Raw genomic sequence first — 568,991 nt, forward strand, 5'->3', positions numbered from 1 at the left:
ACAATCCAGCACACTAATGATCGCTGCACCATGTAAAGCATGATTATAATCTCGCAACAGTGGGCCTAGATAACGATCTAGTTTGGTTCTTACTTTAAGCGTTATATAATCGCTACAAGTACGTCGTGATTCACTGTTCTTAGGAACCCGGTGCATCGGAGACAACCATGGACCACTTGATGCTTGGATAATGCCATCTTGTAACATGGTGGCAAACTCGGCCTTAGCCACTGCCAGGTGATCCAATGCCAAACATCTAGGCCTGCATGATGTTGGAGTGCTGTCCGTGGTCTTAATAAGATGCACAGTTTTGTGTGGCATCTGTCTGAACAGGAAATCGGCATTATATATATGCGTATTTGGAATTCTTCACTTGCATCAGTTTTGCACTGTGTACGGTCGTGCTGCAGTGGAACCCAGTTGTAGTTTGGCCAGCCACACAGCCCACGAGTCGGGGATTCGCCACATCCAGCATCACCTGACTGTACACCAGAAAATCTGCCAGAGACGTCGGCGACGGTGAAGTCATAGATCAATCCACAGCGTAGTCCGAAGTCTAGTTCCACACACTGAGTACCTTACATCAATACTGTGTCATTATTAGCAGCCGACGAGCAGAACGTGTTCTGTGGTCGACAACGATGCTCCGAGGTCTGTGGCAATACGCTCAAATCGGCGCCTGCATCCACCAAATATTTTGGTCCAGACGTCCTGTCGCTGATAAACAGACGCTAAGATACTGCCTGGCAGTTGGCTGTGTCTAAGACCGACTGCCATTGGCATTTGGCAATGAGCACGGACTTGTGCATTTGCGAGATAGCAGCATACTGACTGTCCTGAACTAAAGGACGTGGCTTTATAGGCTCCTGGATCTGCGAAGATGCAGTCGTTCGTCGGCTGGTACCTTTCCCAGCTAGTAAAACGAGCTATTTGCATAGGGCGTATATCTTTGCCGTCAGCGAAGCATAATCAGTGTACACAACTGCTGCCGCTATACTGCTTCATGGCACTAAAGTGGCCTTCACACGCTCAATAATATTGTCAGACCGTCAATAAGTTGGCCGTCTGCGGGCGCGTATTGATGTATTGTAAGTACTAGAAAAATTGACAAGCGGTATTGATTGCCTTCGAAATATTTGCGGTATTGTCAATACATACTGAAGTACTGACTGACAATATTCTCCATTCAAATGTTGACAGAGCTTCGCGTATCAGCCACACGGCGTTAGTGTTAGATAAGCTAAATCATTATGGTTTGAGTGGGGCAGTGCATAAATGGTTTAATTCATACTTAACTGGAAGAATGCTGAAAGTTGAAATAAGTGGTTCATGTAATGTTAAAACAATAGCTGATTCCTCAAACTGGGAGGGTATCAAGTACGGGGTCCCACTGGGTTCGGTCTTAGGTTCTTTACTGTTCTTGATATACATTAATGACTTACCATTCCACATTGATGAAGATGCAAAGTTAGTTCTTTTTGCTGATGATACAAGTATAGTAATAACATCCAAAAACCAAGAACTAAGTGATGTAATTGTAAATGATGTTTTTCACAAAATTATTAAGTGGTTCTCAGCAAATGGACTCTCTTTAAATTTTAATAAAACACAGTATATACAGTTCCGTACAGTAAATGGCACAACTCGAGTAATAAATATAGACTTTGAACAGAAGTCTGTAGCTAAGGTAGAATTTTCAAAATTTTTAGGTGTGTCCATTGACGAGAGGTTAAGCTGGAAGCAACACATTGATGTTCTGCTGAAAGGTCTACGTATGCTATTAGGGTTATTGCAAATTTTGGTGATAAGAATCTCAGTAAATTAACTTCCTATGCCTACGTTCATTCACTGCTTTCGTATGGCATCATATTCTGGGGTAATTCATCGTTGAGTAGGAAAGTATTCATTGCTCAAAAACGTGTAATCAGAATAATTGCTGGAGCCCACCCACGGTCATCCTGCAGACATCTATTTAAGGATCTAGGGATCCTCACAGTAACCTCACAGTATATATATTCACTTATGAAATTTGTTGTTAATAATCCAACCCATTTCAAAAGTAATAGCCGTGTGCATAGCTATAACACCAGGAGAAAGGATGATCTTCACTATGCAGGGTTAAATCTGACTTTGGCACAGAAAGGGGTAAATTATGCTGCCACAAAAGTCTTTGGTCACCTACCAAACAGCATCAAAAGCCTGATAGATAGCCAACTAACATTTAAAAATAAATTAAAAGAATTTCTAGATGACAACTCTTCTACACATTGGCTGAATTTTTAGATATAAATTAAGGGAAGAAAACAGCTTAAACATTAGTGTCATGCAATATTTTGTGTAATGTAATACCTTGTACAGAAATCTTTTATTAACCTGACATGTTCCACATCATTACGAAGTGTCGTATTCATGATATATGGAACAAGTATTAATCTAATCTAATCTCTGTACACTGTTTGTTTTCGATTCGCCTTTGTTCATATCATACATCACATTCAGTCTGTCAAGCGCTCTTTTAACATAAAACAATTTTAATAGATCTATGCGAGCGTAATCATTGTTTATACCACTTTAGAATGGTCAGTGGGGATTCTCTAATTACTTTAGTATAATACAGGATGGAGAATTTCATAGCAGTTTGGAAAAACGCTACCACTTCGAAAAACACGTCATATGTCTGCAATGACTAGTAAGAGGTCTGAAAAAATGCGTGTCAGTTTTACCATATTATTTCAAAACGTAAAAAAAAGTGTTACGTTAATTGCCTAGACTTATCCTCGCCAGGCGGATAAATTGCTTCAGATGTTTCCATAGAATTTTAGTAATTTTGTTGGATGATATTACAGAAGTAGACTTCGAGCATTCGAATGACCTACATGTCGCCAGAAAACTCGAAGTTACTCTTGATCTGTCGTTGACCTCGACTGCCTTTCTCATTAATGTATCTTGTTTCATTATTTTATCTCATTTAAACATTAATAACGTGTTGTACCGGTATGGTGTAGGACGCACCGGAAAAAATATGAGATCTTTCGGGTGCTTATTTCTTGTTGTCAGAAAGTTAACAAGTGGCCAGTCTTTCCTTTTTGTCAACCATTCTCGGACCCATTTCCTCTCTTTCGCCTTCTTTTGCTGCTTGCAAGGTGTAGCTAATATAATGACAGCATACACTTTCTCTTGGGTGTTCGACATCTTAACTTTGGAAACCCGAGGAGTCAGCTGACGTTTTTGTCAGTATTATAGATGTTTTGAGGTCGGTTCAACATATTGAACCTTTGACAAGTATTTTCAATAAATATTGAACGTCTGCAGGGCCCTTAACTCGTGCGGGAGTGATAGCCTCTTGTATTCGGTCTGCGTGTTCCGCTACGACGTACAGTGACGTTTCCATTTGAGACGCTATGATTGCCTTAACTTGTGGCGGTATACAGTTGCTCCATATCGCACATAACAGATTGTGAGGAATAGTGCCAACGTCCACCTTACTTCACAAGTGCTGGGGGTACTGCGACGGCTTATGATTCTCTTGAGCGAACGCTTGTCGGATGCTGTCTTCCTGTGAAATGGCTACTCTTCGCATGAGCTCAGTTTCTAATTTCCTGTAAGGTTCTTAGGCCGGTGGTGCTTTTATAATATCCCGTACTTCCGCAACATATTGATGGCTCGTTACATCCAACTCCTGCATTAAATCAGAATCGTCCCTTAGCACTCTGAAACAGCTAACTACCAATCCTAAGGCAAGCTAATACATAACAGTGTACAATCACTAGTGTGTCTGCGAAATGCAAAGAATGAGAACACCGTAGCTGCTGCATCATCTGTGGCGACGGGCGCAGTTTCACTTGACAAACGCAGGGACAAAACGCAGCAGACGACAGCAGATAGCAATGACGTTTCACTAGAAGTCTAAGAAAATGCCTGTAGCAGAATTATCTCTATCAAGAGCTTCAAGTACCGGTTCAGTGAACTCTTCAATGGGCGTTATTCTACTTCTTCAACTTCTCAAACCAAACTATGCTTCGTTAAAGAGGTTGTATTTACTCATGTAACTCAACAGTCTCTCATGATTGCTTCAATTACTTTTGAGAAAGAAGACAGCAGTGTAACTGGCCTTTAGTTTTCAATGTTTCGCGCATTACCTTTCTTTAGTAAGGCATCACCTGTGCATACTATAGGTACCTACTCAGGGAAAACACATAAATTACTGGATTTATTTATTACATTTGTTAACAGAGATTATACTGCTATCAAAGCAAGCTTTCAGAACAGAGACAGGAACCGCACCTATGCCTGCTGACATATTTTTTTAAAATGTTGTACTATCTTCCTAACTTCAGCATTGTGCTTGCTATGTAAGTCATTGTGGATGGTTAAATGTGTCTTGTTGCAACTTCTTCGCAGAACCAGAGAAATAATCATGCACAAAACTTGCTAATTCCCTTGGAGGTAGAATAATGGAGGTAGAATAAGGGGTGATGGCGCTGCAGACTTATGCTGTACGTTGTTTTGAAGCCAGTAGGCTGGGCCTGCCACCATCTTGGATCCCCCAAAAACATTGGCAGACGAGTGTTTACAATTGCGTCTTGTTCGTTTACTCTGTCGTGTGCACGTGATATTTGTTTTATATAGTAAATGTTTCACTATTTTAGTAAACAACACTGCATAACGAACGCAACTTCAAACGTTTTTCTGCTCTTAAATGCGTATTCGAAACAGTAATACGACACGAAAATATGACGCTTCTGGCCTCAGTACTGCAATTCCTTTTTGTTTATACACTTCGAATAACCGAGAAGAGAAGTATGTGCTATGAAAAGCGTGCTTTCGTAATCTATTTCTATTCACTTTCCTTGTGTTTGTGTCGATAACTGATAAAGCCAGAACTCCGAAAGCAATCATTGATAGTTTAGAGACACCAATTTGTATTCGTTGCATTTTCAAGTCAATTGCAAATTTTAAATGTTCAGGGTTGCAAGAAACTTACCTTATTTCCTTTGGTGTCCCGTAGATGTATGCAGAGATGATATAAACAAGCCAGCTGTCATGTCAACAAAGTGAAAGATTCGTTAAATTACGAAGGAAAAGAACTGTATTTAAGATTGTCCGGCCCATTGTAGTTTACACATCTGCTTTGTTTTTAAATTGTACCTACCAAATGACATTCAGTGTGGCAAATAACAGCAATTTACAGGGTAACACGACAACACAATGACTATTGTAATGATCTAAGCCTGGACTTAAATAGGGAACTTTGCTTTAACAAATATAATTTAACCACTGTAACAGGTGTTCCACATATTTTACTGAAGATTTAATTAACTACATGTAGTTACATTACTTTTATATTAAATTATTGCATTTTAAAACATTAGTCCCCATTTCCAGGATATTTCTTGTGAGTACTTTTCAGTTACTTGGGAATAACCAAACAATGAAAACCAAGTGTATTGCTTACCTCCAGACAGCTCTTCGCGGTTGGATTGATAGGAAATCTAAAGTCAAATCACAGAAATAAAATCATACTGTAAAACTTAACAATGCATCAGAATTTCAAGTATATATAAGAAAATAACGCTTAAATAAGTCCACTTACGAATGAAATGCTATTTGTTTAAACTTTAGACCACACCCGTAAGTGACGCAAGTCGATATTTTTTATCAAAACACTTCAACACTACACGGTATCAAACCACCGGAAGCGAATGTTTTGGGGTAGCTAACACGGCGGATCTTCAGTTGGGTCGGCTTCAAGTTTATGACGTCATGACAACTCCTCTTATTTTTACCCCTTTGATTTATCTGTTATACTTGGATCTGCCTTTTCCAGTTTCTTGTTTTATAATATCCCACAACACACTGCTTTTATTTTCTGCTTTATATATTAGTTTGTCATTAAATGATTTTCTTGCCGCAGGCAGTACCCTCCTGTATAGTTTTTATACCAGTGACAGTACTCAAGAAACTGTGGATTAGGGCATGGTTTTGCAAAGAACTGAGAAATTTAAGTGTGTGTGAAGATTTTCTGATACTCACAGTTATCCATTTATTTTCTTAGCTGCTGCTGTAGAAATGACTACTTTTGGAAATGTCACAAACTCCATCTTTGGCTAAACTTATCAGTTTCTCACAGTCCATATTTCATGTGTGAGAGCGTCGGCCGATTCCACCGAAGAAAGCAAACTTATCTGAATTTCACTAATTGTTCTCTGAAGTCTCTACATTCAGGCGATGAGATCGGCTGCATTGAGATCGCACAAGTACTGGTTTGGGAGATCGACCGGCGTTGGTCGTTGGTGCAATCCACCGATGTCAGCACCAATGGAACGGCAGCGACCCTGCAAACGGGGCCGTGCCTAATGGGGTGCGAGTACATCTACAACTTGGCAGGGTGTTCAACTGAAAATGTAGGCCCCTAGCATTTCCCATTGGCCACCTTATACATCGATGCTTTCTTTCAGTCAGCAGGAGCAGTTATCTGATCACGGAATCTAACATTAAATTGCGATTAAGAACGCATCGTTTCACTTGCACATTCGTTAATAGTTAACATGCTCTTTGTTCTTGAAAGTTTTAGCAGCACAATGAAATAATTTTTTTCATGAAAAAAATTTACATCTTTTCAAATTCACTATAATATCTACTTAGAAGTTAAGATATTTTCTGTAAACTGAATGCCTAATTTCCTTTTACCAATCGGCAAATTTAAATACACCGCTACGCCGGTGCCTTCTACTTCCGGGTCTGGATTACAGTATAGCCAACATCGGAGCATTAGGAGTATTATTTAATCTAAATAAATAGTAAACACCTTCTGACCAGTCAGAAAGCTTGAGTAGTGAGTAGTATTTGTTGTGTGTTGACAACATGTGAACAGTGAAGGTTTAAAAACGACAACTACCAATTTAATAAGTGCGAGAAACGAAAATGGGGAGAAACAAGAAAGGTAAGAAACTAACGAACTAGCGTAGTTGTTTTTATGTATAATGTATGCAACGAGCAATATGATCGTGTACAGTTAAATCTCCCATTCAAGTAGCAGACGCTATTTGAGATGAAACCATTTTCAAATTTATAAAACTGTTGTCACTTCACTTGCGAATTGCATGCGTAACACTTCATATCAAGAAATTTTCAAATTGTTTCGTGTATGGTGTGACGCAGTATTGGCCCTAGGTGTAGTTACAAATTGGTTTTCTCTGTTCCCTATCTTTCACTGTAGTACCACTACAGTATCCCCGAGTAATTATGTATGCGAGTCTACAACGTAGTGCTTTCCTCCAGTCTTCATTGTATCCCAGTTTCTGGCATTCACTCCTAACGGGTTTCCCATTTTCTCATTATCATATGTCAGTGTCTTGAATCACCCACAGTGAGCAACATTCATTAAAATAGCTAAACTACAAGTATTAGCAACCTGCCTCAGTCATCTGATGTTGGCCATCAATCCATGTAACATAAAAGTAAGCAACTGGGAATTGAAAATTCCTGTCATCTGCTTACCAAGCAGCAGTGTTAGTGCATATTATGTATTATAATCAAATCGTTGTTGTTACAGTTGTAGGTAACTATTTTCTTGGGATATAACATTTTTTTCTGAAAATATTAAGCAATCTGTAGACATGTTTCATACTAGTGGCATTTCTGCTTAGCTTCTAAGTAACATTTAAATTAGCAAGTGTAAGAACATTATACTGGTAGTGTATTATTAATTTTGTGTACAGATTAAATTCCTAAGAGTTGCTCCTCTTTCATTAATGTACTGTTATCTCACATCCGAGTGTTTTGGTTGAAAATAGAGACGTCAGCAATATAATAAGATTCTCATATACAGATTCCAAAATATCATTTGCTTGTAATATAAAAAAGTTATGGTATCCTAATACGCACTTCGCATTCTGTGGTTGATTTACTTTTTGTCTGAACATCTTACCTTGCTGGTACAGTTTTCCCTAAAAAAGAAAATTTGAAAGCTATTGACTTTTCCCTATTCTACTAGTGCTGTGAGAACATTGTTAATGAACTTTATATGCAACCATAGAGAATTAGTGTAAATATAGTGGCTCATTGTGGATCTGTCTCTTCTGAAACCATGCCGCACACCATTTGGTTTGTTTTTGTGTGGGAGATAGTCGTTCTACATCCAGTGGACAAATTTTAGGGGGAGAGATTATGCACATATGTTCCTTATAGAATGGAACTAAATAGTATTAAATGTGAACTTAAGATACAAAACATTCAAGATTTCAGAGGTTCTTTCAATGGTGTGTGAAAAATATCAGATGAACTCTGAGAGTTTGGGCCAAATTATAGACTAGATTTTATATTGAAAATAAGCTGTGGAGTAATGTAAGGAGAGTGTTTGAGTTATATGCTCTACACATGGTTAAAATTTTAAGAGGGTGTCATTCACTGTTTCTGTGCTACCAAAGATCAGTCATGGCAGATTTTCAACCACTTTATGAAAGCAATAATTTTTTGGCAAATAAAAGATATTGAGTGTACTTTAAAAGTTGTGAACAGGTGTTTCAGTTGTAATGGTCTATAGCAGTTACTTGTGAATGTGCTAGATATTGGAATATATAAACGTGTTATCTAAATTTTTCACATCAAATTTGTGCATATTTTATGTTGTATTTCTAAGTATTATCACCTCTAATGTTCTTCACTTTTGTTTCATTAGAAGGAGCAAGTTTGTGTGTGGTGGAGGATGTTTTGTTTGTTTTTCAGACCACCTGGATGATATTTAAAAAACGAATTTGAATATACTATTGTTGTTCTTTTGCAAACTGTTTTTATATGTAATGTTTGATAGATCTTACTTATTTTTAAATTTTCTTTACCTACCTGTTAATATCTTGCTTTTTATAGTATCTAATTATAACAAAGGAATTATTATGGAAATGGAAATTCAAAATGGAAATAAAAGGAGGAGGACTCACTACTGCTTATAATCTTGGTTTATGTACTTAAATAAATTACACTGTAAGTCAGTTATGTTAGGACAGTGCAGAAATAAACCTTTATGTTTGTACTTATTGTAGTTGCTTAATTCCCATAATACATTGAAAGCCCATATATATTACTGTTTCTTCATGTTCAGTTCCTCTCATTATAAATGTAAACTGTCCCCTATGTGTATTTAGTGTTATGTCAGTTTTTAATTCAGTCATTGATGTAAACTGACCCGTATGTGTGTTAAGCTTTTTGACAGTTTTTAATGCTCTCCTACATGTAAGCTTATGCATTTGAAAATATTTAACTTTAATACGATTCGTACAAACATTTTCATTCAGTCTTGTATGTAAACTGTCCCCTTTGTGTGTGTGTGTAGGTTTTTGACAATTTTATATTCCATCATATATGTAAGCTTATGCATTTGGAAACATTTAACTTTTGTCCTGTACCTTTATACATCGCACACCACGAGTTGCCAGGGACAATAAATAAATAAAACATACTGGTATAGATGATTTTACAAATTGAGTGTTTCAAGTTCTAGATACATGCTGGCTGATGCATACTGTTGTTTTGATTGTTGGTATCAGCACAATCAGAAGTATGATAACTATATTTGACTGCCATGAACAGTTAGAACACAGCACATGTTAGCCCCTGTATTTGGAAATGCGTATGTTTAATAATGGTAGTAAATTCATTTGCAGGGTAGCTTTTGTTGTGTTTGTGTGTGTGTATGCATGCATCCATACGTTACTAACTTAATGTCTAGCTGCCAGTAAATACAGCACTATTTTCTTTATGAGGCAGTTTCTAGCTGTTGTAGCACAGGGTGTATATGTAGAATTTATTTTGTGCAGGGCAAAAAGGTTCGGAAGTAAGCCCTGACTTACCACCCTGAGTAATTGGTTGCCTGGACAATTCAGATTCTCATTGGAATCTTTTTTTTTAGTAATTGTAAAAAATTGACTCACTGAATTAATTGTAACATGATCAATGAAAATTGCTGAAACCATGTTCCAATGTTCCAAATTTGAAACACATTCATTGATCTGCTTTCATCATGAAACCTTGCTCCTCGCTTGATTTGAGTTTTTTTTTTTTTTTAAGGAAAAGTCCATTAAAAAGTCTTACAAACTCTTGATGAAGCAAGGATAATAGAGTTTTTAAAAAATCTCAGAAAATTTGGATTTCTACCAGGTCAAAAATTTTGGCCAATGTGTTGGATTGAGGTTCACAAGAAACTTGTTGTTTTGTTATCCTTCTGAAATGCATCAGATGCTGATGAGCATATACTGATGGAAGAAAGAGTCAAGCCTTGTCATTTACCCTCCAGAATATCAGAAAGTTTCAATATATAAGACCCAAGGCTACGTAAACTACAAGATTTGTCAAGTACAGATAGAGTATTGAAGTAGTATTGCTGTTACTAGTGGGTTTAAGCCAGATTCATTTCTGCGATACAACAGAATTGTAGTGTGCAGCAGTGCAAGTACTGTGGAGTTTGGAGACCTACTCAGTTAGCTGAAACAAAAAATAAGTTTGTTCATGTGTTACGAATTGAAAAATATTAACACATGGTTGATAGAAAAAGTGTCTTCTGAATTTTCATTTTCAGCCAGAATGCTCAAGAAAATCTATGAAGCATAAATATCCTGTGAATGTTTCAGCAATATCTGCCTGCGAGGAGAAAAAAAGTCCTCCAGTTTATTTGGTTGGAAATGAAATTCTTTTACTGGTCTGATATGTGTAAACTCAATAAAACTATTGCGGAGTTGCAGATAGGCACAATAAGAAGACTGTTGGAAAGTGAGCTTTTGATCAACAAGGCCTTCTTCAAAAAAAAAAAAAAAAAAAAAAAACAACGCCAACGCAAATGTGACTTGCACGCACGTGACCACAGTCTCTGGCAGCTTCAGCTGTCAGAGACTGTGGTCATGTGTCTGTGAGTTGCATTTGCATGATTCTGTGCGCGAATGTTGTTTATTTTTTATGAAGGCCTTTTTAGCTGAAAGCATACTTTCTGGCAGTTTTTTTTGTTGTTGTGCCTATCTGTGACTCAGCATCTCTGCTATATGGTGAGTAGAACTATCCTTTTGATAATACTGCTACGTTCTATCCTGGATTTTCCATTGTATAGTTATTAATAGTTAGATTAATGAGTAGAACTACCAAAGAAATATTTCTATTTTCCATATACATAATGCCATTGTTGAAATGATAGTTTTTGAATGTTTGAAAATAATATTTTCAGACTCAATTTTTTTACTTCATACAGAAGGTCTCTGAAACAAAGAAAACATTTTCTAGCACAAAGTGAAGAAGTGCATTGAATTATTACAGTGTTTGTTGCTTGATCATGGTTCCCTTAACTTTCTTGGCAACCTCATGAATCTTCGTTATTGCTATCTCCTACTATATAATTGTGAATACACAAAAATGTATGCGAATGTGAGAATTTGTCACATAACAGTGTAATTTCTTGACTTTTGTGAAGTGATAGGCATGACGACATTATCATATTCATCCATATTGACTTCAGACTAAGTTAAACAGGCCTGAAAGATGAAATAATGCGAATGAGTTTCCTCACTGTAAATTAAATTCGTGATAATTTTTTAATTTCTTGACAATGACTGTGTCGAAGAGTATTACAGTTGGACAGTATGTCTTGGTAAAGAATAAGTCGCATATAATCCAAACGCAACTTGGAGTAATTACTAATAATTGATGTGGAAAAAATTCACTTGTGGCTGTTCAACTGACAACTAGGCAAACAGAGCTACCTCTCGCATAAAACAAAAATTTGGTTCAGGAAAAATTGGAGTTTCTTCCTGGCACCACCTAGAAATTTTAACACAGTGGCGAGCACAAAAATTTGTGGATTTCATACAGACATCCCTCTTACATTACTAATAGTTTGTGTTCTAAACGATCTTAATTTGGTCCAGACTGTCCCATTGCTTGCGTGATGATATGCAGCCAGCCTCTGCTCGCCTAAAATCTTCCAAAACTTTGAATTTTTTATGTATTGAACTCAAATTCTATACAGATTAGTTTAATTCTATACGGAATATATATGCAAAATTTCATTGAAATTGGAGGTGGTAAGTTTTGAGAGCCCGGGTCCACTTGACATTATTCTGTCTTTGTAGTTATTTCAATGGTATAATGGAGCTGCTATTGTTGTAGGTTTGTAATTCTTGGGCTCCTTTGACACTACTTCTATTTATGAGAATTACTTTACTCTTTTCGAAGCAACTGGAGAATATTTGTCCCTCCTGTGCAAGATTTATAAAAATATGTTTGAGCTTTTGACAGGTATTTTCTGTTTTCTTTAGGTATCTTGATTACTAAATAGCTAAAAGAGTGCACTGTGCACTGTCCCATTCACATTCCCCATCCAGTGGCTTCCATGGGCAACAAAAATCTGATTTCCAGTATGTCATATAATTACTGGCCGAATTAAAAATTTTAAAATGCTTAAATATACCACTGAATTTACCTGCAAAATTATAGCATTGTACGATGTGCAGTTCAGGAGATATGATGTCATAAATGTTAAAAAAAAAAAAACCACAGAACTGTCATGTACATTGGAGTATCATTCTCTAAAGAATCAAGGTGCAGTTACTGTTAACATCTGATCCCTCAGCATTTTGTTTCCAGATTATTCCATTTTTTTATATTTCGAAAACATGTGGCAGTAACAATAATAAACTCTCTGTTTCCGTGTTGCAGATGATCTACTGTTTTGTGGTTCCAATTGTAATTTATTTCATATGGTCCATTCATTCGTTTCCTCTGTGAAAAGTACTAGAAGAACTGATATTTTTTGGAAAGAATTACATCTCAGTCATAATAGAAGCATTTGTCATTGACAAAATTATTTTTAAAATACTGTATTCTCAAACACAGGCACATAAAATTGTAAATGAGATTACTAGTTTCAAACATCTTTAGATCATAGGAACCAGACGCACACTCACATGAACATTGAGAAAACCATATTGGTAATGTGATTTTATGTGCTTGTGAGTGAAGCACTGCCTCCTCTTATGATCTAAAGACAAGCAGTGATGGCAGAATGATAATTTCCATTGCAGCTAGTGCTGGTGTTACGCACTCACAAAGCTACCTCACACAGTAATTCTCATTTGAAATTTAATGTGGCTGTGTCAGACAATAAATTGATTTACAAATGATTAAAGCTGCGTAGGTGTAGAAACTCTGTTACCGAGTGCATTTGCTGAGAGAAACAAAGGTCCAGATATCAGTTCTGGTCTGACACACATTTTTAATCCACCAGAAAGTTTCATTCAGTTACTTCCCCTCCGAAGAGATGAGTGTTGGCTTATTTGGTATATTTACACTCCTGTTCTCTTATGGAAATATCTTATGGAACATGCTCCTAGAGTAAATAATTTGTTTATTCAGGAAAAATGAGAGGTAGGAAAGTTGCATAAAATAATTTTCATTTGGTGTTTGTCCTCTAATCTAGGGTTCAGTTCAGAATGAAGTTATGTGCTCTGATGTGAAGATACTCAATAAACTCTGATTTGTCGTATAGCAAGAAATGGGGAATTCCTACTTATCAAACGACTATTAAAAATGTACCTCGTTAGCTACTCCTACAAATTATCTGATTATCCAGTTTCAAAGACTGAATATTTCTGTTAGCTCCTCAATAAATTGATCCCATCTCAGTAGTCGAGCAATCAGCACATGTGATTGCCATGGGGGTGGACCTGGACTCAATTCCTGGCACAGTTATATGGGGATTTTCCTGGGTGAGGGGACTGGAATTAAGTCCACTTAGCTGAGGAGCCACTTGAATAGTAAGTAGTGGCTCCAAGGTGTCAAAAGCTAACAACAGCCAGAAGAGTGGTATCCTGTGTGCAGATCTCGTGCCACTCCATGCTGCATCCGAATGGTGCCTTATGGTAGAAGCTAACACAGTGGTACGTTGGCATCACTCACTTTGCTGGGCCTGATTGTGGAGTGAAGTGAATGTTGAACAGTCAGTAGGCACATAACCAAGATTGAAAGTGGTAATCTTTGAGACGTTGTTTTCACTGAAAACGAACAGGAGAAACGTACATACACAGATAAATTGCCTTGGCTGAGTTCATTGTACTGGCACTTCTGCTCCACTGGTGTGAGGATCTGTGTCATATGGAGTGGATAAGAGGGAAATGGAAGTGGAATGGGTGAGTGAGAGCTGGGGGAAAATGTGGCTTGGCCTCTCAATCATCCCCACCCTCTTATCACTTGCACCCCATCTTGTCATGGCTGATACCGTCTCTACATACACCAGTGTCCCCTATGCCTGTGACTTAGCTGCTGTCAAAGTCCCAGCATAGTACCTACTCCAAACCCACCACTTCATTGTTATACAGTTGACAAACTTTATCCTGACCCATGAATTTTTCTACTTCAAGGGGATGATGTACAAACAAGTCTTTGGCACAACCAAGGGCACCCTTATGGCAATGACAACTTCTTCAAGGTGCACATTGAGGAAACCCTTGTAGCCAGTCAAGATCCTAACCTCAGTTCATTGGCAATATCATCATGAACTGGACACCCAGGGCCAAGTCAAACAGTTCTATTTTCTGCACAGCCTCAGCATCTTCTTTTTCTTTCATATCATGTGGTCTTTCTCAGGCCAGCACGTCTCTTCCCTGGGCATTGCCTTCCATCTCGTTGAAGGCTCCTTATACACTTCTACATCTATCAACCCCAGAAACAAATCTGGCCACCCTTGCCCATTATGCTGAAGGCCTACCCTACCCTCCAATCATAGTGTGCAATCATATTTCCCAAGCCATTTTCACACGTGCCCCTAATCCTCTAACATCCTCAGAAACCAACTGTAAGGGAGCATTTCATCCCAGTGTCAGTACCCAGTATTGCATGGGTAGGGAAAGCTGACCATGTTGTTTTCCAGTGCTCTGACTATCAGCTGTTTTGCATGGGAGTGACCAACTTTGATTTGTTGGCAGAATTTTAGAAAAGTCTAACTCATCTATAAAGGAGACCCTCGATGGGAAAGCCTTGACAGTCAAAATGACAATCGTAATACTAATGTTGAATACATTTGTCTCCTTCAAACCCTGTGGAGGGAATGTACATAAAGTTGTGAGCAATGGGGTCATAAACAGTACGACATGTAAGTTTGTGTTAGTCCTGGAAGCATGCTTTGATAGCCCAAGTTGTTAAAGTGGCTGCTCGTGACAAGTGGGAAATTTGGGTTTGATTATCGGTCTGGCACAAATTGTCACATGTCACCAATAGGTATTATCTTCATACCCAGTCCAGCTAGCATGAAAAAGATTTTCCAGTTGTGAATATGTTTCGAACTATTGAGAAAAATTTAGAACCAGTAGTTGTAGCTCATTGCAGAATGATTCCTCTGCCACCAAAGTACATTTCACATAAGGACCATGGAGATGAGCCAACATAAATTAGGGTTTGTTGTTGTTGTTGTTGTTGTTGTTTTCCCCTTTTTTTTAATTTGTGAGTGGAACAGAAAAGGAAATGACTAGTGGTACAAGGTACCCTTCGCCTGCACCACATGGTGGCTTGTGGAAGATGTCTATAGGTGTAGATCAGTAACATTTTTATTAGACGTATGAGGTCCGCTTAGCCTGTTTCATTCACTGAATTTTTATCCTTTCACCTATTAAATTCAATATCTTGCGCATTATCCAAGGATTTTGTAGTGTGCCTTGTCTTCGTGTCTATTTGATTCTCTGCTGCCTTCATTATTTCATATCTCAAAGCTACTTCTTTGCCTCCAGTTGTATTCCTTCCCCCCATTTCAGCCAGTTGATGATTGAAACTACTTTTGAACCTCCGAACAACCTCTGGTTATTTCAATATATTTGGGTCTCATCTCCTTAATTTCGTACCTTCCTACAGTTTCTTCCATTTCAAACAGGGGGCAGTTCATTACCAATAAATTAATTTCAGTGTTCACATCTCCTCCAGGATATGTTTTACAGTTTAAAATTTAGTTTTGAAATTTCTTTCTTGTCCACATGTAATCTACCTGAAACCTTCTGGTGTCCTAGTATTAGCAATGATGAAATTGTGGTCGGTTCGGAATTCTGCTAGGCAATTTCTCATTTCATTCCTCTTTCCCAGTCTATGCACCCTCTTATTTTTCCTTCTCTTCCATTTTCTTCCATTTTATCTGAATACCTTCCTTTATATCATCATTCTTTCTTTCAGCCTCTTCATTTTCTGCACAACTAGTGGACATATAAATTAGTAATACTGTGGTGGGCACTGCCTTTGTCTATAATAGCTACTGTAATACATTCACAATGCTGCTTACAGTAACTTACCCACATTCTTATTCTCTTATTAGACCTACTTCTGCATTGCCCGTATTTGATTTTATGTCAATGACCCTTTAGTGAGCTGATGAGAAATCCTGCTAACATTCTATGCTAATTCTTACTACATCTAACTTCAATCTATCTGTGTTTTTAATCCTCTAACTTACCTATCCAATTAAGGGATCTAAAATTCCATGCTCCAACCTGTAGAATACCTGTTGTATTTCTCCTGATGACTGTATCTTCCGGACTACCCCCACCCAGAGACTGAAAAGGCTTTCCCACTCTTAAGGAACCACATATTTGTCCGACTTTTCCACAGGTATCCTTCCGATGTCATTGCGAAAGGGGGGGAATAATGTCTTCTGTAATAATGTTAGAAAATAACTTAAAATGAAACATGAAATAAGTATTTTGTGAAAGAAATATACTGAAAGTTTTTAAAGTATAAAATAGTTCTATTTAAGAAGAAGAAAGAAATGAAGATCAATGTACACGGCCTTATAGCTATGCAAGAGATTTATAATACATATGATACATGACCTTTATCCAGCTATTTCAGGGTTGGGACTGGAATGGTTCTTCTATTTCGCGGAGGGCCAGCTGCACCTGTAAATTGGCCATTAATAGGTTCCGGAAAATTTGGAGATAACAATAATGCAAAATTAATGGTTTTTAGCAAAGTCTGTGATTTTTACATGATATTGCAAAATTTGTGACTTTTTTGTGTAAAAATATTTATAAATCTGAGGACAGCAATTTAATAATATTTGTAAGTAATAGTTATTGAAAGCTAAATTGGAGTTTTGATGTCTAATCTCCTCAAGGCTTGGATTCGTGTGAAATCTTCTAAACTTAAAAGGACAGCCGATTTCCTGTGTAACGAAATTTGATGTAACTTTGAAAATGGGACAGATTTGGCAAAAAAAAGTCAAATTTGGCAAGAAAACACTGAATTTGGCGAGGCAGGGAATTTGGCCAAAAAATTACACTAAATTTGGCCATAAAATAAAACCGTATTTTTGCGTCCCTAGCTATTAGTTTTGTTGGATTACTGTCTACAAAGGCATTTTAAAGCTACCACCAACTCAGCCTCTCCCCTGTTCCTCCTTCACAGGTAGGAATGCGTGTACTCCTTTTGTATGTACATAATTGCATGGTCAAATGTGCCACCGTGTTACGAAGTGTTTGTACATCATGTATCTGAGGCAGAATGTGGGAACCAGTCTGGTATGTACCTACATGGATGTGGAAGATTTTGTGTGTGTGTGTGTGTGTGTGTGTGTGAGAGAGAGAGAGAGAGAGAGAGAGAGAGAGAGAGAGAGAGAGAGAGTGAGAGTGAGAGTTTGTTTGTATCCTGCAGTATATGGCTTTGTGATCGCACAATTCTCGAAGTAGTATTCCGATCTGGCATTACGCAAACACTTTAAAGCCAAGATAATGTTATATATGAATATCTTTAATCTGAATGAAAGAGAAGAAATTCAATATATTTTGAAATTTGCTTATAACTAAGGACGAATGCAGTCCAAAGTGCTGCAAAAACAACTTGTTAAGATTTGGAGCATGGTGTGGTATCTGTCTGTGAGGTGCAAACTTAATTGCTATGTTTTCCATCTGAAAATAGTGATGTCAGAGGTAGGTCTCACTCATCTCAACAAAGTTCCGGAAAATTGATGAATTCACAAGAAAAGTTGATGGATGCCTGTATGTTAATGTATCACTGTGATATGCTTGTTCACAATATAATGAACTGTTTGTTGTGGAGCACAGAGTTACACATGAAGACTGTATTTCATTGATTAAATGGAAGAACCATTTATATTCTGTAAGGGTGGGCTCGGTGGCTGAGTGTCAGACTACAGTTCCAGGTGTGTGAAGCTCAATCCTCAGTCACTTTTTTTCCTACTGAAGGGGAAATTCATTTTAGAATATTATAAAATTACAAGAAAATTGAATGGCTGGGCAGTACTTAGCCAGCTTTTTGAACAGTTAGTTCCTTCCATAGGAATAAAGAGATATAGGTTGAGGAAGGTTAGAGAGGAGGGTCAGGTGGCTCACTGCCCAGGATGTGAGAACCAGGCAGCTGCAGATACTCACAACAGTTGCTCGTCAATCTGGGATATGAGTGACCTCGCCCCTTCCTTCCTCAAACTATTCCTCGTTCCTGACTGAGGAACAAACTCATAAGTCCTAAGCTTGTCATCTCGCCTTTTTTTATATCAATGTTCTATCTTCTGTCACCTCTGACAGTGATCTGCATATGTGAAATATACCAAGTCATTCCATGGTATGGAGTCTACGTTAAACTGTAAGAGCCCCTCCCTTCTCATCCTCTCCCATTCCATCCATCCTATAACTGGCTGGGTGAGTCTGTTCAAAGGTCAGTGATAAACAAATGTGTATCACTGTAGTTGGACCATGCCAATTAAAGTATTCTAAATTTTGTGTTCATCGTTCTTTGAGCCAATGGAGACCTGACTTGAGAATATATTCTACCCATTTAATAAATTCTTTTAAGACCCAAAAATGAAAAATATGTCACATCAGGTTTTCTGGTGGATCTGTCAAGTATGCAGTTCTTGTGTCTTCCTTTGGATCAAATTGTTTAAATCCCATTGTATTTCATCAATGGAACTGCGAAACAGCATGATAGAGAACACACATAGCAACCTCCTTTAATTCAGCTCCTGGCCACAGCCTACAGGTGAAGTCCGCATCATGGTCCCTGTTAGTTGGCTTCCTGTGCTCTCTACATTTCTGTCTTGCAGTGCCACTATCACAGATGAGCAACTTTCTGACATGATCACCAGTTCTTTCTTGTGTGTTCACCAGAAGACTGGGCCAGTATGGGTGTAGACAGTTGCTAGTTGACAGAAGCCACAGTAGCAACTGCCTGAATATGTTGAACAGTTGCATTAATGAAATAATTTAGAATTTATACTATGTACACCTGTAGCAGACCAAGTAATTGCGTATTTGAGAATGAAACTTGCTCCCACTGTCACAAACCCAGAATTGGAAGATACGAGGGGCTTCGAGAAGGAAGTTACACCATTATTATGGCAGGCCAAGTAGCTTCTATTGCTCGCTGCAATACCCTTCAAAGTGACAGATATATGACACTATTTTTCAACATAGTCACCAAGCATATGTAAATGGCGCTCAGAACATTCTACTGATCGTTCGATTCCTCAATGGTAGAAATCTGCTCCATGGGCACGGAGCCATTCGAGAACTACTACATGAAGACCCTCATAATTGAAAAATCACTTTCCACCCAGATGTTCTTTCAGCTTTTCGAAAAGATAGAAATTGCATGGTTGAAGACCTGGACTTCTTGATCAGCATCATCCACTTCAGTGCAGCCCTGGTCAAATTGCTGACACTATTTCAGCGTAGGTGGATGTGACATTGCATTCAGTTCATATACCTTAGAGTTTCATGGTGAACCTATTTTGCCCACAAGAAACCTACTGTCCATGCATGCTTGGACTTTGGAATATGTTTACACCTGCTATGCCATTACAACCGCGAACTGTTTGTGTAACTTATTTGATGAAATCCCTTCATGTATGGTTAAAGCAAGTGTGTTTAAAAATTGAAAATAAAATAATTGGTCTGCAGGATTAGATGATATTTATTTCTCTTGTCAGGTAAATGCTTATTTTCTTTGAGATGGAAGAGGCATGATGTTTCTCTGTAGAAATGGATAGTGGATTGGGCTGGTCTATTAACTGCAGGGTTCACTCTTACTGTGTGGTGCTGCCCCCATGTAATAGAACCCAGTACATTGTCCTGGATGGTGCGTGCTCATCAGGGTCATGTCTGTCGTTTACGAGTGCACCAGGCAAGTGTGATAAGAGAGCTCTTGTTCTCTGTATACGTAAATGATTCGACAAACAGGTTAGCAGCAGTGTGCAGCTGTTTGCTGATGATGCTGTGCTTTACAGAAAGGTGTCTTTGTTGAGTGACTTTGGGAGGATACAAGATGACTTGGACAAAATTTCTATTTAGTGTGATGAATGACAGCATGCTCGAAATGTAGAAAACTGTAAGTTAATGCAGATGAGTAAGAGAAAGCATCCCATAATGTTCATGTACAGCACTAATAGTGTACTGCTTGACACACTCATACTGATTAAATATCTAGGCATAACATTGCAAAGCAGTATGAAATGGTACGAGCACATAAGGTTGATAGTAGAGAAGTGGTTAATTCTGGTTTGTACGCAGAATTTTAGGAAAATGTGGTCCATCCGTAAAGGAGACCACATGTAGAAAACTAATGCAAACAATTTTTGAGCACTGCTTGAGTATTTCGGATTTTCACTAGGTCATAGGTCCCTCAAACAAAAAACCGTGCCCAGTTCTTGGAAAAAGGCACAGGTCACACCTCTCGACAAGAAGGGTAATGGAAGTGGTCTGCAAAACTACTGTCCAATATCCTTGACATCGATTTGTTGCAGAATCTTGGAACATATTCTGAGTTCAAACATAGAGGTATCTCGAACAGAATGACCTCCTCAGTGCCAACCAGCATGGATTTCGAAACTATCAATCATATGAAATCCAACTTGCACTTTTGTCACATGACATACTGAAAGTTTTGGATCAAGGCAATCGGGTAGATTCAGTGTTTCTTGATTCCCAAAAAGCATTTGACTCAGTACTGCACCTGTGCTTATTGTCAAAAGTATGATCATGTAGGGTACGAAGTGAAATTTGTGACTAGATTGAGGACTTCTTGGTAGGAGTGATTAATAGTACAATCAGGCTTTTTGCAGATGATACATTTATCTATAATGAAGTACTGTATGGAAGAAGCTGCATAAATATTCTGTCAGATCTTGATAAGATTTTAATGTGGTTTAGAGACTGGCAACTTGCTCTAAATGTTCGAAATGTAAAATTTTGCACTTCACAAAACATAAAAACTTAGTATCCTTTGACTACATCAGTGAGTCACTGTTGGAGTCAGACAACTAATACAAATATCTGGATGTAACATTTTGTCAGGATATGAAATGGAATGCTCACATATGTTCAGTCGTGGGTAAAGCAGGTTGTAGACCTCAGTTTATTGGTAAAATATTGGGCCAGCACAATCAGTCTACAAAGGAGATTGCTTACAAATCCATCATGCGACCGCTTCTAGAACATGGGACTTATACCACATGGGACTAATGGAGGACATTGAATGTATACAGAGAAGGGCAGCACGAATGGTCACAGGTTTGTTTAATCCATGGTAAAGTGTCACAGAGATGCTGAAGGAAGTAAACTGGCAGACTCCTGAAGACAGGTGTAAACTATCCCGAGAAAATCTGTTAACAAAGTTTCAAGAACTGGCATTAAGTGATTACTCTAGGGATATACTACAACCCCCTATGTATCGCTTATGTAGGGGTCATGAGAATAAGATTAGAATAATTACTGCATGTACAGGTGCATCCCCCCCCCCCCCCCCCCCCCCCCCCCCCCCCATGAACCATGGACCTTGCCGTTGGTGGGGAGGCTTGTGTGCCTCAGCGATACAGATGGCCGTACCATAGGTGCAATCACAACGGAGGGGTATCTGTTGAGAGGCCAGACAAACATGTGGTTCCTGAAGAGGGGCAGCAGCCTTTTCAGTAGTTGCTGGGGCAACAGTCTGGATGATTGACTGATCTGGCCTTGTAACATTAACCAAAACGGCCTTGCTGTGCTGGTACTGCGAATGGCTGAAAGCAAGGGGAAACTACAGCCTTAATTTTTCCCGAGGACATGCAGCTCTACTGTATGATTAAATGATGATGGCGTCCTCTTGGGTAAAATATTCCGGAGATAAAATAGTCCCCCATTCGGATCTCCGGGCGGGGACTACTCAGGAGGACGTAGTTATCAGGAGAAAGAAAACTGGCGTTCTACGGATCGGAGCGTGGAATGTCAGATCCCTTAATCGGGCAGGTAGGTTAGAAAATTTAAAAAGGGGAAATGGATAGGTTAAAGTTAGATATAGTGGGAATTAGTGAAGTTCGGTGGCAGGAGGAACAAGACTTTTGGTCAGGTGATTACAGGGTTATAAATACAAAATCAAATAGGGGTAATGCAGGAGTAGGTTTAATAATGAATAAAATAATAGGAGTGCGGGTTAGCTACTACAAACAGCATAGTGAACGCATTATTGTGGCCAAGGTAGACACAAAGCCCATGCCTACTACAGTAGTACAAGTTTATATGCCAACTACCTCTGCAGATGATGAAGAAATAGATGAAATGTATGACGAGATAAAAGAAATTATTCAGGTAGTGAAGGGAGACGAAAATTTAATAGTCATGGGTGACTGGAATTCGTCAGTAGGAAAAGGGAGAGAAGGAAACATAGTAGGTGAATATGGATTGGGGGGAAGGAATGAAAGAGGAAGCCGTCTTGTAGAATTTTGCACAGAGCACAACTTAATCATAGCCAACACTTGGTTCAAGAATCATAAAAGAAGGTTGTATACCTGGAAGAATCCTGGAGATACTAAAAGTTATCAGATAGATTATAGAATGGTAAGACAGAGATTTAGGAACCAGGTTTTAAATTGTAAGACATTTCCTGGGGCAGATGTGGATTCTGACCACAATCTATTGGTTATGAACTGCAGATTGAAACTGAAGAAACTGCAAAAAGGTGGGAATTTAAGGAGATGGGACCTGGATAAACTGAAAGAACCGGAGGTTGTAGAGAGTTTCAGGGAGAGCATAAGGGAACAATTGACAGGAATGGGGGAAAGAAATACAGTAGAAGAAGAATGGGTAGCTCTGAGGGATGAAATAGTGAAGGCAGCAGAGGATCAAGTAGGTAAAAAGACGAGGGCTAGTAAAAATCCTTGGGTAACAGAAGAAATATTGAATTTAATTGATGAAAGGAGAAAATATAAAAATGCAGTAAATGAAGCAGGCAAAAAGGAATACAAACGTCTCAAAAATGATATCGACAGGAAGTGCAAAATGGCTAAGCAGGGATGGCTAGAGGACAAATGTAAGGATGTAGAGGCTTGTCTCACTAGGGGTAAGATAGATACTGCCTACAGGAAAATTAAAGAGACCTTTGGAGAGAAGAGAACCACTTGTATGAATATCAAGAGCTCAGATGGCAACCCAGTTCTAAGCAAAGAAGGGAAGGCAGAAAGGTGGAAGGAGTATATAGAGGGTTTATACAAGGGCGATGTACTTGAGGACAATATTATGGAAATGGAAGAGGATGTAGATGAAGACGAAATGGGAGATACGATACTGCGTGAAGAGTTTGACAGAGCACTGAAAGACCTGAGTCAAAACAAGGCCCCGGGAGTAGACAACATTCCATTTGAACTACTGATGGCCTCGGGAGAGCCAGTCATGAAAAACTCTACCATCTGGTGAGCACGATGTATGAGACAGGCGAAATACCCTCAGACTTCAAGAAGAATATAATAATTCCAATCCCAAAGAAAGCAGGTGTTGACAGATGTGAAAATTACCGAACTATCAGTTTAATAAGTCACAGCTGCAAAATACTAATGCGAATTCTTTACAGACGAATGGAAAAACTGGTAGAAGCCGACCTCGGGGAAGATCAGTTTGGATTCCGTAGAAATGTTGGAACACGTGAGGCAATACTGACCTTACGACTTATCTTAGAAGAAAGATTAAGAATAGGCAAACCTACATTTCTAGCAATTGTAGACTTAGAGAAAGTTTTTGACAATGTTAACTGGAATACTCTCTTTCAAATTCTGAAGGTGGCAGGGGTAAAATACAGGGAGCGAAAGGCTATTTACAGTTTGTACAGAAACCAGATTGCAGTTATAAGAGTCGAGGGGCATGAAAGGGAAGCAGTGGTTGGGAAAGGAGTGAGACAGGGTTGTAGCCTCTCCCCGATGTTATTCAATCTGTATATTGAGCAAGCAGTAAAGGAAACAAAAGAAAAATTCGGAGTAGGTATTAAAATTCATGGAGAAGAAGTAAAAACTTTGAGGTTCGCCGATGACATTGTAATTCTGTCAGAGACAGCAAAGGACTTGGAAGAGCAGTTGAACGGAATGGACAGTGTCTTGAAAGGAGGATATAAGATGAACATCAACAAAAGCATAACGAGGATAATGGAATGTAGTCAAATTAAGTCGGGTGATGCTGAGGGAATTAGATTAGGAAATGAGACACTTAAAGTAGTAAAGGAGTTTTGCTATTTAGGGAGTAAAATAACCGATGATGGTCGAAATAGAGAGGATATAAAATGTAAACTGGCAATGGCAAGGAAAGCGTTTCTCAAGAAGAGGAATTTGTTAACATCGAGTATAGATTTAAGTGTCAGGAAGTCGTTTCTGAAAGTATTTGTATGGAGTGTAGCCATGTATGGAAGTGAAACATGGACGATAACTAGTTTGGACAAGAAGAGAATAGAAGCTTTCGAAATGTGGTGCTACAGAAGAATGCTGAAGATAAGGTGGGTAGATCACGTAACTAATGAGGAGGTATTGAATAGGATTGGGGAGAAGAGAAGTTTGTGGCACAACTTGACTAGAAGAAGGGATCGGTTGGTAGGACATGTTTTGAGGCATCAAGGGATCACAAATTTAGCATTGGAGGGCGGTGTGGAGGGTAAAAATCGTAGAGGGAGACCAAGAGATGAATACACTAAGCAGATTCAGAAGGATGTAGGTTGCAGTAGATACTGGGAGATGAAGAAGCTTGCACAGGATAGAGTAGCATGGAGAGCTGCATCATACCAGTCTCAGGACTGAAGACCACAACAACAACAACAAGTGCATTCAAACAACCCTTCTTCCTGCACTCCATACGTGAATGGAATAGGAAGAAACCATAATGAGTGGTACAATGGGATCTCACTGTTGTTTGCAAAGTATAGATGTAGATTAAAGAAAGACAGTGAAGCACTGCAGAGATTTCTTACCGGTAGTTTGATCAACACACAAGTACTATCGAGAGGCTTTATGAACTCAAATGTGAATCCCTATAGAGAAGACGATGTTCTTTTCACAGAACACTATTGAGAAAATTTAGAGAACCGACAATTGAAGCTGACTACAGAATGACTGTACTGTCACCAATCTACATTTCAGTAAGGACCATGAACATAAGATAAGAGAAACTAGGTCTCATAAGGAGACACATAGACAGTTGTTTTTCCCTCACTCTGTTTGAGAGTGCAACATGAAAGGGAGTGACTAGTAGTGGTACAAGTCACCCTCTGCCATGCACCATACAGTGGCTTTCAGAGTATGTATGTAGATGTACATATACATAATTCTTACCACAGTACAGCTTGTTGGTTTCATACATACATGAGGGATGTATACTGTCAAGCTTTATGGAAGAGCGGTAAACCATGGAATTTCTTCCGTTGCCTAAGGAATCTGAACTTCTACATAACATCAAGCAATTTTAACAACTTGTTGCAAGTTAAGAACACCACATCCTGCACAAACTTGATTTGACTCTTCAACACTTGACACTCTTGTTTAATTACACAGAAGATCCAGTGCATGAACAGTAACACAAGTGGTATTCCTCCAAAGAGAACCGGAATATTTGAACTACAATCTTATGTTGATAATGTTATGTACAGATCCCAACAAACTACTGCCTGCAGGGAGTTGGAAAATGTCCTCTTACATCATTCATATGTGTAAGTAGAACACTTTTGCATTCCTGACAGTCAGTAGTTATGACATCTGAAGACAACTGTGGTTACAACTGATGATTATCTACTTGATCATGTTGTGGTGCAGGTTGTTTTAATTTATAAGCAATGTTTTTATTCATATATTGCACAGCAGATTGGATCATAATTTATGATCTATGTGATACAGATACAATATGTAATTTTGTAATCATGTTAGGTGAGACCCTACTACTCTGCTGTTTGATGTTTGGAATACACTAAATCTCTAAATCGGACCTTACATTTCAGTATACAGCCTGAGCAGGGAAGAACGCATGGTGATTACGATTGGTGAGGTAATTCAAGAACTTATCAAGGCTCATGAAAATGGTAAAGATGTAGATCTGAATAAACTGAAAACACGAATAGCATCAAAATATGGTTTAGAATCGTCGCCACGATTGGTTGATATTATCGCTGCTGTACCTCTTGACCACAAGAAGACTTTGTTGCCAAAATTGAAAGCAAAACCAATCAGGACTGCAAGTGGGGTGAGTAATGTAATATTTAATAATGTTCAGAAAATATTCTTTAGAAGTAAGTTTGTGTAAAAAACAAGAAATATGTTTGCCACGTTCAGACATACTCCATAACCAACCAACCTTTTTTTTATTTTTATTTTATTTATTTTTTTTTTATTTATTTATTTTTTTATTTTTTCTTTCTTTTTTTTTCTTTTTTTTCTCAAATGAAACAATATGGTTCCTGGTTCCAGAGACCTTTGCAAGTTTCTAATATCTGTGATATATATGTAGACTGAAGTGACATTTGAAAATTTGTACCAATTCCGGTGTTCCAACCTGGGCCACCTGCTCACTAGGCAGATGCGCCAACAACTGTACCATACAGGCACAGTGAATGTGCACAAATCCATGGACTACCCCTAGCACACCTTCCCCCTCAATCCAAATTCCCATGCATGCTTCAGTATACTGGTATTCCCCCCAAACTTGTACAGCATTGCTCCAGCTATATTGGAATACCACCTCACCATCAAATGAAATGGGTGATCCTGCCTGAAACCCAGGCATAGGTGTTTTAATAAAATGAAACTTTATGGTTCCAGAGATCTTTCCAAGTCTTTAGTTTTATTTTTGCCAAAATTGCATTACACAGATTGTGCACTACGGCATCACATATCATTTTTTAATTTTATTTTGTGATTTTGTATGCTCTTGATATATTGATGAACTGTCAAAAACCATTTGATATCAATCTGACACATTCCAAATTGGAAGCAGAGCTGTAGTGTCACCATTATTATTAAATATTGTCAGTGCTTGAAATGTATGAAGCTGCCTGCATTTAGGAGTATGTTCCCCATCATCTTGTATTTGGGGGACAAGGTAAAAAAAAAATTAAGAAGGTAATATGTTTTTTTTTTTTTTTTTTTTTTTTTTTTTGCATTGATCAGCTATACTGCATTAGGGGAACTCTTTTACTGTCTTGTAAATGAATTTGTTTATGATAATTTTTCAGCATTAGATGAAACATATGCCTACCATTAGTTTTGACCCTTGGTAAGTCTCGTCAGATGATTTGAACTAGTACTTGTGAAAGTTGTTATACTGTGATAAGTTACTATTTAATGTTTTGAAATAACCTGATGATTTGCTGATAAGTTGAAAATGATTAATACTGTTTTTGTGGTCTGAGACCAAAAAACATAATTTAAAAAAAAAATCACATGGATTTTTCTTTCTTTTGAAATCACACGTGTAGTTTTGCTGTAACGTTAATACCTGTCCTTCCTTTTCAGTTCATAATTTACATTTCTCTTATTGTCATGGCGTATCCACAGTGCATTTGTATTTTGTTAATTTCTGAACTGGATCAGCTTAAGACCAGAGAAAATGTGTCCGTACTTTCATAGTCAAACCCGCTGGCTCCTCCCCCTCCCTTGCCACCATCCACCCACCTTGCTCCCACATTTTGTTAAGATCTCCTTACTTCTTAGGCTTTAGTTCTTATTCTATCAGTTACAGATGTAAAGTGCTTACTTTTTAATGTATCTTCCACTCTGCTTATTAATTTCTATGCGTAATTTACAGTGTACAATTTTTTGTATTTTATTACTATACGTGAATTCAAAATTAATGAATACAGTTTATCTGTCACATGCCGAAGTATACTTGGTATTAGTGTTATTGAGTATCCACCTATTTCCCTAGTTATATTTTAATTTTATTATTAATTCTGGTCACGATCTGCACATATTAAACATTGCTCATGGCATATATATAGTTTTCGCAACCCAAGGTTGCTTCATCAGGAAAGAGGGAAGGAGAGGGAAAGACGAAAGGATGTGGGTTTTAAGGGAGAGGGTAAGGAGTCATTCCAATCCTGGGAGCGGAAAGACTTACCTTAGAGGGGAAAAAAAGGACAGGTACACAAACACACACGCACGCATATCCATCCGCACATATACAGACACAGGCAGACATATGTAAAGGCAAAGAGGTTGGGCCTAATGTAGTGCACATAGCACAATGTAATGGAAGGTTGGTGTGTGTGTGTGTGTGTGTGTGTGTGTGTGTGTGTGTGTGTGTGTGTGTGTTTTCCATTATTTTTTGGTCACCTTATTGTATATGGTTTCAGTGAATTATTTCAGTTGAATGCTTGGGTAGAGTCTTCAACAAAGTTAGTAGTGACCTATCCTCTTACAGAGAGAGGCAGCTTCCACAGACATTCAAAATGTATCAAGAACAACTAAATATAACAGGCGTGGCATTCGCTGAGCTGTAACAGATGGTACAGTAAATTTTCTGACATACACAGGTAATTTTTAACATTTGTAGCAGTTGAAGTATGATGCTGCCTTTTTCTTTTTAATGGAGCTCTATGTCTTTTCTGTGGCATTGAAAAGAGGTTTCAAAGAAGGCTACAATGTCAAAATGTGTGAAACTTGATGAAATAGCAATAAGATTATAGAACCACAGCCACTCTCCCTCTGTTAAAAGAGAGTCCAAAAATGGCTGCCCTATTGCACCAAGTGTAAGCAGATAAGTAACTTGGGTGTGGTTTGTGTGTTCATTATTATGGCTGTTATATCAAGTGCTCAAATTGTTGACTTTCTGCACTGATACATACTATGAAGCAATTTGAGATGGATAATATGCCACAGTGAATTTCATCTGGATATACTGCAGCACAGTTGTGTGTTATATGTTATTTTACTACTTTGGGAGTTGTTGGTGTTTCCTTGTAGCTCTCATGTTTCATTTTACCTCACAAATAAAAGTTAAAAAGTGGAAGTGGGTGATTGAAATACGGGATGTGATATTGTGGAAATAATCTGTCAGAGCACTGAAAGACCTCGGTCTGAACAATCACCTGGAGGTGATGGCAATTCCTTGGGAGAGCAAACCGTAACAAAATTGGTCCATTGGTATTTAGGCTATATCAGACAGGCAAAATACCTTTAGATTTCATGAAGATTTTAATAATCCCTATAACAAAGTATACAGATGTACTGAAGTAAATAGGCAGGTGGTGACATGGGTGAGTATTACTGAACCATCAGATTAATAAATTTACTAATGTCCAGTATGGTGAATCACAATAGGTGGCAGCTTACTATGGTCCAATGAAATTACAAAACTGGGGAATTTGCACAGAAGGTTGTTTTTATGTAAATGGTGACTAATTTTGGGCCTTAGTCCATTATCAAGCTATCCACATAAGTCCTACGATAACACCATAATGTTTGTACACATACAGCATTGGACTGTTATATGCAAATAGTACCTTGCACTTAGCTACTCATACAAACAATGTGGCCAGTGCACAAACATTAACGGTGTTATACTAGGATTTACGGGGCTAGCATGATAATGGACCAACGTCTTAAACAGCTTGCCATTTAAATAAAAACAAATTTTTGTGTGACTTTGATGATTTTTTGATTTTGTTGAGATTAATAAGTCATGATTGCAAAATCCAGACACGAATTACGTACAAGTGGGTGGAAGGACTTACAGAAGTAAGCCTAGAGGAAGATCTGTTAATGTTCTGGAGAAATGTAAGAACATACAAAGCAATACTGTCTCTATGAGTTATCTTACGACAGAGTTAGAAGAAACACAAACCCACATTTATAGCATTGGCAGAGCTGTCACAACTTGCACAGAAACCAGAGTGCACTTACAAGACTTAAGGAACATGGCAATAATTGAGAAGGGAGTGAGGCCAAGGTTGTATCCTATCCTCCATATTATTCATTCTGTACTTGCAGCAAGCAGTAAAGGAAACCAAGGAGAAATTTCAAAATGGAATTAAAGTTCGCAGAGGAAAGATAAAAACTATAAAGTTTGCAGATGACATCGTAATTCTGTCAGAGGTGGCAAAGGCTATGGAAGATCAACTGAATGGAATGGATAGTGTCTTGAAAAGAGGCCATAAGATGAACATAAAAACAAGGTTAAAGACATGTAGTCAAATTAAATTGGGTGCTGCTGTGAGAATTAGGTTAGAAAATGAGACACTAAAGTTGTAGATTTTTTTTAAATATTTGCATGGGGAGGTAGCTACACTGACTGAAGTAAAAACGGTGTAAATGCGGATTGGAAATAGGAAATAATGCATTTCTGAAAGAGAGAAATTTGTAAGCATTGGATACACTGGTAATTGAACTGTTAGGAAGTATTTTCTAAAGGCATTTATTTGTTGTGTAGACTTGTATGGAAGTGAAATGTGCACAATAAATAATTCATACAAGAAACAAGTAGAGACTTTTGTCACATGGTGTTACAAAATAATGCTGAAGATTAGGTGGTTGGATCAAATAATTAATGAAGAGGTACCTGTACACCTACTTAAATACTATGCAAGCCACAGTCTGGTGTGTGGCGAAGGGTATGTGGTACCACTTTTAATCATTTCCTTTCCTGTTCCACTCACAAATAAAGCAAGATAAAAACAACTGTCTTTATGCCTCTGTACAAGTTCTAATTTCTCTTATCTTGTGTTTGTGGCCCACAAGTCAGCTTCAGATGCATGTTCTGTAAATTTTCTCAACAGGGTTTCATGAAAAGAATGTTGCCTTACTTCCAGGTATCCTCATTTGAGTTCCTGAAGCATCTCCAGATATTTGCATGTTGATTGAACCTACCAGTAACAAATGCAGCAGCCTGCCTCCAAATTGCTTTCCAAACTCTCAAGCAGTACTCAAGAATGAGTTGCACTCTTGTTTTGTATATGGTCTCCTTTACACATGAACCATGTTCCTAAAACTCTCCCAATAAATGAAGTCAACCAGCCTTTCCTATTAGAATTCTTATATGATCATTCTGTTTCATATCTTTCTACAGTGTCTAGCCTAGAAATTTAATCAACCTGGCTGTGTCAAGTAGCACAGTACCAGTGCTGTATTCACACATTATGTGACTGTTTTTCCCACTCACCTGCATTAACTTCTATTTTCTTACATTTAGAGCTAGCTGCCATTCATCACCACTACTGAAAATTTTGTCCAAGTCACCTTTTATCCTCCTACAGTCACTCAACAGACACCTTTCTGTACACCACGGCATCATCAGCAAACGGCCACAGATTGCTGCTCATCCTGTTTGTCAGTTCATTTATTTTTATGGAGAATAATAGGGGTTTATTGCATTTCCCGTGGGTACTCCTGATGATACCCTTGTCTCTGATGAGCACTCACTGTCGAGGAGAACATACTGTGTCCTGCTCTTTTAGAAGTCTTTAAGCCATACTTCCATTGTGTGTACTGTTGATCTAGCTGCTGAAGACAAGTTTTTTTTTTTTTTTAAAAAAAAAGGTGGCCAAAGGTACTTTGCGAAACTGCCCGTCTGTACCCACTGCAGTGAATCCACAGGCATATCCGTCTATATTCGGTAGGTTAAAGTCACCTCCAACTAATGTTGTGTGATCTGGGTATTTCCGTGCTGATAAGCATAGACTTTCTTTGAATGATTCTGAAACTGTCTTGGCGGAATTAGATGGCAGGTAAAAAAAATCCAATAATTAACTTCATTTTACCTCGACCTGTTACACACAGGCTGATAACGTCAGTCACACTCAAAATTGACCTTTTTATCGCCAACATTTATGTCGACCTGAATGATCACACTCCCTGCTGTGGTGTCTTTGTGAAATACGTTCCATTAGTCACTAAATATTTCAGAGCTCCCTACTTTGGATTTCAGCCAGCTCTTGACCCCAAGAATAATTTGATAAAATTATTTAATTGTATGAATATAATAGAGGGAAACATTCCCTAAGGTAAGTCTTTCCGCTCCCGGGATTGGAATGACTCCTTACCCTCTCCCTTAAAACCCAATCCTTTTGTCTTTCCTTCTCCTTCCCTCTTTCCTGACGAGGCAACCATTGGTTGCGAAAGCTAGAGTTGTGTGTGTATGTTTGTGTTTATTTGTGTGTCTGTCGACCTGCCAGCGCTTTTGTTGGGTAAGTCTCATCATCTTTCTTTTTAAAATTATTTAATTGGATAGACAAAAATGTACTTACCAAGCAGCAGCAGCAGAACAAACACATAAAAGACTGTTGTGATTGGCAAGCTTTTGGAGCCAGTGGCTCCTTCTTCAGTCAGAAGGGTTGAAGAGGAAGGAAGAAGGATGAAGGAAAAGGACTGGAGAGGTCTAGGAAATGGGATAGATTTTGGGAAAGTCACCCAGAACTGTGGGTCAGGGGAGACTTACCATGCAGTAATAATCCAATACGGTAATAATCCCATACGGTAAGTCTCGTCAGACCCACAGTTCTGGGTGACCTTCCCAAAATCTACCCCTTCTCCTAGACCTCTCCAGTCTTTTTCCTTCGCCCTTCTTCCTTCCCCTTCAACCCTTCTGCCTGAAGGAGGAGCCACTGGCTCCGAAAGCTTGCCAATCACATCATCTGTCTTTTATGTGTATGTTCTGCCACCACTTGGTGAATAGATTTTTTATCTATCCAATAAAATAATTTCATCAAGAATAATTTGAGAATTACAAATACCTTGGAGGGCATAAATTCAGGAAGTTATTACAAAATAATTAGTCAGTTTATTGATAAAATTTTGATGGTCGAAGTGTCTTTAATCTGAACGCAGGATTATTTCGCTATCTGCGTATCACCTGGTGAGTGTTCTGCTGTGTAGCCCGAAAAAGCCTCATGTGCACTCCACAAATACTCTGATACCCGAGTAGCTGCTTCCTCTGTGTAATGCACCTCTGACCTATAAGGGGGAGTCCTACAACTCTCCAACCGATAATGCAGGTCCAGAAATCTCCAGCCAAGACAGTCACCAAGTCAAGAAAGCCTTTGATTGAGATGCTCTACTTGGTTCCAAACCAGAGGACCCCGATCTGCTATGGGAAGAGTGCTGCAAATTGCAGGCTCTGCTTACACCACATGCATGAGGCAAGCAGCCTTCACCAGTCCCGTCAGTCGACTCTGTACCCAAGTAACAGGCTCATTGGTGGCAGTGTGAACCACGACTTGCAGACAACTGCACACTGCACTTTTTATAGCCTCAGGCAAGGCCTGTTCCACATCTCAGATAAGCTCCGCCACTACTACATCCCGGAACAGACTGCAGCAGCCTGAAGATGGCAGACCATAGTCAAAAGTGATTTCAGCTGTTCACAAATTGCATTCAGCTCCTCCTCTATCCACATACAGCATGCCCACATCCTATCTGTCCCAGCACTACCAAGAAAACACCGAAAAAGTTAAATACCTAACTTGCTGATCTGCTGGTGTATAGCAGATAGCTGGAGCCTGACTGACTGACTGGCTGGCTGACTGGGCTGAAAGAAACAGTTACTGGATCTTCAGAACAAATAAATGAATAACAGTTGCACTATAGACTGCCTGGTTTAACATGTTAAGGTTAAAAAACATGAGATTATGCCTCCTAAATACAAAAACATGTACAGATTGTAAGAATTATATTACTAAGAAATGCGGAAAAAGCTAAATGTACTGTGTCACACTAGGGAGAAAAGAGCTCTCTGACATAATGTGTGTAAAAGAAGTGTTTGATTTGATAGAACACACTGAGAGGCATTGAGGAATCATCAGCTTGGTAATATAGGGAAGTGGGAGGGGGATAAAAGTTACAGAGGAAGACCAAGGCTAGGGAGATAAGTCATGAAGCAAATTCCTTTTGTTGAGGTGAAGATGTTGCACAAACTGTACAGCTACTCACATTCACTATATCACTCGCATTAGTATAATTAAAAGCCGGTCACTGTAACTGATATGTCCATACAGGTGCAAAACATAGCATAAGCATAAATGCATCTTCCTGCAAATGCACGAGTAATGGAACTACTCTTATCTATGCCTGCAGCCTATGTGTCAGTTGCAGAAAGACCAAGACAACAAATAGATTGCAGAATCATAGGACAAAATAACAAAAACTTCAACAAGCAGGCTGCCACAGTGCCCAATATTACTGACATTGCCATCAAAGGGAGGTGTTAAATAAGTAAGCAGAAATGTAAGAATTTGCCAAGATAGGAAAGAATTACAACTTCCAGGTTGAAGTCCTGGTCCTGACAACAAATTTTTATTTGTTGTTTAGATTTATATGATAAGTGAGGAGCTCTTAAATTTGCATTGCAATCCCAGATTATAGTTGCATGATGTACAAATCAGTGAGAGTTGTATATCTCAAGACAGTTCTACCATGAGACGTTTAGGCCAACCACAGATTCGTACAGGACCAGGTCCATATAAACGGAAGCATTGGTAGGTTGATAGAGACAATGACATACACACACACACACACACACACACACACACACACACACACAAATTTCATGCTTTTGCAACCCACGGTTGCTTCATCAGGAAAGAGGAAAGGAGAGGGAAAGGCGAAAGGATGTGGGTTTTAAGGGAGAGGGTAAGGAGTCATTCCAATCCCGGGAGCAGAAAGACTTACCTTAGGGGGAAAAAGGGACAGGTACACACACACACACACACACACACACACACACACACACACACACACACACACACACATATATCTATCCGCACATATACAGACACAAGCAGACATATGTAAGGCAAAGAGTTTGGGCAGAGATGTCAGTCGTGGTGGAAGTACAGAGGCAAAGATGTTATTGAATGACAGGTGAGGTATGAGCGGCGGCAACTTGAAATTAGCGGAGGTTGAGGCCTGGCGGATAATGAGAAGAGAGGATATACTGAAGGGCAAGTTCCCGTCTCCGGTGTTCTGACAGGTTGGTGTTAGTGGGTAGTATCCAGATAACCCGGATGGTGTGACACTGTGCCAAGATGTGCTGGCTGTGCACCAAGGCATGTTTAGCCACAGGGTGATCCTCATTACCAACAAACACTGTCTGCCTGTATCCATTCATGCGAATGGACAGTTTGTTGCTGGTCATTCCCCCATAGAAAGCTTCACAGTGTAGGCAGGTCAGTTGGTAAATCGCGTGGGTGCTTTCACACATGGCTCTGCCTTGGATCGTGTAAACCTTCCGGGTTACAGGACTGGAGTAGGTGGTGGTGGGAGGGTGCATGGGATAGGTTTTACACCGGGGGCAGTTACAAGGGTAGGAGCCAGAGGGTAGGGAAGGTGGTTTATGGATTTCATAGGAATGAACTAAGAGTTTACGAAGGTTAGGTGGACGGCGGAAAGACACTCATGGTGGAGTGGGAGGATTTCATGAATGATGGATCTCATTTCAGAGCAGGATTTGAGGAAGTCGTATCCCTGCTGGAGAGCCACATTCAGAGTCTGATCCAGTCCCGGAAAGTATCCTGTCACAAGTGGGGCACTTTTGGGGTTCTTCTGTGGGAGGTTCTGGTTTGAGGGGATGAGGAAGTTGCTCTGGTTATTTGCTTCTGTACCAGGTCGGGAGGGTAGTTGCGAGATGTGAAAGCTGTTTTCAGGTTGTTGGTGTAATGGTTCAGGGATTCCGGACTGGAGCAGATTCGTTTGCCACGAAGGCCTAGGCTGTAGGGAAGGGACCGTTTGATGTGGAATGGGTGGCAGCTGTCATAATGGAGGTACTGTTGCTTGTTGGTAGGTTTGATGTGGACGGACGTGTGAAGCTGGCCATTGGATAGATGGATGTCAACGTCAAGGAAAGTGGCATGGGATTTGGAGTAGGACCAGGTGAATCTGATGGAACCAAAGGAGTTGAGGTTGGAGAGGAAATTCTGGAGTTCTCCTTCACTGTGAGTCCAGATTATGAAGATGTCATCAATAAATCTGTACCAAACTTTGGGTTGGCAGGCCTGGGTAACCAAGAAGGCCTCCTCGAAGCGACCCATGAGTAGGTTGGCGTACGAGGGGGCCATCCTGGTACCCATGGCTGTTCCCTTTAATTGTTGGTATGTCTGGCCTTCGAAAGTGAAGAAGTTGTGGGTCAGGATGAAGCTGGCTAAGGTAATGAAGAATGAGGTTTTAGGTAGGGTGGCAGGTGATCAGCGTGAAAGGAGGTGCTCCATCGCAGCGAGGCCCTGGACGTGCGGAATATTTGTGTATAAGGAAGTGGCATCAATGGTTACATGGATGGTTTCTGGGGGGTAACAGATTGGGTAAGGATTCCAGGCGTTCGAGAAAGTGGTTGGTGTCTTTGATGAAGGATTTGAGACTGCATGTAATGGGTTGAAGGTGTTGATCTACGTAGGCAGAGATACGTTCTGTGGGGGCTTGGTAACCAGCTACAATGGGGCGGCCGGGATGATTGGGTTTGTGAATTTTAGGAAGAAGGTAGGGGTGCGGAGTGTCGGTGAGGTCAGGAGGTTGATGGAGTCAGGTGAAAGGTTTTGTTGGGGGCCTAAGGTTCTGAGGATTCCTTGGAGCTCCGCCTGGACATCAGGAATGGGATTACTTTGACAAACTTTGTATGTAGTGTTGTCTGAAAGCTGACGCAGTCCCTCAGCCACATACTCCCGACGATCAAGTACTACGGTCGTGGAACCCTTGTCCGCCGGAAGAATGACAATGGATCGGTCAGCCTTCAGATCACGGATAGCCTGGGCTTCAGCAGTGGTGATGTTGGGAGTAGGATTAAGGTTTTTTAAGAAGGATTGAGAGCGTAATCTGGCTCCCATATTTTATTTTCTCAGGCTTGTCTGACATTTGGCATTACTCCCAAAGGCCTCACACTTAAAGTTCCCATCTCTGACTGTAACCCTTCTTTCCATCAGTCCTTATACCAGTTCCAAACTGAACAATCCATTGCCCTCACCCACCTAATCCTTCACCTACACATCAACTCAGCCAATGAACACACCCGTCAACTCCTATCCTTAATAAAAGTCCTCAATCTTTCCTCTCCCACATCCACACCGGCTGTTCAGAGCATCCTCCTACAGGCCAACCACAAATTAGAACAGCATGCCACCCTCCACCTCAAAAAAACTATCCAATCTCCTGGTTTCCCACCTCCGGAAAGGCAACTCACTCACCCTTCACAACCTTTCCAGCAAACCTCAGCCTCCTCTCATTGCACACAGACCCAGTCCCTCCCATCTGCTCAATCTCCCACTTCCAGCTCCACTCCCCCCAAAACCTCAAAATTCCAATCAACACAATCTGGAACCACAAAAACCTAATTCAGTAGTTAACCTTTCCTCCAAACCTCTCTCCCAATCCGAAACCTCTGTCCTATCCAAAGGCCTCACCTTCAGCCCCACTCCCAGATTCAACCAAACAGCCCTTGTCAAAGATTTACTGACCTACACTCGTACTCTCTGCTGGAAATGTCACTTTTCCACAAAGAAAAATGATCCTAATCCTACTCCTAATGATCCAACTCCACAAGACACTATCCAAATTGAACCCTGCCTGGAACAGTTCCGTCCTCCGTCACAGCGGGACCCACCTCCTCTTCCTCAAAATCACCCTCTCCAAACCTTCCAGGAATTTCTGACCTCCAGCGTTGCCTCTCAATCCTTCTTAAAAAAACCTTAATCCTACTCCCAACATCACCACTGCTGAAGCCCAGGCTATCCGTGATCTGAAGGCTGACCGATCCATTGTCATTCTTCCGGCGGACAAGGGTTCCATGACCGTGGTACTTGACCGTCGGGAGTATGTGGCTGAGGGACTGCGTCAGCTTTCAGACAACACTACATACAAAGTTTGCCAAGGTAATCCCATTCCTGATGTCCAGGCGAAGCTCCAAGGAATCCTCAGAACCTTAGGCCCCCAACAAAACCTTTCACCTGACTCCATCAACCTCCTGACCTCACCGACACTCCGCATCCCTACCTTCTTCCCAAAATTCACAAACCCAATCATCCCGGCCGCCCCATTGTAGCTGGTTACCAAGCCCCCACAGAACGTTTCTCTGCCTACGTAGATCAACACCTTCAACCCATTACATGCAGTCTCCCATCCTTCATCAAAGACTCCAACCACTTTCTCGAATGCCTGGAATCCTTACCCAATCTGTTACCCCCGGAAACCATCCATGTAACCATTGATGCCACTTCCTTATACACAAATATTCCGCACGTCCAGGGCCTCGCTGCGATGGAGCACTTCCTTTCATGCCAATCACCTGCCACCCTACCTAAAACCTCTTTCCTCATTACCTTAGCCAGCTTCATCCTGACCCACAACTTCTTCACTTTCGAAGGCCAGACATACCAACAATTAAAGGGAACAGCCATGGGTACCAGGATGGCCCCCTCGTACGCCAACCTATTCATGGGTTGCTTAGAGAAAGCCTTCTTGGTTACCCAGGTCTGCCAACCCAAAGTTTGGTACAGATTTATTGATGACATCTTCATAATCTGCACTCACAGTGAAGAAGAACTCCAGAATTTCCTCTCCACCCTCAACTCCTTTGATTCCATCAGCTTCACCTGGCCCTACTCCAAATCCCATGCCACTTTCCTTGACGTTGACATCCATCTGTCCAATGGCCAGCTTCACACGTCCGTCCACATCAAACCTACCAACAAGCAACAGTACCTCCATTATGACAGCTGCCACCCATTCCACATCAAACGGTCCCTTCCCTACAGCCTAGGCCTTCGTGGCAAACGAATCTGCTCCAGTCCGGAATCCCTGAACCATTACACCAACAACCTGACAACAGCTTTCGCATCTCGCAACTACCCTCCCGACCTGGTACAGAAGCAAATAACCAGAGCCACTTCCTCATCCTCTCAAACCCAGAACCTCCCACAGAAGAACCCCAAAAGTGCCCCACTTGTGACAGGATACTTTCTGGGACTGGATCAGACTCTGAATGTAGCTCTCCAGCAGGAATACGACTTCCTCAAATCCTGCCGTGAAATGAGATCCATCATTCATGAAATCCTCCCCACTCCACCAAGAGTGTCTTTCCGCTGTCCACCTAACCTTCGTAAACTCTTAGTTCATCCCTATGAAATCCCCAAACTACCTTCCCTACCCTCTGGCTCCTACCCTTGTAACCGCCCCCGGTGTAAAACCTGTCCCATGCACCCTCCCACCACCACCTACTCCAGTCCTGTAACCCGGAAGGTGTACACGATCAAAGGCAGGGCCACGTGTGAAAGCACCCACATGATTTACCAACTGACCTGCCTACACTGTGAAGCTTTCTATGTGGGAATGACCAGCAACAAACTGTCCATTCGCATGAATGGACACAGGCAGACAGTGTTTGTTGGTAATGAGGATCACCCTGTGGCTAAACATGCCTTGGTTCACGGGCAGCACATCTTGGCAGTGTCACACCGTCCGGGTTATCTATATACTTCCCACTAACACCAACCTGTCAGAAATCCGGAGATGGGAACTTCCCCTTCCTCTCTTCTCGCTATCCGCCAGGCCTCAATCTCCGCTAATTTCAATCTGCCGCCGCTCATACCTCACCTGTCTTTCAACATCATCTTTGCCTCTGTATTTCCGTCCCGACTGACATCTCTGCCCAAACTCTTTGCCTTTACAAATGTCTGCTTGTGTCTGTGTATGTGTGGATGGATATGTGTGTGTGTGTGCGAGTGTAAACCTGTCCTTTTTTCCCCCTAAGGTAAGTCTTTCCGCTCCTGGGATTGGAATGACTCCTTACCCTCTCCCTTAAAACCCAATCCTTTTGTCTTTCCTTCTCCTTCCCTCTTTCCTGACGAGGCAACCGTTGGTTGCGAAAGCTAGAGTTTTGTGTGTATGTTTGTGTTTATTTGTGTGTCTATCGACCTGCCAGCGCTTTTGTTGGGTAAGTCTCATCATCTTTCTTTATATATATATATATATATATATATATATATATATATATATATATATATATATATATATATATATATATAATAGAAGGAAACATTCCATGAAGGAAAAATATACCTAAAAACAGGGATGATGTGACTTGCCGGGTGAAGGTGCTGGCGGGTCGACGGACACACAAACGAACACAAGCATGCACGCGGGGTTCAAGCTTTCGCGACAAACTGTTGCCTCGTCGGGGGGGGAGGGGGGGACGAGGGGATGTGGGTTTTGGGGGAGGGGGTGGGGAGTCGTTACGGTCCCGGGAGCGGAGGGACTTGCCTTGTGGGGGGGGAGGGACGGGTGTGCGCTCGCGCACGCACGCATGTCCGTCCGCACGTGTACAGACACAAGCAGACGTATTTAAGGCCGGGGAGTTTGGGCGGAGATGTCAGTCGAGGCATATGTATATGTGTGGATGGATATGTGTGTGTGTGTGCGAGTGTATACCCGTCCTTTTTTCCCCATAAGGTAAGTCTTTCCGCTCCCGGGACTGGAATGACTCCTTACCCTCTCCCTTAAAACCCACATCCTTTCGTCTTTCCCTCTCCTTCCCTCTTTCCTGATGAGGCAACAGTTTGTTGCGAAAGCTTGAATTTTGTGTGTATGTTTGTGTTCGTTTGTGTGTCTGTCGACCTGCCAGCCCTTTCATTTGGTAAGTCACATCATCTTTGTTTTTAGGTATATTTTTCCTTCATGGAATGTTTCCTTCTATTATAACCTATATATATATATATATGGAAAGATGGTGAGACTTGCCGGGCGGGGGCGCTGGCGGGTCGATAGACACACGGACGAACACACAAAATTCTAGCATGAAAAATGTCTGCTTGTGTCTGTGTATATGCGGATGGATATGTGTGTGTGTGCGCGAGTGTATACCTGTCCTTTTTTCCCCCTAAGGTAAGTCTGTCCGCTCCCTCTCCCTTAAAACCCAAATCCTTTTGTCTTTCCCTCTCCTTCCCTCTTTCCTGACGAGGCAACCGTTGGTTGCGAAAGCTAGAATTTTGTGTGTATGTTTGTGTTTCTTTGTGTGTCTATCGACCTGCCAGTGCTTTTGTTTGGTAAGTCTCATCATCTTTTTTTTTTATATATATAGGGAAACATTCCACATGGGAAAAATATATCTAAAAGGAAAGATGATGGGACTTACCAAACGAAAGCGCTGGCAGGTCGATAGACACACAAACATACACACAAAATTCAAGCTTTCGCAACCAGCGGTTGCTTCGCCAGGAAAGAGGGAAGGAGAGGGAAAGGCGGAAGGATGTGGGATTTAAGGGAGAGGGTAAGGAGTCATTCCAATCCCGGGAGCGGAAAGTATATATATATTTCATGTTTATCCATTTTAACCATAGTTGCCTCAGACTGTTTTTAGCAGGGTGACTAATAAACTCACAATTGAGTTTACTAAATCCCCCCTTTTCAGTAACTGAAGTTCAGCACTGAGAGCAATATGGCCTTGACTCTGAACAGTTCAGTCTCTTACAATATTTGTGCTGAGAATTGAAGAAATTCGTGATGCCTTTGAGGCATATCGGGCATTTATGGACCATCTTTGTTAAAAGAGTGAGTTAAAACTTTCATTCGTGTTTTTATTAACTTTTCCCTTTACATGTTACTTGTATATTTTGGTCTCGGAGGTTTTATGTGACAAATTAGTTTTTGTCATGAAGGTAGATATTCTGTATAGAGTTTCATCAGTTTTAAGAAAAGCAAATCTTGAATAGTGTAATCACAATTTACATAGCGAATACTGGTGTTGAAAGAACTTGTGTGGTAATCAAAACAATGAACCGATGTAGAGTCCAGATGTGCCAGAAATTTTAAACAATTTGAGCTATGAGGCAACTTAAAAAAGGTTAGAGAGGATCATGGAGAGAGTAACTTTACAACAGTCTTTTGGTTTGTAGTACAAGATTTTGGGAAAATTTTCATTCTCACACTCGAGTTGTACTACAGAGTCATCAGTGTACAATTCATGTGTGGAGGGTCATGTGTGGAGGGTCAAACAGCTAAAGGCACACACTATTTAAACAGACACCTTGAATGTTGTGATAGTCTCTGGCATCAGCGGGTATCATATAGATGAGTTTGTTCTTCTGGCTCCAGATAGTGTCTTTTCATAACCAATAAACAGTAGTTTAGGTAACAGACACGAGAGTTTCGTAGCAAGTCGTCATAAGTTGCAGAGACTTTGTCACAATGATCAGCACCTGGAACAACTGATCAGAACATACGTTTTGGTGGTAATAAGTAACAGAAGTAACATTAACTTAGAGTCCATAACAATGATATATTTAATTGACTACTGTATTATACCATGTCAATTTATAATTGCTAATTGATGAGATTAAAATATGAAATAATGAGGTGATTGTATATATTACTTAAATTTAATATAGATGGCACTAACACATAATTTAAACATTTTTGTGCCTGATTATTTTATCAAGAACATGATGAAATAAGAGAATATTGCATGAAAAGCAGTGCACAAATTGGTTACGGGTGTGTGCTACCTTTCCTTTTTTCTTTGTTGTTGTTGTTGTTGTTGTTGTTGATGATGATGATGATGATGATGATGATGATAATATTTTCTCTATATTTTGATGAGAAATACATGCAGCTTTATCTTTACTTTCTCTAAAATCTGTTGCAGATTGCAGTGGTTGCTGTGATGTGCAAGCCACATCGCTGTCCACACATCAATATGACTGGTAACATATGTGTGTATTGTCCTGGAGGTCCAGACTCTGATTTTGAGTATTCAACACAATCTTACACAGGATATGAACCAACATCCATGCGAGCCATCAGAGCACGATACAATCCATATTTACAAACAAGACATAGGGTTGAACAAGTAAGTAGGTTACAAAAACTTGGCCTCCAGCTAATCCACGTCTGCACTATAATTTTCCTTTTTAAGTAAGAATATGTTTAATTGCACAGTGAGAAAGAAATAAAGAAAAATACGTGATCTTGGTAATTTTCTTGACCTGATGGTTAAGCCTTAAGATTGTAGAGTGACAGAAAGCTGGGCAGTACTCACCATCATTTGATGCAACTCCTAGTACTACTAATAGAAACTCTGAAAGAATAAAAAATACTCCTTGCTTTTGGAACGATATATTCTGTCTGTGGTAACGTGGGGGAAGGGAGGAGGGGGGGCAGGGCGGTGAGTGGGGGGGGTCCCACAGGTCATTCAGATCACACATTGAGTGGGTTGTGGTTTTCCACAGATTTGAGGAGGGTCGTAGAAGAAGCAAGCAGAGAGTAGATTTGAACCACCATATAGTCCATTCATTCCCTGATTGAAAGGCCATAATGTATAAACCAGTGCAGGATTCTTATGTAAAATGTAGATGGAAACAGCAGCACCAAATATAATGTGGCATGGATAGTGATGGTGGTGGCTGTACTATTTCACCTTTTATTGGGCCTTAGGACTGTTTCACATCACTCCTGTGGCAGTTGTGCCTGTGTCTGTACTGTCACCTACACTAAGTTTGTATACTTATTTTCCAGAAACCTATGTAATCTACTCCCAGGCCAGGATGTGGTGTCATCATAAGTACGTATTTGTGACATGACGCACCCAAGTTCCAGTGGTGTGGGCCGACTGTTTGGGCATGCTTTCAGAAACATTTACGTTGAGAGTGTGATGGTAACACATGATTAACTGTCTGTGGTGAGCCATCTGTGCAGTCAGATTCTACCAATGACTTGACGATTTTGGTACATTGTGCTGAGGAGAGTCGTGAATTTGTAGAAACTTGTATCAAATGACTGATTGGTATTCACCATTCATAAATCTCATAAAGAGGAGGATACTCCAGTTTCATGACTCACTAATTATATAATGCTGTTATAAATTAAAGTTGCTGCATAGTAACATTGCGCACACTGTCATAACATTCCACCATCACTTAAGGACATAACATATTACTTCCTCCCACCTACATCTTACGTGATGACCACAATGAGGAAGTTTGAGAAGTTAGAGCCACTGCATGGGCTTACCAACAATCATTCTTCCCACCAATCATTCACAACAGGAACAGGGTAGGGGGGAGTACCTTCCTCCACACTCCATTAAGTGTCTTGTGGAGAATGATGCAAATTTATGGAATGTAATAACTTAACATAAAAACAATGTAAATATTCATTTAGTCCAGGAACAAAGCTAAAGCAGTTCTTGGCCAAGTGTTCATCTGAGCCACAATAGAAATTATTCAGAGGTCATTCAAGTGCTGACTGCTTGCTGTGTGTTTAGTGCAACAGTTCATGGATATATGGTTTCCACCACCTCTTACTTATATGGAACTTCGATTATGAAATATATGTAGTCCATCTAAGTCATGCTTGGGCCACAATAGAAATTATTCAGAGGTCGTTCGAGTGCTGACCTCTTACTGTATGTTTAGTGCAACAGTTCATGAATATATGGTTTCTACCATCTTTTACATATATGGAACTTTGATTATGAAATATACGTCGTCCATCTAAGTCATGCTTGGACTCTAATTCTTCAATTCCAAGCACACCTTCACTGGACAACATGTATTTCATAATCAAAATTTTTATAAACACGAAGTGGTAGAAACCACAAGTTCATGATCCATTGCACTAAACAGACAGACAGTCCTCACTGCTGAGGCTACTTATAGAGGCAAATTGAATAATGGCAACTGAGGCAAAGACTGCTGCTCACTACAGATGAGTGCTGTCAGCCTGCAATATCGGCCTTGTTCCCACACAGGCTCCTTCACTGGGTGTATGTGTATATGAGATTACTCACATTGATATGTCTGTTGCCCATCTGCATATAAGGCAGTGTTACTAAAGAGCCCATGAGGGTTGAGGGAGGAGAGGGGTATTGCTCACCTGGGGTTCCTGAGCTATGGACAGTTGACACTGCCAGTTCTCTATAGCAGTAAGCTCAGTGCATGAGTACTTCAGCTACCAGCATGCAGACAGTTGTAAGTGTTTTGTGTCACAGGACTACATCTACTACTATATATACATGAATTACATACATGATCCATTCACATTAATGTGTGGATGTGGAGGAAAAGTGTCAGTAGGGTCTGGAAAGTACCAACAGGGGTGTGGAGACATGCTGACTCCAGCGCTGTGGTCAGCTGCCCTAAGTTTCTCAGTTAAGTACCCATGGTGTAAACAGCCCAATTGATTTGGTCCCACAGATTATTGATTCGTTTAAATCCAGTGAGTTTGGTGGGCAGGGGATTATGGTAAACTCATTCTGGTTTCCTTTGAACTTGCACATACACTGAGAGCTGTATGACATGTTGCATTGTCCTGCTGGTAGATGCCATCATACCAAGGAGAAAACAAACTACATATAGGATGGATGCACACTTGTGTTGATCCGTTATTCCTTCCAGAATGAGATCACCCAGAGAATACCAGGAGCACATTCTCCCAGACCATAATACTCTCTCCTCTGGCATAGACTGTCTTGATGATTGTTGCAGAACTTTACAGACCAACAACCATCTGCCCGATGGAGTTTAAAATGTGATTCATTTTTCAAAAGGCCACCTTTTGCTGCTCGGTGGATGTCCAGTTGCAGTGTTTGCGTGCTGGACAAGAGATTCACAATAAATGCAAGCTAGGTAAGAGACAAATGCCATAGAGTACTCTTTGAAAAATTGAATTGAGATTCCATCCGGACCTTGTGACTTATTTGTTTTCAACTCCTTCAGTTGTTTCTCTATGCCAGGGATGCTTATTACTATGTCTTCCATACTGGAGTCTGTTCACTGGTCAAACTATGGTATGTTTGTATGATTCTCCTGTGTGAACAATTTCTTGGATGTGAAATTTAAAACTTCAGCTTTCATTTGGTACCTTCAACTGCCACACCATATTGGTCAACAAGTGACTGGATGGAAGCCTTAGACTCACTTAGTGATTTTACACAGGGCCAGAATTTTCTCGGTTCTCTACCAGATCTTTTGCTAAGGTATGATGATGGTAGTAGTTCTATGTTTTGTGCATAGATCTTTTCACAGATGGATGCATGTCTATTAACCTTTGTTTCTCAGTGAAAGGCCCAGAGGTGGGAGACTTTATAATAGGAGGAGGAGGAGGAGGAGGAGGAGGAGGTGGTGGTGGTGGTGGTGGTGGTGGTGGTGTTCTGATATGATGATGATGATGATGATGATGATGATGATAGTGTTAGTGTGTCCTCAATAGTTGGGTCTATAATACCCATTGTAAAATAGTGAGAGATGAGTGTGGTTGAAATGGTAAAATGCTAAAAAGTTTCTACTAAAATAGATACATTGAGATACTAAAGTAAATCCTTGTGGCTGGGTCTCCACTAAACTGAAGATGGGTGAGCTAGTCATTCCGCAACATCCTAAAATGTCCAAATTTATATTGTCATCTGAAATAAAGGGTTGGCTGCCACTTAAATTTTCTTCTGGCCTTTGATCGGGATTAAATGAAATGTAACTGGTCAATGCCACTTTGTCGTGTTGCTGTAAACGGATGTAAGAACGCCATAGACAATAAATAAGTTTTGCCACCTGCAGCTTATTGTCTGTCGCTTACAGTGATTCCTCATTGCAGCAGCTCTTGTCTTTCTTACTGAACAATGAGAAAATATCTTGTGGGGTGTGGTACATAAGCTTCCTTGGCTGCTGTGTCTGCTTCTTCATTAACCTTGGATCCCAATGTAGCCTAATACATAGCATAATGCCCTAAACTGCTCTTATGGGGAAAAAAGGAAGGACAGGTCAATTTTCTCTTTTTGGTAAATCAGTTAAATTGCTTGGGATCACTTGTGCAACCAGAGCAAATTGGAAAACTCCTCCATTGATCTTGACTCATTTGCTATAGTGCTCTTAGAATTACATATAGCTTGTTGTTGTATAGTGAGAGTGTTTCAGGTAAATGAATCCTGAGGATATGGCCAGGAAAATCTGCAGAGTAGCCAAGTGTGTCTGCTTGCTTTGAACCACATGCACATACTTTAATAAAACTGTGTAGCTTGGCTGAAATGTTGAACAAGGGAAATTTAAAAATTACAGATGTCAGGTCTAAAATTATGCTGTATGTCTGGAGTAACCAAGCTCCGACTTTGGCATAAGTTGTTTGAGGTGGTGGTGGTGGTGGTGGTGGTGGTGGTGGTGGTGAATAAGCAATGGTTGATCATGCCATTGATTAGAGGTACTGTAAATTTTATAGGCCTGCCATATGCTGCAGTTTTTCTGTCTAACGGAAAGTGGCAGTCACCCTGTGTTCAGAACCAGGGGATGGAGCTACTGTATTTACTCGAATCTAAGCCGCACTTTTTTTCCAGTTTTTGTAATCCAAAAAAACTGCCTGCAGCTTAGAATCGAGTGCAAAGTAAGCGGAAGTTCTGAAAAATGTTGGTAGATGCCACCACAACTAAGTTCTGCCGTCGAATATATGTAGCGCTACACAGGCATGCTTCAAAGATAAATACGGGCGCCAAAACCTCTGCGTCAGTAAATAAATTTAAAAAAAAGTGGAAGATGAGCTTTTTTCTCCGCCCCGAGTTTCGACCACTGCATTTTCATACATTATCCAATGAAGTAAATACAAATTCCGTATTGTTCATCTTTGAATGTAGCATCATTTCAATGTACTACGAAAATCCAACTGGCAAGACTGTTTGGGATGTTTGTCAATATGACCAACTCTACGTTCTGAGTTTTCTCCTATCTGTGAGAAGAGATGGTTGCTAATAGGAACTTTTATGTATTGTGAACCACATGCAGTATTCTCTTCACCATAAGAATAATACGGATATAAACATTTTGCCATATATTGTTTCGTGTTTGCTGCTGTCTCATTTAAATCCTGTCTGCCTAATAAACTACGAAACTAGAGTGAGACAACAGCAAACATGGAAGAATGTACATATCATGTCATATTTATATTCGTATTATTCTTATGCCTAATAGTGGTACAGACAGAAATGAAGCGCGGCAATTGACTAGATTTTTAAATCTGAAGATGACTAATTTCTGTGCAGAATGTAATGTACTAAAGAGGCGTCTGCAAAGATTTTCAAACGGAGAAAAATTTTCGCTAAACTCTCGTTCAGAACATCTATCATACGCAATCTATTATTTGGTTCTTGTTGATCATTATCGAAGAAAGCACCAGTGTAAGTAACAACAAATAGCAATCTCTTGCCATTGTTTCGCTAAATAGACGATTCCTCTCTTTTGTTTTTTAATTGTAAGCGGCGGTAGCATGCACAAAAGCAAGCCATGCCGCGAGCGGCTACAGGTCGTAAACACACATTATCAGAAGGCGACAAACAATGCATGACACAGTACAGTAATGTATTTTCAGCTTAGAGTGACGTAAACATCTATAACAAAGAGAACGGCACTTATTAGATCAAAGAAAAATAAGCAATCGATTCGAACCAGACAAAGCACGTGAAAAAGGAAGGGTACCCATATAAATACGGACGGAGCAACTGACGCATAGCAATGGCTACCTGGTAAAGCTTAACTGCTAAGGCTACGACTTGAACCAAACTACTGTAGCTGTATCATCATTCATTCGACCTAAATTGTGTCTCATATTACAATGGACCAACTTTGTTTTGATTTGGAGGTGCGGCCTAAAACTTTTCTCTCCCTCTTGAATTTCGAGTCTCAAATTTCAGGTGCGGCTTAGATTCGGGAAATTTTTTTTTCCTTGATTTCGAGTCTCATTTGTCAGGTGTGGCTTAGATTAGAGTGCGGCTTAGATTCGAGTAAATACGGTAGTTCTCTGTGGCCAACTGAACACTCTCATGAAATATCTGCTAATAAGCAGATATAATATGGAAACCAGAATCAAGCTGGCATTAAACGAAGTACTGCAGTAGATGTGTGTTTGCTCATTATTTGCTATGAGATGCCATGCTGGCTAGTTCTCCCACATGGCTTAATAAGTTGAGAAACCTCACAGACTTTTTCGTAATTTAACATGATGTCCCTCATTTTCATTTCTGACATTAATTTATTAAGTGAAGTTATTGTTCCTTTATTTGGCTGTAATAATTAGACAGAAGTCTAGATCTTGTACAGTCAGCTGATTTTGGCCACAGCAGTTAATTTGAAGTGATGAATACATACATGTAAATCACATATTGCCATTTAATATCCAAATTTTATCTGCACATGCACACAAATATATCTGTCGCCCACACATATTTAGAAGTTGATTTAGTAATAACCAATCAATTTTTGTTTCAATGACTTTTTGGCAAGGCAGCATTCAAATAATGAGCCCAGTTCAATAATTAAATGAGAAATACTCAGAATTCTGTCTAAAAGAGAAAGGCAAGAGTAATAATTTTAGACATAATGTCTGTGGAACTACAGCCATTGCTATGTCTAGATGTTAGTGCAATAATTGATCTTGTGGATAAGAGTGTGCAGTTCTAGATATCCGTGGGTTATCTGTGGATATCTACAGTAATTGCTCTGTAGTTAAAAATTAAAGGACAGTATCAATCTTATTATAAGCTTTTCATAAAATTATGTTGCCTGCCATCAGTGAAAAATATTGCATGAATCAGCACCACACGTCTATTGTAATGTTAGCTGAAAACTTGAAAGCTGTGGGGATTTTTGGAATGCTTGCAAGGTCTAGGTAAAGTGCAAGTCTCTTTCTGTCCTTAGCTTCTGGCTATTGTCACTATAGCTGCCCCTACCAACTATGCGGTCTGTGAAGCACTTTCTGACTGATGCTATGCCTATGAGGTCGGCTATAATGTAAGGTGTGTCCCACAAATCATGAGAATATACTGTGCCAGTACATTTCGTTGCTCACAGTGAGTGAGAATTCTCTATGGTGTGCCTGCCCATTTGATTATTCACCACCGGATGTCTGCTTTTCCAATGGAGTGGGAATTGCTGTAAGACAGTTCGTTGAACTTTACAATTACAGGTTTTATATTTTAGAGGATGCGGTACCACTACATATGTGTGATTGTGCAACGCGCTGGAGAAGGAAATGCACACTGTTAACATCTTCTGAACTAAAGGTGGTGACATGTTTTTCTTCCTGGTTTTGCATACTTTTAAATCCTATAAGCAGCTTCCTTACATCTAATTCCTGTTTCTTTTGCTGTAAGAGAGCTTAGTTGAACAATTTAAAAAGGTGACTACAGCAAGGTAACTAGATTTTTTAAGGACAACCTTTTCTTTGGAATTTTCCTTTTCATATTCTCGATCCTGTTTGATAATCAAATATGTCTTAAATAATGTTTGGTATAAAATGTATGAAGCTATCAATGTTTGCATTAAGCATATTTAAAAGTTATACTTGTTATGGTGAGAAGAGTAACATGTTGACATAATTTTAGCACATACTTGTTGTGATGAGAAGAGTAACACATTGACATAATTTTAACACAGAGGTAATTGTTGTACATATGATAAACCAACTATGTGACTGACATTTAACAGTTTGCAACATAAGACAACTTGTGCCATGACTTCATTTGATTTCCCATTTGCAGTGAAAATGGTCCACAGGAAAATTTGAAAAATCTCTTCAGTCATCATGACAGAATGTTGTTATTTGCTGACCATCGAGAATATGGCAGGCCCTGTTGTATTGAAATACGGTCACCTAAGTTAAGAGTCCCACACATAAAATGTTAGAAAATGAGTATGAAATTTCTTCTCATCAAATGGCTATTTGCATAAATAAATAGCAAATAAGTTTTGTACTAATTCTTTTATGAAAAAGAAGAGTTTAAATTTGATATGACTGTCATGGAAATATGTCTACCCTTAATAGACAACAAAGCAGAGTGTGGACTTAGCACATGAAAATTTAGAAGAGGCAGAAGCCTTTTAGAAAAGTGGTGGTGGCTTAAATTGCTTTACAAAACTTTTAGTGTACATAAATGCGGATAAGGAACTTGCACATGTGGATAAAGGTCTTGCAGATGTGGTGCAGATGCAAACAGCTGTTTTCTTATCCACACAGACCTCTAGCTATGTCTTCATTATAAAAACCGGTCTCAGTCTCATTTATTTAATGTTAATGGTGTTAACTTTTTCAGTCAGTTCCGTCAACAAGCAACCTTACAAAATAAACAAATGTAATTGAGATTTTTTAAATAAAAAAAGTTAAAAGATTACAGGACAGGCAGAGTTCTGTATCAAAGGAAGACACAGAAGGGAAATTGATAATGAAATATCAGCAAGGATTTTATTTGGGGAAAATGGGAAGTGAAGACTGACAGAGGGGTGAAAGCAGTTGAAAATTCAGAAATAAGAAGGGAATAGGTGGGTTCGCAAGTGTAAAGAAGCAGCAGAGGAATGGAAAGACTGTGTAAGAACTCACAAAATGTAAAAGCAAGACCAAAGAGATTATACATAACAGAAAAATGCAGAGGAGAGAGTAATGAAGGGGAAAATCCATATTATCTGACTGGTAAAAAATAAGTACATCAATGTGATCAGAATGCATCACTAGCCATAGCTTGTCAGTCATTTCCAGTCACACATTTTCCACTGACATATAATTCTCTACTTCAACAGAACAATAGGATTTTCTGTACATGTAATTCCCTGCCAACTCTATTAATGTTATGAAATGCTTCTTAGGAAAATTCAGCCTTTATCTGTGCATTGTTAAGAAATGTGTGTTACGCCATGTCAGATGATTCTTCATTTCTGATTGCTTTAATGTGCTAGCACATTTACAATCTCCTCTCATTTGCAGATTTTTCATCACAGAGTAATCATTATTCGTGTGCATTACATTTTTCAGTTGAAGCAGCTTGGCCACAGCGTAGATAAAGTTGAATTTATAGTCATGGGTGGAACCTTTATGTGCTTGCCAGAGGATTACAGAGATTATTTTATTAGAAATTTGCATGATGCTCTATCTGGACACACAAGCAACAATGTGGATGAAGCTGTGAAGTGAGTATCCTCAAATGCCATTTCACCATGAAACATCAGGGTGGATTGCTCTTAGTTCTCTGTGAATAATAATTGCACTAACTATAAGTGTTTGTTATTCTACCCACTATCATGCTGAATGTATGTTTCAGATATTCAGAGAAAAGTAAGACTAAATGCATTGGAATTACTATTGAAACTAGGCCAGATTATTGTCTCAAAAGGCATTTGTCAGATATGTTGAGATATGGATGCACTCGTCTAGAGATTGGAGTCCAATCTGTATATGAAGATGTTGCAAGAGACACAAATAGGGGACACACAGTGAAAGCAGTCTGTGAGAGCTTCCATTTGGCAAAAGATGCTGGCTTTAAGGTGGTTGTTCATATGATGCCAGATCTTCCAAATGTTGATTTTGAAAGAGACATTGAACAGTTTATAGTAAGTATCAATACAGAACTACTGGAGCTAAATTATTATTGTAGTGGTATCTGAAAACTAATGTAAAATTAAATGATTTAGGAGAAAGGAAGAGCACTCTCTAAATAATAGAAGCTGTAAGTCATTGAGAGACACACCCAGAAACACAAGAGAGAGAAAACTTTGCTAGCTTTCAGACGAATCCTTTGACAAGCCAGAGTACTCACTCTCCCTCTCCCTCTCCCCCCCCCTCTCCCCCCCTCTCCCTCTCCCTCTCCCCCCTGCTCCCCCACCTCTTCCTCCCTCCCTCCCTCCTTTCCCGCTCCCCTTCTCTCTCTCACTTTAACTTTTCCTGCTCAGTACTTTTCCTACACAGCAAGTGGTGTTTCTCCCTCATGCTGTTTTGGTAAAAGAAATAATTTAGTTAAAATGCAGGCAGATAAATTTGTGTCAGTCTTACAGCAGTGCAATTAAAATTGTCCCCACAGGAATTCTTCGAGAATCCAGCATTTCGAGCAGATGGTTTAAAGATTTATCCAACGCTAGTGATTCGTGGCACAGGACTTTATGAACTCTGGAAAACTGGAAGGTACAAAAGTTACCCACCAAGCACACTCGTTGACCTTGTTGCACGCATTCTTGCACTTGTACCTCCGTGGACAAGAGTGTACAGGGTGCAGAGGGACATCCCCATGCCATTAGTGAGGTGAGTTTTCTTTTTATTATTTGTGTTGTTATCTATGTGACTCTCTTCTCATTCAGTTTAAATAATTTTAGATGTCATACCAATAATAGGAGGCGTAAAGGCTCATTCTTAGTTTCACTAGCTGCAACATAGTCGCGAATATAAACAGTGATCCAGGTAGTGTCAAATGTTTTTTTTATTCCAGTCTTTGATCACAATACAAATTCCTTCGACGATGACTGCTTTCAGTCAGTAATGACCATCTTCAGAACTACAATATAAAAAATAATATACACCTAGTGGGCAGTCTATCTTTCAAAACAATACAGCATTTCATACAAAGTGGGAAATGTATAGATAAAATAAGGTAAAGCATACCTGTTCTACACCAAGTCCTAATGTGATAAAGACGTAATGGTATTGTCACTGCCACTAGGTGTATATTATTTTTTATATTGTAGATCTGAAGATGATCATTACTGACTGAAACAGGTCATCATCAAAGGAATTTATATTGTGATCAAAGACTGGAACAAAAAAAAAAAAAAAATTTAAAGGCTCATTGGTTTTGCACTGCAGCTGACTGGACGACATAGTTGTGTGTTCACACTGTTATAACCTTTAATTCACTAATAAAATGCGTGGATATACAAATGTAGAAACAATAGTGGGTTTCATGCTACCAACTCTGTATCTGTCACTCAACTGCCGTGCCGTGACGCGGCCGGTGCCGTTCATAGCTAGGTGGCGCTCCCGCGCTCAGCCGAGCTGCGGAGCGCCTCTATCGCCATGTTTGCGTACTGACGTAGCGGCACCACTTCCTTGGAGACACGGACAGTGCAGAGACATCCATGGCCTCTTGGGAGACCCCGAGAAGATCCCGCGGAGAAACACGAGAATATGGTTGAAAATGTCCAGGACGGAAGCTTGTACGTGGAACGTGCCTCCTGGATGAGATGATGGGTGAAAACTCCGGAGCAGCATCCATAGGTGTCGTGGACCTGGGGATGTGCTCCAGCGAGATGGGTCCTGGAGAAGGCGGCGTCGCAACTGGGGCTGGTTCCGGCGTACTCGGAAGCGGCAGCGGCAGCGACGTTGGCTGCAGCGACATGCACGGGAGATCGGCAGCAGCGACAGGACTGGCTTCTCGGGCTGGTGGAGGCGAAAGAAGGTGCGGTGGCACCGGCGTGGCCACCACTCAGGGGCGCATCTGGTCGTAATGGCGAACAACCATGCCGTCGTCCGTACATATTTCACAAAGCCGGCGGCCGCGAAGAGCCTTGACCACCCCTGGAATCCATTTAGGGCGAGATCCATACCCTCGTGCCCACACGTCGGTGCCCACCGAGTATTTTCCCACACTAGGGGACACAGTACTAGGCCTGACAGGGTGAAGCAGGTGCAGTAGAGTGCGCGGTTGGCGGCCATGCAAGAGTTCAGCAGGGCTGCGATCACCCAGAGGCGTGAAGCGATAAGAACTCAGAAATTGCAACAGAGCGTCATCGGTAGAAAAATCAGTAAGGAATTTTTTCATCTGGCTTTTGAAAGTGCGGACAAGGCGCTCGACCTCCCCATTCGATTGGAGATGGAAGGGCGGTGCTGTAACATGATGAATCCCTTGTCCAGTACAAAAATCACGGAAGGTCTGCGAAGAGAACTGAGGGCCGTTGTCCGTGACAATCGTGGATGGAAGACCTTCTAGTGCAAAGATTTTGGACAAAGCCAGCGTCGTCGCCGCAGTGGTGGGCGACGGACATCAAACCACAAACGGAAACTTCGAGAAGGCGTCAATCAACAGTAGCCAATAAGTGCCAAGGAAGGGGCCGGCAAAGTCAGCGTGCACCCGTTCCCATGGTTGCACCGGATCAGGCCACGGAGAGGGCATTGTACGGGGCGCAGCCAGTTGTTGAGCACACTGACCACACGCAGCGACCATGTGGGAGATGTCCGAATCGATACCGGGCCAATAAACATGCCTGCGGGCCAGGGACTTAGTCCGAGAAATCCCCCAATAGCCTTCATGCAATAGTTTGAGAACATCTTTGCGAAGAGAAGCGGGTACCACGACCCGTGGAGATGCGCCATCCGTGGCCAGAAGAACAACACCCTAACGAACAGACAGACGATGGCACAAGGCATGGTAGTTGCGAAGGGGATCCGATGCCCGGCCCTTGGTCCTGTCCGGCCAACCCCGTTGAACAAAACCGATCACCTGATGCAGGACCGGGTCCCGCGCAGTAGCCGACACGATCTGCGAACCTGTAAGCAGAAAACCCTCAACCGCACAACGTTCTTCCTCATCAATGTGGAAACAGAGTAGTTCATCTCGATCGAAAACCGGGTCAGGGCCCATCGGCAAACGCGACAACGCGTCAGCGTTGGCGTGCTGGGCCGTGGGGCGATAGTGAATCTCATAGTGAAAACGAGACAAGTATAAGGCCCAACGTTGCAGGCGGTGAGCTGCCTTATCCGGAAGCGACGCCGAGGGGCTGAACAGAGAGACCAGTGGCTTGTGGTCGGTGATGAGGTGAAACTTAGAACCATACAAAAAAACGCTGAACGTTATTAGAGCATAAATGATAGCGAGCGCCTCCTTTTAGATTTGAGAGTAACGCCGTTGGGCATCGTTGAGGGTCTTGGAAGCATAGGCGATGGGTTGTTCCAACCCATCCTCATACCGATGAGCGAGAACAGCCCCTAGGCCATACTGTGACGCGTCAGTCACCAGCACCAAGTGCTGACCCGGACGGAATGTGGCAAGACAAGGCACCGACTGCAAATGAGCCTTCAGGCTGACAAAAGCCTGCTCACACCCGTCGGACCAACAGAAAGGAACGTTTTTGCGTAACAGCTGATGCAGAGGATGAGCCACCGCCGCCGCGGATGGAATGAATTTGTGATAATAAGCAATCTTGCCGAGAAACGCCTGAAGTTCTTTGACCGTAGACGGCCAGGGGAGAGCGGTAATGGCCGCAATGTGCTGACGTAGAGGACGTATACCTTCACGGGACAAGTGGAAACCAAGGTACACAATGGAGGGTTGGAAGAACTGTGACTTGTCCAGATTGCACTTCAACCCAGCCGAATGCAGAACCAGAAATAATGAACGCAAATTGCGAAGGTGCTCCTCAGTGGAGGCCCCCGTGACAACAATGTCATCCAGGTAGTTGATGCAGCCAGGAACGGAAGCCGTGAGCTGTTCCAAAAACCGCTGAAAAATGGCCGGCGCGCTAGCGACACCAAATGGTAACCGCTGGTACTGATACAACCCACAAGGAATGTTGATGACGAGAAATTCCTTGGAAGACGCATCCAACGGCAACTGATGGTACGCCTCCGATAAGTCAAGTTTGGAAAAGAACTGGCCCCCAGCGAGCTTGGTAAATAACTCCTCAGGACGGGGAAGAGGATAAGTGTCAATGAGGCTCTGAGCGTTGACAGTGGCTTTAAAATCGCCTCACAATCGCAGACTCCCGTTTGGTTTAGAAACCACCACGATTGGCGATGCCCATTTGCTGGAGGTAACAGGAAGGAGAATCCCTGAAGCTGTTAACCTGTCTATCTCAGCCTTGACAGGTGCGCGCAACGCCATCGGAATAGGGCGTGCCCGGAAAAACTTAGGGCGAGCTGTAGGTTTAAGAGTAATGTGGGCTTCAAAATCCTTGGCACGACCCAGACCAGCCGAGAACACGGACAAGAATTCAGAACACAAGCCATCCAGCTGTTGATACGGAATATCCTCAGATATGAGGTGCACATCATCATCAATGGAGAACCCAAACAACTGGAAAGCATCATAACCGAACAGATTTTCAGTGCCCGCATGATCCACCACATAAAACGTGAGGAGCCGAACAACAGACTTGTAGGCAGTGGAAGCATCAAACTGGCCAACGATAGGAATTTTCTGTTTATTGTAAGTTCTCAGATTTCGCGTAACTGGAGAAAAGGGAGGGGAGCCCAACTCCAAATACGTGCGAGAATTAATGAGAGTTACTGCAGAGCCAGTGTCCACTTGCATGCGAATGTCTTTATCCAGAACACGAACAGTAACAAACAACTTATTTGTTTGAGAAAGCACACAGTTAACATCCATGTCCGATGCCTCGTCCTCGTCGACAGGAACTTTAGGGGACTGACACACAGAAGCAATGTGGCCTTTTTTCCTACATGAATTACACGTGGCCGACCGTTTTGGACACGCGGCCCTGTCATGCTGTACGAAACAACGTGGACAAGAAGGAAGGGCGGAACGAACCTGTTTCTGTGGTTGCTATTTTCGCTGCGAGCATTGCGGCCCAACGCGACATTGTTTACGCGAGTGAACCGCCGCCACATCTTCGTTCTCCTGGGAAACAGGCAAATTGTCTGTGTTGAAAGTAGACTGTACAGCGCCTACATCACACCACGCGTCTATTTGCGCGCCAGCAGCATGAGACACTTCAAAGGATTGAGCGATGCTTAGAACTTCCGACAGCGACGGGTTTGGCAGTTGTAGGGCACGTTGCCAAACTTCTTTATCAGGAGCTAGCCGTAGAATAGCATCCCTAACCATTGAATCAGCATAAGACTCATGATGAGTGTCCGTGACAAACTGACATTTCCTGCTCAGACCGTGTAGTTCCGCCGCCCAAGCCTGGTAAGATTGATGGGGCTGTTTACGACACCGGTAGAACACCACGCGGGTGGCAACGACGTGGGTGTTTTTTCGGTAATAGTTAGACAATAAGTCACACATTTCTTGGAAGGACAGAGAGGCAGGTTCCCGCAGAGGGGCTAACTGAGATAGCAGCTGATAGATCCGTGGGGAAATCCAAGATAGAAATAACGACTTACACATCGGAGCGTCGACAACGCCGAAAGCCAAGAAGTGTTGCCGCAAACGCTTCTCATAATCCTGCCAGTCTTCAGCGGCCTCGTCGTAAGGAGGGAACGGAGGCGGAGAAGAGGACGACAGACGATGAGTAAGCGACGTCGACAACGCCTGAATAGCAGCCGTCAGCTGTGTTTGTTGTTCAATGAGCACTTGCAGAAGCTGTTCAATGTCTGCCCAGACACGAACGCACAATACTCCAACGCTGGAAAAAAAATATCCGACCTCGTCGCCAAAAAGTGTTATAACCTTTAATTCACTAATAAATTGCGTGGATATACAAACGTAGAAACAATAGTGGGTTTCATGCTACCAACTCTGTATCTGTCACTCAACTGCCGTGTCGTGACATGCGGCCGGCGCCGTTCATAGCTAGGTGGCGCTCCCGCGCTCAGCCGAGCTGCGGAGCGCCTCTATCTCCGTGTTTGCGTACTGACGTAGCGGTACTTTTAAATCTCGTGGCACTGTCACAACACACACTGATTCACATACAATTCATCATTTCTTTACAATATACTGAATTACTGCTGTTTTCTGAATTTTCAGTGACCATGTGGATTACTGACTTCCATGGTATGAGCTGAAAGAAACTACAGCACTGTTTGATTTCTTTTTTGCTTTATTTTTTCCATTAATTTTCTTGTATTTTGATCCAGAGGAAAGAAGCATCACAGAATGAATAACACTATTAAATTTAAAAAATATATATATTCAGTTAAAGAGGTTGCCACGTATTTCTACAAAACTCGTATAAGATTTCCCTCTCCTAAAATTTCAAATCTTAAAATACTTTTTTAAATTATATTGTGTCAGAGATTATTGACTTTCATTATAGTAGGTAGCTTTCTCGAGTTTTAATACTGTACAGAGTTTGAGATGTGTCCTTTGACTGCCAGCAAAATAACAACTCTTTATGTATATTGAATTACAAATTTGCTCAATTTGTTCACAACAGGTAGATCAAATTTTAATTAATTAGTTATTTTCACAATAAAGAGCATGCCATATTTTGACAATGTCACTGCCATCTTTTTGTCACTGCTGATCATTGAATAAAAGATAATACTGCCCAGCACTGCAAAAGTCCACCTTAAGTGGAAAAGACAATATCTAAATGTCACAATTCTCATTAACTCAACGTGAAATGAAAAACAGCACATTTGTATGGATATATTTGAAATTTATTATTCTAATATGAATAATTAGCTGTCAGCACTGAGTCGGAGAGACAGCAGTGTCACCAGCACTGCAGTGCATGTATGTTTTTTTTACTTAACTCTGAGTATCAGAAAGCTTAGATACAAGTTCAGTATACTATAGTTCAGTATTGTATAAGAGTGTAAATGCTCCACACCTCTGTATGTGGTGTAATTACATATGAAAGTGCTGTATAATTGTGCGAGGGCAAGAAGAAGGTTTTTAGTGTGGCACTGAGATGGTACCTAAAGCATTTAAATCTTATTTTTGTTTTGCTGGTGTGTGATAAGCAAGAATGTTACCGTATTTACTCGAATCTAAGCCGCACTCGAATCTAAGCCGCACCTGAAAAATGAGACTCGAAATCAAGCAAAAAAAATTTTCCCAAATCTAAGCCGCACCTGAAATTTGAGACCAGAAATTCAGGGGGAGAGAAAAGTTTTAGGCTGCATCTCCAAATCGAAACAAAGTTGGTCCATTGTAATATGAGACACAATTTAGGTCGAATGAATGACGATATAGCGACAGTAGTTTGGTTCGAGTCGTAAGCTTAGCAGTTAAGCTTTACCAAGTAGTCATTGCTATGCGTCAGGCGCTCCGTCGGTATTTATACGGGTACCCTTCCTTTTTCACGTGCTTCGTCTGGTTTGAATTGATTGCTTAATTTTCTTTCATCTGATAAGCGCAGTTCTTTTTGTTATAGGTGTTTACGTCACTCTAAGCTGAAAATGCATTACTGTACTGTGTCATGCATTGTTTGTCGCATTCTGATAGTACGTGTTTACGGTCTGTCGCCGCTCGTGGCATGGCTTGCTTTGTGCGCGCTAAAGCCGCTTACAAAAAAAGAAGAAGAAGAAGAGAGGAATCGTCTCATTAGCGAAACAATGGCAAGAGACTGCTATTTGTTGTTACTTACAATGGTGCTTTCTTTGATAATGATCAACAAGAACCAAATAATAGACTGCGTATTATAGAAGATGTTCTGAACGAGAGTTTAGCGAAAATTTTTTCTCCCTTTGAAAATCTTTGCAGGTGCCTCTTTAGTACATTACATTCTGCACAGAAGTTAGTCATCTTAGATTTAAAAATCTAGTCAATTGCCGTGCTTCATTTCTGACTGTATCACTATTATCTCATTTAAATCCTGTCTGCCTCATAAACTACGAAACTAGAGTGAGACAACAGCAAACGCGGAACAATATACATATCATGTCATGTTTATATTCGTATTATTCTTATGGTGAAGAGAATACTGCATGTGATTCACAATTCATAAAAGATCCTGTTAGCAACCATCTCTTCTCACAGATAGGAAAAAATTCAGAATGTAGAGTTGGCCATATTGACAAACATCCCAAACGGTCTTGCCAGTCGGATTTTCGTAGTACATTGAAATGCTGCTACATTTGAAGATGAACAATACGAAATTTTTATTTACTTCGTTGGATAATGTATGAAAATGCAGTGGTCGAAACCCGGGGCGGTGAAAGAAGCTCGTCTTTTACCTTTTTTTTTAAAATTTATTTACTGATGCAGAGGTTTTGGTGCCAGTATTTATCTTTGTGCCTACAAAGCACGCCTATGTAGCGCTACATATATTCGACGGCAGAAGTTAGTTGTGGCGGCACCCACCAATATTTTTGACAACTTCCGCTTGCTTTGCACTCGATTCTAAGCCGCATGCGGTTTTTTGGATCACAAAAACCGGAAAAAAAGTGCGGCTTAGATTCGAGTAAATACGGTAATCAAAAGTCAGCTTGAACTGTGGCTTAGTATCATTTGTCCAGCTTTTTAAAGCAGTTATATTTAGTTCAAGTGTATAAATTGGAATACTATACAATCAAAAACTATTAAAAAAGCAAAAAAATATTATTTAGAATTTTTGGCCAGGAGTTACGTTCTCAATGCGAAATTTTTCCCTACTGCTGATAGACATTTATAAAAGAATATTTATATGTGTTTTTCAGCAGTATTAAAATTTTGCCTCCTCAAGGGAAGTACCATCCAGCCATCATGTCTCATGATTTTATAGTTACTTCAGGTGAATTTTCCTTTTGATACAATTAGTTGTTTTGGACAATTTATTGACTGTGGAAATTCAGCCAGTGTTGATGATATATAAAGAGTTAGTTAAGATGTTGATGGCTGAATTTGATACAACTGTACTTACCTTAAAAATAACATAAGCAAAGGATACTCAAAACTGCGAACACAGATGAAAACATTGAGAAACTGCTCAGTGTAATATCGGAAGTTGTCGATTAAATATGCATTAAATAGCTGAAGCTCTAGAAATTTCAGGCTAAAAAGTGTGGTATATCTTATGTGAAGAATGAGAACCGGATTCACAAAGAATCCTGTGCATCCAAAGTGCCACATTCTGTGACAGCCAGTATGTATCCAGTTGCTCTCTGAGCACACTGTTTTGAAGATTGTTGTTACTGTGAAATTTAAATATAATTTTGGATGATTTAATTAATTATTTTTCATCATTTCGTAAATTTTTGAGTAGTGATGGCCTCTTCTGGTGGGAAGGGCCAAAAACTATATAACCAACTTGGAGACATAATTTAGACAAGATACTTGTACAGTGCAAAAAGTGGCAATTGACTCTTAAAAAATAAAAAGTGTGAGATCATCCAGATGAGAACTAAAAGAAATTCATTAACTTTCAGTTACCTGATAAATCACACAAATTTTAAGGCTGTCAATTCAACTAAATACATTGTTGTTGTGGTCTTCAGTCCTGAGACTGGTTTGATGCAGCTCTCCATGCTACTCTATCCTGTGCAAGCTTCTTCATCTCCCAGTACCTACTGCAACCTATATCCTTCTGAATCTGCTTAGTGTATTCATCTCTTGGTCTCCCCCTACGATTTTTACCCTCCACTCTGCCCCCCAATACTAAATTGGTGATCCCTTGATGCCTCAGAACATGTCCTACCAACCGATCACTTCTTCTGGTCAAGTTGTGCCACAAACTTCTCTTCTCCCCAATCCTATTCAATACTTCCTCATTAGTTATGTGATCTACCCATATAATCTTCAGCATTCTTCTGTAGCACCACATTTCGAAAGCTTCTATCCTCTTCTTGTCCAAACTATTTACTGTCCATGTTTCACTTCCATACATGGCTACACTCCATACAAATACTTTCAGAAATGACTTCCTGACACTTAAATCTATACTCGATGTTAACAAATTTCTCTTCTTCAGAAACGCTTTCCTTGCCATTGCCAGTCTACATTTTATATCCTCTCTACTTTTACCATCATCAGTTATTTTAATTCCCCAAATAGCAAAACTCCTTTACTACTTTAAGTGTCTCATTTCCTAATCTAATTCCCTCAGCATCACCCGACTTAATTCGACTACATTCCATTATCCTCATTTTGCTTTTGTTGATGTTCATCTTATATCCTCCTTTCAAGACACTGTCCATTCCATTCAACTGTTCTTCCAAGTCCTTTGCTGTCTCTGACAGAATTACAATGTCATCGGCGAACCTCAAAGTTTTTATTTCTTCTCCATGGATTTTAATACCTACTCCGAAATTTTCTTTTGTTTCCTTTACTGCTTGCTCAATATACAGATTGAATAACATCGGGGAGAGGCTACAACCCTGTCTTACTCCTTTCCCAACCACTGCTTCCCTTTCATGTCCCTCGACTCTTATAACTGCCATCTGGTTTCTGTACAAATTGTAAATAGCCTTTCGCTCCCTGTATTTTACCCCTGCCACCTTTAGAATTTGAAAGAGAGTATTCCAGTCAACATTGTCAAAAGCTTTCTCTAAGTCTACAAATGCTAGAAACGTAGGTTTGTCTTTCCTTAATCTTTCTTCTAAGATAAGTCGTAAGGTCAGTATTGCCTCACGTGTTCCAGTATTTCTACGGAATCCAAACTGATCTTCCCCGAGATCAGCTTCTACTAGTTTTTCCATTCGTCTGTAAAGAATTCGTGTTAGTATTTTGCAACTGTGGCTTATTAAACTGATTGTTCGGTAATTTTCACATCTGTCAACACCTGCTTTCTTTGGGATTGGAATTATTATATTCTTCTTGAAGTCTGAGGGTATTTCGCCTGTTTTATACATCTTGCTCACCAGATGGTAGAGTTTTGTCAGGACTGGCTCTCCCAAGGCCGTCAGTAGTTCCAATGGAATGTTGTCTACTCCGGGGGCCTTGTTTCGACTCAGGTCTTTTAGTGCTCTGTCAAACTCTTCACGCAGTATCGTATCTCCCATTTCATCTTCATCTATATCCTCTTCCATTTCCATAATATTGTCCTCAAGTACATTGCCCTTGTATAGACCCTCTATATACTCCTTCCACCATTCTGCTTTCCCTTCTTTGTTTAGAACTGGGTTTCCATCTGAGCTCTTGATGTTTATACAAGTGGTTCTCTTATCTCCAGAAGTCTCTTTAATTTTCCTGTGGGCCGTATCTATCTTCCCCCTAGTGAGATAAGCCTCTACATCCTTACATTTGTCCTCTAGCCATCCCTGCTTAGCCATTTTGCACTTCCTGTCGATCTCATTTTTGAGACGTTTGTATTCCTTTTTGCCTGCTTCATTTACTGCGTTTTTATACTTTCTCCTTTCATCAATTAAATTCAATATTTCTTCTGTTACCCAAGAATTTCTACTAGCCCTCGTCTTTTTACCTACTTGGTCCTCTGCTGCCTTCACTACTTCATCCCTCAAAGCTACCCATTCTTCTTCTACTGTATTTCTTTCCCCCATTCCTGTCAATTGTTCCCTTATGCTCTCCCTGAAACTCTGTACAACCTCTGGTTTAGCCAGTTTATCCAGGTCCCATCTCCTTAAATTCCCACCTTTTTGCAGTTTCTTCAGTTTTAATCTACAGGTCATAACCAATAGATTATGGTCAGAGTCCACATCTGCCCCTGGAAATGTCTTACAATTTAGAACCTGGTTCCTAAATCTCTGTCTTACCATTATATAATCTATCTGATACCTTTTAGTATCTCCAGGGTTCTTTCATGTATACAACCTTCTATCATGATTCTTAAACCAAGTGTTAGCTATGATTAAGTTGTGCTCTGTGCAAAATTCTACCAGGCGGCTTCCTCTTTCATTTCTTTCCCCCAATCCATATTCACCTACTATGTTTCCTTCTCTCCCTTTTCCTACACTCGAATTCCAGTCACCCATGACTATTAAATTTTCGTCTCCCTTCACTACCTGAATAATTTCTTTTATTTCATCATACATTTCTTCAATTTCTTCGTCATCTGCAGAGCTAGTTGGCATATAAACTTGTACTACTGTAGTAGGTGTGGGCTTCGTATCTATCTTGGCCACAATAATGCGTTCACTATGCTGTTTGTAGTAGCTTACCCACATTCCTATTTTCCTATTCATTATTAAACCTACTCCTGCATTACCCCTATTTGACTTTGTGTTTATAACCCTGTAGTCACCTGACCAGAAGTCTTGTTCCTCCTGCCACCGAACTTCACTAATTCCCACTATATCTAACTTTAACCTATCCATTTCCCTTTTTAAATTTTCTAACCTACCTGTCCGATTAAGGGATCTGACATTCCACGCTCCGATCCGTAGAATGCCAGTTTTCTTTCTCCTGACAACTACGTCCTCCTGAGTATTCCCCGCCCGGAGATCCGAATGGGGGACTATTTTACCTCCGGAATATTTTACCCAAGAGGACGCCATCATCATTTAATCATACAGTAAAGCTGCATGCCCTCGGGAAAAATTACGGCCGTAATTTCCCCTTGCTTTCAGCCGTTCGCAGTACCAGCACAGCAAGGCCGTTTTGGTTATTGTTACAAGGCCAGATCAGTCAATCAACCAGACTGTTGCCCTTGCAACTACTGAAAAGGCTGCTGCCCCTCTTCAGGAACCGCACGTTTGTCTGGCCTCTCAGCAGATACCCATCCGTTGTGGTTGTACCTACGGTATGGCTATTTGTATCGCTGAGGCACGCAAGCCTCCCCACCAACGGCCAGGTCCATGGTTCATGGGGGGAGACTAAATACATAGGGATTACAATTATGGACAACTTAAATTGGAACATTCACATAGAAAATGTTGTTGGAGGGCAAACCAAAGGCTATGTTTTATTGGTGGAACACTTGGAACACACAACGGATGTACTAGGGAGACTGCATACACTAACGCTAGTCCATCTTCTTTCTGGAGTATCAGTACATGGTAAGGGACCTTTATCATTTAGGACTGATCAAAAACACAGAAGTTTAATTAACGGACATCCACAGCTAAAAGTCTTAATTGTGAATAAAAACACCATCACAGTTTTATGGTTACTTTATTTAAAAAGCACAACTGGTTTTGTAAGATTAGTTACATCATCAGGTGAAGTCAATTAAAACATGATACTGGAGTACAGTTGGTATTAAAGTTTTCCCCCAATTCATTTTTAAAATGGAGTGAAAGTCTAAGACTTGGGGGGGGGGGGGAAGTTTAATATCAGTTGATCTCCAATATCGTGTTGTAATGGACTTCAACTAACGACGTAACTGTTGTTGTTGTCGTTGTTGTTGTGGTCTTCAGTCTTGAGACTGGTTTGATGCACCTCACCACGCTACTCTATCCTGTGCAAGCTTCTTCATCTCCCAGTACCTACTGCAACCTACATCCTTCTGAATCTGCTTAGTGTATTCATCTCTTGGGCTCCCTCTACAATTTTTACGCTCCACACTGCCCTCCAATACTACATTTGTGATCCCTTGATGCCTCAGAACATGTCCTACCAACCGATCCCTTCTTCTAGTCAAGTTGTGCCACAAACTCCTCTTCTCCCCAATCCTTTTCAGTACCTCCTCATTAGTTATGTGATCTACCAATCTAATCTTCAGCATTCTTCTGTAGCACCACATTTCGAAAGCTTCTATTCTCTTCTCGTCCAAACTAGTTATCATCCATGTTTCACTTCCATACATGGCTACACTCCATACGTATACTTTCAGAAAAGACTTCCTGACACTTAAATCTATACTCGATGTTAACAAATTTCTCTTCTTCAGAAACGCTTTCCTTGCCATTGCCAGTCTACATTTTATATCCTCTCTACTTCGACCATCATCAGTTATTTTGCTCCCCAAATAGCAAAACTCCTTTAATACCTTAAGTGTCTCATTTCCTAATGTAATTCCCTCAGTATCACTCGACTTAATTCAACTACATTCCATTATCCTCGTTTTGCTTTTGTTGATGTTCATCTTATATCCTCCTTTCAAGACACTGTCCATTCCATTCAAACTGCTCTTCCAAGTCCTTTGCTGTCTCTGACAGAATTACAATGTCATCGGCAAACCTTAAAGTTTTTATTTCTTCTCCATGGATTTTACTACCTACTCTGAATTTTTCTTTTGTTTCCTTTACTGCTTGCTCAATATACAGATTGAACAACATCGGGGGGAGGCTACAACCCCAGTCTCACTCCCTTCCCAACCACTGCTTCCCTTTCATGCCCCTCGACACTCATAATTGCAATCTGGTTTCTGTACAAATTGTAAATAGCCTTTTGCTCCCTGTATTTTACCCCTGCCCCTACAGAATTTGAAAGAGAGTATTCTAGTTAACGTTGTCAAAAGCTTTCTCTAAGTCTTCAAATGCTAGAAATGTAGGTTTGTCTTTTCTTAATCTAGCTTCTAAAATAAGTCATAGGGTCAGTATTGCCTCACGTGTTCCCATATTTCTACGGAATCCAAACTGATCTTCCCCAAGGTTGGCTTCTACCAGATTTTCCATTTGTATGTAAAGAATTCATGTTAGTATTTTGCAGCCGTGGCTTATTAAACTGATAGTTCAGTAATTTTCACATCTGTCAACGCCTGCTTTCTTTGGGATAGGAATTATATTCTTCTTGAAGTCTGATGGTATTTCGCCTGTCTCATACATCTTGCTCACCAGATGGTAGAGTTTGGCCAGGACTGGCTCTCTCAAGGCTGTCAGTAGTTCTAATGGAATGTTGTCTACTCCGTGGGCCTTGTTTCGACTCAGGTCTTTCAGTGCTCTGTCAAACTCTTCACGCAGTATCATATCTCCCATTTCATCTTCATCTACATCCTCTTCCATTTCCATAATCTTATCCTCAAGTACATTGCTCTTGTACAGACAGATACTCCTTCCACCTTTCTGCTTTCCCTTCTTTGCTTAGAACTGGGTTTCCATCTGAGCTCTTGATATTCATACAAGTCGTTCTCTCTTCTCCAAAGGTCTCTTTAATTTTCCTGTAGGCAGTATCTATCTTACCTCTAGTGAGGTAAGCCTCTATGTCCTTACATTGGTCCTCTAGCCATCCCTGCTTAGCCATTTTGCATTTCCTGTTGATCTCATTTTTGAGACGTTTGTATTCCTTTCTGCCTGCTTCATTTACTGCATTTTTATATTTTCTTTCGTCAATTAAATTCAATATTTCTTCTGCTACCCAAGGATTTCTACTAGCCCTCGTCTTTTTACCTACTTGATCCTCTGCTGCCTTCACTACTTCATCCCTCAAAGCTACCCATTCTTCTTCTACTGTATTTCTTTCCCCCATTCTTGTCAATTGTTCCCTTACGCTCTCCCTGAAACTCTGTACAACCTCTGGTTTAGTCAGTTTACCAGGTCCCATCTCCTTAAATTCCCACCTTTTTGCAGTTTCTTTAGTTTTAATCTACAGTTCATAACCAATAGATTGTGGTCAGAGTCCACATCTGCCCCTGGAAATGTCTTACAATTTAAAACCTGGTTCCTAAATCTCTGTCTTACCATTATATAATCTATCTGAAACCTGTCAGTATCTCCAGGCTTCTTCCATGTATACAACCTTCTTTTATGGTTCTTGAACCAAGTGTTAGCTCTGATTAAGTTGTGCTCTGTGCTTCCTGTTTCATTTTTTACCCCCAATCCATATTCACCTCCTATGTTTCCTTCTCTCCCTTTTCCTACTCTCAAATTCCAGTCACCCATGATTATTAAATTTTCGTCTCCCTACACTATCTGAATAATTTCTCTTATTTCATCATACATTTCTTCAATTTCTTTGTCATCTGCAGAGGTAGTTGGCATATAGACTTGTACTACTGTCGTAGGTGTGGGCTTCGTGTCTATCTTGGCCACAACAATGCGTTCGCTGTGCTGTTTGTAGTAGCTTACCTGCATTCCTATTTTCCTATTCATTATTAAACCTACTCCTGCATTACCCCTATTTGATTTTGTATTTATAACCCTGTAATCACCTGACCAAAAGTCTTGTTCCTCCTGCCACCGAACTTCACTAATTCCCACTATATCCAACTTTAACCTATCCATTTCCCTTTTTAAATTTTCTAACCTACCTGCCCGATTAAGGGCTATGACATTCCATGCTCCAATCCGTAGAACGCCAGTTTTCTTTCTCCTGATAACGACATCCTCCTGAGTAGTCCCCACCCGGAGATCCGAATGGGGGACTATTTTACCTCTGGAATATTTTACCCAAGAGGACACCATCATCATTTAATCATACAGTAGAGCTGCATGTCCTCGGGAAAAATTACGGCTGTAGTTTCCCCTTGCTTTCAGCCATTCGCAGTACCAGCACAGCAAGGCCGTTTTGGTTAATGTTACAAGGCCAGATCAGTCAATCATCCAGACTGTTGCCCCAGCAACTACTGAAAAGGCTGCTGCCCCTCTTCAGGAACCACGCGTTTGTCTGGCCTCTCAACAGATACACCTCCGTTGTGGTTGCACCTACTGTACGGCTATCTGTATCGCTGAGGCACGCAAGCCTCCCCACCAACGGCAAGGTCTATGGTTCTTGGGGGGGGGGGGGGGGGGATGTAACTAACATTATGAAACCAGTTGTGCTTTTTAAATAAAGTAACCATACAGCTTCAGCAACTCAATATCAGAAAAGTTCAAAGAGTGGCAGCTTGTTTTGTATTATAGCAAGAAATGGGGGAGAGTGTCGTGGATGTGGTAAGCAGTTTGGGATGGCAGTTTTTAAAACAAAGGCATTTTCAGTGAATTTTTTTTTTCATGTAATTTCGGTCACCAACTTTCTCCTCAGAGTACAAAAATATTTTGATGAGTCTCAGCTACATAGGAAAAAACATGATCATTGTAATAAAATAGGAGAAATTAGAGCTCTCACAGAAAGATTTAAGAATTCATTTTTTTCCACGTTATTCAAGAGTGGAATCGCATAGGCGGAAAGTTGTTCGATGAACGCTCTGCCAAGCATGTAAGAGTGAATTGCAGAGCAGTCATGTAGATGTAGAGTCTGTGCAGTTTTGAAACTTTGTGGCATGTTAAAGCTGTGTGCCAAACCAGGATTTCAAATCCAACGAGGCATGCAGAAGAGCTTCTGTGAAGTTTGAAAGCAAGGGAGAGGTACTGGCAGAAGTGAATTGTGAATCATTTCTGAATAGCTCAGTTGAAGTGCATTATCTGCAGCAGGCAAGGTCCAAGGTTTGAGCTCCTTTGGGTCACACAGTTTTTATCTGTTAGGAAGTTCGAAACAGGACATACTCCGCTACTGTGTTTTTGATTTCTAAACTGTTAATAAGTCTTGGATGTTTTCATTCAGTCAAACTCTTTACTAAATTTTTTATCTAATCTTTGCTCCTATGTTTAATATCAGAGAAACGTATATGATAAATGTGTTACTGAGTGATGCCGTAAAAAGAAGTAACAATAGGTAAGGATTTTAATTATCACTTTAGCTTCCTTGGCTTCCTATCAGATTATATGTCCTTCAAAATCAACAACAAGTGCCAGAGCTAATATGTGATTTCATTATTGTACTAAATTTCTCTTTTTTTTAGTTTTTATTGTGACATTTTTTGCAAAGTAGCTATTAACATTACAAAATTCTCTTTCATGTCCTTCTACTCTTACAACCGCAGTCTGTTTCCCATAAAGCTGTATCTAAAAGTATGTAACACCTCACTCCCTGTGTTTTATCCTGTTGCCATCACAAATTCGAAGTGTGCATTCTAGTCAACATTGTCAAAAGTGTACTCTTAATCTGCAATTGCTATAAAAATAGATTTGCCTTTCTTTAACCTATCTTCTAAGAGTGTTCATAGTCAGTAGTGCTCATGTGTCCTTTCATTTCTCCATAACCCAAACTGATCTTCCCCAAGATCAGCTTCTACCAGTTTTTCCATTCTTCTGTAATTAATTTGAGTCAGTATTTTGAAACTGTGTCTTATTAAACTGATAATTCAGTAATATTCTCACATGTCACCACTTGCTTTCATTGAAATTGTTACAGTTTTCTTGAAGTGTGAAGATATTTTGCCCACCTCATATATCTTGCACACCATGTGGAGTAGTTTTGTCATGGCTGGTACTCCTAAGGATTCTCTTAAAGTTCATGTCTCTTGTAGAGCTCCTCTGTACATTTCCTTCCACCTTCCACCTTTCCCTTTTACCTTCTTTACTTAGTATTGGCTTGCCGTATGAGTTCCTGATTTTTATACAGTTGCTTCTTTTTTCTCAAGCAGTCTCTTTAATCTTCCTATAGAGGCTATTTGTCTTTAGCTAATTATACATCTTGTACGGCCTTATACTTGTCCTCTAAACATTCCTGCTTAGCCATTTAACACTTTCTCCCTATCTCATTTTTTAGATGTCTGTATTACCTTTTCCTGTTTCATTTGTTGCATTTTTCTATTTTCTCCTTTCATCACTTAAATTCAGTATCTATTGTTTTATCCAAGAATTTATACTAGATCTTTTCATCTATTTGCTGCTGTGCTGCCTTCTCAATTTCAACTCTCAAAGTCACCCATTCATCATCTACTGTATTCCCTCCCATTGTTTCATTCAAACATTGCTAAAAGCACTCTCTGAAACTCCCAGCCTCAGGTTTCTATTTATCCAGGATTCATCTCCTTAGTTTCCAACCCTGTTGCAGTTTCTTAAGTTTTAACTTACAGATCATTACCAATAAATTATTATCAGAGTCAATGTCTCTGGGGCCTTCCAGCGTCTTCAGGTCTCTTCCATGTTATAATCTCTTTGCACAATTCTTAAACCAAATGTTAGCAATGATTAAGTAATGCTCTGTACAAAATTCTACCAGTTTCCTTTATTTATTTATTTATTTATTTATTCATGCAAGGATCATCTCACAATGATATAGGAGTTTTAATGATAATACAGTAAACTCAATAGCTCAAAATGTAGATATGCATAGAATACTTCAGTGTGCTCTGTAGGATTAGGAAAGGTGATGAGCCATGGCCATGATGAAGGAAACATCCCAGCATTTGCCCAAGGCGACCTAGAAAAACCACAGAAAACCCACAACAGGATGGCTAGACAGAGCAAACCTCATCTCCCCGAATATGAGATCAGTGCCTTAACAGTTGCATCACCTCATTTGTTTGGTCCATGTTATACAATGTTCCTCTTTCAGTCCTTTTCCCAGTCCATATTTTCGTACTATTTTTCCATTTCTTCCTTTTCCTTCAATTGAATTCCAGTCCCCTATCACAATTAAATTTTCCTCTTCCTTAACGATGTGAAATTTCTTTTGTCTCGTCACACATCCTTTCAGTCTCCGGAAAAATAACAGCAGTAGTTTCCCCTTGTTTCAGCCATTTGCAGTACCAGCACAGCAAGGCCATGCTGGCTAACATTACATCTGTGGTTCATGGTGTGGGTTCCTGTAGTCATGTCCTAGTTCATGAACCACAGGCAATGTATGAGTGGCCAAGTAAGTGGTCCTGCCAGTCGGGATACCAGTTACTTTGGAATAAGGCTGGGCATCTCGGACATATTCTGAGTCGTGGTCACCTTTGTGCTCATATGGCAAAGACTACCAAATCCACCAGTTAGTCCCTCAACCATTAGGGGTAAAACTCAATGGGACTCGGGGCAAGTAAGGCTAGCAACCTGCTTCCCCGATACTTTAAATATGATGCTGGCAACAATCAGAGCAAAATGCCTCGGACCTTTGGAGGTGACGGAGTCCCACCTCTAACTGACAAACCAGGGACTCCTTAAGATACGACTCAGCAAACAAATGGTAATGAGATGGGGAGCTATTAATATCAATGGGGGCTACTCTGCGAAGAAGGTAGAGCTGGCAGAGGCTGCAAGTAAGATGGGGCTGGACGTTTTAGCTGTTAGTGACATTCGGGTAAGGGGTGAGAAAGAAGAGTAAGTGGGAGAATACAAGGTCTACCTGTCAGGAGTCAAAGCAGGAATAGCACAATGGGGTGTAGGGCTTTACATCAGGAAAGAAGTAGAACCCAGCGTAGCTGCAGTAAGGTATGTAAACGAACGACTGATGTGGGTAGATTTGACAGTGTCTAGCAAGAAAATTAGGATTGTGTCAGTATATTCACATTGTGAAGGGACAGATCAAGATAAGATGGATAGTTTTTATGAGGCACTCAGTGATGTAGTTGTTAGAGTAAAGGACAAGGACAGTGTTCTGCTTATATATATATATATATATATATATATATATATATATATATATATATATATATATATATAATAGAGGGAAACATTCCACGTGGGAAAAATATAATTAAAAAGAAAGATGATGAGACTTACCAAACAAAAGCGCTGGCAGGTCGATAGAAACACAAACATACACACAAAAATCTAGCTTTCGCAACACACGGTTGCCTCGTCAGGAAAGAGGGAAGGAGAAGGGAAGACAAAAAACCCATATCCTTTTGTCTTCCCTTCTCCTTCCCTCTTTCCTGACGAGGCAACCGTTGGTTGCGAAAGCTAGATTTTTGTGTGTATGTTTGTGTTTGTTTGTGTGTCTATCGACCTGCCAGCGCTTTTGTTTGGTAAGTCTCATCATCTTTCTTTATATATATATATATATATATATATATATATATATATATATATATATATATATATAAAGAAAGATGATGAGACTTACCCAACAAAAGCGCTGGCAGGTCGATAGACACACAAATCCCTGCTGGAGAGCCACATTCAGGATCTGATCCAGTCCCGGAAAGTATCCTGTCACAAGTGGGGCACTTTTGGGGTTCTTCTGTGGAAGGTTCCGGGTTTGAGGAGATGAGGAAGTGGCTCTGGTTAATAACCAGGGATACGACTTCCTCAAATCCTGCCCTGAAATGAGATCCATCCTTCATGAAATCCTCCCCACTCCACCAAGAGTGTCTTTCCGCCGTCCACCTAACCTTCGTAACCTCTTAGTTCATCCCTATGAAATCCCCAAACCACCTTCCCTACCCTCTGGCTCCTACCCCTGTAACCGCCCCCGGTGTAAAACCTGTCCCATGCACCCTCCCACCACCACCTATTCCAGTCCTGTAACCCGGAAGGTGTACACGATCAAAGGCAGAGCCACGTGTGAAAGCACCCACGTGATTTACCAACTGACCTGCCTACACTGTGAAGCGTTCTATGTGGGAATGACCAGCAACAAACTGTCCATTCGCATGAATGGACACAGGCAGACAGTGTTTGTTGGTAATGAGGATCACCCTGTGGCTAAACATGCCTTGGTGCACGGCCAGCACATCTTGGCACAGTGTTACACCGTCCGGGTTATCTGGATACTTCCCACTAACACCAACCTGTCAGAACTCCGGAGATGGGAACTTGCCCTTCAGCATATCCTCTCTTCTCGCTATCCGCCAGGCCTCAATCTCCGCTAATTTCAATCTGCCGCCGCTCATACCTCACCTGTCTTTCAACATCATCTTTGCCTCTGTATTTCCGTCCCGACTGACATCTCTGCCCAAACTCTTTGCCTTTACAAATGTCTGCTTGTGTCTGTGTATGTGTGGATGGATATGTGTGTGTGTGCGAGTGTAAACCTGTCCTTTTTTCCCCCTAAGGTAAGTCTTTCCGCTCCCGGGATTGGAATGACTCCTTACCCTCTCCCTTAAAACCCAATCCTTTTGTCTTTCCTTCTCCTTCCCTCTTTCCTGACGAGGCAACCGTTGGTTGCGAAAGCTAGAGTTTTGTGTGTATGTTTGTGTTTATTTGTGTGTCTATCGACCTGCCAGCGCTTTTGTTGGGTAAGTCTCATCATCTTTCATTTTAAATATATTTTTCCCACGTGGAATGTTTCCCTCTATTATATTCATATATATATATATATATATATATATATAAAAGGCCTTTTAATATGTCTGCTTGTGTCTGTACAGGGTTATTACAAATGATTGAAGCGATTTCACAGCTCTACAATAGCTCTACATTGTGGCCCACATAGACACAAAGCCCATGCCTACTACAGTAGTACAAGTTTATATGCCAACTAGCTCTGCAGATGATGAAGAAATTGATGAAATGTATGACGAGATAAAAGAAATTATTCAGGTAGTGAAGGGAGACGAAAATTTAATAGTAATGGGTGACTGGAATTCGTCAGTAGGAAAAGGGAGAGAAGGAAACATAGTAGGTGAATATGGATTGGGGGGAAGAAATGAAAGAAGAAGCCACCTTGTAGAATTTTGCACAGAGCATAACTTAATCATAGCTAACACTTGGTTCAAGAATCATAAAAGAAGGTTGTATACCTGGAAGAATCCTGGAGATACTAAAAGGTATCAGATAGATTATATAATGGTAAGACAGAGATTTAGGAACCAGGTTTTAAATTGTAAGACATTTCCTGGGGCAGATGTGGATTCTGACCACAATCTATTGGTTATGAACTGCAGATTGAAACTGAAGAAACTGCAAAAAGGTGGGAATTTAAGGAGATGGGACCTGGATAAACTGAAAGAACCAGAGGTTGTAGAGAGTTTCAGGGAGAGCATAAGGGAAGAATTGACAGGAATGGGGGAAAGAAATACAGTAGAAGAAGAATGGGTAGCTTTGAGGGATGAAGTAGTGAAGGCAGCAGAGGATCAAGTAGGTAAAAAGACGAGGGCTAATAGAAATCCTTGGGTAACAGAAGAAATATTGAATTTAATTGATGAAAGGAGAAAATATAAAAATGCAGTAAATGAAGCAGGCAAAAAGGAATACAAACGTCTCAAAAATGAGATCGACAGGAAGTGCAAAATGGCTAAGCAGGGATGGCTAGAGGACAAATGTAAGGATGTAGAGGCTTGTCTCACTAGGGGTAAGATAGATACTGCCTACAGGAAAATTAAAGATACCTTTGGAGAGAAGAGAACCACTTGTATGGATATCAAGCAAAGAAGGGAAGGCAGAAAGGTGGAAGGAGTATATAGAGGGTTTATTCAAGGGCGAAGTACTTGAGGACAATATTCTGGAAATGGAAGAGGATGTAGATGAAGATGAAATGGGAGATAAGATACTTCGTGAAGAGTTTGACAGAGCACTGAAAGACCTGAGTCGAAACAAGGGCCCGGGAGTAGACAACATTCCATTAAAACTACTGATGACCTTGGGAGAGCCAGTCATGACAAAACTCTACCATCTGGTGAGCAAGATGTATGAGACAGGCGAAATACCCTCAGACTTCAAGAAGAATATAATAATTCCAATCCCAAAGAAAGCAGGTGTTGACAGATGTGAAAATTACCGATCTATCAGTTTAATAAGTCACAGCTGCAAAATACTAACGCGAATTCTTTACAGACGAATGGGAAAACTGGTAGAAGCGGACCTCGGGGAAGATCAGTTTGGATTCCATAGAAATGTTGGAACACGTGAGGCAATACTAACCTTACGACTTATCTTAGAAGAAAGATTAAGAAAAGGCAAACCTACGTTTCTAGCATTTGTAGACTTAGAGAAAGCTTTTGACAACGTTAACTGGAATACTCTCTTTCAAATTCTGAAGGTGGCAGAGGTAAAATACAGGGAGCGAAAGGCTATTTGCAATTGGTACAGAAAGCAGATGGCAGTTATAAGAGTCGAGGGACATGAAAGGGAAGCAGTGGTTGGGAAGGGAGTAAGACAGGGTTGTAGCCTCTCCCCGATGTTATTCAATCTGTATATTGAGCAAGCAGTAAAGGAAACAAAAGAAAAATTCGGAGTAGGTATTAAAATTCATGGAGAAGAAGTAAAAACTTTGAGGTTCGCCGATGACATTGTAATTCTGTCAGAGACAGCAAATGACTTGGAAGAGCAGTTGAACGGAATCGACAGTGTCTTGAAAGGAGGATATAAGATGAACATCAACAAAAGCAAAACGAGGATATTGGAATGTAGTCAAATTAAATCGGGTGATGCTGAGGGGATTAGATTAGGAAATGAGACACTTAAAGTAGTAAAGGAGTTTTGCTATTTAGGGAGTAAAAATGATGGTCGAAGTAGAGAGGATATAAAATGTAGACTGTGCAATGGCAAGGAAATCGTTTCTGAAGAAGAGAAATTTGTTAACATCGAGTATAGATTTAAGTGTCAGGAAGTCGTATCTGGAAGTATTTGTATGGAGTGTAGCCATGTATGGAAGTGAAACATGGATGGTAAATAGTTTGGACAAGAATCGAATAGAAGCTTTCGAAATGTGGTGCTACAGAAGAATGCTGAAGATAAGGTGGGTAGATCACGTAACTAATGAGGAGGTATTGAATAGGATTGGGGAGAAGAGAAGTTTGTGGCACAACTTGACTAGAAGAAGGGATCGGTTGGTAGGACATGTTTTGAGGCATCAAGGGATCACAAATTTAGCGTTGGAGGGCAGCGTGGAGGGTAAAAATCGTAGAGGGAGACCAAGAGATGAATACACTAAGCAGATTCAGAAGGATGTAGGTTGCAGTAGGTACTGGGAGATGAAGAAGCTTGCACAGGATAGAGTAGCATGGAGAGCTGCATCAAACCAGTCTCAGGACTGAAGACCACAACAACAACAACAACAACAACATAGTCACTTACTAAATTTATTATTAATAAGCCATTCTAATTCAAAAATAACAGCAAAGTGCATAACTTCAACTCTAGAAGAAAGTATGATCTTCGCTATTCTTGGTTAAATCTGACTTTGTCACAGAAAAGGTTGAGTTATGCTGCCACAGAATCTTTGGTCATTTACCAAGTAGCGTTAAAAGACAGACAAAGAGCCAATTATTATTTAAAAACAAATTAAAAGAATTTCTGAATGACAACTCCTACTCAATAAATGAATTTCTAGATATGAAGTAGTAATTGAAAAAAATAAATAAAAATTAAAAAACAATCATGTTAAGAAAATTTATGTTAAATTGACACGTTCCACATCATTATGTCGTATTCGTGATCTATTGAGACACTGTTAATGCAATGTAACAGCCAGGAGCTGCTGATGAGCATTCCCCATTTTCTCATCTAAGGACATGCTCCCTGGTTTAATAATGTTCTAAATACTTTTGGTCTTGTTCTTGGAGTGTTTTATTTTTTGTGCTTATTACTTGGGTTTTGGTTTTTTAATGACAGAGTCAATGATTTTACATCACTGAGGGTGCTGTAATTTCTAATCTTGACCACAGTTTATTCTGTGAATTATGTAGAACTCTCTCCCCCTACCACATGACACTTAAATCCCAGGAGGTATCTACCATTTATCTTCGCTGTTGTTCAATTTTGCTCTTATTTATTTTAGGGGAAAACAAGACAAAGTGCTGTGGAATTATGTTTAAGAAAGTTAAATTTTTCATTAATACTGTCTACGTTATAAATTACACCTGTACTATCATTCCACAATTTCTCTCTATAAACTAAGTGTGAGTCATTGTTTGTGATTCTGCAATACAATACATTTCTTCTACAATTGTACCATTAAATTTTGATGTTATCATTGACTGCCATGGTCAGACAAACCATTAATTCTTCTGTTTTACGCCTAAATGACTGCAAGGTACTGGATCTACAAGCAAATGTCAGCAGCTGTTGCACTATTCTTTCAATCCAATAAGGAATTTTTCTGTAGAAAATAACCCATCCTCGAACAGTATTATCTGGTAGCAAATCAAATTTACAGGTCTCCACAAACAATGATTTTCCTGCTACACCTGCAGAACCTGCTTAAAACTATTCTGCTTTATGAAGCTTAAGATACTTCCTGCCAGTGGCCTGTAAACTGTCAATACTGCAAGTTTGTGTGTTTTCTGTTTCATTATTGTGGCATTGCATTGAAAGTAAGTGTTCAGTACAGTATTCGTTAACCTGAATGGCCTGGTACTTAACACCTTTTTTATATGTATTTAGTCATGCCCCCTTTCTTCTTGTTTGTTTTGTGATATACGATACTAGCTTGTATCCAACAGGATGAGTGCACAGTTTTCAGTGATTTCCATGTGACTTTGTATTATGCACAAGTGTTCTCAAATCCCATGTACTGTTTCATTTCTACATCTACATACATACTCTGCAAGCCACCATAAGGTGCACAGTGAAGGGTACCTCGTACCACTACTAGTCATTCCGTTTCCTATCCCACTCATATATGAGGCGAAGGAAAGATGATTGTCTACATATCTTATGAATGAGTCCTGATTTCCCTTATCTTCACTGTCCTTATGTGAGATGCAAGTTGCTGGCATTAGAATCCTTCTGCAGTTAGCCACAAGTGTCAGTTATCTAATCTTCCTCAATAGTGCTTCACAAAAAGAACACCTTCTTCTGCCAAGGACTCCAATTTGAGATCACAGAGCAGTTCCATAATACTTGCTTGCTTGTTGAGTGAAACTACTAGCAGTACACCCTTGATTCAGTTCCAAGTGGTTCTTTAATCAGATGGAATGGGGATCCCAAACACTAGTGTACTCTAGAACTGGTTGCATTAGTGCTCTATATGTGGTCTCCTCCTTAGATGAGCTACACTGTCCTAGAATTCTCCCAATAAACCAGTGACATCCATTCACCTTCTCTGCTATCGACCTTACATGCTCATTCCATTTCATATGGCTTTACAGTGTTCCACATAGATATTTAATCGATGCGACTGTGTCAAGGAGCACACCATTGATACTATATTCAAACATTACAGGATTGTTTTCCCCACGCGTCTGCCTTTACATTTTTCGACATTTAGGCAAGCTGTCATTCATGACACCGAAGAGAAATTCTGTCCCAAGTCGTCCTGTCTTCTCCAGCAGTCAAACAACAGTGATACTTTCGCATACACTTTAGTGTCATCAGCAAACAGTCGCAGATTGCTGCTCGACCTATCTATCAGATTGTGTGTGTTCTTGGAGAAAAAGAGCATTCTATCACGCCTCATTGGTGAACTCTTGAACATGCCCTTGTCTCTGATGAGGACTTGCCATCCAAGACAGCCTACTGGGTTCTATGACTTAAAGAGCCTTTGATCTGCTCACATATCAAAGAACCCATTCTATGTGCTCGAGACCTTAGTGGACAGTCAGCAGTGGGGCACTGTCTCAGTCACTTTCTGGAAAGCTAGGAATGTTGAACCTGCCTATTGTGCTTTATCCGTGGTTCTCTTGGCATTCATGTGCTTTGAGTTGTGTGTGTGTGTGTGTGTGTGTGTGTGTGTGTGTGTGTGTGTGTCATCTAATCTTGACGAAGGCATTACTGGCCGAACGCTATATTTGCGACAGTCTTTTTGTTGTGCCTATTTGCGACTCAGCATCTCCGCCATATGGCGAGTAGCAACTGCCCTTTTCACAATATTGTTCTTGGGATTTTGTGTGAGAAAACGGTAAGCTGAGCTTTGAATGTACAATTCTCTCTAAATCCCTACTGAATTGTGGGCAGAAACTTTTCTGTCTCAGGGAAATTTATTGTATTTCAACTTGGCATATGCTCAATAATTCTGCACCAAACTGATAAAGGTTTGTACTTTGCAGGTCTGTACTTCCTATATACAGGAGTCACCTGTTCTTTTTTTCTAATCACTTGGGACTTGGGCTGGGTGGGAGATGCTAAATGCAAGCTAAGTAAGGGGCCAATGCTGAAGAATACTCTCTGTAAAACCGAATTGGGATTCCAACCTGACTTGCTGACTTGGCCGCTTATTTGTTTCAGCTCTTTTAGTTGCTTCTCAAACAACAGTGTTGCCAATTTCTGTTTTCATTTTTCTGACTGGATATGACTTTTTTTTTTTTTTCTAAAAAAGCTCTCTGATATTCTGATGAAAGACTCTGAATCCATTTTCCGTAATATCTTTGGCTTTGTACAATCTGCTGTCACTATATTTATTATGCAGCTCTGTCTTTCAGATGCTTTTACAAAGGCGAAGTGAACACATTGGAAATCGCTTGTATAGGAAGGATACTGTTTTGATCAGTCATTGTCGCTTATATAATTAAGGTTGTGGTCCAAGCTGTTACTTGCACTTCCCTCTATTGCTATATGGTCTTCATTTCCAGTATCCATACCCAAAGAGTCTAAATCACAGGTGACATCATGGAGACCTGCACTTGGCTGAACCAGTTTCCCCTCTCTCATGGCTACCACCCAGCTAGAAGACATTTTTGGTCTTCTTAAAATTTGCCTTCTTACACATAGCTTTCATACTTTCTGATTGCTTCAGAAGTCTTTGAAATGTCAGAATGTTTTTGTCCTAAATATTCTTAGCTTCGAGGCTATTGCGGACAGCTAGACTAAAGCAGAACTTTCAGTTCTCTGGACTTTTCACCGATTTGGAAGGGATGACTGTTGTCCAGCCTTCTAGTCTAGACCCAGCATTAGTACAGCAGACTGCAGCATGAAAAAGTCTAAATCCTCTTGCGTCACTATCAAATCAGCTGCAAATTCTGAGATAAACTGCTCTTTTTCTAGCACTGTGCAGCAGTAGTGGCAATCACTATCTGCAGAAGTGGCCAGAATCATTGCTTGTATAAGTGATATTACAACATCCCACATGAAAACACTGACGTTCCTCACTGATTGCCATTTCTGATGATTCTGTGGCAATTTGCCGACTTGCCCATTGTTCAGTCAAGATATTTGGTTATTTTGAAAACAGATTTTCTGGTTAGGTGTTTAAAAATGAGCATTGTTTAGTGACACTTGTGTTGTGTAATTTAAATGTACCATATCTGTTAAACTAAATATTTTGTGTATTGATATACGATGATATGAAATATAAATAGTCTAGATTTCTGGAGTTCCAAGTACTTGAATAAACCTGAATGATCTAATTGACAATAGTATCTTTATATCAACAAAAATAATCAACTATTTAAAATATAATAGTATAGAGAAAAAAGTCTACTCACCAAGCAGCAGCACCAGCACAAAAAAACATGTATAAAGGTTAATTAAATGTGCAAGCTTTCGAAGCCAGTGGCTTCCTTTTCTGGTAGAAGGGTTGAAGGGGAAGAAAAGAAATGATGGAAAAGGTTTGGTGAGATTTAAGAAATGGTGAGAGTACATAAAAGTTGCCCACAACACCAGGTCAGGGGAGACTTACTAGAAAGGATGAGAAGGAAATGTCAATGTTCAGCAGATTTGAATGATGAAGCAAGCAAAAATAAATAAAAATTTAGTTACCTTTATCCCATCTGGTAAGCCTCCCATGACCCAAGATTCCAGGAAACTTTTACACAACTCTACCCGTTTCCTATATCTCACCAGTCCTTTTCCTGCATTGCTCTTCTGTCCCCTTTAATCCTTCTACCAGAAGAATGAGCCACTGGCTCCAAAAGCTTGCACATTTTCTTAACTTTTATATGTGTTATCTCCCACTGCCACTTGGTGTGCAGTATCTTTTTTGTATGACAAATATGTGTTTTCCCAAAGGGCATTTATCTAATTGCAGCTCTGGAGTTGAACATGGGAATTTGAGAGAACTGGCTTTAGCGAGAATGAAGGATCTAGGTACTAGTTGTCGAGACGTTAGAACAAGAGAGGTTGGGATACAAGAAATTCATCACAAAGTTCGACCCTATGAGGTAAATTTTTAATCTGGATTTGTGTACTTATTCTCATGTTTTTCTGCAGTAGTGTTTATCACTTCCTGATCTTATTTTCAGGTAGAACTGATTAGAAGAGATTATGTTGCAAATGGTGGCTGGGAAACATTTCTGTCCTATGAAGATCCTGAGCAAGATATCCTTGTTGGTCTTCTTCGCTTGCGAAAGTGCTCAGAGGAAACATTTAGGTAATGGAATTTTTATTTCTTCTTCATTCACAATGCAGCAGGAAAATTATTGTATGAATTGTCACAAATATTAGGCTGCTGCAATTTAAGCTGTGCTCTTGGGTCCCAGCCTAACTGCACCGTGGGAAACTGCATCATGTTTCTTTTGTGGGAGGGGGGGGGGGGTGTAGGAGAACAGGTAAATATTTGGACATTCCAGAATATAAAGGTCATTGTTTCACTCAAAGCAATTTAAGCTGTACTCTTACTGCCCACCCTAACTAAAATATATATATATATATATAAAAACTGTTATATAAAACTGTTATATAAAAAAAAAAAAAATATATATATATTTTTCCCACGTGGAATGTTTCCCTCTATCATATATATATATATATATATATATATAAAAACAAAGATGATGTGACTTACCAAATGAAAGTGCTGGCAGGTCGACAGACACACAAACGAACACAAACATACACACAAAATTCAAGCTTTCGCAACAAACTGTTGCCTCATCAGGAAAGAGGGAAGGAGAGGGAAAGACGAAAGGATGTGGGTTTTAAGGGAGAGGGTAAGGAGTCATTCCAGTCCCGGGAGCGGAAAGACTTACCTTAGGGGGAAAAAAGGACGGGTACACACTCGCACACACACACATAAGGTAAGTCTTTCCGCTCCCGGGACTGGAATGACTCCTTACCCTCTCCCTTAAAACCCACATCCTTTCGTCTTTCCCTCTCCTTCCCTCTTTCCTGATGAGGCAACAGTTTGTTGCGAAAGCTTGAATTTTGTGTGTATGTTTGTGTTCGTTTGTGTGTCTGTCGACCTGCCAGCACTTTCATTTGGTAAGTCACATCATCTTTGTTTTTAGATATATTTTTCGTTCGTGGAATGTTTCCTTCTATTATAACTATATATATATATATATAAAATAGAGGGAAACATTCCATGTGGGAAAAATATATCTAAAATCAAAGATGATCTGACTTACCAAACGAAAGTGCTGGCAGGTCGATAGACACACAAACATACACACAAAATTCAAGCTTTCGCCGGCCGCGGTGGTCTAGCGGTTCTGGCGCTGCAGTCCGGAACCGCGGGACTGCTACGGTCGCAGGTTCGAATCCTGCCTCGGGCATGGGTGTGTGTGGTATCCTTAGGTTAGTTAGGTTTAAGTAGTTCTAAGTTCTAGGGGACTTATGACCTAAGATGTTGAGGCACATAGTGCTCAGAGCCATTTGAACCATTTTTTTTCAAGCTTTTGCAACAATCGGTTGCTTCATCAAGAAAGAGGGAAGGAGAGGGAAAGACGAAATGATGTGGGTTTTTGCCTTTACACATGTCTGCTTGTGTCTGTGTATGTACGGATGGAGATATGTGTGTGTGTGTGTGTGTGTGTGTGTGTGTGTGTGTGTGTGTGTGTGTGTGCGCGCGCAGGTGTATACCTGTCCTTTTTTCCCCCTAAGGTAAGTCTTTCCGCTCCCGGGACTGGAATGACTCCTTACCCTCTCCCTTAAAACCCACATCCTTTCGTCTTTCCCTCTCCTTTCCTCTTTCCTGATGAGGCAACAGTTTGTTGCGAAAGCTTGAATTTTGTGTGTATGTTTGTGTTCGTTTGTGTGTCTGTCGACCTGCCAGCACTTTCATTTGGTAAGTCACATCATCTTTGTTTTTAGGTATATTTTTCCTACGTGGAATGTTTCCTTCTATTATAACCATATACATATGTAATCTGGCTGCAACCCTTCTTTCCATCAGTCCCTATACCAGTTCCAAACTGAACAATCCATTGCCCTCACCCACCTAATCCTTCACCTACACATTAACTCAGCCAATGAACACACCCGTCAACTCCTATCCTTAATAAAAGTCGTCAATCTTTCCTCTCCCACATCCACACCGGCTGTTCAGAGCATCCTCCTAGAGGCCAACCGCAAATTAGAACAGCATATCACCCTTCACCTCAAAAAACTATCCAATCTCCTGGTTTCCCACCTCCGGAAAGGCAACTCATTCACCCTTCACAACCTTTCCAGCAAACCTCAACCTCCTCTCATTGCACACAAACCCAGTCTCTCCCATCTACTCAATCTCCCACTTCCAGCTCCACTCCCTCCAAAACGTCAAAATTCCAATCAACACAATCTGGAGCCACAACACCCTAATTCAGTAGTTAACCTTTCCTCCAAACCTCTCTCCCAATCCCAAACCTCTGTCCTATCCAAAGGCCTCACCTTCAGCCCCACTCCCAGATTCAACCAAACAGCCCTCGTCAAAGATTTACTGTCCTACACTCGTACTCTCTGCTGGAAATATCACTTTTCCACGAAGAAAAATGATCCTAATCCTACTCCTAATGATCCAACTCCCCAAGACACTATCCAAATTGAACCCTGCCTGGAACAGTTCCGTCCTCCGTCACAGCGGGACCCACCTCCTCTTCCTCAAAATCACCCTCTCCAAACCTTCCAGGAATTTCTGACCTCCAGCGTTGCCTCTCAATCCTTCTTAAAAAACCTTAATCCTACTCCCATCACCACCACTGCTGAAGCCCAGGCTATCCGTGATCTGAAGGCTGACCGATCCATAGTCATCCTTCCGGCGGACAAGGGTTCCATGACCGTGGTACTTGATCGTCGGGAGTATGTGGCTGAGGGACTGCGTCAGATTTCAGACAACACCACATACAAAGTTTGCCAAGGTAATCCCATTCCTGATGTCCAGGCGGAGCTTCAAGGAATCCTCAGAACCTTAGGCCCCCTACAAAACCTTTCACCTGACTCCATCAACCTCCTGACCCCACCGACACCCCGCACCCCTACCTTCTACCTTCTTCCTAAAATTCACAAACCCAATCATCCCGGCCGCCCCATTGTAGCTGGTTAGCAAGCCCCCACAGAACGTATCTCTGCCTACGTAGATCAACACCTTCAACCCATTACATGCAGTCTCCCATCCTTCATCAAAGACACCAACCTCTTTCTCGAACGCTTGGAATCCTTACCCAATCTGTTACCCCCGGAAACCATCCTTGTAACCATTGATGCCACTTCCTTATACACAAATATGCCGCACGTCCAGGGCCTCGCTGCGATGGAGCACTTCCTTTCATGCCAATCACCTGCCACCCTACCTAAAACCTCTTTCCTCATTACCTTAGCCAGCTTCATCCTGACCCACAACTTCTTCACTTTTGAAGGCCAGACATACCAACAATTAAAGGGAACAACCATGGGTACCAGGATGGCCCCCTCGTACGCCAACCTATTCATGGGTCTCTTAGAGGAAGCCAGCTTGGTTACCCAGGCCTGCCAACCCAAAGTTTGGTACAGATTTATTGATGACATCTTCATGATCTGGACTCACAGTGAAGAAGAACTCCAGAATTTCCTCTCCAACCTCAACTCCTTTGGTTCCATCAGATTCACCTGGTCCTACTCCAAATCCCATGCCACTTTCCTTGATGTTGACCTCCACCTGTCCAATGGCCAGCTTCACACGTCCGTCCACATCAAACCCACCAACAAGCAACAATACCTCCATTATGACAGCTGCCACCCATTCCCCATCAAACAGTCCCTTCCCTACAGCCTAGGCCTTCGTGGCAAACAAATCTGCTCCAGCCCGGAATCCCTGAACCATTACACCAACAACCTGACAACAGCTTTCGCATCCCGCAACTACCCTCCCGACCTGGTACAGAAGCAAATAACCAGAGCCACTTCCTCATCCTCTCAAACCCAGAACCACCCACAAAAGTGCCCCACTTGTGACAGGATACTTTCCGGGACTGGATCAGACTCTGAATGTGGCTCTCCAGCAGGGATACAACTTCCTCAAATCTTGCCCTGAAATGAGATCCATCCTTTATGAAATCCTCCCCACTCCACCAAGAGTGTCTTTCCGCCATCCACCTAACCTTCGTAACCTCTTAGTTCACCCCTATGAAATCCCAAAACCACCTTCCCTACCCTCTGGCTCCTACCCTTGTAACCGCCCCCGGTGTAAAACCTGTCCCATGCACCCTCCCACCACCACCTACTCCAGTCCTGTAACCCGGAAGGTGTACACGATCAAAGGCAGAGCCACGTGTGAAAGCACCCACGTGATTTACCAACTGACCTGCCTACACTGTGACGCATTCTATGTGGGAATGACCAGCAACAAACTGTCCATTTGCATGAATGGACACAGGCAGACAGCGTTTGTTGGTAATGAGGATCACCCTGTGGCTAAACATGCCTTGGTGCACGGCCAGCACATCTTGGCACAGTGTTACACCGTCCGGGTTATCTGGATACTTCTCACTAACACCAACCTATCCGAAGTCCGGAGATGGGAACTTGCTCTTCAATATATCCTCTCTTCCCGTTATCCACCAGGCCTCAATCTCCGCTAATTTCATGTCGCCGCCACTCATACCCAACCTGTCATTCAACAACATCTTTGCCTCTGCACTTCCGCCTCGACTGACATCTCTGCCCAAACTCTTTGCCTCTGTATATGTCTGCTTGTGTCTGTATATATGTGTGTGTGTGTGTGTGTGTGTGTGTGTGTGTGTGTGTGTGTGTGTGTACCCGTCCTTTTTTCCCCCTAAGGTAAGTCTTTCCGCTCCCGGGATTGGAATGACTCCTTACCCTCTCCCTTAAAACCCACATCCTTTCATCTTTCCCTCTCCTCCCCTCTTTCCTGACGAAGCAACCAGGGGTTGCGAAAGCTCGAATTTTGTGTGTATGTTTGTGTTTGTTTGTGTGTCTATCGACCTGCCAGCGCTTTTGTTTGGTAAGTCTCATCATCTTTGTTTTTAGATATATTTTTCCCACGTGGAATGATTCCCTCTATTATATTAATATTACGATTGTTACTTAATGAAGTAATTTTCAATTACAGGTCTGAACTTAAGGGTGGAGTTTCAATAGTTCGTGAACTTCATGTTTATGGTAGTGTAGTACCAGTGAACGCACGTGATCCTACAAAGTTCCAGCATCAAGGATTTGGAATGTTACTTATGGAAGAAGCTGAAAGGATTGCTAAGGAGGAGCATGGATCTGTTAAAATAGCAGTAATATCAGGTATCTCTTAAATTGAAATGGTATAATTAAGTGCATAGAGCAGGAAATGTGATGCAGGAAACTGTGATAGAGTTGAAAATAAACTATTGAATAATATTGAGTGGGTTATGTGAAATTTGATCACTTGAATTCTAGACTTCCTTATTGTGTCATCTGTAAGAAATGTGTTTCTTGTGTAGTCTCGTGCTAATCATGAATGAGAAGAATCATACACTAAATGATTTGGATGCCAAAGGAAAGGAGAAAAGCCAGAATAAAGACAGTGATACAAAAATGTTGTGGAAGAACAGAAAACGTGTGCGCTACACATGTGTGCTAGTGCACGTGCTCACGCCCGCCTGCCCGCCCACACATACACACACACACACACACACACACACACACACACACACACACACACACAAGTGGCATTCTCATTATTTTGAGTAGGGAAATGTGTTTATATTTGTTTTAAGGAACCGGGTCATTTTTTATGGTTTAATCTTTAGCGAAGTGTTGACTAATATGTTAGAATAAATATAAAAAGCTATTCAAAGTTTTGTTTCTGCACCAAGCAAATCACCTTCATGACTTTGGTAAACAAATAATGAATTACAGTTGCATCACATTGAGACACTGAAGATCTAAGAAGGTCCAACCCCAAATAGGGAGGGTAACATGCATATTTTCATCATCCTGGGCCTCTTTGCCCTTTCCTATTCTGGGTACATGGGGAATTGACAAGTACAACAGATGAACAGGAGGAACAAATTTAAGATTTTTTTTTTTAATGTCGTGCATCTTTTATATGGTATTGGCTTGGTTGCCCTAGTCTGAACAGATATGTAATTTCGGATACTTAGCAGAAACGCATGCAAATCTGTTTCATTAGGTTTGAGGTCAATTACTGTTTACTTTCCTGTGTAGTCATCATTGTAATGCACAAGGCTTGAGCTCTTGAAAAATTTAATTTTTCGCATTTGTGATCTCTTTGTGCCCCCTCCGAAAACAATTTGGTAGTTTTTGTAGTTATCTGATAGGTTTTCAAAATCCAGAAACTTGCCAGTTATGTCTTGTACTGTGAAAGGTTTATGCTTCTGACAGCCATCCATGCCTGAGGCATGAAGATGTCTGTCATCTTATTTTACTCTTGACTTATGAAAGAAAAATCTGTGTCAGATCTCCAGCAAAGTTGTTCTAGGTAAAAGCGAGTCATTCAGAATTCCATTACATGATAACAATACTTCTTATATGTGCTTACCTCCAACATCTGATTTGTTGAGAGATTTTTCGCCAGGTCTGGTGGCTGGTAGAATGAATGATCACTCTAAAAATCCACATTACTTTCGGAATATCTCGATGCACTTTGTAACACTAACGTATTTTCTAAGGAAGTGGCATCAATGGTTACAAGGATGGTTTCTGGGGGTAACAGATTGGGTAAGGATTCCAGGCGTTCAAGAAAGTGGTTGGTGTCTTTGATGAAGGATGGGAGACTGCATGTAATGGGTTGAAGGTGTTGATCTACGTAGGCAGAGATACGTTCTGTGGGGCTTGCTAACCAGCTACAGTGGGGCGGCCGGGATGATTGGGTTTGTGAATTTTAGGAAGAAGGTAGAAGGTAGGGGTGCAGAGTGTCGGTGGGGTCAGGAGGTCGATGGAGTCAGGTGAAAGGTTTTGTAAGGGATCTAAGGTTCTGAGGATTCCTTGAAGCTCTGCCTGGACATCAGGAATGGGATTACCTTGGCAAACTTTGTATGTGGTGGTGTCTGATAGCTGACGCAGTCCCTCAGCCACATACTCCCGACGATCAAGTACCACGGTCGTGGAACCCTTGTCCGCCAGAAGGATGACGATGGATCGGTCAGCCTTCAGATCACGGATAGCCTGGGCTTCAGCAGTGGTGGTGATGGGAGTAAGATTAAGGTTTTTTAAGAAGGACTGAGAGGCAGGGCTGGAAGTGAGAAATTCCTGGAAGGTTTGGAGAGGGTGATTTTGAGGAAGAGGAGGTGGGTCCCGCTGTGACGGAGGACGGAACTGTTCCAGGCAGGGTTCAATTTGGATAGTGTCTTGGGGAGTTGGATCATTAGGAGTAGGATTGTTGTTGTTGTTGTTGTTGTTGTTGTTGTTGTGGTCTTCAGTCCTGAGACTGGTTTGATGCAGCTCTCCATGCTACTCTATCCTGTGCAAGCTGCTTCATCTCCCAGTACCTACTGCAACCTACATCCTTCTGAATCTGCTTAGTGTATTCATCTCTTGGTCTCCCTCTACGATTTTTACCCTCCACGCTGCCCTCCAATACTAAATTGGTGATCCCTTGATGCCTCAGAACATGTCCTACCAACCGATCCCTTCTTCTGGTCAAGTTGTGCCACAAACTTCTCTTCTCCCCAATCCTATTCAATACTTCCTCATTAGTTATGTGATCTACCCATCTAATCTTCAGCATTCTTCTGTATCACCAAATTTAGAAAGCTTCTATTCTCTTCTTGTCCAAACTATTTACCGTCCATGTTTCACTTCCATACATGGCTACACTCCATACAAACACTTTCAGAAATGACTTCTTGACACTTAAATCTATACTCGATGTTAACAAATTTCTATTCTTCAGAAACGCTTTCCTTGCCATTGCCAGTCAACATTTTATATCCTCTCTACTTCGACCATCATCAGTTATTTTGCTTCCCAAATAGCAAAACTCCTTTGCTACTTTTAAGTGTCTCATTTCCTAATCTAATACTCTCAACATCACCTGACTTGATTCGACTATATTCCATTATCCTCGTTTTGCTTTTGTTGATGTTCATCTTATATCCTCCCTTCAAGACACCATCCATTCTGTTCAACTGCTCTTCCAAGTCCTTTGCTGTCTCTGACAGAATTGCAATGTCATCGGCGAACCTCAAAGTTTTTATTTCTTCTCCATGGATTTTAATACCTACTCCGAATTTTTCTTTTGTTTCCTTTACTGCTTGCTCAATATACAGATTGAATAACATCGGGGAGAGGCTACAACCCTGTCTTACTCCTTTCCCAACCACTGCTTGCCTTTCATGTCCCTCGACTCTTATAACTGCCATCTGGTTTCTGTACAAATTGTAAATAGCCTTTCACTCCCTGTATTTTACCCCTGCCACCACCTTTAGAATTTGAAAGAGAGTATTCCAGTCAACATTGTCAAAAGCTTTCTCTAAGTCTACAAATGCTAGAAACGTATGTTTGCCTTTCCTTAATCTTTCTTCTAAGATAAGTCGTAAGGTCAGTATTGCCTTACTTGTTCCAGTATTTCTACGGAATCCAAACTGATCTTCCCCGAGGTCGGCTTCTACTAGTTTTTCCATTCGTCTGTAAAGAATTCGTGTTAGTATTTTGCAGCTGTGGCTTATTAAACTGATTGTTCGGTAATTTTCACATCTGTCAACACCTGCTTTCTTTGGGATTGGAATTATTATATTCTTCTTGAAGTCTGAGGGTATTTCGCCTGTTTCATACATCTTGCTCACCAGATGGCAGAGTTTTGTCAAGACTGGCTCTCCTAAGACCGTCAGTAGTTCCAATGGAATGTTGTCTACTCCCGGGGCCTTGTTTCGACTCAGGTCTTTCAGTGCTCTGTCAAACTCTCCACGCAGTATCGTATTTTCCATTTCATCTTCATCTACATCCTCTTCCATTTCCATAATGTTGTCCTCAAGTACATCGCCTTTGTATACACCCTCTATATACTCCTTCCACCTTTCTGCTTTCCCTTCTTTGCTTAGAACTGGGTTTCCATCTGAGCTCTTGATGTTCATACAAGTGTTTCTCGTATCTCCAAAGGTCTCTTTAATTTTCCTGTAGGCAGTATCTGTCTTACCCCTAGTGAGATAAGTCTCTACATCCTTACATTTGTCCTCTAGCCATCCCTGCTTAGCCATTTTGCACTTCCTGTCGATCTCATTTTTGAGACGTTTGTATTCCTTTTTGCCTGCTTCATTTACTGCATTTTTATATTTTCTCCTTTCATCAAGTAAATTCAATATTTCTTCTGCTACCCAAGGATTTCTACTAGCCCTCGTCTTTTTACCTACTTGATCCTCTGCTGCCTTCACTACTTCATCCCTCAAAGCTACCCATTCTTCTTCTACTGTATTTATTTCCCCCATTCCTGTCAATTGTTCTCTTATGCTCTCCCTGAAACTCTGTACAATCTCTAGTTCTTTCAGTTTATCCAGGTCCCATCTCCTTAAATTCCCACCTTTTTGCAGTTTCTTCAGTTTTAATCTTCAGGTCATAACCAATAGATTGTGGTCAGAGTCTACATCTGCCCCTGGAAATGTCTTACAATTTAAAACCTGGTTCTTAAATCTCTGTCTTACCATTATATAATCTATCTGATACCTTTTAGTATCTCCAGGGTTCTTCCATGTATACAACCTTCTATCATGATTCTTAAACCAAGTGTTAGCTATGATTAAGTTGTGCTCTGTGCAAAATTCTACCAGGCGGCTTCCTCTTTCATTTCTTAGCCCCAATCCATATTCACCTCCTATGTTTCCTTCTCTCCCTTTTCCTACACTCGAATTCCAGTCACCCATGACTATTAAATTTTCGTCTCCCTTCACTATCTGAATAATTTCTTTTATTTCATCATACATTTCTTCAATTTCTTCGTCATCTGCAGAGCTAGTTGGCATATAAACTTGTACTACTGTAGTAGGTGTGGGCTTCGTATCTATCTTGGCCACAATAATCCGTTCACTATGCTGTTTGTAGTAGCTTACCCACATTCCTATTCATTATTAAACCTACTCCTGCATTACCCCTATTTGATTTTGTATTTATAACCCTGTAGTCACCTGACCAGGAGTCTTGTTCCTCCTGCCACCGAACTTCACTAATTCCCACTATATCTAACTTTAACCTATCCATTTCCCTTTTTAAATTTTCTAACCTACCTGCCCGATTAAGAGATCTGACATTGCGTGCCTCGATCCGTAGAACGCCAGTTTTCTTTCTCCTGATAACGACATCCTCTTGAGTTGTCCCCGCCCAGAGATCCGAATGGGGGACTATTTTACCTCCGGAATATTTTACCCAAGACAACGCCATCATCATTTAATCCTACAGGAGTAGGATTAGGATCATTTTTCTTTGTGGCAAAGTGATATTTCCAGCAGAGAGTACGAGTGTATATCGTGCGCGCGCGCCCACACACACACACACACACACACACACACACACACACACACATATCCACCTGCACATATACAGACACAAGCAGACCTTTGTAAAGGCACAAAACCCACATCCTTTCGTCTTTCCCTCTCCTTCCCTCTTTCCTGATGAAGCAACCATGGGTTGCGAAAGCTTGAATTTTGTGTGTGTGTTTATTTGTGATTTTTCCCACGTGGAATGTTTACCTCTACTATATATATATCTGTGTGTGTGTGTGTGTGTGGGGGGGGGGGGGGGGGGGTCAGTGTCATAACAACTGCTGATTTAGACAGTTTGCAGCAGATATTTTATAATATACCATAAAATGTATTTTTGCCCTGCGTGCTGCGCACATTGATGACACCCAGTGGTGACCTGTGGACCACTGCACTCCTGTCAGCCTGTTCAGAAAACTGACTCTGGGCTCACAAAAATTTTATTTTGCCCCATGCACACCTCCATGTCCTCCATTCAGTCCATTTGTGAAACTGAGTCAACGTCATCCCATGGCGAGTAACAAGTTGAGCACGAAGAATGACAAGACATTACTATCTTGCACTATAGGTCTTAGCACATTACATTGTGATGGTGTATTGTAGCTGTTCCCTTTCATTATTAACCACTATTCTGAGTCCGATAAGTAATCTGTAATTGTGTAGCATGCATTACTTATGGAGTATGTTTTAGCTGCCTTTTTAGACATGTGGTGTATTGATGAAAAGCCCTCTGGTTTCCATACATGTGGGTAGTGTTAAAATACTGCAATGTTTTGAAGATTGTCATACTCATAACCTTCGTGACAATTTCATACTCTGCTGGAACATACCAGTGGCTGTATTTCTTCAGTTTTTTCATTATTGTACCACAATCTAAGTCTCATGAGCTGCAACTTAGTCACAGGGAAGTTTTCCTGTTGGTCCAGAATGATATTTATAAATATTTTTGTCCAGTTACATAACACAATATCTTTTTTATATGTCAGGTTATTAATTATGGTCTGTAATGACCATTTTTCAGACCTAAGTACACACAATTTTCTTATCATATCCAGTCGGCATATGTAAAAATGGTAAAGTCACATTAATGAACCAAACAAGCTTCGTTGTATAAATATAAAATTTAAGTACCACTTTCATAGTTGGCTCCACCACTATGGTTATGCGCATAGTGCTCAGAGCCATTTGAGCCACTATGGTTATGAACTGCAGAGATTATCTGGCAGAAGTACATGCTTCCTAAAATTCATAAACCCAACCACCCAAGACATCCCACTGTGGATGGTTGCTGTGCCCCCACAGAGAAACACTCTGCTCTTGTGGACCAACACCATCAGCCTGTTACCCGTAACTTACCCTCCTTCATAAAAGACACCACCGTTACCTCCAGCGACTCTCCACAGTTCGTAGTCATTTACCGCCCAGCACTCAACTCGTCAGTGTCATTGCCATTTTGCTCTGCACTAACATCCCCAATGCCCATGGCATTGCTGCTATTGAACTCTACCTTTCCCAACACCCGACTGATTGCACCCGATTGCTATGACCTACTGCATCCTTTCCCATAATTACACCTCCTTTGAAGGCATCACCTACAAATTTATTGTACAGCCATGAGCACAGGCTTGGCACCATCCTATGTCAATCAGTTCATGGACCTTCTAGTGGAACCTGTACTGGCCACCCAGAATCGCAAACCCCTCACTTGGTTCAGATTCAGTGATGATATCTTCATGATCGACCTGAGGGTGCGGGCACCCTATCCGCATTTATCCAGAACCTCAACACCTTTTGCCTCATTTGATTCATCAGGTCCTCTCATCAATAACTTATCAATCTCCACACATCCTCAGTCAAGTCATATAGAGCACTCCTCTTGTGACCATGCAGGACTGGAGCAACTGAATCAATTTCTCCATGAGGGTTTCAGCTATTTCTCATCCTGCCCTGAAATAAGAAACATCCTCCCCACCTCTCCCACTGTGGTATTCCACTGTTCACCCAACGTACACAATATCCTTGTCCATAACTAGTTCATCACTGTTCCCTACCTCCTCGCCTAATGGCTCATATCAAAGTGGTAACCCACGTGCAAGACCTGTCCCATATGTCCTCGCACTACACCTGCACCAGTCATGTCACTGAAGGCAGAGCCACATGCGAAAGCAGCCGTGTGATCTTGAAACTCAGCTGCAACCACTGTGCTGTATTCTACATGGGCATGACATCTAACAAGCTTTCCATCCATGTGAATGGGCACCGCCAAACTGTCAACAGCTGGACCACCCAGTTGCTGAACATGCTACCCAACATGATATGCTTAATTTTAATGACTGTTCCACTGCCTGTTCCATCTGGATTCTTCACACAGACACCAACTTTCCTGAATTGCGCATGCGGAAACTCTCCCTACAACATATTCTCCATTCCTGTAACCCCCTTTCACTATTCCCTCTCTTCCATCTGCCTATCCCCTTCACTAATCCCACTTCAGTCTACACATACTTTCTACCCTGCCAGTGCATCTGCAAACTCTTTCGTCCTCTCTATTTCTCTCCTCACCCCTTCACCTCTCCACCCACACCCCTGTACAGCCCTGCAGTTGCACCTAGTAGTCCTACTCTGTCCCCACTGCATCTCTGCATTCTCCCATGCACTAGTATCTTACTCCCTCCCAACACTATCTCTCTCCCTCCCTGCTACAAGTCATCTCCTTCCTCCCACCACCATTCCTAGCAAAATGCTGCTCACGTCAGATGCAGCCACAGTTGGGCCTTAGTGGCCAGAGACAATAGCCATGTGCACGTGAGTTGTTGTGTGAATGTGTGAGTTCTACTTCTGAGGAAGAACTTTGTCAAAAAGCTTAAATATTGTAGTATTCCTTGTCTTATTGTCTATCAGTGACTCAACATGTTGCTATTCTTGCAATCCTCACAAACTCCATCCGAACAGGCCTTGGAAGGCCCAATGATATAGACCAGCCGCCATGCCAACAGTGCTCAGCAGACCGGATGGTCACCCATCCAAGTGCTAACCGAGCCCGACAGCACTTAACTTCGGTTATATGACAGGAACTGTTGCTACCACTATGGCAAGGCCATTTGCTAAAATCCTTATACTATAGAGTATATTATCATATAATTTCATGTAGTTTTAATGATGAAAAATGGCAACTGATTTTCAAAGTGCTACCAAGCATCTTTTATTCCACCACAGTGTTAAAAAGGGCAAAACTTCCAAACTTTTAAGTGCCATAAAATGGAAACAGAGAGAGTAAAATATCAAAATTTGGTATGGTTACTTATCTCACAAGGGAGAGCAATACGCTGTTTCACCCAAATCTGTACTGCCTTGGAATGACCCAGGAGTAGTTGCTGTCATTCATCAGTTTTTTTATCATTTCAAAGAGGCCTTCAAGAACTTCATCAGAATTGGAGCATGTTGGTGCTCCATAAACTTGAACGTTTTCCGTGGAATCTTTTGTTAACTTTTACAAGAAATGTTGCTATTCTCCCTGAGAGTCTTTCTGTATATGTATTACTGTTTCGATTTTTCTGGATTACAATAGAACCTCTTTCCCACATGCATTTGATAATTCAGTTATATCTCATTTCATCTTGGACAAGAAGTTAAACATTTGCACTAGCTTATATTTATTTCCTAGATAACTGCAAGTTATTGCCCATAAATACAAAATTATAGAAGCAGCTGGCTTTATAGAGCCCTTACTGGAGTCTATATAGGTAAACTTGGTGAGCTAGGTGTGCATGCACTAATAGTTGTGCATGCCCATCGCTTGCAGCCATTACCTGAGTTCCTTCAGTTCACAACTCCCAATATTCGTTCAGTGTGTTTGTAATGATGCCTTAGCTCTACTGATATTCTTACCCATAATACACCAGCCATCCAGGGTCTGAAGAATTTGGCAAGACAAGCGAACAATGCAAAACTTCACTGATTGCAGTCTCAGCCCAGGACTAGAGCCTGGGATCAACATAACCAGGGTCTAATCACATGCCGGCAGTGATCTCATATTAACATTGTCCTTCTGTATGTGATGTATAATACATTTAGTCCAGCAGGTAGCAGACTTTGACGCGTCACACTGTCAGTAGGGTGATCTGATGCCATGTCTATTCATATTTGTTCCCCAGAGGTGGCCCATCTATATATTAAACTTATTGTTATTGATAGCTCTATGGTGTAGACATTTGGATCCAACCTGTTTGGTTTTCTTAATTCTCACACTGATGTAACTAATGGCTTGTCTCATAGATCTTAGTAGAGTCATCTTTTGCAGACTTGTAAAGAGTTTGTAAATGTAAATACACTATCTGATCAAAAGTATCTGGACACCTGGCTGAAAATGACTTACAAGTTTGCGCCCTCCATCGATAATGCTGGAATTCAGTATGATGTTGGCCCACCCTTAGCCTTGATGACGCATCCACACTCACAGGCATACGTTCAGTCAGGTGCTGGAAGGTTTCTTGGGGAATGGCAGCCCATTCTTCACAGAGTGCTGCACTGAGGAGAGGTAGCCATGTCGGTCGGTGAGGCCTGACAAGAAGTTGGCATTCCAAAACATCCCAGAGATGTTCTATAGATTCAGGTCAGGACTCTGTGCAGGCCAGTCCATTACAGGGATGTTATTGTTGTGTAACCACTCCGCCATTGTCCGTGCTTATAACAGGTGCTTGATCGTGTTGATAGATGCAGTCGCCATCCCCGAATTGCTCTTCAACAGTGGAAAGCAAGAAGGTGTTTAAAACATCAATGTAGGCCTGTGCTGTGATAGTGCCACACAAAACAACAAGGGATGCAAGCCCCCTCCATGAAAAACACGACAACACCATAACGCCACTGCTGCCGAATTTTACTGTTGGCACTACACACGCTGGCAGATGATGTTCACTGGGCATTCACCACAGCCACACCCTGCCATCAGATTACATTGCGTACATGATTCATTACTCCACACAACATTTTTCCACTGTTCAGTCATCCAATGTTTCGCACCTTACACCAAGCGAGACGTTGTCTGGCGTTTGCCAGCCTGATGTGTGGCTGATGAGCAGCCACTCGACTATGAAATCTAAGTTTTCTCACCACCTGCCTAACTGTCATACATAGTACTTGCAGTGGATCCTGATGCAGTTTGGAATTTCTGTGTGATGGTCTGGATAGATGTCTGCCTATTACACATTACAACCCTCTTTAACTCTCAGCAGTTTCTGTCAGTCAACAGACAAGGTCGATCTGTACGCTTTTGTGCTGTACGTGTCCCTTCAAGTTTCCACTTCACTATCACATCAGAAACGGTGAACCTAGGGATGTTTAGGAATGTGGAAATATCACGTCCAGGCATATGACACAAGTGACACCCAATCACTTAACCACGTTCGACATCCATGAGTTGTGCGGAGCGCCCCATTCTGCTCTCTCATGATGTCTAATGGCTACTGAGGTTGCTGATATGGAGTACCTGGCAGCAGGTCGCAGCACACTGTAGCTGATATGATATGAAAAACGTATGTTTTTGGGGTGTCCGGATACTTTTGATCTCTTAGTGTATTTATGGTTTGGTGCATTCTGTCTTCTAGAATTGTCGTAGCTGTGCAACCCCCCCACCCACCTCACCCTCCATCTCTCCTATAGTCGATAGTTACAACATTCATGCCTTGCAGGATTATCTGTTCTGTAGTTAATAAAAGTGGTGGACATGTCTCTTAAAAGAAAATATTGGGACTAATGGAGCTGATTTTCTTTTCTTTCTTTTTCTTTTCTTCGTCTTCTTTTTCAGTGGTAATTATGTGTGGCAGAGCATTCATGAAATATCTTTCCTCCTTTTTCAGGTGTTGGCACCAGGAATTACTACAGGAAAATTGGATATGAACTTGATGGGCCATACATGTCAAAGTTATTACTGTGAATTAAATGTCAGACAAGAGTGAATACTGTGATCAGATTACAATGATCTTTATTTATGTAAAGTATTTAAAATAAAAGAGTTTAAAATAGTTGAATGTTAAAACCTTGTTTTGTAAACTAGTTCATGTTTTTTATGTCAACTATGTGCTTTGTGCCGATTTTATAATATTCCTTACTTACTTAATCACTACCTTCACAATGAATTGTCTGTCCCTTCTTACGATCTGAAAACATTGTGGAGGCAGAAGATATAAGCCCAGTGGCTAATGGCTCACCAGTTATTGAACTGTGCATTGTTATTAACAAAAGAGTAAACAAAACAAAATAACTGTACAGATATATGTAACTGAAAACTACTATGTACTAACGAAAAGAGATTGAGTGCTTAAAAGGCGAAAAGCAAAACACTACTCAGTAATAATAAAATTCAGTATAGAATAAGGCCGTATTTTTTGGATAGGCAATACTTCCACTGCCCATATGTGCCATGCTGAAGTGAACATACGGCAGGATCTTTCAGCAGTTGTATCATTTGGTTGGGACCGCCTTCCCGCCTCACCCCTCCCACAGTGATTGCATGGCACTTGGTGCAAGAAACTGTGCCACAACCACAATGCAACATGACCTGGTGCAGGCGCATGTCGCATCACAGTAGCATCGAGTCGCAATTTGTGTGGTCCCATTTGAACCAGTGAAGTTCTTCACAAAAATTTCGACTGAACTAATTCCTGGTTTTAGCCAGCTGTCAGTACCTGTAATGATTTCACCATCAGTGCTTTCTATTAGCACTTGGAGCTCTGGTACTTTCCCAACAAAGCTATGGCAATTTACAACTGTTACACCAATGGTTCCTGGATCTATATCCTTCCTGTGTTCGACCTGCACCCTTTGGGCCTGAAGCCCTTTTTGCGTTTCCCAGAGACTCCCTCTAATCTAAAACACTGTCCAGTCTGTGGTGTCACCGCCAGACACCACACTTGCTAGGTGGTAGCCTTTAAATCGGCCGCAGTCCGTTAGTATATGTCGGACCCGCGTGTCGCCACTATCAGTGATTGCAGACCGAGCGCCGCCACACGGCGGGTCCAGAGAGACATCCTAGCGCTCGCCCCAGTTGTACAACTGACTTTGCTAGCGATGGTTCACTGACAAAATACGCTCTCATTTGCCGAGACGATAGTTAGCATAGCCTTCAGCTACGTCATTTGCTATGACCTAGCAAGGTGCCATGTTGTTACTATTGATATTGTGAATAATGTACAGTCAAGAGCGACACTCATCATTAATGGATTAAAGTTAAGTATTCCACCAGCTACGTCTGTTTTTCTAAATTCTAATTTCCTTGTCCTGTTCCAGACCTCACACCAGCCTGTGTGAGCTAAAACGCATGCCTTTTGGCTTCCTCTAATAACACGGTGTTGGCTCTCCTGCCAACCTACAACACAGTCCATGCCACAAAACCCTGACTACCCATGTAGCTGCCTCCCTGCTTGTAGTACAGCCCTATGAGCCTCTGATTCAGACCTCCCACTCGGCTCTGTACCAGAAGTCTGCAATTGGTCCTGCAAATGGAAAGCTCATCCAGGATACAGGCAAGGCTTATTTTCTATCTCGTAGGAAGTTTCCTCTTTAGTGGAAATTGCATAAATCAATGCTCTGGTTTCATAGGTAATTGTCAAATTAGTATCAATGTTTTATGAAAGAGGAGATGGAATGCTTCCTTTTGTTAGTCTACCTTTTCGTGCTCTCCATCTATCATTTTGTCTTATAAAGTAACGAAAAATCATTCTGTCCTTCTAATGACATCTGATGAACTGCATTACCTAATCAACCCTTACAGTCACGTATACATTCCTTAACAACTTTGTGATTTACAGTGTTATAAGCTGGTGTATGACCCTTCCTGTTGGATTTATTTTTGAAGCTATCCTTAGTATGTTAAGTTAAATTGAGAATATACTGACAGCATCACTCCCCTGATCTAATACTGATTATTTACTAAATTGAGACTGAATTAAAATGTGGATGGAAAATGTGGACAAATTGTATTGACCTAAAAAGATAAATGTCAAAAATAAATGAACTTTTCCTTTGAAAAAAAAAAAAAAGTTTTTTGCTTCGAGGCCAAGAAATTCTGTTTGCTCTGGTAAGCAAATTATTCTTAGCAGTCAACTTCATTAAACTGGCTACTGTGAATTCCATTTTACTGATAATTAGTTACAAATAAAAATATTGAAGGTGTAACTTTCCACCTAGGGAAAGTACATTAACACATTTCTATTTAAGCTGAAAGTGAGCAATATTAACATCATAAGTAAGGAAGCTCCCTTGATTTTATATTGCAATAAACTGTTTAATAATAATACTTTTAATGTACATTCAGACAATGATAGGAAAAAAGACATCAGAAAATAATAAAAAAGGCATGACAGGATGGCAAATACTGCTAAAAGAACAAACAGCATATTTCTAATTTACCTTATTAACATACAGAAAATTTGGAATGTGTCCAAGACTCAACAGAATAAAAGCAAATGTGGATGACATTGAAACAGAGAAGAAATTGTCAGTCGATAGGTTTACCTTGTCTTCTTAAAAGCATTCATTTTGTCAAAAAAATGTGCCAGTCTAGTATCATATCACTGAATCAATCAACTTTTCTTGCAGAATGATGAATAATATTTGTCATTAAACTGCTTTACAAAGAAACATAACAAAATGTGTGCAACACAGTACAAAATTTTTAACCAAGAGTATATTTCATGTCAACAAACAAATCTTTTAAAAGACAAGCTGGAAACAAAAATTGAATCTCAAATACACTTTGGGAAAAAATCAGTCTAGATGTCGATCAAGTGACTGGTTAACAGATTACACTGAGTAGAACATATATTTCAACTCAATTACTCTGGTAATCTTTATCATAGTGAATTAAATAATAAACAAATAAAACCATGTTCGCTACAGCCAGCAAGCCATTGGAAAACTACAGAATTCATTTTTGGTAGGTATAAAATCGTGGAGGGAAAATAGAACAGTGCAAGGCAGAAATAGCAAAGCAATGACAGCGAGCTATGAAGGAGAGCCAGAGTGCTGGTGATGGGGGAGACAGATTAAGAGATATGTACAGTATGGCAGAGAACAGTCTTCAAGTGGTCATTATTATATGCATCAGGTGAAATAAAGAGAAAACAGAACCCAAAGATATCAATAAATCATTCTTATTCTTATTATTACATGTGTTTCAATGGCCTGGCATAAGTCTTTCAAAACAACAGAACTCATGAAACTGATTCTGAGACAGAGAAGCAGACAACTGTATTTTCTACGCAATCTACATTAATGGCACTAAACATTCTTCTCCCAATTGCTTTGGTTAATAGGGCCCTCAATGATGGACATCTTTAGCTGAAGCAGCACACGTCATGTGTTATAGAGCGTTAATAAGGAGTTTCAGTGGAATCTGTTTACCACATAACATTTCAGGAGTTAGATTAAAAGAGACTTATTTTCTGACAAAGCCTTAAATATTTTATATTTTTAACATAATAATTACTAACACAGTGAAAAATAAGCATGACTCACATTCTTCACATGGTAAACAAACTGACCAACAACAATCATTAGGAAAATGAATCAGATAAAGTTTTTTTTGTTCACATTATAACTATTATAGACAATTTCAGTTCATCCTCAAGATTAACAATAATACTTACATAAAATAAAGTAAAATCACATTTTAACAGGTATTATTTTTGTTATATGTAATTCATTTGGAATGTTACATTTTATCACAGACATGTAAGCTCTGTTGTGGAAATATCACAGCATTCATGCTGTTATTGAAGAGTATATCTTCTGATGTTCCATATTGGTAAGAATATTAAAAAATGTAAAATACTCTCATGTAGGAACAAATAATAATTTGAATACAACAAAAAGGTGCTATATAAGTTACTCCTTTAACTGTATAAATTGAATTCAATCAAGGAATGCTCGCCGCCCCCCCCCCCCCCCCCAAAACAAAAAAAAAAAGAAAAAAAAAAACACCACCATATCTCTAACAATAAAAATCATAGCGTGTAGAGAACAAAACTACAGATTAGATTATAATTTTTTGTGAATGGAAGTTGCTGAGAGAAACATGCGTAAATAGAAAGTGATTTTTTAAATATATTTGAGAAACAGAAATTGACAGCTAATACATTTAAATAAGGGTACTATAACTGAGGGGGAAAAAATGACTCTTCCGTTAGAGAGGTAATTGATGCAATGCTCACAGTAGATATAACACAAATACATACATATAACGATGACCACATTGTTTTGAATTTAATACTGAATTTTCAAAGAAATGACAACAGTCTTGACAAAGGGCAGCCAAAGTGCTATGGTGAGCATGGGTGTCCATGAGGGCCCAAACTGTTTGCCCATGAGTGCTGTCAGCCAGCAGTTCCTCCTCCACCTCTCTGCTAACATCCCTCGTTTGTTATTGGTGCTCATGTTGCAAGGTGAGCCTGTTAATTTGGTGTTATTAGTGTTATCAGTATCGAAGTTTCTTTGGTGTTTGTGGTAGGACAAAATTAATGAGAATAAAATGGCTGATGAGAGATTAAGACCCTCAAAATAAAAATCGATTGAATCCTTATACTTCAACCCACATGATAAATTTGCAATCACTTTGGGTATTATGGAAAGGAAGGCCAAACTTCTTGACCCAAAACAGGAAAGAGAGAAAGTTCATATGGATATATGTCATTTCTTGAAAATGTTACCATTATTTATAAAGCATTACATAATTTTACCCTCGATTTTACTTCTCCCTTTTAACGTGTTTATATGAAGAGAACCTTATCACCCAACATGATGGTGTATTGAGAGTGAGCTATCACATATCTCTTAAAATAACCAAAACAGCATGTCGCTTCAGCAATGGAGAATTTGTTGAACAGTGTTTTGTTACTGCCACAACAATCTTGTGTCCAGAGTCTCTTCCAGTTTTCGGAAGAGTTCCCCTTTCATGGAGAACAGTGTGCAGATGCATAAAAGAAATACCAAATTAAGTGGAAATGTGACAAAGATAAGACTACAGATCCCCCCCCCCCCTCCCCCCCTCCCTCTCACTCTCTCTCTCTCTCTCTCTCTCTCTCTCTGGTTTTGTATGAAATCACAGATGTAACACATGACACTCAGCTTGCAGTACTTGTACAAGGTGTTGACAGTGAGTTCAACTTGATGAAGGAACTCCTTGATTTAGTGCCAATGCATGATACAACCAGGGGTGATGACATACTTTTTTACTTAGGAAACCTTGATGACAAATATGACTCCTGTAGAGGAAATCTTTGTTGATTGCAACAGGTGGAGCTCCTGCAATGAGTGGTCAAAAGTCTGGTGTAGTTGCTTTAATAACAAACTGGTGAAAGAAGTTGGTATCCAGCAGAAAATACCAGCAATACAAAGCATCCCAACTCACGCTGATCTGCTGGCAAAATGTGCCGAAATAAGTCATGTCATGGACATTGTTGTACAAACAGTTAATAAATTGAAATAGCATGGTTTAGGGCATCAGCAGTTTTAAATCCTTCCTGGCAGAGCTGGGGTCTGATTATGGCGATGTGCCATATTTTTGTAAAGTAGGCTAGTTGTGTCGATGTTGTTTTTGAACATTTTCTTTCTTTTTTTCCCCTCCCAACTAGCATGAAAACATCCAAAGTCTTAAGAGACAAAAATGCCTGCACACTTGCATAAATTCATTTGCTTTTCTCTGTGACACAATTGTTACAAGGTAACTATTATTACTTTTTCATTCCATGGCACTTTTCTATAACAGAAGATTGGTTTTTAAGGCAACACTTCTGAAAGTACTATGTACATGTTATATTGGCTTGTAAGTATTCATTACATTGTCATACTGTGATAATTATGACAATGCAAAGGATACTAATGTCAATACAAACTCGAGCTGTCAATTGTGTATTATTGGCAGTCCTGTTCATGAGTAAGAGATCGCTGCACATGCATCATGCCCACAAGACAAAAGGTGATACAAAAGCACGCGGGCAGCTCACGTCCTCAGGTCTGGTCTAGACAGTAGGCCCATTTGAAATTTTTGTCTGTCAGCAACTGAAGTTTGAGAGATTGAGTACCATGATTACTTTCTGGCAGTCTGAAGCCAAGCATACAATCATAAATCTACATACAGTACTTGGGAGTACCAGAAAATGTAGACAAGTAGGTATTGACTTCCTTATGTCCTCCTCTCATCTGCTGACACCTAAACTTTAAGAGTTCAGTCTCTGAGCCTACCTAACAATTATAGTACATTTAAGTTTTAGTGAATACTGGTAGTCTGATTTGCTTGTCCAATTAACTTTCCATTTATAATCTGCATGCCAGTCATACACTTCCTGAAGTGGAGAAGTCTGTGAAACCCATTCAACTGACATAAAATTTGAATGAATGGCACTGAGACTGGACCATGAATTCTATTTCTTCTGGCTTGTATTAGTGTTACAATATTGAATACTTTGTTCATTAAAAGCTTCTGGCAACATCACACAATGGAATCTCCACTTCCAAATATTACGTACATAACACAACCAATTAAATTTATTGCAGCAGTTGTCTGGAACACCGCTTCCCAGCTCTTTGTTGTCTCCAGCACATACCCAGCTAGGTATACTCCTAAGAAACCTAAACAGGGACAAAAATGATCTGTAGTATTATAACTGTTGTACTTCTGTTAGTTAAACATAGTTTAAAGCTAACAAAACAACCAAAAGTGAGGAAAGGCAGCCCTTACCCATAGCTGATTAATATTATGCATAGAAACATGCAACAGCACAGAGAGTTCACTGGCTTTCAACCTACCACTCTTTTTCTGGTTTAAGTATACACTATCAAACACACAGTCACACAAAGTATGGATATCTGCTTGTGTTGTATTACGTATGTAAACAAAATAAATAAATAAATAAAATAAAATAAAAAAATGGTGGCTTGGAGGCTAGTAACATATCTGTTCTGTTACATGTTTCTATGTGTGCCAAACATCAAGCAAGCATGTAAGCAATTATCATTTTTATTTTCTTTATTGTCTTCTTTATGAAATTTCTGTTACTGTGATAATGAAACAAAAATACTTGTAACTATGTTTTACTTAAAAAGTGTAAATATAATGAATGGCTTCTTTTGAACTTTCATTCTTTCCTTTACTTTAGTGCACAAAGATGTAATAAGTTTTGAAAGATAGTGACCATCATATTTTTATATGTGCTTGTAGACATTTCATCTGTGTGTGTGTTATTTCCTGTCCTCGTTCTTCAAATTTTGTTTTCTCCTGATGGAAGTATTTTAGAAAATCCAAAAGTTAAAGATTCAATTGTATTTTTAAATTCTTTCTATGTCTCTTCGGCACCAGTTTTTGACATCTTGTACATAAATTCTCTTCTTCTATCACAAACCCAACATATCCCTCATATGTTGCTTTATGAGGTCCTGATTAATGTTGTGCTGTTTATGCCTAATGTTAGCTTCTCTACAGACATTTACATTTGATCCATCATTTACATCTCTCAAACTATAGTTATTTAACTTTTTTAACTAGTGCATGTAATTCATTTTTGTGATTGCATGAAGCAGTAGCATGGAGCAGTAAGAGGTGCCCATTATGTGAGACGCATACTTACATACACACATATACAGGGTGTTACAAAAAGGTACAGCCAAACTTTCAGGAAACATTCCTCACACACAAAGAAAGAAAATATGTTATGTGGGCATGTGTCCGGAAACTCTTACTTTCCATGTTAGAGCTCATTTTATTACTTCTCTTCAAATCACATTAATCATGGAATGGAAACACACAGCAACAGTACGTACCAGCGTGACTTCAAACACTTTGCTACAGGAAATGTTCAAAATATCCTCCGTTAGCGAGGATACATGCATCCACCCTCCGTCACATGGAATCCCTGATGCTCTGATGCAGCCCTGGAGAATGGCATATTGTATCACAGCCGTACACAATATGAGCACAGAGAGTCTCTACATTTGGTACCGGGGTTGCGTAGACAAGAGCTTTCAAATGCCCCCATAAATGAAAGACAAGAGGGTTGAGGTCAGGAGAGTGTGGAGGCCATGGAATTGGTCCACCTCTACCAATCCATCGGTCACCGAATCTGTTGTTGAGAAGCGTACGAACACTTCGACTGAAATGTGCAGGAGCTCCATCGTGCATGAACCACATGTTGTGTTGTACTTGTAAAGACACCTGTTCTAGCAGCACAGGTAGAGTATCCCGTATGAAATTATGACAACGTGCTCCATTGAGCGTAGGTGGAAGAACATGGGGCCCAATGAAGACATCACCAACAATGCCTGCCCAAATGTTCACAGAAAATCTGTGTTGATGATGTGATTGCACAATTGCATGCGGATTCTCGTCAGCTCACATATGTTGATTGTGAAAATTTACAATTTGATCACATTGGAATGAAGCCTCATCCGTAAAGAGAACATTTGCAATGAAATGAGGATTGACACATTGTTGGATGAACCATTTGCAGAAGTGTACCCGTGGAGGCCAATCAGCTGCTGATAGTGCCTGCACACACTGTATATGGTACGGAAAAAACTGGTTCTCCCGTAGCACTCTTCATACAGTGACGTGGTCAACGTTACCTTGTACAGCAGCAATTTCTCTGACACTGACATTAGGGTTATCGTCAACTGCACGAAGAATTGCCTCGTCCTTTGCAGGTGTCCTCGTCGTTCTAGGTCTTCCCTAGTCGCGAGTCATAGGCTGGAATGTTCCGTGCTCCCTAAGACGCCGATCAATTGCTTCTAATGTCTTCCTGTAGGGACACCTTCGTTCTGGAAATCTGTCTCGATACAAACGTACCGCGCCACGGCTATTGCCCCTTGCCAATCCGTACATCAAATGGGCATCTGCCAACTCTGCATTTGTAAACATTGCACTGACTGCAAAACCACGTTCGTGATGAACACTAACCTGTTGATGCTACGTACTGATGTGCTTGATGCTAATACTGTAGAGCAATGAGTTGCATGTCAACACAAGCACCGAAGTCAACATTACCTTCCTGAATTGGGCCATCTGGCGGTGAATCGAGGAAGTACAGTACATACTGACGAAACTAAAATGAGCTCTAACATGGAAATAAAGCGTTTCTGGACACATGTCCATGTAACATCTTTTCTTTATTTGTGTGTGAGGAATGTTTCCTGAAAGTTTGGCCGTACCTTTTTGTAACACCCTGTATACATACATTGTGACTATAGTTATTTAATACTGTGAACAATTTGAGGACAAGATGTTCATCTTATAGCTGGTGAAGGTTACTTGTGGCTGGATTAAACATAGAGTGAATTTTAAATGTACACGAAGACATAAGCAAGTGTACAAGATTCAGACACATATGATGAGCTTCTGAATTGCTACACCATGTGTATGCATCTGGGAAGAGAGAAGACAGATGAAAACATTAATATGCACGGTTACCATGCAAGAATACTTTTCAGCACCCAGGAATTCAATGCAAACATCTTGGCACAAAGATGTTCACAATTTCAGATCTCACCCTGAGTAAGTAGTGATCTACAGGTTATACAAGGAAAAGGGAACTTCACAGTTGTGACTACAACACTGATTGTGTGTATATACAACTCTGGGAAAAATGTTGCCTCAGGCTTTTCATTTCTTGCTCTAATAAGATTTTATCCTCTAGTACTGTGCTGATGTCAAGAAATCTGCAGTAAACAAATTAATTTCAAAGTATTCTGTACAGCTGTGGACTGTCAACAGCATCTATTCACTCAGACATGCATGTAAGTACTATGCAAGATAATTTAAATTGCTAACCCAAGAAGTTCTTATGTGGTATGTCTCATAGCCTCTGTTAGCTTTTTTATTTCTTTGTTTAATAATAAGCGGAACTTCTTGGACAACTTTCCTAATAACAAGTGTGGACCTCTTCAAGTATTCCTTTATCAAGTACAACATATAAGTTTTCTCTATATTGCTATTAGAATATTACATCATCATCTCACAATACTGGATTTTTTTTTTGTGCTGCTACTCATTGCTCTGCATGGAAACAGAAAGTGCTGGAGTATTTAGGATAAACCAGCTACTTTAGATCCTTAGACATGCAGGTTTCTTAGCAAAATCTTATCCTTTGTTGCTGCTACAAGATAGCTTTCTGCCTAATTCTTAGGGAGAAACTTTCAGTATTTTCATGTTTAAATATATTTAGCTATTATTGGCTTTGGTCATGGAGGAAAGAGCATGTGTGTTGGGATGTGAAGGTGGTGGGAGGGGGCGGGTGGTAAAAACTGTAGGAGGAGGCAAAAGACAGCTTGGGTCTTAATAACCACTTCAGCTGTAATCAGTCTTTTATTATTCGATCACGATCAGTTTTGTGGCACTAAAAGCCACATCTTCATTTTTTAGTGCCAAAAAACCAGTAGCACTCCAATAATAAAGGATTAAATACAGTTGAAGTGGTTATTAACACCCAAGATGACTACTCATAGCTGTGGTTGTCCTAACTACAGAGTTGTCTGCGGGAAACAAAAGGCTTAACTGCAGTAAGCAGGTTCAAATGGATCTATGTTGCAGTAGTTATGTAGAGATTAAGAGGTTTACGCATGGTAAATTAGTGTGGGTAGCTGCATCAAATCAAGCTTAAGACTGAAGAAGAAAACAACAACAGTTCACATTAGAACATTCATAACTCCTCATTTCGTTTTAGTGACAGAACGCCATGGATGGTATGTGTTGAAAACACTGCGTACAAAGCTGAGGGACTTTTTCCTCTATTTTAAGAACTTTTCTTTAAGGGAGTTTGTAAGCATGTGGAGCAGTTGAACTAATTCATTAGACATCAAAGTGGAATGCTGCAAAATTCTCGTATTGTATCAAACACAGTGCTTAAATACATTTAGACCCACATAATCTACAGTTAGAAGACTGTAGACATAGAATAAATCAGTAAAAACTAACATCACAATATAAATAGATTTTGACAATAGAAATCCTTGTATTCTTTCCTACAGTGAGGTATAACTAGATGGATAAATCTCAAGTACAGAATAAATTAAACTATAATTCATATTAAATAGGAAATAGTTCCGAAATGTTCTGCAAAATTAAATTTATTTGGTGACCAAATAAATATAATTTTCTAGAATGTTAAGGGAGTGTTTCCTATTTAATAATGTCATCACGTTTTGCCAAGCACTTACGAATAAGAGATAATAAAATTAACTACTTTTCAGAACTTGAGTTCGTTTCAAGTGGTAAATATGCCAAAATGGGTAGAAGGAAATGTATCTTTAAAATGGCTAGACACAAAAAAAGCCTACTTCTGGGCTGAGGGAGAGGTAGTATGACATGCTCAGATGGCAACCAAAATCTAAAATTATAACTGATATCAAGTAAAGTTTACAATTTGAAGATTAAAAGGAGAGAAACTTGAATAAAAACACACATATGAGTAAGACATTAATAATCAGTACAAGCAACATGCAACAGAATAGGAAAAATGAAGACAACCTAGAAAGAGAGGTGTAGGAAGAATAAATAAAAACTAGAAACAAATAAATTAACACTAATGAAAAAAACACGGAGGAGAATTACTTGTGTCGTCATGGAGGAATAAAAATCACGCACGTCACAGAGTACGTACTGAAACAGAACACTGCATATTACTATATCTACAATAGATTCCTTTGGCTGCTTTCACAAATGTTTACTGGCAGCATAATTGTCATCATGCTACCCTAAAAAATTGAACAACCATGCTATCATTTGGCAAACACAAGAAATATGTGAGGCCTAAGATTTTCCAGGGTGATACACAGGAGGTACACTCTCCAGTATACCGCCGGGTTGAAGATGATAGATGCATACAGGGTGAGCCTAAAGTCTTTCCCTGGTTACAAAAATTCATTTCTAGGAAATTATGCAAGATACAGCTATATGGTTTGTTGCAAATGGTAACATAACTCAGTTTTTTATGGATATACTTCCATACATGCTCTCTTTGTTGACCGAAAAGCACCTAGATGATATTTAATTTCTGACCATGTCTCTGCCAATATCTCTTCCGTTGCAACCTGTATAGAATTTTGTATTGATAAGAGATTGCATATCAAGAAGTGGCAACATGAACACTTTATCCTTAACATAATCCCATACAAAAGATACAAGATGGGTTATGTATGGTGAGTGTGATGGCCATGATACTGGATCATCCATTGACCCATCTGTCCACAAAAGTTTCATCCTAGAACTAGTGAAAAAGTAACTCCAAAGTGTGGCACTGCACCACCTTTCTGAAACACTACTCATGGATGAAATTCCTGTAACTCATGCTGCCAGAGCACATTTACAAGTGTATCCATAAAATCTTCAAGAATTAATCCACCATTTACAACAAACCATACAGGTATATCTAGTACAGTTCCTCAGAAATAAATTTTTATTGTCTGGGAAAGACTCTATGCTCACTATGTATTTTGGCAACTGATCTAGTCCTCTTCATCATGTGCTGCAACTGCAAGAGACCCTCTAAGATCTGATTGTTGCACATGATTCCAGTCAGTTTGGTTGGACTGACAACAAAGAATTTAGAGATGGATAGCATGCTCAAATATGACATGAAAAGGGGGAAGGAAATAATCATAGATTTTGAAACAAATAATCCACACATTTCTCTGAGATGATTTATGGCAAGCATGGACAACCTAAATCTGGATGGCCATACAGGGATCTAAAACCCTACTCTTCCTGATCATGAGTCCAACGTCTTAACTATATTCATTCACAAACTTAACAATATTAGAGACGGGAAGTTGCTGCTTACCATATAGCGGAGATGCCGAGTCGCAGATAGGCACAACAAAAAGATTCTCACAATTATAGCTTTTGGCCATTAAGGTCATTGTCAATAATACACACACACACACACACACACACACACAGACACACACACACACAGACAGAGAGAGAGAGAGAGTGCAATCTCAGGCAACTGAAACCACACTGCAAGCAGTAGCACCAGTGCATGATAGGAGTGGCGACTGGGTGGGGATAGGAGGAGGCTGGGGTGAGGAGGGGGAGGGATAGTGTGGTTGGGGGTGGCGGACAGTGAAGTGCTGAAATTTAGACATAGGGCTGGGGAGAGGTGGGGGGGGGGGGAGTAGTGGAAAAGGAGAGACATAAAAAGACTGGGTGTGGTAGTGAAATGATGACTATGCAGTGCTGGAATGGAAACAGGGAGGGGTCTGGATGGGTGAGGACAGTGACTATTTCTTGGCCACAATTTGTCGGTGGCCATTCATGTGGACAGATAGCTTGTTGGTTGTCATGCCTACATAGAATGCAGCACAGTGGTTGCAGCTTAGCTTGTAAATCACATGACTAGTTTCACAAGTAGCCCTGCCTTCGATGGGATAAGTGATGTTAGTGACCTGACTGGAGTAGGTGTTGGTATCAGGATGTATGGGACAGGTCTTACATCTAGGTCTATTACAGGGGTATGAGCCATGAGGTAAGGGATTGGGAGCAGAGGTTGTGTGAGGATGGACGAGTATATAGTGTAGGTTCAGTGGACGGTGGGATACCACTGTAGGAGGGGTAGGAAGGATAGTGGGTTGGACATTTCTTATTTCAGGGCATGTAGAGAGCCAATCAAAACCCGGGTGGAGAATGTAATTCAGTTGCTACAGTCCTGGGTGGTACTGAGTTATTAGGGGATTGCTCCCCTCTGGCCAGACAATGGGACTTTGGGAGATGGTTGGAGACTGGAAAGATAAGGCACGGGAAATTTGTGTTTGTACAAGGTTGGGAGGATAATTACGGTCAGTGAAGGCTTGAGTGAGACCCTCGGTATATTCTGAGATGGACTGCTCATCACTGCAGATGTGATGACCATGGGTGGCTAGGCTGAATGGAAGGGTCTTCTTGGTATGGAATGGGTGGCAGCTGTCAAAGTGGAGGTACTGCTGGTGGTTAGTAGGTTTTATATGGACGAAGGTACTGATGTAGCCATCTTTGAGGTGGAGGTCAACATCTAGGAAGGTGTCTTGTTGGGTTGAGTAGGACCAAGTGAAGCAAATGGGGGAGAAGTTGTTGAGGTTCTGGAGGAATTTGGATAGGGTGTCGTCACCTTCGATCCAGATAGCAAAGATGTCATCAATGAGTCTCAACCAGGTGAGGGGTTTAGGATTCTGGGTTTTTAGGAGAGATTCCTCTAGATAGTCCATGAATTGGTTGGCATACGATGGTGCCATGTGGGTGCCTATAGCCATACCCCAGATTTGTTTGTAGGTAACACCTTCAAAGGCAAGGTAATAGTGGGTGAGGATATTGGTCATGATGACTAGGAAGGAGGTTGTTGATTTGGAATCCATAGGGCACTGGGAAAGGTAGTGTTCAATAACAGTAAGGCCATGGGCATTAGGAATGTTAATGTACAGGGAGGCGGCATCAACAGCGACGAGCAGAGTGCCATGTGGTAAAGGGACAGGAACTGTGGAGAGTCGGTGGAGGAAATGGTTGGTATCTTTTATATAGGAGGGTAGGTTCCGGGTAATAGGTTGAAGGTGTTGGTCTATGAGAGCAGAGATTCTCTCTGTGGGGGTACAGTAACTGGCCACAAATTCATTCACAAATTGTGTTCTGTAAATCCAGTAACGAAGGCGAGTCTCTATGGAACTACGATGTATTAGTCTCGTAACATACATCACCAAAATCAATCCAGTACACGAGACATGTCAAACACTGTAGTAAAACTTCACTACAAAGCAGATAACCAATGCCAATAACCACTTCATCCTACAGTTTTGACATAGAAAAAAATCTAATACTAAGTGAAATCTAGTTCACATAATGAGTTTATCCTTCATGAGTTCCTCTACCAAATAGTAACATTTCTCGCACAAAAGCTTCTGCAGCTTTATTTTTTAGATGATCTGGTTTCATATTACATATGTTTTTGCCAATTAATTTATCATATATTTTCTTCACCATATACAATGGAGTCTGTGCATATAATTTCAGCTGGTGTAAGGGAATCATAAAATTCTCTGGTTTTGTCACATTGGGAGCATGGCTAAAAAGCTTCTCCTCAAGTAATTTTTGTCTGCTGTCTAAGAAAATTATATTTTTGTAAATTTATAGGGAAAAAACAGAATTTGTAGGTTTTGAAATAATGGATGAAAGGTTCTTTTTGCTGTGCAGTACACATGTATTCAACAATTTTCTACTGCAGCTTCAATATCTGTGATATGTTACTTGAACAGTCCCAGAAAACCATACAGGGTGTGTAAATAAAGTTCAAGACTGATTTTTTCCTGAATAGTGCTGCGCGCACAGACCGGTCTCACCACCTGCGTCACGTGAGGGATGGGGATGTGCTGGCTAAGTGAGCTAAGTATCGGCATTTGCCAGCGAAATGCTGGAGTGAAAACATCGCAGGTGGAGGGAGTGACTGTTTCAAAATGTCACTGAGAAATTGGAGCATACAAAATGCAGTGCCTCTTGGAGCAGTGGTATCTGATCAAATATTGTGTAAAACTGAACAAGACCAGTATGGAAATGTTCGAAATGATTCAAGAGGCCTATAAACAATACGCCATGTCATGTACCATGGTTTTCATGTGGCACAAGAGGTTCAAAGATGGCCGCGAATATTTGGAGGAAGACCTTCAATGAGCAGAACTGAAGAAAATCTGGCCAAAGTGTGTCAAGTTTTAAACAGTGACCAACGTCTCTGCATCAGAATGATTGCAGATGAAGTGAGTTTGAATCACCAAACTGTGTTTCATGGAAGATCTAATGATGAGAAAAGTGTGCGTGAAACTTGTCCCTAAAGTGCTCTCCAATGAAAAGAAGGAGCAGCACCTGGCTGTTTCACGGAAAATGCTTGAATGTTTACAAACCAAACCTAGTGATGAGACCTGGGTCTTCAAACATGATCCAGAGCTGAAGAGGCAAAACTCGGAGTGGCACACCTCCACATCATCAAAACCAAGGAAAGCCTGCATGAGCAAGTCACATGTGAAAAGCATGCACATTGCTTTCTTTGACATAAAAGGAATGATCCACAAAGAGTTTGTGCCTGCTGGGCACACTGTCAATGGTCAGTATTATACTGGAGTGGTCCGCTGTTTGAGGGATCGAGTCTGCCGAGTCCGCTCGGAGAAGAAAGACGACTGGATTCTCCACCATGGCAATGTGACCGTTCACACCTGCCCCACCATCGCTGAAGTTTCAACCCAGTTCAACATGGCAATGCTGCTGCAGCCTCCCTATAGCCCTGACCTCACCCCAGTGACTTCTTTTTGCTCCCCTGGATGAAGAGAGACCTGAAAAGGAAGTGGTATGACAGTGTCACAGTGGTCCAAAAGGCTTTGATAAGGGTTTTGAACAGCATTCTGTTTAAGGAGTTCCAGGGAGCTTACCAGCACTGGAAATCTCATTGGCAGTGGTGTGTGGCTTCTCAAGGCACCTATTTTGAAGAATTTTAGTCTGATATATGAAAGTGTTCAATGAATTTTGTGTTTTGAGAGCAGCCTTTAAACTTTATTTACACACCTGTACCACACCTAATGACGGTTTCAAAATAAGTAAGATACACTATTTTTTATGTATTCCTGTCAGTAGCATTTGCCAGTATTTGCGGTGCAGATGCAAAACTATTTTATTTATTTGATAAGAAGTTAACATGTGTATTCCATCCTAAGTTCTTTTTCACTTTTAACACAAGAAATTTAACTTTATCAAGTTCTTCTGCAAGTTGATTATTACACTATACTTTAAGCTCTTCACATTTTGAATGTTTGGTTTTGAAGTGTGCCATACAGGATTTTGCAATGTTCATGTTCAACCCATTTAACTGGAATTAGTTTTCTATAGGGTACTGAGTGTGCTCACAACACGGTCAGGATTTTTTCTCCACTATCAGCTTCTATTAAAATAGAATTATCATCTGCAAATGGAACTGATACGAAATTTACATTTATGGGTGAAATATTTACATTGAATAGGAAAAGCATTGGCCTTAAAATGGAGCCCTGAGTCTCTCCTTGTGATACTGTACTCCATTTATAATAATAATTCACTGCATTTGGAATGACAATTGCTCTTGGTTCTTTTGTTCTGCAGGAATGATGTAAAACACTGCTGAACACTGCCCTTAATCTTCCATATTTATCTAATTTGTAGATCAGAATATAATGGAGGGAAACATTCCACGTGGGAAAAAATATATCTAAAAACAAAGATGATGTGACTTACCAAATGAAAGCACTGGCACGTCAATAGACACACGAACAAACACAAACATACACACAAAATTCTAGCTTTCGCAACCAACGGTTGCCTCGTCAGGAACGAGGGAAGGAGAGGGAAAGACGAAAGGATTTGGGTTTTAAGGGAGAGGGTAGGGAGTCATTCCAATCCCGGGAGTGGAAAGACTTACCTTAGGGGGAAAAAAGGACGGGTATACACTCGCACACACACACATATCCATCCACACATCTTTCCGCTCCCGGAATTGGAATGACTCCCTACCCTCTCCCTTAAAACCCAAATCCTTTCGTCTTTCCCTCTCCTTCCCTCGTTCCTGACGAGGCAACCGTTGGTTGCGAAAGCTAGAATTTTGTGTGTATGTTTGTGTTTGTTTGTGTGTCTATTGACGTGCCAGCGCTTTCGTTTGGTAAGTCACATCATCTTTGTTTTTAGATATATAATTTGTAGATCAGCGAGTCATGGTTTACTGAATCAAAAGCTTTTAGAAGATCACAGAAGACAAGTGCAACTTTACACCTCTGATCTAATGCTTTGCTTATCTTTTCAATAAAGTTGTTCACAGTATCCAGAGTGTTTTTCCCCTGCTGGAATCCAGATTGATTACTTAGAATATCATCATTTTTCACAATAAAATTTTGAATTTGCATTGTAGGTACTTCCTCCATTCTGGCAGGACTGTTAGGATAGAAATAGGATGACATTTTTCCTCAACCCTTTCGTGAATAGCGAGATCTAAATTCTGCATACCTCAACATATCAGGAACACATCCCTGTTCAAAAGATGATCTGATTATTTGAGTTAATGGAGGTGCGACTATGTGATATAATGTTTTAATCATTTTATTGGTTATCCCGTCCTGCCCAATCAATATGTCAGAGGCATACTTGGAACTACCTTTACATCCATACCCCAAACAGATGATATTTCTGAACACCCCATTTGGTGTCTACTAATACCAATGCCTACATTTTGAATTTTCTAGTGCACTTGCCTTTTTGCAAAGATACTTGGATCGTCTCTAATAACCTAGATGTTGATGGGACATTAAACCCTAATCTTCCTTCCTTTCTTTTCGGGAACAACTGATCTGAGATATTTTGTCATGTCACCACTTCCTCAACAATATAATCATCATGGGGTCTGAGATCTGTGAGCATCTTGGAGACTTGCACTCACTTTTTTCTGCCTAACGAAGTGCTGGCATTCATTACAAACAAAAATGTGATAACTCTGACCAAACACCATGTACAAATCACTGACGGTACATCCCCATCCCAGAACATAACAATAACTACAATTTATCATGAGCAAGGTGGACTAATATGGAAAATTAGCACGGATTGCACAACCCTTCAGTGTCCTCCAAGCCTGTCTGTCAATCACATGTGACAATATGTTTTTTCGCTCTTCAATGGATCACCACAAAGGACACCTCGTTTGGTGCCGTGTTGACACATGAAACCCTCAATTCTTGCCGCAGATGCTTTCCAGCATGGTACCTGTATCATCCGTTAACACCAGGAAGCAGAAGGGCCAGAACAGCTGATAGCTTTCATTTGCAAAACAATAAATAAGGCCCAACAAAAATTTGCTAAAATTTAAAATTAGGCTCTCACAATTATGTTCTCAGTATACAAATTTCACACATATCTCTATGATGTTAAACTCCATTGAATGACCAATCACAAATCTTTGCTCACTTTATTAGGCTCTTGCTTATTGTTGCTCAGTGAAACTGTACATTCCTTACAGTGTTGGGCCTTCTTTTCATCTACACATTAGTAATCCATCACATACAAAATAAGCAGCCAGCATGTGAATGCAGACATTTTTTCCCAACTCCCGGCTGGTGTCAATGCAGAATTTGACCAACAGTAGTTTGTGTGCTTCCATATCGATTCAGAGGTTCTATTCACTTTAAATGACTTTCTAGTCATGGCATCAATCATTGCACCAGAACCACATACGGATGCTGCTTCACAAGATCATTTGAGTGTCATAAAGATGAAGACCTTAGCCTGCCACTGTGCTGACTGGCCAGCTATTGACAAATACATCAAGGCACTTGCCTGCTTACATCCTGACAGCACTCTCCTGCATGCATCACCTCCAACACATTTTTCATCCTGGTCCCAGCCTGCTGCTCCTTGTGACCAGTTTCAAGTAGACTTTGCAGGCCCTTTTCTCAACTCAATGTGGCTAATTGTCAAGGACCCTTTCACAGAGTTCCCACATGTCACCAGCTTGTATTCCAAGACGACATAGGTGATGATTAATGCACTCATGCAGGTGTTCACAATCAAAGGCCTCCCATGGGCTCTGGTAACTGCTAACAGCCTCAAGTTCACCTCCAAACCCTTTGTGGAGTTTTTCACTCGAGATGGCATACAGCATCTGCTCCTTAGAGGCAAGCTTACAGATGACATCCAGGATGTCTCCCCACTACCACAATAAATGTCCAGAGGCATTACAACTTAGACACTGAAAGATTCCACTGGTGGTACCATCAAAACCAGTTGCGGAGCCAACTTTTATCCATGCCGACCATCCCTTATGACTAATAGTCAAGACTACGTATGTGGCAGCCACTGCCTCATCCTTCCTCCCCTGCTGCCATCATAGCAGCAGCAGTAGCCACAGTATCATCATCAGTAGCTGCTGCTGCTTTTGAGGGTCAACTGCTCCCACCAACATCACTCTACAGTGACCATAAAGTGGTTTCCCACTTCTCCTCTAACTCAGCTGGTCCTGATATCTCCCAACTGCACCCCCACAGATCCCAGTGTCAAATACACTCCTGGAAATGGAAAAAAGAACACATTGACACCGGTGTGTCAGACCCACCATACTTGCTCCGGACACTGCGAGAGGGCTGTACAAGCAATGATCACACGCACGGCACAGCGGACACACCAGGAACCGCGGTGTTGGCCGTCGAATGGCGCTAGCTGCACAGCATTTGTGCACCGCCGCCGTCAGTGTCAGCCAGTTTGCCGTGGCACACGGAGCTCCATCGCAGTCTTTAACACTGGTAGCATGCCGCGACAGCGTGGACGTGAACCGTATGTGCAGTTGACGGACTTTGAGCGAGGGCGTATAGTGGGCATGCGGGAGGCCGGGTGGACGTACCGCCGAATTGCTCAACACGTGGGGCGTGAGGTCTCCACAGTACATCGATGTTGTCGCCAGTGGTCGGCGGAAGGTGCACGTGCCCGTCGACCTGGGACCGGACCGCAGCGACGCACGGATGCACGCCAAGACCGTAGGATCCTACGCAGTGCCGTAGGGGACCGCACCGCCACTTCCCAGCAAATTAGGGACACTGTTGCTCCTGGGGTATCGGCGAGGACCATTTGCAACCATCTCCATGAAGCTGGGCTACGGTCCCGCACACCGTTAGGCCGTCTTCCGCTCACGCCCCAACATCGTGCAGCCCGCCTCCAGTGGTGTCGCGACAGGCGTGAATGGAGGGACGAATGGAGACGTGTCGTCTTCAGTGATGAGAGTCGCTTCTGCCTTGGTGCCAATGATGGTCGTATGCGTGTTTGGCGCCGTGCAGGTGAGCGCCACAATCAGGACTGCATACGACCGAGGCACACAGGGCCAACACCCGGCATCATGGTGTGGGGAGCGATCTCCTACATAGGCCGTACACCACTGGTGATCGTCGAGGGGACACTGAATAGTGCACGGTACATCCAAACCATCATCGAACCCATCGTTCTACCATTCTGAGACCGGCAAGGGAACTTGCTGTTCCAACAGGACAATGCACGTCCGCATGGATCCCGTGCCACCCAACGTGCTCTAGAAGGTGTAAGTCAACTACCCTGGCCAGCAAGATCTCCGGATCTGTCCCCCATTGCGCATGTTTGGGACTGGATGAAGCGTCGTCTCATGCGGTCTGCACGTCCAGCACGAACGCTGGTCCAACTGAGGCGCCAGGTGGAAATGGCATGGCAAGCCGTTCCACAGGACTACATCCAGCATCTCTACGATCGTCTCCATGGGAGAATAGCAGCTTGCATTGCTGCGAAAGGTGGATATACACTGTACTAGTGCCGACATTGTGCATGCTCTGTTGCCTGTGTCTATGTGCCTGTGGTTCTGTCAGTGTGATCATGTGATGTATCTGACCCCAGGAATGTGTCAATAAAGTTTCCCCTTCCTGGGACAATGAATTCACGGTGTTCTTATTTCAATTTCCAGGAGTGTATGAACTGATGCAGTGCAATCACACACACATATCTCATTCTGCTCTCCTCACCCAACTGCCCATACAGGGCATAGAGACGTAAACCCCAGGAGTTGACACCCCTTTATCCTCACTGGGGTCAGCAGAAGATGAGTCAGTTTTAAACCTTTATGTCATCCCAGAAGACAGACGCAGTGCAATCACACAGACCCATCTAACTCTGCTCGCTTCACTCAACTGCCCATCCAGGACACTGAGATGTAAAGCCCCAGGAGGTGACACCCCTTCATCCTCACTGGAGTCAGCACAAGCTGAGTCAATTTTAATCCTATGTGCCATCCCAGAAGAGGGATGTTGTAGCCAGCTGCTTTGATAGTAAGACTATTTACTTGCTTCCATAACTGAAGGCGTCACATATGTGTAGTAGACAGTTACCACACCATAACAGTTTGGACACAAGCTCTTCCACCGTGGCATATAACATCATGTAGTGTGTTGTGGTGTGATGTTGTGACCTTCAGAATGCGATAAAGTTACACTGTAGTCACTTTTTTTTTTTAAAAGTGTGACCAATATTTTTTCAACCAGCACTGCTTTGAAGACACTTGAATCTTTGTGGTAACTGCTAGCTTAATTGTTTATTTGACAGTCACAAAGCAGTTTTGATGATTAATATTCTGCATTTTCCTGGACTTTCCCACATTGATTATAAGAAAACAACATCTGTACAGTCTGATGGCCAACTTAGCAGTAACTTATTTGACCTCAACTTGGTTATTTTTTCCTCCCTATGAGCTATAATTAAGTTACACAAATATTTCTTGCCAAGGCTATTAAGTGAAGTCCACAGCGTGTATGGAATCTTCTTACATTTTTATTTGTCTACAACACTAATATTTTTGACCTGTAGCAGATTTTTCAGAAACAAATATTCGAGCTCTCCTATTCTTGATGTACACGAGATACCTTAATCAGGTCATAACTAAGTGGTATGTTGATAAACATTATGTTCATATATGCAAATAATTTCAGTTCAACAGATGCCTTTTCCATCACTTTTGTAGCCATCATTTGAACTACCAATTAGAACTAAAACATTACAATTATTTAATGGTTTCAGTTTGTTTGTCTTCTGGTTTCCTTATGACATTGGGTTGACATTGCTACATATAATAATAATAATTTTATAATAATGATAATACCATGGGAAAAGTGAAAATCAACTTATAGACCTCAATGCTGTGTCAACTGACTGAACATCTTCTGCAGTGACATGTACAAATTGAGCACATATCCATTTTATTGCCATGGTTATTTGGAATCAGAGCCCACAGAAAAGCCATTTCAGTACGGAAAATGTTGTAGTAACGTTAAAAATATATACTTTCAATGCTTTCAACATTGCTCTTGGATCATATAGTGATACTGTTATCACTAATGAAATTTTGAAGACTGGGAACAATTTTTGGAAAATCTTTTTTTCCCTTCATCCTCTGTACGCAAAGTTTTCAGTCACTCTGATGAAAAGCCAATGTATGTGGAAAAAACAAATACAGTAGTCATGGATGATGTGATGCTACTCACCACATGGAGGAGGCACTGAGTGGCATACAGGCAACACACACACACACACACACACACACACACACACACGGCTGTTGCCATCTCCAGGTGCTAACGCCTGACTGAAGCGATCATCGATCTCAGATGGGATGAGTAGTAAAGGTACATGAGAAACAAGGGGGAGGTAAAGGGATGAATAGCACGCACTGTTGTACTCCATCCCAAATTTTCCATTGTTTAATCAATGGATTGCTACAATCATAATGTGTGTATATAAGCTACCATAATTTTCACTATTTTAACTACAATTTTGGTAAAATAATATTACAGAGATAATGAAATACACTCTGTTCTCTCCAATAATGAATTCTGTGATCCTTATTTAAACTATCAAAAACAGAAATGAAGAGCTGAAACAAAATAAATATTTGGGTAACCATTTCATGGCCATGAACACTACAAACATGAAACTCTATTAAGTCTCACAAGAGAGAAATGTTGAGAAGTAAAGTCTGGAGATTTGTATGTATAACAACTACTTAAAGTATGTAATGCTATTGCCATATTACCTCTGAAGGCGGTTGCTGAGTGATGTGCACTGAACATTTCAGTTAAGAATGAATCAAATTAGCATACAAACAATTATGAAAAAATAACAATGTTATGAAAAGGGTAGTTACTACTCACTATATCTTCATCAGAACAGACAACACACACATGCAAAGCATGCAGCACACATGTACGCACATTTGTTAGCCTCTGTCCTTACCAACCTATCACCTTCCCTGTTTCCATTCCACCACTAAACAACCCACTGATTACTTCTCTTTTTCTGCTGCCCGCAACCCCCCCCCCCCCTCCCCTGCCCTCTGTCTAACCTCCCGGCTTCACCTAGCTGCTCTACCCTCTCCCCACCTCATCCCTGTATGCTCCGAAAAGCAGCATTTTACTGTCCCCTACCCCTACCCTGCCCCAGCCTTCTCCTTACCCCACTACCCAGTTGCTTCTCCCATCAATGTGCTGCTGCTCGTAATCTGGCCCTTGCAGCCAGAGACTGTGGTGTGTGTGTGTGTGTGTGTGTGTGTGTGTGTGTCTGAGTTGTGTTCTCACATGCATGTGTGCGTTGTCTTTCCTGATGAAGGCTCGTTTGACTGAAAGCTTTGTTTCACAATCTTTTTGTTGTGCCTATCTGCGACTCAGCATCTGTGCCATATGATTAGTAGCAATTATCATTTTCATAATATTGTTATTATTCCATCCTGGATTTTCCATTGTTAGATTTTGTCTGATGGCTTTTCTTCCATCCTGTAACCCAGTGCTGTTTTCCTTTGTTGCTATTTTCTAATGCATTACTGTACTCAATGTCTGTCCTCCTTTCTCTTCTTCCCTGTGTTTCATTTGTCGCCTTCCAAATTGCAGTGCACATTCTACATACAAGCCACACTGTATCAACAATCTTGGCAGCACACAACAAATGGCTGCAGGACCCTGCCAATTGTTGCTGACCTCCAAATTGATCACTCTATCTTTGTCACTCCCGCAGATTTTCGCCATTTTCTGTACCTTCCTGTGCCACGTGAACTTGTATCCCACCCTACCAACCCCTCCCCACCCCCAACTTCTCTCCTCTACATTCCAGCTGGCACATTCTAACTTCACGAAATCTAGTCACATCTGCCACCCCCTTCTTCACACTTATGCACCCATGGAACTGCAACCCACATTACTATCTTTTTATTTATTTTTTCTATGGTCTCACTGTGTTTTCACGCCAATTTCAGTTGGTTTTCACCTTTCACTATCAGCCTACTTACTCAGATTTCACCTTGTGCCCCCTTACTTTATCTTTTTCATGGTTTTTTCCCCACATGTTTGGGTGCATTTTTGCGAATTTTGTCGGATGTACTGTTACACATTTTTATCCTCCACCATGGATCCTTGCTCCTTATGTATGTGTCAATATAGAAAAGTTTCCTTATACCTAGTCCGAACCCAGTCCCACATTCTGTTCCTGCATTGCTGCTTGGCTCAAGGATTCCCTCCAAATGGCGTTACTACCAAATCACCCATCTACAGCTACCACTTCCACAATGACCTCTTTCTGTTCAAATTCCATCAATCCATAACCCTCACCAGCAGAGTTCTGCAAAACCATATCAATCAGGCCCAAATCTCCTCTCCATCTGTAAAATTCTCCTGCTACGTAATCTGAAATTCCTGGATCCCATATCGCACACTGAAACTCTTGCCCTCCAGGACCTAGGCCAACATGCACAATGCCACCTCAAAAAAATCTCCACCCTGATCATTTCCCATTCCCACCTTGGACTACCACTATCCACCACATCAACAACAACCTCCAAACCTCCCCCGCATACCCTCACAGATGACAAACCCTGGATAACAGACCTACTACATTTACCCCACCTTCAAAAACTACTTCCCACCAACCAAATAGACCCAAAACACAGTTATGAACCTTTTGTCCAAAATCCTTAGCCTCACAAAAATATCACCCCTTTCCAAAGGCCTCACCTTTTGCCCCACTCTCTAAGTCAACATTGCAGGACTTGTTAAAGACCTTCTCTCCTTCTACCAGTCTCTACAGTGGAAATGCTTTTTGGCATCAACTTTACCAATCAGACTCAACTAGTGACCAATGTTGAACCCTGCCTGACTCAGTTCACTCTTCCAACCAATCACAATCCACCCCCACTGCCCCCAAATCACCCCATTAACTTTCTAGAATTTAACCTAAGACATTTCGTACCATCATTCCCCAAATTCCTCAACATGCAAATTAACCTTACATCTGCAAAAAGAACTGCAATCCACCACTTAAAAATTGATCCTGACCTTATAATCCTACCTGCTGACAAAGGCTCCACCACTGTTGTTTTTAACCACAAGGATTACCTGGCAGAAGGACTCCACCAGCTGTCAGATTCATCCACCTACAAACCCTGCCACAGTGACCCTAGTCCAGAAATCCAGCAGTATCTCTGTCTTTCCTCAAATCCTTAGTCCCATTCCAGAATCTCTCCCCAGAATCAGTCTCTCTCCTGACCTCTACCACTTCCTACACTCCTACCTTCTACATACTTCTTAAAGTCCATAAACCCAACCACCTAGGATGCCCCATTGTGGCTGGTTACTGTGCTCCTACTGAGAGAACCTCTTCTCTCATAGATCAACACTTTTAGCCTGTTACCTACAACCTGACTCTCCACAGTTCCTGTACCTTCACTGCATGGTGCCCTGCTCCTCACTATTGATGCAACCTCCCTTTAAACTAACATCCCTAATGCTCATGGTCTTGCTGCTATTGAACACTACCTTTCCGAACACCTGATGGATTCCAAACCTACAACTTTATTCCTAGTTGCCATGATCAACTATATCGTCACCCACAATTACTTCTACTTTGAAGCCATCACCTATAAATAAATCTGAGGTAGGGCTATGGGCATCCCCAAGGCACCATCCCATGCCAACCTACCAAGGGGCATCAAGAGGAATCCTTTCTAACCACCCAGAATCCCAAACCCCTCACCTGGTTCAGATTCACTGATGACATCTTCATGATCTGGATCCAGGGTGAGGGCACTCTATCCACATTCCTCCAGAACCTCAACACCTTCTTCCTCATTTGCTTCGCCTGGTCCTCTACAATCCAACAAGTAACCTTCCTCAATGCTGATCTCCACTTCAAAGATGGCTACATCAGTATCTCCGTCCATATCAAACCAACCAACCACCAGAAATACCTCCAATTCACCAGCTACCACCCATTCCATACCAACAAGTCCCACCCGTATAGCCAAGCCAACTGCAGGGGTCACGTCTATAGCGATGAGCAACCCCTCTCTAAATACATCAATGGTCTTACTGATGCCTTCACAGACTGTAATTACTCTCCCAACCTTTTACAAAAACAGAAAACAGATCTCCCATGCCTTATTTCTCCAGTCACCCATGACTTCCCAACCCCCTGTGCCCCCCCCTCACCCCTCACACCCCTCCTCCCATCCAGCCACAGAGGAGCATTCCCCCGTGACTCAGTACCATCCAGGACTGGAGCAACTGAATCACATTCTCCACAAAGCTTTCGACTACCTCCAGTCTTGGCCTGAAATGACAAATGTGCTACGCATTATCCTTCTCACCCCTCCCACAGCAGAATTCCACCACCCACCAGACCTACACAATGTCCTTGTGCACTGGCTGGGCTACATGTGAAATCAGTCGTGTGCTCTACAGGCTAAGCTGCAACCATGTTTCTGCATTCTATGTGGGTATGACAACCAACAAGCTGACTGCCCACATGAATGGCCACGGACAAACTGGGTCAAGAAACAACTGGACCACCCTGTTGCTGAACACCCTGCCCAACACAACATTCTTCATTTCAATGACTGCTTCGCAGTCTGTGCCATTTGGATTCTTCCCACCAACACCAGCTTTTCTGGACTGCGCAGATGGGAACTCCCCTTACAATCCCATAACCCTCCTGGCCTCAATGTTTGTTTGTCATTGTCCTTACCCGCCTATTCCCATTCCAGCACTACACTACACTACACTACACTACACTGTTCCACCAATGCACTTGCCCACGATTTGTTTCCTTCTCTCCTTTTCTGCTCTCCCCCCCCCCCCCTCCCCGCCCTCAATCTAACTACCTGACTCCATCTAGCCACTCTACCATCTCTCTACCTCCTTCCTGTATGCTCCTACAAGCAGCACTTTGCCGCCCCTCCCCCCCCTACCCTTATCTTGCTATCCCTCCATCCCTCCCACTCCCCACCCCAGCCTCCTCCTTACCCCCCACCACCTAGTTGCTTCTCCCATCATGCACTGCTGCTTGTAATCGGGCCCTGGCAGCCGGAGATTATGGTCGTGTGTGTGTGTGTGTGTGTGTGTGTGTGTGTGTGTGTGTGTGTGTGTGCGTGCACTTTGTCCGACAGTTTTTTGTTATGTCTATATGCGACTCAGCATCTCCGCTGTATGGTAAGTAGCAACTATCCTTTCCATAATATTATTATTATTATTATTATTATTATTCCATCCTGGATTTTCGAATTGTTCTATTATGAAAAGTATAGATTGCTACTCACCATAAAGATGACACACTGAGTTGTAGACAGGCACAATAAACAGACCATTACCCACTAAGCTTTAGGCCAAAACCTTCTTCAAAAAAGAAAGGAAAACACACACACACACACACACACACACACACACACACACACACACACACACACGTTCACACAAGCAGGCACACCTCACACACACACACACACACACACACACACACACACACACACACACATGCTATTTCTGACCTCTCTAGTCAGACCACAGCTGTTACATTGAACAACAGTAGTAATTTGGAGTGGGACAGGGAAGGAGGGGGATGGCAGAGTACAGGCGGGGGGAGAGAAGAGTGCTGTCTGGCGGAGCATGTGCAGGGCTAGAAGACATCAGGACAAGGCTGCAAGGAATAGAATCATGATGTGGGGAGAGGAGGAGGGGGAGAGGAGGAGGGGGAGGGGGAGTGGAAAAAGAGGGAAGCAGACAGTGAGCACTATGACGATCAAGTGGCATGAACTGGGAGTAGGTTATAGGACAGAGGGGGCAGAAACTGTTGGGTGGAGAGTGTGGGCCAGGAGGGTTGAAGCCATGATAATTTCATGAGGAGAGAATGAGATGTTAAGGTAACTCCCATCAGCGCAGTTCAGAAAAACTGGTGGTGGAAGTGAAGATGCAGATGGCCTGGTTTGTGAAGTAGCCATTAAAATTGAGCATGTTATGTTAACTGCACATTGTGCCACAGGGTGGTCCACTTTCCTCTTCAACACAGTTTGGTGACTATCAAGCAGCTGTCCACCAGGATGAATGGTCTCCGCCAAATGGTGGCCAAGAAGAATGTAGACCACCCACGATGGCCAAGAGAAAAGTGGATCACCCTGTGGCACAACCTGCAGCAGAACAAAACATGCTTGACTTTAATGGCTGCTTCATGACTAGGGCCCTCTGAGTCCTCCCCACAATCATCAGATTTTCTGAACTGTGCAATCCGTATGACACATTCTCCATTCCTGAAATTCTCCTGGTCTCAACCTATAATCTACAGTCCCCACATCCTCCCATCCTCCACCTCCACCCAACAGTTTCCACCTGCCCCCCCCCCCCCCCCCCCTCCATCCCCCCCGATCCTATAACCTTCTCCTAATTCATGTCACCTCACATTCATTAATTGTGCTCTGCCAACACACACACACACACACACACACACACACACACCAGTCTTTTACCCTCTCTCTGTTCCCCTCCTTTTCTGCTGCCCATCCCCCTCCCCCCACAGCCTCCCGACACTGTTCTTTGCAGCCTTGCCCTGCCGCCTTCTGGTTACCGCACACTCTGCCAGACAACATTCCTCTCTCCCCACATCAGTACCTTCCATCCCTCCCCATTCCCTGCCCCACTCTTGGTTACTACTTTTTGTTCAATGCAACAGTTGCAGTTCAGTTAGGACAGCCAGAAATAACAGTCACGTGTACATGGGGTGTGGCTGCTTGTGTGTTTTCCTTTTTTTCAGAAGTAGGCTTTGGCCTAAAGTTAGTGTGTAACAGTCTTCTCACTGTGCTTGTCTGCATCTCAATGTGTCATCTACATGGCGAGTAGCAATCTATCCTTTTCATCACTGTTTACATTCCAAACTGGGCACTCCATTCTCCAAATTAGCACATGTTTGTTTTTACCTCGATGTTTCATACTAACAAAGGATATTGGATTCTAAGAAAAAGAAAGAACACAATATGTCCTATGAAACATAACTTTGAAAACCTCATAGCATTATCACATGTTGGCTATCTTTTGTTCAGTGGATGGAGTCGAGGTGAGGAGAAGGTTCCTTCAAAGAGTGCAAAGAAAATGTAAGAAACAAGAGCAGTACTTTATCTTTCCTCTGAAAGATTTTTTGATACTTTATCTATGTATTCATAGTTTACTTCTTAATCTCATTTTATTTTCCCAGTAGTGTGTTTTTCTGGTATCTGTATCATACACTCATGTTCGAAAAAAACAGACCACCATGAGAAATTAGAGACAGGACATTCATATTCACAAGACAGGTACATTTGTATGTTCTGCAGAAATGATTAGCATTCTACATCAACATCTACATCTACATGGTTACTCTGCAATTCACACTTAAGTGCCTGGCAGAGGGTTCATCAAACCATTTTCATACTACTTCTCTACCATTCCACTCTCGAATGGCGCATGAGGAAAAAGGAACACCTAAATCTTTCCGTTCAAGCTCTGATTTCTCTTATTTTATTATGATGATAATTTCTCCCTAAGTAGGTGGGTGTCAACAAAATATTTTGGCATTTGGAAGAGAAAGTTGGCGATTGAAATTTCAAAAATAATCCTCACCACAAATAAAACTGCCTTGTGACTGTCACCCCAACTCGTGTATCATATCAGTGACACTCTCACCCCTATTGCACGATAACATGAAACGAGCTGCCCTTCTTTGCACTTTTTCGGTATCCTCCGTCAATCCTAACTGGTAAGGATCCCATACCGCACAGCAATATTCCAGCAGAGGATGGACAAGTGTAATGTAGGCTGTCTCTTTAGTGGGTTTGTCGCATTTTCTAAGTGTTCTGCCAACAAAGTGCAGTCTTTGTTTCGCCTTCCCCACAATATTATCTAAGTGGTCTTTCCAATTTAAGTTGCTCGTAATTGTAATTACTAGGTATTTAGTTGAATTAACAGTCCTTAGATTTGTGTGATTTATCATATACCCAAAATTTATCAGATTTCTTTTAGTACCCATGTGGATGACCACACTTTTCTTTGTTTAGTGCCAATTGCCACTTTTCACACCATACAGAAATTCTCTCTAGATCATTTTGTAATTGGAATAGATCATTTGATGATTTTACTAGATGGTAAATTACAGCATCATCTGCAAACAATCTAAGAGAGCTGCTCAGATTATCACCTAGATCTTTTATGTAAATCAGGAACAGCAGAGGGCTTATGACACTACCTTGTGGAATGCCAGATATCACTTCTATACTACTCAATGATTTACCATCTATCACTACAAACTGTGACCTCTTTGAGAGGAAATCACAAATCCAGTCACACAACTGAGATGATACTCCACATGCATGCAATTTGATTAATAGTCACTTGTGAGGTACGGTATCAAAAGCCTTCTGGAAATCTAGGAATATGGAATCAATCTGAGATCCCTTGTCGACAGCACTCATTACTTCATGGGAATAAAGAGCTAGCTGTGTTGCACAAGAACAATATTTTCTGAATCCGTATTGGTTATGTATCAATAAGTCATTTTCTTCAAGGTGATTCACAATGTTCGAGTACAGTATATGCTCCAAAATCCTACTGCAAATTGAGGTCAGTGATATGGGTCTGTAATTCAGTGGGTTACTCCTATTTCTTTCTTGGGTATTGGTGTGACCTGTGCTACTTTCCAGTCTTTAGGAACAGACCTTTCATCAAGTGAGTGATTGTATATGATTGCTAAGAAAGGTGCTATTGTGTCTGCATATTCTGAAAGGAACCTGATTGGTATACCATCTGGACCAGAAGACTTGCCTTTCTTAAGTGATTTGAGTTTTTTCTCAACACCTAAGATATCTACTTTTATGTCACTCATGCTAACAGCTGATCTGGTTTCGAATTCTGGAATTTTTACTTTGTCTTCTCTCATGAAGGAATTATGGGAAACTGTATTTAGTGACTCCGCTTTAGTGGCACCATCGTCGGTAGCACTTCCATCACTATTGCGCAGTGACGGTATTGACTGTTTTTTGCAACTGGTGTACTTTACATACGACCAGAATCTCTTTGGGTTTTTTACTATATTCTGAGACAATGTTTCATTGTGGAAACTATTAAAAGCATCTCACATTGACGTCCGCACTATATTTTGAGCTTCAGTGAAACTTTTGCATTCTTCTGAATTTCGCATGCTTTTTTCGTTGCTTCTGCAACAGTGTTCTGACGTGTTTTGTGTACCATGGTGATTCAGTCCCGTCTCTTATTAACTTATGCGGTATGAGTCTATCTATAGCTGTCAATACTGTATCTTTGAATTTGAGCCGTATCTGGTCTACACTTACATAATTAGCTTGGAAGGAATGGAGACTCTCTCTTAGGAAGGCATCAAGCAAATTTTTATCTGTTGTTTTAAATAGATATATTTGGCATTTATTTATAGTGGTTTTGGTCGATATCGATATGGTTTTGAGCCTCACTACAGTAACCTTGTGTTCACTAATCCCTGTATCCATCATGACGCGCTCTATTAGATCAGGATTATTTGTGGCTAAGAGGTCAGGTGTGTTTTCACAACCATTTACAATTTGTGTGGGCTCATGAACTAATTGTTAAAAGTAATTCTTAGAGAAAGCACCTCATCCAAATGGCATTACAGGACAGATCTGCATCCTCTTCAGCTCTGGTGCAACAGTGGAACAGTGTAACAGTGTAAAACATCGCACACTATCAGGGGTGACAGTCCATCACCATTTATTACAGCAGGGGTTACATGAGCATCATCCACTTCTCTGCCTACCTTTGAAAAAAGTGCGGAAACATTCTAGATGGCAATGGTGTATGGAATGACAACACTGCGGACCGGAATGGCTAAATATGGTGTTTTTGGACAAATCTGAGTCCTGTCTGTTTGAAAATGATGGCCACATTTTGGTTCACCACAGACAGGGGGAGCGGCATCGCAGTGACTGCATTCACACAAGATATACTGCACCTACTCAAGGCCTTATGGTGTGGGGTGCAACCATAAAACACAGTTGGTGTGTGTCCAGGGTACTGTGACCAGTGTGACCTACCTGAATGACATCCTGTGAGACTTCTTGTGATACTCTTTCTGCACAACATTGCAGATGCCATTTTTCATCAAGACAATGCACGACAACATGTTGCTGCATAAACACATACCATCTTGGTGTCACAGGATGTCAATCTTTTGCCCTGGCCTGCCAGACTGGCAGACCTGTTACCAATCGAAATGGCGTGGGATATGGTGGAACGATGGGTTCCGCATTGTGACGCAATACCAGATGAACTTTGGAAACAAGTTAATGCAACATGGATGGCTGTAGCATAGGATGCCATTCACACCTTAATATGTGTCAATGCCATCAAGCCTGGAACAAGTTATCAGGGCCCATGGCAGACCCTGTGCCAACTAGGCAACAGGACACATCTAGTCATTCAAGGTGTTATGTTTTTTTCTGAACATGAGATATACATGAGTGTATATGAGATGTCAGATATCTACAGTGGAACTTCGCATAACGAGCATAATTCATTCCAGAATCTTGCTCGTAGAATGAAACACTCGTTTAATGAAACAATTTATCCCATATAAATTAATGTAAAATATGATAATGCATTCCATGCAGAAAAAGAACCAAAAGTTTTATCTTATTCATTGCATTTATTCAAATAAAATTATGCACACAATATTATGTACTTTATTATTCACAATACATAACTAATTCTTTTTTACTAGGAAACTATCTACAGTCATTTGTTTCCGCCGATGCTTCAACACTTGGCAAAAATGCGACACAGCATTATCGTCAAATAAATTTGTAGCACGTGTAGCCACAGCTTTCTTAAGGTGATGATTTTCAATGTATGATGCAAGTGATTCCCCTGGTTTCAGCATATCTCTTATTGCACCAGAAGATTGTTGCTTTGCTGTTACTGCCTCCTCTTCTGCTCTGAAGAACTCCTCTCCACAACTTCCTGGTGTGAAACACACTTCAACTCCATAAGCTCTTCGGTGGTCGTTTTTTGGCTTTGATTTTCCACAAGCTCATTGATATCGGTGTTATCCACTTCTAGTCCAATGCCCTTGCCCAAAGACACAATTTTTTTGACTACAGGCTCCACAGGAACTGACTCAAATGCCTCAGAGTCACATTAGACAATGCACTCCGGCCAAAATTTCTTCCAAGCAGAAGTGAGATTTTTCTTGGTAACCCCTTCCCACACCTTGTTGATCATACTGACACTGGCAACATTGTTGAAGTGATATTTCCAAGACTCTCTAAGAATGAGACTGGTAGCTTCAGCCAACTGAAAGCAATACTCAAAGAGTGCTTTAATGTATAGCTTCTTAAAGTTAGAAATAATCTGCTGGTCCATATGCTGGAGTAACAGAGTGGTTGGTTTTGGGAGGCCAAAATTGGATCTTGAGGAACTGAAAGTCTTCACGAAGGTGGTCTTGTAGGCCCGGAGAATGGGTAGGAGCACTGACCATAACAAGCTAGACAAGGAGTGGCAAATTCACCTCAAGCAAATATTTTTTTCATTGAAGGACCAAACACTTCATTGTTCCAATTACAAAAAAGATCAAGTGGCACCCAAGCCTTTTTGTTGAACTGCTACATCACATTTAACCTGTGCTTTTGGAATTTACACATCTTGAAGCCTCATGGAGTTTCTGAATGGTAAATAAGCAGTGGTTTAATTTTCAAATCACCACTTGCATTGGCACAGAAAATCAGTGTGAGATGATCTTTCATTGGTTTGTGACTGGGCAAAGCATTTTCTTTTGCTGTTATAAAGGTTTCTTTGGCATCTTTTTCTGTAATAGACCCATCTAGTTACAATTAAAAACCTGTTGTGGCAGATAGCTCTCAGAATCTATGAGCATCTGGAAGTTGCTGATGAAGTTCTCTGCTGCCTTTGTGTCAGAGCTGGCTGCTTTGTTGTGCCTCACAATGCTGTGGTCACCGGTTCTTCTCTTAAACTTCTCAAACCATCCATGGCTTCCCTTAAACATTTCTTCAGCCACTGATGGTCCTGGGGTCTTCTTAACGAGGTTGGCGAAAATCATTCTCGCCTTCTCACAAACGATGTTCTCTTTAATAGTACTGCCTTGTAATTGCTTTTCATTTATCTGTATAAGGAGCAACCTTTCAACATTGTCCAAATATGAAATTGTTGTATAGATACTCTTGTCATTTCCGGTGAAGTATCTATCTCCTTAAAATTGTCCTTGTTCTTGAGGATAGTGCAAATAGTTGATGCAGACTGATTGTATGTGTGTACTAATTTCATATTTTTTTATGATATTCTGTTTTATTTCTAAGATCATTTTCTTTTTGCAGCTTTATCTTTGGGGACATTTCTATGAAGGTTATTACAATTTCTGCACAAATGTCTCATATGACAAGAGCTGTTTGGCTTTATTCAGTGTGCTTAATCAGCATGTGATGTAACAAGTAGGTACCCTTATCATGCAATATTTTGGTCACAGTTGTTACTTTGTTACATTCAAAATATTTTGTAAACACTAATGTAATTTTTAGGTCCCTTACACCTTCTGAAGATGACAATTTTAAAATGGTCAAAACCTAGGTCAAGTGTTCCAACAAATTTTTTATTTACATCTCTTATAACTAGGAAGAGAAGGAATTACAATGAAAAGATGAGAACCCAGAGAGTAATCACACTAAACACATGGCTAGAATAGGTTTGACAACTGAGAACTTGAAGGCTCAAGTATGCAAATGTCCTTATATAAAGGTACAGTTCCTGGCAGGTGCCGCTAGTGTCATGCAGTACATCCACATCAGACCAGGTGACTGCTGCTGGCAAGCAGGCTGCCCTCGGCAACCACATTGGTTGTTGCATGGTGCATCATTCAATTGCTGCTGTGCACTATGTTTGCTGTAGTGGCCCAACTTATGTGCACAGTAGGACAGTAACCAGTGAGTTGGTTCACTCCTCCTACACGATGGGGGGAGGGCCAGACTTCACCGCCTGCCACGCTGTGACTGCTGAGACATCCATAGTGTCTGTGGCAGCATCCATAGTGGCAGCCAAAGGTACGAAGAGACACCAGTCCACTGGAATTGGTGCATACAGACAAAAGCAATTGGGACAAGGGCACCCCAGCCATCCTGGGCATCCAGCAGACTGAAGAAGCAAGGGAAGGGAGGCTATATCCACATCAGAGTCCACAACAAAGGGCGCCAGCTTGGGGTGCAACTACGGTGAACTGGCGAAGAGACGTGCTGGAGATGGCGACCCAGCTGCAATCACTGCTGCCAGCTGTGCAGGCTCAGTGCAGATGGAGGGACTTGCTCTGGCTGCAGGAAGCAGTGGTGGCAAACAGAAAACTGGCTGTGGAGGATGAATGACGGCACCAGACAAATTATCGGTGTTGGGTCCCTAGCCGGTGGAGGAGGCCCAGTGCCCATCCTGGGATGCAACTGATCCTGGTGGTGGGCTACAAGCCGATCATCAGTGTGAACCAGCCGTGCCAGCTGTAGATAACAGCTGGAATCCTGTGAGAGGCACCATCCATAACCGCTGGCCCAGACAGATGTGTGGGGCATAATGTTTGATGAAATTAGTGCTGCTGGGGGACATCCACTCGGCAGCAAGCAGTTGACCATTGTTCATGGTTGAAAGGCATGCAGGAGCTCAGTAGGCCTCTTGTCATTCTTTACAAGCTTAAAAAATATGTAAGAGCCTCTTCAGTGGGAAAATCTGCCATGTATTTGCACATCTGTTTCTAAAATGTTCCAGCAAGGTATTATGCCTTTCCATTCAATTGTGGAGGGAAAGGTGGCATCTTGCGTGGTAAATGATATTGTAAGTACAAAAATCCTTGGAACAATGAGCCATGAATTGAGGACCGTTATCTGAAACTTAGGTGCAAGGCAAGCCTTCAATCGAGAATATCTTCGACTGGGCCTTAACATCACATCTGCCTTTGCAGACGGGCAATGAACAACATAGGAAAAATGAGAAAAAGCTTGAGTTGCCAATAACCAGAAAGTGTCTGAAAAAGGACTAGCAAAATCAATGTGGACTCTTTCCGAAAGGTGTGAAGGAGCCAAAAATGTTCCACTTTGCAATCGATGCCCAGTCAAATCATGTGGCAGGGTGCAAACAGTTTTGTGTGACAGCTCTTGCAGTGACCCCGATGTAATAAATGGGGGACCTCTTGCAGCAGAGCTGCTGGAATCATGACGCAGACCATAAATTCATCAGTCAACAAGAGAAGATCATCATCCAAGAGGGAGAGATGATGGTGCAACACCCAATAATTCTGAAGTGGGTTGATGCCTGGCCTGTTGGACGGTTGGGTCATCACTTTTGTACAGTGCATGTGACATGCTGGAGCACCAGATCCACTGTCACAGTAGAGGCAATATGGGAACTGGTGATCGGGAAACAATCCACCATGGACCTTGTCTCTGCATCTAGTTGAAATCAAAACAGCACCTCATGTTTGAATGACGGCTCAGGTCCCATGGGGAACCATGTCAGAGCGTCTGTTTTTGCATATTGTGATGTGGGATGAAAATGAATCTTGTAACTATACCAGGGCAAGAACGAGAGCCCAACACTGAAGACAATGGGTGGCTTTGTCTGGTAAGGATGCCAACAGGCTAAAAGGGGAAACCAAGGGCTGATGGTTGATAATGAAATGAAATTGTGCACCACACAAGAAAGCATGAATTATTTTTACAGCACATATTGTAGCAAGGACTTCATTTTCCACCTGACAACAACGTTGTTGAGCCAAGCTGAGTGTTTTCAATGCAACGGCAACAGGCTGTTTGGAGCCATTGGAATGGCAATGTGCCAGGACCACCCCCACCCCATACTCAGAAGCGTCCATGGCCAGGACCAGATAACTGCCAGATTTAAAAGTTGCGAAATATGACACAGAGTGAAGAATATCTCTGAGCTGCATATAAGTATGCCTACAGGCTGGATATGAAATGAAAGGAGTATTTTTCTGAAGCAGTAGATACCAGGGGTGGTAGAGAGTACCTGCTCTGGAAATGAACTTGTGGTAATATACCACTTTACTGAGGAATGTTTGAAGTTCTCATAGATTACACGTACAGGGCAAAGCCATAATGGAGGCAGCGTACTGTTCCATGGGCTGCATGCCCCGCTGTGAAATTTCATGACCTAAATAAACAATGAAAGGCTGGAAAAACTGAGGCTTGGTGAGGATATATTTGAGGTTACTGCCTGCAGAACATTAAGCAAAGTATGAAGGTTATGTATGTGATTCTCCACGGTAGTACCTGTCATGACAATATCATCAAGATAGTTAAAGCAGAGGGAACAAATATCATGATCAGCTCTAGAAAATGTTGAAAGATGGAAACATTAGCCACCAAAACTGATAGAGACGACAGGTTTGTTGACCCAAACAACTTTTTTCATGCCTCATCCAACGGAAACTGTAGGTAGGCTTTGTCCAAGTCTATTTTTGAAAAGAAATGATCCCCAGCCAACTTGAGCAAATCCATGGAGTGAGGTAGGGGGTAAGTGTGTATGGTTGCCTACGTGACTGAAGTGACCGTAGAGTTGCCACAGAGCTGAAGCCAACCAGACAGTTTCTTTACGATCATTAAGGGCATAACCTACTCACTTGGGAAATTGATCAAATCACTCCCAATAATGTGAAGTGCTTCCTCTCTGCCTCAGCCTGGTCTTGAAAGTAACTGACAATGGCCACACCCAAAAACATGAGGGCAGGCAGAGGGTTTGAGAGTATAGCATACATCTGGGAGTTAGTTTGACATGGTGGCTCCTGTTTTTACCTGTATGCACAGTTATTGGTTCATCACAACGCACTTCAATGAAAATTTTAAAGAAAGGAAGGAGGATTGGGTTTAACATCCCATCAGCAAATAAAAAGTTTGTTCTGGCCTTTAGACAATGATGAACTATGTTGGAATGGCATGAATATCCACATCCACTGATTTCTGCAAGGACTCCTGAGAGATTACAGAGTGACATACTGCTGTTATTTCACCATTCTTCTTACATTTATGACAAGTGACCCATTGCATGGGGCAGGCTGCCCACTCATGCTCTGCAAAACAATAGGAACATAAAGGGAAATGTGTCCACTGTTCCTGCTGCTGATGAGGTGTTTGGCTGCAGTGGCCTGGCGAGCACGTTTGTACCATGCCTGCCTACTCCTCCTCTAGCATGCTAGGCTCCATGTGCCGGGAATGTATGCTGTCAGCAATGGCGACATCACTCCAGGCCTCTAACTGGTAGCCCACAGTGTGGGAAACCTTGAACGACTGTGCAATATTCAAAATGTCATCCAATGTAGAATTCTCAAACTTAGGGGCATGTTGACATACTTCCCTATCAGGTGCCAAATGAGTGATTCCCTCTGGCACTACAGTGTCTGCACATCACAGTTGAGACTTACCTATGACAAAACAACATTTACAACTGAGGCCATGGAGCTCTGTCAACCAAACTCGATACAATTGCTTTGGCTGATTGGGACATTGGTAGAATTCAACATGTGCAGCAACAACATACATATGCTTTGGTGAGGATAGGACCGCAAATGACACATATTGTCAAAGGAAAGCAATGCTGATTCCTGCAGAGGAGCTACCTGGCACAGGTATACAAAGGGGTATCCAGGATACAAAAAATGCCTTATAGACCTCCTTGTTGACCATTTGTCACACTACGAAATATTGGCGAAGCTGCTTCTCATAAGCATTCCAGTCTTCCACGGATTGATCAGAGCTGGGAACAGCAGCAGGTGAGCAACCACCAGCAGCAGATTCTGATTCAACATAGCTAACAACTGTTCCAACACAGCTATTGTTGGGTGACAGAATGGAGTAGAGCCTCTATAGTAGAGCTGAAAGGCAATAAATCTTCAGGATCCACAACACATGAAAATCCTACCCTTGGTTGTCACTATTTGTGTTCCAACTAGGAACACAAGGAAACACACAGTCTTGAATAACTACGTTTTACTGGGTCATGGAGTGACAAAGAGAAAATGAGTACACAGAGGGTAATAACATGACTGGAATACATTTGACAACTGAGAGCTCGGAGGCTCAAATATGCACACATAATGATACAATTCTCAGCAAGTGTTGCTGGCATCCCACTGTACACACACACTGGACCAGCTGACTGTTGTCGGTGATCAGGCCGCTCATCGTTGCCACCTCAGTTGTTGTGAGGTGTAGTGCCCCAACTTATGCCCACGGCGCTTGTGGTAACCAGTGGGTTACTACAGAAAATGGTTAGGTAATTTTTTTAAACCTTATCAAATTTACTGTCATACAGTTGCTGAAGTTACAGCCATGCTTAAGATTTCAGTTTTAAATTAATTGAGGATTATGAAATGTCACACTGATATGGCTGTAAACTGGTAATATAAAAAAGCTAAATCTGAATATGCCAGAACACAAATATTGTTTTAACAAATACAGTCATCACATGCCTCTACATGACTGAAACATACTTTATGAAGTTTATTATGCACTACACTGTTCATGCTGTAATTATCTTTATAGACTCATCATCACATTTATACTGAGCCAATTGCTTGTGTTTGTTCCATTTACTTCCAGCATATTTACTGTCTTCATATGTATCATTATTGTGCCTTAGCTTGTTATGATATACAGAAAAATGCTTTTACTTAGGTTTTCTCGTATAACGGCCATTGTTATTTTGCGATGTCTAGGTTGTCTGTACCACCACTGTAGCATGATTCTGGCTTCGAGACATGTACAATTATACTGTTGAAAGATGACATTGTGTCAAGGAAGACATGAAGCATGAAGGGATGCAGGTGGTCCACAGCTGTCATTGAGTTTCCAATTACTACCACAGGTCCCACACATGTGCAGGAGAATGTTTCCCATAGCAATACTGCTCCCACCAGCTTGTGACCATGGCATGCTGCACATTCCGAGCTGCTGTTCACCTTGATGATGGCATTTGTGGAGATGACCATTGATCAGGTCTAACAAGAAACTGATTCATCAGAAGAGTCAACACGTTTCCAAAGATCCATGTTTGAATCCTGATGGTTCCATGTCCACTGTAATTGTAACTGATGATCTCGTTTGGCTAACATGTACACACAATGGGGTGGTCTGCTGTGGAGCTCCACGTTCAACAATGCACGATGAATGGTGTGGTCCGAAACACTTCTGGGTGTCCCAGCATTGTGCTCTTTTGGCAGAGATACCACAGATCACCACCTGCCCTACTTTAAAGAGCAGACAAGCCTTCAAATCCTGCTTCCTGTGAAGAATACTGAATGTCTGACCATTTAGCATCTAGTGGTAGTTTCACTGCCCTTCTACCTCTTTCTGTAGATGCTCATGACAGTAGCATGTGAACATTTGACCAGTTTCACTGTTTCTGAAATACTAATTCACAAGTTCTGTGTAATAATAATCTGCCCTTTGTAAAAGTCACTTATTTCAGTGGATTTCCCCACGTGCAGCCCATATCTTCGCTAGGGTGAGCCCCCATATGTTTCTGCTCCACTAACATAGTTCCCTCACCACGTCACCTGCGCCCAACACCACCATGTGACATCCAACGTTACAGTGAGCAGTGGTCATAATATTTTGGCTGTTCAGTGCATTTATCTCAAAAATTAAAACTGAATTCAGTATATGTCACCAGAAGAATTCCTTACCTGGTATAGCTCCAACAGTGTTCATCAATCCAAAAACACTACCAGAATGTTTTGGAGCAAGATCTTGAGGATTTACCAGTATCGCATTGTTGTGGAAACCAGTTGAACCTATTGCAAGAGACACCCAAACAAGTGCCCATTTGTAATTTCCTGCTAGAGCTGCAGTTGGGAACAAATGAACAAAATTAAGAATTAAGCTCTGACATTCTGAAAGGTTGTCTTATACTTCATGCAGAAAACAGATTGATATATTTATTAAGAGCGAAATAAATTATTACAATATAAATAAAGTCAGAAATTTTTCTTTGTGTACTACATGAAGTCTTACGTATTAGCACCAATCCAATGGCTTGCAAACCCAAGCAAAATACTTCAGTAATTTTTCTTGTAGCTGTAATACCATAGCCATTGCTTATAAGTTTCTCAGACATCCAGCTACCAAAAAATGTACAAGGTATACAGAACAGCCATGGTACCATATTTACAATCCAGCCCTGTAAGAGAGTATCATATGTACAAACATTCATAAATTCAGTTGGTGAATTTTTGTTGCAGGTTCAAATTTTGCATGCATGTTAATGCAGAGTTGTTGATATAAATACTGTATACGTAATATCACATATGTAATACTTCTCAACATTCAGGATATTTCAGAAGGTGATGGAAGAAGAATGCCAACAAAACAAAACAAGTAACAGTCTGTCATTTACCATCATCTACAGCAGTACTTCCCAACCTTTTCAGCTGGTGGACCCCTTCTTCAGTCGAAAATCCATGGCGGTCCCCTAGTCTGTTCCCAATGACCCCCCATCCCCCACCCCCCAAAGTATCAATAGTTTTTGGTTTAGAGATGAAGGAAAACAACTTGGTCAATCGACTTATGAAATAGGTAGTGCACTGGCAAAGCAAGTTTAACATTTAATTATGACTGGGGCCGCATACGTGCCAGCGAGTGCTGTGATTGGTCGACAAAGCTCGCTCTGCGCATGCGTAAAAAGTTTCAGCGCATCTGCCGCCGTGATCCGGCGTACAAACGACCCCCATATTGTTGCGAAACAGTCGATCAGAGAAGCCGCATTCTACGGCACTGAACTGTGTATGCGTTCTCACTTAGGAACCGCAAAGGCTGCTCGGGAATACGACCTGAAGTAAAAGTACGCATTTTTTTCACACAAAAAAATGATGAATTTGATTTTCACATTTTTATTCAATAATTTTACTCATGATTTTACACTATCTTGTGAAGGGTGGCCACGGACCCCTTAGAAAGGGCCGGCGGAACCCTAAGGGGTCTGCGGACCACACGTTGGGAATCCCTGATCTACAGTGTTCCCATTCCTAGCAGTTTCAATAACTGGATCATAGAAATCATTGAGAATAAAAAAAGATCTATGAAATGTGGCCATTAAATAATGATACTAACTTTTATCCCCTTTGACATACTCCTATCTATACACTGCTGCATATGAGTCTTCCACTGTTCAAACCAATGCTGTAGGTCTTCCATTTTCGTCCTCTTCAACAAATCTGACGTTTTTACTTTTACCTCTTCAACAAACTCAAAATGTGTTCTCTTTAGTGCACTTTTCATTTTTTGGAACAGATAAAAGTCACAGGGAGACAGATATGGTTAATACAGAGGATGTTCAAGTACAAGAATAAATATACTTGGCCACTAAAACTGTTTCACAGACAAGGCATTGTGAGCTGGCACATTGTCCTGCTGAAGAATCCATGCATCATTCTTCCACAAATCCATTCTTTTCTTCTTTACTCTTTAGCTCCATCATGACTAGGACTTCTCTGTAGTATTTCTGATTAATAGTTTGACCATCAGCAATGCATTGAGTCATTATGGAAAACACTATCCTAGCTTTACAAACTGTTAGGTCCTTCTGCATGGAGGAAAGAGGGATGGCCTGAAGAAGGTTGGGAAGAAGGGTAAGACACTCAGACTTCCCTCTCTCTCTCTCTCTCTCTCTCTCTCTCTCTCTCTCTCTCTCACACACACACACACACACACACACACACACACACACACACACAGAGTATTGATTATTCCAGCCCATTCACTGATAAATTCTATGACATCAAGCATCAAGGGTAGGGCAACATCTGAACCTACACATGTTACTTATCAACTGATCTGTCCACAGCATGTCTCTTTTTATAAAAGAATGGTCATCACTGAACTGGTTGAGTGCATGAAATGGCGTGGAAGTAGTCTCCACTTTGAGGGCATCCATTACCAGTTGCAGAGCATGCTCTGCAGCAGCAGTTCTTATCTCAACTTATGGTTACCAACCTCTGGAGGCCATTTTCACTTCTTGGGGGGGAAGGTAGATGGAAAAAAGTGTCAGGGCATGGTGATGGTGGAGGTGGTGGCAGAGGGGGAGGGAGGGGGGGGGGTAGTAACAAAATAGGCAACAGATGGGTAAGTGGTACTGGCTGGGCACACATGGGAGGCAGGGGGGAAGGTGAGTATGAACATTCAGTGTTTCCTTTGACAAATATTCTTTTAGTTACTAACATATGCAGATTCATGTGCATTTAATTTCGTAAGGATTGGTGTGATAACAATTGACAGTTGACTCAAATATCATTGATTAAAATAATGTTTTGATTAACAGTCAGTTTCAAACTGAGACCAGAGCAACTTAAAAAAAAGAAAAATGTAAAAAACCTTTTTACATACAATTTTGCAAGAATTAATACTTTTAACTTCCATAAGTTGCTGTAGTGGCAGTAAGTGTTCTGACTTGGTGTCAGTATGTGTAAATGAAGCGAATGAGCTCACACACAGGTGAAACTCCATCAAGGGAATTCTCCAAGCTTATGGACCAGTGAAGTGCCAGTACTTAAACTGCTAAAGCTGTGTGTATGCTGTGCCTATATTCAGTGGAGCAGCAGATGAGAAAAAGAAGAGCCACCTATATTTGAGTTACTGTTTGAAATATAGATTCATCCCTTACCTACATCTGAGCAATTACTATTGTGCCTCATTTGTGAAAATAAATTTTCAAACAAAGCTATTTAGCTTTCCAGATTAAGATATCTTGGAAAATTGCATTCTGGTGAAATGAGTAAACCACTTTCATTTTTCCAAACTTTAAAACCAAAGTATGAAAATCCAGTACTGTATACAAGTTACTAAGAAAACTTACTCTCAGTGCAGGTAAATATCTGCCTCCATATTTCCTATATAGCTTGTATATTAACGGTAAAATATGGTATATCATATTTCCCAAAGCTAAACAAAGTGTTTATGAAATGCTGGCACTTGATGCTGGAATTATTCCTTTGATTCATGACACATTTTCAAGAACAGACATAATGACTTTTGGTGTGGAAGAAACATTGTATTGAAGAATATAGAACTTTCAAGGCAAACGAGAATCAACTGGAATACACAATCAAGCACTGACATTTGTTTCATCAACTGCAAAAATTGTTTGTTTCCCATTTACATGAAAGGCTGTCCCGTATATGAGAAAGTGGAGATTATTTTCAAAAGAAAAAAATATTCCCTTAACTTAGCCAACGTATTTGCATGGCTGTCTGATACCACAGTTTCATAGCCCACTTAAAATCCACATTATCTGGGTTATAAGATCAATAATCAATACCAACAAACTAAAATGTTACAGTAGAAATGTATGGCCAGCTGATCACTTACTAAATGTAAAATGTTTATCCTACTTGCTTCACTAGCAGCTAAATGGAGGGCAAGTGTCCACTGGAGTTCAGTGTTCCTTTCTTCCTTGTCAAAATACAATCTATGCTCCATTAAAATGGGTTATACAGAAATACATATCCCACAGGCACGATAAATTGTTGCGTCCTTCCATTCATTACAGATAATCATATATGAAGGGATGATGTCCTATAGGAGATAGATGGACTTCATTCTGTTTCTTGAGTGACAGGAGGAATCACCATTTTTATTGTCCACAGCTTGGCACCTCTCACCTGCAACCACTCTTTCTTCCACCTCCCACTGGCACATGATCCTGTGGCTGAACAAGAAGATAGTATCCTTAAAGGAAATGGCACATTTTTCAAGTCTGTCACTCCTGGTCGCTTTTCCCTGTATAGCCACATGGCTACATACACTGCAGAAAATATCTTCCAGTCCCAGTTATTACAGCAGGAGAGTTATATTCTGAATCTTTTGGACCATTTTCTCAGCTGAATGCGTTTGAACTGAAAAGTGCTTGGGGAACTGGAACTGAAGAGGAACTTCTTCCCTCTATCTGCTTCAGTGCCTTCACGATTGCATACAACTCAGTGCTGAGCACTGTGAACATATCTGGTTCATAGAGACTAAAGGCACTATCAGGAAAAATTCACTGGGCAGCCAAGGGAATTACACTGTTTTGCATCATCTGTATTTGCATATTAAAACTGCACTGTTCACCTAAAAAAATCCTACAGCAAAGATTTAAAAATTACATTAGGTTTACATTATTTTCCAGAACACATCAAGTTTAAACAATTCTGTGTTCTTTAATACCGTATTTACTCGAATCTAAGCCGCACTTTTTTTCCGGTTTTTGTAATCCAAAAAACCGCCTGCGGCTTAGAATCGAGTGCAAAGCAAGCGGAAGTTCTGAAAAATGTTGGTGGGTGCCGCCACAGCTTACTTCTGCCGTTGAATATATGTAGCGCCACACAGGCACGCTTTGTAGGCACAAAGATAAATACTGGTGCCAAAACCTCTGTCAGGAAATAAATTTAAAAAAAAAGGTGGAAGACGAGCTTTTTTCTCCGCCCCGAGTTTCGACCACTGCATTTTCATACATTATCCAACGAAGTATATACAAATTCCGTATTGTTCATCTTCCAATGTAGCAGCATTTCAATGTACTACGAAAATCCGACTGGCAAGACTATTTGGGCTGTTTGTCAATATGGCCAACTCTACGTTCTGAATTTTTTTCCTATCTGTGAGACGAGTTGGTTGCTAATAGGAACTTTTACAAATTGTGAATCACATGCAGTATTCTCGTCACCAAGAATAATACGAATATAAACATTTTGCCATGTATTGTTTCATGTTGGCTGCTATCTCATTTAAGTCCTGTCTGCCTAATAAACTACGAAACTAGAGTGAGACAACAGCAAACGCGGAGGAATATACATATCATGTCATGTTTATATTCGTATTATTCTTATGCTCAATAGTGATACAGTCAGAAATGAAGCACGGCAATTGACTAGATTTTTAAATCTACGATGACTAATTTCTGTGTAGAATGTAATGTACTAAAGAGGCGCCTGCAAAGACTTTCAAACGGAGAAAAATTTTCGCTAAACTATCGTTCAGAACGTCTTCTGTCATACGCAGTCTATTATTTGGTTCTTGTTGATCATTATCAAAGAAAGCAGCAGTGTAAGTAACAACAAACAGCAGTTTCTTGCCATTGTTTCGCTAATGAGACGATTCCTCTCTTTTTTTTTTTTATTGTAAGCGGCGGTAGCGCGCACAAAAGCAAGCCATGCCGCGAGCGGCGACAGGCCGTAAACACGCACTATCAGAATGCGACAAACAATGCATGACACAGTACAGTAATGCATTTTCAGCTTAGAGTGATGTAAACACCTATAACAAAGAAAACTGCGCTTAACAGATCGAAAAAAAATAAGCAATCAATTCAAACAAGACGAGGCACGTGGAAAAGGAAGGGTACTCGTATAAATATGGACGGAGCGCCTGACTGCATAGCAATGGCTACCTGGTAAAGCTTAACTGCTAAGCTTACGACTCAAACCAAACTACTGTAGCTGTATCGTCATTCATTCGACCTAAATTGTGTCTCATATTACAATGGACCAACTTTGTTTCGATTTGGAGATGCGGCCTATAACTTCTCTCTCCCCTTGAATTTCGAGTCTCAAATTTCAGGTGCGGCTTAGATTCGGGAAAATTTATTTCCTTGATTTCGAGTCTCATTTTTCAAGTGCGACTTAGATTCGAGAGCGGCTTAGATTCGAGTAAATACGGTAAGCTGTGGCAGTGTAACATCTCTTACTGGAGAAAAGGAGGACTGCTGCCCTTGAGGCAGATAGAGTTAGTATGCTCTGTACACTCATAACAATTACGTGAGTTATGTATATTCTGCTTACCAATAAATAGTGTGGAAATCATCCCTCTCAACTGTGTCTCTATTCTGCTATCACACTGCTGGTACCCCATTTCATGCAGCGGTGACTCCAAATTTCCGCATCACACTGCCATGTTGCTGTTAGGTAAAAAATCTGCCACAGTGGTTACGCGATCAAGAATGCTGCCGTTAGAAATGGTACGACCTTACTGTTTATTCGACAATGTCAACAACATCTCTTAACAAGTGTTCATGAATTCCATGAACAACCTGCGAGCAAAATTGCTAAATATCTGTCAAGGTTTTGATGATACTGCAATGCCGAACAATATAGCGACAGTGCCTTCATTGTCCACCACATCTTTGGACCAATCTCGCATCCCCAGCGAGGCCAAGCAGAGAACTGTGCCACAATGAGTACTGAATTTACCTAGTGACTTCATGATAAACATTCCAGATTTGACATTGAGTGAATCTATTCCTGGTCTTCAGACAAAAGTGCAGCACATAATCACAAGAAACAATGGCTGCTGGCTTCTCTAACAAAGATTAACTTAAGTGCCTTCGACTTTTGCACAGGACAAAACATTGCGTGTTCCAGTGCTAGTGATTATGAGCATTATGATACCTGCATTAACAACCTGAAACATATGGATGCTTCCCACGGTGCTGTTAAGGTTCAGCAACAATGCACCGAACCATACCACCCTGTTGTTCTGCTTCCTCATCCGTCTGCCAACGGACCATGGAATCAGGGTTTACATCACCTTTCAGTACCTGTACATTCCGATTTTCCAAATCTTGCTCCAGCTGTTGTGACTAAATACAGGTTCCGTGAGACAGACTATAATGTCACCCATATCCCAGCTGCACTGAGCACCACAACTGACTTGCTGCCAGTCCAGCACCGTGCTTTGCATTTGCATCACCCACACCCAGCACGAAAACCAACTGCGGACTCCAAGAACATGTTTTTCATGATTTCGCCTTGGCGAGGTCAGATAGTGCTGCCTCCCAGTTCTAATGACATCACACTCACGGTAATTGCATCACAAATGGCTGCACGACCATACAACCTCCATGAGACATGGACTGTGCTGCTGGACAATAAATGGAACATGCCTTCCTTCTTCATGGTGCCAGAACCTCATGTCCATTCTCACATACATTTTCTGCCACTTCAGACACCTGACATCTGGAAAGTCATACCTACTGCACCAGGCCCAGAAGTTTACTCACATGCACTGCCCTTCTTTGAACAGCCACCAGAGTTCTATGCACATCATCATGTGAAGCTGACACTACATGCACTGTCACATGACTCATGTCATCATGCACCTCTCTATGCCGAGTCACATTTCCTGCCCATCTTGTTTGCACTAATGCTCCTGCGCCCCCCATGTCCCCCCCACTGTGCCACACCCACATTGCAATGCTGCCTTACAATCAAACCACTGACAGACATCATACCATCAATCACTGTCCAAAAATACCATTGTTCTGTGTGGATTCTCCCAAGATGTAGTCTGCCCTCAATGAATATTTGATCTCAGGCAGTGGCATCACTGGGGTCAGTGAGAAGTTCACTGCTCTTCTTAACCACCTCAGAGACAGTGCAGGTCTTATTAGGAAAACTGACGAGATATTACTGCTACACTGACTAACATGCGTACCAGAACAGCAGCTATATCTCGTCATCAACAAGACTACTTTGGGCAACAGCATGCCGTCTTCTCTCTGGCACCACCTGCGAGTTCTAATTGACCCGATGCTCCTGCCTGATCATGTGCTATGTACACTTTGGCTCCACAAACTGTCAGAGAACATCCAGACAATGATGCTAGCACTTGAGGAGGAACCATGGGAGTTCAAACTTGAACTCGCTGACAGAATACAGGCATTATCATAACACTGCATTCTAATCAACAATCGACAGCACGGTGTTTGGTCAATACCCATTACACCTGCACCAAAGCTGATTTCGTGTGATCCTGGCTGAGCTGCTCCAATATTCTGTGCAGCCACAGACTGCACAATGATGACCAGTCCAACCCAAACTGGGATGTGCCCCCCACCTCTCCCACCCTGAGTGCCTTTCACAGCTCTGCGGTGGACAACAATTGCCTAACACTACAGCCGAATTTGTCGTGCCCTATCTCCTCTCTACCCCCCCCCCCCCCCCCAACTGGCCACTGTCCCGGCTCTGTGTAAATAAAAAGCCACACCAGCCAAGTGCATTATCTGCTTCCACACTCAACACACAACAATGCTACTGCTGGTTTCACACAAGATTTGGGCAGGATGCACAGTGCTGCAGACAACACGGTGCCAACCCAAACTAAAACAGCGACCTGGTGCAGGCACACTACGCCACTCTTCATTAACAAGATGCCTCTGCACACCACAACAAAACAGCACTGATGCAGTGTTTCAGTGGGCAGACGGTTCTCAACTATTCATCAATGACAGGCACCTGAACACATATTTCCTCATTGATCCATGGCCGATGTGAGCACTCAACTGCTCCACTGTTGCCATCATTGCTGCAACTGTGCATGGCCAATGATACTGTAATTGCTGGAACTGCATACATCTCGCTCTCACACTCAACCTCGGCAAATAAATGCAAATACCTAGACAATCCTAATGGCAGAGGCAATTGAACCAGTACTGCGAGCTGATTTCTTCCAGTATTACCAATTACAGCCAGATTAAATTGCTCTCTCCTGTTATGAAGGGATGGCCAGAAGGTGGTCCGTGGTGTGGTCAGCGATACACTACCTACCAACACTGTTAACGCCCTCGGTCACGCTGCCACTGCTCAACGCACCATTCGACCTGAAGCTACAAAGCAAAACACTTTTCAACCAGCTACACTTAAAAAGAGCTGAGTACTCATCATTACATCATGACAACAAGATCATGTATCTCAACAACAAACAACTACAGAGACAAATCATGGACACCACCACATCACTACATGCAGCTCAACAGCACCTCGACGACCTGCATCATCTCGACAATGAACACTGCTGCTACTACAGACACTTCTCAAGTTAGTGAAGCGTCACAACCTCCACTTGAGTGTGCTCCTGAGACAATGCCATGTGGCATTAACAGCAGTGATGAATCAAGTCATGCCTCACATTCTGGATTTGCTCCATGCTCTTCCCCATTAGACCATATATAATCTATGCCATGCGTGAAGGTATAGATCACTGCATTACAACCACACTAGGTCCTCCTGTCTGTTGCTGCCTCCACAGTCTAGCTTCCCACAAACTTAAAGCAGCTGAAGCTGTGGTGGACGACCTTTTGCGAGCTGGCACAGTCAGGCCATCAGACAGTGCTTGTGCCTTTCCAATTACACTAGTTCCTAAAAAGAATGGTACTTGGTGCCTATGTGGTGACTACTGCTATCTCAGTACCTGTACAATCATTGAGAGCTACCCTGTTCAGAACTTGCAGCATTTTTTGCACGTTTTAGCCAGGGCAAAAATTTTCGGTATCATCGATTGAACAACTGAAAATTCTGATAGCAGCTGAAGATGTATCAAAAACTGTGATAATCATGCCATTCAGACTCTGAGTTCTTCTACATGCCTTATGGACTAAAAACAGGGCACAGATATGGCGAAGATATATCAATAGTGTACTGTTCAATTTTCCTTTTTGTTATGCCTGTCTAGATGATGTCATAATCTTTTTGCAAAATCAGCAGGACTATGACAACAACCTGTGTATCATCTTTGATAAGCTGTCCTCTCATGGGGTCATGATAAACAATGATAAGTGCCAACTTTGGCAACCCCATGTGAACTTTGTCAGACACCATGTCAATGCCTCTGAGGTGTGCCCTACCCCTGAGAAAACTGACAAGATAATGTCTCCTCCCATCTACTAACAACTACCAAGAGCTATGTAGGTTTTTGGGTATCATAAATTTCTAGAGGAACCAATTGTCACATACTGCTGAGACTTTGCTACCATTCACCGAAGCATTGTGCAGCAAGAATACATCTGGTAAACAAGGTCTCGACTGGACACTGCAAACACAGGCAGCCTTCAACAAAATAAATGCACACCTGTTACACGCCACACCCTTGCCCACCCATCGCCCAATGTGCATCTAACTACCACACCTGATGCTAGGGATCACACAACTGTACGTCTTATCATGGAACGGTTTGTCAGATCTAACATTAGAAAGGATTGAGCCACATGGGCCAGGACTTGGATTCCATGCCAGCAGGCAAAAACTGGCTGCCATGCAAAGACGCCCTTTGGTAGATGTCCAACTCCGGAGGAGCATTCCAGCATGTCCACACTGACATCATAGTGCCACTCCCCAAATTTCATGGTTACTGTTACATCCTTCAATGATGGATCACATGATATGATGGGTGGAGGCATGCCCTTTTCCAACACATCAGCAGAGACAGTTGCAAAAACTTTTGCTTTTGTCAACAGCTGGACTGCCAGATTCGGCTGCCCGGCCTCCTTAACGTTGGACCAGGGTCGCAGTTCAAATCCCAATTGTTTAATGATTTATGTCACCTATGCAGACGCCACCAGTTCCACAGAACAGCCTACCACCCCCAATCCAGTGGCCTTGTGGAACGGTGGCACCAGACGATGAAAAGTGCTCTCATGTGTCAGAATCGTGGGTATAGGCCCCTCCATTGGTTCTCCTGGGCATTTTCACAGCACATAAAGATGACCTTGATGAGTCACTTGCCAAATTACTATGTGGCGAGCCCCTCACTCTACCTGCTGAATTCATAACACATGAAATGGTCCTCACAGACCGGGACTTACCAGACTTAGTCACGCGTGTGTAGACACACATACGAAACATCTGTGTGCCAGCCCCCCTCCCATCACATGACATACAAATTTTTATTCATCAAGACCTGGCCATATACTCTCATGTGCTATTATGTACAGACACAGTTAAACCTGCCCTACAATTGCCATTTACAGGACCATACCATGTGTTGAAATGCAATACAAACACTTTTGATATCAAAATTGTTGGAAAACACACAACAGTGTAAGTTAACTGGCTTAAACTGGTGTGGACTTCAGTGAACTTGTCAAAATGCACACACCTTCCCTGCCACCTCCTATGTGCCCATTAGTCAATTTCCAAGTGCATGTGGATCTCTGAGATTTTCTGCCCGATAACATATCTGTCATATGATACCAACCTCATGATTACCACCACCTACATGGACAGGCAGACAGCTGCAAGTTCTGTCACACACAGTTTCGTGCACACCATTCCGGCCCACCAGAAGCTGACACGGCAGGAATCACCTCCCATTTTTCAGCAGACGGTACACTCAAAGTCACAGCTGCGCAGCACATTCTGTGGATACAACAATACCATGCAGAGCTGCCAACATGCCCCCTTCTTCTAATATTGCTGCTGAGACAGCAACAATTAAAGATGTTGCCAAGACTACATCCTTATCTGACAACAGTGCCGGCAGCAACCCATTTGGTTGCACTACTGAGGTCACGCTGTGGGCATGCCCTGCACCATCTGTTCCTACTGTGCACCTTGCTGACTATGACATGTCTTCCATTGCATCCACCAACACATAACCGTCCACATAACTTCTGCCAGACGATGCACTGCCGCAGTCTCTCCTTACAAGCTCCACACTACAGGTGGGGGGCTCTGTGTGGTGTAACATCTCTGACTGGAGATAAGGAGAATCACTGGTCCAGAAGGCAGAGAGAGTTAGTATGCTATGTATGCTCATAATGATTACATCAGTTATGTATATTGTGCTTACCAATAAATAACATGGAAATCATACCTCTATACTGTGTCACTATTCTGCCATCACACTACTGGTACTCCATTGTGGTGAAATTTGATGCTGGTGTGACATCATAACCCAACTCACAGCCTATAGCCTTTTTTTGGACTTGTCGACACCTTCTATCTGAAGTATCACTGACCCTTAGGTTGACATCACAGGGTGCCATGGTTTTACACTATTAGAGAGGAAGGTTGTATGCACCTCTGATCCAATTTCAAACTTCTGCTTCATAATATGAGAGAATTACAGGGTTTCAAAAAGTGACACTTTAATTGTGTTGTGCAATGTAGATTAATGGTCTGAGATACATTATCAAATTAATTCTGTGCTCATCTGTCAAGGTGTAATGTTACAATTGGTTGCACTATTGTTTTTGCATCTTGCAGTATTGTGAGAGGAACAACTGACTTTTGAACAAGTGTCACTTCCAAGGGCAGCTACATGCACGTGCTTGTTTCAATTCCTATTGTTAGAGTCAGCAATGAAGAGTTGTTTTACTGAGTTGTTTTACCCACTATCTTTTTGGTCATTGAAGCACAAGATGTTATGAATACTGGTCACTTAGTGCATTCTTCAGTTATTAGATGTCCAACATCATAAATCCTCTGTAGGCTATAGCACCCTTCTTGAAATTCTGGATATAGTACCATTACAATGGAGTTATTTCTGAGCACTTTTGAACTTTGTATCTGCTTAAATAGCAGAGAAGAATTTTTTCTACAAGTAATGTACTATTTACCAAGATTTTCATGGAGTTGTGTGTCCCAATGACCCACTGCAAAATTTTATGGATGCAGATTATTGAATGCTATGAATGTGATGAACAATTACCACTACTTTCAGCCATTCATCAAATTCTATATATCCCTCCAAGAAGGAGAACCACCGGAGACGTGCAAAAAAGGAGAAATAACGCTTAGAAACTTCATCTGTATACGGTAGTAAAATAATCTATTACTACACTGCTCACACACAAACTAAATGTCTTCTAGTAAGCTAGAATGACAGTGGTTAATTTGAAAAAGATCTGCTGCTTCCTTAGTTATATTAAGTAGCTGCTGATTACCTTCTAATGGTAGTTTAATATTTACACCAATGCATTGAGATTTTTCAAAGGAAAAAGAGGAAAAAGCTAACTACATCTGTAACATCTGAGGCCTGTTTACATCACACCACTACTTGTCATGCAGTTTTACAATGAATATTGCTACTTGTCACACAGCTAGCAGGAATACTTAATCTCTGAATTTACAATTAAACAGTTAAAGGAGAAAAGAACTACTACTTACAAAAGTGTATCTTCTTTTACATGTATCTATCAGTAGTACTGAAATTTCACACGTCTCATAATTTTAAACAAATAATTTGTACAATGAATAGCCAGTTCCTGATAAGAGAGCAAAGCAAGAGAAGAAGATAACTTGTTGAATATATAGAAATAAGAAACCCCTATCCAGGAGAAAGGGAGATGAGAAAACACAAAATTTCTCAGACAAACGTTACACTAGAAATGCAGCTACTCAAATGGAGGAGAATCATTCACAACCGACTCAAAAAGACAACTTAAATCTGTATCATATTTACCAAACTTGTAAACAGGCAATGAATACTGAAAAAAGGTAAAGAATGATTTCAACAAAGCAAGGGACTAAAACTCAGTATAATGGTGTATCAATCACAACTGGTGAAGATGGAAAAAACCACAAAGCACAAGCTCTGTGGATTCAAGTAGAGGTAAAAGAAGAGAACCACCTGCAAAATCAAATATCCAGTTCAACAGAACAGATGTTGACACACTTTACGTTCTTGAGTAAGCATCATCAAGAGTTCGCAACACAGATACTGAAACAGATAGAAAGCACTTTACACCTTTAAATGAGAAGAAAGTGGGCACTGAAAGAGCAGGTTAAATAACTAAGCAGCAGGAGGAAATCATATCACGTCAAAATGTAAATATACAACAAGCCTATGAGGGGTGTGAAGAAACAATCCACCTTGCCAGATTGAAAGAACCATCAAAACTGCAAAGCATGCTGAGAAATATAGAAAGGACCAAACACTGAAAAGCTATCACACAAAGTCCTCCTTCAGATTCACTCACTCACTCACTCACTCACACACACACACACACACACACACACACACAGACACACACACACACACACAGTTTAGTTTACTCTTTGAATGTATCTGTCTGCCACTGAATTCCTCCTTTATGTAGTGAGTAGCAGTCTATCCTGATTCATATTGTCACATAGAAGAAGGTGTAATTAGATGAATGACAAACACTAACTTCACATAGCAAAGGTTTATTCAGCACTTGCACATACAAGAGCGCGGAGCAAACTGCCTCCGGCCAGAATACATACAGTATATATATAGCTACAAAACATTCCAGTACAATGATTCTTGATATTTGTGGATAATTCTAGAATGTACTCAAACCGAATATAGACATTAAAATTGTATAGTCCAGGTGAGTTTTGAACTCACGACCCTCCATGCAACAGTTTAGTATCATAACCACTACACCAAAGTGCTACTCAACTTCTTCTGTGACATTGTTCCCTCCTTAAAAGAACAGCATCTCGGCATTACGTCCTCCTAATCCGGGAACGAGTCATCGGTCCTGCATACTAAGAAACTCAATGACTGATGCTCGCCCTGGCGGTGATCTTCTCAGAACTTCTTTTGCCGCTATGCTCTTCATCACCTTTCCACTTGTTGCCTGTCACTGGAGCTTCGTATTTACCCTGGGTGGCAGGGTCCTTGTAGGGCTTCATTCGAATGATGTGGACCGTATCTCTGATCTTTCTTCATCTTGCATCGGGGCCGAAATCTTCAACTTCATAAGTAACATCAGACAACTTTCTTACAACCTTATAAGGTCCAAAGTAGCGCCTGAGGAGCTTCTCAGAGAGACACACCTTCCGAACAGGAATCAAGATCCATACGAGGTCACCCGGCTGGTAGACAACAGGGCAGTGACTCGCATCATACCTTCGGCGATCGTTTTCTTGAGCCTGCAACCTGTGGAGTCGGGCTAACTGCCAAGCTTTCTCAGCTCTGGTTAACACCTGGCCGATGTAGTCATCATCCACATCATCAGGATGTAACAGAAACACAGTGTCCATCATCATAGTTGCCTCACGCCCATGCACCAGGAAAAATGGCCGTAAATCCTGTTGTGTCTTGTTTGGCGATGTTGTAGGCAAACATCACGAAAGGTGGCACCTCACGCCAGTTGCTCTGCTCGACATTGGTGAACATTGATAGCATGTCGGCCAAGGTCTTATTAAGGCGTTCAGTAAGCTCGTTAGTTTGCATATGGTAGGCAGTCGTCATGTGATGAGTAATGTTGCAGTGGCAGTTTCTCTCTGTCACAAGATTTGATTGAAAAACTTTCCCTCAATCTGTAATTAATGACCTTGGGGCACCGTGTTTTAATACAATATGATGAATTTGGCTACCTCGGATGCTTTGGATGTTTTCACAGCTTTTGTAATGGCATAGCGTGTCAGATAATCAGTGCAAACAATAATCCATCTATTGCCACTAGCAGATGTTGGAAATCACCCGAGGAGGTCAATCCCAACACCCTGGAAAGCCATTTCGGCTGGTGGAATTGGTATGAATCAGCCAGGTGGTTTCTGAGGAACTGCCTTTCTCCTCTGGCACTCTCTACAGTGCGACACATAGTGATGGACACTCCTAAATAAACCTGGCCAGAAAAATCTCTTGCGGATTCCACTGTAGGTCTTAATAAATCCTAAATGTCTGGCCTTAGGTGTGTCATGGAATTTCTGTAGAACATCTAAGCGCATGTGTTTAGGAACTTTCCAAATGGATCTAAGTTTTTCTTGCCAAGTAATCCATTAACTACCTTAAATTGTCCTTTCACATTCTCTGACAGATTTAAGGCAAGCATAATTTGAGATATCTTGGCATCCTTATTCTGCTCAGCAGAGAGATCCTGGAGTGCAGTGAGACAGTCACTATCTTCATCAAAGTCTTGATGGTCTTGCACAGGGTTTCTTGAGAGTCAGCATCTTGGTGTTTTCTTCGACTTTTGTACACAATGGTAATGTCATACCCTTGAAGACGTAGTGCCCACCTGGCGAGTCATCCTGTTAAATCATTAAGAGCTGTCAGCCAACAAAGTGAATGATGGTGCATAACAACTGTGAATGGCCTTCCATAGAGATACTGTCGAAATCTGCACATGGCCCAGATCACAGCAAGACATTCTCTTTCTTTAGTTGAGTAGTTTCTCTTGGCTTTTGTAAGTGTCCTAGAAGCATAGGCTATAACCTTCTCTTTTCCATCCGAAATTTGCACCAGAACACAACAATCTCATACCCACTGGCATCTGTGTGTAGTTATGTAGGTGTTCTCTCATCATACATACCAAGTACAGGGTCAGTCATCAGAGCTTTTTTGCAGCACATCGAAAGAATCTTGTTGAGCACTACCCCAGATAAATTTAGCATCTGCTTTTAACAACTCTTGGAGTGACCTGGCTTTGATACAAAAGTCTTTGATGAAACAATAGTAATAAGAACATAACCCGAGGAAGCTTCTCACATCTCTAATACTTTTAGAATAAGAAATTCCATTATAGATCTCACCTTTCCTGGGTCTGGCCACAAACATTCATTTGACAAGGTGTCCAAGAGACACTTTCTTGGATTAAGTTTCAGTCCACCTTGTTGGAGACACTTAAGAACGGCCCTCATTCTTTTTATATGTTCATCGAATGTCTCTGAGAACACTACAATGTCATCTAAATAACAAAGACACGTCGTCCACTTCAGGTGCCTTAGAAGATTATCCATCATCTATTCAAAAGTTGCTGGTGCATTACACAAATCAAATGGCATTACCTTAAACTCGTACAAGCCCTCAGGGGTGATGAATGCAGTTTTCACACGATCAGCCTCATCTGCTTCAATTTGCCAGTATCCCGAGTACATGTCCATGGTTGAGAAGAACTTAGCCCCCTTCAGACAATCTAGCATATCGTCAATTCGTGGAAGAGGGTAAACATCCTTTTTAGTTATCTTATTAAGCTTCCTGTAATCAGCACAAAAGTGCCAACTGGTGACAACCATGGGCTCTGAAAAGGCTGAATGATGTCATTCTTCATCATTTTCTCTACCTCGTCGCGAATTATTCAACGTTCCATTGCTGACACATGGTATGCTCTCTGACTTATTGTTTGACAGTCTCCAGTGCTAATCCGGTGCTTCACTGTCAATTTGTCTAATTTGCTCTTCACCTGTGGACTGAAGCATTCAGATGACTCTTGAAGAATGGCAAGTAGCTTCTTCTGTTGTTCCTTAGTGAGATCTGGTGATAGTCGAGCTAGAACATCTTGTCTCGTAGTGGTAGTGCTAATTTTGCCCACAGACTCGGCATGGGAGGTTTCTATGACGCTCAGCTGTTCTTCAATTAACAGCTCAATGTTTGCTACACACATGCGTCTTGGAAGGACCTGCGGTTCTCAGCGACAGTTAACTATCCACAATTCACCGAATCCGTTCTTAAATGAGACGACAGAGGGTGGGATGACCAAGTTATTCTTCAGTGGTATGCTTCTCTTACATTCCACTACAAAATCCATGGGTTGGTGCATGGCATGACATGCAACAGTTACCTTTCTAGTGCTGACTGCAGGAATGATCACTTCATCCAGCACACATAGTTTCCACACACTTGGATGCGCATCTTCCTGCCCACAGTATCTCATCTCGTCTAGCATAATCTTCGAGCGACCACAATCTGTAATTGCCTGAGAAGCTTTCAAAAAGTCCCATCCGAGAATGATGTCATGACTAAACTTTTGTAAGATAATGAATTCTAACGGCTGTGTATGGCCACTTATACTCACGAGTGGTAAATCTATCTGTAGGTTTTATGTATTTTCCATTAGCCACCTTCAGCAGAGATGTTTTGTTGTCGTCGAATATGGTTTTCTGCAACTGGCGGTGGTACTTCTCTGAAACGACTAAATATGATGCTCCAGAGTCCACAAGAGCTTGGGCTGGTCAGCCAACCATGGGGATATCGACATAGTTTCATATCATTTTTGTAGTGATTGACGGCGGAGGATTTTTCTCTTCAGTGGCCTCACCTCCAAGGAAGGTCGCACCATTTAGTTTTCCTGGCTGCGGTGGCTAGGTGATCAGCTGGAGCTTCTAAACAGCAATGGAGACCTTGATTGGCGTGTTGGGGAGCATCCTTTCCAGTGGTTAGCTTCCTGCGAAGGTGACCTACGTCGTTCTGCACCCACATTTTCTTGTTCGTCGTCCGGGAGTTGATCTGCTAAGATCGGTCTGCTGTCTTCTGGCATGGGCATCATCAACTATCCACCACCTTTCTCGACAATAGCGCACCCCATGTCCCATTCGTCTGCAGTGGAAACATACTGGTTGGTTATCCTGGGTCATCCAGATGTCAGTTTTCCTCGGTGCCCAAGCAGGTTCCTCATGCTGCATTGTAGGAACTTAACTCCACCTGGGTCTCGACTTTTTCACCATTTTAAAGGGAAATGAATGACAAGAGATTGGGTTCAATGACTGTTCCACTTCCTCCCTTATGACCTCTTGAATCATCTCAGGTTTTTGCTCGCCTGCAATCCAAGTGCCTTCTGAACTTCCTCTCACCATCTGACGAAGAACACTTGTGAAATCCATTGCTTCCTCCATCACAGACATTGATACAACATTTGGAAGCCGTTCAAACTTCTTGCATGTAATTCTTTTTTGATGCATTGTCTCAATGTACTGGCACCATTTTATGAAGCTGTCTGCTGTCGAAACCTCCTTCAGGAGTAGGGCTTGATACACATCCTCAGCAACACCCTTCATGAGACGTGCTTCCTCCTCCATTCTAGGATCCACTTTTTACACAACTCCAAGACGTCTTGAATATAGGATGCTGTAGTTTCTCCTGGACGCTGTGCCCTGCACTTTAATTTATTTTCAGCCTTGCACTTCTGTCGTTGTGTGTCGCCGAAATACTTGTGAAGTTCCACCTGGAATACTTCCCAGCTTGTGAACTTCTCCTCGTTGTTCTCATACCATTGCTTGGCAGTGCCCTCCAAGTAGAAAAATACATTAGTCAAACACACGGTGTCATCCCATTTCTTAAATTTGGCTATACGCTCATATACCTTCAGCCACTTGTTTGGATCTTGGTCATTGTCACCAGAGAACCCAGAAGGATGCCTCATGTGGTGGCACACAGTTGCTGTCATCATAACGTCGTCTTCTTCTTCTGCCTCTGGTAGATTGCGATCTGTTGAATATGGCTTGAACTCGGGTTTCTTGCCACGTAAAAGGTGGCTCTATTGTGGCCTGACGGGAGCCACTGTGTCGTCGATAATGTGCGCTGCCACAAGTTCCAATACCCGGCGTCTCCACCAGAATAATGTCACGTAGAAGAAGGTGTAATTAGATGAATGACATACACTAACTTCACTTAATGAAGGTTTATTCAGCACTTGCAGATACAAGAGTGTGGAGCGAACTTCCTCCAGCCAGAACACATACAGTATATATACAGCTACAGAAAATTCCAGTACAATGATTCTTGATATTTGTGGATACTTCTAGAATGTACTCAAACTGAATATAGAAATTAAAATTGTTTAGTTCACGTGAGTTTTGAACTCACGACCCTCTGTGCAACAGTTTAGTATCATAACCACTACACCACAGTGCTACTCAACTTCTTCTGTGACAATATTATTATTCCATCCTCGAATTTCCATTGCTTGATTTTGGCTAGTGGCTTTCCTTCCATCCATCAACCCATTGCTGTTTCCATTTGTTACTGCTCTCTATCTTATTAGATAACTCAATGTCCATCTTTTCTTTCTCTACTTTCCAAAACCCCCTTGTCACTCATGAACAGCACATGCTTGTCACCCACTCACCAAGTACTGTGCGATGCACTGACTTCCGAACTACCCTGCAGCAATGGTCTCCTTTGATTTTTCTGGTCCTTAAGCATCATCCCACCAACTCCCTTCTACCAAGAGTATTTTCATGTGTTTTCCTTGATCTGCCTTCACCACATGTGTGTTCTCATACTTTGATTCAACAATTCTGCTCCCTCCCCAACATTCAAGGCTATGTGTGAGCAATTTGTGCTTGCTGAGTGAGTTTTTGTTTTTCTAAATATGAAAACCACACTTTGTCCAACGGCTAAGACTATTTTTAAATGAGCCCATCTGGCGGTCAAAACCTCATCTTTGTGGTGAGCAGTTATCTATTCTAATTCGTATTGCTGTTATTGCATCCTGGATTTTTATTGTTTACTTTCAAATGTTCAATACAACCAAGTGATATGTTACAAAAACTCCCAAAAATGTAATTGTCCCTTACAAAAATAAGTCCTCCAAAACAAGCACATATCTTCCACACTTGGTTACCTAACACAATATGAAATGTATAGATTACTACTCACTGCATTGAGTTGCAGACAGGCACACCAAATGTATGCAATTGGATACTATTAAGCTGTTGGACCACAGCCTCCTTCAGGAGCACAAAGAGGATTACATGAAAGATGGGTATGTTGCAGGTCACTTTTAACAACTTATTTCTTCATTGAAGACATCACCTACAAAATATACATTGAACAGCCATGGGCAAAGGAATGGCACTATCCTATGCTGACCTTTACATGGGCCATATAAAGGAATTCTTACTGACCACACAGAGTCCCAAACCCATCACCTGGTTCAGATTCATTGCTGACATCATCTTGATCTTGAATGAGGGTGAGGACACACTATACACATTCCTCCATGACCTCAACACCTCTCCCCCATTTGCTTCACCTGATCCACCTCTGCCTAATGAGCCATCTCCCTTGATGTTGATCTCCACCTCAAGGTGGCTACATCAATCCACATGAATGTTACCAACCACCTACAATACCTCCATTCAGACAGCTGCCACCCATTCCACACAGAGAAGTCTCTTCCATACAGCCTAACCCCTAATGATCATCAAAACTGCAGAGACAAGCAGTTCCTCTCCAAATAAGCTGAGGGTCTCACTGATGGCTTCACAGACTGGAACTACCCTCTTCACCTTTCCAGACACAGATCTCCCACTCTGTCTCCACAGTCACCTGCCATTGTCCACATACCAACTTAACTAGCCACAAAAAGAGCCTCCTCCTACCACCACCCTTGTTGCTTAGTGAATAAGCAGTACTATCCACTCAAGACTGGAGCAACTGAACACACACTCTGCCAGCATTTCCACTACCTTACCACCTTTTGTTTGATCCTGAAATGAGAAATATCTTCCTTCCTACATCCCTCCTACAGTGTGTTCGCTGTCCATCCAACCTATGCAATGTCTTTGCCATGTGACTCACATTCCGGTAATATATATAGAGCCACAACCCGCCCCAGACGTCTTCCCACTACTACCTACTTCAGTTCTATCACAAGCATCTCCTGCCCATTCAAAGACACAGGTTCATGTGTGACAGCAGCCATCTGGACTACTAACTTAGCTGCAATCACAGTGTGGCATTCTACATGAGCATGAAAATTAACAAACAAGCTATCTATCTGCACTAATGGCAACCATCAAACTATGGACAAGATGCAGTTGCCAAGCATGCAGCCTATTTTAATCACTGCTTCACAGCCTTTGTAAACTGCATTCTTCCCATCAACACCAACTTTTCTGAATTGTGCCAAGGGATCTCTCCCTCCAACATATCCTTTGTTTCACAAGCTGCAACATGGTCTCAGCTTAAAACAGTGATCCAGGAAGTGTAGAACGAATTTATTTTATTTCCACCAATGATCACAAAACTTTTGGTCATTAGACTATTGGTTTCAGTCAGCAATGACCATCTTCAGATCTGCAGCAAGTTGGGAAATGGAATACAACCAGTGAACAGATTATGCATTAGAATAATAAAATACGCCATAACAAAAAATTATTAGTTTCATGGATATGAAAACATACACTTAAAATATGACAAGACATACCTATTTTATAAGCTGTCCTAAAATAATAAAGCCATAGTGGCATTGTCACAAAATATACACAAGCAGCATAGCATCATTGCACATATTTAAATATTTATATCCCACCAGTACATCCACACAGTCCTTTCCCCTTCTCTACAAGGGGAAAAATATCACAATGCCAAAAACCATGTCAAACTGTAGATTATGAGGTAGATTTAAAGCTACCAGCATAGACAACTAGCAGCTTCATGTTAGCAAGATAACACAAAAAGTACTTCAAACATGACCGGGTGAAAACAGAGTCTTGCATAAGCCAGAATTCCTCTGTAGTTTACTCTCAACAAGCATGGAAAATACTAACTGCAACATCTGCAAGATGATCAAATTGTTGGTTTTCTACTGGGCCTTATAATGTTTAATTTTTTCTGTATGTACTGTAACACCTTAATATTATTTTATTATACTGCGCACTCTGTTCTTTATTGTATCAACTCATATGTTTATCTGATGACACCCACATGAAATTGTAGTATATCTGGATGAATAAAAGAAATGAAATTTCATTTTTTCCATAAGAGAAAGTTTTGTTGGATTTGTTTCTCTAGTTTTCATCTGCAGAAGACACACTACAAATGATGCTTTTCGATTTTGTAATCTGAGAGCGCTCCGATAGTATTAGTGGATGACAGGTAGAGATTGGACTGAAGCAAACAAAACTAAAGTTTCAACAACAACATTCAACCTGGCATCAATTCTTTTTAACTACGCAACCTACAGGAATGGACTAGAAATTTAACTACCTATAAGATGCCTTTACAATAGAACACTGAGCATGAGCCACTGCCTGCAATCTGCTTACTGTCAATAAGAGAAGCTTTCTGGTCTCCCTATCTTTCTACCATGGACACTACCAGTTGCTGCAATGTTTGCTCCATGTCAGACTTTTACCAAAATGCTACAACACAATTTGAATATATATTTTTCTTACAAACTCTTGCTCACAGCTTACTCAGTTTGCCTCACTATGACAACCATCCTGATTGTGGTCTCACTTGGAAGTGTAAATGGTGGTTCGTACATAATTAATACCTCTTCATTAGTGGAGGGCTACAGGAATAAACAATTACATCTTTCAGTACAAAGTTATCAAAAATTACAAAAAACAAAGAAAATACATTTACTTTCAAATAACAAATCTGATTATCATAATTAATAACTGTGCAAATATAGTTACCTTAGCATCAGGGTACATATCATGAAAATATGTTGGCAGCCATGATAATAAAAGAAAAAAACAATTGTTCTGGCATGTATGTCCAAGCACACAAGACCTGCAACATAATTTCTCTATATAACACATTCATAAGTGTTCAAAGCATTTATGTTCAATGATGTACATTATCGTTCTGTACTTACCAGAAAGAAAGATTTTTAAAAAGTCTCATCCATGGTACTGGCAAGCTTTCTTTGATATAAAGAGGTGGGTGTGGCTTTGAAGGCAAATACAGGTTATTTTTTCTTCTGCTTAGGGACAGGGCATAGAAATTTAGTAGAAGTATCCATAATAAAACAAGGGAACCTAAAAAATAAAAATGATAAACACGTTAAAATGGTGTAATTGTTATCCGTCATGGAATGTTTTACAACTAAGTTCATTGCACAGATTGAAAGTCTAGATTTAATTTGCTCACTTAAGAACATAATGACCTGTCAACCCAATGACTATCATAAGCCACATTTATGAGGCTTTACTCCAGTATTGTGAGGACTGAGTCATAGTCTTGGCTAAAGCCATCCTCACAGGGGACGTGTTTCTCACTGTGAAGCATGCCAGATGTGGTTTCCATCATGGTTGGTGCACACTCAATAATGAGCTGGTGTATCATATGGGACATGATCCTCATCATGATTTGCAACTGAAGCACTCTCCAGTGGATGTTGTTAGCTATATCTGAATCATAAACCACACAGGTCATCTACAAAAACGGACAGGCATAAAACTTCTGTGTTAGCTTTTTGAAATATACATTTGCTTTCTTTTCTTTGCGCTAGCCATGTTGCCCTGTGTGACGAATACATTAATAAAATTTCAATATTCATGAACATGGGACAAGTGGAAAGAAAAGTTTGAGCCTTGCACTAGGTGACACATGTGAGGGTTTGTGCTCCTGTAAAGATACTTTATTTATATGCTAATAATAGTTAGTTTAGAACAAATTAATCATTAAACTAGTATATTAGTTTGTTTCTTCAGCTTACTATTAAAGGTTTCACTTTTCTTAACATATTATTCCAGAAAATGCAAAACATTCCTGAAGTTGGGTTGTAGTTATATTTTTATTTACATTTTGGAACAGTAAATTTAAAGGATCCCATTTAATTGTTCTTTTTTCCTTTCCAGCAGTGTCAGTAGAATGTATCCCTCCATTATTAAGTTTATGTTTCCTGAAAGTAGTGTAAGTCTTAAATTAACAATGTAAGAAAATACAGCTTGCTACTTACCTTAAACAAGACACGTCAAGTCACAGACAGGCACAATTAAAAGGCATTTACCTAAAGTTTTTGGTCACAACCTTCATCAATGAAAGAGGATACACACAACCTTTCACACACACAAGCAAGCACACCTCATGCACACATGACCGCCAACTCCAGCATCTCGAGCTGGAAGAATATGTTGCACCATCATCCTATATGCGGTCTCCTTTACAGGCAAACGAATCTTTCCTAAAATTCTCCCAATAAACTGAAGTTGACCATTTGCCTTCCCTACCACAGTTCTCACATGCTCGTTCCACCTCATATCACTTTGCAACATTAGGCCCAGGCAGTTACACGACTTGACTGTATCAAGTGGGACACTAGTACTACTGTATCCGAACGTTACAGGCTTGATCTTCCTACTCATCCACATTAACTTACATTTTTTCACATGAAGAGCTATCTGCCATTCATCACACCAACTGGAAATTTTGTCTAAGTCATCTTGTATCTTCCTACAGTCATTCGACTTTGACCGTACCCCATGGCATCGTCAGCAAACAACTGCACATTGATGCCCACCCTGTCTGCCAAATCATTTATGTATGTAGAGAACAACAGCAGTCTTATCACAATTACCTGGGGCACTCCTGACAATACTCTTGTCTCTGATGAGCACTCACTGTCAAGGAGAACATACTGAGTACTATTATTTAGGAAGTCTTCAAGCCACTCACATATCTGTGAAATTATTCCATACGATCATGCCTTTGTTAATATACTGCAATGGGGCACCATGTCAAACGCTTTCCGGAATATCTAGAAATATGGAATCTGCCTGTAGCCCTTTATCCATTGTTCGCAGTATACCATATTATACGAGTGATATTTTCTCCTGATTTGTGGACATATTTCGAACTGAGAATGTATTCAATGATTCTGCAGCAAACAGAACTTAGGGATATTGGTCTGTAATTTTGTGGGTCCATTCTTTTACCCTGCTTATATACTGGAGTCACCAGCACTTTTTTCCAGTTGCTTGAATCTTTGTGCTGGGTTTGAGATTTACGATAAATTCAAACTAGGTAAGGGGCCAATGCCTTCGTTAAATCAAATTGGGATTCCATGCAAACCTGGTGATTTATTTGCTTTCAAATCTTTCAGTGGTTTCTCTACACCAGGTATGCTAATTACTAATGTCGTTCATACAGGAGTCTGTCCGATGGCCAAATGACAGTACGTTTGTATGATTCTCCTGTGTGTACGATTTCTCGAACTTGAAATTTAAAACTTCATATTCTGTTTTGCTATCTTCAACTGCCACACCAGACTGGTTAACAAGGGACTGAAAGGAAGCCTTAGACCCACTTAGCAATTTTACACACAACCACAACTGTTTCGAGTTCTCTGCCAGATCTTTTGCTAAGGTGTGACAGTGGTAGTTGTTGTATGCTTCGCGCATAGCTCTTTTCACAGATGCACGAATTTCTACTAACTTTCATTTGTCATCATTTGCACATTCAATTTTGAACCGAGAGTGCTACAGCCTCTGCTTCCTCAGCATATGCTGAATTTCATTATTAAACCACAGTGAGTCTTTTCTATCCTTTATCCACTTACCAGGCATATAATTCTCCAGACCATGATTTACAATCTGTTTAAACCTTGCCCGTAATTCTTCTACATCCATCTTACTGGACGTAAGTGCTGAAATTCACGGTCTAAGTGAGTTGTTAATAACTGTTTATCTGCTCTAACTAGCAGAAGCACTCTCCTACCCTTCTTGAGTGATTTATTAACTTTTATAATCACAGTTGCTACTATGACATTATGATCACTAAGTCCTGTTTCTATACTGACATGGACAATAAGGTCTGGCCAATTTGTAGTTACAATGTCTAAGATATTGCCATTGTGTATGGGCTCCAGAGCTAGCCACTCAAGACAGTTTTCAGAAAACGTGTTCAAAAGTATTTTACATGACTGTCTGCCCCTCCCCCTCCCCTCCAAAAGACACACACACACACACACACACACACACACACACACACACACACACACACACACACACACACACACACACACACACACACACACACACACACACACACACAATGAATCCCTAGACATCCCAGTCTACACTTGGCAGGTTAAAGTCACCTCCAACTAGTAATGCATGATCTTGGTATTTACGCGCTATTGACCGTAGACTTTCTTTGAAAGACTGTCACAGCAGAATCAGATGGCCGGTAAAAACATCCAACAATTAACTTGGTCGAAAGAGAATTAGAGTAACTTTATCAAAACGAAACTTTTGAATTGACTAAAATGTCTGAAAGGAAAAAAAATCATTACAATCACGATCAGTGTTTAGTAAAAAATACACTCCTGGAAATTGAAATAAGAACACCGTGAATTCATTGTCCCAGGAAGGGGAAACTTTATTGACACATTCCTGGGGTCAGATACATCACATGATCACACTGACAGAACCACAGGCACATAGACACAGGCAACAGAGCATGCACAATGTCGGCACTAGTACAGTGTATATCCACCTTTCGCAGCCATGCAGGCTGCTATTCTCCCATGGAGACGATCGTAGAGATGCTGGATGTAGTCCTGTGGAACGGCTTGCCATGCCATTTCCATCTGGCACCTCAGTTGGACCAGCGTTCGTGCTGGACGTGCAGACCGCGTGAGACGACGCTTCATCCAGTCCCAAACATGCTCAATGGGGGACAGATCCGGAGATCTTGCTGGCCAGGGTAGTTGACTTACACCTTCTAGAGCACGTTGGGTGGCACGGGATACATGCGGACGTGCATTGTCCTGTTGGAACAGCAAGTTCCCTTGCCGGTCTAGGAATGGTAGAATGATGGGTTCGATGACGGTTTGGATGTACCGTGCACTATTCAGTGTCCCCTCGACGATCACCAGTGGTGTACGGCCAGTGTAGGAGATCGCTCCCCACACCATGATGCCGGGTGTTGGCCCTGTGTGCCTCGGTCGTATGCAGTCCTGATTGTGGCGCTCACCTGCACGGCGCCAAACACGACCATCATTGACACCAAGGCAGAAGCGACTCTCATCGCTGAAGACGACACGTCTCCATTCGTCCCTCCATTCACGCCTGTCGCGACACCACTGGAGGCGGGCTGCATGATGTTGGGGCGTGAGCGGAAGACGGCCTAACGGTGTGCGGGACCGTAGCCCAGCTTCATGGAGACGGTTGCGAATGGTCCTCGCCGATACCCCAGGAGCAACAGTGTCCCTAATTTGCTGGGAAGTGGCGGTGCGGTCCCCTACGGCACTGCGTAGGATCCTACGGTCTTGGCGTGCATCCGTGCGTCGCTGCGGTCCGGTCCCAGGTCGACGGGCACGTGCACCTTCCGCCGACCACTGGCGACAACATCGATGTACTGTGGAGACCTCACACCCCACGTGTTGAGCAATTCGGCGGTACGTCCACCCGGCCTCCCGCATGCCCACTATACGCCCTCGCTCAAAGTCCGTCAACTGCACATACGGTTCACGTCCACGCTGTCGCGGCATGCTACCAGTGTTAAAGACTGCGATGGAGCTCCGTATGCCACGGCAAACTGGCTGACACTGACGGCGGCGGTGCGCAAATGCTGCGCAGCTAGCGCCATTCAACGGCCAACACCGCGGTTCCTGGTGTGTCCGCTGTGCCGTGCGTGTGATCATTGCTTGTACAGCCCTCTCGCAGTGTCCGGAGCAAGTATGGTGGGTCTGACACACCGGTGTCAATGTGTTCTCTTTTCCATTTCCAGGGGTGTAATACTGTGAGTGAAACACCAAAATATAAAGCACGACTCGCAGTCAATGGATATTCACAAAAATAAGGGATAGAGTGCGGAGAAACTTTTTCACCAGTAGTAAAATATAAATCACTTAGGTACCTTTTAGCCCTGGTAATAAAAGAAGATTCACAAATTCACAAAATGGGTGTAAAGACAGCTTACTTAAATGGGAACCCAATCATCACACATGAAGAAAATTTTGAAAAAGTTTGACATGAGTGACTGTAAACCCATTTCTACACTGATAGAACCAGGAGCCAAGTTAATAACCAGTGAAGAAGATGTAGACTGCAATTAAAACATACCATGTTTAGAGACAGTAAGGAGCCTTTTGCATTTGTGACAAACATTGATGCCTGATATTGCTTTTGCCACAAATATCGTAAGCAGATTCTGCATAAGCCCAACAGCTGGTTAAAAGGATGTTTAGATATCTAAAGGGACAACAGACTATAAATTAAGACACTGTAAAAAGGGAAATATAAAAATTGATGGTTACAGTGATGCAGATTGGGGAAGTGAGTTGGAGAGTGGACATTGCGTTACAAGATGTTTTAGATTACTTGGGAGACTTATATCATCATGCCTTGAGTACTGCAGAAGCTGAATATATGGCTCTGTCACACACAATTCAAGGAGCATTGTGGATCAGGACTCTAATGGCTGACATGGCACCTAATAACAGTATGGAACCCAAAAATACATTTTGTGACAGCCAAAAATAATGTTGCTAGTGCCAGAACCAAACACATCTATATAAAGCACCATTTCATGAGGGGGAATAATGAAGTACACCATTTAGGCACAGAAGATATGTTCGCTGATCTACTAACCAAACCCTTGAACAAGGAGAAATTTCAGAAGATGTGAAACAATATGGTTTGACCTGTAAAAGTGACATCTGAAATGTCTGTTCAGAGGGGGTGTTGGGGATATATGAACAATAATTTTGTATGTGAATGTGTATGTGGCACAGTGTAGTGCACGGAGTGTAATAGACCTCTATGACTACTTTGTATATACTCTGTGGCATTGCCTTAGCTACGTACTGTAAACACACAGTTCTATGTAAGGGATGTTAAAATACAATTTGCTTATTAATGCATTTTTCATATTCAGAATTATTTGTTTTGCTGTGCTAGTTCCAACAAAGTTAAACCAACAGGAGGAAAAAATCAACAAAGTTAAACCAACAGGAGGACAAACTGAACAAAATGTAAAGCCCTGGATTGAGAAAGATCACGAGACATACATTTTTATATGTTTGAATGTCAACAGCAATACAGCCAGGAAAAGAACAAATTGTAAGTCCGTTAGTAAATAATAAAAAAATTAGAAATGCTATATGGCAAGAAACCAGATTCAATGAAGGTGAAAATAGAGTTGGCAAGCTGAAGAAGATTTTATATGTCTTACAGAAGCTCCAAATAACTGGAATGAGGATTTTTCAAATTATCTGTTGTCATTAGGATTTGTTAACACTGATGACAATCCTTATATTTACTATAATGAAGACAGAAGCATCATTACAGCATTGTTTGTCAATGATAGGTTAGTTATTAGAAGCAGAACAGGCAGCATTACTGATGTTTTGAACAAGCTGAATCAGACGTTTGATACAACATTTGGCAGAATATTTCAAAATCAACTGTCATATCTTGGGATGGAAATCAAAATAAGTTCAGAGGGAATTTTTATAAATCAGTCTATATATACAAAGAAAATCTTAAGACAGTTTATGTTTGATGATTTGAATCCAGGCCAACTGAAGAATGGGATACAACTCATTGGCTTTGACCAATGTCATCATATTTTAGTAATAGATATTAATTTGTTTATTTTCAAGCCATAGATAATAAATTAGTTATCTTCTGTGGCAAAGCATCTTAATCATAAATAGAAATAAATGAATGTGTTATTAAGAGACAGATATTGTGTACACTTATTGTCACTTGTGGTAATTCCAAATCATCTGTGTACAAGGTTTTGAGTTACACCTTTGATGGTGAATCATTCCAATTGCTGCTTCCTCTACAATTGATTTTCATATCTTGTACTATGTAGTTCAACTGAAAAATAGGATACAAGTACTAGCAAAAGCAAAAAAAAGTAACATACATAACACTGACATCCTATACCTCAGCTGAACTATGAAGGTTGTATCCTATTCTTCAGTTGACCTATATATGTCAGTTTAAGTACAGGATACAAATTTTACATTTGTCACTTTTTTTGTCTTTGATAATACTAGTACCTTATTCTTCAGTTGACCTATATAGGTCAACTTACATCTACATCTATACACTGCAAACTACTGTGAAATGCATGACAGAGAGTATGTTCCTTTCTAACAGTTATTACAGTTTCTTCCTGTTCCATTCATGTGTGTAGTGTGGAAAGATTGATTGTCTGAATGGCTCTGTGCATGCTGTAATTATTCTAATCTTATTCTCACAATCCCTATGCGAGCGATACATAGGGGATTGCAATTTATCCCTAGACTAATCATTTAAAGCCAGCTCTTGGAATTCTGTTAATAGACTTTCTAGGGATAGTTTATGTCTGTCTTCAAGAGTTTGCCATTTCAGTTCCTTCAATGTCACTGTGACATTCTCCGATGGATTAAACTAACCTATGACCATGCTGCCCTTCTCTGTATAAGTTCAATATCCGCTGTTAGTCCTATCTAGTATGGGTCTCACACACTTGAATAATATTCTAGGATGGGTCACAAGAGTGATTTGTAAGCAATCTCTTTTGTTGACTGATTTCATTTCTCCAGTATTCTACCAATAAACTGAACTGCTTTACCCATGACTAAAAGTATGTGATCATTCCATTTCATATCCCTACAGAGTGTTACACCCAAGCATTTTTATGAGTTGGCTGATTTCAACAGTGACTCACTCATTGACATTATAGTCACAGGATATTAGATTTTGCTTTGTAAAGTGAACAGTTTTAGAGTTTTGAACATTTAGAGCAAGTTGCAAATCTTTGCACCAGGTATAAGTCTTATCAAGATCTCACTGAATATTTATGCAGCTTCTCTCACATAGTGCTTCATTACAGATAACTGCATCATCTGCAAAAAGCCTGAAGGTCATTCATATACAACAGAACAATAAGGGTCCTAACATACTTCCCTGGAGCACAACTGAAGTTACTTCTACATCTGATGATGACTCTCCATCCAGCATAACGTGCAATGTCCTCTCTACCAAAAAGTTCTCAATCCAGACACAAATTTCACTTGACACCCCATATGCTCATACTTTTGACAAAAAGCATAGTTGCGGTACTGAGTGAAATGTTTTTCGGAAATCAAGAAACTTAAGTACAGGATACAAATTTTATGCATCTCGCTTTTTTTGCCTTCGCTAGTATTGGTATCCTATGTAGGTCAACTGAAGTACAGGATACAAACTTTATGTTTGTCACTTTTTTCAACTAGTACTAGTATCCCATTATTTAGTTGATATTAGTACTAGGGAAGGCGAAAAACCCGACATATATAAAATTTGGATATATGTCAACTGAGGTACTCCATGCCAATGTTAAGTATGTCGCTTTTGCTAGCACTGGTATCCTAACCTACAGTTGATCTATATAGGTCAACTGAAGACAGGATACTAGCCATTTCTAGTGTGAAAAAAGTGATACATGTGACATTACATTCGAAATATGGATGTACATGACATATGATTATGATCTGTTTTCTCTGTACTACATTTGTTTGTTTCTCAACCTTCATCTATGCTTTTAAATCTCTGTAATGCATCATCATCTGTTGTAACTTGGTATGTCTGTGGCAACTTGTGACTTGGTCAAACCCGGTGGATTGTATTCCATTCCTCAGTACTCCCTTGAATTCAGTAGCTACATCCAAGGAGGCTGGAATGGTGACAGAGAAAGAAAATCTTGTCAATGATATCCCACTGGAAAGAACTGAAGCCTACAGAGATACTATTTGGAGCCTACTGTCCCTTGCAACAATGTATCATCCAGATGTCAGTTTTGCTGCTAATTACTTAAGCAAATGATAGGTCGCTGAAAAATGGTGAAATGTATTTTTCAGTACCTAAAAGGAACCATGTAGTTCGGTATATTCTTTGATGGAGACTCAGCACTACTTGCATTTGCTGATACTGATTGTGGAGGTGATATCTCAACTAGATGCTCCACCAGTGGAGTTCTTCTCATGCGAGGGGGAACTCATTTTCTGCTAAGCTTGAAAGCAACATCTTGTAGCAACTTCAACTGCTGAAGCAGAATATCAAGCCACTATCTCTTTGATTGACAATGTGTGTTGGATACAATGCCTTGGACAAGAACTCAGAATTTTAGGTTTGAATGAATCAACAGAACTGTGAATTGACAATGATGCTCCCATACATATGCTGAATAATACTTATGAAGGAAAAATAAAAACAGACAAGAAGCATATTGACATTCCATGAAAATTCATTTAAGAACATATTGTAATGACCATAAAATAGAAACTTGTGGAAAGTTCGAGTGAACTTGGTGACATACTGACAAAACCACAGCCTCGTAAAGTATTTGAAGAATTAAAAAGGAAAATAATGAAGGAGGGGTGTTAAGAGTTAACAATTTTTCTATGTCTTGCTTCATATGTTGTGCAAGGTGCTTTTATATATGTTTCATGTATTTTTTTAATAGTGCTCAGTCAGTTTTCTGTTGTTTCTTTTTCAAGCTTATTGGAACTGAATACATTACATTAAATCGTACTACTTCAAACATTACAAAATAGTAACTTATCAGTAAAAAAAGAACTGCGTTTTATGCCACAATAAAACAATTAACTCTGTCACCATAACTGTAGATGCTGCCCTCGTTCAGTGCAATAATGTAAATTTTCATAGTTGATACTGGTTAGTGCTCCTAATAATCAATCTTAGTGAAGAATAAAGATGTGTCAATACAATCTAAATGGTGGTGCTATATACTTGTTTGAATAAACACCATTACACACTCATTTAGACTTTCAGTTTTGCAGTGACTGAGGAGAGACTATGAGAATCAGGTCATTTTCACTACAGGTCAAACATAACAGTAAGAGTGAACAATGAAAAGTTGTTAGTTCTGTTAACTTGATAGTAGTTAGTGACAATGATTTGTAAATGTTGCTTTACTTTTTTGTTTTTTTGCATCTGGAAAATTTCTTTTACAGTTTCTTAGCTCAAAATTGGGCCACATCCAGTGCTTTATTATTGTGAAATGATGGATTGTCAAGCACACATCTTGTGGGACAGTTGGGACATTGTAGAAAATGTTCCATGTCCTGGAATTCAGCATGGTCTTATTTGTGGTCTGCTTCTTCTTTGAGGTTCCATTTAATTAGATTTGTTTTGAATGGTGCTACACCCTTTTTGATGTTATTCTGTGCACTTGAAACCTTCCAGCCTGATGTATTGCTGCTAGAAATCTGTTGTCAGGTAGAGTAGACCCTCAGGGGCTCATTTAGTTCAGTAGTAGGAATCTCTTTAAGTTTAAGTCTGTGAGGTCTGCTTGAAGCACCATGTAGGTGGAGCTCATCAATTTTTTTTTTTTAATTTTTCTGCATGCTCACGTGTTCTGGATTCAGGATCTGAGAACCCAGCCACTTTATTATATGGCTTCTCAAGTGGTGTGGATTTCATGAATCCTGCTTTTAGTCTGTTTGTGTCATTTAGACTTATATTGTCTTTTTTGGCATGTGTGGATCCGGATCATAAGGGCCATGCATATTCCACATGGAAAAGTGAAGTGCTTGGGCATTTGTTCTCAATAAAATTGGTCTGTTTCCCCATTTACTATTCACAAGCTTCCTTAAAGATGTTAGTCCTTGTGACAGCCTGTTGATGGGTCTTGTCACAATGATGTTTGCATGTAAGTGATCTATGCAACACGACACCCATGTATGTTGGTTTGTCTGTATGTTCCACATTGCTCCCATTCCAGGTGAAGTTCAGCTTTCTGTTTCCCTGTTTTGAGCAAAGGTGGAAAGTGCTAACTTGTGTCTTCATGGTGTTTGATTTTGACAGCGTTTTTTTGATAATATTCACACATTACATTTAACAAGTTTTCCACCACAAACCTGTTACTGTGTCGTAATAGGAGGAGAGGTGTACTCCTACATGGGGCATCCCAGGTGGCAGATAGGGGGGTCCTCAACAGCTCACTGGCAGACTTGAGCGAAATGAAATAGCTCTCGTGGACCAAATGCACATCCCATCAATCTCATTTTTTACCATCCATAATTCACCCAACACCTTTCCAGATCACATCTGGAATTGTAAACACTGACCTTGCTTGGACACTTGATCATTGATCAAACAATCAAACAAATATGAGGAGTCTTCTATTGAAAGAAGCCAATGGTTTGGACAGTCACGACGAGATTATCCAGGCGAAGACACCATTCGGATATAGAGGGGTGTCACATAGAGGACAACTATGAGTCGGAGTGCCTAGTGATTCACTGAATGAACAAACAAACATGCAACATATTCCACATAAGAAGGTGCTAAAATTTAACAAACAAGGAAGATTTTCATATTCTGCAACAGTAAATATTAATTCTTTAAGGAAAGTTGGTAAATTGAAACATTTAACAGATGTCTTAGAGCAACACGGGGTGCACTCAGCCTCGTGATGCCAACTGAGAAGCTACTCAACCGAATAGTAGCAGCTCTGGTCAAAGAAAATCATCATACCGACCGGGAGAGCAGTGTGCTGACCACATGCCCCTCCTATCTGCATCCTCAGCTGAGAATGACATGGCACTCAGATGGTCCCGATGGGCCGCTTGTGGCCTGAAGACTGAGTGCTTAGATCAACAGAACATAGTTATCACAGCCTTTCAAGAGTTATGCAATACTGACCAAGACCCAATCGAATCAGGAGGATATTGACTTTATAAGGGAACACCAGGAGAAAACGTAATAGAAAATGTTCCCCAATTCGGTGTGCGTTTCTTGCAACATAATAGAATATTGGACTCCACTGAGTATTTTTCATCCAATTCCTCAAGAATGGCATTGTTAACAATTAAGGTGGAAAACAGAAGATACACACTGATAAATATTCATGCTCCAACTAATGTTAAAAATAGAACCGACAAGGATGGAATGGAAAAATTCTGGGATGAACTTGATCAACTAGTAAGGACCATACTGGAGACTAACATTAAAATTCTGCTTGACGACTGTAATGCGAAGATAGGACGAGAGAAGAAATTTTGATGTGTGGTGGAGTGATGGCCAGCGCATAAACTTACAAACAAGAAAACGGGGAACAGTTAATTGAATTTTGTACTACAAATGGATTGGTTTTGAAGACAACAAGTTTTAAGAGAAGACCACATAAGTTAATGACATAGAAATGCCCTAACATCAAGCTAGGAGAGTACCAGATATCATGTGGCCATGAATCAGAAATTCCATCAGGAAATCTATAATGTTAAAGTGCTGCATGGCATCGATGTTGATTCAGACCACCACATTTCAAAAATTAAAATGAAACTGACACCTAAAAGAAAAAGCAAACCTCAAAAGTTAGATACAAAGAGAGCATATGACCCTAGTTATATTATTAATAATCAGATATATAACGAGAGAGCAAGAATACCTTTAAGTGACAATCTAGAAGCCACTGTCAATCGATTAAAAGCCTTGGCTGAAGAAGTAGCTCTTGTACGGAAACACAAGAAACATGCTTGGTGGAATGAGGAATGCGATGTAGCGATTCAACATAGACTAAGGCCTGGTTAAATGACCAACAAAAGAGAACTGAAAGCTCCAGAGAGGAACTAATAAATGCTAGACGATCAACCGCCAAAGAAATTAGAAGGGTCAAAAGGCAGTTTCATAAGGACTCACTAAAATCTATCAAGGATGCTTTAAATCGTCACAAGACAAGAGATTACTATCAGACATTCAAACAGTACCAGCTGAATTACCCTCCACCTACTCTTATGATTAAGGATGCAAACAGAAAGGTAGCACATAACAATTATGACAATTCAATGATACTGGTTAAATATTTCAAACAGTTACTAAATAGTGCGAAACCTGAACATCATTTGGAATTTGACCCCTATCCAAGAAACAAAATGCATTTAGAAAGAGTTATACCACTACATCCAGATTAAGTACAAGCAGCGATTAACTCACTTTAGAATTATAAAGCAGCAGGTGAGAACCTACTAGTGGCAGGACTTTGTAAATATGCAAATGTACAAACTATTCTGAACTTACACAAACATCTTACTGACATTTGGATTACTGAGAAATTATCAGAGGAATGGAATGTTGCAATAATCCATCCACTACACAAAAAAGGAGATAGATCAGATCCAAATAATTATAGGGGTATATCGCTGCTGGATATTACTTATAAAATTTTTTCCAAGGTTCTGTATTTCAGAATTCATGAACAGCTTGATAGTGAAGAATATCAAGGAGGCTTTCGGTCAGGATGAAGCTGTCCTGATCAAATTATTAGTCTCAAATGGCTAATGAAACATCAAAGGTTCAGGAACTAGAAGCTAGTGATCACCTTTGTTGATTTTAAAAAAGCCTACGATAGTATCCATCGTGAATCCCTACTGTCAATTCTTAAAGAATTTAGTTTACATCAGAAACTTGTCAACCTCTTTGCAGTCACCCTTCAAAATACCGAAGCTAAAGTAAGGTTCTGAAACAAATTCTCTGAACCTTTTGATATTCATACTGGCCTTTGACAAAGCGATGGATTGTCTCCACTATTGTTTAATTGGGTGCTGGAGAAAATCACTGGAACAAGATATACCTACCGTCTGTTAAGATTGGAAGAAAAATCTGACTTAACTGCCTTGCATTTGCAGATGATTTGGCACTGTTAGCAAACAATACTGATGAAGCAAAGGTTCAGATAGAACAACTCGAACGATTAGCGGTAAAGGTTGAATTGCAAATTTCGTTTGAGAAAACAGAAATGATGCCCAGCTTCCCAGTTGACACATCCCATATAATACTCCATAATGATCAAAAAATAAAAGTAGTAAAAAAGTTTAAATATCTTGGTGAGATTATTACCTGGAATGCTAATGAAAGAGCATCAATTGCTAGTAGAACATTAAAACTACAGCGAGCGCAGAGAACCACATGGCCAACCTACAAACAATGATCTCTCTCAATAAATACTAAGTTTTAACATTACTCCTCTGTTGTTAAACTTGAAGCAACATATGCAAGTGAAACACTATTCAAACCAAATACTCAAGCAACAACTGATAAATAGCAGAAAGTTGATAGAAGAATACTCTGAATATTATCAGTAAAAAACATCAATTTAATGGGCACTGGAGACTTTTGCCCAATTCAGTAGTTATAAAGAAAGTGAATCCATTAATGATGCAATGTGGAAAAGAAGGATTGCATTTTTTGGCCACATATCTCGCCTACCAAATACTAGAATCCTGACAGTAAAACCAAAAACATCGGGTTTAAAGAAGTACAAAGTGATCTGGATGAATTGAACATCACCACGCACCAAATTCAACACAGAGAAGAGAAACTGCTTCTGAAGAACAAATACACATGGCTAACATTCAAACCATCAGAACGGAAGAAGTATATTATATCTGCAAAAGAATGAGCAGCCAGATTACAGCAAATGAAGAAATTTTGGGAAACGAAGAAATTGCTGGCTGCTACGACTTACACTTAATCATTGTAGACTCTGTTGTATTATGTTCGATTTTAGTGCTTCAATGTGGGTGTAAACTATGTGAATAATAAATAAACAAGTTTCCCATTTTCCCTCCTGCTTCCTCAAAGTTCTGTCACTGTACAGTAATACCCAGATCATATGCATACAAGAAATGAGAGTATGGTCTGGTGTTGGTTTATCAAAAGTATATAGATTTATACGCATACAAGCATTATTTGGCAGTAGTTATTTGGTTGGGACCTGCCTTTCAAGGTTTCAATATCACTACTATCTTCTATTTCTTCCACATCTTTGGGATCTTGAATGTTTGTAGACAGTGATAAGAGACTTATAATGGATGACCTGTACCATGCAAATCAATGTTATAGGATGATACCAGAACATTAATTTATCTGATTTTGCATGCAACTGTGAGCACTTTCAGTGTTCAACAAACATACATACAGGATGCAAAGCTGAATAAATACAGCGATTTAAAGACAGTGTACACATTTTTGTGGAAGTTTACTCATACTGCAATAAAACTTATCTGTTATTATATATGTTTATACAACCAGGTTGTGAAGCAATGGAGCAGATGTTGAGTGATAAGTGGTAAGAGACTGGTGGAACAACTATACAGGAATGCTCCTGATGGTTCAGTCTTAACAGTAAGTGACTACTGTGATGGTAGGTGCCCACATAACACACTCAAAATGTTTTATGGGGGCAGACAAGTGTTTTCTTCAATGGAAAGGACTTGGAATGCAATAAGAAGTGAACAGTAAATGAACAGCATTTCACATACACATAATGAATATTGTTGTACATTATTCTAATAATCATTCTCTGAGGTAAGAATATCCTTTGGCAATCTTTGCAGTTGTCTGAAAATGATACCAAAGGGCATAAAAATTTAAACAATCAAAGAAAGCTTTTATTTCATTGTCAAGCATAATGCAGATTATTTTGACAGAGAAAGCAACAGCTCCAATTTTGTATAAAATTCTGTATTTGAAACTCTGAAGCAACTTTCCTGTACATCTTCATTATGAGGGATTTAAAATTTTTGGTTTTGCTTATTATTTTATAATTTGTTGATAGTAAAAAGTAACTTTTAATCAGTTTTTATGTTGGAAGCTGTATTCAATGTTTCAATTTAGTTAAACAACAATTTATTTCACTCAGTCTGTGTGCTGATGTTAATGTTTGCTAAAACTTTTACACTTGTACTGAGGTCCCATTCAAACTAGTTAGAACTGATTTTGTTGAATAAATTGGCAAAAACACTTGTTAACACTGCAGTTGTTATATCCAAGGGATTATTCAGCATTTAGTTGTGCCTCTCTGCTATTAACTTTGGTAACTAAAAGATCAAAATCATCAAAATTTTAAAATTAGTTTGCGAAAATGTGAGCTGATAACAACACTCTAAAATGAGGCATTTATAAAAAAAAAATTATATTAAGGAATTTAGTGGAAGTTACTTACCAATGCAGTAGAACACAAATGGCCATCCATAATATTCCAACACATTTGATCCCACAACACCAGTGAACAGAGTGCCAACAGCAGACCCTGATGTTAAGATACTAAAAAATGAGGCTCTCTCCTTCTCTGTAATTTTCTGTGCAGTTAAGCTGCTCATGCTGGGAAAATGGACACCTATCAGAAGAATACAATTATTACAATAAATCCTCTTAAAAACTTAATTGTGGAATATATATCATCATTATTTAATGTTCTGCATAATATCTATATTTGTAAATTACACTTAAAATTGTGTAAACAATCACCTTGAAATGCTCCATGCAAAACTCTTATGAATACAATAAAATTGACAGAAATACTGGTATCTGAAAACAGCCATATCATTTGAGGCATGAAAAAAGTAACAATGCACCATCCAATCCCAGCAATTAATATTACTTTTTGTCCTCCAATTCTATCACTCAAATAACCACCAAACACCTGAGTCAGAGTGTACCCCCAAAAAAAGCTCGACAGTATCATCCCTGAGTCTTTTTTGCTCCAGCCACGTTCCTTGGTAATTTCTGGTATAGCAAGGGGGACAGAAGTCCTGCTTGCATAAAGAGCTGAGGTCCCCAAAAATAATGTGAGCAGCCATCTACGTTTTTCATTTCTGGAAATAAAGAAAAAGCATATAAATCTTACATAGGAAAAAGCAATGACAAACATCCATGTTTAAATAATAAGTCATGGAAAACAAAGATGTTGACACTCCTCTGAGGTACACCTAGTAAAACACAATAATGGTCACACCAACTGATCTATGTTTTTTAACAGAATGGAAGATGCATTATGATGGGGAGGTGCACATGGGCATGTTGATGTATTAGTTTTATTGACTGAGTTCATATTGTTGAGGATTATACCTCTTGATGAGATAAGATTAACATGTATTTATGAGCATTTTTTATGTATAAAACAAGTTATGATTGCTGATAACAGAAATGGGCAAAGAACGTGCTTTTTTGGATAAATATGACAGGGTATAACATATGTTTCAACTGACATTAATGATTTCTTTTGCATTGTTACAGACATTAGCTTGAGTTTGTCATGAACTAGTTCACTGTCTGTATCAACAAAAGCCCAATTAATTCTGTAACCAAATCCAAGCTTCATCAATAATAAAAAAGAAAAGCATCCAAGAAGCAAGTTGATCACTGAGTCCACACCCAATGTAATAGTGCTGTAAGCAAATAGATAATATACAAAGATGTATAACCATGAACACAGTACTGAAGTAGTAAGTGATGGTTGGTCCTCCATCGGAGACTAGCCATTAGACATCAACCCATTTGCCTGCTGATTGTGCAGGTTGTGAGTGGAGCTTTGATCACAAACTCGCTGGTGGCCCATCCTGAAGGTATCAACTGTTTCCTCATCTGCACTCTTGTTGGTATCAGATGAGGATACCAAAGTCACCCTAATGCAAGAAGACAGTTAATTACTTGTCTGAGAAGTCAGTACTAGAAAGGGATTCCAGGAAAGCACAACCAGGATTCACATATCAAATAACAGGTTTGCACTCAAAATAAATGAGATACAAACTGAAATAATGGCTTTTGAAATTTTTCCTGAAAATCAAGAACCTTAACATATCTGTAACGGCAGTGAGAGTAAAATCTGTAGATAAATCTAAGCACCTGGGTAGATTTGTGATGTCAAAAAACCAGACTGGTCTTGAAGCCAATAGATGCACTGGAATAGTAGCTACTAAATTTGCGAAACTGAATTGGCATTTCCACAACTTTAATGATTTATTTATATATGAAGCTTTGAGCACATAAAACTGTTACTTTTTTAAAATTTTCTGTACATTTCAAACTATGTGCCTGAATTGAAGTTGTGTAAAAACAAAATTGAACTGACATCTTGGATATTCGGGAATCCAGCCGGATGTTCGCGTCGTTCTCACACGATATTTCAACAGCGTGCCTCGCTGTCTTCTTCAGGTGCTACCTGAGACTGGTCCTTGGGTCGGTTGAGTCCAGTATTTATGCCTGGGAGGAGCTGGGTGTTCCCTAATCGGTCCGCGCCGAGTCGAGTGTTCCATCTGTGGTCCGCGCCCGCCAGACTCGGCTTCGATGGACCCCTCCAGTCGCGGATGTTCCAACTGCCGTCAGCGCCCGTTTTGGCCGTCCTCAACGGTTGTGGTTATGGTTGAGATAGAGTACCCAACATCTCAGATTGGGTCTGACACACCTCAGATGACTACCACAGCCAAAACGGGTGCCGACGGCAGTCGGAACATCCGCGACTGGAGGGGTCCGTTGAAGCTGAGTTTGGTGGGTGCGGACCACAGATGGAACACTCGACTCGGTGGGGACCGATTAGGGAATGCCCAGCTCCTTCCAGGCATAAATACTGGACTCGATCAACCCAAGGACCAGTCCCAGGTAGCACCTGAAGAAGACAGCGAGGCACGCTGATGAAATATCGTGCGAGAACGACGCAAACATCCGGCTGGATTCCCGAATATCCAAAGTGTCAACAGATCGCCGGGAAAGCATGAAGAATTACAAAACTGAACTGCCTAAATCTGAAATTTCTCTTGTCCAGTATCCACAAGAAGTGGAGTACCATGTGAGGAATTATGATGTACTAAAGTGGACCTTCCTCCTGGAAAATCAATGTAGGTGGGTGTGATATGTGTTATAAATCTTGTCAGTGCAATGGAAATGTTACAGCACAGCTGCCTTTAGCATGAAGATGACTGCTGGCTGGCCAAAACTTGTTTTGTCATTGTGAAATGCTTGTGCAATTACTATGTCATATAAAAGAACTTCATGTGCAACAGGAAAAGTCTTTCATGATGCGCAACAAAATGAGATGAGACTTTGTTTCAGATAGTTTATGAAATGTAGCATGAATCATTGCAAGCAAGAATGTATATAGTATAAACAGTTTACAGTTGAACACGCTAATTAGAAGTAAATAACACAAAATTAGGCAGAAGCATACACAATAGAAATATTACAAATACTGAATGAAAAAAGGAGTCTAATAAAATGAAGAACTAAACAACAGTATGAGTGTGGCATATCAGTGCACCAAGATAAAAATTAGACTCACTATCCACGAAAGGACCCATGGTAGGATTAAGGCATGTGCTTTGTGGTGATACATAGCTGCCATACTGACAGTAGTTGTGGTAAAGGTGCCCCCACCTCTGACTGAATAGGCAATGACTGCATAAAGGTTAGCCGGCTGGAGTGGCTGACTGGTTCTAGGCGCTTCAGTCTGGAACCGCACGACCACTACGGTCGCAGGTTCGAATCCTGCCTCGGGCATGGATTTGTCTGATGTCCTTAGGTTAGGTAGGTTTAAGTAGTTCTAAGTTCTAGGGGACAGATAACCTCAGAAGTTAAGTCCCATAGTGCTCAGAGCCATTTGAACCATTTGCATAAAGGTTATAACAGGTGGGGACAGGTCTTGTATGTGAATTGTTCACAAGCAAGTGACTCATGGAACGTGAGGTTGGGAGAGAGTAGTGTAAGAGTGTTATTTGCACGAAAGTAGTGGAAGAAACCATTGTTACCTGACTGATTTTTATTTTTCACAGTTTTTCTGACTTAAGATTAAGAGCCACTTTCACTCCCTGGCTGCACATGAAGTTCTTTTATATTTTATATGACATAATCACATGAGCATTTCAAACTGACAAAACTAGTTTGACCAGCCAGTGGTTATCTTCATGCTAATGGCAGCACTGATGTAACATTCCCACTGTTGGCAATGAGCACTGTTGATATTACAATGGGAATGTTACATTATTGCTTTCCACATTTGTCTTTAGCCTGAAGATGCTCTCTGGTTGCTCAAATCATGTAAAGGCATTGTGAAGTACTGATGTGATTGTGTAACATAAAAAAATAAAAGAATTGAGCAATCAATCACCCACTTAATCTCTATAGATAGATTGTAATTTTTTCCAAAAAAAGTCTTTAACATGGAAAAATTATGGGACAGTAGAATAAAAACCCTAGTATCTTTAAATGTAGCAGTACTGAATAATTCCACCTACTCTGTCATTCTTAAAATGAACAAATTGTTTCATTGTTTTTAGAATTTACTTTTAATCCACAATTACCTAGTAAATATGAAAACTACTTCACAGTATGTTTTTCATACTACTGTTCAGACAATAGTTTATGTTTTTTTGGTTGCTAAGTACTAAGGTTTCTGATCATAGGAATGTTTGATTTTACCTTCAATATTACGTAGGAATTTTGAAGTTTTTTTTTATTATTTTTTTTAAAGGTTTCATTGTTGGTATAAAAACATAATAATGGATACAACTTAAATTCTGCTTCAAAGGTGGGACCTAATTAATTTCTGTTTACTAATGCTTAGAAATTGTTTATGAATGCAAGGAAATGAGTGCTAATTATATTATGCTATTGACTAGAATTACATAATTACAGGGAATAAGTCTAATTTGTGAAATATTGGTATAAATGTTGTCCACTGTAAACAACGTATAGAACCATAACACGTGGTGGAGTGGAGGTAGTTGTTGACTTGTCATTAGCTGAGTTGTGGCTATAAGTTTGAAGCTGTGAATACACTATGGTTGAGTAAGTAAAAGATACAGGGTGTTTTGGGCAGTGACAAGTGCTTGCCTCTCAGTGAAATTACTATCTTGCATAAACTACAGCTGTTCAGTGTGTCAGTTTTTGGGCATTAATCCACCAATGTGCTATCATTAGGGGTGAATGCCACAAAAGGTAAAGTTTCTTGAACCCTGATTTATTTTTTGTCTGTTCATTTAGACAGACGTGGAGTTTTGTTAAATGTATACATATCAACACCTACTCCTGGAACTGATTATTCAGTTTCATATATATATAACTGCACAATACGTGTTTGTGAGGTCAAGTGCAGCCTTGCATTATATGCACATTTGACTACAGGCCTAAACTTTTCTGGAACTGCTTACTTTGTACACCTGATGTGAATGTTTGTGTAATAAATATACATTGCTTTTTTGAAAAGTATTCAGTACCTTCGACAAATCGCCTAAATTGCTCAAGAAGAGTTAGTGGTCAAGTAGAGAGATTAGAGAGGAGGAAGAAAGAAAGGTTATAGAGTTTAATATCCCATGACACTAAAAATTAGTTAGGAAGTAATTAAAGAAATTGTCCTTGGGGATATTTAAGGAAATCACATATTTAAAAAAAATATGATTTGTAACAATTGTATTAACGTGATTGATTCAGAGGTTGGATGGCTGCAATATCTGACACTAGGAAGGGAGGAAGAAAGACTGAATTTTAATGTCCCACTGGTAGCAAGGTTATTAGAGATAGAACACAAGCTCATATTACATGAGAATGAGGAAGGAACTTGACCACATCCTTTTCAAAGGAACCATTTCAGAGTTTGCTTAAAGTGATTTAGGGGAATGACAGATAACTAAATCTGGATTTGAACCATCACCCTCCCAAATGGGAGTCCAGTGTGCCAGTCACTGGACCACCTCACTTGGTTACACATGGAGGTGGATGGTGGTGGTTGTTGGGATGTTTAAGGGGGACTAAACAGCGAAGGTCATCAGTCCCCCATTCCAAAATCAGGCGAGCCGAAAATCCACGGAGCAGGTAAAAACCAAAGGGGGAGGAGACATCCCCCCAGGCGCTAAAAGAACACAAATGGAGCAACAAACATTACAGATAAGAACAGGACAGAGGAACACCAGACAGAAAGAAACAGAAGAAAGGAAGACGGCCGGAGACTGGTTGACTGACCATGAGAACAAAAAAGGGAAAGAGCCAACCATCTCACGGCACACCAGAACAGCAACAGACACAAGGACAAAAGACACAGAAAAGGAAAGGTGCAAGACCTCCCTAAATCGAACCATAAAACGGACTACCACGGATAAAATTTAAAACGGCATCAGCCATGGAGGCATCGTCAGATAAAATCAAAGCCAAAGTGCCCGGGAGATTAAAAGATTGCCGGAGTGTGCGCAGTCGAGGACACTCCAGCAAAATGTGGCCGACCGTCAGCCGGGACCCACACCGACACAAGGGGGGATCCTCCTGACGCAACAGATGGCCGTGCGTCAGGTATGTATGGCCGATGCGCAGCCGACACAGGACTACCGAGTCCCTGCGAGAAGCCCGCAGGGAGGAACGCCACACATCGGTCGTCCCCTTGACAGCCCGCAGTTTATTCGGGGCTGTCATGCCACGCCACTCAGCAGCCCACACCCCAATCAGCTTACGGCGCAACACCATCTGCTGGTCGCGAGCCGTAAGGCCGACCTCCAAAGCCGGGGCGTCGATCGCCCCTTTGGCCAGCCTGTCTACACGTTCGTTCCCTGGGATGCCAACATGACCGGGCGTCCAAACCAGGACCACCGAACGACCAGAACGGGCAATGGCGGAAACACTCTCCTGAATGGAGGACACCAGAGGAGAGGAGGGATAACAGCGGTCGATGGCCTGAAGGCTGCTCAGGGAGTCACTGCAGATGATGACAGACCTACCTGAGCAGAAACGCATATGCTCAAGAGCGCGCAATATGGCCACCAGCTCTGCAGTAAAAACACTGCAGCCAGCCGGCAAGGAGCGCTGCTCAACATGAGCAGCATGAGCAAAAGAGTAGGCAGTGCGACCATCAACCAGGGAACCATCAGTGTAGACAGTCTCACTGTCCGAAAATGAGGCGAGGAGAGCAAGAAAACGGCGACGGAGGGCCACAGGCGGAACCGAGTCCTTGGGTCCCTGTGCCAAGTCCAGACGGATGGACGGCCGGGACAAACGCCAGGGAGGCGTAGGTGCACGGACCCGGAAGGGAGGCGGAAGAGGGAATGAACCCAATTCCGACAGCAGGGACTGAACGCGGACAGCGACGGAAAGCCCAGACCTAGGTCGCCGTTCGGGCAGATGGAGGACCATAGCAGGGAAAAGCAGGCGACGATTGGGATGATCTGGCGAGCAATGTACGTGGACAGCATAGTCGACGAGCAGACGATGGCGGCGAGTCCGCAGCGGGGGAACCCCGGCCTCCACCAGTAGACTATCCACGGGGCTGGTGCGAAAAGCGCCAGTGGCAAGCCTAACCCCACAGTGGTGTATGGGGTCTAACAACTTCAACACTGAGAGGGACGCAGACCCATAGGCCAGGCTCCCATAATCAAGCCGGGACTGCACAAGGGCTCGGTACAACCGCAGCAGCGTGCAGCGATCTGCACCCCAAGACGTGTGGCTAAGGCAGCGGAGGGCGTTGAGGTGCCGCCAGCATTTTTGCTTCAGCTGAGTAACATGAGGAACCCATGTGAGCCGGGCATCAAACACGAGTCCCAAGAAGCGGCAAGTGTCCACCACTTCAAGCAGGTGGCCGTCGAGGTAAAGTTCAGGATGAGGGTGGACCGTCCGACGCCTGCAGAAGTGCATAACTCGAGTCTTGGGTGCAGAGAACTGAAAACCGTGAGCCAGAGCCCATGATGCTGCCTTGCGAACGGCGACTTGCAGCCTGCGTTCGGCGACTCCCGTAGTCGTGGAGCTAAATGAGATGCAGAAGTCGTCGGCATACAAAGAAGGAGACACCGACGACCCCACTGCTGCTGCCAGACCATTAATGGCCACTAAAAATAAGGAGACGCTCAACACCGAGCCCTGCGGGACCCCATTTTCCTGTATGTAAGAGGAACTAGAGGTGGCACCGACTTGCACCCGGAAAGAGCGGCGCAATAAAAAGCTTTGAAGAAAAGCCGGGAGCCGACCACGAAGACCCCACTCATGCAATGTGGCGAGGATGTGATGCCTCCATGTGGTGTCATACGCCTTCCGCAGATCGAAAAACACGGCAACGAGATGCTGACGTCGGGCAAAGGCCGTACGGACAGCAGATTCCAGCCGTACCAAATTGTCCACTGCAGACCGGCCCCGGCGGAAGCCACCCTGGGATGGAGCGAGGAGACCGCGCGACTCAAGGACCCAACACAAACGCCGCCCCACCATACGTTCGAGCAATTTGCACAAAACGTTGGTGAGGGTAATGGGACGATAGCTGTCCACCGCCAGTGGGTCCGCACCGGGCTTCAAGATGGGGACAATAACACCCTCTCGCCATTGCGACGGGAACACGCCTTCGTTCCAAATGCGATTAAATATCGCGAGAATGTGTCTCTGGCAGTCCCTGGAGAGATGCTTCAGCATCTGTGCGTGGATGCAGTCCGGTCCTGGTGCTGTATCAGGGCAATCGGCGAGGGCAGCGAGGAATTCCCTCTCGCTGAAAGGAGCATTGTATGTTTCATAATGACGCGTGTGGAATGAGAACGGCGTCCGCTCGGCTCGCTCCTTTAGAGAGCGAAAGGCGGGGGGATAGGAAGCAGTCGCAGAGCTCTGAGCAAAGTGCGCGGCTAGCCGTTCAGCAATGGCGGCAGCGTCCGTGCAGACAGCGCCGTCCAAGGAGAGCCCAGGGACACCCATAGGGGTCTGGGAGCCATAAATCCGCCGGATCCGGGACCACACGTGCGAGGACGAGACACGGGAGCCCAGGGAGGAGACGTACCTCTCCCAGCACTCCTGCTTACGCCGTGCAATAAGACGGCGGGCGAAGGCACGGAGCCTCTTAAAGGCGATGAGGGTCTCCAGAGACGGGTGCCGCCTATGACGCTGGAGAGCCCGCCTACGGTCGCGAATAGCCTCAGCAATCTCCGGCGACCACCAGGGGACAGTCTTCCTCCGAGGGAGGCCAGAAGAACGGGGGATGGAAGCCTCGGCCGCTGAAATGATGGACGTGGTTAAAACACGAACCACCTCGTCAATGCCACCCTGTGGGGGAGACTCAATGGTTGCAGCGGAAGTAAAAGCTGCCCAGTCAGCCCTGTGGAGAGCCCAGCGGGGCAAGCGCCCAGAAGAATGACACTGGGGCAGTGACAAATAGATGGGAAAATGGTCACTACCACACAGGTCAGGGTGCACTCTCCAGTGGAGGGATGGGACAAGGCCAGGGCTGCAAATAGAGAGATCGATGGCCGAGAACGAGCCATGGGCCACACTGAAATGCGTGGGAGCACCGGTGTTCAAGAGGCTAAGGTCGAGCTGAGCCAACACATGCTCCACGGCCCGACCGCGAACATCGGAGACAGTCCCACCCCATAGAGGGTTGTGGGCATTGAAATCACCCAGCAGCAAAAAAGGTGGCGGCAGTTGGGCTATCAGAGCAGCCAAGACATGCTGTGCGACAGCACCATCAGGTGGAAGGTAAATACTGCAGACGGTGATAGCCTGTGGCATCCACACCCGAACAGCGACAGCCTCTAAAGCTGTTTGTAGAGGTACAAACTCGCTGTGAAGAGAGTTAAGGACATAGATGCAGACGCCACCAGACACCCTTTCATAAGCTGCTCGGTTCTTAAAATAACCCCGATAGCCACGGAGGGCGGGGGTTCGCATTGCTGGAAACCAAGTTTCCTGCAGAGCAATGCAAAGGAAAGGATGACGGCTGAGAAGTTGGCGGAGCTCAGCTAGATGGTGGAAGAAACCGCTGCAGTTCCACTGAAGGATGGTATTAGCCATGGATGGGAAAGGCGTGAAGGGACTGGGGGGGCAGATTACGCCTCCGGGGCCCCTGCTGCTACTGAGTCGCCACCTGGACAACAGCTATCCACTGCATCCGAGGGACTGGCGAGATCCATGTCCTCAGCGGACGCCAGGATCTCCACCTCATCCTCGGACGCAGAGGGAGAAGGTTGCGGTGGGACAGGTGCCACCGCAATTTCAGGATGCTTGGGAGCCTTTTTCTTTGACTGCTTTGCGCGCTGAGCCTTAGGTGGTTCTGGCTGGGAGGGCCTCACTGGGTCAGTCTCTGGGACTGAAGACGACCGTGACGCCCTACAACCAGCGACCGGTGGTTGTTTGACAACCTTGCGGGTGTCCACTTTGGCAATGGGCAAAGCCTGGGATGGGAGGGCCCCAAGGGACCCCTTCCGAGCGAGAGGAGCCGAAGAAGGCTCACGCTTCTCCGGCTGTGAAGGGGGAACAGATGTCCCCGGTGGTTGGGGTAGTGTTGCTCCTGAAGTAGATGGAGCAGGAGCAACAGGGAGTGAAGTGCCCCCCACAACCAAGGGGGCCGGTGAATGCTGACCGAGCTGAGATCGAACTGGTGTTGCAGCAGCGGCATAACTAGTTGGCATTGGCACAGGATGTAGCCGCTCAAATTTCCGCCTTGCCTCGGTGTAGGACAGGCGGTCCAGGGTCTTATATTCCATTATCTTCCTTTCTCTCTGGAAGATCCTACAGTCCGGCGAGCAGGGGGAATGGTGTTCTCCGCAGTTAACACAGATAGGAGGCGGGGCACATGGAGTATCAGGATGCGAAGGACGTCCACAATCCCGACACGTGATGCTTGAAGTACAGCGAGATGACATGTGCCCGAACTTCCAGCATTTAAAACACCGCATCGGAGGAGGGATATATGGCTTCACATCACAACGGTAAACCATCACCTTAACCTTTTCGGGTAAGACATCACCCTCAAAGGCCAAGATGAAGGCACCGGTGGCCACCTGATTATCCCTCGGACCCCGATGGACGCGCCGGACGAAGTGAACACCTCGTCGTTCGAGGTTGGCGCGTAATTCATCGTCGGACTGCAGAAGAAGATCCCTGTGGAATATTATACCCTGGACCATGTTGAGACTCTTATGCGGCGTGATGTTAACTGAAACATCCCCCAACTTGTCACAATTGAGCAACCTCCGTGACTGGGCAGAGGATGCCGTTTTGATGAGCACAGAACCAGAGCGCATCTTGGACAAGCCCTCCACCTCCCCGAACTTGTCCTCTAAATGCTCCACAAAAAACTGGGGCTTGGTTGACATAAACGATTCCCCATCAACTCGCGTACACACAAGGAACCGGGGTGAATAGTCTCCACCGCCCTCTTTTGCCATACGTTCCTCCCATGGAGTGGCCAGGGAGGGAAATGATCGTGGATCGTATTTCCTGCCGTTGAGGTTAGACCTCGATCGCTTAGAGACTGCTGGTGGTGGCCCACCAGCGAGAGATGATGTACCACGCTTCATTGCGGGTCATCCGCCCTGATGCCACCTACTCCGACCAAGGGCCCTCCCCACGGGCGCCACCCAGCCACAGCAAAGGCCACCTGGCAGGATGGCCATTGCCGGGAGTCCCGATGCCCCGGGGCGATGGGCATCTACTCCTTGGCATACGTGGGGAGTTAACGGCGCAGGCATCAGTAGAGCGATCCCTGTGTTGTCAGGGGGCTACAACCAAGAGGGTACATGGCGGCCCCACCACAATGGACTGGCTACCGTGCTGGATCTTAGGTGCAAAAAATGGCCAAGGTCGTCGTCGCAGTTAAAAGAAACGCTGCAGAGTGCAGTGTGGTAATCGCCCAAGAGATCGAAAACGAGCGGGACACCATTGCAACGACGAGAAAGACGGCTAAAGGTCTAATTGCACGACGGATACAGTGCACCATGTAAGGCGCCCTTCCCCAATTGGCTCGCTCTTCGGAATAATTTAGAAAGATGGAGGTCAAACCCGAGAGGGGACCATCACATAAGGCCGAAACATGTGAGACTCCTTTTAGTCGCCTCTTACGACAGGCAGGAATACCGCGGGCCTATTCTAACCCCCGAACCCGCTGGGGGGCATGGAGGTGGAGGGTGACGGCAGGATGAGATGGGGATACTGATATATGTCATCAGTCATTTAACAATTGAGTTTCTACACACTCACATGTGTTACTGAAGTCATAATCAGGAGAGAAAATTTTTATGAGTGACTGACTCGTTATATATTTGGCACTGATAAGTGACACTGGACAGAACACTTCAACTTGAGATTTTTTTTGCAAGATAAGCCTGTGAGTCAGATACACCACTCATGCGCAAGAGCCTATGTGAGACTGACATGATATGCTTATTGGATGTAACTGGAATGGGAGTTTGGTGAGAGCTGAGGTAGGTAAAAGAGACATCCTTATCGGTGTCCCTAACTTGATCTATCCAGCTTTCAGATTTCAGACTAATTTCAAGAATTATATTCTGTGGTGATGAAACAGAAGCATGAATGAAATACATTGAGGTGACAAAAGTCATGGGACAGTGATATGCACATATACAGATGGTAGAAGTAACATGTACATGAGGTATAAAAGGGCAGTGCTTTGACAAGAGCTCTCATTTACACTCAGGTGATTCGTGCAAAAAGGTTTCCAGCATGTTTGTGGCTGCACAACAGGAATTAACGGACTTTGAATGTGGAGTGGACGTTGGAGCTAGAAGTATGGGACATTCCATTTTGGATATTGCTAGGGAATTCAATAATCTGAAATCCACAGTGTCGAGAGAGTGCTGAGAATACCAGATTTCTGCATTATATCTCACCAAGGACAATGCAGTGACCAAGGGCCTTCACTTAATGCAGCTGCATCTGTGTAGGGTTGTCCATGTTAATAGACAAGCAACACTGCATGAAATAACCACAGACATCAATGAAGGGACATATGACGAATGTATCTGTTAGGATAGTGCGGTGAAATTCGGTGTCAATGGGCTATGGTAGCAGACAACAAAAATGAGTACCTTTGCTAGCAGCACAACATTGCGAGCAGCACCTGTTCTCATCTTGTGACCATACTGGTTGGACACTAGAGGACTGGAAAACCATGGCCTGGTCAGATGAGTCCCAGTTTCAGTTGGTAAGAGCTGATGGTAGTGTTCATGTGGTGCAGACTGCCCAAAGCCACAGACCCAACTTGCCAACAAGGCATTGTGCCAGGTGGTGGTGGCAGCTCTAAAATAGTGTGGGTCTAACTGAACCAATCATTTACTGGAAATGGTTATGTTTGACTACCTGGAGACCATTTGCAGCCATTGATTTACTTCATGATCCCAAACAACAACAGAAATTTTATGGACGACAGTGTGGCATGTCACCGGGCCACAGTTGTCCACGACTGGTTTGAAGAACATTTTGGATATCCCCCCCCCCCCCTCCCCCATGAACCATGTACCTTGCTGTTGGTGGGGAGGCTTGCGTGCCTCAGCGATACAGATGGCCGTACCGTAGGTGCAACCACAACTGAGGGGTATCTGTTGAGAGGCCAGACAAACGTGTGGTTCCTGAAGAGAGGCAGCAGTCTTTTCAGTAGTTGCAGGGGCAACAGTCTGGATGATTGATTGATCTGGCCTTGTAACACTAACCAAAACAGCCTGGCTGTGCTGGTACTGTGAACGGCTGAAAGCAAGGGGAAACTACAGCCGTAATTTTTCCCGACGGCATGCAGCTTTACTGTATGGTTAAATGATGATGGTGTCCTCTTGGGTAAAATATTCTGGAGGTAAAATAGTCCTCCATTCGGATCTCCGGGTGGGGACTACTCACGAAGACATTGTTATCAGGAGAAAGAAAACTGGCATTCTACGGATCGGAGTGTGGAATGTCAGATCCCTTAATCGGGCAGGTAGATTAGACAATTTAAAAAGGGGAAATGGATATGTTAAAGTTAGATATAGTGGGAATTAGTGAAGTTCGGTGGCAGGAGGAACAAGACTTTTGGTCAGGTGAATACAGGGTTATAAATACAAAATCAAATAGGGGTAATGCAGGAGTAGGTTTGATAATGAATAAAAAAATAGGATTGCAGGTAAGCTACTACAAACAGCATAGTGAACATGTTATTGTGGCCAAGATAGACTCGAAGCCCATGCCTGCTACAGTAGTACAAGTTTATATGCCAACTAGCTCTGCAGGTGATGAAGAAATTGATGAAATGTATGATGAGATAAAAGAAATTACTCAGATAGTGAAGGGAGACGAAAATTTAATAGTCATGGGTGACTGGAATTCGAGAGTAGGAAAAGGGAGAGAAGGAAACATAGTAGGTGAATGTGGATTGGGGATAAGAAATGAAAGAGGAAGCTGTCAGGTAGAATTTTGCACAGAGCATAAATTAATCATAGATCACACTTGGTTCAAGAATTGTGAAAGAAGGTTGTATACATGGAAGAATCATGGAGATACTAAAAGGTATCAGATAGATTATATAATGGTAAGACAGAGATTTAGGAACCAGATTTTAAATTGTAAGACATTTCCAGGGGCAGATGTGGACTCTGACCACAATCTATTGGTTATGAACTGTAGATTAAAACTGAAGAAACTGCAAAAAGGTGGGAATTTAAGGAGATGGGACTTTGATAAACTGACTAAACCAGAGGTTGTAAAGAGTTTCAGGGAGAGCATAAAGGAACAATTGACAGGAATGGGGGAAAGAAATACAGTAAAAGAAGAATGGGTAGCTTTGAGGGATGAAGTAGTGAAGGCAGCAGAGGATCAAGTAGGTAAAAAGACAAGGGCTAGTAGAAATCCTTGGGTAACAGAAGAGATACTGAATTTAATTGATGAAAGGAGAAAATACAAAAATGCAGTAAGTGAAGCAGGCAAAAAGGAATACAAACGTCTCAAAAATGAGATTGACAGGAAGTGCAAAATGGCTAACCAGGGATGGCTAGAGGACAAATGTAAGGATGTAGAGGCTTATCTCACTAGGGGTAAGGTAGATACTGCCTACAGGAAAATTAAAGAGACCTTTGGAGAAAAGAGAACCAGTTGTATGAATATCCAGAGCTCAGATGGAAACCCAGTTCTAAGCAAAGAAGGGAAAGCAGAAAGGTGGAAGGAGTATATAGAGGGTCTATACAAGGGCGATGTTATTCAGGACAATATAATGGAAATGGAAGAGGAGGTAGAAGAAGATGAAATGGGAGATATGATACTGCTTGAAGAGTTTGAGGAGGAGATTTAGTGTTTAACGTCCCGTCGACAACGAGGTCATTAGAGACGGAGCACAAGCTTGGGTTAGGGAAGGATGGGGAAGGAAATCGGCCGTGCCCTTTCAAAGGATCCATCCCGGCGTTTGCCTGAAGCGATTTAGGGAAATCACGGAAAACCTAAATCAGGATGGCCGGAGACGGGATTGAACCGTCGTCCTCCCGAAGAGTTTGACAGAGCACTGAAAGACCTGAGTCGAAACAAGGCCCCGGGAGTAGACAACATTCCATTAGAACTACTGACGGCCTTGGGAGAGGCAGTCATGACAAAACTCTACCATCTGGTGAGCAAGATGTATGAGACAGGCAAAATACCATCAGACTTCAAGAAGAATATAATAATTCCAATCCCAAAGAAAGCAGGTGTTGACAGATGTGGAAATTACCGAACTATCAGTTTAATAAGTCACAGCTGCAAAATACTAATGCGAATTCTTTATGGACTAATGGAAAAACTGGTAGAAGTCGACCTCAGGAAGATCAGTTTGGATTCCGTAGAAATGTTGGAACACGTGAGGCAATACTGACCTTATGCCTTATCTTAGAAGAAAGATTAAGAAAAGGCAAACCTACGTTTCTAGCATTTGTAGACTTAGAAAAAGCTTTTGACAATGTTGACAGGAATACTCTCTTTCAAACTCTGAAGGTGGCAGGGGTAAAATACCGGGAGCGAAAGGCTATTTACAATTTGTACAGAAACCAGATGGCAGTTATTAGAGCCAAGGGACATGAAAGGGAAGCAGTGGTTGGGAAGGGAGTGAGACAGGGTTGTAGCCTATCCACGATGTTATTCAATCTGTATATTGAGCAAGCAGTAAAGGAAACAAAAGAAAAATTCGGAGTAGGTATTAAGATCCATGGAGAAGAAATAAAAACTTTGAGGTTCGCCGATGACATTGTAATTCTGTCAGAGACAGCAAAGGACTTGGAAGAGCAGTTGAATGGAATGGACAGTGTCTTGAAAGGAGGATATAAGATGAACATCAACAAAAGCAAAATGAGGATAATGGAATGTAGTCGAATTAAGTCGGGTGATGCTGAGGGAATTAGATTAGGAAATGAGACACTTAAAGTAGTAAAGGAGTTTTGCTATTTAGAGGATATAAAATGTAGACTGGTAATGGCAAGTAAAGTGTTTCTGAAGAAGAGGAATTTGTTAACATCGAGTATAGATTTAAGTGTCAGGAAGTCGTTTCTGAAAGTATTTTGTATGGAGTGTAGCCATGTATGGAAGTGAAACATGGATGATAAATAGTTTGGTCAAGAAGAAAATAGAAGCTTTCAAAATGTGGTGCTACAGAAGAATGCTGAAGATTAGATGGGTAGATCACATAAGTAATGAGGAGGTATTGAATAGAATAGGGGAGAAGAGGAGTTTGTGGCACAACTTGACAAGAAGAAGGGACTGGTTGGTAGGGCATGTTCTGAGGCATCAAGGGATCGCAAATTTAGCATTGGAGGGCAGCATGGAGGGTAAAAATCGTAGAGGGAGACCAAGAGATGAATACAGTAAGCAGATTCAGAAGGATGTAGGTTGCAATAAGTACTGGGAGATGAAGAAGCTTGCACAAGATAGAGTAGCATGGAGAGCTGCATCAAACCAGTATCAGGACTGAAGACAACAACAACAACTGGATATTTCAAGCAAATGATTTGGCCAACCAGATCACCCAACAAGAGTTTCATCAAACAATTATGGGACATAACTGAAAGGTCAGTTCATGCACAAAATCCTGCACTGACAAGACATTTGCAATTATTGATGGCTATAGAGGCAGCCTGGCTCACTATTTTTGCAGGGGACTTCTCACAACTTGTTGAGCCCACACCATGTCGAGTTGCTGCACTACACAGGGCAAAAGGAGGTCTGGCACAATATTAGGAGGTATCCCATGAGCTTTGTCACCTCAGTCCTTAAATACATAACAGGGAAGTACAAATATTAACACATAACATCTACCACAGCATTTGAAATTTATTAATATCAAATGTCATTATCTACACAAACCTAAAGACATAATATGCCAACAATACAGCTCATTCAGCTCACCACACAAAATATTAAATATGATACCAGGTAATCATGTGATCCTCCACTGCAGACATAAGTCCCAGTAGTGAAGCAATGCATATATCGCAGTAGGTTTACAGAATCAGTACAGTATGGTCAGTTGATGTGGAGATATGACATGATGGTAGAAAAGAGCTACTGTGTTTGGACATGGTTGTAAACACTCCACGAATGAAGCTGCACTATTTGTTGATATATCAATGTAAACTGTCCAACACGTCTCCAACGAACGGTCTGCCACAATGGCATACCACTAACAGCCATGAAACATTATATAAGAACAGTGGTCATGAAAGACCCTAATAAACAGGGATCACAGACAATTGTCATGTACAGTAAATGACAATCGGTTTCAAACCCAACAGGAATTGTTGGCGTCTGTGAACGGAGGTCAAACTCAACCAACTTCCAAGTGAAAATAGGAAACTGCATACAATTGGCATTTGAAGTTGGGTACCATGTAAAAGGACATTGCTCAGAGTGTTACATAAAGTGCATACCTTCAAGGGTCAGACAACACAGAAACTGGACAGTAGCTGACTGGAGGCATGTCACGTGTTGTGACAAATGATGCTTTTGCCGCTTCTCAAATGATGCAAGGCATCAAGCACACTAGCAGCCGAGGGCAGCCACAAAGAAATGATTAAAAAATTCCCTGATATTTCCAGGTTTTCCAGTGAAGTTTGTAATACTTTTCCCTCCTTTTGAAATTTTATTCGTATTATAAAGACAATGAAAGTTTTAACAATTTTTTATCTGTCGACAATTAAATCTGGTACAAAACTCAGAAAAATTAAGAAGACACATTGAATTATGTTTATTTAAATAGATTATTTTTAATTTTATTCATTTTTAATACATTACCATTGTTGGTAATTTATAAGTAATGAGTAACACAAAAATAAGCTAATGACTTTTAGTATGAATTGGTACAAATTAAAATTCTAATATCTGGTAGATCAAAATTGAAGATTTTTACATTGCTCGTGAATAGCTTGGATCTCAGCTAAAAGTGTAGCTTTTTTGACACCAATTTTTTTTTCTCCCTGTCTCATTTGCTACACATTTTCCTTTCAAATATTCTGGTTCATTTAGTGTAGATACTTTTTTCCACCATTCAGTTACTTCTGGCAATTTTTAATGCGAGTTCAGGTAGTTTTATAATACCCAGTGTGTGGAGTGTACAGTTCAGGACAGAGATGGTACTGCAATGTTTTGGGCATGTACTTCATACCATGACTTGGGACCATTCATTCTGGTTACCTTGAGCACAAACTCTGGTATTTATTTCAACATTCTCAGTAACCAAACGATAATATTTCTTCTACACCTCCAAAATGAATATGCTGCGGACACTCCCATTCTCCAAAATGTTATCAGTTGTATTTACAGGACTGCACACACATATTCCCATTTCAATGAACTCTCAAGTACCCTGTAACAACTTAAATGGTCTGCTAAATCACCAAATCTTAATCCCACAAAAAATATCTGAACTATTTGGAACAGTGGGTGAAAGGTAACGATCATCATCCCTACAATGCAATAGCTCTATGAGAACTAATAATCAATGAGTGACTTCAGCTGATAACCAGGAAGAACATGTAGATACAAGTATATTCTGTTTCTCACTAAAGTGAGGCTTTATCAGGGCTTGAGGCAGTTTTACACTGTAACCATGTGAATTCTCCTGCGGATCACTGATTTTTTGTCCAGTGCGCTTGTTTGAAGGTACTGGTATGTTCCAAGAGATGGTCTATCATGAGGGATGCCGCATCAATATCAACAATCAAAAGCTCTAGTTTGTTATTTTTTGATAATGCTGTACTGTTAGCAGAATGTCGCTAAGAGCTTATCTAGACAAATGAAACAAGTAAGATTCTGCATCAAGAAATTATGATGGACACCATGGCCAATATTCTTATAGAAGATGTTAAAGGTAACAGAAAATCCATTGACCATGTTGAGGGTTACCTCCACTTAAGTGACAGTTTTCTTCCAAAATAGCAGGGGAGAACAAAAGGTACATAAAACATCCACAGGAGAGTCAGCATCTTTGGTTGAAATAATCTTGTTACCATCACTACAGACAGCTACAAAGTTTTATGTACAAGGAGCAAATATGTTCACCAACCAATAAGCAAATAAACACACTCACAACATGTCAGAAAAAGATGTAGAGGAGCCTGCTAGAAGTTTCTCTGTATGTCATCACTGTCAGAAAAGCAAGAATGCCTTAAAGGATCAAAGCAAAGAACATCGGTAAACATGTCTGGGTTGTATTTATAGATGTAGGTAACTATTCTCCTTGAAAAATGTTGGTGTAATCAAGTAACTATTATACTACTAATTGGAGATAAATAACACCTATTTAGTGTAATAGAGGAGGCATCATCATTGTTAAGAATAGCTACTTTCTTTCTAGCTTAACCTGACCAGATATCTGTGCATCTAACAGTGCCGGTCCTGGGACAGGGAGGTGTGTGGCACGGGATCAGATCCAGCCAGCAGAGTAACAATGAGTTTTGATGTGCTGACCAGCCTGGATGTTGTATAAATAAGCATTATAACACTTGTCTATTAAGTAATACTGTATACAGATTAAGTTTCTGTGATTTGTCTGTCTTTTATTAATGTATATATTGACTCATTATCTTTGTTATTGGGATGTTTGGAACACAAGAATGAGTGAAAAGCAGTTTGGCAACATTTGTGGGTAGGACTGACCACAGTACAGCAATGACTGGGTGACACCCAAGAAACAGAAAATGAAGTAGACGGTACTTGCTGACTTATATGTTAAGACGTCCTGAGTAATACTCTGGAGCCATTTGAGATTAGAAATAAGCAATATAGGAGAAAGCCTTTACTCCACATGGAGACTGGTTGGTTTGTGGGATTGAAGGGACCAGGCTACTAGGGCCATCGGTCCCTTTTTCCATGAACTTGGAACCCCCACAAGGAATAAAAACAAACAATGGAGATGACAAGAGACAACACAGGACAAGAAAGACACAGACAGACACCAGACAAAAAGAATTAAAATCACACCGAGTGTGACAGTGGTTGGCCGACCCTAGAAACAAAAAAAGGAAAAGCCAACCACTAAGAAACACACTAAAAACCCCAGTCTAAAATCGTAGGCCAAAGGCCAGACTCGACACAAAAAAAGGACAAACACTTAGATCAAGAGATAAAAATCCCCTGCACGAATAAAACTCAAAACTAAATCTGCCATCGCAACATCATCTGATAAAAGTGCAGGAAGTGTATCAGGTAGCGCAAATGTCTGCCTGAGCAGAGTTAAAAGCAGCAACATAAACATGGGTCCTCGCAGCGCAATAAGTAGCTGTGCGTTATCCAGGTGTGGCCAATGCGCAGCTGGCAGAGGACAACAGAGTCCTTGCGGGAGACCTGCAAGAAGGAGCGCCACCCACCGGTAGTCTCCTTGATGGCCCGTAGTTTGTTGGGTCAAGGAAGAGTGCGCCATTCGTCACCCCAGGTGCGATGTACCTTCTGCCGCAAAACTGACCTAAGGTCACTCTCTGAAAGGCCAATCTCCAAGGCTGGTGCATCGACAGCCTGTTTGGCCAGTGTGTCAACACATTCATTTCCCGGGATGCCTACATGAGCCCAGGTCCACACAAAGACCACAGAGCGGCCGCAATGGTCAAGAGTATGGAGGGGATGGATAGCCATCACCAGATGAGAGCGAGGGAAACACTGGTAGATAGCTCGTAAACTGCTCAGGGTGTCACTACAGATAATGAAGGACTCACCTGAGCAGGAGTGGATATACTGTAGGGTGCAAGAGATGGCGACCAGCTCGGCAGTGAAAACACTGCAGCCAGCTGGCAACAAGTGTTGTTCATAATGGTACCCTAGAGTAAGAGCATAACTGACACGACCAGCAACCATCGAACCGTCAGTATAGACAACGTCGGAGCCTTGAAACATGGCAAGAATTGAAAGAAAGTAGCAGCGGAGGGCCGCAGGAGGGACTGAGTTCTTCAGGCCCTGTGCCAAATTGAGCTGAAGGCATGGGCGGGGCACACACCACGGGAGCATATGCAGAGGGGCCCGGAAAAGAAGTGGAAGACGGAAACCTCAAGCCCAGAGAGAAGAGCTCTGACACGAACCGTGATCATACACCATGACCGGGGCTGCCGTTCCGGAAGATGGATGACTGAATGAGGGAACAGGAGATGATAATTGGGATGCCCGGGCAAGCTACAAATGTGTATAGCATAAGTGGCAGTAATCGTTGACACTGGTACTGCAATGGAGGGACACCTGTCTCAACAAGTATGCTGTCGACAGGGCTTGTCTGGAAAGCTCCAGTGGCGAGTTGGATCCCGCTGTAAAGGATGGGGTCCAGAAACCGCAATGTGAAAGGGGATGCCGAACCATAAGCTAGGCTCCCGTAATCGAGACGGGACTGACTTAACGCCTGGTACAGCCGTAGAAGTGTAGACCGGTTGGCACCCCAGCTGGTGTGACTCAAGCTACGAAGAGCATTAAGATGCCGCCAGCATGTCTGTTTAAGCTGCCGAATATGAGGCAGCCAAGTCAACTGGGTATCAAAAACCAAAGCGTCTCCACCACAGCAAGAGGTTCGCCATCAAGATAAAACCGTGGCTGAACAGTGCGCCGCCGGCAGAAATGCATAACGCAGGTCTTGGCAGCCGAAAACTGGAAGCCATGCGCTACAGCCCAAGACTGCGCCTTTCGGATAGCACCCTGCAGCTGCCGTTCAGCAGCTGCAATGCTAGTGGAGCTATAGTATATCTAGAAGTCGTCAGCATACAAGGAAGATAAGACAGAAGTTCCCACCACCGCAGCGAGCCCATTAATTGAAATCAAAAAGAGGCAGACACTTAAGACAGATCCTTGCGGTACCCCATTCTCCTGAACTCAGGAGGAACAATGGGAGGCCGCAACTTGCACACGTAAGGAACGAAGTGAAAGAAAATTTTGTATGAAAATTGGGAGTGGACCCTGAAGACCCCAATCATGAAGCGTAGAGAGGATGTGATGTCGCCATGTTGTATCATATGGCTTCCGCATGTCAATAAAGATGGCTACCAGATGCTGACGGTGGGCAAAGGTCGTACGGATGGCAGACTCCAGGCACACCAGATTATCGGCGGCTGAGCGGCCCTAACGGAACCCACCCTGAGATGGAGCCAGAAGGCCCCCAAGACTCAAGTAGCCAACTCAACCTCCAGCTCACCATGCATTCGAGCAACTTGCAAAGAACGTAGGTGAGGCTAATGGGGTAATAGCTGTCCACCTCCAGTGGGCTCCTGCCAGGTTTGAACAGGGGGATTACGATGCTTTCCTGCAATTGCGACAGGAACTCATCCTCAACCCAGATACAGTTGAAAAGGTCTAGGAGGCATCACTGGCAGTCCACCAAGAGGTGTTTGAGTATCTGACAGTGGATGCGATCTGGCCCGGGAGCCGTATCAGGGAAAGCAGCTAGGGCACTTTGGAATTCCCACTCACTGAACGGAGCATTGTACGATTCAGGGTGGTGTGTGTGAAATGAAAGGATCAGACATTCCAACCATTCTTTCAGGGAGCGGAAGGCCAGTGGGTAATTCACGGAAGCGGAACTCTGAGCAAAATGCTCTGCTAAGTGGTTTGCAATTGTGTCAGAGCCCATACAGACTGCTCCATTCAGTGAAATCGCAGGTACGCTGGAGGGGGTCTGATAGCCATAGAGTCGCCTAATCTTGGCCCAAACCTGCGATAGAGAGGTACGGAGGCCAATGGTGGAGACATACCTTTCCCAGCACTCCTGCTTGCATTGGCAAATGAGGTGGCAGAATGCGCACGAAGCCGTTTAAAAGCGATGAGGTGTTCCAATGAGGGATGCCGCTTGTGATGCTGGAGTGCCCACCTGCGATCTTTAATCGCTTCAGCGATCTCAGGCGACCACCAAGGCACAGTCCTCTGCCTAGGGGACCCAGAAGAAAAGGGAATGGCAGATTCTGCGGCAGTAATGATGCCAGTGGTGACCAAGTGAACCACCAATGGCGTCATTGGAAAGAGGCTCAATAGTGGCAATGGAGGTGAAAAAGTCCTAGTCAGCCTTATTCATAGGCTATCTGCAGGGGCACCCAGAAGAGTGACGCTGTGGCAGTGGCAGAAAGATCAGAAAGTGGTCACTACTGCACAAGTCGTCATGAACACTCCACTGGACAGATGGTAATAGGCTAGGGCTGCAGATCGAAAGGTCGATGGTTGAGTACGTGCCATGCACCACACTGAAATGTGTGAAGGAACCATTATTTCAAAGAGAAAGTTCGAGCTGTGCCAAAACTTGCTCAACGATGCTGCCTCGACCCATTGCCACTGATCCACCCCATAGAGGGTTATGGGCGTTGAAGTCGCCAAGTAACAGAAAAGGTGGCAGCAATTGGGCTATCAGCGCAGCCAGGACATGCTAGGGGGCATCACCATCCGGTGGAAGATAGAGACTGCAGACAGCGTGAGGCATCCACAACCGAACAGCGACAGCCTCTAAAGGTGTTTGTAGAGGGACTGAAGGACACAGATGCAAACACCACTAGATACCCTCCCATAAGCTGCCCGATTCCTATAATAACCCAGATAGCCACGGAGGGCCTGCTGCCACTGATTGAGTACCTGTGCAAGTGACATCCGTTGTGTCTGAGAGTTCGGTGAGATCTAGGTCCTCAGCGGACGCCAGAATCGCTACCTTGCCCTCGGACGCAGAGCTTGTAGGTTGCGGTGGGGTGGGTGCCACCGCAAGTTCCTTCATCTTAGAGAGCTTCTTCTTGGACTTTTCTCACTGCTCCTTGGATTTCACTGCCTGGGAGGGCTTCACTGATTCAGTCTCTGGGATGGAGGAGAATCGCAAAACCCCACGACCAGCTGCTTGTGGGCACTTCTGCCACTGCCGGGTGTCATCCTTTCCACTTGTGGAAACCTGGGAAGGGAGGGACCCAAGGGACCCCTTGCGAGCAAGAGGAGCCGAAGAAGTTGGACGCTTCTCCAGCTCCAGCTTAGAAGCGGGGATGGACTTCCCCATTGGTTGGGGGGGGGGGGGGGAGGGGGGTTGCTCCCAAGGTAGGTGGCACAGGAGCAACAGGGTAGGTAGTGCCCCCCATGGGCAAGGCGGCATGTGGAGTTGTACGGCTCAGTGAGCCGACTGGAATTGGCTGAACTCACGGGGCTATCACGGTTGTCGTAGTGGCGGCATATGAGGAAGTCATTCACACAGCATGGAGGCATTCATATTTCCTCTTAGCCTCAGTATAGGTCAGTCGGTCCAGGGTCTTACATTCCATGATTTTCCACTCTTTCTGTAAGATCCTGCAGTCTGGCGAGCAAGGTGAATGATGCTCTCCGCAGTTGACACAGATGGGAGGCAGGGCACATTGGGTATTGGGATGTGATGGGCGTCTGCAATCTCGACACGTGAGGCTGGAAGTACAGTGGGAAGACATACGGCCGAACTTCCAGCACTTAAAGCATCGCATCAGGGGAGGGATATAGGGCCTGACATCACAGCGGTAGACCATCACCTTGACCTTCTCCAGTAATGTATCACCCTGGAAGGCCAAGATGATGGCACCAGTAGCAATCTGATTATTCTTCAGACCCCGATGAACGCGCCAGATGAAATGAACACCTAGACACTCTAAATTGGTGCGCAGCTTGTCATCAGACTGCAAAAGAAGGTCCCCATGGAAAATAACACCCTGGACCATATTTAAACTCTTATGGGGTGTGATGGTAACTGAAACATCCCCCAACTTGTCACAAGCAAGTAATCTTCGTGACTGGGTAGAGGATGCCATTTTTATCAATACTGACCCAGAGCGCATTTTGGACAAGCCCTCCACCTCCCCAAACTTGTCCTCTAAATGCTCTATGAAGAACTGAGGCTTTGTTGACATGAAAGACTCCCCATCAGCTCTCGTACAAACCGGGGTGAATAAGTGTCACTGCCATCCTGAGCCTTATGCTCCTCCCACGGTGTGGCCAGGGAAGGGAATGATTTGGGATCGTATTTCTGAGCATTCAAGTGAGCCCGAGAACGCTTAGAGACTGCTGGTGGCTGGGTACCAGCAAGAGATGATGTACCACACTTCATTGCCGGTCATCCTCCTTGATGCCACCCACTCCGACCAAGGGCCCTCCCCACGGGCGCCACACAGACTCAGCAAGGGCCACCTAGCAGGATGGCCATTGCTGGGGGTCCCGATGCCCCAGGGAGTTAGGCATCTACTCCTTGGCAAACATGGGGAGTTAACAGTGCAAGCATCAGCAGAGCCATCCCTGTGTTGTCAGGGGGCTACAACCAACAGGGTACATGGCAGCCCTACCACAACGGACTGGCTACCATGCCGGATATTAGGTGCAAGGAAGTCCATGGTCGTCATCTTCGCAAAAAGCAACACTGCACAGTGCACGGTGAAAATCACACCCAGGAATGTATCCTCGCCCAGGAGATAGAGAACGAGCGTGACAGCAATGTGATGACGAGAAAGCTGGCTAAAGGTCTCAATGCATGATGGACACAATGCATCATGTAAGGCGCCCTTCCCCAATTGGCTTGCTCTTTGGAAGTACGAGGGTCAAACCCGTGAGGGGACCATCACATATAGGCCGAAATGTTTGAGACTCCTTTTAGTCGCCTCTTACGACAGGCAAGAATACCGCAGGCCTATTCTAACCCCCGAACCCGCGGGGGGGGGGGGGGGGGGGGGGGGGGGGGGGGGGGGGGGGGGGGGGGGGGGCACATGGAGATTCTCAGGCTTTTAATATTGAATAATATAGTCTTATTGTTGAACTTTATCAGAAAAAACAAATACAGATATTTAAATTGTACTGGGAAGTGATGTCAGTACTTCTACCATTCAGCTAAGCTGTGATCTAAGGATTCAAAAGTGAGTTATGTGGGCACTCCAATATTAAATTAAACATCATGATAAGGCAAAGAGTGTTGGAAACAATGCAAGAATTTTTAAATGGAGTCCTGCACAAAGTCTTCATGGAGGAAGTTTGCTCTTGCCTTCAGCCAATCTGTTAAGGTGCTACGGGTCGTACAGAATGAAAGGAATGTAAGAAAGAGTGATCAGTGCTGATGTATTCTATTTTTCCCATTTGGAAAAAAGGCCGCTAAGTACGTCATCATGAGCCATGTCATAAGCCCTTATTTCATGGAAGGTTATGGGGAAGTTTGGAATTTTATCCAGGATATTAATTCAAGTTCTCTCCTACCCTGGTTGATCAAATAATGGTAACAAAAATTTCTTACAATGCAGAGAAAAGTCATCCTACCCAACTGTTTCAAACATGCAACAGTGACCGGCCATAAAAATGAAAAAAGATAGTACAAAGTTCACAGGTTTATGGAAGGGTGAGAGAGGTAAATAAAACTAGAGTAAATTAAAATAAATCACTCGGGCACCTGGTCACAATCATAACTGTAGATCTTTTCAGTGTATAATACATTATGTGTATGCTGCTCATTAGTTTACTGATGAAAGCAGTACATTTGTATCCCCCAGGCAACGTTCCAGGAAATTCATCCCATACATACATGTTAGGATGGAAATCAAATACATCCTGTGGATGAACAAGCATTCTGGCATCTGATTCAGAGCAGCATCTGCAGAATGTGCCTGTACTTCACTAAGGGATGGCCTCAATAAAGTGGTAAGCAATGGGAAACCACTCCATACAAAGTTCTCTGAATGGTGTAGTCTCCAATTTTTTGTATGTATGAAGGATTCTTTACAAGTTAAATCATTATCAAAATGGCCTCCCAATAAGATCTCCAGGGGAGAAAACATAAGTTAAATCAAAATTAATTGATATTTGGCATTTCACATGTTTGAGATGGTTTTCTGCAATAAAAGTGCTCAATGTCATGCCTGAACTGTTCGTTGTTGCCAAAGTGCCACAACTAGTGGTCAACTCACTTCCAATTCCTTGTTCAGCATTCTTTGTTGATGTGTCACACACACACACACACACACACACACACACACACACACACACACACAATGCTAATGAAATACACACGTTTCATACACTGCACTAACCAAACACTACCGCATACTTCTGACACAATTCAGTGTTACACACAGATCATCATAATCATAGAGATCGACTTAAATTGGATAAGTTCTGCATGACATTGCATGAAGCTGATTTTTTTTAAGGCTGTAATTCATTGTTGCAACCAGGTCACTATGATCAAAAATAAACTCATTCATGCAGTGTTGTGACATAGTGCAATGGTTACCATATTAACATTATGTGTAGAAGATTGTAAGATTGAATCTCATCAAACATAGAGATTTTTTTTAAATTTCTAAACCTAAACAAAAGTGTCTGATTATTACTTTTATTTTATTAATTGGTTTAAATGCATTTTTTTTATTTCTTACACTTTTGCCAACATTTTTCATCATTGTTTTCACTTTTTTTATTTGCTCTTTTTTCTACTTATTGTTCTTTTTTTTGTTTGGAATCTGCCAGTGTTGGCTATATTCTGCAACCAAGTTCCAGTGAGGAATGATCACTGGTTAGTAATGCAGCAACTCGTGCAGCTGGTATGAAGATAGGTTTAGGTAACCAATGATAGCGAGAAATTTCAGTTTGCTTTAACACTGAAACTGAATTTCTGCTGTCTTGAGTTTGCCTGTAAATCACCATGAACAGAGTGATTGTGATTTTAGTTCTACCACAGATTGTTGACTGTCATTTTCTTGGATATGCTGCACATCACAAGGTCGTGCTTAGTGTCATGAGTTTAAATTGAGGGCTACAAAATGAGTCATCTGCTGCAGTTCAGTCATTGGTCACTTACAATCAACAGTCGATATAGCATCTCGCATTTCTGATATACCTCGCAATGACCGGTTACAACATTGCTCTGCGTTACACATTCACAGCATCTGTGAAGTGACATGCAGTGTTTGTGTTTCACCTATAACTGAATGGTAGCTGGCAGGTGATGTGGCAACACTGCAGTGGCAAGTGACAGATGTCAACATCAAGTGATTTTAATCGGACTATAGTCATCAGCTGCAAATGAAAATATGAATTTGTATGTACAATGTAAGGACATTGTTAAGGGGTGGAGATCTGGAAACTCTGAATTGAAAAATAACAAGAAATAACTTAGATTGTTCATCTATGAGACCCATAAGGCAGTAGGTACTGGCTCCCAGGGTGATGCTGTGTTCCTTGTCTTCCAGAATATATTTGATACAGTTCCAAACTGCCACCTAATGAATAAAATATAAGCATATGGCACATTAGATCAGCTTTGTGATTAGATTGATGAATTCCTTGTAAATAGAATACACTAAGCTGTGTGTGTGTGTGTGTGTAAGGGGGTACAGGGGGAGGGGGGGGGAGAGGCTAGACCTAGCGGAATGGAATATTTTTAATATTTTGGTATAGGAATGGCGACTTGTGAGTTGCCATAAAAATGTTATAGTTACAACCCTGTTAAACACTTGCGTAAACCAACTTCTAAATAATTTTTTTGAAAGAAAAGCGCCTGACTACAATACATGTTTTTCTTTGAAGTTAAAATCTTCTGGGTTATTAGGCCGCGTTATGTTTCTTCATTTTAAAAGAAACATGATGTGGCCTAATAACCCAGAAGATTTTAACTTCAGTGACAACGGCCACAAAAGCCTGCAGACTTACACGTTTTTCTATCCCTGAGAGCAGCGTTGGCAGGAGGGAGCACGGCCCCCCATGCCCTCGGATATGGACACCCTTGAACACAGCATGTCATTCTCAACAAAGAGAGAACTTCTGATGCAAACATAACTCTGGGTGTAACCCAAGGTAATGTGACAGAACCATTAAATTTCACTATATAAACAATACTGTTACTTCTAATAATTTCCGGGTATGCAGCCGGATCCCGTCGACATTCTGCCACGATATTTCGGCCCAGAGACGTCCGGCCATCATCAGGTGAGTACACAACAACTGAAGAGCCCAGGTGCAGTCGCGGTATTTATGCCGAATCTCGCGCATGAAATATCGTGGCAGAATGTCGACGGGATCCGGCTGCATACCCGGAAATTATTAGAAGAAGAAATACGCCGGGAAAATTTCAGAAGTCACATCAATACTGTTACTATTTGCAGCCATTTCCCCTCAGTTGCTAACTTTAGTTATACTTTATTATAGGGATATGGAAAATTCTATGCTTCGCAACAGAATTTATGTGCATGTATTAAGCATGTCTTACCTATTCATCTTAGGTATCTTCAGCAGTATTCATTTATGTCCTATTAATACATCCATTTGTTGATCTACATGTGCTAAATGCACATAGTACAGGTTTTCTTCAAATTGATTTGTCACATTTAAACATTTGTTTGCACACAATCTATACTGTTGCACACTGCACATGCTCTTGGTCAGATACTGACTCAGAGAGTCAGTTTCAAAGCATGTGAGCGAGAACATGTTTGGTACACAGTTGCAAAATATTGTAATGCACTGCAGGAAGACCTGCATAGGGTAAACACTTGGTGCATGGATTGGTAGTAGATCATCAGTACATACAAATGTATTGTTTTGTACATAAATAGGTAGAAAGACCCATTATTGCATGTTTGCATAACAATCACTGTAAACTGTCACATCCATTAAATATCTGGGAGTATGCATACAGAATAATTTAAAATTGAACAATCACATAAAACTAATTGCAGGTAAGGCAGATGCCAAACTGAGATTCCTTGGAAGAATGTTCAGGAAGTGTAGTCCATCCATGCAAGGGCAACATGGATGGACATTTCTGAAGATCAAATGCATGGAAAAGTACAGAGAACGTTATCCAGCAATGACTGTCAAATGGCTGCAACTTGTCATAATAAAAACTGAATGACAATGAAAAATACACCAAAGAATCTTGTGACATAATAGAGTGACTTACAGAAAGTCATATAAAATGTTGCAAAATAGTAACTGAGGACTAGAATGTCATTGTTGTACTTGTAGAATAAGCCACAGGAGTTACAATAGGCAAACAGACCAACGGAATCATAATAGGCAAATAGAATCAACTTTAACAGAGAAAGACATCTCATGGTCAAAAACGAATGGTTTAAAAGCCCTGGAGGAGAAGAAGAAGACTATACACTTTAGCATTTCCAGGAGACAATTTTAAAAACTGGATAATTAACACTGAAGGAAGAAAAGTTTGGGTAATGGTTTAAGGCAGGTGTGTACCTACCTCCGTGGGCTACATATCTCTAACTGTGGCTACATAAGGGCTCGGCAAACCTCTCGCTGTGACTACATAAGGGCCAGATGGGTGTGCACAAATGCACAGGCACACACACACACACAATTTGTTTCACAAATACTCATTTCATTTAATGAATATAATTACAGCAATGTATTTTATACAAATATCTTTTACACAATTTAATTTGTAACATGACACTCCATTGATTTTACAATTGTCTTGATGTTTGCCTCAATTTTTGTCATAGACAAGTTCAAAATTGAATCCAAATTGTCATTTATCAAGTGGTTTCTATTTTTTTTTTGATTTGTTATTGGACATAATGGAAAAGTGTGTGACCCAAAGTTGCTAGCAGATTTTAATGCATTATCTACCAATAACTTTCAATTTTTTCTATCAAGACGTGATAGAAATTCAGCAGATTCGCTTCATCAAATTTAATTTGCAATGTCTCATTATTTTGCATGTTGATTACTTCCAGTGGTGCATTTTCAGGCAAAATGAAAAACGAGTTGTTAAATAAACCCAGTTCTACAAGAGCACTTTCCTTTGTGGGAGGGAATGAAGGATGAATTAGGGGGGAAAAAAATTACAAGCACGAAAGGTGAGGGGCTAGCTGTCATCAGATTAATGGCGTGGTGTATGCATCCCACGATCTGTGCATCCCTGGTATAAAGCATGTGTAAACTCTATCTAATGATGACATTAAATGAAAGAACAAAGAAATTATGGGTCATACGTGAAATGATATGAACAAAAAATTCAAAACAGAAGCTAGGGATACTAAAAATAAGTTGTTAGGAAGCTACAGTATAGTCCCAAAATCAATCTGGCAAATGCATTATGATCCCATTCCAGTAGTATATACCTCCAGCAGGTCCTCAAAACATTATGACAATCAAAAAATCTGTCACCTATATCTGTCTCATCCTCATATTAACTACCCCTCATACACCCATTGTTACCAGCTCTCAGAAACTCCCTAAACCTAAATCTAATTGTCTCTGTACTGGTTGTACCATCATTGCCGATTACAATGCTCCCACAGAAAGATTATCACACTTCACTGACCAGTATCTCCAGCCAACTGTATATAGTCCACCTTCTCACATCCAAAGCCTGTATTACACTGCCAAAGATATTTGACTAATCTTTTATAAAAGGTAGGACCTCACACTAACTATTATAGAGGATTTCAGGAAAGTACCTCAGTATACTGCCAAATATTTTATAGAACTGATTTCATACAAGATCTTTGACAGAGCTACTTTATAGTGAAACACAGCCTCAACACACTAATCACTTCCTCCACCACCTACCTGATTACCTGCAGACTACTCACTTATCACCGAGGAGGTTACATTCCTCTATATCAACAACCTCTATGCCTCGTGGACTTGCTGCCACTGAACACTATCTTTCCTAATGTTTTCATTATATAATATCCACCATGACACTTCATCCTTTTGGTAAACCACATTCTGGGCCGTAATTATTACTGCTATTCTGAGGGTCAAATCTACAAACATTTGCATGAACTACCATTTGTAACTTCACTGATTCATTATATGCTAACTTTTTTATGGGTCATCAACAGGAAGTCTTCATATTCATTCAGCATTTGAAACTGTTTGGCTTAGATTTGTTGATGACATTTTCATGATATGAATCTATGGCAAGGACAGCCCCTGCTTTTTTCCCCCCTTCATAACCGTATCTGCTCCCAAATACCCATCATTTGGTTATTCTCTATTCAGGAGCTACCTCCCTTGATGTTGACGTCCTCCTCTCAGATGGCTCCATAAAAGCAAACTACTAACAGTAACTCCAATATGACAGCAGTCATCTGTTCCAAATTAAAATATCCATCACCTATACCCTTCCCACCAGATGTTGCTGCATCAGCAATGTGAATCATAAGTTATCCAAATGTAAGAAAAATGTTGCCAGAACATTTACAGACATCAATACACTGCCCAGTTAGACCTGAAACAGACTTCTTGCAGAATAGCTTTCCACAAGAGCAACAAACCTATCACCACTATTTGGGTCCCGACTCCATGTCGTCAAAGTCCACTGAACTGTGGAGGTTGGGACTGCTCCTCTGTTGCCAAAATCCCCCTGACCTAGACCTTCACAGATCCTGTTTCCACTTCTATAATTTCACCTTTAATCATCTGTCATTTTTCAGACCACTTCCACTCTCTATTTGCCTTTTATGCCTCTCTTCCCATATATCTCTCTGTTTCATGACTGTCACATTTTTTGGGCTTCATTTCACTACTGCTGCTAAGAACCACCTGCCTCTATGCCCCCCCCCCCCCCCCGCCCCCCACTCATATCACCTCACACCCTCTCATTTTCCTACTCATCTCACAACTTTCCACTTGCTACACTCATTTTCTCTTCTCAAACTTCAGTCACTCTGTGCAACAACTCCTGGACACTGTCACCAAGGGTGAATGTACATGGGTGCCCATGATTCTATGGTAGTGTGTATTTAAACAAAGTAAACAGAAGTAACACAAGAGCAAGTAAGGTCTTTGTGTTGTATGTTGTAGTGTGTGTCTGTGCACTATCCATCAGTCAATGACGACACACACACACACACACACACACACACACACACACACACACACACACACACACGTGCCCCTTCAAGGTGCCAGCTGGATGTATAATGGCAGGACTCCTGTTCAGCAAGTGGACTGGAGTGGGGTGGTGGTTGTATTGAGTGGGGTGGGTAGAGAGAGAGAGAGAGAGAGAGAGAGAGAGAGAGAGAGAGAGAGAGAGAGAGAGAGGAGGCAGACAGAGGGATTGGAGGAGGGTAGCTAGTGGCTCAGAGGGAGGCAGGTGGTCTGCTGGTTAGGAATTCTCGAGGGAGGGGTGGAAGGTGCACAGGCTAGGCATGTGATGAATGGGTGTTGGAGCTAGTGGGGAGTGGCACATGATGAATGTTATGTGGAGATATGGATTGGGAGAGGATGACAGAGCAGATGAAATGGAAACTGTCAGATGGAGGGTGTGGGGATGGTGAGTTTATGGAGATTGAGGCCAGGAGAGTTAGAGGAGCAAAGGATGTGTTGCAAGGATAACTCACATATGTATAGTTCAGAAATGCTGATTGTGGATGGAAAGGTACAGATGGCTCGGGTTGTAATGCAGCCATTGTAACTGAGCTAGTTGTACTCAGCTGCATATTGTGTAACAGGTGGTCAACTTTGTTCTTGGCCATGTTTGGCAGTGGTGTTTCATTCACGTGCACAGCTGGTTGGTTCTTATAAAAAGTTGTGCAGTGATTGCAATGGAATTGGTAATGACATGGCTGCTTCTGTATGTGGCTCTGCCAGTAATGGGGTAGGATAAGCCTGCGACAGGACTGGAGTAGGAAATGCTGGGTGTGCGGATTAGGCAGGTGTTGTACCTGGGCCATCCACAGGAATATAATCCCTGTGGCCAGGCACTGGGAGTGGCATACAGATAAACTATGATGTTGTATAGGTTGTGTGGGAATGTTTTTGGGTAGGATGTTCCTCATTTCAGGGCTTGATGAGAGTTAATCAAGGCCCTGGTGAAGGATGTGGTTCAGTTATTCGAGTGCAAGGTGATATTGGACGACAAGGGGACTATCCTCTGTAGGTGATTCTTGGCGTGGTGGAAGGATTAAGGGCGTGTGAGAATATGGATACGGATATGGCATGGGAAATCTGCTTGTGGACTAGGATAGGGGGTTGTGTCTCTCTGTGAAGGCCCTTGTGAGACTTTCAGCATACTGGGCAAGGGAATTCTCATCACTACAGATACGTCATCCACACGTGCCTAGGCTGAATGAGAGGGATTTTTTGATGTAGAAGGGATACAATAAAATATACATGGAAGAATGTGTACCTCTGCATGCTCTACAGTTTCAAACCTGATCTGTCCATCATTGAAACTGTAAAATATATGCTTTCAGATACTTTAAAATGGTTCAGAAAGCATTGCTTTCCTTGGACCTGGCTGCTAAATATACACAAAGCATTAGGTAATGTATTATATGAAAACCAGATTTACTCACAAACAATTTAGAAACATAAATATTCCACATCAGAGTGCCCTATCACTTTCTCTAGCATGCAAGCTGCATACATGATCCATTTGAAAGATGAAGCAGCACAAATACGTCATGCTATACAACACAGTAATATACTGAGTCAAAACCAATAGGTGGTGCTGCAAACTTCAGCTTAGATATTCATTAAGAATAAGTGATCAATTATGGAGTGAATGTTGGCTACATTGGTTTCATACTGAAGCCAGAAAACCTGAACTACACAAAAAGAAAGGTTCACATATCCTTATTCAGACATGTATTAAAATGTAGCAGTTTTTGGCAATGATGAACAAAAACTTTGTACTATGATACAGATCAATCGAACAACATAATGTTTATTATACATTCACATTTTTTTTCTAACAAGCAAATTGTAACCTTATGGCTGTTGCTAATCACAGATGAAATGCCTATCAGTTTCTTCTGCTGTATTAACTTTACTTTTCCTAATGTATACGACTAATTTAGCTCAGTCTAGATAAGGTGAAGAGAAAACCACTGGCAATTGTTGAAATCTCTGTATACTGCCTACGAAAAAAAACTTGTTATAAACAACAGCAATATTTTACAACGAACTTTTAGAATTTTGTAATTAACAAGTGTGTTCAGAGGGCAGAGGATTTTTATAATATTAAACATTAAATATTTGTGTTCACTTGGATTTAAAATTCAATTTTGAAGTTTAATACAATATTGTGGTTAAAAACTGGCGATGTTCATTTGGACTGCTGATGACAAACAACTAGTAAATTCTATTCTATTTTATTCTTACCTCGACCACACTTCATCCATACTGTCAAACAATATGCTTTCCCCTCACATCTATGGGATCTATTTCCATTCTTCCACAAAGTAGATGAATGACCCTTTTCATCCGTTCGGACCAAGGACTTATTTTATCTCATCATTGTTCACCATGTCAGCAACAGCAGGTGGTATTCAAAACATTAGCAGACGCCACATAGTGTTTGAGATTGTCAACTGTTTTAGTTGCAGACTCAACAACTCCCCAAACGCACAGTAGATTTATTTGGTTGCTCTCGTTATTTAAGACGACGGAGCTTATGCCATTTTTGTATTCGTGAACCACTTTATCTTTTAATGTGGGATGACTTTGCATTAAGGTATATAAGTCGATAAAACCTGATACTTCTTGTGAAGTATATGCTTCGAATGTCTGCAGATGTTGGCACTAAAAAGTGTTTACTTTGCACCTGCTAACAAGTGTTTTCGTTGGGGCGGGGAAATGTTTTGTGTATGTGAGTGAAAATGAACACGATGAACCGTTTTCAGTTGCACTTTGTAGGGGCGGTGGTACTTTGACTATACACATCTCGGTATCTTCTGTTGCTAGTCAAGGGAGAAAAATGTGGCGGTCACATTACACTGCGTTTTTTGTAGTCGTTTACTTAATTTTTACGTGCACAAACTGTGGTGAGATAGACCCTGCATCATCAGTGGTTTGGGGACCCGGTTTATCACCCGATCTCATCGTTATGCCAGCTCGGTATTTCTTTATTCATGCTATGGATTCTAATAAAACGAGGTACGTGTGAATTAAGGCACATTTTTAACTTACCGGTCGTTCTGAAAGCACAAAAAAATTTCTTTGACTGCGACAGAATTATCATACCGTATTATTACAAAGAGGAAAAGGAAGTATAATATATTGCACAGTATGTAATCACCACCAGTGGTTTACACACGTCGTAGTGACAGTTGCCGAAGGCCTTGTATATGCAGCGTAATATATTTAAGTGTATGATATACAAACAATAACTCCTTCCTTCCTTCAAACAACCGTAGTGAGGAGGTCCTCAAAGGCGCTGATACGCGATAAAACTAAAAATGTATATGGTAATACATATTTACAAAAGAACAGAAATACTGATAATCCTTCCACAAATACTAAGTAAAATGGTCTCCAATGATGAGGAATATGTAAAACATCTTAACCATATTTTCAATTGAAATTAACACCAAACTTTTCACAAACATGAAAATGCATATACAATGAACTGAATTTCATAATTCTTGGACTACAGTAGTCACATATCACAAAAAAAGAAAACAGTTCACAATGCTTAATTACACAGATCCTGTTGCTGCAATGAAGATGTGCAGAAGACAACTTTTAAGTTTCACATGTTAATTCTATTTACACCAACCATGCATACTAAGAACCAATGAGATTATAAAAGCAAAATAGCCTTAGAAGAACCTGAATTCCATTCCCTTTGTGGATACCCTCTTAGAGGTCTCATGGCATTTCTGCAAATTGCTTAAATAGCTGCAGGAATCTGTTATTCAATAAAGTAATAGTCCAGTTTTCTTGTCAAATAGTTGTTACTCAAATTAACCTGTCCCTGGCAACGTACAAAAAATGATGCAAGTTGTGTCAGAATGGAAACATGGTTTTGTTCAACAACCGTAAGGTTGATGCAGTTCTTCATTATTTTCATTTGCCAGCTGTCCTCTTCATTTCAATAGAACTGCTACATCTCAGATCGCCAGTGATCCACGTTATATAATTGTATCTAGGGTAGCCCTTGTAATGCTTTCCTTCAGCAAAAGTTTTCTGCAGCTACTTGTGTTGTAAAATACCTCCAAACATTCAACCTCTTTCATTTGTAACATTCTTCTCTAGGCATTTTTTTGTTGTTGATGTATCTCCACTTCTTGGGGCCTACTGATCAGTCCTGATCTTCAACAGTCTCCTCTAATACCACATTTCAGTGTTTCTTATGTCATTTATTGTCTTCCCCATTGTCCATATCTCACTCCCTTACAGAGCTTTGCTTCAAACATACCTATTCATTAATCTGTTTCTAGTCTCAAAAGTTTTTGTGTTTCAATGTTAGGTGTGTCTCTTTTACTAGAGAGCAATCCTTACCGCCATACCTTTCTTACATCTCCTTTCTTTATCTACCGTACTTCCAAAACAGCATATGTCCACCTCTTATAGAGTCTTGTGTTCATTTTGAACACTTAATCATCCTATGCTTTTACTTTCTTTTTTAGAAGAAGTCTGCATTGTAGCCATCAACTGGCTCATGTTTCATTTCATGAAGCACCTGATTCAATACCCATTCGTTTTTGTGACTAGCTCTACTGTTATAACAGTAGCAAACCATATCATACTGATTTTCCTGTCCATGACAATCAACTCCCACATCAAAATATTCCTTTAGTTTTCACATTGCCTCTTCTACATATAAATTATGTATCAATGATGACAACAGCCAACCCTGGCTTACACCTTCCTGATTTTGGCTCCTTATATCAACCCCTCAGTGCTGATCGCAATGGTCTGCTTTGCTAAAGTGAATGGATGACATTTTAATTATTTCACATTATGAAAAACCTTTGACAAATCTATGATGGTAACATATGTTTCCTTGTTTTTCCTACGTGTATCCTATAGCATTAATGTAATGTTAAAATTACTACTGAAGTGCCCCTGCTTCTTTCAAAAACAAACTACTGACCCTCTTGTAAGCTGCTTTTAGTTTTGCTCTTCATTCTTTGGTGACGTGCTTTTGTGAATATTTTTGACGCATTTTATAATTGACTGATTATGTGACTGTTTTCACATTTATCTATTTTTGTTTTCAATGGGAACTTCCCCAGTCACATAAATTTCATTTATGGGCTGTGGATATTTCATCAATATGTGATCATTTGTTTCTTCTGAGTTCATGCAAGCTTTTTTGGAACTTGATGAAAAGTTTTGTAACCTGCCGTCAATTTCAGTAGGTGAATTTCTCCTCTGTAACTAAACAGTTTCCCTGGAATTGTTTCCATCGTCTCACCTTTAAAACATCTTTTATGGCCATTATGTTTCCCATTACGGTATCTGCATTACATGTCATTTCTTTTGTTACAAGTTCTACCGAGCAGTATGAATTTATTTTCCTACAGTTTGTTTATACTCCACCTCAAAGTTCTACTGAGCAATGTGAATTTATATTCCTTCAGTTTATTTATATTCCACCTTTTTTTCTGCTTCCTGATCAAAGAGTTGAATTTGTTCGAGCTCAGTGTATATAGAAAACCTACACACAGTGATCTCTATCTCTATGCCATCATCATCCATCACAAAGAAATTTGGTGCTAAAGACTCTGGTCTGTATAGCTTAAACACTTAGTGTCCTGAAGGAATGGGTATGCAGAGCATCAAACTGAATGGGTGATGCAATCAAAGTCAAGAACACCTGAGAAAGAGGTTGAGACTGAGATGAGGAAGATATACCAAAAATTGCGTATTTTCATTATGCTGGCCCAATATTCATAAAGATCAGTAGGCTCCTATGAAACATGTCATCTAGTGTATTTTGCTCCCTTTAATTAAGTTAATCATATTTTATTGTACTGTTAAAGACAATCCAAAGCCAGGTTTTTACCACATTCCACGCGAACGTAGACTGTCTTACATTGGGCAGACTATCAGAACAGTTGAGGAGAGATGCAAGGAACCAGCAGCATACTTGACTAAATAATCACTCACACAGAGAAATCCTGAGAGATCGCCATCCAAATAAATTACCAAATGGTGCTTATGGTATTTTCACAAATATCTATTATTAAAAAACAATATAAAGACACAGCACGGTGTCACTACATTCTACATAGTTCCTCGAAATTCTTCCATTATAATGAAGTCCATTCACAGCTTAAATCATAGTATTCTTTGTGCAAAAAATAATACAATTTTTATTCATTCTTCTGCAGTGCACCTTTGTTCACCATTTACGTATGAATTTGGAGGCATTTTGCTCATATCATCAGAATGTTATGATCATCATCATCATCATCATCATCATCATTAATAATAATAATAATAATAATAATAATACCCTTCCTATCCCTTCTAAAGCAATATTTTGGCACCTGTCCAGACGCATCCATATGCCACACTAACTCCCAACCCCTTGTCACAAGGGTCATATCACTGCGAAAGACTCGGGTGCGAGACATCTCCAGTTCATCCAGTCCCATCACAGACTAATCCTGTCTCATCAGAGACAGGGCCACTTGCCGATTACCAAGTCTGCTTCAAATTTTGCTTAGCATTTGGTGTGTGCATGACCACCAACAAACTGTGTAATGGAATGAATGCCCACCACCAAAATACGGCCAAGAGTAGAGTGGACAATTCAGTGGTGAAACACGCTGCTGACAACAACATGCTTGAAACTTCCTGGCAGATTAAAACTGTGTGCTGGACTGAGACTCGAACTCGGGACCTTTGCCTTTCACGGGCAAGTGCTCTACCAACTGAGATACCCAAGCACGACTCACACCCCGTCCTCACAGCTCTACTTCTACCAGTATCTTGTCTCCTCTGCAGAGTGAAAATCTCATTCTGGAACAACATGCTTGATTCTAATGGCTATTTCACAACATGTACCATCTGGATCCATCCTTCCAGCACCATCTTTTCAAAACTACTTAGATGGGAATTGTTCTTGCAACACATCCTTTATTTCTGTAATAATCCTGGTCTCAATCTCCACAATCTTTCCACCCACCCACACACACTTCCCAAATCCTCTCTTTCCTCTGTTATGTCATCTAGTCTCAGTTCACTTCCACATGTCATCATCTTCATGAAATGTACTATCTTACTGGCTTCAGTGCCTGTTGTGTCTTAATTTCTGTTTGCCTGGATTTAAATTTCCAGTGTGTCAAAATGCCCAGAACAACATGCTATGTGCGTTGTACTGGTCCCTTTAATATTTTCCACATAATGTATGATGTATTGTTCACTTGGCACAAAGTCAAAAGCTTGCCTGTATTTTTATGTGCACTGGATGTTATTCAGTAGTAGATAACTTTCAGCTTTGCTCTCATGTATCAATAGTCACTTCTCTTTAACATATCTTAGGAAATCAACAGAACATTTTGTGGATACTATTCTGTCGTACTACTGACCTCAGAAAGTTTTCCCTCACATTTTGGCTGCACAATGTGCATATCTTGCATTGCACCCCCTCTTAATTTTCAACATGTTTCTTCCTGATTTGCAGAAGGATAAATCTGGAGATTGCATTGTTGCCAGTTCCAAGTAACAACTTTGGTACATGTGTCCACATGCTTTGCACTTGAAGAAAGTGTTTGTCCTGCAAATTATGTCTTTTGCTTGCTTATGTAGAATTTGTCACTTACCACCACCCCCAGCATTGATAGCATGCAACAATTGGAATTAAAATTCACTAAATAAGTTGCAAAGATCACATTTGATGCTCACATTGGCTATGATGTTCACAGCAGAGTGCTCAGAATGCTACTGAACATTGACTGGCTGTCAGAGAATGCATGCTGTAGGTGCACAGAACAAGCCTAAACTTGACCATCATCATTCCACTTCATTTTGGTAAAAGAATCATTCAAATGATCTATGGAACATGTAACTAACATACTAGCAATTGCAGTACAGGAGAATCAATGTCAGTTCTATGTTAAATTTGTAATAATGCCATGTTTATGTAAGATGTCAGCTTTGTGATCTGGATTAAGGGTGATGACATCCTAGCCACATTTGTCCAGAACCTTCCTGAATTGTGCAAGTGGGAACTCTCCCTGCCCTGCACTGTGTCTTATGTTTCTGTAACCCTCCTGGCCTCAAACTTCATTAGTCATTGTCCTTAACCATCTAGCCACTTTCCTCTTCCCATTCCAGCACTACACAGCCCTCTATTCCACCAGCTCATCCACTTCTCTCCTTTTCTGCTACCTCCCCCCCCCCCCCCTGTACCTGTACACTCCCATAAGCAACACTTTACCATCTCTCACCCCCACCCTGCTATCCCTTCCCCTCTCAGCCCCAGCCTTCCCATTGCCCCCAACTCCCGACTCCACCTTGTACCTGTACACTCCCATAAGCAACACTTAACCATCCCTCACCTCTACCCTTCTATCCCTTCCCCTCCCAGACTCAGCCTTCCCATTGCCCCCATCACTTGATTGCGTCTCCCATGATGCGCTGCTGCTCGCAGTCTGGCCTCAGCATCCATAGACTATGCTCATGTATGAGTGAGCTGCATTCTCATGAGTGTAGGAGTGTGTTGTCTTGCCTATTTCTGATGAAGGCCTTGTTGGCCAAGAGCTCACTTTCTGACAGTCTTTTTGTTGTACTTACCTGCTATTCAGCATCTCCATTATACGGTGAGCAGCAGCTATCCTTTTCATAACATTGTTACATTCCATGCTGGATTTTCCATTGTTTGACTTATGCCTATACGTCTCTTGTGTGACAATTGTTTTACTAAAAATCTGTCGTTAACAGAAATGTAAACTATCTCTGTCGTTTGAACCCAATTTTCCAGGTAAGCCTGGAACTACTCATTTTCTGTTCCTTGTTTGTGTAGTTGTATTTCATGATTAACTGTATAAAAAGTCGTGGACTAATATGATAACACACCTGTAACACAGCCACCCTTGGCGAGAGCTTCATGTACCACTTTTGTTAACTCTGTACTGGCCGATATAACACTAAACCCACTTCAAAAACCAAAACTGCACTTCATTAATAAGATTTTATTTATTCAGGTAATTTGTTACTCGTATCTTTCATGAACCATGAACCATGGACCTTGCCATTGGTGGGGAGGCTTGCGTGCCTCAACGATACAGATAGCCGTGCCGTAGGTACAACCACGATGGAGGGGTATCTGTTGAGAGGCCAGACAAACGTGTGGTTCCTGAAGAGGGGCAGCAGCCTTTTCAGTAGTTGCAGGGGCAACACTCTGGATGATTGACTGATCTGGCCTTGTAACACTAACCAAAATGGCCTTGTTGTTCTGGTACTGCGAACGGCTGAAAGCAAGGGGAAACTACAGCCATAATTTTTCCCGAGGGCATGCAACTTTACTGTATGATTAAATGATGATGGCATCCTCTTGGGTAAAATATTCCGGAGGTAAAGTAGTCCCCCATTTGGATCTCCGGGCGGGGACTACTCAAGAGGACGTTGTTTTCAGGAGAAAGAAAACTGGCGTTCTACAGATTGGAGCGTGGAATGTCAGATTCAGGTGAATACGGGCTTATAAATACAAGGTCAAATAGGGGTAATGCAGGAGTAGGTTTAATAATGAATAGGAAAATAGGAATGCGGGTAAGCTACTACAAACAGCATAGTGAACGCATTATTGTGGCCAAGATAGACACGAAGCCCATGCCTACTACAGTAGTACAAGTTTATATACCAGCTAGCTCTGCAGATGATGAAGAAATTGATGAAATGTATGATGAGATAAAAGAAATTATTCACGTAGTGAAGGGAGACGAAAATTTAATAGTCATGGGTGACTGGAATTCGTCAGTAGGAAAAGGGAGAGAAGGGAACATAGTAGGTGAATATGGATTGGGACTAAGAAATGAAAAAGGAAGCCGCCTAGTAGAATTTTGCACAGAGCATAACGTAATCATAGCTAATACTTGGTTTAAGAATCATGAAAGAAGGTTGTATACATGGAAGAACACTGGAGATACTAGAAGGTATCAGATATATTATATAATGGTAAGACAAAGATTCAAGAACCAGGTTTTAAATTGTAAGACGTTTCCAGGGGCAGATGTGGACTCTGACCACAATCTATTGGTTATGAACTGTAGATTAAAACTGAAGAAACTGCAAAAAGGTGGGAATTTAAGGAGATGGGATCTGGATAAACTGAAAGAACCAGAGGTTGTACAGAGTTTCAGGGAGAGCATAAGGGAACAATTGACAGGAATGGGGGAAATAAATACAGTAGAAGAAGAATGGGTAGCTTTGAGGAATGAAATAGTGAAGGCAGCAGAGGATCAAGTAGGTAAAAAGACAAGGGCTAGTAGAAATCCTTGGGTAACAGAAGAGATATTGAATTTAATTGATGAAAGGAGAAAATACAAAAATGCAGTAAGTGAAGCAGGCAAAAAGGAATATAAACGTCTCAAAAATGAGAGTGACAGGAAGTGCAAAACTGCTAAGCAGGGATGGCTAGAGGACAAATCTAAGGATGTAGAGGCTTATCTCACTAGGGGTAAGATAGGTACTGCCTACAGGAAAATTAAAGAGACCTTTGGAGAAAGGAGAACCACTTGCATGAATATCAAGAGCTTAGATGGAAACCCAGTTCTAAGCAAAGAAGGGAAAGCAGAAAGGTGGAAGGTGTATATAGAGGGCCTATACAAGGGCGATGTACTTGAGGACAATATTGTGGAAATGGAAGAGGATGTAGATGAAGATGAAATGGGAGATACGATATTGCATGAAGAGTTTGACAGAGCACTGAAAGACCTGAGTTGAAACAAGGCCCCCGGAGTAGACAACATTCCATTGGAACTACTGACGGCCTTGGGAGAGCCAGTCCTGACAAAACTCTACCATCTGGTGAGCAAGATGTATTAAATGGGTGAAATACCCTCAGACTTCAAGAAGAATATAACAATTCCAATCCCAAAGAAAGCAGGTGTTGACAGCTGTGAAAATTACCGAACTATCAGTTTAATAACTCACAGCTGCAAAATACTTACGCGAATTCTTTACAGACGAATGGAAAAACTGATAGAAACTGACCTCGGGGAAGATCGGTTTGGATTCCGTATAAATGTTGGAACACGTGAGGCAATACTGACCCTACGACTTATCTTAGAAGAAAGATTAAGGAAAGGCAAACCTACATTTCTAGCATTTGTAGACTTAGAGAAAGCTTTTGACAATGTTGATTGAAATACTCTCTTTCAAATTCTAATGGTGGCAGTGGTAAAATACAGAGAGCGAAAGGCAATTTTCAATTTGTACAGAAAGCAGATGGCAGTTATAAGAGTCGAGGGGTATGAAAGGGAAGCAGTGGTTGGGAAGGGAGTGAGACAGGGTTGTAGCCTATCCCCAATGTTATTCAATCTGTATATTGAGCAAGCAATAAAGGAAACAAAAGAAAAGTTTGGAGTAGGTATTAAAATCCATGGAGAAGAAATAAAAACTTTGAGGTTCGCCGATGACATTGTAATTCTGTCAGAGACAGCAGAGGACTTGGAAGAGCAGTTGAACGGAATGGACAGTGTCTTGAAAGGAGGGTATAAGATGAACATCAACAAAAGCAAAATGAGGATAATGGAATGTAGTTGAATTAAATCGGGTGATGCTGAGGGAATTAGATTAGGAAATGAGACACTTAAAGTAGTAAAGGAGTTTTGCTATTTGGGGAGCAAAATAACTGATGATGGTCGAAGTAGAGAGGATATAAAATGTAGACTGGCAATGGCAAGGAAAGCGTTTCTGAAGAAGAAAAATTTGTTAACATCGAGTATAGATTTAAATGTCAGGAAGTCATTTCTGAAAGTATTTGTATGGAGTGTAGCTATGTATGGAAGTGAAACGTGGACGATAAATAGCTTAGACAAGAAGGGAGTAGAAGCTTTCGAAATGTGGTGCTACAGAAGAATGCTGAAAATTAGATGGGTAGATCACATAACTAATGAGGAGGTATTGAATAGAATTGGGGAGAAGAGGAGCTTGTGGCACAACTTGACTAGAAGAAGGGATCGGTTGGTTGGACATGTTCAGAGACATCGAGGGATCACCAATTTAGTATTGGAGGGCAGCGTGGAGGGTAAAAATCATAGAGGGAGACCAAGAGATGAATACACTAAGCAGATTCAGAAGTATGTAGGCTGCAATAGGTACTGGGAGATGAAGAAGCTTGCGCAGGATAGAGTAGCATGGAGAGCTGCATCAAACCAGTCTCAGGACTGAAGACCACAACAACAACAACAACAACAACAACAACAACAACAACATCTTTCATGATGGATTCAGTTACTTTTCAGAATGCTATCAGTGGAATGAAACTGTCCAGTAGTTTTCTACGTTCCCTGAATTACCTTTTGTCTGTAAGGGTAGAGCTGTTGTGCTTCAGATGCTCTGGAAAAAATACCTGAACTAAAGGACTTATTTATTATGATTGTTAGTAGAGTTTGTATGCTGTCTATGAACACTTAAGAAAAGAGAACTTTCTGTGCCAGCTGACTTCTTACTTTTAATTTCCAAGTTGTCTTTCAGATTCAAAGCTCTGTTGCGAGAAACATAATTGTTCAGCCATGTAATTCATTGTGAGTGCTGCATGTGTGCTAGGAAGATTTTGTTGCAACTTTTCTGCAATGCCAGAAAAATAGTCATTTACAAAATTTGCTGATCTCTGTGGTTTTTCTTATTAGTCTACTCCTGTCTTTGATTTTGTGTGTCCATTTTTCCAGTTCTGTATTTTATGACATCACACACCACTTTGCTTTTATTTCCTGCATTACATACTATTTTGTCATTCTTGCAGCAAGAAGTACCCTCCTTTGTATCTTTTGTACTTGAGCCACTAATTTAGGAACTGTGGGTTATCTGGTCTCCTGGCCTGACTTTGAAAGCTCGCCAGGAAGCTTGGAACTCGATCGTGGCTAGTAGGCGGCACTGTTAAAGCTACGAGCACTAGAATTGCCGCACTGACCTTGATGGACCACAATGCCACATCCATCTCACCTGCCAATTAATGCTCATGGCAGCACTAAAAAGTTTGTTACTTTTAATTGTATATTTGTCTCATTTTCATAGTACTATTTGAATTGCACTGTTGTTCTTGGTTTTCCATCTCACTGTGTCTCAGTCTATGCGCTTAGGATTACTCGCTTGACCTCTTTATTTCTGTAGTGCTGTCTCTACTTGTTCACTTCCTCATCATGTATTTTGTCTGCCTGCACTCGGCAGCAAATTAAAAGACTTTCGGAATGACAACTACTTCTACTCAATAGGTGAATTCTTAGATATGAAGTAGTAACTGCAAAAAATAATTAATTAATTAATTATTTTATGTAAAGAAAACTTGTGTTATGGTGACACATTCCACGTCATTACAAAATGTCATATTCATCATCTATGGAACAAGGATTAATGTATGTATGTATGTATTTCCGCTATTGGCATCCCTCAGGCCAGTTGGCCCAGCGTTAGTGGATTCCTTTGAGTCATTCTCAACCTTCTAAAGAATTGAAATATTCAAGTATCTAAGAGAGCTTCCTAACACCCACACTTAACCAACTAGTTTCCTTAGCTGCTGAAGTTGGAGTGGCTAATTTTGAAAATGTCTCCACACAATTTAATTTCAACAATGCACAGAATTTCAAGAACTTAGCATCTACATTGTTTTCCATATGCACTTTAACCTGGGTTTGATATGCGTCTTTAGCTTTATTGTTTGACAGTAATGATCAGAGCTGCCAGGTTACAAATACTGTACAATTTCCTCTGACAATATTTGTATGCAAATGGTCCAAGACTGATGTTAAACTTTTTGATGCCCATATAGCTGAATGTCATTTAGCTGTTGACAGAACAATTCATGAAGCTTTAATGATTACTGTAGCAGAATATTATTAAAAATGTGCCACAAAACCCAGAAAATTCTGGTCATACATAAAGGTTACTAGGGGCACCAAAATTGGTATCCAGACACTCAAAGATCACACAGGAACTGAAACTGAGAGTAGCAAAGCATAATCAGAAATGCTGTACTCAGTTTTTCAGTATTCCTTTAAAAAGAAGAATACTGCTCTAATTATTCTCGCACCACTGTAAAAGAGTAGTGAAGACATTAGTATCAGTGGCATTGAGAAAAACTGAAATTGTTGAAACTGAACAAAGCTCCAGGACTAGTTGCCGTCTTTGTCAGATTCTGTATCAATTTGCAGTTGAGTCAGTCCCTCTTTTAATCATAATATACTGCATATCACGCAGACAAAAAATGGTGCCCAGTAGTTGCAAGTAAGCATATGATACATTCATTTACAAATACAGTAGCAGAAGTGATCCACAAAGCTTCAGTTGGGTGGAGAATAATTGACAGATGTAGAAGTAACTTTAGCTGTGTCCCAGGGAAATGTGTGGGGACACTTGCTGTTCATATTATATATTAATGGCCTTGCAAACAACATTAATGACAACTTCAGACTTTTAGCAGGTGGTGGAATTATTTATAATGGAATACTGTCTGAAAAAAGCTGCACAAATATTCAGCCAGATCTTGATAGAATTTCAAAGTAATGCAAAGATTAGGAAGTTACTTTAATTATTCAGAAGTGTAAAACTGTGTACTTCAAAAAATGAAAAAAATGCCTAGCATCCAACGATTACAATGTGAATGAGCCATATTTGGAATCAGTAAACTCATACAAATACCTAGGTATAACAATTCATTGGGATATGAACTTGAATGATCGCATGGGGTCAGTCATAGGTAAAGTACTAGACAATTGCAATCAGTTTACAAAACATTTGATTACAAGACACTTGTGCAGTCCACCCTAAAATATTGCTCAAGAGTTTGAGACCATACCAGATGATACTAACAGCAGATATTGAATGTATACAAAGAAGGGCAGCCTGAATGATACTGGTTTGTTCGACCAGTAGGGGAGTGTCACAGAGGTGCTGAAGGAACTGAACTGGCAGACACTTGAAGATAGATGTAAATTATCTAGTGAAAACTTACTTAGAAATTGTCAAGAATCAACTTTAAATGGTGAACCCCTATGTATTGCTCTGATAGTGATTGCGAAGAGAAGGCTAGACTGACTACAGCACACCCAGAGGCAATTAAGCAACTCTTCTTCCTGCACTCTGTATGTGAATGGTATAGAAAAAAGCCCTATACTACATTGAGAAGACAGATTAGATGCCATAGTAGGGGGAGTTCTCATTGAAGTCCGTTGAACTTTAAACTGAGTCTGACTTTGAAGTTATCTAATAATAAGTTTGTTGCAGTTCAAAGTATGATTACAATAATACACAAAATTAGAAATCTTACATATTGTGGTTTGCATAGTCGCCTATTGACCATATCCGTTTGGTACAGATTTCTATATGGTAACATTTGAATATTCAATGACACAGTTTACACTTTCTCATTGCAATTGGTTCATGATATGACATTTTGTTGCAAACGAGGTGGCGGAAACAGTGGACTGCCATTCTGGTGATCATGTGTATCATCTCAAAGTTTTCCTTTGTCCATGTTCTGTCAGTCATGGTGCCAGTGCTGTGAAATTCTGGAGGTACGTCTTCCATCATTTCCTTCCATGTTTTTAGTAGACTTTTCAAAGTGCTGGTGTTGGGTAGCATCATGTTTGTCTGTAGGTCTTCAATGAGAAGGATTCCCTTACCAGCAGATATACAAGTCTGGATCGTATTGTTTTGGACATTCCAATTGCTTTCTTTATATAGGTCGCCTTTATTCTTTCTTCTCTTTCAATTTCTGAAGGTGGCAGGGGTAAAATACAGGGAGCAAAAGGCTATTTACAATTTGTACAGAAACCAGATGGCAGTTATAAGAGTCGAGGGACATGAAAGGGAAGCAGTGGTTGGGAAGGGAGTGAGACAGGGTTGTAGCCTCTCCCCGATGTTATTCAATCTGTATATTGAGCAAGCAGTAAAGGAAACAAAAGAAAAATTTGGAGTAGGTATTAAAATCCATGGAGAAGAAATAAAAACTTTGAGGTTCGCCGATGACATTGTAATTCTGTCAGAGACAGCAAAGGACTTGGAAGAGCACTTGAACGGAATGGATAGCGTCTTGAAAGGAGGATATAAGATGAACATCAACAAAAGCAAAACGAGGATAATAGAATGTAGTCGAATTAAGTCGGGTGATGCTGAGGGAATTAGATTAGGAAATGAGACACTTAAAGTAGTAAAGGAGTTTTGCTATTTGGGGAGCAAAATAACTGATGATGGTCGAAGTAGAGAGGATATAAAATGTAGACTGGCAATGGCAAGGAAAGCGTTTCTGAAGAAGAGAAATTTGTTAACATCGAGTATAGATTTAAATGTCAGGAAGTCGTTTCTGAAAGTATTTGTATGGAGTGTAGCCATGTATGGAAGTGAAACATGGACGGTAAATAGTTTGGACAAGAAGAGAATAGAAGCTTTCGAAATGTGGTGCTACAGAAGAATGCTGAAGATTAGATGGGTAGATCACATAACTAATGAGGAAGTATTGAATAGGTTTGGGGAGAAGAGAAGTTTGTGGCACAACTTGACCAGAAGAAGGGATCGGTTGGTAGGACATGTTCTGAGGCATCAAGGGATCACCAATTTAGTATTGGAGGGCAGCGTGGAGGGTAAAAATCATAGAGGGAGACCAAGAGATGAATACACTAAGCAGATTCAGAAGGATGTAGGTTGCAGTAGGTACTGGGAGATGAGGAAGCTTGCACAGGATAGAGTAGCATGGAGAGCTGCATCAAACCAGTCTCAGGACTGAAGACCACAACAACAACAGTATCGGTAGGTTTTTCACTGTGAGATGTAGTCCAATGATTTCTATACCGTATGTCAGTATTGCGGAGATTTTGGCTCTGAATAGAGCCATTGCTGTCTCTAGGGTGAGGGAGCTAATGTTTTCTATTTCATGGATAGCTATTACTGCTTGTATTGCTTTCTCAGTTACATTTTTTGTGAAACATTTTGAACTGGCGGATTAAATCTGTGTGCCGGACTGAGACTCAAACTCAGAACCTTTGCCTTTCATGGGCAAGTGCCCTACTGGCAGAGCTACCCAAGCACGACTCAAGACCCATCCTCACAGCTTTACTTCTGACACTTCTGGCATTTTGCACTTGTTTGTATCATGACCCCTAGGTACTTGAAGTCTGGTACGATTTTTTTCAGTTTTCTCTCCTGTTTGTAGATCTCAGCTGGTGCAGGTGCTATATATCCATTTCTGAGCACCATCATTTCTGTTTGTGCCACAAGTATTTCGAAGCCATATTTGATGCACCAATCTTCCATGTCATTTATTGCTTTCTCTAGCTTTGCAATGTTCTTTGAGCCTATTACAATATCATCTGCATATGCACATGAGATTACATCCTCCCTTTGGGGTAATCTTACAATATCTTATGATGATGATGATGATGATGATGATAATGATGTTTGGTTTGTGGGGCACTCAACTGAGCGGTCATCAGCACCCAGATAAAGTCACAATTTTTACATAGTCCAATTTCTTTCACAGTCCAATTTCTTTCACAGTCCAATCTAGCCCTGTCACAAATGATGATGAAATGAGGAGGACAACACGAACACCCAGTCCCCGAGCAGAGAAAATCCCCAACCCAGCCAGTAATCAAACCTGGAACCTGTGATCCAAAGGTACCAACACTAGCCCTTAGACCACGAGCTGTGGACTTTATGCTGCAAGGATAAATAACAGAGGACTCAGTGGGTCTCTGTGAAGTACTCCGTTTGATTGGAGTATTACGGTAATTCTGATAGCAAGAGGTTGTCTGGGATCCCTATTTCGTTCCATCACAGTATTGCACTTATGATTCATGTCCGTATGTTGTTTTCACTTAAGGTTTCCTTTAGCTTTTTTGTCACTGGCTTTCTGTTTATACAGCCAATGCCTGTTGTGAAGTCTATAAATAATACATAAAGCTTCTCTCTGTCTTCAACAGCTTCCCATACACTCTTCAGCAGGAGTTCTATTGCAGTCAGAGTTGATCTTCCTTTCCTGAATCCAATTTGGCTTTTGCAGAGGTGTTTGTCGATTTTTGCTTTATTCTTTGTTATTATTTTTGTGAATATTTTGAAAGGTAAGTTTTCTAGTGCTATGCCTCTGTATTTCCTAGGGCCCTTGGGATCTCCTTTCCCTTTATATAGTACTTTTTTTCGTGAATGTCTCCACCATTCTGGAATGGAGTCTGTTTCTATGCACTTACTGTAGAGTTCTGTCCAGATTTGCATTAGTATTTGGGCAGTGTCTTTTAAGTATTTGCTTTACAGTCTCTCAGGGCTTACAGCTTTTTTAGTACTTGATGCTGTTAATGGCATCTTCAACCTCATCTGTGGTCAAGTTATCTGGATGCAAGTAAACAGTCTAATTGAACTGAAGGTAATCATCAGATGTTTTACAAGCCAGCCAGTTCTGCCTTAATGGTTGTGGAGTCATTCATAGGAATTCTACACTCAGTAGTGCAGAAATACCCGGATCATGCAGTATTAGATGGAGGCTTCTTTAACCTACCAAGTACAGACTGGAACGTCAATTAATTCATTGTAAGTGGTAGGGACAAATAGTCTTGTGAAGTGGTTCTGAGCACATTTTCCAAACACTGTCATAAGCAGCTAATTTGATGACCCACACACAATGGAAATATTTTAGAACTTGTAACCACAAATATACCACACTTTATTGGCAGTGTCAGTAAAGACATAGGGATTCATAATCATGACGTCCCCATAGTAGGTTGTTGAACTAGCTGCTCAAGAAAGATTTTGGAAAATATGTTCAGAACCACTTCACAAGACTGTCTATCAGCTCCACTTGCAATGAATACAAAGATGTCGCAGTCTATACTTTAAAAGTTAAAGATGCCTATTACTAATATTGCATGATTGGGTATTCTGCAGTATTAAGCATAGATTTTATATGATAGCTACTAAAGTTAGTAATTCCAACAAGAAGGCTAAGAGAGTTTGCTGGAAAGAGCAGATTAGCAGTTGTTAGCATCCTAGGTAGACAATGAATGGACATCATTTAATTCTAATATGATGGATGTAGAAGAATTATGGGCAAAGCTTAAGCTGACTGTAAATCACTTTCTGGAGAACTATGTGCCAAAAAAGTGGATTGTGGAGGGAAAAGGCCTACCATAAGAAAAAAAAGTGAGAATATCAACAGGCAAAAGTTAGTAGAAAATTAAGTAGAAATTTGTGTGGCTATAAAAAAAGATCAATAAGTTAAGCATACAACAACTTCCACCGGTCATACCTTAGCAAAAGATCCTGCTGAAAAAAATGAGTAAATTCTGGCCCTACATTAAATCACCAAGCTGAATGTAAGCTTCTATCTAGTAAATGTCAACCAGTCTCATGTGGCTACAGAAGACAGCAAAATGAAAGCTGAAGTTTTAAATTTCATGTTTGAGAAGTCATTCACTCAAGAGGATCATAAAGACATATTTTCGTTTGATCTTTGCACAGGCTCCTGTATGGTAGGTATAATAATAGGGATCCCTGGTGTAGAGAAGCAACTGAAAGAATGGAAAACAAATAGGTCACCAGTCCATATAGAATCCCATTATGGTTTTACAGACAGTACTTTATGGCATTGGCCCCTTACTTAGCTTGCAGTTTCCACAATCTCCTTGCCCAGTGAAGAGTCCCAGGTGGCTGGAAAAGTACAGGTTACTCTGTATATAAGAAGGGTAAAAGAACATATTCACAAAATTATAGACCAATATCTTCAACACAGGTTCGCTGCAGAATTCTTGAATGTATTCTGACTTTGAATACAATAAATTTACTGGAGACTGAAAAGCTTCTGTTCACAAATCAGTAGCCCCCTGTGGGCCTGGGGGTTAGAATAGGCCTTAGGTATTCCTGCCTGTCATAAGAGGCGACTAAAAGGAGTCTCACACCTTTTGGCCTTAATGTGATGGTCTCCTGTAGGGTTTGACCTCCATTATTCAAAATTTTCCCAAAGAGCGAACCAATTGGGGAAGGGCACCTTATATGGTGCATTGTGTCCATTGTGCATTGAGATCTTTGGCCTACTTTCTTGTTGTGGCATTGCAGTCCCGCTCATCCTCCATCTCTTGGGCGAGGACACCTTCCTGTGTGCATTTTCCTCCACCCACTATGCAGTGTCGTTTTCTGTGCCGATGATGACCATGGAATTATTTGCACCTCATATCCAGCACAGTGGCCAGTCTGTTGTAGTGGGACCACCATGTACCCTGTTGGTTGTAGCCTCCTGACTACACAGGGATCACTCTGCTGATACCTGTGCCGTAACTCCCCATGTATGCCAAGGCATAGATGCCCGTCACCCTGGGGCATTGGGACTCCCGGCAATGGCCATCTTGCCAGGTGGCCTTTGCTGTGGCTAGGGGGCGCCAGTGGGAAGGGCCCTTGGTCGGAGTGGGTGGCATCAGGGTGGATAACGCACAGTGAAGCATACCACGTCATCATTTGCTGGTGATCAAACACCAGCAGTCTCTAAGTGTTCCAGATCTCGGTACATTACAAGGAAGTATGATCCTAAATTGTTCCCCTCCCTGGCCACACCATGGGAGGAATGCCAGGCTAAGGATGGCAGCGAACCTTATTCGCCTCGGTACCTCATATGTGCGAGAGCTGATGGGGCTCCTTTGCCTCAATGAAGCCTCAGTTTCTTGTAGAGAAATTAGAGGACAAGTTTGGGGAGGTGGAGGGCTTGTCCAAAATGCGGTCAGCATCAGTCTTCATAAAAATGGCATCCTCTGCCCAGTCATGGGCATTACTTGCTAGTGACAAGCTGGGGGATGTTTCTGTTACCATCATGCCTCATAAGAGCTTAAATATGGTCCAGGGTATTATGTTCCACAGAGACCTTCTTTTGCAGTCTGACAACAAGTTGCGTGCCAACTTATAGCGATGAAGAGTTCATTTCGTCCGGCATGTCCATTGAGGTCTGAGGGATAGTCAAGTTGCCACTGCTGGCTTCATCTTGGCCTTTGAGGTTGACACACTACTCGAGGAAGTCAAGGTGATGGTCTACCGCTGTGATGCCAAGCCGTATATCCCTCCCCCAATGTGGTGCTTTAAGTGCTGGAAGTTCGGCCATATGTCTTCCCAGTGTACTTCCAGCATCACGTGTCGAGACTGAGGACGTCCATCCCATCCCAATACTCAATGTGCCCCACTTCCCACCTGTGTCAACGGCAGAGAGCATCATTCCCCTTGCTCACCAGACTGTAGGATTTTACAGCGAGAAAGGAAAATCGTGGAATACAAGACCCTGACCTACACTGACGCCAAGAGGAAATTTGAGCTCCTACATCCTGTGGCTATGACCTCTTATGCCACTGCCCCATCAGTTCTGCAAGTTCCAGTCAGCTCTCAGAGCTGGAAGACTACACATGCCCCTTGAGGTTGGGGGCACTTCCCTCCCTGTTGCTCCCACACCACCTACCTCAGGAGCACTGGCCCCCCCCCCCCAACCATCGGGGACATCAGTCCCCACTTCTCAGCCGGAGAAGTGTAAGTCTTCTTTGGCTCCTCTCGCTAGGAAAGGGTTGCTTGGGCCACTCCCTTCCCAGGTTTCCCTAGTGGGAAAGATGGCACCCACCAGTGGCTGAAGTGCCCAAAAACAGCTGGTCGTAGGGCTTCACGATCATCCTCAGTCCCAGAGACTGAATCAGTGAAGCCCTCCCAGCCAGAAAACCCAAGGATCAGCGAGAGAAATCCAGAAAGAAGATCCCAAAGACCAAGGAAATTGCGGTGGCACCCACACCACTGCTGCCTACAAGCTCTGCATCTGAAGATGAGGAGAAGATTCTGGCGTCCGCTGAGGACCTTGATCTCGCCAGACCCTCAGACACAACGAATATGGCCTGTTCAGGAAATAAGTCAGTGGCAACAGGTGACCCTGAGGCGTAGACTGCCTCATTGTTTCATGCCATCCCAGTCTCATGATCATGTCATCCTCCAGTGGAATTGTGGCAGTTTTTTCCACCACCTGGCTGAGCTACAGCAACTGTTAAGCTTTACACCTGCTCTCTGCATTGCCCTCCAGGAAACCTGGTTCGCAGCAATACGGATCCATGCCCTCCGTGACTATAAGGGAGTTTACAGGAACAGTAGTGCCTATAATAGTGTGAGGTGGAGTCTGTGTCTATGTCTTGAACTCAGTATGTGGTGAACCTGTGCCTCTTAAAACCCCTCTCCAAGCTGTAGCTGTCAGGATAAGGACAACATAGGAAATAACTGTCTGCAACGTGTATCTCCCTCCAGATGGTGCGGTACCCCTGAACGTTTTGGGTCCACTGATTGATCAACTCCCTAAAGCTTTCCTACTTTTGGGAGATTTTAACATCCATAACCCCCTGTGGGGTAGCACCATGCTTACTGAGTGGCAGAGATTTTGAAAATTTGCTCTCTGAACTTGACCTCTGCCTCTTAAATACTGTGGCCGGTCAGTGTGGCTCGTGGTAGTTACTCGGTCAAACGCCTACCCAGATGGGCTTTAAACAAGGCAGACTGGATAGCCTTCACCTCTGTCACTGTTGAATCCCCCCCACACGGTGCCATTGATGTTGTGATTGAGCAGGTCACTACAACGATCATTTCTGCAGCAGAAAACGCGATCCCTCATTCTCTAGGGTGCCCCCAGCAAAAGACAATCCCCTGGTGGTCACCGGAAGTCACTGAGGCAATTAAAGACTGTCAGCGAGCTCTACAGTGACATAAGCGACACCCTTCCCTAGAGCACCTAATAGCCTTTAAATGGCTTCGTGCCTGCGTTTGCCTGCTTATAAAATGATGGAAACTGGGGTGTTGGGAGAGGTACGTGTCAACCATTGGGTGCCATACATCACCTTCCCCAGTCTGGATGAAGATCAGACATCTTTTTGGGTATCAGACCCCAACAAGTGTCTCCAGTGTTAACATCAGTGGCGTGCACTCTACCGATGCAAATGCGATTGCCGAGCACTTTGCTGAGCGCTATGCTCAAGCCTCTGTGTCGGAGAACTACCCACCAGCCTTTTGCACCCTCAAATGGCAGATGGAAAGTAAAGTACTTTCGTTCACTACATGCTGTAGTGAACCCTATAACGTCCCATTTACAGAGTGAGAGCTCCTCAGCGCCCTTGCATGTTGCCCCGACACAGCCCCTGGTCCAGATCGGATCCACAGTCAGTTGACTAAACATCTCTTGTCTGACTACAACTGATATCTCCTCGTCATCTTCAACTGGATCTGGTGCGATCTCATCTTTCCACCACAATGGCAGGAGAGCACCATCATTCCAGTGCTAAAACTTGGTAAAAACCTGTGTGATATGGATAGCTATCAGTCCATCAGCCTCACCAACGTTCTCTGTAAGCTACTGGAACGTATGGTGTGTCGGCAGCTGGGTTGGGGCCTGGAGTCACTGGCCTACTGGCTCCATGTCAGCGCGGCTTCCACCAGGGTTGCTCTACCAATGATAATCTTGTGTCCCTCGAGTCTGCCATCCAAATAGCTTTTCCGGATGCCAACACCTAGTTGCTGTCTTGTTTGACTTACGTAAAGCATACGACACAACCTGGCGACATTGTATCCTTGCCACATTGTATGAGTGGGGTCTCCGGGGCCCGCTCCCGATTTTTATCCAAAACTTCCTGTTGCTCTGTACTTTCCATGTCCAAGTTGGTGCCTCCCATAGTTCCCCTCGTATTCAGAAGAATGACATTCTGCAGGGCTCCGTATTTAGTGTATCTATATTTTTAGTGGCCATTAACAGCCTAACAGCAGCTGTAGGGCCGTCGATTTCCCCTTCTCTGTATACAGATGACTTCTGCATTTCGTATTGCTCCTCCAGTACTGGTGTTGCTGAGCAGTGACTACAGGGAGCCATTCACAAGGCGCAGTCGAGGGCTCTAGCCCGCGGCTTCCAGTTTTCAGCTGCAAAGTCATGTGTCATGCACTTCTGTCGGTGTCGTACCATTCATCCAGAACCAGAACTTTATCTTAATGATGATCCACTCACTGTAGTGGAGACATATCGGTTCTGACTGGTTTTCGACCCTCGATTGACTTGACTATCTCACCTTCGTCAGCTTAAGTGGAAGTGCTGGCAGTACCTCAATGCCCTCCACTGCCTGAGCAACACCAACTGGGGTGCAGATCACTCTACACTGCTGCAGCTCTACACAGCCCTTGTTCAATCCCGCCTTGACTATGGGAGTGTGGTTTACGGTTCTGCGGCTCCAACAATATTGCGTTTACTTGAACCAGTGCACGACAGTGGCATTCGCCAAGTGACGGGAGCTTTTAGAACAAGTCCTGTGACCAGTGTCCTGGTGGAGGCCAGAGTCTCTCTATTGCGGATCTGACGTGAATAACTGCTCTCCAGTTATGCTGCACATATTCATAGTTCTCCTGAGCATCTGAATTACTGTCTCCTTTTCCCACCCGCAGAAGTTCATCTCCCGCAGGTCAGGGCACATGATTGCAGTTCACGTGCGATCCCTTCTCTCCGAACTGGAGTCCTTCTCTTTATCACCTCTATTTGAGATCCATTCACATACACCTCCATGGCATACACCTCGGTAGAAGCTTCATCTGGATCTTTTACATGGTCCTAAGGACATCGTTAACCCTGCCACTCCCTGCTGTCACTTCCTCTCGATTCTTGATCTGTACCAGGGCTCTGAAGTTGTTCACGACAGCTCTATGGCTGATGGTAATGTTGGCTTTGCCTATGTCCACAGAGGCCGTATTGAACAGCATTCCTTGCCTGCTGGCTGCAGTGTATTCACTGCAGAGCCTGTGGCCATATCTCATGCACTTCAGTACATCCGTTCCTGTTCTGGTGAGTCATTTCTTCTATGTTATGACTCCATAAGCAACTTACAAGCTATCGACTAGTGCTATCCTCACCATCCTTTGGTAGCGAACATCCGGGAGTCCATCTCTGCCCTGGAATGGTCCAGTCATTCAGTGGTGTTTGTGTGGACCCCAGGACACATTGGAATCCCAGGCAACAAACCTGCTGACAGGCTGGTCAAACAGGCTATGCAGAAACTGCTCCTGGAGATGGGCATCTCTGAAACTGACCTATGTTCTGTCTTACACCACAAGGTTTTTTTGGCTTTGGGAGATGGAGTGGCATAACAGTATGCACATCAAACTGTGTGTCATTAAGGAGACTGCGAATGTGTGGAAGTCTTCCCTGCTGGCTTCTCGCAAGGAATCAGTTGTCCTTTGTCGGCTCCGCATTGGCCATACGTGGCTCACCCATGGTTACCGCCTCCGTCTTGAAGACCCACCTCATGTTGCTGTGGCTCCTAAATAACAGTAGTCCGCCCCTTGCTGGACTGCCAACTTTTAGCCTCTCTGCCGAGGACTTTTAACTTTCCCAGCACCCTACCTTCGGTGTTGGGCGACAATGCCTCAACAGCAGCTTTAGTTTTACATATTATTCATGAGGGTAGGTTTTATCATTTGATCTGAGTTTTATCGCATGTCCTTTGTCCCTCTGTGTCCTCCACCCTAGGGACTTTAGGGTGGAGATTTTAATGTGTTGCAGAGTGGCTGGCTTCTCCTTTTTTATTCTCCTGGTCAGCCAGCCATGGTAATCTGCTTTCTTGTTTTTAATCTCTTCTCCTTGTTTCTTGCATCTCTCTGTGGTTTTCTTGTCCTGTTTTGTCCATTGTAGTGTTCGTTGTCCTGTCATTCTTCTGGTTCTTCCTTTCTCCTGTTACTGTGCTGTATGTCTTCTTTGATTTCTTCTTCCCCTTGGGTAATTGTTCTACAGGGAACAAGAGACCGATGACCTTGCATTTTGGTCCCCCCCCCCCCCCCCCCCCCTCGCCTTTTAAACCAACAAACCAATCAACCAACCAATCACAAATCAGTCTGGATTTAGAAAGCATGTCTCACGCGAAACTCAGTTTGTCCTCCCCTCACATGAACCATGGGTAAAGGGAAAGAGGCATATTTCATATTCTTAGATTTGTAGAAAGGGTTTGACACAGTGCCCCACTGCAGACTGTTAATGAATATCCTAGTGTATAGAATTGGTTCCTACATACGTGAGTGGCTTGAAGACTTCTTAAGTATAGAACCAAGTACATTGTCCTCGCTGGTAAATGTTCATCATGGACAATTGTATCATGCCCCAGGGAAGTGTGATAGGTGAGCAAGCATCAAGCAAACAGTTGCAGATCACGACTCACCCCATCTGTCAAATCATTTTTGTATATAAAAAACAAGAGCAATTGTTCTTTATATACAAAAATGATTTGACAGATGGGGTGAGTAGTGACCTGCTACTGTTTGCTTGATGCTGTAGCATATGTGAAACTGTCATCATTAAGTGAGTATAGAAAGAGACAAGGTGACTTATATAGAATTTCTTCATGGTGTAATGAATGGCTGTGTGCCCTACATGTAGAAAAATGTAGATTAACTGAGATGATCAGGAAAAATAATCCTGTAATGTTTGAATACAGTATTAGTGGCATGGTGTCTGACATAGTTACATTGTGTAACAATGCAAAGTGATAAGAAATGGAATGAGCATGTAAGGATGGTTCTCGGGAAGATGAATGGTTGACTTCGGTATGTTGGGAGAATTTTAGGAAAGTGTAACTCATCCATAAGAGAGACCATATATAGAAGAGTAGTGTGACCCATTCTTGAGCACTCCTCAGTGTTTGGAATCCACACTAGGTCAGATTAAAGGACAACATGGAAAACAGTGCACAGGTGTGCTGCTAGGTTTATTACCAGCATGTTCAATCAACATGTGAGTACTATGAAGAAACTTTGTGAACTCCGATGGGAAAATCTGGAAGGAAGACAGAATTCTTTTTTTGACATGCTATTGAGAAAATTTAGAAAATTGTTATTTACAGTTGACTGCAGAATGATTCTGCTGCTGCCAATGTACATTTCATATAAGGACTGTCAAGACAAGATAAGAGAAACTAGGGCTCATATGGAGGCTTATAGACACGCTTTCCCCTTGCTCAATTTGTAAGTGGAACAGGAAGGAAAAGATTAATATTCGCATAAGGTACCTCCACCATTCACTGTACAGTGACTTGCAAAGAATTTATGTAGATGTACATGTACTAACTGACACAGTGGGAAGAACACTCTGCCATGCACTTCATAATGGCTTACAGAGTAGGGATAGAGATGAGATTATTATCTTTGCAGTGCAGAAATCACAGTCTATAGTGCCTTCACAATGTGCAACACAACCCATCACAATACGCAGCAAGCAACTTCTGTCCCTTGCCATCCTTTGCTGATTTATGATACTTCTCATCCAAGATACTGCTACCTTTCACCACTCATTCAATCAGTTTTGTTGACTCTCCGTGCTGTTGTTCTGGGTCACCTACATTTTTGAATTAATGCCATCATGAAAATCCACTCACTGGGTTTGATGAGGAAGTAGTAGGAACATTACAGGTTTGATCAGTGTCTTTTCTCACCCTTGCAACAAGTGGCTGCCTCTCACCCTGGGGTCTGAGCAACCTGTCTCTCTTTGCCAAACCAAGCTCTCTTTCTTCCCTGAGGAAGAAACTAATACTTATGAAACCTAAGATAGTTTTTAATACTTTTATACTATTAGCAGTATTATAATTTTACCTTGTAAAGTACTGAAATTTTGCACTTTAAAGGTAAGCACTGTGCAGCCATTCTATCTCTCCTAATTTGACATGTTATGCTAGTATTATGCACTAGACTGCATCACTCTGAAATGGTTAGGGACAGAAATTACAATCTGTGGGAGTCCAGCATTTAGTATTTACTTGGGCAAAATTACAAATTATGATGAAGATAGATTGCTACTCACTGTATAGAGCAGATGTTGAGTTGCAGACAGGCATGAGAGAAAGACATGTGAGCTTTCAGCCAAAAGTCCTTCTTCTAATGTAGAAAACAAACACACACACACATACACACACACACACACACACACACACACACACACACACACAAACACAAACAAAATCACTGCCACTGGCCACTGAGGCCGCAGTGCAAGCCTGAGGCCGCAGTGCAAGCAATTGCACCTGATGGGATATGGTGGGGACAGGGCAAGGCTGGTAGGTGGAGTGGGAAGATTTGAGGGGGAGGGGAGGAGCATTACCACCATTACACAGCTGTAGTCAATGACATAATTACTGCTCCTCCTGCACAAGATTCCTATCATAAACTTAAGACAGAATTGGTTCACAGAGTTTCCACCCCACAAGTAGAACATGTGCATCAGTTTCTAACGTAGCAAGATATCAGAGACAAGAAGCTATCACAGTATCTGAAACAGCTGCATAGCAAGGTCAATGTTGGAACTATATCAGACACCTTGCTACATACACTGTGGAGGAACCATCTTCCACCCTGGGTTAAATCTACAGTAGCATCTGAGGTGGGAATGCCATTAGACACCATTGGATATCTGGTTGACAGAATTCAAGGTGCAGTAGTACTACCATCATACAGTGTAGCAGTGGCACCATGCAACAGTGCTTTGTCATCACCAGTGATGTGTGCAGACTGATTGCCTCTCAGATAAGGTCCACGTTCAAGCTAAACTGATAAGTGAACTGCTGTCTCGTCACAACTCCAGCAATGACAGAGGGTGTTATTGTAGGAGATTGCATAGTCATTCCATGGCAATCTCATCGACCCTGAGTCCCGCATAGAAGCCACCTACTGTTCCTACATCTACATCTATATTCTGCAAACCACTGTGAAGTGCTTGGTAGAGAGTACGTCCCACTGTAGGCCTACCAGTTATCAGGGTTTCTTCTTGTCCCATTCACATACAGAACACAGGAAGAATGATTGTGTGAATGTTTGTGTGCGTGCAGTAATTATTCTGATCTCACCCTCACAATCGCTATATGAATATATTCCAAGAGTCATCATTTAAACCTGGTTCATGAAACTTTGTTAATAGACTTTCTTGGGATGTTTACATTTATCTTCAAGAGTGTTCCAGTTAAGCTGCTTCAGTATCTCTGTGACATTCTCCCATGGATCAAACAACCCAGTGACCATTCATGCTGCCCTTCTCTGCATATGTTCAGTATCCCCCATTAGTCCTATTTGGTATGGGTCCCACACATTTGAGCAATATTCTAGAACCTATTGCATGAATGATTTGTAAGCAGTCTCCTTTGTAGACTAATTGCACTTCCCCAGCATTCTACCAATAAAAAAAAGTCTACTATCTGCTGTACCCATGGCTGAGCCTTTGTGATCATTCCATTTCATATCCCTGCAAAGTATTACACCCAGATAGCTGATTTGAACAGTGACTCATTCATATCATAATCATAGGATACTTTTTTCTTTTTTTTGTGAAATGCACAATTTTATATTTCTGAATATTTAAAGCAAGTTGCCAGTCTTTACACAACTTTGAAATCTTATCAAGATCTGACTGAATATTGATGCAGCTTCTTCCTTAAAGTACTTTATCAGGTTTGCCACAAGTTTCCCCAAGTGAAATTCCCTGGTATTTCGCATGATTTCCAGACAAGTTTTAGCATTTTTTCCTGACAAATTTTGAGATCTCACAGGTAAGCTAAGATGTAAGTTGCAATCTGTCTTTGCAGCTACTGCAAAGAAAAAATATTGAAAATGACAAAATATCTAAAAAAGACTTGCAAGCAGATGGCATTTCCTGATGTGAGCAAAAGTCTTAAATACTAACATAACATCTTTTGTAATGAACTGCTTTAGACGGAGAAAGCAAGTCAAATTGTATTTGTGTTTCATTAAGATCCATGATGTTATTTTATTTCAATAAAACAAAACACATTTGGTGACAAAAATACACATTTCCTTGGAGTCACAAGACAAATTGAAGTAGCTTCACTAATTTCAGAAATAACCTAAGAAAAAAATAGGCCTTTTGAAAGAAGTGTATAAGGTGGGGAAGAACTGTGTATACCAACTGTGTAGCCAACCGCCAATAAAAGTTTGGTACTGCTATGTTCGTTATCGTCAGTTATTACCCACTGTGTTATATCAATTATTTTACAGGTACTGTGTGATTTTTCTTTCGAGAAATATGTAAGTACGCAGCATACAAACAGCCAGCAACTGGCACAATTTTCTCCTTCTTATCGTCCATACATATGAACTACTTTTGAAGTGCCAAAATGTACTAGAACAAATAAAACGTCTATAAAATGCCACACTGTACAACGTTCTTGAAGTGAGACAGTTGCAGTTCCTGAAATCTATCCTCATGGCCTCTGGCCTGCTGAGGAGCACCGCAGCCCTGGATCCATGCATAAACCATGAAAATCTGCTGCATTGTGCCACATACAAACACACGTGGTCTGTGGGTAGAGCAGTATGTTATAACCTTTAATTCGCTAATAAATTCCGTGGATATACAAACGTAGAAACAATAGTGGGTTTCATGCTACCAACTCCGTATCTGTCACTCAACTGCCGTGCCGTGACATGCGGCCGGCGCCGTTCATAGCTAGGTGGCGCTCCCGCGCTCAGCCAAGCTGCGGAGCACCTCTATCACCGTGTTTGCGTACTGACGTAGCGGCACTTTTAAATCTCGTGGGACTGTCACAACACTTTTCCCCCCTTGAAAAAAAAAAAGACACTCACTTCCTTGGAGACACGGGCAGTGCAGAGACATCCATGGCCTCTTGGGAGACCCCGAGAAGATCCCGCGGAGAAACATGAGAATATGGTTGAAAATGTCCAGGATGGAAGCTTGTGCGTGGAACGTGCCTCCTGGACGAGATGATGGGTGAAAACTCCGGAGTAGCATCCATAGGTGTCGTGGACCTGGGGGTGTGCTCCAGCGAGATGGGTCCCGGAGAAGGCGGCGTCGCGACTGGGGCCGGTTCCGGCGTACTCGGAAGCGGCAGCGACATGCACGGGAGATCGGCAGCAGCGACAGGACTGGCTTCTCGGGCTGGTGGAGGCGAAAGAAGGGGCGGTGGCACCGGCGTGGCCACCACTCGTGGGCGCATCTGGTCGTAATGGCGAACAACCATGCCGTCGTCCGTACGTATTTCACAAAGCCGGCGGCCGCGAAGAGCCTTGACCACCCCTGGAATCCATTTAGGGCGAGATCCATACCCTCGTGCCCACACGTCGGCGCCCCCCGAGTATTTTCCCGCACTAGGGGACACAGTACTAGGCCTGACAGGGTGAAGCAGGTGCAGTAGAGTGCGCGGTTGGCGGCCATGCAAGAATTCAGCAGGGCTGCAATCACCCAGAGGTGTGAAGCTATAAGAACTCAGAAATTGCCACAGAGCGTCATCGGTAGAAAAATCGGTAAGGAATTTTTTCATCTGGCTTTTGAAAGTGCGGACAAGGCGCTCGACCTCCCCATTCGATTGGGGATGGAAGGGCGGTGCTGTAACATGATGAATCCCTTGTCCAGTACAAAAATCACGGAAGGCCTGCGAAGAGAACTGAGGGCCATTGTCCGTGACAATCGTGGATGGAAGGCCTTCTAGCGTAAAGATTTTGGACAAAACCAGCGTCGTCGCCGCAGTGGTGGGCGACGGACATCGAACCACAAACGGAAACTTCGAGAAGGCGTCAATCAACAGTAGCCAATAAGTGCCGAGGAAGAGGCCGGCAAAGTCAGCGTGCACCCGTTCCCATGGCTGTGCCGGATCAGGCCACGGAGAGGGCATTGTACGGGGCGCAGCCAGTTGTTGAGCACACTGACCACACGCAGCGACCATGTGGGAGATGTCCGAATCGATACCGGGCCAATAAACATGCCTGCGGGCCAGGGACTTAGTCCGAGAAATCCCCCAATGGCCTTCATGCAATAGTTTGAGAACATCTTTGCGAAGAGAAGCTGGCACCATGACCCGTGGAGTTGCGCCATCCGTGGCCAGAAGAACAACACCCTCACGAACAGACAGACGAAGGCACAAGGCATGGTAGTTGCGAAGGGGATCCGATGCCCGGCCCTTGGTCCTGTCCGGCCAACCCCGTTGAACAAAACCGATCACCTGACGCAGGACCGGGTCCCGCGCAGTAGCCGACGCGACCTGCGAACCTGTAAGCGGAAAACCCTCGACTGCACGACGTTCTTCCTTATCAATGTGGAAACAGAGTAGTTCATCTCGATCGAAAACCGGGTCGGGGCCCATCGGCAAACGCGACAACGCATCAGCGTTGGCGTGCTGGGCCGTGGGGCGATAGTGAATCTCATAGTGAAAACGAGACAAGTATAAGGCTCTGAAACTTAGAACCATACAAAAAAACGCTGAACTTTTTTAGAGCATAAATGATAGCGAGCGCCTCCTTTTCGATTTGAGAGTAATGCCGTTGGGCATCGTTGAGGGTCTTGGAAGCATAGGCGATGGGTCGTTCCGACCCATCCTCATACCGATGGGCGAGAACAGCCCCTAGGCCATACTGTGACGTGTCAGTCACCAGAACCAAGTGCTGACCCGGACGGAATATGGCAAGACAAGGCGCCGACTGCAAATGAGCCTTCAGGCGGACAAAAGCCCGCTCACACTCGTCGGACCAACAGAAAGGAACATTTTTGCGTAACAGCTGATGCAGAGGATGAGCCACTGCCGCCGCAGATGGAATGAATTTTTGATAATAAGCAATCTTGCCTAGAAACGCCTGAAGTTCTTTGACCGTAGACGGCTGGGGGAGAGCGGTAATGGCCGCAACGTGCTGACGTAGAGGACGTATATCTTCACGGGACAAGTGGAAACCAAGATACACAATGGAGGGTTGGAAGAACTGTGACTTGTCCAGATTGCACTTTAACCCAGCTGAATTCAGAACCCGAAATAATGAATGCAAATTGCGAAGGTGCTCCTCAGTGGAGGCCCCCGTGACAACAATGTCATCCAGGTAGTTGATGCAGCCAGGAACGGAAGCCATGAGCTGTTCCAAAAACCGCTGAAAAATGGCTGGCGCGCTAGAGACACCAAATGGTAACCGCTGGTACTGATACAACCCACAAGGAGTGTTGATGACGAGAAATTCCTTGGAAGACGCATCCAACGGCAACTGATGGTATGCCTCCGATAAGTCAAGTTTGGAAAAGAACTGCCCCCCAGCGAGCTTGGTAAATAACTCCTCAGGACGGGGAAGAGGATAAGTGTCAATGAGGCTCTGAGCGTTGACAGTGGCTTTAAAATCGCCACACAATCGCAGACTCCCGTTTGGTTTAGAAACCACCACGATTGGCGATGCCCATTTGCTGGAGGTAACAGGAAGGAGAATCCCTGAAGCTGTTAACCTGTCTATCTCACCCTTGACAGGTGCATGCAACGCCATCGGAATAGGGCGTGCCTGGAAAAACTTAGGGCGAGCTGTAGGTTTAAGAGTAATGTGGGCTTCAAAATCCTTGGCACGACCCAGACCAGCAGAGAACATGGACGAGAATTCAGAACACAATCCATCCAGCTGTTGATACGGAATATCCTCAGATGTGAGGTGCACATCATCATCAATGGAGAACCCAAACAACTGGAAAGCATCATAACCGAACAGATTTTCAGTGCCCGCATGATCCACCACATAAAACGTGAGGGGCCGAACAACAGACTTGTAGGCAGTGGAAGCATCAAACTGGCCAACGATAGGAATTTTCTGTTTATTATAAGTTCTCAGATTTCGCGTAACTGGAGACAAGGGAGGGGAGCCCAACTCCAAATACGTGCGAGAATTAATGAGAGTTACTGCAGAGCCAGTGTCCACTTGCATGCGAACGTCTTTATCCAGAACATGAACAGTAACAAACAACTTATTTGTTTGAGAAAGCACACAGTTAACATCCATGTCCGATGCCTCGTCCTCGTCGACAGGAACTTTAGGGGACTGACACACAGAAGCAATGTGGCCTTTTTTCCTACATGAATTACACATGGCCCAACGTTTTGGACATGCGGCCCTGTCATGCTGTACGAAACAACGTGGACAAGAAGGAAGGGCGGAACGAACCTGTTTCTGTGGTTGCTGTTTTCGCTGCGAGCGTTGCGGCCCAACGTGACATTGTTTACGCCACATCTTCGTTCTCCTGGGAAACAGGCAAATTGTACGTATCGAAAGTTGACTGTTCAGCGCCTACATCACACCACGCGTCTATTCGCGCGCCAGCAGCGTGAGACACTTCAAAGGATTGAGCGATGCTTAGAACTTCCGATAATGACGGGTTTGGCAGTTGTAGGGCACGTTGCCGAACTTCTTTATCAGGAGCAAGCCGTAGAATAGCATCCCGAACCATTGAATCAGCATAAGACTCATGATGAGTGTCTGTGACAAACTGACATTTCCTACTCAGACCGTGTAGTTCCGCCGCCCAAGCCCGGTAAGATTGATGGGGCTGTTTACGACACCGGTAGAACGCCACGCGGGCGGCAACGACGTGGGTGTTTTTTCGGTAATAGTTAGACAATAAGTCACACATTTCTTGGAAGGACAGAGAGGCAGGTTCCCGCAGAGGGGCTAACTGAGATAGCAGCTGATAGATCCGTGGGGAAATCCAAGATAGAAATAACGACTTACACATCGGAGCGTCGACATCGCCGAAAGCCAAGAAGTGTTGCCGCAAATGCTTCTCATAATCCTCCCAGTCTTCAGCGGCCTCGTCGTAAGGAGGGAACGGAGGCGGAGAAGAGGACGACAGACGATGAGTAAGCGACGTCGACAACGCCTGAATAGCAGCCGTCAGCTGTGTTTGTTGTTCAATGAGTGCTTGCAGAAGCTGTTCCATGTCTGCCCAGACACAAACGCACAATACTCCAACGCTGGAAAAAAAATATCCAACCTCGTCGCCAAAAAGTGTTATAACCTTTAATTCGCTAATAAATTGCGTGGATATACAAACGTAGAAACAATAGTGGGTTTCATGCTACCAACTCCGTATCTGTCACTCAACTGCCGCGCCGTGACATGCGGCCGGCGCTGTTCATAGCTAGGTAGTGCTCCCGCGCTCAGCCGAGCTGCGGAGCGCCTCTATCGCCGTGTTTGCGTACTGACGTAGCGGCACTTTTAAATCTCGTGGCACTGTCACAACACAGTGAGACTAGATCTGACAGGCAGGGTCTGCACATTAGTGGGAACCAAATGGCTTCATACTGGCAGGCCTGATCCGCTATGGTAACCTGCAGAAATGGCCGGCAGTTTTTGCCTGTCACAGAAATTCACTCGTGTGGCCAGCTATTCATGAGTCACAGACAGCTTGTTGATGAAATGAGACCATGGTGATCAATCCATGCAACAGAGAACTTGTTGAAATACTCTGAGAATCAATAATGCTGTGTGGCAAGAAGTGGTGGCAGCATTGAATGCAAGCTGAACGGAGTGGTAGGAAGGGGAGAAGCAACAGTAATGAGGGAGTAGGGAAGCAGTGAATGTACTCAGCTGCAACCAATGTGACGATGCATGACACATCGTCTACTGAGACAAAAATGAGATTTTTCCAGCGTTGTTGTTTTTTTTTCTTCTCTTTTCTTTTTTTCAAATTTCCCTGCTATTTCCCTGACACGTTTGAAATTCCCTGTTGTTTCCTGATTTCCAGAACCTGTCACAACCCTGTTCATTATAGATAACTACTGAAAAGAGTCTGATTAATATTGTCTGTGAGGTCATTAATGTACAAGATGAACAGGAAGGGTCCCAACACACTTCCCTGTGTCACAAGTGAAGCTACTTCTACATCTGACGATGACTCTCCATCCTAGATAATGTTGCATTCTCCCTTCCAAAAACTCCTCAATCCAGTCAAAAATTTTACTTGATACCCCATATGATCGTACTTCTGACAATAAGCAAAGGTGCAGTACTGAGTCAAATGCTTTTCAAAAATCTAGAAACACTGCATTTACCCAACTGCTTTGATGCAAAATTTTCAGTATGTCATGTGAGAACAGTGCGTATTGGGTTTCACATGATTAATGTTTTCGGAATCTATGCTGGTTAGCACCGAGATCATTCTGTTCAAGATACCTCATTATGTTTGAGCTCAGAATATGTTCTAAGACTCTACAACAAATCGATGTCAGGGATATTGGATGGTAGTTTCATTGATCACTTCCACTACCCCTCTTGTACATGAGTTTGATCTGTGCTGTTTCAATGAATAGGGCACAGTTTTCTGTTGGAGGGATCTGTGATAGATTGCAGTTAGAGGAGGGACTGACTAAACTGTAAATTCAGTATAAAATTTGACAAGGGTTCCATTGATCCCTGAGCTTTGTTCAGTTTTAATGATTTCAGATGTTTCTCAACACATTATTTCATTCGTTTACTCAGTGGTACAAGGATTAAATTAGGCCAATTCTCCTGAGTTTTTGTTTGTAAAGGAACATTTGAAAATGGAGTTAAGCATTTCAGCTTTTCTTTGCTACTTTAAATTTCAGTTCCTGTCTCATTACTGGGGACTGTACACTTAACTTTGGTGCCAATAATGGCCTTTACATACAGCCAGAATTTCTTTGGATCTGTGAAATATCATGGTTCATGGTGTGGGTTCCTGTAGTCATGTCCTAGTTCATGAACCACGGGCAACGTATGAGTGGCCAAGTAAGTGGTCCCGACAGTCGGGATACCAGTTACTTCGGAATAAGGCTGGGTATCTCGGACATATTCTGAGTCGTGGTCACCTTTGTGCTCATACGGCAAAGACTACCAAATTCACTGGTTAGTCCCTCAGCCGTTAGGGGTAAAACCCAATGGGACTTGGGGCAAGTAAGGCTAGCAACCTGCTTCCCTGGTACTTTAAATATGATGCTGGCAACAATCAGAGCAAAATGCCTCGGACCTTTGGAGGTGACGGAGTCCCACCTCTAACTGACAAACCAGGGACTCCTAAGATATGACTTGGCAAACAAATGGTAATGAGATGGGGAGCTATTAATATCAATGGGGGCTACTCTGGGAAGAAGGTAGAGCTGGCAGAGGCTGCAAGTAAGATGGGGCTGGACGTTTTAGCTGTTAGTGACATTCGGGTAAGGGGTGAGAAAGAAGAGGAAGTGGGAGAATATAAGGTCTACCTGTCAGGAGTCAAAGCAGGAATAGCACAATGGGGTGTAGGGCTTTACATCAGGAAAGAAATGGAACCCAGCGTAGTTGCAATAAGGTATGTAAATGAACGACTGATGTGGATAGATTTGACAGTGTCTAGCAAGAAAATTAGGATTGTGTCAGTATACTCGCATTGTGAAGGGACAGATCAAGATAAGATGGGTAGTTTTTATGAGGCACTCAGTGATGTAGTTGTTAGAGTAAAGGACAAGGACAGTGTTCTGCTCATGGGTGATTTTAACGCCAGGATTGGAAATCGAACAGAAGGGTATGAAAAGGTTATGGGTAAATTTGGAGAGGATATGGAGGCCACCAGGAACGGGAAACAACTCTTGGATTTCTGTGCCCATATGGGCTTAGTAATCACAAACTCCTTTTTTAAACATAAGAACATTCACCGGTATACTTGGGAAGGCAGGGGAACCAGATCTGTCATTGACTATATAATAACAGATCAGTAATTCAGGAAGGCTGTGAGGGACACACATGTATTCAGGGGATTCTTTGATGACACTGATCATTATTTAATCTGCAGCGAAATTGGGATTGTGAGGCCGAAAGTGCAAGAGGTCAGGTCCATATGTAGGAGGATAAGAGTGGAGAAACTTCAAGATAAGGAAATCAGGCACAAGTACATAACAGCGATCTCAGAAAGGTACCAGTTAGTTGAATGTAGTCAATTACAGTCATTGGAAAAGGAATGGACAAGGTACAGGGACACAGTACTAGAAGTGGCTAAAGAATGTCTTGGAACAGTAGTGTGTAAAAGTAGGATGAAGCAAACAGCTTGGTGGAATGATACAGTCAAGGCAGCCTGTAAAAGGAAAAAGAAGGCGTATCAAAAATGGCTACATACCAGAACCCAGGTAGACAGAGAAAGTTATGTTGAAGAAAGAAACAAAGCCAAACAGATAATTGCAGCATCCAAGAAGAAATCGTGGGAAGACTTTGGAAACAGGTTGGAGACTATGGGTCAAACTGCTGGAAAACCATTCTGGAGTGTAATTAGCAGTCTTTGAAAGGGAGGTAAGAAGGAAATGACAAGTATTTTGGACAGGTCAGGAAAACTGCTGGTGAATCCTGAGGATGCCTTGGGCAGATGGAGGGAATATTTTGAAGAGTTGCTCAATGTAGGTGAAAATGCGATCAGTAATGTTTCAGATTTCGAGGTAGAATGGGATAGGAATGATGACGGAAATAGGATCACATTTGAGGAAGTGGAAAAAATGGTCAATAGATTGCAGTGCAATAAAGCGGCTGGGGTGGATGAAATTAAGTCGGAACTCATCAAATACAGTGGAATGTCAGGTCTTAAATGGCTACACAGGATAATTGAAATGGCCTGGGAGTTGGGACAGGCTCCATCAGACTGGACAAAAGCAGTAATCACACCAATCTTTAAACAGGGAAACAGAAAAGATTGTAACAACTACAGAGGTATCTCTTTAATCAGCGTTGTGTGTAAAATCTTCTCAGGTATTGTTGAAAGGAAAGTGCGAGTATTAGTTGAGGATCAATTGGATGAAAATCAGTGTGGGTTTAGGCCTCTTAGAGGTTGTCAGGACCAGATCTTTAGCTTACGGCAAATAATGGAGAAGTGTTATGAGTGGAACAGGGAATTGTATCTATGCTTTATAGATCTAGAAAAGGCGTATGACCGGCTTCCAAGGAGGAAGTTATTGTGTGTTCTACAAGATTATGGAATAGGAGGCAAACTTTGCAAGCAATTAAAGGTCTTTACATGGATAGTCAGGCAGCAGTTAGAGTTGACGGTAAATTGAGTTAATGGTTCAGAGTAGTTTCAGGGGTAAGACAAGGCTGCAACCTGTCTCCACTGTTGTTCACATTATTTATGGATCATATGTTGAAAACAATAGACTGGCTGGGTGAGATTAAGATATGTGGACACAAAATAAGCAGTCTTGCATATGCGGATGACTTAGTTGTGATGGCAGATTCGATTGAAGGTTTGCAAAGTTATATTTCAGAGCTAGATCAGAAATGTAAGGACTATGGTATGAAGATTAGCATCTCCAAAACGAAAGTAATGTCAGTGGGAAAGAAATATAAACGGATTGAGTGCCAAATAGGAGGAACAAAGTTAGAACAGGTGGACAGTTTCAAGTACTTAGGATGCATATTCTCACAGGATGGCAACATAGTGAAAGAACTGGAAGCGAGGTGTAGCAAAGCTAATGCAGTGAGCGCTCATCTACGATCTACTCTCTTCTGCAAGAAGGAAGTCAGTATGAAGACTAAGTTATCTGTGCACCGTTCAATCTTTCGACCAACTTTGTTGTATAGGAGTGAAAGCTGGGTGGATTCAGGTTACCTTATCAACAAGGTTAAGGTTACGGATATGAAAGTAGCTAGGATGATTGCAGGTACTAGTAGATGGGAACAATGGCAGGAGGGTGTCCACAATGAGGAAATCAAAGAAAAACTGGGAATGAACTCTATAGATGTAGCAGTCAGGGCGAACAGGCTTAGATGGTGGGGTCATGTTACACGCATGGGAGAAGCAAGGTTACCCAAGAGACTCATGGATTCAGCAGTAGAGGGTAGGAGGAGTCGGGGCAGACCGAGGAGAAGGTACTTGGATTCGGTTAAGAATGATTTTGAAGTAATAGGTATAACATCAGAAGAGGCACCAATGTTAGCACTGAATAGGGGATCATGGAGGAACTGTATAAGGGGGGCTATGCTCCAGACTGAACGCTGAAAGGCGTAATCAGTCTTAAATGATGATGATGATGATGATGATGATGATGATGATGATGATGTGAAATATCATTTGACAACATTCTGCTACAGTGGTCACTTAGTCACTGAAGGTATCATGTATTGCTCTCTTGACAGTCAAGTGTGTTTCATTCAGCATCTCTCGATAGACAAATGCTTTGTTTTACTTCCATTATCCAGTAATCTCTATTTCCTTCTAAGTTTCTTTGCAGTGACTTTTTATCATGGAGGATCAATCGAATTATCAAATGTATGCTGATATCACCAGAAATTTAGAGATTATTTATCACCCTTCAAGCAGTCCACAGTCATCACCTCTCCATCTAATACCTAAGAAATGTGGTGCATGGTGCTCACGTGGTGATTGTCACAAAATTAATGCAAGGGCACTTCCTGACAGATACACACTACCCTTGTTAAGCAATCACAACTATGCTCTGTGTGGTGCAATTGCAAGTTAATGTGCTTGAGTAGGAAAAACAAACCCATAATGTTCAGATGCAGTAGTGTCCTGCGTGTCATTTAAATATCTAGGTGTAATGTTTAAAGTGATACAAATGTATCAAGCATCTGAGGAAATGTGAATGGTCAACTTCGGTTTATGGAGAGAATTCTAGGAAAATGTGGTTCATCTGTGAAGGAGACAGCTTATAGGACATTTGAGCGACCTATTCTTGAGCACAGTTTGAGTGTTTGGGATCCGTACCCAGTTGAGTTAAAGAGAGGCTTTGAAGCAATACAGAGGCAGACTCCTAGATTTGTTACTGGTAGGTTTGAACAATATGCAAGTGTTACAGAGATGCCTCAGGAACTCAAATTGGAATCTGTGGAAGGAAGGCAACATTCTTTTCGAGGAACACAAGTGAGAAAATTAAGAGAACTGGCATTTAAAGCTGACTGAAGAACGATTCTACTGCTGCCAATGTACATGGACCATGAAAATGAGATAAGAGAAGTTATAGCAGAGATGCTGAGTTGCAGATACACACAACAAAAAGACTTTCACAATTAAAGCTTTCGGCCACACACACACACACACACACACACACACACACACACACACACATGTGCAAATACAACGCACAGACACGACTGCAGTCTCAGGCAACTGAAACCACACTGCGAGCTGCAGCACCAGTGCATGATGGGAATGGCGAGTGGGTGGGTATAAGGAGGAGGCTGGGGCCGGACTGGAAAGCCTCCCACCACCTCCCAAAGTCCCACTGTCTGGCCGCAGATGAGCATTCCCCTCGTAACTCAGTACCACCCAGGACTGGAGCAACTGAATTACATTCTCTGCCAGGGTTTCAATTACCTCTCGTCGTGCCCTGTAAAGAGAGATATCCTGCCCACTATCCTCCCCACCCTTCCTGCAATGGTATTCTGCCATTCACTGAACCTACACAATGTACTTGTCCATCCTTACACAACCCCTGCTCCCAATCCCTTACCTTGTGGCTCATACCCCTGTAATAGACCTAGATGCAAGACCTGTTCCATACATCCTTCCACCACCACCTACTCCAGTCTGGTCACTAACATCACCTATCCCATCAAAGGCAGGGCTAGCTGCGAAACCAGTCATGTGGTCTACACGCTAAGCTGCAACCACTGTGCTGCATTCTATGTAGGCATGACAACCAAGAAGCTGTCTGTCTGCATGAATGGCCACTGACAAACTGTGGCCAAGAAACAAGTGGACCACCCTGTTGCTGAACATGCTGCCAAACATGATATCCTTCATTTCAATGACTACTTCACAGCCTGTGCCATATGGATCCTTCACACCAACACCAGCTTTTCTTAATTGCACAGGTGGGAAGTTTCCATGCAATACATCCTATGTTCCCGTAACCCTCCTGGCTTGAACCTTTGTTAATCACTGTCCTCAGCCATCCAGCCCCATCCTTGTTCCCATTCCAGCACTACAAAGCAGTCATTCCACCACCACACACAGTCTTTTTATTTCTTTCCTTTCCCACTACTCCCCCCCCCAACCCACCCACCCCCTTCCCCATCTCTCCCCTGCCCTCTGCCTAACATGCAGCACTTCACTGTCAACCACCTCCAACATACTAACCCTCTCCACCCTCACCCCAGCCTCCTCCTAACGCCCACCCAGTCATCAATCCCATCATGCACTGGTGCTGCGGCTCGCAGTGTGTGTGTGTGTGTGTGTGTGTGTGTGTGTGTGTGTGTGTGTGTGTTGTTGACGAAGGCCTTAATGACCGAAAGCTTTAATTATGTAAGTCTTTTTGTTGTGCCTATCTGCAACTCAGCATCTCTGCTATATGGTGAGTAGGAACTTTCCTTCTCGTAATTTTGTTACATTCCATCCTGGATTTTCCATTGTTTGATAAGAGAAATTGGGGCTTGTACAGGGGCATGTAGACAGTAGCTTTTCCCTTGCACTACTTGCAAGTGAAGTGGGAAAGGAAATGAATGGTAGTGGTATGGGGTACCCTCCACCACATGCCGTAAGGTGGATTGTGGAGTATCAATGTAGATGTAGATGTAGATGTAGATGTAGATGTAGATGTAACTGCAGCTACACCTTATCTTGCACCTACCTGAACAGTAGTGACGTTCAGTCACAGGCATATCTGAATGATGGTCAAAGCCTCAGCATCTCTTTCTTAGGGACCAGAAGACTGGAAAAAGATTTCTTGTGGACACTGGTTTAGAGTAGTTCATTTATCCATGGACTTTAGTCTAAAGTTGTCAGCCACCAACTTCATTCTGTCTTTCTGCGACAAACATAGTGAGACTTATCAACACTATCACTGGACTTTCAGCTGATGGTTGATGACCAAGTACAGTGACGCATAGTGCAAAGCTCATGTAGGTAGCAGAAAGCAAATACACCGAGTTGCTTGAAAAGATTCCAACCTTAAAGCAATCACCAGGTGCCCCGGAAGAGATAAGCTACAGTACAGTGCATTATATCAAAATGGCTGTTGACCCATCAGTTTCATGTCATCCTAGATGTTTAGCTCCTGATTATCTTGCTACCACAAAGGCAGAATTTGGCTTGATGCTCAAGGAAGGTTAGTCACCCTCCTAGCAGTCCACTGTCATCAACTCTCCATCTAATAGCCAAAAAGTGTGGTGCATGGTGCCCACATAGTGATCATCAAGCAATTAATGCAAGGGCAATTCCAGTACCCCTGTTAAGAGATCACAACTATGCTCTACATGGTGTGATTACGTTTAGTGTGTTGGACTGCACAAACGCTTTTACACAAATTCTTGTGGCAGGTCAAGATATTCTGAAAACAGCCATAATGATGCCATTCAGCTAGTTTGAGAGTCTCTTTGTGACATTTAGTTTATACAATACAACTCAGTCTTGACAAAGGTCCATTGACTCCGTGGTGCAAAAGTTGTCATTCTGTGCCTAGATGACATCCTCATTTTTCAGCCAGTGCAGAACAGCACCAGCAACACTCCATAAAAGCTTTCAAACACTTAAAATAGCACTACATCGTTTTAAATACTGCCAAGTGTGTTTTTGTTAATCCACTGATTACCTCTTTGTCATTGCCACTGCCCAAGAAAGCAGAAGCCACTGTGAAGGTCCCATGACTGGAAACCACCAAAAAAATTACACAGTTTCTTGTGAATGCTGAATTTTTTCCAGCACCATGTGCCCCGCTACACTGAGTTACAAGAAATGCTGACTGGACCTAAAATGAAGGGGAATTCACCTATACAATGGACAGGTGCAATGAACTCTGTTTTTGAGGCAACAAAGTAAAACTTAGCAAATGCTGTCTTCCTGAAACATCCTGCTTTGGGTGCACCTATTGCATTGGTTGTTGATCCTAGCCACACTGATATTGGCACAGCACTGCAACAGCAAGTTGATGGTGCTTGGCAGTCACTCGCCTTCTTCTCACATGAGCTCTCCTCTTCACAACAAAAACGGAGCACGTACAATAACAGGCTTCTTGTTGTCTGTGAATCAATCACTTTCTTTCAGCCTCAGTTGGAAGTCAGAGAGTTTACAATATTTACAGATCACAAACTGCTTGTCTTTCCCTTCGGACACAATAACAACAAGTGTTCACCATGACAGTATAAACATATTGAGTCCACTGCCCAATTCAGTACCAACACATGCCATATTTCAGATGTTGAGAACATGGTCACCAACTGTCTGTCTGGAAGTAGATGAGTAATAAATGTTATTGATTTTGTCCAACTTGCAAAGGTACAAGAATCTGATGATGAACTCCAGAAACTACTGAATCATTCATCCTTCAGTTATAGCTGGTCAATGTTCCTGGTTCAGACATGTAGTTCTATTGTGACATTTCAAGTGGAACTTTTCATTCTTCTCTGCCACCTGCATTCTGCAGATGTGCTTTTGACAGCCTTTACAGTCTATGCCACCCTGGTGTCACATCATCAACTTGCCTGGTTTCAGAAAGTTCTGTCTGGCCTGATGTGCAAAAGGATTATCAAGAGTGGACTCACGCAGTCCTTCAGTGTTAGCACAGTAATATAACCTGTCATGTACATGCAACAGTCAGAGATTTTCCAGATATGTCTACACGCTTCACACCAACATAGTAGGTCCATTTCCACCATCCAATGGTCAGCGCTATTTATTAACTGCAATTGATTGTTTCACCCATTGGCCAGAACCTATGCTAGTCGACAGCATATTGGCTGAAATCCTAACATCTGCCTTTATGTCAAATTGGGTTTCACGCTTTCATTGTCCACTGCACATCACTATGGATGTGATCGGCAATCTGAGTATGAGTTATTTACTCAGCTTAGTAAATTCTGCGGCACTCTTCATCATGTAACAACTAACTACCTTTCAGTGAGCAATGGCATGATCAAACATTAACACCATTTTTTAAAGGCTGTACTGATGTGTCATGGCGGTAATTGGTCTACTGCCTTACCCAATGTCTTACTTTGTCTTTGCACCTAATACAAACCAGGCCGTAGATCCAGTGCCAGTGGAGCTTGTTTACAGTGAATCACTTTGACTGGTGGGCAAGTTCATTGACCCAAGTTCCATAGAACTGCCTGACCAGTCAGACTTCATTTCTCCCATTAGGGAAAATATTGCATGCATTCACTCTCATCAAGCATCAGGACATGGAACAATGCCTACCTATGTGCGTCATACTTGCAAACATGCACACATCACATTACAGACGGTGTCAAACCATCTCTACAATCCCATACATGGACCGATATTGAGTCATCAAAAGAGGAGCACAGATTCTGGACATTCAGTTAAATGGTAAGGCTACTACATAACCAACCGACAGAGTGAAACCTGTATACATGTGCCCAGAAGTGCGATCAATACTTATGCTGCAAAACTATCCTCGTCCTCAAGCTCAAGTGCAACCATTCAAAGCAGACCCATTACCCACATGAAGAACATGCTCCGGACATTGGGAGCACTTTTCTGCAAGATTTTTGGAGGATGTTCTGCTTCCACTGAGGGGGCCAATTTAGTGGTCAAGATCGTTGACTACTGTGTTCACCACAGCTGTCAAAGAGCTTGTGTGCCAGCTGCTAGAGGCTTTGTTTTTCAACATCTAAGGTCGATTTGTTCCTGGTATTCCTTGAAACATTCTGGGAAAACAACAGTGTGTTGGAACATCCTTGCTAATAGAGACAGATCTTAACTAATGCTAACCTAATGCAGGAAACTTATCTCAAGTTCTTACTGAATATATTCTTCTGTGTTTTCTTTATGTTACTAAAAGTTTGTTATTCCTGGTACATAAGTGTTCATATTTTGTGTGCTTCAAGGTTTGTCCAAAAAGTTCCTGAAATGATTTTTGGTAGTTGGCAATGCTGGCTGGCAAGGTGGAGCTTCGGGCGGAGAAGTTGATGGGGAATGTAAGCTCCAAAACGAGACCAGTGTCAGTCTCCTGTGGGCAGTTGTTGAGGCAGGGTCACACTCCATGCAGAGGTGTCTACTGCACCCTTGTTGAGCAAAAAATGGACCAGTTTTTATAGCAGCACTATGCAATCATGTTCTTTATGGAATTGGGTAAAAGTGGGGTAGGAGACACTCGAAATGCTTCAGAAAGCCTGCCCTTTGTCATCACAAATGGATGACTCGGTGCCAAAAGTGCATCAAGTTGTGGACAAGGGCTGACAATTAAGTGTTAAGATGATTGCAGAGGAGTGTGGAACACCCAAAACAATCGTTCACCACATTTTAACTGGGGATCTTCAAGTGAGGAAAGCCTGCATCAAAATGGTGGCAAAAGCCCTGATGATTGAGATGAAGGATCAGCTTCTGTTGAAGTGCCAGAAATTGCATGAGAACTATGAAATGGATCTGGAATTTTGGGACAGAATGATCACAGAGGACTAGACATGGATTTGTGAGTATGATCTCAAAACAAAACATCAGAGCAGCGAGTGGCACACCAAGGTGTCTTCTCACCCAAAAAAAGCAAGGATTAGAAAATTGCAGATGAAAGCAATGTTCATTGTGTTGTTTGGCAGAAAAGGTGTAGTTCACAGTAAATTCATGCTACAAGGACAAACAATCAACAAGGAGTTTTATTGTCAAGTGCTCAAATGGTTGCGCAACAGGGTTCAATGCACCCGAAAAGAAATTTGCAACAATTGGATTGTACACCATGACGACATGTCAAGCCACACTGCACTCATTGTCACTGAGTTGCTGGCCAAAATTGATGTGGCAATGCTTCCCCAGCCATGGTACAACCCTGATCTGGCACCAGTGGACTTCTTTTTGCTTCTAAGAATCAGAAGAATGCTTAGGGGAACTCGCCATGGGAAGCTGGAGGCAGAAAAAGCAGCTTTGACGACCACACTGAAGGAGATTCCCGTAGACGACTTCCAGGGTGCCTTCAGTGAATGGGTGAAGTATTGGCAGTGGTGCATCGAAGCAAGGGGAGAATACTTTGGAAAGTTCTGAAAAGATTGTAAACTGATATTGAATAAGTGGTTAACAAAAATTCATTCAGGGAACTTTTGGGAAAGACCCTGTATTTTGGCTGATTTGTTCAAACATGAAAATGTAATTAGCTCAGACAGTTAACACTTAGCCCTGCCAACAAGCTGTAAATGTGAGTCACCTGTAGCAAATGTATTCAATAATCATTTCTTAAACATGGAAAAAAATATGGGAACAAACAGTTCAAGAGAAAAATCACTGTAGTATTTTGAAAAAGCAAATCTCATAAAATTCAATCATATGAATGTATCACCAACTTCTCCTTCTGAAATTAAGAAAGTTATATATTCTCTCAAAAATAAAAGCTCAGTAGGCTTTATGGTGTTTCCAAAAGAGTGATAAATATTCATTCCCATATAATAAGCCCTGTCTTACCTGAAGCATGTACTGCTGCATCACTCGCTCAAACATTTCTCCAGAGAAATTGAAATATGCCATTGTTAAACCCCTGTATAATAAGGCTACTAATGTAATTTTCCAAAATTTTTGAGGAAGTGATGTGTTATGGAATAGTATCCCATCTGAGTAACAATAACATCTCAGTAAATACAGCTCAGATTTTAGGAGAGTTGCTCAACTGAAAATGCCATTTCCATGTTCACTCAACAAATTTTACAAGTATTAAATAATAATTTGAAATTAATTATAAAACAGTCTAGATCACAAGGCATGTTTATAAAAAGGTGACTGGTTTCAATTACCATATAATCATCTTCAGACCTTCAACCACATTGATGGACAGTGGCTGTGCATGGAATAGGAACCACTGAATGGTGATAGTCAACTGCAGGGAGCACTTAGAAAAATTGGAGAGAGACCGAACAGAAAGTTGAAAATTTGTCATATTTTCATTCAACATCATATGGAATATATTCTGGGGTAACTTATCTTTAAGAAAGAAAGTCTTCATTGCTCAAAACTGTGCTGCCAAAGTAGTATGTGGTGCTCACTCATGATTATGATTATCTTGCAGACACTTTGATTGCTGGTTCATGGTATATTTATTTCCTCATGAAGTTTCTTGTAAATAATCCTCTTAGTTCCAAAGGAGCAATAAAATACATAGTTACATTACCAGAAAAAAATGACATTCATTCCTTACCCATTGAAATGTCATGTTTGTCTGAAAGCAAAATAAAATTTGAAAACAAACTGAATAAATTTCTCCTTGGTAACCCCTCCTATTCTGTAGAAGAATTTCTATTATTGCAATGTTTTAAAGGTGATGGGTAGGAATTACTAACTCACATCTATATATTTAAAAAAAAGAGCTTATTAATGTTCAGAATGTAGCCATATTTACAAATTAATTTGTGATCAGAATGTAAAATGACTTGTTCCACATCATTTTGATTTATTGTACAAATGATCCTGGAACATGAAACTAACCAACAAACGAACTGATGTACTCCTTGGCATTAAGTAATGCAGAAATTAATGAGGTTTCAGCAGAAGAGATATGAACTTCATCAATTGCATTATGAAAATGATAAAGAAGTGATGGGTTATAATTCTTACTTTTTATGTTATATGAAACTTGGTAGTAAATCATTAAAGATGTGCTAAGTGTAACAATATTACTTTATATGAAAAGGAAAATTCATGCAAGAAAACTGTAAAAATTAAAGCTGGCCATTTCTTACCTCCACAAGCCAAAATCTCAGCACTGCTAATACACATATTTATAGGTAGAAAAAACTGTTCATACTTAGAGATGGGCAAACTCGTTCATCCCTGGGAACTAGTTCACTGGTGATCGCCCTTTTTTGGGAACTGTTCATTTTTACTCATTCACTGTTCAAATTTGTGCTTGGTATATGGTTCTTTTGAGAAACTGAAAATTAGTAGGATAGGTGACTGAAAATGAAAGGTGCCGAGAGGGGGTACTTGCCCCCCCCCCTCCCCCCCCTCCCCCCCCCCCCCACACCACCTGGAGTACAGAGCTTTCATTCATAACAGAATTCTTACACACTTGTAATTTTCATGATTCTGCAAAACCTCTCATTTAGTCAACTGTAGCATTATGTGGCTGATCGCAGTGAAATAATATAAGGTGGCGCACGAAAAATTGGCCACGAGTACAGACTGCTCACCAATTACGCATGACTTGTTGACCGCTATGAGCAAAATTGATAAACATGTAATAATTAGACAGTGAAGAAATAACAAATAAGCTAATGCAAACAACAACTTCGAAACAATAGAGGACGATAGGTGGGCGACAGTGAGCAGTCTGGTACTCTGGGCCGATTTATCGTGCACCACACTGTGCCACTGAAATAATATTGTAGAAGTTATCATATTCTCTTTACAAACTGTGACACCAGATACTCTATTATGGAGCATGGGCTTCATTTGGTTCCATAAGAATGAATATGCCCTTTTACCTTGGATAAAAAAAAAGACGGAAAATGGCCCCTTGCGTGTGCCGTGCCAACTTCCTTCGCATGTGTAATAACAATAATATCTTGCCTTTTTTACAAGTATTTCTTCTGCTGTTTATCAAAATAGTGAAGTAAGCTGATATACCATTTTGTTACCTGAAAAGATGACTGTATTACATACCATGTAATTTTTATGTAATTTATATAATTATAAAATACATTTTAATTACCAGTCGTGGATGCTGAATAGAAAATGAAAAGAACCAGATGTCCCAAAAAAGGTTTGAAACAGATCTGGAATAGGCATGTGAAGTGAACGAAATGAACAACAACTCGATACTGATCTAACTATGAACAGTTGGCAGTGAAACTGCAATGAGTGACCATGCAGAGAAGGACGAGTCCGGCCAAGCGAGACTGAGACTGAGACAGACAGGGATGGGACCAAGGCTGGAATGAGACCGACCGACATGCCGTTGCAGGAACGAGACCAACCATTTCCCATTCCCAGGAATTATAAGTAGAAAGCCATGACTGAGACCAAGACAGACGGGAACAAGACCGGCCAACATACCGTTGTGGGAATGAGACCAACCGTTTCCCGTTCCCGGAAACAATAAGTAGAAAGCTGTGACCAAAGTGAACATTGAAAGACTGTTCCTTAGAATTCTTTCATCGCTCCTTCCATTCATCTTAGTGAACCATTCCTTTGGATCCATTAGTTCGCGAGCGACCCATCTCTAGTTCGTACTTCCTAGAATTGTTAGTTCCTTCCTCAAAAGGAGAAGAAGGATAAATTCATGGAAGTCAGCCAAGTCACTCAGATGAAAGGAACCAGCAGCTCTGGAATGAACATTTTTTTTCTACTTATAAATATGTCTATCTGCAAAGGAACTAGCAGCTCTGGAAGGTATGAACATTTTTTTTCTACTTATAAATATGTCTATCTGCAATACTGAAGTTTCAGGTCCTGAAGGTCCTCTTTCCTATATGAGAAAGGGCCCTAACTGTTCAGAATAGTTTTGTATACTTGTAAATGTGCCCATCAGCAGTATTGGAATTTCGCCTCATAAACGTAAGGAAAACATTTTACATTTTTAAATGCATTAATATTAATTAAAAAAGGAAATATGTATTTTCATACAACTAGTGTTGTAGGAGCTTAAAGTGCTGTGCCTGAACTGAGAATTTGTTGGTCATTTAAATCTTCTGATATATATAAGTAGTCTACAGAGGAATTTCTACAGCTATGACTTTTGTGTAATGCATACTTCAATAATACTGCAACACAAAAATAATAAGAGTATGATGATCAGCATTTTGCAGGAAGAAAGTCATTGGTATCCTGCGATTAGTTTAGTTACACTGCAGATGCCATATGCCGAAAACCATAAGCATGCGCACGTGCTCGTGTATTATTGTGTGTGTGTGTGTGTGTGTGTTCTGGAAAACTTTTGATGTTCATATAATGTCATAGGACAGTCATATGGTTTCTTTTAGATACTTTTGAAATTAATTTGTATATATCATTAACTGTTACATAAAGTGAAAATAAACAATATGTCATGATATTTCTTGTGCTACTACCATAGTGTTTTGTTGCCACAGTTTTAGGTGTCAGTGTTACCATTCTTGCTACTGAGTGTCTCATTACTATTATGATTATTGGTAGCCTTCTTTGTTATTAGGTTTCAGTCTTCCCAAGGAGATGTTTTCTCAGTTGATATAACTGGAGATTCAGAATTCAAATATTGTCGGGTTTGGGTTAATATACTTGATAGGAAAGATGGGAGCTACATTGTGAGATACAAACTGTATCATACTTGCTTAAATTTGAAAATAAGTGTAAAATACAAAGGCAGAAATGTTGCATCATCACCATACGCATTCAAAGGTATTTAGATCAACTTTTTTATTTCTTCTTACACTGTCTTAGCATCACTGTAATGATTAGTATATCTCGCCTGTTTCATTATTATTCTGATATTAGAGACAAAAAACTCATTCATATAACTTCACAAATAATGGGCAGAGAGAGAGAGAGAGATTTAGAGTTTTCTAGTCTACTTTATAAAGCAAGAATAGTGGTAAGGTCCATAAGTATCATAAAATACCTACAAAAGACATATCTGAAGTTTTCATTACAGCATCCTCTGTCAGAAGCTAAAGTACAACTGTTGTGCAGGGAAAAATGCAGGAAGATGAATAGTATAAGGGAAGAACAATTTGTGATGTTGCCATCATTTCGTAAAAAAATTTGTCCACCAGGACTCATAGTTATGGTAACATTTTTCTCTTCCAGTTCGAGTCTCGGTCGGGCACACAGTTTTAATCTGCCAGGAAGTTTCATTTTTCTCTTCTGTGACATGTTTGTAATTCTTTGTCCTCATGCACTGACTTTAGCTCCTAACAAAGGAAACACTAAAACCATTTGATTTTGTACAAACTATAATTATTTTAGAAATTATTAGATAAGTCCTATTAATGTTTGTGTCTGCACTTTGTGGTGTTATTTTTAGTTTTTTGTCATCTGTTGATCAATTGTATCTGATACTGAACAGTGAATCACTTGCCTTACCACACTTCGTGAAAACATTGTTTGGTTATGTGATGTTTGTGAGAAGATTATTTGAATATAACTAAGTAAAGAAATCATCTGAGTTAAACACTTTGTCCAATAAACAAACCAGATTAATACACTCTTATTCCAAGAAATTTCTGCAGGTTTTGAGTCAAGTGCAAAGCCTATATAGAAGACTGGCAATTCTGTGCCAATGTAGATTGTGACTGTCTGGACTTGCAGCACAGGTCTGAGAGCTACAGGGTGGGACACTACATCTTATTTTTCTGAACAAAATGTATTTTTGTTTTTGACCATGTAGTTTTAAAAATTACAAAATGTGACCAGTTCATAAGGGTGATGTAATTCAGGTATTTATCTTGACGTCTGCTCATTGTCCTAGAATTCTTCTCAAGAATGGGATTCGGATCTAAAGTCCATGCTGAAGCATGTTATATGGATTAAGTAAAAGATACAACCTTACACTTTTCATTGCATTTTTATTGCACAAAGTGGCACAGGCGATCCGTCAAAAACCTCTGATCAACAGTGCTCTCTAGTGAGCCAACTATCACTGTTATACAGGCTTTTCAACAATTACTCACTTGTTAGCAACACAATTTTTAGATATTACAATTAAAAAGTATGAGATCAAGTTAATTTGACGTGATTACGAAATTGTTTCAAATATTCTGATCAGTTTCAGACATACTGTTCAGCCATAAAACACTGTTATCACAGAAGTTTACATCAAATAAGCAGAATCAACAACGCATTTCATAGTTTTCTTAATTATATGAAGATGAAATTAAGCACAGCTTTCCAGTCATGTTTTTGATATATACTTGAATAGACATTTTTATTAGTGTTTACGGTAGTTCTGTCTTTTTATAGAAAGCAGATTTTGATGATCTGTTGTCATGCTTTGCATTGCATAATTCCACAAATTGTCTTAATTAATTTGAAAATTAGTGACTTTCAGTACATACAAACAACTGTCAGCTGTATAAGGGAAAGATGACAATGCAAATTCGTGCTGGACTGGGACTTGAACCTGAATTTTCCACTTTAACTGCTTCGGCTATCTGTGCACAACTCATGCCCATATCCAGACTACCACACATCATCGTTCCTGCATCACAACCTGTACTTGTACACACATTATGTAATTGCTGTAAAGGGGAGGACATTTTAATTGCAAGTCACTGGCTGGTATCGACGTTTGGACCAGTGGCTGTATTTATGCATCCACGCATGTCTGAAGGAACATTGCGTTGTTCTTAACAACACAGTACTGCAATATCATAATAGCAGGTATTTTGGCTAACAGATGAAAATAAGTAACATTGCATTACATGGTTTCATTATATGGGAATTAAAAAAGAATGCAATAATTTCAGACATTCGTACCCAATGATAGAGTTCTATGGGTTTGATGTGTTGATGCTTCATAATCATTTGCATTTTATATCATCCACAAGGTAGAGATTATTGGTACTGAGATTATAATTATCTTGTTAATTGGAATGTGGATGATAACTTGTCCTCAATGAGGTAAGAGTTATGGTATATGTTGGGACAATATACTTCTACATCTACATCTACATCTACATCTACATGATTACTCTGCAATGCACATTTAAGTGCTTGGCAGAGGGTTCACCAAACCACAATCATACTATCTCCCTACCATTCCACTCCCGAACAGCGCGCGGGAAAAGGGAACACCTGAACCTTTCTGTTCGAGCTCTGATTTCTCTTATTTTATTTTGATGATCATTCCTACCTATGTAGGTTGGGCTCAACAAAATATTTTCACATTCAGAAGAGAAGGTTGGTGACTGAAATTTCGTAAATAGATCTCGCCGCGACCAAAAACGTCTTTGCTTTAATGACTTCCATCCCAACTCGCGTATCATATCTGCCACACTCTCTCTCCTATTATGTGATAATACAAAACGAGCTGCCCTTTTTTGCACCCTTTCAATGAAGCTGACTCCTGCACGTGGTGCCCCTGCATAGGTACTGGACTAGATTCTCCAGTACTGAACTGAACGTCAGCATTCCAAAAGCATTGCATTATAGGTTTCACTATGAATGGAAACCAAAGGTCTTTATCAAGACCTCACCTTGTGATCGTATCAATCAACATAGAAGGATTGTCTGTTGCCAAAGAAGAACTCCTGCAACATATTGCCAAGGAACCTAGGTGTGATATTTTATGTATACAAGAAACCCATCGAGATGACACCATGAGAAGACCAAAAATCCTTGGGATGAAACTGGCAGTTGAGCGACCCCATAGACAATATGGCAGTGCTATCTTTGTGAGGAACGATATAGCTGTTCTCTCTACCTCACTTACAGAATTCAACAATATTGAAATACTGTCTGTAGAACTGAATGGTTGTATTGTGTCGTCAATTTACAAACCCCCAGGAGCAGATTTCCAATTTTCACCTACAGACAACTACACCAATCAACAAGCTCACTTTATTGTTGGAGATTTCAATAGTCATAGCAGTGTTTGGGGTTATGTTGAGGACGACAGTAATGGTGAAGCAGTTTTGACTTGGGCTGATACCAACCATCTTAATCTTGTCCATGATAATAAACTCCCACCATCTTTTAACAGTGGGCGTTGGAAACGTGGGTATAACCCCGACTTAATTTTTGTTAGCGAGAACATAGCTCACCAATGCAGAAAAACTGTTCTAAATCCGATACCAAATACTCAACACCGCCCCATAGGCTGCCAAGTGTTTGCAGCCATTACTCCTAGAATCACATCATTCCGAAGGCGATACAATTTCAAGAAAGCAGACTGGCAGAAGTTTGCTGACCTCCTTGACTCAGAAGTTTCACGCATAGAACCCTCAGTTTCCAACTATGATGAGTTTGTAGAAGCCGTGAAAAGATGCTCAAGACTCTCAACTCCCAGAGGCTGTCGAGTTAACTACATACCTGGCTTGACAGAAGAATCCGTGAAGCATCTACATAACTATATCCAACTTTTCAATGATAATCCTTACAGCATTGAAACCTTAACTGCTGGCCAAAATTTATCCTCAGCCTTAGCCAAATCCAAAAAAGAACGATGGATAGAGTTACTCGAGAACCTTGATATGTCTAAAAGCAGTCAGAAAGCCTGGCAGTTGCTGCGACGCCTGAACAACGACCCTGTCCACAATCATGGCCATGCAAACATTGCACCAGATCAAATTGCTCATCATCTAGTTCAGAATGGAAGGGTCAATTGTTCTAAAGATAGAACAAAACTCAAAAGAGAACCTGAACGTGAAAACAACCATCTATCAAATGACTTCATCTTACAAGAACTCAGAACCGCAATTCAGAAATGCAAAAATGGTAAAGCGCCTGGTCTAGACGACCTAATGATTGAGCAAATTAAACATTTTGGTCCCATCACGGAAAGATGGCTTCTGCAATTCTATAATGGTTGTCTGAAGCGGAAACAGATCCCTGCCATCTGGAGGAAAACTAAAGTTATTCCCTTACTAAAACCTGGAAAGGGTGCAGCTGATCCCAAGAACTACCGACCGATTTCGCTCCTTTGCCATTTGTATAAAATCTATGAAAGAATGTTGCTAAATAGACTCACTCCCATTGTTGAAAAACAACTCATACCTCAACAAGCAGGTTTCCGACCTGGAAAGAATTGTACAGCACAAGTCCTTAATCTGACTGAACATATTGAAGAGGGATATGAAAAAGGATACATTTCCGGGGCTGTCTTCGTGGATCTCACAGCAGCATATGACACCATTCAACATCGACAATTATTGCACAAAGTCTACTACATCACTAGAGACATTAATTTCACCAGAACTGTGCAGACACTTTTGGAAAACCGGCGATTCTATGTGGAGTTCCAAGGAAGAAAGAGTAGATGGAGAAGTCAAAGGAATGGCTTGCCTCAGGGTAGTGTCCTTTCCCCCATATTGTTCAACATATTTACAAATGACCAGCCTCAACATTCTCTTACAAAGAGTTTCATCTATGCAGATGATCTTGCCTTAGTCACACAAGCCAGAGATTTTGACACAGTAGAAAACCAGCTTACTGTTGCTCTCAAGGACCTATCTGAGTACTACAGAGTCAATAACTTAAGACCGAACCCTGCTAAAACTCAAGTTTGTGCTTTCCACCTACGCAATCGAGAGGCCTATAGAAAACTTACAGTGGTTTGGGAAGATCAAGAGCTTGAACATTGTTTCTACCCCAAATATCTGGGTGTCACCTTAGATCGAACGTTGACCTACAGAAAACACTGCACTAACACTAAGCAGAAAGTTGCTGCTCGTAACAACATCCTGCGGAAGCTCACTGGCAGCGTTTGGGGTGCAGATCCCAAACTACTAAGAACATCAGCCTTGGCCTTGTGCTATTCCGCAGCTGAATACGCATGTCCTGTATGGTACAAGTCATCTCATGCAAAGCAGGTTGATGTGGCCCTGAACGAAACCTGCAGGACAGTAACGGGATGCCTCAAAGCTACACCTATTGATAAACTCCATAAACTAGCAGGTATTGCTCCTCCAGACATAAGGCGTGAAGTCGCAGCCAAACTTGAGAGACATAAAGCAGATCATAACACCGATCACCTGCTACATGGATACCAGCCACCAATTAGTAGACTCAAATCTAGGAGGAGCTTCATGAGAACTACTACACCCCTCACCGGTCGGACTGGAGTAGCCAGACTATCTCAGTGGACAGCAAAATCTGACAGTAATGATTGGATGACTCCTTCTGAGACCCTTCCTCCTGGTGGAAATCAAGTCTGGACAGTGTGGAAGTCTCTAAATCGGCTCAGGAGTGGCGTCGGACGAACTAAGGACAATCTGTTTAAATGGGGCTTCATGAAGGAATCTTCCACCTTGTGTGACTGCGGAGAAGAACAGACAACCAAACATTTAATTAACTGTCCTAGATGTCCTGTATCATGTTCCACACAAGAGCTTGTTGATGTTTCAGACAATGCTGCTGCCGTTGCACAATTTTGGGCTAATACCGTTTAGTTTGTTCTTTTATGATTTGACCTGATTTGTTATATTGTATATATTGTAAATATTGTTGTAATGTTTTTGACTCGAAATAAATAAATAAATGTCCTCCGTCAATCCCACCTGGTAACGATCCCACACCGCGCAGCAATATTCTAACAGAGGACGAACGAGTGTAGTGTAAGATGTCTCTTTAGTGGACTTGTTGCATCTTCTAAGTGTCCTGCCAATGAAACGCAACCTCTGGCTCGCCTTCCCCACATTATTATCTATGTGGTCCTTCCAGCTGAAGTTGTTCGTAATTTTTACACCCAGGTACTTAGTTGAATTGACAGCCTTGAGAATTGTACTATTTATCGAGTAATCGAATTCCAACGGATTTCTTTTGGAACTCGTGTGGATCACCTCACACTTTTCGTTATTTAGCGTCAACTGCCACCTGCTGCACCATACAGCAATCTTTTCTAAATCGCTTTGCAGCTGATACTGGTCTTCGGATGCCCTTACTAGACAGTAAATTACAGAATCATCTGCGAACAACCTAAGAGAACTGCTCAGATTGTCACCCAGGTCATTTGTATAGATCAGGAACAGCAGAGGTCCCAGGACGCTTCCCTGGGGAACACCTGATATCACTTCAGTTTTATGATTTGCCGTCTATTACTACGAACTGCGACCTTCCTGACAGGAAATCACAAATCCAGTCGCACAACTGAGACGATACTCCATAGACCCGCAGCTTGATTAGAAGTCGCTTGTGAGGAACGGTGTCAAAAGCTTTCCGGAAATCTAGAAATACGGAATCAACTTGAGAGCCCCTGTCGATAGCGGCCATTACTTCGTGTGAATAAAGAGCTAGCTGCGTTGCACAAGAACGATGTTTTCTGAAACCATGCTGATTACGTATCATTTGATCTTTCCCTTTGAGGTGATTCATAATGTTTGAATACAGTATATGCTCCAAAACCCTACTGCAAACCGACGTCAATGATATAGGTCTGTAGTTCGATGGATTACTCCTACTACCCTTCTTAAACACTGGTGCGACCTGCGCAATTTTCCAATCTGCAGGTACAGATCTATCGGTGAGCGAGTGGTTTTATATAATTGCTAAGTAGGGAGCTATTGTATCAGCGTACTCTGAAAGGAACCTAATCAGTATACAATCTGGACCTGAAGACTTGCCCGTATCAAGCGATTTGAATTGCTTCGCAACCCCTAAGGTGTCTACTTCTAAGAAACTCATGCTAGCAGCTGTTCGTGTTTCAAATTCTGGAATATTCCATTCATCTTCCCTGGTCAAGGAATTTCGGAAAACTGCATTCAATAACTCCGCTTTAGCGGCACAGTCGTCGGTAAGAGTACCATCAGCACTGCGCAGCGAAGGTATTGTGTAGTGGACTGACAAGACAGCCAGTCCACAGTGACGGGTAACCGAAAGGCACGCGTTTAATTCACGCAGGCTTGCTTAAGTCTGAAACAGGATACGTAATGAATGCTATAAAGAAAAGTACGTAGCTGCTGGAATACTTAACTTTAATCCATCATTTGTATACAGCATTCTTGATGATACAAGTGAGACTCTTTCTAGAAATGGTTAATGGCACCTTGCTAGGTCGTAGCCATGGACTTAGCTGAAGGCTATTCTAACTATCTCTCGGCAAATGAGAGAAAGGCTTTGTCAGTGTAGTCGCTAGCAAAGTCGTCGTACAACTGGGACGAGTGCTAGTACGTCTCTCTAGACCTGCCGTGTGGTGGCGCTCGGTCTGCGATCACTGACAGTGGCGACACGCGGGTCCGACTTGTACTAATTTCCCGGGGCCGATTTAAAGCTACCACCTAGCAAGTGTGGTGTCTGGCGGTGACACCACATATTGACTGCATCTTGCTGCTTGTGTACTTTACGTACGACAAGAATTTCTTCAGATTTTCTACCAAATTTCGAGACAATGTTTTGTTGTGGAACCTATTAAAGGCATCTCACATTGAAGTCCGTGCCAAATTCGCGCGTCTGTAAATTTTAGCCAATCTTCGGGATTTCGCGTTCTTCTGAACTTCGCATGCTTTTTCCGTTGCCTCTGCAACAGCATTCTGACCTGTTTTGTGTACCATGGGGGATCAGTTCCATCTCTTACCAATTTATGAGGTGTGACTCTCTCAATTGCTGTTGCTACTATATCTTTGAATTTGAGCCACATCGTCTACATTTGCATAGTCAGTTCAGAAGGAATGGCGATTGTCTCTTAGGAAGGCTTCTAGTGACACTTTATCCACTTTTTTAAATAAAATTAAATTGTGTTTGTTTCTGGTGGATTTGGAAGAAACGGTACTGAGCCTAGCTATAACGACTTGGTGATCACTAATCCCTGTATCAGTCGTGATGCTCTCTATTAGCTCTGGATTGTTTGTGGCTAAGAGGTCAAGTGTGTTTTCACAACCATTTACAATTCGCGTGGGTTCGTGGACTAACTGCTCGAAATAATTTTAGGAGAAAGCATTTAGGACAATCTTGGAAGATGTTTTCTGCCTACCACCGGTTTTGAACAAGTATTTTTGCCAACATATCGAGGGAAGGTTGAAGTCCCCACCAACTATAACTGTATGAGTGGGGTATTTATTTGTTACGAGACTCAAAGTTTCTCTGAACTGTTCAGCAACTATATCATCGGAGTCTGGGAGTCGGTAGAAGGAGCCAATTATTAACTTAGTTTGGCTGTTAAGTATAACCTCCGCCCATACCAATTCTCACGGAGTATCTACAGGGTGTTTCAAAAATGACCGGTATATTTGAAACAGCAATAAAAACTAAACGAGCAGCGATAGAAATACACCGTTTGTTGCAATATGCTTGGGACAACAGTACATTTTCAGGCAGACAAACTTTCGAAATTACAGTAGGTACGATTTTCAACAACAGATGGCGCTGCGGTCTGGGAAACTCTATAGTACGATATTTTCCACATATCCACCATGCGTAGCAATAATATGGCGTAGTCTCTGAATGCAATTACCCGAAACCTTTGACAACGTGTCTGGCGGAATGGCTTCACATGCAGATGAGATGTACTGCTTCAGCTGTTCAATTGTTTCTGGATTCTGGCGGTACACCTGGTCTTTCAAGTGTCCCCACAGAAAGAAGTCACAGGGGTTCATGTCTGGTGAATAGGGAGGCCAATCCACGCCGCCTCCTGTATGTTTCGGATAGCCCAAAGCAATCACACGATCATCGAAATATTCATTCAGGAAATTAAAGACGTCGGCAGTGCGATGTGGCCGGGCACCATCTTGCATAAACCACGAGGTGTTCGCAGTGTCGTCTAAGGCAGTTTGTACCGCCACAAATTCACGAAGAATGTCCAGATAGCGTGATGCAGTAATCGTTTCGGATCTGAAAAATGGGCCAATGATTCCTTTGGAAGAAATGGCGACCCAGACCAGTACTTTTTGAGGATGCAGGGACGATGGGACTGCAACATGCGGCTTTTCGGTTCCCCATATGCGCCAGTTCTGTTTATTGACGAAGCCGTCCAAGTAAAAATAAGCTTCGTCAGTAAACCAAATGCTGCCCACATGCATATCGCCGTCATCAATCCTGTGCACTATATCGTTAGCGAATGTCTCTCGTGCAGCAATGGTAGCGGCGCTGAGGGGTTGCCGCGTTTGAATTTTGTATGGATAGAGGTGTAAACTCTGGCGCATGAGACGATACGTGGACGTTGGCGTCATTTGGACCGCAGCTGCAACACGGCGAACGGAAACCCGAGGCCGCTGTTGGATCACCTGCTGCACTAGCTGCGCGTTGCCCTCTGTGGTTGCCGTACGCGGTCGCCCTACCTTTCCAGCACGTTCAATCGTCACGTTCCCAGTCTGTTGAAATTTTTCAAACAGATCCTTTACAACACTGTGTTCTAGGCGGTGGAATTCCAACACCAGAAAAATCCTCTGTTCTAAGGAATAAACCATGTTGTGTACAGCACACTTGCACGTTGTGAACAGCACACGCTTACAGCAGAAAGACGACGTACAGAATGGCGCACCCACAGACTGCGTTGTCTTCTATATCTTTCACATCACTTGCAGCGCCATCTGTTGTTGAAAATTGTAACTACTGTAATTTCGAAAGTTTGTCCGCCTGAAAATGTACTGTTGTCCCATGCATATTGCAACAAACGGTGTATTTCTATCGCTGTTCGTTTAGTTTTTATTGCCGTTTCAAATATACCGGTCATTTTTGAAACACCCTGTACATCGACTTCACTACAAGATAAACCACTACTGACAGACACAAACACTCTACCACCAATTCTGCCTAATCTATCTTTCCTGAACACCGTCTGAGACTTTATAAAAGTTTCAGCAGAACTTAATTCAGGCTTTAGCCAGCTTTCTGTACCTATAACGATTTCAGCTTCTGTGCTTTCTATTAGTGCTTGAAGCTCAGGGACTTTCCCAGCACAACTACAACAATTTAGAACTACAATTCCGACTGTTCCTTGATCCAAGCACGTCCTGTATTTGCCATGCACCCTTTGAGATTGCAGCCCACCCCGTACTTTCCCGAGGCCTTCTAACCTAAAAAAACCGCCCAGTCCACGCCCCACAGCCTCCGCTACCCGTGTAGTCGCCAGCTGAGTGTAGTGAACTCCTGACCTATTCAGCGGAACCTGAAACCCCACCACCCTATGGCGCCAGTCAAGGAATCTGCAGCCAACACGGTCGCAAAACCGTCTGAGCCTCTGATTCAGACCCTCCACCTGCAGTTTGTTGCACCCTGTGCTCTTCATGGCATCCGGAAGGACCCTTTCCACATCAGGAATGACTCCACCCGGAATGCACACGGAGTGCACACTGGATTTCTTCCCCTCCTTAGCCGCCATATCCCTAAGGGGCCCCATTACGCGCCTGACATTGGAGCTCCCAACTACCAATCAGCTCACCCTCTGTGATTGCCCAGACCTTGAAGGCTGAGAATGATCCTCTGAAACAGGGCAGGCTGCTGCATCTGGCTCAGCCAGAGACAGCACCTGAAACCTGTTTGTCAGATGCACCGGGTAGGCTTTCTGATCAGCCTCCGGGGACGTCTTTCGTTGCCTGCTACGCCTTGGAACGACCTCCCAATCAACCACAGGTGAGGGCTCAGCCCCACTGCGGGCAGCAACCGGGGCAACCACTGCGGCAGACCAATCTGGCGACAGACGGGACGAGGTTGACATCCCTGTGATACCCAAGTCCGGCTTCCCACAGTGGTGCCCATTGGCAACAGCCTCAAGCTGCGTGACCGAACTCAGCGCCGCCTGCAGCTGTGAGCGAAGGGATGCCAACTCAGCCCTCATCCGAACACAGCAATCACCGTCCCTGTCCATTCTAATCGCTGTTGAACAACAGTTACTGAAACACGAGTCCGTGCCTAGATAACGCAAGGGAAACACGCAAAGAATGTATGAACTAATGTGTACAAATGCCTAATGACTGCGCTACAATCTGCCTGAATTTACGATTACAGTAACTAAAACTCGAAATTACACCTCCTATACGAAACTATGTAACAAATAAGTGTGCTAGGAGTATACGACTTGCTGCTGGCAGCTGCTTATCCAACGGCGGCAGGAAGCACTTCCTAAATCGGTCTGTTATATTTGTTACCTACCCGTCAGCTCGGACCATATGGTGGTTTTTATTTGGTTTTATGATTTTTTGTGTACCTCATGTCTCGGACATCATTCATACTCGCTTAATGTTTGGACTAGTGATTGTATTTACGCCTGTTTGGATATTTGTAATTGAAAGTTCTACATGAAGGTGAATAGTAATACTCAAAATGTCAACTGCAATAAAAAAAATTATTTGATAGTTGTAAGTGGAAACAACAATGTTTAACAAGTTGATGTGGTGATTTAGAGTTTCAGAAAGCTTTTGATTCAGTATCACAGCATGACCTAGGAAATACATTATTGGAGTTTATTAAACTAGGTTTCTTACTGGATAAAAATTTCCTAACAGGAAGAATACAGCGGATTATCCTGGGTGGCGGATCATCTCCAGGCATTCAAATAACGCCAGGTACATCTTGGGGGCTGCAGTAGGAGTATTGCTGTAAATGTGACATATTAATACCTAGGTGGATAGAATTAATTGCTATCTCAGGTTTCTTACAGATGTTGCAGTTACCTAAGAGGAAATAATATCCAGTAACTACTACAGTAAGATCCTTTTAGATCTTAATTAGATTTGTGCCAAGGCTGGCAATTAGTATTTAATGTAGGGAAATGTTTGTTTATTTTGCAAAATTTGGAAGTGAAATATCCTTTGACTACCAGATTAATAAGTCACAACTGCAGTCACTCATATTATACAAATATTTGGGAGTAACAATGATTAGAGACATAGAGTGGAACAATTACATAGGCTAAGATGTAGGTGAAGCAAATGGTAGGCTATAGTTTATTGGTTGGGTACTGAGGAACTGCAATTTTCCTACAAAAGACAAGAAATCATGTTGCCTATCTATACATTCCAGGACCTGTATTTAACACCCATGATGGAACTATGATAAGTCTTTTGATTTCAGTCATGTATTTTTATGCATCACCACAGTTACTTTATGAGAACTATGTTGTAGTCATTTATGTGGTTTTACACAGTTTAATTTGCACATTTTTAATGTTGTGGAATTGTATAAGAGTATTTACCAAATGACATCAGGAGGGGAATTTATTTAAAAAATATAGCAAAATAGGAATTTTGCCATATGTATGAAATGTAACAAATAAAACCTGTTACTTGGATATGAATAACGCCATGAATGATTGTTGTTGTTGTGGTCTTCAGTCCTGAGACTGGTTTGATGCAGCTCTCCATGCTACTCTATCCTGTGCAAGCCTCTTCATCTCCCAGTACTTACTGCAACCTAAATTCTTCTGAATCTGCTTAGTGTATTCATCTCTTAGTCTCCCTCTACAATTTTTACCCTCCACGCTGCCCTCCAATGCTAAATTTGTGATCCCCTGATGCCTTAGAACATGTCCTACCAACCAGTCCCTTCTTCTTGTCAAGTTGTGCCACAAACTCCTCTTCTCCCCAATCCTATTCAATACCTCCTCATTAGTTATGTGATCTACCCATCTAATCTTCAGCATTCGTCTGTAGCACCACATTTTGAAAGCTTCTATTCTCTTCTTGTCCAAACTATTTATTGTCCATGTTTCACTTCCATACATGGCTACACTCCATACAAATACTTTCAGAAATGACTTCCTGACACTTAAATCTATACTCGATGTTAACAAATTTCTCTTCTTCAGAAACGCTTTCCTTGCCATTGCCAGTCTACATTTTATATCCTCTCTACTTCGACCATCATCAGTTATTTTGCTCCCCAAATAGCAAAACTCCTTTACTACTTTAAGTGTCTCATTTCCTAATCTAATTCCCTCAGCATCACCCGACTTAATTCGACTACATTCCATTATCCTCATTTTGCTTTTGTTGATGTTCATCTTATATCCTCCTTTCAAGACACTGTCCATTCCGCTCAACTGCTCTTCCAAGTCCTTTGCTGTCTCTGACAGAATTACAATGTCACCGGCAAACCTCAAAGCTTTTATTTCTTCTCCATGGATCTTAATACCTACTCCGAATTTTTCTTTTGTTTCCTTTACTGCTTGCTCAATATACAGATTGAATAACATCGGGGAAAGGCTACAACCCTGTCTCACTCCCTTCTCAACCACTGCTTCCCTTTCATTTCCCTCGACTCTTATAACTGCCATCTGGTTTCTGTACAAATTGTAAATAGCCTTTAGCTCCCTGTATTTTACCCCTGCCACCTTTAGAATTTGAAAGAGAGTGTTCCAGTCAACGTTATCAAAAGCTTTCTCTAAGTCTACAAATGCTAGAAACGTAGGTTCGCCTTTCCTTAATCTAGGTTCTAACGTAAGATAAGTCGTAGGGTCAGTATTGCCGCATGTGTTCCAATATTTCTACGGAATCCAAACTGATCTTCCCCGAGGTCGGCTTCTACCAGTTTTTCCATTTGTCTGTAAAGAATTCGCGTTAGTATTTTGCATCCGTGACTTATTAAACTGATTGTTCGGTAATTTTCACATCTGTCAGCACCTGCTTTCTTTGGGATTGGAATTATTATATTCTTCTTGAAGTCTGAGGGTATTTCACCTGTCTCATACATCTTGCTCACCAGATGGTAGAGTTTTGTCAGGACTGGCTCTCCCAAGGCCGTCAGTAGTTCTAATGGAATGTTGTCTACTCCCGGGGCCTTGTTTTGACTCAGGTCTTTCAGTGCTCTGTCAAACTCTTCATGCAGTATCATATCTCCCATTTCATCTTCTTCTACCTCCTCTTCCATTTCCATTATATTGTCCTCAATAACATCGCCCTTGTATAGACCCTCTATATACTCCTTCCACCTTTCTGCTTTCCCTTCTTTGCTTAGAACTGGGTTTCCATCTGAGCTCTGGATATTCATACAAGTGGTTCTCTTTTCTCCAAAGGTCTCTTTAATTTTCCTGTAGGCAGTATGTACCTTACACCTAGTGAGATAAGCCTCTGCATCCTTACATTTGTCCTCTAGCCATCCCTGCTTAGCCATTTTGCACTTCCTGTCAATCTCATTTTTGAGACGTTTGTATTCCTTTTTGCCTGCTTCACTTACTGCATTTTTGTATTTTCTCCTTTCATCAATTAAATTCAATATCTCTTCTGTTACCCAAGGATTTCTACTAGCCCTTGTCTTTTTACCTAATTGATCCTCTGCTGCCTTCACTATTTCATTCCTCAAAGTTACCCATTCTTCTTCTACTGTATTTATTTCCCCCATTCCTGTCAATTGTTCCCTTATGCTCTCCCTAAAACTCTGTACAACCTCTGGTTCTTTCAGTTTATCCAGGTCCCATCTCCTTAAATTCCCACCTTTTTGCAGTTTCTTCAGTTTTAATCTACAGTTCATAACCAATAGATTGTGGTCAGAGCCCACATCTCCTGGAAATGTCTTACAATTTAAACCTGGTTCCTAAATCTCTGTCTTACCATTATATAATCTATCTGATACCTTCTAGTATTTCCAGGATTCTTCCATGTGTACAACCTTCTTTTATAGTTCTTGAACCAAGTGTTAGCTATGATTAAGTTATGCTCTGTGCAAAATTCTACCAGACGGCTTCCTCTTTCATTTCTTTCCCCCAATCCATATTCACCTACTATGTTTCCTTCTCTCCCTTTTCCTACTTTCGAATTCCAGTCACCCATGACTATTAAATTTTCGTCTCCCTTCACTATCTGAATAATTTCTTTTATTTCATCATACATTTCAACAAATTTCTTCATCATCTGCAGAGCTAGTTGGCATATAAACTTGTACTACTGTAGTAGGCATGGGCTTCGTGTCTATCTTGGCCACAATAATGCGTTCACTATGCTGTTTGTAGTAGCTTACCCGCAGTCCTATCTTTTCATTCATTATTAAACCTACTCCTGCATTACCCCTATTTGATTTTGTATTTATAGCCCTGTATTCACCTGACAAAAGTCTTGTTCCTTCCCGCCACCGAACTTCACTAATTCCCACTATATCTAACTTTAACCTATCCATTTCCCTTTTTAAGTTTTCTAACCTACCTGCCCGATTAAGGGATCTGACATTCCACGCTCCGATCCGCAGAACGCCAGTTTTCTTTCTCCTGATAACAACGTCCTCTTGAGTAGTCCCCGCCCGGAGATCCAAATGGGGATCTATTTTACCTCTGGAATATTTTACCCAAGTGGACGCCTTCATCATTTAACCATACAGTAAAGCCGCATGCCCTCAGGAAAAATTACGGCTGTAGTTTCCCCTTGCTTTCAGCCGTTCACAGTACCGGCACAGCAAGGCCGTTTTGGTTAGTATTACAAGGCCAGATCAGTCAATCATCCAGACTGTTGCCCCTGCAACTACTGAAAAGGCTGCTGCCCCTCTTCAGGAACCACGCATTTGTCTGGCCTCTCAACAAATACCCCTCCATTGTGGTTGCACCTACGGTACGGCCATCTGTATCGCTGAGGCATGCAAGTCTCCCCACCAACGGCAAGGTCCATGGTTCATGGGGGGGGGGGGGGGGGGGGCATGAATGATTACTATACTTAAATTCACACTAGGAAAACTTTTGTAAAAAAGAAGAAAAAACACATCTTTTCCCTATAGTGTCAGCAGTGAAAGGCAAAACTTTTAGATGTGAAATGAGCTAAACATTTATTATATTCTTAAAAGGTGAGAAGGTCACATTAAGTTCCAACTAAACACAACTGAGCATCCCAAAGAATACATTCATTTGAAAAAACTGATGCAGACTTTGTGTAAGCATTTACATTATAAAGAAAAATGTATCCATGGACTAAAGAAAAGTATGTTATGTTAATATATCTGCATTCAGCAACCATATTAAGATAGAAAATTAATATATAATAATGTGATTAATGTGAGATCATTCCATCTAAAGTATGAAGTCGTTAGAAATATAAACAGATGTAAAGAACAAAAGATATCTGACAAAGAAGTAAGGCATACTTCGTATATTGTGCTCATCAGTTTCCTTATTGTACTTTCTGCTCTTTCTGGGATAGTTTTCAGAATAAATCCTTTTCAGACATCAGTACAGAAAATTTAAATGATTTCGCAAGATTTGCTTTAGTGGCCAATACGAAAATAAAGTAAGTTTCATATCAGCACACACTCTGCTGCAGAGTGAAAATTTCATTCTGGAAACATCCCCTAGGCTGTGGCAAAGCCATGTCTCCGCAGTATCCTTTCTTCCAGGAGTGCTAGTTCTGCAAGATTCGCAGGAGAGCTTCTGTGAAGTTTGGAAGGTAGGAGACGAGGTACTGGCAGAATTAGAGCTGTGAGGACGGCTCGTGAGTCGTGCTTGGGTAGCTCAGATGGTAGAGCACTTGCCCGTGAAAGGCAAAGTTCCCGAGTTCGAGTCTTGGTCTGGCACACAGTTTTAATCTGCCAGGAAGTTTCATATCAGCGCATACTCTACTGCAGAGTGAAAATTTCATTCTATCTTTAATGACTTTGGATAACCAGTAGCATTCCACAAAAATTACAGTTCTGTAGTTTTACAAAAAAATTTTTGTTAATGCTATGTGTTTTTCAAATTAATCAAGATTCTGAAGGACACAATTAGCTTCATTCATAGCAAACAAATTTCATGCATGTACATTGCATGGAAAGTGTGATGGTAATTGGATGTAATATCCAGTGATATCTATGTTGTACCAGATTGGAAATTTCTGTGATACTTCTAGATGATCATCTTCACCAAAGTCACTGGCATTGTCTTCAGCATTCATGTATTCCTCTTCCTCTGACTTCATTGGACTACTATTGGACGCATCAGATTCTGTAAAAGCTTTTGCAAAATTGTTACTGTTATTAGACACTGCTGCAATCAATTGGGTCTAAAATGAATTCTCTATGAATTTCATCTAGCATTGTGGCCACATGATCATAGCTATTAACTCCAAAAAATTTCAAACATGCTAATGTATTGGATTGAGGTTAACTTCAAGCCAGTGAACCACAATTTTGTAAAAACTCATTTTGCATATGTCAACAATTTTACATATATATTCTGCTCCATACAATGGTAATTTTATTGCTGAAACTTGTTTGTGTTGTAAATTGTTTAGTTTCCGGTTAAGTATAGGTCAACAATTTTACATGTATATTCTGCTTCATACAATGGTAATTTTATTGCTGAAACTTGTTCCTGTTGTAAATTGTTTAGTTTCCAGTCAAGTATTGGTCCTCTAGTTACATTTGTACCATAATCTGAAATGTTTTAGCATTTTTAATGTAAATGGGAAAATAAAAAAGTCTATTCACCACGTGGCAGCAGGGGAACACATACACAAAAGGGTTTAACTTTCACAAGATTTTAGAGCCTCCTTCTGGTGGAAGAGTTGAAGGGGATGGAAGAGGGGTGAAAGAAAAGGATTGGAGAGCTTTAGGGAAAGGGGTACAGTTTATAAAAGTCACCCAGAACCCCAGGTCAGGTGAGACTTACCAGAGGGGATGAGAAGGAAAGCCTGATTGTTGGGAACAGCACCGTATTCTGTATGGAATCATCTGTTAAAATTCCTGGGACTAGTTAAGTTTCACATGGTCCTACTCCAAATCCCATGCCACTTTCCATGATAACTATCCCAACAGTCTAGTCCAAAAGCAGAGTTCCTGGGCCATCACTTCCAAGCCTGGTACTGTTGTTCCCTCCAAAAAACAACAACAAACACAGTGAACAACAAACTCCAAAAAACAACACTTGTCATCCAGTATTATAATGGTCTTGAATGTATCAATCAGCTACTTCAACAAGGCCATGAATTTCTAAAATCCTGCCCTGAAATGAGACCCATTCTGTCTGAGATTTTGCCCACTGCACCTAGAATAGCATTTTGTCACCCTCCCAATCTCTGCAATACCCTTGTCAGACATTATGCTCCTTCTGCACCCATCTCCCTGCCCTATGGCTCCTACCCCTGTGACCATCCCCCATGCAAGACTTGCCCTATACACCCTCCTACCACCACCAAGCAGCCCTGTAACTGCCAAAACATATACTACCAAAGGGAGAGCCAGCTGTGTAACGACACATCATATATCAGCTGTTATGTAAACACTGTTCAGCCTTTTACTTCGGCATTACTACCACCAAGTTATCAATAAGGATGAATGGGCATAGGCAGAGGGTGTATACTGGCAACTCGCAATATCCTGTTGCAGAGCATGCTGTACAACATGACATTTGTGACCTCAGCACCCTGTTTCACCACATGCGCTATCTGGATTCTTCCCCCAGACACCAGTTTCTCAGAACACTGCAGGTGGGAACTAGCACTAAAACATGTCCTTGGTTCTTGCCACCCTCCTGGCCTTAATTTACGTTGATTTCTTCCATCTCAGCTTTTCTGCACTGTAACTACACTTTGCTTCACTCCGTGTTAGTTTTCTACATCTTTCATTGTCTTTACCATCTTATTTTTCACTGCCCTCCCCTTACACCTGTGTTACATACAATGCATTTAGCTTCCCACTCTTATTAATTTGTGCACAATGTTTTAGTAGTAATCTTCGTCTTGCATAATACCCTGTCTTCCACTTTTAACCTCTCAGATTTTCAAATCTTGTCCGATGCAGTCCCCAACGATCAGTCTTTACTTCTCATCCTATATGGTAAGTCTCCCCTGACCTGCAGTTCTGTGTGACTTTCCCAAAATCTACCCCTTTTCCTAGACCTCTCCAGTCCTTTTCCTTCATCCTTCTTCCTTCCCCTCCAACCGTTCTGCCTGAAGAATGAGCGACGGGCTCCGAAAGGTTGCCAGCCACTACAGTGTTTTATGTGTGTGTTCTGCCGCCACTTTCTGAGTAGATTTTTAATCTATCCAAAAAATAATTTTGTAAATAATTGATTGTTTTCATTGTTATACACTGCAGTAAACTTTTCACTCTCATTAGCTTGTGCATGATGTTTTAGTATTAATCTCTGTCTTGCATATTACCCTACCTTCTACCTTTAAGCTCTCAGGTTTTCAAATCTCATCTGCTGCAGTCCCCAACAATCAGTCTTTACTTCTCATCCTGTCTGGTAAGTCTTACCTGGGTGACTTTTCTAAACTGTACCCCCTTTCCTAAATATCTCCAGTTGTTTTCCTTCACCCCTCTTCCTTCCCCTTCAACTCTCCTGCCAGAAAGAGGCATTGGCTCCGAAAGCTTGTGAAAGTTTAATCCTGTTGTGTATGTGTTCCTTTGCTACCACTTGGTGAGTAGGTTTTTTATCTGTCCATTTACGTTCTATTATCAATAACTGATTATTTTCATTGTTATATCAGTCAGATTTGGATCTTCAACAGCATTCAGCAGGATCATAGAACAGATGGAAAACTTGAAAAGATCACTGTCACATTAATTTACAAAACAGTCTTATATAAATTCACTATCATTTGTGATTATACCAGTTTTCATTATCTTTGTTGCATATACTTAGTGTAAGTGCAGAATTCTTCAACATTTTGTTCCTTGTGTTTTTGTTTTAATTAGGACAAAAATTTTGCCATCAAATTATCATTCCATCAATTTGAACACTGTAGTATTGGCAACTCGTATACACATAACCACAATAAATTTTCCATCTGAACTTTCAGTAGGAAGGCTGAAGGATCAAGTAGGGTCAGTGACAAGCTATATTGCTACTGAATTGACTACACTCTTCTAAGCCCTGAGTCTTTGCTTTGTTCACTTATTTATTAGTACGACAAACAAGAGAGGACTATGTATTCACATCAGTGAGAACCACATCCAGTAATGGTAGCAATCATGGTACAATCTTAATATTGGCCTAGGGAGGAAGAGGACGGTAAGAGGAAGTATTGGCAAGTGTAGAGTCAGTTGAATTGGTAGTGTAGTTGCTAAGGCCAAGAAGAATTTTTGCTGTATATTTGTTATTCTGAAAATAAGTAATGCTGTCTGCTGTCTTCAGGTTGTTTTGAACACCACAATGCTTTATCAGACATGGTTGTATTAAAATGTAAATGTCATGTGACTAGGGCCTCCCATCGTGTCGACCGTTCGCTGAGTGCAAGTCTTTCGATTTGACTCCACGTCAGTGACTTGTGCGTCGATGGGGAGTGGAGAAAATCTCTGACCCAGCCGGGAATCGAACGCAGGCCCTTAGGATTGACATTGTGTCACGCTGAGCACTCAGCTACCAGGGGCGGGATGGTTGTAATAGAAGTGGAATACCCTTGTCTTTCTGTAGCCTTAGAACTGACTTGTTCTATCAGTTAAAGGGAGACATGCAGTTTGGTGCTGTCTCCAAGCCTTAGTGAAATTGGGCATTTTTATCATTAACAAATCACTGTTAGCAGTGAAAGAAGCACTCTGTGACAGGAAAAATCTTACGAGGAGTTGAATGCCATACCGTTTCTAACTTACTCACTAGTCCACCAAGCCACATTCTTGTGTAAGGCATTAATAATTTATTAAATATAAACCACAGTGAACTACAGGAACTAGTTATATGTGAGTGTGCTGATCACAAAGTAAACCAAGAAAATTTCGTATTTCATTCCAGGTTTTACATTGTTTTAATCAAAAAATTGTCTAGATGGAAATTTATTCAAACCACACTAAGCTCTGTTTTCATCTAGGATAGTGGAGGCAGTGTGTCACATGGATCCATAATTTTGGAGATATTTTATGAAGCAGAGGGCCTAAGGTGGCAGAATTTCCTGATTATCCAGTGGTTAGGGGGCAGAGGGGGGGTGGGGAAGGGATGGCGGAAGGTGCGGGAAGAGGCAGAATGGTAAGTATGTCAGAAACTTTAGTTAAAAACAGCAAACACATACCACATGATATAGTTTCATTGTCGATGACAAAGCTTTACCAAGGAAACTGTTTAAATGCCTCCATATTTGTATTCAGTGCGGTAATCCATATCAGTAAAAAGTGTTAATTCTTCTCCTGGAAGCAAGAATAATAATGTCAGTTAGTTAAAAAAGAAGCACCAAAGAAGTCATTCATTTATAAGTTCTATAGATTCCATCAACAAGGAGAACCTTCAGGGTTGTGGAATGCATCAAGATATATATTAACAAAAGACAAAGAAACTTAATCTGTATACTGTATCAACAATAAGGTATCACTATACTGGTAAAAGCTATTCATGCTTGTCTTATGCCAACGACATAATCAATGGAATTAAAACAAAAGCTGCTACTTTGTATGGGTAGTGGCGATGGAGGGAGGAGGGGGATGCTGCTGCTGTCTTCTCTGTTATGCTAGGTAGCTGCTGTTTATCTGCAATTGATAGCTTGATATTTACTTGATTACAGTGGTATATTTCAAACAAAATATTTGTCAGGATTTGTAAATACAGAGTACTTTTTAATGTACTTCACTACTTGTCATGCAACTTTGCAACAAACATTGCTACTTGCTATGCGTCTAACATGATTTTTCAATCCTTGAATAAAGAGAAAGAGTAGCTAAAGAGGCACATTTTTAATTTTCTTTTGAATTGGCAGGGAGTCCCCAGTTTATGCTTTATGTGAGACAAGAATATGTTAAGTAAATTTTCACGAAATTACATAAATCCATTCTGAACCCTAGACAAGGAGGCAAAATCTATGTGAAATTTATTTTTGTGTCTTGTATTGTGATTGTGTAAAAAAGAAGAAGCAAGAAATATATATATTGGAAAGTTAGTGTAACAATTCCAAAATTTCAAAATTTTAAACATGGCTGAAGCAACTGTTGAAAATCTTCACGGTAAATGATAACAGCCAACCAGTTGCAGAATAAATATTTATTAAAATCCTTGGCCACGGTTTCAGTATATCTAAATATACCTTCATCAGAAGCAAAAATACACCTGAACAGGAAGACACCTTCATTAGCAAAAACCTTAGCAACATAATTCAGATAGAACACTTATAGACTTAAGTAATCATGAAAAATACCAAAGTATTACAAGCACAAAAACTTTTAGTCACTTGAATGAGATTTTCACTCTGCAGCCGAGTGTGCGCTGATATGAAACTTCCTGGCAGATTAAAACTGTGTGCCGGACCAAGACTCGAACTTGGGAACTTTGCCTTTCGCGGGCAAGTGCTCTACCATCTGAGCTACCAAAACGTGACTCACACCCCATCCTCACAGCTTTACTTCCGCCAGTACCTTGTCTCCTACCTTTCAAACTTTACAGAAGCTCTCCTGCGTACCTTGCAGGGCTAGCACTCCTGAAAGAAAGGATACTGCAGAGACATGGCTTAGCCACAGCCTGGGGGATGTTTCCAGAACAGAGTCTCGGTCCGGCACACAGTTTTAATCTGCCAGGAAGTTTCATATCAGCACACACTCCACTGCAGAGTGAAAATCTCATTCTAGAAACATCCCCCAGTCTCTGCAATATCCTTTCTTTCAGGAGTGCTAGTCCTGCAAGGTACGCAGGAGAGCTTCTGTAAAGTTTGGAAGGTAGGAGACGAGGTACTGTCGGAAGAAAAGCTGTGAGGACGGGACATGAGTCATGCTTGTGTAGCTCAGATGGTGGAGCACTTGCCCGTGAAAGGCAAAGTTCCCGAATTCAAGTCTTGGTCCTGCACACAGATTTAATCTGCCAGTAAGTTTCATATCAGTGCACACTCCACTGCAGAGTGAAAATCTCATTCTGGAAACATCCCCCAGGCTGTGGCTAAGCCATGTCTCCGCAATATCCTTTCTTTCAGGAATGCTAGTCGTGCAAGGCATGCAGGAGAGCTTCTGTAAAGTTTGGAAGGTAGGAGATGAGGTATTGGCGGAAGTAAAGCTGTGAGGATGGGGCATGAGTCGTGCTTGGGTAGCTCAGATGCTAGAGCACTTGCCCGCGAAAGACAAAGTTCCCAAGTTCGAGTCTCGGTCTGGCACACAGTTTCAATCTGCCAGGAAGCTTTAGTCACTTACTAAATTCACATCCTGCAGTGGAGATGCATAAAACAATTGTGCCAAAGGTGTTGTCAGTAGTTAAAATTAAAATATCACCTCCATCTGTACAGCATAATTATAAAGAGATGGTCAATGTGAACACAGCATATATCAGTACTTAGCCTGTTGACTAATGTGAAGAGGGTATGGGAGCACTAGGGCAGACAATTTGACTGAGAGAGGACACTTTTAATGTGCACGAGTGTCCCATGCATACGATAAGTGCCCTCTCTCAATGAAATTGTCTGCCCTAGTGCTCCCACACCCTCTTCATGCTGGTTCACAGGCTGAGTACTGACAGTATTCCATGTTCATGTTGACCATCTCTTTATATTTATGCTGTACAGATGGAGGTGATATTTTAATTTTAACTACTGACAACACTTTTGGCACTATTGTTTTATGCATCTCCATTGCAGGATGTGATTTTAGTAAGTGACTAAAAGTTTTTGTGCTTGTAATACTTTGGTATTTTTCATGGTTACTTAAAGCTATAAGTGTTCTATCTCAGTTATGTTGCTAAATTTTTTGCTAATGAAGGTGTCTTCCTGTTCAGGTGTATTTTTGCTTCTGATGAAGGTATATTTAGATATACCGAAACCGTGGTCAAGGATTTCAATAAATCTTTATTCTGCAACTGATTGGCTTTTATCATTTACCGTGAAAATTCCAAATTTGTTTAAAGGCTTCTGCAAGATATGCTCTTATCTATCTGCTAAATAAACACTTCATTTACTTTAAGTACACATCAGCAAATGAAAATATCCAAAATAAGCCAACACACTTTTGCATTTGGTCAACCTAATGACAAAAGCTTCTTAGGGCAAAACCTCTGAAGCAGATATCTTGATTAGTTTATCTGTGTATGGATTTTGTTTTAAATTGTTATCCCACATGATCCCTAGGAATTACTTTATGCACTGTGTTTCATATGACGTGTGACATTTAGTGTCTGCTTCTGGTGGTGACAGGTCATTATTGCTTGTTTGAATCTGCATAATATGAATATTTGTGAGATTAAGATTTAAACTTGTAACACTAAACCACTTGTAGCCCTGAGCTCTGCCTGTTTAGGTTGAGTTTGGAACCTTAATTGGTAAGCTTGTGTCATCAGCAAACATTACTATTTGTGAATCACCCTTAAAATCATTGGAAGATTGTGTGTGTATAACAGTAGTTTGAAAAGTTGAAAAAGTTATCGGAAAAAGGAACGACTTGTCCCAGTGGATCTTTTCTTATATTTCAATGTAGTCTTCCTGTACACAAATGCACTAGGTCCAGCGATATTCCAATGCCTTGATGTCATATCGAAAATTAGATTCCTCCAGGCCTACAAAATACCTTTCAACTTCAGCTGTCATTTCTTTGTTTGAAGATAATCTGTCACTGAGGAAAATTTTGTTTTTGGGGAAGAGATGAAAGTCTGATGAAGCCAAATGAGGTGAATAAGGCAGGTCTGGCAGCAATTTGTATCTTATTTAATGTATTTTTGCCATGGCAAAAGCACTTGTGTGTGGGCAGACATTGTCTTGATGAAAGATGACTTTCTTCCTTTCCAAACCTGGCCCTTTTTGCATATCTTTTGCTGTAGTTGGTCCAGAAGGTTAGTGTGGTATCGTCCTGTAATTGTTTGGCCAGTGGGAAGATAACTAATAGCAGAATCCATTTTGCATCCCAGAAAATTGATGCCATGACCTTTCTGGCTAACCGTGTTGCATTTGCTTTTTTTTTTTTTTGTGGTGGTGAATCAACATATTTCCACTGTTTTTACTGTCATTTTGTGGCCAGAGTATAGTGGTGGAGTTTCATTTGTGGTCACAAACTGGTGCAAAAAGTTGTATTATTTGCTCTGTAAACAGGTCAAACGTTGTTCAGACATTCCCATTCTGAAGTGTTTCTGATTGTGCGTTAAGAGTTGCAGCAACCATCTAGCAGATAATTTTGTTATATCCAGTTTGACTATTAAAATGTGAATGCCCACATGAAATTCTTACAGCAATTTCTCACACTTTCAGTCAGCATTCCCCCTTGACCATTTTTTGCACTTTTGTAATAATTTCTGGGGCAATGGTACATCTTAGGTGACCACTATCATCACCTAAACTGTCCCGAGCAAATTGAAACTAGTTTCTCCAATTGGAAACAATTGAATATAAAGGAGCAGTGCCCCCCCCCCCCCCCCCCCAGCGTGTTCTGAAAATCGGCATGAATTTCCTTTGTTTTCAAACCCTGTGCTTAATCACAGCTTGAATATCGATCCCCCCCTCCAGTCTGTCTTAACAAATCACTACATACGAACAACAAGAGAGACATCCACATCTCAGGTTTCTGTCCAGAGCACTGATGCATCAATAATTACTCGGGAGGACGACGGTTCAATCCCCCGTCCGGCCATCCTGATTTAGGTTTTCCGTGATTTCCCTAAATCGCTCCAGGCCAATGCCGGGATGGTTCCTTTCGAAGGGCACGGCCGACTTCCTTCCCTGTCCTTCCCTAATCCGATGAGACCTATGACCTCGCTGTCTGGTCTTCCCCAAAACAACCAACCAACCAACCTTTGAACTACATTCATGGGTTCATAACAAGGGAGGGCATAGTACTGACCCATGTTGGTCCCGATGTGTAATGTTCAGTTATTAGTTTCATGCCTGTGAATATCTATCAATGAGATCCTCTGGTTGCTGTTATGAAAGTAAGATTCCATCCACTTTAGTCTGCTAAGTGGAACTTTGGTGATCCATGCAATTAATGGTTTTGGCAAAGTCATCAACTATCTTAACTAGGTAAGTTTTCTTGTTTAGCTCCACAGGCACTTTATTGTGGATAATCATCTATGAAAAGCAAACAAAGAAACAGTTAACAAGTTCTGCTCAGTTAACATCAGTATTATACCATAGCTCACTTTCCCAACCACTTTGCAAAAGACTGGAAGGACGGAAAGTCTGTTTGCTTGCTACAGTTTTATGGATTGGTGTTACTAGAGCACTTTTAATTCTGTCATATAATATTTTCTGAGTCATTGATTGGTTGGCTGGTAATAAAGAAAGCATAAGGGTTATGATGAGGTGTCACTGAGAACTGATGTTAAAGATTGATATATATTTTTTTGTTCCTTCTAAGCATAGTGAGGATATTCTTGGGGATATAGACCATTCCATGAAAGAAAAAAAATACATTATAATATTTACAAAAGAAAAGATATGCTAATGTTCATTCCATAGAAGCTAAGTGAGATGAGACTTAAGGAAATGGAATTAATCAAAAATCTGAATACCAAACTTATCACAAAATTTAAATTTATATGCACTGGAGTCCATAAAATAAATTTGCAATATTTACTTACACAGATGTAGAGCAGTCCAACACAGATTGGTTGCTGATGATAGAAGTAGTACCTGCATGCAGACAGAAACCAGTATTTTGGCACGTTACTTAATGAGGGATGAAATTCTCTTGTAACACAATGTGCTGGGAACTTCAGAGGTCTAACAAAAGCCCATTTACTCACCATATTTTCACTATTCCAAAGCCAAAGTTGATCTTGGGTCACTTAGTTTCTCCAAACAAGCTTTCTTCCAATGAGAAGGTGCATCTAAATTCCCATATGAGTCCTGAATATTTTTTTCTCTTGACTATATTCTTGTTGAACCTCTTTTCAGGTCTTGGTACTGATGTGTTTATTAAAAAAAATTCTTCCCAATTTTTTACACGCTGTTGTACAGGAACAGCGTTACAATTGGTGACCTCCTAAAGCAAGAAGCTGTAATCAAGTGCACAATTAGTGATATTCTCTAATACATAAACAATGAAACAATCGTAGGTAAACTACTGATTTCTTTACAAAAAGTAGTGGATAATGCCGAAAGAGTTTAGTTTACTTAAGTCTTATGCAGCGAATAATGGAAAGTTTATAATAAACAAAAATGATTATTATGGAAATGAACTTTGCAAGTATTTTCTGTTAAAAATTGTCAAGAGTGAAGTGAGAGAAATATGTTCTGTTGTATCTTCCACCATTCTCTCATTTTGAGTATCACTTGCCATTTAATGCAGTGTCTCTGTGTGATGTATGTTTGAAATGGACATTGCTGTCTGATTAAACCAATGTGCTAAACTAAAATATGAACTCGAGCACCTGCTTTTTATGCAATTTAACTATCAGTGCATAGATTAGGGACATGACCTTTCCCTGCACCTATTTCTCAGAGATACATAAGTAGCTGCACTATCTTCTTCACTTTATATAGCTTCTTGAAACTTTTTAATCAGTCTATTTTAATAGTTGGCATCTGTCACACACACACACACACACACACACACACACACACACACACACACACACACACACACACACACATTATTCATGTCTTCCAATTCCAGGGAAGTGTTAAATCTTGCCTGCCGTTCAGTGAAATATGCACTTCTTCAAAAGCAGTCAACACTGTTATAAAAAGAGGCAGAATTCTCAATGGCAGCACTACCACAATGAAAATAGCAAACATCATACATACAGCATAAGCTATATGTAGTTTTAAATGTAAACAGTCACCAGATGAAGAACCTCTTGGTTCAAAACTGTAATTGTGCTTATTTGTTCTTATTAAAGAGCATTATTAACAGCGGCTTGTTGCTATTTTTACTTTATTTTAAGAACTAGACTTTTTCCCGAGGCTTGCCCCTTCATGTGTTCAACACTTAATATTGAACATACCTCCTCCTCCCTCTCTCTGTGTGCCTTTCTTCCCTCTGTGTGTCTACCCAACCTTCCAACCTCTCTCTCTCTCTCTCTCTCTCTCTCTCTCTCTCTCTCTCTCTCTCTCTCTCTTCCTCCCCCTATCTTTGTCCGTTTCCTCCACTTCCTCCCTCTGACCATATCTTTCACACACCCCCCTCTGACCACATCTTCATCCACCTCTCTCTTTCCATCTCTGCCTTCGTCTCTTCCCTTTCTACCTGCCCACTGCCCCTGTACACCTTCCACATTTCTCATGCATCTCCCCCCACCTCCCCTCTCTCTGTCCATTTCCTCCTCACCTTCACTCTGTCCATCCCCTCCTGTATCCATCTCAGCCTGTCCCCAGTCATACTCATTGGCACATGTAAACCTTGCAATGCAGTTCAATAAAGCAGCTACTTCCACAACTAGCTTGTCATGTAGGGCAGGCTACTCATCAGAGGCTTGAAAATGATCTATTTGTCCCTGAAATACAGGCTGCCATGCAAAGGAGACCAATAAAGCAGGCCAGTGCTACTACAACACAACACAACACAACACGTCTGTCATGCAGGACAGCTTACATGGCAGTGCCTGGAAAACCGTTCCTTGCCCCCTGAGATGTAGGCTACCCTGCAAAGCAATTTGATTTGACTGGCTTATACTGTTCCCACACCACATGACAGTTGTGCAGGGCAGCCTACATGCCAAGGGCTGGGAAGAACACGTTTTTGTCCATGTCTCTGCTCCTATTGGGGCTAGGAATTTATAAACCTCACATTACTGATACTGGTAAGACCAAATATGGCTGAAATCGATCCAGGGGTTTGGGAGGAGATCCCAGACATACACATATATACTGTGTTTTATATGTATGATAACAGAGTAACCAATCAGGTTCAAATTTATGCTCTTTTGAAGTAAGTTCCTAATTTTTTCACTACTTTGAAATATTATCAAGGTGTGAATGAATATTTTTGAAATTTTCTTCATGTGATACTTTATTATAAGTAACTGTATCACCTGTAAAAAAAGTCTAAGGTTATTTTAATATTGTGTGCCATGGGAGTAATATATAGCATGAATAGAAAGGATCCCAACACATTTTCCCTGGATATGCCTGTAACCCCTCCTATGTCTGTTGATGACTCTCCGTCCTAGATAAGATGCTGCATGTTCACTGCCAAGAAATCCTCAATCCAAACCAAAAGTTCATTTGATACGCCATTTGATCTCACTTCTGTTAACAAAGATCAGCATGGTACTGAGTGACGTGCATTTTGGAAGTCAAGAAATATTGTACGTACCAGAATTCCTTGATCCATGGATTTCAGGATGCCTTGTGAGAAAAGTGCAAGTTGGGTTTCATGTGATCATTGTTTTCAAAACAGTGTCAGTTGTCATGGAGGAGGTCATTCTATTCAAAATGCCTCATTTTATTTGAACTCAGAAAATGTTCTAAGGTTCTGTAACAGATTTGTCTCAAAGATATTGGATGGCAGCTTTGTAAATCACTTCCGCTACGCTTCTGCATAGAGGTTTAACCTATGCTTTCTTCTAATTAAAAGGTAACAGTTTTGTGTTTGAGAGATCTGCAACATTACATATGACCAGAATTTCTTTGGGTTTTGTGTCAGGTCTTCCAAGACAATTCTGCTGCAGTAGTCACTGAGGCTACACAAGTTGCCCTTTTGACAGGAAGAGTTTCAATCCGTATCATTCTATTTATATTCCTATATAATGAGAGACTTCTTCAACAATTTAATTTGGTTTTATTTTCATTTGATCCTTTAGGGTTACATTATGTGTGATGGATGTATGTTTAATATAGAAAACACCAAGAATAGGAAACATTCTGTATCTCTAATGTTACAGGGTGCAGTTCCTCTTGCAACCAATTCTCATTTTCTGGGTAAGCCTTTCTCTGCAATATCTTTCCTGCCAATGGTATTACTTTTGCTTGAGAGTCAGGAGAGACTGTGTGGTGTTAGAAGAACAACAAAGAGATAGTGGCAGAATGAAATTTAATTGATTGATGAGAGAAAAAGACTAATACAGTTTCAAATTACAATCCTCCATTTAGTTTTCTCGTGAAGGATCACTGTGTGTTTACTTTACCAAGTGTCTCTCTTCATTGTGTATTGGTGTCCAGAGAGGACAGTGGCCATGAGTGACTTATGCAAATGTGAAACTTTTTGTGTGTTATGTCTGTGTCTGATTAAGTACTTACTCCAAAAGCAAAATAATATCTAGCAGTCTTTTTTCAGTGTGCCTGTCTGGTTTTAAGTGCCTTCTCTATGTTTTGACTATTATTATTCTTTTCATATCATTCCATTATCTCTCTGACATGAAGCGTTTCAAACACTGCTGAAAGTAGTGTCTGTGGTGATTAATATTTTGAACTGTGTCAATGCCAATGAGAGGCTAAATGCAGTGTATGAGGAGAATAGCTATGCATTTGTATATGGTATTTCTGTGATAAAAAGGAAGAAAATAAGAACATGAATGTCTTTTCTCCAGGGCCCATCTTTGCTGAGGACTGTTACTGTCCAGTTGAATCTATTTCTGAGTGGTTAACCAAGTTTGGCTGTCAAAGAGAATATGAACAGATTACAGAAGATCTTAAGCCATTTCCTAATGTGAATCTCACTGAAGTCAGAAGAAGCATTCTTAAAAAGTATGACAGTCCAGGCAGCACTAGCCTCTGTAACTATGTCATTAAAGATAATGAGGTATTGCTGTTTCTTCCTTTTTAAGCAAGGTACATGAAATAATAGAACCTAGTATTTTTAGATTTTTGTTGTTGTTTTAGATATACAGAAAATGTTATGGCAAATATGTTGGTTTCAAGATGTTCATGGATGCCATATTATTATCTTTGGCACGTAAAGTAGTTCTTCCAGATCTGGAATTTTTCATGAACCTAGGAGACTGGCCACTTGTCAGCACTGAAAAGGGTCCGAAAGTGCCAGTATTTTCTTGGTGTGGTTCTGACGATACAATGGATATTGTTTTACCTACTTATGATATTACTGAGGCAACACTGGAATGCATGGGCAGGTATGACTTATTTTGCATGAGTATTAAAAGATAGAAATTTCCATCAGTTTCGTTCAAGGCAATATTTTTGATATCAACTTAATATGTAATTTTTGCTAATATTCTATTGTTTTGCTTTAGAATTTAACAAACTCACTTATGGCATGACAAATTTGCACATGATGTATCTATAATATGTTTTGTGGAAATCATTTTTAGAGTGAAGTGAGAAATATTAAGAATTTTACATACATCTGAAATTTATTTTCATAAGCTCACTGTTCATCAAATGTTCATTAAACAAAGTTTATTTGTATTGAAATACTCCCCTATGCAGAAAAAATACCTGTTGTTTCAAGGTAAGTATTGGTATCTTAAGGTCTATATGTACATAGCTACTCCACAAATACGAGCACCTGTATCTCTCCATGCGAGCTATGATTTCCCTTCTTTTATTACGATGATCATCTCTCCCTGTGTAGGTCAACATCGACAAAATATTTTAACATCCAGAGGAGAAAATTGGCAATTGAAATTTTATGAGAAGATCCTGCCGCAATGAGAAATGCCTTTGTTTTAATTATGTCCACCCCAAATCCTGTATCATGTCCATGACACTCTCTTCCTTATTTCTTGATAATACACAACATGGTGCTCTTCTTTGAATTTTCTCAATGTCCTTTGTTAATCCTATATTGTAAGGATCCCAAACCACGCTGCAGTACTCCAAAAGAGGATGTACAGTTGTTAGTGTAGGCAGTCTCTTTAGTAGATCTGTTGCATCTTCTAAATGTTCCACCAATAAAACATTGTCCTTGGCTTGCCTTCCCCATGACATTTTCTATGTGTTATTTCCAATTTAAGTTATTTGTAATTGTAATTCCTAGATATTTAGTTGAATTTATGGCCTTTAGACTTGATTGATTTATCATGTAATGGTAGTTTAATGGATTCATTTTAGCACTCATGTGGATGGCCTCACACTTTTCATTATTTAGCCTCAAGTGCCAATTTTTGCACCATACAGATATTGTATCTGAGTCATTTTGCAATTGGTCTTGATCTTCCAATTGTAATGTCTCTTGCAGGTTGTCTCTCCGCAACATTTTCAGACATTTTATAAATTATATAACTCAGTACATATCTCGAAATATCTCTTCTTATCTTACCGATTATCAATGCAAAGTAGTTTCAAGCCCAATTATTCCTTGGAGCATCCATTCCCTTCGTGGAATAGCTTCTCTGCTATCTATGTTTTCTCTTATGAAAAGAATGAAGGAATGCTTGCCAATTAGTCGTGAAAGAAGGAGGATGTATATGTATGTATTGTTGAGCTAGTCGCCATCTTGATGAGATACTGTATGAGAAGGAATTTAATACATGAACTAAACCAAAGTAAGTGTGTTCGCGTATTATTTAACTGATTATTATTGACAGTGTCTGCTTACTACGCTGTGTTGCACGGGATCAGTGGGTAACGTCTGATTTACACTGACTGAACCTGCCGTTTTGTATGCTCAAGATATCCAGTTACTTCAAATAAATAGGCTAACACGGTCTTACCTGCATATCTCCGGTCTTCCCCATGTGATCACCGAAAGTTAATAATTATTACAAAAATTTTTTCAGGAGATCGACTGACAATTTTCGTCGCACCGAGACTTCGAAATGGCTTCACTGCCATATGGAATTTAAGTTAAGCTCAATTTAATCAGGATAGAACAGTATTGAACTGTGTGAATGTGATAAGCCTGCTTTGTGAATGAAAATTCCCTTAACATACACATGTTTTTACTATCCTGATCAGTGAAGCTAAATCAGGCCGGTGTGAGAGAGGTTTTTAAATTTTAGATCCCACAAAAAAATATTAAACAATGACTTCATTAGATGATAAACTAGAGCATTGTCTACAAACAACTGAAGATGGCTGCTCAGATTGACTCCTAAATAGTTTATATAGATAAGGTACATAGAGGGTCTATAATACTACCTTGGGGAATGCCAGAAATCATTTCTGTTTTACTTGCTGACTTTCTGTAAATCACTACAAACTGTGACCTCTCTGACAGGAAATCATGAATCCAATTGCATAACTTGGATGATATTCCATAAGCACACAATTTGATTACAAGCTGCTTGTGAGGTATGGTGTCAAAAGCCTTCTGGAATTCTAGAAATATGGAATCAATTTGAAATCCTTTGTCGATAGCACTCAACTCTTCATGTGAGTAAAGAGCTAGTCGTGTTTCACAAGAACTATGTTTTCTAAATCCATGTTGACTAAGTATTAATAGATCATTTTCCTCAACATAATCCATAATGTTCAAACATAATGTATGTTCCAAAATCCTGCACAATATTGATGTTAATGATATGGGCCTGTAATTAGGTGGATTACTCCTATTTCTTTTCATGAATATTGATGTGATGTCTGCAACTTTCCACTCTTTGGGTATGGATCTTTTGTCAAGTGAGCAGTTATATATGATTGTTAAGTATGGAGCTATTGCATCAGTATACTCTGAAACGAACCTGATTGGTATACAACCTGGATTGGAAGACTTGCTTTTATTAAGTGATTTAAGCAGCTTCACTGTTCCAAGAATATCTATTTCTAAGTCATATTGACAACTGTTCTTCATTCGAATTCTGGAATATTTACTTTGTCTTCTTTGATGAAGGAATTTCGGAAGGCCGTGTACAGCACTGTAATCAATACTGTTTCCATTGCTATCACGCAGAGAAGGTATTGACTGTGTCTTGCTGCTGCCATATTTTATGTGTGACCAGAATCTCCTTGGATTTTCTGCCAGGTTTCAAGACAAAGTCTCGTTGTGAAAACTATTATAAGCATCTCGCATTGGAATACATGCTAAATTACGAGCTTCTATAAAAGTTTTCCAACCTTGGGGTTTTGAGTTTGTTTAAATTTGACATGCATTTTTTGTGGTTTCTGCAACAGTGTTCTGACATGTTTCGTATACCATGGGAGATCAGCTCCATCATTTGTTAATTTATTTGGTATAAATGTCTCAATTGCAGTTGACACTATTACTTTGAATTCAAGCCACACGTGATCTGCGCTTACATTGTTAATGTGGAAGGAGTGGGGATTGTCTCTCCAGAATTTTTGTCTGCTTTTGTGAATAGATATATTTTTTGTTTATTTTTAGTGGATCTGGGAGTTGCGGTATTTGACCTCACTACAACAGCCCTGTATTCACTAATCACTCTACCCATTTTGATGCTTGTTATAGCTCAGATTATCTGTTGCCAAGAGGTCAAGTGCGTTTTTACAACCATTTACTATTCCAGTGGGCTCATGAACCAATTGCTCAAAATAATTTTCAGAGAATGCACTTAGCACAATTTTGGATGATGCTTTTTATGTATGTCTGGATTTAAACATGTATTTTTGCCAACATATCGAGGGTAAATTGAAGTCACCACCACCTATAATTGTATGAGTCAGGTATGTGTTCAAAATTAGACTCAAGTCTTCTTTGAACCTTTCAGCACTGGAAGGTCGGTAAAAGGATCCAAATATTATTTTATTCTGGTTGCCAAGAATGACCTCTACTCATACTAACTCACAGGAACTACCTACTTCAATTTTGCTGCAAGATAAACTACTTCTCACAACAACAAACACACCGTCGCCAACAGTTTAAGCTGCACTTATTTCTGGCTTTAGCCAGCTTTCAATGCCTATAATGATTTGAGCATAAGTGCTTTCTAGTACTTTCCCAACATTGCTACAATAATTTACAACTGTTATAATGATGGTTTCTAGATCTACATTCTTCCTGTGTTCAACCTGCACCCTTTGAAACTGAAGTCCTTTCTGTTTTTCCCCAAGGCCCTCTAACCTAGAAAACCACCCAGTCCACACCACACAGTCCCCACTCCCCCCTGTAGATGCCTCCTGTGTGTAGTGGACTCATGGCCTATTTAATGGAACCCGGAACCCCACCACCCAATGGTGTAAGTCAAGGAATATGCAGCCCGACAGTTGCAGAGCTGTATGAGCCTCTGATTCAGATCCTCAACTTGGCTCTGTTCCTGTGGTCCATAATTGGTTCTGCTGACTACGCTGAAATGGTGAGCTCTTCTCTCATGTTGGACTGTCAGCCTTTACTGCTTCTGTCAGCTGCTCAAAACCAGAGAGCAACTGTTCTGATCCAAGGTGTCACACATCATTGGTACCGACATGAGCCAACACCTGCACTTGGCTGCACACTGTGCTCTTCATGGCATCCAGAAGGACCCATTCCATGTCTGGAAAGACTCCACCTGGTATGCACACAGAGAGCACACTGGCTTTTTTCTCATCCTTGGCAGCAATGTCCCTAAGGGCCCCCATAATTCACCTAACATTGGAGCTCCCAATATTGTGACTACCCGGATCTTACAGGCTGAGAGGTGTCCTCTGAAACAGGACAGGCGACTGCTTCTGACTGAGGGACATTGTCAGCCACAGATAGCACCTGGGACCTTTTTGTCAGACTAACTGGGGAGGCCTTACGTTCAGGCCCTCGGGATGTCTTTTTTAGCCTACTGCATTCCGAGGCAACCTCCCACTCAACCACGGGTGAGGGGTCAACCTCAGTGTGAGCAATAACTGGGCTGGCCACCAGTGCAGTCCGATTGGTGGTCACATGGGTCATGCTGGACATCTGTTCGATCCCCAAGGCCATTCCACAACAGTGATCCCATCCACTGCAGCCACATGCTGTGTAACTGAAGCCAACACAGCCTGGAGCTGGGAGCAAAGTGTCATCAACTCAGCTCGCATCCACATACAGCACTCACAGTCCCTATGCATACTAACTACACTACACAGACAGACAAACAAACAAACAACTATCAACAAGCACTATGAAACTCTACTGCAGACACTGACAAAAATGCAAGAACTGGGTCTAATGAATTTGATTAAAGAACAGAAACCAAAAACTAAACTGCCAAAGCACACAGGTGAGACTAAATAATTTTGTGGCATTTATTATATTCGACTTACAATTATAAATAATACATCACATGAAACAGCAACTGAAACTGCTTTGTTTGTATACCTGTTTTTCCAAAGGGAATGTGTATGAGATGACCAAAAGTGACTTAAAAATGTGTTGAACGATTGAGAGACTGTTTCACATGTAGCCCCAAGAAATCACTTCAGAACGCTAGTTGTGAATTAGCGATACCAGAGACATCTATGTGGAGATTTTTAAGGAGATACTTATGACTACATCCATACCATTTGCAGTTGTTACAAACTCTTAAATCTACAAACCACAGTTTATGTGCCAGCTTTCCAAAAAAAAAAAAATGTTGCAGCATGACACTGAAGATTTTCTGGATTGATGAATCAACATTTCACCTAAGTGGAAATGTTAACACACACAATCTGGGGGTATGCAAAACCCAACAACCTGGTAAAGTTGCAGTGAGACTCCCCTGAGTTGAATGTTTTTGTATCGAACCGCAGCAGAAGGTTTCTGGGCCACTTCTTTTCCGGCAAAGCAACTGTAACTGGTGTTTTTTACTTTGAAATGCTAGAACTATGCTCTTTCCTCAATTGGATGAAGCTTAACCACAGAACTTTATTTGGCAGCCTCATTGGCTTAACTCAGTACATGACTGGTTAAACAACATTGTACTCAAGTGCTGGATTGGCCACAAGGGGCTGGATGATAAGAGTTTGTTTTGCAAAGCTTCCACATTCATCTGATCTGATGCCATGCGATTTTCACCTTTGGGGATTCACAGAAGTATCATTTTTATATGTTGCTGCTACCAACTGATCTACCCACCTTAAGGAACAGGATTGAAACAGTTGCAACAATTCTCCAGACACACTGATAAAGATTTGGGAAGAACTCGTCTATCAACTCAGTGAGTGCCATGTGACAAATGGTGCTCATATTGAATGCTTGTAAGAAAAACTGTTTGAGTTGCTCTTTTGTTTATAATTATGTAAGTTGAATGTGGTTAATGCTACAAATCCTTAAAACACTGATAGTCATTTTGAAACACCTAATGTGATGTATATGAATGAAATCTACACAATGTAAGTCTTTTCAAGAACAAACTTGAGTGAGGAAAAGAAATACAAATGAAAACAATTACACACCTCTCTCTTTTGGCAATTGGTGTTAAAAGTTATGAACCATTGAAGATCGTAGTTATGTTCTCTTTCTCAGGCTCAAAGAGCTGGTACGTTTTCTTTTCTCTTGCTATGATGACCAGTCAAATGAAAACCATATTTATTTGTTTTAAATGTTGTTCAAAATGCATATGTGATACATATTTGTATCACTTTTTCCTCCAGTAATATCCCCCTTGCTCACTTTCAGTTGACCAGTGTTTGCAGAGAGCCTGAATACCCACAGAAAAAAATTTGTTGGGGTGTCTGTGCAACAACACGTACCTAGTCATGAGAAAACTTATTGACACACAATGCTTGTTTGAATGGTCCAAGCATAAAAAAGGTCTAGTGGATATGGCAGATACAGAATACACTTAAACTCCAGAACTTGCGAATCTGAGTGTTATACACTAGCAATAGTCATTTCTCACTAGATGTTGTGCTCCTTGAGGACAATTTTCTCATCTCAAAATAGGATGAGCATAAGCTTTCTCTTCTGTTACTTGAGTTAAAAATTTGTTTGGTTTGATGTATGAGAAATTGTTTCATAATCACTGATGATTTTTGCAAGGGAGGAATCACCTTCTTGTTCTACATACAACAGAAGTTGTTCATATGCATTAACATGTCACTCTTTCAATTTAGCAATTAGCTACAACATGGATGCTTTATGGAATTGGAGCACATAATTCACAGTGAGATGTCCTGAACTGATGTTTAACATTGTGGTAATGTCATCCTGTGCCACTTTGCAGTTTCTTCAATAACTGAAGTGTTTTCTGGAGTCACAATGCTATTTACCTGACAAAGATCAGGAAGGCCTTGCATGTTACCTTAGGGTAAGTCTTTCCGCTCCCGGGATTGGAATGACTCCTTACCCTCTCCCTTAAAACCCACATCCTTTCGTCTTTCCCTCTCCTTCCCTGTTGTGAAAGCTCGAATTTTGTGTGTGTGTTTGTGTGTCTATCAACATACGAACACTTTCGTTTGGTAAGTTACATCATCTTTGTTTTTAGATATATTTTTTACATCATCTTTGTTTTTAGATATATTTTTCCCACATGGAATGTTTCCCTCTATTATATTCATAACTAGTAGCTTCTTACATTTGTCTTGAGTTAAACTGTTCCTTGGCCATTGATACTTAAAAGTAGTTTTTTTTTTTTTTTTTTTAATGTATCTTATTGATGGATTACTTTTAACTGATTTTTGAAATAGTACCCTTAGAAAGTAAACCTTTACAAAGTTTTAGTTTCACATCTAATATCCAAATATGTAAATTTTTCCTGGTAATATTACATTACAGATAAGTTAATGTACGGAAGGGTGAGACTGGGCAGTGAAGCAAACTTCCAGACTAGTCTAAATTTTTTGAAAAAAATTGTAAATGAAACAGTGAGTAACAAATTGAAATTCATTTTATAAAAAGTACTAGTTGATTACCTGGCATTGCCCAGGTATATATTTTTCGATCTTCTGTTACTCCATTCCCTCTCTCTCCGTCATTCTCTTCCTCTTCCCTATCTTTGTTCATCTTCTCCTTTTCTCTCCATGTTATCACTCTCGCTCCAACAGGAGGTCACTGGTTCTTACCCCCACAGTGTTTCTTTGCAGATAGTAAATAATTTGTGCACCAAATTAGGTAGAAATCAATTGAGGAGTGTAGGAAGAGCTTTTTACCAATGTATTTGTCTGCATAAGCACATTCACATATATGTAATATACTTCACATATCTGTACACATATTTCACCTGTATCTTTAGCGAATTTCATCCTGCAGTTTCATTTTCACTCAGCTCAATGTTCATGACATCATACCATCTGAACTATGTGTTGTACAATGATATAATTTATTTGGTACATTCAGTGATATATGTGAATACTGTTTGCAAAATATGCCATGAATATAGCTAGTAGTAAAAAAGTAATAAATTAATATGAGGGCTTGTTGAAAAGTAATGCCTCCAAATTTTAATTGGAAAATTCTTAAAGCTTTTTAAATAAAACAAGTGTTATTAACATTTTACATCTTCATTCTTAATGTCTACATATTTATTTCCCAGCATAGTCACCCTGTCAATGTATACATTTCTCCCAGCGAGAGACCAGTTTGTTGATAGAATGCTAACTTTTTAATGTAGCCACACCTCACATCTGCTTGCATCCTTCATCACTATCAACTAAAGTCCTCAAAAGTGTTCATTAAGTTTTGGAAACAGATGGTAACTGGATGCTGCGAAGTCAGGACAGTATAGTGGATATCAGTGACTGTGGCCCCAAGGTACTAGATTATCATGGATTTCACAGTGCTTGTGTGTGGTTTGACATTGCCATGTGGAAGGAGAGGGTCCTCCATATGTCTTGTGCACCAACACAGATACATTACAAACTACCATGTTACACTCTACAGTTCAGAGTGCTCTAGCTGTAGAGGACTGTAATATGTAGACATGAAGAATAAAGACACAGAACAGTAATAATGTTGGTTTTATTAAAAAAGCATTGAGTTTTCACATAAAAATTTAGAGGCATTACATAATTTTCAGCTTACCCCTCATCATGTTGATACTTCAGAGTTTATTGCTACAGCTAGTGCAGTAAACACTTTCTTGTACCAGTAGGTAAACACTAATGATGTCATAACTTTTAATGCACGCACTGTAAAAGTAAAGAAACCCAAAAATTAACAAAATTTAGCCCCTTGAAGATCAGTTTTAGAGATCTGCCTGTAGATCTTTCAATCAACTTTCATTTTTAGTGGGAATCAACTCTTTCACTTTGTTCATGCCAACAGAAACTTGATACCTAATACAACCTTTATGTAAGTCAAATTATGGAAAGTATTCATGAAAACTTTGTTAACAAGTTGTGCAAATGAGGTGCATAGTCTAGTAATGTAAGTTAATGTTAAAATTGTTACTTTGATAGAGACAATTAGATTCTGTAGACTGGGAAATAAATCATAGTTGCTGTTTCACAACTGTCATTCCCATAGTTCTAATTTCTTTGCATCTGATTCCATGAAGTTGTAAATTTGGCTGTCATATTTTGGTTCTTGGGAACCCTACATTGCTCTCATTTCCTTTTGCAATTAATTATTTCATGAGCCCTGTTTGCAGAACTGATTATACAAACAAAATAGATTGAAATCCTTAGAAAGACAACAAAAACATTTACCTGCAGTCTACGGGAGTACAACAGTAAAGTGCCAAGTCTGCGACTTCTCACAGTTAGTACAGGATATAGCATGCAAGAATGTCCAGAATGAGGAGCTAGTGTTACTGATTTTCTAACACCAACATGCATTGCTATTTCCTTTGGACTTCACACATCTTTGAGTACTACATATTACGCATTAGCTACCTTTGACCAGAAAGTGCTCACAAATCCCAATATGGAGCATACAAGCCTATGTTATCTTGACAGCAATAGAGGAAGCTGTGAGATGAACTACAATATCCATCAACTGTAATACAGCTGTATCTTTATATGCTTGATCTACTGCCAAACACTGAACAACAGTAAACTACACAGCAGCACCAAGATAATTGGTACAGCCACACGTCTTCAAGTACAGAGACACTTAAACAGGCAGAATATGGCTCTGCAGTCAGCAATGCCTATGTAAGAGAATAAGTGTCTGTTGCAGTTGGTAGATCGGTTACTGCTGCTACAATGGCAGGTTATCAAGAGTTAAGTGAATTTGAACCTAGATTATAGTCGGCATCCGAGTGATGGGAGACAGCATCTCCAAGGTAGCAATGAAGTCGGGATTTTCCCTTATGATGATTTCAAGAGTGTACCATGAATATCAGGAATCTGGTAAAACATCGAATCTCTGACATTGCTGTGGCTGGAAAAAGATCCTGTTAGAATGGGACCAACAATGACTGAAGAGAATCGTTCAACATGACAGAAATGCAAACCTTCTGCAAATTGCTGCAGATTTCAATGCTGGCCATCAATATGTGTCAGTGTGCGAACCATTCAATGAAACATCATTGACATGGGCTTTCAGACCTGAAGGCTCACTCGTTTATCCTTGATGACTGCACGACATAAAGCATTAAGCCTCGCCTGGTCCCATCGACACCGACATTGGACTGCCGATGACTGGAAACATGTTGCATGGTTGGACGAGCCATGTTTCAAATTGTATTGAGGGGATGGACATATACAGGTATGGAGACAACCTCATGAATCCAAGGAATCTGCATGTCAGCAGGAGACTGTTCAAGCTTGTGGAGACTCTGTAATGGTGTGGAGCGTGTGCAGTTGGAGTGATACGGGACTCCTCATACGTCTAGATATGACTCTGACAGGTGACACGTACGTAAGCATCCTGTCTGATCACCTTCATCCATTCATGTCCATTGTGTATTCCGATGGACTTGGGCAATTTCAGCAGTACAATACAGCACCCCACACATCCATAATTGCAAGAGAGTGGCTCCAGGAACACTTCTGAGTCCAAACACTTCTGCTGGCCACCAGACTCCCCAGACATAAACATTACTGAGCATATCTGGGATGCCTTGCAACATGCTGTTCAGAAGAGATCTCCACCCCCTTGTAGTCTTACAGATTTGTGGACAGCCTTGCAGGATTCATGGTGTCAGTTCCCTCCAGCACTACTTCAGACATTAGTCGAGTCCTTGCCATGTCATGTTGTGGCACTTCTGCGTGCTTGCGGGACCCTACACAATATTAGGCAGGTGTACCAGTTTCTTTGGCTCTTCAGTGTAAATTGACATTTGCAGTGCACTACTATTTTATTAGTACGAACTGCACTGCTAATATGGTCTCCTGTCCAACCAAACACAGCAGTCCTTCTGAAGGATACTAATAATCCAACTCATGTTATTGTCCCGAGACATTCTTGTTTGCAAGTTTGTGAGTGCTTGTGATCCTCTGTGCCACTTTGTCCAATATACTGCCTCTGTTGTCCATACTTTTCCTTTTTTACTCTTCTGTTCCACCTTTCTTTTACTGGTTTTACATTTCCCTTATTGTTCTTGTCTCTGCTTTGTTGTTTATCATTTTAATTTCTCCTTGGCATTTTAGCTCTTTTTGTACTCCCCAATTTATATTACCAAGATCGTTTATTACCTGTTTATTGAATACACTGAAACACAGAAAAAAATGACACATGGTGTATAAGGGGAGGTACTATTCTGGTAAATTTTCCAAGACTGAAAATGAAAAGAGTCAAAATTAACACAACTTGAATTATGTTGCGGGGAACCACTAGGGGGCTTGGCTGAAATCCGCCTCTTCACTCATACAGTATCACAGTACACCAAAGTAGAATTCACAGCAGTGGATGGATGTCACTATACTCAGAACCCAAAGAGACCCCATCATCATGAACCAATAAAACAATCACTCCAAAAATATCCAGATATAATGAAGTAGTGCAGAATCGTCACCAGCGCATTGACACCCAAGAGGTGCCAGCCCACTGACAAGTCATCATCCTACCTCACATTGGCTGGACTGTTTTCAGCCATACCCGCTGATGCAAGGCAGAAACGATCTTGCAATCCTATGGGATGTTTTGATGAACGATGCCATACTATCAATATGCCTCTTTACACCAACATCCAGCTGATTTGCTGTGAGCAGCAAAGCATTTTGAGCACATCAGCTGGGTGATTTAAGACCAAGAGGTCACTGACCCATTCTCACTTCTGTTCAATAGGTTAACCATCACTGTCCGTAGCCAACTTACGATCACACCCCTCTTGAATTGGCAGGAAGGGCTGAAAACAATCTGGCCAATGCAGGGAAAGATGGTGATGTGTCAGTGAGCCAACACCATTAGGGAGTCCATGCTGGTCCTGGAGAGGAAGTGAAGAAGCAGTAGCTGCTTGCCCCAATTGAGACTCTAGAAGCACAAGTGACTCCACTGCTAAGGGGAACGGGGTCTAAGTCCATGAAGACCTGTAGTGACAGGTACGAAGAAGATGGAAGGACACCCATTGTTCCTAGTGGAATGTTCCCTGTGCAGTCACCACCAAAACATCTTGATGACCTTGTTGCATCAGAATCAGTTCCGGGATCTAAGTGGGGGCCCACCTGAGGATACACACCCATATTGGAGAGCCCACAAATGAAAAGTTGTCATTTCTTCATCTTGAACAGGTAGTGGTGTAAAAAGTCTAGAAGCGTTGATGGGGGCTGGTGGACTGCAAATATGGGTGACTGTCATTCTGCTACAAAAAGAGAGCTGGTGTGGTTGAGCTGTCCCCATAGCATTTGACAGTTGGGTCTTAATGGTTCAAACAAAATGATTCACCAGGTGATTGGAGGCAGAACAAAATGGATAAGCCATGATATGTTTGATGCCATCACAGGTGCAGAATTGCCAGAAGGCAGTTAGCATAAATTGCAATCCTTTAACTGTGACTAAGATGCGAGGTGTACATTTCATAGAAAAAGTTTTCTTGAGTAGTAGTTGTTGTTGTCTGCTGCAGTTTAGTGACGTCTATAAAAAGGGAGAAAGACTCAACAAGGATTTGCCACATGGCTCTCAAGAAAGGTGCCACAAAATCAATGTGCGGGGAGTTCCACAGCTGAGTTGATTTTGCCGAAGGGAAATACGATCACGGAGGTGCTGGTTGGTGCGTGTGACAGGCCAAACTATTCTACTTCCATGTTATGTCATTTTCCATTTGCAGCTAGTACACATAACTAACAATGAACAGTTACATGTGAGAGACCCCCAATGAGACTGATGGAGGAGATGAAGCAACTGTTGCTAGAGTTGCACCCCTCACTACCCAGTGATAAAATGCTGAAAGGAAATGCAGAATTGGTGCACTCCAAAGATGACATACAGCCCTTCCTTCTCTATTTATGAATAACTTGTTTGAGCCTGAGTTTTGGAACCGTTATTATAGGATTTTAGAAACCATCTGGTAATGTTTGGGAAAAGACAGACTGTGGGATTACAAGACAAACCGCTTCTGCTGTCTTTCCATCCCCCACGTTTCCTGTATTCCCACCATCCTAGACCTAGACCACCACTTGCATATCACAGTGTGAATCCAGTTGTATTCCTGTTGGTCTGTGTTCGGTCTTCTTGTTCCAAAAAAGAACTAGTTTACCATTTACCAGCCTAGTGAGCAGTTCACAAATACATTTTATGTGCTTTTCTGCCACTGTTTGATTGCCTCTGAAGCTTTTCACCATATTTGCAGTTGCAGAATTTAAGTGCATAATAGTACAATTTTCATAATTTGTGAAAGAGAGAGGAAACAATTTCAGTTACATGTATCAAACTACTTAAGGTGAGGGACTTAGAGTAAGTCATACTGCACACTGCAATACTGGCTCAATCATTACCTGCATCTACAGTGCACCAGATGGTAATATGTCAGTATTCAGGAAAAACTGTAGCAAATTATGAGAGACTGCATGAGAAACAGTAAAATAATTATATTGTTTGGTGATTTGAATACCAAATTTGCAGTTGGGCCTGCAATTCTGCCTCATAATTTATTACTTGAATGTACTTATCATCATTTGTAGGGTAATTGGGGAATATAAAAGTGTTAATGGTCACCAATGTTGTGGAGACAATATAAAAGGTTCACAAAAAATTTTCATTTGCAGAGGAGGGGGCAGATGAAACTTACATGGAAAAAGAAATTAATACCACAGGAAACACAGAGATTCAAGATACTTTGCAAGTGACTATAGGGATCAGATGTCTTATTAGGGAAGCATGTAATTTTCCTCCTGATCCTCCAGGACAAAGCTCTCAAATGAGAAAGCTCAACATCCAAGGAACCATACTCACTCTTGGCACTTGTGTTCTCTTCTGTACATTTTAAGTATTTGACAACCGAATATGAAGTTAATTTAGACTACGTAGGTGACTGATCTAAACAGTAATCAACACTCCTTCGTCGTCCACAAAACCCAAGTGTTGCTGACGTCAAATACACATAAAATAAGTGACTAGTATAAGCAAGAACATTGTAAGTGCTGCAACTGTCCAAACAAATAGTAGTCTCAGAAATACTGTAGAATATCCAGCAATACAGAAACACAAAATTCAAATACTAAGCCTATCGTATACAAGTCTAATATTGATTTTTGTTCATTCATTCACAGTGTTCCATAGATCCCCTCAAGAAGGAGTCATACCTTCTGTTTATCTCATAGAAGCAGCTTGATATTTACTTTGTTACACTGGTATTTTTGAAATACAGAAATCTGTTTACAGTACACTATTATTTGTCATGCTACTTCCTTGAAGCTAAAAAGTATTTTGAATCCTGGAATCTAGGTACCCAGCTGATTTGTAAGAATGGCTAATGAGGTAAGTTTTGTAATTTTATTTTGAGCTGGTTGGTGTTCCCAGTTCCTGATTTTGTGTTAAAAGGGGAGCTTCTTGAATATGTCTTGTGAAAATACTATGTATTTAACACAATATAAATTGTTAATTACTTAACATTGCAGTAAACTGAAAAAAGTCTATCTATATATCATTTGTTTGTCAAAGTCCAGAGACAACATGAATAATCAAAGAATCTACACAACATATAAAATATAACTGACACTTTACTATTTGCATCACTCCCCTCCCAAGTGTTTTTGATATTTGGGGCTGAAGTAGACACAACACCCAGAAGCAGTGAAGGTTCTTTAGTGGCACCATGTTAGATGAAAATCTATTTGCTGGAATGCAAATTATATAGCATAAATGCCCTCTGGGTAATATTTTGTAACTTTATCTAGTTAATGTTAGAAAGTCTGCATTGCACAGTTCACATGGCATTTGAAGAATTTTGTAAAGTCCAAATTGAGTGTGAAACAGTAATTTTAAATTGTCTCTTAGCACAATGGGTATATTATAAAAAGCATGGATGAGGTCAGTTGTGGAGAAAACTGTCTTGTTATGATTGTAAACAGAAAAATCCAGGATATGTGGCACAGGATAGCATTGAGGTATCACACTGGCATTAAGCTGATGATAGTCACTATTATGTCACATCCCATTCTCTTCTTAGTGGCAGTACAGAATGGTAAGGACCAGCTACAATATGAAAGCTGACATGTCACTTGATCCATTGTGAAAGGGAACTCTTGCTTTGTGATCTTGAGTTTGTCTGGAGGCAGCCGACGAGGCCATGCATGGACTGGTGGCCCTGGTGCTCTGACTGTGTGAAGTATCATTGAGTATCTTACTGGTGCTGGAGCAGTCAATGGATTGTCCTTTGTTACATCACTGTCGATCAGTTTGACACCAAAATGGTTGGTGTAGTACAGGTATCCATGACTAGATAACAGTGAAGTAACACATTGGTGACAATCTCCATCTGGATGTATGTCAGAGATAGACAGTGGGAGGAAACATGATGTGTCCATCATGATGTAAGATCCATTTGTGGAACATGGGTGATCAATACCTGTATTTCACAGTGGAAATAAATGAGAAAAAAAGTTATGCTGAAACATGAACAATAAGGAATTGTCTCTCAGTGACTGTCCAGTTTGTAATCAACCACCACCACCACCACCACCACCACCACCACCACTGATTTCTGTCACACTTATGGGTTGCAGCTCAATATTCTTAGAGGTTGCTCATGCTGGAAGAGCATTGCTGTTGTAACACACATTTGGAGCATCCTGTTTGGAGGTCTGCAACTTGATCAGATTGTTCAGTTACTTTAATTTGCAAAATTTTGGGAACGCTCTCTGTCCTGCCAGAGATGGTTTGCTGTTTGATGGTGGTTACATCTCAACTATTTGGTCAGTGGTTTGAGTATTTATCATGGTAGGGATAGAATTCACATGTGGCTGACATGAGCAGTTATACACAATGAGGTTGATGCGAAAACTTAGATAATGTGCACCTTATCATTCTGCCAAACAGTTCATATTTTCCAGTATGTGATCAGGTCGCTTCAACATGTATTTCAGAAACTTTTTGTCACCAGATGTCTTGTGAAAATGCTACGTATTTATCTGGTGAGAGTATTGGTTTTTATGTTGTGACAAATTGTGCATATCACCAGACCTGGTTTTATTGCAGTTGGGCCGAAATCCCAGGATACAGCAGTTTAATACAACATTTTATACAATCATTAATCACACTACATAACAGTAAACTGAGAAAAAGAACATCTGTACATCCTCATTTGTTCCTTAAGATCAAGACAGAGAACAATATCCCAAAAGCATTACGTAATGAACAAAGCTTATTGATTAGTTTGTTTATATGTTGATTTTTTTTTTTTTTACTTGTTATCCAGCAGCACCCAAAGGAATTTTGCATACAGTGCTTCATTTACTTAGTGATCATTAATATCTACTTTTGGTGCCATCATGTTATTTTTCTTTATCTTAAATCACATAATATGAGTCTTTTTGGCTTAAACTGTTTGCTGTGACCCAGCTGTATGCCTGTTCAGTTATTATCTGAGCTGTGTGTGACAAGGCTGTGTAAGGACTGAAAAGCAATTGTGTGTGGTGTGCATCCAGTCTCAGTTTGGACCATGGGATTACCCCACTTTGCAGAGGTGAGATGGCTTGTATGTCTCTGTCAACTATAATCGACAGATATCTATAGGAAGGCCAGATGAATCTGTGCTTCTTGAAGAGGGTGGCAGCCTTTTCAGTAATTGCAACAGTCTGGATGATTGACTGATCTGACCTTGTAAAATTAGCCAACATGGCTTTGCTGTGTTGTTACTGTGAACAGATGAAACAAGGAGAAACTATAGCTGTTATTTTTCCTGGTAGCATGCAGGTGTACTGTGTGGGTTAATGATGATTGCATCCTCTTGGGTAAACTTTTTCCAGATGTAAAGTGGTCCACCATTCAGACCTCTGAACAAGAAATTTCAGGAGGATGTTGTCATAAGGGAAAACAAAACCGATCCTATGAGTTTGGTGTTGAATATTACATCCCTTAATAGGGTAGGTAGTTCAGAGAATTTAAATAAAACATGGGTATGTTGGAGTTAGATACAGTGGGAATTAGTGAAGTGCAATGGCGGAAAGAACGGATTTCTGGCAGGTGAGTGCTGGGTTATCAACACAAAATCAAATAGAGGTAATGGAGGAGTTGGTGCAATAATGAATAAGAAAATAAGAATGAAGGTAAGCTACTATGAACAGAACAGTGAATGCATTGCAGTAGCTGAGATAAGCAAAAAACCAAATCCCATGACAGTAGTATGAACTTATGCACCAACTATCTCCACAGAAGAGGAGGAGACTGAAATAATGTGTGATGAGTTAAAAAAAGATATTCAGACAAAAATGAAAATTTAATTGTGCTGGGGAACTGGAATTCAAAAGTAGGAAAAGGAAGAGAAGGAAAAATAGTAGGAAAACATGGACTTTGAGAAAGGAATTGAAGGGGAAGCTGCCTGATAGAATTTTTGACACAACATAATTTGATATTGCCAACACTTAGTCTAAGAACCATGAAAGAAGGCTATCTATGCGGAGGAGAACTGGAGAAACTTGAAAGTTTCAGGTAGATTATATTATGGTACGACACAGATAAAGTAGATTTTAAACTGCTTTACTGGAGCAGAGATGTGTACTGGTTATGAACAGTGGATTAAAACAGAAAAAAGTGCAGAAATGTAGGAAATTAAGATTAGTCTAATAACAGTGGGCACAGAGGCTCTTAAACAGTCATTCTTACCATGCTCCATATATGAGTGAAACAAGAAGAAATACTAATAACTGGTGCATCTGAGAGTACCCTTAGCGCTGCATTTCATAGTGGTGTGTAGAGTATGGATGTATGTGTCGATGATATTTCACTAAATACAATATGTACCTTACAGTGTATGAATATTTTATACATTTCAAGTTAATATGATGTATATACACAGAAAAAATTTATGTAATGTTTTATATAGTAGATAGTGTCGGAAGTTCCATGCAGCTTTCCACGGATGATGCTGTAGTATACAGAGAAGTTGCAGCATTAGAAAATTGCAGTGAAATGCAGGAAGATCTGCATCGGATAGGCACTTGATGCAGGGAGTGGCAACTGACCCTTAACATAGAAAAATGTAATGTATTGCGAATACATAGAAAGAAGGATCCTTTATTGTATGATTATATGATAGCGGAACAAACACTGGTAGCAGTTACTTCTGTAAAATATCTGGGAGTATGCGTACGGAATGATTTGAAGTGGAATGATCATATAAAATTAACTGTTGGTAAGGCGGGTGCCAGGTTGAGATTCATTGGGAGAGTCCTTATAAAATGTAGTCCATTAACAAAGGAGATGGCTTACAAAACACTCGTTCGACCTATATTGGAGTATTACTCATCAGTGTGGGATCCGTACCAGGTCAGGTTGACAGAGGAGATAGAGAAGATCCAATGAAGAGCGTTACGGAGATGTTTAGCAAACTCAAATGGCAGACTCTGCAAGAGAGGTGCTCTGCATCGCATTCTAGCTTGCTGTCCAGGTTTCGAGAGGGTGCGTTTCTGGATGAAGTATCGAATATATTGCTTCCCCCTACTTATACCTCCCGAGGAGATCACGAATGTAAAGTTATAGAGATTCGAGTGCCTACGAAGGCTTTCCGGCAGTCGTTCTTCCCACGAACCATACGCGACTGGAACAGGAAAGAGAGATAATGACCATGGCATGTAAAGTGCCCTCCGCCACACACCGTTGGGTGGCTTGCAGAGTATAAATGTAAATGTAGATGTAGATATTCATTTTGTGATTTATACTTGAAAATCCAACGTAAGGAATGAAACATTCAAAGCAACTGTACGTAAGCAACTGACAGCACTAATTTTTGCCACTACTAACTCCAGTTCACAAAATCTATCATTTTGTAGACATAGCACCTGCAGATATTAGACAACGAAAAGCAGCAGAAATTAAGAGAAAACAAAAAAGTGATTTTGGGCATCCCCTGCTTGGAAGCAAAATATCTTATCCTGGGGTGAAGTCGAGAAAAAGATTTCTTCAAACAACTGAAGCCATTACATCATTGCCTTCCACTTATCGAACAGAGCTGTGGCAAATCAAGGCACCATAAACCTAAAATAAGAGCCCACTGCTGGTTTGCAACTGCCCCACCAAATGTGGGAGACTTTGAATAGACTGTGAACTGAAATGCTGCGGTGCAAACAAAACTTGAAGTGGTGGTGCTATGTTACTGGAGATGCAACCTATGAATGTGGAGAACTTCAAGGTGCTGAACACCTCTCGATCTGCCCAGAGTTGCCTGAAACCTGCACACTGGTGAACTTGGTTTCAATAAAAGTTCCATCAAAAAATGACTGCTGAATTTTGAGCCTCAAAATCAGTTTGAAATGCACAAAGTCTTATGTATATATTGTAGGTATATTTTTAATTTGTAAATAACTGTACTGTCGTGGATATGAAAATAATAATCACTATGGTTGTTTTGATTGGATTCGCATCATCACTGTTGTGTCTCTCTAACAAAGTAAAATATCCATGGTAGATATAAGTTTTAAGAGATCTAATGTATCATGTGTTTCAGTTAAGAATTGCTTTAGGTGTACCTTCATTTTTTGTTTCAGTTTGAGTTAACTAGCTGCTATACAATGTTTAAGTGTGGATGTATAAATACGATACTTTTTTTTTTTTTTTTTTTTTTTTAACACTCAAAATGAGAGCCGATGAAATAAATGTGACCTTGTAGGAAACGCATATGATTTTGAAGATGCAGAGCATATGCACTGAATCTGAAACCAGTTCATCTATATTTGTCTTCCACTGTTTGATGTTGTATCTGAGTTCTCTCACTGATATGAAAATTTCCTGCTCCATTTGTTTGACAAAAATACATTAAATTTGGAATTTCCGTATTTGAGAGATTCAGCTAAGGAAAAATGATAGCAAAATAACAAAAAAACCTTGTGAGTTATCATTTTTAATTGCAATTTGCCACAGCAAATAGTCTGGCGTAGACTGCTGTTGCTGTGATTCTGCATTAGATTCTTGAGTGTGTGTCTACATAGTCACTGTCCACACATAACTATGAGATATAAGATCTGCACCACTGTTGAAGATGAAAAAGGTGGGTTATGCTGTGTACAAGATGAAGATACAAAATATGAAAAAATATATTTAAAGAGAACTGACTTATCCCATTAATTTTTCAAACCTTCTCAATGTTGCACATTATAAGTCAATCAATGAATGACAACTAATTTTCATTTTAATGTTTTGTTTGTTTTCCTATTGCAGAGTGATGTTAGATATGCTGTCCGTCCAAGGAAATATTGATAAAAAATGGGAAGAAAAAACTGAAAAAGCTTTCTGGAGAGGAAGAGATTCTCGCCGAGAAAGACTCAAGTTAATAGAAATTGCTCGAAAAAATCCTGATTTATTTAATGCATCACTTACAAATTTTTTCTTCTTCAAAGAAGAAGAGAAAGAATATGGTCCAAAAGAAAAGCATATATCATTCTTTAAGTTCTTTGATGTGAGTTGGATGTTTTTATATCAAATTACTAAATATGAACATAGATACAGTACATAATTTCCATTTGTTGTGTGTCTTTGTGCGTATCTGTGTGTGTGAGTGGAGGGGGGTGGGGGGTGGGGGGGGGGAGGCAGCACTCATGCACTCGTGTTTTGACAGGAGAGTGCAGCCGATGAGGAATGATGGAGGCTTAGGAGTTGAATGAATGTTATTGATAATGTGATGGCCACCAGAATTGGAAATACTGGAAGTGTGGCAAAATGATACAATACTGTAACAGTAATAAAAATGAGTAGCTGTTAGCTGATTGGCAATGTAAGTGAAAGGACACTACAGCGAGATATGAATATTACAGGTTTTCTGTACTCAAATGTTTCACACTTCTATTGCATTTTAGTTTTATGTGTCAAGGATGAAATAGTTTTAGGATGATGTCAGGTGAATATGAGAATGTCAGTGATTTTTTCGGTGTGGTGAGAAACACAAAATCACCAGTTGGAAATATAGTGCTAGAGGGAACATATTTTCTAGCATTGTAGGTCAGTTATTGATTCACTGCCATGCAATACTCACTTGTTTATACGGTGGGCCTCCAACTTAATATCTTAGTACTACACAGGGAGAGAAGATTTAAACACACAACCTCTTCCTATCTGCTAAAAGTGATCAGAAAAGCTCCTCCAATGGGATAATCTTAAAGAGATCATTGTCTTCAGTATGGATTTGTTACATATGTTAATTGCAGAGACTGGAAGAAAACTAATGGAGCAGAGATACCACTCAAATTACAGCTATCACAAAGCAAATAAATACTGGACCAGACAAAGATGTATCTTGGTAGTCATGTTCAATAACTGATTCTTAGTGAATAAGTATACTGTGGCAGACTTCATTCACTTTAAATTTCAGCCCCACACATCAAAACTGATGTTTTGTTTCTGTCATCGGCACACTATCACAGTTTCACAGTACTTGTAGGTAAACTAGGATATAGTAGGGCAAATGCATAGGACCTGCCTATGTTGAGAGGTTGCCATTTTATCACAAGTTTGCATAAAATGTTTGGAAAGCTAGGAAAAATCAAGAATATAGGAATGTGCTGACATGAATTGGCATAGACCTTTGGACATTCACCTCCTTTATCTCAGGTGTAAGTGAGCTCCTGAGAATCAAGAGTTACTGCACGCAGAAACATTGGTGTCACCATCTGCGACTTCTCTCATCCCATATGAAGTATATTGCCTACAGTTCAGGATTCTCTATCAACTACTATGGTTCATTATTTATGCCAACCTTCATAATAATAATGACACTGACAACATTTAAATGTGTTTTCCTGAGGTTATTTACATTTACTATTTAATGTGTTATAAAGGTACTTTACACTACTGCAGAATAGTAATCAGATTTAACTATCACGTAGAAATTAGTTACATTGTTCATACAACAGTTGTATTGCGCATAAAAGCTACCTGAAATGATGGCAACATCAACGCACACATTACACTGGTGTAACAAATTCTGCTGCACCCTTTCAAATATCCTGGGTACTCTGATAAGCAGATTCACTGTGCATTTTGAACAGCACACACCAAACCTCAAGAGCAGCCAGAAGAAATGGTAATCTCCACAAGAACAGTTTTCCTACCTCACGTTGGCAGTGTGTCCCTCGAGATCAGCAGGCTTTTCAAGAAACATGCAGTAAAATATGTCTTCCATCCTTTGACGTATGTGTTAATGATTCTGAGTTCTGTAAAAGATGACCTAAGAGAAAGGACACCAGGAATATGTAAATACCATGCCATTATGGGATATCTTACATTGCCCAGACATGTCGCACTGTTAAAAGACAGATGGGATGGATGTAGACATTGTGCAGATTGGGTCATCCAGGAAAAAAATCTGCTGTTGCTGAACTCTTCAGTAATGTAGGTATGTAAATAAAGCAGCTGGAACAGATGTCATCTGTCACTGTTTCAATATCCTTTTTTTTTTTTTTTTTTAAATGGGATACTGTTTTATGCGAATCAGACTGAACTTCTGTGACTGATTTTCAGTCATTCAGTCTGACGGAGAAAGCATGCTAATCGAATACTAATATCCAAGGAAATAATGCACGAATAGTTCAAAGACTACCTCCTATGTGGATCAGTTATGGATACAATTATGCTGCCAGTGAGCTTAAAGCAATCATCTTGCCTAAGAAAGAACACTGGTGTCCAAAAATCAGGGAAAATAATCTAAAATAATGGTACTGTGAAATTGTGTGTCAAATGTAATGAATTCAAAATAAAATGTAAACACTTACCATAAGACAAATTTTTATTTGTTACAGCAGAAATATCATAGAATCCAATTTGGATATATCAGTTCAATATTGTACAAAAAATGTCAGATGCCGTATGATCATCCTGAACATTAATGCAGTATGATCAGAGGTGTATAATACTATTAATGATGTTCACTGTTACTTCCATAGGAAGCTAATTGGCACTTTTTGCAAAGCTATTTTTGATACAATAATAGTCTTTGGAGAGGAACTTCAAACAGTAACATGCCTTCTGAGAGAATTACAAGAGCAACCTTTGAGACTGAGGTCAGAAGGTCAAGCTGGGCACTCTGAGTGCAGAACTGTTTGTTGTTGAGTACATTCATCTACATCTACATGATTACTCTGCAGTTACCACTTATATGTCTGGCAAAGGGTTCATAGAACTACTTTCAGACTAATTTTCAATTGTTCCACTTTTGAGTAGCAACTGGGAAAAATGAACACCCAAATCTTTCTGTGCAAGCTATGATTTCTCTTATTTTATTTTGATATCATTTCTCCATGTATAGGTTGCAGTTAATGAAATATTTGGACATTTGGAGGACAACAGTGGTGTTTAAAATTTAATGAAAAGAACTCACTGCTGTGAAAAATGCCTTTGATTCAATGATTACCACCCCAACTTGTTTATCATTTCTGTGATATTGTCTTCCCTATTTCTTGATAATTAATACAAAATAAGCTCCCCTTTTTTTAACTTCCTTGGTGTACTTTCAATCCTACTTGGTAAGGATCCCATACCACATGGCAATACTTCAGAAGAGGACATGTGAGTGTAATGAAGGCAGTCTCGTTGATAAATTTTTTACATACTTTTAATGACCTGCCGACAGAACACATTCCTTTATTCACCTTCCCCACATCCACGAGACCAGCCCTGTATTAAAAAAAAAAAGAGCTATTGTTTTGCAAGACAAATGTCAACCTATTTCACTGCTTTAGCAATCTTCCTAAGTATTAAAGATGTCATATCTACAGATATTCATATCTTCAGATGTGAAATTGTGCTGCAATACTTCAAAGGGGTACTGTTCCATACACAGACGCTCCCTAATCAGTAGTATCTTTTTTGGGATGAAAGAGGGTTCCAGCAGCTCCTTGGCAGATCAAAACGTTTACTGTAATTTTTCCAAACTAAACTGGGATTCATTTATGCAGAGAACAGTCCTGCATTGAATCAACAGTCTGGCATACATATTGCCATGTTCCCTCCCTCCTGTGATTAGTGTTGAGCAGTAGCATGATAGTTTGCTTTGCATACAAAACATCTTCATAAAGCATCCTGTGCAGATTACTTAACAATAACATACTTTCAATGGCTGCACATGTAATTGGATTGGTTCTGGCTCCTAATGTTGAGTGTACAATAATAAATATCTGTGATTTTCACAAATGCAGGCGTTATTGAGCCAACTGAATAACAAACCTGTGGTCAGAAATTCTAACCAACAGTCTACAAACAAAAGAAATATGTAGTATGTACATTTATCATTCTGCTTACTTATTGGCTTGCAGCCAATCGGCATCAAACTGTAGTTCCTCCGCTGAATGATGATTCAATGGAGTTGGAAATTCCTACTGTCTTCTCGCTCACACACACTGCCATTGTACTATCAAATATGTTGGTGTCAGCTGTGTATAGATGAGGTAAAGAGGCTGCAGGCGCTTGAAATATTGAGCAGCAATGCTGTGACAGGAACTGAACAACTTCGACTTTCAAGTAAATGACTTTTGGTTGCTTCATGTTATTTCTGTTTCTTTGTATTTTCCCTAATTTATGGAAATCATTGTACGGCATGTGGAAGGAAAGATGGAGATTCCACTGACTACATCTACAGACTGGAAAGCCATACACTAATCTGTCCCATCGCAGTTTATAAGAAGTGTGTGAAGCCATATTTCTTTGGTTGTATATGTGATATACAACAACATACAGTATCTTTGAACTATTCAAAAGATATTCCTGGCAGATCACTCAATTTCTAGTGGCACACTATAATGTGTTTGTGTAAAAGGCATTTTGGGTGATGTGGACTACAGTCTTTATTAGTAACACTACCACTTACATCCCGTTACAGAATAAAAGAAAGTTGCAGTAAGTCAGTTAGCCTACTTTATCTTTTAAAAGATGTATCTTATGAGAACATGAGGAGAACAAAGTACTCTGACTTTCTTTACAGTTTTACCAAAAATATGATGTGAACGCACATATACAAGGGTTGAAACTTTAATAGTGACAACTATTTATTTACAGCTCGTACAAAATAGATATGTGTTTTAAAGTTTTACTGGCCTTCAAAACAGTCACCAGCATTGTGTACAACCCGTTGCCAACAATGTGGAAGTCGTAGGATACTCTTAGCAGTGCCAGTTGTGTTGACAGTTCGAGCGGCGTGGTCTGCTGCCCGACAAATCTGCAGCAATTCTGAAGCGAATGCTGTGAAGTTTTTCCTTCAGTTTATAAATTGAGTTGAACTCACATGGGCTTAAGTCAGGGGATTGCAGTAGGTGGTATAGCACTTAGCAGCCCCATAAGTCAAACAAATCAGAAACAGCTTGCACTTTATGTGTTTGAGCAATGTCTTGCAAAATGATGGTCAGATCCTGCAGAAAGTATCATCACTTCTGTCTCTAAGCTGGTTGTACGTTGTGTTCCAAAAATGAATAGTATAGAGACAGAAGTGATGACACTATCCGCAGGAACCTGACCATCATTTTGCAAGAAAATGCTCAAGCACGTACAGTGCAAGCTGTTACTGATTTGTTTGACTGATGGGGCTGCTAAGTGCTATACCACCTACTGCACTCCCCTGACTTAAGCCCACGTGAGTTCAACTCAATTTCTAAACTGAAGGAAACACTTCATGGCATTCACTTCAGAACTGCTACAAATTTGTTGGGCAATAGACTGTGCGGCTCGAACTGTCAACACACAAGTGTCACTGCTAAGAGTATCCTACAACTTCCACATCGCTGGCAGCGGGTTATACACAATGCTGGTGACTACTTTGAAGGCCAGTAAAACTTTGAAACACGTGTCTTTTGTAAAAGCTGTAAATAAATAGTTACCACTATTAAAATTCCAATCCTCATATAATTTGGAGGTTCTACATGATATTAATCATCAACACCAAAATAGAAGGACAACTAGAATGCTCTAAAATGAAGATGTTAATTAATATGGTTACTTGTTTGGCATATTGCAACTCTCAACTGTATCAAAATGGCTTTCTTATATTCTAAGTATGGAGTGACAGTTTAAAGTGTTATATTAATGAGACTGTTATTATCAGTGTTAGAATGCTTGCCTATGTATAATTTGTGTGTTGTTTGTATGTTTGAAACATTAATGAATTTTTCAACATCTCTAAAATGTTCCAGTATTTTAATAATTCTGGTCCTTCTTTCTCTCAGTTAATTTGAATTTTTTATTTGTTTCAGTATAAGTATCAAATAAACATTGATGGGACTGTAGCAGCTTACAGATTTCCCTACTTGCTGGCAGGTGACTCCCTTGTTTTCAAGCAAGATTCAAAGTATTATGAACACTTTTACAATCAACTAGAGGCTTGGAAACATTATATACCTTTAGATGCTGACCTTAGCAATATAGTAGAACAAATAATATGGGCGAAGAAACATGATGCTGCTGCAAGAGCCATAGCAGAAAGAGGTCAACAGTTTGCAAGATCCAATTTGATGCCACAAGATATATTTTGTTATCATGCTACCTTGCTTAAGGTATTTAATTCTATTTTTCTCTTCATAATGAAAATACAGCTATTTTAGTAATAAGAAAATTAGAGGATTTCTAAGTGAGAAATAATATTGTGTTGTCAGATATATTTTACTCTACGGCTTAATTTGAGCTTAATCAAAGGATTTTAAAGAATTATACTTTCTGCTGAGTGGCAAAAGAGTTATATGTGTGTGTGAAAAATGTCCCTTATCCACTTTACAAAATGTAAGGAATGACATCCAATCAGATCAGATTTATAAAATAACACAGATGAAACTGTCGCAAGTGTTCAAAGATGAACACTTACTTGCTAATAAATGATTATTTAATTGCAAACAATGTAAAAGCAAAAGGTTTAACAGCCCTTTGACGTCTATTTCATTAGAAACATCGAGCTTATTCAACAATATAAGAATGAAGGAGGAAATCAACTGTCATCCCACTGAAAGGAACAACTGGGAATTTGCCTGAAGTGATTTAGAGAACCCATACAAAATCTAAATGTTGATAACTGAACAAGGATTTCAATCACACTACTCCTGAGTATGAATTGAGTGTCTTAACAGTTTCATTAAATTCTTGGTAAAAGACACCAAAGAAATCCAAATTCATATCCAGCAACATGCAGGCACAGGTCTCCCTTCTTGTACTAAAATGTTAATTGGTGGAACTGTAGAATTCATCTAGAACATCTACATAGTGCAAATAAAATTTGTACATCAGAGGAACATAAAATTTTTGATTGTGTTTTAATACGAGAGAAGGAAAGTTGCTACTCACCATATAGCGGAGATGCTGAGCCGCGATAGGCACAATAAAAAGATTCACACAATCATAGCTTTCAGTCATTAAGGTCTTTGTCAGCAGTGGACACACACACACACACACACACACACACACACACACACACACACACACACCTGCAGTCTCAGAGAGCTGAAACTACACTGCAGTGTAGTTGAAGTTATTTGCTGCAGTGTCCCTGCTCTGCAGTGTCCCTAGACCATGATGTGTGACTTCTTCACCTTTTGCAGTGAGCAAGTGCTGAAGGAGAGCTTCAAGCTATTTAAATGATGTAATCAGTTTTGTGATAACTCTTCTATATTATAACTTGTAATGTTTCCATTATATAACTTCATTTACAATTGCGACTAATACAGTTCTCACACCAGATGTTGATCATTACATGTGCTGCTGTACTGATTTGAGATTTCAGAATGATCATTCTCCCATATTCTCCAGTTGTTCTGGCATTTACATTATTGCCCATACAGTTTGCCCTGTGACATCCAAGGCACCACCAAGCCACAACTCCAAAGCAGGTGGAGAATTACACTCACTGTTGTGCATTGTTGATGTTCTGAGCTGACTTATTTCGCATCCATCTGCACATATGGCACACCAGAGCATGTACATTGGGATGCTCCACACGTAATAGCTATCTAAACAATGTTTCCAGTTGCCACAAACATCTTTCTTCAGCCTAAGTGATGAGAAATGGAACATGTTGTTCCACAGAATCAACAAGTTACAGGTTACACCACAGTCTGGCCACCCGGATTCAGGTTTTGAGTGGTTTCCCTCAGTTGAGCAAGGTGAAAATCAAGATGATTTCTTTTAAAAAGACAGGGTCACTTTATTTAACCATTCCTGTCCAATCCAGACTTGTTTTCCCATCTCATGTTAAAACTCTAATCTACCTTACTTCCTTTTATCCAGACACAGAAAGTAAAAGTCCTATCAAAACAAAGACTATTTTGAACATCAATGCTTACCAGGTTCTATCCTTTCGGAGGCGATTTGCTCTTGCTTTCCTCTAAAATTTGGCATCGGGTATGAACTTACAGTAACTTGTCTTTACATTCCCCACTAAAGAGAGAGATCTGGGTTTGATTTCCAGTATCACATATAGTTTTTACCAGTCAGAAAAGTTCGTTGCAATGCACATTTCACTGTAGAGTGAGAGTTCATTCAAGAAATAGTATGCTACAAATAAGCCATTTTCTGCCATGTCCTTTCACTATTGTCTTTTAATCCAAGAAGAAGATATGGTATGGAGTTTGGAAGAGTAGTGCTACTGACAAACAGACATATTGAGTTGGATTGCAAGATGTTTTCAGATGCTTTGTTTTTTAAGAGTAATACCCTTAAAAGACTAACATCTGGGTTCAAGTCCTTGTCAAATACAAAATTTTAATCTGTCAGGGTGTTTCTTTGCAGTATGTAGTCTTCTCAGGATGAAAAATCATTATCTAGTTCCCAAATTGTTTACAGTGCAAGTATTGCCATCCACAAAGATTAGTCATATTCAGGATATGTTTTAACTGTATTTGGCTTGTCCTCGGTATTCAATATCCAGACTGAATCCTTCATTCTGTTGGTACTACTTATAACAGCAGTGTAAAAACTAGGTGCTGTTGTGCTTGATAGCTCACAGACATTTGGTAAGCAGAGGAATCTAAAGTGCACTAATGCAATGTAGTGCTGAGAAATAATAGGTAGACTGAACAGGCTGCTTCTTAAAGTTTAAGTCCCAAAATCAGTACTTTCTTCAATACCTGCACTAATAAGTATCTGTTTTGTTCATCACTAGTGTAATCATTTCATTATCAATTTTATGGTTCTGTATCATTACATTTTTTTATCATTTTTTAATAACAATTTTACAGAACTGGTCTCACCGTGTGATTAGTGAAGTTAAAGTACTAGATGGTATGGAACATGTTCCACAGCCAGTTCCAGACAAACCACATGAAGATTGCCAGTGTGATAAACTATCAGCTAAGCAAAGTCAAGGAGATGACAAGGACTTGAGAAATAAGGAAGAGCTGTAGTTGAAGAAAAACATGTTCCTTACTTTTAATATTAACAATACCGTATTATTTAATTTCATATCTGTGTATGTTACCAATTTATGAATACAGTTTTGGCAAGATGAGTGAAGTACATTTTTGTCTCCCCTCTGTATCGCATGGTTTGTAAGTTTCACACATGTTGCCTTTTCTTACTATTTGCTGAATGTAGTGATTCTAATGGAAGGGGCTGCATGAAACCATCTAGAACTGAAATAAGTGATGTGCCTGCACTATGCATTTTTCTCTGTTTCGTAATTGAAAGGAAGTAATATATCAATACTTCCTCAAATATTAGATTTTACTAGTGAACAATTAAAAAAGCTACATGGGCTGTAAAAGAGGAATTTGTAATGAATTGCACTGTTATTCAAAGTATTTCATGTTCAAACTTTTTTTGCTTCTTATATATTAAATGGGAAAAAATAATATCCATATTTGCATATAGTGGCATCTGACACAATTTCTTGAAAGAGGAAGATGTCTTCACCCATAACTGAAATATTTTAAGTTTTATTAGTGTTCACTTGGATCATAGATGTCTTAACTCAACACGGAAAACCTCCCCCATATTGCTTCAATGAATACCCACAGTCTCCACTTAGTAAACATCAATCATCAGGATAGCGTAGCCCTACCTTACTGTGTATCTTTAAGCGTTTTACATTATGGGTTGAAGATATATTCACAATTTACACTGAATCACTGAATGTATAAATAGTGTATTAGAGCAAGCATGAACACATGCAAATGTGAGCTCTTATATAAATGCATTCTTAAACATTTTATAGCTTCCATGCCTTATATTTGGGAGTATTCAGTTGCTGGCACTGAGAATTGAACGTTCACTAAAGTCAACAATCTGTCTTGTAGCCGTCAAAAGTTAATGAGTGCAGCTTTCAGCCAGTCAGATATACAATCCTTGGAGATTACAGAGTGGGTGTCAGATGTGTCGCATTTACTGAATCAATGGCCTGCTGTGATGCTGTGAACCAATTTTTCTGCTGCTGTTTCTGGATGGCACAAATTTTCTGCTGTTTTGTCTTCAGTGTTTGTGTTTATTATGAGTAATCATTTCTATTCAAGAATTCCTGTATGGTATAGGAGGAGAAATGTCTTTAATACATAGATTGTTGCATGCATAGTGATGGCTGTTTCACCGTTAGGCCAGGCCATGGTGTCAGGCTTTAGGTTCTGCAGTGGCCAGCAGCATGTTAAGTGTAAAGCTCTGTCATGGTGCCGGGCAGTCTTGTGGCAACTAATGTTTTAATCTACATTTGAAACATTTCTGTTTGACAGCCATTTTATTTCCAAGGGTAAATTGTTGAAGTTAGTTACGTAGAAATGCAATATGAAGCAGCTTCTACAATCTTTGACACTTTTTAGTGGTACAAGAGAATATGCCACGAATTGGGCCTTGTGCATCACCCAGCAACCTAATGGTTCATTTAATGATAAGATATGCTTCCTGTATTTAATCATTTTGATGCAATTTATGTATAACGGTGATCTAGAAATCAATGATGTTGATGGCGTTTGGAGGACATGTTACCTACACCAAAAACAGTTGACTTGTTCACATTCACTGATGACATTTTCATGACATGGGCTCATGGCAGAGACAGTACTTGCCATTTCCTCCATAACATCAACACCTACTTCAAAATCTGCTTCACTTGTCTCTTCTCAGAGTAATGAGCCACCTTCTTAGATGCTGATCCCTGCCTCTCAGATGGCTCCATAAATATGTCTGTTCATATAATGTGCACCAACCACAACAGTACCACTTTGACAGCTGTCATCCACTCCATGTCAAAAAGTATATTCCTTATTGTCTTGCCACTGAAACCCCTGCTCGGCACCACAAACAATACATTGGTGGACGGCTGGGATTTATCCCTTTCATGATACTTAAACAAATTCTAATTACAACATGTAAGTCAGGGAGCAGAGCCACAGCTAACTAGAGCAATTAAGCCACATACCATTTACAGCTTTGCAAGGCTTAAGGTTATACAAGTTTCACAATGTACTTAGAAATACGATCCTTGTCACTTCATACACACTGAAGTATAACCTTATATGGAGATGAACAACCAAATACAGCAAGCGAGCTACTTTAACTGATCTAAGTTATCTTGGGCATTAGCTCCACAGAAATTCAGAATTTTATTAAGGCCCCTAAACGTAAACTGCAAATAACAACCACCAAAGGATTAAAAAGAGAAAAACAATCGCAACAATACTAATACTACAACAGACTTCTCTTCAACTGGATACCCTAGTGATTGCCCCATTTAACAAATTATAAAACCAGTGGACACCCCTCCCCCCCTCCCCCCCCCCCCCACGCCCCCAAAAGGGAAACCTAATCTGGAAAGCCACTGAACCCCAAACAGTTACTCAAACTTAGTGATAAAACAACAAATATAAGCAGCAACACCTAGCAACGTTTTTGAAAATTTTGGAAAACCATGCCCACTCAATTCCAAACATGCTACAGTGTTACCCTACTACAATTTACTACCAAGCAAAACAAGCAAATGCCACCAACTACATGCAAGCCCCTCAGCAGATGCTTATACAGGAATCAGACTCCGTCCTCATGAATATTACTAACACTGACGGATTTGAGCACCATTAAATGACAATGACATATCATCAGCACATCAGACTTAATAGGTACCAGTCTAATCAATGCAGCAGTTAAAATCACATGAATATATCTTAAAATCATGTACTTGTCTTGAGCAGCAGCTGTAGAAGAAATAATAAGCAGCCAATCAGTTGCAAAATGGAAGGTTTACTTAAACCGCTTAATCGTGATTTCCACGTTTATAAAAACGTCTTCTTCAGAAGGAAAATAGTGACAACTGGTTTACATGTTGTAGCAAAGGTACATTAAAATATAGTTGAAAGGTGTCAGTAAAACATAATATTTCATCTCCATAATATTAAAAACATGCATAACATGGTGGTCATCATTGAGTAGTACCTTACCAATGTTCAGTCAATGCATTTACTTAATGTACATTGGTGAGATTCTACTCAAATGACGACTACCATATTATACGTGTTTTTAATATTATGGAGGCAAAATTTTATGTTTTACTGGCACCTTTCAACTATACTTTTAACATTACTCTGCTACAACATGTAATCGAACTGTCGCTATTTTCACCATGGTCAAGGACTTTAAATAAACCTTCCATTTTGCAACTGACTGGCTGCTTGTTGCTTCTCTATAAAGATCACGTAAACATCTACAGAACAATTAGAGCAATGCTAACCACAGCTTAATAAACATCAAACAAATTCCACTCAAGGAAAAGCATGGAAGCCAACAGCATATCACCAAGACTGATAAATTCTTAGTTCCTGCTCGTGTTCCATTAACAACAACTAAAACCAGCAGAAAAGCACAACAGTATTAAACATGCAAACATTGATGACCAAAATCTAATCAAGGGAATCAATGGCCTCTAATTACATAATTATAATTCTTCAAAGGACATAAAAAAAGAAAAATACTATAGTATCTCTCAAGACAACAATCATCACCATATAGGCTCCGTCCGACTCACTGCCTGCTTGCTGGGCTGGCATCAGCACTCTCCTGACTAATGCTCTAGGGCACTGCTTGCTTGTCCAGTACACAACAGTCTGAAGCACTAGATCTTTTAAATTAACACTGTAGCCCACCATGGCCAAAGGTGAAAATAAAACTTGCGGGAAGAGGCATACCGTGTGAACTCCTCGTCAATATTTGTGTGGCCTCCAATCATGTGATACTTAAGGGGGTCTCAACTTGATTGATTTAGGTACCCTGACCTGTTGCATCCATTTCCAGCTGTGATTTATGGGCCTTAACTAGATCACCTTGCTTTACTCCAACCAGTTGAACTGTGACATGTTTCAGGAACCTGGTTATGCGAAATGATCCCTTGAGCCTTGGTAGCAGCTTCTTTCTGATCTTGTCAACAGCCCTACTCAATGCCTGATAACTGTTAATGAACACCACATCTCCCACATGATTTGGATTTACCAGATGCCCTGCATTATACTTCTTAGCTTGCTGTTGATGCCCTCTATGGATGCTAGCCTTAGCTGCCTTCCACTGCTGTGCAATGTTTTCAGCACTAATCTGACCAAACAACAAACCCTCAATACCCCAATGATTACTGATGGGTAAAGAAAAAAATCAATTGAGTGGGAGTTACCTTATGAGCTTGGTGCCTGGTAAATATGAGCCAGTGCGAAGACTGATTCCACTTTGATCATCTCAATAATAAGCGATCAATGCTTCTCAAAGATTCCAATTAAGTCTTTTGGCATATAATCAGTTTGGGTAGCAGGGAGTGGTTATAATGTGGTTAATGACCAAGCTAAAACAAAAAATCTCTGAAAAAATAGGAGTAAAAAGAAGTTGCATCATTGCTAATGATTGCCTTACTACGCCCAAACACAGCAAGTAAACCCTGCACAGCTGCTTGTGCGGTAGTGGCGTTAGTGGGAAACAACCAAGTGAATCTGGAAATCACCACAACACAAATGGCTGGGTTTGTGTGTTACCTTGTCAATACCTTGTCTTGTCTATTATTTAAGCGTGGACTTCTAATGAATGGTGTCACATTGTAATTGGCGATGAATCGTTTTTCTGTACTATCGGATCACAATTGTCAGCAAGTGAGGCATTGACCAGGGCTGTTGTCCCATTTTTTCCAGTGTTCAGGAGAGACACATCAGTGGCTTCGTGATGTAGGGAGCCATTGGGTACATCTTCAGGAGATGGCTAGTAGGAACTGAGCAGACTCTCATAGTACAATGTTACATCACAGACATCTTGCATTTTTGTGACTTACCTCTCATATGAAAGTACTGTGATGCCATTTTTCAATGCAACAATGCTCATTCACACATTGAACTTGTATCTATGAACTGTCTGCATTATGTTGAGGCTCTCCTGAGACCATCTGACCCTGACTGAACTTGTGTGGGATTAGTTCAAATGTCAACTCCACCCCAGTGCCAGTATCCAGGATATAAAGGAAGAATTACAATAGTTGAGAGCCATCTTGCCCCAGAAGAGGATACAACAGCTTTGTGGCACCCTTTCCAACTGAATCAGTGCTTACATCCTGGTCAGAGGGGGTGCAGCATCAAACTGATAAATTTGATTTGATTTATTATTGGTCCTGTAGATTATACAATTTGTACAGCAAAGCACATCATGATATAGGACAAGTCAATTTGAAAAATTATGTTAAGATGGTATATGGCGAGAGATGACAGTAGTGGCACTTAACTCACATAGCAGAATACATATAGGATATATAGACAAAATATAAAAATGGTGGTGTGTGATGATAGATGAGGTGGTGCATACTGCACATAGCAGTATACATATAAGAGATACAGACAGAATATGAGTAACAAACAATAATTTAATTATCTTACTCAGTAGAAATATCTACAAGTGAATATACAGATTATTAAAAGTAATTAAACTATTGTGGTACAAAGTTCACATAGCAGAATACATATATGAGATACAGACAGAATATAGATAAGATACAATAATTAAATTATCTTACTAAGTAGAAACATCTGCAACTGAATAAACAGCTTATTGCAAATAATTAAAACTTTGTTTCAAGAAATTCATGTACGGAATAGAAACAGTGATTTAGTAGCAATTCCTTTAATTTAATTCTCATTATTTTTGGGTTTTTGCTTGTTTTTATGTCTGTTGGGAGGTGGTTGTATATTTTAATGCCCATACATTTAACCCCATTCACATATAATTTTGTGTTGTGGGCTATAATGTGTAACTGTGTTTTGTTTCTAGTGTCCTGTGTGTGGCGCTCTGCATTTCTGTTGAGGGCGTCCAAGTGCTGTACTGTAAAACAAGCTAGTTCCAATATATAGAGGCATGGCAGTGGCAAGATTTTTAGCTGTGTTGAAATAGTGGTTTACAGTGTTCAGTTCTTTTTTTACATTTCATTATTCTTACTACTTGTTTTTGTAACTTGAAAATTGTGAGAGAATCAGAGCTCTTTCCCCAGAAGATTAGGCCATAGCTCAAGACAGACACAAACAGGGCATGGTACACCAGCTTCAAGGTATCTACACTGGCTGTGTCTTTTAATGGTCGTAATAGATAGCAGGTTTTACTAAGCTTTTGTGACAGTGCCTCAATATGTGGTTTCCAATTTAGTATGTTACTGATGGTAAGTTCAAGAAATTTGGTGTCCTGCCTGTTCGTAATGTTATCTTTGCCGATAACTATAACTGCATCGAAGGGGGGTTAGATTTTGTCTAGTATGGAAGTTCATACTTACAGTTTTTTGAGTATTTATGAGTAGTCTATTTGCTTCAAACCATGATTGTAAATGACAAGTAGTTTCATTAACTGCATCTTGCAATGTGTCACCTCTACTGGTTATCAGGATATTTGTGTTGTCCACATACAGAAAGGAGCTGGCATTCGGTATTTGTTCTGGGAGATCATTTATGAACAATATGAAAAGAACAGGGCCAAGGACAGATCCCTGAGGGACACCATTTGTTGTATGTAGTATATGTGACCTGCAGTGCCTGAATGTGTCCGATTTTCTTATTTCTACATATTGCTTTCTTTGACTAAGTTAGGTATGGAACCAATTGTGGGCTACACCTCTAAACCCATACTTATGGTGTTTCATAAGCAACAGCTTGTGGTCAACCATGTCAAAGGCCTTGGACTGATCAAGAAATATACCAACAGCAGGTTGTTTATGGTCAACGAAACTTGAGCACTTTTCTAGAAATGCGTACAGAGCGTGTGTGGCGTGTCGTGGACCTATTTTTCAAAAATCCGTATTGGGTCATATTACCAAATTCTTTGTAAACGGGAGTTTCTTTCTAATAATTGAATAACATCATAGACCCCTCACATCCCATGAAGTGTCGCTCATTTCCTCCTACCCCTCTGACTACTTCACTTTTTCAGTCAGACCACATACATGTGATAGTGTCAAGTTCGTAGCACTGTCTCCATATTACTTGGTGTCTGCTGTAAACATTATGGCTACATAGCGCACAGAAAGTGCAAACAAATTCTGCATGATACTGACACCATTGTATGGGCAGTGGGACGAGTTTGGTCTGTTACCATTAAAGGATGAAAGCTTTTCAATAGAGTACTGAGAAACAAAGACTTTTTGCAAGATGATAATGTCTTTCGTTTTCAGGTTCCTTATAGTGATTCCCATTTCAGTATGGAATTTCTACACTTTTGTAACATTGCTGTGCTCTCATTTCAGCTGTTATTATGCCTACTTATTTCATGATAAAACCATATCACTGCTACTTATCTCATAATCCTGGGACAACTTACTGCTAGTACTTGATTTGTTTTTCTTTTCTTTGTAGGAAGGTAGTGAGTGAATGAGTGAGTCTCTAGTCTTCTGACTGGTTTGATGTGACCCACTATGATTTCCCTCCCACAAGCTAAGAAAAGATTTTTACCTCTCGTAGTCAGTACATTACAACCCAATCATCAGATCATAACTACCCTTGAACCAGCAAGTTTCGCATGTTTTCTTCTACAGTGCATCATCAGTGGTATAAAAAGTTTCAAATTTTAGCTAAAAGCTGGAACCCCTACTAAAAGAATGTCATGGTGTTAGTTATTCAAAGTGTCTGATGAGTGGACAGGTTTACAGACACATTTGACAACTACAGATAACAGGGTGAGGGAGATATTTGTGGACAATGTATTTGACCTAGCTGTTTCAAGTGCTTTGGAACAGATGAAAAACAAAAAAAAATATGCTGATCCTTCATGACTGGTATAGGAAATAAACTAAACACATTGAAGAAAGATATCCAATGGAAATGGCACTGAGAAAAGTGGCTTAAGAAGAAACAAAATGTCTTACTACTCATCCACTTAGTACATCTAAAACAGATGATTCAGTATCAATCAGTGAAAGTAGATGCTGGTGATGTCAATAAAAAGTAGTGTATCATTGTTCAACACATATAAGCAACAGCAATAACAGCAGTTCAAGCCTCTGATGATGATGATAGACACATCAGTGATATAAATGAGGTTTACACATTAATAGGCCTGCAGAAGCTTTCAGGCATGATACTGAATACCAAGTAGTAAATCTACTTCTTTTTCACAATCTCAGAAAAAATTTAGAGAACCAGGATACTCAGAAATAAAGCACAGGTCTAATCTCAATGACTGCCAATAATTAGTGCTACATTGGCATGGAAAACTGTTCCCAGCAGTCACAGGTGCTGAAGGCTCTTGATCGACTGGGAATGATGATAATATTCCAAGGCAAGGAGAAGTTGCTAGGAGTCCCTAAGATGTTAATCTTCAGGGAGACCATGCAATGAGTGTTTACTAAACAGTGAAGAGGTGGTGTATAACCAACAAAATTCAGGCACTTCATTGTGAAACAACAGCAAGCAACATAGGCATGGTGTCCATTCGTCCTGTTTCTCCCAGGACACGTCTGTTCTTTTTATTTTTCCTTTCCATAATGTCCTGTTTCCCCTAAAGATTTTTTGGCGGCACTCAAAAGAGTTTTGCTTTTTCCTGATTCCACTTGGCTAAAGTATTTTGTGTTACTAGATGTGTGACTTGCAATTTAATGCACAAGTATGTACACTAGGAAGTGCCATTATTTTTTTTTTCAACTTGTTCTACAAACTTTGTTTATTTACTGTTAATGTTTTGCACTGTTCGTAGTACAAATTCATGTTCATCGTTTCATCACACCAAAACAAAAGTGTGATTTTAACAGCATTATAAGTGAGTTTCTCTTTTTCAATGTTGAAGGAGAAACTGTGACATGTCTGTTGTACAAATCAAACTTTGCTCTTGAACAGTGTGGAAGGTTGACATTGTAAGTCGCATTAAGATGAAGAAATGGCACTCAAGTGTTCAAACAAAAAGTGCAAATAAAAGCATGAGTGACTACTGCATAAACTTAAAAACACTAACTAAATAGACAGTTGGCAGTACAAGAAACTATGTTTGCATACTACAGTGCAATGCATAACCACCGTTTTATGTCCATGGATTGTACTATGAGAATCAAAAAAACTTTTCAAGTCTAAATTTACATGTGGACATACAAAACATAATGCAATCATTTCAAATGTTATAGCACTGTATTCAGTTCACAAGGTTTTAAATGAACTGAAAAGTTCTTGATTCACTTTTGTGATGATAGATACAGTGAATCAGCTGGATTTTAAGTAGGTTTCTCTTCTTGTCAGGTATTTTCATAATTCTGGAAGTGCTTGAATTGGTTAATTTTTGTGGAGAAACTTCACATTTACTTCAAAATTGTGTGTTCAAGATTTTATAATACATGAACTTGAGGAAAAAGTCATTGCAGTTTCTGCAGACAGTATACAGAAGAAAGGAAAGAACTATTTGTTCTATAAATTGCAGCATAAGACAGTTAATAATCTTATAGGTGCTGGTTGTCCAGCACATATGGTGCTCAGTTCTTTACAAAGTGGTTCAGATAGCTTACCCATCAACAGTCAATTAATTGTAAACAACACCCACCAGTATTTTCACACACAATAAGTGTTGAATCTCTGAAGGATTTCTGTAAGTTTACTGACACTTAATGCAAGACTACACTCAGACACAGCAGAAATATAGAAATATTTCCTGCATTGAAGTCTTATTTCATTTCCCTTGACAAGCATCCTGCTATCATTAAACAAATCTTTGAAAACCCTCTGTCTATTGTTTTATGTCTTGTCAGCCTGCTGAAATCTTTCTCCACAACAATTAAATGTAACAGTATTGAGAACCAAGAAGTCACAATACATAGTGGAAGAATATCAAAAAATAAATTACTGAGCAAATTACAATGTAAAAAGTCTGAAAGATTTGTCACACGTGTTATCTATTGTCAACTAAAAAAAGATGGAAGAAGAGGGGGGAAATTACTGTAGAAGAATTTCTGATTATACTGACATCCTCTATGACTCCTGCACGGAGTATTTTAATGAATGGTGTTAATCATTTCTCACATCTTTTAAAGCATTTGATTGGGCAATCTTTGAACTGGAGCAGCTACAGTGTAAGGATATTCAAGGCTATTGTATAAAATTTTTCTGTTTATAAAGACGAACTGATGAGTTTTCATGTGTGCAGAACTTCACAGAAATTGAAGAGGAAGTCAATGAAAGTTTTCATGAAATGTGCTGTAAAAAGTTGATCATATCAATAGTAAAAACTTTAACACAAATAATTCATTGATGGAGTTTTGTCCAGAAATTTCTGGATCAACTGCTGCTGTGAAACATTTTTCAACACACAGATCAAATAATGAAGTGATTGACATCTAGTTGCTCACAGTGCTGCTACCACAGTAGCAGCAAATCGCAGAATTCGGTTGGTGGCACCTCCTGTTCCATTCACCGGTGTCAAACCTCTCTGCTACTGCAGATAGCTGCTATTGTAGCCACTTGTAAACAACGCTCGCAGCCGGTAATGTAAACAGTTGTGGTTCGTTTCATTGTGCGCTTTGTTTCTTTATGTGGCGAGTTATCTAGGGCTACAGAATATATCAAAAGCTCCTAGTGGAACTCTGCAAAAAATGTGGCTGCAGACAAAAAGTTCGGTGATCTACTCATGTTTTGTGTGGTCAGACACGTGAGTTTGTGAGCTTGGTGTGAAATATTTCGAGAGACACAGTGGTGTAACTTTATTGCCTCTAACGAATGTAGTCGAAAGAACTGTAGATGCCTTGAAGATACACAAAACTACTGTTGTCGAAATATGTAAGGAGTAATTCTGTGCAGAAGGGGAAAAGCCTTGTTCATCCAAACTGCAGGGGGGGGGGGGGGGGACAGAATCATGTGTAACAAACTCGGACTAACAAGATTCTGTTCACGATCACATACATTGATATTATGAGATAAAGGACATCTAACTATTAAAAAACTTTGTGTTGCTTTTTGCATGGCAGAGTTATTCAGTGGCAGCAAAACATCTTGTTAACAGTTGGTGGAGCCCTCGGTTTTTGCTATAAAAAAATTAATGGGCAGAAAATTATAATGGAAAGAGATTGTAGAGTGCCAGTGTCTATTTTTAAGAACTATAGGTAAAATGCCGTTTGAAGACATTGTGTGGCTCGATGAAACCTGGATAAACACCACTCATTCTGTCAGAAAAGACTGGTCAGATGGTAACATATGTGGAAGTTCTGCTGTTCCGGCGATAAAGGGTGCAAGAATTATTGTCTTGCATCCTGTTACTGCATATGGTTTCGTACCTAACTGTCTCCTCATTTACATATCAAGGAAAAGAAATGACAACCATGGAGAGATGAACCATGATAGTTTTCTGAAGGGGCAACTACTGGAAACTTAAACTGGTCACCTGTAATTGTAGTGGATAATGCCCCATACAGTTCAGTTATTAAAGATAAAGTTCCAAGGATGGCAACAACAAAAAAAAGTTTATATTGGTGAATGGTTGAAATGCCACACATGAAAATTTAGGACAATTTATGAAAGGCGGAGCTCATGGAAATAGTAAAGAAAAATAAGCCACAGTTTCAACAGTATGTTTCGGACAAGGAAGAGAAAGAACATGGCCACAGGGTTCTTAGCATTCCACCGTACCACTGCCACTTTAACACCATCGAAATTATTTGGGCACAAATTAAAAATTACATGGCAGCAAATAACAAGAGCTTCACTGTAGCAGAAATTCAAAGACTTTTAGAGGAAGCAATGGCACAAATAACCCCACAGAAGTGGAGAAATGTTGTAGGCTACACAGAAATGGTTGTTAAAGAAGAGTAGAGAAGTGAAATGTGTGCTGAGAGTAATATAGAAAATATAATTATATCCTGGGGTGATTTCAGTAGCTTGTCCACGGACCAGAGCTCAGATAACGACTGTCGAGGATGAAAGTGATTCTGAATGAAGTGGCATTTACCCTTTGCCTTAATTCGTCTTGTTTGTATTTCATATTACTGGCTTAATAGTGTGTACGGCAGGTGCACAAAAAAACCTCATCTCATTATTAAGGAATACTCCTCCTTAAAAGTATGACACTCTGCATACACACCACAGTGATTAGTACGTACTCGAGCAGTTTTTATTTTAAAGTCGTTAGTTACTGTATTTACATGAACGAATCAGATCCATTCTAACACCTCATGTATTGAATACGGCAACTGAATGGGATTAATTCTGATTATTGTAAAAACAGCGCTATTCCTGTTGCTTTTGTTGAGATATACAAATAATAGGAACACGATATCATTTTATACAGGTAGAGCGTGTGTTAAACCACAAGGCTATAACGAACCTGTAAAGCAAAATCAATATCCCACTTTAAAAGCCGGCATGAGAAGGTCATCCAGTAAGAAACCACACAGTAGTTGCTGCTATAGTCATAAAAGGCGCACACACCAGCAAGCTGGCAACATCGCTCCCTTCCATACTCAACTGTGCTTCACTGTCAATCATTTGTTATTCTGATCCGGTTATACTGAATTCTGTAGTCAGATAAAAGAAACAGTATAAAAACTGAAACAGTACATGCCTTGCTCATTGTCAAAACACAGTGACATATGACATCATGTCAAAAGAAAATGCACCTCCTGATAAAATAGCCGGCCAGTTCTAGGCTCTTCAGTCTGGAATTGCGTGACCGCTACGGTCCCATGTTCGAATCCTGCCTCAGGCATGGCTGTGTTTGATGTCCTTAGGCTAGTTAGGTTTAAGTAGTTCTAAGTTCCAGGGGACTGATGACCTCAGACGTTAAGTCCCATAGTGCTCAGAGCCATTTGAACCATTTGATAAAATACATAAAAGTGAAAAACAGGGCCACAGTATGGTGGAACAGCTGTAAAAAGTCATTTGGTATCAGCAGAGTGCGTGGTGCAAAGGTAAATTACAGGTATTGGACAAAAATATAAAAAACAACAAGAACCACTTGCCTTACATTAAATGCAGATGCTAACCAAGCATGCAGATTGTGCTGTTTTATCTGACCTTGAAGGGCACATGTGCAACATCAATACATTGCAAGTGTCTCATGATCAGAACAGTATTCTGTGTAAATGCGGTTGGTTATATCACAACTAAGCGAATTCAAATGTGGGCAAATTGTTGGTGCTCATAGCCAAGGTAGCTGCAATGCTTTGCATTTCAGGAGGCACTATATCAAATATTTGTACTGGATACGGGAAGGCAGAGAAACATCATCCACTAAGTATCATCCACTAAGTCACAATGTGGACAAAAGTGTGGGTTGTGATCATGATGGACAGACATTCAAGAGGATTGTGATGAAAAGGGGACAACAGCTGCAGAAGTTGCTAAAGAACTGAATGTTGCACTCACGAACCCTGCCAGCACCAACACAACATGAAGGAATCTCCATAAGCAGGGAATTTTACAATGAGCTTAAATTCCAAAACTAAACATCAGCAATTCAAATGCCTTTAGCAGGAAAATGTGGTGCTGAAACCATATAACATGGATTAGGGAGCTATGGAAGAATGTCATTTGGGCGGATGAGTCATGTTGCACAATTTCCAACTTCTAGCCGAGTTTACATCCTAAGAGTGAAAATTGGCTTGTGTTCGGTGTTGATTTGGGCAGCCAGATTGTTGTATTCTATGGGTTCTCTACAAAGTTGTGTTACTGTCAAGGAATATGTGTGTGACCATGTTGGCAGATCAGGTTCCTTCCCAAGGTACAGTGTTTGTTTCCCAATGGTGATTGAGTGTTCCAAGATGACAGTGCCTCTGTCCACACAGCTTGCTTGTCCAGGACTGTGAGCATACTGATGAATTACTGAATCTTCCCTGGTCACCAAAATTACCAGATCTCAATATTATTGAGCTTTTGTGCTCTACTTTGGAGAGAATGGTGTGTAATACCTATACACCTCCATCATCATTACCTGAACTCTCTACTATTTTGCAGGAAGAATGGTATAAAATTCCCTTGAAATCCATACAGGACCTGTCCTTATACATTCTGAGATGGCTGGAAGCTGTTTTGAACGCCGACTGTTTTCTACGCTGTATTATGCATGATAATGTGTTGCCGTTTTGGTGCTTCCATATTTTTGTCCACTCACTGCATGTTTGTTAATTTCTTAATTGTCTCAGGTTTCTTGTAAACTCTTAGTCTCCTTTTCTAATGGAAATGAAATCGACACCTTAAAGATAGGCCCACTAAATATTGTCAAGATAAATCTAAAAACGAAATTAAATTATGACCTGTTGTACCTCTCTCACAGTCATTCCATTTGAGGTGTGTGTTCACGATGTGTAGTCCAGGCACGATGCTGTCCAAATTATTTAGAGTAACCTAGATAACACACAACAGGGGTTTTATGACTAGTAGCAATAAAGTCCCTGATGACGCCTGTTCTAATGTTCTTGAACCACATTACCATGTAGGTACTTTGGAGACATGATGAGTGAGACCTTTTGGAGGTAGTTTGCTGAAAAGGGAAATGAATGCTAGGGCTCAATCTAGATATAATAGGCATCAGTGAAGTGAAATTTAAAGACTACACCAATTTCTGGTTAGACAGGTATAGGGTAATATGAACAGCAGCTGAAAAGGGTAATAGCAACAGCAGCAGAAAATGGTATAATGGGAGTAAGATTTGTTATGAATAGGAAGGTACAGCAGAGAGTGAGTTACTGTGAATAGTTCAGTAATAGAGTCGTTCTCATCAGAATTGACAGCAAGCCAATCCTGGCAACAATAGTTCAGTTATAGAAGCCGACATTGCAAGCAAGTGATGAAGAGAGGAAGTATATGATTATGGTGAATGGATAATTAAGTACATGAAAATGTAATAGTCAGGGGTGATTGTTACGTGGTTGTAGGGGAAGGAGTAGAAGAAATGGCTATGGGAGAATAGGGCTTGGTAGTAGGAATGAGAGAGGAGAATGACTGAGTTCTGCAATAAATTTCAGATGATAATAATGAATACTCTGTTCAAGAATCACAAGAGCAGATGGTATACTTGGAAGAGACCAGATTTTTCAGTTAGATTACATCATGGTCAACAGAGATTTTGAAATCAGATTTTGGATTGTAAGGCATGCCCAGGGGTAGGTATGGGCTCAGATCACAATTTGATAACAATAAAGAGTAGGCTGAAGTTTAACAGATTAGTCAGGATGAATCAGTGCACCAGGAGGTTGGATACGGAAGTACTAAGGAATGAAGAGATACACTGAGTTCTCTGAGGATATAGGTACTGCAATAATGAATAACTTAGTAAGCAGTTTAGTTGAAGAGGAATGGATATCTCTAAAAAGGGCAATCACAGAAGTTGGAGAGAAAAACGTAGCCTGTTCGAAGAAGGTAACTGCAAAGAAACCATGGGTAACAAGAAATATTTCAGTTGAATGATGAGAGAAGGAAGCACAAAAATATTACAGGGAAATTCAGGAATGCAAGTGTTTAAATCTATCGATGGTCCCGTTTTCTTCAAAAATGATTGAAAAGCAAAATTTTTTTGCAGTTTGTTAACACAGCAAGTAGGTCATATGTAATTTCAATTAGGTGACGGGGGATCCAGACCACCCTCGCCCCCCACCATCATGTTTTCGACTTTGATAAAGGTCAGATTGTAGCCTATCGCAATTGCGACTTATCGTATCGTGACATTGCTGCTCTCGTTGGTCGAGATCCAATGACTGTTAGCAGAATATGGAATCGGTGGGTTCAGGAGGGTAATACGGAACGCCGTGCTGGATCCCAATGGCCTCGTCATCACTAGCAGTTGAGGTGACAGGCATCTTATCCGCATGGCTGTAATGGGTAGTGCAGCCACGTCTCGATCCCTGAGTCAACAGATGGGGACATTTGCAAGACAACAACCATCTGCACGAACAGTTCGATGACGTTTGCAGCAGCATGGACTATCAGCTCGGAGACCACGGCTGCAAAAAAATGGTTCAAATGGCTCTGAGCACTATGGTACTTAACTGCTGTGGTCATGAGTCCCCTAGAACTTAGAACTACTTAAACCTAACTAACCTAAGGACATCACACACATCCATGCCCGAGGCAGGATTCGAACCTGTGACCGTAGCAGTCCCGCGGTTCTGGACTAAGCACCTTAACCGCAAGACCACCGCGGCCGGCCCATGGCTGCAGTTACCCTTGATGCTGCATCACAGACAGATGTGCCTGTGATGGTGTACTCAATGACGAATCTGGGTGCACAAATGGCAAAATGTCATTTTTTCGGATGAATCCAGGTTCTGTTTACAGCATCATGATGGTTGCATCCGTGTTTGGCGACATCGCGGTGAACGCACATTGGAAGCATGTAATCGTCATTGCCATACTGGCGTATCACCCAGCGTGATAGTATGGGGTGCCATTTGTTACATGTTTCGGTCACCTCTTGTTCGCATTGACGGCACTTTGAACAGTGGACATTAAATTTTAGATGTGTTACGACCCGTGGCTCTACCCTTCATTCGATCCCTGTGAAACCCTACATTTCAGCAGGATAATGCACGACCACATGTTGCAGGTGCTGCACGGGCCTTTCTGGATACAGAAAATGTTCGACTGCTGCCCTGGCCAGCACATTCTCCAGATCTCTCACCAATTGAAAACGTCAGGTCAATGATGGCCGAGCAACTGGCTCATCACAATACGCCAGTCACTACTCTTGATGAACTGTGGTATCGTGTTTAAGCTGCATGGGCAGCTGTCCCTGTACATGCCATCCAAGCTCTGTTTGACTCAATGCCCAGGCATATCAAGGCCGTTATTACTGCCATAGGTGGTTGTTCTGGGTACTGATTTCTCAGGATCTATGCACCCAAATTGCGTGAAAATGTAATCACATGTTAGTTCTAGTGTAACATATTTGTCCAACAAATACCCATTTATCATCTGCATTTCTTCTTGGTGTAGCAATTTTAATGGCCAGTAGTGTACTATGACAGTTAGGTGGGAGGTGAGAAAACTTTGACTTCATGGTCGAGCAGCTACTTATAAGCCACACACAACGCAAGTAAATGCCAAACAACACATCGCTTGGTGTAAGGAGCGTAAACATTGGACTATTGAACAGTGGAAAAACTGTGTGTGGAGTAATGAATTATGGTACACAATGTGGCAATTCGATAGTAGGGTGTGGGTATGGTGAATCCCCGGAGAACATCATCTGCTAGGATGCGTAGTGCCAACAGAATAATTTGGAGGCGGTGGTGTTTTGGTGTGGTAGTGTTTTTCATGGAGGGGGCTTGTACCCCTTGTTGTTTTGCATGACACTGTAACAGCACAGGCCTACATTGATGTTTTAAGCACCCTCTTGCTTCCCACTTGTTGCAATTTGGGAATGCCGATTGCATCTTTCAGCACGATTGAGCACCTGTTCATAATGCAAGAGTGGTTACGTGACAATAACATCGCCATAATGGACTTGCCTGCACAGAGTCCTGACCTGAATCCCACAGAACACCTCTGGGATGTTTTGGAACACCGACTTCATGCCAGGCCTCACCGACCAACATCAGTACCTCTCCTCAGTGCAGCACTCTGAAGAATGGGCTGGCATTCCCCAAGAAACCTTCCGGCACCTGATTGAACATACGCCTGTGAGAGTGGAAGCTGCATCAAGGCTAAGGGTGGGTCAGCATCATATTGAATTCCAGCATCACCGATGGAGGGTGCCACAAATGTTTAAGCCATTTTCAGCCAGATGTCCGAATACTTCTGATCACATAGTATAGGTCGTCAGTTAAGGCATCAGTGAATAACTTCCATGGTACTGGAGAGAGCTGTAGAGGGTAAGAACTATAAGGAAGACAGAGACTGGGCTACACCCAGCAAATCATTTATTCAACATCGAATGGTACACTGCACATGTACAACGAAACAGTAATTATTGAAGTTATTTGTACAATACACAAGACATTCTTCTGAATACATCATTAATTTACAACAAAATTACAAAAAGATTTTTACTGATTTCTATTCACATAATTTCACAAAGCATTTGTTGTTCTTCATATAAGTATGGTACTCTTCTAATGCGTAGAAAGGGTGTTTTACTAAAAATTTCTTAAGCTGATGTTTCAGTTTAATTGTAGGAAGAGCCATGACCACTACGCAGTGCATTAGCTGATTTTATACCTGCATACTGAGGCCCCTTTTTGTAATGTTCTGTTCTGTGGCTGCCAATGTAAAATCTTTCTTTATTTCTAGTATTTTACTGGTGGAAATCTGAAGAAGTGTTTGGGTGCAGTCTATTCACAAGCAATACGGCTTTTAGAATGTATGTGTTTATAAAAGTTAACACCTCTGTTTTCGGAAACAAGTTGCGACAAGATTCCCTATATTTTGCTCCACAGATTATTCTCACACCCCTTTTTTTGAAGAATGAGTAGCTTCTCTAGTTTAGCTTTGGTTGTTGCCCCCAAAATTTCAATACCATAGTTGAAATGAGTGGAGAAAAGAGCATGGTATGCAGTCTTTAGGACTACAGTGTCTCTCAGAACTTGCTAGTAGTACTGATTGCAAATATATTTTTTGAGAACTTAGTTGCTAGGGAGTCAGGTTGCTTTGGATTGTTACGCCAAAGAATTTTACACTAGACTCTTTCATTACCACTTCATTGCCAATGTATAATTTAATTTCATTATTCAAACTACTTTTGTTAAACTCCATCAAACGTGTTTTACTGGTGCTTACATTTAAGTGGCTTTCATTAAAAAACTGAACAATTTCTTTTGTCACATTATTACACTCAGCCTCTAGTTCATTACATGATTCCTTTTTACACACAATGGATGTGCCAGCAGCATACAGAACAATTTTGGACTATATAGTACAATATTTAATATCATGAATATAATAGAGGGAAACATTCCACGTGGGAAAAATATATGTACAAACAAAGATGATGAGACTTACCAAACAAAAGTGCTGATCCAAAATTAATTGCTAACCACTTCAATACTTACTACACCAATATTGCTGGTGTGCTAGTGAAGGAACAAATGGGGAAAAACATCAAACAAAATATTACAGGAAATTTCTGGAAATAGTGTAACAAATACACCCATGTTCCTTTGACCAATAAGTAGGGAAGAACTGTTAAAGACCATAAAGTCATTAAAAAATAAATATTCAGCCAGAGTTGATGAAGTACTGGACTATATTATAAAAATATCAGCTGAACAGATACTTGCACCACTGCTAGATATATGCAATTCTTCACTATCAAGTGGTATTTTCCCCACAACAGTTAAAAACTGCAAAAGTTGTACCCTTTGCAAAAAGGGCAATCGGCAGCAGATGGTCAACTATAGGCCTGTGTCACTCCTCTCAGGTTTTTCAAAAATCATTGAAAAACTAGTTCTCTCACAATTAACTGATTTCTTTAACAAAAAATATGATCTCAGGATGTCAGCATGGCTTCAGGCCACAGAGTGCTGAAGCAGCCACTTTTAGCCTCATAAATCGTATTTTAAATTCAGTGGATAGTCACAAAAATGTTTCGGGGGTTTTCCTGGATTTAACAAAAGCATTTGATTTAATAGACCATGAAATTCTCCTAAGAAAGTTAGAGTGGTATGGTGTAAGAAGCATGCCACACGAGTGGCTGAAATCCTACCTAGAAAATCGCTCTCAGATAACAGAGGTAAAACACACGGGGAAAAAACAAACTCCAAGCTTATCAATCGAAACCTTCCACATTAACCCACGGTGTACCACAAGGCTCAATTTTAGGTCCCTTTCTCTTCTTAATTTTCTTAAACTAATTCCCCTACACGTTCAACACTCCAAACCAGTGCTATTAGCAGATGACACGAGCATATTAGTTGATGGTGAAAACGAAATGGCTCTAAGTTTAAATGCTAAAGTTACAAATGAAAATGTCACAGAGTGGTTTATGAGGAATACATTTCAGATAAACCCTCAAAAAACAGTCGTCTTACTCTTCCATACATAAAAAAAATAAAAACCCATTAAAACCACACATGTCCATGGAAAACCAAAGAATTAACAGTGTCACTGAACCAAAATTTCTTAGCATCTACTTACAAGACAATCTTAAATGGAATTCCCACATCACATCATTAATTTCTAAACTATCGAAAATGACTTATGCAAAGAGGTTTATATGGAACCACACAAGTCCTGAAACAGAGCGGCATATTATGCTTGCATACACTCCCTATTGAGATATGGCATCATATTGTGGGGAAATTCTCCTCATAGCATAGCAACATTCTGGAAACAAAAAAGATTGTGACGATAACGAAAAAAATGCTAACAGCCAAAAATAATGCAAACTATTCTTTAAATAACTGGGGATTCTACCCCTACCATGTATCTATATACTAGAAGTTGTCATGTGCCTAAAAAAGCACGCTAAAAATGGAAATTTATTTATTCAAAATAAATATGTACATGAACACCATACAAAGGCAAATAGTGACATACACTGACATCATACTGTGCAAGAAAGGGGGTATCACTCAAGTTCACATTTGTTTAATAAGCTGAAAAGTAACTTGAAGGCCATAAACAAAATCCATAGATTTAAAAAAATCTGTAACTTCATATCTCTTTGAAAACTGTTTTTACTCAGTAAGACAGTATCTTGAAAAATAAGTTAATTTCTGTTGTAACAATATAAAAATGTAACAATGTAACAGTATATTAATGTAATGTCATTTTGTCCAACATCTAGGGTATAGTATATGTACCTCAAAGATTCAGGACGTAAATAAATAAATAAATAAAAGTTGTTCCAGCATCAGAGTCCACATCTAGAGCAGAGGGTCGCAATGTGCAGCGGTCCTGGGTGGCAAGGGTGACGTCAAGTGAGGGCTGTAGAGTGGTGCTGGTGATGATCTGCTTCTGCTTGTGGAGACAGAACTCATGCTGCTTATTGGGCGAAGGCAGTTATACCCATGTGGTGGATGACTGCTAGATAACCATTGGTCTAGTGATGTGGGCTGAGACTGACTGAGGAAAATGGCATGGCAGATGCACTAAAAGACCCATAGATGTGGTTGCCTCTACTGCTCTTGTGCACGTACTCAGAACTAGCCTGCTTACTGTAGGTCAGGCCTTTTTTAAAAAAAAACCCTGAGGAGAGGTGGAGGCAGGAGACAGTTGAGGATGGTTTCATTGCCAGAAGCATTGCTGCAGGGCCAGGAACGGGATGCTGGTTGGTTAACATCCATCAGGTCAGAAGGTGGAGGTATTGACAGACTGGGCCATATGGGTGGAGGAAGCACACATCTACCTGGAGCGCAGCGAGCCACTCTGAGTCCTGTGTGTTTGGAACAGAGAGCAGAGAGCAGAGTGTCAGACGCAGCAAACCATAAGGGGATGGAGTTTTGACATTGGGAGCAATTGAGGAGTGCAATGAGAAGCGTAGCTCTGCCCAGGACATAGGTAATGGTGGCTGGCAGCCAATGGGGTTGATCACAGACTAAATTCATAGCCCTGACAGGGTCTCTGAGAAAAACATTGTCTGTAGATGGCAGGAATAAGGAGGAGAGGTGGGATGGTCTGTGGGGTGGAGAATGGACAGAGAGGAATGAAGAGGGCGACTATGCAGCCACTCTGCTGGAGAGGAGCCCTCCATTAGAGTGGCTCATTATGCTGTGAGAAAAAGATAAAAAACTTCAATGTGGGAGTGGTGCTGGCTTAGTTTGGACATTGAGACTTAACAGTCCACACAAAATTCTCGGCAACACCATTAAAGGCAGGGTGAAAAGACACAATGTGGATTAACGCAATGCTGCAAGTAGCACAGAAGGCAGAAAATGAGAAGTAAACTAAGGTCCGCTATTGGTGGCAATACATTCAGGGAGGGCCTCAAGAGCGAAAATTTGGGTAAGAGCCTGAATGGTGTGGGAAGAGGAAATGGAAGAGATGTGGATCACAAACGGAAAACTAGATCCAGCGTCCACTGTGATAAGTCATATAGAGCCAAGGAATGGGCCAGCAAAGTCCAGATGGGGCTGGGACCAAGGAACGGAGGTGGAAGGCCATGGGAAGTAATGCTGCAGTGGGGTCACCTACAGACTCTGGTAGGTGGGACAGGCAGTGACCAAATTCTTGATATCAGAATCCATGTCCTGCTAGTAGACATAATGGCGAGACAGCTGCTTGATGAAAATGGTCCCCCAGTGTCCTTCATGGAGCAACAGCAGGATGCAGTTGTGGAGAGCCGCCAGAATGGCCACCTGAGTGTGGGTGTTGTTGCCCTAGATCTGCATGATGCTGTCCCAGGAAGATATTTCCTAGCAAAATCCCCAGAATGTCTGAAGATCCGAGTGCACCAGAGCCTTCAAACTGAGTGGCCAGCCATGCCGGATGTGCAGGAGGATGACATGGAGGACCATCCGTAGTGTAGCACTGGACAAGGTCCACACCCAGGGGTAGCCATGTGATGGAATTGGTGGCAGCAGAGTCGATGTGGCAGCAGACTTCTGAATCAGCATTGAACACTAGGTCGTGTTCTGGTGAAAGCTGGGAAAGGAGATTAGCATTGGCAATGGCATGGCGAAAATGTATCTCATAGGAGTAGGTGGAGAGGAACAGGGCCCAACACTGGAGGTGGTGGGCTGTGTTGGTGGGGACAGCTGCCAAAGCCCAGAGGAGGGTCAGCAGGGACCTGTGGTATGTATAGATGGTAAATGGACGCCCATAGGTATAATCATGGAACTTTTTGAGCCCAAAAACAATGGCAATGCTTCTTTTGCAGTTTGGCTGTAGCTACACTGAGAAGAACTAAGAGTTTTAGATAGAAAGGCAGCTGGCCACTCCACCCGATCAATCATATGGGATAGAATAGCTACCACACTATAATCAGAGGTGTCGGCAGCGAGCTTGAGCGGCTGAGAGGGGTCACAGGTCATCAAGCAGGTAGGCTTGAGCGCTTGTTTTAATATGCAGAACGCCCTGTCACACTCAGCAAACCAGTGCCACCTGACATTCTTGTGGAGGGGGCGATGGAGAGGGTCCACAACGGCAGTTGCATGAGGAATGAAACGGCAGTAATAGTTGAGCTGACTGAGTTGAATCTTGTCGTGAGGCACAGGGAGATTCTGGATGGTGTCAATGAACTATGGGATCAGGTGGACACCAGAAGCACTAAGGACGTGGCTAAGATATTCCACTTGTCATACAAATAGGCCATGCTCATCTTTGTTACAACAGAGGCCCACATGATCATACACTGCAAACAAATGTCCAGATTGTGGGCGAGGTCTTAGGCAGAGGCACTGGCGATTAGGATATAATCCAAGTAGTTGTCAGTGTGGGGAACATCCCACAACAGTTGTTCACAATATCAATGAAAAATCGCCAGTGAACTGGAATTACCGAAAGAGTGCTGATTGTATTGAAAAAGACCAAATGGGGTATTGATAACTAAAATGTCCCTGGACACTGCATCCAACGGAAGTTGGAGGTATGCATTACTAAGATCAGTTTTCACAAAAACTGTGTCATCGCCCAGTTTAGATAGAATATCCTCAGATTTGGGGATAGGTGTCGACTGTGACACTGAAATTGCTGCAGTCTCATAAGGCACCATTGGCTTCTCGCTGAGAGATATGGGGGTTGCCCAGCGATTGTTGGAGATGGGAGTGAGGACACCAGCATCCTGTGAACGACAGAGTTCCTGTTGGAGACCGTCTCAGAGACCAAAGGGAATGGACTGAACTTTGTGAAACTTAGGAACAGCCAACAGGATACGTGTGACACAGACCTCAAAGTCCTTGACGCCAGAAGAGGACGCAGAAAACACTTTGGGGGCTGCAAACAATTAGAGGCATAGGAACCGGCCTTCACCCAACTGACATGAGTGGCATCGTGAATCTGCAGCCCAAGAGCGGTGAAAAGGCCTAAGCTGCTAAGGTTAGAGACAGCAGAGAAACCAACCACCAGAAGGCATACCACAACAGCTGTGACCCTGTACTGAACACAGGCAGGGAGGGAGGGCGCCTTTGACAGGAATGAGGTTGCCTATCAAATTGCGTAGCTGCAAACATTTGGCATGGCGGAAAAGACATTGGTGCCGCTGATGGCTAATAAAACATTGACTACAGGAGGGAAAGGTGCACGGGTGATGTCCACCCTGCTGGCCTGTGTTGTGGGTAGTTTTGGTAAGGGGTGAAGGCCTCTGAGGCTGTTTAGAGGCAAACACCAACACTGGATCCTACGGGGATGCCAAGGGCTGCTGAGATTGCTCAATTGGGGAGACAACACTCAAGGGAGAAATCCCTAAGCTTGAGCAAATTGTGATGGAGAGACTCGTCTGGGGAGTGCACTAGAACCACGTAATGCACCAGGGAGGAAGCATACAAATGTTTACACTGGTCATTAGCACACTGGAAGCGAGAGCCCCCATAGAGTGTCCCTGAAGTTGCGTAATACACTCACGATAAGATTCATAGGAAAGTTTGGGACAACTAAACGGAAGATAGTGGTCTGTATCCACATGAATGTTGAAATCTAAATAGTGAGAGAGGCTCGTCTTCAGAAGTTCGTAGGATACAGAGTCTGGGTCAGTCTTGGGATGCAGCTGTTGGATGAGCTGGTTTACAAAGAGGCTGGAACTGGCCAGTAGATAACTGTTCTGCTGGGTGTCACCTGTCAACCTGTGGATCAGGAAATGATGTTACATCTGCACTATGTAGAACGACCACAGTTCTAATTTGTGTTCGGATGCATGGAAGGAAAGTAGCGGCTGTTGGAAGCCGCAGCTGGGGGTGGACAGTGGGTCCTCTACTCCGAAACCTCTGGTGGCGAGTGTGCCAGATCTGCAAGTTTCGCCAGAAGAGCCTCGTTGGCCGACTGCATCTGTTGTAGCAGAAAGGTGATCGGATGAGTAAGGTAAATGGGGATGTCAGCCAATTCCATGTCGACATGAACCCAGGAGCCCTATCTGTAACAGTTTCGGAAATTCTTGAAACACCTCATCAACAAATGAAGTGTCCTGACTTGGGGCGGATGACTACTAGATAGCTATTGGACTGGCGATGTGGGTTCGTGATTTGTTGAGGAAAATAACGCGGTGGATGCATTAAAAGGTCTGTAGATGTGGCGCGCTCTACTGCTCTTGTACACGCCCTCGGAACTACCCTGCTTCCTGCAGGCCAGGCCAAGTTTGGCTGACTTTGGCCGGTGTGCCTGCAGAGCTGGAGTGATGCCTTCACAGTGGTGCTACGTTGCGGGTTGCTGTAGACCTTAGAAACATGCCAGATCCGTCAATATATCGAACAATTAGAGTCAGTTGATCGACATGAGACTTGTTGGGCGTGGAGTCCAATTAATACTTATATTAGATCTTTTAATGGGCGATACTATATCTCTGAGAACTCATTATCCCTGGAACTCATTAGGTATTCACTAATCATATACAAAAGGTAATCGACATGACCACCTCATTTGTTTGCGTCCACTTTCAGATGTGTTGTGAGGAGGGATTCATGCTCGGCTAACAGTTCCAAAATACCAAGGAGGTTTCCATTTCTCGGTGAACCAGTATTTTGATCACCTCAGAAAACTGATCTGCATTCAGCATTGAATTTGTTACTATTAACAATAATTCTGAGAATTTTCTGTCAATATTGGATTTGTTATGACTCTTGTACTGCTAGCTCTTGATTGATGTGTCCTGTGGCTTTTCCCCATTGCACTAAAATCATTACCTATCCCAGCACAGTCTTTGCTCGTATAGGCCATCAAACGCATCATTTTCCACGTAATTTTGTGTTCTGAGTGGGCATTAATTTAAACACGAAGTTGGAGAAAAAGCCAAAATCTGTTATCTGTCTCTTTGATTTTGATTCTGTTGTGTGAATATATTCTTTGAACAGTCCCAAACAAAGTTTGAATTCTCTTGCCACAGAAACGATCGTCTTAGTTACCTGCTAACACCACATCGATGTTACCATGAGGGGGAGATTCAGCGGTTGACAGCAGAGGTGAAGGGTTCCCAGTCTGCCTTGTTTAAAGCCCATCTGGGTAGGCACCCATGGGTATGACGCTCGGAGTTAGAGGAAGATGAGGAAGTGGTCACTATCACACTGGTCGTCATGTGCTCTCCAGTGAATAGATGGGAGGTCAGGACTGCAATCCGAGATATCTATGGCCCAATATGTGCCACGTGCCACAGTGAAATGTGTGAGGGAACCTGTATTTAAGAGGTCGAGTTGCAACAGTAAATTTTCGACATCTCTGCCTCGTCCAGTAAGCACAATGCCACCCCACAAGGGGTTATGCACGTTAAAATCACCCAAAAGTAGGAAAGGTTTAGGGAGTTGATCAATCAGTGCAGCCAATGCATTCAGGGGTACAGCTCCATCTGGAGGAAGATAAACGTTGCACACTTGTTTCCAGCGTCATCCTTATCCTGGCAGCCACAGCTTCAAGAGGGGTTGAAGGGTCATAGGTTCATTGCATACTGAGTTCATGACAGACTCATACTCCACCTGACACTACTATAGTCACTATTGTTCTTTTAATAGCCCGTATAGTTGTGGAGGGCAGTGGTCCGCATTTCCGGGAACCAGGTTTCCTGGAGGACAATGCAGAAAGCAGGTGTAAAGCTTAACTGTTGCCGTAGCTCAGCCAGGAGGTGGAAAAAGCCGCCGCAGTTCCACTGGAGGATGACGTTATCGTGAGGCTGGGAAGGCAGGGTCACCTGCTGCCACTGAGTATTTGTAGCCAATTCTATGGTGGATGAGGCATCAGTGAGATCCAGGTCCGCAGGGGACGCTAAGATCTCCACCCCACCCTCAGATGCTGCATTGATAGGAAGTGGTGGTGTTGGGCCACCAGAGGGTCCTGTTTCTTAGATTTCTTAGTTTGCTTGCTCTCTCGCTCCTCTTTAGGGGCTTGCTGGGAAGATTTCTCCGAAGCAGCTTTAGGCACAGAGGAAGACCATGAAGCTCTTTGTCCAGCAGCTTTTGACTCCTTTAGCCACTGGAATGTGTCCGCTGACGCATTATTGGAGGCCTTGGGAGAGAGGGCACCCAAGTGACCCCTTCCACACGAGAGGTGCCAGAGGAGGATGTTGCTTCTCTGGCAGGGGAGAGGGTCCGATGTCCCATGCATTTGGGGGGCCCTGCTCCTGAAGTAGGTGCTTTGGGAGCAACAGAGGAAGATTTGCCCCTACCACAAAGGGGGCGAAGTTTCATGATTGCCCAGAGGGCCCACCGTTAGTGACACAGAGTGAGGAACCACTGGCAGTTGGGACGGCAATGGTGATGTAGCTGTAGCTTATGTCGATATCAAATCAATTGGGTGTAATCTTTCAAATTTACGTTTAGCCTCTGTGTAAGTCAATTAGTCCAGGGTCTTGTACTCCATGATTTTCCGCTCCTTTTGGAGCACTGGGCAGTCTGGCGAGCATGGGGAGTGGTGCTCTCCACAGTTGATGCAAGTGGCAGGTGGCGCACATGGAGTATCTGGGTGCAGTGGACGTCCACAGTCTCGACGTGTGGCACTGGAAATGCAGTGGGAAGACATGTGCCCGAACTACTAGCACTTAAAAGCACTGCATAGCAGGAGGGACGTATGGTTTAACGTCACAATGGTAAACCATCACCTTGACCTTTTCAGGCACTGAATCGCCCTCAAAGGCCAAGATGAAGGCACCAGTAGGAACCCTGTTGTCTTTGGGTCCCCTGTAAACGCGCCAGATGACAGGAACACCCCGCTTGGCGCAGAGCTCGTCGTCAGAGTGCAAGATGAGATAGCGACGGAAAATGTTCCCCTGGACCATGTTGAGGCCTTTATGGGGAATGACGGAAACAGGAATATCACCCAGCTTGTCATAGGTGACTAACGCCCGGGATTGGGCTGGGGAAGCTGTCTGAATCAAGACTGCTCCATTTCGCATCTTGGGCAGCGCTGTCACTTCTCTAAACTTATCCGCAAGGTGCCGAACGAAAAATTGAGGCTTCGTAGGTAGAAAGGAGTCCCCATCAGTTCTGCCACAGACTAAAAACCGAGGCGGATATGGCTCTCTCCATTGTGTGGTCCTACGTACCTCCCATGGGGTAGCGAGGGAGGGGAACGATTTAGGGTCATACCTGTTGGCATTGTATTCCATCTTGCCCTTCTTAGATACTGCTGGTGCAGTATGGTCAGCAGCAAGAAATGACAGTCCACTTCATTGCAGGTCATCTGTCCTGATGCCACCTACTCTGATGATCAGTTACTCTCCCCATAGGCGCCACCCAGCCACAGCAAATGCCAATTGGGATAATGCCAGTTGCCCGGAGTCCTGACGCCCCAGGAAGACAGGCATCTATTCCTTGGCATACGTGGGGAGTTTACAGCTCAGGCATCAGCAGTGCGATGCCTTGTTGTCAGGTGGGTCCCAGCAAATGGGTACATGACAGCCCAACCATAACAGACTGGCCTCTGTACTGGATATTGTGTGCAGTGAAATCCAATATTCTCATGGGGACAGAAGAGGACAGAAGACAATGGAAGAAGTTGACATACCCCAGAAAATGTCCCCGCCCAAATAGTTGAATCATAGGTGAATCATAGGTGAAGATGCAAAGCCATGGCAAGAGACTGATGATTATGAGTTTGTGGGGCACTCAACTGTGCAGTTATCAGTGCCAGTAGTAATTCCCAACCTTTGCATAGTCCAATCTCGCCACTTTCACGAATGATGATGAAATGCTGAGGACAACACGAACACCCAGTTATCTTGAGGCAGGTGACAATCCCTGACCCCTCTGGGAATCTAACCCACGACCCCATGCTCAGTAAGCGAGAACGCGACTGCGAGACCATGATCTTCAGGAGACTGAATCTAAAGGCACTATGCACCACATAAGGCGTCCTTCCCCATATGGCCCGCACTTCTGTAGAATTTTTAAAGTGGCAGGTCAAAACATAGAATGGGACCTGAACTCATAGGACCGAAAAGTGAGACTCATTTTAGTCGCCTCTTACGACCAAGAATACCTCGGGCCTATTCTAACCCCCTGGACCTGCAGGCGGACAAGAAAAACTGCGTAAAATAACTGCAGAAATCAATAAGGGGTGGACAAGTAACGTACCTTGTAGGGCAGTGCGGCGAAATTTGGTATCTGTGGTCTATGGCAGCAGACTACCGATGCGAGCGCCTTTGCGAACAGCGCGACATCGCCTGCAGCGCCTCTCCTGTGCTCGTGACCATATTGTTGGACCCTAGACGACTGGAAAACCGTGGCCTGGTCAGATGAGTCTCAATTTCAGTTGGTAAGAGATGACTGTCAGGTTCGAGCGCGGTGCAGACCCTAAGAAGCCATGGACCCAAGTTATCAACAATGCACTGTGCGAACTAGCCTTACTTCTACAATGACGGGATCTGTGCGCACATGGTATGGACTGAGTTTTCTGGTCCAACTGAACTGATCACTGACTGGAAGCTTATCTTTGACTACTTTGAGGCCATTTGCAACCATTCATATACTTCATGTTCCTAATCAACCATGGAATTTTTATGGATGGGAATGCGCTATATCACCAGGCCCCATTGGTTTAAAGAACATTCTGGACAATTCGAGCAAATAATGTGGCCAAACTGATCACCCAACATGAATCCCATCGAACGTTTATGGCCCATAATGGCGGGGTCAGTTCGTACACAAACTCCTGCACTGTCAAGACTTTCGCAATTATCGATGGCTGTAGACACCATGGCTCAGTTTCTTACGGGGGACTTCCGACGACTTGAGTTCGTCCCACGTCGAGTTGCTCCACTACGCTGGGCAAAAGAAGGTCTGATATCAGGTGGTGTCCCACAACTTTTCTCCTCACTGCATGTAACAAGGGCTATAAAATGAGTTGTTCCCAGGAAAGAGGGCGTGTAACAGAGCCATCGTAAAGTGGTCATGATCAAGAATTTATTCTTTGCTAATCCAAATTATTTGAGAAATTTATTTGCCTACCTTACTATTCCTTATTCATTCACTTTAAGCCCTCCAGTATACGATCGTTAAGTCAAGTATGACATGGAGTGTTTACATCACACTCCAAGCTGCAACATTTACTTGTTTATATAAATTTTGTAACAACCTTATTTCAATTACCTGGTCATTTTGTGATAGGATGACCGGAGCAGGTGACATGGTCGGGGTTGTAGGGCGTGGCTGGGTAGAAGAAGGTGGCTGTTTTTATCAATCTTCCTCTTTATTGTTGGTTCTTCCAATACACTTTCCGGTAGCTCAGCCTCACCGCTCGTGTCATGGTGAAGACGTGCTGATGCACTCAGCCCAGGGAACGCGACGCCGTGCTCGGTCAGTGGCTGCTCAGGCAGTAGGAGGTTAGCAGCACGAGGCCTGGCCCAGCTCGCCCCCTGCAGATGCGGCAGCTCTTGACGACGCCAGGAGTCACCGGTGCAGCAGCGGGCAGCGCCCTCCTCTGGCCAGTCCTCGACGACAGCGGCACTGATGACGACATGACAGCGACCGAATGCCCAATCGGTCGAACCGAATACCGACGCCCACCTCTGATGTCCTTAAATACTGCAGACCCCTTCTGTATCCACCGGTTACGCGGCGGCATGTTTATTAGAAGGTTCTCAATGAGTTGGCGAACGCAACTGCACCACACGCGCCCGTGCCTGCGTAATTCTGCTAATGTTGCGTTCTGGCTGTTTATGGCTGCCGTGCATGTACATATATACCCACGCTCATTGAAAAACCGTGTCACCTGCATAACGCACCGGCAAGCCTTCGTCTGCCGTCAGGGTGGCGCATCGCGCGCTGAAACACACTAAATCACAATTTCGCACCATATTTCCTAAAAATAACCTTGTCCTCTACAATTCCTCCCTCGTACGAAAAGAATGCGTCCTCGAATTCAACCAAAATGTCAAAACAAGTACAGTTCACTTAAACACCACAAAATGCGATTGATACACTGTTTACACTGCATTCAGTCACTTCAATCCTCAGTCTAATCTTTGTCCATAAACATTACTCAGTGTTCTGCTGCAGTGCCTCACAACTGTTCAGTGATTCTGTCTGGACCCTTAGGTTAAACTTTGGAAGGGGGTAGGATTTGGGCTACCTTCCTCTTGAGCCGATAGTACACTAATCCTATGACAAAGAAAAATACAGGTGGCGGTAGTTGATGATCAAATAACTAGTAAGCGTTGCTTATGCTCATTACGGTACTCATCCACTCGCTGAAAAATATGTTCCATAGTTATGTGTCCATCCTGAGCTGCTAGCATCCGGTCCAAAGAGGCGAGAAAAGTCGGGTCTAATGTGCTATTCAAAAGAGTGAGATTTTCTTTCGTGACGAATTGCACTGGTTGGTCGGGTACATAGACCAATGTGCATGTTATGTTCATGATTGTAGCTCCAGTAATCACGGCTGCTAAACGAAAGTTGGCCCTGAAATGTCACACTGTGTGCCGTTAATTCCTTGCTTACCCTGCTCGTAACGAACGCAAATAACTACTGTGTTTTCCATTACTGAAAATACCCATTGTGGACCCACTTGCTGAAAGAACTGCACCGTGCCTGCTATAATTTCCTTAGGGCACTTCGCGACTTTTTCTTGAGAGCGGAATAGAGAATACTCTAGATTTGGGAACAGTGTGTAACAATTTCGTGGGGCAACTGGACTTGTTCAACAACGCAGCAACTCTTGTGCAGTGAGGAACGCATGAGCTTGTCTGTTACGTGCCATTAACAGTATTTCCCGTACGGTTAATTGTACGAATTTCTGCAAAATTTCCCACTTCACTTCACTGGATACGTATGCAAGGCGTAACATTCAAATTTACACTCCTTACATGTGAATGGTATTATGATATGAATTCTCAGTAGGGTACCCGTTCGCATACTGGTAACGGTGGCCATTTTGTAGTACGGAGATAAGTGTTCGTCTGTTAATGTCGTCAGTAGTTCCAGGGATACAAGCAGTTCCGATTGAACTTTCCGTAATCCTTCCCGAAGTTGATCCGAAGATAACAGTACCGGGGTTAGGTGCCCACACATTGCGTGCAACAAAGCCTCCTGTAGTTCCGTGGCTTCTATGTGTGCTTCCGTAATACTATCAGCAATAAAACGGAGCAGCTTAGCGATTATCAGCTGTGAATCGATGTTATTCAATCGGTACTTGATTACACCCAAGTCGTGATTGGTTGTGTCGGCTGTGGCCTTAATGTGGGACATCAAGGTCGCGGCCAAAGCTCGCAATTGGAGCGTATTATTAACTACATCTTTCTCCAAACTCAATAATTGGGTTGTGTGAAGACCTAGCATTCTCTGGTTGCTATTCACATTATCCTGTACCTGCCGTAACGTTTCATTAATACTTTTAATATCTTCCGCGTCAGCAGTCCCAAAAACAGTTTTTAGGACGGCCACCTGCGTCTAACCATCGTCTTTTCCTACAGACGTGCGGGATTAACCCTGCAGTTTGCTGCAACTGAGCTTGTAAGCGTGCGAAAGCTGATCGTAGTAGCTGATATTCCCCTGTGTGTCATTAAACCTTGACTGATTAGCCACCATAGAATGGAGTTCATTAAATGTATCCTCTAATTTACAGATTTCGTCTTCAACCGCCCAAATATTACAGTCCACCCTTCAGGTCCATTGATGTCTGGACGTAATTACGTCCACTTGTCGCGAGAACAAAACACCACATGATATAGGACGTATCTTCAAGGCTTCAGCTAAGTTGCAACAGCAAAACAGAATAACTATGCTGAGAGTGCACACCTTCCCTCTTCAGCGCAACCCATGACGCTGGAACTGCTGGTCTTACCAGAACGTCACGCCTCTTGAGAAACAAAAGAAAAATCAACTAACATTAGCTCTTCCTTTTTACGCGTGGCCTAAGAGCATAATAGCATGTCTGATCACTTCCAGAATTAACTTGGTTCTCTTGTTTATCTGCTCCTTTCTTATTCTTTTTCTTAGATTCATCTTTCTATCCACTAGAAGTTACTGCAGACAAAGAATGAATTTCCTCAAAATTCCCTTGAAAGGCCTAATTCGGCTTACATGCGAAATAGTAGGGCTTGTTGGAAGCTGTAATTTGACATTCACTGGCGATGTCACCTCGATCACCTGGAAAGAACCTTGATAACGGGATACAAATTTTTTCGTTTTGCCTTTTGGCACATACGGATAAGTCATCATCACCCATTGTCCTACATTATATTTGGCTAAAGCCGCCTTTCTATTGTGAACTTTGTCCTGTCTTTCCATCGCTTTAGTGTTCATTTTTTTCACCTGCCGCCAGATTGTTTTCAACTTGTGGATAAATCCTTAACAGCCGAAATATCGGTTCCTGGTGGGGTCTTGTTGTTGTTGTTGTTGTTGTGGTCTTCAGTCCTGAGACTGGTTTGATGCAGCTCTCCATGCTACTCTATCCTGTGCAAGCTTCTTCATCTCCCAGTATCTACTGCAACCTACATCCTTCTGAATCTGCTTAGTGTATTCATCTCTTGGTCTCCCTCTACGATTTTTACCCTCCACACTGCCCTCCAATGCTAAATTTGTGATCCCTTGATGCCTCAAAACATGTCCTACCAACCGAACCCTTCTTCTAGTCAAGTTGTGCCACAAACTTCTCCCCAATCCTATTCAATACCTCCTCATTAATTACGTGATCTACCCACCTTATCTTCAGCATTCTTCTGTAGCACCACATTTCGAAAGCTTCTATTCTCTTCTTGTCCAAACTAGTTATCGTCCATGTTTGACTTCCATACATGGCTACACTCCATACAAATACTTTCAGAAACGACTTCCTGACACTTAAATCTATACTCGATGTTAACAAATTCCTCTTCTTGAGAAACGCTTTCCTTGCCATTGCCAGTCTACATTTTATATCCTCTCTACTTCGACCATCATCGGTTATTTTACTCCCTAAATAGCAAAACTCCTTTACTACTTTAAGTGTCTCATTTCCTAATCTAATTCCCTCAGCATCACCCGACTTAATTTGACTACATTCCATTATCCTCGTTTTGCTTTTGTTGATGTTCATCTTATATCCTCCTTTCAAGACACTGTCCATTCCGTTCAACTGCTCTTCCAAGTCATTTGCTGTCTCTGACAGAATTACAATGTCATCGGCGAACCTCAAAGTTTTTACTTCTTCTCCATGAATTTTAATACCTACTCCGAATTTTTCTTTTGTTTCCTTTACTGTTTGCTCAATATACAGATTGAGTAACATCGGGGAGAGGCTACAACCCTGTCTCACTCCCTTCCCAACCACTGCTTCCCTTCCATGCCCCTCGACTCTTATAACTGCCATCTGGTTTCTGTACAAACTGTAAATAGCCTTTCGCTCCCTGTATTTTACCCCTGCCACCTTCAGAATTTGAAAGAGTATTCCAGTTAACATTGTCAAAAGCTTTCTCTAAGTCTACAAATGCTAGAAACGTAGGTTTGCCTTTTCTTAATCTTTCTTCTAAGATAAGTCGTAAGGTCAGTATTGCCTCATGTGTTCCAACATTTCTACGGAATCCAAACTGATCTTCCCCGAGGTCGGCTTCTACCAGTTTCTCCATTCATCTGTAAAGAATTCGCATTAGTATTTTGCAGCTGTGACTTATTAAACTGATAGTTCGGTAATTCTCACATCTGTCAACACCTGCTTTCTTTGGGATTGGAATTATTATATTCTTCTTGAAGTCTGAGGGTATTTCGCCTGTCTCATACATCGTGCTCACCAGATGGTAGAGTTTTGTCATGACTGGCTCTCCCGAGGCCATCAGTAGTTCAAATGGAATGTTGTCTACTCCCGGGGCCTTGTTTCGACTCAGGTCTTTCAGTGCTCTGTCAAACTCTTCACGCAGTATCTTATCTCCCATTTCGTCTTCATCTACATCCTCTTCCATTTCCATAATATTGTCCTCAAGTACATCGCCCTTGTATAAACCCTCTATATACTCCTTCCACCTTTCTGCCTTCCCCTCTTTGCTTAGAACTGGGTTGCCATCTGAGCTCTTGATATTCATACAAGTGGTTCTCTTCTCTCCAAAGGTCTCTTTAATTTTCCTGTAGGCAGTATCTATCTTACCCCTAGTGAGACAAGCCTCTACATCCTTACATTTGTCCTCTAGCCACCCCTGCTTAGCCATTTTGCACTTCCTGTCGATATCATTTTTGAGACGTTGGTATTCCTTTTTGCCTGCTTCATTTACTGCATTTTTATATTTTCTCCTTTCCTCAATTGAGCAAATCAAATTGAGATGGCATCTTCCGACCGAACAGCACTTAATATGGAGACAATCCTGTATTTTCATGCACTTTTGAGTTATACGCCACGGTTACAAACGCCAATAGGGTATTCCAATTTTTGTTGCGAATTTACATAATAAAAAAATGGTTCAAATGACTGAGCACTATGGGACTTAACATCTGAGGTCATCAGTCCCCTAGAACTTAGAACTACTTACACCTAACTAACCTAAGGACATCTCACACATCCATGCCCGAGGCAGGATTCGAACCTGCGCGGTTCCAGACTGAAGCGCCTAGAACCGCTTGGCCACACCAGCTGGCTTTACATAATAACTTAACATCTTAGCTATTGTATGAAGAACACACTCGGTCCGATCATTAGCCTGCGGGTGTAACGCACTCGTTCTCAATTTCTTTACATGCAACAACTTGCATAACTGTTTCATCAAATCGGGCATAAAGTTTGACCCTTGATCTGTAATTATAGTTTCAGGTGTTCCGAATTTCAATATCCATTGATTAACCATGGCGTGAGCCACTGTTTCGGCTCGCTGGTCCGGAATAGCTGTCATAGACATACAGCGCGAAAAATGATCTATTATTGTTAAAACATGGCGATTGCCCGCTGGTGTTTGCACAAACGGTCCCAAGACGTCTACGCCCAGTAATTGGAGAGGTCTATCCGCTTCCTGTAGTCGTTGCAACACAAGTTTCTTACGACTCAATTCCGCCTGTTGAGCACACGGAATGCAATTCTTTACATACTGATCGACATCTTGCCTATGCGTTGACCACCAATAACTCTGTGCTACCCTCCTTTCTGTTGCTCTTCGACCCAAATGACCAGAAGACATTGAATCATGTGCTTGCCTTAAAATTTCGCTTTGCAATTTTTCTGGTACGACTATGCATGGACCTTTCCTAGTTTTACGGTACAATATCCCGTCTTCCATGACGAACTGTCTCTACAAGGTAAATCGTTGACAATCTGTGTCGGCGGTTTGTGCCTCCACCCATTCTTTTTTTTTTTTTTTTGTGGTTTTAGGCCGCACAACTGCAATGGTCATTAGCGCCCTGACTACTCTAAGAATGCACCGCGAGGCACAAGTTTAAAACAACAGCTAAAAGGGAAAACACGATAAAAGACAGACTGACAGGCATAGGATTAAAAAACAGCATCATCAAATGTCCGTAGCGAGGTTTGTCAAATTGATAAAACGAAGAACACGAGCAGCTGCTCGTGGGTCATCCGCTAAAATGGCATCGAAAGTATTTGGGAGGTTAAGATCTAGGCGCAGTGTGTTAAGATCTGGACAGGACATTAAAATGTGTCTAACCGTCAGCAAGTGCCCACATGGGCAGAACGGCGCCGGCGCAGCCGTCAGCAGATGGCGATGGCTGAACCGGCAGTGTCCAATCCTTAACCTTGCTAAAACGACCTCCTCCCGCCGAGAAGGGCGTGAGGACGTCGTCCAAGCCACGGGAAGAGGTTTTAAGGCCCGAAGCTTGTTGTCGGTAAGTGCAGCCCAATCGGCATGCCACAGCGACACAACGCGCCGACAAATGACCCTGCTAAAATCGGACGAAGGGACACAACAAGAAGCTGTCCGAGGCTGGAGGACCGCAGCCTTGGCCGCGGCATCTGCAGCTTCGTTCCCAGGGATACCGACATGGCCAGGAACCCACATAAAGCTAACCGGCGGACCGACGTCCACCAGCCGCTGAAGAGAGCGTTGGATCCGGTGTACGAAAGGGTGAACCGGGTACGGATCACTGAGGCTCTGGATGGCGCTCAGGGAATCTGAGCAGATGACATAAGCAGAATGTCGGTGGCGGCAGATGTAAAGAACAGCCTGGTAGAGGGCAAAGAGCTCAGCTGTGAAGACCGAACAATGGTCATGGAGCCGGTAGTGGAAACTTTGTGCCCCGACTATAAAGGAACACCCGACCCCGTCATTGGTCTTAGAGCCATCTGTATAAATGAAAGTCATGGTGATGAACTTCGAACGAAGTTCCAAAAAACGGGAGTGGTAGACCGAACTGGGGGTGACCTCTTTTGGGAGCAAGCTGAGGTCAAGGTGAACGCGGACCTGAGCCTGGAGCCAAGGTGGCGTGTGGCTCTCGCCCACTCGAAAGGTTGCAGGGAGTGAAAAATTAAGGTGTTGAAGGAGGCGACGAAAGCGAACTCCAGGGGGTAGCAGGGCAGAGACATACAACCCAGATTGACGGTCGAGAGAGTCGTCAAAAAAGGAACGATAAGACGGATGGTCGGGCATTGACAGTAGTCGACAGGCATACCGACAAAGCAGTATATCGCGCCGGTAGGTGAGTGGCAATTCGCCAGCGTCAGCATGAAGACTCTCTACGGGACTGGTATAAAATGCTCCGATCGCAAGTCGTAAACCCCGATGTTGTATGGAGTTGAGGCGGCGTAAGATGGATGGCCGTGCAGAGGAGTATACGAAGCTCCCATAATCCAGCTTGGAGCGGACGATCGACCGATATAGACGAAGTAGGACGGTTCGATCCGCTCCCCACGACATACCACTGAGAACACGGAGGACATTTAAAGAACGGGTACAACGGGCGGCCAAATACGACACATGTGGAGACCAGCTAAGTTTCCTGTCAAAGGTAAGGCCTAAAAATTTGGTTTTCTCCACGATTGGGAGAGCAACGGGACCAAGTCGTAAGGACGGTGGGAGAAACTCTTTGTAGCGCCAGAAGTTAATACAGACCGTCTTCTCGGCAGAAAAACGGAAGCCATTGGCGACACTCCAGGAGTAAAGACGGTGAAGAGAACGCTGAAGACAGCGCTCCAGGACACGTGTACGCTGCGCGCTGCAATAGATGGTAAAATCGTCCACAAAAAGAGAGCCTGATACATCAGCTGGGAGGCAATCCATTATTGGATTGATCGCGATGGCGAACAGAGCGATGCTCAAAACTGAGCCCTGTGGCACCCCATTCTCCTGGCGAAAGGTGTCGGACAGGACAGAACCCACACGTTCCCTAAACTGTCGATCCATTAAAAAGGAACGAATAAAAAGAGGGAGGCGACCGCAAAGGCCCCATGTATGCATGGTGCGGAGAATGCCCGCCCTCCAACAGGTGTCGTAAGCCTTCTCTAAATCAAAGAACACAGCCGCGGTCGGGCGCTTCCGCAAGAAGTTATTCATAATGAAGGTCGACAAGGTAACCAGATGGTCAACAGCAGAGCGGCGCCTACGAAATCCACATTGTACATTGGTAAGTAGGCGTCGAGACTCGAGCAGCCAAACCAATCGAGAGTTAACCATTCGCTCCATCACTTTACAGACACAGCTGGTAAGTGAGATAGGTCGATAACTGGAAGGCAAGTGCTTGTCCTTCCCCGGCTTAGGAATCGGGACAACAATAGACTCGCGCCAGCATGCGGGAACATGTCCCTCAATCCAGATGCGATTGTATGTACGAAGAAGAAAACCTTTACCCGCAGGAGAAAGGTTCTTCAGCATCTGAATATGAATAGAATCAGGCCCTGGAGCGGAGGACCGTGATCGGCCAAGTGCGGTTTCGAGTTCCCGCATGGTGAATGGGGCATTATAACTTTCACAATTCGAGGAGCAAAAGTCAGGTGGCCTAGCCTCCTCTGCCTGTTTGCGGGGGAGGAAGGCAGGGTGGTAATGAGCGGAGCTCGAAACCTCGGCGAAAAAGCGGCCGAAGGCATTGGAGACAGCCTCAGGGGCCACAAGGACTTCATTCGCGACCTTCAAACCAGAAACTGGGGAGTGGACCTTAGTGCCAGATAGCCGGCGCAGGCTACCCCAGACAACAGAAGGAGTAAAACTGTTGAAGGTGCTTGTGAAAGCAGCCCAGCTGGCTTTCTTGCTTTCGTTAATAATACGACGACACTGCGCACGTAATCGTTTATAATTAATACAATTCGCCACTGTAGGGTGGCGTTTAAAGGTGCGTAAAGCACGTCGACGAGCACGTAAAGCGTCTCTACATGCTGCGGTCCACCAGGGGACCGGTACGCGACGTGGAGAAGAAGTAGGGTGAGGGATGGAATATTCAGCAGCAGCGAGAATGACTTCCGTGAGGTGTGCGACCTGACGATCGCAGCTTGTGAAGGTTTGATCCTGAAAGGTCGCCCTGGAAGAAAAGAGCCCCCAGTCTGCCTTGGAGATGGTCCAACTAGAGGAGCACGGAGAGGGAGTATGCTGCAGGAGATGGATAACACACGGGAAGTGGTCGCTCGAATAAGTATCAGCAAGTGCATACCACTCAAACCGGCGTGCAAGTTGGGGAGTACATATAGAGAGGTCTAAATGGGAATAGGTATGAGATGTGTCCGAAAGAAAAGTAGGGGCGCCAGTATTAAGGCAGACAAGATTGAGCTGGTTGAAAAGGTCTGCTAACAAGGAGCCCCTCGGGCAGGAGGCTGGAGAACCCCAAAGGGGATGGTGGGCATTGAAGTCTCTAGTTAACAAAAACGGTGCAGGTAGCTGAGCAATAAGTTGCATCATGTCTGCCCTGGTAACGGCAGATGACGAGGGAGTGTAAACGGTACAAAAGGAAAACGTAAAAGTGGGGAGAGTAATGCGGATGGCGACTGCCTGCAGGCCGGTGTGCAACGTGATGGGATCGTAGTAAATATCATCCCGGACCAGCAACATAACCCCTCCATGAGCTGGGATTCCTACCATAGGGGGTAGGTCAAAACGCACAGAGGTGTAGTGTGCCAAGGCAATGTGATCGCATGGGCGTAGCTTCGTTTCCTGGAGGGCTACGACGAGCGGACGATGCAAGCGGAGCAGCAACTTCAAGTCCTCTCGGTTGGAGCGAATGCTGCGAATATTCCAGTGAATAAGTGCCATCGTAAGAAAAGGAAGATGAGAGAAGGGGTCACCTCGAAGGCCGCTTAGGGCCTGGCTTCGAGCGAGCACTGCCGCCGCTATCAGTAGGCGGACAGTCATCGTCCATTGGGTCTATAGGGTCATCAGCCATCTCGGGAGGATGGCCGGGAGGGGGAGCTTCCTCCGCCGGTGAACGGCCAGATGTACGGCTACCGGCGATGCGGCCAGGCGAAACGGATGACGGCCTGGGGCGGCAACCGCTGGGTGGCGCAGGAGAAGAGATGCGCCGTGGCGGAGAAGGAGAACTGTGCTTCCTATGCGCCTTTTTGGAAGGACGTTTGGTGGAAGTACCGGTCGAAGGCTGGAAGGTCGAGGGACGGAGGAAGTCTGCACGGGATGGTTCCTTCTTGAAGGACCGTGCATCTGACTTCGGGGTCTTCGACTTAGCAGAAGCTGAGGAAGGGGCTGGTGTCTGTGGTGTGATGGGAGGAAGAGGAGACGTCGACCGCGCGATCTTAGCACTGGCCGAACGGACGACCGTGGTGCTGAAGGTCAGATCGCATGTCTGGGTTGCGACCTCCCGGGTAGTCCGAGGAGAGGCGAGGACAGTACTATATTTCCCCGCTGGGAGCAGCGTGGGCTTCCTACTAGCCAATAGCTTGCGAGCAGCCGAGGTGGACACTTTCTCTTTGACACGAATTTCTTGGATGCAACGTTCGTCCTTATAGACAGGACAGTCGCGGGAGGATGCGGCATGGTCACCCTGACAGTTCACACAATGAGGAGACGGAGGTGGACAGTCACCCTCATGGGCATCCCTGCCACAAGTGACACATTTAGCCGCATTGGAACAAGACTGTCGAGTGTGATTGAAACGCTGACACTGGTAGCAGCGCGTAGGTGTCGGGACATAGGGGCGAACAGAAATAACCTCGTAGCCCGCCTTGATGCGCGATGGCAGCTTAACACTATCGAAGGTCAAGAAGAGTGTCCGGGTCGGTACAAGGTCGTTGTTGACCTTTTTCATGACCCGATGGACAGCCGTCACGCCCTGCTCAGCGAGGAAAGATTGAAGCTCCTCGTCAGTCAATCCGTCGAGGGAGCTAGTATAGACTACACCACGAGACGAATTCAAAGTTCGGTGGGCCTCCACCCGGACAGGGAACGTGTACAGGAGGGTGGCCCGAAGCAGTTTTTGTGCCTGAAAGGCACTCTCAGTTTCGAGTAATAAGGTGCCGTTACGCAACCTGGTACAAGATTTGACAGATCCGGCTATGGCATCAACGCCCTTCTGAGTAACAAAAGGGTTGACAGAGGAAAAATCCTTTCCGTCCTCAGTGCGAGAAACTACGAGGAACTGTGGGGCAGGCGGTAGTACTTTTGTCACTGTTGGCTGGTCACGTTTCCGTTTTTGGGTCGAAGTCGAAAGCGATGGAGTAGAATCCATTGCGGAGGAATCCCCCATGATTGCCAGTGTCTCCGATGGCGCGCTCCTTCCTTGTGGGGACCCTCTCCCGCCTTAGGTGAATGTTTACACCTCAGGTCACACCTCCCGAGAAACAGACGGAGGGACCAATCGGCATGGTCAGAAGGTATCAGCTCAGGCAATCACCCCTCCCCGGGCCTGGCCTTTACCAGGGGGTACGCGCGTGCCTTACATGTCTACCCAGGGCGGGGACTTACGCGTTACCCCGTCACTGGCTACGCGTGCGAACGCGTGGGTCAGCCTTCAAACACGCACAGGGAGGAAGGAAGAAGAGGAAAAAGAAGAGAGAGGGAGAAAGAGGACAGACTGTCTCAAACGCCGAGGCGGAGACCAGAGAAGGCAAGGAGAAGAAGGCAATGAGAAAGCAAGGGGAAGAAGGCAATGAGAAGGCAAGGAGAAGAAGGCAATGAGAAGGCAAGGAGAAGTCAAGGGAAAGAGTAAGGAAGACAGTGAGGTGGAGAAGAGCAAGGAAAGGAACCAACAAAAGGAAGGAAGAAACGAGAAGTGAAAAACCAGAAAGACCACAATTATAGGTCGTGGAACCGTCCGTCTCCGGACGCAGGCGCTAACTACCCCCGTGAGGGGGATGGACTCCTTTTAGTCGCCTCTTACGACAGGCAGGAATACCCCGGGCCTATTCTAATCCCCGGACCCGCAGGGGGGCTCCACCCATTCGTTCTCATTTATTCCTGTGCATTCCATGGTGCATACTTTACGACTCAGACCATCTGCGTTTCCGTGCGATTTACCCGATCGATGAATCACTTCATAATCATAGTCACTATGACGCAAAGCCCACTCAGTCTACTCGTTGGGTCTTTAAGCCCTAACTACCACTTAAGTGCTGCGTGGTCAGTAATCACCTTGAAACGTCGTCCATACAAATAACACCTGAAATAGGTTATTCCGAAAATTAATGCCAATAACTCCTCCTCGGTTGTTGAGTAATTTTTTTTTCTGCATTGTTTAGCTGTCTGGAAGCATATGCTATCAGGTGTTCCTGCCATCTATTTCCTGAGATAATGCAATACCCAGAGCAAAATTTCTAGAGTCACAAGATAATATGAACTGTTTACTAAAATCTGGAAAAACCAAAACCGGACTAGATGTTAACAAATTTTTTAACTTTTGAAAAGTCTCTTCGCATTCTGCTGACCAGTGAAATTTTGCTCCCTTCTTCAACAACTGCGTGAGGGGCCTTGCAATTTCCGCAAATTTTGGAATATACCTCCTGTAAAAATTGGCGAGACCTAAATAAGACCAACTCTTTCACTTTTGTAGGTGTCGGAAAATTCATTACCGCCTCTACAAGTTTTGGATCCGTGCAGACACCCTCCTATCCTACAATATGACCTAAATAACGGGCTTCTTGCGACAAAAAATGACATTTTTCCATATGAAGGGTTAACCGCGGTGCTTTCAGATGATCGAAAACTTCGCGCAAACAGCGCACATGTTCTTGCACGTCCTTTGAGAAAACAATTATGTCGTCCAAATATACCATACACTGATTAGGTTTCAGCCCTCGTAACACGCTATCTAGTAACCATTGGAAGGTTGCCGGAGCATTTTTGAGTCCGAAAGGCATTCGCCGATACTGAAAATGACCTGTAGGTGTTGAAAAAGCTGTCTTTTCGGTCGGTCTTCCGGGGCGACCTCCAACTGGTGGTACCCGCTTCGAAGATCCAAGATCGTGAAGTACCGACACTGACCTAAATTATCCAGAGTTTCAGTGATATTAGGCGTTGGGTATGCATCCAATACAGTTTTTTGATTCAGGAAACGATAATCACAACAAAAACGATATGCCTTGTCCCCATCAAGTGATTTTTTACCCACTATTACGACAGGAGCGAACCAGGGACTACTACTGGTTTCTATTATCCCATCCCTAAGCTGTTGATTAATAAATTCTTCCATGACAGGCTGTAAACTTTTCGGAACACGATATGGACATTTATACACCGGTGCTTCATTCCCAGTGGGGACGTAATGCTGAAGTAACGGTGTGGCGGGCAGTGGATCACGAGAATTAAATAACTCTTTATATTCTGTCAAAAGGTTCTCCATGACTTCTCTGTCTTGTCCTTCTAAATGTGCTACTTTACCCCTCAGTGCGGACCAGCTGACAGACTCTCCCGGCATTGTGTAATCTGCTGCGAAATCCTTATCCAGTTCATCTTCCCCCATTATCTCCAGATTCGATATTACGGTACCCCATGCTAACTGCACCTCTTCAAGGCCAAAATTATCAACGCTGACAGGCACAACCTTTTTTCCTTCTATCTCCCGCACGTAGGACACGCTACAGCGGGTAAAACACTTCATTTTATCCAGCGACTCATTCTCAGACAAAGGTTCAACGACACACAACGAATTTAACGGCACACTAGCTCGAACATCTGCCCAGATTATTCTTCCTGTACCCTTCGGGATAGTATCCCGCGAGTTAACCCTAAGGGACCTTCTACCCAGTTTAGGTGGACCACCCGATGTCGGGGCGCTTCCTTGCGACAGTAATGGTTTTTCGGCCGCAGAATCTAGGCGAAATTGTATTCCGTCCAGTTCTACTGTACACCGTTCCAAGTTAACTTTTTTTTGTGGTTTTAGGGCGCACAACTTCAATGGTCATTAGCGCCCTGACGACGTTAAGAATGCACCGCGAGGCACAAGTTTAAAACAACAACTAAAAGGGAAAACACGATAAAAGACAGACTGACAGGCATAGGATTAAAAACAGCATCATCAAATGTCCTTAGTGAGGTTTGTCAAATTGATAAAACGAAGAACACGAGCAGCTGCTCGTGGGTCATCCGCTAAAACGGCATCTAAAGTACATGGCAGGTTAAGATCGAGACGCAGTGCGTTAAAATCCGGACACGACATTAAAATGTGGCGGACCGTCAGCAATTGCCCACATGGGCAGAACGGCGCCGGCGCAGCCGTCAGCAGATGGCGATGGCTGAACCGGCAGTGTCCAATTCTTAACCGGGCCAAAACTAACTCCTCCCGCCGAGAAGGGCGTGAGGACGACGTCCAAGCCACGGGAAGAGGTTTCAAGGCCCAAAGCTTGTTGGCTGTAAGGGCAGCCCAATCGGCATGCCACAGCGATAAAATGCGCCGACAAATAACCCTGCTAAAATCTGACGAAAGGACACAACAAGAAGCTGTCCGAGGCTGGAGGACCGCAGCCTTGGCCGCGGCATCTGCAGCTTCGTTCCCAGGGATACCGACATGGCCAGGGACCCACATAAATCTAACTGGAGAACCGACGTCCACCAGCTGCCGAAGAGAGCGTTGGATCCGGTGCACGAAAGGGTGAACCGGATATGGATCACTGAGGCTCTGGATGGCGCTCAGGGAATCGGAGCAGATGACATAAGCAGAATGTCGGTGGCGGCAGATGTAAAGAACAGCCTGGTAGAGGGCAAAGAGCTCGGCTGTGAAGACCGAACAATGGCCATTGAGCCGGTATTTGAAACTTTGTGCCCCGACAATAAAAGAACACCCGACCCCGTCATTGGTCTTAGAGCCATCTGTATAAATGAAAGTCATATTGATGAACTTCGAACGAAGTTCCAAAAAACGGGAGTGGTAGACCGAACCGGGGGTAATCTCTTTTGGGAGCGAGCTGAGGTCAAGGTGAACGCGGACCTGAGCCTGGAGCCAAGGTGGCGTGTGGCTCTCGCCCACTCGAAAGGTTGCAGGGAGTGAAAAATTAAGGTGTTGAAGGAGGCGACGAAAGCGAACTCCAGGGGGTAGCAGGGCAGAGACATACAACCCGTATTGACGGTCGAGAGAGTCGTCAAAAAAGGAACGATAAGACGGATGGTCGGGCATTGACAGTAGCCGACAGGCATACCGACAAAGCAGTATATCGCGCCGGTAGGTTAGTGGCAATTCGCCAGCGTCAGCATGAAGACTCTCTACGGGACTGGTATAAAATGCTCCGATCGCAAGTCGTAAACCCCGATGTTGTATGGAGTTGAGGCGGCGTAAGATGGATGGCCGTGCAGAGGAGTATACAAAGCTCCCATAATCCAGCTTGGAGCGGACGATCGACCGATATAGACGAAGTAGGACGGTTCGATCCGCTCCCCACGACATACCACTGAGAACACGGAGGACATTTAAAGAACGGGTACAACGGGCGGCCAAATATGACACATGTGGAGACCAGCTAAGTTTCCTGTCAAATGTAAGGCCTAAAAATTTGGTTTTCTCCACGATTGGGAGAGCAACGGGACCGAGTCGTAAGGACGGTGGGAGAAACTCTTTGTAGCGCCAGAAGTTAATACAGACCGTCTTCTCGGCAGAAAAACGGAAGCCATTGGAGAACTCCAGGAGTAAAGACGGTCAAGAGAACGCTGAAGACAGCGCTCCAGGACACGTGTACACTGCGCGCTGCAATAGATGGTAAAATCGTCCACAAAAAGGGAGCCTGATACATCAGCTGGGAGGCAATCCATTATTGGATTGATCGCGATGGCGAAGAGAACGACGCTCAAAAACTGAGCCCTGTGGCACCCCATTCTCCTGGCGAAAGGTGTCGGACAGGACAGAACCCACACGTACCCTGAACTGTCGATCCATTAAAAAGGAACGAATATAAAGAGGGAGGCGACCGCGAAGGCCCCATGTATGCATGGTGCGGAGAATGCCCGCCCTCCAACAGGTGTCGTAAGCCTTCTCCAAATCAAAGAACACAGCCGCGGTCGGGCGCTTCCGCAAGAAGTTATTCATAATGAAGGTCGACAAGGTAACCAGATGGTCAACAGCAGACCGGCGCCTACGAAATCCACATTGTACATTGGTAAGTAGGCGTCGAGACTCGAGCAGCCAAACCAATCGAGAGCTAACCATTCGCTCCATCACTTTACAGACACAGCTGGTAAGCGAGATAGGTCGATAACTGGAAGGCAAGTGCTTGTCCTTCCCCGGCTTAGGAATCGGGACAACAATAGACTCGCGCCAGCATGCGGGAACATGTCCCTCAATCCAGATGCGATTGTATGTACGAAGAAGAAAACCTTTACCCGCAGGAGAAAGGTTCTTCAGCATCTGAATATGAATAGAATCAGGCCCTGGAGCGGAGGACCGTGATCGGCCAAGTGCGTTTTCGGGTTCCCGCATGGTGAATGGGGCATTATAACTTTCACAATTCGAGGAGCGGAAGTTAGGAGGCCTAGCCTCCTCTGCCTGTTTGCGGGGGAGGAAGGCAGGGTGGTAATGAGCGGAGCTCGAAACCTCTGCGAAAAAGCGGCCGAAGGCATTGGAGACAGCCTCAGGGGCCACAAGGACGTCATTCGCGACCTTCAAGCCAGAAACTGGTGAGTGGACCTTAGTGCCAGATAGCCGGCGCAGGCTACCCCAGACAACAGAAGGAGTAAAACTGTTGAAGGTGCTTGTGAAAGCAGCCCAGCTGGCTTTCTTGGTTTCTTTAATAATCCGACGACACTGAGCACGTAATCGTTTATAATTGATACAATTCGCCACTGTAGGGTGACGTTTAAAGGTGCGTAAAGCACGTCGACGAGCACGTAAATCGTCTCTACATGCTGCGGACCACCAGGGGACCGGTACGCGACGTGGAGAAGAAGTAGGGTGAGGGATGGAATATTCAGCAGCAGCGAGAATGACTTCCGTGAGGTGTGCGACCTGACGATCGCAGCTTGGGAAGGTTTGATCCTGAAAGGTCGCCCTGGAAGAGAAGAGCCCCCAGTCTGCCTTGGAGATGGTCCAACTAGAGGAGCACGGAGAGGGGGTATGCTGCAGGAGATGGATAACACACGGGAAGTGGTCGCTCGAATATGTATCAGAAAGTGCATACCACTCAAACCGACGTGCAAGTTGGGGAGTACATATAGAGAGGTCTAAATGGGAATAGGTGTGAGATGTGTCCGAAAGAAAAGTAGGGGCGCCAGTATTGAGGCAGATAAGATTGAGCTGGTTGAAAAGGTCTGCTAACAAGGAGCCCCTCGGGCAGGATGCTGGAGAGCCCCAAAGGGGATGGTGGGCATTGAAGTCTCCAGTTAACAAAAATGGTGCAGGTAGCTGAGCAATAAGTTGCATCATGTGTGCCCTGGTAACGGCAAATGACGATGGAGTGTAAACGGTACAAATGGAAAACGTAAACGTGGGGAGAGTAATGCGGATGGCAACTGCATGCAGGCCGGTGTGCAACGTGATGGGATCGTAGTAAATATCATCCCGGACCAGCAACATAACCCCTCCATGAGCTGGGATACCTACCACAGGGGGTAGGTCAAAACGCACAGAGGTGTAGTGTGCCAAGGCAATTTGATCGCATGGGCGTAGCTTCGTTTCCTGGAGGGCTACGACGAGCGGACGGTGCAAGCGGAGCAGCAACTTCAAGTCCTCTCGGTTGGAGCGAATGCTGCGAATATTCCAGTGAATAAGTGCCATCGTAAGAAAAGGAAGATGAAAGAAGGGGTCACCTCGAAGGCCGCTGAGGGCCTGGCTTCGAGCGAGCACTGCCGCTGCTATCAGTAGGCGGACAGTCATCGTCCATTGGGTCTATAGGTTCATCGGCCATCTTGGGAGGATGGCCGGGAGGGGGAGCTTCCTCCGCCGGTGAACGGCCAGATGTTCGGCTACCAGCGGTGCGGCCAGGCGAAACGGATGACGGCCTGGGGCGGCAACCGCTGGGTGGCGCAGGAGAAGAAATGCGCCGTGGCGGAGAAGGAGAACTGTGCTTCCTATGAGCCTTCCTGGAAGGACGTTTGGTGGAAGTACCGATCGAAGGCTGGGAGGTCGAGGTACGTAGGAAGTCTGCACGGGATGGTTCCTTCTTGAAGGCCCGTGCATCTGACTTCGGGGTCTTCGTCTTAGCAGAAGCTGATGAAGGGGCTGGTGTCTGTGGGGTGATGGGAGGAAGAGGAGACGTCGACCGCGCGATCTTAGCACTGGCCGAACGGACGACCGTGGTGCTGTAGGTCAGATCGCATGTCTGGGTTGCCACCTCCCTGGTAGTCCGAGGAGAGGCGAGGACAGTACTGTATTTCCCCGCTGGGAGCAGTGCGGGCTTCCTACTAGCCAATAGCTTGCGAGCAGCCGAGGTGGACACTTTCTCTTTGACCCGAATTTCTTGGATACAGCGTTCTTCCTTATAGACAGGACAGTCGCAGGAGGATGCGGCATGGTCACCCTGACAGTTCACACAACGAGGAGACGGAGGTGGACAGTCACCCTCATGGGCATCCCTGCCACAAGTGACACATTTAGCCGCATTGGAACAAGACTGTCGAGTGTGATTGAAACGCTGACACTGGTAGCAGCGCGTAGGTGTCGGGACATAGGGGTGAACAGAAATAACCTCGTAGCCCGCCTTGATGCGCGATGGCAGCTTAACACTATCGAAGGTCAAGAAAAGTGTCCGGGTCAGTACAAGGTCATTGTTGACCTTTTCCATGACCCTATGGACAGCCGTCACGCCCTGCTCAGCGAGGAAAGATTGAATCTCTTCGTCAGTCAATCCGTCGAGGGAGCTAGTATAGACTACACCACGAGACGAATTCAAAGTTCGGTGGGCCTCCACCCGGACAGGGAACGTGTACAGGAGTGTGGCCCGAAGCAGTTTTTGTGCCTGAAAGGCACTCTCAGTTTCTAGTAATAAGGTACCGTTACGCAACCTGGTACAAGATTTGACAGATCCGGCTATGGCATCTACGCCCTTCTGGATAACGAAAGGGTTGACAGAGGAAAAATCCTTTCCGTCCTCAGATCGAGAAACGACGAGGAACTGTGGGGCAGGCGGTAGTACTTTTGTCACTGGTGGCTGGTCACGTTTCCGTTTTTGGGCAGAAGTCGAGAGAGATGGAGTAGAATCCATTGCGGAGGAATCCCCCATGATTGCCAGCGTCTCCGATGGCGCGCTCCTTCCTTGTGAGGACCCTATCAGAGGGCACTCCCGCCTTAGGTGAATGTTTACACCTCAGGTCACACCTCCCGATAAACAGACGGAGGGACCAATCGGCATGGTCAGAAGCTATCAGCTCAGGCAATCACCCCTCCCCGGGCCTGGCCTTTACCAGGGGGTACGCGCGTGCCTTACATGTCTACCCGGGGCGGGGAATTACGCGTTACCCCGTCACCGGCTACGCGTGCGAACGCGTGGGTCGGCCTTCAGGCACTTACAGGGAGGAAGGAAGAAGAGGAAAAAGAAGAGAGAGAGGGAGAAAGAGGACAGACTGTTTCAAACGCCGAGGCGGAGACCAGAGAAGGCAAGGAGAAGAAGGCAAGGAGAAGAAGGCAATGAGAAGAAGGCAATGAGAAGTCAAGGGAAAGAGTAAGGAAGACAGTGAGGTGGAGAAGAGCAAAGAAAGGAACCAACAAAAGGAAGGAAGAAACGAGAAGTGAAAAACCAAAAAGACCACAATTATAGGTCGTGGAACCGTCCGTCTCCGGACGCAGACGCTAACTACCCCCGTGAGGGGGATGGACTCCTTTTAGTCGCCTCTTACGACAGGCAGGAATACCTCGGGCCTATTCCAATCCCTGGACCCGCAGGGGATGGTTCAAGTTAACTTATGCGTGATGCGCAGCCAGGAAATCCATTCCGAGTATGACATCATAGCTGCTGCCAACAACTGGAAGAACTTCTACCTTCACCTGGAAGTTCCTCATTTCCACTCGGAAGTTTAACACCACTGATCCGAGTGACTTCACCTGTCCCCCACCCACGCCACTTAACGCCCAGCATGGTGGTTTTAATTCTTCTTTACCGAGTACATTTCTACTCGCCACGGATACCTGAGATCCGGTATCCAATAAAAATTTGCACTGTCTGCCCCTCACCAAGCCGGTCAGAAAAAAGTCTGCCACTGATTCTGCACTAGCATTAATCCTTACTGGGGGTGTTGTACAGTGGAAATACCACCCCCTGCCCCGTTTAACTGAGGGGGTGAGGACCACCTTGCGGTTTCCTATCATGTTTCTGCCAAGACCCATTGCAATTACTCTCCATATGACCCCAACGTCTGCATTTCCTGCACTGCACTTCCTTGCAATCGCGTCTAATGTGCCCCATCCAACCACATCTGAAACATTTTATTTCTGCATCAAATACTGCTTTCCTGTCCCGCGTCTTTGTTATTGCTTCAACTTCCTCTAACGCCACAGCGATTCCATGTGCCTCATTGAGAGTCTTAGGGAATTCCATCCTAATGTTGCTGGAGGTTTTGGGTTGTATTCCCAAAAATGTGTCTAGGGCCCTCTGCTCAGCTTGCTGCAGAATGGCTTCATTAACCCTATCGGAATCTGTTAGCTCATAGGTATTAACATTAATTTTTCGAATTCGATCTACAAAAGCTTCTATTCATTCCCCATTCCTTTGACACATTCTATTCAATTGTTATCGATAATATCTAGACGTATTTTTCCTCCGATACCTTTCCAGCAACCCTTTTTCGAATACTTCAAATGTCCGAGCATCCCTTAATTCTTGGTGGCATGTAATGTACGCTCCGGCATCCCCAGTTACTTTCAACTTAGCCACATGCAAATGTGTTTCTGCACTCCAATTGCCCATTTTAGTGCTAAGGTTCTCAAAAAAGATCGTAACATCCTCCCCAGCTTTTCCCGAGAAAGGGGGGTGACCAAAGACGCTGCGTTAGTGTCGAGTAATACTGCATTAACAGAAAACCGTTCCTTGCTCGCTTCTTTAGACCGAGAAAGCTCTATCTCTAATTCCAGCACTCGCTCAAGTATCTGCTGAATAGCCACCTCGGCTGACAGACCGCTCCATCACTACCAGCTATCGAATCAAGACTACAGTAAGCCCAGAAAGAAGAACAGGAAGGGAAGACGGACTATGCTACAGGTTCAGACAAACCACCAAACGAAAAATTGGCACTTACTTGTCATGTTGCAGGAGTTGCTGATCCATTGTTGCCCTACTAAGGTGCCACATATCCTCGTCGATTACCAGCCACAATTTCCTACAAATCCAGGGAGAAGACCACTACTGTCACCAATTGTAACAGGATGTGTTATGCGCAGGTTGCCCGACTGACACCACTTTTAATAGGATGACCGGACCGGGTGACGTGGTCGGTGTTGTACGGCATGGCCGGGTAGAAGAAGGTGGCTGTTTTTAGCAATCTTCCTCTTTATTGTTTGTTCTTCCAATACATTTTCCGGTAGCTCAGCCCCACCGCTCATGCCGTGGTGAAGACGTGCTGATGCACTCAGCCCAGGGAACGCGACACCGATTTCGGTCAGCGGCTGCGCAGGCGGTAGGAGGTTAGCAGCACGAGGCCTGGCCCAGCTCGCCCCCTGCAAACACGGCGGCTCGTAACGACGCCAGGAGTCGCCGGTACAGCAGTGGGCAGCGCCCTCCGCCGGCCAGTCCTCGGGGACAGCGTCACTGATGACGACGACAGCGACCGAACGCACAATCGGTCGAACCGAATGCCGACACCCACCTCTGATGCCATTAAATAGTGCAGACCGCTGCTGAATCCGCCGGTTACGCGGCGGCATGTTTATTTGAAGGTTCTCTATGAGTTGGGTTACACAACCGAGCCACGCGCGGCCCGCACCTGCGTAATTCTGCTAATGCTGCGTTCTGCCTGTTTATGGCTGCCGCGCACGTACACACATACCGACGCTCATTGCAAAACTGTTTCACCTGCATAACGCGCCGGCCAGCCTTCGTCCGCCATCTGCCGTGAGGCTGGCGCATCGCACACTGAAACACACTAAATCACAATTTCGCACCATATTTCCTAAAAATAACCCCTTGTCCTCTACAGTTTAGAATTTAATGTATTATACTGATTCATACGCTGTCAATTTCACTCCAACTTCAGCATGCATGTATGCATATGTCTGACCTTGTTCCACTGTTACTAATCGATACTTTAACATAAAACCAATAGTTCTCATTTTGTAATTGCAGGATAACTTTTTTAATGATTGGTATTAGCATTCCGTCTGTATTTGTGTAACTCATAGAAATGTTGGAAACATGTTCCAAATAATCTTCGTGTTAAGTAACTTTGTAAAAAAAACATTGTTAGCGAACATATATTCCGAATTTCAATACTAAAAGTTGAAGACACGTACAATTTTACGTTGCTGTGTCAGAGGAACGAATTAATGAGTAACCGAATGACAATGTGTACACGAGCAAGATATTGATTGTAAACCATAAATTTGTTTCTAATAATGGATGACTTAAGTAGTAATTATTACAAATATACATAAGGAGTGTCTAATCAGCCATGGTGCAGTCGGGGGGGGGGGGGGGGGGGGGGCAGGGCGCGGGAGTGTTCAGTAACCAATGTGTAGAAAGTAACATGCAGTGGCAGCTGGTGTGTAAGGGCATAAGAAACTAACTGTCGACATCTTGCGGATTTATTGGTTATTTTTCTTTGAATGCTGTTGAATGTAATATAAATGTTGCTGTCTGAAAGACATGGCACTTAAATCTACTGCACTACTGCGCCTCTAGACTTTCTGAAACTTGTCAACAGTGTCATGAGCACATCTTCAGTTGTGCACGTTTTAAGGAGCTTCTGTGCATGCGCAACTCGCATGATGTAATTGCCTCATGGGCCAAATACATATGGATTTGACAAACAACATGCACGATTATTAATGTGCACAACTAGCCACTGTCACTCAACTAGAAGTTTATGTCAGTGCCTCCAGGTGGTAGCACAATGTGGCACACTTTTGTCCCCAATCGCTTGGCGTAAATCCTGCTAGATGATAGTACACTCCTGAGATGTTATTTCACTCACTATACACTGTAGTAAAATTAGATCAGACATCAGTCTATGTTAAAGTCGTACCGACAGTAAACGTATTTTGCAGGTTTCTGAATAAGTCATAGTATAGTAAGAAAGGAATTTTATTATACAGTAATCCACTTTAAGTGCTGATAATCATGAGAGCCTAAAGCACATCACTGTCGATTGTGAGATTGTAGCATTTATTCATGCTTCTGAAATATGTTGATCTTCTGGCTCAAAATGGTTCAAATGGCTCTGAGGACTATGGGACTTAACATCTGAGGTCATCAGTCCCCTAGAACTTAGAACTACTTAAACCTAACTAACCTAAGGACATCGCACACATCCATGCCCGAGGCAGGATTCGAACCTGCGACTGCAGCGGTCGCGCAGTTCCAGACTGTAGCACTTAGAACCGCTCGGCTACTCCAATCTTCTGGCGAGTCAGATTTATTTGTGCTGTATGCCCGCATTGTACGTATAAAAATTCACAAGAAACTGTATAACTGGTCAGTTAGGGATCAACGGTGGTGTCCTTAAGGCCCTTATGGATCTCAGTGCCTCGTTCATATTCTAGTCAAGTGACCATATTATTAGACATTACTACTTGAGTTTAATCATTTCGACAAACGGCAGTTTGTGGTTGGTTTAAAAGATGAGGGGGGGGGGTCCAAACTGCTAGATCATCAGTCCCTCGTTCCGGTTAAAATAATTCTTCAAGGGTGGTAGTAAAATAATAGACATACAAAACAATGTTGGAAAAAAGGAGAAAACCACAAGAACGACAGAAGGGCAACAAACACTAAAACGGACAAAATCGGACAAGAAAGCCACAGAGAGGCAAGAAATGTGTAGAAGAGATCAAAGCAAGATATCAGATTATGATGGCTGGCTGACCATGAGAATAAAAAAAGGAGAAGCCAGCCACTCTGCAACATATTGAAACCTCCACCCTAAAAGCACTAGGGTGGAGTACACACAGGGACAAAGGACGATGATAAAACCCACTCTCACGAATAAAACGTAAAATAAACCTGCTGTTGAGGCATTGTCACCCAACACCGAAAGCAGGGTGCTGGGAAAGTTAAAAGTCCGCCACAGAGCGGGTAGAAGTGGGCAGTCCAGCAAGAGGTGGACGACCGTCATTTGTAAGCCACAGTGATACCGAGGTAGGTCCTCGCAACAGAGGAAGTAACCATGCGTTAGCCATGTACAGCCAATGCGGAGCTGGCATATGACAACTGATTCCCTGCGAGAGGACCACATGGAAGACTTCCACACATTCATAGTCTGTCATGCAGACTGTTGTGTGTACTGTTATGCCATTACGTCTCCCAAAGCCGAAAAACCCTGCTGCATAAGATGAAACACAGGTCAGTTTCAGAGATGACCTTCTTCTGAAGTGGTTTCCGCGTAGCCTGTCGGCAAGTTCGTTGCCGGGGATTCAGACGTGTCCTGGGGTCCAGATAAACACCACTGAATGATGGGACCATTCCTGGGCATAGATGGACTCCTGGATGGACGTTACCAAACGATGGCGAGGGTAGCATTGGTCAATAGCTTGTGGGCTACTCAAGGAGTCAGTACACAGGAGAAGTGACTCGCCAGGGCACACACAGATGTGCTCAAGAGCACAAGATATGGCCGTCACCTCTGCAGTGAAAACACTACAGCCTTCTGGCATGGAGTGTTGTTCCTCCACTAACATATGCAAAGCCTATATGACCATCAGCCACCGAACCGTCTGTGTAAACCACTTCATGGCCCCGGTACATGTCGAGAATCGAGAGGAAGTGATAACTGAGAGCTGCAGGGTTAATGGAGTCCTTAGGGCCATGCAAAAGCTCCAAAAGAATCTGTGGCCCAGGTGTACACGATGGACGTGTTCATGAATGGATCTCAAGGAGAGGTGGTAAAGAGAAGGACTCTAGTTCAGACAGAAGGGACCAGATGCGAACCACAATTTTAACCCCTGACCTGAGTTGCTGATGCGGGAGATGAACTGCCCTGGCTGGGAAAAGGAGACTGTAATTCGGATGCACATGAGAACTATAAAGGTGTGCAATGTAATTGGCGAGCAGTTGTACATGCCTAACATTCAATGGAGGGACTCCAGTCTCAATCAGGACACAGGTCATTGGACTTGTTCTTAAAGCTCCCGTCATTAGGCGAAGGCCACAATGGTGCACTGGGTCGAGTAAACGCAATGCTGTGGGCGCCGCCGAATCTTAAATGAAACACCCATAGTCAAGGCAGGATTGAACAAGGGCTCTGTAGAGCTGCAGCAGCGTAGAGCTATCTACATCCCAATTTGTGTTGCCCAGGCAGCGGAGGGCATTGAGTTGCTGCCAGCACGTCCACTTAAGCGGATGATGCGAGGTAGCCAAGTGAATCGGGCATCGAAAACCAGTCCTAAGAATCGATATGTCTCTACTACAGTGAGTGGATCGTCATTAAGGAAAAGTTCTGGTTCTGGAAGAATGGTGCGACGCCGACAAATGCATGACATTACTTTGCGACTGAAAACGAAGCTGTGAGCAAGAGCCCATGACTGCACCTTGTGAATGGCTCCCTTTAGGCGCTGTTCAGCAACACCAGTCCTGGAGGAGTAGTACTGAATGCAGGAGTTATGTGCATACAGAGAAAATGAGACCGACTGCCCTACAGCTACTGTTAGACCGGTAATGGCCTCTAAAAATAGAGACACACTCAATACAGAGACCTGCGGAACACCATTCTCATGATTACGGGGGGGAACTATGGGAAGTACCTACTGACACGGAAAGTACAGAGCGATAGGAAGTTTTCGATAAAAATAGGGAACAGGCCCCGGAGACCCCACTCATACAATGCGGCAAGAATATGATGTCGCCAGGTCGTCCTGTATGCTTTACGCAAGTCGAAAAAGATGGCAACTAGATGTTGGCGTCTGGGAAAGTCTGTTCGGATGGCAAACTCTAGGGACACAAGGCTATCGGTGATAGAGCGACCCTGGCGGAAGTCGCCCTGACATGGAGCCAGTAGGCCACGTGACTCCAGGATTCAACCCAACCGCCAACACTCCATACATTCCAGCAGCTTACAAAGAAAGTTGGTGAGGCTGATGGGCCAGTAGCTATACACATCAAGCGGGTTTTTACTGGGTTTGAGCACTGGAATGATTGTGCTCTCCCCCATTGCGATGGAAAGACGCCATCACACCAGATACAGTTGAAGATGACAAGGAGAAGTTACTCGTACTCAGACGAGAGATGTTTAATTATCTGATTGTGGATCTGATCTAGCCCAGGAGCTGTGTCGGGGCAATGTGCAAGGGCGTTGAGGAGCTCCCACTCTGTAAATGGGGCGTTGTAAGGTTCACTGTGGCGTGTTGTGAACGAGAGGACTTTCCCTTCCATCCGACGTTTGAGAGTGTGAAAGGCTGAGAGGTAATTCTCTGATGCAGAGGCTCTAGCATAGTGCTCAGCAAAATGTTAAGCAATCTTGTTTGTGTCAGCAGATAACACGCCATTGATGTTAATGGCGGGTACACCTATTGGGGTCTGATACGCAAAGACGCGTTTGATCTTTGCCCAGACTTGGAAAGAAGACATATGGTACCCAATGGTCGAGACGTATCTCTCCCAACACTCTTGCTTCCGTCGATTTATAAGCTGGCAAACACGGACACGGAGCCACTTCAAGGCTATTAAGTGCTCTGGGGAAGGGTGCCACTTATGCTGCTGTAGAGCTCGCCGACGCTCCGTAATTGCCTCAGACTTTTGGCGACCACCAAGAGACTGTTGTTCGCTGAGGGCACCCTGAAGAACGAGGGATCACGTTTTCCGCCGCAGAAACGATCGTTGCAGTGACCTGCTCAACGACAACATCGATGTTACCATGCGGGGGAGATTCAGCAGTGATAGAGGTGAAGGCTTCCCAGTATGCCTTGTTTAGAGCCCCTTTGGGTAGGTGTCCTTGGGCATGACGCTGGAGGAGTGACAGGAAGGTGGGGAAGTGGTTGGTTGATTTAAAGGTGGGAGAAGGGACCAAACTACGAGGTCATCGGTCCCTTGTTCCTAATAAAACAGTGCCACAAGTGTGAGAATAAAACGGACGAAACATATAACACAAAACGGAAAGAAAGGAATAGCCACAAGAAGGAAGGGAAGACAATGAACACTAAATGGAACAAAAGAGGATAAGAGAACAACAGAAGCTAGGAACAGAAGAGAGTAAAACATGAAAGATTACAGTGGCTGGCCAACCACGAGAATAAAAAGGGAAAGCCAGCCACTCTGCAACACATTAAAACCTCCCCCCTAAAAGCACTAGAGTGGAGGACACAGAGGGACAAAGGACACGGGCTGAAACCTACTTAGAAGTATAAAACTCACTTTCACGGATAAAACGTAAAACTAAAGCTGCTGTGGAGGCATTGTCGCCCAACACCGAAAGCAGGGTGCTGTGAAAGTTAAAAGTCTGCCACAAAGCGGCTAAAAGTGGGCAGTCCAGAAAGACGTGGACGACTGTCATTTGGGAGCCACAGGAACACTGAGGTGAGTCCTTACAGTGGAGTTGGTAACCATGCATTAGCCATGTAGGGCCAATGCAGAGCCAGCCGAGGACATCTGATTCTCTGCGAGAGGCCTGCATGGAAGACTTCCACACATTCACAGTCTCCTTAATGACACACAGTTTTCTGTGCGTACTGTTATGCCATTCCATCTCCCAAAGCCAGAAAACCCTGTGGTGTAAGACAGAACGCAGGTCAGCTTCAGAGATGCCCATCTCCAGAAGTGGTTTCCACATCGCCCGTTTTCCCAGCCTGTCGGCAAGTTCGTTGTCAGGGAGTCCGACGTGTTCTGGGGTCCACACAAACACCACGGAATGGTGGGACTGTTCCAGGGCATAGATGGAATCCTGAATGGAGGCAATCAGGGGTTGGCGGGGGTTGGACTGGTAGATAGCTTGTAGGCTGCTCAATGAGTCAGTAGACAGGAGAAATGACTCTCCAGGGCATGAGTGGCTGTACTCAAGAGCACGAGATATGGCCGCCAGATCTGCAGTGGAAACACTGCAGCCAGCTGGCAAGGAGTGCTGCTCAGCATGTACTTCCTGAACATATGCGAAGCCTACAGGACCATCAGCCATTGAGCCGATGGTGTAAACCACTTCAGAACCCCCGAATACTTCAAGAATCGAGAGGAAGTGACAGCAGAAAGCGACGGGGTTAACGGAGTCCTTAGGGCCTCGTCCTAAAAGCTCCTGTCGCTAATCGAACTCCACAGTGGTTCACAGAGTCGAGTAAATGCAATGCTGAAGGCGCCGCTGAACCATAAACCACACTCCCATAGTCAATTCGGAATTGGACAAGGGCTCTGTAGAGCTGCAGCAGCGTGCAGTGATCTGCAGCCAAATTGGTGTTGCTCAGGCAATGGAGGGCATTGAGGTGCTGCCAGCACTTCTGCTTAAGCTGACGATGAGGGAACCAATTCAATCGAGCGTCGAAAATTAGTCCTAGGAATTGACATGTCTCCACTACAGTGAGTGGATCGTCATTAAGGTAAAGTGCGGGTTCTGGATGAATGGTACGACGCCGACAGAAGTGCATGACACACGACTTTGCGGTGAAAACTGGGCGCCTTGTGGATGGCTCCCTGGAGGCGCTGCTCAGTAACAACAGTACTGGAGCAGCAGTACGAAATGCAGATGTCGTCTGCATACAGAGTTGAGACGGAGGGCTGCCAGCTGCTGCTAGCCCATTAATGGCCACTAAAAAGAGAGAGACAATCGGATCCCTGGAGGACTCCATTCTCCTGGATATGGATGGAACTATGGGAGTCACCAACTTAGACACGGAAAGTATGGAGCGACAGGAAGTTTTGGATAAAAATCGGGAGTGGCCCTGGAGATCCCACTCATAAAATGTGGCAAGGATATTATGTCGCCAAGTCGTGTCGTATGATTTATGTAGGTCAAAAAAGAGGCAATCAGGTGTTGCTGTCTGGAAAAGGCTGTTCAGATGGCAGACTCGATGGACACAACATTATCAGTGGTAGAGTGACCTTGGCCAAAGCTGCCGTGACATGGAGCCAGCCAGCCACGTGACTCCAGGACCCAACCCAACTGCCGACATACCATACATTCCAGCAGCTTACAAAGAACGTTGGTGAGGCTGATAGGCCGATGGCCATCCACATCAAGCGGGTTTTTACCCGGTTTGAGCACTGGAATGATTGTGATCTCTTGTGAAGGAAAGGGTCGCACCAGATCCGGTTGAAGATGACGAGAAGAAGTCGCTTGTAGTGAGATGAGAGATGTGTAATCATCTGGCTGTGGATGCGATCAGGCCCAGGAGCTGTGTTGGGGCAATGTGCAAGGGCACTGAGGAGTTCCCACTCTGTAAATGGGGTGTTATAGGATTCACTGCAGCGCGTAGTGAATGAGACGACGTCCCCTTCCAGCCGCCGTTTGAGCGTGTAAAGGATGAGGGGTAATTCTCTGACGCAGAGGCTCGAGCAAACTGCTGGGCCCCAAAGCGCTGAGCAAAGTGCTCGGCAGTCTCTTTTGCATCAGTACATAACTCGCCATTTGTAGAAACAGCGGGGACAGCTGTTTGGGCGTGGTACCCGAAAAGACGTTTGATCTTTGTCCAGACTTGGGAAGGTGATGTGTGGCATCCAGTGGTGGAGACTTCTCTCTCGCAACACCACTCCTTCCGTTGTTTGATAAAGTAGCGAACACGGGCCGTTTAAAGGCTATGAGGTGCTCCAGGGAAGGGTGCCGCTTATGCCACTGTAGAGCACGCTGACGCTCCTTAATTACTTCAGCTACTTCAGGCGACCACCAAGGGACTGCCTTACACCTCTGACATCCTAAAGAGCGAGGAATGGCGTTTTCTTCCGCAGAAACAATTGTGCTAGTCACCTGATCAACCATCACATGGATGTTACTGTGAGAGGGAGATTAAGCGGTGATGGTTGGTTGGTTGGTTTGTGGGATTGAAGGGACCAGACTGCCAGGGCCATTTGTCCCTTTTTCCACGAACTTTAAACACCCACAAAGAGTAAAAACAAACAGTGCAGATGACAAAAGACGACACAGGACAAGAAAGACACAGACCTGACAAAATGAATTAAAATCACACAGAGTGTGACAGTGGCTGGCCGACCCTAGAAACGCGAAAGGAAAAGCCAACCACCAAGAAACACACTAAAAACACCAGTCTAAAATCGTAGGCCAAAGGCCAGACTCTACACAAAAAAGAACACTTAGATCAAGCGATAGAAACCCCCTGCACTAATAAAACTCAAAACTACGTCTGCCATCACAACGTCTTCTGATAAAAGTGCAGGAAGCGTATCGCTGCGCAAATGTCTGCCTGAGCGGAGTTAAAAGTGGGCAGTCCAACAAGATGTGGACCACAGTCAAAGCTGACCCGCAGCAACATAAAGGTGGGTCCTTGCGGCGCAATAAATAGCTGTGCGTTATCCAGGTGTGGCCAATGCACAGCCAGCAGAGGACAACAGAGTCCTTGCGAGACACTCGCACGGAGGAGCGCCATGCAGTGGCAGCCTCCTTGATGGCCCGAAGTTTGTTGGGTGAAGGAAGGGTGCGCCATTCTTCACCCCAGGTGCGAAGTACCTTCTGCTGCAAAACTTACCTGAGGTCACTCTCCAAACGGCCAATCTCCAAGGCTCGTACACCGACAGCCTGTTTGGCCAGTGTGTCAACATGTTCATTTCCCTGGATGCCTACATGACCCAAGGTCCACACAAAGACTACAGAGTTGCAATAGGCAACAGTATGGAGGGACTCCTGGATAGCCATCACCAGATGTGAACGAGAGAAACACTAGTCGATAGCTTGTAAACTGTTCAGGGAGCCACTACAGATAACGACGGACTCCCCTGAGCAGGAGCAGATATACACCAGGGCGCGAGAGATGGCGACCAGCTCGGCAGTCAAAACACTGCAACCAGCTGGCACCGAGTGTTGTTCATAATTATCCCCTGGAGTAAGAGCATAAGCGACACGACCAGCAACCATCGAACCGTAAGTATAGACAACATCAGAGGATTGAAACGGGGGAAGGATTGAAAGAAAGCGGCGGCGGAAGGCCTCAGGAGGGACTGAGTCCTTTGGGCCTTCTGCCAAATCGAGCTGAAGGCATGGGTGGGGGACACACCACAGGGGTATATGCAGAGGGGCCCAGAAAAGAGATGGAAGAGGGGAAAACCTCAAGCCCAGAGAGAAGAGCTCTGCTGCGAACTGCGATCGTACACCCTGACTGGGGCCTCCATCCCGTAAGATGGACGGACGACTGAGGGAGCAGGAGATGATAATTGGGATGCCCGGGCAAGCTACAAACGTGTGTAACGTAAGCTGCCAGTAATCGTTGGCGCCGGAACCGCAATGGAGGGATACCGGCCTCCACAAGTATGCTATTGACAGGGCTCGTCCAGAAAGCTCCAGTGGGGAGTGTGATCCAACTGTGAAGGATGGGGGTCCAGCAACTGCAATGTGGAAGGGGATGCCAAACTGTAAGCCAGGCTCCCATAATCAAGACAGGACTGAATTAAAGCCTTTTACAGCCGTAGTATGGTAGACTGATCAGCACCACAGCTGGTGTGACTCAAGCAATGAAGGGCGTTAAGATGCCGCCAGCACGTTTGTTTAAGCTGCCCAATATGAGGCAGCCACGTCAACTGGATATCGAAAACCAATCTCAAAAACGGATGCATCTCCACCACAGTGAGATGTTTGCCATCCAGATAAAGCTGTGGCTCAGAGTGAACAGTGCGTCGCTGGCAGAAATGCATAACGCAGGTCTTGGCAGCCGAAAACTGGAAGGCATGTGCTACAGCCCAAGAGTGCGCCTTTTGGATAGCACCCTGCAGCTGCCACTCAGCAGCTGCAATGCCAGTGGAGCTATAGTATAGGCAGAAGTCAGCACATAAGGAAGCTGAGACAGATGTTCCCACTGCCGCAGTGACCCCGTTAATTGCAATTAAAGAGAGGCAGACACAAGACAGATCCCTATGGTACCCCATTCTTCTGAACTTGGGAGGAACTACGGGAGGCTGCAACTTGCACGCGTAAGGAACGAAGCGACAGAAAATTTTGTATGAAAATCGGGAGCAGACCCCGAAGACCTCAACCATGAAGCATAGAGAGGATGTGATGTCGCCATGTCATATCATATGCCTTCCTCATGTCAAAAAAGATGGTGACCAGATGCTGACGGCAGGCAAAGGCCATATGGATGGCAGACTCCAGGCACACCAGATTATCGGTGGCAGAGCAGCCCTTACGGAACCCACCCTGAGACGGAGCCAGAAGGCCCAGAGACTCAAGTAGCCAGCTCAACCTCCAGCTCACCATGTGTTCGAGCAACTTGCAAAGAACGTTGGTGAGCCTAATGAGGCCGGAGCTGTCCACCTCCAGTGGGTTCTTGCCAGGTTTCAACACAGGGATTAATGCTTTCCCGCCATTGCAATGGGAACTCACCCTCAATCCAGATACGGTTGAAAAGGTCTGGGAGGCGTCACTGGCAGTCCACCGAGAGGTGTTGAGTATCTGACAGTGGATGCAATCTGGCCCAGGAGCCGTATCAGGGCAAGCGTCTAGGGCACTTTGGAATTCCCACTCACTGAACGGAGCATTGTACAATTCAGGGTGGCGCTCCGACGTTCCAACCACTCTTTCAGGGAGTGGAAGTCCACTGGATAATTCGCAGAAGTGGAACTCTGAGCAAAATGCTCCACTAAACGGTTTGTAATTGTGTCAGACCCAAACCTGCGATGGAGAGGTACGGAGGTCAATGGTGGAGACATACCTTTCCCACCACTCCTGCTTGCATTGGCAAATGATGCGCCGGGCTCGTGCATGGAGCCATTTAAAGGCGATGAGGTGTTCCAATGAGGGATGCCGCTTTTGACGCTGGAGTGCCCGCCTGCGACCTTTAATCGCCTCAGTGATCTTGGGGGCCCACCAAGGCACAGTTCTTTCGCCGAGAGGACTCAGAAGAACAAGGAATGGCAGATTCTGCGGCAATAACGATGCTGGTGGTGACCGAGTGAACCACCGCACCAATGGCATCATTCAAAAGAGGCTCAATAGTGGCAATGGAGGTGAACAAGTCTCAGTCCGCCTTATTCACAGCCCATCAGCAGAGGCGCCCAGGAGAGTGACGCTGTGGCAGTGACAGAAAGATCGGAAAGTGGTCACTACTGCACAAGTCGTCACACACACTACATTGGACAGATGGTAATAGACTAGGGCTGCAGATCGAAAGGTTGATAGCTGAGTATGTGCCATGCACCACACTGAAATGTGTGAAGGCACCATTATTTAAAAGAGAAAGGCCGAGCTGTACCAATACTTGCTCAATGATGCTGCCTCAGCCTGTTGCCACTGACACAGCCCAAAGAGGGTTATGGGCATTGAAGTCGCCCAGTAACAGAAAAGGGTGCGGCAATTGGGCTATCAGCGCAGCCATGACATGCTGTGAGACATCACCATCCGGTGGAAGATAGAGACTGCAGACAGTAACAGCCTCTAAAGGTGTTTGTAGAGGGACAGACTCGCTGTAAGGGAGCGAAGGACGTAAGTGTAGATGCCACCAAATGCCCTCTCATAAGCTGTCCAGTTCTTACAATAACCCCGATAGCCATGGAGGGCGCGAGGTTTGCATCGCCAGAAAACAAGTTTCCTGAAGAGCAATGCAGAGGAAAGGGTGAAGGCTGAGAAGTTGTCGGAGCTCAGCAAGATGGTGGAAAAAACCGCTGTAGTTCCACTGGAGGATGACATTGTCCATGGCCGAGAAAGGCGTGAAGGGACCGAGGAGGCAGATTACGTCGCTGGGTCACCTGCTGCCACCGATTGAGTACTAATGGGAGCTACATCCAGCATGACTGAGGGACCTGCGAGATCTAGGTCCTCCACCTCATCCTCAGACACAGAGCTTGTAGGTAGCGGTGGAGTGGGCGCCACCGCAATTTCCTTGCTCTTAGGGGTCTTCGATTTAGATTTCTCACGCTGTTCCTTTGGTTGCCCTTCCTGGGAGGGCTTCTTCGATTCAGTCTCCAGGACTGAAGAGGACCATGAAGCACTACGACCAGCGACCTGGGGCTTCTTCAGCCACTGGCAGGTGTCTGCTGCTGTGCCTCTGGTAGAAACCTGGGAAGGGAGTGACCCAAGTGATCCCTTCCTAGCGAGAGAAGCCAAAGAAGACTTACGCTACTCTGGCTTAGAAGTAGGGACTGGTGTCCCTGATGGTTGGGGGGGGGGGGGGTGGCGCTGTCCCAAGGTAGGTGGTGCGGGAGCAACAAGGAGGGATGTGCACCCCCACCATCAAGGGGAAGGTGTGGTCCTTCAACTCAGAGCTGACTTTATGGGGTGCAACGGATGAAGCTGTTACAGGAGTGACAATGGCGGCATAAGATGACATGTGCATGGGATGAAGCCACTCAAATTTCTTTTTAGCCTCATTGTAGGTCAGTCGGTCCAGAGTCTTGTATTCCATTATTTTCCTTTCCTTCTGTAGGATCTTACAGTCCGGCAGGCAAGGTGGATGGTACTCTCCGCAGTTGACACAGGTGGGAGGCGGGGCACATGGAGTATCGGGATAGGATAGACGACCACAATCACGACATATGAGGCTGGAAGCAGTGGGAAGGCAAAAGGGCAAACTTCCAACACTTGAAGCACTGCATTGGGGGAGGGATATATGGCTTGACATCACAGCAGTAGACCATCACCATCACTTTCTGGGGTGATGTGTCACCCTCAAAGGCCAAGATGAAGGCACTGGTGGCAACCTGATTATCCCTCTGACCCCGGTGGACACGCTGGACGAAATGGACTCCTCGTCACTAAGTTGGCATGCATCTCATCATCGGAATTTAAAAGAAGATCCCTGTCGAAGATAATGCCCTGGACCATATTTAAGCTTTTATGGGGCGTGACAGTAACAGAAACATCCCCCAGCTTCTTACAAGCGAGTAATACTCGTTAAGCCATGGTAAAAATTGCTGTTTTGAACAGCATGCCACAGCACATTGTGTGAAGCAGTCGCCCTCCGTTCCTGGCGGTGGCGTCGCTGTGGCAATCGCAGCTTTGGTGTCTCCCTCTGGTGGAAACGGGGAAAGGTTGCCTGTTCACGTGCATTTATGGAGCGCTACAAGCTCGCCAGTAGCAGTTGGTCAATGGGGCGAGACGGGTCAGTTGGTCAGCCGGGTTATTGTGGGGCAGTCAGTATGTCTGTCTGTCTGTGTCTGTCATCCGGAATGCTAGTATGTGTTAGGCCGTCAGTCTGCTCGAGTTTGTTCAGGCAATGGGCATTGGCGCTTAGATCGATCGGTTGGTCGGCCGCGCACTGGGACACAAGATGACTTGTCCGTCTTGTGCGTCGGTGCATGTGAGGTCATCACGTCAGTCCGTTGGGCCGCGCCGTATAGATGGGGTAGTGGCTTCGCGGCCGACACGAGAGCAAGAGGAGTCAACCCACAAGATCGGTCTGGCCGGCGCGAGCTGCGACGCCGTGAGACGGGAGATCGGCACCCCTTCCTACGTCCTTTGAAGCGGCTGGCAGCGGACGGTTCGGGAGAGCATTTTGGGGGTGCTGCGCCAGGTCTTCGCCAGACATCGCAGTTTATTAGAAGTTAAGTGATTCGTGATACATTTTATGTAAGACTGCATTTCATGGGTTTTTATTTAAATGGTCATTTTAGTATATAAAGATGCCACCCTTCCACCGTAAGAGTTTCCTTTTAAAAACAAGTTGCACTTTCGGTGGAAAGTAATTCTTTTTAATGCGAGTGTTTTGTACCATTTCCATCCCTCCTATGGGGTGCATAGTTTGTGTGTGTGAGTTGTTAAAATTTTTAGTTTGAAGTAATCTGATGTGCTGCAGATTTGCACCAGTGTGGTCTTTCAGAGGTGGTTGTGAGCAGTTGTGACTACAGCCGTGTTAAAAGGGAGTGGCAAGGTTCTCAGACTGAAAGCTCAAACCGTTAAAAAAAATGTTATTTCTGCCTCTGAATAAATTGCAACTTGATATTTAGAGGGTGCTTTCTGATTATAAACTTTAAATCTGTTTTTTAAAAACAGGGAAGGGTTTTTAGGAATAAAATTTCCATTTATTGAAAGAAATTGTTTTCATCAGTTACCCACTGGTAACTACTTCCACGCTCACATACTGTGATTAAATGTGTTAATGTTCTTGATTAATCGCTAGTAAATAAAGTAAATTCTTTAACAAAAGGTTTTGAAAGTAAATCCACAGTTCACACGTGACTGGGCAGAGGATGCTGTTTTATCAAGACTAACCTGCATTTTTGACAAGCCCTCCACCTCCCCCTGAACTTGTCTAAATGCTCTACAAAGAACTGTGGCTTCATGGACACAAAGGATTCCCATCAGCTCTCGTACGGACCAGATACCGGGGCGAATATATCTCGCTGTCATAAATAGCCTTTCGTTCCTCCCATTGTGTGGCCAGGGAGGGGAATGATTTAGGGTCATACATATTTCCATTAAAGTGAGCCCTTTAACGCTTAGACTGCTGGCAGTTGGCCAACAGCAAGAGAAGATGTGCCATGCTTCATTGCGTGTCATCCACACTGATGCCACCTACTCCGACTAAGGGCCCTCCTCACGGGCGCCACCCAGCCACAACATGGGCCACCTGGCAGGATGGCCACTGCTGGGAGTTCCAATGCCCCAGGGGGATGGACATCTACGCCTTGGCATATGTGGGGAGTTAACAGCGCAGGCATCAGCAGAGTGATCCCTGTGTGGTCAGAGGGCTACAACCAACATTCTGGAGAATCCTGCAGTCTGGCGAGCAAGGCAAAAGGTTCTCTCTGCAGTTGACACAGATGGGAGGTGGGGCACAGGGAGTATTGGGATGTGAAGGATGTCCAGATGTCCATATTCCTTAGGAGTGACTCTGCAAGTACAACCAGAAGACATATGGCCGAAATTCCAGCACTTAAAGCATTGCATCAGTGGAGGGATATATGGCTTTACATCACAGTAGAAGAGCATCACCTTACGTTCTCGGGTAGTGTGTCAGCATCGAAGGCCAAGATGAAGGCACCAGTAGTAACTTTATTATCCCTCGGACCCCAGTGGATGCGCTGGACACCTCGCTGCTTTAAATTGGCGCGCAGCTCATCGTCAGACTGCAAAAGAATGTCCCTGTGCAATATGATACCCTGGACCATATTTAAGCTCTTATGGGGCGTGATGGAAACAAACATCACCCAGCTTGTCACAGGCTACTAGTACCCCTGACTGGGCAGAGGATGCTGTTTTGACCAAGACCGATCCTGACCATTTTGTACAAGCCCGCATCTCCTCAAACTTGTCCTCTGAATGCTCCACAAAAAAGTGAGGTTTCATTGACAAGAAAGATTCCCATTAACTCTTACATGTGAGGTACCAGAGTGAGTAAGCTTCGCTGCCATCTTAGCACTGAATTTAGTCCTTGGCCACTTACAGACATCTGGGGTTTTATCACCAGCAAGATATGACATACTACTCTTCACGGCATGTCATCTGCCCTGATGTCACCCACTCCAACCAGGGCCCTCCCCATGGGCACCACCAGCTGCAGTAAAGGCCACCTGGCAGGAGGGCCATTGGCAGGAGTCCCGATGCCCCAGGGTGATGGGCATCTACTTGACATACGTGGGGAGTTAACAGCACAGGCATCAGTAGAGCAAACTCCTATGTTGTCAGGGGGCTACAACCAACAGGGTACATGGTGGCCCCACCACAACGGACTGGCTACCGTGCTTGCTATCAGGTGTTAAGAAGTACATGGTCATCGTCGGCACAGAAAGTGACACTGCATAGTGCATGATGGAAAACGCACCCAGGAAGGTATCTTCGCCCAAGAGATGGAGAATGGGCGGGATGGCAATGCGACGACGAGAAAGTGGGCTAAAGATCTCAATGCACGATGGACACGATGCACCATGTAAAGCGCCCTTCCCAAATTGGCTCGCTCTTTGGGAAAATATTGAAAGATGGAAGTCAAAACCTACAGGAGACCATCACAAAGTCAGGAATACCTTGAGCCTATTCTAAACCTCAGATCCACAGTGTTGTGTTGGGGGGGGGGGGGGGGGAGGAAGGGGCAGAGCAGTTTGTGTTTTGAGTTGGTTATTTACTATGTTGGAATTCGCTTTCGTGTGTAGCGTAAACGTGAACCCTGTTGAATCTATTTTAAATGCTAACAGGAAAGTAAAGCTGTGAGGAAGGGTCGCTCGTGAATCGTGCTTGGGTAACTCAGTCGATAGAGCACTTGCGAAAGGCCAAGGTCCCGAGTTTCGCACACTCCGCTGCAGAGTGGAAATCTCATTCTGGAAATAGAAAAGTAAATTACCAGGAGAAGATGGCCGTAAACAAACCAGGGTCACCGAAAAAAGATCCTTTGAGAGAGTATCGAAATCAAATAAGCCTGACTACAAGCACACATTTAACAAGGAAGTGAACAGTTAGCACAAGTTGTTTTTGGGATACAGCTTAAGAATATCTGATTGTCAGCCCAGAAGTAAATTCGTGAACTAATATATCGGTTAGGTGTCTTTTACATTTGTCCGGAAAAAAAAAAAAAAAAAAAAAAAAAAAAGGGAAAGCACAATAACTCCCACTTACACAAAAATGTAAAATGGAAAATTGCAAGATCTAATACATTCTTTAGTTATTGCCGTAAACTGTAATTTATTATGAACAAAACAAAATTCCTACAGAAACAATTCTTTCTTTTGTCAGATAAGTTATGCATATCATCGCCTGTAGTTGCGTAAACGTGTTGATAAGCGTAACTATTATACAGCAGATGCTATTAATTTCACACACTCAAAATTATCTGAATCTTAAAATTTGTGAACACCCAGAATGTTTACTCACGAGCCTCCCTGGTAAAGCTTTTTCTCATTTGTGCGTATGACAGAGTGGAAGCAGCCGCGCCAAACAGTACACTAGTTCGCGTTGTGTAATAGTTTTTCCTGCATTTGAGTTCTTCCCTCAGAAGTACACAGCAGTGGTAACTTTAACGAATTCAGGAGTGTTACGATTTTTACTGAAACTGCAGGGAGATTTAGTTCTTAACTTTAATAGCTAGCAAACAGTGGACAGCGGGATCAACATTGCGTTTGTCCTGTGATATTCTCAGTGTAGATTGTAAAATAACCAGGCTCTGTTCTTAAGGGCTGTTTTCACACAATCTGAACACAAAGGGAACTGAATGTATCACTGCTTCCCGCGTAATGAAATATTTAAAAAACTATGGCTATCCAACGTAAATGTTACGCATGCACGAATGTGTTCTCGCCACTTCCCAGAAACAGGTTACATAAGGGATATACAGTCTAGTCAATTTGCCCCGAATACGAGTGCTCAAGCCAATCGTGGTTTCGTCGTGCAACTTGCCGTACGGTAGTGCGATTGTCAAGGTGTCACCTGCAACAGAAGACTGAAGCAAACGGCATAAGAAACGAGAACTACAAAAAAGATATTTCAGGACTCGGGAAAAGCTGTTATCAACTAAGAAACATCTTAAGGGCACGTTTATGGATGACAATCTTTCTTCTGACACAGATTAATGCTATAGCTGCATCAGAAAGGACTGCGCCTCTTACAAGTGTGTGCAACTTCGAGCGCGTGAGATCTGAGTCAGTTGGCAAGAACGCAACGATTTCTCCGCGAGCAAGAAATTAATGATGGGGTTCTTGTATGTAATGAAATTACTCGTGTTTGGAAAAATATTTTCACCAATCAAGAAGTTCATTAAATGACTCAAAAAGCGTTCGATGTAGTAATCAGGTTATTTGTAAAGTGATTACTCTGCGTGCTATATCGCGGAGATTTAAATTTTTCGAGGAAAAAACTGATACCCTCTATAGGCAGTGTCGACGTTGAGGGCCTGGATAAACCGCTCTTTTAGTTGCAGTACACGCACTTTGAAAGGTTTTAATGATTAAAATGCTGTCAAACCTTCCTGACGGAACGCGTCTGCGTTTTGTCCTTTGACGAAATGAACATTAACAGTAGGATTTGCTATGATCAACAAGGCAGGCTGTTAAGATCCCACAGTAATGTTTTAATTGTTTGGTGCGTGGAAATTTGAGGTTGGAAACAACCTGTTTGATTTTGACATTCGCATGACAAAATCCTCTTAAATGAATTAGTAATTCATATGAAGTAGCTTGTATAGCAGACATGGGAACAAACATTTCCGTTAGGAACTAGCTTGGCGTGACGCCCATAAACAGTTGTTTCATCTCACCTTAGCAACTTGTGTGGATATTCGCTGATATCCCACATTTGTTGAAGCTGTTAACGGAATCATCTGTCGGATGAAGGCATTATTGCAGAAAATGAGGCAGTGACGAAATCCATGTTCGAGAAACTGACTTTCGACAGTGGTGACACGAAACTATGCCTGAAGTTAACTCAGCAATGCGTCACTGTCAAGAGCAGATACCGACAGGGTCGGTATTTAATGCCAGAAGGACAGTGACTACATGCAGCTGGTCGATGATACTTTAAGAGGTCTTCAAGGACCTTCGAAAGCAAGAAACCTCTGGCATGTCGATTCGGAATTCATTTCGAAGCACAAGAACAACGTCCGCCCAATTCCTGCTTTTCAGAAATTGTTTCATGAAATGTATTCCATCGCTTTTAGGTCTGTTCAGTGACCTAAGAGACACTTGACTTTTGAGAATACGATTTCAAATATGTGCTTACTGCCAGGCTGAATCAGAACCGTCTACCAGACTTTTAAGCAGCCTGGAACAGTTTTATGACCAATTCCAGTATATGTAAAGAAATAGAGTAGGCTATTATTAAGTGCTAATGCTTTCGATATTCCTCTATCTAATGTTTCTTTTGTTGAACGTGACGAAGGAACATTTATGACAGCTGCAGTGTTCAGCAGCATTCTTCCCGGTATGTCTAAAACACGGTCAATGTTGCAGGGCAGAAAGAAATCTAAGGGCTAGAACTGACTGCAGAAAATTATGAGAGTTCCTCAGCATCTGCGGGTTCGGAATATAGCGTGGATGGATTTCAGTATCTTGCCGGATCTATAGCTCATCGGTGTAGGTAGACAGAACATTAGCTACAGCTACAGAAGATCTGATGTCAATCCCACTAGAAAACCTATCAGCTGGTTGTGCATTATTTCTAGGGGAGGTTTACTGCGCCTTCAAAACCATGGCTTGAGACAAAAAGCCAATTCGGACTGGCTTTTGCACAGCTTCAAGACAGTGACAATCTAGAGAAATCGGCATCATTTATAAATTGCGTGCAACACTGAGCGGTTCCCGATATACACACAGATATAATTAGAATTTACTCTAGAACTAACGTTTATTCGTTTGCGCTGACTAAAGACAGAGCAAGACCATTTGAGACAGCTCATCGAAGAAGGAAAAAAAGGAGAAAATGCCGTATGTCATCACAATCAGTTCACAATAATCAGTTTAGTACGTAGTCTAACTTGTGTAAATGAATTGTGATGTAGGTTCGTACATTTTTGGCAGAACAATTTTATACAGCGTGTAGTTGCGTATGTTATGGTTCTAAAAATATCTCATTTTGTCGCGGCGTTACAAGACTCATGTTGCGTATGTTATGGCATATTTACAACACTGCTCGGCTGCTTCACTGCAAAGCAGAAATTGAATAAATTTTTTGCTTATATAATCATAATTTACAGCAATTGCGCTCTTTTGTAAATTTTAATGCTATTAATTTAATAGCCTCTGACTTGAGTCAACGTTCTGCATTTCACATGTGTCAGTGTAGTTATCTGTCATCTTTTCGATGCGTAAGGCATAAGCTACGATAGAACATAACTTCAGTTTTAAATAACATTTTCGCAGCATAAAAACTGTTTAGACATCTGACTCCTGGTATACACTAAATTTTTCGCCAAAAGCTTTACGCAAACGCGTAAGGCGTGTCACCGTAGCTCTTGCTTCTATGCTGTTATGATAATCAACAAATTTTAGAACGGAGCGCTTACTGCCCGACCTTGTTTATTATCCTTTGTCAGTTTTTCAGACAGTTTTGTGAGCCGGTTTTTGTTACAGTAGTGTGCACTGTGCATTAAATATGTGAACCTGAAAGAAGACATCTTGTCAACATGAATTTCTTGAAATTTCTCTTACCACTGCCGAATCCATAGCTACACAGTCAAGAGCTCAGCCACTTGCAGCAAGTTGTGGTGGAACAGATAACTCTCGAAGTCTTTCACAGTTATTGCAGCATCGGAGATCGCCAAGAAATGGAGTATTTGCTACTGGTTAGGCCTTTGTAGTTGGTATGTTTCACACTTACGTTATTAACCCTCCTTTTCTACCAACTTCGGCAAAAAAAACTGCAGAATGTGTTTGGAAAGCTAAAACAGTTTCTCTCTACCTCAGCCACATGCCTTTGTCACTATCACAGTGGCTCTTGTTTATCAGCATTTGCCTTCTAGGTACATAAATAGTACCTTAGTTAAATTTCTTTTTTAGTTTCTAGGTAAATATTTACAGATCCACGATTTATGAAAAATGCAGTATTCAATTATCTGTTGAGTTGCTAATTTTGAGCTGATTGTGCATAATGAATTTTAGGTTTAATTTTCTCAAAAATGGGTGGACGAGACAAAATCCCTTAGAGGCTTTTATTTTTAGGTTGAACACAAGCTCCCTGCCAAATGTGAGCCAAATTTGTTGGCCCTGTGAGGCATTTCCCTTGTTATAATAAAAAAAAGCCATCGTGAAGGTGAGGAATATTATACCAATTTTGAAATGAATTCATTGATGCATATACTATTTTCCAACTTCAATGTGTTCAGAGGTCTTTTTTATTCTCCAATTTATTAAATTTTCACAGACATATACAACAGCCCAGTATGACCTACATCCATTAAGTAACTGTGCCTGACTATCTGAATAATATCTGATTTTATTTTCCACTTCAAGGCATAATTCCATGCACTTTTTTCTGTAATTGGTTTTTGCAGTCATTGTAAGTACACATAGTGCATCAGCTTAGCCTAGGTACCTTTGTATTCTAACAAATAAGGATGCAATATAGGACTGCGTGTTAGTATTTGATTTTCGCAAATCCTGGCTTGTGCAAAGTTATAGCAGATGCATTACATCACTGGATGGGTGACAGTTCAAGTTCTTTGCCATGTGTCCCTTCAACATGTATTGCTCAGTATTTTGTGGCTGTAAATGATTCTCTTGTCCAGATTCCTATCACTAATTTCCATCTGTACCTGTCTATATCAGAATGACAGACCACGTGGGTGGAACACTGTCTACATACATTTTTCTTTTTAGGGGTATCCTCTCCTCACTTTGTAATCAATGTTCAATTGAAAATACTGTGTGTCATGGAAGTCAATTGCTAATTTGCATTTCTTGGAGGCTGAGTTATCTACTTTGTTTTCTGGAGCTAAGTCTGGAGGCTAGTAGGTTGCAGTCACTATTGTGACTCATGCAGATTGTTCTGTCTTACCGTTTTAGTCATCTGGTATAGTTATGGAGGTGGGATTGCATGCAATTGTGCGATGTTTACACATCAGTATATTTAAATGTTCTCAGTATGTTAGCTTGAGCTTTCATCTCTGTTGTGACTTACTTTGATGCCAGTCCCTGATTGCAAAATAGGCTGTTTGGTTTTGTAACTGTCTAGAGAGGGTAGTAAAGTTCAGTGTTTTTATGAAATAATGATAAAGTGTTACATTTTTAAATCCAAAAGTACAGCTGTAACCAATCTAGCTAGTATACCAGCCTTTATGTCCCTATTATCTACAACATTTTAAACTTTTCCTTGCTACCTTCCTTTCTTCCTTCCTTGTGATTGTTTTGTATCTAGTTACGGTAACCTATAAAAATTTAAGTATGTTCTGTCTTCATGAATGACAGTACCAGTAGATTGCCACAGTTTATACCATCTGTCAACCATGACAGAAATGAAGGTTTAAATGCTTTTTAAGTAGTAACAATATTTTATTAATAGAATTTATGGTATATTTACAGTAGTTAGCAGTTCCTGACTTCACTGGCATTTTTGACATTGGTCCATACTAATTACTTAAATTACAAGTTGTGCTCAGGACCAATGTACTCTAGTAAATTCTATAGTACAGTGGGAACAACTAGGATATCATTTTAATTACCAAGTATCATGTACATTGAGACTTTCCATGGTACAGTATAACTTGTGTTTCCGTGAGGATGCCAGACAGGGATGAAGTGATAAAAAGCTTAAGGTCTTTAACATAGCCAAAACAATAAGCACAGGATACAAATAATTTTGTTGACCAAAGTTCCTTTACTATGCTTCTTTTGTTACCAAGGAAATTTTCAAAAAGAGATGCTGCCTCAACTATTGTGTACCAGTAGCATTAAGGATAATATCATGAACCTGGAACAGAAAGAAGTTTACTTAAGACACCAATGCAGTTACTAGGAAATACAGGCAATAAATTCCACATTGGATCCCAGAACTTAAACTATTTACTTCAACCAAAGTATCTCCTCTACAGTAAAGAAGAAAAAATTTTCATTTCAGCCATAATAAAAAGTATACACCCTGAGACAGTAATAATTTGAATTTAAGTAATAAAGCAATCAGCAGCATTTTAAAAGAGACCATGATTAAAATTAACTTTGATGGCTAGGAATTCGGGGGAATTTCAAATGACAAATGCTATTGCATGTCTTATATGCTGCCCTCACCAGCAAGAACATTTTCACTAGGTCCACATTTGCATATGAGCAACATTTGCATATGAGCAACATTTGCATATGAGCAACATTTGCATATGAGCAACATTTGCATATGAGCAACATTTGCATATGAGCAACATTTGCATATGAGCAACATTTGCATATGAGCAACATTTGCATATGAGCAACATTTGCATATGAGCAACATTTGCATATGAGCAACATTTGCATATGAGCAACATTTGCATATGAGCAACATTTGCATATGAGCAACATTTGCATATGAGCAACATTTGCATATGAGCAACATTTGCATATGAGCAACATTTGCATATGAGCAACATTTGCATATGAGCAACATTTGCATATGAGCAACATTTGCATATGAGCAACATTTGCATATGAGCAACATTTGCATATGAGCAACATTTGCATATGAGCAACATTTGCATATGAGCAACATTTGCATATGAGCAACATTTGCATATGAGCAACATTTGCATATGAGCAACATTTGCATATGAGCAACATTTGCATATGAGCAACATTTGCATATGAGCAACATTTGCATATGAGCAACATTTGCATATGAGCAACATTTGCATATGAGCAACATTTGCATTAGGGGGGGTTCATATAGTATGTTTTAAAAATTTCATAGTTTTTCTTGGACAGCCAAAAGCTTTCACCTTCAGTATCCATCTCTCTGGTGTTTATGCTCAGAGCAGCTTATCCTCATTCCACACATCCTGCGTAATCACCCTCCAGATAGAATGCCATCAGTGGTCACCAAGGTGGTGGCATCTTCACTGGGGCATACACTTGCTGGCCCTTAATGCACTCATGGAGTCAACTGTCTGCAGAAATTAGACTGCAGAGGGGATGTCAATGTAATATTAGACAGTCAAAGCCAGAGGCTTTGAGATTCAAGCATTGGACTAAAAAAAAGACATGACATGGAACAGAAAATGTGTGTGCCAAAGAGACAAGAGATATGAAACTGACAGATTAAAACTGTGTGCTGGACTGAGACTAACTCTGGACCTTTGCCTTTCATGGCCAAGTGCTCTACTAACTGAGCTACCCAAGCACAACTCATGACCCGTCCTCACAGCTTCAATTCTGCCAGTACCTCATCTCCAGTCCTGAGTTCGAGTCTCGGTCCAGTACACATTTTAATCTGTCAGGAAGTTTCATATTGGTGCACACTGCTGCAGAGTGAAAATCTCATTCTGAAGAGACTAAATGGAGTAGAAAATGGGCTAGAAGGCAAAGTCAGAAGACTTTATGTAGAACAGCATATGTATTGCTTAGCATGCTCTTTCAATGGTTTCCACATCTGTGTTCCAAAGTGTGAATACTGAATGACCCAATGGAGACTTCCAGATGATAAAATATTATGAGTTCACAATTATCTGACTGATCCTATGATTCTCCAACTTCCTGAGGCTGCCTCTGTTTAGCAGTTTTGTTCCATTACCCCTGTACTCTGTTCTTCAGGGACCTGAATTTACCATTGTACCATATTTGTCATCTCAATTTGCAAGTCACCCATCAGTGATCAATGCTGGTTCACACCCCTACTAGTCATTGTCTAGAGTGCCAAACATCACAATCTTGCTTTGAGATGTCCTTCAGCAGTTACTAGCATGGAGCACGATAACTGGCTGCTGTTCTCACAGTTGCCCACAGCAGAACCTGCCATTGTTTCTCAGTGTTCCTGGGCCATTGAGAAGATGGCAGCTTACCAACAAGATTGATTGTTCTTAACAGGAAGGCCTTTGTGGGGTGGTCTGAGCTCCGCAGCATAACAACGGTTAATCTTTAATGGGACACATTCAGAGCAAAGCACAACACTTAAACTGTATTTGGCCATCTTCTGTGTGTTTAAAAATTTCAACATGTTCAGGTGCAGCTTGACTGGACACTTTTCTATTGTGTCAGGTTGTAAAGTATTTTATTGCTATAATTTAAACTGTTTTACAAAACAAACACTTGTCTTTTCTTTGTAGGTGTACAACACTAGTCATGCTCTGAAGTGTGAGGAATTTATAGGCTGCAGAAACATGCATTCATCTAGTTTAGTCTTTAAAAGACACTCCAATATGCTTGGTCTGGATACGATAGGAATAAATTACTAAGCTAGTATGTCTAATCCTCCACATTGTTCGAGATACTTTAAGCAATGCCCTAGAAGGCTAATATTAAAATTTGAGATTTAACTGGATCTCTCATTCTAGCACTTTCTGAAGGAGTTACCTTTATGTGCTCTAGGCACTATTGATTGTGCAAAGTGAATACTTAAAGCTAATAATTTGAAATGTATGTTGAATTTGAATTATGACCACAAGAAGGAATGCAGTTCCTTATATATGTATTTTCCTTAGTGTATATCAAAGCCCTTTTTAAATAATGTGCGCCTCTTCCGAAGTATTTTGATTTCAGTATACTTTAAGAATTTTATAAGTGTTAGGTAAAAAATGAAATGATCGTGTGATGTTGCTGGCTGGGAAACCCCATCCAGGGTAGTTCAGCCACTGGGTGCAAGTGTTATTTCAGGTGACACCACAATGTGCAACTTGTCCATCAGTGAGGAAATGAGGACAACACCCAGTACGTGAGTGGAGAAAATCTAAACCAGCCAACAATCTAATCCAGGCCTGCAAACACATTACCACTCAGCTAAGCAGGCTGATATAAATATTACATTATCAATAATGATATCTGTTGTGAAGTTTTGTAAAAATTGAATTTTAAAAAATTCATGGTACATGCTTCATCATCTGTTACCTTGCCCACCTTTGATCCTAATTCGTCTCCAAATCAGAAAAATTGGTCTAAGCAATGAGTCATGAGGAACCATCAGAATGAAGTATTAAAGGATTCAAATAGGAATTTATCTGCTTCCAGAAATTGACAGTTGTAATAAAGGTTTTACCTGATTTGGATGATTAGTTCTGTAAGAGCATTTGCAGTATTATGCACATGATTTTGTCTAACACTGAGTTATTAAATTTAAAGTTTTAAATGATCAAAGAGGGGTCAGTCTCGTGGAGGATGAAACGAGAAAGATAAGCAGTACATTCTTTGTGCTGTATCTGATTACTGTTTGCAAGAAATAAATGAACCATATAAAGAATAAAAATAAGAATTTTTAAAAGAACTGATTTTTGTATGTGACAAGCTTTTTACGTAGTACCTTTACATATTTTACTAAAAGTTGGTACAACAGCAATAATCATGTTTATTTACATTGAAGTTATTGATCAGAATTGAAGCTATTCAACAATATTTTCAAGGGTCAGAAATATGATTTTTGATTTTTCAATCCCTTCTTGTGGTTAAAGGTTACTCTTTCTCTTTATATTGAGCTGAAACTGCAAACAACTTGTTTCCATATACAGTGGAATGAAACTGCTGGCAAAAGAGGGTTAAGCAAAAAGACTAATTAGAGCCACACTGTCCATGGATGCAAGACTGCTAGTTTTTGTGATTAGACTTTGGTCGTTTGTCTCTGGTGTGTTATATTTCATATAGAAGTAGTGAATTTTATCTATAGTTCAGATCTGATTGCAGCAAGGTCATCATGGGAGTGAATGAGTAACATTAGGTCCTTAGAATACAGTGATCCTAATTTGTGGTCTGAGGACAGCACAGGGACAACTGGACAAAGTTGTAAGGGTAATTTTTGTCTGTGAAAGCCTCAGAGAGCCATCACATTTGGAGAGGGGCTGCTCTTCACTACAAAGAATGACCAAAAGTGGTTAGGCTTGCTATGGAATGGGTGGCAACTGTAGAAGTGGAGATACCTTTGATGGGTGGTAGCCTGTGTGGGCAGAAGTACTGATGCTCCCATCCTCCACACAGATCTTAGCATTGAGGAAGATGGCTTGTTAGATTGAGAATGACCAAGTGAAACAAATGGAGAAGCCGTATTCATAGTCATCCTTCTCACACTCCATCTGTGAATGGAATAGGAAAGTGAGTATGTGGAATCTGTGGAACCTGGAGTATCCTCTGCCATACACTAAGGTGGCATGTAGAGTATAGCTATAGAGGTAGATTTCTTTTTTGGGCATTTCTCTGGTGGTGCACACCATATCAGTTGTTAGAGGCTTCAGCAATGATGGCAACTTATGGTGAGAACTAGTGTTAACCTAGTTTACATAACTTCTTGTGTCTTCCCTATCAGAACCAAGTCTGTAGATTCTTAGACTGATGCTTTCCACAGTACAATACTGCCATCACAGTAGTGTTTGCTGTGTGCCTCAAGCAAACCTTTTATAGGACTGCACTGCTTGACATGACCGTTGCTATCGTGCATCAAATAGAGTTGCTCAACTGATCAGGAAATAAAGCAAGGCATAGCCAACAGCTGCCAGCTGCCCTTTCTCCCCTCTTGAGAAAATACTACTTTCAAATAGTGAACCCTTCTCCTGCTCCAAAATCCAGAAACTTATCAATTCAGTGTCAGCGGAAGAAAACCAGACCGTGTCACATATTGACTGGTAGCTAGTTTACAAGAGTCATTTGTAGCAGAAAGCCAGGTGATGTTTTGCTGTTCACCACTATTCTTGCAACTGAAAATGCTAGATAGATCTGGCTTTTAAACATTTCCAATATGGTTGTAGCTTCAGTTTATGTTTCTTCTAATGCTACCAGCCAGTGTCAAACTGCTGAACATGGTATGTTACAAGCCTAACAGCAAAATACTAGGTATAAATCTGTAAAATGTGCAATGGATTACATTGTAGGTAGGAGGTATCCATTCTGGAGTGGTAGCAGTACTGTGTGGTGCATAATAAGCAGTGTATCCACAGTTTTGAGTTTCATTTTTATGAAATCAACCTTTGTTTCTTCCATCAATCATCTTCGATGAAAGAGATGAGATATACCCATCTTATCTTCATCATTCTTCTGTAGCACCACATTTCAAATGCTTCTATTCTCTTCTTGTCCAAACTATTAATCATCCATGTTTCACTTCCATACATGGCTACACTCCATACAAATACTTTCAGAAACGACTTCCTGACACTTAAATCTATACTCGATGTTAACAAATTTCTCTTCTTCAGAAACACTTTCCTTCCCATTGCCAATCTACATTTTTATATCATTTCTACTTCGACCATCAGTTATTTTACTCCCTAAATAGCAAAACTCTTCTACTACTTCAAGTGACGTTTCCTAATCTAATTCCCTCAGCATCACCTGACTTAATTTGACTACATTCCATTATCCTCATTTTCCTTTTGTTGATGTTCATCTTATATCCTTTCAAGACACTGTCCATTCCATTCAACTGCTCTTCCAAGTCCTTTGCTGTCTGACAGAATTACAATGTCTTTGGCAAACCACAAAGTTTTTATTTCTTCTCAATGGATTTTAATACCTACCCTGAATTTTTCTTTTGTTTCCTTCACTGCTTGCTCTATATACAGATTGAACAACATCGGAGAGAGACTACAACCCTGTCTTACTCCCTTCCCAACCATTGCTTCCCTTTCATGTCCCTCGACTCTTATAACTGCCATCTGGTTTCTGTACAAATTGTAAATAGCCTTTCGCTCCCTGTATTTTACCCCTGCCACCTTCAGAATTTGAAAGAGCATATTCCAGTCAACATTGTCAAAAGCTTTCTCTAAGTCTACAAATGCTAGAAACGTAGGTTTGCCTTTCCTTAATCTAGCTTCTAAGGTAAGTCGTAGGGTCAGTATTGCTTCACGTGTCCCAACATTTCTACGGAATCCAAACTGATCTATCCTGAGGTCTGCTTCTTCTAGTTTTTCCATTTGTCTGTAAAGAATCCGCGTTAGTATTTTGCAGCTGTGACTTATTAAACTGATTGTTCGGTAATTTTCACATTTGTCAACACCTGCTTTCTTCGAGATTGGAATTATTATATTCTTCTTGAAGTCTGATGGTATTTCGCCAGTCTCTTACATCTTGATCACCAGATGGTAGTTTTGGACTGGCTCTCCCAAGGCCGTCAGTAGTTCCAATGGAATGTTGTCTACTCCTGGGGCCTTGTTTCGACTCAGGTCTTTCAGTGCTCTGTCAAACTCTTCACGCATTATCGTATCTCCCATTTCATCTACATCCTCTTCCATTTCCATAATATTGTCCTCAAGTACATCACCCTTGTATAGACCCTCTATATACTCTTTCCACCTTTCTGCTTTCCCTTCTTTGCTTAGAACTGGGTTTCCATCTGAGCTTTTGATATTCATAAAAGTGGTTCTCTGTTCTTCGAAGGTCTCTTTAATTTTGCTGTAGGCAGTATCTATCTTACCCCTAGTGAAATAAGCCTCTACATCCTTACATTTGTCCTCTAGCCATCCCTGCTTAGCCATTTTGCACTTCCTGTCGATCTCATTTTTGAGACATTTGTATTCCTTTTTGCCTGCTTCATTTACAGCATTTTTTTTATATTTTCTCCTTTCATCAATTAAATTCAATATCTCTTCTGTTACCCAAGGATTTCTACTAGCCCTCATCTTTTTACCTACTTGATCCTCTGCTGCCTTAACTACTTCATCCCTCAAAGCTACCCATTCTTCTTCTACTGTATTTCTTTCCCCCATTCCTGTCAATTGTTCCCTTATGCTCTCCCTGAAACTCTGTACAACCTCTGGTTCTTTCAGTTTATCCAGGTCCCATCTCCTTAAATTTCCACCTTTTTGCAGTTTCTTCAGTTTTAATCTGCAGTTCATAATAGATTGTGGTCAGAATCTACATCTGCCCCTGGAAATGTCTTACAATTTAAAACCTGGTTCCTAAATCTCTGTCTTACCATTATATAATCTGATACCTTCTAGTATTTCCAGGCTTCTTCCATGTATACAACCTATATAAATACGCAATTCTCCCTCCATGACACTAGGGTGGCCATTATGCTTTTTCAGGCCCATGTGTTTCATATTACATCAAAACAAGTACAGGTGATATGTTTAAGAGGTGGATGAGTACAATATCACAAAGTAAGTCAAATGTCTGATGCGACTGCATTGTAGTAGACAGACAAAATGAATGACAAATGAATGACAAATGTCTCCAAACATAACACAGCACTGCTATTAGAGATTAATATTTCAAATGTTTATTGCATACAAATTTTGTTTATCACCATAGATCATTCACAATACACAGCTTTATGTTAATCATAGTTAATGTTTCTTGTGCTCATATTTAATGCCCAATATGCTAAGGCACCAAGAACATTGACTTTATTAAAATTAAAAGAGTTTGTGGCAGATAGGTTAGTACAGTGATAGCAAGCTACAAGTAACATTGCTAGCTTTTACCTGTACACGTGGATGTTGAGACAACATGTAAACTACAGCATTTGCAACATCCTCTGCTTCAAGGCAAGGTGCTATGTCGAAGATGTCTGGTGTTATTTTCTTGGAATGAGAGAAAATTTCTGTCTTCGCCAGCCCAGGAGAAACTGCCTGCAAATTAAATTTGGCTATTTTACTCCACTAATGAAAGACAAAAAATTTAATTATTCTTAATCTGTAGCATTGTCAGCAAAACAAATTTTTAATCTGTAGCATTGTCAGCAAAACAAATTTTTAATCTGTAGCATTGTCAGCAAAACAAATTTTTAATCTGTAGCATTGTCAGCAAAACAAATTTTTAATCTGTAGCATTGTCAGCAAAACAATCTACATTTTCAAGTTTTCAGTGTAGTAGAGATATTTTTACCATGTTTTTCTGCTTTTATCCTCTGTCTTCAAGTGAAGAAGGTTGCTCATTGTATTCTTCAAAAATTATAAAGGCTTTCTCTGAAAATTACCTAGAAGGAGCAGTGTTTGGCACTCTAGGTATATTTTTTCCATCATGGGGAGAAGTGTTGGCAATGAACACATCTGAACTTTTTGAAGATAATCAAGCAGTGACCAGTCAGGGATACTGAACCAGTTGAAGCAGCAATAGGTACGAAGCTACACAGGGCTGGGAAAGTAAACAGGAGAAACATCTGATAGTTTTGCTAATGTCAGGGTTATTTCTCAAAGGTACTAGAACCATGTGATTCAGATAGTGAACATGTAGAGAAAAAGAAAAAAGCTTGAACTCACACAATTTAAACATTCTGCTGTTAGCCAAGCAATGTGTGAAGCCTAAAAAACTGCTACAGCAAAATATCTTTACCTGTACAAAATCCCAAGAAACGTTTGTTATTTTCATATTAATGTCAGAAGCAGAAAAACCAGTGTCCAGTTTTGTGGGAATGAGAAGCACAAAAAAGGAGCAAAAACAAGACAGACATTGAATTTGGTCTTCAAATATTCTTTCACAAATGGAAGTCTAAGAACGTTGCCACCATTTAATGCCCATGAAACTACTTAGACAAGTGATCATAATCAGCACTATTTATACAGGAAAATCATTAACATAAGTGAAGTTCAATAAATCCCAGGATCCAGTGGAGATTCTGCCCATTTCCGTTCACACTGAGTTAGCACCAATGTTAACCATAATCCACCTCAGAACCTTTGACCAGAGAGATGATCTAAGATAACAGGAAACTGGGACACAAACATCTAAAAAAGTGAAGTCTGACTTATATAACTACCACTAGGTACTATATTTATGGTAGCCTTAGAATATATCCTAAGTCAAACATTATAAGCTACTTTTAACAAAATAACCTTTTCCTGAGTAGACAGAGGTATCCTTTGACTACAGGACTACTGGAACCATTCATGTCAATGTTTATGTGGAACAGTGTGTGGACATACAGAGTGGAACAGCCACATAGGCTTTACTACTGTTAAAGCAAATGGCAGGCTACAACTCAGCAATAAGACATTGAGAAACTGCAGCTTCTATGGTCTGTACTAGGTTACTTCTGAAAGTGTGTGCAAGCTACTGTATGTCATGTCTAACAGATGACAGCAAGGATGTACAGGAAAGGGTAGCAGATGTGATCTCTGACTGGAGAGGAGGTGACAAATTTTAAATGTCAGCCACTGGTAGAAACCTGCCAGACTTATGAAAAACCTGCTTAAACACTTTAAGAAACTGACTCCCAACACATGTACAGCTGTGCATTGAAGAGATGGTGCAGGGGTCATGCTTTTGTAACATGCTGCTGGTTCTACAAATATGCATGGCAGTCTGCAGAAATTTTTGTAAGAGGGGGGCAAGATTCTAAAACTGCCACTTTCAATATAACTAATTCATTTACTGTGAAAACTTTTCATTCTTAAAGAACTATGTTCAAATGATTGATAGGTGTCCCCTTTATGCTAGGAATCTTTAAGTCAAGGCATTTGTTTGGTCCCTTTCTGTAGCTCAGTATGAATTGAGCAAAATGAATACAACAAGAAACAACTTGTTTCTTTCCAGGGAATTGCCAATAAAATTGGGTGTACCACAGGGCTCAATCTTAGGTCCACTATTCTCGATTTATGTGGACGACTTAGTTGAATATGTGAGTCCCACAAAACTATCCTGTTTGCCGATGACACCAGCATATTGCTCACTGGATCCAGTCCAGAAACTTTGCAGTGCACAGCAGAAAGTTCTATGAAAAGACTGAGTGGTTCACAAAAAACAAACTCATTATAAATACTGAAAAAAGTGTGTCGATTTTCATTTAATTCCTCCAGCTAATCAAATGTCTATTCAAGCCCAAAAAAACACACATATAAATAACTTGTGTAGAAAGCTATCATCTGTGTGCTATGGCCTAAGAATTTTAAAGGCTACAACAAACAAAACAGTACTGCAGGCATACTATGCACAGTTCCACTCAATCAGACATGGGATCATTTTCTGGGGATACTCAACTCACAGTGTAAAGGTTTTTAGAATGCAAAAAAGAGCTTTAAGAATAATTTGTGGCCTTAAAAAGATGGAGGCCTGTAAATCCCATTTTACTGAGCTTGGTGTCCTAAATGTTCCAAGTTTATTCATTTATGACACTATCTTGTTCACTAGGGACTACCTCCTGAAAACAGGCAAACTGCTACAGAACAAAAGTGTACACAACTATAGTACCAGAAGGGAATCAAATATACATCAAAAATATCACAGAACAACCACATATCAGAGGTGCATAATTAACAATGGTGTAATAATACACAATAAGATACCAGAGGAAATAAATACTACTCATCCAATATTTAAAGCTAAACTAAAGGCATTTCTAATAGAGCACTGTTTCTATTCTGTCAGAATTTCTGAATAGGTAACAAAATTAATTGTAGTAGGTACCTAATTTTATTTGCTAATACTATGTATTATTGTAGCTTATCTTTGACCTGTCCAATATCAATTGTACAATTTGTGTTATATGATAAAACTGGACCAATAAAAAAATCACATCAAATCATATCAAAGGAAGTGATCAAGACCCTGAGGACACTATTTCAGTACAAATCTGTAAAGTTTTGTGACTATTTTGACAACAGAAGAGTGCTAAAATTGTCATCGTACCAAGTAATCTGCAAAGTTTCCCATGGGCATTGTAACAACCAAAAAACCAAAGACATATCATCATTACTAAAGTTACTGTTCCTATCATGCTATGCTGTGTTAAATCTGCAGTTTGGTACAATTGCAGACAATCACTGCTGTAAATTTGTGAGAATTTTGCAATGAATGTAAGAACTGTGACCATGTTCCAAGGTAGTGCAAGTGCCTCTCTTGCCACATTGTGCACATGTATGCACATGTGCTTAATGTGTTTGGCATGTGACAACACCACTTTAGTACACACAGGTACTGTATTGTTATGGCACCAGTGTTTACAATGACAAAGCACAAAATATTAGTGGGCCAAAGTCTACCAACTTCTGCCTATCAAGAATTGGGGAGTTCTGGATCAGGACTTCATGAAGAAGCATTATCTATCCTGTAGGTCTCTTACAAATAGAATTAGACAAAAAACAGCTCTTCAAGAAATGTACCAACAGCCATTCTTCCCACACTCCATCTGTGAATGGGGTGGGAAGACAGCTTGATACAGGACAATAGGAAAGTTCTCTCCCTCCCCTTTTGTAATAATTCAGACTAAACACACAACTGAACAGAATGAGCCCTCATCTTTTTATCAGAGCTGTGCGTGAAATTAACACTGAAGATACTGGCATAACGATGTACCCAACATACTTCTGGGTTGGTGTAGTAAAGGGGCAGACTAGATTGTGAGGCAATTTTATTAACAGAGATGGAGGCCTTACATGAAGTATGGTAACCGATGCCAATTGGTTTGCCTCTTGTCACAAATTACAGTCTAATATGGACAAAGCTTCATGAATGGGTTCTCAACACTAACTACTTAAGGCAACAAGATACAGTCCAGCCAATCAATTCACAGTTTAAATTACCAACAGCAGGAAACTGACCTATGCACTATGCAGTGAAAGTTGTTTGGAAACTCTAAATATTAGGAAAATAACGTGTTCAGCTGAAAAGTCTCAAATCTGCACAAATCATTATAAGAGAAAGTGCCAACAAATGTACAAGGATCATTGAAAGTATTGAGTAACCCATTGTTATGCATATTTTTATTTTTTAGACACTTTACAGAATTCTGTCAATTTTCAGTACAACTTTCACTTTGCTGCTCACATTCCCTCTCCTCCCCCTCCCATTTTGTAAATTTGGAACTCCTTGTGGTAGAAATCCATTCTGGCTGCAGGAAAAGACTGGCCTCACTTTCTGTACACCCTCCAGCTGTTTCTCCACAGAAACAAAGATTTTGATCGTAGAGTGACAGATTTAGACTATAAGGACAAAATGGAATGCTTACATACCCAACTATACAAATTTTATCCACAGTACTGTTCCACTGCACAAGTATCTTCCCAGAGATTTCATCACAAAGCCCAACAGGGTTTGAAAGTGAATGGAGTGGAGAGCACTTACAGTCAGGCCAGATTAAAGGAAACCTATCAGAATGCAACACACTGCGTCCCAGGAGATGCTGCCCGTAACTTTTCCAGAACACTACACTGTCCTTACTCTGTTTTGATGACTCCAAATGGTGCTATTCCACACTTTGGCCTTATAATCTGAAATCATAATGACATACTAGCTTACACCTCTTAACAATATTTCCAAAAAATTTTCTTCAAAATCTCCGAAGCTTCTTGATAACTAGCAGTTAACTATATTCTATAGCAAATTTTGTGCAACTTCTATTGTAGAAGATGACACTAGTATGAACAGCCAAACCAGAATAAAAATTTCGATATGCAGGGATTTGTGTGTGTTCCATCAATGTCAATTATTTGAAAAACTGCACCTGTGTAAAACCTATTTTTGAAGGTAACCCATTTAAGAACTGCAAAACACTTACGAAAACTATAGCATATCAGATAATCTAACCAGCGGACTCACTAGAGTCAAATGAGCTATCGGCCACAAAGCTAATCACTTGTGTAAAATAGTTAATATTGAGATATACAGTCCTTGCAGAGTCATTTCTCAAAACAAAAATTGCAGTGTCTTACTTTCTTCCATTATTCATTGCTGGAATGCAGATGTGGCATTTCAATGAAGTTATTAAATCACAGTGGAATGTACAGCTTGTGACATTTGACTTATTACTGCATATGGATACACCAAATATATACTTACTGGTACTCTCGTAAAGTAGGCACTGTTTGCCTTTCCACTGTGTTTTGATTAATTCATTGAAGCTCCAAATTTGCACCATCTTGACAAATAGGGAAAAAACTAAAGATACACAGGAACTTCCATTTTTGGAAACGTGACCCTAAGTACTCTTACTGCATATTGTTTGAAGTAAATTTTTAGTTTTTGCAAAATAGTCAAATTCATGACACCTGTCAGTCTGGTGGCCATATCTGTCAAATACTATCAATTTGTTGGCAGCCAACACTTTGATACTCTAGATTCATTAACATTATAACATTTACTGTATGCAACATAAAATTTTTCATATGAATAATGGGGTGGCTTGAACCGATTCTCTGATAATTGTTATCTGGTTTTGGCTGCTAGGTTTGGGGGACATTCCCTTGTCAGCGACATTTCTATCTTCTCTAACTCATCAACTGACTTCTTGAGGAAGTGATGACATGATGATTGCTAAAATGCTTACTTTTCATATCCATGTTCTCATCTCTGCAGTGCATTGCTAATCAATGCTGGCGACCATTCACATGGCTCCACAGGTACACAGAGGTCTCACAGGCATTTCAACAATTTTTCCTCTAACAGTTGACTCTTATTACAGCACACAGTCTAAAAAAATAGACATCTTCCATCTCCCCACCCACAGCTGTCCCACCCCTGCACCAGTGTAGTCAAGGCATTAAAGAGCACATTATTCAACTGAGAGGTACGTCTAAAATAGAAAATAGGATGCAGCAGAAAGAAACTACATCTAAAAGCAATTAAAATAGACTAACAGAAAGATGACAAAGTGGTCAAGGAGGTAGGGTCAGGCATCCCCCAGACCCAGTATGCAATGGGAGCTGCCCCAACCCCAACCACCTCACCCCTGTCAAGCACCGAAGGTAGCTTACAGCCTTTTATCTGGAAATAACCACTTTCCCAGTGAAAACTGAGAAACAGATCAACTGTCCATCAATCTTCTGCCAACCTTTGAGGCAAATAATTCAGATGGCCATGCTTAGCATGGAGGGACAGAACAAGAAGCTTCACAACTGCACTACAGTGGCTTATTACATAAAGTAACTTTATAGCTTAGCCCGGTACGACCAATGCAGAGGTAACATAGGACAGTTTATTCCTTCTTTCCTTCTAGGAGGAACAGAAGGAAGAGCACCATATAGCAGTAGCCTCCTTTATAGTCCTGCAAATCTGCACCTGGAATTGGCAAAGCCAAATATTCTGCTAGTTCATTCCATGGGATATCCACATGACTTGCAACACAGGTAAACACAACCAAGCAATCATTATGACCAAGTTCACCAAGAGGGTGACGTATAACAGACCACAGGTTGCCTAAAGTAACGTCTATCTACAGCCTGAAGACTGCTCACTGGGTCACTACATATTAAAATTAAACCAAAGTAAAGGGAAGCCTGTTTAATAAAGTGGAAGGCTCTGTTAACCACTATTAGCGCCTCTGTAAAAACACTAAGTTCCTGGCATCAAAGGGTGTTCCTGGCAAGCAGGAATCATGAAAGACTATCCCAGCTTATCCATGGTTTTAGAGCTTTTGTTTTGGTTTGTGGTTTTAGGGCGCAAAACTTCTATGGTCATTAGCGCCCAGCCCGTGACTTAAGACAGTAAAAAACCGAAATTGAAAACCAGCAGCAATGGGAACAAAGTCAGAAAATTGGAGAAACTAAAAATAGAAGAAAGCTTAAAAATCTGCTACAGAAAGGGGGTGGTTGTCCCCAAAAAAAAGCTTCAAATGACTGACGTCATTTCACTGTCACTAATAAACTGGAGAACGCGGTCGGCTGAGCGCGTGTCATCTGCTAAAATCGACGATAAATCAGGCGATAGCTGTAGACGGGAGCGTAACGGATTAAAATAGGGGTATTCAATTAAAAGGTGTCTTACCGTCCACAGCTGAGAGCAGTGGGGACAGAGTGGGGGAGGATCGCCGCTTAAAAGATTTCGATGGCTAAAACGACAGTGCCCTATCCGGAGTCTAGCTAAAATTACCTCCTCCCGACGACGCGTTCGGGAGGAAGAGGTCCAAGCGCAAGGAAGGGCTTTCACTTCCCGCAATTTATTACGGGGAAGTGTTGACCAATGCGCATGCCATAAATGAGCAACTTGGCGACATAAACCGCTCCGTATATCGGTGAAGGGAAGCGAATGAATAGCTGGCCGAGGAAGAGAGACTGCAGCCTTGGCCGCTATATCGGTCGCCTCATTCCCACAGATACCAGCGTGTCCCGGGAGCCAGAGGAACGCCACCGAGACGCCCCCCAGGTGGAGCAAGCGCAGACAGTCCTGAATCCGGTGGACCAGAGGGTGCACAGGGTAAAGAGCTTGGAGACTGAGGAGAGAGCTGAGAGAATCTGAGCAGATAACGTACTGTATCCGCTGATGGCGGCGGATGTAGTGGACAGCCTGGAGAACAGCGTAAAGCTCCGCAGTATAAACCGAACATTGGTCGGGAAGCCGAAAGCGATTTGGGGTGTCGCCAACAATATAGGCACTCCCTACACCTAACTGTTTTCGAGCCGTCGGTGTAAATAAATGTGGCGTCCGTCATTTGTGCACATAGAGCAGCAAATGCCCGACGATAAATAAGTGTAGGGGTACCATCCTTGGGAAATTGACAAAGGTCACGGAGCAGGCAGATCCGGGGACGGAGCCAAGGCGGTGCTGTACCCCAAGTTGTCAAGAAGGTTTTAGGAAAGCGGAAGGAAAGAGAATGGAGCAGTTGACGGAAGCGGACTCCCGGGGGTAGTAGGGAGGAGGAGCGGCCTGCATACCCTACATCAAAGGAGGCGTCGAAAAAAAGGTCGTGGGCTGGATTAGCAGGCATGGAAGACAGATGGCTAGCATAACGACTCAGGAGGACTGCTCGCCGATTGGACAGCGGAGGTTCAGCAGTCTCAGCATAAAGGCTTTCCACAGGGCTAGTGTAAAAAGCTCCAGACACTAAACGTAATCCACGGTGGTGGATAGAATCGAGACGCCGAAGAATAGACGGCCGAGCAGAGGAGTAGACTATGCTTCCATAATCCAATTTCGAGCGCACTAAGGCGCGATAGAGGCGGAGAAGGACCACTCGGTCCGCTCCCCAGGAGGTACCATTCAGGACACGGAGGGTGTTAAGCGATCACAGACAGCGAGCCGAAAGATAGGAAACGTGGGAGGACCAGCATAGTTTTCTGTCAAACATAAGACCCAAGAATTTAGCGACGTCTGAAAACGGAAGGTTGACAGGACCTAGATGTAAGGAGGGCGGAAGAAACTCCTTACGTCGCCAAAAATTGACACAAACGGTCTTACTGGGTGAGAAACGGAAGCCAGTTTCGATGCTCCACGAGTGGAGGCGATCGAGACATCCTTGAAGACGTCGTTCAAGAAGGCTGGTCCGTTGAGCGCTGTAGTAGATCGCAAAATCGTCCACAAAGAGGGAGCCCGAGACATCAGGAAGGAGACAATCCATAATTGGATTTATGGCGATGGCAAACAGTACAACACTCAGCACGGAACCCTGGGGTACCCCGTTTTCTTGGGAGAAAGTACGGGAGAGAGTAGTGTTCACCCGCACCCTAAATGTGCGCTCTGCCATAAATTCGCGAAGAAAAAGGGGCAGCCGGCCTCGAAAGCCCCAAGAGAACAGTGTGCGGAGGATGCCTGTCCTCCAACAGGTATCGTATGCGCGCTCTAGATCAAAAAATATTGCTACCGTTTGGCGTTTCCGGAGAAAATTGTTCATGATGTAAGTGGAGAGAGCAACAAGATGGTCAACTGCAGAACGATGCTTTCGGAATCCGCATTGGGCAGGTGTTAAAGGACTGCGGGATTCCAGCCACCAAGCTAAACGGTAATTCACCATACGCTCCAAAACCTTACAGACACTACTCGTGAGAGAAATGGGTCGATAGCTAGAGGGGAGATGTTTGTCCTTTCCAGGTTTCGGAACGGGAACGACAATAGCTTCCCGCCACCGTCTGGGAAAGGTACTGTCGGTCCAAATTCGATTATAAGGGCGAAGGAGGTAACGCAGACTATGGGTTGATAAATGCAGCAACATCTGGACATGAATTCCATCCGGTCCTGGGGCGGAGGAGCGAGAAGAAGAGAGGGCATGTTGGAGTTCCCGCATGGAGAAAACAGTATTGTAGCTTTCGTGATTTGGAGAGGAGAAAGCAAGATGTCGCACTTCTGCTGCACGTTTCTTCGGGAGAAACGCTGGCGGGTAATTTGAAGAGCTCGAAATCTCAGCAAAGTGCTGACCCAATGAGTTACAAATTGCGACGGGGTCCACTAAGGTATCATGCGCGACAGTGAGCCCAGAGACCGGGGAGAAACTAGGCGCGCCTGAGAACCGTCGAAGCCGACTCCAAACTTCCGAGGAGGGAGTGAAGGTGTTAAATGAGCTAATAAAGAATTTCCAGCTTGCCTTCTTGCTATCGCGGATGACGCGACGGCATCGCGCACGGAGCTGCTTATAGCGGACACAGTTGGCCAAAGTAGGATGGTGGCGGAAATTGCGTAGAGCACGTCGCCGCTCACGTAGTGCGTCACGGCATGCCTCGTTCCACCAAGGAACTGGGGGGCGCCGGGGCAATTCGGAGGTGCGTGGTATTGAACGTTCCGCAGCTGTAAGAACGTCGGTAATATGTGTGACCTCATCGTCGACGCTGGGAAAGCGACGGTCATCGAATGTCGCGAGAGACGAAAAAAGTGTCCAATCGGCTTGGGCAAATTTCCAGCGTCGCGAGCGCATATATGGCAGTGGAGACTGCAGTCTAAGGACACATGGAAAGTGGTCACTCGAGTGTGTGTCATCAAGGGCGAACCATTCGAAGCGCCGAGCTAGCGGAACAGTACCGACCGCAAGGTCCAAATGAGATAAATTTGTCGTGGAGGCAGACAAAAATGTGGGGACCCCAGTGTTGAGGCAAACTAGATCCGCTTGGTGGAAGACGTCTAGCAATAGAGAGCCACGTGGACAAGGATGAGGAGATCCCCAAAGCGGGTGGTGGGCATTGAAGTCCCCAACCAGCAAATAGGGGGGTGGAAGCTGACCAAGAAGATGAAGGAGATCAGCTCGTGCCATTGGTGTGGATGATGGAATGTATACAGTACAAAGAGAGAACGTGTATCCAGAAAGGGAAAGACGGACGGCGACAGCTTGGAAGGAAGTGTTTAAGGGGATTGGGTGATAATGGAGAGTATCATGGAGAAGAATCATGAGTCCTCCATGGGCTGGAGTGCCTTCAACAGAGGGGAGGTCATATCGGACGGACTGAAAGTGAGGGAGAACAAAGCGGTCATGGGGACGCAGCTTTGTTTCCTGAAGACAGAAGATGACCGGCGAGTAGGAGCGTAAGAGGACCGACAATTCATCCCGATTGGCTCGAATGCCGCGGATATTCCAGTGGATAATGGACATGGGGTGAAAGGAAAATGGAGGAATGTGACCAAAGTTGCTGTCAACTCAAAGACTGCTCGGAGCTAGCAACCGACAGCATGGAATGGCATTCAGCCGAAGGCAGAAGATCCTGATCCATAGGTTGGTCAGGAGCAGTCCCTGCCACCAGCGATCGGCCGGTTGACCGGCCACCAGCAGTGCGCCTCGGCGACACAGAAGATGGCCGAGGGCGATTTCCGCCAGGTGGTGCTGTAGAGGGGGCACGCCTTGGCGGAGAAGGAGAGGAACTGGGTTTCTTTGTAGCCTTCTTGGAAGAATGTGGTTTAGATGAAGAAGGAACCGATGGTTGTGAAGTTGCGGTACGTAAAAACTCTTCACGAGTATGCTCTTTTTTCGAAGACTTGGCGTCCGACTTTTGGGCTCGAGATGTAGCAGAACCCGACGAAGGGTGAGCTACAGAGTGGGCAGGCGAAAGTGGTGAGGTTGAACGAGCGATCTTTGCGCTGGCCGATCTGACGACCGTGGTACTAAAGGTGAGGTCGCAAGTCTGCGTGGCCGCCTCCTTTGTTGGCCGAGGAGAAGCAAGGACAGTGCTTTATTTTCCTGTCTGAGGCACGGTGGGCTTGCGACTGGCGAATAATTTTCGAGCAGCAAAGGTCGACACCTTTTCCTTCACCCTTATTTCCTGGATGAGCTTCTCGTCCTTAAAAACGGGGCAATCTCGAGAGGAAGCAGCGTGGTCACCCATACAGTTGATGCAGCGAGGGGATGGAGGTGGACAAGCACCCTCATGGGCATCCTTGCCACACGTAACACATTTGGCTGGATTGGAACAGGACTGGCTGGTGTGATTGAACCGCTGACATCGATAGCAACGCGTAGGGTTTGGGACGTAAGGGCGAACGGAAATTATCTCATAGCCTGCGTTGATTTTCGATGGGAGTTGAACTGTGTCAAATGTCAAGAAGACAGTGCGGGTTGGAATGATGTTCGTGTCAACCCGTTTCATTACTCTATGAACTGCCGTTACGCCCTGGTCAGACAGATAGTGCTGAATTTCTTCGTCAGACAATCCATCGAGGGAGCGTGTATAAACGACTCCACGCGAGGAATTTAAGGTACGGTGCGGTTCCACCAGGACAGGGAAGGTGTGGAGCAGAGAAGTACGCAGCAATTTTTGTGCCTGGAGGGCACTGTGTGTTTCTAACAACAGGGTGCCATTCCGTAATTTGGAACAAGACTTTACAGGACCTGCTATTGCGTCGACACCTTTCTGAATAATGAAAGGGTTGACCAAGAGAAGTCGTGACCTTCATCAGACCGAGAAACAACAAGGAACTGTGGCAGCGATGGAAGAATCGTCTGTGGCTGAGACTCAGTATACTTACGTTTGTGAGCAGACTTAGTGGAAGGTGAGGAAACCATTGCGGAAGAATCCCCCATGATTACCGGCGTCTCCGATGGCGCGCTCCTCCCTTGTGGGGGCCCTCTCTGAGGGCACTCCCGCCTTAGGCGATTGTTCACACCTCAGGTCACACCTCCCGACAAACGGACGGAGGGACCAATCGGCATTTTCGGAAGGTATCAGCTCGGGTAATCACCCCTCCCTGGGCCTGGCCGTTACCAGGGGGTACGTACGTGTCCTACCTGTCTACCCGGGGCGGGGAATTACGCGTTACCCCGTCACCGGCTACGCACGAAGGGCGTGGGTCGGCCTTCAGACACGCACAGGGAGGAAGAAAGAGAAAGGGAAAGGAAGGAAGAGAGGTCTCAAACGCCGCAGCGGAGAAAAGGGAAAGAGAAGAGGTAAGGAAAAGAGAAGGACAAAGGAAGGAAGAAGACAGAAGGACAAAGGAAGGAAGAAGACATAAAAGCAAAGAAGGCAAAGAATGCAGTACATTTACGAGCGTCCGTCTCCGGACGTAGGCACAAACCATACTCCCAGATAGGGAGAAAGGGAAGGAAAGAGCCAGAGGTGAGGGGAGGAGGGGCGAAGATAGGGATGGGGAAGGATGCGGAATGGGAAGGTATGCAGCCCGGAAAGGAAGGAAGGCCACATTAGCTCGGGGTCCCGTGCTCGCTACGCACGTATCCACAAAAGAGTTGTGGACCCCCTGGGGGGGGGGGGGGTGTTTAGAGCTGTCAGCTTAAGAGATTGCAGTACGCTGAAACTATTTAAGAACAGAACATAACCGACACTGAAAGATCCTGAGGGTGAGACCTTAGGACCTCAAAATGGATCAGTCCTAATGTGTGAATTGGGCGCCAATCAAGGTGATGTGCAGGAGAAAACATTATCAGCACATTCCAGGGAAAAGTGGCTACGATCTTAGCAGAGCGCAGTGAGGTGCATTCCAACTGGTAATCCCATCAGAGGATGAATATCAGGAGGTTGACACACTGCATTTGTAGAAAGTATGGGATACATACGATACCAAGAGTTGGTATCATCAGAACTGCCACATCTCAGAATTGAAGACTTTCGACACCAATTCAGCAAGGATAATGTCTATAGGACTCGTATGGAAGGCATCAATGGCTAGACAAACTCCACAATGATGACCTGGGAATAACACTTTCCAAGCTGAAGACCCCACTGGGCCATAAACCTGGCAATGCTAGAGCAGTCTGGATGAGATCAAGGCCCAGTAAATATGGAGAAGAGTAGCATGAATTGCACCCAAAGAGGCACGGGCTAGGAAGCGGAAGTGTTTAGCTTTCACATGCAACTAGCCTACTCAACTATTATCAGTAAGCAAAGTCAGCTTGCTATCAAAAAACGGTACACTCAACTGGCGCTACCACCAGAATATGAAAACAAGACTAAGCACTTAGCACAGAACGTAAACAACCAAGAGTAACTGCAAGGAGCCGTAGCAGCAGGTGCAGCAAGCTTACCCCAACGCGTATCTTGCTGCCCCTGGCGACCAGATCTTTGCGTAAGCCTTCCAGCAGCGTATTGACGGCGTGTTTGCTTGCGTAATACATCGCCAGGTCGCTGTTGTACGGCGGAGAGTGAGCAGCCAAGCTGAAAAAGCCGGAAGATGGGTAAGTAGGTCGGCCAAAATAGGCTGCACGTATTGTCGCATTGTTACAAGTGGGTACACAGTTCTATCTTATCAACAAATGTAGTCTTCAGAATGAGATTTTCACTCTGCAGCGGAGTGTGAGCTGACATGAAACTTCCTGGCAGATTAAAACTGTGTGCCAGACCGAGACTAACTCGGCACCTTTACCTTTCGCGGGCAAGTGCTCTACCAACTGAGCTACTGAAGCACGACTCACGCCCGGTACTAACAGATTTACTTCTGCCAGTATCTCGTTTTCTACCTTCCAAACTTTACAGAAGCTCTTCTGCGAACCTTGCGCGCGAAAGGTACAGGTGCCGAGTTCGAGTCTCGGTCGGGCACACAGTTTTAATCTGCCAGGAAGTTTCAAATGTAGTCTTTCTCGCGCAGCCCCCGGAAGACTTCATTCTAGAGCTTTAGTATCAACTAAAGTTTTAGATACGATGGCAGCATAAAAACATGGCGGAAGGAAGATTTCTGTGCCTTACGACTATCACTCTTCCCTGCCCCCCCCCCCCTTCCTTGTTTGATAATACGCTGTTTTTGCTGTCTTAACGCCCCCGTCCCCCACCAACCTATATTACATACTGGCTTAGCACCCGGTACTTCGCTCACCTAGAACTTTACAGTCCGCACAGATCTTTGTTATAAATTGCTACACCTTAACTTTTCATGATAATTAAAGCCATAGACTCATGTTTTCCAAATATATTTCTGATACAGCGTTTCTGGCAACTGGAGTCCAAGGTTGTTATTCTGCGTTCTTAAGGAGATATTTCCACAGAAGCTAATGTTTTTAACAAATATTTCTTTATATCTAGCCCAGAATACCAATTTACGTTGATTTTGCTGTAAAAATTTACTATAACTAAATGTTCTCTTAAAAGTCATCTTTCACCCACATAGGGCTCAAACTTCCAAAAAATAGTGATACGTTTTCATCACTTATGGAGAACGCAAATACAATTTTTCGTGGATTTAACTTTGAAAACGCTTTCATAATTAAATAATTTCATAAAATGTTTGATCCGTCCTCCACCTCAGAGGATTCAATTTCCAAAGATGGTGAAACAAGGATATTTCTGACTGGGTAACCAAATACCAATTTTTGTAGGTCTAACTTCAAATCTGCCTTAATAGCAACATTTTTTAAAACCTTTCAGTCATATTTCGCCCCCCCCTTACGTCTGGAATTTCGAAAAAATCCCTTCTGAAACGAAGCCCACGGTAGAAGATCAACAACGTCGCCAAATTTCAAGTTTCTATTCTTAGCGGTTTAGGCTAGGCGATGGATCGGTCAGTAAATGGACTTGTGTATATATCTTGCCACTAAGGTATTTAATTTACAATATTCTTTGTAAGACCACCTGATACTGTACAAAAATTGCTATAATACCTCAGCTGTTTTACGACTATCATGTCTTCGCTTAAAATTTGGTACTCTCAGAGTCAACAACCCGTTTTTATGGAAGAAAATTTTAGGAGCTGACTAACTTCTTAGATAAAAACTTAGCCGTATTCGTATGCCTTTTATGTACCCAATTAGTAGAGGACCTGTGGAAAATTAAGTACAGAATGCAGTGAAAAATCTTTCAACAACAACGTGTGTGGAACTACTGTAAGTAACAAGACAATCACTGCAAACCACGCTCCCTATCGATTCTGGCCAGTACTGAACTTTGACCAGGTCCGTGTTATGAGGCGTTCCATGTGGCTTGGAAACTGACTTGACACTACCCTCCTCTCCGTCTAGACGAGTCTAAGGCATCAAATTTATTTCCTACCATAGGGGTGAGTAACTACAGTATCTCAGGAGAGTAGGTCCAACACTGACAGCTTAACGACGGGAAGGGGTAGCACAACTAGAGAAATAATAGTCGACTACAGACTATTTTCAACATCTGTAGTTTGGGAAGAAAAAGCCACAACTGTATCAATAACGGAATTCACACACGGTAACAAAGGCACTAAAGTCAGTGGTAAAACAGCCTGGATGCGAGATAGCTCTTAAGGGACTGCGAGAGAAAGCTCGGTGAATCATCTTAGTTTCACATGGTCCGATTGTCACGACTAGCGGGCAATAAGAACATGGATTGATTCTCCAAATAGCCTATAGTATTAGATCGACCTGAAGTCGCTAAGCATATCCATATAGCGCCTAAACAGTAGAACGATGTCTACAGCGACTGAACCAGATACAGAAACGTTTAACTTGCAGCAGAAATCGGGTACGACTGTTGCAGAGCGCTTGCTGTCGACACTATTTAACGCCTTTGATTTCGGAGCAAAAGGTTCTACTCTTCATAACAGTGCTAATTCGCACAATTTTGGACGAACTACAAAATTGAGTTAGGTTCGTTAGCACAGTCTTCTTCTAACGGTCAAGAACGCCCATCTTGGCGCCTTTGGTGTATTCAAAGGTGAAAAACCTAAGCAGGCACTCGTGGCTCCCCTACAACAGAGAATTATTAACTCTGTTACCAACCACGATCTGCCAAATTTAAGGCAGTAATACCAAACCGTGGCATAATCTTCTTTCCGTAGTAATGAAACTTTCTTTTTGAAGTCATTCTTACAAAAATTACAGTTTGGTCGTAGTTTACTTTGTAATGCATATTTACTTGAATCTGTGTATGAAGTGCGCCATTTAAGTTCAGTATTGGTGCTGCCTTTTGAAGCTACCCAAGGATTCATAGAGCCACCAAGAGAAGCCCTATATATATATTAGACTGCCGATTAAGTTCGTTCCGTTTTCCTTTCGCATGTTTGTATTCCGATTCTACAGGTTTATCGATTGGCATTTTTTATTTGTAGTTCACTGTTGCTGTTTGAGTACATATTGTCTGTCATTTGTAGATAGCGAGTAGAGCTACAGATTATACAAAATGGAATGCCAAGTGGAGAAATCTCGGCGTTTCCGACATTCTTCTGTGAGTTCAACAGAGGGTGACAGTAGAGGAAGCAGCCAAAAACATTTACATCATGTATAAAGAGTAATATCACTAGATAGAACATGCAAGAAAATGGTTTTCTCGTTTTCGTCGTTTTGACAATGATTCTCCACACAAGAAATCGTTTAAACACATCAATCCACAATGATCCACGTCATTGTTCTCGAGAACTGTCGAAAGTGAACTAATCATTCCACCTAAGTGCATTTTCACGCAGTGCGGTAGATTCAGAAAACGGGTGTGTGGGTACCGCACGCTCTAAGCCAAAATCACAAAAATTAGTGGGTGATCATTTGTGCATCTTTGATTGCATGTCATCAATTTGCCCGTGTGCAACACCTGTGCGCATCCATAAAAAGTTGTGCATCTGGTGGAACAACGACGGTTTTTTGTACTACGAATTACTTCCCCGAGGTTTAACCATCACTGCTGATATTTACTTTCAACAACTAAGACGTCTTGCAGACTCAGTCCAGGGATAACGACCAGGAAGACTGCGAGAAGTGACTACTCCACGATAACGTCCACCCACATCCTGCCTGACAAAACACTGTACAGGAGTTGAAGTCATTCTCCACCCACTCCACTTTCACCTGAACTTGCGCCCTCAGATTTTCGTCTTTTCCGTTCTGTCTAACAACCTTTCTTTCCTGATGAAAATGCGCTCCTAATATGGCCCGAAAAGTTCTACGTGATTTCTACATTCGCGGAATCTTAAAGTTACCCCAGCATTGGCAGACTTAAATAATGAAATAATATACAGAGTCCTCAAAAAAATCATCCGATTTTAAAAATCAACTTATTTTGGACATGAGCATGAACAACGTACCGTTGACAAGAGCAAACTAGTTTTACATGGTTTCCCCGTAGGTAGCATCGTGCGCCCACTTCAGTTCAGTTCTAGTAAAAATTGTGTCTTAACAACAGAAAGCATTGTGTGTTCTTTTCGCGCAGTGTGGGTCAGTAATAACTGTTCAGCCTTACTTTCGTACTCGATATGGTGCGGATCCTCTTACAGCACAGAGCATTAGACGTTGGCACGAGGAATTCCGAGAAACAGGTTGGTTGTTTAAAGGCAAATCGCCGGGCTGTCCCCGAATGTCAGACAAACGCATCCGCCAGTTTCACAAGCAGTTCGCAGAAATCCGTTAGTCATCCAGCTAGACAGCTCAACATACCCCCGATGTGTGTGTGGGGTTTGTTGCGTCGACGTTTACACATGAAACCATACAAAATTCAGCTACCCCAAGCTTCTCATGAAAGTGGCAACATGTGGGGTTCAGTAATTTCGTTCTTGGCAAGATGGAGGATGACAGTTTTATTCCATGCTTAGCGTTCAGTGACAAGGCAACATTCCATTTAAATGGAAAGACGAACCGTCAGTGTGAGAATACAGAACAACCAACTGAAGCTGTAAAACATAAGGGACTCTTCAAAATTTAATGTGTTTTTTGCAGTTTCACAGAAAAAGGTGTACGGTCCATTTCTGTTTCCCACGAACACCATCACAGGAAGCACGTATCTCGAAATGCTTGAGAACTTTCTTTCCCACATTCTTGGAGTGATTCGAACGACTTCATTTACCAACAGGATGGGACACCACACTGGCATCTGGAAGTGCGGAAATTTTTAAATCGAAGGATTACTGAAGGTTAGATCGTTCACACTGGACAGAATGATTCAGTCTTACGTTACTGGCCTCCTAGGTCACCGGACCTGACTATGTGATTATTTCTTGTGGGGGTTTATGAAAGAGTGCCTCCGTTATTAACAAGGACATAGGTAACAGCAGCTGTGGAAACTAACTCAAGACATGCTCGCTGCAGTGTGGGAACAATTTGAATACAGCACTGACTATATGCCGTGCATCTCAAGGGGGCATATTTGAATGGGAATGGCTCTGAGCACTATGGGACTTAACATCTATGGTCATCAGTCCCCTAGAACTTAGAACTACTTAAACCTAACGAACCTAAGGACATCACACAACACCCAGTCATCACGAGGCAGGCATATTTGACACCAATGGAAAGGTATGAAAAGTATCCCATTCATAAAAAAATTCAATGTATGTTTATTAGTTTCAGAAATACAGACGTGCCAAATCGGATGATTCTTTCTGATACTCCCTGTATTGTGAGTACTGAAGTCTGATGTGTATCATTTTTATTAAACGTATGGAAAATGCTACGAACTTTCGTTTGTTCTTTAATTACACCACCAATGCGAGTATTCCGTCTAACGTATCGACTTAAGAGCTGTGATTTGCCGCATGATTTTCTAATACAGAATGCGTGATGAAGCGCCTACCTGCTGATGTGGATGATGAAGCCGTCGTCGACACCTCTGGCCAACATGTCCTGCACTGCTTCTCTGGTGCAGATGCTCAGACCCAGCACATTCACGTCCAGGACGCGTCTCCACAAATCCGTAGGTGCAGCTGCAAAAAATAGAAGGGTTTTACGCTGAAGGAAGCCGTGACAAATGTATCGACTAATGACAATTTCTAGTATAGTGAAAGCAATTAAGGGGAACGACAGGGTGACGGACGAAAATATTTGTCTAATTCAGGATTTTTTCCTCTGTACTGGAATGTAGTAGACAAATGGGGTTTGCTGCAATGTACAAAGTATACATTGAAGTTTTTATTGGCATTTTTATTGGAAAATATTTGTGTCTTTACTGTGTAATCGGGGCAGCTCTGAAAGGAGGTAGATCGACGGTTGTCGCTGTAACTCCAGTTGTGGTTATCCGAAACATGAAATTAACATATCACCCTCATACTTACAGAGTTTAGTTCATCGTAGGGATTTCCAAAAATTTTGTGGTCAATTATAAATATCTGAAAAAATAGCAAATTTTGGACCATCTTTTCCTGCCGAAAAATTTAAGAAAATTCAATTTGGTTCAAGGGAGACAATCATTAAACAGAATGAAAATTTTAGCGAGGGCGACGACAACCATGCCGAAAACGGTTTTGAGAAAAACGCGTTTAAAGTTTAAAAGGTATTTATCATACAGAAAGAGGGACAAAGTTTGAAACTTACTGGACGTCATCAATGCCTGGTCCATAATTACTATCCCCCCAGCTAGTGGATGGCCGCTGCTACTTTGGCTTGGTAAGCCCTCCTTTTCGTCCTCTAAGCCCTTTTCGCCGCTGGCGTCTACCTTCATAGAATCAGATATTTCATCGCCGATTTTGCTATGAAAGGCATTTGCATGTACATTACTGTAGTATAGCACACACTGAGTAGACATAAGGCCAAATTTGAAGCAATGTTGACAATTTCGCTTCGGCTGGAAGTTATTTTTGGAGCGTATCTCCGAATGAGACTATTAAAACTTTTGTTCACATTTTGAATAAAATCGCGCAAACAACGCTCGAGCAAATCGGGTTTTCTCAGATCAGTATTAATGGGGGTGAGAGCATCGATAACGACTTGTGACAATGGCGTCTTTTGTTTGTAACTTTCCAGTTCATCGTATGCTTCAGCTTCAAACGCTCACAGAATCTTTACTTTCTGGAGTTCGCGCATAAAATTTGGGGAATAATTCTTCAATTTATATACATTCTACTTCTGTAATAAAATCTATAGTTTTTGCGACAGTCACTCTGTCGTTTCCCCTTAAGCGATCGCAAGCACTGACGCGTTTTTACTAGCCTGGTAATTCAAGCGATTTTACTGGACTCAAGACACGGGCGGTTCTAACACAGACTGCAAGCTACGTCTAAACTAACGCAGACATTTATAGACACAGTAGAAACTTAAGAAAGACATCAAATTAGCACACTTACGATAGAAATCAGAGTGCACGAAAGAAAAATTGAGAAATCTGTAGTCAGTACCATACCAACAGCCGTGTTCCACAGCATTTAGCCTAGGAGAAATGAAAACTACAAAACAAATATCAAATATTTACGTTACGATAAGTGACAGTGGTACCCCTAACCTATGACCAGCTGAGGAAACAAATTTTGGCCGGAGAAACGAGTAACAGTCCTCTTAATCTAACGTAAAAGACGAAACCTTATGTGGAGCGATTACATTTTTTAAACGAATTATCACTGTAGTAGCTATACGCATTGCATGCGCCACCCATTGGTGGAAGGGCAGCGACTGTACTTAAGGCATTCGATTTATGAAGCATGCCTAAGAAAGTGTCCTCCCTGAATATGGTCTTTAAATCTGTAAGCCATACGCGAGAAAAATCAAACAGCTGCGAAGAAACAGACTCGTTGGAATAAAATGGCAGCAGAAAGTCTTGTGGATATTTGTGCGCAGTCAACCCGACGAAAATAAATTAACTTCATGTACATAAATTTGTACTCAGCACTTAGTGGTCTCGTGCCGTTAGAATTTAAGAATAACATACTATCACAAAATTCGCTGTTTTCGAATATTTATCACGAATGGAAATTCATACAAAGATGATAATCTATAACGGCTCTCATTCTCAGCAGTTGCGAGGTTGGGCAACTCATTTCAGATGGGCTGCCCATCTCAACAAATCCACGCGATGGCCGATTCAAAATTGTAGCCACAGTAAAGAGTCGAATGTAACCTTTGACGATAGGATGTTAAGGAAATTTAATTCCTAGCTCGTGGGCTCAACAAGATACAATCTAGCAGAAAATCCAAAGAAATTCTGGTCGTATGTAAAGTGGCAAGATGCAATCACTAGCTTTACTATACGATAACAATGGCCATGCAATTGATGACAGTGCCACTAAATCGGTTACTAAACGCGGTTCTCCGAAATTCCTTCAGCAAAGACTACGAAATAAGTATTCCAGAATTAGAATCAAGAACAGCTGCCAATATGATTAGTGAAGCAGCTTAAACCACTTAATGAAGGCTAGACCTCTGGTGCAAATTGCGAACCAGTCAGCTTCCTTTTAGAGTAGCGCCACACTTAGCAATCTTACACAACCCATAGCTCACCGAAACATCTGTACCGAAAGGCTGGAAAGCTGCCCATGTCACACCAATACCCAATAAAGGACATAAGAGTAATCCGCTGAATTCTAGACCCATATCACTGACTATCTCCCGTAGGATTTTGGAACATATACTGTGCTCTAACATTATCAATCATCCCTAAGAAAACGATTGGCAAATAACCAAAAGTCAGGAAATATTGACCTTGTAAAACACAATTAACTCTTCATCCTCACGAAGTAATGGGTTTGTCAACAGGGAATGCCAAATTTATTCTATATTTTTAGATTTTCAATTAGTGTTCGACACCTTTTCTCGTAAGCGACTTCTTGTCAAATTGCGTTCCTATGGAGTATCGTCTTAGTTATGTGACGGGATTCGTGATTTGCTGTCAGATGGCTCACAGTAATAACTAACGGAAAGTCATCGAGTAAAACAGAAGTACGAGTAATACCTGACGTTTCCCAAGGAAGTTTTATAGGCACTCTGTAGTTCCTGATCTACATTACCGATTTAGGAGACAATCTGAGCAGCCCTATTAGACTGCAGATGGTGCTGTCGTTTATAGTCTAGTAAAGTCATCAGATGATCAAAACCAATTGTGAAAGTGGCAGTTGACTAAATGAAAAATGTGAAGTTAGCGAGACCATCAAGACTATCTCGTGCATATTCACTACCTTGGCATGTTATTTATTTTAAGATTGAAATCGTTAATCATTTGAACTAAACATGAAACCAGTCAAGAACATCAGTATCGACCGTGACAGAAATCCTACATGTTATAGGGATGAAGTTTCTTTAGTTTATGTACCGCCAAAAGTAATTATCAAAGGGAATGCACCTGCTGACTATAGTAGTCTCAATAGCGACAAAATTCGTAGAAGCGCCAGAACAGACAACTGTACAAAACTATGCAAATCAACTTACAGGACAGATGACAGATCCCACACGCTTGTTACAATTAGTCGTGGTTTTCGTATCTGCCGCGGTTTCGTATCTTTTCTTTGCCTGTCTGTGGGTTAAGCCCTGACACTGCCCAGCAGCACTTCCTCCTGCAGTTTGCACTGTCCGTTGACATTTGTCCCTAACAATATGATTATAATGTTTGGTTTGTTGGGCGATAAATTGCACGGTACTCTGTGCCTGTACAAAGCCAAAATTTTTACGAAGTCCAATTTTTTCAGTCCAGTCTAGCCACTGTTTGTTGGTTTGAGGTATAAAGGGGCCGAAGTACAGGGTCATCAGTCCCTTGCTCCTGACGCAAGCAAGGCTCAAGGTAAAAAACACCCAAGGTACGTTTGAGAAAGTAAAAGGGAAAGGAATTGGGAACCACATCTAAAAACGAATGGAACAAAAAACGGGGAAAACACAACTAACAGCAGAAGGTATTAAAACCATAGAGCAGATGGTCTGGGCTGGTTGATCACAATAATAAAGAGGATGAACCAGCCACTCTGCAACACAAAATGTCCACCCCAAAAAAACAAGGCGAGATGAACACATGTAGGGAGAAAGACGGCCACCAAGGCAAACAAATGCAAAGAAAGTGGGACAGAGTTAAAATGGAGGGAGGGTGGCGGCCTCAGAAGGCTAAATGCCCACCCTTAGATGGTACTATAAAAAACCCCTCACGAATAAAACATACAACTAAATCTGCTGTTGAGGCACTGTCACCCAACACCGAAGGTAGGGTGCTGGGAAGGTTAAAAGTCCGCCGCAGAGGGGCTAGAATTGGGCAGTCCAGCAAGATGTGGACAACAATCATGTGAGCTGTAATAAGGTGGGTCCTCGCGACGGAGGAGGTAGCCATGTGAGCCGCATATGGCCAATGCGGAGCCAGTAGAACCACAGAATCCGTGCGAGAGGCCTGCATGGAGGTCTTCCACACATTTGTAGTCTCCTTAATGACACAGTTTGTTGTGCTTACTGAGACTATGCCAATCAGTTTCCCAAAGCTGAAAAACCTTGCGGCGTAATAATGATCACAGGTCATTTACAGGGATGCTGGTCTCCAGAAGCGGTTTCCGTATAGCCTGTTTAGCCAGACTGTCTGCTAGTTCATTTCCTGTGATTCCAACATGGCCTGAGGTCCACACAAACACCACGGAACAACTGGACCATTCCAGTGCATAGATGGACTCCTGGATGGTTGCTATCAAATGATGGTGGGGGTAGAACTGGTCGATAGCTTGTAGGCTGCTCAAGGAGTCAGTACAGAGAAGAAACGACTTGGCAGGGCATGAGCAGATGCACTCAAGACCACGTGAAATTGCTACCAGCTCTGCAGTGAAAATACTGCAGCCACATGGCAGGGAGTGCTGTTCAATATGTCCTCCATGCCATGAACATACACCAGATCAATGTGACCATCAGCCACTGAATCATCAGTGTAAACCAGTTTATGGTCCCAGTACATGTCAAGACTCGAGAGGAAGTGAGTGGAGAACTTCAGAGTTCACCGAATTCTTAGGTCAATGTGAAGAGTTCAGGCAAAGCTTCGGCCTAGGTGAACACCATAGAGGTGTACATGAATAGACTTCGAGTATAGATGGTAAAGGCATGGACTCTTCTTCAGACAGACGAGATCTGATGCAAACTGCAATCTTAAGCCCTGACCTGGGCATCCGATGCGGGAGATGAACTGCCGTCGGTTGGGAAAGGAGACAATAATGCAGATGCTCACAGGAACTATGAATGTGTGCAACGTAACTGGCGAGCAGTTGTGCACGCCTAACTTTCAATGGAGGGACTCCAGCTTCCACAAGGACGCTGGTCACCAGACTAATCCTAAAAGCTCCTGTCGCTAAGTGAACGCCACGGTAGTGGACTGGGTCGAATAAACGCAACGCTTAGGGCGCCGCCGAACCATAAACCAGACTCCCATAGTCAAGGCGGGATTGAACAGGGGCTCTGTAGAGCTGCAGCAGCGTAGAGCTATCTGTGCCTCCTGAGGGCATTAAGGTGCTGCCAGCACTTCCGCTTAAGCTGACGAAGGTGAGAATGCTTAGTCAATCAGGCGTCGAAAACCAGTCCTAAGAATCTATAGGTCTCCACTACAGTGAGTGGATGGCCATTAAGGTAAAGTTCTCGTTCCGGATGCACGTTATGACGCCGACAAATGTATGACACGACTTCGCAGCTGAAAACTGGAAACTGTGGGCTAGAGCCCTTTTGGATTAGATTTACTTTCATGTCAATTGATACATAGTGAGGAGGTCCTCCAGGATGTAGAACATGTCAGAAAAACAACAATACATGACAAATATTTACAACTAAAACAAATAAGCTAATGTACCATTCCACAGGTCCCAAGTGGATTGATCGTCATTTTTTAATGACCACTATATGAGTCATTTTACAAATACTAATGTACTGAATTTAAAGTTTTTTAGTTATTTATAAGTTAATAGACATGTAATACAACTACTATATTACTTATTTACAATGAACATAATACTGCACTGAAATGGTGCAGAAGTTATATTGTACTTAGATATATTTACACAAATCAGTTGGTTTTACTGAGAAATTCATCAATGGAGTAAGAGTTGGCCACCAATAAATCATTTAGGCTTCTCTTAAACTGAATTTCATTGGTTGTAAAGCTTTTTATGGCTGCTGGCAAGTTATTGAAAATGTGTGTTCCTGAATAATGCACACCTTTTTGTGCAGGACTAAGTGACTAAATCCTTGAAGATTATTATTATTTCTAGAATTGATTCCATGAATTGAGCTGCTGGTTTGAAAAAGTTATTTTTAATGACAAATTTCATTAAGGAATAAATATATTGGGAAGCAGTAGTCAGTATCCCTAGTTCCCTAAACAGGCTTCTGCAGGATGTTCTTGAGTTCACACCACATATAACTTACTGCACGTTTTTGTGCCCAGAAACTTTAGCTTAGCTTGATGGATTACCCCAAAAAATAATCCCATATGACATTATGGAATGAAAGTAACCATAGTATGCCAGCTTTTTCATTTTTATATCTCCTATGTCTGACAAAATTGTTATTGGAAACATTCGTTAAGACACTTCAGCAGTTCTGTGGTGTGCTCCTCCCAGTTGAATTTATTATCAAGCTGTAATCCCAGGAATTTAACACTGTCCACTTCTATCTTGTCATATGTTAGACATACTCGTGGGACACCCCTTACAAGTTCTGAAGTGCATGTAGTGCGGTTTTTTTTTCAATGTTTAGTGACAAAAAATTGGCTAGGAACCAGTGATTAATGTCCACAAATATTTTATTAGCCGATCTTTCTAGGACTACACTTTATTTGCTATTTATTGCAATGTTTGTATCATTGGCAAACAAAACTAACTTGGCATCTGGTAATGTTACTGATGAAAGGTCATTGATATACACAAGAAAAAGTAAGGGGGCCCCAAAATGGAACCTTGTAGGACCCCACATGTAATTAGTTCCCAGTTGGATGATGCCTGATAGCTTGATACCTGTCTCTTTCCTTATAACACCCTTTGTTTCCTGCCAGAGATATAAGATATGAACCATTTTGCAGCATTTTCTGTTACACTATAATAATCTAATTTACTTAAAAGGATATTGTGATTTACAGTCAAATGCCTTTGACAGGTCACAAAATATACCAGTTGTCTGCAATTTTTTGTCTAATGAATTAAGCACATTTTCACTAAGTGTACATAGCCTTCTCAATATCAGAGCCTTTTAGAAATCCAAACTGACTTATTTGAGATAAGATGGTTATAAAGCCGACTGTACATTACTTTTTCTAAAATTTTTGAGAATGCTGGTAACAGTAAATTTGGACGGAAACAGTGGCTAAACTTCAGCATATTTCAGCCATTCAGGAAATAGTCCACTGATAAATGACTGGTTACACAGATAGCTTAATATGTTACTTAGCTCAGAATCACATTCTTTAACTTTGTTGATATTTCATCATACCCACTAGATGTTTTTGATTTTAAAGATTTTATGATGGACATTATTTCTGTTGGGGTAGTGAGGGTCAAATTCATATTATGGAAGTAACTTTAAATGTCTGGTCTGAGGTATTCCATAGCAGCATCTACAGAACCTGACAACCCCATCTTTTCAGTAACAGTTATAAAATGTTTGTTAAAAAGTTCTGCAACACTATAGACAGTCACCAATATATCATTTACTCTTTATGCTATTTGTTCCTCTTCATGTCTGGTTCTACCGGTCTCCTTCACTATATCCCATATTGTCTATTTTGCTATCTGATATGACTATCTTTTACTTGTAATACATTTGCTTTGAAATCTGTATTACAGTCTCCAACATTTTGCAGTATTTCTTGTAATGAGCAATAGCAACAACATCAGAACTGTTTTGGATTGACAGATACAGTTTTCTTTTTGTTTTACAAGATACCTCTATTCCTTGAGTAATCCATTGCTTCTTTGTAGACTGTTCTAACCTTGGTAAATTTTGGGGGAAACCGTGTTCGAATAAGGTAAGCACTTTATTAGCAAAAGTGTTATATTTTTCATTCCTGCCATGAGCACTGTAAACATCAGTCCAGTGAATGTCTCTGAGGAGTGTCCTAAAATAATCAATTTTTGGCTGATTGTGTACCCTCTTGAGCTCAGATTTAACAGATTTTATATCCTGTCCAGTATTAACATTTAACAGAAGGAACTGCATGTCATGGTCTGAGAGGGCATTGACTATTGGTTTTGTAATATGATTTTGTTCATTGGACTTTTCTATAAATATGTTATCAATGGCTGTCTGTGAGCAAGTGGCTACCTAGTGGGGAACTTTACAGTGAGAATTAAGTTGAATGATAGTGTTACTAACTCAAATAAGTTCTTATTGGTAGAGTCTTTAAGGATATCTACATTGAAATCACCAACAACCACTATTTCTTTGTTTTTGGTTGTTAAATGGGCCAGTACAGCTTCAAGGTGGTTTACAAACAGATTAAAGTTACCTGCAGGTGCTCGATACACAATATTATGAAGGATTTTTTGTGAAATTCTAATTCTGTTGCACATGCTTTCATATGCTGTTCTAGGCAAAATTTATGAATGTCTATGTTCTTAAATTTACGACAGTTCCTGATGAATGTAGCAACTCCTCTCTCCATTTCTGATCTACAAAAGTGAGATGCTAACCTAAACCCTGTAACATTTGAAAGTTCTATACCAGTGGTCACATGATGTTCAGAGAGGCAGATTATGTCAGCTGGGTTTGAAGACTAATTCATCTATGCAGATAGTTAATTCATTAATTTTATTTCTCACTCCTCGAATATTTTGAAGCAATAAAGATAGCTGACATTTCACATTGACCGAGTTAAAATTGGGTAGAGTTAAAATATCTGCTGACTGTTGAAAATTCTTACCAATAGCTGTTTATGCTGATGTAATAAACCTGTAGGACTGCTAAGCAACACCAGTAGTGGCGGAGCAGACGACTTCTGTTTAAGTCGTCTGCATACATATAAGGTGAGACAAATGACCCGACAGCTGATGCTAGACTTCATGGCCACCAAAAGCAGATACACTAAATACAGAGCCCTGCGGGACCACCATCTCCATGACAGGGGTGGTGGGGGGGGGGGGGGTGGGGGGAGACAGGACTATGGAAGGCACCAACTTTGATGTGGAAAGTACTGAGCTATAAGAAATTTGATAAAAATCGGGAGTGAGCCCCCGGAGATCCCAATCATATAAAGTGGCAAGGATATGTCGCCAGGTCGCGTTGTAAGCTTTTCGTAACTCAAAGAAGACAGCAGCCTAGATAGCAGACTAAGGAAACTACAGTACCAGTGGTAGAGCGACCTTGGCGCCAGTAGGCCACGTGACTCCTTGACCCAACACAACCACCGACTTACTATACGTTCTAACAGCTTACAAAGAACGTTGGTGAGGCTGGTGGGCCGACAGCTGTCCACATCGAGCCGGTATTTGCCGGGTTTGAGCACTAATTTTTTTGTTTTGGTTTTTTAGGGCGCAAAACTGCTATGGTCATTAGCGCCCGGTCTGTGACTTAGGAAACGGTAAAAAACGAAAATGGAAAGCAGCAGCAATGGGAACGAAACTCAAAAAATTGGAGAAACTAAAAGCAGAAGGAAAGCTTAAAAATACACTACAGAAAGGGGTTGGTTGTCCCCAAAAAGAGCTTCAAATGACTGACGTCATCTCACTGGCACTAATTAACTCGAGAATGCGATCGGCCGAGTGCATGTCATCTGCTAAAATGGACGATATATCAGGCGACAGCTGTAGACGGGAGCGTAACGGAGTAAAATAGGGGCACTCAATTAAAAGGTGTCTTACTGTCCACAGCTGAGAGCAGTGGGGGACAGAGTGGGGGAGGATCGCCGCTTAAAAGATGTCTATGGCTAAAAAGACAGTGCCCTATCCGGAGTCTAGTTAAAATTACCTCCTCCCGATGACGCGTTCGGGAGGAAGAGGACCAAGCACAGGGAAGAGCTTTCACGTCCCACAACTTATTATGAGGAAGTGTCGACCAATGTGCGTGCCATAAAAGAACAACACGACGACATAAAACGCTCCATAGATCGGCGAAGGGAATCTAATAGCTGGCCGAAGAAGAGAGACTACAGCCTTGGCCGCTATATCGGCCGCCTCATTGCCACAGATACCAACGTGTCCTGGGAGCCAGAGGAACGCCACAGAGACGCCCCCCAAATGGAGCAAGCGCAGGCAGTCCTGAATCCGGTGGACCAGAGGGTGGACAGGGTAGAGAGCTTGGAGACTGAGGAGAGAGCTGAGAGAATCTGAACAGATAACATACTGTATCTGCTGATGGCGGCGGATGTATTGGACAGCCTGGAGAACAGCGTAAAGCTCCGCAGTATAAACCGAACACTGGTCGGGAAGCCGAAAGCGATTTGGGGTGTCGCCAACAATATAGGCACTCCCTACACCTAACTATGTTTTCGAGCCATCAGTGTAAATAAATGTGGCTTCATTTGTGCACAGAGCAGCAAACGCCCGACGATAAACAAGTGAAGGGGTACCATCATTGGGAAACTGACAAAGGTCACGGAGAAGGCAGATCCGGGGACGGAGCCAAGGCGGTGCTGTACCCCAAGTTGTCAAGAAGGTTTTAGGGAAGCGGAAGGAAAGAGAATGGAGCAGTTGACGGAAGCGGACTCCCGGGGGTAGTAGGGAGGAAGGGCGGCCTGCATACCCTACATCCAAGAAGAAGTCGAAAAAAATGTCATGGGCCGGATTTGCAGGCATGGAAGACAGATGGCTAGCATAACGACTCAGAAGGACTGCTCGCCGATTGGACAGCGGAGGTTCAGCAGTCTCAGCATAAACGCTTTCCACAGGACTGGTGTAAAAAGCTCCAGACACTAAACGTAATCCATGGTGGTGGATAGAATCGAGACGCCGAAGAATAGACGGCCGAGCAGAGGAGTAAACTATACTTCCACAGTCCAATTTCGAGCGCCCTAAGGCGCGATAGAGGCGGAGAAGGACCACTCAGTCCGCTCCCCAGGAGGTACCATTCAGGACACGGAGGTACTGAGGGATCGCAGATAGCGAGCCGAAAGATAGGAAACGTGGGAGGACCAGCACAGTTTTCTGTCAAACATAAGGCCCAAGAATTTAGCGACGTCCGAAAACGGAAGGTTGACAGGTCCTAGATGTAAGGAGGGCGGAAGAAACTCCTTACGTCGCCAAATATTAACACAAACGGTCTTACTGGGAGAAAAACGGAAGCCGGTTTCGATGCTCCAAGAGTGGAGGCGATCGAGACATCCTTGAACACGTCGTTCAAGAAGGCTGGTCCGTTGAGAACTGTAGTAGATCGCAAAATCGTCCAAAAAGAGGGAGCCCTAGACATTAGGAAGGGGAGAATCCATAATCGGATTTATGGGAATGGCTAACAGTACAACACTCAGCACGGAGCCCTGGGGTACCCCGTTTTCTTGGGGGAAAGTACGGGAGAGAGCGGTGTTCACCCGCACTCTGAATGTGCGCTCTGCCATAAATTCGTGAAGAAAAAGGGGCAGCCGACCTCTAAAGCCCCAAGAGAACAGTGTGCGGAGGATGCCTGTCCTCCAACAGGTATCGTATGCTCTCTCCACATCAAAAAATATTACTACTGTTTGGCGTTTCCGGAGAAAATTGTTCATGATATAAGTGGAGAGAGCAACTAGATGGTCAACTGTAGAATGATGCTTTCGGAAACCGCATTGGGCAGGTGTTAAAAGACTGCGGGATTCCAGCCACCAAGCTAAGCGTCAATTCGCCATACGCTCCAAAACCTTACATATACTACTCGTGAGAGAAATGGGGCGATAGCTAGAGGGGAGATGTTTGTCCTTTCCAGGTTTCGGAAGAGAAACGATAGCTTCCCGCCATCGTCTGGGAAAAGTACTTTCGGTCCAAATTCGATTATAAAGGCGAAGGAGGTAAATCAGACTATGGTATGATAAATGCAGCAACATTTGGATGTGGATACCATCCGGTCCTGGGGCGGAGGAGCGAGAAGAAGAGAGGGCATGTTGGAGTTCCTGCATGGAGAAAACAGTATTGTAGCTTTCGCGATTTTGAGATGAGAAAGCAAGAGGTCGCACTTCCGCTGCACGTTTCTTCGGGAGAAACGCTGGCGGGTAATTTGAAGAGCTCGAAATCTCAGCAAAGTGTTGACCCAATGAGTTAGAAATTGCGACGGGGTCCACTAATGTATCATGCGCGACGGTGAGCCCAGAGACCGGGGAGAAACTAGGCGCGCCTGAGAACCGTCGAAGCCGACTCCAAACTTCCGAGGAGGGAGTGAAGGTGTTAAATGAGCTAATAAAGAATTTCCAGCTTGCCTTCTTGCTATCGCGGATGACACGACGGCATCGCGCTAGGAACTGCTTATAGCGGATACAGTTGTCCAAAGTAGGATGGTGGCGGAAAACGCGAAGAGCACGTCGCCGCTCACGTATTGCGTCACGGCATGCCGCGTTCCACCAAGGAACTGGAGGGCGCTGGGGCAATGCGGAGGTGCTTGGTATTTAATGTTCCGCAGCTGTAAAAATTACGTCTGTAATGTGTGTGTGACCTCATCGTCGACGCTAGGAGAGTGACAGTCATCGAATGTCACTAGAGACGAAAAAGTGTCCAATCGGCTTGGTCAAACTTCCAGCGTCGCGGGCGCATACATGGTAGTTGAGGCTGCAGTCTGAGGACACATAGAAAGTGGTCACTCGAGTGTGTGTCATCAAGGGCGAACCATTCGAAGCGCCGAGCTAGCGGAACAGTACCGACCGAAAGGTCCAAATGAGAAATTTGTCGTGGAGGCAGACAAAAATGTAGGGTCCCCAGTGTTGAGGCAAACTAGATCCGCTTGGTGGAAGACGTCTAGCAATAGTGAGCCACACGGACAAGGATGTGGAGATCCCCAAAGCGGGTGGTGCGCATTGAAGTCCCCAACCAGCAAATAGGGTGGGGGGGGGGGTGAAAGCTGACCAAGAAGATGAAGGAGATCAGCTTGTGCCATTGGTGTGGACGATGGAATGTATACATTACAAAGAGAAAAGGTATATCCAGAAAGGGAAAGGCTGACAGCGACAGCTTGGAAGGAAGTGTTTAAGGGGATTGGGTGATAATGGATAGTATCATGGAGAAGAATCACGAGTCCATGTGCTGGAGTGCCTTCAACAGAGGGGAGGTCATATCGGACGGACTGAAAATGGGGGAGAACAAAGCGGTCATGGGGACGCAGATTTGTTTCCTGAAGACAAAAGATTACTGGCGAGTAGGATCGTAATAGGATCGATAATTCATCCTGATCGGCTCGAAGGCCGCGGATATTCCAGTGGATAATGGACATAGGGTGAACAGAAAATGGAGGAATGTGACCAAGGTTGCCGTCAACTCAGCTACTGCCCGGAGCTTGCGACCGACAGCATGGAATAGCATTCAGCCGAAGGCAGAAGATCCTGATCCATAGGTTGTTCAGGAGCAGCTCCTGCAATCAGCGATCGGCCGGTTGATCGGCCGCCAGCAGTGCGCCTCGGCGACGCAGAAGACAGCCGAGGGCGATTACCGCCAGGTGGTGCTGTAGATGAGACATGCATTGGCGAAGAAGGAGATGAACTGGGTTTCTTACTAGCCTTCTTGGAAACGATGTTTAGATGGAGGAACCGATGGTTGCGAAGTTGGGGTACGTAAAAAATCTTCACGAGTATGCTCTTTTTTCGAAGTCCTGGAGTCTGACATTTGGGCTCGAGATTTAGCAGAACCCGATGAAGGGTGAGCCATAGAGTGGGCAGGCGAAAGTGGGGAGGTTGAACGGGCTATCTTTGCGCTGGCCGATCTGACGACCGTGGCACTAAAGGTAAGGTCACGAGTCTGCGTGGCCGCCTCCTTTGTTGGCCGAGGAGGGGCAAGGACAGTGCTGTATTTTCCTGTCTGAGGCACGGTGGGCTGTCGACTGGCGAATAATTTTCGAGCAGCGAAGGTAGACACCTTTTCCTTCACTCTGATTTCCTGAATGAGCTTTTAGTCTTTAAAAATGGGGCAATCTCGAGAGGAAGCAGCATGGTCACCCATACAGTTGATGTAAAGAGGGGATGGAGGTTGACAAGCACCCTCATGGGCATCCTTGCCACATGTAACACATTTGGCCGGATTGGAACAGGACTGGCTGGTGTGATTGAACCGCTGACAGATAGCAACGCGTAGGGTTTGGGATGTATGGGCGAACGGAAATTATCTCATAGCCTGCTTTGATTTTCGATGGGAGTTGAACTTTGTCAAATTTAAAGAAGGTAGTACGAGTTGGAATGATGTTCGTGTCAACCCTTTTCGTGACTATGAACGGCCGTTACGCCGTGTTGAGACAGGTAGTGTTGAATTTTCTCGTCTGACAATCCGTCGAGGAGGCGTGTATAAACGACCCCACGTGATGAATGTGAAGTACGGTGCGGTTCCACCCAGACAGGGAAGGTGTGTAGCAGTGAAGTACGCAGCAATTTTTGTGCCTGGAAGGCACTGACTGTTTCTAACAACAAGGTGCCATTTCGTAATCTGGAGCAAGACTTTACAGGACCTGCAATTGCGTCGACACCTTTCTGAATTATGAAGGGGTTGACCGTGGAGAAGTCGTGACATTCGTCAGACCAAGAAACAACAAGGAACTGTGGCAACGATGGAAGAACCGTCTGTGGCTGAGACTCTTTGAACTTACGCTTGTGAGCTTACATAGAAGATGAGGAAACCATTGCGAAAGTATCCCCAATGATTACCGGCGTCTCTGATGGCGCGCTCCTCCCTTGTAGGGGCCCTCACTGAGGGCACTCCCGCCTTAGGTGATTGTTCATACCTCAGGTCACACCTCCCGACAAACGGACGGAGGGACCAATCGGCACTTTCGGAAGTTATCAGCTCGGGTAATCACCTCTCCCTGGGCCTGGCCGTTACCAGGGGGTACGTACGTGTCCTACCTGTCTAACCGGGGCGGGGAATGACGCGTTACCCCGTCACCGGCTACGCATGGAAATGCATGGTTCGACCTTCAGACACGCACAGGGAGGAAAAGAGAAAGGAAAAGAAAAGAAGTGGTCTCAAACGCCGCAGCGGAGAAAAGGGCAAAGAGAAGAGGTAAGGAAAAGAAGGACAAAGGAAGGACGAAGACTTGCAAGCAGAGAAAGCAAAGAATTTGTTACAGTTTCGAGCGTCTGTCTCTGGATGTAGTTACAAAACATACTCCCAGAGGGGGACAAAGGGAAGGAAAGAGGCGGAGGTGAGGGGGGGGGGGAGCGAAGATGGGGGATGGGGAAGGATGCAGAAAGGGAAGATATGCAGCCCAGAAAGGAAGGAAGGCCACATTAGCCCAGGGTCACGTGCTCGGTATGCACGTATCCACAAAAGAGTTGTGGACCCCCCTGGGGGAAAGAATTTCTTCTGTTTGATGTTCCTCATGGTGCGACAATGAGTTCTGAAGTTTATTGTGCTACCCTCAGGAAACAGAAGATGCGACTTTAGTGTGTTCATCGCCACAAAAATGCAGAACTACTCCATGACAACTGAAGGCCTGAAGTCTGTGCGCCCAAGAGAATCTGATATAACTTCAGTGGACTGTTCCTCATCCACCCTTCAGCACAGATCTCGTACCTTCCGACTTCCATCTGGTTGAAAGGATGCACTCGCGGGGAATAGTACGTCGCTGGGGAGGTTATTGATACATCAGGAAATTGGCTCGTATGTCCACCTGTAGAGCAGTAACGTGCGTATACAGTAAGGTAAACTAAGGCCGTCACATGGAACAAAATTATATTGAAAATTAGGGTGAGGAATAATGTGATGTATTGGAAAGTAATAAAACCAAGTTGCTTTCAGAAAAAGTGAGTCATTACTAATTGAAGACCATTTTCAGGCAATGTCAGTTCGATGCTGAAAAGGTCACACTTAGACGAAATAGCTACGACGGGATAAATGTTATTCTGTGAATTGTACGTCATGACATTGGCTCTTAGCCACTGGCTGTTATCTTTGGCCAATCAAAAATTCGCTCACTAAACTAAGTGTAAGCAATGGCACTACTAAATGCCGCTCCGAGAGAATTATGCTCTCTGGCAGGCGCTGTACTCACATGTCAGCTCGCTCTCTTCTATGATACCAGCGTTATTGACCAAGACGTCAACACCCGACAAGTTATCCTTTATCCACTTGAAGGCTGCGAGAATACTGTCTTCATCAGTGACGTCCCCTTGTATGGCATGCAACTTCCCTGGAGCATCTGGCAATTCCAACGCCTATGTACAGGAAAAACATCGAATAAACGTTAATGGCCAGGAAGATTTTTATTAATTTATTGTATTTACAACTTTTGATATATTACTCTGAATTAAAAACTATTTTCACCACATAGGTAGTTCTGGAAATCTGTCAACCTTATGTAAATTTGATTTTCTTTGTTGTAATTCCTGACTTTTTTGTGGTTTTAGGGCGCACAACGTCAAAGGTCATTAGCGCCCTGACTACTCTAAGAATGCACCGCGAGGCACAAGTTGACAACAACAACTAAAAGGGAAAACACGATAAAAGACAGACTGACAGGCATAGGATTAAAAAACAGCATCATCAAATGTCCTTAGAGAGGTTTGTCAAATTCATAAAACGAAGAACACGAGCAGCTGCTCGTGGGTCATCCGCTAAAATGGCATCGAAAGTACTTGGCAGGTTAAGATCTAGGCGCAGTGTATTAAAATCTGGACAGGACATTAAAATGTGTCGAACCGTCAGCAAGTGCCCACATGGGCAGAACGGCGCCGGCGCAGCCGTCAGCAGATGGCGATGGCTGAACCGGCAGTGTCCAATTCTTAACCGGGCCAAAACTACCTCCTCCCGCCGAGAAGAGCGTGAGGAGGACGTCCAAGCCACGGGAAGAGGTTTTAAGGCCCGAAGCTTGTTGTCTTTAAGGGCAGCCCAATCGGCATGCCACAGCGATAAAATGCGCCGACAAATGACCCTGCTAAAATCGGACGAAGGGACACAACAAGAAGCTGTCCGAGGCTGGAGGACCGCAGCCTTGGCCGCAGCATCTGCAGCTTCGTTCCCAGGGATACCGACATGGCCAGGAACCCACATAAAGCTAACCGGAGAACCGACGTCCACCAGCTGCTGAAGAGAGCGTTGGATCCGGTGTACGAAAGGGTGAACCGGGTACGGATCACTGAGGCTCTGGATGGCGCTCAGGGAGTCGGAGCAGATGACATAAGCAGAATGTCGGTGGCGGCAGATGTAAAGAACAGCCGGTATTTGAAACTTTGTGCCCCGACAATAAAGGAACACCCGACCCCGTCATTGGTCTTAGAGCCATCTGTATAAATGAAAGTCATGTTGATGAACTTCGAACGAAGTTCCAAAAAACGGGAGTGGTAGACCGAACCGGGGGTAACCTCTTTTGGGAGCGAGCTGAGGTCAAGGTGAACACGGACCTGAGCCTGGAGCCAAGGTGGCGTGTGGCTCTCGCCCACTCGAAAGGTTGCAGGGAGTGAAAAATTAAGGTGTTGAAGGAGGCGACGAAAGCGAACTCCAGGGGGTAGCAGGGCAGAGACATACAACCCGTATTGACGGTCGAGAGAGTCTTCAAAAAAGGAACGATAAGACGGATGGTCGGGCATTGACAGTAGCCGACAGGCATACCGACAAAGCAGTATATCGCGCCGGTAGGTGAGTGGCAATTCACCAGCGTCAGCATGAAGGCTCTCTACGGGACTAGTATAAAATGCTCCGATCGCAAGTCGTAAACCCCGATGTTGTATGGAGTTGAGGCGGCGTAAGATGGATGGCCGTGCAGAGGAGTATACAAAGCTCCCATAATCCAGCTTGGAGCGGACGATCGACCGATATAGACGAAGTAGGACGGTTCGATCCGCTCCCCACGACATACCACTGAGAACACGGAGGACATTTAAAGAACGGGTACAACGGGCGGCCAAATATGACATGTGGAGACCAGCTAAGTTTCCTGTCAAATGTAAGGCCTAAAAATTTGGTTGTCTCCACGATTGGGAGAGCAACGGGACCGAGTCGTAAGGACGGTGGGAGAAACTCTTTGTAGCGCCAGAAGTTAATACAGACCGTCTTCTCGGCAGAAAAACGGAAGCCATTGGCGACACTCCAGGAGTAAAGACGGTCAAGAGAACGCTGAAGACAGCGCTCCACGACACGTGTACACTGCGCACTGCAATAGATGGTAAAATCGTCCACAAAAAGGGAGCCTGATACATCAGCTGGGAGGCAATCCATTATTGGATTGATCGCGATGGCGAAGAGAGCAACGCTCTAAACTGAGCCCTGTGGCACCCCATTCTCCTGGCGAAAGGTGTCTGACAGGACAGAACCCACACGTACCCTGAACTGTCGATCCATTAAAAAAGGAACGAATAAAAAGAGGGAGGCGACCGCGAAGGCCCCATGTATATATGGTGCGGAGAATGCCCGCCCTCCAACAGGTGTCGTAAGCCTTCTCCAAATCAAAGAACACAGCCTCGGTCGGGCGCTTCCGCAAGGAGTTATTCATAATGAAGGTCTACAAGGTAACCAATTGGTCAACAGCAGAGCGGCGCCTACGAAATCCACATTGTACATTGGTAAGTAGGCGTCGAGACTCGAGCAGCCAAACCAATCGAGAGTTAACCATTCGCTCCATCACTTTACAGACACAGCTGGTAAGCGAGATAGGTCGATAACTGGAAGGCAAGTGCTTGTCCTTCCCCGGCTTAGGAATCGGGACATCAATACACTCGTGCCAGCATGCGGGAACATGTCCCTCAATCCAGATGTGATTGTATGTACGAAGAAGAAAACCTTTACCCGCAGGAGAAAGGTTCTTCAGCATCTGAATATGAATAGAATCAGGCCCTGGAGCGGAGGACCGTGATCGGCCAAGTGCGTTTTCGAGTTCCCGCATGGTGAATGGGGCATTATAACTTTCACAATTCGAGGAGCGGAAGTTAGGTGGCCTAGCCTCCTCTGCCTGTTTGCGGGGGAGGAAGGCAGGGTGGTAATGAGCGGAGCTCGAAACCTCTGCGAAAAAGCGGACGAACGCATTGGAGACAGCCTCAGGGGCCACAAGGACGTCATTCGCGACCTTCAAGCCAGAAACTGGTGAGTGGACCTTAGTGCCAGATAGCCGGCGCAGGCTACCCCAGACAACAGAAGAAGGAGTAAAACTGTTGAAGGTGCTTGTGAAAGCAGCCCAGCTGGCTTTCTTGCTTTCTTTGGTAATACGATGACACTGAGCACGTAATCGTTTATAATTGATACAATTCGCCACTGTAGGGTGGCGTTTAAATGTGCGTAAAGCACGTCAACGAGCACGTAAAGCGTCTCTACATGCTGCGGTCCACCAGGGGACCGGTACACGACGTGGAGAAGAAGTAGGGTGAGGGATGGAATATTCAGCAGCAGCGAGAATGACTTCCGTGAGGTGTGCGACCTGACGATCGCAGCTTGTGAAGGTTTGATCCTGAAAGGTCGCCCTGGAAGAGAAGAGCCCCCAGTCTGCTTTGGAGATGGTCCAACTAGAGGAGCACGGAGAGGGGGTATGCTGCAGGAGATGGATAACACACGGGAAGTGGTCGCTCGAATATGTATCGGAAAGTGCATACCACTCAAACCGGCGTGCAAGTTGGGGAGTACATATAGAGAGGTCTAAATGGGAATAGGTGTGAGATGTGTCCGAAAGAAAAGTAGGGGCGCCAGTATTGAGGCAGACAAGATTGAGCTGGTTGAAAAGGTCTGCTAACAAGGAGCCCCTCGGGCAGGATGCTGGAGAGCCCCAAAGGGGATGGTGGGCATTGAAGTCTCCAGTTAACAAAAATGGTGCAGGTAGCTGAGCAATAAGTTGCGTCATGTCTGCCCTGGTAACGGCAGATGACGATGGAGTGTAAACAGTACAAAAGGAAAACGTAAAAGTGGGGAGAGTAATGCGGATGGCAACTGCCTGCAGGCCGGTGTGCAACGTGATGGGATCGTAGTAAATATCATCCCGGACCAGCAACATAACCCCTCCATGAGCTGGGATACCTACCACAGGGGGTAGGTCAAAACGCACAGAGGTGTAGTGTGCCAAGGCAATTTGATCGCATGGGCGTAGCTTCGTTTCCTGGAGGGCTACGACGAGCGGACGGTGCAAGCGGAGCAGCAACTTCAAGTCCTCTCGGTTGGAGCGAATGCTGCGAATATTCCAGTGAATAAGTGCCATCGTAAGAAAAGGAAGATGAAAGAAGGGGTCACCTCGGAGGCCGCTGACGGCCTGGCTTCGAGCGAGCACTGCCGCCGCCATCAGCAGGCGGACAGTCATCGTCCATTGGGTCTATAGGTTCATCGGCCATCTCGGGAGGATGGCCGGGAGGGGGGAGCTTCCTCCGCCGGTGAACGGCCAGATGTACGGCTACCAGCGGTGCGGCCAGGCGAAACGGATGACGGCCTGGGGCGGCAACCGCTGGGTGGCGCAGGAGAAGAAATGCGCCGTGGCGGAGAAGGAGAACTGTGCTTCCTATGAGCCTTTTTGGAAGGACGTTTGGTGGAAGTACCGGTCGAAGGCTGGGAGGTCGAGGTACGTAGGAAGTCTGCACGGGATGGTTCTTGAAGGCCCGTGCATCTGACTTCGGGGTCTTCGTCTTAGCACTGGCCGAACGGACGACCGTGGTGCTGAAGGTCAGATCGCATGTCTGGGTTGCTACCTCCCGGGTAGTCCGAGGAGAGGCGAGGACAGTACTGTATTTCCCCGCTGGGAGCAGCGCGGGCTTCCTACTAGCCAATAGCTTGCGAGCAGCCGAGGTGGACACTCTCTTTGACCCGAATTTCTTGGATACAGCGTTCTTCCTTATAGACAGGACAGTCACGGGAGGATGCGGCATGGTCACCCTGACAGTTCACACAACGAGGAGACGGAGGTGGACAGTCACCCTTATGGCCATCCCTGCCACAAGTGACACATTTAGCCGCATTGGAACAAGACTGTCGAGTGTGATTGAAACGCTGACACTGGTAGCAGCGCGTAGGTGTCGGGACATAGGGGCGAACAGAAATAACCTCATAGCCCGCCTTGATGCGCGATGGCAGCTCAACACTATCGAAGGTCAAGAAAAGTGTCCGGGTCGGTACAAGGTCATTGTTGACCTTTTTCATGACCCTATGGACAGCCGTCACGCCCTGCTCAGCGAGGAAACATTGAATCTCCTCGTCAGTCAATCCGTCGAGGGAGCTAGTATAGACTACACCACGAGACGAATTCAAAGTTCGGTGGGCCTCCACCCGGACAGGGAACGTGTACAGGAGTGTGGCCCGAAGCAGTTTTTGTGCCTGAAAGGCACTCTCAGTTTCTAGTGATAAGGTACCATTACGCAACCTGGTACAAGATTTGACAGATCCGGCTATGGCATCTACGCCCTTTTGGATAACGAAAGGGTTGACAGGAAAAATCCTTTCCGTCCTCAGATCGAGAAACGACGAGGAACTGTGGGGCAGGCGGTAGTACTTTTGTCACTGGTGGCTGGTCACGTCTCCGTTTTTGGGCAGAAGTCGAGAGAGATGGAGTAGAATCCATTGCGGAGGAATCCCCCACGATTGACAGCGTCTCCGATGGCGCGCTCCTTCCTTGTGGGGACCCTCTCAGAGGGCACTCCCGCCTTAGGTGAATGTTTACACCTCAGGTCACACCTCCCGAGAAACAGACAGAGGGACCAATCGGCATGGTCAGAAGGTATCAGCTCAGGCAATCACCCCTCCCCGGGCCTGGCCTTTACCAGGGGGTACGCGTGTGCCTTACATGTCTACCCAGGGTGGGGAATTACGCGTTACCCCGTCACCGGCTACGCGTGCGAACGCGTGGGTCGGCCTTCAGGCACGCACAGGGAGGAAGGAAGAAGAGGAAAAAGAAGAGAGAGAGGGAGAAAGAGGACAGACTGTCTCAAACGCCGAGGTGGAGACCAGAGAAGGCAAGGAGAAGGAGGCAAGGAGAAGGAGGCAAGGAGAAGAAGGCAAGGAGAAGAAGGCAAGGAGAAGAAGGCAAGGAGAAGAAGGCAAGGAGAAGAAGGCAAGGAGAAGAAGGCAAGGAGAAGAAGGCAAGGAGAAGAAGGCAAGGAGAAGAAGGCAAGGAGAAGAAGGCAAGGAGAAGAAGGCAAGGAGAAGAAGGCAAGGAGAAGAAGGCAAGGAGAAGAAGGCAAGGAGAAGAAGGCAAGGAGAAGAAGGCAAGGAGAAGAAGGCAAGGAGAAGAAGGCAAGGAGAAGAAGGCAAGGAGAAGAAGGCAAGGAGAAGAAGGCAAGGAGAAGAAGGCAAGGAGAAGAAGGCAAGGAGAAGAAGGCAAGGAGAAGAAGGCAAGGAGAAGTCAAGGGAAAGGGTAAGGAAGACAGTGAGGTGGAGAAGAGCAAAGAAAGGAACCAACAAAAGGAAGGAAGAAACGAGAAGTGAAAAACCAAAAAGACCACAATTATAGGTCGTGGAACCGTCCGTCTCCGGACGCAGGCGCTAACTACCCCCGTGAGGGGGATGGACTCCTTTTAGTCGCCTCTTACGACAGGCAGGAATACCTCGGGCCTATTCTAATCCCCGGACCCGCAGGGGGGAATTCCTGACTGCAATATAGTGTACTGAAGTGAGAGCTGGAACCGGCTCGAGTTTATACTGTGATAAGCAGAATCACACAAACCGTCGCGCCCAAGGAATGAATGAGCAGAAGCTGGCCACTGCGTAAACCAAGAGACAAATAATTTGCGTATTGTTGAGGTACTAATAGCTGATCGTTTGCCAAAGTTTTCTTTAGCTTTTTAACATGGACTAAATGGGCAGCGCATATTTGAGATCCGAAATGGATAGTTCGTTTTGAGGTCTATCACTGCCCAACACCGCTCTTCACCTTCGGGCTGCCCCAAGTCTTCTGTTTATGCTCTAGGCCAACTGCCATATTATAGTGCTGTAACATTCCTTCTCTTTTGCTGACTAAGACTTGCTGGAAACCTTTGTTAGCAAAGAAAAAGTTGCAACTACGTAATTTATTTATCGTTTAAAAGCATTGTGAATAACAGACTAATAACTTTCATGCCAGTTACTTTAGGTTACGACTATAGTCTATAGAGTATGTGGGTCGTTAATCACGCAATTTCAATTGTTTCCTTGTTGCTACAAAAAATTTCCTGTAAGAGTTACGTTATCCGTGCCTTCTTAATTTTCCTTGTAGCTGTACAATGAACATATACAGTGTGGTCCATTGATCGTGACCGGGCCAAATATCTCAGGAAATATGCGTCAAACGAAAAAACTACGAACTTGTCTAGCTTGAAGGGGGAGACCAGACGGCGCTATGGTTGGCACGCTAGATGGCGCTGCCATAGGTCAAAGGGTATCAACTGCGGTTTTTTTTAAATAGGAATCCCCATATTTTATTACATACTCGTGTAGTACGTAAAGAAATATGAATGTTTTAGTTGGACCACTTTCTTCGCTTTGTGATAGATGGCACTGTAATAGTCACAAACGTGTAAGTACGTGATATCACGTAACATTCGGCCAGTGCGGACCGTATTTGCTTCGTGATACATTACCCGTGTTAAAATGGACCGTTTACCAATTGCGGAAAAGGTCGATATCGTGTTGATGTATGGCTATTGTGATCATAATGCCCAACGGGCATGTGCTACGTATGCTGCTCGGTGTCCTGGACGACATCATCCAAGTGTCCGGACCGCTCGCCGGATAGTTATTTAAGGTAACAGGAAGTGTTCAGCCACATGTGAAACGTCAACCACGACCTGCAATAAATGATGCCCAAGTAGGTGTTTTAGCTGCTGTCGCTGCTAATCCGCACATCAGTAGCAGACAAAAGTGCGCGAGAATCGGGAATCTCAAAAACGTCGGTGCTGATAATGCGACATCAACATCGATTGTACCCGTATCATAGTTCTGTGCACCAGGAATTGCATGGCGACGACTTTGAACGTCGTGTACAGTTCTGCCACTGGGCAGAAGAGAAATTACGGGGCGATGACATTTTTGCACGCGTTCTATTTAGCGACGAAGTGTTATTCACGAACAGCGGTAAAGTAAACCGGCGTAATATGCACTGTTGGGCAACGGAAAATTTAAGATTGCTGCGACATGTTTAACATCAGCGACCTTGGCGGGTTAATGTATGGTGCGGCATTATGGGAGGAAGGATAATTGGCCCTCATTTTATCGATGGGGATGTAAATTGTGCAATGTATGCTGATTTCCTGCGTAATGTTCTACCGCTGTTACTACAAGATGTTTCACTGCATGACAGAATGACGATGTACTTCCAACATGATGGATGTCCGGCACATAGCTCGCGTGCGGTTGAAGCGGTATTGAATAGAATATTTCATGAGAGGTGGATTGGTCGTCTAAGCCCCATACCATGGCCCGCACGTTCACCGGATCTGACGTCCCCAGATTTCTTTCTGTGGGGAAAGTTGAAGGATATTTGCTATCGTGATCAACCGACAACGCTTGACAACGTGCATCAGCACATTGTCAATGCATGAGTGAACATTACGGAAGGCGAATTACTCGCTGTTTAGAGGAATGTCGTTACACGTATTGCCAAATGCATTGAGGTTGACGGACATCATTTTGAGCATTATTGCATTAATGTGGTATTTACAGGTAATCACGCTGTAGCAGCATGCGTTCTCACAAATGATAAGTTCACAAAGGTACATCTATCACATTGGAACAACCGAAATAAATTGATCGAACGTACCTACGCTCTGTATTTTAATTTAAAAACTTACCTGTTACCAACTGTTCGTCTAAAATTGCGACTATTACAGCGCCATCTACCACAAAGCGAAAAAGTGGTCGAACTAATTAAGTTCATATTTCTTTACGTACTACACGAATATGTAATCAAAATGGGGGTTCCTATTCTAAGAAACGAAGTTGATATCCGTTTGACCTACGGCAGCGCTATCTAGCGGGCCAATCATAGCGCCATCTGGTTTCCCCCTTCAAGCTAGACAAGTTTCATTCTCTGTAGTTTTTTTCGTATGACGCTTATTTCGTGAGAAATCTGGCCCGGTCACGATCAATGGACCACCCTGTATAATTTCCTCCAGAATATCCAGTTTTTCCAATTATGTAATAGAAAGCTTCTGTATTCACCTTTTATTTTATACAAAAATGTGTGCTAAATAAGGACGATGAATACAAGTTTCCTTCGGAAATAAAGTGGATGGACAAAACTTCACGAGTTAGCGGCTATTAAATATGGGCCAATGACTAACAGACTTTGGGATTTGTTACATATTACTCTTTCATCAACCATGTGATATGTCTGCTTGTGCAGGTGGCAGGGCCCTAGCACATACCAACCTGAATTTCTACTGCAGTAGATTTATTGCAATACAAAAATAAAAGGGAAGTTTAGATTGCGTACGACGGGTGCGATAAAGTAGATCAAGAAAGTGACGCGCTTCGTTGTTTCTTGATTGAGCAAAACTGTTTCTCGGTGTTTACCCATAGATGTTTTAAGTTTTCGCTCTGTGGAGAGTGACTAAATTTAAAAAATCCTTAACAGTTACGGAATACACACTGCAAATACCAGTTTTACAGCAACATGAACAACCAAATGCGCCCTTAGACTGTTTCCGTTGAAACAGTTCATGTTTCTGATTATCAAGTTGCATGCATTTTAACTCAACATTTGTCGCGTTTCCTTACTATGAAACATTAAGGGTTACCATAGATTTTACTAATGTATATTCCACAAAATATGTATTATCGTCATAGTTAATATGAAAATTAATGAACTTCTTGCAGAAAGAAGCATTACTGAACTCTTAACTGAATCAACTAAGTTTTTCTGTGTGCAAAGCTGGGAGAGAGTTTTAAAAATTGTTTCTGTAGGGAGCCTTTAGCATTCAAAGTGAGACCCTTAAAGCCCTAATTAATAAAAATAGGTTGTAGATGCGACCCTGTGACGCTCGATTTCGACCCTCTTCGACATACTACTAGTAGATGGGGAGGGGCAACAAAGTCAGTCCTGCAGAAGTGTTTACGTCACTACAATTCCGCTCCCGAAAAGTAACGGATTGTTAGGTCACGACTGGATCCGTTTTCGATCAGGTGCAGCCATTAGGAAATTTTTTACGTCTCAGTTCTGCAAGCTGATACTTTCTCAAAAACCTGATCTTGATCTGATGTATATACACCTCCGACGGACAGCCGGTAATTAGGCCTATAGGCCTGCTTTCGACTGTCAAAAATATTCAGATCAGCTGAAAATGGAGACAAATCGGGAACATGTGCACCAACAAAATAAACTTTTGCAACTAGTGTGCATAAAACCCACGAAATTAAAGATTCCCGTTAATTTGTCACACCTCATATTGCAAAATTGCAATGCCAATCTAAGCACGTAGAAGTTTATGAAAACGCAGAACATATAACGTTCGACCAACGCCATTAGCAGTAACAGGTATCCCCCGGAAGTATATTATCAACACATCGAAATCCGAGCAGGTCGTGGTTAGTGTCTGCCTCTGACCTCTGGTTCAAGTACCGCCCAGGCAGGAGTTTTTCCCTTCTCCTGGAGACACTGTTTAAGTTGTCCTAAGCATTTCGTCTTATCTTCATCGACGCTCATGTCCCCGAATCAGGCGGTTAAACAGCCACTACTGGTTTTCCGACCAGTAATGCCACACTATTGATTTCATTTCAATGTACCGAAACCACTAGCTTTCCTATCTCTCGCAGCCTTAGGCTTCAGAGCTGACGTATGTGATTTTGGAGTAGTAAGATTCCACCTGGTTTGAAACTGCTCCTACGCCATATTTGATCCCTACTGTTTTCTCAAAAAGAAGTGTCGTGATCTAATAACTTTCGTAAGAGTTGGTTTGAAGAGGACTCCGACTACTTTGTTCATTGGAAATTTTACACGGAAATAAACGCTACTCTTATTCCCGCGGAAGGTAAATGACGCCAAGTAGTGTACAGTGGCGTACGATCACAGCACGTTTGTGGCGCGGCCTGGCTGCTCGCACAGCGCCTTACTGGAGGCTGCAACTACACAACGCAGTGTTCCCACCACCGCACTCCGCAGTAGGCGAGGATTAAAAAATCCTTTCATTTTTAATCTGATAATTATATATGTATTGTGTTTCATAATAGAATTTCGTGTTCCCAGTTTGGCACAGTTTTGCCACAGGAAACATGAGAGGTCGAAGACGTCCGTCTTCTGGTCCGCTCCTGATCGTTGTCAGGAGGCGGCTAGTATTTGACTACGCAATGGCTTCTATTATTTAGAAAAGAAAAGCCCGAATTCCTTTACGTAATCAGTATGAATTTTATAATTACCTAAGTGACCTTTAACAATGAACAATAACAAAATTGCATTTGCAAATGAAATCATCAATAAATGAGGCGGCTATGAGTTGTATAGAAAACAAGGAGCAGTCTTCTGTCTACGACCAGGATTCCGCAGTATTCTCTGCCGTAGTAAAGGCTGTGACATTTATAAAATATGACATGTAGGTAAAGTAAAGAAGAGAATAAGAACTCTGGTGAACACTAAATATATTCAAATAATCCTCACAAGCAATTAGGGCTTATTTATAAACAGTATAACTTACATAACTAATTTTCTGACTGTGTTAGTGCGATCATATTTCAGCCTGTCCTGTGCTCGCTTCTTGGTTCACGTCTATCATAAATTACTCATTACTTTTCCCTTCCTTTGAGACTATTCTTGCACCGCTCAACACCTTCATAACTTGCCGATTTACAGTATCGAACATAAGTAACTTGAATTTTATTGATTAATAACTTGTCTGCACGCTGGCAAGACCGCTCACTTTTATGGCTTAAAGACGACCTTTACGCTTTCACACTACAAGTAGTAGTACGATAAAATCTGAAGATCTGCAAAGGTTTTTACGTGTTTATTTAGATCGAAGCAGAACGCTCAGTTCAGCTTCTGTTAAAATGTTTGACTGCGCAATATATGTATTAGCGTTCGCGCAGTCAGTGACGTAAATTGTATAAAACAAATGTCTTTCAAAGACTAGGTCTCATAAGTTGCTCATTTAATACACAACTAGGTGAATGCCTGTCCAAGGGTACTCACAGCTTTCATACGACGGAAAGCCCAATAATATTACAAACTGTTTGCAGAAGTTAGTTACGGAAGATACTTTTACTAGTGGAATAACGCCCTTAGGCTACGGCTTAAGCCTATCGCAACAGCTGAATAAGGTAAAGTCAAATTTCTAAATAGTATGTACAGAAGGAAAGTACTACAACTTCAAATTTCACTTAATTTGTAACACGGTAAAACTCCGCTTAGCACACACAATCATTTTCTCGCTAATTTTTACGGTTTCCCGCGTTTATGTTTCACTACATAAAATGAAAACTTCAGGCAATCTCACGAGCACCAATGGCGGTACACGGAAAGAGATTCTCCAATGAAATCTGAAAGACTACAGCGGTTGAACATTTAACATGGTGATTGGCAAAACTGAGGACTTTTCAGTGCTTCAGGGTGCCTCACTAACATCCATGCTAGATTAAGGAAACGAGTAGCACCTATTTCCAGTAGCGTCAGATCTACGACCGACCACGCATTTGCAGGGAATTCCGTAAACGAAAGAAGACACGAAGTAACTAACAATATAAAAGCTGTGTTTTTGCGCTAATAATCGGCACACAGTAAGCAATACTATACAAAGACTCACGACAAGAAACTTCTATACTCATTTTGAATGGTAAGAGTTATTTTGGACGAAGTAAAATGGAGTACGGAATTTTTAGGTATCTCAGTTTGTACATAAACATGAACTGTCTGGAGACAGTGCATTTAACATTACATTGCAGCCCCAGCTTTCCTTTTAGTTAGTGCAGAACTTAACATATATGCCGATTGGCGCTTTTCGCTGGCTTTTTGTTAAATTGAGGGGGAAATTTAAAAGCAGAACACTAGTACCAAAGACTAGCATAACCTGAATAATGGATAGCTTTTTCGCACTGGTTATTGGCAAATGGACACAGTTAAGCGAGTGTTTCGCATTTGTGCAGTTGCTATACAGTACATCATTTTCTGATATGTGTAGTGGCATACGGAGCACTTCAAGCATATTATGAAAATACATACGAAGAATGTCAAAATGCGATTAATGAAATGTGAAATTTGTATACGAACTGTCACATAGGCTGCTGTTTACAATGAGCTATTTAGTTTGAAGGGGGATAGCGTGACCGTGAGTAAGCCATTTTTATCTACCATTAAATTTCTAACAATAGATCAGTCGTGTAATTACATGTAATATGAATTTATGCAATGAAAGTAAACAGAACATTTTAATCAGAACAGTAGGTACATATTCGGACTACACTTTCTCGGTATTTTATTGTGCTTTTTCTTTTTAATCTAGAAAAATACGTTATGTCTTCGTCTTATTTACTATCCCCCCCCCCATCCCCCTCTCTATTACAAGGAGCTAATGAATTTATCCTCTCGATCGAAACAGGATCTTTGAGTGGTTTGACAATTTTTTTGCCTATCTTTCCTTTGCTTCGAAATTTGTGCTGTGGGTCTCCGAGTCAGATGTATGTATGTTTATATTCCATAATCAACGTTCTCTTCAGACCATTCCATCACTGTCGCGACTCGTGTTAACAAAACTAAACAATATAGACGAAAGCGTTCTGCAGGGCTACAACCGGAGCAGAGTGCACGCGAACTCCCTTTGATAGTTCGCCGAAAGACCGCCAAGTAACGGCAGAGTAGAGAATGCGAACCGAACACAGTTTGCTCACTAGCGCCTAGCGTCTACACCAGACTGTTCTCGTCCCTTTTACACGTTCGGTTATGTTTGTATATGCGTAAAGGAGGCTTAAGCAGGCTGCCTCAGCGAGGGCGGTGACTGATAAAGACACGATAAGAGCTCTGACCTTGACCCTGTCGACCCTCCGCGCCAGGCCGACGACAGTGAGTCCCTTCCTGAGCAGCTCCTGCGTGATGGCGGCTCCTATGCCGGAGCTGGCGCCCGTCACCAGGGCAACGCGATCCGCGTACCTCTGCATGTTACAGCACAGACAGTTCAACACCGAACACTCACGGCTCCTGCTAGCAGACTACACTGGCAAGGTTTCGGGCGGTGGCTACGGCCACAGAGTGTTGCCCTAAGCGCCACCTACACGCCGCGCTGCGCTGAGCGCCACCTACACGCGTGCTTATCTCGTCAACAGCCGGCTGTCTTTAGGGCTCTACACACGCACCATCCGACCAACCTACGAATTGGGCGTCTGTAGGCGTTTTGACCGACCGACTAATTCTCCTTGTCGGACTATCGGGCGATAGCCTAACCCCCCTTCCCCCCAGCCTCCACCACTCCACTCAACGAAATATGAGGTGAGTAGCTTTTTTGTCCCAACTTCCTATCTAAAGTTTATCTTTCGTCACTGCGCGCGGGATTAAATACTATTCTAGTATACATAACAAGATTAGAGGCCGACGACACTTTCTAGAAAAATTTCGTGCGAGGTGTATAGCTAGTTAATTAGTTAGTTAGTTAGTTGCATGTTCCACTGATCAATCCCACGGTACGGTAGCCGTTATGATGTGGACCGTGTCATGTGCACAAGAAATGCACATATGAAACAATTTTTTTAAATATATATATATATATATATATATATATAGAGAGAGAGAGAGAGAGAGAGAGTTAAAGATTAATATTTCTATTATTTACCCCATTGCCTTAAATGGCACAAAATGCATATACAATATTTATAGATTTATTTATTCCTATTCATGAATTCATCTATGGTATAGAAGGAGTTGTCAAGGAGATATGATGTCAATTTATTTTTGAAGCTGGTATTAATGCTGTCTGTCAGACACCTTATTTCATCTGGTAATTTGTCGATAATTTTTATAGCAGCATATTTTACCCCTTTCTGTGCCAAAGATAGGTTGCGCAAAGGATAGCCTAAGTCTTTCTTTTTACTGTTATTATAATCATGAATGTCACTGTTGTTTTTAAACTGGTCCTTGTTGTTGAAAGCGGTTCTAGGCGCTACAGTCCGGAACCGCGCGACCGCTGCGGTCGCAGGTTCGAATCTTGCCTCGGGCATGGATGTGTATGGTGTCCTTAGGTTAGTTAGGTTTAAGTAGTTCTAAGATCTAGGGAACTGATGACCTCAGCAGTTAAGTCCCATAGTGCTCAGAGCCATTTTTGTTGTTGTTGAGAGGAAATTTCATTAGTGAGTAGATGTATTGTGAGGCTGTTGTAAGAATTCCCAATCTTTTAAAAAGATGCCTACAAGATGTGCGACTATGAACCCCCACACGTTATTCTAACCACTTTCTTTTGAGCAGTGAATACTTTTTGTCTAAATGTTGAGTTACCCCAAAATATTATTCCGTATAACATCAGAGAGTGAAAGTATGCAAAGTATGTTAACTTACTAATTTCTATATCCTCAAAATTGGCAATTATTCTGATCGCAAAAGTTGCTGAACCTAGTCGCTTTAGGAGATCCAAAATATGAATTTTCCACTTAAGATTCTCATCTACAGGGTGTTACATAAAGGTACGGCCAAACTTTCAGGATACATTCCTCACACACATATAAAGAAAAGATGTTATGTGGACATGTGTCCGGAAACGCTTAATTTCCATGTGAGAGCTCATTTTAGTTTCGTCAGTATGTACTGTACTTCCTCGATTCACCGCCAGTTGGCCCAATTGAAGAAAGGTAATGTTGACTTCGGTGCTTGTGTTGACATGCGACTCATTGCTCTACAGTACTAGCATCAAGCACATCAGTATGTAGCATCAACAGGTTAGTGTTCATCACGAACGTGGTTTTGCAGTCGGTGCAATGTTTACAAATGCGGAGTTGGCAGATGCCCATTTGATGTATGGATTAGCACGGGGCAATAGCCGTGGCGCGGTACGTTTGTATCGAGACAGATTTCCAGAACGAAGGTGTCCCGACAGGAAGACGTTCGAAGCAATTGATCGGCGTCTTACGGAGCACGGAACATTCCAGCCTATGACTCACGACTGGGGAAGACCTAGAACGGTGAGGACACCTGCAATGGACGAGGCAATTCTTCGTGCAGTTGACGATAACCCTAATGTCAGCGTCAGAGAAGTTGCTGCTGTACAAGGTAACGTTGACCACGTCACTGTATGGAGAGTGCTACGGGAGAACCAGTTGTTTCCGTACCATGTACAGCGTGTGCAGGCACTATCAGCAGCTGATTGGCTAAAAAAAATGGCTCTGAGCACTATGGGACTTAACATCTGTGGTCATCAGTCCCCTAGAACTTAGAACTACTTAAATCTAACTAACCTAACGACATCATACACATCCATGCCCGAGGCAGGATTCGAACCTGCGACCTTAGCAGTCGCGCGGTTCCGGACTGAGCGCCTAGAACCGCTAGACCACCGCGGCCGGCAACTGATTGGCCTCCACGGGTACACTTCTGCGAATGGTTCATCCAACAATGTGTCAATCCTCATTTCAGTGCAAATGTTCTCTTTACGGATGAGGCTTCATTCCAACGTGATCAAATTGTAAATTTTCACAATCAACATGTGTTGGCTGACGAGAATCCGCACGCAATTGTGCAATCACGTCATAAACACAGATTTTCTGTGAACGTTTGGGCAGGCATTGTTGGTGATGTCTTCATTGGGCCCCATGTACTTCCACCTACGCTCAATGGAGCACGTTATCACGATTTCATACGGGATACTCTACGTGTGCTGCTAGAACATGTGCCTTTACAAGCTCCTGCACATTTCAGTCGAAGTGTTCGTACGCTTCTCAACAACAGATTCGGTGACCGACGGATTGGTAGAGGCGGACCAATTCCATGGCCTCCACGCTCTCCTGACCTCAACCCTCTTGACTTTCATTTATGGGGGCATTTGAAAGCTCTTGTCTACGCAACCCCGGTACCAAATGTAGAGACTCTTCGTGCTCGTATTGTGGACGGCTGTGATACAATACGCCATTCTCCAGGGCTGCAGCAGCGCATCAGGGATTCCATGCGACGGAGGGTGGATGCATGTATCCTCGCTAACGGGGGACATTTTGAACATTTCCTGTAACAAAGTGTTTGAAGTCACGCTGGTACATTCTGTTGCTGTGTGCTTCCATTCCATGATTAATGTGATTTGAAGAGAAGTAATAAAATGAGCTCTAACATGGAAAGTAAGCGTTTCCGGACACATGTCCACATAACATATTTTCTTTCTTTGTGTGTGAGGAATGTTTCCTGAAAGTTTGGCCGTAACTTTTTGTAACACCCTGTATATGTACACCCAAAAACTTTGAAGGAAAATGCAAGAAATGAAGCATATTTTTCATTTTTTTTAACGAGTCCACAATGGTTTTGTGTGGCACATAGAGAGAATAAAAGTCTGTTGACCTTCAGTGTTTCTGTTTTTAGGTTTTATTTCCAATACTTATCGGGAAAAAATTTAAAAATCGAAATATCAAATTTTAATATATGTTAATTGATAAAATGTACTTGTTTCATTGTTACAAGTGATAAAAAAAAGTCCAGTCAGCATCCAGGCTCTCTGCTACTAAGAGCAAAGTGTGGGACTTTTTCTACAGTTCTAATAGTTGCTGCATGCTTCATTTCTTATGTATCTGTTGTATTTTTTTAATGATGTACGTCACCAGTTTTTCTTTGAATTTGAAATGAGTTTCTTGCAGGTCTTCTTTTATACTACACACACAAAAAAATAATAACCTATACATGAACATCTTTTGTTTTATTTATTTTGCTTCACCCTGATATATTCCTCAGTCAACTAAAAATCATGTCGTAGGTTTCAAGAATCATTTTAGTTAATAACTGCGGGGATACAACTGCACTGAATCTGAGGTCCTCTTAACTTTTGCCAGTTGCTATCATAAAGTAGCTGTCAGCCCCTCCCCGCAGCTTAAGGCCTCTCTAACGACTGCATTCTTTTACGTTAACAATGGTTTGATATGTTCAGCAGCTCCGAAATACATGATTTATCCATTCTTCGATAATTACGAAGATCTTCGGTTGCTAGCTGCTGATAGAACATGGGTAAATTTCTTTCCTTACATTAGCCACATCTTTCCCTACAGCTTTCGCTCGGCCTGTTTTGCCCTTATTACCTCTAAAACAGCCAAGCAAAACCCCATTTTTGTTTCTGTTTAAAACGAAGCGGGTGTCGTAGAAAATTAACACAATGAACTTAAGATAAGCAAATCACAATAACACGCCTGCGCTGTAATCGGTGGAGCCGGCCAGTGTGGCCGAGCGGTTCTAGGCGCTTCAGTCTGCAAGTCTGCAACCACCCGACCGCTACGGTCGCAGGTTCGAATCCTGCCTCGGGCATGGATGTGTGTGATGTCCATAGGTTAGTTAGGTTTAAGTAGTTCTAAGTTCTAGGGGACTGATGACCTCAGATGTTAAGTCCCATAGTGCTCAGAGCCATTTTTTTTGTAATCGGTGAGTGCAGTCGGTCGGTCGATCGGTCGGGCGGCCGGTCAAGTGGTGTATGTGTAGGGGACTTAACGGCTGGTATTATACTACTAATTTCTTTGACAAAGTTGGTTTGTCAAATATTTTACATGGTGTAACACAGAAATTCTGTCAAGTGCTTCCTTTCGCCAATTTTATTTTATAAAATGATGCGCCTCTTGTTAAGGGCCCTACACATGTACGAATTTATTAGCCGACCGATCGACCAGTTTCGCAGCAGACTAGACACATCCCAACCAACTGCAATCAGCGATTACTGCGTCGTCCTGTTCGTATTGCTGGTGGTGATTTGCTTATCTTACGTTCATTGATACATGAAACGTATTTACAGTTGCGCATATGGACAATGGAATGACGACAACGCGGACTTCCCGGTCATCGCGAGCGGTCGCCTTTACCGTCAGGCTATCCGAACATGCTTCACGGCCAGACCCAAACTTCCATATGGCCTGAACCATGTGTCTACAACCTGCAGCCGTACATCCAGAATGTGCATTCCCGTGCAGGGGAGACATTTTGATTGAAGGTTGCTATGCTAGTGTCAGCAGATAAATACGATATTGTAGAGCCTGTGTTGTTCAGAAGTACAGCGCATTGATCCTTGCGTGCACGTCCAAAGGTACATTGCATCGCACTTCTGAACAACACAGTCTCTGCAACACCGTATCGTATCATATGTTCAAATGGTTCAAATGGCTCTGAGCACTATGGGACTTAACATTTATGGTCATCAGTCCCCTAGAACTTAAATCTAACTAACCTAAGGACATCACACAACACCCAGTCATCACGAGGCAGAGAAAATCCCTGACCCCGCCGGGAATCGAACCCGGGAACCCGGGCGCGGGAAGCGAGAACGCTACCGCGCGACCACGAGCTGCGGACTGTGTTCACTGAGGTCATGTTCTACGAGACCCTCGTTATTACATGGACACAAAAGTTGGGATTTGCCTCGACTGTTTCGCAGCTAAGGAAGTCAAAGAAAGCCGAGAGAAGTTGTGGGTAAATAAATCTATAATGTAAAGGAAGAAATTCACCCACGCTCTGTTACCTAAGGAACTGGCAGGTGATGATTTTCGGAACTATTTAAGAATGAGTGAAAGATTCTTTTCGGATCTGCTGAACTTCCTCAAACCACATTTGAGGAAAAGGAATGTACTCATGAGAGAAGCTGTATGCTGCGCGAAGAGATGTTAGTTATATTATGATTTCTGAACACAGCCAGAAGTTACGAGGACACCCAATACAGTGCAGACGTATCCCCACAATTATTATTACAGTGGTTCCTGGGATTGTAGTTGCATGAGGAAATGCACCACGGTAAAGCAAACAAAATAAAACATTATATTCCCGTAAACTTATGAATTTTTTTATGTATGTAGCACAAAAGAAGTCCCCTGCAAGCTTAAGAAACTCGTTTCAAATCAGAAGTACTGTCTTAGGGCCATGCCGCACTGGGATGGCACGGCATCTCTGCTGGCAGAGATGCCCGATACAATACATCGGGCTCAGCGGGGCCTCCCGCACCTGGCGTCCACCTGACGCTGGCAGCGCTGCCAGCAGACCCGACGCTCCAAGCCCCTGCCAGGCTGGCGGCGCTGCCAGTGAAACACGAGGCGGCTTATGGGAGCTGCCGCCCCGGACGCCAGCAGACCTGCCACGCGCTACCTGCCGCTCACCTGTGCTCAGTTTTGTTGCAGTTTTGCATGTGTGCCACGGAAAAAAAAAAAAAAAACGTGTTGGGGACAAGTTGTTGATATTTTCGGAGGAAAAGAATCGTCTTTGGAAGTGAACAAAGAACTCGGTAAGTGCTTCAAAAACATTTTATTTTTCATTACTAAAGTTTACTGAACGTAAGTACTTTGCGACTTGAGGGGATCGTGATTAACAAAATACTCCGAAAATTTGTCTCTCACCGCAAGTGCAGATCGACAGCTTCTGCCTGAATGGCCTGCACATTCATTGTTCTCGAAACCAATTACTTCAAGTGAGTCTTCATAGACGAATCCATCTCTTGCACGTACAAAATTATGTAAAGCACAACAAGCTTTAACTATATCTTGCGCAAAATAGATGGCCACAATTTGTGGACGATGAAAGATTCTCCACTTGTTGGAGAGGATACCAAAGGCACATTACACATAACGCCTAGCCCTGGATTATCTGTAACTGAAGATCTTCTTCTCGTAACTAAGATTATTTCCACCGCATGGACGCATCAAATTTTCACTCGTGCCAAAATCCTCATCTCCTACCAACACATAAGGAAAAACAGCTGAATGTTTTTCTGTCATTGCTGAAGCTTTAGGTATCTTCAGGGAATTGTTCATTAGTTTCTTGTAAAACAAACTGTCTTTGAAAATTGCCGAATCATTACTTTTTCCATAAGCTCCGACGTCTACGAAAGTAAAATTATAGTTAGCATTGCACACAGCGAGCAAAACAATGGAAAAGTAATTTTTGTAGTTGTAGTACAAGGAACCTGAGTGTTCGGGCTTAATCACTCGTACATGTTTGCCATCAATTGCTCCAATGCAGTGAGGAAACTTGGCGTCCTTTTCCAAGGCATTTGCTATTTTTAACCATTCTTCTGTTGTCGGCATAGCTTTACTTGCATAGAGTTTCTGCCATAACAAGATACACACTTCTCGAACAATTTCTGTGATTGTTGTGTGCCCGAGACGGTATCCATAATGCAGTTCCATGAAATAACAGACAGTCGCCAGATACCTGTAATAAATTAGGCAACAACGAGTACGACAAGCGATTCGCATGACTAGTTTTTTTTATATAAGGTAAAATGCCACATGAAAGTAAACGACTTTTCTGTGAAATACACTCCTGGAAATTGAAATAAGAACACAGTGAATTCATTGTCCCAGGAAGGGGAAACTTTATTGACACATTCCTGGGGTCAGATACATCACATGATCACACTGACAGAACCACAGGCACATAGACACAGGCAACAGAGCATGCACAATGTCGGCACTAGTACAGTGTATATCCACCTTTCGCAGCAATGCAGGCTGCTATTCTCCCATGGAGACGATCGTAGAGATGCTGGATGTAGTCCTGTGGAACGGCTTGCCATGCCATTTCCACCTGGCGCCTCAGTTGGACCAGCGTTCGTGCTGGACGTGCAGACCGCGTGAGACGACGCTTCATCCAGTCCCAAACATGCTCAATGGGGGACAGATTCGGAGGTCTTGCTGGCCAGGGTAGTTGACTTACACCTTCTAGAGCACGTTGGGTGGCACGGGATACATGCGGACGTGCATTGTCCTGTTGGCACAGCAAGTTCCCTTGCCGGTCTAGGAATGGTAGAACGATGGGTTCGATGACGGTTTGGATGTACCGTGCACTATTCAGTGTCCCCTCGACGATCACCAGTGGTGTACGGCCAGTGTAGGAGATCGCTCCCCACACCATGATGCCGGGTGTTGGCCCTGTGTGCCTCGGTCGTATGCAGTCCTGATTGTGGCGCTCACCTGCACGGCGCCAAACACGCATACGACCATCATTGGCACCAAGGCAGAAGCGACTCTCATCGCTGAAGACGACACGTCTCCATTCGTCCCTCCATTCACACCTGTCGCGACACCACTGGAGGCGGGCTGCACGATGTTGTGGCGTGAGCGGAAGACGGCCTAACGGTGTGCGGGACCGTAGCCCAGCTTCTTGGAGACGGTTGCGAATGGTCCTCGCCGATACCCCAGGAGCAACAGTGTCCCTAATTTGCTGGGAAGTGGCGGTGCGGTCCCCTACGGCACTGCGTAGGATTCTACGGTGTTGGCGTGCATCCGTGCGTCGCTGCGGTCCGGTCCCAGGTCGACGGGCACGTGCACCTTCCGCCGACCACTGGCGGCAACATCGATGTACTGTGGAGACCTCACGCCCCACGTGTTGAGCAATTCGGCGGTACGTCCACCCGGCCTCCCGCATGCCCACTATACGCCCTCGCTCAAAGTCCGTCAACTGCACATACGGTTCACGTCCACGCTGTCGCGGCATGCTACCAGTGTTAAAGACTGCGATGGAGCTCCGTATGCCACGGCAAACTGGCTGACACTGACGGCGGCGGTGCACAAATGCTGCGCAGCTAGCGCCATTCGACGGCCAACACCGAGGTTCCTGGTGTGTCCGCTGTGCCGTGCGTGTGATCATTGCTTGTACAGCCCTCTCGCAGTGTCCGGAGCAAGTATGGTGGGTCTGACACACCGGTGTCAATGTGTTCTTTTTTCCATTTCCAGGAGTGTATTAAAAGCTGTGCTATAATGGACGCAAAAACCAACAATACAAAGCCTCTCGCAAAAGTTAATTTTTCTGTATTCATCACTTTTCGATGTTTACTCGCGTCTACATCATCAAGTTTGCACGTGTACATCAAAATTGAATAGGTATTCATCTTAGTGTCGCTTATCGTAGAAAAGTACCTACTGTGCATCGTACTTATCGACTAACTCAAGACCACTTTCTCCCCTTTTTTTAATGAATTATTAGTAATGTTTATCTTTAAGAGATAACGCCATTCTCTTGCGCTTTCGCTTATTTAAGAACTGACGCGACACGGCGGCGCGATTGTCAACTGTCTAATCAAACAATAATCAAAAGCATGGGACAGGGATCGCACGAATCTCAGACGGGTAGTACCAGCGCGACATGTCCGTTACAATTCGGATAATCACGAATACGTATCACCGAGGTCCGTATAATGCAGTCTCCACCGTATATTTGGATTTTTAAAAAAGTGATGGGACTATTTCTGACAAATAACACGGATCGTGACAAAACGTGCATATATTATTTTGTTGCAGGCTTGGCGTTGCAGAAGAGGTGGAAGAATCTCAGAGGCTGTTTTGCGCGTGAGCTACAACGCAGGAAATCCTTAAAGTCATGATCGGGTGCCACAAGGAAGAGCCAATACATTTACTTTAACCAACTGTCTTTCCTTCAGACCGTTGTCAGCATAAGGGAATCTGAACAAGCTGAGGATCCGCGCGAAAATGAAGAAGAAGAAGAAGAAGAAGAAGCTGCATCTCGTGCAGGTGCGGTTCCGTTAAGAAGAAATAGAAAAAGGAGGCAAGAAGATGACGAAGACCAACTGATTAAGCTACTTAATGCGAGTATTCAGCAAAGAGAATTACGGGAGCGGCAAGCAGAAGAGGATGTAGACAGAATGTTTTTGATGTCTCTGTTAAACCCCCTTCGTGGTATTCCCAAAGAAAGGAAAATGGAGACGAAAATTAAAATAATGAGTGTGATAAATGAAGCTCAGAACGGACCACGTTATTTACAGAGTAATGTTCAAAATGGTTCAAATGGCTCTGAGCACTATGGGACTCAACTGCTGTGGTCATAAGTCCCCTAGAACTGAGAACTACTTAAACCTAACTAACCTAAGGACATCACACACATCCATGCCCGAGGCAGGATTCGAACCTGCGACCGTAGCGGTCGTGCAGTTCCAGACTGTAGCGCCTTTAACCGCTCGGCCACCCCGGCCGGCAGAGTAATGTTCATTCAGGACACTGGCCAATAGGAAATTATCGTCCTACAGTTTCCTGTCACCCTGTACCTGATGCTCCACTGCAGTCGCAAACTACTAATACAGTAAATTATTGTCCACAACATGCACCACCAGAACAAAATTACACAGTTACGTCTCCAGCTGCAGCAAGTTATGTTAATGGGTCAGAGTTGTCAGACGTTGTTGATTTGTTTTAAGTTTTTTTTTGTAATATTGCTTTGCCTCATTTGTAGTATTGCTTTATGTTTAATTGTAATATTGTTACAAGTTTTATTTGTAATATTGAATTTTATTTTGTAATAAAGTACTTTTCACATTAAAACTGATAAAATGCTGCTATGTATATGTTACAGTTACAACTCAAATTGCAAGTATCACTGCATAAAACAAATAATTAGCTACTGAGTAGACAGGTAGTTAGTTACCTTAATGTCACGAAAATCTTTTCTTCTGGTGAGATGGCTTTCCTTAAAACAGCGTCCTTTTTCTTCAGTTCATCTCGTCAGATCTCCACTAATTCGTCGAATAAACGTATTGACATTCTCACGTAATTAAAAAATTTATCACTGTAATTTCTTAAATCATTGTATAGTGTATGAAATAATCCGTTTACATCACGATCAGCAATGAAGGGGTGTACCCAGAAATTCTTCTTTCTCTGCATTCTCTTTCTCTGTCGACGACGCACACAAAGCACAGCTACTAGCTCCTCTACGTCCATTTCGACACTGAGCGCAGACTGAAGGAGTCCCCCCTGTGGCGTCCCCGTTGGCAGCCGCACCGGCAGACCGCGTGCTGCCACCACAGATGCCGTGGCCCTTACTAAGTGGCGCTAATGTAGGCACGCTCATGTTACCGGATACTTTATGTTTCATTAAAACAGACTATCATCGTGAGATGTCGTGGTAATCTGAATTTCATTTGAATTAGTACAGTGAATATTACATTATCTTTGTCCATTATTTTAGTGAACACAACAGTTAACATCAGAGACAAATTAATCACCAAGAGAATATTTTCTCACATTATCTGAAACAGTCTGACAACACTCAGGTAGTTTACCAATTTCACGCCTATAGAAGCCCACTGGATATGAGTTAAAGATGTTTTCAACCAGCCTTGAAGTGTATTTTCGTCCAAAGAGGAATTTTTTGACTGTTCTTAGATAAGGAGCTTGGGAAACTCTATAGTACGATATTTTCCACATATCCACCATGCGTAGCAATAATATGGCGTAGTCTCTGAATGAAATTACCGGAAACCTTTGACAACGTGTCTGGCGGAATGGCTTCACATGCAGATGAGATGTACAGCTTCAGCTGTTCAATTGTTTCTGGATTCTGGCGGTACACCTGATCTTTCAAGTGTCCCCACAGAAAGAAGTCACAGGGGTTCATGTCTGGCGAACAGGCAGGCCAATCCACGCCGCCTCCTGTATGTTTCGGATAGCCCAAAGCAATCACACGATCATCGAAATATTCATTCAGGAAATTAAAGACGTCGGCCGTGCGATGTGGCCGGGCACCATCTTGCATAAACCACGAGGTGTTCGCAGTGTCGTCTAAGGCAGTTTGTACCGCCACAAATTCACGAAGAATGTCCAGATAGCGTGATGCAGTAATCGTTTCGGATCTGAAAAATGGGCCAATGATTCCTTTGGAAGAAATGGCGGCCCAGACCAGTACTTTTTGAGGATGCAGGGACGATGGGACTGCAACATGGGGCTTTTCGGTTCCCCATATGCGCCAGTTCTGTTTATTGACGAAGCCGTCCAGGTAAAAATAAGCTTCGTCAGTAAACCAAATGCTGCCCACATGCATATCGCCGTCATCAATCCTGTGCACTATATCGTTAGCGAATGTCTCTCGTGCAGCAATGGTAGCGGCGCTGAGGGGTTGCCGCGTTTGAATTTTGTATGGATAGAGGTGTAAACTCTGGCGCATGAGACGATACGTGGACGTTGGCGTCATTTGGACCGCAGCTGCAACACGGCGAACGGAAACCCGAGGCCGCTGTTGGATCACCTGCTGCACTAGCTGCGCGTTCCCCTCTGTGGTTGCCGTACGCGGTCGCCCTACCTTTCCAGCACGTTCATCCGTCACGTTCCCAGTCCGTTGAAATTTTTCAAACAGATCCTTTATTGTATCGCTTTTCGGTCCTTTGGTTACATTAAACCTCCGTTGAAAACTTCGTCTTGTTGCAACAAACTGTGTTCTAGGCAGTGGAATTCCAACACCAGAAAAATCCTCTGTTCTAAGGAATAAACCATGTTGTCTACAGCACACGCTTACAGCAGAAAGACGACCTACAGAATGGCGCACCCACAGACTGCGTTGTCTTCTATATCTTTCACATCACTTGCAGCGCCATCTGTTGTTGAAAATTGTAACTACTGTAATTTCGAAAGTTTGTCTGCCTGAAAATGTACTGTTGTCCCAAGCATATTGCAACAAACGGTGTATTTCTATCGCTGCTCGTTTAGTTTTTATTGCCGTTTCAAATATACCGGTCATTTTTGAAACACCCTGTAAATACACTTATAGCATCGCGCCATGTTCGCTTAGTCGGAGGCTTCTGAAGTTGGTGACGAGGAAACTCTCGAACACAAAATGTTCTGACCTTTACACAGCCACGATCTGCTAGACGAAAATGTTCCTGGAACCTTTCCCTATTGCAGCTGCGGTAGAAAACGAAACGAATTATGATTGAGGTTCCATCAGACTGATTACTTTGGCATATGTCCCGCATTCGAATTAAAGAAACTAGGGGATGGAGTGGACTCGAATGTGCGACTTTATGTTAACAGTGCGCGAGGATTACCACTACACCAAGAGGAGGTATCTTTCCATAATACTTCGAGAAGACTGACAGACTTTCCACCATATACTTCCACATCCTACAGTCCTGCGGGATCCTGCATATGGAAATTGGTGGTAAGCTTCTATGGGACCAAACTGCTGAGGTCATCGGTCCGTAGACTTACACACTACTTACGCTAACTTAAACTAACTGACGCTAAGGACAACACACACACCCATGCCCGAGGGAGGACTCGAACCTCCGACGGGGGAAGCCGTGACAAGCCCCCCCCCCCCCCCCACCCCACTAGATCGCGCGGCTACCCGGCGTGGCACTACACTTGGCTGGACTTAGAATTCTTAGGGGTAGGGATCTATGTTGGCCACCATAAGTGAGTGACCCGGACTTCATCTCTGAGGTGGCCCGCCGGTGACCAGGTTTTGTGTCTAATATTGTACTTTCTTGTCATCTCAGTGAAATATGCTAAACCGCTTCTATTTAAGACGTGATACTGAGTAAGTAAAATGCACTGTATGATTCCTGGTTTGACATTTGACGCCTAGGTTAAGACTGCTCTCTAATGTCACAATCTGAGTAACCTACATTAGGAAACATGGAATTAATGAAAAAGGTATACCTGCGCAGTTTCATGTTGGCTTAGTGGTAACACGGTCAGTTTTCACTGCACTGGTTAGTATACAAATCTGTTTAGTTTTGGCTGGAGAAACACAGCGGTTTATAAGACTTTTCCTCGTTTTCTTTATTCGATCTGCAAATGGCCAGATCGGAATTCGGCGATTAAATCATAAGAAAAGTTCTGCATCACAAGCAACCTCCCAACTTCCATTCAATACATTGTAGGACTGAGTAGAAGTGTGTGTTTGGGAAATATTGAGTCACTTCACAAGAATGGCTGAGAAAAGACTCCAAGGGATCATTAATGACAGTAATTCGGGTATCATCACGCATGACAAAGCAATGAACATACTTAGCTGAATCTGGAGGTGTAAAACGTATTGGATAGCAGAACTGCATGGTTTTTAATATCTTTCTTTATGTATCTGCATCAGAAGAGGTACATTTTCAATGGTAATACACTTTTTGATTACTGTGTGATAAATCTGAACCAATTTACAATGGTATCTGAAACCAACAGTTTTCTTTTTTTACATCGAATTTTCGTCATAAGATAGATACGATAACTGTATAGTTCAACTGCATTTTCTGTCGCATTTAAATCATGGTGATAGCCTATATACTTCAAAGATTCTCAAGCCATCTTCTGCACGATCAAATGCCACATGAGTAACTTCGCCGTCACTGACTTAAAATTTTATGTCACATGGCGTTAGCAGCTATTAATTTTTCATACTCCCACACACACGACGGCTCCAGTCTGATACAACCTATCAGAATACTTGTCTTGTCACTTATTTGCTTCATAACTTGCTTCTTGATTCATAACTCCGATCATGCAATTCAAAATCAGATGGACTCCGTCGAAGACGCACTGTGCCGCTTTCATTCGTACATCATTTGTCTTTCATGGAAAAAGTGTGGCATTACAGACCATACCACACCACTTCGTAAGCAAAGCGTATGTGGTTGGTAGAACGGCATAGTGGTTAGGGCGGTCAGATTTTAACCTGCAGGGTGTGGTTTCGAATTCTGTCACTTCGAAGAATTTTATTTGGTGGTATGAGCTGTTATTAGGAGGACGACGAGAATTATTAAGTATTCATAATGTTAATGTATTGCGTCTACACCATCGGTCTCGCACGACTTTTCTCTTTATGTTCTGTGATTTCTGCTTGGCATTAAAAGAAAATGTGTCTTTTGTGCTTTTGTCGGTACTGACGTCCTTCCTGCATCTAAATAAAGAAAACACAAATTAATATGATGCTTTTTCTCGACGCACAAAAAACTAAATAATTTCTCTTTGATGCCTTCATCGGCACTGACGTTATATGACATGCGGCAAGAAAAAGTAATTTCTTGACTTGTCTCAGTCTTTTTGCTCAAAGGTCGCAAAATAATTTAAAATCAAGAGTCTAAGCGACGACTGGAAAGAATAAGATAGACATCCTAGTCTTTATGCATAATCTGCTCATCCTTTTTTTCTTTTTCTTTCTTTTTTTTCATAAAGATACGAGTAACAAATTTTCCTCTTCTTCGAGGCAGAAAAAAACGTTCATTTGTCACTCACAGTTTCTCCCTAATAAAACAACATTTCGGTGCTGTGTCCAGTTTACGTCCTCCTCTACAACTGCTTTTAACCCCCGGGGATTAGAGGCAACAAGTTTCCGGATGTATCTGTTATCTACATCTACATCTATACTCCGCGAGCCACCTTACGGTGTGTGGCGGAGGGTACTTATTGTACCACTATCTGATCCCCCCTTCCCTGTTCCATTCACGAATTGTGCGTGGGAAGAACGACTGCTTGCAAGTCTCCGTATTTGCTCTAATTTCTCGGATCTTTTCGTTGTGATCATTACGCGAGATATATGTGGGCGGTAGTAATATGTTGCCCATCTCTTCCCGGAATGTGCTCTCTCGTAATTTCGATAATAAACCTCTCCGTATTGCGTAACGCCTTTCTTGAAGTGTCCGCCACTGGAGCTTGTTCAGCATCTCCGTAACGCTCTCGCGCTGACTAAATGTCCCCATGACGAATCGCGCTGCTTTTCGCTGGATCATGTCTATCTCTTCTATTAATCCAACCTGGTAAGGGTCCCATACTGATGAGCAATACTCAAGAATCGGACGAACAAGCGTTTTGTAAGCTACTTCTTTCGTCGATGAGTCACATTTTCTTAGAATTCTTCCTATGAATCTCAACCTGGCGCCTGCTTTTCCCACTATTTGTTTTATGTGATCATTCCACTTCAGATCGCTCCGGATAGTAACTCCTAAGTATTTTACGGTCGTTACCGCTTCCAATGATTTACCACCTATGGCATAATCGTACTGGAATGGATTTCTGCCCCTATGTATGCGCATTATATTACATTTATCTACGTTTAGGGAAAGCTGCCAGCTGTCGCACCATGCATTAATCCTCTGCAGGTCTTCCTGGAGTACGTACGAGTCTTCTGATGTTGCTACTTTCTTGTAGACAACCGTGTCATCTGCAAATAGCCTCACGGAGCTACCGATGTTGTCAACTAAGTCATTTATGTATATTGTAAACAATAAAGGTCCTATCACGCTTCCTTGCGGTACTCCCGAAATTACCTCTACATCTGCAGATTTTGAACCGTTAAGAATGACATGTTGTGTTCTTTTGTGACAACTCCTCCCGTGCGTCATGAACTGGTTCGAACAGCGTTGGGTTGGTTGTCGGTGTTGGTCTTCTACACCTAATAATTTTCTCCATCTCTGCCCACACGTGCTCTGTGAGACTGAGGCCAGCAGCTTGGGGAGGCTAGTCCAGCAGCTCATCGTCTCCGATCATTTGCAACCAGTGTTTTGCACAGTTCGCTGTATGCACAGGAGAATGGTCATCATGGAAGATTATTATGGCTCCTGAAAAATCACTGAACAACACAAGGAAGCATTACGTTCTCCGGTATTTCGCAGTAATAAAGACTAGAAAATGGATGGTCCAGTTGTCACAGAACGCCGCAACCGTATGCTACGTTTTAAATATTTCCCTGTATTTGAGCCACTGCATCTAAAAATGACCAAGAAGCATTAAATGTTTCTTTCGAGCACGCGTGTAGCATCAGCAGAATGAAGAAGTTAGCGGTAATGGCAGTAATAGTCGAAGTATTAGCTGTCTTCATATTCTTGACTGGTATTTCTCGATCTAAGAAATTTCTTGAAATAGTGAAATATGCTATGAATCGACGGTATGATGACTAAAAGCATCTTTACATCCTGCTGACATGAGACTAGCATAATCTCCGTGTCAGAAGCCAGGTGATAACTAGCCAGTTAATGAAGAACTGATTATTTTCACCGAGTCCTATTTGTAAGCTAAGCGCATCATACTTTACAACACAATCATGAATGTAACAAGAGTGGGCTTTAGCGATCTGGTGGATGGATCTAGATTCTTAGTTGGAGGTATTGGTTCAATTACCACGTCCGGCGTGTATTTTAAAAACACACGGACGGATCTCCTTGACTTCTAGTAATGCCAAGTGAAGAAGGTCAGGTTGCACCGTAGCTCAGAACACGCACAATAAACATCAAACACTTCGCTACAAAATGAGGTACAGCCGGTTTAGTTGGTCTGCAGTAGAGGCGGAAGTTGTGGCAAACAGAAACTCTGTCGCGAGTGAGTTGCCTTACACTAGAAACTTTATTTTGCTTAATGAGCCAATGGTAGTTTAAGGTCACAGGGCTTTTAATATATTTGAAGATGAGACGTCGAAAAACCCAATTTTTAACATAGCCCAGAAAGGGGTCATAAAACTAATTTTGTAATAGTTTCGTATTTCGATTGGGTGAAAACACCATTTTCTAAATTAATTAACACTGAAGAAAATACTGTAGTGTGAAGCTTACGTTTCCTGTTACTGATTTTTTCTTGAAGCAGTTCTAGTCTCTAAGCAGCCGAAATTTTGGTGCTTTCGAACTTTTGGATTCAATCTGAAAACTTTTTCAGTTGGGTCTGTGCGAAATGCGGCCAAAGAAGTGACTGTGGGTTCCAGAGGCGCCCATAGAGGAGTGCCAATGGGGGCGGTTGCCCCTAGCGAGAATTCATTTAGTTTACGAATATGAAAATGGCCTGTGACCACAGGGTCAGCATTATTATATCTTAAAATATCAGGAAAATTATCAATAAATGGTCTGAAGATATCAATAATTTGACATAAAAATGATATAAAAACTACGTAGATTGTCTTATAAAATGAACTAGAATAATGAAGAATTTTATACGAGTTTAGATACTTAAATTACGAAAGGTTAATTAATTTAAAATCCCAAAGATTTTCTTCAAGAAATCTCAGTCTTTGAAGTGTACGAAAATGTTTTACAATGATCCTGGAGCTATTGCAGTGTATGACAGTCAGCATGCAGAAAATCTCGAAAGTGAGGGATCGTCTGTTGTCGGTAAACGCGTGCTTATAGTTACAACGTAATTTTCAGCATTTGCTGAAACAACTGGCGCTTGCACTTTGATATTTTCCTATAGTTCCAAAAACGAATCCAAATAACGAAATATGAATTCTGTAGTTCACAAATGGACATTAAGTTTGGTACAATACCTATATTTTTCTTTCAATGCTCCTACCTGATGCAAATTAACAACGATAAGTGATGCGATAATGAGAGTTAGCAGATAAACCATCAATTTATTTTCAAGATGTAGAAATACATTCTTGAGAAACAATGTGACGTTTTCCTTAGAGGTGTGAGCGCTGTACGTTCTTGCCAACATTAAAAAAAGCAATTATTCTGTTATAAAGGGATGTTAAACACAAACTTGTAAAAAATTAAGTAAAAAATAGAAAATGACGTCTAAAAACTAAACTCCAGAAACCTTGCTATGCCGATCGGCCGCCTTGTCATCCTCTGGCATGGCCGTATTACGCAGATGTGGTGTGGTGGGGCGTAGGTCAGCACACCGGTCTTTCGGCCGTTGACGTCTTTTCAGACCTAGAAGCCGCTACTTCAGTAGTTCTTCAGTTGCCAACATGAGGTTGAGTGCGCCCTGTACCAGTCCTCACACCAGAGGAAAATTCTTGACACAGCCTCCAGATCAGAGTCAGACACATGAGTGATCAGCTACGGAGGCGAACAAGGGTGACATCATCCCTGAAAAATTAAGCACTGTACGTCACCTGTATGATGAAAAATGCGAAGTTAAATTTACATTTCTATAGCCACAATGACCTCCTCCGCAGCCGAGGTCCCTAATGCACACCTTTGCAGTGGTGCTTTACTCGGAGATAAGTAGGCACGAATACTGGTGGCGGAAAAATTTCACTGCCAGTGTCTGGCCAGCGTGGGGAAGAGTGGTGACGGAGTAAAGTTTCTGATCACCATTCTTTGCGTCAATGTCCTGGATTAAATGCCAAACGTCCTCGCAATGACTTGTAAGGTAGGGTGAATGCATGTGACACAGCTGATAGTGATCTGTCCGTCGGATGGGGACATTAAGCTCAGTGACCCCCTTGGTGCTATTTGAGAGGAGTAGGCTATGTGCAGGCATTGGATTTCACCCTCACCTCCTTTCATCCATAAGAACACAGACCCAACACTGCGCTGTACAAGCCCTCATCACAAAAAAATGGCTCTGAGCACTATGGGACTTAACATCTGAGGTCATCAGTCCCCTAGATCTTAGAACTACTGAAACCTAACTAACCTAAGGACATCACACACATCCCTGCCCGAAGCAGGATTCGAACCTGCGACCGTAGCGGTCGTGCGGTTCCAGACTGAAGCGCCTAGAACCGCTCGGCCGCTCCCGCCAGCCCCCTCATCACAGCCATCCACATAATACAGATACATTCCTGACATTTCATAATGGGTTGAAGGAAGACAATGGAAAACTACCCTTACTAGGACTTTGCCTACAAAGGTGATGCAGGATATCTGCACCTAGTCCACTATACTGTTTCCCTGAGTACAGGACTATTTTGACTTTGATGGCCAGAATACTCAGGATTTTAGTAGCTCATAAGTAATCAAATAATACATGCCAACAATCTCGGAAAATTACTGATAAGCTATAATAAAGTGTAAGGAAGCTGAAAATCGAGATAGTGACAAAAGTACTTTATGTGTACTCCAACGCAGTAAGAAAGCTGTCCATGGTGAAATTTACGTCTTGAAAGTGTTTCTTTCCTACGGACTAAGAAAGCTACACCAAATAAATTAACAAACGACGGAGCTGATCCTCCTTGGTACACAAAACGGGAAAATCCCCAAGATTGGCGATCTTTTACAGAAGCTAGACATTTAGCGCGGACTTCAATGCGAGATGCTTAAAACAATTTCCACAACGACACTTTGTCTCGAAACCTGGCAGGAAATCCAAAGAGATTCTGGTCGTATGTGAGGTATGTTAGTGGGAAGAAACAATCAATGCCTTCTCTGCACGATTGCAATGGATATACTATCGAAGACAGTGCTGCCAAAGCAGAGTTACTAAACACAGCCTTCCGAAATACCTTCACGAAAGAAGACGAACTAAATATTCCAGAATTCGAATCAAGAACAGCTGCCGAGTAACGTAGAATTAAATATCCTCAGAATAGTGAAGCAACTTAAATCAGTTAATAAAAGCAAGTCTTCTGGTCCAGACTGTATACCAATTAGGTTCCTTTCGGAGTATGCTGATGGATTAGCTCCATTACTTAACAATCATATACAACCGTTCCCTCGACGACAGATACGTACCCAAAGATTGGAAAGATGCACAGGTCACACCAATATTCAGGACAGGTAGTAGGAGTATTCCACTTAATTATAGGCCCACATCGTTAACGTCGATTTGCATCAGGATTTTGGAACATATATTGTGTTCTAACATTATGAATTACCTCGAAGAAAACGATTTATTGACACACAATGAACATGGGTTTAGAAAACATCGTTCTTGTGAAACACAACTAGCTCTTTATTCGCATGAAGTGTTGAGTGCTATTAACAAGGGATTTCAGATCGAGTCAGTATTTGTGGATTCCGGAAGGCTTTTGACACTGTTCCACACAGGCGGCTCGTAGTGAAATTGCGTACTTACGGAATATCGTCTCAGTTATGTGACTGGATTTGTAATTTCCTGTCAGAGAGGTCACAATTCGTAGTAATTGACGGTAAGCCACCGAGTAAAACAGAAGTGATTTCTGGCGTTCCCCAAGGTAGTGTTATGGGCCTTTTCTGTTCCCTATCTATATAAACGATTTGGGAGACGACCAGAGCAGTCGTCTTGAGTTGTTTGCAGATGACGCTGTCGTTTATCGACTGATAAAGTCATCAAAAGGTCAAAACAAATTGCAAAACTATTTTGAAAAGAAATCTGAATGGTGCGAAAATTGGCAGTTGACACTAAATAACGATAAGTGTGAGGTCGTCCACATGAGTGCTAAAACGAATCCGTTAAACTTCGGCTACACGATAAAACAGTCTAATCTAAAGACCGTAAAATCAACTAAATACCCAGGAATTACAATTACGAACAACTTAATCTGGAAGGAACACATAGAAAATGTTGTGGGGAAGGCTAACCAAAGACTGCGTTTTATTGGCAGGACACTTGGAAAAAGTAACAGATCTGCTAAGGAGACTGCCTACACTACGCTTGTCCGTCCTCTTTTAGAATACTGCTGCGCGGTGTGGGATCCTTACCAGATAGGACTGACGGAATACATCGAAAAAGTTCAAAGAAGCGCAGCACCTTTTGTATTATCGCGAAATATGGGAGAGAGTGTCACTGAAATGATACAGAATTTGGGCTGGACATCATTAAAAAAAAGACGTTTTTCGTTGCGACGGAATCTTCTCACGAAATTCCAATCAGCAACTTTCTCCTCCGAATGCGAAAATATTTTGTTGGCATCTACCTACATAGGAAGAAATGATCGCCACGATTAAATAAGGGAAATCAGAGCTCGTACGGAAAGATATAGGTGTTCGTTCTTTCCGCGAGATTGGAATAATAGAGAACTGCGAAGGTGTTCGATGAACCCTCTGCAGGCACTTAAATGTGATTTGCAGAGTACCCGTGTAGATGTAGATGTAGATTCTTCTGGTTACTATTGCCGATGTCGGAAATTACGTCGAAAAAAAAAAGAAGGAAACTGATTACTCCCTTAAGTGTGGCTACCTGACAAAAATTATAATTTCAGGAATAACAAGGATGACGCAAAGAGAACATTTCATTAGGACTGGTCGTCTTTAGATCGATTGGTTTATTCTAAAGCAGCTGAAGGTGCCTTGTAAGTTATGTGCATGGAGGTAAAAACAGACGGGAAATGGCGCTATATACAGGGTGTTTCAAAAATGACCGGTATATTTGAAACGGCAATAAAAACTAAACGAGCAGCGATAGAAATACACCGTTTGTTGCAATATGCTTGGGACAACAGTACATTTTCAGGCAGACAAACTTTCGAAATTACAGTAGTTACAATTTTCAACAACAGATGGCGCTGCGGTCTGGGAAACTCTATAGTACGATATTTTCCACATATCCACCATGCTAGCAATAATATGGCGTAGTCTCTGATGAAATTACCCGAAACCTTTGACAACGTGTCTGGCGGAATGGCTTCACATGCAGATGAGATGTACTGCTTCAGCTGTTCAATTGTTTCTGGATTCTGGCGGTACACCTGGTCTTTCAAGCGTCCCCACAGAAAGAAGTCACAGGGGTTCATGTCTGGCGAATAGGGAGGCCAATCCACGCCGCCTCCTGCATGTTTCGGATAGCCCAAAGCAATCACACGATCATCGAAATATTCATTCAGGAAATTAAAGGCGTCGGCCGTGCGATGTGGCCGGGCACCATCTTGCATAAACCACGAGGTGTTCGCAGTGTCGTCTAAGGCAGTTTGTACCGCCACAAATTCACGAAGAATGTCCAGATAGCGTGATGCAGTAATTGTTTCGGATCTGAAAAATGGGCCAATGATTCCTTTGGAAGAAATGGCGGCCCAGACCAGTACTTTTTGAGGATGCAGGGACGATGGGACTGCAACATGGGGCTTTTCGGTTCCCCATATGCGCCAGTTCTGTTTATTGACGAAGCCGTCCAGGTAAAAATAAGCGTCGTCAGTAAACCAAATGCTGCCCACATGCATATCGCCGTCATCAATCCTGTGCTCTATATCGTTAGCGAATGTCTCTCGTGCAGCAATGGTAGCGGCGCTGAGGGGTTGCCGCGTTTGAATTTTGTATGGATAGAGGTGTAAACTCTGGCGCATGAGACGATACGTGGACGTTGGCGTCATTTGGACCGCAGCTGCAACACGGCGAACGGAAACCCGAGGCCGCTGTCGGATCACCTGCTGCACTAGCTGCGCGTTGCCCTCTGTGGTTGCCGTACGCGGTCGCCCTACGTTTCCAGCACGTTCATCCGTCATGTTCCCAGTCCGTTGAAATTTTTCAAACAGATCCTTTATTGTATCGCTTTTCGGTCCTTTGGTTACATTAAACCTCCGTTGAAAACTTCGTCTTGTTGCAACAACACTGTGTTCTAGGCAGTGGAATTCCAACACCAGAAAAATCCTCTGTTCTAAGGAATAAACCATGTTGTCTACAGCACACTTGCACGTTGTGAACAGCACACGCTTACAGCAGAAAGACGACGTACAGAATGGCGCACCCACAGACTGCGTTGTCTTCTATATCTTTCACATCACTTGCAGCGCCATCTGTTGTTGAAAATTGTAACTACTGTAATTTCGAAAGTTTGTCCGCCTGAAAATGTACTGTTGTCCCAAGCATATTGCAACAAACGGTGTATTTCTATCGCTGCTCGTTTAGTTTTTATTGCCGTTTCAAATATACCGGTCATTTTTGAAACACCCTGTACTTACGCTGTACCTTCTTTTGAGTCCAGAGTAGGCTGGGCTTGCCGTCATATTAAATATCCCAAAAATTAGCAATCTGCTGTTTACGAGTGCTTCTCGTTCATTATCTCTGTCGGGTCCATACAGTAACTGTTTTAAATGCTTACATGGATAACAAAGTGGCAGAAAGGCAGTTTGGATCTTTTTCTATTCTTGAGGCCGTATTTGCTCTAGTAATACGACTGATGTGGACTCGTTAATGTAACACGTTTTTTTGTTAGTATATTTCGAATAACCAAGAAGAGAAGAAAGCGATGTGAAAAGCACGATTTCGTAATCCATTTAATTCCATTCCACTTTTGTTGTATCTATAGCAAATGAAGCTGGAACTCCGAAAACAAGGCTTGTTCGCTTATTGGTAGTTCTTCTTGTTTGTCACATTTTCAGTTTTCAACTTGTATGCTCATCGGTCTTAATGTTCACGTTTGTACAAAACGTCCCTGCGTGTCTTCTGCTAGCCCATAAACATGCGCAATGAGGAAAGAAGCAACGCATGATGTCGTACCTGGTCCATGTCACCAAAGAGAACGATTATTGAAATATGAAACAGAACTGCATAAGTTATGCTGTCATGCACGACAGACTTCTTGTTTTATTAGATTTCCAGTGCATTAGTTTCACTATAGTTTGCGTATCTTCTCAGTTTAAATCTTACCTACGATGCCGCACTCAGTGTTTGACAAATAATAGAAATTTACAGGGTTAAAAAAAAAACGATATAATTTTTTAAAGCACTGAACAATACTATAAATGTGATAAAGGATATTTTGCTTTAACATGTATGTAAGTCATATTTTTGGTAATGATAACGTAACCGGCGTAACAAATAGGCTTACCTTCCGTACAGTGGCATATTTTCTTCTTTTCTCGGAATATTTCTCGCCAGTAACTTTCAGTTTTTTCAGCAATAACCAAACATGTCACAATTGTAATTTACATCTGCTTTGACCATCTGCTTCATTTTACATTTGTATTTCATTTTGAGCTTTCCAAAATATGTACCGGTAAGTCTATACCACGCTTTGTCATATGCCTATAGTTAGTTTCATGTTCCATGTATCATTTGTACGATAAATCGTAACAATGTGGAACGAGTCATTTTATATAACATAATTTTTTTTAAATATGCCACCATGCTGATCATTTATTAGTTTTTATTTTGTATCTCAATTAAAGTCAGAGAGATGTTAGTAATCCCTACCTATAAACTTTTACACATTACATTAATAGATAGTCTTCGGTGGAATAGGAGGAGGTGTCAAAGAGAAACATTTTCAGTTTAGTTTCAAATTTAACTTTGCTGCCTGACAGGCATTTTATATCACTGGGTAAGTGATCAAAACTTTTGGTTGCAGCACTGTGAACCCCTGTTTGTGCTACAACAACCTTAATGAGGCGTAATGAACGTCATTTCTTTCTTCTGGTACTGTAATTCTCTACATCATTGTTCCTGTTGAAGTGAAATGGATTATTTACAACAAACTTCATAAGGGTTCAAATGGTTCAAATGGCTCTGAGCACTATGGGACTCAACATCTGAGGTCATCAGTCCCCTAGAACTTAGAACTATTTAAACCTAACTAACCTAAGAACATCACACACATCCATGCCCGAGGCAGGATTCGAACCTGCGACCGTAGCAGTCACGCGGTTCCGGACTGAAGTGCCTAGAACCGCACGGCCACCGCGGCCGGCAAACTTCATAAGGGAATAACTATACTACGCAGCACGCAGAAATGACGAAAGTGTTAATGTATGTCTTTGGTTGCAAATCAAGTGTGGTCTTAGAAAGATCAGCCAATAAAATATTTGTGGACATTAATCACTGGTTTCTAGCCAATTCTTTGTCACTAAACTTTGAAAAAACACACTGCATGCAGTTCAGAACTTGTAAGGGGTGTCCCACGAGTATATGTCTAACATACGATGACAAGAAGATAGAAGTGGACAGTGTTAAATTCTTGGGATTACAGCTTGATAATAAATTCAACTGAGAGGAGCACACCACAGAACTGCTGAAGCTTCTTAACAAATCTCTGTTTGCAATGCGAATTTTGTCAGACATAGGCGATATAAAAATGAAAAAGCTGGCATACTATGCTTACTTTCATTCCATAATGTCATATGGGATTATTTTTTGGTGTAATTCATCAAGCCAAGCTAAAGTTTTCCAGGCACAAAAACGTGCAGTAAGAGTTATGTGGTGTGAACTCAAGAACATCCAGCAGAAGCCTGTTTAGGGAACTAGGGATACTAACTACTGCTTCCCAATAAATTTATTCCTTAATGAAATTTGTCATTAAAAGTATATCACTTTTTCAAACCAACAGCTCAGTTCATGGAATCAATACTAGAAATAAGAATAATCTTTACAAGGATTTAAAGTCACTTAGTCTTGTACAAAAAGGTGTGCATTATTCAGGAACACACATTTTCAGTAACTTGCCAGCAGCCATAAAAAGCTTAACAACCAATGATATACAGTTTAAGAGAAGCCTAAAGGATTTATTGGTGGCCAACTTCTTCTACTCCATTGATGAATTTCTCAGTAAAACCAACTGATTTGTATATAAGTACAATATAACTTCTGCACAATTTCAGTGCAGTAATGTGCTCATTGTAAATAAGTATTATAGTAGTTGTATTACATGTTTATTGCCTTATAAATAAATAAAAAAACTTTTATTTTAAATTCTGTGCATTAGTATTTGTAAAATGACTCTTTCATATAGTGTTCATTAAAAAATGATGATCATTCCACTTGGGACCTGTGGAATGGTACATTAGCTTATTTGTTTTAGTTGTAAATATTTGTCATGTATTGTTGTTTTTCTGACATGTTCCACATCCTGGAGGACCTCCTCACTACGGATCAATTGGAATGAAAGTAAATCTAATCTAATCTTCACAAAGGAAGCAAAGTATACATACACACTGATACAACCATACACACAAAACTCACATGCATAAGACAGCTGTCTCCAGCTGTTCTAGCCAGAATCTTTTTATTGAAGGAGGGAGGAAATGTGTGCAATGAATAATTATCGGCGGTAATTTAAAGCATAACATGGTGCACCAACAATCAGTGTGGTCACGTAACCATGCGTTATAGAGGATGAGATAGTTGATGCACTGTGGCTCAGAAGTCGGAGCGTCTGCGGCTTGGAGGGCAATTGAAAACACAAGAAAGAATAAAGGTAAACAACACAACCATAATTCATGTATACGAAAGAAAATATTGCTTGAACGGCTCCACTTATGAATTATATGTGATACTTTTAAACTTTAGAGTACGCACAAGTTGGCATTTTTGAAAAAATAACGTCTCCACACAATAAATGCACCAGATGTTATTTAAGAAACGACCACAAAAGCCGTTAGATTTCCCCAACAGTCGAAACTGGGCACGTCAGAGTTGTATCAAGGGGAGGCATCACTGTGGATGAACCATAGTAGATGGAAATAGTTGGTTAACCCTCAGGCCTGCCCCAGGCAGGGGCTACCAGCTAATGTGTGGGACATTTTTAAATTTGACGAAAATATTTTTAATAACCCAAGAGAGAAAAATATTTTTAATAACCCAAGAGAGAAAAATATTTTTAATACCCCACAATAGAAGAAATTCAAACGTTATAGTTGCAAAAAAGAATTATACTATCTATAATCAAAGAACATTTGGGAAGCAAGAAACACAAAAAGGGTACTAATTATATGCTCTATAATAATGACGACGATTGGTATGAAGATTGGGAATTTATTTTAAATTTTAAAGAACGTATTATAGATATTTGGGAAGAAATAGAAAAGTCAAATTCCCTCTTTTTTTATAACTACAAATATTTGTGAATTATCATAAAGATCTTGATGAGGTATCGTTACATATTTATAGTGATAATTATGATTTTCAGCCAAAAGATATTGCAAATATTGTGATTGGCTAGACATAATAAAACTATATAGTATTTGCAAATATTGTGATTTGCCGAATATAATAAAAATATATAATTTTATATAGTATTATTAGAGGTTTACCACTCAACAACCAAAATAATAGAAGATATGTTTCAAATTTCATCACAATTTTTATTTTTTAAAAAATCTCTTCAATCACCATACAGAGAAAATTTTTAAATAAGATAAGCAATAAATTCATTAGCAAAAATTGCAAAATATTGGCACCAGGAGAAAGCCGGTGTTTTATTTTTGTTAGTACTCCCCTTGTTTCACCTTTCCCCACTGGTTTTATTTTTGGTCCGCCACTTTTCATCCACCAATCTCCTTGTTGGTTGCATCTCAGCATCTATATCTTGGCATGGATGGGAGAGCTGCTGATTGCTGGTGTTCTGAATAGGCTGCAGTGGTGGATGGATAGCACATACGGTAGAATTTGCTGGCCAATCCAATTGCTACAGCATTCAGTTTTGCCCCCAGGGTAAGAAAATAGCCTTACAAATCGTATATGTAGTTAGTGATCGAGTGACAAAGTTACTTCGAGAATAAAATTTCTACCTATGGTGTCATCTGTCTTCGGTTTCTTGAATCAGCTCCAGCTGTTACAGGCAACCAGGAAACTGGTTTGGAAGCACTGTATGGTCTGAACGTCGCACGGCACGACTTTTTGGTCGCGCCTGCTAGTGATGAAAACTTGAGTTAGCTGCAAAAACATGTAAGAGGTAGTAGCTACACAACATCTTGTGTCAGCAGGCCTGTTGAGTAGATAGATTTTCGTTAATTTCCCACCGCATTTAAAAATCTAGAATGTTAACATCAGGAGGGCTATCCAGAAAAATAATAATAAATGAATCTGAACAACATTAGAAGCATTTAAAATATCTCAGTTGATATTCCGTGTTATACATAATAAGTTAAATATTTTTCACCATACACAATTATGTAAACAAGTGTGTGATTAGGAATGTTAGCATTAAAAGTAGTACAAAATTTCATAGTAGTTTGTTGCATAGCCAACACCAGTGGCAGCTTGTGACCAAAGAAAATGGTGGTGCACTTTGCTCACAAAGTAAAACATCAACAAAAGAGAGAAAATCAGTACACTGCTCAGGTTTTTGTAATGCCTGATATAAACAGACCGCTCGCTCGTGTCACTCCTGCATCTACTCATAATAAAACCAAAAGGTGTACATACAAAAAAGTAGTACATTTGAAGAATAAAAGGAATTAAAATCAACTGCAGCTCTATGTATTCAAAAAGTGGTAGACATGCCTTACTAACCTTTTACAGCAGGACTGATGTTAACACCGTTCGATTTTATCTCTGAATTTGGATGTGGTGGTAATCACTTGTACAGGAACTCTATTCTTCTTTCCTTCATATTTGCAAATCTTTCAGTCACCCTTTGATTGAAGTCTGCAATTCCTAAAACGAGGTCTCGTCCAGTAGAGAGCATCGCGAGTGCTGATAGTCTTCCTTGGTCCATAGTATTCTGCAAGAAGGTTTTGATGCGTTTCAGCGAAGAAAAACAACGTTCTGCCTCTGATGTGCTCACTGGAATTGTAATTATGCTTTCAGGACCTTCACAGATTCGCTCAGTGTATCACAAAGATTATTGTCTGTTATGTAATCCAGAAAGCTCAAAGCTCCACATATGCTTTTGAACTTCTCTCTTCCATAAATAACAGAGTGTTCTGGTAGAATTTTTTTTGCTTCCAAAAAAGAGTAGCATTCAATAGCAGCTCTGAAAGAAGTTTCTGGAAAACTGGAAGAGTAAGTAGCGAATTTCTCTGGTAGAAAGAGATGTTGCAACTAGGTGTCCAGTCAAATTGAATCTTTCTTTTGTCTCGTAACTTATAACATCACATATTTCTTTTGCCTCCCACAGTAGATTACACATCGCTGCACATCTTCAGTTCTCCCTCTTTAATGGTACTCACGTAAACCTGTTGAATTTTCACTTACTCCTTCCCCAATGTTCGCAATTTCACCCTCATAAGCTGTCAGCTGATTTTGTGCATAAGTTGGGTCAATATCCCTTTTTTGTAGCTGGTTATACAAAATATCCACATGGATCATGATTTTAAGAAAAAATGAAAGCCAAAAAATGGACTTATCGTCCTTCAAAATTGTTACTAAGCCACAGGCTTGCAGGATCGTGTTTTCATTATACAGTATTCCTCCCTGGCTCATATTATTCATGCACATGAGAATATCTTCCCTATATTCGAAAACGCTCCTTGACTGAAAATTTCGAGTAGGCACTGAACGTGGCAGTTGCGAACATCCTATTTCGGCTATTTCGTCGAGAACTGCTGTTCTTCGAGGAGATGCTGAAAAGGAGCTGCAAAGTCCCTGCAGTTTTGTGAGAAATCGAGGAAAGAAACTTTTACAACTGCCGCCTCTGTACCCACATGGTAAACGCTCGTCGCCGACAGCACCGACAGCGCAACGGCCCTGGTAAGCCGGCACGGTAGCTCAGCGTGTTCGGTCAGAAAGCTTGGTTGGCCTCTGTAATAAAAAAAAAATTGAGTGAAAAGATCATCAACGAACTTGCACGGATGTCATGTGACGTCCGCAACGACCAAACACAACGATCAACGACGAACAAAATGCAAAAAAAAAAAGCTGTAACTGGCTGGTAATAGGAGAATCCGGGTTCGAATCTCGAAGAAACCTAGCGGCTGTTCTTCTTTTCGTTTGCATTTTTTCATATTGATAGGGATAGGAGGGTTAATAAGGTGAGTAAATCAATAAGGAATGGTAATAATAGGGTATGCAAATAAATTTCTCAAACCTCTTGGGATAGTAAACAACTAAAATGTTACTCCAGGTCACTTTACAATGGCTCTTCCAGTCACTGTTACGTGTCCTCACTTTTATTCGAACAACTAGATGGATGGTACTTGTCATATAAACATTCGAAACAAATATACTCACGGCACCAAGAACATCTAATGAATACAGTCTTTCGACAGCCATACTATTCCTTCCGAAGAGTCAGCGGAAAACAAACTTGGTTTACATTTAAAAATATGTCCTTTTTGGGAATTAATTTTGATGCGTGCCACGCATACGATATCATTGCCTGAAAAATCGGTGCTGACAGTTGGTTATGGATTACGCTGTGAATAGTTATTGCATCCGTGCGGTTGTGCAATTCCCGCTTGGTTTCCAGAAGCACACTGCAATTCTGAAGTCTGGAAATAAAGTTTTTAACCTGGCGATAGAAATAAACATCACACGGCTGGCACACAGATGTGCAGTTTGGCGGTATTACTTTTACTGTGCACGTCGGCTGACCCTCGCCATCTATAAACATTGTCATCTATTGTAGTATTAATTTGTCCACTCCATGAATCCAATATTAGACAAAACTTGTTATCAGAAACGTATGGTTTGAAAACATTCTCAAGAAATATTCTGTAAATCGCATTCGTCAGTTTCCCTGATTTGGAGCAGGTAATGTAAACATTTTTCAACGAGTCGGTTAAACGATTGACCTCTTCCATTACCCGAGGACCAAGTGCAACATTTGTTTCCTGTAAACACAGGAGAACCTTAGGCAACACTTTTCCAGAGGCTGTGATGGCATATTGCGCCGTGTACGAATGTGTTAGTTTGTTTTTACAACCAACTGCGACAAGGGTTCGTTTTTCTCCCTTATGTGATAACGTGCGTAGAATGTTCACCCGATACCCGCACCCTGTTTGATCGGTGTTGATCACGTAATCACGATTAAAACCGGTCATAAGTTACGACGTTTGCGTGCTGAAAAGAGCCGCCACTTTCTGTATATCTTCTATATTTTGTACCTCCTTATGAGAGACGTATTTAGTGACGTGCCGTTGACGAATTTTATACTCCGATTTGAAATTTCTTGCCCAAGATAATGATGCAGCAAACGTAAAATCCTTGTTTGTCGTATATTGAAGCGCTTCACGTGCAGCCCACTCCTGAAGTATTCTCGTTGTTACATTCTCGTTACGACAACGAGATTCGACAAATCGGTCGTATGTCCACTTATTTATCGCCTGATATTTGTCGTATCTTGTCCCTCCTTTAACGATATCACTTTCCTACAATTTCAAGTCCTCCTTCCTTTTCAGGGCTGTTGTTGCTCCACTCTTTTGCAGTGTTTGTAAGTTCCAATTTGGATGATCCCTGGCTATCGCTCTTGCCTTCACTTTTACCTCAAGGGGTATAGCGCCGTAGTTCAATCGTTTATTAACCGGTTCGTAATAATCATCGGGAACAGATGAAGCATATATTCCCAGTGACTTGGAGATTTACGAAGTGTTATGACCATTTTGCGATTCACTAGTCGGGATGCCTTCCACTGAATCACCTTCTGCTTCGTCTTCATGGTATAGTACTTCAGTATCAACAAAAGTCATTTCGTTCGTCAGCTCCAAAAATTGCTCGACGATAGCCACTCCTATCAATCTGGAACGCCGAGAACCAGAACTACCTGCTTCCGGTAGTGCATTGATAATGTATCTGTCTTGCAACACTTATACAAACCAAAACACATCGTCGGTAACTTCCCGCTTGCCATCGTCTGTGACAGGCTCCCAACTACATATTACAGCGCTAGTCGAATGGTGTACATCCTCCATTATTCAGATTATGCTTATGAAAGATAGGACACAACAAACAATAACTAGTTACTACGGCATAAACAGGCGAGCTAATTACTACAAACTACATACAGTACTCGTCATATGTTACTTGCGGAAGAACACTGTATTCATTCACATAACTTATTTCATTCGGCGCATTAACGATGAAAAAATCGCTACATGTATCCGCGAGGTTCGCAGCAGTCTAATGACGGAAAACTACTCTTTCTATTGACTTCTATAAGGCTCGTGCTGGACACCTTCACTCTTCCAGGTTCGCAACTATGATATGACGAAGAGGCAACCGGGACAACTTAACTCTCCCCACGTGCATTCTGTCCCGTGCCTGGCTGTAAACAAACGTCGCGCGGTTGTCTATCTGTGATCATTCGTGAGGAATTCGCAGCACTCTTACTCGGAGTTGTTTTCATGTGAGAAGGCTTAAAAGTTTATTACTTTACTAACTCACGGCGTTTGGGAAATTAGTTTGCCTACCTTATTATTATCATTCCTTATTGATTTACTTACCTTGCTAACCCTGTTATCTCTATCAATTGAGTTATGAAAAAATGCAAACGAAAAGAATAACATCCGCTAGGTTTCTTCGAGATTCGAATCTGGGTTTTTTAATTCCCTGCCAGTTACCTTGGCCGTTGCGCTATTTTTTATTTTTTTAAAATCTCATTTCGTTCGTTGTATCTGCTCTGGGCGGACGTCGAAAGACACCCGTTTCAGTTCGTTGTTGATCCATTAACTCAGTTTTTTTTTATTACAGAGGGCAGCTAACCCTCTGACCGAACACGCTGAGCTACCGCGCCGGCTTACCAGGGCCGTTGCGCTGTCGGTGCTGTCGGCGACGAGCGTTTACCATGTGGGTACAGAAGCGGCAGTTGCAAAAGTTTCTTTCCTCGATTTCTGGAAAAGTATGCGTTTTCGGACCCTGTACCTGATAATGAAAAATGCTCTATTTACAATTATCTATCGATCCTTCCAATTTTGAGTGGATTGCTCGTCATAACCTTTAGGGGGGATTTTCTCAAAAACGCTGGGGTGTTGACCCAAAATACCATAGATTCCTTCGTTTTAGGTTGTACACAAGTGAGCTGCCAAATTTGAGCCGCATCGGTTGGCCGTGTCTGAGGCCTTCCCCTTGTCAGTGTTTCTGCAGGGGCTTCCAACGACTTGTTGAGTCCATGCCAATTCGCCTTGCTGCATCATGCCGGGGAAAAGGTCGTCAGACACGGTATTATCGGGTTGTTGTTGTTGTTGTTGTGGTCTTCAGTCCTGAGACTGGTTTGATGCAGCTCTCCATGCCACTCTATCCTGCGCAAGCTTCTTCATCTCCCAGTACCTACTGCAACCTACATCCTTCTGAATCTGCTTGGTGAACTCATCTCTTGGTCTCCCTCTACGATTTTTACCCTCCACGCTGCCCTCCAATACTAAATTGGTGATCCCTTGATGTCTCAGAACATGTCCTACCAACCGATCCCTTCTTCTAGTCAAGTTGCGCCACAAACTTCTCTTCTCCCCAATCCTATTCAACACCTCCACATTAGTTATGTGATCTACCCATCTAATCTTCAGCATTCTTCTGTAGCACCACATTTCGAAAGCTTCTATTCTCTTCTTGTCTAAACTATTTATCGTCCATGTTTCACTTCCATACATGGCTACACTCCATACAAATACTTTCAGAAACGGCTTCCTGACACTTAAATCTATACTCGATGTTAACAAATTTCTGTTCTTCAGAAACACTTTCCTTCCGATTGCCAGTCTACATTTTATATCCTCTCTAATACGACCATCATCAGTTATTTTGCTCCCCAAATAGCAAAACTCCTTCACTACTTTAAGTGTCTCATTTCCTAATCTAATACCCTCAACATCACCCGACTTAATTCGACTACATTCCATTATCCTCGTTTTGCTTTTGTTGATGTTCATCTTATATCCTCCCGTCAAGACACTATCCATTCCGTTCCACTGCTCTTCCAAGTTCTTTGCTGTCTCTGACAGAATTACAATGTCATCGGCCAACCTAAAAGATTTTATTTCTTCTCCATGGATTTTAATACCTACTCCGAACTTTTCTTTTGTTTTCTTCACTGGTTGCTCAATATACAGATTGAATAACATCGGGGAGAGGCTACAACCCTGTCTCACTCCCTTCCCAACCACTGCTTCCCTTTCATGTCCCTCCACTCTTATAACTGCCATCTGGTTTCTGTACAAATTGTAAATAGCGTTTCGCTCCCTGTATTTTACCCCTACCACCTTCAGAATTTGAAAGAGACTATTCCAGTCAACATCGTCAAAAGCTTTCTCTAAGTCTACAAATGCTAGAAACGTAGGTTTGCCTTTCCTTAATCTAGCTTCTAAGATAAGCCGTAGGGTCAGTATTGCCTCACGTGTTCCAGTATTTCTACGGAATCCATACTGATCTTCCCCAAGGTCGGCTTCTACTAGTTTTTCCATTCGTCTGTAAAGAATTCTCGTTAGTATTTTGCAGCCGTGACTTATTAAACTGATAGTTCGGTAATTTTCACATCTGTCAACTCCTACTTTCTTTGGGATTGGAATTATTATATTCTTCTTGAAGTCTGAGGGTATTTCGCCTGTCTCATACATCTTGCTCACAAGATGGTAGAGTTTTGTCAGGACTGGCTCTCCCAAGGCCGTCAACAGTTCTAATGGAACGTTGTCTACTCCCGGGGCCTTGTTTCCACCCAGGTCTTTCAGTGCTCTGTCAAACTCTTCACGCAGTATCATATCTCCCATTTCATCTTCATCTACATCCTCTTCCACTTCCATAGTATTGTCCTCAAGTACATCGCCCTTGTATAGACCCTCTATATACTCCTTCCACCTTTCTGCTTTCCCTTCTTTGCTTAGAACTGGGTTTCCATCTGAGCTCTTGATATTCATACAAGTGGTTCTCTTTTGTCCAAAGGTCTCTTTAATTTTCCTGTAGGCACTATCTATCTTACCCCTAGTGAGATAAGCCTCTACATCCTTACATTTATCCTCTAGCCATCCATGCTTAGCCATTTTGCACTTCCTGTCGATCTCATTTTTGAGACGTTTGTATTCCTTTTTGCCTGCTTCATTTACTGCAATTTTATATTTTCTCCTTTCATCAATTAAATTCAATATTTCTTCTGTTACCCAAAGGTTTCTACTAGCCCTTGTCTTTTTACCAACTTGATCGTCTGCTGCCTTCACTACTTCATCCCTCAAAGCTACCCATTCTTCTTCTACTGTATTTCTATCCCCCATTCCTGTCAATTGTTCCCTTATGGTCTCCCTGGAACTCTGTACAACCTCTGGTTTAATCAGTTTATCCAGGTCCCATCTCCTTAAATTCCCACCTTTTTGCAGTTTCTTCAGTTTTAATCTACAGTTCATAACCAATAGATTGTGGTCAGAGTCCACATCTGCCGCTGGAAATGTCTTACAATTTAAAACCTGGTTCCTAAATCTCTGTCTTACCATTATATAATCTATCTGAAACCTTTTAGTATCTCCCGGGTTCTTCCATATATACAACCTTCTTTCATGATTCTTGAACCAAGTGTTAGCTATGAATAATTTATGCTCTGTGCAAAATATCAGCAGGCGGCTTCCTCTTTCATTTCTTACCCCCAATCCATATTCACCTACTACGTTTCCTTCTCTCCCTTTTCCTACTACCGAATTCCAGTCACCCATGACTATTAAATTTTCGTCTCCCTTCACTACCTGAATAATTTCTTTTATTTCATCATACATTTCTTCAATTTCTTCCTCTCATCTGCAGAGCTAGTTGGCATATAAACTTGTACTACTGTAGTAGGCGTGGGCTTCGTGTCTATCTTGGCCACAATAATGCGTTCACTATGCTGTTTGTAGTAGCTTTCCCGCACTCCTATTTTTTTATTCATTATTAAACCTACTCCTGCTTTACCCCTATTTGACTTTGTATTTATAACCCTGTATTCGCTTGACCAAAAGTCTTGTTCCTCCTGCCACCGAACTTCACTAATTCCCACTATATCTAACTTTAACCTATCCATTTCCATTTTTAAATTTTGTAACCTACCTGCCTGATTAAGGGATCTGACATTCCACGCTCCGATCCATAGAACGTCAGTTTTCTTTCTCCTGATAACGACGTCCCCTTGAGTAGTCCCCGCCCGGAGATCCGAATGGGGGACTATTTTACCTCCGGAATATTTTACCCAAGAGGACGCCATCACCATTTAACCATACAGTAAAGCTGGATGCCCTCGGGAAAAATTACGGCTGTAGTTTCCCCTTGCTTTCAGCCGTTCGCAGTACCAGCACAGCAAGGCCGTTTTGGTTAGTGTTACAAGGCCAGATGAGTCAATGATCCAGACTGTTGCCCCTGCAACTACTGAAAAGGCTACTGCCCCTCTTCAGGAACCACACGTTTGTCTGGCCTCTCAACAGATACCCCTCCGTTGTGGTTGCACCTACGGTACGGCTATCTGTATCGCTGAGACACGCAAGCCTCCCCACCAACGGCAAGATCCATGGTTCATGGGGGGGAAACGAATCCTCCAAGCTAGGGCTGAGTCTCAACAGACCGCAGCGTGGCAACTGCTCTACCGAGTACAACACCCCGCCCGGTACCTAAGTCGTCTACTGCTGATTCCGAGACCCGACATCGAAATATAGACACCCATGGTCGACCGGTAGGGGAACAGATCCCAGACAGCGCCGCCCGAGTGGGGCCCGTACGGCGAGGCGCCACGTGGGTCGACCGCGCCTGGTAAAGTCACGTATTTTCGAGCCTTTCGACCCTCGGGACTCCTTAGTGATATCCTTGCCACAATGGCTAGACGGGATTCGGCCTTAGAGGCGTTCAGGCTTAATCCCACGGATGGTAGCTTCGCACCACCGGCCGCTCGGCCGAGTGCGTGACCCGAATGTCCGAATTAGCAGGTATCCCATGATTTTGTTCACCTCAGTGTATACCACTGAATGTACTTGGCAAATTATATCACTGTACAGCACATAGTTTAGAGGAAATGACATACTAAACATTGAGAAGAGTGAGAAACCAGCTTTTCTTGAAAAGAAGCGCAAATTGCCCGATCTGCGCTCATGCAGTGTTTGATAATGTCATCTCTCAGTGACTTTCAACAAACTGTAAACATTATGTGGATTTGTTTTAATCACGGGAATTCTGTTCCTTAAAGATTAAGGATTTACTGGTGTCTTATTGGACACAGCTTCTCAAGAGAGATAATGACGCCATGAAAACAAAACCATAACTTCGAACTTGATTTAGGGCACATTAAAAAGTTTTAAAAATTAAAACAAGGAAGGAAATGTTGAAGTACTATGAAATAATGGCCGTTTTTTGTATGGGAAGAAAATATTGCCAGTTACGAAAAACGAAACTCCTAGAAAGCAGACCAACGAAATATCTTCTGGGTGTTAAAGGCTGTTCAAGTGCAGTTCAATCAAGGAAAGAGAACTGTGGTGATAATGAAATACATCTAGCGTAATGTCCAAAAGAAGGAATTACAAAAAGCGTTTGAATGCCCACTGAATCGTATGACGCTGAGCAGGGCATCTGGCCATCGAAAGAACTATTTAGCTTGAGCTATGAATTAAAACGATGCTGATGTCTTCCTTGCTGTATTACTACCCGTTTTTCAAAATAAATCTATCCAAATTCCAGCAAACATAGATTACAGTCAATGCGGAATGCTACATCGCAATATCTACGCATGGTATACTATACATATTAACAATTAAAGAGACTGACGTGGTGTGGGTGATTCACTTGTACGTGGAGCCCGATTTTCTAACATATTTCATGACAAATCTCATGTAATGGTTATCATATGTAGAAGAGATTGTATCTTTGACACCAATGAACCAACGATGTTGCCTGAGTGGCAGAATCGATTGTAAGTAGGAGCACTCGGAGCGCAGAAGCATTTGCTGTTGCACTCTGTTAAAGGTAGGATCTAAGCTAGCTCTGAGAATTTAACTGTTGTGTGAGGTAATGAAATTTTGTATATTTAGTTTTAAGAATGCAGGAACACAATGTGGATTATGCTAACTCTAACAGTATCGTCCCTTGAATGTAGGTACCAAGCGTTTTCCATCGGATTTAATGTATAAGTTGATTAGATATACCCGATTTGTAATATTTTGTGTGTTTTGTAAACCTTATACAGACAAGTTAATTTTTTAATCTATTTTGTCAAAAGATGTAAGACCTTTTGTCATGTAACTATCCAAGTATTGTTAACTACGTCAGTAAGTGAGAATTGTAGAACAGTTGAGAAGTTCACCGATTTTGAAGTTAGCGTAAAATGTTTCACATCATATTCTGTGAAAGAAAAACTTTATTTTGAAAACAATTTTTTGAACTAAATAATTCAGTCTTAGCATATTGCCTTATCAGTGCCTGAGCCTCTTCCATGTTGTGTTTGTTTAAACCGAATGAGTATTTTTTAAAGGAAATGATTTTTCAATCAGAGTCAGAAAAGTATTAATGTGCAAGAATCAGAAAAGTATTAATGCTTGTAACAGTTTCAATGCTCGCAGCATTGCACAGCGCTGTGCCAGTATCCAAAATTACCACTGCAAAGTTATTCGTTTATCAACTAATCTACTAACATTATTTGTATGAAGCTATTGTACCGTCGGCATGGCACTTCGCTGAACCAAGATTGAATATTTTGTATGCCTGCTGTGGACGGAACAAAATACCAAGATTACATTCGTTGCGACTAAAGAGCTAAGGAAAATGTACTTCGTTGTTTATTTGTACAGGGAATTTTATCAATTTATTGCACAGGGCCATAGAACTCGGTGCTCACGAAACTGAGTAAACTTCAGACAGATTAAATTCGTTACAGGCATTACATACTGGTTTTCTGAATTAAGTGGTTTAATTTTTTGTCTTTGGACCTTTGATTGTAGCACCATACACAATCATTAACGCGGCTCCAGGGAGGTAGGGTCCCCTTCCCTATTCCTCCACTGGGGTAATTCCTGTCCGTCGCGTCCACGTCGCGGGAGTGGGCATCCTACACTTCAACAGGCCAAAGTGCTAGGATGGTTGAGTTCAGGCAGGGACCCAATCCTGTGGGGTATAACACGGAACCCATGCCCAGGGTTACGGGTGAAGAACTTAATGGCAGCGACGGCGGAGAAGGAAGACTTCGGAACGGCGTATCTGGCAGATGAGGCTACCCTCCTTTCTGGGGTATAATGAGAAGGGAACCACTGCCTTGTGGCGGTGGAGAAACTCCAAAGGCTAAATCCTTTCATGAGTTAGGCCTAGCAAGCCAGTAGGAAAGTCTTTATATATTGCTTTCAAAACACAGATGAGCCTCGGAACGACCCACTCAGGATTGGACCCCACTGCTTCTTCAAGTACTGGTGCGAATGATGGGAGACCTTATGATATTCATCAGTACAAGAAGATGAAACCAACTGGACTAAAAAATAACCTGAATACTGGCACCCTTAATATATTAACCCTCAATGGAAAAAATGGAAGTAATGACAGATGTAGTAACAGAGATAAAGTTAGATATATTGGGATTAAGCGAAACAAAGTGGAAGGGAAAAGATGAGAAGAATTTGAGAGGAGGAGGAAAACTGTAGTGGTGTGGGAATAACAGGTTTGGAAGAAATGGTGTGGCAGTGATGGTTAATAAAAATGTACATAGCTGTATTGAAGGTGTGAGATATATATCAGACAGGATCGTAATCTTAAACCTGAGATTCCAAAAAGAAACACTAAAAGTAATTCAGATTTATGCACCTCAAGTGGGATGTAGCGAAGAAGAGAAGATGGACTTTGAAATTGAGTTAGAAAACCATATAGAGAGTGCTAACATAGTGATGGGAGATTTTAATGCACAGGTAGGCAAAGACAGAAAGGGATTTGAGCAAGTGTTGGGATGTTTTGGATATGGTGGCAGAAATGAAGAAGGGGAAAGACTCCTGGAATTGTGCCAGAGGAATGGAATGAAAATAGCAAACAGCTGGTTTATTAAGAGAGAAAGTCATGTTATCGCCAGATACAGTTGAGATGGAAGAACCAAGTGTGTAATTGATTATATTCTAGTAGACAGAGAAAGTAACAAATGTGAAGGTAATTCCAAGTGTGAGTGCAGATGGAGACCATAGATTACTGGTGGGACAATGGAAAATGAATCAGTGTGTGAAAAATAGAAAACAGAAGAAAGTGATGAGGATACGGGATTGAAAACTGAAGGAGAGTGAAAATGCTGAGAAATACAGAGAATTAATCACACAAACATTTCCAAAAGATGTTTTCTGTGATGTAGAAAAAGAATGGAGTTTATCCATTGGGAGTATAACAAAAGGCTGATAATGGTTTTTATAGACATAGAAAAGGCATATGACTCAGTTAACAGGGAAAGACTATGGGAAGAAATGAAGAAGATAGATATAGAAGATGGGTACATTCATGTAATAAAGACATTGTACAGAGGACACAATTGTAGAATTAGAACACCACTGGGGAGCTCTGAATACTTAGAAATAAGACAAGGATTTAAGCAAGGAAGTATTCTATCTTCTGCACTTTTTAATGTTGTGATGGAGGGAATGAATAGGGCAGTTAAAGATATAGTAAAAGAAAAAGACAAAAAGATGATTTTTGTAGATGATATGGTAATAAGGGGTGATAAAGAGATATATGTACAGTTACAACTTGATGCGTGGAAGGAAATAATGAAAAGGCATGGGTTAAAAATAAATAAAGATAAGAGTGAAGTAATGGTATTTGGAAGAGAAAAAGGGATCAACGGAAATATTACCTTGAATGGAGAACCCCTCAAAGAGGCAGAAAGTTTCACTTATTTAGGGAGTGAAATATCTAGGAACGGAAGAATAACTAACGAAATTAATAGGAGTTTACAGAAGGGAGACAATTTCTACCAAACAATAAAACACCTGATTTGGAATAAGGAAGATTCAGAAAAATCAAAACTCCTCAGGTATAAGAATTATTATTTCCCTATTGTTACTTATGGTGGATAAACATGGACAATGACAGAAAGGGACTGGAGCAGACTGCAAGCAGGGGAACGAGAATGGACAGAGTAAGGAATGTAGAGATTAGAAAGGACCTTAAACAAGAAAGTATGAGAGAAGAAATTGGAAAAAAGTTACTAAGATGGTATGGGCATGTTAAGAGGATGCATGGGCAGAGACTCCCCAAAATTATGCAAGAACTAAAGATGGATGGGAAAAGACCTAGAGGGCGCACAAGAACACTGTGGAAAACGGGAGTGAGAATATCTATGGAAAGGAGAGGTGTGACCTGGCAGCAAGTGGAGGAAGAAATGTGGTGGGAGGACCGAGCCAAATGGAGAGGACTAGTCAGCACCCAGATCTGGCAGTAGCTGGAGCGGGATCCGGATACAGATAGAATTTTTCTTTCTATTACAGTAAAACTGATTAAGCTTTAGAGTTCGTGTCGGTCAGTGTTTGCTTCATTAAAGCCCTGAGAGTATCCGATTATTTCAAACAGTAACATCCTGTCAACTAAGTCATAGGCTTTCCGGGATGACTGAAGAATGGAATACAACACGTCGGCTTTGACCAATGACGTCAGAAGTTACCAAAGATGATGTATTGCACAGATTTAACAGAAAAGACGAGTATTAAGAAACAAATGAATGTAGGACAGTGGAAATAAGTGGTAGACATATGGCACATACATTCATATTTCGAACATAATTTAAGTATTTCGCTTCTTTGAGTCCTAGTATCGTATTCTTCAGTCGACCTGACTTGTCTATTCCTATGAATATGGAAGACGTGAAGCAGTGTTCCCCAACTGCAGTAAGGAATACATATTTTACAGCTGTCGCTTTTTTTCACCTTCGCTAGTACTAATATTACTACGATATTTTTCAGTCGATACTAGAACTATCGAAGGCGAAAAGACCGACATATGAAAAATTTGTATTCCGTACTTCCGTTGACCTATATAGGTCAACTGAAGAGTAGGACAGGACACTAGCAAAGGCGAAAAAAGTGGCATACTTGACATTGGAATCCTGTAACACAGTTGAACTACGAAGGTAGTATCCTGTTCTTCATTTGACCTGTATAGATCAACTGCAGTACAGGATACAAATCTTACGTATGTCGCAATGTTTCGCCTTCACCAGCACTAGCATTGTATTCTTCAATTAACCTATATAGGTCAACTGACGTACGTGATACAAATTTTACTGTTGTAGGTTTTTTCACCGTCGCTAGTACTGCTATGATAATTTTCAGTCGATACTACTAGTATCGAAGGCGAAAAAAAAAAAAAAAATTCGTATCCCATACTTCAGTTGACCTATATAGGTCAACTGAAGTCTGGGATGCTTGTAGTAGCGCAGACGAAAGAACAAACACCTGTAAATTTGTATCCTGTACTTCAGTTGACCTACGTAGGTGGCCTGAAGAATAGGATACTAGCGCTAGCGAAAGCGGAAAAGTCGACATACGTTAAATTTGTATCCCTTACTGCAGTTAACCTATTCAGATCAACTGAAGTTTGGGATAGAACTCATATATGTCAACTGAGGTATTCCATGCTAACTTTGCCGCTGTGGCCGAGCGGTTCTAGGCGCTTCAGTCCAGAACCGCGCTGTTGCTACGGTCGCAGGATCGAATCCTGCCTCGGGCTTGGATGTGTGTGATGTCCTTAGGTTAGTTAGGTGTAAGTGGTTCTAAGTCTCGGGGACTGATGACCTCAGATGTTAAGTCCCATAGCGCTTAGAGCCATTTGAACCATGCTAACGTTACTTCTGTCACTTTTTCCTTTTCCTTTCTTTTTTGCACCAACATCCCAGTCTTCAGTTGAGCTGTTGAATCTATACCTACAAACTAAAATCAAAAAGCAAAAACCGTCCAGAACTAAAAAATTCTTCCAAAATATCTCAAACTCACTAAGAATGCAAATAAGTACCGAATGAATTGTAACAAATGATTTAAATTAATCCAAGCTCCAAAAATCGTACGCCTTGTGTAGCCCTCTCTTTTAAAAACACTTTCATTTATCTCAATTTACAATGATGACGTCTCGCCACAGAAGGTAACTGATTCATTATCTATGCCTCGAAAAAAAAACACATTAATGTCCATGAGTAAACTATGACGTCATTGGTCAAAGCCGACGTGTTTTACCCCCTTCTTTAGTTGACCCGGATTTCCTGAAATAAGCCGGCCGAAGTGGCTGTGCGGTTCTAGGCGCTACAGTCTGGAACCGAGCGACCGCTACGGTCGCAGGTTCTAATCCTGCCTGGGGCATGGATGTGTGTGATGTCCTTAGGTTAGTTAGGTTTAATTGGTTCTTAAGTTCTAGGCGACTGACGACCTCAGAAGTTAAGTCGCATAGTGCTCAGAGCCATTTGAACCGTTTTCCTGAAGTAAACAAAAGTGATTACGAAATTTTTAGATACATTATTAGTGGGAATCTGCCCTGGACATGATCTATTCTTTCTAAAACGTTTTTATTTTTTTCAGGCAACTGCTATTTTCAAAGGCAACTACACAGCTCTTTTCATTTGTCGAGCACGGACTGGTCCGTTTCCTCGGAAATCATTACGTTCCAGCATTTATTTGTCAGTGGCTGCGCAACCCAACTCACACAGACGAGGTAAGAAGGACACCGTTCCACACGGAGGCGCGCCTAATCAGCCGAGACGCTGACGGCTTCGTTTCACTGGACGGCGAACGGAAAGCAGGTACACACGGTGGGGGAGGCGGCGTCATTGGCACAGATACTCCACGCGTAGCGCTTTACGGGAGCCACAGTGCGCTGTGGGCTACCTGGAGTCTGGACGCTCAGTTTGTGGCTCTGCGGAAAGCAGCCGGCACTGCCATGGAGACGTACGCGGGCCGCGTCGCACTGGTGACGGGCGCCAGCTCCGGCATAGGAGCCGCCGTCGTGCAGGCGCTGCTCAGGAAAGGACTCACCGTCGTGGGGTTGGCCAGGAGGGTCGACAGAATCAAGGTAGGCCGGCGGCACTGCCAACAGCTCACCTTCGCTTATTGCCATTCGGCAATCCACAGTCTGCACACAGATTTCAACTCACGCTTTTCTCACGTGAGCCCGCATCTCGTGGTCGTGCGGTAGCGTTCTCGCTTCCCACGCCCGGGTTCCCGGGTTCGATTCCCGGCGGGGTCAGGGATTTTCTCTGCCTCGTGATGGCTGTGTGTTGTGTGCTGTCCTTAGGTTAGTTAGGTTTAAGTAGTTCTAGGTTCTATGGGACTTATGACCACAGCAGTTGAGTCCCATAGTGCTCAGAGTCTTTTGAACCATTTTTTTTCTCACGTGACCCCCTGAAAATAATCGATAAGGCAGTATTTCCTGACTTCTAAAAAGCATTGGATCCAGTATATCGACTATGCTTATTATATAAATTACTACCCTTTCAGGTAACAAGCAAAATTTATGACTGAATCAGGGATTAATTCTAGTGCAGGCTCGTCCAAACTGTGCCCCTGGGGCGCTAGCGCCGGCAATCGCCCGCGGTCAGCGCCCCGGGCGAATTCGTATGTTGCTGCAGAGGCCGAGCCGTGCCGCTTAGCTGGCCGTGCGGACCGCCCGAACGCCAGCCGATAGATGTATTTGTTCGCCCTTTTTCCCTTCGGGCAGAGGACGTCTCACAAGTGCTTCAACTAGAACTGATTGACCTACAGTGTCATATCCGCCTGAAGGACCGCTTTCTTATGTGTAAAACTTTGGATGACTTTTACAGTTTTCTTCCACGAGAGAAATATCCTCTTTTGCACAAGCACGCGGCCAAAGTTCTCTCAATGTTTGGTTCCACGTATATTTGTGAGCGCTTTTTCTCTCTTTTAAAGCTTGCTAAAACTAAGAACCGTTCATTCCTTGGCGATAAAAATTTGACCAATTCTTTGAGGTTAGCAGTCTCACGGAATATTGTACCAAGCCTAGACAAAATCGTTTCCTCGAAAAAGAAAAACGTGTAAAATGTTAATTGTCTTCTTTAACAATGATGACTGTAAGAATTAAAGAGCTTTATAACCTTAATTCTATTTTAATAAGTTTTCAAACTTGGTCAGTTAAAATTATTACGTACAAAACAGAAAACTAAGGATCCGATTTCTAAACTCTGAAAAGGGATACAAAAAATTGTAGCACGAAGTATAACAAAAAATACTTACTTGTAACTACTAACAGTAAGAATGAGACTCTATATCCCTTACGTAAAATTATTTCTAAAGTAGAATATTTTGTTTACGTTAGATCTGGCTGCGGGACAGTCCAGCGCAGAGCATTGGTGTGCGGTCTCACTCGCTCCGCAGCTGTCTCTCTCGCTCCTATGGCGATACTAGCGACACACGGTCGCGGACGGGGCACTGAACTACACTGTCTTGCGCCCGGGCGCAATTCTTGGATGAGCCTGTTCTAGTGTATGATGCCACCCGTCGGCTTTGACCAATGACGTAATATGTGATGTTTTTTTGTTTGTGCCGCAGATTACTGTCGATGAACGTTAAATGATTTCTCTGGATTTCCTCGTTAGGCACGTACATTACAAATTCGATTTGTTTTCAAAAATGGCTCTGAGCACTATGGGACTTAACATCTATGGTCATCAGTCCCCTACAACTTAGAACTACTTAAACCTAACTAACCTAAGGACATCACACAACACCCAGTCATCACGAGGCAGAGAAAATCCCTGACCCCGCCGGGAATCGAACCCGGGAACCCGGGCGTGTTTTGTTTTCATCTCGCAATTTATTTTAGGCATCTTTTGCTAGTGAAAGTAGTCGTGATTTATAAGGTCTTGATTTCTCACGCTGTTCTTTATGGATGAGTCAGCTGTTTTTACTGCGAAAATTCTGCTTCAGAAAATCCGTGAGGGTAACTCAACTATAAAATTTTTGCAATCATTGGGCGTCATTGCTGAATTTTGCAAGTGCAGTGTCTGTGGAAATTATATGGTTTTGACGAAGGTTGCGTTATCACGAACTTCCGACGAATACATGTGGAGGTGCAGAAAAAATAACATATGGAGATCCATGCGTAGGGGGACGAGGTTCGAAAGATCGAAGCTCAATTTAGAAGTAATTGTCATGCTAATCTACTCTGTAGTCGACTGGTTCACGTTTTGTAGAGAAGTCTGTGGGGAACTTATGAAGTATAGGGGGTCATTGGGGGAGCCAGGGGTTACAGTTGAAGTAGATGAGTCACATTTTGGAAAGAGAAAGTACGAAATGGGGCACGAGGTTGTTGGGCTTTGGGTTTTTGGAGTAGTAGTTTCTGGAGTAGATTGTGCTGATGTATTTAGGGTTGTACCAAATCGAACAAAGAAAGTCTTTACATCTTTAATAGAATAATATGTGGAAGAAGGTTTTGTAGTCATGTCGGATGGGTTTGCTTCGTACAAGAGGTTATCATTATTTGGTCGTGAATCACAATATTCAGTTTAAAGATTATAAGATGGGAGCATGTACTAATACTATCGAGGCGTATTGGAGGGTCGTACACTCTGTTGTCGGGCGGGGAAAGAGAAGAATTTTAGTGTTGGAAGGCCATTAAGATGAATACCGTTGGAGGAAGAGTATTTCTAAAGGTTATTGTTTATTTCTTGCATTTATGAAAGTGGTCAGCAAAACGTACAAGCCTCATTTTGTTAGTTAGGTGTTGGTGGGTCTGATACTTTTTTCTTGTTTTACGTTGCGTCTTTCTATATTACTGTATTGTGCGAGTGCTACTTTTTTGGTTTGTCTGGAGGGAGGTTTTTCTGTCATTATAATATTTTCTGGTTACAATTGTGGGCCGAGGGGTATTGCTGTGTCTTTGCCGGAGGGTTTATGTGATTGACTCGTGGTTTCACTTTTTTTATTATTTTAAAATTTTGCATCTGATTGAGGGCGGGTGGTAGGGAAGAACTGATTTGGGTGGTACCTCATTCTTGCCCGGCAGTTTGTGTTTCTTATTATTTTTTTCATTAGTTATTCCGGAATTTGCTTCTTCCGTTCCAGTTTGACCTTCTAACATTATTATTTCTTGTTATGTCCTCATTTCGTTCTTGTCAGCCTCGATCTTTGACTCCTTTTGAAGTTCATATGCGGTAAGTTTCTTTTTATGTAGCCATTTTTATGTTTTCCTTTTTGATGTTTCTACTACAGTTCTCTTATTTTTACTGTCACTCCTGGTGTATCGTTTCTACCGAGTGTTACTTGGAGCTACTGTAGCTGGTGCGACTTTCGTATAGTATAGTTATCGGTTGCAAGGTTTGATCATTTTTGCGTTTTATTTCTTTGCGTGTGCAGTAATGTGTGTAAAGATTTTCGTTTTTTGAAAGTCTAGTCCTATTCTGTAGCTCACTAACAAGATCATTTTTATGCAAGTTTCTGGTATGTTTTAAGATTTTTGCGCAACAAACAGTAATATTGGAATCTCTGACTAGAAATGACCTCCTACATAGATTGCTTTTAGTTACCGATTCCAGCTATTCGACGGTTCATTATTTAGATCGTTTTTGCAGTACATGTGGAAAATACAGGGTGATTCATAAAGAATACCACAACTTTAAAAATGTGTATTTAATGAAAGAAACATAATATAACCTTCTGTTATACATCATTACAAAGAGTATTTAAAAAGGTTTTTTTCACTCAAAAACAAGTTCAGAGATGTTCAATATGGCCCCCTCCAGACACTCGAGCAATATCAACCCAATACTCCAACTCGTTCCACACTCTCTGTAGCATATCAGGCGTAACAGTTTGGATAGCTGCTGTTATTTCTCGTTTCAAATCATCAATGGTGGCTGGGAGAGGTGGCCGAAACACCATATCCTTAACATACCCCCATAAGAAAAAATCGCAGGGGGTAAGATCAGGGCTTCTTGGAGGCCAGTGATGAAGTGCTCTGTCACAGGCTGCCTGGCGGCCGATCCATCGCCTCGGGTAGTTGACGTTCAGGTAGTTACGGACAGATAAGTGCCAATGTGGTGGCGCTCCATCCTGCTGAAATATGAATTGTTGTGCTTCTTGTTCGAGCTGAGGGAACAGCCAATTCTCTAACATCTGCAGATACTGTAGTCCAGTTACAGTAGCACCTTCGAAGAAAAAGGGACCAAGGCCGTCCAGAACTTTTCCCTTTGCACAAACACCCATTCTCTGTAAACTGTTTATACCAACGTTTAATACACCACCTATCAGGAGGTTTAACACCATACTTCGTTTGAAATGCACGCTGAACAACTGTCGTCGATTGACTTCTGTCGTACTCAATAACACAAAACGCTTTCTGTTGAGCGGTTGCCATCTTAGCATCAACTGACGCTGACGCCTAGTCAACAGCGCCTCAAGCGAACAAATGTACAACTAAATGAAACTTTATAGCTCCCTTAATTCGCCGACAGATAGTGCTTAGCTCTGCCTTTTGTCGTTTCAGAGTTTTAAATTCCTAAAGTTGTGGTATTCTTTTTGAATATAATATATATAATATAATATAATATATGCACTCGTAATTGCTCTCGTGTTCTTATTTATTTCAGTCATCTTCAACTCGTTTAAGTAAAATTCGCGCGTAAATAATAGTCGCGTTAAATGTAATATTTTATGGCATGCTACATTCGTTTGTTTATGAGTATGATCCGTTCCATTCATAGATCGTCAATTGCAGCATCTTTGCCTCACGTATGACGTCATTGGTCAAAGCCGACGGGTGGTATCGGACACTAGAATTTATCCGAATTAAGGCTTCCTTGGAAGGGAGGACTCAAAATGTTATAGTGGATGTAGCGTCATCGACGGATGTAGAATTAACTTCATGTGTGCGTAGGGAAATCTGTTTGGACCCTTGACGTTCATGTTGGGCATTGCTTACCAAAGACTGTCTGAGAGAACAGACGCCACATATGACACTGAAGTCGGTACTCTCGCTCAGCTGCAGTCATGGGCTCGGCATATCGTCGTCCCGTATTGTCCGGCTCTAGGGACTGAGCGGCCGTGTGCGTCCTGTTGCCTCCGACCGAGCAGCAGCGACTGCTTCCTCTATAGGGCTCGACGCAACCCCGGAATGGCGCCTTGTCGACCGTGGCTCATTATACTTACGCCCCTTAAACTCCTCAATGGGTCATGCAGTACATCGGCGACACAGGCTTTTCAATTGCGCCATCTGCTCAGACTCTCTTAGCGCTCTTCACAGACTCTGTGTCTTTACTTTTTATTCATCGTAGCAGTATGGCGCAGGCCATCTAATTTGTAGTTCTGGACCTCCGTTTCGCTATGGCGTAATTTATAGACCTTTCTCCAAGTCCCTGTTTTTAAATGTCTTCTCTTCCGTCTATTGGGATTGACCTGTAGTCGTTTTTAACTCCTATCTTTGTCTTCGTGTTCTACAGTTTTGACATGGGCGCGTATGGTCCTAGTTGTTTTTGAGCCCTAAAACTAAACAACCGCAATGGGCAGGAGTTCCCTGAGGAGAACTCAAAAGTATATTAGGTTCGCCACCTGACAATGAAGTTACAGTTATGGAAATCACTGATAAATGAGCAGTTCTGGTACGTATACTATTTAAGAACATTGCTGAAAGGCGTTTTTTTTTCAGGACCGTCTTAACTCAAAATAAGTGGCGATGACGTTGAAAACACTTCAAAATGTACTACGTAGCATATGAAGTAGCAGCCAAGAGCACCTTCCTTCAATGAATTAGTGTCATTCATATGATGTGAAATGTGATGTTCTCCATAGAGGAACACAGAAAACTAACATTTCTTGAAATTCAGGACATTAATAAACTCCAATCAAGGAATCCTGACCTGGTCCTTAACGAATAAACACAGTTCTATTACTCACGCGCGTTAGAGTCGCAGCAGCCAGTTGTTATTTTTCTCACCAGTAGATAATAACCTTGTTATAACTCTTCCACACCCACATTGCACAGACTTGTTTCTCGTCCTTTTCCAGCCCCCGCCCCCTCTGTTTCTGTCTGTTCATCACATTCACCAGTTTGTCCATATGACGTAGTAGCCTGTGTCCATTACTCACTTGTACAACATTTTTGGCTTGTACATTCACATAGTTTTCATATTTGAATATACTGTAATACACGACTTATTTGTTCAGAGTTTCTTTAGGTATTACATTATGCTTGTCTTTAGTATCTATATATTCATAGAATGCCACATATCTTTCTACAACACTTCTTGTGCAGCTACGAATTTTAGTTGACGTTGTGTGGACTTTAGTATTAAGTTATCTGACGATGGCCTACGAAGCCTAAAGCCGTTCATAAAACCGTTAAATAAATAACTGTGGAACATTAATACTGTGCGTTAAAACTATTAATAACAGTTCTCCAACTGCATCAAAAAATACCATGCATTTCCTAAAGATAGTACGAGGAAAACTAGCTGCAACATACATTTAGTACATCCCACAATTAGAAAGAAAAAAAAAAAAACAGGTAACCGGATCCTCACCTTGTTACCATAGGTCGAATACCAAATCAGCCAGTAGTTCAGTGCACAAGGTAGGTAATATTTTACAAACATTATGAAACCAAACGACAGTATTAAAATGCATGTATCTGCAGCAATTCAACTAGCTTATCCAGCAGACAGAAACAACCAACTTCAAGGTTTGACTAAACTGTCTCTGTGGGTACAGGGGATGAGTTTCAGTGGGTCTCACAATTTTCTTCAGATGCTTACCAGTACACTATACATACCTTAACGAACAATGGTTCAGCCTGAATGAAATCATGTTTTACCACAGAACACAAGCGAGGCAGTTGTTTAGGTCCTCAAATGAATTATTTGCCTACAAAAGAATTGAACAACAGACTTCATTTCACTTAATGGTTCTCACTCTTCTCATTGAGACGCACTGATGGTATGACAATAGGGCGGTGCAATATTTTTCAACATTTGTACTGGGTTGGTTACAGTTCCAAAGGCTCAAAGTTCCTAATTCTAAGCTTGTATTCTACTTCGTCCTTTCTCAAGTCAGTCACTCCAGATAACCTCTTGTCACACATCCTGAAATAACCTAATTTCAATCGTATGTGTATTTCAAAATTATCTAGATACAATTTGATTACTAACTGATAATAACCCACATAACCTGAAGTAATCACACTCTGCTACCGTTGTGTAGCAGAGTGACATGTGAATGGAAGGGCTGTGTTGATTATGTGTGTTATCCTTCACAATATTTATTTAAAAAGAAGCTTTCTGCAATAATTATCAAGCGCCATGGCTCAATAAAAACATGGTAAATCAGGTGTTACTGTCAATTGCAAAAATTCAAAAAGTACAGAAAATTTGAGACTCATAACCTGTTCATTCAGATATTTCTTCATATTACAATCGACATGTATTAGCATGCTTTTAAACAACTTACACTGACTTACAGGTTCATGTGCTATTCTTTGATCGTTGCTGAAGTGCAGCCATGTTCAAAATATTGAAGTTCCTGCCTTTCAAGATATCTAGGACTGTTTCTAAATATATGGACATCAAATTGAAAATAGAGAAAAGTAGGTTTCTTGCCCTTCTGAAAAAGACATTTAAATCTGTTGAAACGGGTGAGCTGTCTTTTCACCTGTCAACATAGAGGTTGCGATTGGCGAAACAAGGTACAGCAATCAGCCACAGTTGGTGTTTATTGTAGCAAATCTAGATTTCAGTCACTAAGTGACCGTCTTCAGTGCTGGATGTAATACAGAAACCAATTAGAATACAATCGCATACATGTTAATGCCAAAGTACAATGGTATAAATTTCAAGGGTATGGTACATACCAGCAAATAGAGCTAATACATTTCAACCATTATTTGGCATAGTCGTTTTAGAATTATGCATGTCAATAGTTCAAATTCTACTCAGGCTGAGGCTACTGTTTACAGTTATCTTACTGCTTGCCTCAGTGCATCTTGTATGTGACTATAGTGCCCTCTACACATGCGTGATATTGCAGTACTTCACTATATATATGTAGTTGGTTATTTATATTATCACAAGAATGATAGTTTTAAGGAAATACATTTTTTATCGATATACAATAGAAGTGACTACAATGATGAGTGATGTTAAAGCACTAAAAATTATTGGCAATCAAAGTGGTAGTAATGTGAACTACTTCATGTAGATGGCCATTGATATGAATGTAATTACTATTCCTATTGTGTTAATAGAGCACATTGTGTATACATGTACCTAGAAACATGAAACAGGGTTTCTGTTAAATTGAACAACTGCAGATAAAAGAGGATTATGCGTATATTAAAACCGCTATTTTACATACACCATTATGTATATCTAATGGTGCTAATGTGAACTAGTCATCCACTTAGTTATTGTAATTTCCATAATTACGCATCGCTACCAGTACTAAAACTAACACAAGATACAAACAGATCTTTATTTAAAGAACATTTCCAGTTTAATAAATAACGGAACAAAATTCAACTAAAATTGATTAGTGAGAGTAGTGACAGCTAGTTGCTGAGTTATTCACGAGCTTATATGGTATGAGCTTATATGGTATTTGGTATATAAGCTTATATGGTATATGGTATAAGAGTTAATATTTAGGGTGCAAGTCGTTATGATACTAACTGATGTTAAATATAGTAGATCATTAGATAAACCACTTAAATGAGTCTATATTCAATTACAGAAGCTCGCAGAGGAAGTGTACTCTTAAACAATGTTGGAGGCGGATAGCTATAAACATGTCATTAATGGCGACTCCGTGCGTCTATGGCGTATGGGCCACGTGTGAAATCTGAGGGGCTTCAAAAGTGTTGCCTGTCCTGCTGTCGCCTAGGAATTGGTAAATGGATGTCTCATTTTTAAAGTGCTCAGAGAAAAACATGCGGGTGGCCTGAGGGTGTTATCGATCTCTGGGTGCTAGAGAGACCCTTTGCCATTTTATTCACGTACGTGTCAATGTTGCACTCCCCTTGCAGCGGCGCAGGAAGGAGTGTTAAAGGGAGCATGAGAAAGCATAAACATGTATTCTGCTTCGGGTATAGCTCCCTAGTGATTCCATCCTGTATACCAGAGAAAAATTGCTATTACGCTACACTAAAAAGGACTGAGATCACGTTCAATGTGTCTGCATCTCAGTGATGTTCATAGAGAATGTTTGAATCGTCCGGGGAATGTCAGTAACGTCAAAGATCGTCAAGGACACCGTCATGTTGCACATCGTATTTCAAATTGTCGTTTTCGACAACGAAATGTATGAAACTGAACGTTCAAGGGAAGGGGTGGTTTCATTCACACCCTTTATGACACCTATTGATGCCTTTTCGTATAGACTCTGAACGGCGGTGTGACTTAAATGTTTTCCACAGCCATCCATAAGAAAACCTCCTGATTTCAACGCTGGGCTTCATTTTTCTGACCTCTGTCACAGAGACGTCGAGAAAAGAGGGTACAATTGGGGGGGGGGGGTGATGAACTTTGCTACGTGTGACACGTGCGCAACGGCGTTGGGCAGAATTGTGGTAAAATTTGATGCACAACCCGTCTTACATCTCACATGAAGTTCTGAGCTCTGACTTTTTTTTTGCGTTTGTCGACACCTTGCTTTAGAAGCGTCGCTAACCCCCGGCTTGATTCGAATGGCCCCAGGACGTCCCGAATGGCAGTAATGAAACGACCGATCAGTGTCCACAGGGAACCCGTTCGGGGGTGGTGCCTGACTGAACCAAGAGTGCGGAAAGAATCAAATAGACAACTTTTCCTTTGTCGTACATTGAGGAAATGAATACCGATCTTGTCACGCATATAACTTGATAATGTATTGGCAGCAGATCTGTGTCAATACCGTGTGTTCTTAGCACACTGCCGATACGATAAGTGACTCTTTTTACGAAAGGGTGTAAACTTTCCTTTTAGTTGGTTCTTTTTCAATAGCAGCTGTAGATGTAAAGGTACAAAGAAAAGCCGACAGAACTACAGGACACAAACTTTACTGAAATCCCACTCACTTGGATAGATACCTTCACAAAAATGCCATTCACCATCTCAAGCAGAAAAGAGGAGGTACAAAACATTGGGGGACCGGACCAAAAGAATCAGTGAACCACAGTACGTGGAGGATGGGCTCGATCATTTGAGCTACTTCTAGAAGAAACGGCTACTCTGACAGTGGGATAAATGGGGCCGCACATCATAAAAGATCTGGAGCTTCTAGTGAAAAAGAACCAACTAACTAAAGAGAAATTTTTCCTTCCACTTGTAATAGCTGTCACTGATAGGATCGGCAGAGTACTAAGGAGACACAGTATTGACACAGTGTTTAACCAACAAGAAAGGTGTGCAAATATCTAAACACCAGAAATGACCTACAGCCTCCGCTTGCCACAGCAAGGATATAAAAAATTTCTTGCAGATGCAGAAGCATTAACACCCGACTTAAGGAACACAAGAGCAATTGTCGTTTGGGTAGCACAGATAAATCGGTAGCAGCAGATCATGCACAGTCCCAAGGGACCCGCAAAATTCGTTTATACGAAACTATGATATTATCCCGATTCTGTCATTACTCTGCAAAATCATAAAAACAGCTTTGACAGAAAAGGACTGGAATTAGACCAGTTGTAGGCGTTAGCGCTAAATAAAGCAAAGAGCGCAAACTGTCCTCCCCCCCCCCCCCCCCCCCCACCTCTACAAACTCCATAACATACATTGGCGCGACTCCGCTATCTAGGCAGCGGTCTGATAACGTCGCTAAACAACCATTGCATGGCTAGGTATAAATAATTCAGCTTTCTGAACTTATGTAAGTGTGAAACTGCTATCTGAGTCGTTGACGATGTCTCGATACCTGGGAGACGAAGCATCAGGGAGAGCAATATGCCTTGGAGCACGGGTTAGTGCTCATAAAACAAAATTCTCCAAGGACACAGAGGAAGTCATACTGCTGTTTGTCCCATCACTGGCAGTTAAGAATGAATTGTTTTTGCAGAGTGTTGTTTGTTTGTTTTTGTTTTATTTGGCCTCCAGAGCTTGTATTCCATTCAGCTATCGAAAACCGTGGAGGTATAACAAGGGGAGTTGGCGTTAGAGGCTTACGTTGGACATTTCTTTGAAGCTTGTGCCGTCATGTTAGATGTCTCAAATTATTAGCAGACTACTTTTAACGATTGCTTCTTGTTCTTAATTTGAGTCGTGTACATGCAACAGTTGTTTTAAGTAGTAAATGTTATACTAATTTCATAAATAACACTATGTGAGGTAGACATTTTAGACGCTTGTCTGGTCTTAAATGCATATATGATCCAGTAATACGACACATTCGACCTCGTTAATGTAACTTTCGTTTTGTTATAATTTTCGAATAAGCAAGGAGAGAAATATGTGATTTGAAAGCGCTGCTTTCATAATCCGCTGTCTTCCTTAATATGGACTGACGAAGCTGATGTTCGGTCTCTGACCTCTTCCCGAAAATCCTGAGAACATATTTTGCTATGTGTGGTTGGTTACCGATCTCTCCTTCTTAATGCGTTCATTCAGAGAACTTTACGAGCTGGGCTGTTAGGAAAGCTAAAGTACAATATGAGAAATGAAACTATTCAGTAAAAATAAACAGCGCAACCAAAAGTCATGTACATAAGCAATATAGATAAATGAAAATATGAGTGCTATTAAAATCTACAGACTTTTCCCTGTATTCTTAATGAAATTATTAATCACTTTATAAAGGTTAACGTCTTTAGTAACCAAAAGAGAAGCCCACAGATTTGTCTGCTGGACTGTGGTTTGACCTCAACACAGTACATGCAAAACAAACACAAACTGGAAAGTCATTGTCAGACCAAAACGTATTTACTGACCAGAATGAATACTGAAAAATACATATGTAAATTAGTGTAACTTTGTAAGTGTAGACAATTGGTAACACATGTTCATTTTCTTGTTATTAGATAATTTTCCTTGTGCAAGATACGTAACTAACATAAAAGAGTTTCTATTTGAAACATTTTTCATCTCATGATCCACAGTGAGAAGAAAAATACTTCAGAATCTATCAAAGTAGTGTAGCGGGCCGAATGCTGTGCTATAACACATGTGAGCACAAATTAGTTCCAGAAAAATGGCCGTCGAGATGGCTGAATGCAGAGAGTATCGCAAACATTCTTTTTATTTCAAACCAGGCACTGGAATTGAAGGATGCTCCTGGCAAACTATACGCAGTCGAAGGAGACGTGACGAAAGAGGAGAGCATTACGTCCGCCTTCAAGTGGATCAGCGACAACCTCGGTGGGGTCGACGTCCTCGTCAACAATGCTGGAGTCTATCACGACGGTGACTTAACCTGTAAGTTGATGTTTGTTTCATTTCCAGTCACCATTCTTACGGTACTCGAGACAATCAGTACCTAAGGTACTAGCGCCAGTTGGTCCAAGAAAAATGTATCGTGGTGTTAGTATTATACTAAATGAGTTGGAGAAATCACAATTGTGGTCATGTTTTAATTTATCAGAACGTAACTGGTTTCGAATTTTGCAGACAACATCGAATCTGCAAGAGGAAAATAAAAACAGAGGTATTTCAAAATCTGTGAAGTAGAAACAGGAATCTGTTACATCTACATAGTAAGAAGTAAGCTAATTACCCTTAAAAAAGAAGCTACACAGAGCAATCATAAATTCAAGTGATATGTGATACCTAAATAACGGGTAAGAGGCACTGGTTGAAGAACAGTGACTGACGTTTAATAAGCAATTATTCACTAACAGCTAGTTCTATTAACTTCACTGGCTGTAGATCAGTTTTGAAGTAATTCAGAAGATGTACCTACTTCAAAAACTCGCTATCTTGTGTAACAGTGAAATTGGACAAAATGAATGAGGGTCATTGCTGATCTAAATCAGTACGGTACACATTTGAGAACCCTATTAAAAACATTATGACACGATTGTCACATTTCGAGCATTACTTTAATCATACGTAATAGATGTACATTATTTATTATTGACAGTTCCGTGTTGTAAACATAGAAGAAAATATGCAGAAGAAAGAGATATCTTCAAACTTTAACCTTGCAGAAAAAAATATTTATTACTGGAAACCGTCTTGGGGTAATATAAAGAAATAATTGAAGGAAACAAAAGACTGATGTGGTAAGTATGGCTAACAATGAAAAAACATGGAAAGAAGTCTTCGTTGATTTTAATTAACGAAATGTGGGAACAAATTGTGATTAGAAACATTTAAAAATGTTTCGTCAAAAACAAAAAGCCAAGAAGATATTCACACATGACGAGGTATAGTTTTAAGATGCACTTTACAACACATAGAATTCGTCCTTCAGCAGCTGACACATATGGGCACTTCACATGATGCAGTACATGGTGCAGTCAATTTGACTTCAACAACCTTGATTGAAAGTTAGTCGTAGTACATTCGTCATTTGATCCGGTTCAACGCAAAATTCTGTTGCACTGACTTCTATCAAAGTTAAACAACGGAGTTAACTACAGTTAAATTTGACTGTGGCTCACGCCTGGTTTCCTCGAGATGGTGGCGCGTTTCTATGTGCTGAGACAGACTCTGGGCATTGTCTACCTTATCCTACGTAGAAAGTTTATTAATTTCTGAATCAGACTTACCGGGAGTAGAATTAAATTGTGTCTTCACATGTAACCACATTGCCTGTTTTACTCTAAGAAGAGGATCACACCACAATAAGATTTTTGTAATTTTTTGTATTTATAGTACATAAAGTTCTTGTCACAAATATACCTCTCCCAAAGCATTTCAAAGCAGTCCTCAAAAATTCTTGAAATAATAAAGTTCTAAGTTTTCCGACCATATTTAATATGCTAAAATAAGATTGATTTACTTTCGACAAGCAGTGTGTCTCTATGGTAGCATCATTGCTCGCTGTGTGGGGTTCTGACTTGGATTCTGGTAGACTCAAGTTTTTAAGCAAAGGTGCATGTTCTAGGAGCGTTCCCTTTGTACTTTCTCAACTTCATCCACCACTAATTAAGGGTTATTAATTAATCATCAAGTCATCGTTTGCTTTTTGATCTGTCTACAGTAGTGGAGAAGTTACACACCATTAACCTCTTCTGAAATGCCCCGGCTCTTTCTCCAAGTGCTGAACGCAGCCAAGGGGAACGGAAATGTGCCAATGGCGAGTTGGGATTACAGTGCACCTTCAAGTGCGGTCTTTGCCGTCTCCGGGGAGATGTGGGGTGCGGAGGCGATGCTTGGCAACTTTGTTTTCGTGTACGGGCCTTATGTGTGTAGACAACCTTTGAGCCGCAGAGACAAGATCCTAATTCTCCCAAAAACAAGCGCACTGTCAGATCTTCGAAGAAAGCAGGATTCTGGCACTTCCTTACCTGTTCAAGAGTAGCTGCAAACGAAGTAAATATTTACTGTGCACTGGGTTCGTTATTTCGGCATGTGCTGTAGTGAATTTTGAGGCTGAAGTAAAAAGTGGATACGTGAAATATAGAATTAAGTACTTGTTTTGCAAATCAAAGCCGGCCGCGGTGGTCTAGCGGTTGGTTCTAGGCGCTCAGTCCGGAACCGCGCGACTGCTACGGTCGCAGGTTCGAATCCTGCCTCGGGCATGGATGTGTGTGATGTCCTTAGGTTAGTTAGGTTTAAGTAGTTCTAAGTTCTAGGGGACTGATGACCACAGATGTTAAGTCCCATAGTGCTCACAGCCATTTGAACCATTTTTGCAAATCAAACTGCCTTTTCCTGCTGCTAGAATTAAGTAATTTCCTTGCTATCTGAAAGCTTAGTTATAGTAAGTAGGTTCATCGTTAGTGGAAGACCAGTTGAAAGATTTTGGGACTTCATACCACCAGAAAAGTATAATAGCTAGTCTTTGGCAATGTACGTCGTAGAACAGATGAATCACCATCTGGAGAATTGTCCACACAAACTGATAGCACAAATATATGATGGTGCAGCAGTCATGAGTGGCTCGTCAAGTGGGGCGTAGGCTACCGCTAAGGAAAAATTTTCCAGTACTTCATAAATTCATTGCTATGCACACCAGCTGCATCTCATTACGCTTAAAGTCGGTTCGATTAATAAAAATGTGCGAATATTTTTCACTAAACCTTAGTGGCTTTGCAGATGCTTTTCAACATCTCCACAACGAACAGCAATTCTCGACGAAATAGTACGAAAACAACTGCCATGTTCAGTGCCTAATCACTAGAATTTCCAGTCAAGGACTGTCAATACTGTTTTCGAATATAGGAAAGATATTATCAAGTGCACGAGTAATATGAGTAACGGGGAAACATTGTGTAATGAAACCACCCTACAGCTTGTGGTTTAGTGACGATTATAATGGATGATAGATTCATTTTCTGGCTCTCGTTTTTTCATAAAATTATGATCTATGTGGATATTTTGTATAACCAACTGAAAAAAGGGATATTAACTCAACTTATGCACGACATCAGCTGACAGCTTTTGAGCGTGAAATTGCAAAAATTAGAGGATTGGCTGAAAACTCAACAGATTTCCGTGAGTATCACAAAAGATGAGGAACTGAAGATGGAGGAGTGATGTGCAGCCTACAGAAGAGGCAGAAGAAGTATGTGATATGTTACGAGGCGAAAGAAATAATTACATTCACTGGGCATCTAGTTGCAGCCTCTCTTTTTCTATCACAGAAATCCACCACTTATTCTTCGAGTTTTCCACAAACTTCTTTCAGAGCTACAATTGAAATCTATTCTTCTTTTGAAGCAAAGAAACTTCGAATAGAACTCTCTGTTATTTATGGAAGAGAAGAGTTCAAAAGTGTGAATGAAGCTTTGCGCTTGCTGGATTACGTAACAGATTACAATCTTAGTGATACGTTGAACGAATTCGTGAAACTCCCGAATGCGATAATTACGATTCCAGTGACCACATCAGAAGCAGAACGTTGTTTGTCATCACTGAAAAGCATCGGATCCTTCATACAGGGTACTATGGACCAAGAAAGACTATTAGCTCTCGCAATGCTCTCTACCGAACGAGACCTCATTTTAGGGATTCCTGACTTCCGTCAAAGAGTGACTAAGAACTTTGTAAACACGAAGAAAATAATAGTGGAATTCCCGTACATGTGACCACCACTACATCGAAATGCAGAGGTACAATGGAACAGCGTTACCATCGGTCCTGCTGAAAAAAAAAAAAATTAGTAAGACAGCCGTACTACTTTTTGCAGTTCATCTTAATTTCTTTTATTCTGAAAAGTAATACTTTAATCTGTGTATACGTTTCGGTGTTATTACGACTATGTGCTGCAGTGACATGAGTGAGCAATCTTTTTATATCATGCTCTACAAAAACTTGAGCAGTGAGCTAATTCAGTCTCCTTTTTAAATGTATTTCTTTGTGTGTGAGGTGCACCACCTTCATTTTTGGTCGCAAGCCGCTGCTGATGCATACGTATATACGAGGGTTGAACTTTAATAGTGGTAACTATTTATTTACAGCTCGTACAAAGTAGATATGTGTTTCAAAGTTTTACTGACCTTCAAAGGAGTCACCAGCATTGTGTATAATCCGTTGTCAGCGATGTGGAAGTCGTAGGATACTATTAGCAGTGCCAGTTGTGTTGACAGTTCGAGCGGCATGGACTACTGCCCGACGAATTTGTAGCAGTTCTGAAGCGAATGAAGTCCTTCAGTTTAGAAATCGAGTTGAACTTACGATTGATTAAGTCAGGGGAATGAGTAGGTGGTATGGCACTCAGCAGCCCCATCAGTCAAACAAACCAGTAATAGGTTCCACTGTACGTGCTTGAGCATTGTCCTGCAAAATGATGGTCAGGTCCTGCAGAAAGTGTCATCACTTCCGTCTCTAAGCTGGTCGTAGGTTGTGTTCCAAAAATGAAGAGCATAGAGAAGAAGTGATGACACTTCCTGCAGGACCTGACCATCGTTTTGCAGGACAATGCTCAAGCACATACAGTGCAAGCTGTTACTGATTTGACTTAAGCCCTCGTGAGTTCAACTCGATTTCTAAACTGAAGGAAACGCCTCACGGCATTCACTCAGAACTGCTACAACTTTGTCGGACAATAGACCGCGCCGCTCGAACTGTCAACACAACTCACACTGCTAAGAGTATCCACCCACATCGCTGGCAACAGGTTATACGCAATGCTGGTGACTACATTGAAGGTCAGTAAAACTTTGAAACACGTATCTACGAGGGTCAGTCCAAAAGAGATGCACACTATTTTTGTAAAAATGCAGTTTTCATTCTGCATGTGTGAAAGTTTTACAGTGTGTAGATACATCCTTCCCGCTTGTTTTCAAATTTAGTTCAAACTGTTCCCGTGAGTGGCGCCGTCACAGCATGTCTTCAAGATGGCTGCTACACTTGACGTTCGTCAGAAGCAACGTGCTGTCATAGAATTCCTGTGCTGTGAAAAAGAGACAGTGGGAAACATCCACAAGAGGTTGAAAAAGGTGTATGGAGATGCTGCTGTCGATCGTAATACAGTTAGTCGATGGGCAAGCAGGTTACGTGATGAAAGGGGGCACGGCAATATTGAGGATTGTCCTCGCAGCGGCAGACCTCATACTGCACACAGTCCAGACAATGTACAGAGTTAACGAATTGGTGACTGCTGACAGAGGCATCACAGTGAACGAATTGTCAGGCTACATTGAGATAGGAGAAGGGAAGGAAGTGCTTGCAGAATACTGAAAGAGTTGGCATTAAAAAAGGTTTGTGCCAGGTGGGTTCCCAGGATGTTGACAGTGGCTCACAAAGAAACAAGAACTCAGATGGACAACACTGAAAAACCTGCCTTACAGTCCTGACCCAGCTCCATGTGACTATCATCTCTTTGGGAAACTGAAAGACTTTCTTTGTGGAACAAGGTTTGAAGATGATGACTCCCTTGTGCACCCCGCCAAACAGTGGCTCCAACAGGTTGGTCCAGAATTTTACCGTGTGGGCATACAGGCTCTGGTTCCAAGTTGACGTAAGGCAGTTGAGAGGGATGGAAATTATGTGGAGAAATGAAAATATTGCTCCTAAAGGATGTATCTACACACTGTAAAACTTTCAGACATGTAGAATAAAATATGGAGTTTAAAAAAATAGTGTGCATATCTTTTGGAGTGACCCTCGTATTTTGTACGAGCTGTAAATAAGTAGTTGCCACTATTAAAGTTCCAATCCTCGTATTACAGATCTACGACCGCGGATTTAGGCTGTTTTCTGAATGGACGAAAGTTCATGCTTATTGTTGGAAGAGTTATCACCAATAATTGACCTACACATACGTACTGTTTTGGTTCGGCAATACGCCAGTAGTTGTCATAGCAGTTTACGTGTCATATGGGCGCGTGGTACTTATATTCCACGCCTCCTAAGAACAGTGACTTGCAAAGATTTTAATAAGAACTGCATAGTTACTGCAATTCAAGCCTGGAGAGTGTTTTTTAAGAGATATTCAGTTATTATTGGCTGCTGTGGAATTCCACGTACTTCTTGTTCACTGGAAATGGTATGGATTTCCCTTTCTTACGCTGGCTTTAAACTTCTTCACATAATTATGAGTATTTAGAGAATTCTTGTTGGAGAAATTCATACGCCCACTAATTACTTGCATTGCCCATGATTTCGTTGCCCTAACCTTACTGGTCGAAAAAATTATTTCAGCCAGTCGTATAGGATTATCATAGTCAGAGATTTACTTGCCGTTTTTGTATGTCAACAACAATATTTTTATTATTTATTCCCTGTTACTTCTGACTGCAGCAGTTCTCTTGTAGTGTCAGTAGGTGGTGCACTGACCACTACAGTTTAACTTAACTTTATCTGGCGCAATTTTGCTAGTTAAAGATGAGCCCAGTTCGTGGCGACATTATCTGTGATAAAATTTTGTTCATTGCAGGTTTCTGTGTTTAGCTTGATACTAGGTAATTTTTTTCGGTGAATATAAGATCAACTGCTTTATACTATCGTTCTTATAATAACGAAATTACATAACGTGCAGTCAAAAGTAAGGTCAGTACATTTGCCAGTTACATATAATTCTCGTTTAGTAAAAAGACACAGGAAAATGACATGTTATGGTCAAGTCTGAAAGATAATGATGAAGCATCATTAAACTATATGAAAAGTAAACTGTCCCGCGAAAAGAAGTTGCAGTAATGTAAGATATGCCTAAAGTATAAAATAGATGAAGTATATATGAAAGAAACACGATGAGGACGTTACTGTCCCAATGTGACGTCAGCAGTCCATGAGCATGTAGAGTGCGGTGGGCGCAACAGCAGCACCAGAATGGGGAGTGTTACAGAACAATAAAATAGTTGGATACCATCAGCTCATTACAATGTACCGGGGCTCATTACAATGTACCGGGGATCACCGGCTCGTGTTGATGACACTGGTGTGTGTTTATATTATAGTCACTAGCAAACAGCTCATAGAATGTTGACAGAAGCTTATGATAGGAACTATACTGTGATATCGCCGCAGTGTTCTCTGGCATAGTAAGTTTTTAAACTAATTGAAGTAGGCACTCTGACGAAATTCACACTTCTCATTCTAGGAGTCCTCATGATTATTTTTGAGGTCAACATAGATTTGAATTCTTTCCAGCATGTTGAGGCAGATGCCTACTTGTCTTTGGTGTAAAACAATCAAAGCAGATTAAATACCAGTCACAGTATGACCAGTGGCGACCATGTATTCACCCTATGCAGTCTCATTGCTATGTTTGTACATTTGTTTCTTGTATCCCGTGATAAATTTTGTGTCTGTTTGGTCGATTTAAACCACGTTACAACTCTCACACTTCAGTTCATACATATCTGAACGTGAATATTTGTAATATTCATCACATGTTGCACAGAATGTCCATAAATTATCTTTACAGCTTAAGACTTTAATACCTTGAAAATATACTAGATATTGACAAATGGTTTTCAACATGTGATAAGATAACTCATAAAGTTTTGTTTCCTCATTCATACACGTCAGTATGTGCACCCTTAGTTGCACAGATAATGTCTAGTCGTAATTCCATTTCTTTCCACGTACGGTTCAGGATCTCCTCACTGACATGTTAAAATGCATTGCGAATGCATGCGTTCAAGTCCTATAGGTCTCTAACCTCGGTTCGGTGTACCAGATCCTTTACAAAACTCCACAGGAAGGGGTCTAATGGTGTGAGCTCAGGGAGTCGCGGCGTCTGAATGAACCAGCCCACAGGCTGAGCTTTCTCCTGTGGCGTCCACATTTTATCAGGTTTCCAAGATCAGTTTTACGTAACCCGTGCGAGAGAAAAAATTACTTTATGAGTTATCACATGTTTGAAAACCATTTGTTAATATATAGCACAGTTTTAAAGTTATTAAACTTCAGTTCATGTCACTGAAGATGTAGCATAATATCTCTGTTTCATTCACATATCCAATTTGTTGGCTACGTTAGAACAATAATTGTTACTGAGAGCGACCTGTTTCAAAACTCTCAATGTTTTATTGACTTAGTTTCTATGTAGTGGCAGTCTAGACATTTCGTAAAACAGTACGTCAAAACATTGGAAATACATCTCTGATATACTACGAGTTATATGTGAGGGAGCCGGCACTTCAGCTAGGCGTTATGTCAGTTTAGTCTGTAGGTTCTCAATTTCTTCTTTTCTGATTTTTCACTGAACACAATTACATACAATGAATCTCCAGCTTCCAGAACTTTTTCAGTTCTACACCAATATTGCTGTAAAACTTTTTTATAATTTATTTATTTTGTTAAAGAATCTTCAAGCTCAAACAAATTTTCCCGCTTTTATCGGGTTCAAAATGGTTTAAATGGCTCTGAGCACTATGAGACTTAACTGCGGAGGTCATCAGTCGCCTAGAACTTAGAACTACTTAAACCTAACTAACCTAAGGGCATCACACACATCCATGCCCGAAGCAGGATTCGAACCTGCGAACGTAGCGGTCGCGCGGTTCCAGAATGAAGTGCTTACAACTGCTCGGCCACAACGGCCAGTCTTTTATCGGGTTTTCTTCCATGTCGTCTTTGATTCGTTCATCCTGCGTAATCATAGTTACCTAGGTTCTACTATTGTTTGACCTTTTTCTGTATATTTCCCAATTTTAATCGTTCCCTTTGTGGTATCATTATTTATTCCTCTCCTTTGTATTTTTTTCTTTTTCATTTCAGCAACAATAAATCTTACCGAAATAAGTTTTACAGTCTAAGTAATAGTTCATTTGATACTGGTCCTAGTTTTTTTTTAATTTTTTGACATGAAGGCACTACCTCTCTGTGGACGAGAATTCGCTGCGTGCGTCGTGGTTCCCCTATATCTCTTCAGTCGAATGCTAGAATGGTTTTAAACAACGGAACTCTTGCGTAAACAGTGGTAAGGAGAGGCGGGTTACAGAGAGGTGCGGCAAGTTTTCTTAGGAAAGCTGTACAGGAGCAGAAGTGATTAGCGAATAAGTTACCACAGTCAACAGGAGATCCACCTAACTTGCATTTTTACAAGGGTTGAAGACTCATTACAAACAGTACAGCAAGATACACAGTTCAGTTCTCAATGTCAAGAAGAAAGAGGCTGTCTGAACTAAAGCACTAGCGAAGATGTCTGAGCAGTGACTAGGCAGTGTCTGCGTAGCGAAGTGACCTCAAGCGCGAGTGGGATGAGTAGTTGTTGCCAGCCATCGTACACTCCTGGAAATTGAAATAAGAACACCGTGAATTCATTGTCCCAGGAAGGGGAAACTTTATTGACACATTCCTGGGGTCAGATACATCACATGATCACACTGACAGAACCACAGGCACATAGACACAGGCAACAGAGCATGCACAATGTCGGCACTAGTACAGTGTATATCCACCATTCGCAGCAATGCAGGCGGCTATTCTCCCATGGAGACGATCGTAGAGATGCTGGATGTAGTCCTGTGGAACGGCTTGCCATGCCATTTCCACCTGGCGCCTCAGTTGGACCAGCGTTCGTGCTGGACGTGCAGACCGCGTGAGACGACGCTTCATCCAGTCCCAAACATGCTCAATGGGGGACAGATCCGGAGATCTTGCTGGCCAGTGTAGTTGACTTACACCTTCTAGTGCACGTTGGGTGGCACGGGATACATGCGGATGTGCATTGTCCTGTTGGAACAGCAAGTTCCCTTGCCGGTCTAGGAATGGTAGAACGATGGGTTCGATGACGGTTTGGATGTACCGTGCACTATTCAGTGTCCCCTCGACGATCACCAGTGGTGTACGGCCAGTGTAGGAGATCGCTCCCCACACCATGATGCCGGGTGTTGGCCCTGTGTGCCTCGGTCGTATGCAGTCCTGATTGTGGCGCTCACCTGCACGGCGCCAAACACGCATACGACCATCATTGGCACCAAGGCAGAAGCGACTCTCATCGCTGAAGACGACACGTCTCCATTCGTCCCTCCATTCACGCCTGTCGCGACACCACTGGAGGCGGGCTGCACGATGTTGGGGCGTGAGCGGAAGACGGCCTAATGGTGTGCGGGACCGTAGCCCAGCTTCATGGAGACGGTTGCGAATGGTCCTCGCCGATACCCCAGGAGCAACAGTGTCCCTAATTTGCTGGGAAGTGGCGGTGCGGTCCCCTACGGCACTGCGTAGGATCCTACGGTCTTGGCGTGCATCCGTGCGTCACAGCGGTCCGGTCCCAGGTCGACGGGCACGTGCACCTTCCGCCGACCACTGGCGACAACATCGATGTACTGTGGAGATCTCATGCCCCACGTGTTGAGCAATTCGGCGGTACGTCCACCCGGCCTCCCGCATGCCCACTATACGCCCTCGCTCAAAGTCCATCAACTGCACATACGGTTCACGTCCACGCTGTCGCGGCATGCTACCAGTGTTAAAGACTGCGATGGAGCTCCGTATGCGACGGCAAACTGGCTGACACTGACGGCGGCGGTGCACAAATGCTGCGCAGCTAGCGCCATTCGACGGCCAACACCGCGGTTCCTGGTGTGTCCGCTGTGCCGTGCGTGTGATCATTGCTTGTACAGCCCTCTCGCAGTGTCCGGAGCAAGTATGGTGGGTCTGACACACCGGTGTCAATGTGTTCTTTTTTCCATTTCCAGGAGAGTATATTGTGGTGGCAGAGGGCGCCCATAGTCCAGAGCCAATGTAGGCATGTCTCAGAAGGCACACACCATTGGGTCCACCAGATCTTGTGTGACCGCTATCAGCGTCAGTTGGAAACCTGCAATTTCGTTGCCAACCGTGACGCCCATTGGGTAGTATTGATACTTGAGACCACAATAACAGCGATTATTTCATGCATCTGTGTACATAAACACTAACGCTCTTTTTCAATTACAATATTTTTTCCATTTAGGTGAAACACATCTTTTTCGTCGCGTTCTTATCTGATGCCACTTCCAACTTTTAAAACTTCCATTTGTTGCCTTGTACGCCTCTCACCCAAATTTGGTAGTTTGTTCCTGTTTTCCTTGGAACTGAGAATTTCTTAATTACCTATTTTTTTCATTGTGCACTGAAAACGCATGCTCTAGTACCTCTTACGTTGTTATTTATATTTTTATTTACATTAACCACGTCACATTGTTTAAGAGTCTGAATGATTAAATCAGGCCGTAGCTTTGTGACGTAAGTTGTCTAGCCCTTTGCAGAATAATACCCGGTACAGTTTCGGCAGAAACTCTAGAGTGGTTTTTATGTGCAGTATCCGATACGGAAGCCTGGAGACGTACCCTGGAAGTGAACGTGCTGGGCCTATGCATCTGCACAAGAGAGGCGGTGCAGGACATGCTACGCAGAGGCGTCGACGATGGATTCATCGTTCATATTGGCAGGTGTGAATGGACTTTATATCGTGTATCAATCTCAGATATGTGTATCGTAGTGTCATGTATGTTTTTTTCTAACAGTGCAAAGAAATGTAAGAATGCAGAGTTTCACAACAGTTACATTGAATAAAACCTCGGGCTTCCAGCCACGTCAAGTGGTTGCAATGCCAAATACTCCTTGACCATAGTCATGTGAAATGACTGCTGAGCGCCGGCCGCAGTGGCCGAGCGGTTCTAGGCGCTTCAGTCCGGAACATCGCTGCCGCTACGGTCGCAGGTTCGAATCCTGCCTCGAGCATGAGTGTTTGTGAAGTCCTTAGGTTAGTTAGGTTTAAGTAGTTCTAAGTCTAGGGGACCGATGACCTCAGATGTTAAGTCCCACAGTGCTTAGAGCCATTTGCACCATTTTAGAGCCGGCCGGTGTGGCCGAGCGGTCTAGGCGCTTCAGTCTGGAACCGCGCGACCGCTACGGTCGCAGGTTCGAATCCTGCCTCGGGCATGGATGTGTGTGATGTCCTTAGGTTAGTTAGGTTTAAGTAGTTCTAAGTTCTAGGGGACTGATGACCTCAGATGTTAAGTCCCATAGTGCTCAGAGCAATTTTTTTAACCATTTTAGACTGGTGAGGCTGCTGGTACATTCTCATACACTCTATCTGCCGAATGTGATGTCACTGGTGCTCGCAGCATCGCCATATGTGTGCGCATATTGACTCCACATTCGATGCGCTCCCCATCAACCTCGCCATCGCTGGATCCCACGCCGCACCGAGCTTTAGACGGCCTTCTCTACTCTGGTTGACAGTTGCCAAGACACAACTGACATTTACTAAGGAAAAATTCCCAATCGTTATAGAACAATCGACAACTGCTGTGCAACACCGACCCATGATAGTAAAAGGAAAGGTAGAGGGGGCGGGACGTCTGAACAGCAGCGAAGCCTAGTCACGAATTTTCTGTAGGCTTTCGGCAGTTCATGCAGTACGGTATTTGACGAGGGTTGTTGTGCAATCGGTTAGTGCGACATTCCGTGTGGCATGACAACTTGTCTGCAATGCATTATTTGAGTGCTTACGACCGTGGATGAGCAGCTGGGCGTTTCGAAGCCAGTCACAGTGTCACTCCTGTGGCCACAGTAATGGATGTTTCCAAATGTGTCATCCAGAGATTAAAAAAGGCCGCTGGAGGTGAAAATGCTATGCTAAACCATGTCGGTGGTCGTAGACGGGTCACCACACCACAAGAAGATCGATACGTAGCCCTAGAGCCGATAGGCAAATCGTTGCTGACCCTAAAACCACCACCGGCTCACGTGTCTCTGTCAGAACTATTTCGCGGTGATTAAATTAGCTCGGAACCCTGTGAGAAGCCTGTGAAATGAATTCCACTTCAACCACGCCATCATCAAGAAAAAGTTCAAGACACAAAGGAATTACAAACATTGTATGCGAGTGGGCATTGATTTATGCCGGCCGAAGTGGCCGTGCGGTTAAAGGCGCTGCGGTCTGGAACCGCAAGACCGCTACGGTCGCAGGTTCGAATCCTGCCTCGGGCATGGATGTTTGTGATGTCCTTAGGTTAGTTAGGTTTAACTAGTTCTAAGTTCTAGGGGACTAATGACCTCAGCAGTTGAGTCCCATAGTGCTCAGAGCCATTTGAACCATTGATTTAAAGAAAGTTAAAAATTTGTGCCTTGATTCATAGTGGCTGCTAGATCAAAATGATGTCTTCTTCCCACAACTCCGAAAGTAGAGACGCATGTTGATTGGGGTTAGCAACAGTGGTCCAGAGTCATGTTCTTCGACGAATCCTGCTTCTATTGAGAAGTGATTCTGGCCGCCAGTTAGTGTGGAGAGAGAGCGGAACGTATGGCCTAGGCGTTATGGTGCGGGCAGGCATTATGCGCAATGGCCGAACATTACTGCATATCTTTGCGTGAGGTAGTGTTGCAGCACAGCGGTATCGTAGGAAGATTAGTCTGGATCCTGTCCATCTGATTAGGGGTGCCGCAGATCCCCGCTCCCTTTTTGTGGGCGACTGTGCCCACCCACACGGGACGGCTGAAGTGTCGGACACACTGCAAAGTGAAGATATTGAACGTATTGAATGGCCTGCGTACTGTCCGGACCTAAAACGTGACGAGCTTGTCTAGAATGCTCTTGGCAGATATGTCTATCAACGAACATCTCCTCCTCGAGCCGTGCAAGAACTGAAAACCGCGTTTAGAGAGGAGTGCGACAATATCCCACAAGGACAGCTCAACGGTTTGGTAGCTAGCAAGAATAGCAGATGCAAAATGTACATTAATGCCCGAGAAGGGCATATTGCTTACTGAGAGTCCAATATCGACCTTTATGTGGGAGTCTGACCTGTGTTAAACGTGAACGTTATTTTGTCCATTATGCTGCTTTCCCATGTGGTGAAATCTGTACACTTCTCGTTATAAATGTACCACTCCACCTCTAGTACGTATGTATTGTGTTTCATGCCGTCCATCTCCTGTCCAGCAATGTCTCTGTTCCATAGAAATTGTCAAGCAGTCTAATTGTGTTGTCAGTGATTTTTATTTCATTGGGTTCTTTAATTACGCAGTCCCTAGTTGTTTCTTGTGATACCCTCAAGGCATTTTTTGTATTTGACCCCACGGACGTGAAAAACTTGATGTGCTCTCGGAACATCTCAGCAGCATTAACAGTAACATCCCGCTCAGTATGGGAGTAGAACAATGAGATGTAATGCCCTACCTCGACTTCTCGACCTCGCAAATGATATGGACGTTTTGGTCACGTCGTCTGCAGACAACCTACTCACACCAATTTGTACTTGCGTGCCATGAGCCATCATCACCCAACTCAGAAGGGCATGCTGTTAGGAACATTGGTACATCGTGCAAGAATGATATATGCCAATAACCTTCCCCATAAGATGAACCATCTACGCATGGTTTTCAGGAACAACGACTACAACGATCACCAAACAAATGAGGTTATCTCATGCAGGAATCACAGTAAGACCACCGACAATGAGCAGGTAAATAAACTTATTTTTTCCCGTTCTGATGCTCCGTAACGGGTAAGATCGCCTACTGCAGAAATCAGATCGATATTCAGGCCTTGTCAAACATCCGACAGTTACAGAGACCAGTTAAGCGTGTGGAAGGTCTCAGAACACCTGGGGTCTACAAGATACCCTAATAGTGTCGCCATTCTTACGTCGACAAATAGTGCGCACTGCAGAACAACGCAGGAAGGAGCATCAGAGATTTTATAGTCAACGATACCCCGAAAAATCCTTTTTAGCTGAGTATGCTCTAGAAAACAGTTACCGACTAAAAATTGACAAAACCTCTGTCGCGGCTCGCACTAACGCTTCTGGAAGTTTGTAGTTACAGAAGCCATTGAAACAGAGACAGCAAACTTCAGCTCAACGCGGCGTGGGATACAGCTACCACGAAGATGAATCGGGCGCATCGAACGCAAAGTTAACTATGACCTATAAGGCGATACCATTGGCCCCAGTAATTTTGCAGCCGGCAGCTAGAGTACATGTACTATCAGCCCATAAGCAGTCATTTCACTGGACAACGGCCAAAGAGAGCTTGGTCGAAAGGTCGTGACTGGAAGCCAGAGATCGTTTCATTCAACCCAAAGAAATTACGTCTGATTGTGTGTCTGTGCTTCTAGTGTAGCGGGACATTGCCCACCAGACGACGGCACCTCTGCGATGTACTCTGCCAGCAAGCATGCAGTCAGGGTCCTGCTGGAAGGACTGCGGAAGGACCTCGTCGCCAAGAAGAGCAAAATTCGAGTTGGGGTAATTTTTCACGGAATTCATACTGTTCTATGGCAAGCACAAGCAAGATCCTTTATTGTGTTAACTTTAAAACCACCTCTCGGACACGTCAGTTCTGATAGCTTCATGTGAAACTTATAGGCAAAGCAATTTAAAAAAAGGAGAAAAATATTGACATTTGGCTACGAAGTCTTTCACGACGGAGTCCTTGGATGAAAAGTTCTTGGTAAACTTGTCGTATCAAAATTCGGATAAAATCCCAAGCTTTCGACGTCCTCAGTGACTATATATGATTGTCGCGAAACTGCTGAGGCTCCCACTTTTCAACCTAAAGTACGGTATCTGATTGGCTGTATTACGTCATGGTTACATCAAGGAAATGGTGCTTGATGAGATGGTGCCATCTACGTCAACAGAGTATGTTTGTGCTCTCTGTCTAGCTTCGCGTCGTCTTCCATTCTGCGGTGGAAAAACTAATGAGATAGAGTCTTAAACATGCAAGGAATCAGACCAGTGTTTCACCCATCCAGGAAAATTAAGGAAATGCTACGACCTGTTAAACTTATTTCCGGCCTTATTTATAAAATTCCTTTCTAGTGTGACAGTAATTACTTGGGGCAGTCGACATGGACCGTTGCCGGTCGCTGGGTCGAACATCAGCGTCACCTGAAGTGCTTTTTTTTTTTTTTTCCTTTACTGGGTTTCCATTCCCCCCGAAGGGGGCGGGCTGGCAGCAGCTTAGCACGCCGCTCTTCAGCTTACAGAACTTTTAAAACATAAGAAGAAAATGATAAACAATAAAAGCAGGCGATAATAACAGTGTCTTAACCTGTAACATGGCGGAAAATTGTGGAAGTTAAAACAGAAAACAAAGGGTTGGCGATGCTAATAAAATACACAGGACGCAGACAGGTAAAATAGGAGACAGACAATTAAAAAAAACACAGCGATAGTCTGGTTTCTGTTCGCAAGAGATATAAAAATCACACCCAGCGACAGTATGAATTCCATTTGCAGCACTTCGCAAAAGACAGACAACACTTGACACTCACTTGAAACACTGCATTAAAAATTTGACACGTAGATGAAACACCACAGCCAAGGGCAGATGGGGGGGGGGACTAGGACAGATGAGGGGAAAAAAGGAGGGAGGGGAGAATAAACGAAGTGGGGAGGGGAGAACCGATGGCGGGAGAGGACTCATAAGTGGGGGTAGGGTAGATGCGAGAGGAAGTGGGGAAAGGCAGAGGAGGGGAATGCAAAAGGACTCGGGGGGGAGGGGGGGGGGGGAATGGAGGCAGAGAGAGGGTAGATGGGGAGAAAACAGGATGGAAGGGGAGGAGCCTGGGAAAAGGAGAGAGCAAGGGAGGGGGAACTGAGGACCAGAGTTGATAGGAGTGATAAGTGGAGGGAGAGAGCGTATCATCTGGGAGGGGGCCTGGAGTGCTGAGCACAACCTGTAAAAATAAATGCACGATTATGTTTGAACAAACTAGAAGCCGAGACCACGCCTCGAACTATTGGGACCCTGAGTTTAGAGAAGCAATGGAAATTAGACTATGTGATAAAACATCGATAGAGACACTGGCTATGCTCTTAGCAACGCGTGGGAGAGTGCACTTGAGATAGAAAGAGCATAGCGGAAGACCTCGTAGTTTACTGTCCGATATGACTGATGGCACTACAAGCGACGCTGGATACAGAGCGCCACCTCAGGACGCACTATTTCCGTGGTGGTATTGTGACGTAATCCAGCCAATCAGACGCCATCTTTTGCCCATAACAGTGGGATCCTTACCAGTTCCACAACGGTCAGATACTGATTACTCAATAAGAAGCCTGGTCTCCCCATCGAATGTGGCCTGCATTTAGTTCGCACTAACAAACGCCCGCTAATGGATTACCCCTGCCCAGTTTGGGGAGCTGCAGCTAAGTCCCACATGGACAATATTCAGCGACAGCAAAACAAGGCACTTAGAAGAGTTTACCATGTGCCCTGGAACTACGTCTCCTACTATCTACAAGAGTCGGAGAAAGAGAAACTTGTGGTCACTAGATATCAAGAGTACGCCAAGAAACTCTATGACAAGGCGCGAAGGTACGAAGGCTATGGTTGCACTTTTTTTTTTGTATGTGAAGTGCCACTGGGCTGTACCCCTCTACCTTTATAATGTGCTAGGAGATTTCGAGAGGATGAGGAACTGGGATTCTCTGAAGAAGTTTCTTATGCCACTTTTACTAGTAATTTTCATTCAACTATAAATAATTTAATCGCAAATAAAGTTGTACAATAGTTCATTGTTTTGGTGTTGTAAATGTTGACTGCATCTTCATTAATTCATGATAGACTATAGTTTTTGTGTGATACAATTTACCAAATGGAATTCTTGACGTTCAGCGATATTTATTACTAATATATACTTGGCACACTGAATTTAGCTATCTTTACTTTTGCTATTTATAAGCAAAATGTGATATCGATCTCAGTGATCAGTCAACAAAATAACTATCCAAGCAATAGATAAGAAGCTATAGTATATCATGCAAACCCTGTTTATGTTAAAGAGGGTGAAGAAGACATTAAAAACAAATGTACTGGTGGCGAGATACATGCACCTGTTTAACCACTGATACTCTAATCATGTAACTCAAGCAGTCACCGCAGAAAGCTATATTCTTGTCGAGTTGCATACGCCTAAGGAACTATCTAACGAACTATATACACACACTATTTAAGAGGGAGTTATATAGCTCTGAAGTATGTGACATATTGTACATGGAAACAGTGTACTTAAAAACGGTTGAATGGTGCATGTCAATCATTTTATGACCGTTATTACAACTTGGATGTAATTTTATTGCATTATGTTTAACTTATTAAGGTGTCCCTTCAGTTGGGTGACATTTCAGCATTTCTTTGTAAGAAGCTTAGGTTCTTTGTTTATCATTACTTATTCTACTACTGCAGACTTGCTCGTTACACATTTCAGGTGATAACCGAAATGCCGAATGTTTTTTTAATTGTGTATGACAGCTGACAACTTACACGCGAGTTTTGCTGTGTGCGATCTGCTGCATTGATGAGATATCTTCAGGTTCAAATGGCTCTGCGCACTATGGGACTTAACTGCTGAGGTCATCAGTCCCCTAGAACTTAGAACTACTTAAACCTAACTAACCTAAGGACATTACACACATCCATGCCCGTGGCAGGATTCGAACCTGCGACCGTAGCGGTCATGCGGCTTCCCGACTGTAGCGCCTAGAACCGCTCGGCCACTTCGGCTGGCAGAGATCTTCAGGGATTTCGTTTATACTGTTCCTAAAGACTCGTGCTATAGCAGCTCACGAAACACAAATGTTACATTCAAGTCGTTAAACGTAATGATAAAATGAAGAGTAAAAGATAAAATAGTGTCAACAGTAGGAATTAATTATCCAAAACGCGTCCCCGGTAATATAAATTTGAGAAAAGAATCGTGACTGGCAGCAGCACTTGTTCTCATAAGAGAAAATAAACTATAGTTAACCGGCCGCTGTGACCGAGCGGTTCTAGGCCCTTCAGTCCGGAACCGCGCTGCCGCTACGGTCGCAGATTCGAATCCTGCCTCGGGTATGGATGTGTGTGATGTCCTTAGGTTAGTTAGGTTTAAGTAGTACTAAGTCTAGGGGATGGATGACCTCAGATGTTAAGTCCCATAGTGCTTAGTGCCGAACTATAGTTTCACAGTCGCACGTTTCCACAGTCATGTAACGTGTGAAATAAAATCCAATTAGTTTATAGATTAGGTCAGAAATAAACTGAATTTCCTTATTGACTGTTGTCTTTTCCGTAAATAACAAAAACCGAATATTGCACTTTAAGATTTAATAATTTTAGTATGTGAAATTTCTATATGAAATGGTAGCAAATAGGAGATGAAGCTAACGTTCGTATATATCACCCTATACATTAATTTGCAGGAAATTTCGCCAGGGCTAGTCAACACTGAGATAATCACAAACTCTACAAGTTGGACGCCAGATATTTTTGAGGAGCTGCCGCATATGGAACCAGAAGATGTAGCAGATGCCCTCCTGTTCATGCTATCCCGACACCCACGTGTGCAGGTGAGTTGCATTTAAATTTGTAATGTGTCTAAGACGGATTTCACCTGACGAGGTAAGAGACAGGGTGCTTTATAGATTGGAAAAACTATTCGATGCAGTCCCATTGCTTTCGACATTCCTACTATTTGTCTGTCAGAGAAAGTACAAATTTACCCGCCAGGGTAGCCAAGAGCACTAATGCGCTGCTCCCTGGACTCGGGTAGGCACACCAGCCCCGTATCGAATCCGCCCAGCGGATTAACGACGAGGGCCGGTATGCCGGCCAGCCTGGATGTGGTTTTTAGGCGGTTTTCCACATCCCGCTAGGTGAATACCAGCTGGTCCCCATGTTCCACCTCAGTTACACTACTCGCGGACATTTCAAACACATTCGCACTATTCCATGGCTTACACTCAATACAGACAGCTGGGGTACACTAATTCCGTCCCGGGGGGTTCGGGGTGGTGGCAGGAAGGGCATCCGTCCATCCTCTGCAACTAACACTGCCAAATCAATAGTAATAAGGCCGATCCTGCATTGCAGCGGGAATAAGACCTCAAGAAAGAAAGAAAGAAACTACAAGTTTCTTTTGCGTTATAATAAAGAAGTATATTAGTAAATTTATTGAACATTTAATTTGCATCCAATTATTAAAACCGAAACATTTCTTGTATCAGATATCAAGAAGAAGGGTGGAATTCGCAACTTTCCTTGAGTCTCATCTCTGTAGCCCAAGCTCAAACACTCTATCTGAAAAAAAGCGAGAATGACATCCTTGGACGACAATAGCAGCATATTGTCACTTTATCATGACTGATCAGAAGACAAAGTTTGTAGTAAAAAGAATTTCAGTGGAAAATAATGGATTCGATAAACAACAGTAGCAATGAATGACGTAAAGATCAGCAAAACTTTCACGTTTGTTATGTCAGTATGGTAGGTGTAGGGAAGAGTTCGCAGGGTTTCTCACCTGGTGGTGCCTGTCACATGATTTACGGTCACGCAGAGGCTACACAGTCATTACCTCCCCTATCATAATTGTAAGCGTGTGCAGCTCAAGAGCGAAACGTAATCTATAATTTCGACTAAACGATTTCTTGGACACAGAATGAAACAAAAATTACAATTTCTGTGACTCTGAAAATACGAATTACTAGGTTAGAGGAAATGTTAGTTAATTTTATGGAACAGATTCAACAAAATATGAAGCAAAATCAATGGCAGAAGAATAGCCCAGAGGAAAGTACCAAGTGACAGAAAAAGCGTAGGTGACTCCCGATATAATAACAATCCCGCAAAATTACAGACCAGTATCCTTAATTATTGTTTCCTGCCTAATTGTTAAGCATATTTTAAATTCTATCCGCAAATCTAGACCCACGTTGCCTTTTGCTCACATGTAGGACAATAGGTAGATTCCATATTCCCAGATTTTCCGAAACTGTTTTACACAGAGCAACACTGCAGTCTGTTAACAAATGGCCGAGCACAGGAAATAAGTTCCCTGATACGTGTGTGTCTCGAAGACTTCTTAAGTAATAAAACAAGTACGTTGTCCTGGAAGGCGAGTGTTCATGGGTGACAAGGTTATTGTCTGGAATACTCCAGAGAAATGTGGCAGAATCGCTCTTGTTCTGTAAGCACATAAACGATTTGACGGGTAGGATGGGCAGCAATCTGCGACTATTTGCTGATGATGCTGTAGTGTATGGGAAACTGCCATCTTTGAGACTGCAGGATGATACATGACGATCTGGATAGAATTTATATGTGGTGTGTTGGTTCAAATGGTTCAAATGGCTCTGAGCACTATGGGACTCAACAGCTATGGTCATCAGTCCCCAAGAACTTAGAACTACTTAAACCTAACTAACCTAAGGACAGCACACAACACCCAGCCATCACGAGGCAGAGAAAATCCCTGACCCCGCCGAGAATCGAACCCGGGAACCCGGGCGTGGGAAGCGTGTGGTGTGTTGAATGGCAGCTTGTCTAAATGCGGGAAAATGAAATTAATTCAGATGAGTGGGAAAAACAACCTGGTAAGGTGCGAAACAGTATCAGAGGTGCACTGCTTGACTCAACCACTATGATTAAATATCTCGAAGATCTCGGCGTAACGCTGCAAAGCGACATGATATAGAATTAGCTCGTAAGGTTGGTTGCAAAGGGAAAAGGAAGGAAGATTAAGATTTTAAAGTCCCGTCGGCAACAAGGTCATTAGAGACGAAGCGCACACTTCGACTGTTTCAAGGATGGGGAGGGAAATCGGCCGCGCCCTCTTGAAAGGTACCTTCTCGACATTTCTATGGAGCGATTTAGGTAACCCAGGGAAAACCTAAATCTGGAAGACCAGCCTGGGATCCGAACAGTCGTCTTCCTCAACGCGAGTCCATTGTGCTGACGACTGCGCAACCTCGCTCGATGGGATAGTAGGGAAGGTGAACATCGAGTTATTGGGAAAATTCCAGAAAAGTGTAGCTCATCTATAAAGGAGACTACGTACAGACCATTTGGTGACGCGATCTTGATTGCTGCTTGAGTGTTCGGGATTCCCACCAGGTGGGATTAAAGGAAGACATCGAAGCAATTCGGAGGCGTGCTGCTACAGCAGATTTGTTACCGGTAAGTTCGATCAACACGAGTATTACGGAAATCCTTCGTAAACTCAGACGGATACCCAGGAGGGATGAAGAGGTCATTCTCGCGAAACAGTACTGAGAAAATTTAGAGAACAGTCATGTGCGTAAGGACAGCGAAGGCAAGGTAAGAAAAATCACGGGAAGCACAGAAGCATAAAGACAGTCACTTTTCCCTCGCTCCACTTGCGAGTGGAACAGGGAAGTCAATGACGGGCGTTGGTACGAAGTACCCTTCGCCATACACCGTACGGTGGCTTGCAGAGTATGTATGTAGATGTAGATAACGAAAATACTTACATTAAAGTAATTTTTCGATTCATTTTAAGAGAATAAACCAAGTACTCGGCGACTATACGGTAACGGAGATTAATGGCTAATGTTTTTTGTATTGTAAATTACTATCACGTGGATGCAAATGGCACGAGCAGTGTAGTCTCTTGTTAAGCAGCTGGCGTGAGAACGCAAATGACCGTTAAGGAATCGATACTGAGTAAAATTACTTACTTTAAAATGATTGAGTTCTCTATTCAGAGTGGCTACTTAAGAATAATGTATTTATGGGAAAGATTCAATACACGCCCAGAGTTCAGGCAAACAATTGGAGGTTCAAAGAATGCGGAACATATTTTGTTTAAAACTAAAGTAGACACTGACAAATCTCATATGTTACAAAAATGTATTATTGCCGCGCGGAGAGGCCGCGAGGTTTGAGGGGCCATGTCACGGATTGTGCGGCCCCTCCAGACAGAGGTTCGAGTCCTCCCTTGGACATGGGCGTGTGTGTTGTTCTTAGCATAATTTAGTTTAAGTAGTGTTTAAGTCTAGGGACCGATGACCTCTGCAGTTTGGTCCCTTAGGAATTCACACACACAAAAATGTATTATTATGTTTTCAGGTGTATGATATCGTGATGTACCCCACGGGTTCTGAATAGCGGCCACTTTTGCTGCAGTGGTTGACTTCCAGTACTGAAATGAGAACCTGGATCACACCTTGCTCGGGACTTCTATGTTTCCCTGTACGAAAATGGTGCTTGTTTGATTAATTATACAGTATAAAGTGTTCCAGGAATGTAAAGCTTTGTATTAAATGTGCAATAAATAATCCAATTAAACACAAAAACATCGAAATAAGTTATGTGAAAAACGACATAACATGCACAGTTTTTAATTTTACAACGACCGGCTTCATCTGTGATCTACAGCCACGTTCTCGGTCACGTACACGTACTGTATGAAATCGCACACAATTTATCTGCAGATGGTTGCAAATCACAGACAAAACAGATCATTGTACAAATAAAAATTTAAAAAAGGCAGTAGTGTGTTTTTATGTGTTTGTTTCCATGCCATTTCCATCTTCACATCTCTGTCAGTATATTTCATATATTGAAACACGTAATATAAATGTCTTCAAGGTTAAAAAGAATGGAGCTCCTAAATGGGCAAACGTGTTGTTTTGTCCATCCTCATGCGCCCAAGAACAGTGGCTCACTGTGCTGTTCACAGACGAGAACGTCTTTCTTGCTAACACATCCCAGAGGCTCGTTACAAACCCGTCAATATTACGGAAAAGGATTAATATGGCAGGCCAGTGCTATCGTTAGGGGCTCGTAAGTCACAGAATAATTCATCTAGGTGTAAACTGGAATCGAAGAGTTTGAGATGTGGTGCAATAGAAGCATGTTGAAAAATAGGTAGACTGATAAACCTTCAACTGACGGATGACGCCAAACAGCGGCGATTACCCGCAACACGAGGCTATTTATTGTGCGTCTTAAGCAGTGCTTACCAACCTAGGTGTGATTACCCGCAAGTTGGTAAAAGTTTTCTGAGGGGTAAAAACGAAAGAAAAGTATGTCATGGAGAAAGCATCTTTACCATCACCATTTCGTTAGACTATTTCTTTTGCCAGATAACCAACCAAAAATTATTCTTAATTTGCTCCATATATTTGTCCAACCCCTTGTGATATTCGCTATTTTTGGCTTCATTAAACATTAAATAGTTAACACTTTCAACCAGAAGGCAAATACTTGTTTATAAGGAATGATTAATGTATAATAAGATGTCTCATAGTGACGGTGGAATTTCCTAAATAATGTAATTCGTCGTCTTTGGGCGCAACATAAACAGAAGAATACGGATCGATATGCGATCCTTCACTATTTTGTACGCTGGAGAACAAATGAAGCCTTGAGAGCTAAACACTTGTACTGTTTTTCTTAAGTAAGGCGGTCGCAGATTTGTGGCGATCTGATATAATTTTTTACTAAATGTATAAAAACGTGTTCCGTCTAAGTTTGAGTGAAGTGTAAAAAGAAGAACTGTTATAACTTATCGTGACGACACCCGGGCGACTCAAGAGGACAGTGGCTATATAAAAGAGCGCTCAATGGACATGAAACGGACATAAAAATCTACCGTCATTGTAGTACTAAGCATAAGGTACGATTTATGTTTTAATTATAATAAATATTTGTTCTGGAAATATTGAATCAGTTAGCAGTGCTCATTCCTATCATCTCCTCAGTATTATTTTCATTTTAATTATGCATTTTACTAAGATTACAGACACCAAGATCAGCAGTCCAATGTGCGTGTTACATTGACAAAAAGAAAACTGTTTTATCGTCTTCTTGCATCAGCTTTAATATTGAATTTCCTTTTTGTGTGATGTTCCTGGTCCCTTAGGAAATTGTTTTGTCGTAACAATAACTTCACAACCGGGTATGATCGTAGGTACGATCATGAAGTAATTAGAAAGACGATAATGCAATTTCGTAATCAATAGCACGCTAGCTGTGACTGCTTCAAGCCACGCGAAACTGCAAGTAAAGACTATTCACATTTCATAATGCAATATTTTATGAGAATGGTCAATCCATGATACTTACGCCAATTGTGACTGATAAAACAGTCTCGATTTCCAACTTTTCCATTGAATAACAACATCACTTCTATTTTGTTACATCACACCCTGTACTATTGTTTTTATTAACTGTGTCAGTATCCCGAGTACATACTGTTGAACTGCTATGAAAAATTTTCCAATCTGTCACAATGTTTCACCACGATGACACAATATTCATAATTGCAGCAAGGACTATATATTCGCCAACACACGATGACTTGCAGCATTTGCTTATCGTTTCACGTTTCTTGTCAAGAGAAACGTTCCTAAAATCAATGGCGAGAGAGTATCGCGAAACAGCGACATAATGTGATCTTATTTGTTACAGAGGCAAAAAATCAACATTTTCCGGATAAGGAGGCCGCTCCAGCTTTACTTATCACCTCTGAGTAAGTAGGCAGCAGACAGCTCACAGACCAGCGGAAACTGCAAGATGGCGTGACTCAGCGCCGTTGCTGGCCAATGAAGGCTGATTGCCGCTTCCTAGGCTTCGCAGATGCTGACTTGCTGCTGGCTACTAACGGAAGTCCTCACTGCCAGAGTCATATAAAACATTTGAATGATACAGGCAGCACCAGATGTAAGGTCACAACATATGTGTGCCTGCGATTATCCTCGGAAGCAATGTCGACAAAGCTCGCAGACCAACGATGAAAGACCTGTTAAATAACAGTCGGTTTTTATTGCGTATTTTAGTGAGATGAAGCCTAATATGATAACAAACAAGTCGTATCATCCAAGGCATTTTTACAATTTGTAAGTAGGCTGTTTATGTTTTCTTTATGTAACTAGGCTGTTTATGTTTTCTTTATGTAAGTAGGCTGTTTATGTTTTCTTTATGTAAGTAGGCTGTTTAGATTTTTATATTGGCAACGTTACGTAGCGCTCTGTATGAAAATCGCTGGCTGTGCTGTGTGCAGTCTGTGGCTAGTTTGCATTGTTGTCTGCCATTGTAGTGTTGGGCAGCGGCAGCTGGATGTGAACAGCGCGTAGCGTTGCGCAGTTAGAGGTGAGCCGCCAGCAGTGGTGGATGTGTGGAAGGAAATGAGGAGTTTTGAAATTACATGTATTATGACTTTTGATGATATTAAGGTAAATACAGTGTTTGTTCTCTATTAAAATCTTTCATTTGCTAACTATCCCTATCAGTAGTTAGTGCCTTCAGTAGTTTGAATCTTTTATTTAGCTGACAGTAGTGGCGCTCGCCGTATTGCAGTAGTTCGAGTAACGGAGATTTTTGTGAGGTAAGTGATTTGTGAAAGGTATAGGTTAATGTTAGTCAGGGCCATTCTTTTGCAGGGATCTTTGATAGTCAGATTGCGTTGCGCTAAATAATATTGTGTGTCAGGTTAAGCACAGTTGTGTATAAATTTTTCTAAGGGGACGTTTCATATGTCGACCATTAGCCGAAGATACCTCACTGGACTCTTCTGATTTTTTCTTGTAGTTTGTGTAATTAATGGCTTTTGTTTATTGCTAGCGCGTAATTATAGAGAGAATTTCCTTGGTAGTTGTGGTTTTTCATTGTTGCACAGTAAAACAGTTGTGGCATGCATGTAGATTTGCACCAAGTATTTCGCAGCTGCAATTAACTAGATATTATTTTCAGTGCTATGTTAATGTGTTCTCATATTTTTGCTCTTCAAATTGTGTTTTTCTGTGTTATCGTGTGAAATATTGTCACAATAATGGCGTGTGAAAAACGTAACACTAGGCCCCAAAGTAAACTGAGAAATAATAGTGACGACGAGCGTAGCTTATCAGCACCACTGTGTAGTGAATTAACAGACATTCCAAGTAGTAATTTGGTAATTGTGCATAGGGAAATGGAGCGGGCGGCAAATAATGGTGCAGACAGTGAAACAGGTTGTGAACAGGGAAGCATTATCGATCGATCGGTCGGCAACAGCTCGCCTCAGGAATTCGAAATGACAGGACACAATTTTACAGATACTGTAGATTCAGGTTTTGCGTCCTCACCGTATTCTCAAATAAGTCAAGACACATTTTCTGCTTGTCAAAATGTGAATGTTGCTGGTGCAAATGCACTGCCGAAAAGCGTAGAGGAACAGATTCCAGACACTAATGCATTGTTATTACAATTAATGCAACAAATGGGACAAAATCTTCAAAAGTTAGACACAATGGAACAAAATCTTCAAAAGTTAGACACAATGGAACAAAATCTTCGGAAGTTAGACACCACACTTGAACAAGATTTAACTACTGAGTTACATAACATTGAATCGAAATGTCAAAAAGTCTGTAATGACGTAAAAACTCAAATTTGTGAGCATTTTCAGCCTATTTTTTCGCGGCATGAAAATGCATTACAGAATCACGAAGCAGCCATAAAAGAGCTGCAAACCATTGTTCATGAAAATCATGAGACCTTGTGGGCTAAAATTGACTCAGTTGCATCTACCGATTCGGTTACGCAACTGGCAAAAACTCAGGAAAACTTAAAGAACACAGTAGATTCGATTTCAACACAAATGGACACTCTGAAACTTGGTTCAGAAAAACACACTGAGGAAATGTGTTCACTATCGGAGAAAGTAGCTGAACTTTCGGATCAGGTCACTAACTTATCTACAAAGGTAGATGATGATCTGAATGACACAATACCCATAGCCTTCACTGACACAGAAGAGTATGAACAAATTAGAAAATTCAAACAAAATCAAAATCAAATCAATACACAGTACAAAAGAGAAATCCGGGAAGTACAAGATCAGTTGACGCAGGTAATACAAGAATTACATATTTCAGAGGACACTCGTGCTCCAACACGGGAAGAGGAACTTAGAAATACGGAAAAGCCACAAAATAATAGCACAGGGCATTTCGGTAATTATGAAAGGAATTGGCAAGGTGCACCGAATTTTGAGCTGGAACCGCCGACACGACGTAACAATGACCGATATGTGACTCGCCGACATGATGATTTTGACTATAAGCTGTTCATTACTACACGTAAATTCAAAACATTTAAGAATTCTGCCAACGACATTCATCCACAAGCGTGGCTCCATCAATTCTCTCATTGTTTTCCTCTCAACTGGTCATTAGAACACAGATTAGAATTTATGTGTGGCTACTTGGAGAATGAACCAGCTGTAAGAATGCGATCGGTCATTCACGATTGTCACAGTGAAGGAGAATTTTACCATGTGTTCCTCTCAGCATATTGGTCACAAGCTACACAAGACCGAGTAAAACATAGCATCATGATGATGAAACACTTTGAACAATCTGAATTTTCCAGTGTTGTCAAATATTTTGAAGACATGTTGCACAAGAATCAGTACCTGTCAAACCCATACAGCCCCTCAGAACTCATCCGCATTTGCTTAATCAAACTGCCTGAACATTTACGACATATTATTTTGGCAGGACGTTGCAAAGACGACATTGAAGCTTTCCAGGGACTCTTACAAGAATTATAAATTGACACAGACAGTCGCAGGATGCGAAAACAGGAAAACAATCACTACAGGTCACATCCGTCACAATTCCGTGACGATAGAAACAATAAATGACCACGACAAGCCTATTCTTACAACGTAAATCGTGACCAAAACAGACACCACCCATATGACAACCACTGGCAGAGTAATAGTTACAGGGAAAGATCACCTTTCCGCAGTAATGAATATGACAGAGACACTCACAGAAACACACAATTTGGCAACCAGAACAATTTTTATCACGGGAGACAGAATAACTTTAGACGCAATGGTCCAGCGCGCAGTTACGATTCAGGGAGAAATTCTCCACCACGTGACCGACAGGAAAGAAACTATGGAATGTACCGACATGATGACAGATGATATGATCGTTACGACAGACCTGAACTGCATCAGAACTGGCGGGATTTAAACAGAGCAGCGCACTCTCGTCACGGTGAATTTGTAGAAGCTAGGTCTCCTAATCCCAGTAACGATGTGCGCCAACAAAGAAACAGACAATAACTCGCACCGCAGGCAGCCACCTGCGCCCCCTGGCTCAGGGAAAAATAAGATTGACGTTAACCTTGAGCAAAATTCCAGTATTCTTTACGGACGAATACCGCATGATAATTGCGTTGAAGTCGAAACTCTGCGTACTAGGAAGAGTAAAGGTTTACACCACATTTCACATGTAAAACCATTTATTGAAAGATAATCTGCTTTTTAACTTAGTCTTTGCCATAAAACTTTTCACTTCACATTTCTAGTATTCATTGTCAGACTTAAAAACTGTTAACATGCAACAATGTTTGAAGTTAAATATCCAGTCTAGAACCTAGGGAATATTTTTAAATAGAAATTACGAATGCATTGTTATAGTGAACAGACGACACAGTGTTATTGTGTGTGTACATTCTTGCTTGTTAGTTGCACAATTACGTAATGACTATAAGGCTCACATACTTAGAACATTTACCAGTACTGCTAATGAGATTTTAATGCAACATTGTGGTGTACTTGAAAATACATTCTGAATTAAAGTACTTTCTGTGAGATACCAGATGACACAGTGATTAGTTTATGTAACAGCTACACGATTTTATCACGACGCTACTAATGAGTGACAATTTACAATGTTGCTTTTGCGGTGTATCTGTTTTATATCTGCACAGTTTTTCTGAATTCTTCTGGGAAGCAAAACATGTTTAATTAGTAACTTTTGTGGTATAGCTACAAGGAGACAGCCTTTTCTGTAGCACAACAATACGTTAGAGCACAGTACTTTCTTCATCACAACAATAAGCGTAATAACTAAGAAATCTATACGCAAAGCATTTCACTTTTGTTTATCATGAGGTAAGTACATTGGCTTCTGCTGAACTTAGCTTTCAGAGGACGATAACTACGACACTCCCACAGAGATTATCTTACAGCAAGACGCATATTTAGCGCTACAGGACACGTATTTGAGTGATTAATTTTGTACTAAAAACATTTATTTTCAAAGATATTTGAAGTACAATGATACAAAGGTTTTCCGTGATACATTTCATTCTATTGCTGTAATCTGTAACACCTGAGGGTATAATTACAATAATCCTCAGGGGGGTACACGCTTACTTTGTGTATCATGTGTTTGGCAAGCACAAGGAGCCCTAGCTAATATGGTATTTGCTTATACAACTTTACACATCGGTACCATATTTCTCTAACACATAAATTACACAGCTATCTGATCATTTAACTGAGAGAGACAAACTTTTTTATTACGTCAGTGACACATGTTTACGCAGTTACAGAGTTGGATTACTTCACACTTACGAAATTGTATTTTGTCTGTACTGTGTGAACTGTTCAAATTTTTTCGGACCCATTGTGATTCAAATGGTTCAAATGGCTCTGAGAGCTATGGGACTCAACTGCTGTGGTCATAAGTCCCCTAGAACTTAGAACTACTTAAACCTAACTAAGGACACACACAACACCCAGCCATCACGAGGCAGAGAAAATCCCTGACCCCGCCGGGAATCGAACCCGGGAACCCGGGCGTGGGAAGCGAGAACGCTACCGCACGACCACGAGATGCGGGCCCCATTGTGATACTATGAGAGCTTTGAATGATGTATTTGGTATGAGATCATGATTTTTAAAGTACGTTTGAGGTAGATGACACTATTTAAATGAGCAGAGATTTCTTTTTAGGTTTTGAAATTATTGGAGGAAGCTACGACGATTTTGAGATTTGACTGAGGTGTTATGATGTTATTATTATGACGACGATGTGTATTATGCTGCTGAGGTATGTTTATGATTAATAGGCTGATGCTATATGAGTTATTTGATTAAGCCACGTAGCTGTTATGATGAAATATTGAAGAAGTGTCGACGAATAAGGTAAGGAATATGAGTAGTGTTTAGGGACTCTGATTTATGAAAAGGATGTTGGAAACCAAGAAACGTACTTTAAGAGTTATGAAATGGGTGTGTAAATGCGTGAATGTATCACAATGCCGACGAAAATTTTTGGACACTGTTATATCAATAGCATTTGGTTTCTACAGATTTGTAACGCAAATTCTTTACCTGTGAAATATTTTTATATGAGACTGTCACTGTAGCGGAAACTGGTGTAAATATTTCGGTAAGAAAGCCAAGTGACCTTGACATAATGCGTCTTGAGCGGCCAGCTGTGTGTCGCTGGAAAAAAGCCATTAGTGCCTCTCAGAGGCACAGGTAGAAAAAAAAGAAAGGGGAGGCCATTGTCCTCGCTATTGACATTTCCTTGTTGAAAGCATACTGTGGAGCTCGTAATTTATGATATTTACTAAAATGCCTAATGAAATGATTAAAAACATTTTACATCTATTGTCTTTGTAGTTGAGAGATTGCTCATTTTCTTTAATATCTAGTTTCTAGCTGCACTGCAGCATTGGTTAAAATAAAATTTAATATATGTACTAATATAGTTATTTTATGCCTACAGATCCAGTCAATAAGAAATTTATGATTTACTTCCAAGAAAACAAGGGCACATAAATAGACATTTCCCTTCACAGGAATTTCATAAATAATTTCTTTACGATTTGGTAACTTATCTGCTAGTGTAAGTTCTCGTGATGCATCACTCTAGTGTTAAGATGTGACATAGATATTAGACATGGCCATTTTAGTGTAATATTTTTTCTGCTTGAGCTATGTCATGTTTAGGTATAAGTTGCTGCTGTTTGCCAGGCATAGTGTTATTGAATTTGACTTTGTATTATTCTGTTAAGCCAGTTTTACTAATGATTTATTTTTATTATTTGCTGCACATTGCCTTAGATTAGTTGTAATATTACAATTGCTTTGCTAATTTGTTAATGCTGCTTGCTTCGCAAATCTGCGTTTTTTTTCATTGCTGTTTATATTAATTGTTTTATGTGATGCTGCATTGCCTCGTCCCTTGGTATATATATCTGAGCTCAGTAGATTTAAGTTAGCTTAAGAGGGGTCGACTATATAAGAAACTAACTATGATGACTTGGAAGAAATGTATTGAGAAGCTATATGAAAATGGTTTGGGCAAAAAAAAAAAAGTAGTGTACAGTGGAGAAAAACTATTTTGAAAAAGGATGTGAACAGAATACAGAAAGCCGGCTTAGATAGTACTTTTTGGGAATAATGATGAACAAAGGGAGATCTCCATGCAAAATACTGCAGTAAAACAAACCCTGTCCTTTCCTTTTGTGTCATCCCTCTATATGTTTGTGTACCCTTGTGTATTTGTGTTCTTCCTGTCTTTATGTGTTTAGCTGATGAGAGCTATGTTGTAGACATTTTCTAATACTCTGTTATTTACTTTGTAAAGATGTTGAGGCATTGTCTATTCTGTTTTGTTGCTCATATGTGAAGGTGTTGTTTCAAAAGTTATTCTATCCTTTTATGTATTTACTTATGTCATAATTCCTGTAACACTGATGTCTATGTTATTTCGATTCTTTTGTAAAGCTTGTACTACAAATGTTATCTGTATTGTTATGTTCTTTAATGATGTTTTCTGTATCTTTGTAATTGTATTCTCATGTTATAAAATTGTAATTGTCACCAGTTCATGGTATTATTAACTTGTAAGCATTCATTTCACTGCACACGTTTCTGTTGGTCATAGTATATGGACAATATGTGAGAAGTAGGGACTGTTAGTGTTTGCACGTGTGTTAATAATTCAGCAAGGGACTGGATAACAGCATTGCTGGTTCTAAGGACAATTCCAAAAACTTCGTGAGTGTACAAGTGGTGGTTTATGGACTTGCTATATTGTCTGCAAGACTTCTAAGGACAATTCCAAAAACTTTGTGAGTGCACAAGTGGTGATTATGGACTTGCTATATTATCTGCAAGACTCTTCAATGGTGATTGTGCACCTGCACAGTTGCAACAGATGGCTGCTGGCCGTCTCTACAAGGACTACAGTGGGTCTGCATCTTTGATGGCCCACCAAAACCATTATTTCTACAAGGAGTACAGGGGGTCTACACCTTTGCTGACTCACCAATACCATTATTTCTACAAGGACTGCAGTGGGTCTGCATCTCTGATGACCAACCAATACCACAATCTCTACCAGGACTACAGTGGGTCTGCTCTGTGATGACCTACCTACCAATATTCTTCAAAACGTCGAATGACTCTGCTGTGGGTTTGCTCTATTGTGGCCCATTACCTGCCAGCATGTCAAGAGACAGCACTGTCTTTCAGTTGGAAGGATAACACTACTTCTTCAAGACTGCATGGAAATCCACTACTTCCGTGTGCATTGTCTTTTACTGCTCCGACTTTGAAACAAAAAAAAAAAAATACTGAAATTTTACTGTGCTGAATGATCAGGACTGTCTTTATCGACTGTGAGAAAATTTTAGCTTTTGACCAACATTGTATAAATAAGTGTGTGCATTTGATATCTTTGTTATTGTAATTATGAAACATTTTTTCAGATCATTATTGGCCACTGCCCAAAAATATTTTGTAAAATTTTTTGTGGGGAGCATGGGGGCTGTTTATGTTTTCTTTATGTAAGTAGGCTGTTTATGTTTTCTTTATGTAAGTAGGCTGTTTATGTTTTCTTTATGTAAGTAGGCTGTTTAGATTTTTATATTGGCAACGTTACGTAGCGCTCTGTATGAAAATCGCTGGCTGTGCTGTGTGCAGTCTGTGGCTAGTTTGCATTGTTGTCTGCCATTGTAGTGTTGGGCAGCGGCAGCTGGATGTGAACAGCGCGTAGCGTTGCGCAGTTAGAGGTGAGCCGCCAGCAGTGGTGGATGTGTGGAAGGAAATGGCGGAGTTTTGAAATTACATGTATTATGACTTTTGATGATATTAAGGTAAATACAGTGTTTGTTCTCTATTAAAATCTTTCATTTGCTAACTATCCCTATCAGTAGTTAGTCCCTTTAGTAGTTAGAATCTTTTATTTAGCTGGCAGTAGTGGCGCTCGCCGTATTGCAGTAGTTCGAGTAACGGAGATTTTTGTGGGGTAAGTGATTTGTGAAAGGTATAGGTTAATGTTAGTCAGGGCCATTCTTTTGCAGGGATCTTTGATAGTCAGATTGCGTTGCGCTAAATAATATTGTGTGTCAGGTTAAGCACAGTCGTGTATAAATTTTTCTAAGGGGACGTTTCAAATTATCAATCTATATTTAAAATGTCTATTTTAACAACTTATAGATGTACATTTCATAATCTGTTTCAATAATATGAAGTTGAAATATCAGTGGAAAAAATATGTACTGGTTAGTACGTAAGTAACTACTGCAACAAGATCTTTGACGATTCGATATTCATTTTGTAATAATGTTGTCTCAGGCTTCCTCTGTGAATGTCTTCGATGAAATCTTTTCGAGTTATCAGCCGGGTCCTGGTGTCGTGTAGTCACAACATTTTAGACAAGTTTCCTGCTCGTCATCTTCAGCCGCCACTTCAGCTGACGATTACTAGCGGAAAACTCGTCGAAACGTTGCGACAACGCGGCTCCACGAGTCGACTGATAACTCGAAAAGATTTAATCAAAGTAATTTGACTTTTCCACCTTTTAGTACTTTTGATTAGGACAATTGTTAGGCGTCGTTGTAAGAACAACTGTAACAGTTTTTGTTTCATCCTTTGTTGAGCATGTGATTATGAAGTGAAGGAAGAGCATCGCATAGTAAAGAAAGTATACTTTTCAGACTTTGGAAATAAATTTGATGGTCAGAATAAAAACGATGTTATGTTTCACCTCTGAAGCAAACGTGATTGTGAGTGAGTGGACGCTCAGGTATCATTAAATCATGTTGTTATTGAGTTCTTAGGCAATCAAGAGGATCCACGTTATATGTCTGTTGTAGCTAACGTGCTGGTAAAGTTCAGCAAGCCTGGCTATTTAATGAGCCTCAGAACAGAGTTTTTGAACAGTCACTTTTATTTTGTTCCTGATAATGTGGGTGACTGAAGTGAGGAACAAGATGAACGTTTTAATGAAGACATCAAAGTGATAGGAAGATGACATTCAGTGTTTTGAGCACTGTACAGTCAGGCAGGTTCCGGAGACTCGGTTTGAATTTAGCACAATAGTATGTCCTACAAGATCTGTGATTGGCTGGCGCCACAGCTGCGGGGGCAGTGTGCCTTGATTTATATGTAAAGCTTAGACAGTTGATGGATTTGGTAACTGACTTGTATTATGAATAATCTATAAATACCAGCCCCTCGAATAAATAATTTGTTTTCACTTTTAAAACAGCGTTAAGACTTCTTACTTCTTCTGTACTAGACAGCGGTACTGGTAGCGGACGAATAGTATCCCGCCAGCAGGTGCTATTGCTCCCGGACGGTGTTAATTAGATTTAGCTATTTTCTCATTAGATACCAAGCATATCATCAGTTCTAGATGTAGTGTATTTTTTGCAACAGCAATTAAAATATGATTAAGCTGCAAGTCCTAAATGAGTTTGGCTGAAATACGTTTCAGTTGGTGAAGATATACGATAAGTAGACCCAGGGTTTGTGCTCTTGTAATATTCTTGTGTTTAAACGGCTGATATTCTTATATTCGGTTGGACTAATGTTTAATCTTTGCTGGACCTATCTATGTTGTCTATATTCCAGCATGATGTTTTTGTGTTGTCTAAGTTGTCTATTTCCTACTGCCTTTAGTTGCCTGGCAGTATTGATATTAGTTTTAGGTGCTATGGTATCAGTTCTAATTTGTATTCTATTTGTGAATTGTATCAGGAAATTGCGCACAGAAACTTCATCCCACTATTGCTCCTTCAAAACTGTATGATTAACTAGTTAGTTACATTTATTTAAGGACCAGGAATTTTGTCATGCTGTCATTTTACGATTATGTTAGATATTGAATTCATGTATGGTTGTTGGATTTCGGTCCATATTGCCTGGCTTTTTTATTATGCTCATTCATTCTGATTTGCTGGATCGTGTTATTAATAAATGTAAAAAATGATAAGTAATTATGCTCCAATTACACCAGCCACTTACATCTCCCAATGTTTCCTGCACCACAGTTGGAGCAGAGTGTGGTTACATGTTCTGAGGGCGTGTTTTTATTTAGTATGTAAGATAAGTATGATATTTCTATGGTCTTGGGGTCTGTTGCAGTTGCTGTTGCAGGGATGGCTATTAGAGTTGTGCCAGGAGTGGCATGAAAGTGGAAGGACTAGTTAGCCTGTGAAGTCACCATTCGCTGACAGACCGCTATAGATAGTGCCTCTGAGTTGATCCAACATTTTCAGGGGACCACTCTGGTTAGTACCATGCGAGCAGCAGGACGTATGTAGCGCGAGTGCTACAACACAGCATTGGAAGTTCTTGGAAGGTGTGCTGCCCCCTCAGTCTTAGTTGAAGAGGTTACAGGCCAGGGTAGAACATTATTTAAATCGATCACATGACAAAATTCGTGAACAGGGAAGGGGTAAACAGTGATGTGTTCGAGGGCCTCCAGACAAAGGTGATGCAAATAGAATTGATGGTAAATGACATGCCATCGGCAACATCAATACAAGGGAATGGGGGACTAATATAAACACGACGCAGGATGATGAAGTTTGTCAAGACCAGTAGTGTAGAGGCAGTACAATGAAGATAACAGTTTTCTATGTTACGTCATCCTCTTTTAGGGATGACAAAGGCGCATCTGTTTTTGGTGGACTCTATTCCAGGTACAGTACAACTTATATACTGTATAGTGTCGCTCAAAGAGCAGATGGAAGTGTTTAAATTATGGGATGTGGAAATCTTATAGATGTTGTATTCACATACAAGACAAAGCTTGGTTCAACGGTTTTCCAGGGCAGTTGTAGAAGGCAAAACTGTAAAAGACTTCCATCAACAGTTTGTCATCAAGTGGCCTTCGATAGAGCAATGCGGACATTGATATACACTCATTACGGCCGTGAACAAGGCGTCAGAGAACCCTCATGGAATATGTAAATAGGGTAAATATGTGCTCGAGATGATATCAAATGTTGTTTAAGGAACCAGTCCATTGGACCAGTCACACATCATGTTTTTCCAACCATACCAAACATTCAAAGATTTATAAGTGTTGACCTATAAGATTGAGGCCATTACAAATGTCTACCAAGGTCGCGGGGTGTGACGTGAAATGAGTGGTGTACATAGGAGTTATTCAATCTGTATATTGAGCAAGCAGTAAAGGAAACAAAAGAAAAATTTGGAGTAGGTATTAAAATCCATGGAGAAGAAATAAAAACTTTGAGGTTCGCCGATGACATTGTAATTCTGTCAGAGACAGCAAAGGACTTGGAAGAGCAGTTGAACGGAATGGATGGTGTCTTGAAGGGAGGATATAAGATGAACATCAACAAAAGCAAAACGAGGATAATGGAATGTAGTCGAATTAAGTCGGGTGATGCTGAGGGTATTAGATTAGGAAATGAGACACTTAAAGTAGTAAAGGAGTTTTGCTATTTGGGGAGCAAAATAACTGATGATGGTCGAAGTAGAGAGGATATAAAATGTAGACTGGCAATGGCAAGCAAAGCGTTTCTGAAGAAGAGAAATTTGTTAACATCGAGTATAGATTTAAGTGTCAGGAAGTCATTTCTGAAAGTATTTGTATGGAGTGTAGCCATGTATGGAAGTGAAACATGGACGGTAAATAGTTTGGACAAGAAGAGAATAGAAGCTTTTGAAATGTGGTGCTACAGAAGAATGCTGAAGATTAGATGGGTAGATCACATAACTAATGAGGAAGTATTGAATAGGATTGGGGAGAAGAGAAATTTGTGGCACAACTTGACCAGAAGAAGGGATCGGTTGGTAGGACATGTTCTGAGGCATCAAGGGATCACCAATTTAGTATTGGAAGGCAGCGTGGAGGGTAAAAATCGTAGGGGGAGACCAAGAGATGAATACACTAAGCAGATTCAGAAGGATGTAGGTTGCAGTAGCTACTGGGAGATGAAGAAGCTTGCACTGGATAGAGTAGCATGGAGAGCTGCATCAAACCAGTCTCAGGACTGAAGACAACAACAACAAACAACATAGGAGTCGAGAGGTCAGATCACTCACTGCCCTATGTGGAGGCAAGACATGGCAGCACAACAATGAAACCTGGCCTCATCTGTGTGTTGTGAAATTAATAACGAGCCACTTTGCGCCCTGTTGGACACTGGCAGTTTAGTGAGCGTTTTACGTGAGCCACGATTCCCTTCCCAATAATATGTTTGTGGATGACCTGATGTTGGAAATAAATTTGGTGATCAGAATAAAAACGATGTTCTGTTTCATCTCTGAAACAAATGTTATTGTGAGTTTTAAATCAGGTTGTTACTGAGTTCTTAAGCAAGAAAGAGGACCCACGTAAATATGTAAATAGGGTAAATATGTGCTCGAGATGATATGTTGTGTAAGGAACCAGTCAGTTGGACCAACCACACATAATGTTTGCCCAACCATCCCAAGCCTCCTGAGGCACTTCCTACACCACAGCAAACTCCATTGCCAATTTGAAGATTCGTGACTTTACCTGGGCTGTTAAGCTACACGTTGCCCATGGGCTGTTTACTGAATTTGTTTTAGCTTACAGCGCTATTTTTATGACATGATTAATCCCTGATTGGAGAGAAGGCAAATTTTCGTGTAAGTTCTGTAAAAATCTTCTTATTTTGTCAGTACGATGAGTTGCCAGTAACTTCCATCTCACAGAAAGGAGGCGTGTGGCCCTTTTCCAGTTGCTAGATTTGTTATTCTCTGGACTTAGCCTTATTATTATCAGGCATCAAGTTCAAGTATGTTTGCAGTTACCTAGATAATTTAGGCATTTTTAGTAGGAATTTGGAAAAACATGTCTAGTATTTAAGGAAGTTCTCCCCTAGAGTAAGGAAAGCGGATTTAACAGTGAAACCGGATAGGGTTACTTGTCCAGAAATGTCGTTTTTGCCGCGTACTATGTCAAAAGGGGATGTTAGAGAAGACCCAGATCGTACCTAGGGCATAAGGGAGTGTCCACTTTCGAGGAACCCTGAAGAAGTAGCTACGATTATCGGCCTAGTAAGTTATTTGTAAGTTATGGAAGGCAATGGCAAACCACCTACACTAGGACCTTGCCTAGTAAGGCGGCGCGGGTCTCCCGCGTCGCTCCCCTACGCTCTGTAAAGGAGTATGGGACTCATCATCATCAAGTTATTTGAGAAAACTTACCTCTAATTTCGCCCAGCAGGCCATAACCTTGAATTAACTGCGGAAGAAGGGGAGCACGTTCGAGTGTGGGGGAGTCGCAACAAGACACGTAGCACGCCCTAGCGTCCACTCCTCATTTCAATAAACCATTCAACGCCCAGACTCATTTTTCCTTGTCTGGCTTGGCAGCTGTCCTGCTGTTGGAAGACCAGCATGGTATGCTTCTTGCATACTTCAGCTCGGTAGAAAAGGTACTCTGTTTATGAGCAGAAAGCTCTGGTTGAGTTGTTTGAGATAGACAGGTTTCGCTCTTATTTAGACTGTAGCCATTTCAGACTGAAACTGACAACCAGGCCCTAAACTGGGTGTTGGCACGACTTAGGCATATGGGGACAATAGTGAGACTGGCTAATCAGATTTCCGCATTTCATTTCGAAGCAATATGTTAGAGTTAGTGATAATGTGACAGCTGATGGGTTAAGTAGGATATTTCAAGGTTGGTTGCTTGGTTGGTTGATTTGGGGGAGGAGACCAAACAGCGAGGTCATAGGTCCCATTGGGCTAGTTAAGGATGGCGAAGGAAGTCGGCTGTGCTCTTTCAGAGGAACCATCCCGGCATTTGCCTGAAGCGATTTAGGGAAATCACGGAATACCTAAATCAGGATGGCCAGACGAGGGTTTGAACTGCCCTCCTCTCGAATGCGAGTCCAGTGTGCTAACCACTGCGCCACCTCGCTCGATATGGTTCAAGGCGATTCTGAAGAAGATGGAGGGGAGAAGCTAGAGGATGATGTCACTGATTCTCAGGTTATCAGTTTGATTTTAGGGGATTTTTTGGTGCTGTTTAAAGGAGTTAATAAGTATCAGGAGAAGTTGAGACATTGAAACAGATAAGTAACAGTCTAGCGTAGGGTGAAGAGTTAGGCTGTACAAGTTAACAGATGGTGTGAGGAATGGTCACGGCCCTAAGCTACTTGCTCTCACGAAGCTGGCCCCGTGCTTTTAGTGTATTATCAACTATGGGTGACACCTGGGAGTATACAAGGCTCATTTTAAGATTTGGGAGGACTTCATTTCGAGGGGAATGGACTCTGACATTAGGACTGTGGTATGAACATGTAAGAATTGCCAAATATTACCCCTGATTGCAATTACATAAGTTTCTCTGTGTTATGTGCATGGAGACAAGCTTCAACAATGTTTTTATAAAAATTCTGTCAATAGTTACAGTATTTATGTTAGGCGACTAGTTTCGAACCTTACAGGTTCATTTTCAGGCCTGGCCTACTGGGCCTGTACTGACAGTGCCTAATCGTAAATATTAAACATCAAAGGGATAACACAAGTTTTATAAATGTTTGCTGAATGAATGTCACAACCCATATGTGCCTCTTATCAAGTCAAAATCAAACTGGAGGTCAACGTAGCCAACAGCTCAAGGAACATTTCAATGGTGCTAGCGTCACGCCTCAGTCAGTATAAGTAATCTTAGACGCCTTTTTTTCTGCTGAAACTTTATAATATTTTTAGTCAACCAAGACGACTGTTTCAATAGTAAATATTGTAAAATAGAGGCTAAGACGTAGTTTTCATTGCTTTTAGATTGCTTTAGACCATATTACATTACACAGCTTACATTGAGTAAAATGCCTCGTTCGACCTGCAGACGTAAAGGGCGCAAGTACTTGTGATCATGGAAAACCAAAATATGGAATACATCTTTTTTTATGAACTGATCAATTTTGATCTAATATAATTCCACTGTCGTGAAGTGTGCCAGTCATAGTAGATGTGTTATGGGACAGTATTTCAGAAACTGCTTCATAACTGGATGCAGTTAACTGAAACAAACACTATGAATATAATCAGTACTTCTTCATTTCGTTTCTATACGGTGGTGAAAGAAATGTGTAATTTTTCTATGAGCTGATTCTGCTGGTTGACTGTGAGAATATTAGGGCGAAAGGCGTGGAATAGCGAAACCGTTCCTTCGTTAAAAGGCGGAGACAGTGGAAGGTATGCACCGGGTGACGGCCCCTCTTTGGGACAGGCACGGATCCCCGATGTCGGCCACAGTAGGAGGGAGTAGGCCGAACTCGACAAGTTGTAATGGCATTGCGAAACGCGTTGAAAAGAAGGCTATCTAAAAAGAAAGAAGTCTACAAGGGGATGGTAAAACATGAGAGGCACATGATTAAAAAATCTAGTGGAATCAAAGGAGGTAAGTTTCGTGAGGGAGTCCAGGATTGGCTCATCAAAACTATTTTTGTAGTGGGGATGAAACATTACGAGTGCCTACTTGCAGCCCCTGTCATTGCCGGAAAAGTGAAATCAAATTCGTAGTGGGAGAAAATTTCTTATTTTGCTCCCACTCTAAGAGCGAAATGTGCATTAGTGCTTAATCACAGCAGACGCTCTGAGAAGAGGGAGACTGATAGGGTTTTTTATGAATATTTCATTGGATGGAACTCGGAAGGTCCACAGCGATTGTCTAACTAGTATCTGATGCTGGTAGTACCAGCAGAATTTTTAGAAGGAGAAGATTTAAATACTTGTTTTTAGAGCTCCGGGAATGAAGATTTCAACTTAGAGTTCCAGAGAGGGAACATTCGGTTTGTGTTGGCACTTCAGCAGACAACATTTTGGCTGATAGTTGTTTTGATACTCTGTCATAGATGCCGAGGTCAGACTTGGAACTTTCAGCTACCTCCGCAGCCATTTTCTGCATCTCAGAGTTAGAACAATGGTAAGCATGGGCAGCATTTGCGCATCACATGTCGAGGGGGATACGATATAACTTGCTTCGAGTTAGGGTCTTACTTTTCTGAATGAAGTCATGTACTCGCCTAGTTGAATTCAACATGGCCTTAGGCAAGGGTGCTGTGCTCATACGTCCCTCTCTTGCTCTTTCCTTTAATCTGTTAATTAATTCAGGAATCATTAGTGGTTTACGTTTTCGATTCCACCCTCCTCCTAGGCCAAGGTATTATCATGTATGTTCGGTAATCAATTTTACCGACTGCGTACTTAATAATTGCTTGTATTATTCAGTCAATGTTTGGAATAAAGTCCTAGCGTTTTACAATAAACAGGACTTAATGGTGACCTATAGTTTCATTCGATAGTTTTATGAAAACCTTTCTCATTATTTCTGGGCCGGAGTAACCGTGCGGTTCTAGGCGCTACAGTCTGGAGCCGAGCGACCGCTTCGGTCGCAGGTTCGAATCCTGCCTCGGGCATGGATGTGTGTAATGTCCTTAGGTTAGTTAGGTTTAATTAGTTAAGTCGCATAGTGCTCAGAGCCATTTGAGCCATTATTTCTGTTCGAGTTATGGTACCCATGTGTCATGTTTAATTGAGACTGATGTTCAATAATATCCGTTGCGCGATCTAGTTTTAATATTCCACGAAATCTTATGTAGAGCGGTCTGTTCACGGTAAAGGTCACTGGGTTCAGACCTTGATAGCATCACAGGGGCATGCTTAAAGCTCAGCCATAGCTTCACCTGAGAATTTGGAGACTCCTGGCAAGGTTTTTTGAGCACTGAAAATCTTCAGATATGTAGTCGTCTTACAGGTTGCCAAATTAAGAATTTGTTAACACATTTTTCAGGACTTTTCGTTGACTTCGACTTTATGATGTACCGTCTTCGACTGTTTAAAGATTGAACCGTTTTATTTTTACAGTTTAAGGCCAGAAAATAACATGAGAGAATCCTAATAATAATAAATTTCATGTAACTACGATAGTATTAAGTTACTGAGGCTGTGCTAATTGTACTTTCTTTCCGCAGGAACAAGGTGGTTAGGATAGTCAGTTGTCCTGTGTCGCAGCATTGAACCTTCGGTGGTTTTATTTAACACGTTCGCACCGGCGCTGATTTTTGTGTTTCTCTGTGTGGGGCTGCGCGCGTATTCATGCTTTCTTTTATCTGGTGGTACTGCTTTTTTTTGTTTCTCACCTCGGATCGGTTGTCGTATTCAAACAACATAGGCTCCTATTTTAATATAGTGATCTTTTATTTTAAAGCAGGCAAAAGCCCATTCTTTTAAAACAATGAGAGATCACATAAAAGAATTATACGAACACTGAATAATTTTTCATCTGACAAGATTGCTAATATCATTTATTGATATAGATGACCTGCTTCGACAATTCTGTTGTCACCTACGGATTTATTGTTACACCATTTTGCGATCTTCTCTTCCAGCGCAATATGTGGTAGTACACAACGTGTGCCCATGCTGGTATGGTGAGCTGTACTAGTAGTCGGTAGGTCAATTTTAAATTAACAGCTATATACACTCATGTTATTGAGCCGATTTCCAGTGCTCACGTTCATCACCACTTGGTAAAGTTGGTGATGAATGTAAGCACTTGTAATCGGCGGAATAACATGTGTGTTCATAGCTGTTATTTTTAAGTTACATGTCATGGTACCAACATGTGCACACATAGTATAGTACCATTTGCTGTGATGAAGAAGATCGTGTAATGATGTAAACAAAAAACCTTAGATGGCAACAGAGAATTGCCAAAACCGGTAATCTATATGAATAAGTGATTTTAGCGATCTTGGCGGCTGAAAAAATGATCAGTGTTCGTAATACTACAGATCGCCCCCATGATGACGATGTCAGAAGTATAGAAAAGAATTATACACTAAATTAATCACAAATGATATCGTATCTCATTTGCTCAGAAGGTTCTCTCTCATTGAACGGTGACGCATAATTGTACGAGGGTTATTCGGAAAGTAGGGAACGATCGGTTGCGAAATGGAAACCATAGTGAAAATCCGATGAAGTTCTGCACAGTTGTGTTGGGCAGTGTCTCTAATATGCCCGTCGATCGCATTACGTCATTCTTAATAGTTCTGAGCACACAGGGAGCACATAAAAGTACCTAGGACAATAGTGTCTCCCGTCAAGTACGAGGGCCTGGTAAGAAATTTCGCCTGAAGCTATGCAGCCAACATTACATAACTGTCTTGCGTTTTCTTCTTCAAGACAATTCTCAGCTGCATTCTGCAGGGGCAATGAAAATGCTCCTGCATCGTTTTCAATTGGAAATGTTTGGTTACCCACAATACAAAAAATGTATGTGAAATCTTATGGGACTTAACTGCTAAGGTCATCAGTCCCTAAGCTTACGCACTACTTAACCTAAATTATCCTAAGGACAAACACACACACCCATGCCCGAGGGAGGACTCGAACCTCCGCCGGGACCAGTCGCACAGTCCATGACTGCAGTGCCTTAAGACCTCTCGGCTAATCCTGCGCGGCACCCATAATACAGCCCGTAATTGTCTCCCTCTGAGTTTCATCTCTGCTCGCATGAACCGCTGGCTGTGAAGACAACATTTTGGAACAGAAAATGAGCTGTAGGGCAGTGTTGAGAATTGGCGGAAAGCACTGTCGGCTGCCTTCTATAACGAGGGTACTGGAAAGTTGGTACAACGCTACGACAAATGTCTAAGTCGGATCGGCGACTATGGAGATAAGTAGCTGGAAGTTGTAGCTAACTGTTGCAAATAAAACAGTTTTGATTTTCACTGTGGTTTCTATTTCGCGACCTGTCGTTCCTTACTTTCCGAATAGCCCTCGTATTCAGGGACCGATGACCGTAGCAGTCTGGTCCCTTTCATCCCCCAAACCAACCAACCAACCAACCCTCGTATTCACAGGAATTCGTTGTGCCTGGCTGATAGGTAATACTTCATACGTTAGTGTATTGCAGGTAGCATAACTGATAGGTTCGACTATGATCTACCTGTGGTTCGCGCTGCCCGGGAAGAGGATCTAGCGTGAGCTATCAGTGGCGTAAGCCAGCGTGAATATGTTAACTGTGTTCGTGCGACTGGAAAAATTTCACTGTATTTTCTTGTGTACGTGGATCTTAGAGAATTTCGTAATAGGCGAGAAGTGTTTTAAATTCTTCTTCTGTGTGGCCACATTGTCCATATCTGCTTTACAATTATAATTCTGCAAATTAGAGTGGGATTAGGCCAGAATCAACAGTGGCAAACAAAGAAATAATCGAAAACGGCGCAGGCAGATGGCGTTTCGTGATGTAAGCCAAAAACCAGCTATGGTGATGTTTTATTTCAATAAAATGCAATATGTTTGGTGACAAAGTGCATTTTCTTGTAGTTACAAACACATAATTGAAACATCCTTGACAAGTGTATTGGTTGTGTCTGCATCAGTGCGTATTGAAGTTAACCTGTACTTATGCATGCAGTTCATCTAGAACGTACGAAGCCCAGAATTGTAGTATTACTGGATTTCAGATACATTGCATATGGGATGTTTGTCACAAAAGAAAGGAACAGCCATCGGACTGTAGTTCGTAAAGATATTAAGCATCACAACGCATGTGTAAAGAGACGAAATACTTTATAATGAGCGCCTACACCAAGAAGCGCGTCCAGCGTAAAAATATTTCAAATGAACACTATGACACGCTGGCCGCAGATATTTAAATCATTGCCACAGCACTCGATAGCAGTAAGCTGCTAAACATTTGAAAGAACAATCCATCATTTGTTAAGAAATGTTCTAGAGACTTCATTATCTTTTTACGTTTGGTCGCCGACTTGTTAAGACGTGTTGTGTAGCACCGCTACAAGTTATATTTTATTTAGTGTCAAAACCATGTAAATCACCAAGCAAAATGCTTCGGTAAAACAGTGTGACGCTAAAAAGTACTTATGCGCACACCAGAACATTTAATTTTTTAGAAATCTCGGACAGACAAAAGCAGCGATTGTTGAACTGCTCCATGTATGAGAGAAACATAAAAATGTAAGTTTTGTATTCATTCTATATTTGTTAATGTCTATTAGTTTAACGCCTTTGTTCTTTAAGAATATATTGATGCTTTACTTTACAGAAATTCTCTGCTTACTCTTTTTTTAAAACTCGCCGTGATTTTTCAATGTACGTAAGCTTTGTTACAGGTTCACTCTTCATCGCGGTATCTCGATTGTATTCGGGACGACATTAATGTGTTCAATTTCCAATCTGATAACTTTTTACAAAATTTCAGTGTTTTGCATTCATTTACATTTTTTCATTATTCAAATAGGTCCTTTAGGTATTTTCATCGAAGATTCTGATTGCGTGAAGGCAATCCGGGTCAAAGGTCAGTCACTAAACCACCTTCGCATAATCAAACCTTACGTATCCTGAACACAATCGAGAACCGACGCATCGGCGATCATCCATCCATTAATTTTTCTCTCTTTCCAAGTCGTACCAAAAACGGCAAAGCAGAACTGCCGTGAGTACGCTATCTAGTGTTATAGGTTGCATTCTTTATCTTGTCGTCAAACATTGCCAGACATTATCATCATTACTGTTATATTTGATTAAATGTGTGTGAATGGCAATGTCTATAACACTACAAAATGAACAATTTGATTATTCAGAAACTAGAGATAATGGCTTAATCATGGATTTCCAGCATGATAGTGTGCAACAGAGCAAGGGTAGTGAAATCCGGAATAATAATTTACAGGAAACAGTTGACTTAGGAATCGATCTGAGTATCATACGGAATAGTGGGGGTCAGTGAGAGAATGAATCTTTGAGTGAGGAAAATGTGAGTGTATCATAGACCGATGGTAATCTCAGAAACCGCTGGCTACAAGGAAGTAACACAGAGTGTCATGAAATCAACACCAACTACTCCAGTCCCGGCGCTATCAGATCTTCAATCTTTTCTGACTGAGATGGCAGCGGAAAATAAACAGCAATGCAAGAGGACAGAAGAAAATTTCGAAAAAAAACGAAAGCCAGAAGAAAATTTGCGAAAGTAAGAAGGCAGCAGAACATGTTAATGGGAGTGATGATAAGAATATTAAGGAGGAGCTCAAACAGTCCAGGGTAACTTAAATAATCAATAAACAGGCGTGTAGTTGTGACAGTAAGAGACGTGCATTGTTACAAAAAATGAAAGACACAATGGATGAACTGCATAAAGATGTTAGCATGATCAAAGAATGGAAAGACGAAGTCACAAAATATGAAACTGAAGTCAAGGATGAAGTCAAACTGCTGTCATAGCAAAGTGACTCGAGATCAGACAGGACCATGCAGTGTAATTTAAAAGGTCAGTAATAAATTAAAATAGTATTCCAGTTTTAAGAGTTTCAGGTAGCGACAAACCGCGGAAGCTATGAAGCGTTGGTCGGGTTATTCATAGGAAACAAAAAAAAAAAAAAAAGAAAACGTAGCGTCAGCTCAGGAAGTAATTGAACGGGTAGCGATCAAACCGTGGGTGAAGCAGAAAGAGAAAAGAAGAGTAGAGCTGCATTGGTTGACTGACAGATTCTGCCGAATATGTGACTAGCCAAATCACTCGTTTCCACCTATACAACCAGCAATACCAGTAGGCATTGGGTAGCAGGAAATGGATCAAGACTAGAATCAGAAATGCTTTGTCTCTGTGCAAAAATACGCATTATTCCCCGACCATTTGAATAGCGTTCATCCGCAAATTTTGATTCAACGATTTCAAGACAGACTGCAGAGGTCATGGCCTGTGGCATGTAAAATAAATTTTATTTGTGAACACCTATGAGAAGAAGCAGCACTAAATATGCGAGTAATTGCAGCCGGGTGCAAAGTACTTGAGGAATTTAAGTGCGCATTTTTAAATGAGTACTGGGTGAGAAATGAGCAAAGACACCAAAAATTGAGCATCTTAATGGTGGAACCGTGCACTGAATCACAATACCAAGATCCGATACAGTGTTTCAAAGACATGAGATATTTAAACTGCTTCTGGACGCACCTTATGGGCAGAAGAAACTGGTTAAAATCTGTGGTCCACAGTGTGATTGATATTAATGCAGTCCACTGCTTGTTGCAAGAACTTGGATTTTATCTCAAAGGCAGAGTAAGGCAGCCTGTATACTTCGTACAAACTCACTATGAGCTAGAGCGCTACCGTCTGAATAACCTGAAATGAGGAGTGAGACACCAATTCCCTGAGAATGGGAATAGGTGAAACAGGAATAATAAGCATGGACCTAGGGGGCCACAGTACTCGTTAGATGACAGACGACTTAATGGAGGCCGATATGATTTGCGCAGAGAAGACGGGGAAATTATTGTATGTCGAAGTCCTGGCGCATTAAGAAAACAGTGTGGGAGGTTCCTACCCCATTCTGTGGCATCTAGTAGTCAGACCTTCTAGATGAGTGGCCTGCCAAGCGAGTCCAATTATTATTCGTACATCACAAACATTTTCATGCTTTATCATACCCACTGCAACTATGCTCGAAATATGAGCCCTAGTGCCTATCAGTTAAGCTATAACTTATTCTCGTCCTTACTTCTTAACGCAACGGAATGGATAATGCATCTGACTAATAGCTTGTGCACAATTCTGATGGACTCACTCCACCCTGGTATATATTTTAATCAAAGCTCGGACATCGCAGCAAGAAAAATGGAGGTTGTGGTGAAATACCTTAGCAAAATGGCTACTCACAACTCAATAATCAAGACCACTATTTGTTTCATATATCTCCTCTTTTATTACAATCAATTATTTTAAGTTAATGTTGCAAAATTTCTTACATTACACTTAAACAGGATAGTTAAACAAGGGATTCTCCACCCAGTGGGCACGACATAACATAAGCATTTTACTAGTATATGGTCTCGTAATGTTTCTGTTTATTGCTACTGTGCACTTTCTGGATTGGTAACGAATCTTTCGCTACTTCATCCTCTCCCACACTCTCGTAACCTCATTCATTAGCAACATAACGAATTTACTGACTTTCGTGCTGTATACTAGGAAAAAATCATGCTTGACCCACCGTATTTGAAACTAATTCGCTACTCTCCCATGCAAATCACACGGATTAAATACACAAAATAAATCACACTGGCAGTATAAAACACATCTCAAAAACAAAATGTTTGGTTATCTACTCGTTCTGCTTTCCCATTTCAAACAATAGTCATCCCAGATTCACACGTCACTGATCCACGTAATAGTTTTCCTACCACAAACTCTGGAGGATTTATGCACATCTCCCTGTGAAGTGCAACCCACATGGTGTTGCCAGGTACATGGCTGACTCAGTTTAATTCACTCTCAGAGTATCTGAATATCAAGCTGGCGTCACACGAATGTATCTCATAATGAAAGTTTTGGTATCTTATTTATCTCACACACGGATCCTCAACTGAATGCAAGGACAAGAACTTCTAATTTTTTTATTGTCTCATAGTCAGGTTGAGACTCGCACTGTACTCACCACGTGGAAGTGCTTGTCTCTAATTCAGGTTCTGCACACGGGAATCTTAATTATTTTCAACTTAGATTTACACACACAAGTATTTCATCTTAATACTACCACACGCTTGCATTCTTCTTATAATTACAACACGTGGTTTCTTTGTCACTTCCGAAGAATCCTATGTTCCCCATGATTTTTTTTTTTACCTGCCTATCTTTTCCGAACAATTTACATGAGCCCCCCACCAAAAATTTCTGAAAAGAGAAATTATTAGTTTATCTACTCTTAAATATTCCACATGCATACCATTTTCATTTAAACTTGTTTTCCTGGAGACACATAAAGCAAGTCTTCACAACTCAGGAACCAGCGACAGAGTGCTGAAACATGACCATTCATCCGGTCATCCCGCGCTTCCGCAGAAGTGGGGGAGGACCCTGCCACCGTATTGGTCAGCCACATTCCAGGCCTTCTAGTGCTCTGGTATACTTCGTCTCTTTGGTTCGGACAAAGGTGACTATTGAATTTACTTTTACTGTCTGTGGTCAGCAGATGACCAGCCATTCATTTAATTCATTATTATACAGAAAACGCTGTTCTGACAAGAACAACGAAGTATGTTGAACATCTTTTCTATGTCAGGCAGTACTGTACCGTTTCAAGTGAAACAATGACTGAGATAGGAATAATCAACGCGGCTGGGGCTCCTGCGTGACTGTTGGATGATATATTACCCGGAACCTTACTCTTCTATTGTGATGAGTTAAACAAGAAGCTATTGGAAAGTGCCACGGTGTTCGACAACCAGATGGGTATTGTCTATCCCTTTATCGACGTGAAGGTAAGTGGAGTGATATTACCATGCATTTTAAACTCATGCAATCATGTTTCAATCCTAGATAAAGATGTTTACAGGATGAGTGACAAGAATAAGCAATGGCCAGTATTCAAAATGGACACGATGAAAGTACGCAGTATATTACTTGGAAAGAGTGCTGGAGTGAAAGAAAAGATCAGGGACGATTTCGAATGCCACTTACACATACTCAGTGCAAACGTTTTAGCCATACAGAACCTTAAAATAAAGGTTATTCTATGTCTCACCTTCTTGACGTTCTACTGAGTAGTACTGCACTGGAACAAAGATTTTTGTCGCTGTGCTTGAACGGAATGGAAATTCAGTTAATCCTTGACCGGTGTAGTTGGAAATGTCAACGAGTTCCGGAGTCCTGGGGACTCATTAAATAAAAATTGTTTTGTGTCCCTTAATGATTTTTGTTGTTGTTTTGGGACGTATACGTAATCAAAGGCGTATAGGGAAACAAACTTTTTTATTTACAACCAATTTAGAAACAAACCGAAGCGAAAAAATCTGAAACTAAAGATATTACAAAAGTAAACATACTCTTTCTATAATATGTATTTTCCGAGTAAAACGTGACAAATAAAAACGATTTTTTATCGAATACACACCTGGTAAGATCTAAATTATAAGAAAAAGGAATACATTTACATCCACAGGAAATCTGTAAAAGCCGGCCAGTGTGGCCGAGCGGTTCTAGGCGCTTCAGTCTGGAACCGCGCGACCGCTACGGTCGCAGGTTCGAATCCTGCCTCGGACATGGCTGTGTGTGATGTCCTTAGGTTAGTTAGGTTTAATTAGTTCTACGTTCTAGGCGACTGATGACCTCAGATGTTAAGTCGCATAGTGCTCAGAGCCATTTGATCCATCCAAATCTGTAAAATATTTATAACGATCCAAACAAGCGTTTGAAAAGAAACAATATTTTGGAGTCTTGGAGATTTACAATCGACTGAACACACAGTTTCATAGAACATTGTAAACAAATAGGTTTCTGCATTGAACATATAAAACATACAGTATTTGTTTATAAGTTTGGATCACATATAGAATAATATTTTGATTCCGAGGCAAAAGTCTTGATCGTCAGCTGGTGTCGCAGATACAGTCTTCAAACGTTTGCAGATACGTAGTTAACTGCCTTGTTTCAAAAAGTAGAAATTCCTTAGGTATCTCCCGTTTGTGTTTCCTCACGGTACCAAACTAAGTACATTTATTTTGCTGAGGTGGTTTTTGAGTTCTGTTGAGGAGTACGAGTTGTCACTAGTAATACTTCGGTTGATTTCAAACAGTGGTTTCGAAATACGAAGAACAGCTAGCGTTGGAATAATAAACCGTTTTCCTTCAGTTGTGAGATCATTAGAGTCAGTGCCCTTGTATTCTATATGTAGTGGGTTCGAGCATCAACAAGGCTTTGGATTTTCAAACCTCTTTTTTCTCTGGGTAAATGTATTTTACATATATATCTGTCTCTAAAGCCGACCAGCATTTCATCCTCAGTTGCAATGGTTCCTAAATATAAGCCGATTACGAATTTTGATGAAATTTTTCAAAATTATGTTAAATCGCCGCAGCTGATTCAGATTTTACTCTTATGATTCTGTATATCTCAGGCAAGCTAGTAACACAGGAAACTTTTTTGCTGAAGTTACCAGGCGAATTTGACGAGATCCCATATATTAAAAAAAAGATTCGTTTTCTTAATTGTTTGATTTGTAGGCAGCAGTCCCAATAAAACATTTATTTCAACGGAATTTGTTTCCCTGTGAGATTCTGACTGCGTGACTTATTGCGAAATTCCTGCTTTTTCAAATTTGTATAACGCACAAACATACCTATTATATATTGTAAGAAAATCTTCTGCCTTGCATCCAAGGGCACAAGTTTTGGTAAAGCTTTCGTATTTCCCAGCAAATTCAGTAAGTTGCGGTCTGGTATTCTTACATTTAGGGTTGGTTCGGTGGCAGCCCATTTGCATCCGTTTTTCCCATAGAAATTTTTCTTACTTGGTTCACTTGTGCCTCTATCGTCTGCACTTTCAGTAACCATCATCTCATCTTCGTCATCAGATACAGCGCCAGAAAGTTCACTCGCCGTTTCGCGATCACATGGGATATCATTTTCGATGGCAATGTTGCTACCGGGATCGCCATCTTGATCTGAACAGTCAGCATCACATTCCTCAATTCACCTTAGTACACATTCCTCAAAGTTTGAATCTTTAGTGTTGACATTTTTGGTTGGGCCCTCAATCGTCCCAGGGGCCCTCAATCGTTTACAGTGTTTGTTTTGATGATAGACTGCAGTCGCCTGAGGATGTGACGTGTTTCCCCACCATAGAAAGGTACTGTTCAGCCATGCTTCCTGACCAAGAAATACAAAAGTTACTACAACTTCATACTTCCCTGGGGTCCCAGAAACTCGGCAACGCCTGTTAAGCGTTGAAATCCAGGAAAAATTTAGACTGATCAAAGAAATTTCGGGCTACCATATTGTAGTGAATGGATTGTTCAGAAGCACGATGCCAAGTTTTTCGGATATGCATGCATCTCCGAAGGGACAGGTACCGCTGCGACTACACTCGTTATGAACTTGGCATCATCTTTCTCAACAACACAGGCAGGCAGGCAAATCAGGCAAGCAGCTTTCAATGAAAATGCCTCCCCTGAACGGGAACATACTTAATGAATATACGAGTACAGGTTGTAGATACTTGGTTGACGACATATGGAAGTTTGCGTCTGGCCGTTAGTCGTGCTCGGATAGCTTACTGGTAAGGCGACCGCTAGCGACAAAGGAAAAATTCGGGTTCGAGTCCCAATTCGGCACAAATTTTCACTGTCGTCATTCCATTATACGAGGTGCATTCAAGTTCTAAGGCCTCCGATTTTTTTCTCCGGACTGGAAAGAGATAGAAACATGTGCATTGTTTTAAAATGAGGCCGCGTTCATAGTCAATACGTCCCAGAGATGACAGCACCGTACGGCAGATGGAATTTTACCGCCAGCAGCGAGAATGAGAACTGTTTTAAATACTTAAAATGGCGACGTTTTCCTTACTTGAACAGCGTGCAATCATTCGTTTTCTGAATTTGCGTGGTGTGAAACCAATTGAAATTCATCGACAGTTGAAGGAGACATGTGGTGATGGAGTTATGGATGTGTCGAAAGTGCGTTCGTGGGTGCGACAGTTTAATGAAGGCAGAGCATCGTGTGACAACAAACCGAACCAACCTCAGGCTCGCACAAGCCGATCTGACGACATGATCGAGAAAGTGGAGAGAATTGTTTTGGGGGATCGCCGAATGACTGTTGAACAGATCGCTTCCAGGGTTGGCATTTCTGTGGGTTCTGTGCACACAATCCTGCATGACGTCCTGAAAATGCGAAAAGTGTCATCTAGATGGGTGCCACGAATGCTGACGGACGACCACATGGCTGCCCGTGTGGCATGTTGCCAAGCAATGTTGACGCGCAACAACAGCATGAATGGGACTTTCTTTTCGTCGGTTGTGACAATGGATGAGACGTGGATGCCATTTTTCAATCCAGAAACAAAGCGCCAGTCAGCTCAATGGAAGCACACAGATTCACCGCCACCAAAAAAATTTCGGGTAACCGCCAGTGCTGAAAAAATGATGGTGTCCGAGTTCCGAGACAGCGAGGATGTAATCCTTACCCATTGCGTTCCAAAGGGCACTACGGTAACAGGTGCATCATACGGAAATGTTTTGAAGAACAAATTCCTTCCTGCACTGCAACAAAAACGTCCGGGAAGGGCTGCGCGTGTGCTGTTTCACCAAGACAACGCACCCGCACATCGAGCTAACGTTACGCAACAGTTTCTTTGTGATAACAACTTTTAAGTGATTCCTCATGCTCCCTACTCACCTGACCTGGCTCCTAGTGACTTTTGGCTTTTTCCAACAATGAAAGACGCTCTCCGTGACCGCACATTTACCAGCTGTGCTGCTATTGCCTCAGCGATTTTCCAGTAGTCAAAAGAGACGCCTACAGAAGCCTTCGCCGCTGCCATGGAATCATGGCGTCAGCGTTGTGAAAAATGTGTACGTCTGCAGGGCGATTACGTCGAGAAGTAACGCCAGTTTCATCGATTTCGGGTGAGTAGTTAATTACAAAAAAAGTCGGAGGCCTTAGAACTTGAATGCACCTCGTATAACTGATGGTTGTCCATATTCACAATTGCGAATACATTTTATAAATTTCGGGCTTGCAGTCGGTCGTCGTTTAATTTGTCCCACGATATTTCGGCTGGGCACCTAGTAGTCATCTTAAGGTCGGTCATCGAAGACTGGGTCTTGTTGTCCGGTCGAAACATCGTGGGATGAATTAAACAACGACCGGCTGCAAGCTCGAAACTTGTTTGAACATTCAGTTTACCGGGAAATTTTTGAAATTCACGATTTAGACAGTTTTTCTGATAACAGCTTTGGTATGTTAGGGATTGTGCTCACCGGTGAAGGAAAAATGCCATCAGAAGAAGCGTAAGAGCAGTTAATGGATGTAGCCAAGGAATAGTTGAAATAAGAAGATGAATAGAGTAGTGAAGTTGATTAATCGGATATTCTGAGGACAGAAACAACCCCAGAGCTAGTGATAGTGAAAGAGGTGTCAGACATTGAAGAAGATTGCAAAGATGATGACGAGTGGGAATATGTTTGGTTGAGTGACTCCAAAGAAAAGGACACTAATTGCTTAGTGTGTAATACTGTAGAAGAAGCTTGTAGGACGTTCGACGTTCTTCTTCGCTCAAGAGAATGGACAGATGCGACGTTAAATCGACCTGATGACTCGAGTGGTGATGAATACAAATGTTTAAAAGGCGAATACGTAGTAAAAGCCTTAGAAAAGCACAGGAAGTCCATCGGATTTTATAGCAGAAATGGAAAAGAAGAGCGGAGAAGGACTGAACAGTGATGATGAGGACAACCGGTGGGGTAATTTATTCGACGTGGAAAACGAGATAGGACAACGAATAGCGGAAGGATGGTAGTGCGTGTTTTACTAGTTAATAGGTTAGACAGCATAAATAACATGTGAATATCCGTATGACTGTATGTGTAAATTATATATGTTTTCCTGTGAGTCATGACGATAAGGCAGATAAGGTTCGGTTAGTGTGATAAAGTTTTATTCAATGCAAGAAAGGGATCACGGAATAGTAAGCTTTTAAGCCACAATTTTTTTTTACTTCTACTGTGGACCTTAGAATGTAAGGAGAGTTGTTCACGACAATGTTGTCGAGACAGAAAACGTAAGGAGCCATAAATCTAAGGGCCAGCAACATATTTCCATTCTCATACGATTTAAGGAGCAAAGTTAGTCTGAGATTGTACAGCAGGTCTCACACCTGGGGAGGGAGGTACAATTAGAAGAGGAAAAAAATCAATTCATATTTAAATAGGTGTTGAGATTATGGCGAGTAAATGTTTGGATGGTTTCCTGTGAAAGTTGGAAACGTTGAAGCATGTAGAAGTTGACAACAAAGAAAGCGTAGGACGAACTGTGGGGTGAATTCGTGCAGTGAGGAGTGTTTGCTTGACGGAGTTTTACGGGTATTAGGAGCCATTTGTGGGACACTCTGAGCCACGATTTCCCGATCGTGACGTAGCACCGTCTAATAGAGACATATTTTATTAATTGAGTCGGTAGCAGTTGAGCACTGTGCCAAAATGTGCCAGCGGTGGGGAAGCACCGTGCCATTAGGGGTTCTTTTATTAATGTGTGCTTAAAGAGCCAGTACGGTATGCACTGAGTCATTGAGAGTAAGAGTAAGGATAGAGACGTGCCACGTTACGTACAGGTACGTGTGTCCAATGAACCGAAGATGCTGATTTTTCTTTTTTGTGTATATTCTGTGCTGTTCTCAGGGAGTACATCTGACATCTAGAAGAAGTCCATATGAGAGATAATTAATAAAAAAGCGACATGGATGTCATTAACACAAGTACAAGGATGAAACAAACTAAGGCCCAATAAGTCCAAAGCGGGAAAAAGTAAAGCGAATACACACCAGGTATGTGACTAGGTTAACAAGGAGTTAATCGTTAAATTTTCATTTTGTTTATTGCATATTCCAGGAGGTTATGTGCTGTTTTCGGCAACAGGTATTAAGAGGAAGGCAACGAACTAATTTCTAATGGACGGGAGAGCTACAAATGAAGAGAGAGAAGTATGCAGGCACGCTAATATTATGTGAATGATAGGTAGCCTGGCACCATAATTATTTTAATAACTTGTAGAATTGTGACGGAACAGTGCGTGGGAAGGGAACTGTTAGATGTCCGCAAGGTATCGACAGAAATCCCAGGTATTAGCAGACAAGAATGCACAAGAACTAACAGCAAGTCAATTAACGAGTCGACATACCCATCCACTCCCAGTATCACAATAAGAAACCAGTAAAAATAAGTGATTTCAGTTTTTGAACCATTCTGTACAACCCAGCGTGTGGTTTACTAGTCACACTAGGCTATGTGGTTTGGTTCTAATGGCCACCGAACCATTTTTATTTTATTATAAATCCTTAACTCTTATCAATTTGATTGAAGGTCAAGAGGCTGATAGAGGAATACTGTATATTTATAGGTAATGTCATACAAAATTTAATATATATGTCTAATATATGTTTCCATAACACAATTGCGATGGTGATGGCACGACATGGTGACGCAAAAGATGATAAGGGAGGAAAGGCAGCTGAAGGTGGCTGCAAGGGCGTGGCTCACTGCAGGATAGTGATTCCCCACCATCGCCAACCCCTGGGCTCACCAGTGCCCACTGTTGTCTTCCAACAGCTGAGCGGTTGGTCAAGGGCACCCCATACCCGGCGCATGGGACTGCTGGGGTTTAACGCCTCGTACCGCGGACCTAATGCTTTACGCCACAGCCGAACCTAGTGGGAGAAGCAGCGTGCATCATAAACCGTTCGTTGGCAGCCTGTCTACTACTTGATTCCGTGCGGAAACAGCTTAACCGACGTCTTACAGCAATATCAAGAGGCTATGCCTCAAGTGACAGCTCGTCAGCTGTTTCGAGAAGAACCAGGCAGTTCGTTAGTCAATGTGGACCACCAGTTAAATTTCCTTGGCGTCTGTACATGGA

At 42.1% G+C, this 568,991-nt stretch overlaps 5 protein-coding genes across 6 annotated transcripts; 3 read left to right on the forward strand and 2 right to left on the reverse strand.

The window, feature by feature from the left end:
- Positions 1 to 6,769: 6,769 nt before the first annotated feature.
- LOC126161553 (elongator complex protein 3) lies at positions 6,770 to 98,495 on the forward strand. The gene is made up of 10 exons (XM_049917487.1): positions 6,770 to 6,943; positions 26,245 to 26,486; positions 42,852 to 43,055; positions 51,983 to 52,137; positions 52,269 to 52,557; positions 53,025 to 53,242; positions 81,906 to 82,038; positions 82,120 to 82,247; positions 87,123 to 87,304; positions 98,331 to 98,495. The coding sequence occupies exons 1-10, from the start codon at positions 6,925 to 6,927 to the stop codon at positions 98,405 to 98,407; spliced, it is 1,647 nt and encodes a 548-aa protein (XP_049773444.1). The 5' UTR covers positions 6,770 to 6,924; the 3' UTR covers positions 98,408 to 98,495.
- Positions 98,496 to 102,447: 3,952 nt separating this feature from the next.
- LOC126161554 (solute carrier family 17 member 9) lies at positions 102,448 to 214,742 on the reverse strand. Of its 2 annotated transcripts, none has more exons than XM_049917490.1 (8): positions 214,553 to 214,742; positions 179,970 to 180,141; positions 179,490 to 179,663; positions 163,414 to 163,576; positions 163,232 to 163,328; positions 140,382 to 140,547; positions 140,054 to 140,212; positions 102,448 to 105,099 (listed from the first exon to the last, which is right to left on the reverse strand). In XM_049917490.1, exons 2-8 carry the CDS (start codon positions 180,124 to 180,126, stop codon positions 104,960 to 104,962), a joined length of 1,056 nt encoding a protein of 351 aa, XP_049773447.1. In that variant the 5' UTR covers positions 180,127 to 180,141; positions 214,553 to 214,742; the 3' UTR covers positions 102,448 to 104,959. The 2 variants fall into 2 exon arrangements, with proteins under 2 accessions (XP_049773447.1, XP_049773445.1); XM_049917488.1 differs by having other exon boundaries at positions 179,795 to 180,141.
- Positions 214,743 to 214,979: 237 nt separating this feature from the next.
- Positions 214,980 to 324,208, forward strand: LOC126161555 (protein O-glucosyltransferase 2-like). Its single transcript, XM_049917491.1, has 7 exons — positions 214,980 to 215,326; positions 263,140 to 263,345; positions 293,779 to 293,990; positions 294,071 to 294,318; positions 314,670 to 314,907; positions 320,681 to 320,980; positions 323,648 to 324,208. The coding sequence occupies exons 1-7, from the start codon at positions 215,148 to 215,150 to the stop codon at positions 323,810 to 323,812; spliced, it is 1,548 nt and encodes a 515-aa protein (XP_049773448.1). The 5' UTR covers positions 214,980 to 215,147; the 3' UTR covers positions 323,813 to 324,208.
- A 73,961-nt stretch (positions 324,209 to 398,169) lies between these two features.
- On the reverse strand, positions 398,170 to 455,473 carry LOC126144686 (farnesol dehydrogenase-like). Its single transcript, XM_049915505.1, has 6 exons — positions 455,291 to 455,473; positions 441,462 to 441,624; positions 425,251 to 425,380; positions 419,820 to 419,949; positions 406,204 to 406,350; positions 398,170 to 398,591 (listed from the first exon to the last, which is right to left on the reverse strand). The coding sequence occupies exons 1-6, from the start codon at positions 455,420 to 455,422 to the stop codon at positions 398,553 to 398,555; spliced, it is 741 nt and encodes a 246-aa protein (XP_049771462.1). The 5' UTR covers positions 455,423 to 455,473; the 3' UTR covers positions 398,170 to 398,552.
- Positions 455,474 to 499,137: 43,664 nt separating this feature from the next.
- Positions 499,138 to 534,783, forward strand: LOC126144702 (farnesol dehydrogenase-like). The gene is made up of 6 exons (XM_049915506.1): positions 499,138 to 499,347; positions 511,498 to 511,660; positions 523,050 to 523,179; positions 526,854 to 526,983; positions 530,926 to 531,072; positions 534,590 to 534,783. The coding sequence occupies exons 1-6, from the start codon at positions 499,216 to 499,218 to the stop codon at positions 534,626 to 534,628; spliced, it is 741 nt and encodes a 246-aa protein (XP_049771463.1). The 5' UTR covers positions 499,138 to 499,215; the 3' UTR covers positions 534,629 to 534,783.
- Positions 534,784 to 568,991: the final 34,208 nt, after the last annotated feature.

This window comes from Schistocerca cancellata, chromosome 2 (assembly GCF_023864275.1).
Source record: "Schistocerca cancellata isolate TAMUIC-IGC-003103 chromosome 2, iqSchCanc2.1, whole genome shotgun sequence".
Lineage (NCBI taxonomy): Eukaryota > Metazoa > Arthropoda > Insecta > Orthoptera > Acrididae > Schistocerca > Schistocerca cancellata.

Excerpts from the sequence above, each read along its gene's own strand:
- LOC126161553 (XM_049917487.1), top strand. Across the intron at positions 43,056-51,982 it reads CAAGACATAGGGTTGAACAA|TTGAAGCAGCTTGGCCACAG; the intron begins GTAAGTAGGTTA and ends TACATTTTTCAG. Across the intron at positions 53,243-81,905 it reads ATCCCCATGCCATTAGTGAG|CTCTGGAGTTGAACATGGGA; the intron begins GTGAGTTTTCTT and ends ATCTAATTGCAG.
- LOC126161554 (XM_049917488.1), bottom strand. The coding sequence starts at position 214,572 with ATGGATGAAGTGTGGTCGAG. Across the intron at positions 163,329-163,413 it reads TTTAAAAATCTTTCTTTCTG|GTCTTGTGTGCTTGGACATA; the intron begins GTAAGTACAGAA and ends ATTATGTTGCAG. Across the intron at positions 105,100-140,053 it reads CACTGTTGGAGCTATACCAG|GTTTCTTAGGAGTATACCTA; the intron begins GTAAGGAATTCT and ends GTCCCTGTTTAG.
- LOC126161555 (XM_049917491.1), top strand. The coding sequence starts at position 215,148 with ATGTGGCGGTCACATTACACTGCGTTTTTTGTAGTCGTTTACTTAATT. Across the intron at positions 215,327-263,139 it reads ATGGATTCTAATAAAACGAG|GTTTCAGTCTTCCCAAGGAG; the intron begins GTACGTGTGAAT and ends CTTTGTTATTAG. Across the intron at positions 314,908-320,680 it reads CATTCTTTAAGTTCTTTGAT|TATAAGTATCAAATAAACAT; the intron begins GTGAGTTGGATG and ends TATTTGTTTCAG.
- LOC126144686 (XM_049915505.1), bottom strand. The coding sequence starts at position 455,422 with ATGCAGAGGTACGCGGATCGCGTTGCCCTGGTGACGGGCGCCAGCTCC. Across the intron at positions 419,950-425,250 it reads TTCATCATCCACATCAGCAG|CTTGGCTGCTCACTCTCCGC; the intron begins GTAGGCGCTTCA and ends CGGCTTTTTCAG. Across the intron at positions 406,351-419,819 it reads GCAGCAAGATACGCGTTGGG|GCAGTTTCTCCTGGGCTGGC; the intron begins GTAAGCTTGCTG and ends TTTAATTTGCAG.
- LOC126144702 (XM_049915506.1), top strand. The coding sequence starts at position 499,216 with ATGGAGACGTACGCGGGCCGCGTCGCACTGGTGACGGGCGCCAGCTCC. Across the intron at positions 499,348-511,497 it reads GGAGGGTCGACAGAATCAAG|GCACTGGAATTGAAGGATGC; the intron begins GTAGGCCGGCGG and ends ATTTCAAACCAG. Across the intron at positions 531,073-534,589 it reads CCCGACACCCACGTGTGCAG|GTGTATGATATCGTGATGTA; the intron begins GTGAGTTGCATT and ends TTATGTTTTCAG.